The sequence below is a fragment of the Uloborus diversus genome, chromosome 3 (assembly GCF_026930045.1).
Source record: "Uloborus diversus isolate 005 chromosome 3, Udiv.v.3.1, whole genome shotgun sequence".
Taxonomy (NCBI): Eukaryota; Metazoa; Arthropoda; class Arachnida; order Araneae; family Uloboridae; genus Uloborus; species Uloborus diversus.
In genome coordinates this window covers 35,920,450-36,497,165 of record NC_072733.1, presented here as the reverse complement: position 1 = coordinate 36,497,165, position 576,716 = coordinate 35,920,450, and the positions used below count along the sequence as shown (strand labels likewise).

The 576,716-nt window shown below is 31.8% G+C and overlaps 1 protein-coding gene across 1 annotated transcript; it reads left to right on the top strand.

Moving 5' to 3' along the window:
- Positions 1-102,697: 102,697 nt before the first annotated feature.
- On the top strand, positions 102,698-557,217 carry LOC129218166 (uncharacterized). Its single transcript, XM_054852380.1, has 9 exons — positions 102,698-102,828; positions 436,663-436,871; positions 442,686-442,816; positions 456,177-456,181; positions 485,894-486,027; positions 487,618-487,831; positions 497,109-497,254; positions 500,434-500,615; positions 556,986-557,217. The coding sequence occupies exons 1-9, from the start codon at positions 102,702-102,704 to the stop codon at positions 557,125-557,127; spliced, it is 1,290 nt and encodes a 429-aa protein (XP_054708355.1). The 5' UTR covers positions 102,698-102,701; the 3' UTR covers positions 557,128-557,217.
- The last annotated feature ends 19,499 nt before the right edge of the window (positions 557,218-576,716 follow it).

The window sequence follows — 576,716 nt, the reverse complement described above, 5'->3', positions numbered from 1 at the left end:
ACAGTTGTAATTGCGAAAAGTATATAAATAAAATGATTAAATATGCAAATTGGAAATTTCAGTACTTTATCAAAATACTATTTTTTTAGCCCTTTTGTAATGCAATAAACATAAGCTAAACAAATAAACATGAGGTAAACATAATGATCAGACCAGGATCTACCTATCCGCAGACCCCGCAATGCGGGAGGGCCCACGCCTTTAAAGGGGCCCGCGGCCCTCAGTGGTACAGAAGTCCAGTAGACAGTTAGTGGCCCAGTTGACTTGTTGCAGTGGGACTCAAACTTTTTGAATCCGATTAAATAATAATACCATCGTTGTACATTTTTATTTCTATATTTAAACATATATATATATATATATATATATATATATATATATATATATATATATATATATATTAATTTAACTATTAAAATGCATTGCTGTGGAATAGTACAAAGAACAAAATCAAAAACCCATTAGAAATATTACTTCAATCATGTGTCGTATTCTATCTTGAAAATTGAATATCTTTTTACGTGCACTTAATTTCATTTTGTAGTTTCAATTTAAGAAAATATTTCTATTTTGATGACAAGTTATTCCATAGATATAATATTTGACTCCTTAAAAGGTTATATGAAACATAAACTGTGTAAAAATTTCGTTTCTTTATCTGGCTGCTTTTACATTTCCTTTTATTCGATTTTAAGTTTTTCTTTCTAACTTGAACAACATCACTATTATTTATCAAAATATTTGCTATAGCTTCTGTGTTACGTTATAAGAAAAACATTCAATTTTGCCACTTGATTGCTTGTCTTTCTTAACTTGCTGCTTGATTTTCTTGGCAAACTTAAACCTAACATTTCTCTACTTCCAGCATATGCTAATAAAACTGCTTTCTTTCTTTGTTACTGATATTATATTATTCATGTGTGGATATAAATTAAATAATGTTAGTCCGCGATTTTAAATGCGTTCGCAAATATTCCTATACTCATATGAATAAAAACACATAATATAAAACCTAGAATAAAAATTGTGAAGAAAAAGTCTTTGTGCGTATGATTGTACTACCGCGCGTGCATAAGGGGCATACGTGGATTGTATATTTATAAACATACGTAAAATAAGCTTTTGTCTCATAGTTTATTGTAAAACACGCATTGGAAAATCAACCTAATAAAACTGCGTCGTATTTATTTGAAATTACATTTTGTCAATTTCAAATATTTTGTGTTGTTCTCACACATTAAGCTCATATTTCATAAGGAATTCTTATTGACAAATTTGTAGATTGAAATATCATTCTTGACATTTGGTAAATTATAACAACCAAGAAAAAGGGGTGTACTAATAAAAGAGTTTTTTTTTCTTTCATTAGTTTAAAAAGTAACCCGTATTGATTAGAACAAAAATATGAAATTCGACGTCCTACTTTATGCAGAAAGTATTGTGTACGTACCGGGTTATCGGGAATGTGCGAGCAACAGGTTTTTTTCGAGCGGAGTTTTTTGTCCTGCCGAAGTGTGGTTTGCTGTTTTAGACTCGCACGGGTTATAGAGAACAGAGTTTGTAAGAATATACTTATTTGTATAAAAATATTGATTAAATGATACCAACATGCGTTTTATGCCTATATTTTTGCTCCCTTTTAGTATTGATACTGTCAATCATGTAACTTTTTTAGTTTATACGTACTTAATTAAAAATGACGCTGTCTTGTCGGCGTTCAAAACAACTGCAATGCTTTAAAAGGGCGTTTATCAATGATTTTGAAATAACGCATTGCATGTTCCTATAAAAAAAATTGCATATCAGATAAATAAACATCACAAGATATTTCGAGTTTATGATGGATAAACTTTGTCCCGATTGCTTTACAACGTCAGAATGCACTGAATATATGAAAATGAAAAACTAAACTTTTTTTAATTGCAATTCAGTCAGCGATGACGTCATTAAACAAGTTGCAGTTTTAAGAGTCCAGTTTTTTTAAGGATCATGCAGGCTGGATAGTTGACACTTTTGATTTTTCTGAAATTTTCAGGATATGTCTCTTATTTAAAACTACTAAACAAGTGTTTTTTGATTTTTGCAAATAAAAAACAAAACCCCTAAGTTTTTGGAGGTCAAAGTTGTTCGTTTTTTCAAGAAAAACATACCAATTTACGTAGGCCAATACTTTTTACTTTAAGAGTGAACCGTAGCACTGGCAATTATTTTGTGGTCTAATATATCCTCGATATCTGTTAGTACATAATTAGTTGTGGTTGACTCCTTTCGCAAAGGTCAGGAGTCCCTCAAAGTTGTGCAAAAAGAAGTTTTTATCTGCAATTTTGACGGTCGAAATCTTGCGCCAACAGTGAGCCACAGTAGTGCATATTTCAGTAAATGCATACCATAGAGTAGTATCCAAAAAGAGAAAGATTTGTGCGGCTGACATTTGGTGCACCGAAATATTTGACTCTGAAATTGCAGAAATCACAAAATTGAATGACTTTTAACGTCATTAATTGCTTGCGCCAAGAGTCAGCAGATATGAAACTACCTGGAGAAGAAGTCTTTCTTGTCATAGAAACACAATCAGTTAACAGGCCTATGGCTGCTGTTTCAACTTTTTCATAATTTGACTCTAAACTTTGCTCAAAGAGTATTTTTTGGTGCTTGTAAAAAAATATCAATTACCGGCTTTTAAGTATTTATTACTATTATTTGTAACAATATTAAAATAATTTTTTGTAAACTAACTAAAATGGTAACAAAAGACAACATATATTTGGAACCAAATTGAAAATTAAGTCTATAAACTACTCAGTACGCAACAAAAACTCCATTTGTCTAACTTAAGTAAATACCCTTGTGAGTAAAAAGTAAAATAAGAAATAACAACGTCAAATAGCACGAATTGCAGATTGCTGCACGTGTTTCGGCGTAACAAGGAGCGCCTTTTTCAAATCAAAATAAATCAGCTTATGGATGAAAAGGTATCCGACAAAAGACATACGCTTTTGACGAATGTCTTTTGATCCATAAACTCATTTTTTTACGTTGAAAAAATCGTTCCTTGTAACGCCGAAACACCTATCAACACATGTTGTTATTTCTTATTTTCTATTTGTCTACTTAGGCAGGCGACTTTTTTTGTAACATATCGTCTTCCCTTTTCCATTTGTGAATTATAAATCTGCTTGAGTGTAGTAAGATCCAAACTGAACCAAAAAACCTGTTAAAAAGTACCACGATTTTTAATGTATTTCTAAGAGGTTAGATCCTTTCCAACAGGGGAAAAAAAAAACACGCTTCTCATATAAATAAAAGACGCACGATTATAATATTTTCATGAAAGGAGAGGAAACCGGTATAAAATCATATCCAGAAAGCACATCAAAAGAAATCAAAGACATCCAACAAAAGCGTATGTGTTTTGTCGGATGCCGTTTCATCCATAAGCTGATTTCTTTTGATTTGAAAATGGCGCTCCTTGTTATGCCGAAACACGTGTTTGCAGTAATCTGCATTTCGTGCTATTTGACGTTGTTATTTCTTATCTTACTTTTCATTCACAAGGGCATTTATTTAACTTAGACAAATATAGTTTTTGTTGCATACTGAGCAGTTTATGGACTTAATTTTCAATCTGGTTACAAGTATATGTTGTCTTTTGTTACCATTTTAGTAAGTTTATGAAAATTTATTATAATATTTTCACAAATAATAGTAATAAATACTTAAAAGCAGGTAATTGGCATTTTTCACAAGCGCCAAAAAACACTCTTTATCAAAATTTAGAGTCAAATTATGTAAAAGTTGAAACAGTAGCCATAGGTTTGTTACTGATTGTGTTTCTATGACCAGAAACTCTTCTTCTCCAGGTAGTTTCATATGTGTTGACTCTTGGCGCAAGCAATTAATGACCTTGAAAGTGAAAGTCATGCAATTTTGTGATTTCTGCAATTTCAGAGTCAAATATTTCGTTTCGAAAAATGTCAGCCACACAAATCTTTCTCTTTTTGGATACTACTCTATGGTATGTATTTATTGAAATGTGTACTACTGTGGCTTACTTCTGGCGCAAGAAATTTCGACTGTCAAATCTGCAGAAAAAACTTTTTTTCGTACAACTTTGAGTGACCCTTAGCGAAAGGAGTCAACCACAGCTAATTATGTACTAACCGATATCGAGGATATAGTAGAACACAAAATAATTGCCAGTTACCACGGTTCACTCTTAAAGAAAAAAGTATTGGTCTATGTAAATTGGTATGGGGCACATCCTGAAAATTTCAGCAAAATGAAAAATGCAACTATCCCGCCTGCCTCATCCGAAATAAAACTAACTCTCAAACTGGTTCTTAACAAAAAATTTACTTATAAAAATAATTAGCATTTTGCAAAACTACTTCTTGTCCGTATTTTACGTGCATTAAGAACTCTACACCGAAAAAAGCTTATTTTTCTAAAATAAAATTATTTCTACTATAGCTTTCCTTACTTGTTTGTGATACAAGGAAAGATATTTTCTAGAATAATCCGGTACGTAAAACAGAGGATTAACTATGTTATTCCGACTAGACAAAAACTTTGTTTTTATTTAATGCTAGATTTCCGTCGCATGTGAAAAATTTTGTATAAAAGAAAACTTTTTTGTAGCATTTTAAAAACAATTTTTTGATTTTGTGCATGAGAAAATAAGATTTAAACTTGTTTTATTTTCATTCTATGTACATAAAGAACAATTGTTCGGGGCTTAACAATGTTATTAGATCTCGCTAAGAGAATATAATAGTGTATAAAGTAAGTTAGTTATTGGATGTGTGTGGAAGTAGTTCTGTGATTTATAAAACTGTTAAATTGTTCAATAATGTTTCAAAAGTCAATCTAGTTTTAAAATTTTCGTCTGCAACGGACATCGGAAACTTAAAAAAAAAAAAAAAAAAAAAAAAAAAAAACAGTGACAAAATAATGTTTTTGTAATACCTAATTAAATTTTGATATAGTCATCTGCTTACTATTTAACGTTTGAAATAGTTTAGGAAATAAAATATCGCTTATTTTGTCATTTTTGCTCGCTGAATGAAATCATCATTTACGCTATATTGTAAAATATTATGTAATGTGACCTTACTCCGTAAAAGCGGTGGCAGCTTAGCTACCTCCACAGCAATGGAGTAACTTAACTGACAAAACTGGTGCACGCTCATAGCGTTACACCAGTTTTAAATCAGTTGAGATACTCCATTGCTATGGGGAAAGCTAACCACCCGAATAAGGTTACACAAAGTGCAGAATGCTGTCACCGTATTTACGAAGTAAAGTTACACAATTTTGAACAGTACTCGTTAGCGAAAAACATGAAAAACATCATTTAATTTAACACTTACATTAAGTTGGAAAATGCATTCTTTCACAGTGTTGCTATTTTTCAAAACTCATGTGGTCAACGCGAATCACCTCAAATTTCTACCATTTGCCCCTCCCCCCCATCGCTATTTTGTTTTTTTGTTTACTGAATAAATTCGGTTTGTGCGTCCGGCATTGACTCAAATGAATTTTTATTTCTCAAATGAATAGAATAATTACAGGTGAAAATTGCATAGAAATAAAAGACAGGTTACTTTTGAAAACCATTTTTTTTAAACATTCAGTTTTATCCAAAACATTGTCAAAACTGAAACAATTTTTAAAAGACAAGATAAAACTATTAAATAATGTTAAGTAGAACCTTGCAACTTCACTTCAGCAGTATTAATTAACAGGAATGTGAATATTATTTTTTAACTGCTATAAACTTTTTCTTATCAATACTTAATTAATTACTATTTTTCAGTTTAAATTCCTTACTTATTTAAGATCTTGCAATGTTCTTATCCTCAAAAATAACTTCTTATTTTGATCCTATTGATAAAAAGTTGATAAAGGGAACTAAAATCTTTACTAAATAAATAAAAATGTAGAAAGTGTTTAAAATTATTCAAGTAATTACAGTCCTTCATTAAGTAATTACTGCCCGGCGAACTGCACTTCAAATGCGGACAGACATTTCAGTGACACGCATTACAAAACAATAGTTTCTGCCCAACAGATTAATGACTTCTATATATTTAATTTGAGTATTCATATTTCATAAATGTTTATTATTTCAGTTTGTGCAAATCAAAAATTTTTTACTTACTTGCCATTTCTTGGAAAAAGATTGTTTGTGTTCAAAAAATACACTAAATATTTTTTAAATATAAATATGAACCTAGAAAAAATGGTATTTCAATTAAACATTGTAATTCTGCAAAAATAAATGTTCTTAGAACCTAGTAATTGTTTTGTGGACAAAAAACACCTTCTCTAGAGTTTTATCGACGTCTTTTGTACTCATATAAAATGTATTTATACAAAATTGGAGAAGCATACGAAATGATATAATAAAATGTGTAAATAACTTGAATCATATTAATAGGGCACATTCAAGTAGACAGGTATACTGTATCGTAACGTTTATGTATTTATTTTAAAAGAAACCTTTGTAACTTAACTACCGTAAAACCGTACAACTTTGTGCCAAGGGGGCAACAATTGGCACTGTTGCCATGGCAATGATTTTGCTCTCTAGTGGCCACTTGTTCGAACTTACGAGCTCCAAAAAAATCACCAGGTAGTGTAACTATTTAGGTAGTTAAAGACGTTTTATCAAAGACTGCCATTATTATTGTATACTTTAGATAATTTAGTCGTTCTTAGTGCGTGATTCGACTCGCTCGTGGAAGTGCCTAAATTCCCCTTTGGGCAGGCCACTTATACTGTTTTCCAAGATCTGGTAAGTTCAGATTTGATTCACTAATTTGTCAGTTATGAATTAAGCCATTTGTTGACTTAAAATATTTCATAGTTTTCACAAGCTCTCAATATTTATCAAAAATGGGAATGTTGTGGTACAACAATGGACTACCTATTTTTCACGGTTTTTAGTGGCTTGGAGATTCATTTTATTCTCTGTAGCGATGCTTTCGTCATATTTTGTGGTTATATTTGTAAATAATGGTAAGAAAAGACAGAAGAAAATGTTGGGTGTCGCCCTATCTCCCGTACTCATAAGAGTTTTTGGAGAAGTTTTTGATTGAAATCCGGACCAAATACTAACTTTTAAAAATTATTTATTTTGAGGAGATTTGGAATAAGAAATGTAATTCCGCATTTCAGTTTTAAAAATTGTTTTTTGATCTCGTTTAAAATTTGTCAGACATACGTATTTTCTGAGACCGAAGTATAGGTACCTAGCCTTCAATTGGTGATATTTTTCTAGTTTTCATATGTTTCTATGTAAAAACCCAGGCAGATAATAAAGAACGTTACCTACGTTTACCGTTCTGAACTTTATTAATCACTGGAGACGACAAGTGATGATTAAGTCTTAAAAAAATTGAAAAAAAAAGGGAAAATGATGGACCAACAAAATCTTTATACAATTTCAAATAGAGGCCAAATGTAGTCTCAGGAAACAATTGGCCAGATCAAGTTTTCAATGTGTTTTCTACGTTAAAAGGAGGTGGCATCAACTATGGGCCACGGAGAAAAAATTCCCCTTCCTCTTCTTTCCAACTTAGATTTTTTTTTTTAAACATTTCATTCGAAAGACCATTGCTAAAGTACGCAAATTTCTATATCAAAGATGTACACGGAATTTTCAGTGTAAACATCGAAAAGTGGCCCGTAGGTGAACCATTTTGTCGGTACATTTAGTGAAAAATGAATAAATTTGTGTTAATTACAGGAGATATAAATGACATTACACCAAAAATTATAATTTTTTATCTTTGAATAAAATATGGTGTTGATGAATATTGTTATTAATTCTTGAGAGTATTTTAAGAAAAAATTCATTAAATTATGAAATTAAGTCTTTTAGTGAAATATATAGTCTTAGGAAGCAAATGCTAACGAATTGAGAAAATAACATACATTCATTTTTTTTATAATTTAGTTTCTTCTAAACCGCATCAATAACTCTCGGCAAGTATATATTTATAATGGTAAGAAAACCAAATACATAAAATTAATAACATCTAATACCAAAATTGATGTTTAATTGACAAGGAGTAAAAATAACAAAACACAATTAGGAAAAAATAATAACCATTCCCGTACAGAATATGTAATCAATCTATACAAATGTTCAAGTAGAATGTCGAAAATAAAGAACAGCGTTTAAAACATCAAACGCACCAGTGCGCTTTGGCAATTACAGTGGAGAACTAACATTTCCCACACCCTCGTTTTGTATCTGACATCCACGTAACCCAGTTGACAAGACAAAAGCCAGAAATCTAAATTATTAATATTGGGGGACCAGTTTTCCGCTGCACGATTTGCATCAGAGATCATTTCAGATCTGACAGCAAAATACCAACTTATTTGAAATGCTTAAACCATGGGGTTGGTAATTTAATGTTTAGTAGTTCGTTTTTACTGGTTATAAAGATAAGCGTATATATATTTTTTAAATATTGTCTAAATACAACTGATTTGCTTAATGAGGCAGTCTATTAGTAAAAGAAAGATTCAGTATAGAAATTTTCACGAATTGTTCTAAACAATATTTTTTTCCGGTAAAATTTTTCCCAAAACGACTAGTTAAACCGGTACGACCAATAAAAGTGTAAAATAAGTATACTTTTATTAGAAACTTTAACTAAATTAATTAGTCGAGCAGGTATTCGTCGTTACCGGCACGACTAAAAAAATATACAAGCATTATACTTTTACTAGTAAAGATATTTGGGCATTTTGTTTCATCCACACTATGAAATTGAAATAATTGTATACCAGAACATCTATTATGATTTGTTGGTAAATAATAAAGCAGAAATGTAAAGTTATTTGTAGTTGTTGGTATTGTTCATGCTTTATACAGAGTTTTAAGAACTGAAGTAAGTGAACCATTTGTTTTTGACACACAATTACTCGCTTTAATAACTCTTGTAAATTTCGATATTAGTATATTATAATGAGAAATAGGCATTATATATAATTGAGCAAAATTCCGTTGACCATTCTATGGTTCTTTAAAATTGTACTGGCAATCTAAGAGTCTCCTTTTACAGGCAATGATTACAAATGAGCTAAAGACTACTACATATTTTCTTACATGAATGGATAATTATGTATATGATTGTATATGACTTTAACATGTTTGTTAGCCATTATATAACTCAATCTAAACCATTTTTCATAACGTTCTTTGTTTTCCCAAAAATTATATACGTAATATAAACATAATCACAGCTGTGTTCAATCTTTCAGACACGTTTATAACATTAACTTAAGTCAGCACGCACCTCACAGATAGTCAATAAATTTGGTACGTACTGTTGCAATCCATTCAGCAACAAATCTTGAACAGGGAACAAAAACAAAAAGGAAAAACACCAGGAAAAGGGAGAAAATTTCATGATCCAGCCCAAAGCATAAGTTGCAATCCTATTCTTCTGCAATATAAGGAGCTGCTTATCACTTTTCTGGAGCCATTAGGTGTGCCCCAGAGGTTTGAGCCTGAAGTCTGGATAATGCTCCTCGAGTTCCGATAAGATATATTCCTCGATATGTCTGGTATGGAGCTAAACAGATGGTTTCATGATTTTAGCAGGAATGGCGTCAAGCACGCTGAGAGCTGTTGGGGTAAAAAGGGCAAAATTATTTCTGCTTTTTGTGTTTTAGCCTTTGTTGAACTTTGTACTTGGAAGCAGTTCATGATCATATTTCGATTGGGAAAAGAGATGCTTTTATATTATTTCTTCTATTCTGAGTAATTCAGAGTCTTTGCTTTTATGGCCCTAAATTACTCAGTCCTGAGGGTAAGAAAAGATTTGTTAAATATTTCTATATATAAATGCTTAGCACAAATTTACAATTAAAACTGTATACTTTTGTATTTTGCATTGCAGAAAAATGCTTTAATTAATAGCATACTGGTTTTCATTAATATTTTCATTTTTTCTATTGAATAACTGTCTTTTTAGATATTAATCTAGGGGAAGGTTGCCTTCAATGAACTCGTTCCATGACTAGATTGCGAAGATATTTCCCGTATCAGAGTTTGTGCAGACGCGTAATCACTTTTAGTACTTTCCTTTTTCTGAAAACAATCTACTGCAGAGTCGTCAAGTAGCTAAAATTATTTAATCATATTGTTAATCGGTCTGAAAAGATTTCTACCATTGTCCTACTAATTATTGAGATTTTCATTTAGTTATAACATGCTTTGATTATCACTGATCATATAAACGTGAACATTGACTTAAAAGAGTGCCTTTTCAAGTACAATTCCCCATACTTCATATTTCATCGTGATTCGTCACAGCAGTAACACAAATAAGAATATTCAAATGACGCAGTTGCTATCATTGGACCACTAGGTGTTCCCACGAATGGACCAAAGTAACAAAGTGATCATTATCAGATGGTGTGTGTTCATTCATGGAAAATCTCAAATATTGTTGTAACTTCAGCTCAATTACTTTTAAAAATTTCTCAATTGTTTTAAAATAAATATGACAATATAAAAAAAATAATCTCAGTAATTCATGAACATTCTTATACTTAATTAAAATTTCAAGGCAATTTTTTTCATAAAATTGATTAAAAACTTAAATCATAATAATACTTTTTCAAATACTTTTGCTCTTCCAAAAAAAAAAGAAAAAAAAATCCCAAGTAGACCAAATACAAGTAAGAGCATGTAACGTGCTACAGTAGCTCATAGAAATGGTGGCATGAGCCTTAGTGAAGTCTGCCTACAATATAGAGTTCTGAAATACACTTTAAACAGTCGCATGAAAAATAAAACCGGTTTATTTTTACCTTAGTCACTTATTAAAATTTAAGAGATAAGCCCTCCGAAATAGGATAATGATTAGTGAATCATATTTTGAAACTAGAGCAGAAGTTTTTGGAATTACTTCCGTAAAACTGGGGGAATTGGTCTTTCAAGAGGCTGAGAAAAATAACATGTCCCACAGATTTATTTCAGACAAAAAGTCTGTTAGTACTATATTCTCTGGTAGTTCGAGACTTAAGCTTCTGGTTTCAGTAATAAAATGCTCAAAAATGTTCCCTGACATTTTAGAGAGCAAGATCAATCTTGCTTCGAACGAAAATTTTCAAAATCGATTTAACAAAATTCTCAACAGTTCAAAATAGGTTGAAAAGGTATTAGCTAAGAACAGTATTGCACAGGTTGGGAAAATATCAAGTGGTGAACCAAATGTGATGACAACAACTGTGTGTTGTCTGAATGCTGGGATTTTTTTTGTTCCTCTTATCCAAAAATAAAACATTTTAGAAAATAAATCTATTTTTCTATTACTTATTAATATTTTTAGTGTTTATTGATCACTTGTTATAAATATTTGTAAGTAATGCATTATTTTTTTTAATTTGAGAATGTGGTCTATCGATGGAAACTCGATCGTTTATCCATATCAACCGGTAACCATGAAAAGACCACTAGCTTAATTATTTATTTTTAATTTTCATTCATTATTGTGTATATTTATCTCGAAAGTGAATATTATTTTTAAAAGAGAAATATACTGAGAAACTGTTCTTATAATTAACGTGGAATTAGAGTTGAATTTCTTCTCTAAAAAAATTTAAAACTGTTATGTGGTTCATTGACGGCAACCTTCCCATATGTTCTGAAAACTACCCCTATGTTCATTGCCATCAGTTGTCATATTTGAAGGCATATCTGATTATTAAATTACTGATTTACTTTTATTCATGATAATTGGGAAACAATTCGTTTTATATATAGAGATAACTGTAATAAATATCGCGAAATGCTATGTTTATTATTACGTTAAGGAGTATAGACGACAGAAAATTTGAGTTTCGATATTTAGTGCCAGTTGGGGTAAAAATAAGCAGAATTTCTCTGCTTTAACTTTAGGTCCTTCCCTTTGTTTTGGATGAATTAAGATAGTAACTTTTGTGTGTTATGTATAAGGCTGAGAGTAACTGGCTATGAAAGTTGTAACTTTATGACAGTTTTTTAGTGAATGAAATTATGCTTCCTTTCACACCAGCGTGTTTACCTTTACCTCAGAGACTATAGAGTAAATGGAAGTAATATATATTTATACAATCAGTTTAGAAGCTTAAAACGTTATACACCAACAACATTTAATATGTGACCCGAGACTCGCTTGTAACCCACTAAATCCTCCAAATGTAATCTGAAATTCTTTAAAAGGAAAACTGTAGAAACATTAAATTATGCACTTAATTAGATGAATTACACGCAATCGGGCAATTTATACCAAAATTTTATCTCCTAAAGAATAGGAAGAATTAAAAAACTTAGTTTCTGTTTATTTATCCCAGAATACAGTATTTGTGGGGTGGGGAATGGAAATAACTTTGCACATAGAAAATAGCTGGAAAGGTGAAACTCGTAAATGAATGTGTTCAATAACCTGCCACGTGACAAATAAAATTAATTGAAATCTGTTACTTCGCATTTGTAGCCCTTTTGGAGAGGAAAATGTAAGATGATTCAAAGAAAAACAACTTTTTTCCACAGTGTTATCTGCAAGCAATGATGACGCTTGCTAGTCTTCATTCACGAAAAGTTTAGTTTAAAACATTACCACAAGTGGGTAATAGTTTGTTTACATTAACCTCATTCTTCTTTTTATCCAAATTGACAATATATCGTTGTGTAATTGTTTTCATTTTGATTACGTAAATGATAAGTCGGTAATTTTCAATTTATTTATACCTTTCAGTAGTTGAACATTAAAACTACTGCAAAACAATCGAACAAAACTTTTTTTAACATAGTTGCTTAGATAATTTTTTTGATTGTTTTCTTCTTGCTGCTTCCTTTATCATTATTAATCACTAATAAAACACTTTCTTGTTTTTGAACCAGCGATCTTGCGAATGAGTTTCTCAATATTTTAGAGTATGTATATAAGAGAACTGTAAATTTTAAACTTTGAATTTAAAGAGACACACAATCTTTCACCATTAATTTTTCATCTTTAAGGAAGCAAAGATTAACATTGTAGTTAAAGTTTCAAGAAACTTATAAGCAATATGATTATTGGTTTTCTTACAAAAAAATGTCTTCAAAACAAACTGCTTAAGTCATGGTATTATTAAAAATGATACGATCGCGAATTAAAAATACTATACTATTACGAAAATTTTTAGAAAATATTATCTCACTGCTGTTTTTTATATTTGTAAAATAATATTACACAGACTTTTTGATACAGAACGGGATGTCGGTTGCACTGTGCTATCATACAATTTTCGACCACGATACTTTTACTGATCAGTAAACTGAAGTTAAATGTCCTCTTAAGGAGTCTGTATCCTGTATAAGCGTAGTGTTATATTGCTAAAATTCATGTAGATTTTGTTTCACATGTTTTAATGTAAAAACTTGAAACTTTTACAATGTGTTTAAGAGATATCTTCGTGTCTATTGAAGTAAAACGTTAAGGCAATAATGTTTGTTTCATAATTTATAAACTTGAAAAAAAAGCCCGTTTTTCCACAAAAAGGAGGAGTTTGTTAAGGAGGAGGACGTTTAGGAAAAAAATAGGAGTTCTAAAGCAAAAATTTCATTTCAGTATCATTATGAATACATAAATTTAATGTGGTAAAAATGTAAAAGGATAGTTTAAGTAAAGTATTTTTCTAGAAAACGGAACATAAATTTTTAAAATTCTTGTTGAAAGTAAAATTGTACGTACATTTATTTTAATGCATTCCAGCAACATTAATAGATGAATTGAACTACTTTTATTCCACATAGAAACATGAATTTGGTGTAATTTGAAAGCTCTTCATTTGAATATTTTGAATGCAGAAATACTGGAGAAATTTTTTTAAAGGTTTTAGGGAACCAACTCCCCTGAACTATATATATATATATATATATATATATATATATATATATATATATATATATATATATATTTTAATTTCTCTACTGAAATAAAGTTTGTTTAACGCTGCCAAAAAGAAAAAGAAAATTAAATAAATAAAGAAAGAAAATAGTAATGCTATCGGGCCATTCCATGGACAACGGCCATTGTGTCCCGCACGTGACGCCTCATTCATTTCATTCTATATAATACTTTAAAATATTAATGAAAAAATTTTTTCTCAATAAATTACAAACTTATGTGTAATTTCTTAAGCAAAAAAATTCGTCGTTACCATTTAAAATAACTTTTAACGTTACCATTTAAAACACTTTTTAATAAAACATATAAACTGTCACGAGAGGGACAAATGATTAGCTTTTAATGTAATGCCCCTATAAATGATCTTTCTGAATACAGTGGACGCCGGTTAATTGAATCAGTGGTTAGTTGAATCAACCACTTTAATGAATGAAATTGTCAAAAACAGAACAAAATCCAGCTTTCTTGAATTTGCCGCTTTTTTGAATCAGCCGCTTTATGAAATCAAAACTCTTTTGAATGAACATGATTCATACTAGCGGCGGCCACTGTAGCAGATTATGGTATCTACTGAGTAACGAATAAATCTTCCATTCTTTCAACTTTGTTTCGAATTTACTGCTTGTGTTTTGTTACATATTTATAACAACACTTTTTTAATAGATTACGATACGTTTAGCATGGAAGTAAAATAAAGAATTTACATTAAAAAAAGTCTCAATTTTTGTTTTTCTGTATTGAAAAAACATATTTATAATAAGATAGGAAATACGCAAAAGCTTGTTTTTTGGATTATTTGTACAATGCTTCTTTTGAAAGCCCTTTCTTTTAGGACTTTCAGTAGTATACTTTTTGGAAAAATTTAAGAGAAAAGGGAAGAAGAAATCATATCTCTGTAAGCAAAACTATGAAAAAAAAAACAAAGCAATTGAAAAAAATACTGAAAGCATAAAAGCAACTAGTGGAAGAAATATGTAAGATATACGGAATGTCTGTCTGGTTTAAAGATTAACTTTTGAGAGAATACTTCAATTCATAGAAATCATGTTTTTTGCAGAGCCTTGACAATCATTCTTGTGTTTCATATTCTGATTTTTCATTTAAATTTGAGTTTTTCAAACGATGCGTTCGTTACACTGTGAGAGAAAGTGTTTTAAAATTGCGAAGACACTATTAATATATTTGCTTCTAATTTGACTGGCAAGCCATAAAAAGAATCGTATGAGAAAAAAATATCTATTATTTTTTAAATTTTGTTTTTAGTCTTAAGGTTATTTTTTAATACCTGAAAAATGATTAACAATATTACGTATGGCAGAAATCAAAACCCTTTTATCTAAAAAAGCAATAGCTTTAGAAGTTTTATTTTTGAACCCAAAAAATTGATATTATGACTGTGTTTCTGAATGCAATTTCAGTTTTTGTACACCAACAAATATACAAAAAGTTAAAAATTAAAACTGAAATAAATTTTCTTACATACTGTACATCTTTAACTTATAGTTTTTGAAATGAATGCGAAATAAAATGATTACGCTGTATCTGATTCACTGAAACAAAATTTATATATTTTTTATGTATTCTACACTCTAGTCCCATCTATTGCTCATTGTCAGATAAAATGGAATATGATATTTTTAAAGTGCATGCATTTCATATGTTGTTCGTTAAAAATGGTTTGATTCGATAAATCTTTCATTGTCCGAAGAATCAATTTGAATTCGAATGCAAAGTTTTTTCTTCATATTCTCTCTATCTCTTTCTCCCCCTTCCCCTCCTCTCTCTCTTTTCTTTCTTCAATCCCTAAGGCCATACGTTCCTTATAAAAATCGTCTATATGATTGATGGATATTCACTTTATCATCAAATACAGTCTTTTTTTAGCATATGATCTGTAAGAAAAATGTGGGGAGAAAATACCTTTTCGTATAATGTGATTCGAAATTTTTTATTTTGTCTCAAAGGACACTTTGACTGATAAGAATCTATAGGCTATTTATGTGTCAACGGGACGTTACACCTCTTGTAGTTATAAAAAATATTTTTGAGCTATAATTTACTATAATTTGTATTTAAAATGCTGGATATAAGAATGAAAGGAGTTAAACTGTGATAAAAAGATAATATCAGGAAGAGCACAAAATAATGACAAGATATTAAAATTTGATTTATTTTAAACTATTAGGTGAGTTCCAGTGGTAACGAAAGGACAGTTGTTACTAAACAATTGATGCATTTCTGTCTGTGAGCTTATCAAAATACATATTTTTCAAAAACTGACAAATAAACTTTTTTTATACACATCATGGTATGTTGCTAAAAAAGCCGAAGCCAAGAATTTTTTGTTAGTAACTTTTTTTTTAATTCAAATTTTAGAAAACGGTAACGTAAGGACATTTTTGCGACAAAAATGTATTTTGATAAGCCCACAGACAGAAATGCATCGATTTGTATTGTAAAAACTGTCCTTTCGTTACCGCTGGAATCCACCATTACACAGACTACAAGTAAAATAATTGATACACGAAGCTAAGGAAAAATTTCCGACTATTTTTAGATACAAATGTTCAATGTCTAAGCTTCTTTTTGATCCACCAACATTTAATTTGAGGCCTCCGCCGGAGGTAGTGGGTTCGATTCTCACTGGAGCCCTTAGTGTTATTTACACTCTTTGTGTAACAAATCTTTCTTGTGCGGTCTTAAATGTTAATAAAGAAGTGTTACCTCTGGAGGAAATGACGCTTTATATCTATTCATAGTGATTATTAAATATGACACAACAACAACATATAATCTGTAATCAATATAATTCCACATACATATTTTGTAGTATTACTCGGTCAATGATTCTTAATAATGCACAATTTTGTAGTAGTTCTCTGTCAATGGATCTTAATGCGGCATAAGTGCGTTCTTTATGTTTTTGTAGTGTTTTCAGCACCGGTGGTTGAGCAACTCTTGCTAATGTAACCTAATAAAAAGAAATCATAAGGCGAGTGGACAGAACTGTATTACAGGTTTAAAGTTTGCCACGTCACAAAAGGCTCACACATTGTACATTTGTAGAGCTAAAAAAAAGATATTTTTTTCTTTAATTTCGAGTAACTATTATTTTAATGCGCATCAAAAATACTAGAACTTTCTTTTAATCCAGCCACTCTTTTGCCCTAAATCTTTTCTTTAATTTTTCAACCAAAGTAATTTCCAAAAATTCTTGAAATTACCATTGGCACATAACTTAGATTCAATTTTATGAATGGACTTTCCATGTGTTTTTGAATATTCTTATTTTATGAAAAAATTTGCATTAATAATGTTTTTTTTTTTTTTTTTTTTTTTTTTTTTTTTTTTGTACAATTACAGTCTTAGACTAAATTGACAATTCTTCTCATTTTATAAAATTTACTTCAATGCTAGAAGTGTATGATAGACTAGGTTTCTTCTATTGTGAAAAATTATCTAAGAAAAAAAAACAATCTATTAATATTTGCTTTTATATCTATCTACTTTTGAATAAAAGTAATCAAGCTGTTAGTTGACTATTGATGGAATATGTATAATAAAAGGATAATAAGAACTTAAGGCTGGATTTATTTAAAAACATACATAACTAAAACTTTAATGCATTAATGTATGCAGCAGTTAGTTCCGTTTAACCTGCAAGACCTTTATTTTTCTACCATTAGTCCTTGATGCATACTTTGAACCGAAAACAATGGGTAAACTAAGGTACAGAGTTGACATATGAAAAGTTTGAGGCCAAAAATAAAAATTAGTGAAAAAAATGCTTTTTACACTCTAGGAAGATTGGGCACCGCAGATTAGGCACCATCGATTGGGCATCTTCAATTGGGCACTGGGAACTTTGGGCACCGGGAACCCTCAAATGAACTTAAACAACACGGAAAAATCAAGCAAAAGTAAATAGTATTGTCTGTGTCAGTAATAATTATGAGAAGTACTAGCTATTTTTTTTTTCACGGACAGAATTCAAAACTCACCTCATCGATATGATTAAAATCGAGGTCTATCTTTACACATAAAACTAAAATAGCAATAAGTATAAAGAACAAAGTAGCTTTTCCTTTAGAAACGAAAGCACGACATTTAATCATACAAAATTGAAGAATTTCCAAAATATGAATTTTTTTTTTTTGCTAGCTTAGAAAGAATTTATCTGTCTTTTTTTCTTCTTCAGCATATTGTCTAAAACATTCTCCATATGGCTATTGCAGTGTAAACTTCAAAAAATGTAGCCGCCAGAAATACCCCTATATTTGAATTAGTTATTTTGGGAAGCTTCATTTATTGTGGCTTATTGGTGCGATTTAAAATGTCACCAAACTTGCTGTAATCTTTTTGGAATATCTTGGGCAATGCTCCCCCTCCCTATTTTGAAAACCGGTCCTTCACTAATGTTCGTTAAAGGTATATTATCATCAAATGCTCGGATAATTTTGATGACCAAAAAATGAAGCTTAAAATTTCCATCCGAAATAAGTAGTAAAATTTGGCGATTTGCTTGAAATTTTTCAGAGAGATAAATTAATGGAAGTTTTGTGCTATTTAAGAATTTTTGCATATATATATATATATTTTTTACATATTAAAAAAAGCTTTAAAGATTCTATTAATGGCAATATTTTTATTACATTGAGAAAGCCAAGAAACAATACTACGTGGTCTTTGTCTTCAAAAACAGTGACAGTTGCAAAAATTGACAATGTTCTCAACTATTGAAATCTTTCTGAAAAAAATTTTGCGAGATTCCTGGCAGAAAGGATAAGAAGGAAATAACATAACTTAAAAATTAACTTGAGAAACGCCTTGAACAGTCAGGCGAAACGCAGAAATTATACATGCAATTCTAGTCATCGACAGGGAGTTGAGAACATTCTCAAAATACTGAATTGGGCTGATGAAAGACTTCGATTATGGAAGTAAAAAAAAATTATAACTCTTTTTTTTATTCAACTTGAAGATTTCAAACAGATACCATCTTTAGCAGAAAAATAAGCTCTTTTGATGGACATAATTATATTGTTAATATGTGCAAGTATTTTTACATCCCCATATTAGGGAAATTATTAATCCCCCTATCTGGGCGTCTTCTATAGTGGGACAAAAATTTCCCTATCTGAATTTCTGAGCATCAAAGTATCTCTGCTAAGTTTGAAAAAAAATTCGATGTAAACTGAGTTTGTATAAAGAACATATAAACACATACACACACATATACACATACATCCATTTATATATTCTAGTGCTCTCAAAATGGTCGAAATTCGACCATATTCATAACTGAAAATTTGAAAAAACATATATGAATTTTCCTGTTTTCAAAATTTTTATTTCTACCCTTATAAATTCGTTTACTCCACACATCTTTTTTTTCCGGAACGTACAATTTTGACATGTTTTTACAATACCAAACAGTAATAATTTATTACAATTTAGCTTTTATTATGTTATTCTCAAAATTAATGAATAAAAAGGGGTATTTCGATAATTCGGAAATTGGCGTGGTTGTGATTCTTGGCGTGAATAATATTATTTTGGATACTGTATTGCTTTCTGATAACCATAGGCAAATACGTATTTATTTTCCTACTCTTTGTTTATGTTTGCAAAGAAAAAACATTTATCGCGCTGGCATTGGTGCCAAAAATTAGATGCCATTGGTTGAAGATCTCCAATTTTCTAATCATCGAAATCTTTATGGAGGAAATGATACCACAAAACTCAGTTAATACGTATTCTTTGTAAAAAGTTTATTTAGTCAAGCCATTTTACTTAATTTTATTGAAGAAGTAGACATAACCTTTGCCGCTAGAAATGTAAAATTTCTAACTACCAAATGAACGAACTCTACACGCAACAAATAACTGTCCTTGAGAAATTACTGGACGTCGTAATAATACTCCAATGTTATGAGAAGTTGCATCTTGAGTATTTATGGTGATAACAAACACTGACACTAGTATTTCTTCAAGAAGAGTAATTTAATCAAAACTAAAAGTCTTCCCCCAACCAAAAAAATGAAAGAAATTAAATATTAAAATGGCGAAAACAAAATCAAAAGGGAGATACCGTGCTGGTAAAAAAAAATTGCATCACCTTCGCATTTTTAAAAAAATGGAATTATGTGACAAGTTTTAGTCGACTGATTAACGATGAATGTATGTGAAATTCTATAAACTTATGAAATAAACATTTAACAGCAGGAATCCGATAATTGTTTACGTAGATCGGGAATTGAATCCTTGCGCGTACCCCACGCTGCAGCAGACATCTCCGAATTGATGAAGCACACAATGAAACACCGGTAGCTGTTGACCACTGTGCTGCCAATTGTCTAGAAGAAGCTGTGCGAATCGTCAGCGCCATACGCACCAGGTGTGTGTCATCGCGAAATGACGTCACATTTCGGGGTCCAATCCCTGATTTCCGAGCTGTCGGACCCTCGTCCGTACACTGCTTCCACATACGCATTATTATGCTGCTGTTACGCTGCACACGAGCTGCTACTGCACGATAAGACAATCCAGCTTCACGAAGGCCGACGATTCTGCCACGTTCAAACTCCGAAATTTGCTCAAATTTCGCTTTATTTCGTCGAAGAGGCATAGTAAAGATTCATTTAACGTTTACTCTAGCATATAACCACCGATAATCATACACGCCTCGCTATATCCGTCTATTTATATTCGGTTCGATCCGCCGTGAACGGCGGAGAGCTCAGCTTACGCATGCGCTACTTGTCTGCAAATCTAATCATTTGTATATCATGCCCCACTTTACATTTCCTGCAATTTTTAGCTCACTCGCGTAAGTCCTTCGTGGTGTTGCAATTTTCACAAACAGGAGTGTAATAGCGCTGTATTTACTATCTGCGTTAGTTTAGCTACGGTGGAATTTTTTTTTTGTAAGTTTAAATTCGTGCAAATTCTTTGGTCATATTTGTCATTTTTTAACGAAATAAAGGAAGATTTTGGAAACAAATGTCAATAAACCAACATTTTCTTTTGCAAATAAAAACAATAACGCTAGCTAAGCCTAACGTGGAGGTGACTCAAAGTTAGTTAAAATACACGTAGAATTCTAAACCTAATTGAACGGTTCGTTTTTAATTTTAATGTGTTTTAAATACAACTATGAACACAACACTAATCAAAAATGTAATAATAAATAAAACAGAAGGCACATTGAACATACAAATTTCAATAAATACTAACCTTTTTTATGAATCCTTTAGGATAATTGCCGAAGGACAATTTAACGAGTGAGTACAAGACTCAAACTAAAAGTCCCAGAATGCACTGCAATATGAAGAAATTGGGCCGAAATAATTTCGTCAAAACGTTGAGATTTCTGGTTTCGTCCAATATCACGTGATTTGGTGACGAAAGGATCGTCGAAAATAACGAAATAGTGCTCGAGGATTGCCAAATCGTCAAAATTGAGAGTTTCATTTTTGACAGTGCAGAAGGTAGTACCAAAAGGAAACCCCTTAGCTATTAATTTATAATGATATTAATTTAACTATGCAGGCACACACGTCTAAACACACGTGTGTGTATGTATGTCCACGTGCATGGTGTGTGTGTAGGCGTGTATGTGTGTGTGCTCAGGCGTATGTGTGTGTATATATATGCGTGTGTGTAGAATATGGACGCAACCTGGAGACGGTGCTCGCTAGAGAAGCAGCATCGGGAGGGGCCGGTTTGACGGTGGTGCTACAGAGGATGGCGGGGGAGGGGGGAATAAAAAACACGGACGCCATTCAGCAGTCAAATGAAAACAATAAGCAATTCGTGATTGCTCAAAAAAAAAAGAAAGAAATGACATTAGTACAAATATTTACCGAGATATGAAACTCAGCGTTTCGTGACTCTCGACACTTCACACTCACATTTAATAACTTTTCATGGGGGGAAATAGAGCAGCTAACAATTGTTTAAAATATGTGTGCATAGAGCGTGTTTTTGTGCGTTAATTGTACGAGCTTTTGTGTTATGTTTTTAAATATCATGGCATAACATTTGCACTTAGTTTTCAATAACAGTGAAAAATTTAAATATTTTGTATTTTACTTCGACAGCATGTCATTCTTTTAAAAAGGCGATGAGGCTCAACCTCTTCTTCTGCATGATCTCGTAAAATTTTGAACTCCTATATTTCCTTGTGTTTTGGTCACAAATGTTTCAAATATTTTGGTTTTGGAATTATTTTTAAATGGAGATTATTTCCCTAGCTTTCAGTTAGGGGACCTAGGGTCCGTACAAAACGTGAGATTTTAAATATGTTGGAAAGCAATACTGTCATTTTTCACATATGCTGGGTAGACCGCGGCACGTTTACGCGGATTTTTTTCAATGAACTTTCTAACTTTTATGTTTTAACTTGGGAAATTTTACACATTGCGGTTTTATAAAGCAGTTAATTGAGTCAAAATTGGTATATTCAGTTATTGCTTAGTTTGTGTTTCTAACGGCAGAAAAAAATATTTTTAAGTCCAAGTCTATTGCGTAAACTTGCCCCGAGCACGGGGAACGTTTTCGGCTTATTTATTTTGGCATCTAACGTGGTTCTGTTAGTGTTTTGAACATAACGTCTTATCATCAATAAAAAAAAGCAAATTTATTATAGACTGAATTTTGCATGAAGTAAAAGTTGAACAGGCATGAAGACAGCACTTCATTATTATAAGCTATAAGATACGAATTTGTAACTCAGTTAAAAAATAAATGGTGATTTTCAAAACTAAATAGCCAGAAAATACTAAAAAAAAAAAAAAAAACTTGAGACAGTTCGGAGCTAAAAAAGAGTCAGGGCACATTTAGAAGCACGACACAGTAAGAGCGTGCGTTAAGGTGTCAGACATCAATGCGTAAACTTGCCCCGTCGTCAAGTTTGGATTTATTTTCAACGTGCAAAAAAATAAATAAATAAATAAAATAAATAAATAAAATTTCAGTTCATACAAATAAAATTCTCAAAAAAAGATAAAATTCTGCTAATTTTTGTATATTTGTTCTTTTTTTAACTAAGTATAATTTATTCACAATAAGCTTCAAACGTTTAACTCAACATTTACTCGACTTGGAAGAAAACAGATTATTCTTTCTGTATGCTAGACCGAAGCTCGGCTGGTGCTCAAAAACTTCTGAGGATATTTGCTAGGGAGCAACATCAATCTGTTATGAATGCTGGCTCTCCAGTTTATAAATCGTTGTGAAAAAAGGGCAGTGTGTAAACTTGTTTCATGCGCAAACGTGCCCCCCTCTGCTCTACCAAATATGCACAAAATTGAGTCTAAGTTAATTAAATAAGTGCAATGAATTGTTGAAAAAAACGTAAAAGGAATACACACACACACCTTTTTGTGACTCTTCTTAAAATGTTTTTTAAAGCTTTTTTTCTGACTCCTTAGAAGCACCAACTTTTTTTTCATCTTATATTTACAATTATTACTTTCTTCTAAGAGATAACGCCACATGATATAATGACCATCATGTTGCTGGTCTGTTAAAGAAAACCAGTAATTGCATATTTGTGATGCGTGGTTTATTAAAATTTAGTTTCTTCAAGCGCAGGAAAAAACCATCTCGTTTGCAAATTATATTGCTATTTATGTCGTTTTTATGTTTTTAACTGGTTAAATCAAATATGATTTTCTTTTCATTTATGAACCTTTTTGAAGAATTCAAAAATAATGAACAAAAATATTAAGTATAACTTCATTTTTTCTTTCAGCAGTTTTCATAATGAAATGACGCAATAACTCGCCTCACACAATTGTTTTGTTAGCCCAATATCTTTTACTAATTAGTTAAAATGAAACACGGATTTATTTTAAAGAGTTAATTTATTTCATACTTTTACGTTTTTATATATTTTCAAACTATTGTTTTGTATAAAGAAAAAATGGATTTTTTAATTTCAAAAACGAACTGTAAAGTTAAGAAATAATGTAAACGGAATATAAAACATATTTTACTGATTGTTTAAATTATTTTTTCAACTATTCAGCTTATAAACTATGAGTCACCGTTTCGTTGATTGCTTACTTCAGTACGCAATGTCATTGCGTGTTGTAAACTAAAATAGAGTGATTTAGTGACTTGTTTATGCAACAAATATTTAAATTAAAACACACACCCGGTCACTAAAAAATGTTACACAGAGAAATATTTTTTTTTTTCGCCTTACATACATTTTTTTCAACAAAAAAGTGAGAACCTTGGTATGAATATATAAAAAAATGAAATTGTCTAACAAAACTTAAACTGATAGTGCCTTGAATTTTAAATTGATAATTGAGAGCCAGCGATGGCAATAATGCTTAAACTCGCTGTTTACTTTGGTACTTTCTTTTCATACATTTAAACATAAATTAAACAAAAGAGTTTGTTTTCAAGAGTATTAATTTAACTAAGCATGTTGCTTGCTTTGCCTAGTTCTTCAGATACATAAACTTTACTGGGAAAATACAGCAAACAAAGCATTCATAAGTTTTCATTTGATAGAATGTTTAATATATGTAAATTGCATTTCATATTTAATTTAAAATTTTCCTTCGTTGATTGCAACCAAGAAAGAAATACTAATTTTATAAAACAAACGTCAACGAAAGAAAACAAACCGTTTAAGAAAATGCGTGTTTAAATTGCTCTTGCATTCACAGCAAACCAAGAGATTTAACTCTTAAAGTATTCCCCAAAGAGCTTGTCATGTTGGATTCATTGCTTTTCTTCCTTTTGCATTGTCCTTTTACCATTACGGTTCTAAAATAGAAACCTTGATGACTCTTAAAGTTTGTTTTGCTTGTTTACAAGATAAGAAAAAGGGGAAAAAAAAACATTTTTGATGCCGTATGGCTAATTTAAAATATAAATTTTCTTTTTCAATTTATACTTTTTGTGACTTGGTTATGACGGAATAATTTTTTTCTTTTTCAAATCATGATGCAAATATTTCTTACATGCTCAGAAAGTTTTTTTTTTTTTTTGAAGTTTGGAGTTTTATGATAGAACTTTGAAGGCTTTTCAAGTGTTAACAATTTCATTTTAGTTGAACTACATTAATTGAATATATGATACTGATGCTGCAAGAAGTATATGTGTAGCAAAACATTTTGTGACAAAATTGAAATACCTTTTAAAGTACTGCGAGTCTTTGTACATATACAGTAAAACCTGTAAAGTTGACGAACTGTCTAAGTTGACCGCTAAAATAGTGCACCGCAAGTGGTCAACTTACACAGGTTTCACTGTATATATATATATATATATATATATATATATATATATATATATATATATATATTACACAAGGGGATTATAATTAAAGTTCCACTTTCAAAACGCTGTAAAACTAAAACTACTGGTCAGAATGACTTTAAATTTTAACGGAATATTATCGAAGAAGGGGGAAAACGTATGGCAGAAGAAAAATAAATAGTTGGAATTTTTAGCAAATATTAAATACAGTAGTACCACTAGTAGTAGTAGTACAGTAGACCATTATATTTAATAGTGGTCTACCACAAAAGACAAATAAATCATAAATATTGCCTGAGGCGTAAACTATACGTTAAAACACTGTACTACTCTGCGTGCACGAGGGTACAGGTGTGATACTGCTAAGTAAGCCCATCCACCACGGCAAGGTCATATCACATAGGATGGGAAAAATCGGTTTTTATTTTCCTGAGGCCAAAAACCGCACATAAAGCATCAGTAAAAATCGAATCGGTCTTTAATTTTCGTGAAACTGGCACAAAATATGTTTAAATGCTGTCTCTAGTTTTCTGAAACAAGTTGAAATCGAGAAACAGCATGTTCCACAACTGATCGAAATGTTTCCGGGGTCACGTTTATAATATGTTACGCAATGCGTGCCTTACAATGCGTGGAGCACTGAACACAATAGCTTTCAGATAGCCAAATAGCCAAAAGTCACACGGGTTTAGATCAGGTGATAGGGACGGCCCGGCCTTTCATTGAGACAGTCACAGTTAACGTCTCAGATGCTAAATGAGGAAAAAACGTGTACCCGGTGTTTTTATAACAACTTCAATGAGTTGTTAGCATGACAGGTGTTTTGATTTGCATATTCTGACACTTGCAGCACCAGCTATAGCTAAAAATTCCAAATATTTACTTTTCTTCTGCCATACGTTTTCCCCCTTTTTCGATAATATTCCGTTGAAATTTGACTATATTCTAACCAGGGGTTTTATTTTTACGTCGTTTTGAAAGTGGAACTTTAATCATAAACACCCTGTATATATATATATATATATATATATATATATTTGGATGGTCCTTATTTTTGAAGTTGCAGATATTTTACGCGACGCCCCCTAAATTTGTTCGTTGTACAAATAAATAATCCTTGCAAAATTTAAAGTCAATCCATGAATAATAACACGTGCACCTAGCCCCCCTTCTTTGAGTTTCGAATTAAAATTTGCGGATTTTCTCATTTTTATGTAACAATATTCTAATGTTTTATAGTCAAAGTAAATATGAACCTCAATAGGTGCTACTGCTTCCAAACAGACCATTCTCTCACTTTCATTCTGTAAAATTTAACATATTACAGAGAATAAAATGTACACCAGTGGCCTTGGGTCAAGCATACCGCTCTTCTGCGCTTGTTCCAACCAAGCGGCAGGGGAAGTTTTCTTCTCATCAAGATGGACACACGGGATTCTATAGCTATTAATGAATGACCTAGGCCTTTAATGAACGATCTTTGACAACAACAATTTGCCTCCTCCAGGCTTTGGGGGTGTTGATTTACAAAATTCCCTGTGTATGTAATAGGTGTGGCAAATAGAGTCGCAAGGTTTCAATGCTATAAATATAAGTAGTTGCAATTATATTTCAATTCGCTGTTCTTTAGTTATAAACATACCAAAATGCTTATGCAATTATTAATTTTTTATATATAAATTTCGAAAAATCCTCGATTACTCCTAACATAAAAATATACTGTATTTTCCATAGCTAAAATACAAATAAAAAAAAATATAGATCGGAACAATGTAGAAATCTATACTTTAAATTAGTTTTCTTCTATTTCAGTACATAGTCCTTTATTATCATCAAATTCTTGCGATTCACAAGATTTAGAAACCGTAATGGGTATCTATCCTAACCTGTTGAACTTTTGTTTTCTACAACTGGTCAACCACAATGCAAAAATGCTTGACAACTATTGATATTTGCTCGCCTTTCATCACTGTTAGACAAATGCCATATTAGGGATAAAGATGTTGTTCATTTATTTACAGCCTATGTAGATGCAGTAAATTTAAATTCAAATGACCTAGTGATCAATCGTACATTCTTTAAGAGAGCAAAAGAAAATCTTTGAGAGGTAAAATTTAATTTCATGAATTTAAATTTAGATTTTGTAGTTATTCACTGGGATACAAAGCTACGTCCAGATGTAATTGGAAAAAGAACGCCGACAGAATTACCGTGATAGCTTCAGGTTCTAATATTGAACAGCTATTTGGAATTCCTTAGATATTTCTTTAGTTGTATATGATATCTTAGATGATAGATCTTTATTGCTAACTATTCTAGCTGTAATGTTTGATACAACGACTTGCAATACCAACCGTATAAATTGTGCATGCAATTTTTTAGAGCAAAAACTGACGGTGATATATTACATTTGGATTGCCATCATCATGCACTTGAAATCGTACTGCAGAGTGTATCCTTAAAAAAGTTCTTGCCTTTCTTAGTTCTAGATCAGATATTCAATTATTTAAGCACTTCAAAATTTTATGGAAAGATCTCCATCATTCAGAACTTATAACATTACTATCAAGTACAAATACCACATAAATTCTAAAAGACGAAGTTGATGACACATTATTTTTCGTAAAAAGCAGAATTGAGAAAGATTACAGAGAATTCTCATCACTTGTAATAATATTTCTTGGTGAATTTCCTCCTACAGGGATATGTTGTTTCTGGAGCTTATCTTTGAGCCACATGGGTGTCAAAAGGAATTTTTGTTTGAAAAGTTTTACATTTAGGAAACAATTTAAATTGACTTTACATGAAAAGAAAGCCCTTCAATGCTGTTTTATAAAACTGTTTCCCAATTAAATGCTGTATGAAGATATGGATTTTCGCAGCAACCCAATCGAGGCTCCTTTGAATAATATAATATGTCTGAAAAACTAGCAGCGTTCAAAATGACGACAAACATGCAGCAGAAGCAGTGATTGGAAAATTCATAAATCACTTATGATATTTAGGGGATAAGATAGGAAAAGACTGGTCCAAAAAATGCTTGTGATAAGGAAGACGTGTCTGATGACTGTTTAACAAATTTCAGATAACAATAGATGATTTGGAATACTTTCTTAATAAAGATCTTCCTCTTTATAGAATCAATTACGAGTCAATAAAACTGTTTAATAAGTTACAAATATCAAAAGATTTTTTCCTATTTGATCCTGATTCACCGCAAAATGAAGGAAGCTATTTGAAGGGAAGACAGATCGTTAAAATACTGAAAATTGTGAATGATACAACTGAAAGAGGAGCACAATATATTAATCGAAGAATTTCACAACTAATTTAGCAAATATGAGTCACAAAGCAATTTATTTTACAGACTGTCCAAGACTATCGGAAAAAAATACACACTATCGAGATACATTGAGAAAAGCGTACGATTAAGGAAAGTTTCTAAAGCATTATTTCATTCTTATTCAACGTAAAAACTTTAGATGATATAAAGTAATTAAAAAGATCAATTTTAGTGCTAGCTCACTGTAAAAATATTTTGCAAACCTAGGAGAAACGATGCACTGGGTCTGAAGTAAAAACTCGAAGATTTGTGGGAACATTATCAAAAGTGTTAAAGTTCAACGGCCTAGGGGCACGTGTTATTATTGACCGTTTGAGTCCAAATTTTGCACACATTATTTTTTATTATAGTGTCACAAAACTAGGGGGAGTCACTTGTTGAATTCCGAAATTTTTTTTCCCATATAAATAAGGACCACCCTAATATATATATATATATATATATATATATATATATATATATATATATATATTCTTTCCAAAAGTGCACAGAACAACAATTCAGAATGAATGTCTTATTTTTAAACAATATACATTTTAAAACAAACTTATTTTTAAGCAAATAATAAGTAAATTTCTAATTATTCAAATATTGTTTTTTTTTTAAATATTATCTTTAAAATCCAAATTTCAGCGAGAAATAATTTATTTGTACGTAACTCATGCATTAAAATATTTTCTGAAGTCGGTTCAACTGGTTTAGTTATGCAGCACACTTAACCCATCTAAAGATAATGCTGCGTTTATTGGTTACATTGTCTTATTCAGCTAAATCCTATAATGAATTGAATCTTATTCAAATTACATTCTAATAGCGCTTAATTACCCTTGATTTAGTTTGAAGCTTTAACATCTAAATGTGGTTTGTACTATTAAGCAAGTGTTGCGTGCTTGAATGAAAACGTGCTGCATGGTTACTACGATTGATAGCAGAAGAAAACTCTAAAATAATAAATGTGTTATGGAGTTAAAAGTAGCATGTTTAAAAGTAGCCAAAGGTCAAATTTAAAAGGAACTATTTGAAAGTAATCCATGTTTGGTGTAAATTGTTACTTTCATACTTATTATTATAAAAGTGTAGTTTTAGAAGAAAAAAAAAGGTTAAAACAAACGTTAGTTTACTTTATATTATTAACTTAATTTTTATTTATATATTTGTTTTTTTACCATAGCATTTGGATAAATAAGTTTTTATTCAACCTTTTTTTAGACGACCGAGATGTAAAAAGAAAAAGAAAAACAAATAGGTTACGTAACTGTTGGTAAATAAAATAACAGTAATGACATAATCTCTGAAAAATCTCTAAAGATTTCTTTTAAATGATTACACTTATTTAGCAAATTAAGTTGAAAACAAACAGCGTAAGGTTCAAGAGAATTAGCGGCCTTCACTTGTTTACACAGTTTATTGTATATTTCTTTCTTTTGTTTTTCTTTTCTTTTTTTGTACCACTCTTTTGCAAAGTAATTTGTTCTTTTATTTTTTATTTCCCTGGATAGACACATCTGTTATTGTTAATTATTTTACTGAAGAAATTGGTAATATTTTATAGATTTTCCAAGAATCGTGCTTGTAAAAATCCCTTCCTAATTATGATTAGAAATAAAGATAAGTATTAGCTCTATAAATCATAGTTATGTAGTACTTTTTTACCAAAGTATTATATACTTTCTATTTTGCACATCAGTATGAAGAATATAATAAATAACACTGTCAATTATTGGAAATTAATCTTCAATTTACATCCTTGGTTTTTATTTTAGTTTCGCTATTTTTATGCGGCATCAGAATGTTTTAAAATGCCACCAAAACTCATGTAGTGACTTAAACGAGAGTTTCTAAGGTTTATAATAATTACTAAGACTTTTTCGTGCAAGTTTTTTTTTCTCTAAAATCCGCTTTTTAACAAAATACTTCATTTTTAAAATTTGCACGACAAGATAAACGTGAGAGTAGTACTATGTTGAAGTAATAAATGTGCAGATATTGATTTTTATAGGGGAAACACGGGCAACGTGAATACCTGAAGCTTTTCTTGATTATTGTCGTTTAGTTATAACTTTGGAAAGTGAAACAAATGTTTATAATCTGTCTTCGTTTAATGAACTTCCGTAATGCAGTAACAGTTTTCCTTAATGTTAATTACACTATTAGATATAAGGTCAGTTTTCAAGAATGGCATGAATATCCACTTTGCCCTACACTCCGGGTAAAGTGGATTCGGTACTAGGGCAAAGCGAACAACAACATTATTTGTCATAAAACTAAACATTAAAAATAAAAAAAAAACTATCGAAAATTAAAGGAACATATTCAAAAAACGTTTCGTTGCTAGAGGCTAAATATTGTAGCTATTACAAACAAAGAAATTGAAATTAAAAATGAAATAAAACTCGAAAATTAAAGGAACATATTAAAAAAACATTATTTTGCTACAATACTAATTATTGTAGTTATTACAAACAAAGAAATTGGACTTAAAATAAAATAAGCATTGAAAATTAAAGGCTCATTTAAAAAAAATATTTTTCTACAATACTAATTATTGCAGTAATTATTATAACAACAAAGAAATTAAACTAAAAAAAGTCAACGTCCAAAATTTAGGAGCATGTTAAAAAAAAAAACATTTTTCTGCTACAATACTAATCATTGCAGTTATCACAAACAAAATCATTACGTTTTTCTAATGCTGAACACTCTTTATGACTCCACTGAGTACAAGTACGACAGTGTTTTCCGTTGACTGATCATCTTCTTTAATGAACATTTCACCATAGAAAATGCACTTGCACATCATCAAATTTCTTTACTTCCTTCCTCTTATCGTTCTCTTATGCAGTCCTATGTTTTGTAGCAGATATTTTTGATTTAGTCTTTTTGGTAGTGGTCTTTTTAACAGTCTTTTAAGATGCTTTAGGTGAAACATCATCTAGTTACTTATAACAGTTTTTTTGTTTTTTTTTTATTTTTCAAATTTCATTTCTGATTGTCCTTTCCTGGAGTACTTGTCAGCAGGGTAGATCTCTGTAGCTTTTGTTTACGTGCTGTTATTGGTTTAACAGGCTGAGGAATATGTCATAAAACTGAAAGACTGTAGTAGTTCTTAGAACATCCATGTTTGGGTGAAGCGGCGGGAACATCATTACCTTGGACTTATTCTGTTGTTTCAGATCCCATGAGAGTATAAGGACAGTGTTCAATGGTAGCATTGGCTTGAGATCTTAAAATTGAAGGACTTCCAGGTTCGGATGAAGGGACTTGTCATGACCGGGCGTAGTAAATATGGTATCCACTTTGCCCAATCCGCTTTGCCCTTCAGAAACATTTTTGAAATTACTAAAAATTACTAAAATACCAGAGCATCTAAACTCGTCGTCTACGGATAGTTGAAAGCTACATAACCGTACATCAAATCCTACTCATAACAAAGAACATGTCACAAATAGTATTAAAGTTATAAATGAAACACCAACCTCTGTAAACTAATATTGTTTTCTTTGAAACATACTTTGTTCGGTCAATGGCGTCGCGTGTCGCGAACTCGTCTCGACGTGTTTGCCGCATACGTAGCGGCAACAGGCGACCGTTGCTATGACAACGCAGCTGCCGACCAACTAATTATTTGCGAATTATAGGCGAAATTCGTTTTGCCCGGGGTATCCACTTTAGCCTTGTTTCCCCTAAATTATGGATGCTGGCATTTTACGATGGATACCCTTTCAATATCAATCCCTATCAAGGAGCTCATGAAAAATGTAACGAACCACTTTCTCAACGCGTTGTTGAAAATTTACTATCTGTTGTGAAAAATCCTGCATTTCACAAGGTATACATGGATAACTTTTTTACCTCCCATGGGTTACTTGTTCGATCGAAGCAAAGGGAATTTTGTGCAACTGGGACTGTAAGAGTCAATAGGATGGCAAAATGTCCATTGAAGTCTATGAAAGATTTGTCTAAGAGAGAAAGAGGTACTTCCGACGCAGCATTTGACTCTGCCAACAAAATTGCTGCTGTACGCTGGAATGATAATCGTGTCGTTTCTTTGATGAGCAATTTTGAAGATACAAAAGTAAAAAACAAAGTACAACGCCTGGTGAAGGGAAGCAGAAAAGAAGTCGATGTGCCATATTGTGTCACCACCTTAAACAAATATAAAAATGGAGTAAACCTTTTTGACAGTCATGCTGAAGTTTATTTTGCTTCAATCCAAGGAAAAAAGTGGTATTGGCCACTTTTCTTGAACTGCTTTGAAACAGCTTTTGTTGCAGCCTGGAAGCTTTCTAAATTATTTTGTCCGAGTGAAGCACAAGATATATTAACCTTTCGAAGATCAGTAACTATTAGTTACTTAGGTGAATCAATTCCAAGGAATAAAATAAGACAGCGCAGTTTGCTACAAAATAACAAACAACTCCTTCATCTCAACAATGAGCATATACTGGTGAAAAATGCTGATGGCCGCCAAAGAAGACCAATTGAAAAATTGCAAGCGAAAACCAACAACTATACGCCAAAAATGCAATGTTGGACTTTGTTTAGTATGTTTTCCAAAGTTTCATCGGTGATTTTTTTTCTCAGAAGGTAAGATAAAAATTTGAGATTTTTGTAATGCTTTGGACCGTTGTCTTATTTATAGGACAGCTTGTATTTTTTAAAATATAAAAGATATTTTCAAAATTTTTGTTTTATATGTCTAAACGCATCCTAATAATAACGTAGTTGCAATAAAAAATTTTGATGTCGCGTACTATTGAGTGGTCCAATATGAGTTTTTCTCAATTCGCTAATTTATCCCATATAGTACAGTAAAAATAGGGGTCGGACCCAAACATCCAAAAAAAAAAAAAAAGCTAAACCTGGTGCAAATTGTTTATTACCCTCCCAATAAGAACAGGTAAAAAGTCCCACCCCATTGTGCGTCGGGTTTTGGAATGGGGGGCATCTAAAAATTGCAGTTTTGAGTATTTTTTCAGAATTTTTAGAATAAATTTAAAGTGCGAATATTATGTTATACTAAATTTAAAAGCATAAAATTAAAGGTGTTTGACCCCCAAGAAGGATGACAAAACCCACAAATGCTACAGAGCCCCCCTATCCCCGTAAAGCGAAACAGTACCCCCGAACCCCCCTCCATACATTTCATATGGAAACATTATTTTATGCTAAGAAAATTGTTAGAAATCAAGTGTGTCCATTTTCCAAGAGCGATGGGGCACCTCCTCTCAAAGCTACAACACCCTCCCCCCCTCTGCCAAATAAAATAAATCCTCACCCCCCCCCCCCACCTTTTATTTCAAGTAGAAGTATTATTTAATGCAAATCTAAAATGCATAAATCAGGACTGTCCACCCCATAAGAACAGTAACTCACGTCCCAAAACGAAATTATGTACTTAAATATTATCCTCCCCCCCCCCTCTGATGGTGCACATTTGATTAAATGGCCAGAAAAATAACGCTGAACTAATTTTTACTTTCAAATGATTTTTCCTATGCTTGTAACAAAAAGTCTTCGTTATCAAGATGTTTTTTGGAATCTAGATCCTCAGCAAAATCGTTATTGTTGCAGCTATGTCTAACACAGTTTGTGCATATAATTGAGCACTTCAGTCTACTTTCAGACTTTTCAAACATTCACTATATCCAATGAACCCTTCTGAGCAAGCACAAAATTTGAGACGCAGAAAGTCTTCTAGAGCAGAAGGCTTGGCTGTTGTAATAGGACTTCATTTATATTTCTGTGGTGCTTTCTTTACACCCATCAAAAATGACACTAGCTTTCCCATACTTACAAGTGACCTACACGCTGCATTGCTGGCATATTTCCTTGAAACTTACATATCATTACCAAAAATATGTTCAAGCGGGTATCTTCCTTCTATTACATATGAGGCAGTGAGAAGCAAAGGGCAAAATTTAAAATTTGGAGATAACCAGTACAAATGGTTGGTGAACCTCTCCTATATCTTGGGGCAAGAAATGGTCCTAGTAGACCTGGTAGTTGCTTCTATACAGCATGATTCAGAAAAAAAATCAATGAAAGTCTACCTAGGATCTTATCTTTAAACGCGTTTTAATCAAAACTTGAAAATGTCCACTTACATCCCTTTGCTTCTCACTGCCTCATATATGACACCAGCTGTTCGTTCTGTGATTTTGGATGAACCTTTTGCTTCAGATAATAGTACTTTAACGATACAGGATTTCTTTCCTTCTGAAACCAGATTCATCGAATACTGATGGAGGATCAGAGCATAACTCGTACCAGAAGTTTTTAGCAATTTGTTATTCCATCTTTACTGTTCATACCATTCGGTGTAAAAGATGGTTTGGGCTTACACATCTTTACAGATAGTAACTATCCTCGTAACAGAAGCTAAAGACATAACTGCTTACCTCCTTTACAAAGAAATGCCACAAAATTGTTTGACTTCAATATGATTTGATGTTACTACCCGAACGTTAAAGGTCTTATCGCAACTCACCTTATCATCAGCGAGCAATACCCATACCAACTTGAGAGGGATAAAAACTTCTGGGGCTTTAGAAACGGATTGAGATTTCCAAACTGAGAGACAAAAAGGTGTAAATATTTAGCATTCTATTGATGTATTGCTCATTGCTCTCATCAAGACTTGTTCTATCGTTGAATCACTACAGGTTCTAGACCACCTGAATTTGTCACTGCGTTAGATCGATGGATAGCTGATGTTTGATATGATCAAATTTTTTTTATCGCATAATGTACTCAAAAGTTTCAGATAGAGTTGCAAGTATATGTCCGCATATTTAGCATAATTCACATAACCAGCTGCGTAAAAGAGAGGTAGCTTGGTGTTTGCAAATGAGAACCCCCACCGACTTAGAGGGTGCAGAATTGCAGCATTGCCCGTCTCACTATTGGCAATTCCTTTTAGTCCCACCCTTACGGTGATGGCAAAAGATTGTAGAAAAGTTGAAGTAAGTTAATCAAGAAGAAGTAGGGAAACTTTGGTCAATTTGGACTTTTTTTATGCTGCACAGGAATTTTTTTTTTCCATCGCTCTAAACAGTTTAATAACTCCAGTCACAAATAATTTGGTTACTGAGCTCGCTTAGATCTTTTAGAATTATCATTCTGACATTACCATATCATTGTGAGGCATTTTGTACTTCGGAAAAGTTTAAGTCAGGGAAATTTTTCCGTGAACTTCACTGCAAATGTGCACTCACTGTGATTTTGGAATGTAAATTCAGGGTCCCCCCCTCAAAGCGATGGCGCACCCCTTAAGTGTGACGGAGTACCCATCAAGAATAAAAGTCCTCAATAAAGAAAGAAATGCCCCTTGAAAAAACTGCCTTAAAAATTCCAATGACGCAAAGCTGCTCCATGGACACCCCCCCACCCCCCTCCCGCCTGTGCACCCCGGTTAATTAGAATTTTTTTATGTGAGAGTTTATTGTTTTACTATTATAGAGTGGTTTCTGCGAGGTTTCAGAATTTTTTTTAAGTAATAGAAATTATTTTTATTTAAATAGAGGATTATTTCGTCTCCCCCCCCCCCTTCCCCCCAAAACCCGACGCGCAAAGTGCTGGGACTTTTTACCCCTTCTTGCTGGAAGGGTAAGAAGTAATTTGCAACAGGTTTCACTTTTTTTTTTTTTGGATGTTTGGGTTTGGCCATTTTTTGGCCTAATTTTACTGTACTAATACTTCTCGCCAACTTACCCCGTGACGGAGCAAGTGTGCGAACTCTGCGAAGGTTCACAAAAAATTATGTAAGAAAACGACAAAGCATAGTACTGTCGAAATAGAAATACGACTTTATCGCTGATACCATAGAGATTATCCAAGCAATAAAAGAGAAATTTTCTACTTTATTTACAACCTTTGAAAAAAATAAAGTTTAAAAAGTTCGAGAACTATCCCCGGTCTCCCTTAATCATTGTACGCATCACTTACTCAGATTTGTTGAAGTTTTGGTTGTAGTTTGTGTAAGAGTGAGTTATATTTGAATAAATAACAATTCTATTAATAGGAACAATATTGTCAGCTTTATTAGCATAGAACTAAACTTATCTATAGTGGGGGCAAAATGAACCTGGCAGCGCCCTAATACTGTTATTAGAATCTGCTAGGTTAAAATTGCTTTAACTATAGTTAATTATTAAATCGGAAAGTAAAAAAAAATCTGATAATCACGCAAAAAAAGTCCCTTAATTTTTAAGCATTTATTTTACATAAATCAGATAAAGCTTTATAAAAGTTCAAAAACATTGTTGATGTTGATTTCAAATAAACTATTCTTGAAAAAGCAGCTTGTAAAAGTTTTTTCAATGATACAACTGCAGCAAATTCGAATAGAATTTTCCAAGTCCATAAAATTTCTTTTCGTGAAGGTTTTTAGCCTCGAATCAGGCTTTGCTGAAAGTTGTTTACGAAGAGAGTTCTTTTTTTTAGCTTTGGAAATCTTTTAAGACATTTTTATTTTATTTGAAAACTGTTTTCCCGTCAAGTAAAAATTCTTTTTTCTAAAACATGACAGAAAGTTTATCTTTTGTTTTGTATCGTTTTATTTTTCTGATAATGGAAGAAAAAGTGATAGCAAACTATAAACTTGTCTATTCTCATGTATTTCAAACAATTTTTGCTTTACATTTCAGGAAAAAAACATTCTATGTTTTATGTTGTATATTGTGAAGTAACTTTGTTTAAATTATGGTATTAACATTTTTATTGTTTTTCATAAATCAATCGTTACTTCTTTTAAGTTGTTTTCGGGTGATCCAAGTAATACGTTATCAAAAAGATTTTTTTTTGAATACAACCTTTTCCTTGCTTAAAGATTTTTCTTTGATGCTTATTAGTTCAAAAAAGCGTTAAACATTTTATAGAAGAGGAATGTGGGTCAAAGTGAAATAGTTAAGATGCCCGAGCTTTTTCAAAATGAACAAATTGGAAATTTGTTTTGAAAACTATAGTACGTAAAGAATGAATATTGCATTTAAACATTATTTACAAACACTAAAACCTTTTTTTTTTGGCAGTAAAATTGTGCCTTCAAAAAAAAAAAGGAAAATATTTCCTTTTTTTTACATGGGGCAAGTCAAATAAAAAATAATTTTCGTATGAAATATTTTCTATTCGGTTGTTAAAAATACTTTTAAACAAGTCATCAAGTTTTATCAAGTTGACCGAATAGAACGCTTCACAATTGTCTCAACTGTTATTTTTTTATTTACAGCTAATCTGGGTTCAATTTACTTATTTTTAAACAATTTAAAAAAAATGTTGTAAAGTGATTAGTAGATTAGATTTAAACTACATTATTGTTCTAAAATAACATAAGTTTCAACTTTTAATGCAGATAATAGTTAAATAATATTTGATCCATAATTCTGGTAAACAAAAAGGTTATTTGCCGCGAGAAGTGAACAATACATTAAAAAAGCGTTTGTCATTTCAAAAATCAATAAAATGATAATATCTATTCGTAATTATATCTATAGGACTGTTCAAAAAGTGATTGCTGTTTTGTCTGTTAGTTTTTTTTTTCAGATAATAGTTTTTTGAAGCTAACAATCACATATACAGAAGAAATTTATTGAGAGATTTCAGAAAATGATGTTCCAAATACTGTCAGTATATTTCTTAATTCGTTAGTTCAAAAGTGTTATTCCTCGCAAAATAATGTATAGATTATACAGTTATTTACACATAAACGTTTTTTCCCCTTCAAAAAAAAAAAAAAAAAAAAAAAACCTAAATGTTAGAGATATGTTTCGGAAACATGTCGTTCGTTTTTCAGTAGTTGAGATTGATTTTTTGGTCGGGAAAACCAACTATCAATCTATTTCCAGATTCACAATGACCTTATTGCAACAATATGCTTCGACTTAAAAATTTTGCATTGTAAAAAAAAAATGTATTTTTTTTTCCGATAAATTAAATTTCCAGAGACCCATTCCAAATTGGTTAATCCAACAAAATTGGAGGGTACGGGGGTCTATGGGATGCTAATGCCAGCAATATGCTTCTTGCGGAGCTGTTTTCTTTAATGAATTTTCAAAACATGATCCTCGTTCCAAGCACCTTTTTAACATTTGTTTAGCATAGGGGGAGAAAAGAAGATTTTTTTAACACTGTAAAAAAATGTGTTAGGTTACCAGTACTAATGGGTGTAACGTTACACGAATTCTGAAGAGTGTAGCGTCATTGTTTTAAAAAGTCAAATTGTTGAAGGAACCTTGCACTGTGGTTTATTAGCAAAACGAAAACTGTCCTTGGTAGCCGAGAGGTAAGAGCTCTCGCTCTGCCACCTGCCTGAGATTTGCGTTCTAGGTTCTGATCCCACTCTGGCCATTTTCTCTCTTAGTGCAAGAAAAATGTCTTGTTTGTAGATTAAAATAAATAAATAATTGGTTTTTAAAGCGCATGAATCGTTCAAGAAAGTATGATGAAAGCTTAATTTTTGTAAGCGTACAGAAAATTCTATTGTAACTTTACGCAGAAATGAGTGAAACGTTACGCTATAGTTAGATTACCATGGTGTAACCTTCCACAAGCGGTGCCTAACTTTACACCGGTTATATAAATTAAGTTGCTTCAAAGCAGTGGAGGCAGCTAAGCTGCCACCGATTTTATGGAGTAAGGTTACGCATTTTTTTTTTTTTTTTTTAGAGTGAATGAATGAGAGAGACTCACTATTTGTGCTCTGTCGCCGAGAGTCAATGAGGCCTCTTCCACGTTGCCAGGTCCTTCTCATAACACTTAAACTATTCCAATTTCTAACCACTTCTTCCTCTCAAAGACCTTACGTTTTGACTAGGCTGGCATGGCTTCTCGTTCGCCTTGACTATTTGATGACGGACAGCTGATTAGGTAAGAAATGGAAACGGCGTGTTTTTCAAAGTCTTATGGAAAAAAATATTTTTTCTTTTGTTGGATTTAATTTTAATTGCAAACAGAGACGTTTCATAGCGTCGGAACAAATTGTCTGCATTCCACATTGCAAAATGTTTAGCTGCATGTGCTATGATTTTTTCATGAAAAAAAATTATATTTCGTTGAATATCTTTCATATTCATACTAGACACGAAGTCTGAAAATGTTGTTTTTTAGAAATAAATCAAACGTTTTTTTATCACTATAATGCTTCGCACGTGATTTTCTGTATATGATAAAGACATATGTTTTATTCGCTGAAAATACATTTTATAATTTTATCCTATATGTATAATTGAGACTCGCAATGTGGTGAAAGCACAGGCGTTATTAGAAAGATCTCTCGGTAGTAATAACTGAAACATAATTCAAACTCATTTGATGCAGTAATTGAAAGGTAAAAGTTTTCATTGCAATACATATAAATACACCATTTATTATCATCATTAGAAAAAAAATAATTTTTAAATAAAAACAAAATACCCGACTGCGTAAGAACCAAAAAAACTAAAAAGAAAAAAAAATAAGCCCAGTAGTTTAGAATGTTATTAAGTTTTACTGAATAACTACGCCATTTAAACAGTTTTATAATCGATACACACAAAAGACACATCATAAAGTCAAAAGCAGAATAGAAAGACCAACAGTCGGAGCCCATTCAAATTTTACGGGGTTTCTTGATTGGCTAAAAAGGAATGGGCCCCGACTGTTGATCCTTCTATTCTGTTTTTGAATTTATGATGTGTCTTTTGTGTGTATTGATTATAAAACTATTTCAACGGCGTAGTTATTCAGTAGTACTACTTAATAACATTCTAAACTACTGGGCTTATATATATTTTTTTCTTATTAGTGTTTTTGGTTTTTACGCAGTCCGGTTTTTTGTTTTTATTTAATAATTATTTTTATTTTACACTTTTTTGTTAATTTTCATTGACTTAGTTATTATGTTTATAAGACTAAATTTCACAATCTTGTCATTTTATTGAGCTAATTTATATCGTGAGTATTAAGTAATTTGCGGTGGTCAAGACTACTCACTATTAGTCCTTCTAGGGGCCTGACTCGGCTTAAAGCTGCATATGCTTGATCTTTAGAAAAAACGCTCGAATTTAAGTGAACCACATTTATATAAACAGCCTCGGAAACGACGTCAGTCAAATCTTTCTCGAAAAACTAAAAAAGCACGTCAAGAAAGTACTCTTCACGAAACTCAGTCCTCGGACTCCCGACAAAAACAAATGCAACATGTTGGAGAGGAAAATCGAATTAGTAGACATGTAAACAAATAATTCAGGCAGTGGAAACGCTACCTGCATTTGTCGCACGCATGAAGCGTGCGACACGAACCCGAAATGAGAATAGGGCGGTTGTTGATATGGTGAATTTTGATTACTGTCATGTGTTAATGACACTCCCAAGGTTAAGACAAATCGATTGGCGTAAGAATTATCAAAATTGGGAAAGGCGTTTAGCCTCTATAACGCCACATAGGAAGAAACATACATGCATAGACTCATAAACACATTACCCTCCTTTTTGCTCGCGCACGCACAGTAGGGTAAAAAAAAAAGGCAACAATTGTTTGAGTTTCATGATAGTGCGAAAGAAGTCAGGAAGCACTATAAACTAGCTGAAAATCCTAACATATCTGGGACAAGTAATAGCTTATCTAAATAAAAATAAGCGAGCTGATGTGTGCATCACATGACTTCCTTTTACCCCAATTTAAGGTCATTTCCCCATTACTGGCAATTTAAATGAGATTCAATAGTTTACTCTCTAAATATCACCAACAGTGGCCAATTTAAAATCAAATTAAAGAAAAAAAAATCACCGAATTTGTCGCTAAGTTGACGACAAAACTTGACGACCAAAAAAGAGGCGACACATCGCCAAGTGTCCGCCAAATTATAACACCACTTGAGTTTACATCGAAATTAGCAATGATTCCCCCCCCCCCCCAAAAGGGCAAAAGACCACTTTAGAAACATCCGAATGCAACCAAAAGAAGAGGTGCACAAGACCCCACTAGGAGTCTACGTACCAAATTTAGACTTTCTAGCACATACAGTTCTTGAGTTATGCGACATACATACGCACATACAGACGTCACGAGAAAACGCGTTCTAATTAACTCGGAAATCGTCAAAATGGATATTTCGCGTGTCTGAACGTTCTTAGGCACTTATCAAGTGTGGTCGAGTCGAAAAAAAAAATCTTAATTCATTCGGGGGTGAGTAAAATGGAAATTAAGGTCAATTTTTGTTTGAAGTTTTTTTCGCGAATACAATACTTTCTTTTTTGTAAAAAGAAGTAAAAATAGTAAACTGAATGCAGTCTGCATAGCATAGGGTAGAAATGAACAGTGTTGAAGTAAAATGTAAAGTTAACCTTCCGTATTAAGGACTAAAAGAGTTTTTACTTATTAGAAGCAAAATGCTATTGCTTCTACAGTATTTTAACCAAATCAATATTGATCTTATTCCATTGAAGCTTTATTTAAAATAAATTGAAGTGTGTGCATTAAATGGTAAGTAATAAGTAGCAATCGATTAATGGGTCGTTTAATGAGATACAATAACCTATTTCAAAGGTCTTTATTAAGGTCAATATTGATGACTATCCTTAAAGAGTTATGTTATGAAGTTATAGGTGATTATCTCTACTAATAGCTTATATAGTTTAGGAAAAGATTTCGGATCTGCATCGAAACCTCTCAGTCTATATTAATTAAATAAAAATTTAAGTATAAACTGGTAGGTAATCGTATAAAGTATTTCTCTAAGCATTAATGGATATTTTGATGTACTCGTTTATTTATACTTTATACAGAGAAACAAAATTCAAAAGCTCTCACGATGGAGTACAGAGTTTTTCAGTCATAGAGCCTGAAACTTAAACGCATTGAAATTTCATGGGCGTACAAGTCATGAGAATCTAGCCGACCCTATGTTTACTTATTCTAGAGTTAATATTTCAAGTGACCATGACATTAGTATATATTTCATAAAAAGACCACAAATATGAAACAATTATTGAAACTCAAAGCAATTATTCAGTGTTCAGTTTCAATCATATTTTCAAATGCAGTTTGAATCAATTTTATAATAATGAAAACTATATAATTTAGCTTATATCGTCAAGTTAAACATTTTGACGTCTTATTTTTGTATTTTTGCAGCTTTCGTCTCATATCAAGGAAAATTTAATAAAGCCATTTCATTTTTATTGCTATCTGGTGACTTTGTTATATTATTATAATCTACATCATAAGCTGTATTTCCGCCCTATTAAATTTAGAACTTTCACCAAAATCTTTAGTTTTAAGCAACATAGTGTTCAAAACTACATAGTGTGCAAATTTTTGTTGTTTAAACACTATGTTGTTAAATCTACAGTTTTAAACAACATAGTGTTTTAAACAACATATTTTATTTTTACCACTACTGTATTGATGTATTCTCTGCTTAATTAATCTCTGGTTTTGCGAAAAATGGTCATAATATTCAGTACTCAGCTCTCAATCATTATTTATGGACGTAAAATTTTGTTGTTTTTCTTAAATGTTCAAAAACGATTTGCTTTGTTCGTAACACCCCACTCGAGGGTTAATATAATAAGCTGTATCTATAATAAACTTTGATGTCCGTATTCTTTTATTTTATGGGATTTCCTTAAAGTTATGTCTTTTATTAGGAATCCTTCTTATTTTTCTTCGAAGTATGAGCACGCGATTTCATGATAGTCGACCGTAAACGCGCTTCGACTTCAAATTTTATAAAATCACGCTAAAATGTAATTTTTACATATTATTATAAAGCTGTTTCAATTTATGACCATTGCATTTGACAAGAATCCAGTTTGAGTCCTTTCTTCCAGTTTTGAAGCTTAAAGCATGACATGCAAACATATTTACAGCTTGTTTTTTGAAAGAATCATAAAGGTATTTTAGAAGGGATACTTTTTACCGGAAATTAAAGCTGCATGTCTCTACTTTTGGTACCTTCACTTTGAAATGGCATTCACTCCACATTTGAAATAGTAGTTTTGCTAAAAATACGAAAATTTCATTGGTTAATAGTTAAAAATATATTCACTCAGGAATTAACTACGTTAAAATAAAAAATCCCTTCAGAAAATAATTTAAAAAATTATCGTTAATTCTGAAGATGTAATTTCGAACATTTAGTGGTGAACATACGGTGGTTTGCATTTTGTGCTTAAAATGTCACTTCCACAGATTGTTAAAGCTTAAAGAATGCTATGAAAACATATTTGAAGTTTGTTCTTCGAAAAAAAAAAGCTTCTACCATTTCAGAAGTAAGAACGCTCTTTAAGAATGATAAATGGAGTATCGTTCAGACTAAAGATCTAATGTCGAACATTTAGTGGTGAAGATAAAGTGGAGGGCAAATCGTGCCTAAAATGTCACGATATTTTAAAGGGCACAAAAGGACATTTGTCTCCATAAGGGCTGTTCCAGAAAATTTTGCACATATTTTCATTACGAATAACACAGAAAATTAGCACAAAATAAGATAATTTCTTCGTTCAGAATTAGGAATATACACTAATTTTATAATGGTAAAAACTCAATATTTAATTAAATATTTTCGAGAAAATAGCTGCACTTTTTACTTTTACATTGTGCACATGAATGTTTCGTAGTTACTTTTACTCTTCCGCTCTCTTGCAACGTTAACTTCTTGAATGTTGTTAAATTTTCAACACATTTCTCAGTTTTATGAAGCATCTGCTTAGCAAGAGTCAAACTCCTTTAAACAGGTGCAGTTCAGGAGTATTTTAGGATTTTTTTGTTAAAAATCAGTTCAACGCTTTTTTTAAGAAGAAAAATCAATCTCTTAGTTTTTTAAGTAATATGAAGTGGTCAAGTCATGCCAGGAAAATACAGAACCTTGTGTCTTTTTAGAAATGGCAAGAGATATTTCTGCTGGCACTTATTGACATACACAGTGGAATTTATTTTGCATTCACGGAGGAAATGGGAGCTTCTATCGTGACATTGAAAAGCTCCCCGATAGAACAGATTTTAGCGAGCAAATTCTCCTTTTTTTCAGAATCTTTATAGTCATTCTTGCTGTCAGTAAAAAGATTTTGTAAGTCCAGCAAGCCTGGGAAAACCATTTACTTCATTGTAGGATTTTGGTTATTTTCCAACCGTGAGTGCAAAATTTTGGATTTTGCTTCTTCACGTTTCGAGGTCATTTTGTTCATTAAGATCTCCTAGCAAAAAGTAATAACATAACTAAATAAACTAAAGTCCAATATGTACATCAAGCATCAGTGAGGGTAAAGGTAAACATAGTTTCTATATTTTCATTTTAGATCCTTCCCTTCCTTTTGGGTGATTAGGGACACACAATTTTGTGTATTTTGTCCAAGATTACACTCTCTGAGAAGAACAGGGATGGAAAATTTGACCTTATGATTGTGTTTTAGAAAATTAAATGTTTTTGTTTTCCCAAGGCACTAGCGGGAAAAATGCAAACACATATTTATTTCTCATAGGGTTTATGTTAGTACACAACCAGTACCCAAAATCGCATTCGTACGCACTCATATCAGTACACACTAAGACCAGTACGCACTATACATAATCAGTTTAGAAATATACCAATATAAAATAACATATGTATGCTAATAATATTAAAATCTGCAAACATACAAAATCTCACTTTGAAAACACTGAAATGGGCTGAATAGTGCATTACGTTTTGTGCAAACAATCTCAATCATTCAATGTTGAACGAACTCATAAATATGTAATGAAAGAGAACAATGCAAGTACAGCTACTAACTTTGAAGTTATGTTTCATGCATTGTTATAATTAAGTAAAACTGTCTAGACGTAACGAACTAGCTCAAGTTATTCCACATCCGAAAAGGAAAACTTGTACAAAAACGGCTGACATATTCAATTTCGCAATATGTCTGACACAATTTAGTGACTTTCATTGCATAAATTCTTTCTTTAAATATAAGTTAAAGGCGTAATCATCAGCAAACACACAAGTTATTTCGAAAACGTACTATGAGTTTATGACATCGATCAGGAATATGGTTTTCGGGAGAATATGAATTTTTGATTGTTCTGATATGAGCTGAGCGAATACAGTTCTTTCATTCATACATATGCATGAAGCGACACATTCACTCTTATGTTTCATTATTGTTTTAAGAAAATATTGATATTCTTATTGATTTCAGCGAATCCTACTAAAACATTTAGCATAAAGTGTGATTTGGATGCCAATAAAGTGTGATTTGGTGTGCCAATATTGACGAATTGGGCTTAAAAATGCGGTTTTGCCACCCACCCATTGAGAAAAACATCTTAGCAACGAAATTAATTTTCATTACACAGGGTGTTCCGTTTTAACCTGCAAGACCTTTAGTTCCGTTTTAACCTGCAAGACCTTTAGTTCCGTTTTAACCAGCAAGACCTTTATTTTTGCAACCATTAGTCCTAGATGTACTATACTTCCAATTGCAAAAATGTTCAAAATCAGATGCAGAGTTAAGATATTGAAAGTTTAAAGCAAAAATAAAAAATCGTCAAAAAATACAAAATTTAACTTTTAATACGGGCGCTAGGTCCCCTAACTAATATTTAGAGAAATAATATCCATTGAAAACTATTACTGTTGCCAAAAAATTGACATTTGTGTGACAAAAACTAGGAGATATTCCAGTTTAAAAGTTTTAAGGGAGCATACAGAAAATGAGATTGGAACTTATCGCCCTTTCAGAAGAATGACAGGTCGTCGAAGTAAGAAAAACCAAGCTATTTATATTTTTCATTGCTATTTAAAAGTAAATGCCGTGATACGCAAAAAATACACTTCAAACCTCGAACAATTTGAAAAACCACACGTTATGCTCACATATAATTTTAAACACTTGTTAGTCACTATATTTCCCCCCAAAAGGTGTTATTGACAGCGAGTGAAAAGTGGTGTAAGTCACAAAACGCTGCGTTTAAAATAACGGTGAATATTGATCTTACACATTTCAAACTTTTTGTGGTGGAATTATTTTCCAATGGAGATTCTTTTCCTAAATTTAAGTCAGGGGACCTGGGACCCGTATAAAAAGTTAAATTTTGTATTTTTTGACTTATTTTTTTTTCTTGAAACTTAATATATTTTAACTCTGCATCTGATTTTGAACGTTTTTGCAACTGGAAGTATACATCTTGGACTAACGGTTGCGAAAATAAAGGTGTTGCAGCTTAAAACGGAACACCCTGTAGATGCAACAATATAAAATTTAGCTTTCATTATTTTTTTCCTAAATTACCTGATTTACATATGCGGTATTTAGGTTTATTTACATGAGATTCTAAAATCAATTAATAAGTTTTTTTCATGATTGGCATTTGTCTTTAGAGCTGGTAATGGGATTGGAGGTTTGTCTTTTGGAGAGAGGGTGAAGAAGCTGCCAGCCATCTTGGATTATGCAAGTTGTTCCTTGAACCGTGTGGTTACATTGCCATTATTATTTGTTTATTTATCTATCAAAGTCAACTGATATATTTTTATTTCTTGTTCCAAAGCGAAACTACATTTTTCTTTTGAATCTGAAAATCATTAATCATATTGTTCAAAATCTATTAAATACTCTAAACATAATCTTAATATTTAATGCATTCCACATTCTTATTTTAATTGATAAATGTAATAGCAAGTCAAAATTAAGAACAATTGTTTTAAACTAGATTATTCTTGAATTTTAAGCCTATTTAATGCTATGTTGGTTATTCAATTGTGACAAAAATTTAATAAGTAAAAAATAATCATCTGATGCTTTTTTAATGATTTTACATACTGCGGGGGGAAAAGGTCGAAAAATAACCTTTCTTCCAACTACGAGAATAGCTTTTATGGAATGATTTTCATCTATAAACTCATGCTTTTCTGCACTGAAAATGGAGTTTCCTGAAACTCTTAAACACTTGTTCTATTTGTTAAAAAGTCATGCAGTTATAAATTGATTTTCTTGTTATATTACATAGTATCATAAAATGTATAAAAAAGAACACATCCAAATACTTTTTAGCAAGGTAAAAGCGAAAGGGCACGGGAAAGAAAATATATCTTTATCTTACTTCACTGTAAGGTAGATTGTATATTCGGCATTAAAAATCAATAATTGTTTTCAGTTTCAAATTCTACCCTCTCCATAAAACGGTCTGCTTGAAGAGTTATTTCAAATACATCTGAGAAAAATAAATTGAAATAATAAATATAACTGCTGAAAACGTATTTGAATTGAAAAAACAGTATTAAATTGAGATTTAAAATAAACATATCTTAAGACTCTGCTAAAATGAATTTCTTATGCTTTTTTTAAAACTTTCTAAGGGATCTTGTTAAAGGAAAAGGAATATTTTAAGATATGCCAGAATTTAATCCCTGTTAGGGAAATATTGTCATTCTGTTATTATCAGAGAAATACGCATTGAGAAACAAACTCCCTTTAAAACATAATGAATATGTTTTTCGTAAGTAGTTTATGCACGAATTTAGCAAATTTTAATAGTATGCAAAGAGCGCATACGTTATTTATTGTCTAAAACCTTCTTCGAAAAGCAAGTACTTTTAAATCAGAATTTTGAAGCAATCCTTTGAATTAGAACTGGATTCAATTCTCCGTTTTCCAGCAAGATTAAAGTAAAATGCAATTTAATATAGTTTATTTGATGTAACTTTGACTAATCTTAATTTTTCTGGCGAATTCAGTGTCGGCTTTAAGCATTCTGTTTACTTATATGTAAAAAAGTAAATACTTGTTGAATTCGTTAGCTTCTGAGAAAGAGTAAAGATATGCATATTTTATACTATTCCATTAAAATTTATAAAAGTTAAATGAAGACTTTTTGTTTCTTTGTGAGTTAAATATCAAAATCTCATAATCTTCTTAGTTTACTACTTAGCAGGATTTTAAAAACAATTTCATTAGTAAGCTGTTGTCTCTTAAAATGAAATATTAATTAGTTAAAATATACACACACGATAGGTGCACAGCTAGGCCCCACTAGGAGTCTATGTACCAAATTTCAACTTTCCAGAACATACGGTTTTTGAGTTATGTGACATACATCCGCACATACGCACATACATACGTACGTACAGACGTCACGAGAAAACTTCTTGTAATTATCTCGGAAATCATCAAAATGGATATTTCACTTGTCTATAAGTTCTTAGGCAATTATCCACGTGTGGTCGAGTCGAAAAAAGAACTCAACATTCATTCGGGGGAGAGTAAAATGGAAACTGAAATCGATTTTTGAGTGAAAATTTGTTTGCGAATACAATACTTCCTTTTTACTTCCTTTTAGAAACGTGCTGATGTGTGCATCACATGACTTCCTTTTACTCCAATTTAATGTCATTTCCCCATTACTGGCAATTTTAATGTGGTTCAATAGACAGATTTAAAAAAAAATCGCCAAATTTGTCGCGAATTGGCGACAAAACTTGGCGACCGAAAGACTGGCAATATATTGCCAAGTGTCCGACAAATTATAACACCACTTGAGTTACATCGAAATTAACAATGATTTCCCCCCAAAAAGGAGCAAAAGACCCCTTTAGAAACGATGGAATGCATCCAAATGGGGAGGTCACAACTAGACCCCACTAGGAGCCTACGTACCAAATTTCAACTTTCTAGGACATGCCGTTCTTGAGTTATGCGACATACATCCGCACATACATACCTACATACAGACGTCACGAGAAAATTGCTTGTAATTAACTCGGGAATCGTCATTAGGGATATTTCGCGTGTCTATACGTTCTTAGACACTTATCCACAACTGGTCGAGTCGAAAAAAAATATATATATTCATTCGGGGGTGAGTAAAATGGAAAATAAGGTCATTTTTTGAGTGAAAATTTTTTCGCGAATACAATGCTTCCTTTTTCACATAAGGAAGTAAAAATACCAAACGAATTCTCTTGTACCGTTTCCCCAAAAAACTTCAAAGTCAACCATCCAATAGTTTTAATTTATTTTTAAAACGAGCTGTTGTGTGCATCACATGACTTCCTTTTACTCCAATTTAAAGATAATTATAGTGCCTCGGAATGAGCAAAAAAAAAAAAAAAAAAACTTTAAATACTTTCATTCCAAGTCTGTTGCGAACCGAAGCAAAGAAAACGTTTTACTATACAGATAAATTTTCCCAATATTGGCAGTTTTAATGTGATTAAATGGTACACTCTCTAAATATGGCCCAATTGAAACCAGATTTAAAATAAAAAAAAGCCAAATTTGTCGCCAGGTTGGTGACAAAACTTGGGGATCAAATCTTGGAGATATATTACCAAGTGTTTGCCAAATTATAGCACCGCATGTGTTTACATTGAAATTAACAATGATTTTACCCCAAAAAGGTGTAAAAGACCCCCTTTGGAACATCCGAATGCAACCAAAAGAGAAGGTGCACAACTAGACCCCACTTGGAGTCTATGTACCAAATTTCAACTTTCTAGGACATAGGGGAGAAGGGGGCTAGGGTGGACAAGTGGTTAGTGTGGACATCTGGAATAACTCTGTTTTTTTGTTTTTTTCAAAATTTCTCTGTTCATTTATGCATAATGACAACACCAACATGCGCTTTCATGTGTAATTTTATGACAACACACTTGATAGTTCATTAGCAAATTACAATAGATTGTTTTCATAGCAGAAAAGTAAATTTTGGATTTTCTTTTAATTATTAGATTAGACTATTTTAATTTTTTTTTCAAATAAAAGGATATAATATACCATAAATGAATGTATTAAACATATATTTTTACATTCAGTTCTGCTGTGCATAGTTTAAATTAATAATTAAAAAGAAATAGCATTTTTCACTACATTGGACGCGAGTAGAGGCCGTATAAAAATCAACTGATTTCATTATGCATTTTTTCTGGGAAAAAGGTGAAAAAAATCGTTCTTTGAAGCAAAAAATTATTTTTTTTCCACGATGGAAAAGATCTGTCCCGAACATCGTGAAATGAAATTGCAAGGAAACTATCATCGCCAGATCTTGCTAGTGGCACACAAAAAAATTCCGAAACATTACTGATTATTATTGTGTTTTTTGTAAAAGGGAAGTAAAAAGGAAGTATTGTATTCGCGCGAAAAAAAATTCACTTAAAAATCGGCCTTAATTTCTATTTTGCTCACCCCCGAATGAATGTTGACTTTTTTTTTCGACTTGATCACACGGGGATATATGCCTAAGAACGTAAAGACACCCGAAATATCCATTTTGACGACCCCCGAGTTAATTACAACGAATTTTCTCGTGACGTTCGTATGTACGTATGTATGTGCGTATGTGCGAATGTGTGTATGTGCGTGCGTATCTCGCATAACTCAAAAACGGCATGTCCTAGAAAGTTGAAATTTGGTACGTAGACTCCTAGTGGGGTCTAGTTGTGCACCTTCCCTTTTGGTTGCATTTGGATGTTTCTAAGGGGGTCTTTTGCACCTTTCTGGGAGGAAATCATTGTCAATTTCAATGCTAACTCAAGTGGTGCTATAGTATGTCAAACACTTGGCGATTGTATTCACGAAAAAAATTTGACCCAAAAACGGGCCTTAATTTCCATTTTGCTCGCCCCCTATTGAATATTGTTATTTTTTCAGCCCGACCACACGTGGATATATGTCTAAGAACGTATAGACACCCGCTATACCCATTTTGACGATCCCCGAATCTATTTACAACGAGTTTTCTCGTGACGTATGTATGTACGTATGTATTTGCGTATGTACGTATGTGCGTATGTTAACTTGTATATAATACAGACTAAAAAATAAGATTAAATTATTTGCATGTTAACGCGAATTGTGTAATTAAAAGTTATCGTTTTCACAATTACGCTTAAACTTTACAGGAAACCTCAAAACTATGCTTTAAAAATACATTTAGTTCATCTTTTATCCTAATTTTACCTTGCCAAACCCTAATGTACTTTCTCTTTCATCTTTTTCATTGCACATTTAGCTCAACCGCATTCTTAAACATCCTTGGATTCGCATCAGGATAACTATTTCTTAAATATCCTCTGGCCAGAACTAGAAGCACTGAAAGAACTGAGGTACAAGAAACCTCAAAATTATGCATTAAAACTACTTGTGGTTAATCTTTTATCCAAATTTTACCTTTCCACCCCCTAACTTACTTTCTCCTTCATCCGCTTCATTGCGCATTTAGCTCTACCGCATTCTTACCTTCCTTGACTTCGCATCAGGATAACTATTTCTTAAATATCCTCTGGCCAGAACTAGAAACACAGCGGAAAAAAGCGGTAAAAAAAAACACTTCTCCTTCGGTAAAGTATTTAATTTAGCTTCAATGTAGAAGTTAGCTCACGGCTTTGCCGTAAAAACGGAATCGTCCGAAAAAGGAAATAACAGGACTTTCTATGGATTATTTTACTTGGTTTGCCACCAGATAGAAGAAAAGCTGTTGTTACGGCAGCAGAGAGTTCATTCCTACTCTCTTCTCTATTGATTTCTTCTTTTTTCCTTCCTTTCCGCTAAGAGGTTACAGCGTCTTAATCATTTGGATCGCCGTATACCGGTCTCACAACCGGCATGATTATGAACAATAAAGGAAATGCCAGGCACTCTTTTGTTTGGGGAACTCCATTTAATGAAGAGTTTCATTCGCAATTTGCATATTTTTCTTTTTTTTGGGGGGGGGGCTTTCAGCGAGTTACCTTGCAAATTTAATTTAACTTTTTCGTTGGTTTTGCTAATGAGTGAATTGTTTTATGTGAATGATAATTGTCGTTAATTTCGATGTAGCAGGAAATTAATTGTGAAAAAGCAGTGTTCAATTAATTTCATAAAATTTGCTGAAATGAATTTTCTGTTTATTTAATTAAAGTTTAATGGAATCAATTTGCCTTGTTTAAGAATTTTAAATGGCGAAAAAGTAAATTAGCCAGACGACTCTTCGGTTTAAAATTTTGAAGAGCTTGTTTCTGACATTGTTTAAATGGAGGTTGTAATTTGGAGGAAGTAAAGACAGTAAAAAAAAAAAATGCTTTAAAAATGACAGATTTAGAATAAAAAGTTTTAATGGCACGGAGTAACCTTTAAAATTATTTACAAAGGTTAATCATCTCCAAAAGCTTAAGGTTGAAATCGCGTTCATTTAATTTTGATTACAAAATCGATCCCCCTTTTTATTTGTTAGTGTAAGCATTTTTGGTTGCACGGTGTCACTTAGTAAAATACTGTATTATTTTCACATTTCTGGTTTATTTAACTATTTACAGAGCGGCTGCAATAATGCACACACACGCAAGAAAACATATGCACGCTTGTGTGTGTTCAATACAGAGACAAAATAGCGTATGTCTAGGTCTGTTAAAATTATGGGTCTGTTCAAAGTATATTAAATACAGTCTGCTACTTTTAAGCCTTTCGGGAAGAAAATAATGGTACTTGGTGCTATAAATTTCGTCAAATTTCGAAAAATGTGCCATCAAACGTAACTAATTACGTAAATCAAATTTGCCACATAAATGCGAGTCCGCAGCGATAGTGCTGTTCGACTGCTTAATTGAATCTTGGGTATTAAGCAGTAAGTTACCGCCCTTATGCCAGGGCTAAGGCAGAACTACATGCAATATGCCGGTTACGCAACCCAGAGAGTGCAAAAACTGACATGGGTCTTTTGTGATGAATGTTGTTTCTGCAACTTGCCGATTCCAAAAAAAAAAATTGTTTTGGTTTTAAGCTTCGTTTTCTATAGCAGTTAAAAGTTAGAAATAGCTGTAGTTTTACCAAGAGTTTAATTCACAGTAACCTCAACCAAAAGTAATTTACTACCGGCTATTTGATAACAAGCAGCTTTTTTCAATATTTCAAGATAAATAATTACTTGGATTATTTTAATAGAGAATTGAAAAAAAAAAAAAAAATAAGTACATCAACTGCAATGAATTACGAAACATTTCATTATCTGCTTATTCGTTCTGTTAAATAGTGCAACGGTTTTTTGCTTACATCAAAATTTATCAAGGTGATCGATCATGTTTATTTTATTTTATTTATTTATTCTTTTTTTTTTTTTTTTTTTTTGAACGTCACTTCCACAAATATACCGTCTGCAAGTTAGCAAATAGCTCTCAAACGATCCTTCGTTCGCTCCATCTTTTAAACTTCTCTGATTTTAGTTAGGGATATTTATGGCGTTTTAGTACAAATCTCATTAATAAAGTGCAAAATGAAAAATGAAGCGTCGATCTGAAGGCATATTTAAATTCCCTTTCTTTGAAATAAACGGAAACTCCGGTCACTCATAGTTCATTGCTGATCGATTTATCTATTAATCATATACGAACTCACTACGCATCTGGGAGAACTGTGAAGGAGATGTAAAGGGACGTAATAACCCGAAAATTTTCCTTTAGCTGCCTCTTCCGTGATTTTTTGAAATCAATCATCGATTTCTCTAGATTCTGACAATTTTTAACCGACTTCAAAAAGGAGGCGGTTATCAGTTCATACCGTATGTATGTTTTTTTTTTTGTTTGTCCACTCATAGCGTCCCACCTAGTAAACCGATTTTGATGATTCTTTTTTTAATGGATAGAGGATGGCTCAACTTAGGTCCCATTACTTTGTTTGACCATATTTGTTCTTTAGAAAAAAAGTTATGGGCAAAAAACAGTAAATTTCCATATTAAATGATTAAAATGATATTGTAGCGAAGTTCGCACTTTTCATCCGTGGATAACGGTGGCTCAGTGGTAGAATTCTCGTCTCCCACACGAGCGACCCGGGTTCAAATCCCGACTAGGACAAAGTGAATTTTACTAAAATTTCGTTTCTACTGTTTCCCGTATTTTCTCGAATGTTCTATTAATTTATGTATCTTTTCAAGTCTGGAAAGTTCCAGCACTTTTTCAAGTTGTATATAAGGAGATGTAACGTTTATTCGTGGTTCTGAATAAAGATCTCGAGTTGAGACTAACGAGTATTCGCTCCATTTGGCTTTCACATTGTCTTCGCTATCTTCATCTACGCGATAATATGAAACTCATTGTTATAAAAGTTTGGTGCCATATAACTGTAACATTAATAGTAATTGTAATGATAATTTTGAATAAAGGCTTTTCTAAAGCAATACAGTGATATAGAGCCGCACTTCTTACTAGGTAACTTCTTACTTTTACTGAAATATCTACATTTACACTAAAAAGAATAAAATAAAAAAAATTTGAAAAAAAATAGAACCGACTTCAAAATTGCTCTAAAAAGTGAAAAATAATTTTATTCTTTAAACACCATCGATAATACTTTTAAACATAATTTTTGAAGTTGGCGCAAAAACAAAAAGTAAAATCCATATTAACCATGCTTTGTTCATATTTTTATCAAAAAATCATCCAAACTTAGGAACGGAACATTTATATCGTTACTCAAATATGCTGTCATCAATGCGTAATGCATGTGGTAGTGAAGAAGCTAGACGTGGTTACGTTTATACTTGTAGTTGAGTTATGGCTGTGAATGATTTTATCGATCATTTTTGCGCCAACTTCAAAAATTATGTTTAAAAGTGTTATCGATGGTGTTTAAAGAATAAAATTATTTTTCACTTTTTAGAGCAATTTTGAAATCGGTTCAATTTTTTTCCAAATTTTTTTTATTAATAAAAAAGGATCAAAACTGCATAGCACAATGACTACTTGCATGTAGAATTTTGACAATACAACAACTTTATGTGTCACTTCGTCCTGGGTAGATATTAAAGAAAAAAGACAGGAGCGAAATTCAAAGTAAATCAAAGGTAGAGTAAAAGCACCAAATAGGGAGTACTTTCTGATTTTGTCACTTAAAATGAGCTGATGTGTGCCTCACATGACTTCCTTTTACTCCAATTTAATGTCATTTTCCCATTATTGGTAGTTTTAATGTGATCAATAGCTTACACTCTAAATATCACCAACAATGGCCAAATTAAAACAGATTTTTAAAAAATCGCTAAATTTGTCGCAACGTTGGCAACAAAACTTAGAGATATCGCAACCAAAAGATTTGCGATATATCGCCAAGTCTCCGCCAAATTGTAACACCACTTGAGTCGATTTTTGAGTGAAATTTTTTTCGCGAATACAATACTTCCATTTTTGTAAAAGGAAGTAAAAAATTCTCTCAATATAGCTATTAAGAAAATAATAGCTATATTGAGTGTAAAATGAAATTCTGGGAATTGGAAAATTTGTGTTTATACGCATAAATCAAAAATTTTATCTACCAAAAAAATGCGGAAATGCCTGTTTACCCAGCATGTCTCCTGTCATGGTTTACCAAAATATTAATTTTGAGAGACACCATTTACTTGTTATAAGTAACTAGGTGCATAACCCGGCTTCGCCCGGTCTACCTCGAAAATAAAAATTATGTCAAGTTATGTTCAACAGTCGGGCTTCAATTAGAGAAAACAAAATTCTGTAAATTTCCCGTCAAAATAATCATCTTAAAGAAAGATAAAAGCAAATCAAAAATTCCCGAATAAATTAAACGCAACCCTCCATAAATACAACTAAACGATTGTTTTCCGATAGGAAAATTGTGTTCCATCAGGCTTAAAAGTGCTTTTTAATTGGGGATGAAGAACTAATGCAGACTAGAAAAAATATTGGAGACGAAGATGATGATGGTCTAGAAAATTTCGAAGATCTACTGGAATCAAGAACAATAGTTGAGCATAACGATGAAGAAAAGCCATCAAAGAAGCGAAAACTAATGGATAAGTAAAGGATGTGATTATAGTTATCGATTAAATATTGATAAATAACAAGATAAGTAAGCGTTTTGTTAAACTGAATGAAGTATGTTTTAAACGAAATAAATGTTCTATACCTTTTTTGAGTAATTAAAGTGCAAATTTTAATAAATAGCTTAAAATTTTACATAGTGATGATTTTCTTTTTCAAATTCGATTTCCATAGTATTGTATATAGTTAAAAAGTGACGATTCCAACAAAAAATACTTGCTCCATTTTTTTAAAAAAATCAGATATTTTGTCGTGAAAATTTTTGATTGAAAAATCTGATGCTTTTTTACTACTGAATCAAAATAAGGAGAAAAAATAAACATTTTAAATCCAAAAAAATACAGTGTATTTGAGACATAATAAGGTAACTTTTCATTAAATTTAGTGAGAAAAAAAATTTTTTGTGGGAAATAAAAATAAAAAACCAAAAAGTCAGTTTTTTGAATTTTTCGCATACATTTTGAGGTTATAGAAAAAACGTGCAAATACAAAAGTTGTAGATATTTTTTATTACCAACAACTTTGTAATTTAGTTTTTTCGATATGACTCTTAGTTTTTCCGGAAATCGTGATAAACCGTTCCCCCCCTTAAACCCCCCTTTCCGAACTCAGTTCACCCGTAATTTATTTTTCCTATTAATGTTATTAGATTTTCTTACCTTTCTAACTGGTTTTATCGTGTTCTAAATTTTTTCGACTTTTTACCATTTTCAAGGCTATTGGCACTGTTCTAAATAGTTAGATGACTTTTAGAAAATTAAGTGCAAAATCAAGTTTTCTCTTTATATTTCTACAGAGCAAAAAATCTCTTTTTTGTTACATACTGTAACTTTAATAAACTTGTTATCAGCATGTAATATTTAGGTTAACTTTTATCATTTGAGTGTCTAGTTAAACGTTTTGGTAATTATTTTTTTTTTCTACCATGAAATGGGTCCATTACTAAGGTGACACTTTCATGTCCTTCCGTTACCAAATACTACATCTCAGTTAGTTCACTAAAAACCTATTGTGTATAGAGACTAATGTTTTTTATACAAAGCAGAAATATGTCCCTTGTCAAGGAGGCATAGTTAGAATTTTAATATAGATTTAATTTATATGGTTTTTGATGGTAACGGACGGACAAAAAATAAGGTGACGGAAGGACATTTAACTTTTAGCTGGTATGGGCTAAAATTTTAGAATGCTAGTACAAAACAAACTATTATTTAAAGTTAGTAGTCGCATTTAAAACATATATAAGTAATATTTGGACGAAAATTATGTGTGTTTTTATTTAAAAATTTAACTTTTATATAAATTTATTAAAAACTGTTTCGTGATTTTATTTCTTCTATTGTATTTGATTGAAATCATCATTAAAACTACTTAAAAATTCCTAAGCACGTAAAAACCTTTTTGGTATGACATGTTTGTGATATGAGAAGCATATTCAAGCAGAAACATTTGCTTAAAAACTTAAAATTTATATTGGAACAATACAATACTAAAACTGCTTTCAGATTTGTCCCCACAAGTCACAGGAAAGGACTGTTGAGAGCATTGATTTAACCGTAAAACGTACTGCGAAAAAATCAGTAAATTCATAAATCAACTTTCAAAAAGATGGAGAAAAAAGGATCCAAAAATATCTATTCTCATCCTGACACACAAAATATGCTCTATTTGAATCCTATAACAAGTTAGGTTATTGAATATAGCAAGTACTTCAACAAATTGAAGGAGATTTCGCTTCAAAGTCAACAAAAAGACTGACTATGAAAGTCAATAAATAATGTTGAAAATGAAGACACAACTGAATCAAAAACACCATATTATAAGAATATACCAAAGGATTCATTAACGTTTGGACAAGTTTTGCTTGTTGTATTGAACTTAAAGAAATTAACAAAGAGCAATGTTGCACAGGTACTTCATATAGAAGATGGAGAAATATAAGTAGTATCTTGCTTGAAAACGCGTAATAATGTGGGAATGATCTTCGTGTTTGCTGAGAAAAAAGATAAATGTTCTATGGATTATGATAAAATTATTGAGTGTTGAAAGAACTCAGAATTATAACATTTGGTTCAGGCATTAGATATCACTGTTTCAGACTACTGTATTAGCTGAATAAAGGTTTGTAAGTTGAAATTTACCAAGTTTAATTGTTTGGACTTCTTGTCCTTCCGTTACTGTCCTTCCGTTACCCTTAACAAATAATTCATATGCTTAAAATAATTATTTTTTTTAAACTAAAGGTGAAATTGTAATGATTGAACACTCCCGTGTGTGCTCTAGTTTTTATATAATTTTCCCTTTTGTAGTTTGGCTGAACTTTTGGGGAGATCATGTTAGCGTGAAAATCATGTTGCAAAAATGTCCTTCCGTTACCGTTTTTTAAATTTGATTTAAAAAAAAGTTACTAACAAAAAATTCTTGGCTTTGGCTTTTTTAGAAACTTACTACGATGTGTATAAAAGTCTATGCAACAGCTTTAGGAAAAATATGTATTTTAATATGCTCACTGGAGAAATGCATCGATTTTTTTTTTTGTAAAACTGTCCTTCCGTTACCGCTGGAATTCACCAAGTGTAACCTATTGATGCTAAAAGACACCTTTTACGACCCCAGGCGTTCACTTTTTTCACTCCACCCTAATATATATACGCACATATTCTTTGTTTTATTTGTATGGATATATTTGCACTTGAAATGAAGGATGTTTTTTTTTTTTTTCATTTACCAGCGCAGTTTATATAAGCTGCTTTGAGGCAGTTTCGACCTCGAACTCATTGTTCACCCCATGATCATTTGAAAGGGTCTCTGCGCAACATCATTTTCATCTTTCCTTTCATTTATCTATTCTCTCTCTATGTTAAAAAAAAAAAAAAAAAAAAAAAAAAAAAAAAAAACCTGTTTTGCCCAGTATCGTCTATTTTACACTATATTGCGCCCTACGCCATATTGTGTTCTTCTTTAACCTTTTTTTTTTTTTGCTTGAAATGGAATAAATAATGAAAATGCGCCTACTTAATGTTAATACAGAAGAAGGAATAACTTATAAGGCTATAATTTTCAACGTACAAGATTGGTGATTACCAAAGCACTGTAAAAAAAAAAAAAATGGAAGTAAGAAACATTTAAATGCTTATAATCTCAACAACTGTTATCTTACACCATTGTTTCTGATCACAGCACAAAGCATGAACTCTTAAACAACTAGTTCTGATGTTCTCCGTAGTTGTTGGATGCATGTGTGAAAAAAATATAGGCATCACATGTTAGAAAGTATCGTCATATTGGATAACGTTACCCTAGAATATGTACAAAGATGTAGGGTGAATTTTAAAAACGTTTTTAGCACTGAAGGAATCATTATTGTGTACAAATACTTTTTTTAACCACTGAAATGGTGGGCTTCCTCTTCACTGGAAATTTTTAAAAAAGTAACTTACCATTTTTTTTTTCATTTCAGTCAAAAAAAAAAAAAAAAAAAAAACTTGACAACTTTTTTCCGAAAAAAAAAAAAAAAAAAAAAACTGTTGCTTAGAAGGGTTAATGCTGCGTTGAAATCTGTGTTGATATCATATAGTATGCTAAAACTATTGTTTTTGTTTACATTAATGTTTGTTTTAGTTACTAAATTGCTTTAAAATTTCTGATTCTAACTTGAAAAAAGTAGAGGATTAAATGTTATCTTAAAAGTTGGTTGTTTCTAAAAGTTAGGTAATCCAAAAGGCGGCCATTATTCCTAAGGTAGACCACAACCAAAAATTAGAGAATTAATATATATATATATATATATATATATATATATATATATATATATATATATATATATATATATATATATATATATATATATATATATATTTTTTTTTTTTTTTTCAGAAAACGGCTGTACTTTATTAAGAAACATTTATCTGCAGAGTAAAATGCTGAGTTTAAAAAGCACCATTATCGGTCGCTGGTCACCACTGTATGTAGTGATTGGATTTTTGAGGAGGAATAAGGCTAATTTCCAGGTAAGATTCAATTTCATTTACGTGTGTTTGAATTCGTAGAACTTTAAGTTAAGATACTTTTTCAGCAGTTGTATACCCTGCCCCTTAAACGTATTTGTGATAGAGTTTCTATCACAGTGTGCATTTTCCCTGCGCTTGAGATCCCGCTTGGATCTTCACTTGAAGCCCCGCTAACGTTAATAAATTTAACAAATTATCTATTCTGCATCGTGCAAATGGTGACCATATGCATGTTCCCAAGTTTGCCATTTGAAAAAAATATGTAAGCTAATATAGTACGGTAATTCTTAATGTACTACTATCTTTTATTTTAACATTGCACGTTGTTCTGGAATCAATTTTGAAAACTAAAAAAAAAAAAAAAAAGAATCCAGAGCAATCAAAATGCGCCTGGACGGAAAAATATTTGTGGCATTTTTTCTCATAGCTTCCTGAAGTAAAAATAGTGAAAATCAGTTTTTAAGTAAAAATAGTTAGCGGATTATGTTTTTCACGTTTTAAGAACTATTTCATTGCATGTGCCACCTTTAAATAACTATGCTCAGAATCTGGACCACAAGTTGCAATTTTGAAATTGTATCATATAATTCGTTAAAATTTATCTTACAAAAAATGCACTGATAGGTGTTACAGACATTCAACGTGAAAAATTTCAGCCAAAAGCAATAAACTAGAAAATGACAAAAAAACACCAAACAAATCTGATAAGCAAAAGGAGGCCCACCACAGAAGGAAAGGGTGGCCAATGTGTTGAAATACCGTAAAAGCGGGTGAGAATGGTTTAGAAGGTGAAAATGATACAACCCGATTTTTTTTGACTCAATACGCGTTCGTAGTGCACGCTGGGACATCCCAGTTTCAAAAGGGAACTACTGTGCAACCTTCTCTGGTAATGAGAGATTTGTTATCACTGTCAAACCGGCCCGCCAGAGGAATACTGCCGTGTGCAGGTAAACGGCAGTTTCTGCAGAAATAAGATTTCGAGATATTTGAAGAAATGTGTGTCTGATTCAATATTCACCATAGGGAAATCTTGGAATTAGAAGTTTTTTCCGTGCCTTTTTTTTTTTTAGCGGAAACCAAACACAAGCAAGCTTGCACAATAGATAACAAAAATTCAAAAAAAAAAAAAAAAATGCAGTTACTGCCCTTTACCTGCATATGGCAGAATAACCTGATGATTGTGAATTTATCTGTTGTGAACAACTGGTGCTACGTGTTTGTAGGTTACTCGGAAATTTATGTTGCTGGACTTATCGTGCAGAAGGAATCACGATTTCGTAAGTACCTTTAGCTTTTCATATTACATAAAGAAAGTTACGTTAAACTTTTATTCAAAAATAAAATATTTTGATGTTGCTCTAGTTACAACTGTAAAATTTACAATTTGGAGGGTGAGTGTGGTACAATAACTAGTTGAAATTTGGGCGGGTGAGTTGGGTTATCAAGCGAAAAAGTACCCAGGAAAACTGACCGTTATGGAATCAAATATTTAGTACTTAATTTACGGTACATTTATTTTTAATATTCACTACAAAAAAAAACGAACATTACTTTCTAACATTTTACATAACTTTCTAATCTGTACATTTTTTATTGTATACTACTTTAATAGTTTTCCTATGTGAAACAGAAAAACCGCAAACCAGCAAAAACTTGCTTTTGCTCCTTATATTGCCGCTATGAAATCAAATATGCAGTACTTACATTTACGGTAGATGTATTTTTAGCATTAACTACTAAACATATTCTGACGATTACTTTCTAATATTTGTCATCATTTTCTAATATGTTCATCCTTTGATTATAGACGACTTTTAATTTGTTCCTAACAATTTAGAACAGAACAACCGCAAATTAGCAAAAAATGTTGTTTTTGCTCCATATATTGCCGTTATGAAACCACATATGCGGTACTTAAATTTACGGTACATTTATTATTAGTATTTACTACTAAAAATATACAAAACCTTACTTTCTATTATTTTGTAATATGTTCATACTTTCATTTTAAACTATTTTAAAATTCTTCCCAATGTAAAATCGAACAACCTCAAACCAACAAAGTTGTTTCCTGTGGTTTGGTGGTTATGTCATTGATCCTCAGAAAAAAAAATCAATGCGCTAAACGAAATACATCACTCTTAATACGTTAGTGCATTCTTTCTGTGAAAGCCAACTTCAATGTTATGTTCAGTTTTTGTACAAGACTAACATAAAAGTGAAACATGTCAAACATTGGAATGAGCCTACTGGGTGCACTAAGATTCCACATCAATAGTGCGTAAAAGCCTCGATTTTGAGAGTAGTTATTCGTGTTTCCAATTTAATTCAGACACAAATGTAATTAGTAAGGCATATAAAGTAATTCTTTTTAATCTAAAAGTGAAGACATTGCTAGGTGTACGGGAATATAAATGAAGTCAAGTAAGAAGATAAAGGAATAAAAATTTTAAAACAAGCTCTTTTCGAAGCTCCATGTTGCTGTCTAAGTGGGGTATGTTTCCAAAATGCCGGATTTCTATGCTCGTTAACGATTAATGGGATGGTAGTGGGGGTGATGTATAAAATAAGTTGTTGTAAATGCTGATATATTTTTCTGAAAAAATTTAAAATATTTTTTTATTTTTTTATTTTGGCTGTTTTATTTGAAAAAAAAAATGAATTACAATGTGCGATATTTTTAAGCTGAAGGAGTGCAGCAAAATGTTACGATACTTTGAAATAATCAAAATATACTCCAGTTATAGTATAGTTATTCTTGGTGCTTTCAAATGAAGCAGAATTTAGTAAAACAAATCTTTACTTTGACCTTCACATACTTTTTAAAATTTAATACATCATTGTACTACAGATCATTTTACTATTACATTTTAAGTGGAATGTGGAGGTTTACCTACTTGTTTGCTTCACTACGTGTGCTGTTATGAGATTTGGAAGGTATATTAATTATATTTAAAAAGTGTTTCAATTTGTTTAGCGTGAAGAAACTTTCATTTGACTTTTAAAAACATAATACGCGTAGTTTTTAAGAATCCATGTTGAGCATTAGTAAAATAAAAGTAAGTGTGATGTGGTAAGAGTGGTAGGTTTTTACTAGCAGTGTTCGTTTTTTACTAATGTGTTTTTGTATAGTTTGAAGGTTATGAATTGAAATATAGTATGCCAGGTTACATGGGATACTACAATAAATTTCGTGAGATATCATACCATCTATATCAGTGATAAGTCAAGAATTTTCTAAGAAAATATGTCAATTTTAGCTTGCAAAATCTCTCGAACTGTCATCTTTCTTCGAACCACATCAAGATTTTCCACCAAATCGCTTTAACACGCAAAACCATTACTTATAATAATCCAAAAAGGGTAGTTATACTCTAAAAATATAATTGTGACTCAATCATAGATGGTTTCAGAAATAAATGTGGCGAATTTAACCTGACATAATTTGCCGCTATTTTTTTAACTGTCTTTTTTATTCGTCTCTGAAGGACCTGAAAAACTCAAGAGAACCCCCATCTTGGTTCAGGGACATTTTGAAATCGATCTTCTTTTCCGCATAGTGGTTTTATCGCTAACTGTCAACAAATTCAGTGAACTATTAGTACAAATGAATGCAGGGTTAAATGACATTTTTTTTCATTGCAAAAATTAACCCCTAAATAAACTAAAGAAATTTATTGATTTTCAAAAAAAAAAAAACGAGTTAAGATAGTCTGACCAGTAAGTATAGAATAAAAGTTGTATCATAGTAATTAAAATAGTTATATGCACATAAGTAACCTAATAATTTCAAAAAGAAATATGCTACACATTCACAAACATGTTATCGTTTTTTAAAAAGAGAAGTACGTGACCAAGGTAACCATTTATGAGTCAGATAGTTTGGAATTTCAAGGAAAGAAGCTGTTCTTACCAAATCAACGAGACAAAATCTGTAAAAATTGTTTTAAAGGTTTTTTTGAACTTTAATTAAAAAAAAAAAAAAAAACTACTCAATCAAAGGCAAGGGAAAATATTGGGAAGACAAATAACATTTATAGGAGCACAAAAAAAGTTTATTTTGTTACTTTAAACCCTAAGTCATTTTCTGTAATAGCAATTGCTTGCAAACATTAAGTAATTTAATATATTATTATTTTTTTCATAAATATATATCTAAGCATAACATATTTTGTTCGAGTTCTAAACGAATAAGCTGAACCTCCGTAAACTTATAAAGAATCTAGGCGTAATTGGAAACGATTTTCTCGAAATGTATGAGTAATAAAATACGAGATTCGTATTAATTGTTTATAAAAACAGAAAATTGTTTGTTCTAAACAAATTATATTGAAATGATTATAAGACAATAAGAACTCAGCATTTTTTTTCTAAATAACTCTTTGTCTGTAAATACATTACTTATTTTTGTTTTGTGGAATCTTTAAAACGTCAAGATTTACGTCATGAATTTTCATTTCAAAGACATGATACTTGAATTCATAGCTTTCTGAATTAAATGCTAATCGTTTACATACTTATTTACAATTAGAAATTGCATGTTACCTTCAATTTTTCATTAAATAATTAACCAATGATTAAGTAGTAAGTTACGTTACTCGTACACCCTTGTGCGAATTAATGGAATCAAGTTGGGAATTTTTAATTTTCGAATTTTTTAGGTTGCTCAATCTTTGTTAATAGCAGCTGTTTAGCCTACCGGTTGATTAGGCGCTATAACCTAACGTTTTTATAACACGTTTTGTTTAAGTATTATAAAATTCAACATATTTTTGCTGTTTTTTCTCAACCCGGTCACTTTTATCTTTTTGTTAGCCATGGATATTTCTCCATGGAAGAGGCAGGCCATTATCTCTCTGAGTGAATTGTGAAAGTCTGAGTGAAAATTGAGGGAAAATCTGATTGAACAACAAAAGAAAAAATGCTGCTTTGCTAAAACATGGTTTAGCGATCAAGAATTCAAAGAGAAGTGCAAAACCCTAGTTGACTCTATGTCCAGTAGAGTGAAAATGGTGCTGGACAAAAAGGGGTGCATACTGAGTGGAGCCCCCTTAAAATTTCTTCAAAAAATTATATTTTATAACTCTAACACTATTCTTCCACTAGACCGAAACTTAGACTGGGATCGCAATGGCAAGGTACTAAAAAAAAATGAAGAATGTTCATATGTTTTACATCGTGGAATTCCATATGTCAGGTCAGTCACCTTTTTGACCTCGTGCAAAATAAACGGAAAGTTGTGACATACAAATGAAAGTAACTTCTATCGTTCTATCCTAATTACAGTAGAATAAAAATTTGAAAACCATTGTAAAGTTAAAGGCTAGAACTTTCTATTAGGATAAAACATGGCTTTCTCATGACAGATTTCAGATTCATGGTCATTCACTTCGACTTTTGACCTTGAATATCTCAAAACACGCCCCCTTAGAATTTTTCCAAAAAATATATTTTATAGCTCCAACACTGTTCTTGTACTACACCAAAACTTAGGCTAGGATCGCAATGGCAAGGGACTGCAAAAAAATCAGAAATGTTTACGTATTTTTGTTACATGTTTTACATTAATTCTGTCCTAATGTTATTGTTTTAATTTTATTGTTTTAATTATGTTAATAATGTGTATATTTTTAAAAATATTCTAATGTGGCGTGTTTTTAGACATTGTTAAGTCGAAATTCACGGTGAATTGAACCATGGTGAACACTTGAAAACGTTCACACTGTTGACGGACGGTGAACCTTGAAACTTAAACCTGACGTGCGAAAGCCATGTTTATACCAATAGAAAGCTCTTTTCTTTAACTTTACAATGGTTTTTCAATTTGTATTCTACTGCAATTAGAATAGAACGATAGAAGTTACTTTCATTTGTATGTCACAACTTTCCGTTTATTTTGCACGACGTCAAAAAGGTGACTGACCTGACATATGGAATTCCACAATGTAAAACATATGAACATTTTTCATTTTTTTCAGTACCTTGCCATTGCGATCCCAGTCTAAGTTTCGGTGTAGGGGAAGAATAGTGTTAGAGCTATAAAATATAATTTTTTTGAAGAAATTTTAAGGGGGCTATTCAAGGGGGAGATATTCAAGTTCAATAGTCACGGTGAATTACCTTGAAACTTGTCGTTGTTTCATGTTTTTGTATCAATAGAAACCTCTATTCTTTAGCTTTACAGTGGTTTTTGAATTGTCATTCTACTATAATTAGGAGAGAAGTTAGTCATTTGAATGTCACAACTTTTCGTTTTTTTCATACTTTTTCAGTTTTTTAACAGAGCTGTATTTCGTAAAATTTTTAAAGCGGAATTCTAAAAATTGGCAGTATAACTAAACTTGACATATGTGTCACTCACACCAATTTTCGTTAAAATTGGTGATGGTGAGGTCAAGAAGGTGATTGATCTGACATGGAATAGCCCTGCTTGCGAACAAAGTTTTCCCTTCGTTTTGAGTTGAACAGCACCATTGCTTATTTATTCCAGGTGGCTTGCTGAAAAAATTCAGCAACCAGTTTGAAGGTAATCCCTGCTTCAATGAGATAGTATCTTCTTGCAGTTCAATTATTGGCTATTTCAGACTGATATGCCCATAAAATGGACAAAACTGCACTTTTGTAACCGGGCTATCAGTTCATTGTATGTAATTAATGAATGATTTTAACAATAGAAAGCAATATAGTAAAATATTGCTTTAAAACTACACAGTAAATGTTCGTAAATACATTTTTTCACTTTTTCTGCATTAAGTTCTTTTTCTTTTATAATTTCAAGGTAATAAAAACAAATGGGAAACATAGAAGGAAGAAAAACCAGTATGTTTTCTTTGTTAGTCCATTAATGAAGACAGAATTTTAAGTTAAATATATTAAAGCCATTAAAAGGTTTTTTATGTAGGAAAATCTTGAATTTATTTCATGCATACGTACATTTAAGTCGTGTTTAAAAGGGAGATAAAATATTCCATTTCTAAAGAATGGGTTGTCAGTATTTGCTCTAACTATCAGCAAATTTTCTTTTGTGTGCTAGTTTTCCAATTCCAAGACTTCGAATTCGCACAATGAGTAAACCGCCGCGAGTCCGGCTCCGCCCTCTTTGCACGGATATAACAGCTTCGTATAATTTTTATGGTTTTTATATCGAGTTAAAAAATATTATTCTGATTGGTAGTCAGTCAATTATTTTATAAAGTTGAACAATAACATGTTGGATTTTTATGGCATGGAGTCGTTACACTGCGATTTGACCAGTTTCAAGATTGTTGATATCCATTTTAAAGGAACGTTATCTCTCAGTTAAGAATCGTCATAGCCTTGAAGTCGGCAGTCACAAAGGATTAAAAAAAATAAAGAAAGAAAGAATGAAAATAGAATAAATAGATAATAGTAAAAATGCTTGTGATTTCCTTAAAATATGGTTCTATTTAAAAAGAAAAAATACTACTTTTAAATAAATTTAATCAATGCTTCTTGAATTTTATTGTTTTACCGTAGGGTTCGTTGGGGGAAGTGGGTCACTTGGGTAAGTGGGTCACCCCCCTAATACTGAAATACGGATTAAGTTTTCAAGTTTTTTTGCACTGATCATGTTAAATTTCATCACAGTGATTGGTTGTGCACATATTTGGTTTTCGTGGAATTTTTTTCTAAGTCGTACACTGTAAAAAAATTCCGAAACGTTACGTGGAACGTCTCAGGATTTCACACGTTTTCACCTATTTCCCCGTAAAAACAAGTATCATCACAAAAAAGTTTCCTGTATCGCTACAAGTTGCACGCGTGCAGACTTGTCACTGCTGTGGAAAATATTTTTAGCAACCAGTTTAAAGATTCAATGAGCGTGTTTATTAAGTGTATCGGCCTAAAGTTGCTTACGGCCTGTCCAAACTGACTAAGCTCCCAATGAGTGCGAAAATGTCAATGGATAGCTACAGCTTTGCAAGGCGGGAATTGCAGGCAAGAGATATGCTTGGTTCCTTCTTGCATAGCTTTAGCCGTGGTCGCTCTGATTTTAATGGAGCCTTCTTGGTAAAGTAGGAAGGTTCTAATCAATTATACTGAACCTACTTAATTTTTCTAGAAGGTTCTAGAGACATGACTGGCTTTAACAGGGCAGATTTCGCACGTCTTCATACAGTTTCAAGATTAATTTCAGAAAGGTTACTGACTTTCAGCGGAAAGCGTTACTGGTTTTTTCAAGATATGTTACTGGAAGAAATTGGGCACATCAGCTGCCCATTATTTTTCAGGAACGTTTCTGAATCGTTTTTACAGTGTAGTACTTCGTCAAAAAAATTCAAGCAACATTTTTCAAAGAAGTGTTTCCAGGCTAGTTTTTTACTTACAGTTTAACTTAAAGTTCATACAGCAATAAGAATTTTTGCATAAAATATTATTAATAAGTGTTTAAGAGGAGGGGTCCCACTTACCACGCAAATCATTGCTATAAGGTGTAACTACTCTTCACTATGGGGTAAGTAGGTCCCCTATAATAACGGGGATTTCAAAATCAAAAACTCTGGTTAAATATTTGTATTATTGAAATACAAGACAACTATGATGACTTAGTTGAAATTGATAGTTTAGCTACAAAAACTGCTCACGCTGGTAATTATACATTTGTGAAACATACATGAAAGGAAAACATTAAGATTTAAGTAGGTCTAATGTTTGAAGTTGATGATACAAATTGAAAAATATTGTTGAATTGGCAAGAACGAATAGAAATAGTGACACTTTTTATTGACATGGTGCAGATGATGTTGGAATGATTACTGAGGATAAAGTGATACTGGCTCTTTCCTATCCAACTACACATAGACGCAGTCATTTAGTGTTTCCAATTTCTTTTTCAACTCATAGTTTCGGCTAATTTTCTCAAATTGATCTTAATCAACTGTATTACGTTCATTAAACAAAGTAAAAATATATACCTATAGGCTTTCAATAAATTTCACAAATCAAATTGTTTTGTTTTTCGTTTTAAAATTTTCCGTGATACAGATTTAAAAGTCAGCAAATATCTCATAAATGGATGCATTTACAAAAACATAATTCACATTAAAATTTTACATACTTTATTATGTAAGAACCCCTTACCCCTTTTTTTAGATATACTTCATTTAAATTTAAATAAAAGGGGGGTGAGGGGGTGACCCACTTACTCCTTACAATGGGGTAAGTAGGACACTAAACCGGTTTTTTAAAAAAGATAATCACTAAGAATATTTAAAGCATTCTTTTAGAAAATAATGATAAACTTTGGTTTATTAAAAATGTTCAAGATAAAATAAGACAATAATTTTTTTGTTTCAAAATTTTGTATAAGGTTTCAAAAACGAACTGTTCTCACTTACCCCAACCAACCCTACAGCTTGATTGCGAAAATTTTAATTTCTGAAAGAAAGCTGAGTCTTACTTTAAAGCTAAATAAACTCAACATTAATTTGATTTAACTGAAGCACTCCGCTTTTTTTCAGAATGTAACATTTCTCATTCTCTCATTGTACATCCTGAATTTTTCGTTTCGTGGAGGTTTCAAACTACGATACAATGAAATGAATCTTTACTAACAATATAAATCTGAAGAGTTTGTCCGTTTGAACGCGCTATAATCTCGAGAACAACTGGTTCGAAATGAAATTTTTTTTTTGTATTGAATAGTCTATACATTGAGGAAGGGTATAGGCTATGTAACATCACGCCATGACTAATAGGAGTGGAGCAGCAATAAATAAAAATTAAATCAATAATACTCATGACGCATTTTTTGTTGCATCAATAGCTCGAACTTTTGTTGCCCGAATCGCTCAGTCGGTAAAGCGCTCGGCCAGCAATCCCCGGTTGCGGGCGGGAAGATTTTTAGCATTTGTTACCCGTCTCATTTAAAAATTAATTTTTAAATCAAAGGTTTTCGATTACTTTTGTTGATTTTTTTTATTTTCATGTAATGTTTACGGTATATATATATATATATATATATATATATATATATATATATATATATATGTATATATATATATATCTGATAGCGTGATGTACTTAAAATAGTTTTTTAATAAAATGTTGTCTTATTATTGCGGAAAACAGCTAAAAATAAATAATGGAAATTATAAATTGTTTCTCAATGTTATTACTGTCCCAGGTAACGCTGGGTATGTTTGCTAGTAAAATATGCAACAACGTGCAACAAAGTAACAATAGCGAACAGTGTATAAATGCATAAAACCCATATTAAAAGCCTCCTCCCCCCCCCCCACAAAAAACAGATTTGTTAATTTGTACGCAATATACGTCGTTTACTATTATCTATATACTGTCGATTTATCGATAGCTTTCGACGGCTGAATTCTCTAAGAACAATATCTTTGCTATAAAATTTGTAACTACAATTATTTGAATTTAAAATTAGCAGTTTTCCCCCAATCTGTTCATTTTTATACACTCTATATCTTTTTATCCATACACTTATTTTTGAGACGCATTTCTGTCTGACATTTAGCGTTGACCGAACAGTTAATGACTGCCCTATACTTTTTCAAAAAATAATGCTTCAAAAGTTTTTTTCCTACATAAATTGGCAATAAAAGCTTGACCTCACTCATAATGCTATGAATAAGAAATTATACATCGCAATGTGTAAAGCCAAAACGACACTTTCATTCAAAACTACTGATGCAATGTAATCGATTCAAATGTGGCTAGTTGAAAGCATTCATCGTCTGGTCAAAACGTTGGTTAAAAAAGCATTCGATTGCATTGAAAGATATCTCTCTGATGACGTCTGATAAATTCGAAACTAATTTCAATGTACATAAGATTGTACTAAGTTCAATAAAAATAAATTTTAAAAAGCAAACTTTCATTTTTTGTTTTAAATCCGCATAGAATTCTGTCAATGCTAAATAAAACATCATATGGCGTGAAAGCAAAACAATCATTTCATTAAAAACTATTGATGAAATAGATTTCTTCAAATATGGATAATTTAAAGCATCAATCGTTTGATCAAAAAGTTGGTTCACTCTCATACAATTATATCTTAAATTATTTTCCTGCTCATCTCCGACAATGTTAAAACTAATTTTAGTGTAACTAAATACAATGTTAATAAGATTGAAGCAGGTTCAATGCAAATAAATTTAAAAAACCAAAGTCCATTTTCTGTTTTAACCCCGCATACAATGTTGTCAATGCCAAATAAAATATCTCGTAGCAGGAAACCAATATACGCTCTGATTCAAAATTACTGATGCATGGTCAAATTGTGAATTTAATCGCAGACGATTCTATTTGCAAATTATTTTGTTGCTGACCCCCGATTTATTGTTAAGCGAGCAGCTAAAAGAGTGCTCCCGAGAACCGTTCAAACTTGCTCTTGCAATTCCTACATAAAGCTCGTTAATTATTTAATTGCAAGTTCGCTTCTACCGAACCTTCGTTTTCGAGTAATGTTTTACCGTACTTTATATTTGCGGTAAGCTTTTACCTTGAAATACGGCTACGCACAACGAAATGGTTCTCCTGGTTAATAAAATGTGTGTAATGGAACACATATTTCGAAAATAAGGTAGATTTTTTTTATCCTTTTTTTTTTTTTTGATGATCAGCTAACCGTACTGCTGCTTCTTCTGTCGAATAGTTTTTAAAGGTAAAAACTTTATGGTTTGTATTTTACGTGCATTTTTGAACAGTTTTTTTTTCTTTATTTGCTTATAAAAAGACTCATCGTGAAAAGTGTAATCAAAGCTTTTCTCTTACTTTAGTTGCTGCTTGTTGCAAGGAAAAGTGAGCTTGGCGTTTAAAACTTGTTTTGTTTTGCTTTTACGGTATCAACTTTTATCAGTAACATTACTTTAAAGAAATAAAAATTGTCTTTAGAAAGGGAATATTTTATGGAAATGTTGAATATTTCATGGATTATGAAGAAATTAAGATTGAATCGGTATTAAAATGAAAGGAAAGCTTCTAGTGTACCGAATTAAGCAAATACATCTTGTTTGTGCTAAAAGTAAACACTTTAATAATTTATTTCAATGTATTCAGCTAAATGTATTTATTCATTTGTTCAACTGCAAGATCGATAAAACTGCAAAGCGACAACAACTAGATTTTATTCATGCAGATGAATAAATGATTTTAAAATAAAGACTCTTAGCGAAAAGCAATGTTACTAAATGTAATAAAATAAAATAAGTGATTTGCATTATCATATCAATGTTCATATGTTCCCACACATTTTAAAATAGCTCCCAATTCATTTAAGTGTTTTAAGTTAACAATCAGTCGCTAATACAAAACGAAAAAAATGCTTAAGAGCACAATGGGTCCCATCTTCAGGAAGAAAGGTGCAAATCAAATGACTATTTTCTCGCTCTCACGTTTCGAATGGACATAGATGAAACAACTTAACACTGGGTGAACACTATCAATGCATAGCTGACACAGATCAGCACTGTCTGAACACTATCAATGCATAGCTGACACAGATCAACACTGGATGAACACTATCAATGCATAGCTGACACAGATCAACACTGGCTGAGCACTATCAATGCATAGCTGACACAGAGATCAACACTGGCTGAGCACTATCAATGCATAGCTAACACAGATCAACACTGGCTGAACACTATCTGTGCATAAGCTGAAAAATATCATTCAAAATATAATGTGCCTACTCAACAGAAGTAGAATTTGTATCTAAAATAACTCCGTATTCGTTAATCGTGTTGCATTTGTACCGTCAATATGGTTACAACGAGAAATTAACTGCGCACCAACGCAACCATTAACAGTTCATTAGTTTGGAGTTATAATATAAGTAAGAATAAGAATTAGACGATATATCCTTCGTGGGAAGAATCAATATATTCTAACTCAAACACTACAACCTGATAGAAAAATTGGTCACGCCTGCGGTTTGGAATATGAAAATGAAAAGTGGTAAAAAAATTATTTGGGCTAAAATATCAAAAAAAAAAAAAAAAAACCAAGGTAATTAAAACAAAAATTTTCCTGAAAAGTCAGCAAGCAACACTTATACATTAAAGAAAAGAGAAAAGTAATCAAAAATGCTTTATGCTAAATTATGATCAAAATAAAAAACTATGTAAATAGAGAGCCAATTGTTTATAAAAAAAAATGCCTTTACGTTTCTTAACCATTTTTTCTTTACTCTTATCCATTTTTTAAACTATTTTTTCCATTTTTATCACTAAAAAAAAAAACGTTGTACAATTCTTGTACTATAGGAAATTTATTTTTTCTTTTTTTATTAAACTTGATTTACTAGTTAAGTACTGTAGTTAATTTTACTGCTTCAATATAATAATTGTCTTTTGTGGGTTATTAATCTGGTCTACTCTTCTACTGATTTGCAAACACTAGTATTAAAAACACATGTAATTTCAGTAAAAAAACAAGACATGTCAGTAATTGTCTTATAACGACAGTTGCATGTATTACATCTTCCTTTTTATTTTAGAAATAGCTCGAGATGAGAAATGAAATTTGATCAAGTGTGAGTTTATCAGGATTAAATAAAACTCGATCTGAGCACTATTTCAAAGTTTGAACGAACAAATATCTAACGCTTTAAATAAAATTGAATGTAAAAAATGTTGACGTCAGAACATTTTCAAAGAACCCTCGAATTTAAAACATATGTGGATAAATTTGCTCAGCATCAAGTACCATTACGTGTCTTGACTTCTTAACTCAAGAAAAGTAAGATATTTTTCTTAGCTGGTACTTAGAGGAATATCTTTGGTGAAGAACGTTATCAATGATCAGTAAGTGTCTTCCCAGAGAGAATTGTTTCTAAATAAGGAATCCGAGTGCAAAACACGATAGAGAAGAAAGTTTTCTTTCCTGAATTGTTTTCGCTTCGTGGAATTGGTCGGAGTTACAATTTCGGGTTGATAATTAGTTATATGAACAATTTGAAAAAAAAATATAAATATATTAATCCCATAAAGTAATTTATTACATAGGTTAATTTTGAAAAGGCTTTTTATCAAAAGATATACCAAGTATGAGTCGGAAAATCAAAATTAAGCTATAATGAATAAAATTATTTCGTTATTCACATCAAGCACGAATAAGTCTATTCGGAGAAATAGACTTATCGTCCATTTGAGGGAATGTACTTTTTCCCTCCTTTTAATAAGCTTAGACTCATCCCGTCCCTTTAATAAGTTTAGACAAGGGGACCTTTAGCAATCGAAACTCGATAATGCATTTGTTTTTTGACTGTTAGTACGTGTTATTATATTAATAACACTGTTGAGAAGATCATACGGTGAGAGCCGGAGGGCTGATTGACCCTAAATGTACGAAAAAGTTACCAAACTTTATTCTTTTGGAATACATTTATTTAATTAATTTAATCAGGATTTTTATGACTTCAGAAGAGGAGGCACTTTTTTTTTGCTGCCTATCCTTGAATACGAAATAAGTAAAACCCTTCCCACTTTATTTCACATCTCAACGTTTCTTTGAATCACACATGCCGGGTTCTGTGCGCATCTGTTTATGTTCGCTACGGAATGACTTTAATTTATTTTGTACCCATAAAAATTTCTCGATGACAAATAATATCTCGAGTATATCCTACACTCCACACCATTTGCAAAGAAATAATTAAACAACCAGTTCGAGACACATATTTTAAACATTACCTGGACATGTGGATTGCCATTATGGTTTCCGATCCCGCGCCATTCAGTCCCTCGGGATTTCGGGATTGTAAGGAGCAAATCCCACGGGATCCCGGGATCCTGCGGGATTTCCTTTATTCTTCTAAAAAATAAATTTTTACGTCAAATAGAAAAAGTTGTGCTTTCTAGGAAGGACTGTTTTTATTACTTGATTAATAGTCTTCTTGAATTCCGCACAGCAATAGTAAAGCGCCACAAAATCAGATCCTAATTAGCAATTATCGTTGGGTAAGCAAAAGTTTGCTGCTGATATAGTCAAGAATTGTTGCTCTAAAATTAATACGCTTGATGAAAACACATGATGTGGCTCCACTGCAATTGGGTTTTCTTAAGTTTATTGGTTGTGGACATTTAAAAAAAGATCCGCATTAAATTCATCACCTTTTGAAATAGGTTTTCTTTTCTCATGCTTGGTTTTTGCTCAAGAGCTGCAAATTTTGAACAAAAACTGATAAGGTGGTGAGGGGGATCTGAAGATAAGTTGCAGAAAGGTTTTGTAAAATGAGAAAGAGAGGGATTAGAAACATAAATGCTGGTTTGTTTACATTATATAAACATTTCTATGCATGATCTAAAAGTATAGTGGTATAAGTACATAATATTGTATAATGGCCATTTTTTAGAAACAGTAAAAACCTTGCTGATCAGCAAATAGATTAAAGTGATGTGATACATATGTATAACAACATGATGTGTAATCAAAATTTCAATTTACAAAATCTAGGATAAACTATTAATGCAAGGGTGATGGAACATTACAGAAAAAACATACGACCTTTTTATGCTCACAAGTACGTGGATCGGCGAATCACAATTTTGTAGACATCAACATCATTATTTATAAAAATCATAAATCGCCCCGCACAAGATTTATTTATTCGTTAAGGATAATTGTTGCTCGCGTTTTATCACTGTATTACGAACCACTTTTAGGATGCATCGGGATTTCACATCTTGGTAGTCATGCTCAGCAGTTGCACAAGGGTTTACCAAGAACTGTAGATGTTCTTATTCTCAGTTCGACGTCTCTAGGCCATCTGCATTCGTAGATTGATGAAATTTGCCTTCCTACTTGTTTTAGCTGAAAGCTCAAGACAAAAAAAAATGGAAGATAACATCAGCAGGTGATTCGGCTAGCAGAAAAACTTGAAAGAGTCACCAATTTGTGTGCATGACCCCCGAACACTAAAAAGTGCCCGAGAGTCTTGGAAAGCCTTGCAAACTACATTCTTGCACAAACTCCACGAACTGTTTTTGAAAGTAAAATCAAGCCATGCCGGAATGTGTAGGTTAACTGTAAGGTTGCAGTTACAAGTGGTCGAAACCGTGAGAGGTAGAGAAAGCGGCCGCTGGGATAGAGGTACCTCTTGCATGGAGGGCGAAACGCATTAGATGGCAGGTGTGGCAAATCATGATTGCCCCCCCCCCCAAGACAAATTCACATAAAAGTTCAAGTACACAACCTCTTGAATAATAACTTGAAGATGAAAATATTAAAATCTGGCATATACAGAACACAAAATGACTAACAATAAGTTGACAAATAAACCAACAACAATACATAAACACAAAACATAAGTAATGCAAACAATACCAGATGTAACTTTGGGACTTTCGTAAAAATTCTACGAAATGGCTAAAAACATTTTCAAAGAGTTTAAAGGTTTGTGGTACAAAATAATTTCTGACAAACACCAGCGTAAACTGAAGCAATTAAATATATGAAAAGGAAATATTTTCAATTATCCATAACAAAATTTTTCTTATTTCTTTAATACAGTTTTATGTTGGACAAATTCTAATTATCTTTGATCATTTGTGTTTTAACAGACAATGATTAAATTTTGTCACATGAATTAGTGAATTTCATTTGTAACATCAATGACTATTCACATAGTTGGAAAATTTTGTGCAAGTCATAATTTTCATGTTTAATTTATATTTTTCATTTCTTAACGCAATGATTGCAAATAACATGCTTATTTTGCTTATGCGCATACACTAAAACTTCAGATGTTCAAACAAAATATAATGCAGCTAAAAATTATGTTTGTTTACATAGAGAAAAAATACATTTTTGAATTTTTTCTCTATTCCAGTATTCATATTTAGTGGAATAATGCGGTTCTTTAAAAAATTAATCTCTGTTGATCTATGAAAGCAAGATACCGACTGAAGAATGTGAACACCACAATTTAAAAAATAGTTTTGATACTTTTGAAAAAAAATATTTTTCCCACAATAGAAAATTCGGACCAGCCAGACAAAAAACAACTGTCTATTTTGTGAGCTCTCAAAATACTAGAAAATATTATTCCCAAAAAATATCTAAAGAGAAGGAAAAAAAATTTGCACCTACACCTATGTGTTGACAAAACATATTAGTAAAAATTTCTCAATGCAACAAAAAATTTTTGCGAAGTTTTAACATTCATTAATTTGTTAATCGTCATTTATACGACATCATTGTATACATCATTTTCACAATTCATTTCATTGATACTTTCAATTTGACCATTCATTATATTTGTATTTAGAGGAACTTGTAAAAAAAGTTTGCTTACATGATACTTTTTTGTCAAATCCCTTTGCTCATCTTTAAATTTTATGAGATAATTGTCATTTCACAATTTTCTAGTGACAGTCTGAGGACCATCATATTTTGGACAAAAGATGTTTGTTTGAGAGGGTATTTCTACAAATACTTGATCCCCCACATCAAAATTTGGAATGGCACGACCCTTGATGTATTTCTGACGTTTTGAAAAATATTTATTTTCATTGAATCTTACCATTTCCCCAGTTTCTAGAATATGCTCTTTAAGCAGTTTTAGGTATATTGATTTAGGGTTTTCTACCTCATTTGATTGAGTAGTAAGTTGAGTAAGTAAGTTCAGATCCCTTTCAAAAAAAAAAAAAAAAAAATCAGCAGGTGTAAATTTAGTCATTGCATGTTTGGAGTTATTACAATGAAGCTTAAAGAAAAGTAACCTATTAGTCCACTCACAAACCAAGTTAGACATAGAAGATAAACTTTCTTTCATTATTCTGTTTTGCCTTTCGACTAATCCGTTATTTTGCGGATAATAGATAGATGACTTTCTGTGCTCAATATTAAGAGATTTCAAAAAAATCATCTAACACAGAAGATTTGGAATTGGGTGCATTGTCAGTGAGCCGAGTCTTAGGAATTCCAAAACGAGCAAAATATTTATTTAAAGTGTGAACTAAGATAGAAGATTTTATGTTGTTTAAGGGTACAGCTTCTAAGTACCTAAGGTAATGATCAACAATTGTTAAAATAAATAATTTTTGAATAAATAATTTTTGATCATCAACTTTCCCACAGCATCCATTGCAATAATCTCCCCACAAGTTAAATTGCCCTTCTGAATGAATTTGTTGTTGTCAATTTTGCTTTAGGTTTATTTTCCATACAAACACTACAATTGTTACAAAAATATTTTTGTATCTCTTAGCATGCCATACCAAGAGTAGTTTTCCATAAGAAAATCATAGGTTTTAGCAGTACCAAAATGTGAAGCATGTGCAGATCTAAAGCATTCTAAGATTAAAGGATTTGGCACGAAAATTCTGACAAAAGTCCTATGTGGCTTGTTTTTTGGGTTTATTCTGATCATGAGTAGATTGTTTTCTTTATTTATAAAAATTTTTTTTGCAAATAAATTCATCGTTGGCCTGTAGCTTGTCTAAAATACATTTTGTATCCATGGACTCCCTTTGTTTTTTGGCTGTGTTTTCCAAAGTTAAAATAGGATTTGCCTCAAAAACATTAATGTTGTTTACAACTAAATTAGACCCAATTACTCTCGCTAGATAGTCTACGAGATTTTTTATGCCTATTATATGTTCTACTCTGTAATTAAATTGTTGTAAATACATAAACCATCTTGCCACTATTTCAGGTTGCTTATCCAACTTTAAATGATATGTCAAAGTTTTTGCATCAGTCAATATTACAACAGGTTTTCCCCTAATTCCGCAAAGAGCAATTTGACTAGCTTTAGTCACAAGAAAAAGTGTTTCCGAATCAGCAATATTTTTCAAAGTGGGTTTCTTAGGCAGAGCATGCTGAATGGTATTGAAAGCTTCTTGGCACTCATCATCCCGTACAAATGTAGAATTTATTTTTGTTAATTTTACTATTGGATGGCCAATTTTAACAAAGTTATAAATCATATGGCGAAAATAGTTAATCATACCAAGAAAAGCTTGGACCCGGTTTACATTTTTAGGAATTGGTAATTCCAACAATTTAGTCGCATTATCAGAAGATGGTGAAAACCCATTTTTATGAACATTGAATCCCAGATGAGTTATTTTCTGTTTGCAAAGCTGTAATTTAGCAGGATCAAGTGTTAGATTGAATTTAATAAGCCTGTCAAAAACTTTTTGAAGCCACGAACAAAGTTCCTGAATTGAGTTCCCTGCAACTATAATATCATCAAGAAAGAATTGTACATTGAGACACTGAAATTTGTGAATTGGTGGCATATTTATAAAGTGGAAGTGTGTAACTATACAATACCTGTGATGTTTCGCCACTGTGATTGCCGGCAAAGCGATGCACGGTCATTGAGCCAAAAGTGTGACTTCGTGAACTTTGTGGTAATAAACTTCATTATTTACTCATCTAAACTCTTGTGCAGATTCTTTAGTGGTTTTGTGGATTTTTCCTCGCCTGCGTGATGTGAAATAGTGGATGGGTGAGATCTTTTGTTTCATGAAATGTATAACTTTTTTTTTGTGTCGAATTAATTGTGTTATTTAAAAAGTGCTTGGTTCGTAAAATGTTGTGGTTTGAATCTGAATTTCCCAGGCAATTCCCATTTTCACATCTAGAGTTTTTTTTTTTTTTTTTTTGAATCATTAATTAAGAGATCTTGTGATAGTCGTGGCTACAAGACTCTGACTTGGGTTTTCGCACAAGATTGTACCCACTATACGTTACGGTTGCAAATCCACTAATTTGTTTCCCACCTTTGGGGGGATCTACACGACAGGGATCGTGGGATTGAGAGCAAAATCCCGCGGAATCAATCCCGCTAATCTACCGTGCGGGATCCCACGTAATTCAGGATCGGGATTTCGGGATTGGAAATCCTACTTGCCATACGGTGTTCCTTTGCATGGCACGGGGAAGGAGGGCGTTAAGTTGGGTTGTTGAGTTTCCTCTACGTTGGTGAAATTTTTTTCATTTTCAACACTTTGAAATGGAAAAAATATGCTACTCACTTGAGATAATGTTTCGTTCCTTACTTAATGTTGTTAACTTCAATTAATGTTTCTAAATTAGGTTTATATTTGAAATCAAAACAATGTTACTAACTGCAGCAAATTATTAATTCCACAATATCACTCTTCTGCTAAAGGCTATTGTCGATTACTTCTTTTATTGTTGCATACCTCACTTACTGCAGCTAATTTCAAGTAATGTTGCCAATTTCAAGTATAATGTACTTTACTATTAACACTTATTTTATACAATAACGATTCCTCATTTTACTGTGCGTGGGACCTAAAATTGTGCTTTGACTTTTGTGTAAAACATTTGAAATATTCTCTAGATTGCTATGAAAATATTAAGGTGTATTTCACTGCGCTGAATTTAAGCATCTTTTACAGACACAAATAAATCCAAGAGGTTCTACATCTACTTCAGTATCACCTTAGTTTTGGTGAATGGGAACATAATTTTTAAATTTTTTATCTGAAGAGGAATATTGATTGTGTAAGCAAACTCCCTTAATAAGCGGCCTTTAAGCAGTTGTGAGTGAAAATAAAAAACTGGTATGAGATCATCTAATTTGTTTCGTAAAAAATATGACTCAAGTTTTAAGTGTTTTTTACGGAAAAAGGAAGACTCACATTGATCGTTGACAGTAGAATTCAAAGCAGCCATGCACGGAAGTTTTACTACTTGGTCTTTTTTTTTAATACGTTTATTGCCGTTTAGTTTATTTCCGAAGAATTTCTGTAATGGAGTGGATATACCGAAACGTAGAAAATATTGTGGTATTAAAAATTAAAAAAACCCCATCATTTTAAGAATTTTATTTTTCGTAAGTTGTGCTTCAATTTTATTTTTGTGTAAAAGATATAATTTGACTTATTTTTTAACAATAATTTTAGTAATAATTTATATAGTAGATGCAATTTAGCGCAACCATGAAGCCCATTTTAACTCCTAATGATTTAAGGGGTGTAAGGACCTATAACCTTCAAAATTTTCGACTTTCTGGAAAAATATATTTTATGCATTATTCAATTTTGACAATTTGATACCTCGTTTATTACCATAGGCAAAAAACTTTTTAAGTTATTGTAAAATTGCGTAAACTTTTCTCTTAGAGATTTATGTTAACAACAGCTGTTTAAGCCTATTTTTCTCAGGTGTCGGTTTCTCGTTTTGTGTGCATGATATCTCAGAAAGTTTTTTATATATTTCTATAAAAATTATCTTGCAAGTTTATATGGTTTATTGTTATGATCTGAATCTAAATTTTAACTAAAAATGAAAGTGAATATTAAAAAAAAAAAACCCAAAATTTTGGAAAATTTTGATATTAAATTATAAAATTTCAAAAAAAAAAAAAAAATGCATAATTTAAAATAAATAAATAGATTTAGGTTCAGGTCATAAAAATAAACCAGACAAGCATGCATTAAAAGTTTTACGGAAATATATAAGAAACTTCTTGAGATATGCACGCAAAACCAGAAACCGGCGAAACCGACACCTTAGAAAAAGAGGCTTAAACAGCTGCTGTTAACATAAATCTCTACGGGGAAAGGTTACACTTTTTTTACAATAACGTGAAAAGTTTTTTGCGTATAGTCTTTAATCAGGTATCAAATTGTTCAGAATTAAATTATGCATAACATATATTTTTTCCAGAAAGTCAAAAATTTGAGGGTTAAAGTTCCTTAGATCCCTTAAACTAAGTATCCTTTTGGTTTCCAAACAAAACCCTTTAAAATTTGCGTAAGTATAAACAAATGATGCTTGAATACACACATTGAAATATAGAATCAATAAAAACATATTATTAATTAACGGTGTTGATAAAAATTGGATAAAAAATATAAGGTCCAAAACATGATATGTACCATTTTTGCACGAAAGATCCAAAAATCGCCGCACAAAATACTTTTACTTCTAAACTGACACCAATTTATTAAGAATGAATGCAGGTTTCTTTCTGCCTCGACGCTGTATAAAGACATCCATTTCTATTGATCCCTCACAGACCTTTCAGTGTCATATCTCACGCAACGGTCTTATACTCGATCCTTACATATCGCTCACCACTTAAGGCTTAGATTACCCCTATTCACTTTCCCACGATACTGTAGAATCAATATTGCTCTTGTAAAGGATATATGTAATGATACTGCATTTATAATTAAATATCCTTCATTCCTATACATGGGAAGTAACATTTTTCCCCTATTTGCTGATTCAATTTTCTACCTGCTAATTCTTACACTATTTGGCATACTTTACTTTTAGTCTAGTCAATAGATACATTTTACGTTGCAAAATATGGGGTCAAAGATTTGTATGACTTCTTTTGTTTTTTCCAAAATATCTCCGAAATGGTTCAACTTGGGAAAAAGTATCAAATATAAATTTTAAAGAACATTAAATTTCCTACAACTTTCGTATTTACAACTTTTTTGTAGCAGAAATAACAAGCTTGCTATAGCTCTTTGAAAATAGGCAGTTTTCCTCCACTCCGCAAAAAAAAAAAAAAAAAAAAAAACATTCACACCGAAAACAAGGCGTCACAATTATTAGAACTTGAATAGAGCTTTTAGTTTCCGAGATTTTATCGACAGTTTACTTTCTTGCCCCCCCCCCCCCCCCCCCCGCCGGACACAGAGTAGCAATTCTGGCTGACACATTAGCTCCCACTCGACTCCAAGAACAGACGATGTAATATGAAACTGAAATACACATATACACATTCATTTAAAGCATATACAACGATGCAATAATAAAAAAAAAACTCTTCCTCACTGCTCACGGACTAACATTTCTGGTCTGACAGAGGTAGTCTTCATCAGACTCCAATAAAAGATGATATATTGCAATTTGTAACTGGATTACACAATATATACATTCATTTGAGGCACATAAATCGCACATTCTAGTCTAAACATTACAAACAAAGATGCGATTTTTAAATATTAATGTGAAGGAATGAATATCAGGCATCTGATAAGCAAACACTCAACACAATCATGCGTCCGTTGTTGATACAATAATGATAATAAACCCTCCCCCACCCCTCACGAACTAATATTTCTGGTCTGATAGAGGTAGTCTTCATCAGAATCCAACAATATATGATTTATATTTCAGTTTGTAATTGAATTACATAAACTACACGTTCATTTAAAGCACATAATTCGTACCATCTATTCTAACTATTACAAGCGAAAATGCGATAGTTGAATATAAATGTGAATGAATAAATATTAGGGTACCAATAAACAAACAATAGACACAATAATGCATAAATGAAGGTTCAATTGTTATACGTAATAAATACTTGAAACTGACTTTTTGAGGCATGAAAAACCCAAAAGAACTACCTTTCAAAATAAAAATCCAACTGTAGAAGCTTAATACGTAGATCTAAATTACAGGGAGATTCTTTTGACCTTAAAGCAAATAGAGAAAAGACAACAAAATACGTTGTTAATCTTCTTCGAAGCCGTTTTGAAGGCCCAGGTTCTCCCGGTTCAGAATCTGTAGGGGGTAGAAAGAAGCTGTGGTCCTTGAATTGTTCATCTCCTAGTTGCGTAGATTCCAAAAGCTCCTGGAACAAATCATTTTCTTCTGCAGTCTCATCCAAAGATGAAATTTGTGCAACATTTTCACAATTTGTGCCACTGCAGTGTTGCACATGCTGGAGCATTTTAAACTTACCTTGCAACAAGAACATACTCTATAACAATTTTTATTGCAGGTACAAGGTACAATCTTCAAAAGAGTCTGAGAAGCTGCATCTCTTTTCGTGTCAACAGGCATTAGACCTTGCATTCTCCGTTGCCAACCCCATTTCCCTGGATCAATTATGTTGCCCAACCAACTTTGAATTTGTTGGTAGCACCGATATGAGTGATGACGTCCAGCATCCCCCGCATGTTGGAGGTAGCCCTGCAAGATTTATTTTATCCCTGCATACTAAATTTATAAAAAGATTAAATCGCAAAGTATCCAAAGATAGGTTCAAATACTTTATTTCATCTGTGTATAATATTTTCAAAATATTTTCTCTAGCTGCAGCTACGGCATTATGATGACTGATTGGATCCAAAAATACTTCAATAGCTTCTTAATTTCAGGAGTTTTTTTGACTATATGTAGCACAACTTAATTTTGCCTTGGCCAATGATTGCCGATGTCGTATCACACTCAATAAACGCATGGATGAAAAGAATATTTCCGAGGTCAAACTTATAAGATTTAGTGGGGGAAAAAATCACAAGCATTCACTTTTTCAAGTAAAAAAAAAAAAAAAAAACAAGTTGCTGAAAGGCTGTCCTAAAGCTGTCATCAGCACCAACAGATCTATATCCTCGCCCACTATAACAACCTTTTCAATTTCCTTCGCCTTTGAAAGAGCAGTAAGTAAGTCGGCATCTTCCTGAGTCTGCCTGGCTTCAATGCCACCCTCTTCGAAATATATCTTAGGAAGTTGGATAAGACGATTCTTGTTGTTATAATTTGCCAATAATATTTCTTGAGGAATTTAGCTTTCCATGTCAGGTTCTACCATTACTTCAAGGGAAGAGATTAATTGCTCATTGATATAGCATTTGTGACAGGCAGTGTGAATTGTCACTTCTTTTAAGTCCTTCAAAAAACGCTGATGTTCTTTATTTTGACGTTTTGCGCTGCATCTATCAATATTTTCTATTCCCTTCTCTTTCACATTTCTTATTACGCTTTCAAACTGATTTCTCAAATAAAAAAAATGCCTTGGTCAGGCATAATCTTTTCTAGAAAAAAAATTGTAATACAGAACATACAGATTGATAAAACATATTCTCGCTCGAACTCTGAAATGACCAATATGCGTAGCTATTGAGTCGATACATCTCATTTGGAGAAAAAAAAAGGGATAGAATGGGGGGGGGGGGGTGTTTATGTTAAAGGGAACGGAGGCTGATTTACCCTCAGCTGCGAAAGACAAATCATTTCCAAGGTCAGACAGCCGGCGTTTCTCATTTTTTCCTCCGTTATCCGATGCGCCTTTACGCCCTTTGCTGAGGGGTTCAAAAAAATGACTTTCAAGAAGTTGCAACTCGCTTGCTTTTCATGCTACAAAAATGTTGTAAGGACAAAAGTTGAAGGAAATTTAATCTTCTTTAACATTTACATTCGAAGTTTTTTTTCTAATTTTAACCATTTTTGAGATATTTTGAAAATACTACAAAAAGACACAAATTTTTGGGGGTTTTCGGCTCCCAAAACTTCTCCCGAGGTCTTTCGTGTTGGATAACTTGGTTTTTTACAAGTTGGCACTAGTATGTACAAATTTAAAAGACAATATTTGACCCCATTTTTTGTAATGCAAGCCCGTTTTTTTTTCTACCTATTGACTGGACTATTTAGCGTCATGAAATAGATTGAGCAAACATTATCAGAATAAAAGAGCAAAAAAATGAGTCATATAGTAGTTCGGAATTTTAAAAAAAAAATGATTTTTGTTAAAACTAGTTTTTTATCATCTGAATACGAAATCTCTCATTTATCTTGAGGCGAATAAATAATTGTTTCTCAGGAAAATATTGGTGAGTTATCTTCCTTTAATTTTCAAGCATGACAGAAAAATGACACGAGAGTATTATGTAGCATGTACTCATGCATAACTGCTCATTGTTTACTTACTTAAAGAATTTATGATTTCATGTTTTTTTTCCCCCTTCCTTGAAATCCAGGGAACGTCGTAAAATCAAAGCAGTTCTCTCGAAGATGCAATTTTGAAAAATAAAGATAAATTTTAAATATTCTTTCATTTTTGCGGTGAATACTACGAGGATATAACTACAGTTCCACTGTTTTGAGAGAACTTAAATACATTAAAGTTTTATCACAATTTTTGGAGACTGAAAATTAAACGACAGTAACAATTAAATGATATTTTAGTACCATTTTAAAGATTTATTTAATTAGAAGTCTTTATAGCTGCTTTAAAATTTCTCTATCAAAAATATAACATGAATAATGATTACATGAATTAATTATATTCAAATTCGAAAAATCTACTACTCAGTAATTAGTCAAATAGTTAATCAATTAATTACATACCATAAATTTAATTATATACATAATGATTTAAAAGTTCAGCTCTTTATGTTTTTGTTCTTTAACCTAGCTCTTTGATTTTCTCTGACTATACCGAAAAAAAAAATGTTTTAGCTTTAGTTTATGTTAGAAATTTCCAAAGCCCAAACCAGAGCTATGAAGGTTTTACATATATTTATAACACCAAAAGTATAAACTTTAGGTCATACATTAGCTGTTTGCATAATGGTATACTAATTTTTCTATGCTTATGTTGTTACTTCACCATATATGCATAGGCATGAGAATGATTTACAGTACGTAGCACATTTTTAGACGCGATAGGTTTTTAGTTCTTTTTTTTTTTTTTTTTGTAAGTGAAATTTCTTATTAATGCAGATTATTAATTTGAAAATTCGGTTATCTTATTCGGAGCACAACTAGCAAAGTCGGCAAAAATTGTTAATAATTTAAAATATATCAAAAATAAAGTGAAACGTTGAAAATGGAAGTGTTTTGAAGATATGACGAAATTCAAAAATATTTTTGTAAATGCGTTAAATTATGTTAGATCGTCGCTCATGAATAGGCTTCGTTTCCTCAATGACTGAAGGAGAGGAATTATCTTCATACATTGTGAGTTTAAATAACCACACATGGGTTTTCTAGTTTGAAATTCGTTACTTTCCTTTCTGTAAAATGGGAACTATCAGTGTACATTTAAAACACACCAGGAACACTTCATTCAGAAAAAGTGTTCCAATTGCCTGAATGTGCACTGAAATGTATTCTGAATGTGCTCTGTTGAAAATAATGTGTTCTGAAATGTACTTCAAATTTCTCTTCTGATGTATCACGCTATGTGCTAAATTTTTAGAAGGAAAGACATTGGAGAAGGCATTAGGAACACATTTGGGCACACTGAAATCATCACTTTCTAGAGTAAAAATATAATTACAACAGTTTTCTTTAACTACCAGTCAATACGATATCTCAAATGATACTACTAGATTTTTTATACGTAGGCTGTTCAATAAGTAATAAGACTAGTTTTTCTGTCAGGAAACCACTCATCGGAATGTTAATTTCTTTGGAATGAAAAATGTCTGTTGTCTGTATTACCAAAAGCTACCAATAGTTAGTGCGTACGGATTCATGTTCCTCAGTATCACGTGATTGAATTGAAGTGGGTTGGTGGGCGCCTACGACACGCAGCCAGTTGTCAAAATAGAGCCGTTTTTAACAAAGTTATGCGATTAAAGTTTGTTTTCGTCTGAAAAAATCAGCATTCGAGATCTTTGATATAAGAATTACTTTACACTACTTATTTTACGCCAGTGATTTCTGACTGTTTCCTCAACATAAGAAACCATTATGATGCAAACATTTTGAAAGCAACAAAGCATGTCTAAAGTCTGCGGAGGCGGTTTTGAAAAAGTTCTCACAAACTTAACGTTCATAAGTTTTTAAAAAGTGAACAGAAGTTTGGGCTAAATGCATTTAGTCCCACAGAAGTTACTCTTTAAAAACTATGTAAATTATGACGATCAAAGATATTCTGTAATTTTTATAAATTTAGTCTTATTACTTACTGAAATGCCCTCGTACAACGAAATATTGTCGCTTAGATTTGCAAATGTCGTCAAAAAGGATGACCTTCCTTAGTCAAAGACCGTCCATCGCAATGCGGTGGTTAACAGCTGCGCCGAGAGGTAACTGTTTAAATTAATAGCGACCACCATATACGAACTCTTATGTCCATATATACCATACGATGCCGTTTTGTTAAACCGGAGGTTAAAAATAACCTGCCTAAATCATACTGGCAAATTGTAAGAAGATTCGATTAAAATTAGGATGCACGAAACGTATTTAACCAAAGGTTGAAGTGAGGACCTTTGTAGCGAAGAATCCAATTTAATTCGTTTGATATTGTGATATGGCTAATGCTAAATTAGTTGTGAAAAATGCATTAGAATATATTCCTGTTTCCAACGTCCAAACAGTTAAGCATGGAAACGGATCAGTAATGGTCTGAGTAACTTCACATCAGGATGGAGCATGAGACCATGAACGAAAATTTTTGCTGAAACAGCTTAGCAATTACAACAGTTGTATTATTTTCGGAAAAAGAGGGCATGTGGATGGATGTTTCAGCAGTACATTAATTCCGAGCATTCTTCCAAAATATTAGATAAAAAGTTTACTGCTAAGAAACTATGTTTAACTGACCAGATTATACAATTCAATTGAACTTTTTTAAGGACCACATTGAAGAAAAGTCGGGTATTTTTTAATAAAGAAGCCCTTCTAGATTTTCAATCGGAACGGGAAAAAATCCTTATTCCATTTGTTGACAAAAACTTTTCTCAAGTGATTTTGCAAACTTCCAAATAGTTTTTAGTTTGTGCATATGTATTATTTGCTTTTGATTGTATTTTTCTCAGCTTTAAAAGGTGTATAAATTAGTATTGTTCTTCCAAATGAAGTTTGCCTACAGAAAATGTTAGAATCGAAAAACATATCGTCTTAAAACTTTTGCGAGATGCTTTATACTTTATGCATATCAACACAAACCCTTTCACAACAAGCAGGGTAATTTTCACAATGCATTGATGAACTTTTAGAACGTACTCGAAAACTCTGTTTTTACATAATTATCCAATCTATGTTGACCACCAAAGTATTATTGTATCATCAAACTTGCTCGATAAATTAACTCTCGAAACTCACAGATTTTCATTCCAGTCATTTATCATTATTGACCTCAGCATGGACCTTTAAAGACAACACTATCCTTTATACCAGCATTCTAGCATAAATCATTGCATTTTATGCTCTAAAATGCATAAATTACAAGAGGTTACACCTCAATAAATTGGTAAACTACATATTTTGTAAAATATCAAATTAATCATACCGGAACACATGTTCATTCGTATTTTAACGAATCATATTGTAGCTGTAGAAAAAAAGGAAACGGTTTCGTGTGATGTTCTATTAGAATATAAAGTTAGATCTATGATCTGATATATTGATAAATTGACTGTGAACTGGCGTGGAAAATGATTGAATGCACACAAAAGCCGCCGCAAGTTAATATTTTTCAAAATTTATACCGCTTATTTGAGTTGGTTCAAAGTATATTTTTTATTCTTTAACCTGTGGGTTAGTTCTAAATTCATTTCCAGAGAATGTGTTTAGAAATATTATCTGTTTTGAATAGCTTTGTTTAATAATTGAAATCCATAAATATTTTGTCGTTACAAGTATTAAAAAAAATATCCTTGTTCAGATAAATGTATACTAGGTTGGGTCGATTTTGACTTTTTTTTTTTGAAATCGAAAACGCCTGTGGTGGGAAAAGTTGTGTATTGGCATCAAATGCTCGCATAAAATTTTTTTTGGAACTAAAAATATATTTAGATCCCCCACTAGCCCCTTAAAGTTTGACTAAATATGTTAAAATTGTCATTTTTTAATTTTTTTTTTAAATCTTTTGTATAATATTTTTAATTGCCTGTGGTGGGAAAAGTTGTGTATTGACATCTAATGCTCATATATTTTTTTTTTTGGTAATCAAAATATATTTAGATCCCTCACCAGTCCCTTGAAATTTCACCAAATATGGAAAAATTGACATTTATTTGTTATTTTTTAAATTTCTCATGTTTGATTTTTTTAATCACCCGCAGTGAAAATAATTGCCTAGTAAGATTCTTCACTCATAAGTAATAATAATAATAATATTCAAGCTCCGCTCAACCGGTGAAATTTGGAATATTTTCATAATTTTTAAAATCTTGACGTTTTAAAGCAAAAATTTTATCCAACATTTTTTTTTTTTAAATTAAGCATTTTTTATACTTTATTTTTCTATAATAATACTTTAGAATTCTTTCGGATTAAAACATAGGTATAAAAGATTAAAGTACCAGAAGTCCGTCGTCGCTGTATTACAGCAGCTCTTCGCTCATTTTCCCGAAGTATTAGGGGAAAATGAGCAAGAATTCACCTCAGAGTTTTTTGTAATAAAGAAGTTTTACATCTTATACATTGCTTTGTTCTCAAATTTTGGCATTAATTTTCGGGAAGCCAATGTTGTACGTATAAAGCCATCATGGCGTGTTGCTCCACAAACAGATTAAGATGCTTCTGTCACCAACCTAACTGCTCTTTCTACGCTTGTGTATGACATGGTAAATTCCACAACTCACTTTTCAATAACGTCACCCGTTTCAGCTACTTGCTCAAGTTCCGCATTGGGTATATGTTTGGTGAGTGGAGGGTATGTAAGGACACAATTTTGCCAATTTATCAATTCTGTTTAGTCTTTCTGCATAGACAAAATCACGAACAGTTTCATTTGTAAGAGTTCGGGCCTTCCGGATTGTTCTGTAGCCTAATTTCCTTACTCAGGATCGCGTGCCGTTGATCATGGCTATCAGCAGGTTTTCTGGATGACCAAAAAAAAAACTATTTCTTTGCATAACAGGGGCAACTACTGATTTCAGATCATCGCTAAGATATCTTGAGTAGTGGATAACTTCCCAAAGATGCTGTGCACCGGCTGTGCGTGAAGGCTCAGTTTTAATCAAAATCCAAACTTTTGCATACACTTTTATAATGTATTCTACAATAGTCCCTATTTCCAGCGATGACTCTTTTGTACCAACATACAAGCGAAGTACTCTGTTTGCTGTTGTAAGCCCCCTAGCATGAGATAACTTTCCTGGTGATTTGGTGGACAGTGATGTTGAACAATTTCCTGAACATTTTGCTTGACATATTTGATACAAGTATTTTTGGTCAGTGCCAAGTCCGTCTGTATCAGCTGTTGACAAATCAAAAGCGATTTTTGTAAAGTTGACAATTTGTAGCTGCTTACATGTGCCAAGAAGCTTCCCTATAGGACAATTATATGTAAAAGGACCTGTAGTGCTTCCATCAAGATGCCGTAACAAATAGTATAAAGGTAGCTCATTGGCTTGCAATTGACATATGAGCCACTGCGACGACCTTTTTAAATGCAGTTCAAACAGTCTTATTACACCACCTTTCACACCAGTATTGACTGCTGTTCCATCTGATCCTACTGCAATTAAATCCACAGTAGATATTTGGGATGTTTTTAAAGTCTAATATGCTTGATAACACTTCATTTGCTGTACCAATACTTCTGCTCTGAGTTTTTCGTTACAATTTCTAATTTTTTCATATATTCTTGACTAAGTGCCAAGAACAGGCCGATTTGTCAGACTCGGGGTGGGTGATTTAAATAGTTTCATTATATCACAGAGAAGAAGAAAAATAAACCGGAATCACACCATCTGTCTCTTTGACAGTTAAAAGTAAGTAGAAGGAGCAAAGAAAAAAGGCAAAACGCGCAATTTCAGATTCAAGGCAGGGGTGGTATATGTAATATGATAATTATTTTGTTCACAAACAAAGGGTCTTACTATTTACTATTTACACCACAGGTGGTTAAAAAAAATACATATGAAATGAAAAAAAAGGTTTAAAAAAAGCCAATTTTTACATATTTAGCGAAACTTCAGGGACCTGGCAGAAGGTCTAAATATATTTTAATTACCAAAAAAATTTTTTTAATGAACATTAGATGTCAATACACACTTTTTCCCACCACAGGCGATTAAAAATATTATACATAAGATTTTTTTTAATATAAAAAATGTCAATTTTTCCATATTTCGCGAAATTTAAAGGGCTGGCGGGGGATCTAAATATATTTTGATTTCCAAAAAAAATTTTATGCGAGCATTTGATGCCAATACACAACCTTTCCCACCAAAGGCATTTTCGATTTCAAAAAAAAGTCAAAATCGACCCACCCTAATGTATACGTTACCTTGTTTACTTCTTCATATATATATGAATTTATAGTAAAAAGTTTAGTGATCTGCTGTTTAAAAAACTGATGTTAGATTAGTTGGCTATAAAGGATTCTATTAAATTTAATTTTTTGGTGCAGCGAAATTAAGTAAGCACCAGAATATAGTAACATAAAGCATGTTGTTTGGTATACATAGCAAGTTAAAATCTTTTCTTCTCTGAATATTACTATCAATTTTTAATAGTGTATGTTTAAGATGAAAAAAAAACAAAAGTTTCAAAATATAATGTTAACAAACGTCTTGACATTAATCCGATAAATGAGAGTGTTTCTAATATGTTGCACATAAAAAAATATCAAAATGTTGTAAATCTTTGTCAAAATTTCAACATTTGTATACTCCCCCCCCCCCCTCCCGACTTGTATCACTTCTAAGAAAACTACAGTTGAACTCAATTAATACGAAATGTCAAAAATCCACGAATTAGTTCGTATTAGCCGTTATTTGGAACAACCGTGAATGAGTGATGCTGTGAAAAAACGAAGAAATGCTTACGTACATTTCAAAAATATTACTTTGAATAGGGTCTGGTGGGGTAAAGTGGTCATAAAATCGTAGGTTTTCAACTTAGGTGGATAATAAATACACTAAATTCTTTAAATACTTCAACTTTTTTTGTTATTATTTTACATTGCATTATTAAAGAACACGTACATTGAATTTCAGGAAAAAAAATATTGATTTAAGTAGTTTTATAACATTTTCATTTCCCTTTGTATTTATGACCACTTTACCCCATGGGGTGGGGGAAAGTGGTCATAGCATGGGGTAAAGTGGTCATAGTTAAAAACAGCTGCAAAACTATTACAAATAACCCTATTATTTGTATATTTCGGTTATTTTTATAGTTACAAGTATATGTACGAGTATATGCGGGTATGCACGAGTATATACGTGTCGTGTAAACAAGAGTAAACATGTTCATATATGAATAAATACATGTATACATCAGATACATGCATGCATGTGCCTACTCAAGTATATTCGTGTATACACAAGCGTATAAGCATGTATACGTGATTGCCTACAGGAGTGTGTACGTGTCTACACGAGTATATACGAGTCACGTGTATATGCGAGTATATACGCGCAAAACGAACATCATTTGCGTGTTTGCACATGTATCTCGAGTATATATGTGCATACCTGAGTTTCTGAGTATATACGTGTATAGTCGACGTATATACGCATATATAAGTGTACATAGATACACTACTGGCCATTAAAATTGCTACACCAAGAAGAAATTGCCAGAATGAAGCTAAATTTTACACACGTGATAATAAAATTGACATTAGATAGTGATTAAAAAATTAAAGCAAATTGATCATTTATGGTTGGAAAAATCTCGAATAAATGGAGGTTTAAGTACCCTGTTAAGCCACCTCTAGCGCGAATGTACGATGTACTTGAAGCGAAACAATCGGGCATTGAGACATAACAGTCTCCTACGATATCCTGCGTCATCACGTACCACAGTTGCTGTAAACGTGCCACTCATTCGATCAAACTCATACGTGTTAGCACTCACGAGGGGGCTCCCAGGAACCATTTTTTAACATGACAATGCTCGGTCAAGCACAGCAAGGGTGTAAAGGAATTTCCTCTTCCGCATTATCACTTTCTCTGGTCTGCGTGATGCTCTGGTCTGCGATTTGTGACTTGTCACAAATTGAGCATATCTGGGATCACTTGAGACGGTAAATTGGACAGCCTGTAAGTTTGATCAAATTAGTGGCGCGTTTACAGCAACTGTGGTACGAGAAGACGTAAGACATCGTACGAAACTGCTGTACCTCAATGCTCGACCGTATCGGTTCCTAAATTCCAACTAGAGGTGGCGCAACAGGGTACTTAAACCTCCATTCATATGAGATTTTTCCAGTAATAAATGATCATTTTGCTTTCATTTTGTAATCGTTTTCTAGTGTCAATGTTGCCATCACGTGTGCAAAATTTTGTTTCATTCAGATTATTCCTTCTTGGTGTAGCAATTTTAACGGCCAGTAGTGTACTTACATACATATACGGGTATACACGAGTTAATTCGTGGATATATCCAGTGCGTGTTTGGTACGTGTCTACTCACGTATATATATATGTAGAAGCATGAGTATATACGTATGCTTACGTGTAAACACGATTCTATACTTGTTAGACGTATATACGTACATTTACGTGTAAACACCAGTACATGTATCCACGTATATCTACGAGTATATCCGCTAATATACATGTATGCTTACATAGTGAATCCGAGATCTTGGACAAAATCTATGTGGTGTGAAAGGGGAGGATAAGAAGCAAAGAATCATAAGGAACTTATGGTCGTTGACGCGCTACATGCACACAAAGCCAGAAATCGATGAAATGAAAACAGGTCACAAATTTGTTACACAAAGATGATTTTACCCGACACTTCAGTTCTTAAGAAATATTTAGACAATTGTTTAAAAGTAAGGCCTGTAGTAGCTCTAATACACGCATCGCAACAAAGGCGCAGCGACTGATGAAAGTTTTTCAAGAGTCTCGTAATTGCAACAGAGTGATTACGACGCATGTATTACAGATGCCGGCCGCAAGTTTCATCAATGACTTTAAAACTTTCTTAAGTCGTTGTGTAAAATTGTTTTTTTTTGTAATAAATTTGTGACCTGTTTTGCATTCATTAGTTTCTGGCTTTGCGTGCATGTAGCGTCAGCGTTGAGTTTGTGGCCATATGTTTCTTATGATTCTTACTTCTTATCCTCCTCTCTAACACCTTTTAAAAATTTGCCCAAGAGTTTAAACTCACCCTGCATGCATGTATATCATATGCTAGTATGTAAGTGTCAGCTCGAGTATGTACGTGTATATACGTCGTGTCTACCTGAGTATAAAAGTGTTCGTAGATGTACGAGTAATAAGCGGATATATACGTGTATAGTCGAGTGTATATCAGTATAGATAAAAAATACTACGATATACCCAAATACGTGTTTATTGGTGCATTTATGTGAATAAGTATATATACGTGCCTACACGAGTATATGCGTATGCATGCGCATATACTCATATATTTAACCTTGTTTACTGTAAAAACAATACATATCAAGTGAAATTAATAGTTAATTTATACCTGCCTTAAAGATTAAGTGATTTTAAAAGAACAATATTCGTTAAGCCTAATATTATGACCACTTTACCCCATCTTACTAAAATTGTTCTAAAAAATTATTCAAAATAGATACAGCTAACTGCTAATGAGTATGAGTTCTTGAGACATGTAGGAAGCTTCCTGTGCAGTCAATCTGTTCATAATTCTAACAAACAAAATTTCCCAAGGAAGTTAAAAAAGGTGTTTAGATTTTGAAAAAATTCATAATCACTCAAAATATTTTTTTTACCACATAAAATTTTGCCAGTTGTAAAATTTTGTATTTAAAATGTAGTTTCTAACTGCACTACTCTAAAATAAAATTTTCACATTCATTCGAACATTTATTTTTCAGGTATAGCCATTTATTTGAATTATGACCACTTTACCCCATTGACCACTTTCCCCCACCAGACCCTACACACGTTCTAATCGAGCTATTAATACATTCAGAAAAAAGCACTTATTTCTTATAAATTAATGTTTTTAAAAAATATTGAAAACGGAAGATGATAATCGTCAATCGCGGAATAGGTTGTAATCCACAATCGAAAATGAAGAGCTTTATCTTTAATTAAATTGAAATGTCCACTTGTAAACAAATGTACGCGGCTTTATTTTCTATACAAACTTTTTAATATTTTCTTCTCACTACACAACTGGACTTCTACTACATAAGAAAATGATGAAAAATGTCCAAAGAAGAAAATTACAGTATTCAACAAGTTAAAGAGGTCAGAATTTTTGTTCGTCTTAGCCGAGAATTTCAATTTAATGTACGTATTATACAAAAATTTTTTATTGCTTTTGGATAACAAACTAAACTTAACGAACAATATGTTTGTTTTATTCGTGTTTTCGTATTAAACCCGATCGTATTAAGATGGTTCAACAGTATTTTGAACATATACACAGATACCGAGAGATGATTGGCTTACTTTAGTCAAAATTGCTCACTGAGAAATAACGACAAAACCAGACTTCTCATTATATGAAAGCAAGACTTTACAAGAAATTTTAACTAAATAAAATAATAGTAACTAAGAGATAAGGGGCTACTTTTTTTATTATACATAATAATTGTTTATTTATCACCAAAATATGTGTAGTAAATATCTGTTCAATGAGACTTTCCAAGTAAGACGACATTATTTATCTGGATGTGAACCATTGAAAAAAATATTGTTTATACAATATATATTATTGTACGATATTTCAAAGAATTGGTTTGGTAGGTGATAGAACTTGGAATATAAATGAATTTTGTTTGATTCTGAACCTTTAACGTATTTGGGCTGGAAATTCCTCTATAGAGGAAATACTAAAGTATTAGTCATTTTCTTATTTTTCTTTATTACTAAAAAATTAAATGAAAGCTTAAGACATTTTTTTTTTTTTTTTTGCATTTTATTAAACCATTCTAATGAACTTCATTTGCAAGTGCGTACAGAAACAGATTGATCGCAATGTTATGACAATTACCAATTGATTGTAAATTGATAATTGTCATAACTTTGCGATCGTTACATATTTACATAAATTGCGATAATTTAGAATTGCTCAATAATGAGTTATTCCAACATTTTCTTCATGACACTACATCCATTATTCTTACTTAAATTAAATAAAAAATAATATGAAAAAAAATCATAATGGCCTAAATCACAGTTTCTTGTTATTAATAGTGTAATAAAAGCTTAACACAACATCGCAGTAAATTTTTATACATGATACATTTACAATATTTCTGTCTGATTGTTGAATCTTCCGATTGCTTCAGTCGCCCCCGAATGTGTCGCATGCCTCTTAGCGACGATGTTTTATGAACATTAAGTGTTAGGAGGAAAAGTTCTGTTCTTCGTGCTCGGAATCAAAAATACAATTTTATAGTCCATCGAGGATAAAAGAGAATATCATCCGGGTGTATCACCACAAACTTTGCTTTATCTCATGCTTTTTAAACATCGAATAAAATGTTTTCTTCCAACTGGTTTTCGTTTAACTTTCGTTCTTTTTTATGGTTAATTATTTTCAGAAGGGTCGTTAATCAATGAAACAAACCAGTATTCCAGAGAAAATTCGTAAGATAACGTTATTTGATGCACTCTAAAAATTTTTTGAAATGTTTTTCATAAGCTGTGAAAATATAATTTATCATATCCTGTTGAAGTTAGTGCATTGTTTCGTATTAACCAAAAATAATCTGAACGATTTAAGGACATATTTAAGGAAACATGGATAAAATAACACAAAACATAAGCTATCGATTAAATACATTTTACATCTTACGTAGCGAAAAAACTTTTGGAACTTGAGCTACGTGCTTTCCGAACTGTTGCCAAACAAAAACTTATTTTGTATTAATAATAAACTTAATATTTCAACAAAACTAACGGTATTGAAAATTCCAAGTGTTAATATACGAATTGGCAACGTTTTAAATATTTTTTAAAAACTTCTTTGAGGGCTAATAGTTTTTATTTGTTATATAGCTTCACCATAGAAAGCATTCCAAACAACTCCGCATTGTTTTAAGAAAAAATATACATGCATTTTAGAAATTCATTAAAAAACAAAAACAAAAACAAAAGAAAAAAGAATGAAAAGAAGATCAGTGATATTTAAGATCCACAATGAAAAAAAAAAGTTTTTATCGTATTACTAAATATTTTGTGCGCATCAGAAAGATATCCAAAAATATAGAATTTTATAAATTGTTGAGTTTACAGTTTTCATCTACTACATGTCAATTAAACCTCATCAATATCAAAAATTTTGGATTAACACTTTTTCACCATGTACCATAAATATGGGACAACAAGCTTGATAATTTCAATGTTGTTATCTATTAAGTTGCTATATCCTTAACGGTTGTATCTCAGAAATTTTGAATGAAAAATCTTGCGTATTTACGAAATCTAAACTGGATTTTTCTCATAATACTGAACAAAGGATTTTAAGTCATCTGTCATTGAATTAAAAAAAATAAAATCATAAAAATATATTTCTCATTGAAAATTCAGTGTAAAAAAGGATCCTACAACACCATTTTATAGTAACCACAAACCTTAAGTGTCGTAGATGTTTTTTTTTTCGAGAAGTGGAAAGATAGTGCATTTTATACAACCGGTGTTGTTCGTCCTATCTTTCGAATTCAGCTGATACAACAACGTAAAACGATGTACACAGCTGTTATCAAGTCGCTCCCTGATTTTAATAATATATTGGAAAGAAAATACTACCATAATAATGCATATACTTGCTTCAATATAGTAAGAAGATAAAGTTCACACCCATATTTTTGTATGAGTACTTTTGGCAACTTGAGGAATGTTAGGATGACTGCACTGTACTCTAGTATTCAACTCAAAATTTTCCCCTGACACTCACCTGATATTATTTCGCTATCCACGTATTTTTTTTTCAAGAAGCGCAGATGTTTAAGGTGACAACTAAAATCTATAGCACTACATGCTGAGACTAGGATTATCACCGTGATATTCTTTGAACAACAAAGGGCGATTGTAATAAAAATTACCGATAAAAGCAACTTTCTTAAAAAAACATTATAAAATTGTACGAAGTATTGAAGCAAGTAGATTTAACAAACTTAGTTACTTTAGTACTTGAGTAATTAATAATTGTAATAAAACCATGTAGTATTATGACTTTTCTGTATATTCACAAGGTGTTTTTCGTGGTGATTAGTAATGACTTATACATGTTTTTTTAATTCATCTGAAAGTTAGAAATTTATAAATGTAACGCAATAAAAAAAATCCATGTTTTCATGCATACATTAATTTTTCATTAATAGTAAGTGGTTAAAATATATTCACTTTTAAAATAGCAGTTTTGTCGCAGTAAGAATAAAAAAAGAACTGGCAATTTTAATATTTTTGAAACTTGTTTGTTTGCTCACACATTTCAGTTTCATTTTTCTTACGATTATAATAATGCAATTTTTTATTTTAGAACATAAATTATGTTTTAATACTCTCATCCTAAATCAAGAAAATCGCAATAGCATGCAAATTTCAGTTCGCGACATTTCAAGAAAGAAATATAATTGCTTTTCCTTTCCAAGGAGCCTCTTTTAAACCTAGGATATCACAAAACATTACAGAAATGGCTTTGAGTTAAAGGAGTTTAAGTGGCAGATAGTTTCTGTTATAAGTAAAGAAAAGGAGTGCTTTCCTCGTATTTTGAATTAGGCGTTGGGTTTTCATCGTTTCCTCAACACGTGTTTCCATGCAAATAAGGGTACTTTTTGCGGAAGCAACATTAAAAGTATGTAATTTTACCTTGAAGAATATTTTATTACCATGGGTTATATATTGAATGTTAAAAAAGTACAGAAATACAGAAGGACAGAGCATAGCTGTTGTCCTTTCCCTTCCATCTTTTCATCCTTCCATCTCCTGTTTATCTTTTCTGTTGTTTTGAAATCGTATGTTTTATTTTAATTCTTAAATAATTAACTAAAAAGGTACAAATAACTTGCACTTGGACATTTTTAGCGTATTTTTACTGTATTTTTGTATATCACTCTCTAATAAGTAACATTTCTTGTAATTGGTTATTTATTTCTGTTACATGATACTGTTAAGAAAATAACAACAAAACCGAGAGAGAGAGAGAGAGAGAGAGAGAGGAGACAGAGAATGCTTTATTGCTTTTGTACACCTCTAAAAATGAAAGGTTCGAATGATAGTTGCTTAAATCAAAAGTTTTATAAATTGCGTTATGCATAGCTCCTCTTGAGTTCCTCTTTAACTTTTTTATTAAGAGAATCAATTGCACAAAGATAAACTGGATTTAAAAAATGATTACTTTTTTAGCATTGATATGTTTGAATTGTTTGACTAGGCTTATTCTAGTAATGCTTTTGTTTCAAGTCAATTTATATTATTGCGTTGTCATTGCATCCAAAAATTAGTTGTCAAGTCGACGTTTTGTTTTGACATTTGGTTTATGGAAAAGCATTTTGTCCTGTAAATAAAATGTTAACAATACACTAATAATATAAGTTTACCAACTTACAGCATCCTATTTATGGACACAATATCTAGGAGTTACAGAGTAATTTTTGTAGCATGCTCTAGGGCCGGAAAAATCGGACTTCTGTCCGAAGTGGTAAATTTTAAAGGTTGCAGTTTAATCGAATACCTAAAATACTGGCACTGCTCCCCCCAAGCACTCCAACCGACAAGGAGCATTTTTGGGGAAAATGTATCCCATGGTGCCTTTCCCTGAGTAAAAGCATGATTAATCATAGCTAACAAAAAACTTAATTTTAACTCCTGTACATGCATTGGGTTTTTTAATGCACTGTTGTCGCGAAATATTGCAAAGGTTTCACAATTGATGGATTAATTCTTACTTTTAATTTATTGCAAAAATTCGCGACCCCTGTTTGAAGATTACTGCTCCCCTGGAGTCGCATCACACGGTTCAGAATTTACTGTCTTGGAATGCAGATTTGAAGAAAAGAGTTCCCGCAGCAATTATTCTCAATTTTTATACAATTTATATGATTTAAAAAATATTTGTAAAGTGTGTCAAATCAAAAATAATTAGAAATAATGTTGGCTGTTGACGGATGAAGCATACGAAAAACGTGTGAATTTCGGTATTGTTATGCACAAAGCACGGTCCAAGTATTATGATTAATTTTATACCTTGATAAAGCACCAAATCTAGTTTTTGGTAAGAGAATTTTGCAGTTTTTCAAAGATAAAATTAAAAAATATATATATCACGCTTCAATAACTCTTCAAGATAGGTAAAATAGTTGAGCGACGTTGATTACATTAGCTGAACAAATCGATTTCAAAAATTTCATCAGAAAGTTTGGAGAACTAAAAATCAGGAAATAAATACACTTATAGATTATTTGTTTAGAACAGGATTCATCTGATGGTGACACAAAATTTTGTACTAAATTCTTACTCTTTGTCCTGATGTTTCTTGCCATTTTTACTTATTGTTTCTTTGTGTTGTCTTATTTCTTTCCAAACCCAGAACGGAGCTTCCCGTGGTTGCAAGCACAATTCGTGCACAAAGAATGTCGCGAAAAGGCGCCTTATGTCTTTCGCCAAAGTTCTGTCCACTAAAAAGCATTATTCGATTGTAAGTTCTTTAGAAATGCTCGTGTAAAAGGATGCTAACTATCTTAAGAATACAGTGGACACTAAAAATGCTGAAAATTCAGCAAAAAATCGAAAAAAAAAATGTTTGCATTTTTAAAATACTCTATCAGTTACGGTATCCAGGGCAACAAGATTTTCTTCATTCCATGCATTATTTAGTGAATTATGGGTTAGTTTTGCCTAGCATATCCGTGATCACGCCCTTTAGTTTACATTTTTCAGCACTTATACACTGCTGTCATTATTTACATAAAAACTTTAAACTTAAAATGTTTCATGCACCACAATATTTATCGGATTATAATGAAACTTTGGAAGCACATTCGGACAATATCTAGTTATAGTTAGTTGTACGCTTGAATTTCAGTAATGACGGTAATGCAAAATTAGAAATTCAACTCTTTTGTTGTTAAAATCACCGAATTTGCTGAAAATTTCGCATAAATTCTCCTTTTCAGCAATTTTTTATAAACTCTCTCATAAAGCTGTATCATATAACTGTCTCATGTAATGCGTACATTGGTGTAATTATGCCCAATGATTGAAAAACAAGTTGAAATTCAAAATTTGAAAAAAATTGGGGTGCATTGAGCAATTTGAAACATGTGAATTTTTCGTTTATTTTTTTTAATTTAAAATTACTGAAAAAGTATTTATTTATTATATTTTTTTTTGCGCTAAATTGTTTTTCTTGTTTTAGATGTAATACTTATACAAGCACACAAAGTTTTAGCACACAAAGTTAAGGTTGTCTAGATAAAATATTGAAACACATTTTTTTTTTTTTTTTGTGTGTCCACTGTAGCCTTAAAACACTACATTAAAGAATTTCAAAATTGTGTTACATATGCGGAGCGTTAAAAATGCGTGCAAAAATTCCGAGTCAAATTGGACACCGTTGACAAGTTTAAAGAAGTTTCGGAAAGTAATGTCTCTTCCATTTAAACGCGCTGTTGGTCGGCAGGTTCGAGGCGCGGTAGTAAGGGGCGCGGCGATCGCAGGAGGCGGGAAATCACCTGGTTTTGTTGAATTCAGCATCACAACGTGCTCCTACGCCCGAGGCGAAAGATAAGTTAGAGAAGAAGGCGAAGGTTGATGGAAAGAGACGGGATTGCGATGGCCACTCACAAGCATGCGATGAGAGCGCTCAAACTTGGACGGAATATTTCTTGCGCTCTTCTTTCTTGGTTTACCATTCTTGAACTTGAAGTTTTCTGCCAAGGTAGGATTCAATAAAACAAAGTAGAGTAATGTGTACTTTCAGGCAATTAAGGGGGTGTTGGAAGGAAAAAGAAGAGTGTAGGAAAAACTCTTTAACATGCATTTTCTTGCGTCGCTTTTTTCTTTTTTTAAATTCACGAACAATAATAAACTTGATATAAAACACAAACCTTTACAATTAATAATTATAACTGCATTCATTTGTAAAAATGCAACCGATTGTTTAGTTTAGTAATCCGATCGAGTTGAAAATATACGAATTTTGCGTGACAGACGTATACAAGAGTTTGATTTATAAACTTATCTGTGCATTGTAAACATGAGGTAAGTTTATATACACAAATACACATATATTTAAAAAAAAACTTGATAACATCCAATTTATAACGAAAATGATACAAATATATTTCAAAAACAAGATTGAAAAAATCACAGATGAGTTTATTTGTTTCTCTAGTTTTGGTAAATAACAACAATAACCGAAAAAAAAAAGAAAACTTCATAGCGTCCATAAAGAAAGTGACTCGTTTAAATTCCAATCATTTGTCAATATGAATTTGCTCTCAATTTTCAAAGCAATTTGATATTTGTAGGTAAGCCAAAAAATGTGTACTAATATAAATTAGCTTTATTTTTTGGGGGTAAAAGTATTCTCAAAACTAGTGTCAAACATAAACTAATTAAAGCGGTGAACAAGTCAAGAAGAAATGCGTGTTTGTGCGTGTGTTTTTTGTAACAATATAAACTTCATCGATTTAAACCGTCAAAAATGTTTACCTTTATTTATTTATTTTTCTTTAAAAGTAGATAGTAATGTATGATGTGTAAGAAAAGTGACGCTTTGTGAAAATGAACGAAATTCTTTCCTAGGATGTCTACCATTAATTATTTTCTAAATTTTAATTTTCGATAAAGCATTTAATATAAAAAAGCCAATGTTTTAGTCTGTCAACAAGTTGTCCAATATTGAATCTTTGCAGGATATCTTACTGATAGTCATTTAATCCAACATCCTCTTAATTGTAAAATGCATGTATTTCTATTTAAAGGATTGATATTTATTAAATATATTATTAGATGTTACATATCCATTAAATAACAAATTAGGGTTGTCTGTCGGCATTTTTTTTTTTTTTTTTTGAAGTTCTGTTTCAAAACTTGACGATTATTTGTCAGCAACAATTTCTTTCATACAATTCTAAAATGACAACAACTGAGGAATGTTTTATTTGCCCACTACTTAAAAGTGTACTGGGCAGGCGCATAACTTTTCGTCAACCGCTTCACCCTGAGAAACCTAAACCAGAACCACGAAAGTTCTTTAATGTGCTTTTTTTTTTAAATAATTACACATATAAAAAAAAACCGCTTTTTTATGTGCCCAATTCACAGTTTTTAATGACGCCATGAATTATTGTGGATTTACCGGTCAGAGTGACCTACCTTGAGTTTTTAATCATACTTTCTTCTTTTTAGCATGCAAAGTTTTATAAATATATATATATATATATATATATATATATATATATATATATATATATATATATATATATGCAGCTTATTTTCCAAAGGCCTCTTCGAGTACGTTTTTTGTAAATATCCACCTATCTATCTATATATCTACATACATATATTTGAATACTAGCTAATTTCGACGCCTAGATTATTCTTTTTTGCGCAATACTTGTATATTTTTTCATCGCTGTTTTGTCTATTTATCTCTCTACATCTTTATCTATCTATATCTCTATATTTTTCATTATTTATCTTCTCTCTCTCTATTAATTTCTATTTCTTTTTCTTAATTTACCTATCTATGTATATCTATCTCTGTATCAAGCTAACTTCATATTTATATGTATCTAAGAAAGTGAAAATCTATACCTATTTGAACATTGTCGCACCACTACAGATATTGCATAACGTACAACATTGCATGTTTGCTTCTAATTGAAAATGATTTTTTAATTGTAACATTAACAATTAGACAAGCAGTTAAACTCAGTTTCTGTTATTTACAACAAAACATTAGCACAGAAATTAATTTTGTCTTATTTGGATAAAAATGCTAAAAAATCACATAAATAATTGAATAACTCTCTAATTTTGTGAAAATTTGACTCTGAGTCTAATTTTCACAAAATTAGAGAGTTATTCAATTTTGATAGTTATCTAATTTTGGGAAAATTTGACTTTGACATTGTCTGCAAAAACTAAATCTATATTCCAAACTTCGGGTTTACAGGCCTTACCGTTTTCCCGGGAAGCGCACCACTCACACACTTCTGGGGAAATATCTATCTCTGTATCAAGCTTCAGATTTATCTATCTATCTCCATAAGAGTGAAATTCTATACCTGTTTAAACATTATCGCACCACTAGATACATTGCATATCTTAAAACATTGTATGTTTACTTCTAACTTGAACTGATTATTTTTTCATTGTAACGGACTCTTAAAAATTAAAAGGCAGTGTTAATGTGTTGTTGTAATTTTTTTATCTACAACAACACATTTACACGACAGTTAGTACTGTCTTGGTTCCAAGAAAGAGAAAATGCAAAAAAAAAAAAAAAAGTTTCATAAACCATTAAATATTTTTTTTCCTAATTTTATTAAGATTTTGTTCTGAGGTGTACATTGTCTCCCAAAATTACATCTGTATACCGAACCTTATGTTTATATGCCTTACCGTTTTCCCAGGAAGCGCGCCACTCACACACTTCTAAAGAACTGGACTGATTTCAGGACGCTGGACCTAAAAAACTGTCGTGGTCGACAAAATCGTCTAAAACACTTAGAAAAAGTTTATTTTTACTACTAATGCACTGACGTTTGTTGACAGTTGCTTTATTTATTTTTTTTAACTCAAGAACTCCTATTATGTACAACACAAATGCGCTACATAATTCAAAAGTATAATTTATTGTAAATTAAAACATATTTGAAGCATAAAATCAACCCGGTGAAATTAAGTACGAATAACGATTATGTATGTATGTAAAACTTCAACAGTATACTGCCTTTTATTGGATCTATTTTTTAAACTAAATTTTTTTGTGCTGTTACTTTAAACTTTTAATTTGGCAGTTGTTTATATGTACTCTTAAAACACAGAATGACCCGTTAGTGATGACGAAGAACAAGAAGACAAAACAAAGTGTTTCGGTTTCCATATAGCGTTTTATACGTGTTACAAGAGAACTTTATGAAATACCCCAAAGATAAGTATATTTCAATAAGAAAACCGTTTTCTCGTGCATACTTAATCAGTGCTATAGAAATAAATGAAATTAAATTTTTCATTTGCAGTAAGTATCTTTTGTGCTTCGTAAGTTAATGAATGAAGTTAATGAGCTAAGTGTAAGGACATATTGAATTGTATCGATATAAATGCAGTAACCCATTCGTATTCGAATGACATTTGTTACATGGAAATTTGATGAAATTAAGCGGTTGAGATCCATACAAGAGATAGCGTTTTAGTCTAAGATCCCCCTTTTGGGAAGAGAACTTCGTGTGAATACTGAATTTAATTTAAGAATAAAATATTACGTTCTTGCAATATCTGATTTTTTTCAATTGTTGATTGTTTTGTACTACCTCTCTTTATTTTGTTTTCAAACCATTTTTAAAAGATCATAAAATTTTGAAAGATTTTGGGATTTTTTTTTTTTTGTAAGTCAATTTTTTCATGTATTTTTCTTTAATACAGGCACCAATAACTTTAAATATTCTCTTTTTGAAAGAAGGATTAAGAACTAGTCATTCTCATGAGAAGCACTTCTTTGTAGGCTAGTCCTTTTGAAAAAACTGCGCAACCAATAAATACCATTCCTTGGCTGTGACCAAAAGGTGAGATCTACCTGCTGAGCCGTTTGCAATTGCATTCTCGAATCTCTATTGCCTTCCTTACTTGAACCTGAATCTTTATTCTGAATTATCCTTGCTTCATGTTTTTACGTGAAAATATGGTTAGGCAGCTAAAAAATATGGAGAGTAAAAGTTATATTGCAGAAAGTTTTCAAACTAAACTTCAAAAAGAAATAATCATAAATAATTACACAAAACAAATACTATTACACAGGTGAACATGATTCATTTCACAGGTAAAATTGTTCAGTTGAACTACAGTTCTTTTTGTTCTACTTGTAGTTCTCTCAAAACGCTGCTACTTCAGTTAACCAGTTTGATTAAAATAGCGTAGGTTTCTGTAAATATTATTATTTGTCTGCATCTTCATTGATTCTGATTGTTTCAAGCAAAAGAACTATAAACTAAACTAATATGCAACGTAAGTTTTGAAACGTATATTTTTAAAAATGAGACTCATTTTGTATTAGGATACACATCATCCGTTGAGATGTTAATTATTTATATGCGTTATTTAATCCATTTACTGTATTAAAATTAGCTATTCCAATTAGTACTACAAAGTAATGGTTCCCCCCCCCCTTTTTTTTTCAACTGTAGAGTGTCAGCATTGAGAAACAATTTCATACTAAATTTTGGGTAAACTGTTCCTTTTTTACTACTATAAAGTTTTCAAGACGTTAAAATGGTAAAACTCCGAACATTTCAGGTTTAAAAGCTTGCTGAGTTGTCAGCGACTTCCGGATATGTTTAATAAATAACTTGGAATATAATAATTTACTAGCGAAAAAACATAATGTTAAAAGAGTACTCATCTAAACTTTTTTAATAATTAAATCATAACATTCAAATGGTAGAAAAAAAGTTTGAGCATGATTTTGCTACAAAAATAATTTAAAAGAATTACTGAAACTGAAAATAAATAAGCAAATGAAATGCTTTGAATGGAATTTTTTACTTACAGTCGACTAATATAAACCATAAATGTGAATACAATAGCTGATATTGAATTAAAAATTTAAAGAAAAAAAAAACGACTCCAAAAATTATAACTATTAACAATATCTATCGATTCAAAAAAAAACAAAAAAAAACAGAAAAACAGAAAAATAAAATCATCTGAATGGGAACTACAGTGCTGCAGAAGCGCAAGAAAAACCTTTTATCCTCTTTTTGGGTCGGAAGTTAAAGACTGATTTTTTAAAAATGATTAAAATGTAGTTTATTTGCTGAACGTTTTCCGATATACATGGTCCTCAATTTTTACATATTTGAATATACTAGAATATGTTTCTGTACCTCACAGTCAGACTAACGTAAGTCACAGTATCACTACTTTGTAGGAGAGCGTAAAAAAATTCGTCTGCTGCATAAAAGGGTTTGGACTTACGCCCTGATAACACTAGTAAATAATAATAAAATATTTTAATTAATATAGTACGTTGTTGTGGCTCAATGCGGAGCTAGACTTTACATGCAATGCAGTAATAACATGAAAATTGCCACTTCTGGACCTTCGTTAGTCTGGCGCTGGGGTACAGATTTTTAAAATTAAACTTTGAAATAAATTTGCTTGCTTATAGCGGACCAATAAACAAAGCAATAAAAAAATACTTTCAAAAACTATTATCCATAAATTGTGCGTGCACGTGCAGTAATATTGACGCAATGTTTGCTTTGCTTATGTCTGTCCAGTTAACATAGAAATTGATGCTTCTTTCATTTAACATCGTTAAAACGCGTTTAGATTATTCTGAGAGCTGGATTTGCTTCATTATGACCTTCTAGTATACATACAATGTATAAATACTTTCAATATATCGTGCATAACATTTTGTTAAACTTAGGCTTCGATATTGATCTTGTTACTCATGGTCGTTTAGCAATATATAGCAATTATTTTTTACTTCCTTGAGCACGATTAAAACATGTTTAAAAAAGAAAAAAAACTTTGACTTTAGTTCCTTTGCACGCTGAGGCAGTGTAGATGAATTTTACTTCTGTGGGAAAATCATCTATAGTTTTTAAACGATTAACAGTCCCACTTACACACATTTTGAAATATATTGCGTATACAATACGTCTTCTTAACCTTGTGCAATATAAATTTATTTCTCATCGCTTTTGCTTTCATAGTATTGAAATACTTATTTTTATTTTAAAGATAATTTTTTTTGTCAATTTATCAATAAAATTCGCAGACTATTCACTACCTTATTGCGAAGTTAAGTTGTGTCACACAATACAATTTACAAATATGTAGGAAAACATCATTTTTTTAAATGTTGTATTTTATTTCATATTTGTCGCTAAGAAATATGCCTTTTTTAAAGTTAATTTAAAGTATTATTTATTTTTTCATAAAAGTGAGTAATCGACACATTATTGAGAAGTTAAGTTGTCTAATACAATCAAGTTTTCAAATATGCAAGAAAAACTAAGGGTCCCCCCCTCCTCCGCGTTTCTTATCACTTTTGTCGCGAAGAAGTAGTGAATTTTTTCCTCCTTTATCTTGAGTTTAATGGCAGAGCAATAATTTTGCATAAGCTTTTAAATAACAAAAGTATCTTTTCTGTAAGCGACACCCACTTTCAGAAGTATTTATGACGCTATATACATTTCTGGACATTTTCCCTTCCTTTAACGTTTTATCCACTTTCAGAATGAGTTATTGAAATTGTGTTTGGATTAAAGTCAAATAGAGTTCAGTATTTTACATAGCTTTAAGAAATGGTATGCGTACGAAGCCACATTTGACATTGCGTGGTTTTATATTATGATTTTTAAATCGAAGCTTTTATTATTCTACAATGTATGTCCTATATAATAATGTATTCTCATTTATGTTATGATACGCAAAAAGATTATTATGCATTCTTATTAAAAACGATTCTGCAAAAAAAAAATTAAAACAATCTGATGTGTGCATCACATGACTTCCTTTTACCCCAATTTAATGTAGTTTCCCCATTATTGGCATTCCTAATGTGATTCATTAGTTTACTCTCTGAATATCACCAACAGTGGCCAAATTGAAACCAGATTTTGAAAAAAAAAAAAAAAAAAACAACAAATTTGTCGCCAAGTTGGCAACAAAACTTGGCGATCAGAATACTGGCGATATATCGCCAAGTGTCCGCCAAATTTTAACACCACTTAAGTTTACATCGAAATTAACAATGATTTCCTCCCCAAAAAGAGGGAAAAAACCCTTTAGAAACACCCGAATGCAGCCAAAAGGGGAGGTGAATAATTAGATCTCACTAGGAGTCTACGTACCTAGGAGTCAACTTTCTAGGACATACCGTTCTTGACTTACGCGACATACATATGCACATACGCACATACGTACATACAGACGTCACGAGAAAACTCGTTGTTATTAACTTGGGAATCGTCAAAATAATAAAAGATAAGTTCTTAGGCACTTATCCACGTGTGGTCTAGTCGAAAAAAAAAAAAAAAAACCTCAACATTATTTCGAGGGTGAGAAAATGGAAATTAAGTTCGATTTGTGAGTGAAAATTTTTTCGCGAATACAATGCTTCCTTTTTTGTAAAAGGAAGTAAAAAGCCGTTAAATTCGTGGAAGGTTCGCGTTTACTACTTCATTTCTACTTTAATAACTCTTAAGGTGGTTAATTTTTCCGGCGTTCAATGATTATGCGTATAAAAGAACGTATGGATAACAGATATATCAACCTTGATCTCCCCTTGGTTAGTTTTAGCAAGTTGTCTCAATATGTTTGTGTGTACTTTTGCATGCATGCTATTTACTTGTGTATTTTGCGTAGCTCGAAAATGGCATGTGGTAGAATGTTGAAATTTCGAACTTGGGATTTGTAAATCATCTGGCTTTGCACATTTATTACTTCCTTTTACGAAAAAGGAAGTATTGTATTCGCGAAAAAAATTTCACTTAAAATTCGGCCTTGATTTCCATTTTAACCACCCCCGAATTAATGTTGAGTTTTTTTTTTTTTCAACCCGACAACACGCGGATAAGTGCCTAAGAACGTAAAGACACCCGAAATATCCATTTTGACATTCCCCGAGTTAATTACAACGACTTTTCTCGTGACGTCCGTATGTGCGTATGTGCGTATGTATGTCACAACGCACATACGCACATGCGTGTTGAAATTTGGTACATGCACTCCTAGTGGGTTCTAGTTGTGCACCTTCCTTTTTGGGTGCATTCGGATGTTCCAAAGGGGTCTTTTACACCTATTATTGGAGGGGGGGGGGGAATCAATGTTAATTTCAATGCAAACTCAAGTTGTGTTATAATTTATGCAAATACTTGGCAACATATCGCCAAGCTTTTGGTAGCCAAATTTTGGCGCCAATTTGGCAACAAATTGGGCGATTTCTTTTTTAAATCTGGTTTTAATTTGGCCATTGTCGGTGATATTTAGAGTTAACTATTGAATCACATTAAATTGCCAATAATGGGGAAATAACTTTAAATTGGTTTAAAAAAGAAGTAACGTGATGCTCATCAGCTCCTGCTCGTGATTGCCATCATATTTTTCAAAAGAGCTCTTAATTATTTTTCCAAACAAATTCTTAAAACAATTCTTTCAAAAACCAAGATAAGTTTAAATACAAACTGAGAACGTTATAAAAACGCAATTACTTCTCCGTGTATCGCCAAGTGTTTTGTCACCAATACGACGACAAATAACCAAGGTGAAAACAAAATTTTGCATCAGCAGTTAGATGCGCAATCCAAAGTCAGTTTTGGCGTTATGTAATGTCACTCCCATCGAACCAATGTTAAAACGTTTGATATGTCTGCAAATAGAACTATAGAAGTCAAGCTCTTTCATTGTCGCCAGACCTAAGGGGTCTAACTGTTAAGAATGTTCTTTTCTTTATTCTAAGCCTCTTTTAAACTTCCTTTCTGTTCGTTCTACTCGTTCCTTTCAGATTTGGAATTGCAATTTCAGGCGCCTGAAGAAAAGAAATCACAGTACTTAAATTTATATGAGATATATTCTCCAAATTTCAAAGAATTTATGTATTTTATCAGTGTAGAGAAGTGTAGAAAACTCATAAATGATTTTACATACATAAGAACTTTAAATTTATGAAGTAACTCTTTAGCTCACTTATGTGAATAAACACAAAATTTATTTTAAGTTATTAGAAACTATAGACTATTTAATAGGCGTAGGAAGAAAAAAAGTGCGGTGCACATTAGAATTGCTATACTTAACTGTTATTATTAATTTTTAATATTCTTAATTTTTAAAGTATGCATTTAAACAAAATGAAGTTTAGTATGAACAGTCAAGCCCGCTTTTTGGAATATCCCGTTTAATGTAATACTTTTCATTGTATCAAACCGGTGTAATTTGTGATTTTGAGCCCGAATAATGGAATGTCCCGCTTATTAAAATATTTTTCGTGGCAAATATGCTACTCTATTAAGCGGGATCCACTGTATTTAATAGCATTTCATTCTCTAAAAGTACGTATAATTTAAGAAAGCAAGACTAATAAGAATAAGAAACGCATATTTTTTTTAATATTGAGTTTTACAAGTCAAATAATAATAACTTTTGAAAATGGAAAAAAAAAATGACACTTTATCTATATATAATTTGATCTAAAATTATTAAAGAAATAAAAGTTTTTCATTTGCTTTACTTCAACTATACTGTCCAAGTCATGCTAACTTGGACAAAGGTTTGCTAGTTCTGGCTTCAACCAAACTCAAGCCTGTCGTATACGTTAAAGGTCGTGGACCCCTGTAAGCATGCTAAGTTTCTTGGGAAAATAGCTTTGAAAAACACTATTTTGCGTAATTGCTACGTCCAAATTGTGGAAACAATAAATAAATCCGACTTCTAGAAGAAATGGCACTTCCCCTTTCCATAAGCTTTAACTGTGGACTCTACCACAACGGTAACTGCATAGTCATTCGGATAATCACTACATAAATAGTAGGCAGATATTATACGTATATTTTCACTAAAACTTAAATTTTATTTCTTTAATTCGTTTAAGGTAATACTATTTTTCAAGGATACTGTGTTAGATCCTTGATTGATGTTTGGGTTAGATCCATCCATTTTTCTTGTGATTCAATCTTTTGAACACCTATTTTATGTTATGGAAATACATCTAGCAATCAGATATGCTCACTTTTTACAGAGCAAGTATTTATTTCAAAAAAATAAAAATAAAATTGATAGTTCTTTGAAAATTAGCCAGTCGAAAACTTATTAATGCGTTAAATAAATATCTGCAACTAAGCTACCTTTTAATGACCTCTAGATTTCTACCAAGTCAGTTAAAACAGACTAAAACAAAACACAGCTCAAATTTGTTTTCGAACTGAATTGAAAAATCTCGGAAGAACTCTATACATGACATACATATGAAGTTATTAGGAGAGATTGGCAAATTGCCTTAATTTGAAAATAAATGTCCCCTGACAAAATATGTAAACTAAAATGCTTTTGAAGATTTATGATTTTTAGAGCGTACTTCTTTCTCAACATATACCATGGTAACTCATTTCGCCGACGCTGAACTACATAAATCTTTCATGTTTTGCTTGACATTCTTGTTTTAGTGAAGTCTGCGATGTTTCGTTATTTAATTATCAAGGCACTTTTCACGACGCAAAACTTACAGCTTTCTGAGACATGAATCTGGATTTAATTTCAAACTCAGAATTTTACAGTTATATTTTCTTAAATGTGAAATTAATTTTCAAGTCGTGGATCAAAGTTCGTGGGCTACATTTTAGCATTAATTTATTTAACTTATTAATTCAGCTTTCTTTAAGTATATTTTTCGTTACACAATATATTATTTTTGCTCTGATAATTCAGACGTTTGGCCTATTTCGAATTCTTGAATAAATGGGTATTATTACAGTATTAATTGAAATAATTTTCTTAAGCAGTAGAGTTCTTCTTTAGACCTTCTTTTTATTTCACCAATAATGCTCAATATCTGACCCGTAGATCACATGCGTTCTTCAAATGTAATCTGAAATAATTTAAAAAAAAAAAAATCATATAAAAAGTGAAACTGTGTGCTGAATTTATGTAAACTACAAATAAAAAGTAATTTATGTAAAAAATTAATCTCCTCATCCAAAAAATAATGAAGAATTAAAGTCAGCTGCTTTCATTCACTCTGGATTACTGTCCTTATAGAGTGATTTGAAACACCTAAATTTTTCATCAAAAAATCGAAATAAATGTTTTTATAACCTTCCGTGTGATAAAAAAATAGCGAAAACCTCTTTCTCTCATTTGTAGACCTGTAGGAGAGAGGAAAAAAGAAAAACACTTAACTTTAAAAAAAAAAAACTTTTAAAGTTGATTTTCATAAATTTGAAGTTGAAATTCATAAATAAATGTTTTCATAACCTTCTGCGGTACATGCAAAACCAGTAAAAACCTCTTACTTCTCATTTAAGAGAGGAAACTAGAAGATCACTTAACTTTAAAAAAAAACTTTTTTCAAAGTGTCATCTTCATGCAATGATGAAGTCAGTGATGATTGGAACCACGCGGAACTTTCAGAATCACGTCTAAATGTTACCTAGTCTTTACTAACCAACAGTGTAGCTAAAAAAATTACCACAGTGACAACAGAGTTTGTTTCTATCTACACCGTTATTCCTTTTATCCCAACTGATCGTACTTCGCTTCACGATATTTCACATTGCCGTCAATAGATACGCTACGCTGGCAGACTAATTTTAGAGTTATCTTCAAAAACTACCACAGGTGTGGTAATAGACTTTGTTTCTATCTTCGGCATTATAGGCCAGTGCCAATAGCTTTGAAAATGGTAAAAAGTCGAAAAAATTTAAAACAGGATGAAACCAGTTAGAAAGGTAAGAAAATATAATAACATTAATAGGAAAAATTAATTACGGGCGAGCTGAGTTCGGGAAGGGTCAAAAAAAAAAAAAAAAGTCATAACTATGTAAAAATTTTAAGCGCTTTATTAAAATGTACACTTTAATTACTCGAAAAATGAAATTTTCCATGTTACATTGACACAAACTTAAAATAAAAAAATACTACAATAATTAAAAATCAAGCTATAGCATGCGTATGTTTTACATTTCTCATCCACCATTAGACGGTGACTGCAGTGCCCTTTATAGTTTTTTGGAGTTACGAATAGCAAGCTACAGTGTAGGATGGGATAAATGAGCTACTTCAGCAATTTTGAACTGTGTTACCTTGAATATTATAAAAAAATTAGTTTTCCAATTGTGTTTGCTGTCAACTATTGTGTTTGCTGTTAATTTAATAAATAGCTTAAAATTTTACATAGTGATGATTTTTTTTTCAAATTCGAGTTTTTTTTATTTTCTTCATTTTTTGCAAAAAGTTTCCATAGTATTGTATATTGTTTTTTATACCATCAAAAAGTAGAGATTCCAACGAAAAAAACTTGCTCCGATTTTTTAAAAAAATCAGATATTTTGACGTGAGATTTTTTGATTGAAAATTCTGATGCTTTTTTACTACTGAATAAAAATAAGGAGAAAAAATAAATATTTTAAATCCAAAAAAATACAGTGTATTTGGGACCTAATAAGGAAACTTCATTAAATTTAGTGAAAAAATTTTTTTTCTGTGAGAGATAAAAATAAAAAACCAAAAAGTCGGTTTTTTGAGTTTTTCGCATATATTTTGAGGTTATAGAAAAAAGTGCAAATACAAAAGTTGTAGATCTTTTTATTACCAACAACTTTGTAATTTAGTTTTTTTTTTCTCGATAGGACTCTTAGTTTTTCCGGAAATCGTGATAAACCGTTTTCCCCCCCTTAAACCCCCCTACACCCCCCTTCCCGAACTCAGCTCGCCCGTAATTTACTTTTCCTATTAATGTTATTAGATTTTCTTACCTTTCGAACTGGTTTTATCCTGTTCTAAAATTTTTTGGTCTCAAACATTATTGGCACTGGCCTATTATTCCTTTATCCCAACTAATTCTACTTGGCTACATGTTGCTTAGTAAACCGTCGATAGATAGCCGCGCTACACTGCTACACTAATTTCGATCTTCTGGAACATGCGCTTCAATTGCTCATTTATTTTTCTTTTATAAAGTGTCAACTTTGCTTCACTCTTTACAAAAGTAGGCTTAGTATGCATAGCGAATAGGTTTTTTTTTGTTTGTTTGTTTAATTTCAAGTACTATTGATGGTTTTATTTAATGCTTTTTTCAGCGCAACAAAACTTTGAGTTTTTGTCATTTCAGTCAGTTTAAAAAGTGTATATAATGTCTTTAAAATGTATATAATAAAACTCGTAATCAATTGTAGATTAGTGGTTATTCTAAATCAAACGTACAAGTTATATTTTAGTTTTTGTCTTTGGCTATGAGTTGCGTTTTAATGTAAAATTTAGTGTAAACTGCTAAAGAGAAAACATAGAGTAAAAGTACATTTTCGTGATAAACGATTAAATTACAAGAGCTATTGAACCTTAAATTGTTTTATGTAGAGTCCTTTATTTAAGTTCTACTTCATTGAGAAGAAAAACTATTTTTTCCATCATTGCTTATCTTTAGTTTTTTCCCCAACATTTTGTAAAACTATTGATTCAAACTAATAACTTCATTTTCCGTTATAATGTTGCTTAAACATACTATCATTCATGGTGGAGAAATCAGAGATTTCTTGCCGAAAACTCTATTTTATCTCCACTGGATTTGATCTCTGTCTCCACAACTGGAGACAGTAGTGGATATATCTCTCTTTAGTCTCATTAACAAATATTTGCCGACAACTCAACTGTACGTAACGTTTTTTCCGTAGAAATTTATGTAAAGTGAAGGATACATATTTTTTTCATGTATTGGGTGATTAGTGAAAACAACTGCTTTTCATTTTATTTATTGAAATTTGTATATCAATAAATAGTATATAAATATCGATGTGTTTCTATCCCAGTTTAATAAACAGCTGTAGGTTATATTATTATAGTTATTATTATAGGTAAAGTAAGAAAATACGTATTGGGGGAGATTAAAACAAAATCGAAAATATCCTTCATCCCATTGTTGTAACTTAACACGCATCTACTTTTTAACGTCTTTCTATAAAACTTAGAATAAACACGATAATTAAATATTTCAACATTCGATCACTATTACATTGGTCTCTTTTAACAGATAGTTTGCAAAACTATCAATGCCCCAATTTACATGCGTAACGGTTTTTTCTTTTAAATCCATTATGTTTGTTTAAGTAGAGTATAAAATTACAATTAATGTAGTGAGGTATTTGGTGAAAGAAAATCATAATCTCTCTCTCTCTCCCTAAATTTTCAATCACATTTTTTAATTATATTTTATTGCGCTCACTCATTAAACACTTAAAATAATTTCCTAAACTAGTCCACACCTAATCATAGTGATCGGCAGGCAATAGTAATGCACACACTACACTATGCAATAGGGGTAACTGTTGTACATTGGGACACTGCTAATTTCTAACAATCTATACTTTGCAGCAATGTTTTTTGTAATCTCTAATAGTAGCCTTCAGCACTAAGTGGTGGCGTAGTAACAATCAGCATCAAAATTATTAAATTGATAATTTTGTTAGAGCAAGAAAATTTCATGACTCCAAAGTAAATATTTTCTTCATTTTTATTTCATTTTCTATCCTTGTATTTGTAAAACTAATCAATTGAATTTTATTTTGTTATAAAAGAGAAATACTTTAAGCATTTTGATTATGAAAAAATAATGATCGTGAATCTAGCATGACCACCAATTTAGTTTTTCTTACACGACGTGGTGATTGTACCTCGGCACAGCCAAACATGTTGTACCTTAGAAAACGTCATAAGGTACAACATATGCATGGGAACATGGAAAAATGTTATAGTCTTTTGTAGACTTTTAAACACATTTAATGTTAGATAATAAGTCATTAATTTATTATTCATTATTGAAAATTTAATTCATTACAATGGAAAATTTTTATTTTTGCTTTTGGGTGCAAAATTGATTTAAGTATATGGCTGTTTCCTGAATCATGATGAGTGTCCATTTTACAACAGAATGTTTCCCAAGGTGCAGAAGGTTTTACACCTTGAGACAGTTTGGAACTCTTACTTTAAATGGCAATATTTTATCTTCAAACTGTCTGAATTTTAAAAATATATATACTCTGGTATGCAAAAAATTAAGGACGAAGTCGAAAAATTAGCATATCAGCTGAACGAAGAGGCAGAGCGGTCAGAAAGACCAATCAGGAGATTAAGTAAGGTGATGTACGGTAGCACATGCGCAGATATGCAGGCAGACGTAATGGGGGAGTGTCTGAGTAGTATAAAGCATGTTGTCGGTGTAAGATCAGTATTTCTGGCAAAGAGATTGCACGCCGTATAGCAGTTAAAATCACACCGAGCTGCTGCCTCAGCGAGAAATGGCGAATAATCAATCTGTTAGACGACATCTGGATGCTTTTACCCGAGGTCGAATCATTGGGAAGTTGGAGGAAGGCCGCAGTGTGACAAGTGTGGCTGCAGAGTTCGGAATTGCTCACAGCATCGTTTCACGACTTTGGAGACTATTTCAAACTACAGGAACAGCTATCCGGGGGTTCAGTAATGGTCGTCCACGAGGAACCACAGCCGCAGATGACCGGTATATTGTCTTACAGGCCAGAAGAAACAGGCGGCAGACAGCGGGAGAAATCGCTAGACACACGACACAGGCGACTGAACGACCGATATCGCGTTTTACCGTGGCCAGAAGACTGCTCGGTGGTGGTCTGTTTGCACGACACACAGTGGTTCAAAACGACAAAAAAGCGGAAAAAATTCAATAACTTTCAATATTCTCAAAGAATGCTTTGGAAAATTGTTAAAATTGTTGCATGGTAATATTTATCTTCATGCTTACTGATCGTATTCACTGCAGAACCCCGATTTTACGTCCCTCGAATCTACGTTTTCCCCACATTTTACGTTTTTTATCATCAGGTCCCAGTTTTTCCGTACACGAATAATATAAATTTAACCCGGATGGAAAGTTTGTTATTCATTAATTTCCCGCATTTTGCGTTTTCCCTTGGCTGTTAAATAAAAGAGAAAAAAATGTTTTAAAATTAAGAAAAGTGTTTCCCTCTGTGCCTTTTTAAACATAATTCACTCTGTTGAAAGTTAATCCATGAAAACAGATACGCCTCTGCTCCATCCGTAGCTGACCATATGTACTTATCGGCCGCCAATGAAGATGAACAAGAAGAAGAGGAAACACAACTCGTCTCTTCTTTCAATACTGCATTTAAGAGTTTAATAATAGTGTAAGACTATTTTCTTTATCATAAAGACCAGGAAAAAACTTTGCAAAGTGTTCCAATCCTGGAAGATGCTGTATTTACTTTGAACTCAATGACTCATTATTACTGACTATTTTCAACCCAAACTCCCGAATTCGTTACTTTATCTGATTTTTGCTTTTTATACATTTCCCGTATTTTACGTTTTCCCATATTTAATGTTTTTGGATTTGAATTGACGTTTTCCCATATTTTATGTATTTTATGTTTGATTCAGGCCTCTGAGAAACATGAAATCGGGGTTTCTCTGTAGTTCAAAATTCATTTCTATTGTAAGTAAAAAATATAAATTAAATCAGTCGTACGCCACACGCAAGGTTTATTTATTGCAATTGATACCCTCGAACAATATTTTCTGGCAATGTTGACAAACTGAGAACAGCTTTATACTAGAATGATTTCGAAAAGGAAATCAGAAATTTCAAACGTTTAATGATTTTCTAATTTCATTGTTTTATGAACAGAATGGTTATTTAACTTTTTATATATAATTCTGTATGAGTTTTAAAAATGTCTTTCTTATATGTATCTTTTTTAAAACCAAACGGGTCCGAAAATTGTTATTTTCAGGTTACTACTGCATTGCATGTAGAATAATGCTCCGCATTAAGCCATAACAACGTAAATCTGTTTTTAAAAAATCTTCTATATTTATTGATAATTGTTTCAAAAGCCCCAACTTTCGAAAACTGTAAACAAACGTTTTTAGGCTTTCCTGCAAAGTAGTGAAAGTGTCACATACGTTAGTCTGGAGCATGTTAAATTTGATGACCAATTCCTATGATAAAAAAGGAATTTACCCCTGTCATACCGTTACGAGTTATTTTCTAACTTACTATATTGGTATTCGTAAATAGCGAAGATCAAACAAAAACATCTGCCACGACTGCAGTCGCAGGTGGTCGCAGCTAAAATGTTGTTTATTTACAGGAAGGATTAAACTATTGATACATGTAAATTTTAGCTCACCGGAAGCCGCCGATAAAAGTATATTCCACAATACTTTTCATTATATTTTTAGGAAAATGATGTTTTTTTATTTCAGGTAGTTTTCAATTTTGATGAATTTTTAATTTTTAACTACAATGTAATATGCATCCTATAAGTGTAAAAAACCAATCAAAAATGACTTTTATTAAATTTTAGTCCTCCTTATTGAACGAATGAATTAAAACTGAAGTATAAGGCGTACGTCCGAAAAAAGTAAAAAACATAATTGTTCAACAATCTCGGCCTATTTTTGTAAAAACGAATTTTTTTTTCAAAAAACTCTTATGGAGTAAGTTACTACAACTCAAGGGCTAAGTAATTACGGCATGAAATATTTTTTATCTTAAAACTTAAAAATGGCTATTTTTTCCGCCCTTGAACCACTGTGCGACGCCCTATACGGTGTGTACCTCTAACGCCTGCCCATCGGAGAAGGCGTTCTCTGTGGTGCCGGGAACACCGGAATTGAAGAGACAATGAATGGGGACGAGTACTCTTTACAGATGAGAGCAGATTCAGTCTGAGTAAAGATTCTCATCGCATACTCATCTGGAGAGATCATTCCTCGAACATCATTAAAAGGGACAGGTATGGAGGTCGCGGTGTTCTCGTTTGGGGAGGCATCATGCTTGGTAGTCGTACAGACCTTCACATCTTCGACGCAGGTTCAGTCAACGGGACCCGTTATTGTTACGAGATTCTTCTTCCATATGTGCGTCTTTTTAGAGGCGCTATGGGTCCGCAGTTCCTTTTCATGGACGACAATGCACCATGTCATCGCACAGTAGCTGCTGAACAGAGAGTGAGGATATTGAACGTATGGATTGGCCGGCACGATCTCCGGATCTAAATTCTATCGAGAATGTATGGGATTTTCTAGGCAGACGCTTGGCAGCAAGATGAATGGGCAGCAATGCCTCAACAACTCATTGACACCCTCCTTCTCAGCATGGGCAGACGCTGTGAAACCTGCCTAGCAGTCGGGGGAGATTATATCCCTTACTAAAGACCGGATGTTTCTTGCTGGACACCCATCACAGGGGTGTTTCGGCCGTCAGTCGCATTGCGCTCCATGCTACTTTTTCAATAAAGCTTATTTTTATCCCTCTGATTTCTCTTTCAGTAAGTGTTGCTTACATTACACATGTCCTTACGTATTGGGAATCTTACGGTATTAAATGTGTTGATTTGGAAAGCTTTTGTACAAAGTTATATTGAAAAACCCGTCTCGTCCTTAATTTTTGCACACCAGTGTATATTGCAGAGAAATATGTTGGGGTATTTTAATGTGATATTTACATTTTAAATTTGATTTAAGTAATTCACGTTTAAATTTAAAATATGAAAAGTGTTTTGAGGTAAAACTCTCCCCTTTCCAAAGAAAAATGAAACTAACATTTGAAAATGCTAATTATATTTGAACCGATCCGGTTCCAAACTCATACAAATATTAATAATTAGCTCATTTTAGGTGTTCGAGAACCTTTTTTGAGGATTTTTCTCTTTTATTAACCAAGATTCAACATAGAAATGTTAAGTTGATCAGTGTAAAACATTCTGAATATAGTACGCTTTAGAACAAAATGGGTTCATTCACAGCAGATTTTAAAGAAAAAAGTGCATTAAAATAACAATTAAGCACATTTTCGGCAATAAATGACTTATTCTGATCAAACACCAATTTAATTTATTTAAAACCCTCCTTTGCAAAACAATAATGTAAAATAAACCCGCGTGTCATAATGCGTACGATACCAATGTCATATGTTTCGGAAACTGTAAGCGGCAATCATAAATCAACAGCTTTTTTCCCAAGCCCCTATAAAAATGAAGATTTAAATAATAATAAAAAAAAAAAAACATTCTGATAACATAACATTTTGTTCATTTGTAAGATTCCTTGCAACGCGGGAACAATGAAACTTTTGGAAAAGCACAAAAAGTAGAAAAAATTACGCTTCGAGATATGGTAAGTATGTGCAAGTATATGCATTGTGTTTCATAACTTTTTGATTAAAACCACGTCAATCCCTGAATGTCTATCCTAGAATAAAAAATACTATATGTGACCTTCGAGTAAAACTTGATAGATTTTATAGTATAATTTTCGAAGTTATTGAGCTTTGAAAATGTGCATATTTACAATTTCATTTCATCAAAAGCTTTATTGAAATTTATCTGCATGGCAGTTCAATATCTAGTTTAATGGAAGCATTTTTAACAGTTTGTGTTTTGATGGAGGTCATTTTTTTCTTAGATTCCTCTTTATTGAACGAAAACCTATTAGTTTTCCTTTGAAATAGAAATTACCCTTAATTTTCTCGCGTCAAGCGCATTTTAAAGCACATTTTTGTTTTGAATTTTTCTCACACACTAAACTTCTCAATAAATTTTCAACGTGTCAAAACTTTTATAGAAACTGAAATCACAAAATTTTATCGCACAAATTTCCTTTTACTTTAGTTATTAAACACTAAGCTGAACATTAATTCTTCCTATGAAATATATTAAATGTTTTCATTCATATTAAATATTTTCAATATACTTGCAACAGAAAACTTCCATTACGCTCTTTTATCATCATTTTTATTTCTCGGAAAATAACATTTTATTTTAAAGCCAGTCCTTTCATTTCTAAGTTTTGCAAAATAGCTTGTCACAATACATTACTGCAAGTGTTTGCTCAAGCTAACTTAATTGTACGCTATAGTAAAGCAAAAACAGAAGCATTTGAATATTTTATTTTAATTATGTCAGGTGTAAAGGAAATGTCTTTTTGCTTTAAAACATACTCCTGATTCATTCGCTGAAATATATATTGTTTAAAAAAGCTATTCACTTTACAATTTTAAAAGGTTTTACTAGAGCCGTATTTTCTGTGTTTCAAGTTTCTTAAAAATTCCTCCAAGTGAGCTCTACAATTGGTACTGATAAACTAAAAAAAGTGTCAGAGGGTTTCGTCTAGTAAAACATACGTTCCTTGATCCTGGAAACATGCCACGTTTTATTTTAATGTTATTTCATGAATGATATGTTTGTCATAATCATTAAAATGTAAAATAGAAATACTTATGTGATGCAACACTATCATTACATTTAAAACAAACAAGTGAAAGCTTATAAAGTAAAATATGTAAATAAATAAGCCAAATCATTAAAATGTTAAAACCAAAATACTTATGCGTTACAACACTATTAGTACATTTAAAATAAAGTATTGACATCTTATTAAGTAAAATATGTAAATAAATAAGACAAATCATTAAAATGTAAAAATCAAAATACCTATGTTATATAACACTATCAGTACATTAAAAAAAATAGTGACAGCTTATTCAGCAAACATGTAAATAAATAAGTCAAAATGCTTCCTTTTGTAATAAGTGTGACAAAAATAAAAATATTTAAAAGTCTAAAAATCCTTCTGTGAGATCGATAACATTTTCTTTTTGTGATAAACTTGAGAAACTTAAATTTCGTCAACCTCGTATTTTAATTTTCAATTTGATGACACATTTTAACGGCTAAGCTTTTGTAGCACTGGATTATTTACACTAAAATTAGCACCTGCTTTGCGCATTGCAAGTTGTTTTCATATTTAAAAATATAATTGTTTTTTTCCCCAAACCCTTAATTTTCTACTAGATAGATATACTTTCTAGAAGCTCAAATAAAATAGGAAATCTATGTAATAATGAAACATCAAGAAAAAAATTCCAATGGCATTTTTTTATTGAACGTTTTGAAAATGTTGTATTATCATTTATTTATTTGGTTATCTATTTTATACTTACCATTATGCGATGCTTATAAAGAAACTATATATTGCAATATTTCAAGACTAAACGTTTTCTATTTTAGCATTTAATGCTACTTTACTCAAAGAAATTTATTTAAAAAAAAAACTCTAGCTATGTATATTTTTGTCACTCTGAAAAAAATGTTATAAGCAATGGACACGGTAAAGTTGTTGTAATGCTTATTAGAATCATCAGTACGACATTTTTGAACATTCAGGCAGATTATAGGAGACACACTTATAAGCAGTATGTAAAATTAATTCTTTTGAAAACTTTTGTTCACATTTTTCCACATAATGTTTAAGTACTTGAAAGCTAAGTACTTATTTTCCCTTTATTGAAGTTATCAGAAAAGATAAATTGAAAATCATCATTAAACAAAGTCTTCCTAAACCCATATAAGTTATTCACACATTAGCAGTAGATTAAAATCTTAAGATCACCATTAGGATTTGTAGAACCTTCGTTAAAAACGACACTGCTTGGGCTTTCTTCGATACAATTCCCTTGCGAGGAGGGGGAATGTCTTTGTCAATTTTGAACTAATGAAACAATTAATAATATTTTTTAATAATTTTGTTTTCGTCATTTTTAATTCAAAGATAATACCTTTATGCCTTTAATACCATTACTTTTTTTGTTTTTAGTGCCAACAAGAAAGAATGATCTACAAAGGATTGTGAAAATATAAATTATTTATTGTTATTTTATTTTTTAAAACTCATAACAAGGAGTTAAAAAAAGCAAATTATCGCTCTAGGTACAAGTGCAGCCATAAATTATTTAGTAAGATTTTTTAAAAGAATTTAGTAAAGGAGTTTTAAATATTTTACTCAATATCGAATGCTCCTGTCCTTTATTTTAGTTTGAAACTTACTTTTCTTGTAAATTTTCTAACTTGAAGACGACAGAAATTAAATGCATATTTTAACTTGTATATCACTCAAAAGGATGGTTTTTTCTGCATTAGATAAAGTTTCTCATAATTTCTAAGTTATATAGAAAATAGGAGTTGCGGTTGTTTTTAGCGAAATTCAAACAATAAGTGCAACTCAACAAAACCTTAGGACGTGTGATAACAAAAGTTTCCCTGAAAAAAAACTGAAAAAAAAAAACGATACAATAAATTCATAGTCGCTTCAAAAACTTTATTTTACTTTTATATGGAATTTTAGTTGCGAAATAGTTTTTTAAAACTTACCACTTAATTATTCTATAGCATAAGAAAGTTTTCTTTTTAAGGTAGGAAAGAAAAAAAAAATCGCCTTCAAATTTGCAGTTGTTTTAAATTTCTTTAAGTAATGATTATTTCTTTCGTTTTTAGTATATATATATATATATATATATATATATATATATATATATATATATATATATATATATATATATATATATATATATATATATATATATATATATATATATATATATATATACTGGCCTACGATATAGTCTTTATGAACGATATTCACAAAAATATTTCTGGGAACATGAATTGTTTTGCTGATGATGTCAAAGTTATGGGGACTGTGGAAAATGAAGAACAAGCAAATCAGCAGCAAGAGGATCTAGATCATATTACGGAGTGGGCTGAAAAATGGGGTATGGCTGTTAATGTTGCGAAATGTCAAGTGCTACATTTAGGGCATGGAAATAAGTGTACAAGTTATTATTTGCAAGGTTCAGTCATTAGTCAGGCAGACAAAGTTACTGATCTGGGGGTCTTAATAAGTCAGGATTTAAAGTTTAACCAACAGTGCAGCATTGCTAGTAACAAAGCCAATAAGATGCTTGGGTTTATCAATAGATCTATTTCAAACAAATCTAAAGAAGTTCTTCTGCCCTTATATAGAAGTTTGGTAAGACCCCATTTGGAGTATTTTGTTCAGTTTTGGTCTTCTTATCTTAAGAAAGACATTAATGTATTGGAAAGGCTTCAAAGGCGGGCTACAAGGCTAATAAATGGACTTTCCCACTTAGATTATGATTCCAGGCTTAGAAGGCTAAAAATGTACAGTCTTGAGCAAAGAAGAGGCCGAGAGGACATGATTCAGTTGTTTAAATTTATTAAAATGAATGATGTTATGGGGCTGAAGTTTAGCACTGAAAACAGGACAAGGGGTCATTGTTTTAAGCTATTTAAATCTCAGTTTAACATTGATATTAGGAAAAATTATTATTTTAGCAGGGTAGTGGAACCTTGGAACAGCTTACCGGAAGAGGTGGTAATGAGCAAGGGAGTAGATAGTTTTAAGAGGGCCATTGATCTTCACTGGGGATTGTATATTGACTAGGACCAGTCTAGCTGGGCCCAGAGCCTGTTGTTGGTAGTCACTTTTGTATTTGTATTTGTATTTAACTGTTTTACTGGTTAGCCTGTGTCATTTCAGTGGTATGAAGAAATGAAAAGTGGTCACCAATAAACGCTATCTACCGGAGTTTAGGGTTAATCCACTGGAGTTACACTGTAAAAACGATTCAGAAACGTTCCTGGAAAATAATGGGCAGCTGATGTGCCTAATTTCTGCCAGTAACAGAACTTGCAAAAACCAGGAACGTTTTCTGCTAAAATTCAGTAACCTTCCTGAAATTATCCCGGAAGCTTTCTGAAAAATTCAGAAATCTTCCCGTTAGAAGCCAGTCGTGTCTCTGAAACTTTAGATTAAACTTAGGAATGTATAACATAATAGCTCGGCATCTTTCTGATTTACCAAGGTAGTTCCAAGAGCATTATTGGAAACATGTCCAAAGCTAAGCCAGAATTGCAAGTAAATAACGAGAATTTTACCCACCTGCAATTCTTGCAAAGCAAAGTAGTCCGCACTTATTCGCTCCCTTTGGAAGCTTAATTAGCATGAGCGGGCCGTAATTGAACTGAAGCCAATGCACTCTATAAATACGTTTAGTTAATCTTTAAACTGGGAGCTAAAAATATTTTTGACAGCAGTAAAAAGTCTGCATTTGTGCGACTTATAGCAATTCAGGAAACTTTTTGACACGGATACTTGATTTTTCCAGGAAGTGGTTAAAAACCATTAAAATTCCGAAACGTAACTCGGAAATACTCAGTAACGTTTCGGAATTTTTTTACAGTGTAGGGTTACAATTTCAACTATCAAAATATCACCCAACAGGGAACTGCTTCGCTCGAATGTAGAAGTAATATTCACTCGTCGCGTATCTTGGCGGGCAGTTTTCTTGTTTATAAAGAGAGGCTAAATTAAAGTCAAATGATTCTTACCTTTTAAAGCCCTGCTGAGATAAAAAAAAGATGTGGTGAGATTATCATAACATCTCGCCACTGAGTCATCATTATCAGGTCGTAAAAATCGATTCATTGAGTGATTAATTCATATATGATAAAATGTAAACAGTTATCTTCAAACTTCATACTTCTCCCTTTCGTTTCATAAGAAAAAAAAAACATACTGCATGTGTTACTTAATATAGTTTTAATGCCACTTCATTAGGTGGAATGAGCTAAAGGTGAATAAAGAAAAATGAAAACAATTATGGGCTGAAATTCACAATATGTAATAAGATGTTTCACACGCTCAAGTGTGGCGGTAATTTTTATAATGAGAATCTGGCTGTTACAGTTTCTTCAAAGATAAGTGCAAAACTGGAGAGCTTTTTTCAGACTTATTTTTTAATGTCATATCTTTTTGAAAGATATTTTTAGTAATAAATTTTATCGGGGGTCTGTTTGTAATAATATTAATATCACTGTTTTTGTAGCATTAATTCAAAATGCTGCAGTTTAATTTAGTCAAAATGATGTATTTACATTTTTTAGCATTAGTTTTAAGCATGTTTTATTCTACATATGAATGTATTTGGACTAAAACACACTACGGGAAGAAATACAGTTTCTGAAAAAAAATTTAGGATTATGCTTAGCACAGGTTCATATTTCCTGAATTACATGATTTTTGCTAATCTTTATATTTTTCTTTCACATAATTAATTTTAATTATAAATATTATTAATATAGATGAAATAAACATAAAAATTTTAAAACGTAGTTTTTTGCTTGGTTATGTAGAGGATTTTAAATACTACAGATCTCAGAATAGTTTGTGCTTAAAGGAGTCCTATGGCTTTTAAACCTATAACCCTTCAAGGTGCATGGAGAGTAGTTTAAAAAAATACTAAACGTTTCGAAGTTCAACTTGCGCCTCTCACAAATTCAAATCTTAGAGATTAATTAATATGTAAGACAAAAAATGTGCTAAAAACATTTGTGAGGAAATTTGCTTATGAATCAGAAAATGCATTATAGTAACTGATAGCATTATTACTTTTCATTTCCACATAATGTTTAAATTTCCCGAAATGATTTTGGGTAATGCAAAGAGAAGTCTGAAATCATCCTTAATACATTTCCAAATATACAGCGTGTAGGAACGTGCTTGAACGTGCAGCGTGTTGGAGCGTATTGAACGTGCAGGACCCATTGAGAAGATATAAAATGGTGGTAATGAAAACTTTCTTCGTGAAGCGGACCCCAAGTCACGTGATAGATTTTAAAACGAAGCATTGGAAAAAATCAAGTTCCATTCTCTAATTTCCCAGTCAACCATTCGTCGTTGTTGAGTCAAGTAACTTAGAGTCTTTGCCTCAGCTTTTGCTAAGCCAATGATTGGACTTCTCCTTCTATTTACTAATTCCTTCTCAGAGACAAGATATCTTTTTTTCGCAACGTTAGTCCTAGATGCGTATTTCCATTTGAAATACTCATCTTAAATTTCTAGTTGTTTGTATGTGAAGTAAGTGCAAAGGAGGAACTTTCTTTACCTTAAAAAAAATTTAGTTGTCATTGGGGGGGGGGGGGAATTCACCTTTCGGTTTATGTTTATACTCGGCTCCACATATTCTCTTCTGAAAAATGATGAAATGCGCCACACTTTCTTTCTAGAAAACGCTATAATTTCAATGCAACAGAATTTTCTCAAACGACAATAAATTTCGGATGCGCTACCTTACAACTACTTAGGGTTATTTAAGTCACATTCAGCGCACAAGTGCTTTGAACTTTTAATTATTCCTTAAATGGATCGAAATATTCAAATCACGCCTAGCATTTGCTTAATCTCTCTATTTTGCCATAACAATAATGGCCTCCTCAATCTCGTTTAGCATGTAACCTTGTAATTATGAGCTCGTTAATCACCTACTTTAAAAGCCGTTTCCATCATTTACGGCTTGTAAATATTTAAGGATGTACCTGCTAATTTTGCATCCGCAGAAAATGTATCATTGCTACTAGAATAACACAATTTTAGACCTGAATTTATATCGCTTTTTGAATTAAACTTTATGGCCCGAGATCTAACATCTGATTTTGCATTCTAAATGCAATAACATATGCTCAAATTTCTGCTCCAAATAATAAATCTTTGAAACAGTACCTGACCTTGTTATTTTCACGCAACAACTTGTATTATCTTGTACGTTGAAAAACTAAACTAACGGATGGTATTATTTGAAAGTAATTGATGAAAACTCATAATTAAATATGCATAATTTGCTAGAATAACCTTAAAAAACGTGCGACAGATTATCATAATCATTGTTTGATTTGAAATTAACATAATTTGCTCTCAGTCGCGAAATATAAGAAGGGCATGAAATGGTTTAAGAAGGTATCTTAGGTTTGGTAGTATATTTTTACTTATAGTTTTAACGCAAAGAATAATTAAATCTAAACCTTGTTTGAATCTTTTTTGTTAGTTTTAATACTTGCTAGCAGATACGCAAAAGAACTACATTTGCGATATTAAACGCCAGTTTACTTATTTTTCTTGAAATTTTGTTTCATGGACAATCATTTAAAAGTGTTTGCTTTTAGTCATTAAATATTTCTGCACGAGAGATTTCGTTTTCAATTAGCTAAAATAAAAGTTACTGGTTTAACAAATATTCGATTTATACAGACAAAAATGATGTAATTTAACTCATAATCAGACGTATTGGTAAATCCTTTAAAATCATGAGAAGTATTTACGTAATCTTCGTTTATTTATTTATTTTTTTTTTCAATTTCAATTAAAGTACTTTAAGCCGTAAAATGTATTAGAGCCATGAAACCGTCGAAATCTAAAAAGGATGTTATTACTTTTTTCTTTAGTCTGAATACCTAGTAATACAATAAATCATCCGCTCTACATGCCAGTTAACTTGTAACTTCGTATTTCATAGCAGCATTTATAAGCAATTTGTTTTAAAATTTCTATGCAATAAATTTTCTGTGACTCATCAATTTGGCAAAATAAAATTGAGCTTTAAATTTTTTCTAACTCATTTATTTAACTCCAAACAATATTCACTTTCTATTCACCCAAAAATATATTTGATTTAAGATACCTATAATGTCTTAGCATCCTACATTTCCAATAAACATACAATTTCCTGCGCGGCTTGTTTATAACACTAAATGAACTATGTTTCGTAGGGATTGTGGTTTTTTCCCTTTCCTTTAAATATAAAGACGTCATTCTTCCATTAAGAAATGTCTTAATGCTGATCAATATGTTGGTCACAATCGTCCTAGACTTGCTCAATTTTGCTTCGTCGAGTAAACATGCTTTATGGCTTGAAAAATATGTATCGACTGCTTCGAGGATGTTTTATTATGGCAGTGTATTTACTTTCATCCGAAAGTAGATCATTGAAGGAATGGGAGAAGCATTTTGGACTCGTTCCGATTTGGAGTATAATTTAAAACAATGTTCAAACAATTTACTTAGTTTAATTGAGGCATTGAAGCATGAAAAGATGGCTCTTACTGTAGCGTAATTTTAAAATGCCTTGTAAAGAATTTTTCTGATAGTTTAGTGCAGCCAGATTGAAAAAAAAAATATATGTTTAGGTTTAAAAAAATAAAATTTAACTTTAGATTTACATCCCAGAATTCTTTATTTGGGTTAGCCTAAAACTTTGCTTTTTTAATTAATGTACCAAGTTTTTTTTTTTCCTTTTTTATTTCTTTTTAGGAAGTAAAGGAAGTACTGTATTCACGAAAAAATTCTCAACAAAAAATCGGCTGTAATTTCCATTTTGCTCACAACCGAATGAACATTGAATTTTTTTTTTCAACCCGACCACACCTGGATACGAGCCTAAGAACGTATAAACACCTGAAATATCTAAGATAAATTTATACCTTTGTTCTGAACAGTAGAGTAAGAAATAAACAACGTCAGAAAAGTACAAATTCGCAGAAAACTGCAGACACGTGTTTCGGCGTTACAGGGAACGCCTTTTTCAATACAAAAAGTAATGAGCTTATGGATGAAAAGACATCCGACAAAAGTCAAGAGCAGATAAGCATAGAGCTTAAAAGATTAAAATAGCGGATTAGCCAAACACCAATGAGAAAATTAGAAACCAGTAAGGAACCAATAGGAATGCAAACAGAGGCCAGGAGCTCTCTCTGAGGTACAGTAAGGCCGAAAGAAAGAATTCAATTGGGCAAAGATTAAGCCATAGCTTAAACAAAAAGAAAATGTCAATAACCGTGAACCGCAAGAAAGGAAAATCAGAATGGAAGGGGAAAAACACCAAGAAATGAAATAAACCAAAAACAAAAAAAAAAAATAATAATAATAATAAGAAAAGGAAAAAATAAAGATAAATAGAAGAAAAGAAGGGAAATGTCAACCAAGACAAAAAAGTTAAAAATAAACAAAGCAAGATAGATAAAAATAAATGGAAAAAATAGATGGGGTAAGAACAGTGTTAAAGATATGGGAGCCAGACATTGGAAAAATACGGAACTGCTTTAAGATCATTAAGTAAGTTAGAGCTGTTCCTCAAAATACGGAAAGATTCTCAAAAGTCAAGATCTGATGAATTTGGGCATTTTTGGATTATCAAATAAGAGTTAAAATCAAAAGAGTGATTCGAATCCCAACATTGTCAAGCAATACTAGACTTATTTAATTGTTGTTTTTTCATGTAATTTTGTTGCTCCTTTAAGCGAAATTTTAAAGCACACCGAGTCTGTCCAATATAGGCAAGTTTGCAACTACAGTTAATTTTTAAAATTCCACAGCAATTAAGAGGGTGAATAGAATCTTTAAGCGAAGAAAATGTAAGTTTATTAATAGGAGAGATCACCACCTGGAATTGGAACCGTTTTAGAATCTTAGCAACCTGATAGCTTACAGATGGAAAGAATGGCAAAAAACCAAAATCTTTCTACTGAAGGTTCGGATAAGCACATTAGTTTGGGATTTATTTGAAAGTTTTTTATAAATGGAATCAATCCAATTTGGCGGATAGTCTCTGTCAATTGCCACAGCTTTAAGATAATTAAGTTCCACTTTAAGAAGTTCCAATGAAGAACAAATATTAATTTCGCGATACACAAAAGAATTGAAAGCAGAATATTTTTGATTTGGAGGATGAGACGATAGTCTATGAGGAGCTAAAGAAACAGCAAAAGGTTTGCGATAAGCAATAGTTTCAAAACCGATTTCCGCACGAGAAAGAAGTACATAAAGAAATGAAATACAATTATTCCGTTCTTTCTCACAAGAAAACTGAATATGAGGATCAATGGAGTTTAAAATAAATAAACTCTCATCACTTTCAAACTGATTCTAGTTCATTAGAACAAAACAATCATCAACATAATGAACATAAAATTGAAACTGCAGTTTTTGGAACAGCTTACCTTACCCCATCTATTTTTTTTCCATTCATTTTTATCTGTCATTGTCTTGGTTTTTTCCAAAAAATTTTTTTGTTTTTGGTTTATTTCATTTCTTGGTGTTTTTTCCACTTCCATTCTGCTTTTCTTTTCTTGCGGTTCACGGTTATTGACGTTTTCTTTTCGTTTAAGCTTTGGCGTAGTCTTTGTCCAATTGTATTCCTTCTTTCGGCCTTACTGTACCTCAGAGAGAGATCCTGACCTCTGTTTGCATTCCTATTGGTTCTTTACTGGTTTATAATTTTCTCATTGGTGTTTGGCTAATCCGCTATTTTAATCTTTTACTTGGCTTTAGTCGGATGTCTTTTCATCCATAAGCGCATTACTTTTTGCATTAAAAAAGGCGTTCCTTGTAACGCCAAAACACGTGTCTGCAGTTTTCTGTGAATTTGTGCTTTTCTGACGTTGTTTATTTCTTACTCTACTCGAAAGATATATTTTGACGTATGTATGTGCGTATGTATCTCGCATAACTCAAAACCGGTATGTCCTAGAAAGTTGAAATTTTGTACGTAGGCTCTTGGTGGGGTCTAGTTGTGCACCTTCCCTTTGGTTGCTTTCGGATGTTCCAAAGGGGATATTTTACATCTTTTTGGGAGAAATCATTCTTAATTTCAGTGCAAACCAAATTTTTTTCGAAATCTTGGCGGCAAATATGGCGTTTTTTTTTTTTTTTAATTTTTAAATATGGTTTCATTTTTGCCGCTATTGGCGATATTTAGAGAGTTAACTATTGAATCACATTAAAATTTCCAATATTTGGAAAATTAATCTGTATAAAACGGTTTTTTTTGCTTCAGTTCGCAACAAACTTAGGATAAAAATATTTAAAGTTTCTTTGCTTACTCCAGGGCACTATTATCATTAAATTGGCGTAAATGGAAGTCATGTGATGCACACATCAGCTCGTTCTTTTCAAAATTTGTGAAATTATTTAGTTTATTTTCCCTTTCACACTCAAACCTGTTTTTGTGGGGTCTTTTTTTGTGCGAATGTTTTTGTGCGGTATATGAAAATTTTAATCAGGTTGGGACTCAACGAAATGTTTTACAAAACGGACGAAATTCTTTATAAAACAAATATTTTTTTTATTTATTTTTTAATGCGGTCTCTATCTACCGCACAAAAACAAGTTTGAGTGTATTTTCTTCTGTTTTAATAACATGTTTGCAGAAAAATTCCATTTTTACTTCCTTTTTCAAAAAAGGAAGTATTGTATCCGCGAAAAAAATTTCCCTCAAGAATCGGCGTTAATTTCCTTTTTGCTCCCCCCCCCCGAATGAATGTTGAGTTTTAACAACCCGACTACACGTGGATAAGTACCTAAGTCTGTACAGTCAAGTCCCGTTCCTAGACCCATCGCGTAAGTTGAAATTTCGCGTTGTGGAATAGTGTGTGTATGCGAATTTTTTATTAACATACTCACTTATTTTAGACCCTTTTAAACACCCTTCAAACTGTTTTAGATCATTTTTAACTACATATTACAGTTTCTTACATATAGAGGAGAATTTTAATTGCATTTTTAAAAAAGCTGTTTTATTCAACATAAAATACTGTTAAATGCACAAAACCAATAATCAGTGGGAGAGGAAGTAATAAAACAAAACCGTACGGTACGTTCAATATGTAGTAATAATAAAGCGCTGCACTATAATAGTACTGTACAGTAGATACACTTATATTTATAACTTAAAATTTGAAGATGATTTATGCTGCGCAATCTCAGATCGTTATTTCTAATATATTTTTGAAGAAGAATATTTGCTTCGCCTTTACTTTATAACGTTTCCATTTGTGGTACCACCCCTCTTTCGAGGTCTTTAAAATTTACAATACAAGAGCAGCTTCCAAATTCATACTGTTTTGTAATTTGCTTAGACACTACTCTGCAAACTTAATATATTAAAATTGATTTCTCTAGACTTTTATGGATTACCTTTTCTTGACTTTTAGTTGTACTTATGGAAGATTTACTCTTATCTAAATGTCGTGCTACTTTCGATTTTTTTTAGTTATTCAAACGTATGAAGAATCTGTACTTTTTCTTAAATTATCACAATTTTTCTCTTTTTCTTTCCATCTTCACAATCTTTAGATGAAACAGCGTGCTTAAGTGGCTCAATATTTCATCGCTTTTGTATTTGGAGTTTAAAAAATAATTGAAAAATGAGGAGTGGTTATTAATACACACTAACAAAGCTTGAAGTTCACAAAACCAATATTTAGTAGTCAATAACGAAGCACGCGTTCAACACCACGATTCCTTTCTAAATATTTTCATGCTACGAGAGAGGAATTCGCGTTATCTCTAAAACTCGTTGCTCGTGAAAAAATCGCGTTATAGCCATTTCGCGTAAGTCGAATCGCGTTGTAGCCGGAGTCGACTGTATGTACGTATGTATGTATGTGCGTGTAGTCGTATGTGCGTATGTGCGCATTTATGTCGCATAACTCAAGAACGGTATGTCCTAGAAAATTGAAATTTTGTACGTAGACTCCTAGTGGGATGTAGTTGTGCACCTCCCTTTTTGGTTGCATTCGGATGTTTCAAAGGGGGTCTTTTACACCTTTTTGAGGGGGAAATCATTGTTAATTTCAATGCAAACTCAAGTGGTGTTGTAATTTGGCAAACACTTGGCGATGCATCGCCAAGCTTTTGGTCGCCAAGTTGTATCGCCAACTTGGTGACAAATATGGCGTTTTTTTTTTATCTGGTTTCATTTTGGTCACTATTGGCGATATTTAGAAAGTAAACCATTGATTCACGTTAAAATTGCCAATACTGGAAAAATTAATCTGCATAAAACGTTACGAAAGGCGCACACATCGAACATTTGAGAGTGAAAAAAAGAAAAAAAAAACTTGGACAGTTTATATTTACTTTTTTGTGTAATTTTTAAAGTGTTTCTTTGCTTATTATAAGATTTTTTTAGTATTAAATAGGTGTAAAAGGAAGTCATGTGAAGCACACATCAGCTCGTTCAAAAAAAAAAAAAAAAGTTTGAAAAAGTAAGCTTAAAATAGCTTTCAAAGTATCATTTCAGTACCTCAAAAATTTATCATGTTCATCTACATTATACAACAATAGTTAAAGATTTATAAAATTAAAAAGAAATAATATGTTTTATTACTCTGATTAAATTTCCTTCAAAACACAGGAAAAAAGTCAAATTTAAAAATGTATTAGCTTAGGAAAATTGTGTCATAAATATCGTCATATTTCCTCTTAAGATACAGAATTACCAAAAGGAGAAAAAAAATGAAACAAAGGCAGAAAAAAGTCACAGCTTTGTATGCCTCATTGTCATATTCATTTTAATGAGTATTTAATGCCACTTTAAATGGAAAAATCGAATGAAATTGATTTTTAGTTTCTATTTTCGTGCCTAGTTCTTGAATAAATATAACGCATTTTTCAATTGAATATTAATTATTTAATTACAAGATACTTATTCATCTTTAGTTTTCAAAAACAAAAATGAAAGCACTAATTAAATTAAAAAAAAACTTCTCAATAGAAAGTATTTTTGAACTAGGATATCCACGCATAAAATGCTTTTGTCATTTTTAGCGGCTTACTGAAAACTTAAAGTAAATAAAAACGTTATCGCTAATGTTACTCTTGTTTAATGGACTAAGTAATCTACTAAAAGCGTTAACCAAATGAAGTTCCTTTCGAGTGACTAATTGATGATTCGTTAGAAATATGCTAATAATAGGGTATTTAAATAGTGGTGTAAAAATAAAAAGCTTTGAAAAAAGATTGGTAGCAATAGAGGATATTTAAAATGATTTGGAAAATTAAAAACGTCTCTTAATGATGATTAAAGATTTGGAAATCTGTTTGAAAAAGTTTTGAACTAAGGCAAAAGTAAAATGTTTACAAAAGATCGTTGCGATGTGTTGCTGATGTGATGTTTTATTTCTGTAGACAGTTCTTTCTTTTAATTTCGTAACGAATTTCATTAATTGATAATTATCGATAGTAAGTACGGTAAAAAATTCGAGGCATTTTCAATTTAGTGACGATAGCAGCAAAATCTACCCGATAAAATTTTACAAGAAATGATGACAGTTTATGAAAATTTATTTTAGTGTAAACATTTATTTTCTGCAAATCAATTAAAGTGCTATTACTTTGTGTCTAAAAAGCTGCCATAGCCGTTATAGCTGAAATTCATTCTTGAAGTTACTGAGCAGGTGACTTAATACTAAACACTATAGTTCAGTCATCTCCCTAAACTTTCGTTTAGCAGTCAACTTGGAGATAATCTTCACCATACAAAGTTTCTATTTCCGAATTTTTTTCTCGTAACAATGCCAAAAGTTAACGAAAACATCAAAAACTACCGAACCAAATTCTACAAAAAAAAGAATGACATTTTATAAAAATGTATTTATTTCAGTGAAAACATTTATTTACTTTGCTATTGCTTTCTGTTTGTAAAGCTGCTATAGCTGCTATTGCTGAAATTCATTCTTGAAGTTTAATAAATGAGTTACTAAATTAATTTTATGTTATTCTTTAAACGTTCTTGCAGTAATAAATACCTCAATGTAGCACTGAAGCATCTGCTTTTAATTTATTGACAGAGTTTATGAGTTACATGCCGACTTGCATGCTTTCGATAAAGACTATAGCCAATTATATGTGTGAGAAAGAAAACAAAAGTAGTGTGGAACTAGAGCATTTGAGGCGGTAACTGAATTATTCCTTTGTCTATGTATTTCAGAAGATCTGATGTCGGTATTAGAGGCGCTTGATATTGTGAAACTTGCTTTTAAACAATTTGAGCACATAATTTACGAACATCGCCAGTAGATGGTGCATCTGTTCTTATAAAGGCATTTCTCTAAAGAGTACCGTAATTTTATCATACTAGTATCTAAGAGCAAGAATACATTCTCTGAGGATCCTCTCATTTCAAGGGTTTCAAATTACACGATTTTCAAGTAAATCTTTAAAAAATAAATAAAGTGTTCAAAACATATCATTTGTTTCTTGACATAGAGAGTTATGATAAAAAACAAAATTATAACGTTTTTTTCATTTTTAAAATTTTAACACTTGAAATGGAATCTTGCTTTCTGTATTCTCGAACAACACGCGGTTTCGAGAATCACTGCACCAATTAATCGTGTTTATAAGAGGATACCGGTACTGAGCTTCTTGCAATAAGAGGCTTTCCTTACACCAGTTATGCACTATATATTTTTTCAATTATTTTGTAGCGTTACGAAAATCTACTATAATTAGCTGCTACATCACTTCTGCTTGCTTCTTGATGGAACAGTGATTATCATAAACTTTTAAAATATAAGAAAAGGTAAACTAGCCCCAAATTCATCAAACACTTCTGTGTTGGATGATTTATCTCAAAGAAAAAGAAATCAGAATCCTTTTCCAATTTTGTTTATTTAAAGTAAAAAACATTTGGAATAATTTATTCAAATTAAAAGTGAGAGTGCATCAACATACTTAATTCGAGATTGAGATTATGTTCTTGCCGTTTTCTCTTTTAATGTTTTTTTTTAAAGAAAAAAGCGAGACTCTTTTTTTTTGTCTCTCCTCTCGCTCTCTTTTGATGCGATTTGAAAGTAACGCTGCAGTCGGCAGAAGAAATGAAGAAAAAACTCTGAATTTTAAATTTATCCGTCACACTTTTCCTTGTAAATTTTCCTGCTTTATTTTTGACTTTGACTCTGGAAATGCCATTAAAATAAACTTGATAGGATTGATATTCTTTTGTATGAAACACAGAAGCCAGATTTTTTTACTGTATTTAAATGTGATACAAAATAAATTCGCATGTTAATAGTAAAGCATTTAAAAAAAATATATTGCAGGAAAATTTTGAAACGTTCTTCGGGATTAAAATGCCCTCTTTTTTTTGGAAGGTTTTTCATGAGTGTCTTTTCATCCATAAGTTCCCTCCCTTGCCTTCAAAAAGGTTCCTCATAACCCCAAAACACGTGTCTGCAGTTTCCTGAAAATTTGTGCCCATTAGCGTTTCATTAATCTCTTTTACTTTTGCGCACAAAGGTATTTTATTTTTTCACTAATGAATCGCGTTAAATTTTTTTAAAATATTTGCATTGCTAATCTTTTTTTTTAAACATAACAATATCTTGTAAAAATTTAGAAACGATTCACATTATATCATTTTCAAAAGAAATGCACGGGACTGTATTTTGTCTTTTGTCTCTTGCCTATTTTGAATTTGAGCTGCAACTGGTAGAAGAAATAAAGACAAAAAGTCTGATCCAAATTCTATCTTATTTAGATTTGTTTTCTGAGCAATGTAAATGAATATTTTTACAGCTACCTGTTTTGATCAAATTACGATTATCGTCACTACTGATGTAGGGCAAAGTGAAATAGCAGGATAAAGTGATATGGTGAACTATGTAGGGGAACATGGGCAAAGTGAAATAGCGGGGCAAAGTGAAATTTTCAAATACTTACTATGCTTTTAGCACCACCTGCCTAGTAATACTTTAACTATGTAGTAACATATGTAGTCTATTTCAGTCAAGAAAAAATTATCTCTTAAAATCAAAGAATATGATAATGCAAGCAAATTTCAAAAATTGACTCATATTGTAATATTGTGTTGTAAGTCAAAAATTATTTTTGTTATTATTGAATGATAAAGTTATTGTTATATACTAATATTTTAAATATTAATTGAGAACTACTAATATACGATGCAGTATTTATTTGATTAATATAAAGCTTATTTGTATTTCAAATGCTTTGTGCAGTTAGTCAAGTGCATGCGGTGCAAAGTGGATGGGGCAAAGTGAACTATAGTCCATTTCATTTACTGATTAAATCTTTTACAAAACGATTTACTTATTAGTTAATAAGTTGTTCCATTTACGTCCTTTCATTTAAAAATCTCCTAATTTGTTAATTCATTCACTTATGTTCTTCTTCATTCGCTATTTTATTCATTCATTTAATTTTTCTCATGTATTGATGGTTTTTTATATTTATTTAATCGTTTATTGTTTCTTTTTATTTTACTTTCTTCGTTATTTCTTTTATTTATTCATTTGTTCTATCAAAAATATCTTTTACAATCGAATAGAAAATATTTGATTACAAAAAATTTTATTTTATTTTACTTAGCCCCATGAAAAAAAAAGAAGGGAAAAATGTCCACTTTTTTTTAAAGGTTCAAATTTACTGTCAAAAATAAAAAATAATGTTTCAACGCATATTTTATTATAAAATACAATGTTCTTTCTTTATGTATCATAATTTTCAAAACAAATTTCTAATTTGTTCATTTTGAAAAAAGTAAGTGATCTTAACCATTTTACTTTGCTCCACATTCCCCTACTATTACATGTAGTCTATTTCTAAGTAATGTATCTAAGCAATGTTCAAAAAATAATACTCTTGTTATAATATTTTGTTATTAGTCAAAAATTAATTTCGTGATTATAAAATGATAAAGTTCTTATTAACGTTTGAAATGACAATTAAAAAATATTATTGTTCGGTGCAGTATTTTTTTATCTAATACTAAGCTTAGTTTTAATCTAAATGTTTTGTTCGATTAGTTAAGTGCATGTGAGGCAAAGTTAATGGCGCAAAGTAAAATGGTTTGTCTCATTTACATAAAAGATCATATACAGAATCACTTTCGAGTTCATTTATTAATTAATTCATACACATTCCTGCATTAAATAATACCCTTTATTATACATTCATTCATTTATTTTCTTATTACTTCTTTTTTTTCAATTTATTTATTTTTTTCTTATAGTTTCATTAATAAATGTATTTGTTTATTTTTTCGTTATCATTATATATTCATCAAATCTTTCAGTATTTTATTTCTTTGTTCATTTATAAAACATATTTTAAATAAGGGAATAGAAAATATATTATTCGAAAAATAATTTCATTTTTCAATTAAAAAAAAAAGCTCAATGAAAAAAAATGAACATTTCCTTTTCTTGAAGGTATAAATTTGCTGCCAAAAATAAAAAATAAATCTCAACGCATGTTTTATTACAAAATACATAGTTCTTTACATAGTGTAATTTTCAACCAAATATCCAGTATGATTATTTTTAAAAAGGTAATTTATCTTTATTATTTCATTTTGCAACACATTCCCCTACTTTGCAAAATTATTGAATTATAAACTTGGTTTCTTTAGAGCAGCGATTTGTAATAAGATAGATGGATTGCTTCATGCAATTCAGATAAACCTAAAAATTTTCTTTCAGTTACCATGATGAACTAGATGATCGACATAGGAGTTTGCTATACACGTATAAGATTGTACATAAAATAAATAAATATGAATGAAAAATTCAGTTGTTCATAATTAATCTTCTGTAAGAAATACAGGTCGACTCATTGCGCTTTCATATAATGTATGTACTATGTTGCAAAATATGTTAGACAGTACAATAGTACATTCTCCTCACACTGGAATCTATACAATGTATAAATAGAAGTGTATTGTTTTTCCATACGAGATATGTACTGCATTGTGAAAGTTGTATGATTCTTCGTAAGTGCTGTCAAAATGTTTTCTCCCCAAAAAACGCCTGGACAGTTTTAGTTATGTCAGCACAGGAATGCGTGTTTTTTAATCTATTACCATCTTAATTTGAATAAGAAAAATCATTTCTAAAGTATAAAAACACCTAAAAGTCAAATATATAACTTCAACATATATAAAAAATTCAATTCCCGTCCAGATATAAATCATTACCTTGAAGAATAAATTATTCTGTATCCTAATAAATTCGGGACATTACTTCACACAAAAGCCTGTTCAGATCTTGACGAAAGAACCGATTTCAACACCAAAACAGCAATTTTCACTCGCAAAGGAAACCATATTATCTCACTTAGAACAAATCATACAATCTTTGCTCATGCGTGACTGACTGAAATTAGCAGTCACACAACCACGGAGACACGTAAGTGTATTTGCTGGAGGAAAGCTTTGGTGTGGTGTGCTTGCCTTTTGTGAGAACATATCCAGATGGAGCTAGACATCGGGCTTGTTGGGCAGTCGCTCAAGAATACCACGACTATCATTGGAGGGCCTCATTACATAAACTAAGTTCCATTATGGCATTGTCATGAGCGACACGCCATTGCTTACGATAAGGGTGATGTATTACGTCTCCCGGAGTAACCCATACCTGCATATTGCTGTGTTTATTTGATCTGAAGACTGTTGTCTGTATGTCTGGACTACCGGAGAAATATTGCTGTATTCTCGTGTCAAACAGTTTGTTTTAAGGGTGAATCTTGTCTAGTGCATTATTTATTTACTACTTCTAACGTAGTGTCACAGTATGTCTCAAAAAGTACTCTTTTAAGAATTTGATCCCTAAAAATTTTTAAATATCACTGCATAAATTTTAGTGTTTACGAAAGTAGCGGAATAACTTTCGTACGATAAATAACCCATGTATACAGTAGAAAACACATTTTGTTAATTTTTAACAATTTTACTAAATTATAATCTAAAAAAAAAAATCAGGTAGCAACATGGGAATAATTGTGCAACATTCACTGCAAGCATTGCACGTCCCTATTAAACTCAACGGTAAAAAACATTATGCGTATTCATATTACGGTTTACGATTATTGTGGATATTTTCGACACTTTTCTCTTGATCTGTATCTTCATATTTCAAACGAAGAAGTTTTCCTTATTTATTTACTTATTACACGCTTTTGATTGTAAATGCGAACCTTGCTGAGATCAATTCATAAATTAACAAACTACTACTTATAAGTTATTTGATACATAAAATGCAATTAATAGCGTAAAATTAATGTAAAACCCCCAGAGGTGGACATCCTCAATAGTAGTTGACACTACACTAGCATTTGACCCATTTAAAGAAAAATTAACTAAAAATAAAAATTATAAAACTGTGCAAAATCACCAAATTTTAAAATTATGTTTAAATTTGCAGTGCTTACTTTAAAGCTTATTCTTAGTTGATCTTTTGATTCTTGTGATTCTTTTGTAAATCAATTTTTTCTTCATAGGTGTTAACTACTAGTGCGGGAGAAAATTACTGGTGGTTTAAACGGTTAAATATGATTGCGATAAATTAGTTTTGAAAGACTAAACTATCTTATTCCTTTAAAAGTAATTTAATAAGTTGTTTAGAGCAAGGCATTATAGAATAAATTTTAACCGAGAGACAGAATGTGTTGTGCCACCATTTTCATTGATTTTTATCTCCCCGCACTCTCGTGAACTAAAATACCAATATTTCTTTCAAAAACTACCTCATTCTTAAAAATCAAAGATAATGATGCTCTATGTTTTGTTTTATGTTTGAAATATGAATATTTAGAAAACTTGATTTGATTTGATTTGTATATCAAATTTTTACAAAATTTTTTTATCTTCACTAACAATAAAGCAATAAAAATGTCAGAATGTATGTCAGGATGCATGGCTGTTTGTAGCTCACCTAGGTTAAAGACCATTCGGTACATTTACATAAAACTCGTCAAAAATCAGTTTGGAACATTTTTTCCCTAAAATTGTATTTATTCTCTTTAAAATTCAAATTTAAGCCAAAAGTTAGCATAGAAGTGTTTTCCTGTGCACAAAAATAAGGCATGATTCGAAATAGATAAAGGAATGTGGGGCAAAGTGAAATGGTAAAATATTTACTCCACTTTTAGCGCCACTTATCAAGACATATTTTTACTATGTAGTAACATGTGTACTCTATTCCAGTCAAGAAAAAATTTCCCCTGAAAATCAAAGCATATTATAATAGAAGCAATTTTCAAAAATCGATACTCAAATCGTAATATCTTGTGTTAAGTTAAAAATTATTTTAATATTATCAAATGATAAAATTCTAATCATTAACATTTTAAATATTAATTGTAACCTTCTAACATTCGATGCAGTATTTATTTAGCTAACATTTAGCTTATTTTTATTTTTAATATTTTTCACAATTAGTCAAGTGCATGTGGGACAAAGTGGATGAGGGAAGGTGTAATTAGTTTATTTCGGTTACTCATTTAGTCATTTACTGAATCACTTACATATTCATTTGTTAATTAATTTATTTACGTTCCTTCATTTAATAATTATCTTAGTAATTCATTCATTCACTTATTTTCTCATTCATTCAATATTTTATTCACTCATTTATTTTTCCTCATGTATTATTTTGTTTATTTATTAGTTTGTTGTTCCATTATCTTTTCATTTGTTTAATTATCTTTTTATTTGTTTATTAATTTTTCAAAAATATTTTACACAATCGAATAGGAAATATATCAATCGAAAAATATTTTATTTTTCACTCTGCCCCATGAAAAAAAGGAACAATTTTCACTTTTTTTGAAGGAACAATTTTACTTCCAAAAATAAGAAATAATGTTTCAATGCAAAATTTATTAGGAAATACAATGTTCTTTCTTTATAAACTGCAATTTTGAAAAACAATTTCTAATTTATTCATTTTGAAAAAGCTCGGTAATCTTAACTGTTTCACTTTGCATCTGTTAGTTATTTTTCTCATTCATTAGAATTGTATATATGAAAATACAATACTAATATAAATAAAATAATAATATTGATACAATAATAATATAAATATTGCGATAATAATATAAATAAAATATTTAATCAATATAAAAAAAAGGAATTATATGTTTTTTTAATAAACGACATAAATATTTTACAAAAAAATGGATTACATTGAAATGTTTCCAAAGCTTAAAAAACTGACCTTTATATGTTCATATTTTCTGAACTTTTTAACAATGTTTGGGAGCATTTTAGTCAACTAAAATCCGTGATTGTTTTTAGCAGAGATATTTTTCCGTATTTTGACTAATCGTCAGTGAAATAGGGGTAATAATTTTTACGAACATCTTTTTTCTTCTGTAAGGGTAGTGGTGATCTTTTTTGTAAGTTTGGTAAGTGTAATAGATATTTTAGGAACTATTTCCGTTATTATAATACCGTATTACTGCTTGGAATACACCAGGAGCTTAAGTTAAATTGCGTGTGTGGCAATTTAGTTTAAAAAAAAGGGGATTATTTTTATTTCGGGGGAGAGGGGTAGGAAAATTTTCTCAAACTCAATGGACTTTCCTTAAACTCTTAGTATTTATACCGTCAAGCGGGTACTGTTAGTCACTGGGTTAAACTAATACTTTCTATGCATTGTAGATTCAAGGCTTTAGTCATTTCATGGAAAAAGATCTGCTGCTATGCTGTTCACTAAAACTGTTATTTCATGAATGTACTATTATTACGCAACAAAAAACTCATTCATAAAAAAAACTATGTGCCCAAATGAATCTGAATTTACTCATTTAATTCCTGTTTAATTTTAATTTTACGTTGTACTAAATTTAACATTACACTTTCAGTCGTAACAATCGCACCTAATTGAATGAAATGTTATGAAAAACCATTCGGGTTATCGGTTATTAACTACATTGAAATAGTCAATATTAATACAATAAACTACATTGAATCTAAAAATATACATAATTAATTGCTTGAATTAAGTATTATTGCGTTTAAAACTCGGCGGTTTCTTTCAAAAAAAAAAAAAAATAATAATAATTTTGCTCCTTTTAAACGAAACGAAAAAGCAGTAATAAAAATATTTTTATGGACAGTTTCATAGACTACTTAAACGCATGAATTTTATTACAATAATTTCAGATTTGTAATGAATGCTTTATTGAAGTAAAAATAAAAACATTCTTCAGATAAATTCCACATTGTTCCTTCATATTAACTTTTGATTTTAGACAGTTGAGAGTAAAGTTCTGTACGAGAAAACTAATGTCTAGACTGAAGACAATTTAAACCTTAAATTGCAAAATCGGAGCTACTTCAGAATATTTCTTCTGCTATCACCCCTCTCCAAAAAGAACAGTTATTAATTTTTGACGTAAAAGTAGCAATGATTGTACATCCTGAAGTACTTTGTTTCGTCCCAGCTATTCCCAGACATGTTAGTTATGACATAATCGTTGAAAGATGTCAGAGGTTCTTGACTCTAGTATTCCTGCCATGCATACATTCACAAAGCTACGCACAGACATTCCTTTAACAAATGAATGCATGAGGTGAGCTGAAGCAGAAAAGGTGCAAGAAATAAAACAAACTTTTTCTGTTTTACTCATTTAGGAGGAAATGTTTCGGAAGTATCCTCGGAGTGGTATTTAATTTTGCAATAAGCAGTTTTAACGCGTGGAGGAACGGAGAAGCAACTTTTAAAATTACTCCAAGCAAATAATTAAACTTTCAAAAGCCTGTATAAATGTGACTTCGGCAAAGATATAAAAAATAGAAATCTGACAAACGCGTTGTATGACAGAAAACTATCAATGGTTTTTCCATGTCTTATTAACCTGGTTCAATTGGAGTTCAAAATGGCTTTAGGAATGTTGAGTTTTTTTTGTGAATTCTTCGAAACCGTTCTCTTTTTCGTTTTTATTGGAAGTACTTGGCTAGTAATTAAGCCATGTTGTCTATATTTAGATTACTCATGATATAGAGCCGGCAGAAAATTATTTTCAGCGATTGTGGATGAATATTTATCTAATTAAAGTAACATATTAATTAAATGAATAAATGAAAACATCAATTATATGTTTCATTATTCAATAAATATATCTGAAGTGCTTTGGTTGGAAAAGTGTGATACGAAAATGAAGGAAACTTGAATAATCATTGTGTATCATAGAATGCTCAATCCATTTGTGCGGATGTAATACTTATGTATGAATTTGACCTTTATTTACAGAAATTTAAGCATCTTACATTGCACTTCTTAAAAGCTTACATAGCTGTCACTGGCTAAACAATTATTTGTTTTGCTTCTGTTGAAACTGTAACAGTCTGGAAATAGCAAATGTCCTTCCTGTTCTTTAGAGAAATACCATCATATGACGCTCCACTGCAATTCTAGCAGTAATTGTAACATTCACTACTTAATATATCACTTACTTGTAGCATTCACTCCTTAATATACAGAGGTGTGAAATTTATTAGACTCAAGGAGCGAGAAACAGGAAAATTTAATGTTCCGTCTTAAAAATAGCCTCTAGATCCTTTTTAAAAGCCTAAATTTGTTTTTCGAGAATAGTCGAAGTACTATATGCATTATTTCGGCGCTAAATTTCCCATTTGCCTTGAGTTTCCCCTCCATGGCACCTTTGAGTCTCATCTGATAAATTCCGTCATTATGGTCTGTTGTGTTTCGAAAACTTTTTCTGCAGTTGTGAGAGGTGTTAAGTACACGCAGGAAGGCCTAAATCACCCCAGCTATGGCAAAGAAAAGGATTCACTGGGTCAAATATGTTTAAGAGATGTTCTATAAACCACTAAGTCCTTTTCTTTGCCATATCTGGGGTGATTTTGGCCTTCCTGCGACGCCTTCGAGTAAGCATCCCATTGGCAATGAGTCTACTCAGGACCAATAGTGGGTCTAAGTTTTCTTTCCATCCTTGGAGACCTTTTGTAATTTTTGCCACAATTTCCCAGCCTCTTTGGGACAACTTGTATTTTTTCTTTTTGCAGAAACATTGATTGTGCTGGCAGTTTTAGGGGGAAAGTAAGTTTTTCGCAATTTCTCTGCGTGAAAAGGCATTTTAGTCTAACATACACATAACCAATGCTTATTTCGTGGCGAAAGGTCAGGCAGCTTACACATTTCGCAAAATTCACCAAAAACGATGTTTCAAGGGAAAAACATGAAAACAAACAATAAAATTGTTCAATGAAAAAACTGTGCAAAACAAAATCTCTCATAAACTTGTTATTTGGGTGGCCCTAGTGCAAAAATACAAGAAAAAATACTTAACACCTGTCACAGCTGCAGAAAAAGTTTTCGAAACACAACAGACCATAATGACGGAATTTATCAGATGAGACTCAATGCTGCCAGGGAGGGGAAACTCAAGGCAAACGGGAAATTTAGCACCGAAATAATGTGTATAGTTCTTCGACTATTTTCGAAAAACATAATTAAGCTTTTAGAAAGGATCTAGAGGTTATTTTTAACCGATATATTCAATTTTCCTGTTTTTCGCTCCTTGAGTCTAATAAATGTCACACCTCTGTAATAATTCCAGCATTCACTCTATAATGTACTTATTTTAGCATTCACTCCATATGCCGGTAAATATAATCTAATATCCAAAAAATATATCCGAAAATAAATCCATGTCTAAAAAGTTTTTAAATTCAAACGAAGCAAATATTACAATCTTCTTCATCAGCACAACAGCCTGGTGCAGGCCAAGGCTTTCTCCGTCTGCTTCCTCCAGGCGGTACGACACGTTGCCAGATTTCTCCACCTGTTCACTCCCAAAATTTTAAGGTCCTACTCAACACTATCCAGCCACCTTGTTGCTGGTCTTCCCCTTCTCCTTGTACCCTCAATCTTCGAAAAAGTTAGCTTTTTAATCGGATCCAGATCTGCACGCCTGAATACGTGCCCTAGCCATCTGATTCTATTAATTACTCTTAAGATGTTGGGTTGTCTGTATTTACGGTATACTTCAAAGTTACATAAACTTCTCCAAGCATCATTTTCTTTTACTGCTCCAAAAATTGCCCGAAGGATCTTTCTTTCAAAAATGAGAAGTCTGTTTTCCTCCGTTTTATTAATTGCCCATGTCTCACTACCGTATAAAATGATCGGTCTTATGAGGGTTTTGTATAGGTTTATTTTTGTATTAATGGAAAGGAGCTTAGATTTTAATTGGCTCTTTAAGCCAAAGTAGCATCTATTTGCTTTCAAAATTCGATTTCTAATTTCAACTTTAAACTCATTCACAATATTACAATCACTTTTAATTAAAAAATATATCTGTCTCTATCTCTGTGTATTGCGAATGAAATCATAAAAATTCTAGTCAGTTAGTACCATAAAACAGCTTGACATGCATAGTTCCGCCATATTTGCAAGATGAATAAAATACTAAATTTTGAAAAGAGCTTTAAGCAGTTTATAGAACGTTTTATCTGAAAGAACCGAATCGGATCGAAAGCAACCACTTTAGGGATGTCCCTTGGAGTTTGTCTCCAAGTGACATGAAAAACCTTTGAAACGCAAATTCAGCCTTTATCGTATCCGCTTGGTGTTTGCGAACATTTTTAGTTGGATAGAGACTACAAATGGAAAAAACCTTACTTTCAATTTGACTCTAAGTGCCGATTAAGGAGAGAGACCATTTTCAAAAGCAATGATGCCGCTCAATAATATTTTTAGCTATTTTCATAAGAAGCACAGCTGTTTTAGAGATGATTATGTAACGTGAGACATAATATAATATGAGGAAATATTCACTTAGAAATATAAGTTTTAATATACATCCCCCCGCCCTTAAAATACTAGAAAAAAATAAATGCAGTAATATATATAAATGTAAAATAAAGTTAAATGCAGAGATGAAAGAATGTGTAATTTCAAGTAAGAATAACTTTAAATTAATTTACATCCTAATAGCTTTGTGACAAAAATTTTAAATTCAATTAAAACAAATAGTGCAGTTTTAATTTATAATTGTATGTTTCTCTGTCTTTCAGCTCATCACATTTGTGAGACTTATTTAAGATTTATAATTTAAAGAAATATTGCAAGATTTTATTTGAAAGAAAACAGTACCTCAATCCTTTATTTAGGTTTTTTTTTTTTTTCTAAACGAATTTTTCATTTGTCATTTTTTCAACTTTGAGCTTAAAAAAAAAACTTACATGATAGTCAACGAATAAAAATTTTAATCTATCCATTCATTTGTCTATCTATCTGAGAGTCGGAATTAGTGGGACTTATTTCAATTTTTGCTTTGTTTTACTAATTTAGACTGACAAAAAAAAACAGTCCTTAAAGAACTAGCGATTTGTTATTTAATCTGTGTAAAAACACATTAAACTATAGAAATACAAAAACTTCATTTATTTATTTATTTATTTATTTATTTTTTGCACATTTTATAATTGTAACCACTTTTCCCACTGCTCTCTTAAATGAGAAACTATGACCAGGTTTGAGAAAATCAAAGTACAGGGATGTCCTTCGTATAACACGGTTAATTCGTTCCTTGTAGTATCGAAACCGTGTTATACGAGATTTTTTTGATAACATTTTTACTTATTTTTAATACTAGTTATGTATGTGCATGATAAAAATCAGGTTATATATAACATGAATCGTGTTATATCGAAACAGTGTTCCGTGTTATATCGAAACCGTGTTATACGAGACTTAGAAATAACGTAAATCAAGGAATGTGTACTGTGTTTTATCGAAACCAAGTTTCATAAAAACAAAGTAAAAACTCATTACAGTTATCAACCGTTAACAGAACTTATTAAACAAACATGAAATTACCTCTTATTTTAAATATAACATTCGAGTTACATCAAAACCATGAAGTATTAAAATTAAGTATAAATACTACCATGAAAAAAGTTTCGTACCGTGTAATATCGAAACCGTGTTGTAGAAGTACCGTGTTATACGAGGGACGCCAGTATAGGGTTTGTTTAACTAGTCAAATCTGAAAGAAAAGTAAAAAGGGTGGTCTGGTATTACCAAATATTTCGGATTAGGGATTGTTTTCTGTATGATTTCATTTTTCTCTGATACACTGAAGCAGTTTTTATTTTGGAAAGACATTTTTTTTTCTTTCTCGTTCTTTTCTATAAACTAAATACTCCATATCACTAGACTCATAATTCTGCAACATAATAAACAATTAATTAGTCGAGTTTAAAATTTCCATGGTTGCTGCCACATCTCGCGTACATTTATTTTCTTTTATAAGCATTTCCATTTCAGACCGTTTTATAGATTTTCTCTTTCTTGCTAATTACTTGTGACAAAAAATTTTACTTTTTGTTTTTCGTAATATATTTACGGTTGAACTCGCTTATAACAAATCCTGATTTAACGAGATCCTGAGCTTAACGAGGGAAACAGAAATATTTTGTTGGGACAATGTTACTCGTACATCTGCGGGAGCATAACTCGATTTTAACGAGCAAAACCCGCTGAAAGCAAGCAATAGTCTTCTGTTAACTTTTACCTCAGCTTATTTTTGAAAAAAATCCGTAAACATTCCAAAGTCAACTAAAAGTTAGGGATTAAGTTAGGGTTTTTAAATCCTGAGAAAAAGTGATGACGGACCATTTCTCAACATTGTTCGTTTAGAGAAGCGTTAGAGAATTATATATTTACTGACATTAACGTTATCACTTCCGAGTACTTACTTACGAGGAACTCAAAGCTAATGCAGGTGAAAAAAAATTAGTAGAAATCGACAGTGATAACGATGAAGGGGAAAAATTTGAAACTCAACTACCCTCAAGAAGCTCGATGACTTTTAATGGCAGGAAAACTGTTTCTGAAACCCGGAATGCAAATGAAGATATTTCTTTTGCTATGAATGCTCTTAATTAAACAATAACACATAAAAAACGCGAAGACAGTTTAAAGGAAATTACTAATTTTAATTGCTACGGTCCAGAAATAAAAAGCAACAAAACCAAAAAAGTATAAGTGTTCTTTTTTTTTTTTTTTTGCAAACTCGTTTTTTACGAGCACTCGGTTAAAAAAAGTGAATTTGTCGGTTCATTCCTGCTCGTTTTAAGCAAGTTCGATTGCATTATACTAAATTGACACTAATTATTTATGTATGCAGTACAGTAGATATAAGGATAATTAGAAAACTTAATTTTAATATCAGTTTTGAAGTAGTAAAAAAGTCTTTCTTTGATTTTTTATTCAATACGAGACAACATTTAACTGCAGATAGATACTTCAGTCAAAATCTACATCAATCAAGACAAAAATAAAATTAAAAAAAAATAGATTTACAGTATTTCATACTGAGGTTTAATGAAAAAAAAATAGATGAAATTCTAGAGAGGTCATATTCTAGATAAAACTCAAAGCATCTTAAATTTGAATGGAATGTAAAAACTTGACATTCATGCCTTTTGCTTACTATTACTCTTACTATTGTCTAGAAAAAATGGCAAATGTTTTGTCGAAAGCAAGATGCATGCCTATTGCTTCAGTTCATTCAAAAACATGCTTTAGTTTTTAATTTATAATAATGCATAACTTTCCATTTAAGCAATGTACAATTAGGTAAATAATTTCTTTTACAACTTTACTATAATAAGGAATAATGTGAATTAGAGTCGGAGCATTTTGAAAACGAAAAAGTGGTAAAGCTAACGAACATTATACCTTACTCTTATTGCTACAACGTGCTTTAAAAGACAAAAGCGTGAATGTTTTGTCAGAAATTGTTACTATAATAATAGAAAGAGTGACATTAGTTAATATTGAATGCTAGCATGAAACGTAAAACGAGAAAGAGAACAAGCAAAAGAAAATACTTCGTACTTAAAATTACCATTTTGCGTCATAAAGCCGACAGCGTAACGACCATTCCGCATCGATTGTTTGAAGAGAAACCTGTGATTTACAGAAATAACGGGAGATTTTTATCGGCTTGCTATGAACTGTAAAAGTGATAAAGGGCGATAAGAAATATGCCATAAAATGTTTCGGGTTTTTCGAAAGCGAAGACACATAATAAATGTTATCGTGGTGTGTTTTATATATTTATTTTTTGCGCCATAAATATGACAGGTGACTAAAGTATGGTGTCAATTATATTAGGGTCTTCATAGCCTGTAAACTGATGCTTTGTTGGTTTTGACACTGGTTCTAGAGAGTTAATCTCCTTTTAAGTTCTTTAGAGTGGGAGTTAAAAAATAGAAAAAAAAAATGTTAAAAGGCTTATAAACGTTAGATGCTTAGATATATAAAACTACAACAGGGTCTGGAAATATGAGATGCGATCCTAAAATCTCCATTTAAGGAAGTGACTGAAATGTATATGCAAAATAGGGCGTCATATATACGTGAATATAAACACCAACATAGTAATTTGAGGTTATACTGACATTCGTTTATTATCGAAGTGTGAGAGAAAAGCTCTGAAATGATAAAAATAAGGACATTACTATTAAAGGCGCAACACATTTAATAGAACACATTCAAGTGACAAAACTGTTTAATTGCGACGTCTCTTTGTGAGACACTTGTGACTCTTTACATATAACTTCACTGCGAAATTATATAAAGCAGTGAGACATTACTTATTAATTATTAATTCAATTATAAAAGCTTAAAACCAAATATAGAAATATTAGTACCGGTAATATTAAAATATCTTGCAAATTATTATTGAGCAAAATTACACCACAGGGATTGCGCAGCATTATCCGCGACGACAGACATTTGTTGATGCTGTGATGCGTATTAAAACGTGTTTGATTCCAGTACATTTGCTGTGAGTATGCAAAACCAATCATACTTGCAATAATTATCTACAACAACATAAATACATTAAAATTTTGTTGCTACATTTTATTTTAACAAGAAGACTGTTATAAAGAAAGAACAAGCGGAAACATTATAACATTCCCGGAAAAAAAAAAAAAAAAAAAAAAAAAAAAAAACAAGCAAAATGCCGTTTTCTACTTTACAGTAAGTTTTCATCTCCCCTTCAAATTGCAGTGACGTACACAGCGCCGTGCGTATTCAGTGAACACTGGAACACAAGAGAGTAAAATTACCATCATGCGCAGAAATCTATCACTTACCCCTGCTATTTGTAGGCAAACATCAAAACGAAATACAATCAAGGGTTATTTTACCCATCAAGAACAACAAAAGACCAGAATAGCAACCTAGGTTTCTGAAGTATTCTGATAAACAACTTACATTTCTTAACTTTCGAATATTTTACTTATTTTGGGGATGTCACTGTGTAGGGAAGACTGGGGAGGTTTGACCACACTGGAGGTTTGACCCACCCTATCATTTTCATATTTAAAAACATTTTTTACTGATGAGCTCCGGAGGGCAGCATGATATTAAGTCCAATCAAAAGCTGTTTCTATTTTTTAGCCAATTTGAAGTACAATTAAGAAGAAATTACGTATAGCTTTTTCACTAAAAAAGTAAAAATTTTCGTTACAAGTTCATCTCCTCGGTGGGATTTGCCATTCACTTTTATAGAAGTAAGTTGCATTATTTATCTACTCTGATTAATGTGCTAAAAACCTGTATACTTACTTTTAAAATTCACAATTTATTTTAATACGTTTTTTATTATATTTTTTTAAAATGGCTATTAAGGGAGGTTTGATCCAGGTCAGTTACGGGAGGTTTGACCCGGGTCAAACTTCTCCATGTGATTTTATTTGAGGGTGTAACATTTAAAAAATAATGTATTTTATTTTATTTCTTTGAAGTAAGATTGTGTATAGTTCAAATGAAATAAATGTTGCTTTTAACTTGTAATTAAAGTGACTTTACATAGTATAGATAATAGTCATTTGAAACACTTCGTGTTTATGATTATTCTGATCAAACTAAACACAACTGAAACTTGCTCCCTTTTCTACTTTGTTTAATATACTTATTAAGATTTTCAACCCATACAGACCCTTATTAATCTACATCACAACTCGTAACACCTAAACAGCTGCACCCATCTGCCAAAGCAATTTTGACAAACACCCCTGTCAAAGCTGAAATAAAAAAAATGCTAAATATGAAAAAGAGTAAGAAAATGTCAAAAAATATTTTTTAAAAGCAAGCAGTAAAACGAAAACTACAGTTGTGTTCAGACAGTGAGTAGAAACGTGAAATATTCTCATGTCATTAAATAAATGTTTGGATTTTCTTTTGATATAATTGTTGCTTTAACCATATAGTAGTAGTAAATCAGACATATGAAGTATTCAGTATAGTTTTTATAACTATTAACCTCTGTTGGTGAAACCTCCCTTATGGTATGTCAAACCTCTCTCAAGTGGGGAGGTTTGACCCAGTTTGGACACTCTTGAAAAATTGCTATTGCAAAAAATAATTCTTAATTTAAATAAAAAACAACAATGTAAAGAGTTGGTCAAATATATTTCCTCTCGAAAAAAGTCAACTATGATTTTTTCTTATGGAAACTTTTTTTTAAATACTTTTGTAAAATGGGGGTTAAACCTCCCCAGTTTCCCCTACATTATAAATCTCTTAATTAGTACCATGTATTTTACTCCTATATTTCAAAAATAATTATCCGTTTATTCGTCCTTTCAGTTTGTGCTCTAGAAATGTAAAAAAATGGACAATTTTAACAGTAACTTTAATGAACTCTTTTGCTATCACTATTTTTCAGTAATTTATCGAACAAATCTTTCTGTCCCTCGCGTGTTCCTTAGCTACTGATGCCTCCTTGCAATTTCGAGCTGGCCCGAGAAAACGTAAAAAAAGTTTAAAATCACTAGGAAAAGATCGAGGAGCGAATGTTAACGCCCGCTAAATTCTCGATATCTTCACCTTTTTATGGTACTTTCAGCAGAAGACACAAAGCCAAAAGCTAGCGAGTTCAGTCAACAATGAGTCCAAAAGGAAATTCAAGTTAAGTGCGGAAACACGTTTGAAGACATGTTACTCGTATTATTGTAGGGTCAGCGGTGAAAATGTCGTTTTCGGAAGAGAAAATAGCTGCAGGGTTTTCTCTCTGGTTCACTTCGAAAAGTTTAGGGGTTTTGAATGCATTTTTTTTTTTTTTTTTGTTTGGGCTTCTTGGGGAGGATTTAAAAATTCGTTTTGCATGGAGTTAAATCGGAGATGCTCAGATTTAATGTTTGCTCTTTTTTTAAACTCTTAGAACAAGAATAAAACTTAAAATACGTAATTATCTATTTTACTTAATTCGTAAATTTCTTCATACAAGTGTTTTTATTTTTCCAAATGCTCTTTCCAAAACCACGAAAGAATTCCTGAAAAAAGAATAACTTTCCACAAGACCAAATGACACGTAGAAAAAGGCCGAACGTGCAGTGGACTAAAAGACAACTGAAATAGCTTACGAAAAAACGGGTTGCAAGCAGAAAGAGCTAGAAAAAAATTCATCATTGGCAACTGGCTCTTCCTCAGTAAGATTCTAACGTGGATCCACATATCGTTAATAGATACACATAATACTTTCAGAATTCCACATCATGGATGTAGTGCTAATTAGAAATAATAAAAAGAAAAAAACTGCGACTTTCAATCGACGGGCACAGGATGCCCTTATTTTACACGGCGCAAATAACTTTTGCCGTTTGCTTTAGAGACTAACCAATAATTTCCCCCTTTTCATGGTGGTCAGTGGTTGCTCATATGGAGTTGTGTATCTAGCTATGCTATAATACATCTATGTCCACATCCACATAAATTTTGAAAAGTTCTTTTGGAAAAAGACGTCACAACCAAGCGTATGCCCAGCATAAGCTTGTGACAAGATCGGAGTTTGAATTTGAACTGGTATCATTGTCCGCAGTTTTGAAAGATTTGGGAATGATCAACGAAGCATACACATCGTATGTAGTTAGTAAAACTAAAAAAAAAAAAAAAAAAGTAGATGAAAAACATTTAAAAAAAATCAACAAAAAAATAAAAGCAGATGGAGCCATTGAAGGGATTCGATTTGTTAGAAAAAAAAAAGTATTGATGCAAAAGAGTAGAATCCGGTTCTTCTTTTCCCTTTGCTCCATCTGCGGTTGATTTTCATCTTAGGAGCAATGCACCAGAAGACAGATTTGGAGGAATGTATTACAATGAGTAAGAAACCAGCAAGCGACTATACTGGACACGAGGCATCAACTTCACGTCGTAATTTTTGCTTGAGCATTTTTCGAATATTGCTGCAATTTAGGGAAAACAACAAACCGTGGGGATTTATCAACTAGTAATACAACGGTGAAATGGAATAACCGTTAATACTAGCTGTGACGCTGGCATATTTTGTCGTTGTGAGAATGTTGATGGAAATCCGTTACACTGACTTATTTGTTACTTACACGTTTAGTTGGTGAATATAGGCTGTATGACCATTTTTTAAAAATTATTTCTGCTGGTTTACCCGTGACTTCTGATACACTTGCATAAATTTATTCATATTTTCACTTTTCAATTATTTCGCGATTACAAATAACGTTTCGTGATGTCTTCACAAGTTTAAAATATATGTAAACTTGACTGTTTTGTGCCTTCAAATACTGGACGAGACAAGGTGATCCAACGTCGCATTTTCTTTATAAAAATATGCTAAAACATGAATCATTATTACTACTTATGAATTATTTATTGATTTAGCTGGTGTTCTTTTGAAATAACCTTTATTTTAAGTGAGGCACCAAGAAGGATTGGTCTTAGAAACAATTTAATAAGCAGCACTTACTATTTATTCAGATCGAAATATCATCATATAACAGCTTACATCGCATAAGAGGATTCCCACTAGAAAAGGAAAATGTCTATGAATGTGATTGAATAGTGGAATCAATGGAACAAATATTCCATACTTTAGAAAAATAAATAAATAAAAATAAAAACAAAGATTTAAAAATTGAAAATTTCCCGTTATGTGCCCCTTAAGTTGCCGATAGATCACTAGTCGAATGATTTACTTTAACTTGAGTTATGTTTTCTCCTTATCATTATTTTTTTAATGGTAACTCACAAAGTGATTTTTCTGTGAATTGATCAAAAATTATTTTAAGAAAACTTAGCAATGCATCATGTTTAAGAATGTAAGAAATCTATTTATACTAATAAAAGTTGAGAATTTCTGGATTTTATTGATTTTATTCTTGTCTCTAGTCGGGGACTCTCACGTGGTCGACAAATTATTGAATTTATTTTCAGAAGATAGTTTAACTACTTAGTTTCCCTAGCAGTTAAAAAAAAAAAAAAAAAAACATTTAACTGGTTTCGGAAAATTTTCCTAAGACAAGCAATTTTTTCTCCAGACTGACGTTTTGAGAAACGTCATTTTATACCTTTACACAACTTGAAACAAAACAGAAATACAATTTTAATATTCTTTTGACTTATTTCAACAGTTTTCGCGTACTTACAGCTGTTCAGGAAGAAAAATCGAAAGCAATACAAAGAATATTATTCCGGTTTAAAAAATGGTTTATGTTTGAGAAGTCATTTCAGCTCCAAGTGTTCATATATTTTGTTAGAAGAACATCCTTCACCTCTCAAAAATACATAAAATCATTTTAGAAAATGGGTTCCCCCCCCCAAAAAAAAACAGTACTTTCTAAGTAGACAAAACTTTCACATAAAGCATTCCTCTAAAACAAATAAAACGGAACTTATAAACCATTTCAAAAATAAATTTTACGAGAAGAAAGAAAGATTAATAACCTCTAAAGGCTTTGTTTTTATAAAACAGTAATGTTTTTTTCAACTTCTGTTTTTTTTCTCTCGAAATTTTGAATGTGATAAACATTTTGGTCAATTATTCATGTTCAGCAAGACTCTTGTGATTTTTAACAGACTATTTGAAGTGTAAATAAGATAATAGCCTGCAGATAGTATCGGTATGAAAAAATATATGTGTCATAATTTTCTTTCTAAGAATTGGGAAAATTCTTTTATCGACTGTGCCTGGTAAAAGCAACTTTATCCGCTTTTTCAGATAGTTACCTCTATTTTATGAAAGTAAAACTGCTAAGCGATGAATATTTTTCTCTCGTTGTTTCTGGATCAAAATTTAAAAAAGAACATCAGAAACGTTATGAAAGAAATATCTGTAGGAAATTCGCTACTGAAAGCAGAAAGCACGCATTTTCAAACAAACTGCAAAACTTAATTTCACTCGTATGTGATATCGCCTTTTCAAGTTTTTTTTCTAGACTAAAATAGCAATAATTGGCTATTTTCCGGTTATTTTTAATCGCCATTTATTTTAGTTGTCGTTTGGCTGATGGCGATTGCTAATGTTGTTCTTTATGTAAGACGCATTTTAAGATATTTGTGGAATAGTTCTTTCTAAACAAGATTAGTTTTGTGTTACACACTCTATAATTGTCTATATAAAAGTTCTTAGTTTTAGTTTGAGAAGCAATTCAAGAATGTATATTCGTAATAAATTGAACCATGAACCAGTTTTTATGATAGTGTGAGATTCATAAGCTGTAAAACTTAGGGTTTATTTTTTTTTACACTTAAGCCAATTTTTATGTAAACTTGTATGTTGTCTTTTTTTTTCGTAAGATTTTTTTTGTGCGGTTTATGAAAATTTCAATCAAATTAGTGCTCAATTGACTAACTTATCTTTAAAACGAGTGCTTAATAGGGTAATTTGGAGTGCATTTTTTTATTCAGCCCCTATCTACCGCACATAGTCAGGCTTGAGTGTACTTATCATCTTTGACTGCATTTTAATTTAAGATATGCTTTTTATATTCAGAAAGTCAATTGTCGTTTAATATAGTCTATGATTATAGCAAAGACGGAATTGTATTGAAAAGTCTGATTGCTGATAAATAGATTTCAATGTTTTTTCTCCTCATAAGGAGGTGATTTTATATTTAAGTTTTAAAAAGAACAAGACAATAAAATTTAGAGCTTTTATTGGTATAAAATGTGAAATTAAAAACATTCCTGGGATTAAGGTAAATTACTCCCATACTTAGAGATAAATAATTAGAACATACTGCAAAAAAACTGAATATGAATGACATTTAAGAACATGAAATTTTTAACGTAGCTTTTGAAAAAGAAAAATCACTTTTAAGAAATTTTTCTTCAAAGAAGTACGTCAAAATACTTTTAAAGTCAATCTAAGTTGTTTTTAATGCCTTAATGCATTTCATTTTTTTTAAATCCTCAATTAAATAAAGTTAACGAGTCAAAGAAAAGTATTTAAACATTAATTCTTCCGAACTGCAGCAATGAAAATGAGTGTTTTCTGGTACTCCCCCTTTTCTTTATTCACCGCTCACCGCTGTAACAAAACTCTTCATCAATACCAGCTTTAAGAGTAAAGGTTGGATTTATAACTTTTTCGTAAGCATCGATTAGATGAACGTTTTGGAAACTGTTTTCACCACTCAAAGCTGCATCTATAAAATTTATCCAAGTAAAATTTCGTTTGATCTCTTGTCAGGCGTTTTTTTTTTATCTTTCTTTGCAACTTAAGTAAAAGGAAATATATGTATCCGTGAATCTAGCGGATGTAAAATAAAAATATATTAATTTTTATCTACAGTACAACAACATATGATATACAGAATGTATAAATAAAATTTCTTCAGTTTGGAAACCAATGTATGATTTTTACATTTATAACTTTCAATGTCCTGAACGATATTAAATTACATGAGAGGTACCTTGAGAAATCGAAAATTCTTCTGGGTTTGATTTTTAAAGAGAGGTGAGCAATTTTTTTTCCCTAAAAAGTGTTAACGACTGGATAATCTGGTTTCTTATCTTTTCACATAATTTTTGTTTCGTTTTAAACTTTTCATATTTCAACTCTACATCTTATTTCGGAAATTTGAAGTATGAGATAAGATTGATAAAGAAAAAAATATTTTTGTGGCGAAATACACCCTACAACAAAAAAAAATCGACGCACCAAGAAGCAATTATCCGAATGCTTTGAAATTTTGTATGCATGAGTGTTTTGACCAGGTATGCAAATGATTAAAATTTGGTGTCCAATGAATGAATAGTTTGATCTCCGGCGCATCGAAACTGCATATCCAGCAGATGTATATAAAGAGTTCTTCAACAGTTGTTAAAACTTTCGGTTTGATTGCGATTCAGATTACGTTTCAACAACTTAAAAAATGCCGCGCCGCATGGTTCGTCCTCATTACGAGCAACTGTCACAGTTTAAAAGAGGTCGCATCATTGGATTGAAAGAGGCCGGTTGGTAAAATCGGAAAATCGCTCGTCATTTGAGTCGAAGCGATGCGGCAATTCGAAGATGCTGGTAAGGATGGGTGGAAAATGGCAGAGTTCAACGTCAGGATGGTAGCGGTCGACCTAGGGTTACAACAGATCGTGATGACAGAGTGATTGTCAGATCAGTTGTCACATCGCTTTCTTCATCCCTATGAACCATCAGATGTTCAACCTAAACACTCGTGTCCATCATGACCATTTACAGACGGTTGGGACAACAAAATCTACCCTCGCGCCGACCGTTACGCCACCTGCCACTGACGTCTGCACACTGCCGAGCCAGATTACAGTAGTGCATGGTTCGATTGGGTTGGAATGGTGCCGACTGGGATGTATAGTCTTTAGCAACGATTCCCGCTTCCAACTGTGTCATGACGATCATTGAAGACGTGTTTGGAGACACCCAGGGCAGAGGGGGGGGGGGGGGGGTCCTGGTTTCACTTTTGCACGCCATACTGGCCCTCAACAAGGCATTATGGTCTAGGGTGCCATTTTCTTTGATAATTGGACCCCTTCGTTCGACATTAGAGGTACACTTACTGCACAGTGGTATGTCGACGGCATCCTAACTCCTGTTTTGCTGCCGTTCCGTTTGCAGTACCCTCGGCTGGTTTTCAGCAGAACAATGCCAGATAACATACGGCACGTTTGCGACAAACTGTCCAGAAGCTTGTCAAACTCTTCCGTGGCCTGCCAGATCTCCAAATCTCTCTCCCATCGAGCATGTCTGGGATATGATGGAAAAACGATTGCATCTGGCAAGAAATTTTGATAACCTCGTCCAACAATTCGAGCGAATTTGGCCGGAAATACCGCAGGACACCCCCCGGGAGCTTTACCGGCGTTAGCCACGCCGAGCTTCAGCTTGTATCCAGGCTAGAGGCGGGTCAATATCTTATTGAACTTGTTACTGTAACTCTGACATAAATTATTCAATTGTTCTGAGAATTTAATCATTTACTATTCCGTGCATTGTCTTCCTATCCACTAATTTTCGTCTCAATCGGATCACTCCTTCTTGGTGCGTCGATTTTTTGTTATAGAATGTAACTGCATTTTTACAGAATTTATGATTTTTTTCCTCCATGACAAAAAAGTTTTTTTTCATTAAACGAAGAGGGCAGTCTAAAGCCCTGACATGATAGTTTCATGGCAGATTTTATCACAGTCCTTAGATACACACAGCTTTGGAAATAAAATGTGAAATTTTGAAATTTTTAAAAAATTAACTATTTTTGAAGTGAGATTACTCAAAAACCCATTTTTCAAAACTCTAAAAATTGGCTCATTTGAACCCCTTTTACTGCTTAACAAGTGGATATGCACCGCATCCCGTGTTTTATCTCAGAAAATGTTTTATGATTTTTTGAAAGTGACCTTATCGACCATGCCATTCATGCAAAATGAAAATGTCTAATAATTTCATTCACTGAAATTCAGATCATATTAATGTTTAAAAGCTGCAAAATTGGTATATTTTATCAGTAAAAGCTGAGATCTTTCCTTTTTTTTGTTTCAATATTAGTTTATTTTGGCTTCAAAGCTATGCATTCAATTTTACTTACATGTGCCGCAACGAATCATTCTTTTTCTCTTTCAATTACAACGTGCAACTCAATTACATGACAGGGGAAACCATCCAAATTCAAAGGGAAAAGCAGTACAATGAATTTAAAACGATTTACTATTTTTATTTCGTGCTTTGGTTGTTATTGATGACTGTTGTCCCATAATTTTTTGATCCTACCTCGTATGATTACTTTATTCATAAGTATAAGTACACTAAATTCAAAACGCAAAACTAACCTATAGTTTGCGAATTTACAAACCCACCTGTTTTATGAGAGAAATAATCAATTGAAGATGGTTGTAAGAGGTAACCAAACACATCAACATAATTCAAACGTAGCTATTATAGCCAGTGATCCAATTTCTAACAAAAAAAAATGTAGAAGCACTATAGTCTTCAGAACTTATTTTAATGCATGAGTGGCGTAAATTCGGTCAAAAGTACACACATTTGGGTGAAATAAGCAAGGAAGTATGGGAACTCAGCTCTCATAACAGTTAAGCCCTGATCAGCAGAAAAATATTTATATAATGAAGTCAGAGGGTCACCAAAGACTCCTCTATAATTACGCACAAAATTATACAAAAAGACGAATACACTGGGTTATTAAAAGCGATTTGTTACATATATATTATTAAAAGCAAGTAAGATTTTAGTTGTTAATGTTAAAGTGCACCATTATTGTAGCTATTAGGCATTAATATAATCAGAATTTCAGTGAATGAAATTATTAGACATTTTCATTTTACATGCATGCTATGGTCAATAAGGTCACGTTCAAAAAATCACGAAACATCTTCTAGGAAAAAACACGGGATGCGGTGTTTATCCACTTACTGAGCATTAAAAAGGGTTCAAATGAGCTGATTTTTGGATTTAAAAAAAAATGGGATTTTTGAGTAATCTCACTTTAAAAATCCTTGACTTTTGAAAATTTTCAAAATTTTAAATTTTATTTCCAAGACTGTATGAATCTAAGTCAGCGGTTCCCAAACTTTCTAGGTCACGGAGCCCTTAGTAATTTTCTTTTGCTTCAAAGAACCCCATTTTTGCTTATGACTAAGAGACAAAATGTTAACGATCTCGGAGTCAACTAATAAAGATGGAAAATGACCATAATTCGATTACTTTCTTCCGCATAGAAGAAACTATTGATTACGTGAGAAGTTTCGTATTTTGACAGATTAACACGTTTTAAGGTGCGCTGAACCTATCTTAACCAGTTTTGGAAGCTATATGTCCGTCTGTTTGTGTTTAGCATGTATTTGGCCTTCTTGAGGGCGATCTAACTCAAAACGGAATGCATGGAATTGAAATAAACTTGGTATACATATATATCTCCATGTGATCAGCTGTTGATTAGTTTTGGCTTTCTTTTCTTCAGAAGTTGACCGAATCAGACGATTTTCACTTTTAGCGTGACTACTGTCCGTCAAACAATGACACAAGGATTTGCTTAAAACTTGGTGCACATATGTACCTTTAATGGGAGAAGTGCAGATAAATTTTTGCCACTAATCATTTAAAAGGAATGGCACAACCGAGTGCTTTTCTCGTCAAACAACAACACTTTTATATTTTGAAAATAATACAAGAATTAAACAATATGAAGCACAAGGGTACATCAACTGAAACAGTTGTTGATTCGCCTTTGTTATTGCCGCCTATTGCTCAAGAGAAGGGCTTTGAATGCTGTTGTCGTCCACAATGACTGGTATTCCCTTTCATAATTCAGTGCCTGTGCAATGTGCATTATTAGAACTGTTGCTAAAACACTTAATTTATCCAACTTAATTGCGATAAATTTGAAATTCCTCCAAATCAGCAAATTGCGCCAACCTGGCTGATATAAATCGAAAATTCAAATCTTGCCATAAAACCGAATTTTGCTTAATGCGATAACACGTAAGGGTTGATTGCTCATATGAAATACAGAGTGGAAAGTTTTGTTATGTCCACATCATACTTCCCTGCACACTCCAATTTCATTTGCAATGGCGGATTTATCATGTCTCATGGCATCCCTTATGGCCATGGGGAACCTTTGCAAATGTATAGCCATGGGCAAAGATTCCCCATGGCCATAAGGGCTCTGAAGATAGTACAAAAATGACATGATAAATGTTTTATACAGTTCTGTAACAGATAAAAGGGCGCCAAATATGCATTTATCAGCCCCCAAACCCATAAATCTGCCCCTGGTACGTATTAAACGTACGTACGCTTTGAAGAGGTACTTTTACCAGTTTTTAAGAGACCCTAAAGAGTTTTTTTTTAAATCCTGATCAGGGGATAAGCAACACTAGCACATTATCCCCAGGGATATTGATTTGTAATGGAACCTTGAAAAACTTCGGCCACAACTGATTGAAAGTGCATTAGTCAAATTAGCGCACATAGTAGATCTTTGACGTTGTCACTATCGAACCCGTGATCCTTTAGCCAAGAACTCAGTGCTTTACTGATTGGGCTACTTCTACCCGTGTTCACAGCGTACTATTTAACTATGTACCTAAAGCAACCTTTTAAAAATTTGTTTGGCAATACTAATAAAAAATACTATCTTCAATTTGAAGCTAGTTTTCCTTGATAAGTTTTTTAGAACAAAAGAAGTTTTTAGATACAACTTTGTTACCCGATGACGGGTATTCCTTTGCAACATCAAATCAAAATTTATTGAGTGAAACTGAACAGGAAAATTGGTTTCAAGCGGATGAAATTTGAAGTGTGCATGGACAGTGTCATAGGTTTCACAAACGATCAGTATTGGGTTTAATGTTACGAAATCGTTGCGCTGCATTTTCTTCATAGAGATTGTTTCTGGCAGAAATTCCCTTTAAGATAACAAAACGTTCTGTTCTGTTCTGCTCAAAACTGTTCTTTCAGGAATGGAACACAAAAATTCAGCTTTCTTTTTAACGCTGCCAGTTTATCTTTCATTACAAATGCGGTTACTGTTTCCCTTTGAGTGAAAATAGCCACTTCGTTCAGTTCACCAAAAATGTAGACAAAATATTTATCAGCCGTCTTTCCTCATGTAAGTTATTGAAAACAGCTGAAAATATTGATGCCTTTTGCTGCAGTTGAAATACCTTCATTTCATCTGGAAGTTCTTACAACCTTTTAAGAGCTTGTGTTTTGAACAGCCAGCATATTTCATATGGAAAAGTAGTGATTTGTGCTGCCTACCCATGTCTTCATAAACCTTTCTAAATAGTCTTGACTGGAAAAACGAGATTTGACAAAATAAACTATTTGTGAAGCTTTATCAAAAATTTCTTTGAGTCAGATGGTAGTAACATAATTATGCTTACATGGCAATGCTAAAAACAGTGACGACTACTTCTTTAATCAGGAGCGACATTTTTGATCCTTACACTTGATTATTTCATTTTTCTTGAAACTAGCAAAAAATTAAAAAAAAAAAAATATGCTGTGGCTAACTCGCGGCGGAACCCTTCTTATACTTCGGCGGAACCCAAGGGTTCCACGGAACACACTTTGAGAAACGCTGATCTAAGGCGTATAATAAAATACATTATGAAACTTTCATATAAGGGCTTTAGACTGCCCTCTCCGTTTAGTAAAAAAAAACTTTTTTTTTTATGGAGAAACAAATCATAAAATCGGTAAAAATGCAGTTTTTTCGCCACAATTTTTTTCTTTATCAAAAAACCTAACTAAATTTTCAAAAACGATGTCTAGAAAATATATGGGTCCTTATTTATTTTTAGAAAAAAGAATTATTCAAATGGGTTAAATACTTTTGAAATAGAGAGTGTCCATTTCAAATCGATTGTTTTACCTTTTTTCTAAAATGGCTGATTTTGTCTGGAATTTTAGTAGGGTGCGACTGAAGAAAATAAAATCTTGCAAAATCCTTCTAGGATATTTCATATGTCCCTTTATTGAAACTACGGTAATTTAAAAAAAATCGGAGATGTTCATATGACAGGCCTTACCTGATCTGAAATGGAATGGCTCGTATGCATCTATGACTAACGGTTGCGAAAAAAATGTCTTAAAAGTTAAACGGCGGAAGCGCTGCATATAACTTATTAGGGAACTCGAAGAGGGTGGGTCAACCATAAGTTGAATCCTATACTAGAACTAGGGTAACGGCACCAGTAACACACAAGGGTCCAGTAACAGACAGTTGCAAGTTTGGACTCAAATAATAAGAATTTTAGGCGGGTAGAACCAATATCTCTGCAACCCATGAATAAGGTGCAACCTTTAGTGTTATCAAAGTTAATTTTATGAGCCCGTTTTTTTTTTTCAAGGCAGTGGTGTAAGGTTATGAACAGCCACCACGAGGTCTGCGGGTGCTTTCTGTTTATTTGAATTTAATAAGGTTTTAGATCTGAAAACAAAGAACTTTTGCACATTATGAGGAGAAAATGGGAATCCTGTCCTCCTTGTATTACTCCTTGAATTACCCCTCTTTTCCTCATCCTATCTGTTACTGGGTATCATCAGAACTGTCGATATCTGTTACTGGGAGGGTCGGAGCTTTTTTCGAAATTAGCAAATAAAATAGAATTAACTATAATTCAGAGGCTCCAGAAGCAGCCAAACGTTGGCTGAGATGTAGTTGCATGGGAGAAAAAAGTTTTAAGAGTCTAAATACATAAAAAGGCTCAGAAAATTGAGTTAACCGAAGAGCGATTTCTTAAGCATGTCTGTTACTGGTGTCGTGAGCTTCATGTGATTTATATAGTACAAAAATTCAAACCTCGTGGAGCAGTTGAAGACACTACTTTAGTCCATCTATAATTCGCATTCTAACTTAGTATATCAGTAGACAACTATTCCGTCTTAGTAAGAAGTATACGATAAAACGAAGTTTCTTTCAATTTTTTTTTCACCTTTATTTAAAACACATTTTTTTATGTTAATCCGTTTAAAATATAGGTAAAATTAACTGAAAATTGAATTATTAATACATTAAGTAGAATAAAAATAATTAAAATATCCCGTTAGGGGTTTTTTATTGTTTTTTCCTTTATTTTTAATATTTTTTTTCTCTCTATTTGAACAATTAACTTAAAATATTTCGTTAATTATGTTCTGTTAATTTATATAAAATGAATAAAGATGTAAATCATTATATATACATATATTTAGACATTTTCCAATATGATTACAGTCGGACCTCTATATATCGAAGTAGCAAATTGCCGGAAAAAAATTCGATACATAGAAATTTCGATATATGGAAATTATCTTATTTAATCGTAAAAATCTCCTAAAATATTGAAATTAAAGCTAATTTTTGTGTATGAAGCCCTATTTCTAATTTATACGAGCATAGGATTAAACGAAAGTTGATAATTAAAAAATTAACAGAAATTACATTTTTGCGCTTTCATACATCTTCATTCTTCGGCAATTCAACTTGATCCGCAACATTAGGGGATTTTCGTTTTGACAATGCAATGGAGAGAAAAGTAAATTATCATTCTACCTAACTTGAATGATTTTTACTGAAGCTAAAAAGACTAGGAATGATAATCAACATAGAAAAGGGATAACTTGAAACTGATTTTACAATGCTACTGGTTAAAACTAAGATTTAAAATAAACTTGAGGGAATTTAGGAACTCCAGAACGAAACAACGACCTATCTACACACCCCTCAACCCCAGATTTCTTATGAGTTTCGTAGCAACCTTTAGTGAGCATAATTTTCTCCCGTAACCTTCAGTTTTCATGAGACAAACAGTTAAAAGTGGGGGAAAAAAATCTACGAATGTCTCGAAAAAAATTTCGATATATAGAGATTTTTTCGATATATAGAAACAATTTTTTTATGTAATGAACATAGAAATTTGATGGGATTTCGATGTATAGGAAATTTCGATATGTGTAAGCTCGATATATTCAGGTTCGACAGTATATTTTTTTATAAAATATCTGAAAGAAATTGATTTAAGTTTTTCCTTCTAGTTTAGTTTCAATGCTAATCAAAGACGGGAATGATGATTAAGAATTTTCCATAATATCAAAATAGTCTTCTTTTAGAAATTTGTTTGGATATTTTTTTTTTCATTTTTGTAAAGAATAAAGAAGAAAAATATAATCTAAGACGTAAACAAGACAACCATTCATGTATTTCTTAACTTCTTTATTATTCTTAAGAAATTGAAATAGCTAGCGAGTAATTTCATGCTTTAGCATTCTTAGGAACAACTATCAGAATTCATTTTTTAGGAGTTTTTTTTTTAACTTTTAAATTAACATGCATTCGATTTTTTCTATTTGTTAAATTTTGGATGTAAGAAAGCATTTAGATTTTTTTAATGCTCCATGATTTCCGAATAAAGAAAGGACAAAGATTTCCCTTTCCTTTTCGAATAAAACTTCTCATCCTTTTTTTCGGTTTTGTTTTGTAAAGATTTTTTTTTTGTTTAGAGTACAGCTCAGAAATAATTTAAATTCTATTAGACATTGCTCTATGCAAAGGAAATTGTATCTCGAGCAACTGTCTTAAATCTTTCAATTTTTACAAATTCTGTCGAATGTGAAGGATTTAAATCTACAATGTTCTGATTTAAAAAAAAAAAAATTAGGGGTTGTATAGAAATTTTAACCTGAAATGTATCCGTTGCGTTGATGTGTGCAAAAAAGTCACTGTCATGTATTTCTGCTGTATTCAACCAATTTTAAATAATTGATTACGTTTCACTGAAATATTGACATTACACAGCTGCTTTATCTCCCTAACTAAATGTAAAAAATAATTTTTGGTTAAAAAAATTACACATTTGGTCTATTGAGCAAAGAATTTATATTTATGATGTTCTGCTTGAAAATCTGAGGGCATATGTTGAAATTACAATACATTCAATTTGATATCTAAAATCTTTACTGCAACGTATGTGTACCTTAATGAATTTAATTAACAAATAATAAATTCTTTTTTTCTGATATACTCATATTCAGTATATATTAACCAAGGGAAATAATATTTTGATAGCAACCAAATGACTAAAATGGACTTAAAATAGTTTTTTATGGATTAAAGTCACAAATTAAGATAATAAACTCTGCTTGTGCTAATAGATTTAATTAATTAAAAGATTTAAAGCATTTCAATCTTCTGAAATCAATAAAATTTCATAGGATTTTCAATCAATAATGCTATGAAACTTGAAGGTATGAATCAAAATCTCATGAGCAAAATAAATTGATAAAATCAAAAGTGAAAGAACCAGAGCAAGGGAACTTGCAAAAGGTATTGAATTTCCTTCACTGAAGATTTCATTAATTCTAATTGCAATACATGGATATAGGTTCTATTTAACGCTTGAAAAAATATCCAAGTCTCTGAAAAACATATTGCAAAGACCCTTTCTCCATGTGTTAAACGAACTGTTAACAACCAACTAGGTGCGTCAAAATGCCGAGATTATATGTCTGTTAGGAAAAAAATTATCTTACGCTACCATCAAAATATTCTTAAGTGTCCATTTATGTTTTATTATCCAATGTCTTAAGCAATAAAACGAAAATCATTAAATAATACATTTCTAATACACGTCTCTTCCGAAAACAAAGTATATCGCAATCATGTACCGTAAAGTGCGGGTACTTGAGCCTACAGGGGCTACTTGAACCCATGAGAAAAAGTGTTTAAAATCCGTCCTGGTCCTATATAACTCAATGTATAGATTTAAAAATATTTATCCATGACAGGTAGCAGTACTAGGTAGAGGCTGGAGCATGAAACAATGTTTCTACTATTCCAGCCTTTTTCTGATTGAGGTTATGATTGCAAGTTGTTTAAACAGTTGTTTTTTATGTCTGTAAACTTTCGCATGTAAGTTCATGGAAACATCTGATATCATCAAGGTCAAGATAGTTTTATGTTTGCAATTTTATTTCTTAATAGAATAACAGTGTTTTAAACTTATAGCTATATAATTAACAAACTCTAATACAAGTTAGTAAAAATGCACTCGTTGCCTTAAAATGGGGCTACTTAAACCCAGCGTTCAAACAGCCCCAAACTACATTTCATCACTAAATTTTGTTAAGTAAGGTTTATAACCTTTTAAAATAAAGAGGTTAGTTACTATTTATACACTGGGGACAAAAAGGGTCCGAAAGTAAAAGAGAACTCCTTGAAGTAGGAAATAATGCGGATTATTAAGAGGCAAAATTACAATTGTGTCCAGATTCAACTAATTTCGGAGAAATGTTTTGGAGAGTGGCATCAGCCTGTTTTGACTTAAATATATCAACTCTAAAAAGGAAATTAAATGATCGTTCATAAAACAAGACTGGACATCCTGTAGTATTTAGTAGCTAGGAAGAGCAGGCGTTGAATAATTTCAGAGAAAAAAATCCACCCAAGCCATTAAATTGAGGGGTTTTAAATCTTTCTAATGTTTAAACAATGAGCATTTCAATTGATTTTAGCTGTAATTAGTTGATGTTTCTATTTGGAAATTTTTTTTTGTTCAAAAATATGTTTTATGTACGTTGATTTTATATTGATTTATAGAAATATTTTGCAATCTATATAAGTAGTTTGCTCACTAGATTGTACGTTTTGAGTTTATTTTTCAAAATCATTGGTCCTTCTTGATACAAGCCCCTGTTTTACAGCGTTTTCTAATGGATTTCCTGAGTGGGACCAAGAAGCCCCAGCGCGGAGCTACTTGAACCCAATTTTTAAAAATAGAAAAAAAAGAGTTAAAATTTTTGTTCATAAAATGCTTTAGGTGGTAGCAGAACGTCTGAAAAGTGGTGAAAACATGGTTATCAGTTAAACAAAGCATTCACTGTAAAACTCGCAAAAAGTATGAAATTTCGGGTCCAAGTAGCCCCACTTCACGATAAATCAGCAGCATTAAGGATAAAATACTATGGCTCTTAAACCTTTCAAAAAATTGATTACATCGAAAGGACTTTAAAAAATTTCAGAAGTATTTGAAAATATCTTTTACGAGAATCTTGTAAAATATCTTTTGCAAGAAAAAAAAGTTAATTTCTTTTCTTCTATTTTTTTTCAAGTCAATTTCTGTGAAAATTACTTTTGCAACGTTTTAAAAGAAAAAAAAATAAAAAGTGTAGTATTAAATATTTTATTATTATATCACGTACAATATAAGATAGCCTTCTTGAAATCGAAATTGTCGTGGGTTTTTCGAAGTAGGTGTTGGTAGAGGAGAAATTAGACACTTTTGGTTTTTAATCCGAAAGTATTAAAAAAAGCCTTTTTCTTTCCAACCAGGTGTGAAATGTTAGTCATTTATTATAAAAGTTAATATCAGCTTTTGCTGTATTAAGACGAAGAAAAAGTATCGTTAGGGAAACGTTAGGTGTTAGAAATCACAATAAAAACAGCAACAAAATACTTCACGCAGAATAAGATGCCGGCTTCTGGAAGCGCTATTGAAGATAGGCATAAATCCTTCTCCAGGGTCATCAGTTTTGTGGATCACACTGAAGGGCTAAAATCCTTTTTCCTTTATTTGTAGATACATCCAACATTTTTAGAAAGATAAGGAATCTGTCATATGTGAAAGATTTGCAAATAATGTAGGCTATTTCTCTCGCAGAATTGATTTTTCTCCCTCTCACTTCTGGGGTTTTATTGTTTTTCTTTTGCTCACACTTTTCTCTTTGACGGGGTGAAATTGCGTATCAGTGTCACATTTCGTGGGTGAAATTCTTGCTGATCACTGCAAATATTTTTTGGTGCCCATAGTTAGGAAAGAAACGGGATTTGACAAAGGTGGTTCAAAGATGTTTTCTTTTTTTTTTTTTTTTGAAGGGAATGAAACGACAATTGAAATAAGTATTTTTACAAATTTATTAATTTATTTTATTTATTGTGTTTTTAGATTAAAAAAAAAAGCCTGTTGTAATCATATTTTTAGTTCATTTCGCACCAAATTGATTACGGTAGTTCCTACAATCATTTACTATTATTATCTTAAACATATTTTTCTCCGAACGTGCAACATTTATATGTTAATTTGTTGACTTAAAAGCAATATTAATGAGAACTCATCTAATGATGTAAGATTGAGGTTGTAACTTGAGTGCAACATTTTTTTTTTTTTCGTTTCTATCTTTGTGACACAAATCCAAGTATGTTATAGCTGTATTTTTACGAATACGGTCCTTGTACGCTATAATAGAGCTTCACTTTTACAAAGGATTTCGCAGCACAATTTTCAGTTTTTATTTACTTCTTAAGTATATCTATTTGTAATAATTGTAGCATATGAATTATTATCTTTAAGTTGTATTTGGCACTTTTCGTAGATATTTCAAACTAACACGTTTCTTAGACATTGTGTCTAGGTTTTCTCACATTAAAAATTGAAAACTGACAAATATTCTTTAAAAAGACGTTTAAAAGACAGTAAAATTATGCGTATTTGATGTATAATCGGAAGTTGCTGAATATGCTTTACTGTAAAGCACTTCGTGCTATAAAATTGGATTTTTTTCAATTGCGTGAACCAAATAATTAATAGGAAACGCTCCAAATATAGCCAAATAACATCGGTCTCACCTACGTCAGTAAATACAGATGGCGTCATCTGCAATCTAGATGACTCAGTGACTAAGTGGTCTACGCGATTGCTTGGTACGCTTGTGGTAGTGGATTTGACTTTAACCCTTACAATCTTGGAATTGAATCATGCAAATCTGGTTTTAAAAAGAAGGTTATACCTATCATATAAAATGGAAACGCGGCACACCAAGACTTTTTCTTTTCGGTTCATGCACAGCAGTATGCTACAATATTCATGGCGCTGTTGGAATTAGAATCCTGTTAAATTTATTGCAGTGTGCTGTAATATCAACAGGTCGGAAACAGCGCCTTTTGAAATGTACAGTGAAGTTGGTGGCAGCGTCTGTGTAAGCAATTTTTGCTTTAAAATACATGGTATTTTTTGGTGTTTACAAGACTAGATCCCAAGTAGATGGATTACGTTTGGTCTGCTAGGCAATAAGCCATACAGAGCTCCAGTTGAGGGAAAAAAGTCAAAAGTTTGGTTTATTTCAAGAAATATAATGCAAAAACGTTTCAAACATAGGATTTTGTTTTATAAATGTTCCTTCATAGAGCAAAGGTAGTTTGACGATTTATGGTATGCAGTTAAATGGGGCAACGATCCAGAAAGTGCAAATTACGAAATTAATGAAAAGTTAAAAAACATCCACGCCTTATTAATACAGGCAATTGACACTTTACTTCCATTTTACTGTACCTTATCTTACTTATCATTCAAATGCAATACTCATATGTTATGTACGTATAAAAGCTCTTTTTTATTTAAAAAGAAGTGGAATGTGTGAAAACAGCAAGTTTCAAACCTTTTTTTTCTGGTGTGCTAAAAACACTGAAAGTTGGCCAATGATCCAAAACTGCAGACATATTTTTCAACACCAAGCTGTCAGTCAGTACTATAGACTATGCGTGCTTATGAATTACTGGAGAGACTACGACATTCCAGGTAAGCAAATAATTAGTTGGATGTCGGGTCGCGCCTATTGGGTTATCAGTTAATTGCTTCACTGTGGGCTGAACCTAGCCAAAGCATCAAGGTATGTTCAGGTATCCAATTAAGTAGATAACATATCCCAGACGATTTAATAAAATAATAGGTAAATAAGGTTTTGAGGGAGGGAAATGTCTGGGCAACTTGTTTACTGCTGGGACAGCATTGGTCACAGAAAAACATTCGGTGATATTTATGTTCTAAAATGCTATGATAAATATAACTCTAAGCGTATTTTTTCGTGTAATGTGGAGATCAAGGATTTAAGTGTTGTTTTTGCAGAGGATGTCGAAAGAAATAATATTTTTCAGAAAATTTAATTTTGCATTTTTTATGGTTTTTCTTCATATAAGCTGTATTATCTAAGACACTTTTCTGTGAAACTTCCAGACAATTCAAATTCATGCACACAAAGAAATCTGATAAAACATTAAATGCATAATAAAAAACGTAAATAAAAAATTGAAATTAGCACACATACATTTTCAATATGTGATTATTTGCGAGATATTTTTTTCTGATATCTTTCATTATTCATTTAATGTGTTTAAATTTTTTATCTCTTTTTAAAATATTTACTTACAAAATGATACATAATGCAGTTCATAAAGAACTGTTTATGCTAAGGTTTGCTGAAAAAAATCAACCGTCCATTTAAAACAACTAACAATTACTATTTATACTCTCTTAACGACGTTGTTTTTATCTTGAATTAGTCATTTGATAGAATAATAACTTTAGCTACCAATGTAAAAGTAATCTTATCTTTTATGATAGGTTTACTGCCAATAATTCTAAATAAGGTTGAGGTTTAAGCATATGAGTACTGTAACGAGTTGTTTTTTATTTGTTCGTAACTTGCTTTTTTAAAGAATTATACATATTTTCAATTTGTTCTAACTATAATGTGTTCGGTAATAATTCAAAGCATGGTAACTGTAACTATAAGTTGTTTTACGAGAACGTATCATAGAATTTTGGGTGAAATTTACTGCTATATAGTTTTTTTTTTCAATATGAAGTATGGTGCATCATTTAGTATTGTTACTTAAAATATAATTTTCCTCCCTCCACGGCCTTAAAAAGAAAGCGTTCAAGAGAAAGGATGCAATTATGTTTAGTATTTAACCATTATTGATTTAATAAAACGGAAGTCACTTATTCCTCCTTTTTAAATCCTATTTATTGCTGCAAAACTTCGAAAGCGAAAATAATTCTAAAAATTAAAAATTATGCAAAGAAAAGAACTTCAAATTGTATAATCTCCAAATAACAAGCATCTTCTCTACCATTCCGAAATTGAATCCATGCCTCATTTATAATAACATACAGCAAAGGACTTATTGTTTTCAGAACTCGTTGTAGAACATAGGCAAAAATGGAATTTAGTTTTGTTTTTCCCAGTAGAATAAATTAAAATTCCTTGATTCGATGCACAGATGGAAAAACAAAGAAATACTTTCCGAATCGGATGATCAACTGTTGCAATTGATCTACATAAATATTAGCTTATTTGTTTCTTCTCTTGAATTGAAGATAATCCGAATTTCAGGAAATGTATTTGCTTACGCATTTGATTCACGTTCACGTTTCTGATTTCTTGATGATATTTTTTTTTTTACATTTTTACAAGTGATATGTGTATCAAGATGAATAAATAACTATGTAAAGTAACAGTAACTATGATTTGACAGAAAATAAAACGCCTTCGAGATAAAAGGACCAACTAAATAACGTCAGATGACATTGACTATAGGGTCACTTGGTTGGCAACCTATAGGGTCACTTGAATATTTATTCAAAAAATTAATTATTTGCAGACAAAATTCAAAACACGTTCATTCATTGCCTCTCAGTGGCCTAAGATAAAGTCTGTTGCCATGTTTTGTCTGACAGCCGGCCCACTATTGCCTTATAAAACAATAAGTCGCGCCAAAGTGGTTTCTAATCCTTTATTTTACATTGTGAGATCTTCACGAAGTAATGGATTCCCTTCACATGTCGAAACCTTCCCTTCCTCGGGCATCAATCTGAATGCTACTGGACTGCTCTTTTTAATTTATAGATTTGATTTTGTTCTTTGATTTTCAATTGTTTTGCGTTCCATTGGGAAAAAATAAGTATGGATATTATGCATTTTAAAATTCCATTCTTGATCGTTACTTGGAAAGTCATAGTATTGCGGAATTTATCTTGATTCAATTGGGAAGAAAAAGTAGAAAATGACGCAACATGTCCCGTTTAATGGAAATGTTTTTCATTTAATAATCACCTGCACAGTTTCTGTACTTGTCTATTATTTGTGATACAGTAATATTTATTTAATTTTGAGCTCGGATTACTTTGGTTACAAAGCACCCAAAGTTTGCACTGATTAAGTTCCCTTGTAACATCGAAGCATATTTATGGACTAAAGATGGGTATTCAATGATATAAAGCGCTCCTTTGCTTAATAATGATTTACAATTTGCTCAAAAGAATGAAAAGTGCTTTGTGCATTCATAAAATAATGTGAACATAGAAACTACCTTTTGGCTTCGTTAGAAACACGAGAAGTAACTAATGCGCATAAAATGTTGCTCAAATTATTAATAAGACTCTATTTGAAAATAATGTGTAGCGAAATGTTTTGAAAGTAGTTGGAAAGCTTTAGACTTCAAATGCTACCTATTTTACGTCATAAATATTTTAAAATTTTGTAAGACAGACGATAAAGTAGTAGAAAATTATCTTTAAAGATTAAGTATTTCTCAAGTAATACGTGGTAGCAATTCTAGAAAGTAGTTTACATGAAACTGCCAGAAAAAAAAAAAAAAAACGGCTAGACTCATTTTGCCTATAAAATTGACTTTAGATAAATAATCATTTAGATACTTAAATAAATGAGTCCATGAATGCATTAATATTTTAAAATGCTTGAGATTGAAATATGCTCTAACGATCGATATGGGTATATCATTTCATCTGACACAAACAACACATTGTTGATCTAGAGGAACTGAGATAAAACCATTCGTGCTTCGAAAGTCTCTAAAAATCTGCACAAATGCAATCTGAATCAAAAATAAAACATCCTAGAAACGCGTACGGATGTTGATAATTTAAAAATAAATCATACGATTTTTCGGGTGGTAGTGGCATGCAGATTTATTTTCCATTAGCATCTGAAAAAGGTTTCAGATTTTCATCCATTCTCCGACAATGCACTAACGTTATTTTTTATTTATTTACTCTTCTAACATTTCAAAATACAGTGAAACCTGTGTAAGTTGACCCCGATTGCGATGCTGTACTAGAGTGGTCAGCTTAGACAGGTGGTCAACTTACAAAGGGTTTGCTATAAGATTCTCATTCAAATTTGGTGCAAATTGGTGGTCAAGATAGACAGGTGATCAACTTACAAGGGTGTTCAACTTAACAGGTTTTACTGTAGCATTAAAAAAGAATCGCTTCAAAATGTTTGCGAAAAAAAATAATAATTTAAAACTAAAGATAAAGCTTATTTTGACGTTATTTTCAACTTTCTTTTTTTTTCTTTCGCATAATGAATACATTAGTGTCAGAAAAGTAAACCTAATCTGATAAAATTGCAATATCGCTTTAAAAAAATGATGCCCTTAATTACTTTATAGCGTGTTAAATTCCATATAAAGTCTTGTTAATATTAATTAAGCGATTACGTAGGGCCAAAACATACCGGGAAAAATTTGTTACACTTACTTTAAAGTCACATTAAACGGCCTTCCCTAATTACATGTCTAATTTGAATTTCAAATTGGTTCAAACAATCTTTGTGACATATATGTTGAAAAAACTAACAGCGCTTAGAAAAATTCCAACTTTTTTTTTATGAGGAAATAGATTTTGATAAGCGTACAAGAGGGCTTCCTTGATGGCTTGAGAAGGGATTGCTGTTTTTAAAACATGTTCCATTTAAGGTGTTAAGGATAGTTTTATCTTTAATGATGAACAAATTTCGTCGAATCAAACTCTTTTCGTTTCAAAATAGTTCACGGGAAGAAAAAAAAAAAAAACGAAATTCTTATGTTAACGTAATTGATTTCTACCTTGTGTGTTTTTCTTAAGACATTGAAATGAATTATTCTAGACACTTTTTTTTGTTATTTTCCTTGATTTTTAGCAGATCTTATAAAAGTATTTTTGTGAATGGCTAAAATTAGCGAAATTAAAGAGGAAAAGGATAGATTTTACCGGAGTTTTTTTTTTTTTTTTCAACAAAGCATCAAAATGCTCCCAAATATTTTTTATGTACAAAAAAATTAATGATCAACATAATGATCGATTCCATAAAGAAATATCTTTCTAAGAATGAGATGGAAAATAAAAGTGAAAAGCATTATGTGTGCTTTCTTGACTGTTTGAACCCATGGCTTTCAACCGGGGGGGGGAGGGAGGCTTTAGGGGTATTTGGCTCCCCAAGGGGTCGATAGATTCGTAAGGGGCGATAGGGGGATATGAATATTTAAAATACAAAAAATTCTTTTTTAAATGAAGTTCCTCCAGATTCCAATTTAAGAAGGAAAAAATATGTAAAATATGTACTGTTTTTAAAACCGTCGTGAATCTTTTTAGTTCAGTATTTTCTTTCAAATACCTATCAGTTTTTTTTTTTGGAAAAGAGAGAAGAAAAAAAAGTAAAATTAAGACGTAAACAAAGTCCTTGTATTTATATATTATTGTTTTTAGTTTAAGAATGATTGGATTAAAGTGCTTTTTCATATAAATTTTACTTCCAGTTTGAATTGGCTTTTTTGTTTTCAATAGTATCGATGTTCGCTCTCGCCAAAATATGCTTTTTTGAGGGAGGAAAAGACAGGGGGGGGGGGTGAAATGTGTCAGTCAATCTCTAGAGGTAGGCGATCAAAAGCATTGGAAACCACTGGTTTAAAGTATCTAATATTTGTCAGTTTGAAGAAAATAAAAATGATGTTCAAACTGCGGTCCCACCTTTTCAGATAATCATATTTTTAATAAAAATATGGGCTCCACCCCTGCTCGTCTCCCTCGCCAACCCTTGTTACCACTTGCGGTCGCTCAATTTCGTCTTCATCGGGTGACAATTTATAAATTTTCATGCTTTTCAGTTTGTCAGGACATACCTGGATGTCCTCAGTACTGGATGTCCCACTTCTTAAGGTTTAGAGGGGTGAAACAGGGCGAAATTGCATTCTCTGAATGTCTTGTATCCAACGGTAACAGTATTGAGCTGGTAGACATTGCCAGTTCGGAGGAAATAGTATTACAGACATACACAAACAGTCAGAAGCGCACAGGTTTTAATAAGGTAAATACAAAGAATGGCAAACATTTAAGAGGCATTTTCAAGTTTCAATGCATGAAGTATGCTTGTAGGAACGTAAACATAAAATGTGATGATAAGAATCTAAAAAATGCATCAGCAAAAATAAATACCAATAAAAATTGTGGAATAAACTTTTATAAGAATTATGTTATTCTTTCTAGTACTCTTCCCTACATGTACTACGAAGGAAAAACAAAGCAGGAAGTCCAAAACATTTCACGATAAAATATGTTTTTGAAAACTAATACAACAAAAAACGTACCGATAATGAATTCAAAACAAATTTTCATTAACTATTCTTTGTACAGCCAAACCTATTTTTGTGCGTTTTTTTTTTGCCAAACCCGTTTTTGCGCGATTTTTTTTTTTTTTTTTTTTTTTGTGCGGTCTATGAAAATTTCATACAAATTGGGACTCAATTGACTAACCTATCTTTAAAACGAGTGATTAATAGTGTAATTTTGAGCGCTTTGTATATGCGATTTTTTTAATGCGGTCCCTATCTACCGCGCAAAAACAGATTTGGGTATACTTTAATTACAATATAAAAGAGTATTTAAAAATGCGAAATTTTTCTTTCGCAAATTTTTAAACTACATTATTTTTTTACATGCATAAAAAACTTAATGCTTAATTTTTATTTCTCTGAGCAGTTTCAATGTAAGTAGCTTTGATTGTGATTGCTTTTAGTTTTGGATTTAGGTGAAGTGTACTCATTAACTTATTCGCTGGTTGAAACAGTTAGTGTGATCAAAAAGATTGTGTAATTAGTTATATATCTTGCAAAGTTCATAGTTCGCAAAAAAAAAGAAAAAAAAATCGTTCATTTGTCACTTGATGTTGGTTCAACTTAAATCAAAAAATTGCTTCAAATACTGTTCGGTTTCAATCCTATTCGTTGCTAATAATTAATATTTAAAGAAGTGTTACTAAGTGTATTGTATTCTTGCATTGTAATTTTGTAGGGGAAGACCGCCTATATTGGACCACTGCTTAAATTGGACCGGGGACTTAAAATTTAGCGTAGAGTTCTGTGCTACACTCTACCGGTGCAAATACAAAGATTTGTGTCTGAAACCTTTGAGGATGAAGTTTCGTTACATTTTGATCTGTATAGCTGGAGTTACGATGTGATTTGTGTTGAAAACGTGTTCGATCTTACTTTGAGAACTTTTATCTAGTACAAAAATACTAAAACTTGTTTATGAACTCAGAAAGTTGCTTTTATAGTATTTTAAACAGTAGGTATTTAATGGGGATTACAGCGATGTATTTACATGCACGATTGGGAAATTTGTTGACAAGGTATAAATAAAAGAATAAAAATGGCGTGTTTTTCTTTCTTGGACCGAAAAAAAATTCCTACATTGAATCGGTGGTCCAATATAAGAATATGTAATTAAGCAAGCCTTTTTACTTATCACGTTATAGAAAAAGTGATTAGTGTAACTTAATCCCGTAGTTAGGATTATTTTGAGCATATTTTAACACTAATTCATGAAATTCATTTTGGCATTTTGTTTTTTTTAAGCACACTTTCTAGAAGCTGCCACCCATAAAACTAGATGTTTATCCTATAAGCTTCAATTTCAGTTTTGTTAAATATAGTTTTTCAATTTGACTGAAATTTGTGCTTTTTCAAGTTATTTGTTGACTGGTTATTTTATTAATTACAAGGACCGGTAATCCAGTTTAAGATGATGAAATTAAAAAATATATATATATATATAGAAAATAACTTAGTGGTGACATTAAAATGCGCTTTTAGGATTACTTAAACTATAAATTAAAATTTATTAAAGCATTTACACTGGTTTTTATTAAGTAAGTTGCTTAGAAGCTTCGACCACATAAAATAGATTTTTTTTATTCTTTTCTTCTTCGCCAGAAGGTTTAATTTCAGTTTTGTTAGATAAAATTCCTTTTTTTTAATTTGACTGAAATTTGTGCTCGTTAACCTTTTTTTTTTTAGCTGATTTCTTTAATAATTTCAAACTACGTTAATTTCTATCATTCTTGGTTTTAGAAGATGTCTGAAGGGGAAATATTGTTCTTAGGTGGGAAAAATAATGGAAAGGAGCCTTAGCTGTTTGTAGGAATGATGATATGAGGCAGTGTTATAAATTTGGTTAACGTTAGCGGTGTAATAATGCTTCCTCTTCCAGCACACACTAAGCATCGTTTACAGCTCTTAGACGTGGCATTTTTCATGCCTCTGTCCACATATTTCATTCGAACCTGTGACATGTAGATGCGAGAACATACAATGAGGTTCACTACCCAATATAAAATTAGATAACTGTTAGGTGACTCTTATTGACAAACTGCAAGCGTGGCCAGCATTCTGAGAATGGATTCTCTATAACAGGAGTCTGACCTGTTAGTACTGTTGCGTTTAATGACAGCGACTTTGCAGCAACTGAATCAGAAGTTTAAAGTCCATATAGACTACCTAAGTAAACATGCTACATGTTCGGTGACAGTTGTTCAAGATGCACAAGAACAATGTACGGATAGAATTAGTGCAAGTTCCGAGGAATCAGTCGTTAGTTATCATCAAGTTATGATCATCGGTTCTATTGATAATTTTGTTGATGTGGCACACATATTACCTTTGCATAAAAAATGGAATGCAGAAGAAGAAAAAAATCTTCTTCGCAAAACGTTCTAACGACATCGTCACAGAAAAAGGACACGGAACAGAAAAAGCCGCAAAAGAAAAAAAAAAAAAACCGGCACAAAACAACTGGTATTACAATTTTTTGCCATAGAGATGAAGTGCAAAGCATGATTTACTGTATGAAATGCCATCAGTGGGTTCATCAACACTGCGCCAAGTTAGCATAAAGCAAAGGAAATTCTACTGCAAATCCTGTAAAAAGACTGTACGATTCAAATGCAAGTTATTATACCATTTACTGTTACGGGCCAATTTAGGAAGTGCACGGTTCAATATAAGCGCATATATTCCTAAATTGGACTAATGCAACTTTGTGATTTTTTTTTAATTATCGTCCCATTTACAGACAATGTAAGTATCTATTGATATTCCTAATTAAATTTGGCTTCAAATGCCCTATTTTTCATTTTTGTTTTGTTTCACATTTAGCGACATGGGCCTCTTGTTCTTAGGGGATCCAATATAGGCGGTGTTCCCCTAATAGTATTGTATTCTTGTTTTACTTCTTTCGTGTAGGTTATGCACGCGAAGTTGTGATCTCATGACTGTAATATAGAGTAAATCAGTATTTACCTTTGATTTAAATTGGCTTCACTGTTCCATTTTTATAAACTTTTAAATTTAAATTTTTCTATTCTCTCTAAACAAATGGCCATCTTTATATCATTAATAGCTCTTCAACAAGTTTTACTGATACACTAAACCGCAACAAAACTGACACAAACATTTATTTAATAAATTTTACAAAACATTAGCTATATTTTACAATTTTCCAAACCTCTAGTATTTCGGCAAAATACGGTTTTGCGTGTAAATATTTGTAATAACCAAGCGCATAGTCAGTTGTGAAAAATTATTATTTTTTATTTAATTTAAATGTTTTCTTAACGTATCGTTAGTATACATACCCACTGTTGGTTATTTCAAAATATGAAATACCGTATTTCAAAATGCGTTTGAATGCATCTCAATTTTGCACAAACAATTGCCTATTTGCGTGAAAGGTAGTATGCGTTAAAATTTTTCATTCAAACTGGTTTAAATAAAGTTTACCTAAGAGATTGGTTAAAGTTAGCAAGCATTTAGCTACTAACATCTTCTTGCTGATAATATTGGCAATTTAATAATGATTTTACCAATGCCATTATCTGAGGGAAATGTTGAAATGGATTCAAGGCAAAAAAATTAAACCTCTTTTTACATTATTTCTCAGCAAAAAGTAGTTCTGAGCAAAATATGCCACTGTCAAAAATCGAATACGACTTTTCCCGATTTCAGGTGAATACGCTTCCCACAATTTTTTTTTTCAATTCTGCAATGCTTGTTAAAAATCTTATTTCACTTTCAAGAATTTTAAGCCACTCTTACAGTTTTTTTTTTTTTTTTGTCTTTTTAGAAAATTGAATGTATAAGAGAAATTTAAAAATGCATGATGGATTAACTGGAACTTTGGGAAATGTTGATCGTTTTTTTAAACAGCTAATATCATATATAGTTTCAAGACCTTTTCAAGTAATTTACCAATACTTTGATGATATTAATTACTTATCAACCAACAATTGACGAATTTTGTGTTTTAGAAACGCATTAATTCACCCTTTTCGTTTTGTTTAATACCAAATAGAAGATTACTTTTAGATACTAAAGGTCAAAATTGTTTGAAATTGGATTTACGACGAAATAAACCGCAAGACAACCGAATCCATGCAGTGCGAGAGAAAAAAGTAACTTCTATCTCAATGATTTACTTCTCAAAGACATATAAAGAAGAGTTAGACATCAAAGAAATAACAACTACAGCGTGAAGTCTTAAGCAACAAAAGTATAACCTAATAAGCGAAGGTTACATTCTTTATGTTTCAATGAAAAGTACTGTTTTAAATCGGACCTGAGACAATCTGAAACAAGTTTCAAGATATCATGCCAAATAATCAAAGAAAGAGTAAATCCCCTGCAATCCATCGTCTATGCCTGCTATAATTACGAATCTGACAATATAAGGTGTCACTTGCAATTACATTTTCCTTTTCTCTGCTGTGGAGCAATCTTGGAGTTTTCCCGTAAACGTTGTCAAGTAAATGAAGTCACATTGGATGGAAGTCGGGCGATTTTGGAATGTCAAACCTGTACGCTTTCATTTTTGTGTAATTATTATGTCATTTTATTGACGTCAGTATGAATTTGAGTGTGCTTATTATTCTCCGTGAATTTGCATCGACAGAAAATAGTAAATAGGTCCCAATAATATACATAATATTTTTTGCTTTTGATTTCTCTAGCATGTGACCTGACGAAGAAGCCGGAGACGAAGAAATGAGAAAGCGTTATTTTTATATTTTAGGATTCGGCACATTACCCCAAAACCCTTTTCATCTATGTTGGTATCCTAGACATTTTGATTGAAACTTCATTTATTAGCGAATGTAAGAGTCTAAATCTATTGCTAAATGTATAGTCTCTCTTACTCGGAACGAAAACGACTCGGCGCGGAAGAGACTACTACATAAATGTTATGTGGCGCAGCCTCTTCAAACTATTGTTTAAACTCAGGCTGGAACTGAAAATATAAAAATGCTTTAAAAAATTCTAAAATTGAGAAAACATTATGTGAAAGAATAAGGAGGAAATCAAATAACAACATTAAAAAAATCAAATGTTTATAAAATCGGCATTTTTTGTGCTGGAAAATTTATCCTTCTAGCTTATTTTCTACATGATAAGTGCTCTTTTTATATCTATTGAGTCCATAAAATTTTTAAAGAATTCAAATGTACGGTTGAATGTACACTTATTACTATGAATCTGAATGCGTGTTTGTTACGATGCTTCATTAATGGTCGTACTGGGAACACTTATTGTAATAATGCATTAACACGAGTTTAGATATACACTAGAATAAGATCTTAAAATTTAGTTAAGGTAAGATAAGCGTATGAATTTTTTAAATGTAAGTTGTTTCTTATGAAACTATTTTGCAGCAGATGCAAAGTCAAATAGGTGTGTATGTAGGTATAGTTGAAACATTATGAGATATTGTGCACATCAGTGATTCTTGACCTCGCGGACCACTAGTGGTCCTGAAGCAATTTTCATTAATCCACATTTTTTAATCATCATCATCATCCATGCCACGACATGTCTAAATGGGCCAAGGCCTTCTGAACCAGATTCTATCCTCCTCTGTTCGCAACTAAGCTCTTCCAGTTCTATAAGGACCATAAAAAAATGTTTATACAGTATCTACCCAGTGCAGCTTTGGCCTTTCACATCCTCTAGTACAATATGGTTTGGCCATGAAAACTCTCTTTAGAATGCTCTATTGTCAAGGCGGATCACGTGGCTGAACGAATAATATTTTTTGTAGTTGTATTTAAATTTATTAATGACAACTTTGGAATTCTATTTTTTTAACCCAAAATAATTGTTAGAAAACTATTGTATGTGATCTGCTTTGAATTCGGAAGGATACCAAGTGGGCCTCAGTAGTGACACGGTTAAGAACCACTGGAAAGTTACTAAGCGATAACATAAATGGCGTTTTTTTGTCCTTATATTCTATGGTAACATCCAGAAAAATATTCCATAGGGTTCTTTTTGCGTCAGAATCCCACTTTTGAAACAATGATGAGCGGATGCCGTCCCTACGTTACAACCTTCTTGCGTGACTATGTTCCATTTCCTCCCCAATGAACTAGGAGGCGTGGCGGACATGTGTTTCTACAGTCATTTTGCTAAAGAGTGATTCGCCAAAGGCATTGTCGGAGCTTTGATCTCCTATCCGTGTGTATCATGCAACGTCTAATGCTTGGATCACTGAATGGGGAGGTTTTACTCATATATACCTTTACTTTTTTTTTTTTTTTGTAAGGGCTAGAGTCTTCAAAGTTTCGCTTTCAAACTTCTTTTCTCTTACCTTTGGAGAATTAGTGAAGTGATGAAATTTCGTATAAACATAAAGGGTTGTGAAATATTCATGGCTGATGTATTTTTAAGAGTATAGTTCATAATTTATGCCTTGTATGTAAGTGTTTCTCGTTTTAAATGATAATTTAGTTTAATTTCATAAATGCATAAATTATTCTTTTGGCATTTATTTTTAAAATTTTCCTATTGTTCACTATCTTTCTCCGTGCACACACGCACACGCGTTATTTGAACACTCTCTTAACTCTTCGCTACAAAATTATTAAGGGCATTTTATTTGAGGACAGTTACGCAAAAAAATATCTCCCTAAAAGTATAAATTTTTCAGTCATTAGCAGTAAAAAATATTTGCTACCACCTTACAATCCAAAAATAAAATTTCTAACTTTTATTTGATGGGTTCTCTGATTATTAACTTTAAGGTGCTTGTTTTAATTTGTAGAAATTTACTCCTGAATAACTTTTTTAAAGCTATTTTGAAAACTAGACTTTTTATGCCAAAACATCCTAAAAATATATTAGAAAATATTTTAGAAGTTGCTACTGTTACGGTTCTTTTCGACTGAACTTAAGAAATAAATTTAAAAGAAAAATAACTCCCATAACCTAAATACTAAAGTTCATGCATTCAATTAAAATAACCTTTTTTAATCGATAATGATATATAATAAATTGCTCATGTTGATGGACTTTTCCTTGCCTGAAAAAAAAACGGAACTATTTTCTCTTCGAATACAATAATATTTTGTTACGCCAATGTTCCAGCAACGTAAAATTTAGAAAAAAAACCCCAAAGTCCCGATAAGTTTCGAGGCTTTGCTTCCATCTGGTATTCATCTTACCAATTACGTATCACATGATCTGTAAGATTCACATTCTTTTATTCTTTTACAGTTCTGATACTCCACTTTCGTTAAAACCTTTGAGTCAACTATATTTAGACTGTTTTTGAGGAAGCATTAATAGCCCGAGCCCCTTCCCAACTTTAGACCCAGGAGAATCAATAATGGAAAAAGCTTTTGATATAATAACATATGATGCACAATGATATATCATCCGGCCGATCGACTTGCTGTCGCAGACGGAACAATGTCATGCTCAACTTTGCGTTTGAAACAGTTATCTAGATCTGTTCTTTATCTCAGGTTCCTGCCACAGTGCATTGCGTAAAAAATTTATTCAATTCTCCTGGGTTTAGCCGCGAAGTAATCGCAGCCAATCGGGAGGGTTTGGCATCGTCTTTTGGGGAAATTAGAATGAGAAAATATGAAAAATGGAGCAACCAACTTTTTTTGCGAGTATCTTATTCGTGGTAATTGCTAAATAACTTTTATTCCTAATCCATCTGTATTAGGGAATTGAATTTTCTGCATTTTTTATCTACAAAATTTGACCCTTTAAACAGAATAATGAGGTTAATATGAGTAATGGGAAGAGTATATCTTGATCATTTATAGTAATTTGTGCCAGGAAATGCTTTTCTAATGAAAACGCTGCATGTTAAAAGCATTAAACAATTAAAATTAATTTTTGTGCGAAACTTTTTTCAAATAAAATCAAACACAAATTGGCCTTTTATTTTTATTATGCATTTAAAAAACAATATGATGTCTTTTTTATTTTATTTAATACTGAATATAATCTAAAATAATCTTAATGTAAATAAATTATTTAAGATTAATTCTTAGTAAAAATTAAGAGTATTTATTAAATGAACTGTAAGTCACGTTATGCCAGAAAGTATGAGTGAAGTTTATGAGTCAAGCATTTATGAGTCTAATTCTGATATACTTAATTAAGATTATTTTTAAAAATTAAGATTATTTATTGAATAAATTGTAAGTCTAATAAGAGTAATCTTCATGAAGTTTGAGACATTATTATAATTATTCAACGAAGTTTCTCTACAATGTTTGAATTAGTTTTTCTTTCTTATAAGTTTGTGTAATCTAACAAGCGAAAGAAAATGCTAACAAGTCATTTACGACATACAACTACTCCATATCACAAAAATCCCATATTGCGCCGTAAGAAAAGTAATTTCTCTACCAGATCTCTATGTTATATAGTACAACAAAGCGTGCCAGATCGCAACAAATTTGATGGTTTAAAATTTGACAGCTGGTAGAGCGGTATTTGTACAACTGGAATTAAATGTCAATAATTTTTATGAAATGTTATTCGTAATAATCTAATGAACAGAAATTCTCCCAACTATTTTAAATCCTTCTTATGACTACTCAAAATAGTAAAAGTCTCAAAAACTAAGCGAAGTGAAATGTGGAGCAAAATGAAATTACGGGGCGTAGTGATAAGGTAAAATATTTTAATAGTTTGCAGCACCGCCAATTCAATAGAGTTTTAACTATATTCTGAAGTATATGGTTGACTTCAGTAAAAAAAAACATAGTTACAAAATAATGATAACTCATTGTCACAATTTGATACACGAATTGTAATATTTTGTTGTATTTATCTAAAACACACGCATACAAGTCTTGTTTCTGTTTTTTAATTTTTTTTAAATCTATAAGCACATTGTCGTACTAAACGAAAACAAACCAAAACAGTTCCACAGCTTGTGATAATTTAAAATTTAATATAAGTGGAAAATTGTACTTTGAATGTCTTAATAATAATTAAACTTGAAAAGTATTTAACACTTACACATACCGAAAGTAATGGCGCCATTTAGAAAAAAAAAGTACTTTACCGATCAAGGGGGATTTTTGAAAAAACACTTGCATTTATTCTTGCATGAAAAAGTGGTAAGACAATTTATCCAAAAAAAAAAAAAACCGTCACAAATGAGTTTTTGTAAAATTCCTATGTCGTCTCTTCATGAAATTTAACTGCGTCATAATAGCAAAGGAAAAGTACAGCTGCTTGTTTTAGAAAATGCGCAAGAAAGTGATTTTTGAATGACTTTATTTTTCTTTAATGGGAACAAAAATCTCATTTTTTTATATTTACTTCCTTTTTTCGCTGGATAAATTTTAAATATGTATGTTTTTGTCTCTAAATAATTTCTCTAAATTTCCTTGACGCTATTCTTTATTGCTACTATTTGGTAAAGACTTAAGATTTTTTCAGTTTTGTTTTCATTGTTTGTAACAATATACATTTATATACTTATATTTTTTTTCTTTTATTTTAGAAGAAAAATGTTGACTGCGGAGAATGTGTTGCTTTTTTTCTTTTTTTTTTTTTGCTTCTTTATCGACCTGAGAAAAGATAATTTTAGCACAGAAATCTTTTCTTGTTTTTGAAGCAAACTATATACTAAAAAATAATTTACGCAGTTTATTTAATTGAAAATCCAAAGAGCTTTTTCTTATTTGCAACGTTTGTGAACAAACTTGTAAAGCATAATTTAAAAAGTAGTGATGTGTGTAGCATATTTTTTTAACACTTTTCATTTAGTTTATTATTTACGTAGGATAGATCGAATTACGTTTACGAGGATTTTTTCCAATGAACTTTCTAATTTTTATGTTTGAACCTAGGAAAATTTAAACATTGTGGTTTTAAAAAGCAGTTAATGAAGTCAAAATTTGTACATTCAGTTGTTGCTCAGCTTGTGTTTTTAACCGTAAAAAATGTTTTTTAAGTACAAGTCGGTTGCGTAAACTTGCCCCGAACACGGGGCACATTTACGCATCGAGTGGGGCACGTTTACGCATAAGAAAAATGATACCAAGGAGTAACTGATATAGATATTTAACCAAATTTAAATGTTTTATTTCTCTAAAAACATTTTGAAAATAAGAAATCACAAATAATTAATTAAAGAAAATTTTATAGGTTAAACTAAAATGACAGGGCTCATTGCAGAAACAGAAACATTTTAGTCATCTTCTTCATCATTGTTAGATTTTACTAACAAGAATAAAGTAATTCTTCTTGCATACTTGACATGGGACTGCGTTTTGACATCTGTTACGTTGAACCCTGTCTTTTTCGATTGGTAGTATGCTTTCAAACAATAGATGCAAGAACAATTTTCTATTTCGTAAGCAGAATCGTTCATTAACTTTCTTTTATTAGATTGTATTAACTTTTTCCTTGTCGCAGGTTTTGGTTTCATACTTTCTTCTTTGATGTCTTCTATTTCTGCTTCAATAGAAACTTGTAAATGTTAAAGTAATTTCTCCTTTTTTTTTCTTCTGCCCATTTTATTTTTTTCTTTGTAGTTTCTAACTGCTCTTGTCTGGGGGCTTATTCAATCGGAGTTTCAGTTAGGAAAAAAAGAGGATGCTCACAATCCTTTCCTGGTTCCTAAGCTTTGGTTCTACTTTTTCAAGTGGTCTCAGTTGTGGTACTCCATATGTGACGGTTTGGAATTCCTACTACACTGTTAAAAAACTTCCGGAAAATTTACGGTAATTGTTACTGGCATTCATGTTGCCAGTAACTATTACCGTAAAAATCAAATGTTACTGTAAAATTTTACGGTTTCCTCGGTAGGCCACAGCAACCAATTGGCGCTGGGATCGCTTATTTCTCCGGTATAAATTACCGTAAAAATCAGCGATGCGTTAGCGATGCCATTTTACAGTAACAACTACCAGAAAACCTTCCTGAATTTTTAACAGTGTAGGAGAAATACTTGGATTATCAACAAGAGTTTTCATTATTATAACGTGGTTCCTGTTAGTGTTTTGAACGTAATGTCTTACCATCTTTAAAATAAAGACATTGTATTACAAGCTGAATAGTGCGTCAAGTTAAAGCTGAACAGAAATGAAGACAACACTATATGATTGTAAGCTATAAGATGCGAATCTGTTACTTAATTAAAAATGAATGGTGATTTTCAAACTAAACAACCAGAAAATACTAACGGTTTGAGACAGTACAGAGCGAAAAAAGCGTCCGGGGCGCATGTAGAAGTAAGAGAGTGGTAAGACACAGTAAGAACGTGCGTAAATGTACGCCGATGAAAATGCGTAAACGTGCCCCGTTGGCAAGTTTGAATTTTTTTTAACGTTCAACCAAATTTAATAACTTTTCTGTCCATATAAATACAATTCTCAAAACAAAAAAAAAGAGAGAGAAAAGGATGAAATTCTGCTATTTTTCATGTATTTATTTATTTTTAACAAAGTATTATTTAATCACAATATTCTTAAAAACGTTCAACACAAAATTTACTCGGATCGGTAGAAAATAGATTTTACTTTCCGCATGCTAAACCAAAGCTCGATTGATGCTCAAAAACATGGCGAGAATATTTGTAAGACTTGGTTCTCCAATTATAACTCGTCTTGAAAAAAGAGCACTGCGTACACGTGCCCCGCTCTACCCTGTGGAACGTTTTTAGAAAAACTATTTTGGTAAATCCCTCGTTTTCGCACACTTTCGGTGCACATAATTTTTTTTTTGTTCCTATAACGTACGAGAAACGCATTACATGATTTGATCCCATTTTACTGATTGTATTGATTTTTTGACGACTTAGTGAAACAAAAAAAAGGAATATGCGTAGCACCAGAGAAAAATATTCATTTATTGTTATATTCTTTGCATATTTATTACATGAAATTAATAATCATTTCTTCATTTTTCGTTATTTTGTTACCGTAACCGTCAAAAATTTTTTGCGCTTGCGAAAACCATTACATAATTTGAATTCATTTTAATGTTTTTAAAGCGTAAGAAATGCCATAAATATAGTATGGCTTCTTTAAACGCATGGTTTCAGCCATATATTTCAACTAAAAAAAATGCCTTCCGCTAAATACATGCCCCCCCCCCCCTGTGCTATATTCTACAAATGTTCATTCAGTTAAGTTAAAACATATATTTTCAGTAGTTAAAGTAATAGTTTATTCTCTAAAATTATTCTTTTTAACGTCATAATTGATAATTTTATTGTTTTAGTTTCATTATTAAATTAATTTAAGCATCAATCAGTACATGAAGCGAATTGCGATTTCAAGCACAGGTAAAAAAAAAAAAAATACCCATTTCAAAACAAGCCAATTTTTTGGCTGATTGATGTAAATGTGATATTTCCGTGTTCCGTTGTGTGTAGTTGAAGTAAGAATGATCACATTTATTGCTTAAAGAGTGCGTATTATTATAGTGCTTTTAAAAGGGGATGATATTTGTTCTTTAAATTAAATGTAAATGCAAAATTGCAGGAGCAATTCTGAAAACTAAAAAAATATTGAACTATTTGTGATTACTTTTAGATTTCAAGTAAATTTAAACATCATAGAAATTTTCTCTTCATTAACAGAGAAAAAATATTGAAATAAGTTAATTGAAACGTTTAAACGGAAAAACATTCGCATTAGATTTTCTTTATTAATTTTTTCAATTAAATTCTTGAATCAATATTTGTATCGATCAATGCGTTTTTTAATGTAATTAATACCAAAAGTGAGTCATTTTACTTTGCATTAGTCACGAATTCTGTGAAAGTAAAAAGTTATTTTGCTTAGGTTTAGGTAGCATTTGCATTTAATTTTATTTATTTTACAGATAAAAATCGACATTAACCTACTTTTTTTCCGACCAAAAATATGTTGATAAAAATCTACCGATCACAATATCTTCTGTAAATATTGGTAATTTCAAGGAAGGTGATAACATAACGTACTTTATCTTTTGCTTAACCAACAAATATAAGCTTTCCAAACAAATACATTATTAGACCAATATAAGAAAGGTTCTTTCGTTTTATTTTCTGAGAATTAAGTTTATTTTAAGTAATTATTGGTCGATCAGAACGGGTTACCGTTAAAAATGATTATTTTCCGACGCTACTAAAGTATTATACACCCAATTCAAATGCTTGAAATGCATTTAATGTATAGAAATCTCAGAATATATAAATTCACAAAAACTGCTAAAAAGAGCGACCACTAATATCTATGCATGATTTGCACCTACGTAGTAGTGAGTAGCGCACGTTGACAAAATGTTTGCATTTCTTGTTCAATGCCGGTACCTAAAAGAATCCTCGTTACAATGTTCTTTTAGCCTTCAATGGGGCTATTATTGATCTGAATTCGGCCCCATAAAAAATGAGAGGTCATGCAATTATGTCGGCCAAGTTATGGATGAATTTAACCAATCATACAAATTACGACTGTCGCATCAAATATTTTTCTTATATCCGCGACAAAAGGGACGGCATTCCATCTTGTTGGTATATCATATAAGCTTTAATGGTCGCCGGTAACGAAAACAAGTTTCCGTGACAGATAAAACTTCTTTTGTTGAACTCTAAGGAGTGTTTAGGTATTCTATCTTCCAGCTAAGTGATCACCGATGATTCAAGCCTAATTAAATTAATGATTTCTTAAATATTGAAACAGTTTTTGGAGAAATTTAAGACATAGCAAAGTATTTGTGTTGCTTTGTCATTTACGTAATCTCTTATATTCCCTCCGAAAGTATTTACTAAGAGCATTGAAACACCCAGATCCAGCTATTTATATTGCTCTAGAAGTGTGGCAAGGTCCAAAGAATTTCTAAAAAATGAACTTTTAAAACCAGCAGCATTAAATAAATAGAAAAAAATCTCCCTCCCTTTTGTTAAACGTAATCGTCACGATACGTAGAAAACTGACGTTGATTGCGTACAAGGTAAAAGAATGGCAGGATAAAAAGTATTTTTTAAATTCATTGTCCCAACGTAAGTAACTTTATCTTCTAAAGCCTTTGTTTGAAAAAATGTTGATTCAAAACGCTTATTTGCTATATACTTTATGCACAATGAGTTAATTTTGAAAATGTGTTTTTTGAACTCCCTTTAATTTGTTTATTACAATGTACGCATGTTAAGGTTAAAGATAAAATGCTCACCACTATACCTTTTCACCTACTTCTTTTATTATGTTTGTGCTAACTCAAAAGTCTATCAGCAGAAACTTTAAAATGTACCAATTCATCTCGTCACAACTATGTACTCTAATGCGCCTGATTGCTTCAGATGAAATCATACTCAATTTATTTAACCGTTAATTTTGAATTTAACTAATTACTTAGTAAGAATTAATTTCTATTAGCTGTCATAATTGAACAATTTATGAACACCTGAAAGATTCTTGTAGCTGCGCTATCCAAGTAATATTTCAATTCACATGTATTAAACACTTCAATACGAATTATTCAAATTTTCAGATAACTAGAAACATAATAAATTCGATCTTTGAAAACTACACTACTGGCCATTAAAGTAATTACATCAGGAAATGCAAATAACAAAATGATATTTGTTGGACAAATGCTTAAGGCAAGAATTAAGAAGAAATTAAATTTTCAAACGATTTGGAAGCATATCCTGAGAAATCAGTATCGAAAACAATAACCTGTGGAAGCAATAACATCACTCATACACATAGGCAATTGAGTCCAACGGATATTACGTACCCATGTTCAAGTGCAGGTACCCTTTCTGCTTTACCACGATACCACATTTATTCTACATATAGTGAGCGGCGTTTGGTATCGTGTTAATCGCTCAGTAAACATTAACAAGAAGTTACTATTAGTGAAATATCCGAAGGACGGGCTGTTCAGGGCAACAGCCGAATATTTTATTTTTTAAGAAAGGTCTATTCTATACCAGCGACATGCGGTTGTGCATTCTTCTAATGATTGGCTCCTCATACAGTCACTTAAGTTTATGGGCCAACATGAAGATGACTAATGCACACTGAAATGTTCGTTCTATACAGTACCATCAAACACGGATGCAACTTTCATGTGTCTGTAAACAGAGCCAGCTGTTGTCTAAACACATGAAGCTAATGAACTTCCGTGTCCTAGATTGTTGTTGACCTCACCATTAAACGTACTTACGTTTGTGATGTAACTTCAAAGGTAGCCCACGCCATCAAACACCAACGTGAGAGTTCTTGCTACTGCACTGTTGTTAAACTGTTCATACCAACCTTTTCGTCTTGCTATTGGCCCCTTGTTTTAACTCAGGGTTAGTGACGTGACTGTATGGTACATTTAGTCCTCTTGGTAAGGTACCTGTCATTTCGGCTGAGACTAACAGCAAGAATTAAGGGAACAGTGCCCCTGAGCCCTAAATCATTAGATTAAGTCTTCGGCAGGCAGTCAGAGGATTTCGACAGACGCCAGCAGCAACACTGCAATACAATGCAGAGTACCAGAGGGTTAAACTTTATCAGCTGTCAAAATCAAAAATATACTGTCAATCATGTGTTCCTTATACACGAGGAATTACATTATGTTTCAACAGGTGAGCAACATTGAAATACAATTTTAGAATGAGAACCTGATACTCAGTTTCTTCAGTCAAACACGTGGCAGTTGGCGCTTACGCCCCCTAATTAAATAATTGCATTGAAAATAAAATAATTTGTATATCACGGCATCTTATTCATGTGATGTAAATTTATATTGTATTGCCTGTCGGCTTTTTGATGTTGCAATTTTAATAGGCCATTAGTTTAAATTGATATTTTACCTGTTTCTTTTATTGCACAGTTAAGGGAGAAATGGAAAACATTTTGAGAGCGAGGTCCAAATATTATGAGCTAAAAAGCCATTGAATCAGTTAAATTTTAAATGTAATAAAAATCCTTGTAAAAAGATGAACAATTTATGACTTATGTCCCTGAAACGTTCCTCTTAATGTTTTATAACGTAATATTCCAATTCATACGAATTAAAAAGGCTTCATTAGAAAAAGATTTAAATTTTCAGCTAACTGGAAACCGAATAAAACTTCTCTTGAAAAACTCAATTTTCCCTTTACCTGTTTCTTTTGATGCACAGTTAAGGAAGAAATGGAAGAAATTTTGTGAATGAGGACAAAAAAAAAAGTAATTTTTTAAAAGTTCGAAAACAGGATAGAGTAACAAGAGAAAAACCGTGAAACAGGAGAATTTATGTTTCATTTTTTGCGTTTTATTTTATCTGGGTTTCCGTGTGAGACAACGAAAATAAATGGTAGTCTTCGGGTATTTTTTCTCTCGTTTTCTCTCCTTGTTCTTCTCCATTTTTTTCATTTCATCCGTGCTATTCGAAAGTTTTCCCCAACCCCAGGACTCTTCCTTTCCTACGATTTTTCTCCTCATACTTTAAATAAAGGAAACGCGAGGAGAAAATGAATGACGAAGTAAAAAAAAAGAGAAAGAACCCGTAACTTTATAAAAAGTGAAGTTTTCAACTCGAGCCACGCACACACAAACATTTTGAGTGACTTCACACAAAATGGACATGCAGTTCAAAGTAAAGGAGAAATAAAATAAAACTTGACAAAGCGAAATAGAAACTACTTGAAACATAAAAACGCATAAATATCCAGAAAGTCAACATAAAAAGTTTAGCAGAAGAATTGAGAAAGAAACTTGCGGTATTCTAGTACTCTATTATAAAGACACAACTACGCAAAGGAAATTTCTAGCGTAAAAACGTTAAACGATGAGAAAAAAAAAGTTTCTTCTGGTTTTGTTGCGAATCTCAAGAAAATCAATATTTATTTTGCTGCAAAGTTCTAAGCTCAGGCAAAGCCAAAGGCAATTACTTACGAGAAAATTTTATTTATAGTTGTGTCGGTTCAAGATGCTCGAAATCTAAAATATTTTCAAGTGATTTTACCGAGTTGCGTTCAAGCCATTAAGTTCTCACTGTGTTGTCGTTTAATCAAAGAAATTACGTTTAAATGTCTGCTACTGATATTGCTATGTAGTTTACATCGTTACTGGTAAAAACTTTTTACTGCCTGATTTAGCTCTTAAGTTTTGTTCTTTTTAATCAAAGGAACAGAAGACATAATGATCATAGTACTGCATGCTATGATAGAAATATAATAATGATAAAAAAAATATAGAGATATTATGGGGACCAAAGTAATGGGTTTTTTTTCATATTCTAAATTTTCAACAAGTTTTTATTTTTAATCCATGATGTAATTACCTTCAATCAACAACATTTTCCCATGTAGGGAAAATATTTCCATCCTGAAGAAAAAAAAGTCGCATGGAGTAATGTCGGGCGTGGTTATTAGTAATTGTCAGCAGAAAAGCTTAGTTCTAAAACATGATAATTCAAGACGAAACAGCTCGAAACAGAACTTATTGAAAAACATTTGTGGTGGCTTTGTTCATTCACCATAGTCACTTGGCGTTGCACCATCTGATTTTGTTTTATTTCGATCGCTTAGGGATAAAAACCCTGAAAAAAAAGGCTGACATCCGAAATGCCATCTCGATTTATTTGAATCTGAATAAAAATTTGCATATTAGATGGCAAAAAATGTTAATAACGATGATGTTAACATATCTGAGGAAAAACTATGCTTAGTAAGCATTTGTTTGAAAAACGATATGTAACTTGAAAAACAACATGTCACTTGTATGGGAAAAAACATACAAGTGATCAAATACGAGCTGGTTCTTCAACGTGCGGCCGTAAGTAAAGTGAACAACTAAAACTGCAGTTTCTGCGGTTAGGAATGACACAAAAAACCAAACCATTCGCGCTCCATATTTTTAAATAGCCACAATTGTACTCGGATGACCTTAGTTTTCAAAATTATTGGTTATTACCCAGACCAATTCTGGATTTATTTGCACTAAGCAACTATTTTCACAACTGGCTTTTAAATAACGTCATTTTCAAAAAGTTGAAAAATTGAAACGAAAATGATATTACACACACACACACACACACACACACATATATATATATATATATATATATATATATATATATATATATATATATATATATATATATATATATATATATATATTTAAAATAATTTATATATTTAAAAATTTATATTTTGTAAACTCTTATATTTATTACTATAAAAGGAGCATAAAAAATAAGATAAACTGAATTTTTTTTCACTCACAAATGTTCGATGTGTGTGCCTTTCGTAACACGACACACATCCATAACATAGATTTTGGAGTGTGTCATTGTCTATTTTTCGTAATGCTACACATGTGTGATCTTTCAGTTCTCGCATTGTTGTAGGCAATGGTGGTGATAAACACTGCTTTTGACGAAAAATCATTAAAAAAAGTCACATGGGGTTAGGTTTGCGGATCTAGCTGGCTAACGTGGCGCAGCGAAGTGCGTCAGTTAGCCTCTGGGGGAGGGAAAGTGTTTTTACCCGTTTTTGGGAGGTAAAACATCCCCCAGAGGTCTTGGTTTTAACATTGTTGCCAATCCTAAAACAGTAGTTAATACACGTGTAAGGACTGTTGTGACCAAAAATCCCCTTTCGGAAGGAATTTCTGGCTGCACTAGGGCGGAATGTGCACGTTTAAGTAGTTACTCTTACGTTGAAAAAAGTTTCACAGTTTACCTTAATTTTTATGTATTATTTATAGTCGTAAGTGTAATAGTTTATGAAATATAAATTTTTAAAACTGGGATATTCTTTTATGCTAACCCTGTATATTAGTGAAATTTATTGTCGGTGACTAATAGTTCTGTATAAAGTTTATCAGATAAAATATTTTTAATCAAACATTGCATCATATTTTACGATTCATCTACCAATGCAGCTATAGCTATTTCATCTTGTAGTCTTTACCACAGCATAAAATAAACAAAAAGAGCAGCCATACTAACCATAGTGTAGATACTTAATCTATTGTATGTGTAAATGGAAAGCGCTGTCTTGCGCTTTAATCCGCAATCGATTCTTTCCGAGCTATTCAGCCATCTGTAGCACATGTTTCCTCACATTAGACAGGTGTTGGGGATCCTCTTCATATGTAACAAATTTGCACTTCTTAGATTCCGGGTAGAATAGAAGAAATGATAAGGATGAATTTGCTTAGCGCCATTTAGCTGTTGATTTCTATCTTCAAATATTTACATTTGCAGATATTATTTATGCGCCCTTCTTTTTCTGCAAGAATCAGTTTTTTCACAAATTTCACTTACGAAAGAGCGAAGTTTATGAGATTAAATTCATTGCTGAATAATTAAAAAAAGTCTTCAGCGATACACATCCCGACTACATAGTAGAAGACATCTTAATTTTTCATGATTCAGAATTTAAAAATCCTTCATATTCTTGATCTTTCACTGCAAACTTACAGCAACAAGGAATTACAGTGATTTCAAAGTGAAATCTAAGCAGCTTATAAAATTACTTTCTTTACACAGGCTTCTCTGAATTTTTAATGTTTTCCACCTGTATTAAGACAACACCATCTGAATACTTCAGTTTCGCCTTGTAGTGGAAAGTGAAAATTTTCTTTTTACTCCCGAATCACAAAGATGCACATTTTGGAACAAGATTTCCTTGTGATATTCTATCCTTATTCTAAAATTAGATTTTCTTCTTGAATAACACCCTGCTCTTATTTTTCCCGGAGCATAAATAATTCTCTTAGTCCTTCAAGTCATGGAATAACACTTTCATTTTTGCTGCCCAGTTGAGAGAAAAATAAATTCAACAGCGGGACAAAGGATAGAATGTATTAACACTTTAAATCTATCTGGTTGTGATCCACGTTAAAACTTCGTAACAATCTATAAAGAAGCATATGAATCGATTTGATACGGAACCGAAACGAAAAGAGAAAATACGCATCCGAATCATGTATGAAAAAAAGGTCTCGTGTTACGTTTGCCGTATTACTCTCTTCTTTATTATATTTCCGATAGCTTCCGCAAATAAGCACAGATTGTGTCGCTACCCTCAAAGAAAAGGGGGTCGTCTAGAAAATTGTGAATGAAATGTGTAGGGTTAGTTGAGCAATAAATTATCCATTACAGCAGAAAATCGGTTAAACCTAAGTTTTGCCCTGTCATACGGATATCAAGACTGAAACATAAATAAATAAACACACACACACATAAATATAATATATATGTATTAATGTGTGTGTATTTATTTTTTCTTAATTATATATGTATATAAATGACAAAAAATAAATAAATATATAACAACTGACATATATTTATCACTTCTTAATAATATGGAAACATTATAAGCAATGGAGAAGGTGCACCCGAAGAAACATAAATGCTTACTAATGCTATATTATACATACACGAAATTTCATTTTTAGCATTAATTGTATCTGTGACTGTAACTTTAATAAAAAATAATATGGGATTTATTTTTTGTACTGGATATTTAAACGATTAAATTCATTTGCAATATTCGAAGCTTCGATGATTTTTTTTTTTTTTTTTTTGCTTTTAATTTTCACAACATGACAGGTTTTTTTTTCTTTTTTGGATCATGCACTTTTAAGAGTGGGGCTGCTACTCTGGTTTTACACTGAAAAATAAGGTTAAAAAAGAGAAAAAAAAGGAAAAACCCCAAAACAATAGATGGTTTTCATTTTGTTTTAAAAATACTTTAGGAGGATTGCTCCTAGTTTCCTTTCTTTCTACTAAGTTACTTTCTTGCTACAAATGCTCATGGTTTTTCAAATTTTCACCTTTCACGACTCGCAAAAAAATGTGTAAATATACGGTTAATGTATTTTGACTCCAAATTAAATTATGAACCCGTCGAAAACCGAAAAAAAGAAGTGCAGGGAGCCATACCAAACTTTTTGGGTTATGGCTGAAACTGGTGGTCACATTATGATTTCGAAGGTCATTTTACGTATGAATCATCAAGACAAATATCAAAAGTATTTGAAAATGTTTTTTTTTATTGCTTATTGTTATCACCATTAAATTTTCGAAACCATATTTTTGTGATATTTTAGCCCTTGTATAATGTAAAAGAAAAGCTCTGAAAAATAAAATGTGATATGAGATTCATGCACTTAATGTTCCGAATTACCCATGGAATAGCATTAAACACTAAAGGCTTGGAATTATTTTTTAATTGTATAAGAAAGCAACGGAATCCAAAACCATCGAGTTTTGTTTATCTACATACTGTCTTTTGCACTGCCTCATCTGTTTGTTTATATGTGTTGTTTCATTTAGGATAATGAGCGCATTGTAGTCTTTTGAAAAACTTATAATAATGATTTGAGCCTCATTAATCGTTCAGAGACAAAAATGAATGTCAAAGCATTTTTTTAGGAAATACTTTTTAAACTTCTTCTGTATCTTAGGTATAGTGAAGTAAGCGTAATACGTGTTTTGTTCTGGAGCGATATTCCTTCACTAGTTTCTTTGCACTTAACCTATTTGGTGGGCTCATGAAAAAACGCAAAACCAAGTTCATTAAGTTTGAATGTTATTAACTAATATTTTTGCGTTTGGTTTCACTTGATGTAGTTTTTAGCTATAGTTTTCTAATGCGAAAAAAAATATTTTGGGCAGTGCAGTTAAGTTCCGTTTCAATGAACTTCAAGGGACCTTAAACTTTGTCCGTTCAAAGCATAATTTAGCTGGAAATGGAATTCAATCAATGTACTGGAGTCAAAATGGGAACTGAAACATCATTTCGTTGAAAAGGATATTTTGTTGTATTGGTGGTCGTTGTAAATGGATTTTACTATACTTATTTGCGTAATAATAGAATTCTTATGTTAAATTTAATGAAAAAATATAATTCATAAACTATTTGCATTTTAGAGCCATTCCACGGAAAAGTCTATGAAGCGTCACGTGTGGGACAAGATGACCGTTTTCTGTGGAATGGTCCTTTAATGATTTGATTTACAAAACCATTTTGGACTTAAGAGACAAAATGGTCGCATAACGGTCCTTAATGGGTTAAAGGCTGCAACAATATACTTCTCAAATTTCACATGAATATAATTTGAACTTACATTTCACTGCAGTGAACATTTAATGTACTTTTATACGAAGGAAATTTTGGTCGTATTTATATCAAAGAATTGCAAAGCAGTAGTTTTGAACACTCCCGTAAATGTTATCTAATCCGTTGAACAAGCAAAAATAACAATTCAGAGTAAAAGATACAAACGTATTATGAATCGTTGATTTTAAACAATTCTATTGCACGCGAAAGGATAAATCCGAGAAGCAAAAGCATTACGAAATCGGCAACAAAAAGTTAAATATCTCCTTAAATGTCTAGACACTGCTCCCTGCTTTGCTATTTTCATCGATTTTTTTTTTCCAAAAAAAAAAAGAAAAGAAAAGAAACTAAAATTTTTATAGATGCATTGAAGTCTAATAATTTACTTTGCAAAGTAGTAAAAACAAATGTGGCATTTAAAGGATGGAGTTAGATAAATATCAGCTTTTCGGAGGAAAAACCAGAGTGTGTTATTGACATTTTCTGTAATGCGTTTCTAGATAGCGTATGCTATCGAGGTGATTATTTAGAAACGTTTCAGACGACTAAAAAGTGGGCAATGAGATATTTTCCGGATTTTCAAAGACAAAGTTAAATGTTCCCTTAATAAAATAAAAGTCAAATTTGAAGCGATTTTTCGGAAATGGAAAATGCTTTGTACTATATTTTAGATTACTACAAAACCCGAAAACAATCCAGTTAGCTTAAAAATAGTTAAATTGTGATTATGTCAGATGTTTGTAAAAAATCCAGCTGTAGCGGTGATTTGAAAAATTGAATTTTGGATTTATGCAATGCTGTATTTGGAAATACGGAAGTTCTTTACTTCTCTGGTTTAAAGGAAAAAAAAACGTGTCGATAGATGAAAATTGTATTTATTTTTACTTAATATATGACAAGTAAATTCTCGAATAAAAAAAGCTGTTTTTTTTTTTTTTTTTTTTTTTTTTTTTTTTTTTTTTCTTTTTAATACGAAATTTAGTGTTAAAAGGTACTTCCAAAGCAAATTATTTCGACTCTAGTGTAGTTTTTTCTCCCGTTCTCTCTGCCTGTCAAGAGCCCTACAGAGCAATTTCGTAATGCTCTCCTAAGGTGTGTACCTCGATGAAATATACAGTGATTTATTCATTTATTTTATTTATTTTATTATTATTATTATTATTACTATTGTGCTCTCGCATTTGGGGAAAAATCCTGATTAGCACTTCGCTTAAATTATTTAGTGATTTATATTTATATTTGTTGCAATTAAATATTTAATGATCCAATTTTTATTGCAAAATTAGAAAAGGCTAGTCCTGAAAATATTTATCTCATCAAAAACAACCCTGTTGTAAAAATTTCCCCAACAAGAAAACCTTTAACTTTTCCGCACAAAAAAGAAAACCTGCATCCTAAACCCAAAAACCCTCAGCCATAAAAAGTTATGATATCTAATTTGCCCGCCAAGTATCTGTCAAACTATCTTCCTCCCTCTTCTTTTTCATCACAGTTACTTCCATTAGAACCTCCTCCCACCTTCAACTCCTCAGAAATATGGATAGATTTTTAAATTGTTTATCTTGTTCGGCGGGAAGCTTTTTGCTCACCAAGCAACCACTTCACTTTGAAAAGCTTCCCGCCAAACAAGATAAACAATTTAAAAGATATATCCATATTTCTGAAGAGTTGAAGGTGGGAGGAGGTTCTAATGGAAGTAACTGTGATGAAAAAGAAGAGGGAGGAAGATAGTTCGGCAGATACTTGGCGGGCAAACTAGATATCATAACTTTTTATGGCTGAGGGTTTTTGGGTTTAGGATGCAGGTTTTCTTTTTTGTGCGGAAAAGTTAAAGGTTTTCTTGGCGGGGAAATTTTTACAACAGGGTTGTTTTTGATGAGATATCACATCTTTTTGCATTGATATTATTACTTTGTCTGTATTTTTACAATTGAGAACATAAAGTCAAAAAATTTTCAAATGAAACAACGCTGTTTTGTGTTTTTAAGGAACAATAATGGCTAGCCTAATTTTACGTCAAGTTATTTTCTGACTATTAAGATTCTATGTTCATTTTGCGAGAATTGGGTGGTTTAAATTTTATTACAATCCTTGTATCCTCTCTCTGTTGCAAAGAAAATTTCTTGGATAATAAAATACTATATTTTAAATTATATCGCTTTCGAGTATTTTACAACTTCGCAATAAATTCTATTACAGTTTCTTTATTTGACAGATTATTCAACATTTTCATGAAGGTTTCTTTAAATGTTTTTCAGCTTGAGGGCTATTTTAATCTAGCTTTTCACTTTTTGTTTAATTACATTTCTTCTTAAATCGTGCATTATTTTACGTTTTATGGGATAATTTTAATTGTTTGGTGATTTATCTTTTTCTTGATAGAAGTCTTTGTCTTGTTTAATACCTAGTTTTGTTTGAAATTTCATTTAAAAAACGAAATAACGCATGTTATCACCAAGCAAAAAAAAAAAAAAAAAAAAAAAAAAAGAAAAAAACTAAGCCATTAAATATTTTAAATTTGAATGTGTCAGAAGATCTATACAACTTTACTCGATGTCAAATCGCGGATATTCCAAATTTGACATCGCGAATGCGCATGTTGCGCGCGGACTAAGCTCATTAAAAGTCTTACTTAAATTAATTGCAAAAAAAATTTCAGCTAACAAATTACTCCAAAGCACGGATATCCACACACGTATTTTATATATTTTCAATTCATTCTGTATTGTTTGTGAAAAATCCATTAATTTAGAAATTTTAGCAAACCAATAAAAAAGTTCTATTTTTCGCTTTCAATTAAAAAGTTATATGTACCGTATTCATATGCGTAGAGTTTCATATAATTTATCACGTAAAATATTGTAATGGTTTAACCCCAGTTTCGCGCCGACATTTAAAATTTCTTCCCTCCATAAATATATCAAAACTGAAAAACAGGAAGAAAATAAATTTTGTATCGGCGAAAATGGGGGGGGGGGGGGAGGGGAGGACAGCATTCTAATCTCATTCATTAATTTGCTTCTCTGCTTAAGTATAAACAAACAACATAGCTCATTGGGCTTTCTGTTTTCAGATTTTAAGTCTGCGCGCATGCGCAGTCGCTGTGGCAAATTTGTGATATCCGCAATTTGACGTCTAGTTGCAACTGTTGGATATGTTTTAGTCTTGATTGAATTTCATTTAATAAGACAACTTTGGAATAACTGTTAGATCTGTTCTAACCTTGCAATTGCAGTCCGAGATAAACAAACCCTATGAGCTGAGAGTAAGTACATAAGAATTTAGGGAAAATTAGTGATTTTCAAACTTTAATTACTCCTGCCCATGATGTCCCTGGGGGTTGAATTTTTGTATATGTACTCAATGGCCCCCCAAGAATATGTATATAAAAAATCATTACCGTAGCCCCCCGGGAGTCTGGGATAGAACCCCGGGAAGGTACAATTTGGGGGGTAAAAACGAGGGGGGAAGGGTTGGGGGGTCAAATGGCACAAAAGGCACATCAGTAGGGCACAAGGAATGTGTGTGCAAAATTTCAGCTTGATTCCTTTTTTCGTTGGTCTGTAGCCCTGTCAAAGAAAGCGAAAACTTTTTGGAACAGCGATTTTATAACTTTAATAGCTCCTCCCCCTGATGGTCTAGGGGATTCTGTTTTGGTTTACGGCGTCAGGGGCCACTAGAAATTGAGTGTACCAAAAATCAACTCCGGGGGTCTTCATGGGGCTGAGATACAGAGGGGTGAAAAAACCAAAAAACCGCAAATTGTTCTGTCACGTAATCTTGTTCTTGGTCGCTTTAATTTCTTTAGTCTTTGGCGGTGGATTTGCTTCTGTTGGCTGCTGACTTTTGGTTTCCCTGGCGGGGCGGGACGCTCCCGCGTCCCGTAATATGTGAAACCATACTATTTCGCTAAAAATATCTTAAAGCAACTGGAATTTGAGGCATTTATACAGGCGAACTGTGACTGTGAAATTAAGTAACTTAATTATTTTTGACGAGTTGCACAAGAAAAATGAGCTGCGATAAAAATATTAATCTGTTTTTATACTTACTCGTAAATATTACTGCTACTGTGATATGAATAATTATTAATCAAAATTATAGAATTAAATATATTATCTTCCAATAGAAGTTTTAATACTGTTACAAATTCTGTAAATAGTAATTATTGTAGTAACGTAACCTGTAAATAGTTTCCCGTAATGAATATATAACCCCTTTTCATTCCGCTAAAGTATACGATCCCCTATTTCCTTTTCTTTTCATTGATAAAATTTGATAACGGTCTAGGCATTTCTGGAAGCAGAAAGAATGTTGTGGGAAATTCTTCGATGTTTATAAAAGCGTCCTGCTGGATAAAGAGGGGAGTGAGTTTCGATTGAGAATTTGTGCTGTGAGTGGATTAGCTCTGTTTATTGCGAGGCATTTCGCTGTGTTGTTTTCGTATTTGGAAGTAAATACGTGTGTAAACGTTGAGTTTACGGTGTTGTGTGATAATTGCTTAATTGCTGATGAATAATTTAGCAGTTGTTGACGATATTTCCTGTACATAGTGTAAATAAATTTCCTGTGTTTTTATCAAGAACTGTGTCATTCTTTCAAGAAAGTTGGAAGTCTCACCGATTCCGTTACAATTTGGCGCCCAACGTGGGGCTACTTCAGGACTTTCTTGCAGTAAGTGTGACTTTGGACATTTTTTTTCATAAAGACTTTTTAAATTTGGACTTTATTTTTATGGTGATTACTCGCGCAATGGATGAACAATTAAAACAACTTCTGGAAGCAATTAATGCTGTGAAAAGTGACTTGACTGCAAGTACGTTGGCAAATCAAGACCAGTTAAAAAGCGATTTAACGGTGCTGAAAAAGGACTTAACGTCTAACCAAGAAGGAATTAAAAACGACCTTATTTCGGTAAAGACTGTGATGGAAAATAAATTTAATGACATAGAGCATCGAGTTGATGCTATTGAAGAAAAATTTGATACCGTTGAAAGCCGATTCAATGCTGTAGAAAATAAATTTGAAGAAGAAGATAGAAGATTTCATCTAATTAAAGAAGAGATCTTTAAGGACGTGGAAAGGAGATTGGAGACCGCGGAAAGCTGCTCTGTACAGTTTGGCGCTCCCACATCGGTTGCTCGACCGTCCATTAAACTTGCCACATTTGATGGGAAAACTTCGTGGCAGGTTTACAAAACTCAATTCATGATAGTGGCGGAAGCGAACGGATGGGACTCTGCTACCAAGGCCTGTCATCTTGCAGCATCCCTGAGAGGTGACGCAGCGGACATTCTCCAGACCCTTCCGGACAGCCAGCGCCTGAATTTCGCCGCCCTCACATCTGCGTTGGAGCTTCGCTTCGGTGAGAAGTGCCAGAAAGATTTCAGCCGACTCCAGTTGAAGTCCCGTTTCCAAAAAAACGGGGAAACCCTGCAAGAGCTAGCGGCGGACGTCGAGAGACTGTCTCATCTTGCTTTTTGCGACTGTCCTGCGGATGTTCGAGACAGCCTGGCACTCAACTACTACATCGACGGTGTTCGAGATCCGGAAATCCAGAAAGCGCTACGGATGGCGGATGTCAAAGACCTGAATTCTGCTGTTGTGTATGCGATGAAGTTGGAGGCCGCCCAGCAAGCAACCCGCAAGGATCGCCATTCAATCCGCGGAGTGAAAACTGATGAGCTTGATCCGGTTTCGTCACGTTTTGATGAACTTGAAAAGCAAATGAAAGAAATTGCAGGAACCCTCAAAAGGATTTCGGCTCCCAAGGACCAAAATCGACAACCACTTAAGTGCTGGAAATGCGGCGGCGAGGGTCACTTACGAAGAAACTGTGAAGCTCGCCAAGAAACCAGAGGGAGGAGCACCTCTCCCTCTCAGGTTCAGGAAAACTAAGCCATGGCAATCTCGCGGGGCGGAGGTCGCCAAATTGGAATGAGCCCCATCTTAAAGTTTTCCAGATTTCATCGACGAGTGGCGGCAGTAATGGACTGTTTGTTTACGCATATGTAAACGGGTTTCCCTGCGAACTGATTATTGACACTGGAGCCAATGTTACAATTATTAGAACAGATGTGGCTCGTCAATTTGGACTCAACATTCTATGGACGCCGCCCTGCGTTACCCTCCAGACTGTGACAGGTGACAAGATCGAGATTGAAGGTAAAGTAAACTTAGAAATTGTGTTTGGAAATGCCACTTACCATCATACTGCATTCGTTGCTGCTATCACAGACCCCTTCATTCTCGGATTGGATTTTTTAAAGAAGTATGACTTCAACCTCGACTTCAAGACAAATGAGCTGCACTCGATGAGAGAAGACATTGCCGTTTTCCCCGCAGAAAGTAATGTAAAATCCGCTCATCAAATAATAGCCCAAACAGATTTATCGATTCCCTCAAGGTCAGAATCATTAATACCTGGCTCCATTGAAGAAAGCAATAGTTTTCGATTTGGACTCATTGAATACCCCAACTTAAGCAATAGCCCAAAAGGAGTGCTGGTAGCATCTACGCTGGTGGACCTTTCTAAAGATGTAATTCCTGTGCGAGTCGTCAACGTGAGTGAAAGGCCAAGGAATATCCGGAAAGGTGAAGTGCTGGCAACTTGTACTCCAGTAAACTGCATCATTCGAAGAATCAATTCACACGAGACTGTGTCTTCTGAGTCCTTGACATCGAAGTTAATTGGGAGTGCACCCTTATCGAAAGATCAAAGAACTGCTGCGGAACAATTGGTGGATGACTTCAAGCATCTGTTTTCATCTACATCGGAGGATGTTGGCCGTACGAATTTAACGCAGCATAGGATCTACACTGGAGAACACCCCCCTATTAAACAGCATCCAAGACGACTACCGTTCGCCAAGAAGGAAGAGGTTGAGACCCTCCTGAAAGAGATGAAGGAGAATGATGTAATCGAACGCTCATCCAGTCCTTGGGCCTCTCCCATCGTCTTGGTCCGAAAGAAAGATGGCTCCACCAGATTTTGTGTAGATTACCGACGGCTGAATGAAATCACCAAGAAAGACAGTTACCCTCTTCCACGGATAGACGACACCTTGGACACTCTTTCCGGACACAAGTGGTTTTCGACCCTGGACTTGAAGAGCGGCTACTGGCAGGTTGAGATACACCCTGATGACCGAGAAAAGACAGCGTTTACAACTGGACAAGGCTTATGGCAGTTTAAAGTGATACCCTTCGGCCTCTGCAATGCACCAGCTACGTTCGAGCGTCTTATGGAGACAGTGTTAAGAGGACTCTCTTACGAATCCTGTCTGGTCTACTTAGACGATATCATCATCATGGGACGCAGCTTCGAAGAACATCTGGCAAATCTTAGGAAGGTACTGCAAAAGCTTAAGGAAGCCAATCTGAAGTTAAGCCCGTCCAAATGTAATTTGTTCCGCCGGGAAGTGAACTACCTTGGTCACATCATCTCTTCTGAGGGTGTGCAAACCGATCCAGAGAAGGTATCTGCGGTCAGGAGTTGGAGTCGTCCCGAAAACATCCATCAGTTGCGAAGTTTCCTGGGGCTCTGCACGTACTACAGGAAGTTCGTGAAGGGTTTTTCCAACATTGCACGACCTTTGCATAAGCTGACGGAGAGCAAGCAAAAGTTTGAATGGTCAAAAGAATGCGAAGATGCATTTCTACGACTGAAGGAGGCTTTAACATCAACGCCTATCCTCGCCTATCCTCAGCCTGAAAAATCCTTCATCCTGGACACTGATGCGAGCAACGAGGGCATCGGAGCTGTTTTATCCCAAGAAATTGACGGAAATGAACATGTCATCGCTTACTGGAGCAAATGCTTATCAAAGTCGGACCGAAATTACTGCGTCACTAGAAAGGAGTTACTGGCCATAGTGAAAGCTGTAGAACACTTCCATCATTACCTCTATGGCCGAAAATTTCTGCTTCGGACAGATCATGCCTCATTAACTTGGCTTTTGAACTTCAAAAATCCGGAAGGCCAGATAGCCAGATGGATACAGCGGCTCCAGGAATATGACATGGAGATCAAGCATCGAAAAGGGTTATCTCACGGTAATGCTGACGCTTTATCAAGGAGACCCTGTCCTGAGAACTGCCACTATTGTTCCCGAATCGAGAAACAGTATTTAACGACTAGCCCTACCACCTATCAGGTGACAGTGACTTCAACATCATCAGAACCTGATCCATGGAGTGATAACCAAGTTCGAAAAGATCAACTTGAAGACCCCGACATAAAACCAATTTTAGAGTTCATGGAAAGTGACAGACGACGCCCTAGCTGGCAGGACGTTTCCATCTTCAGTCCTGCAACAAAAAGATACTGGGCTTTATGGAACTCACTCCATTTACGGAACGGCGTGCTACACCGGAAATGGGAATCTGACGACGGCAAAACATCTAGGTGGCAGTTACTACTTCCCCGATCAAGGATTTCAGATGTTCTGAAAGAAATACATAGTAGTGCGACTGGAGGACATTTTGGTGTCTTGAAAACCCTCAATAAAGTTCGGGAGCGCTTCTTCTGGAGCAAGGCGAAGGATGACGTGGAGAAGTGGTGCCATTCCTGTGACGCCTGTGCTGCTCGTAAAGGACCGAAGAAGAGAAGCAGAGGGAAGCTACATCTGTACAACGTTGGAGCTCCTTTCGAACGAATTGGGATCGACATCCTGGGTCCTCTACCAAAAACTGCTGATGGGAACAAATACATTCCTGTTTCCATCGACTACTTCACCAAATGGCCGGAAGCATATCCCATTCCAGATCAAGAGGCTACCACCGTAGCAGAGACTCTAGTCCAACATTGGATCTCGAGATATGGAACACCTTTGCAGATTCATTCCGATCAAGGGAGGAATTTCATCTCTGCTGTGTTTAAGGGCCTATGTCAAATTTTCGGAATTGAGAAAACTAGGACAACACCACTACACCCACAATCGGACGGCATGGTGGAGAGATTTAACCGCACAATCCTGAATAATCTCTCGCTTATGGTATCCAGAAATCAACAGGATTGGGACAAGAAGCTACCTTTGTTCCTGCTGGCCTACCGCAGTGCTGTCCACGAGACTACTGGATTTGCCCCGTCTCAGATGCTCTTCGGACGAGAGCTTCGGCTACCTTGTGATCTCGTCTTCGGTCGTCCTCCGGATGCGCCTGCATCGCCTGAGGAATACATCCAGGATCTCCAGGCCCGGTTGGAAGACGTTCATAACTTCGCAAGAGAGCGAATCAACATCGCGGCGGAGAAGATGAAGACCCGATACGACACAAGGTCTACTGGACATGAATTCAACGAAGGCGACAAGGTTTGGTAATGGAATCCCATCCGACGGAAAGGTCTTTCACCCAAATTGCAGTCGCATTGGGATGGACCCTACAAAGTCCTTAACCGACTGAATGACGTCGTAGTGAGGATCCAAAAACCACCTAATGCAAAACCTAGGGTTGTACATTATGATCGGTTAGACCCATACTATGGCCATTGTTCATGAGTATTACGTAAACAACCATGGTTGATAACATAAAAGTTGTAGATAATTTTTGCTTTTAATGTTTAGTAATATTGTGTGTATTTGTGAACTTGTGATAGACTTGTGTTTGCACCCTTTCTGGGGATTGTACTGCCCGGAACGTGCAGTCCTTAGGAAGGGGGCAATGTTACAAATTCTGTAAATAGTAATTACTGTAGTAACGTAACCTGTAAATAGTTTCCCGTAATGAATATACAACCCCTTTTCATTCCGCTAAAGTATACGACCCCCTATTTCCTTTTCTTTTCATTGATAAAATTTGATAGCGGTCTAGGCATTTCTGGAAGCAGAAAGAATGTTGTGGGAAATTCTTCGATGTTTATAAAAGCGTCCTGCTGGATAAAGAGGGGAGTGAGTTTCGATTGAGAATTTGTGCTGTGAGTGGATTAGCTCTGTTTATTGCGAGGCATTTCGCTGTGTTGTTTTCGTATTTTGAAGTAAATACGTGTGTAAACGTTGAGTTTACGGTGTTGTGTGATAATTGCTTAATTGCTGATGAATAATTTAGCAGTTGTTGACGATATTTCCTGTACATAGTGTAAATAAATTTCCTGTGTTTTTATCAAGAACTGTGTCATCCTTTCAAGAAAGTTGGAAGTCTCACCGAATCCGTTACAATACATTTAGTGCTATGTATCCTACACATGAATATGCAAGTCATGAAAGGTGTTTCGTTGCCTTGCAATAAAAAAAAAGACAAGAGGGGAGAGGACAGTTGGTAAGTAGTTTCAGTTGTTCCTCCCTCATTTCAACCCCGTCTTTAGTCCTAGAGAGGGAATGACAAAATGTCGCATTCTCCTATGTAAGAATTATTTCAATGCTATAGATATTTTCTAAGACAATTTCCATAAAACAAATACGATAAACGTGTACTGAAATCTTTATTTAACTGAGGTTGATGTTGTTTTTTTTTATTTTAGCTATTTTCTGATAATTCAAATAAGTCGATTGTAATTTGTCGATTGCCACCTATGAGAAATGTTTTTTTTTTCATAAACTATTTTAATGAAAGTAGTGCAATTTTTAGCTTGACAAAAGTTCTTAACGTTTAAAAAAAAATCCTTATTTTTATTTTATGGAGTGGCAAAATTTCCATAATGCAAAAATTCACAGAATGTAACAATGAGGGGAAAAGTTTAAATCAACTTCAAACAGTAGTTTTAGTAGCATTCATAAAGTATTAAAACCGTTTACCCGCCAATGCTCCAAAAATGGAACATCATATTTAACTGAAAATTTTCCCAAGAAATAACGTTAAAATAAACTATTTTTTTTAACACAGTTTAGTCTTATTTCAAAGTATTTTTTGATTTCCTGCTTGATTGTTTATATATTTTCAATTATTTATTGCGATTTTTCAAAGATGAGTGTTTTTTTAGCTTTTTGCAACTTTTTCTTATAAAATTTACCAAAAATTGGCTTTTTCAGCAAATGTGATGATATTTATTATAGTTGTGAAAAATACTTCAATGTATGATTTTAAAATGCTTGTAGAAATGTACAATGATATTTCCAAAAGGTGTACCCCTTCAAAACAGCATGTTCCAATTTTGGAACATTGGCGCTTTTAGGGAGTCAAATTTCCAAGAAGTAAATCGTTGGACTTCAAAGGGGAAATTTCATTTTTCGTAAAATATGTTTCTTTTTTCTTCTCATTTTGAATGTACTCTGATGTAGATGTTGGCAAAACCAAGTAAGTTTATATTTTGAAAGGATATAACGTTTCGTTAGCAAAGAAAATAATAACAGTCTACTGTTTGATGGACTATATGGCTCCGAATCCACACCTGCTCGGACAGCTACATTGGCACGTGATAATAAAAAATATTAGTGAGCGTTTTATTCTTCATATTTTAAATGCAGTTCAATAATTCGCCAACTTTCTTTTCGAGTGAAACGAAATTCTGTTTGACGTATACCAACTGTTCATAAATGTTAAAATATGTCTACAAGATTTCTTACTGTAGAACAAGCTGTGGCTTATTTAGAGACATTGTCAGATTCGGATTTGTCAGATGTAGATATATGCCAATTACCCCCTGATGAACCAGGCAATATCACTGAGGAAGAAGACATTCTAGAAGAAGAGTTACAACCCGTTACACCAATTGATGTATGTGAAGAGGTGGACATTTTTTCCGCCAACTCTCGTGAAAATTTAACAAAAAAATTGGTGGAAGAACAAAGTCTGAAATCATTAGATAATAAAAGTAAAAAGCGAATGAAAACAGAAAAAAAAGAAAAAGGTGGAATTATCAGAAAATAAAAGTAGAAAAAGAATGAAAATGGATTTAACTTGGGAGAAGAAAACTAATTTTCAGAAACTGATTTCGTCAGAAAGTATTGAACCGCTTCGACACGCATTTCCGAATATAGTGGATTTATCTCCAATTGATTTATTTTTTAAAATTTTACCTTTGCAGTATGTTGAACACTTAGCAAATATGACAAACTTGTATGCATTGCAAAAAGGAGAATCAATAGATGTTGACAGAGATGAAATCCTACAATTTTTTGGTTTGCGGCTATTGAGTGGGTACCATTCCGTTCCTTTTGAAGATATGTATTGGAGCTGTGCAGAAGATGCATCTGTGCCAATTGTACCAACAGTTATGCCTCGAAATCGTTTTCAAAAAATAAAAAACAACTTTCATTTGATGGACAACCATGAATTAAAACAAAATGGCAAACTTGGAAAAGTATACCCTATTTACGAAGAATTGTATAAAAACCTTCAACAATTTGGTGTATTTCATGAAAAAATGAGCATTAGATGAATCTATGATTCCCTACTACGGTCGGCATTCATGCAAAATGTTTATTAGAGGAAAACCAATAGGATTCGGCTTCAAAATTTGGATGCTGCGCTTTTCAAGTGGATACCCCTATTCCATGGAGATTTATTCAGGCAAAAAAGAAGGATCCCCTGATGTGCAGTTAGGATCCAGAGTTGTAAATGATCTATTATCAGTTTTGACTGACACGTCTAAGCATGAAGTATACTTTGATAACTTTTTTACATCATATGACTTAATTTCTCAGCTGTCAAAAAAAGGTGTACGAGCAACAGGAACAATTCGACCAACTGAACTGGCCATTGTCCACTGAAATCCAAAAAAGCTCTTTCAAAAGAAGATCGAGGAAATTTTGACTATCGATCTGATGGATCAGTGTACATGTGCAGCTGGAATAATAATGCAGTGGTTACAGTAGCATCTAATTGTTATACACATGAGCCACTTGCATCTGTAAAACTTTACTCAAATGCGCAGAAATGCAAGATAGATGTGACGCAACCTCATCTTATCAAGAAATACAATGAAGGAATGGGGGGTGTGGACGTCTTGGATAAACTTTTAGGGAGCTACAGACCTCATTTGAGGAGTAAAAAATGGTGGTGGAATCTTTTTAGTAATGCTCTGAATATTTCAGTTGTAGCTAGTTGATTACTTCATTGTGAGTTACACGAAGTCAAGATGAAGCATTTAGAGTTCCGAAGAGAAATAACAACTCACCTCCTAAGAAGAAAAGTACGAGTGGAAAGTCATCCAGGGCCTCGTTGTCATTTACATAAACTATCAAGAATGTCTGACGGACATTATATTGTATCTGCATCCCAAGGACGTTGTGCGGTGTGCAAAAAAAATGCGACTAAGAAATGTTTCCATTGCGACAAACGACTTCACCAGCAATGCTTCCTTTCATATCATGTGCATTAGATATTTCTGTATTGGATTTTCTGAATTCTGGTATGTACATAAATGCAATTTAAAATATTATTTTTTCCGTAATAAAGTATGCTAAGATAAAAACCGCATTCAAAACCTCTTAGTTTAAAAAAATTCTCTGAAAAAAAAAAAACTTCAAGCAAAGTGCCAATGTTCCAAAAATGGAACACACTCAAAAACATAGTAAAAAAAAATTTTCTGGAAATTTTATTGTATTTCTGCATTTACTAGACATAAATAGACATAATTTCAAAAAAAATATTCAAATTTGATCTTCCGTCAATAGTTTGGCGGTTAAACGGTTAAAAAACAGATTACACATATAGTGGTACAAATTTACTGCCAAAAAAAAAAGAAAATTTCAATGCAAGTTTTATTATAAACTAGTGGCACCCGCACGGCTTTGCTCGTAGTAGAGAATTAAAAGTTCATTTGGTTCGCCCGTATATTTACAAATAATAGATGATGAATTTCGCGCCAATTTCTTATGTTCATTTGCTCGCCCATTGTCACTTATGGTCGTTTGCTCGTCCAAGTTATGGTAATTTGCTAGTCCACGTAATGGCAATTTGTTCGTCCACGTTATGATAGTTTGCTTGGTAGAATGTTCTTAAAGTTGGAATAGAAAAAGAACAAAATCGAATTTTCGAAAAATAGCTTCGAGGAGCACACTCCCATGCTATATACTAATTTTGTTCCGAATTTCATGAAAATCGGTCGAACGGTCTAGGCGCTATGCGCGTCACAGACATCTAGACGTCGGGACATCCAGACAGAGATCCAGACTTTCAGCTTCATTATTAGTAACTAATATACATAGTTCTTTTTATGGAAATTTGTTAATAAGCTTAGTTCCAATTTGTGAATTTTGAAAACAGGTAAGTCATTTTTAACTGTTTCGCTTTTTCCCCGATCCCCCTGCTAAAAAAAATAAATTGCTAAAAAGCTAATGAATGTCGGGTAAAACACCCTGAAACGACTGATTATCTATTATTTTTTTGACGTTTTATAGCAGCACACAACCATTACTTTTACCCATTAACAATTTTTATCTGTTTAAAAGAAGTAATATTTCAACAGCTTTAAAAAAATTATAAACCCCGGTAATTAATGCATCACATTTCGATAAAAAAAATAAAAAAAAAACAGTGAAGGCTTTTAAAATAAAATTAGGGTCCGACAGCCATTAATGCGGAAGAAAGTTATTTTGCTTGACCAGCAAGCAGGACGCCTTATCCCAAATCATAAGCCAACTAATTCGAGTAGGGAACAAGCTTTTGACCTAAATAATGAGCCGTAAATTAATGCAAAGCTCTCCGTCACAGGTGGTCATTACCAAACTAACTACTGTGGCTTTGCATAGCTCTTATAAATGGTAGCTGCATGCGAACAGAAGCTAACACAATAGTCATTATTGACCGAAATCTCAATGTCGTTATTTTGTAATCGAAATTGAATAATTTACGACCAATGTCTAGTAGAAACATATTTATTCGTGATACAAATCTTGTCAATAATCCAGAGTTGGTTTGTGAAAATCGTTTTATTGTTTCTGGTACCGTTTAACATATTACAAGCTTAATTATATTAAAATATTTCAATTGAGCAGGAAAACGAGTTGTTCGTTCATAATTTCATGTTTAAGTTATTTTTGTTAGAATATTTGAAGACAGCATTGTTGCATATGCCTATAAAATATATATATATGGATGAAGTTTGCCACTGATAAGGCTTGTTTATTTGAAGATGGCATGAACGCATTAAAAAGTCTACTCTATAAATTATCCTTTTACATAAACGATTTATTTCTGTCAATAATGATTTTACATTATGTATCATTTAAACCATGCAACACAAATTTTAAAACATTCTTGTTCAATATATGTATAAGACATATTAAATTATGATCGTGTTTATCTGCCTGCGTGTGTCCTCTCTGTCTAACCCGAATTGTCAATGTATCCCAACTGGATACAGATATCGGCGGATACAACATAGTCCGGGGAAGCCAATCCACTCTGTCTCATCCCTTAAAGCCTTTACGTGCTAGATACATTAATTGAAAACTGTACTATTGAAACAATCAAATGTCCTCAGGGTTGCACCATATTTAGCAATATATTGCCAATTCGGTCGTCACATTCAGCAAAAAATTGTCATGACTTTGTTGCCGAAATGTGCGTCATATTGCCAAGTCACAGCAGTCCAAGTACACCACCGGAAGCGCAAGCGGTGTAGATAACTTTCATTTGTTACACGTACACATGTTTGTAAAAGCATTTAGTTTTGATTCATCCTGGATTTGGTAATTCTTATTTTCTTTCTATAAAGAAAAAAAGGAAACGTAAAAACGATCAAATAAACTTAAAATACAGGAACATTAAATCCAAACTAAACTGTAATGAAAACATGGCTAATAAACATATAGCTAGTACAATCGCATTACAGGTGGTGACAAAAAAAGTTTTTGTGTAAAGAATTAAACAAGTTAAAACAATGCAAATCGTCAAAGATGGTCAGCGAAGAGTTACTATTGCTTCAACACTTAGTTTTCCTAAAAATGACATCACCACTGTATTCAGAGTCAACAATTAAGCTAATTTCGGCCATTAACTATCCGTGAGTCTTTTCTAACCACACTAAAATGCTGCTTGTAAAATATTTATTTTCTTAAATATTACTTTTTTACAGTTTATTTCCCTTAATACACATTTCATGACTATTTCCATTTTTATGATTGCAAATTTTTAATGATATAACTTTACAATAATGCAATTTTTAAGTGTATCATTTTGAGTGTTTTGTACGAAGTTGAATCTGAATCAAATACCTGAAAAGGTGGACTGAAGTGTGTGTAAAATTTAAATATCTTAGAAGTTCAAAGAGTGTAGAAAATCGAAAATAAGAAAACAATGTTTTAAAACACGTCTGCAATCTTTGATTACAGAAACTTTAACTTTTCTGAAGGTTTTTTTTTTTTTTTTTGTTATCCTTTTTTAGAACAAATAGCGAACACCACTTAACAGTGTTGGTGAATTCCAAGCAAGACGCTGTGTATTCAACCGCTTAATCCTTCGATATTCCACTTAGCAATTATAATACTGAAATGATAAATGTTAATTATATACAGATTATACATTATCTCTTTACGACGCTTTAGAACATGTTTGCTTAGAAATAATATATAAAAGCCAACAATTATGTTCTGAAAAACAGATAATACATCTGAGATTTTAAGCTATAATTTGTTTAAGATTCGTTAATAAGGTTTAGCATCTATAACTTGATGTCTAGTGGTATTGTGATTGAAGGCAATTGTCTGTAATAAAGATACAAGTTTCCACGTGACGAGGCACAAACCAGACTAGCCATTAATATCGATTCCTTAGGTTCGACTGTATTCCTACTCCTATAATCGTCCTAAACAGGTCAGGTTGAGACAATTTAAAGAAACAGTTAACCGAACTTCATTCTTTAATTATTAAATGACATTTTCGAGGCAATTCCACGGTAACAGACGTACTATTGCTGCACTAAGACTCCAACTATGTTAGATTCCTGTTTAATTTATGAATAACAAATAATCTTCTTCTATACATCCCGTCCCTGTTTAACCTGCAAAACCTCAATTTTTTCAAAAAATTCTTTGATGCATTCTTCTAAATGCAAAAATGGTTAAAATGAGTTGCATAGTTAAGATTTTAAAAGTTAGAAATAAAAAAGAAAATTAGAGAAAAATTACGATATCTGACTTTTTACTTCAACTCTAGATACTTATATTTAGCACTAACTAAAATTTAGGGAAATAATTTCCATTGAAAAATAATTTCAGCGTGAAAAGTTTAACATTGACAAATATTCACCGTGTTTTCAAACACAGCGTTTTGTGCCTTACGCCACTTTACATTTGCTGTCAATAACATCTTTTAAGGGGAAATATAGCTGCTTAACAACTGTTTTTTATAACTATATGTGTGCATAGTATGGCGTGTTTTTTTTTTTTTTTTCAGATTGTACGAACCTTTGTAGTGTGCTTCAACATTTCATAGCATGACATTTGCACTTATTGTTCAATACAATTTTTTGTTTTTTTTTTACTTCAACAACTTGTCACTCTTATGAAAGGGCGATATGTTCCAAATCTATTTTCTGCACGGTTTCTTAATACTTTGAACTCAAATGTTTCCTTAAGTTTTGGTCGCAAATGCTTCAATTTTGTTTACGTTTTAAATATTTGACAATGAATGATAGTCCCCTAAATATAAGGTAGAAGACCAAGGGTCCGTCCATTCATTTATAATTCGTACCTTTTCACTAATTTTCTTTTTAGCTTCCAACTTTCAAAATATTAACGCTGAATCTCACTTTTTCCGTTTTTGCAATTGGAAGTATGCATCTGAGACAAGCGATTGCCAAAGTAGAGGTTTATAAGGTAATGTGTGTGTGTGTATGTGTGTGTGTTTCTTATAAAGACCGCAGTTTACGTCGGATTTTTTTTTTTAAATTTGGCACATAGCTCGTTTGATGCTAAGAAAATCATATAGGGTAGGTTTTCTCCCGCTATGGGAAACAAAAGCCTACAAGGGGAGGGGGAGGTTCCGTATACAAAACCAGTTTTCGCGGAATATTTACGAAATTTGGCACAGGCGTTCTTTGATGCTCAGGGATTGCGTAAGGTCTGTTTGCCTTCCTATGGGGAGAGGGAGACAGAAAGCACCCCACGGGTGGTTTCTTTATGCAAATCCACAGTTTACGGATGTTTGCTAAACGGCATAGTGGTCCTTTGATGCTAAGAATTCACGTAGGCTTTTTCTCGTCCCAATAGAGGGTGAAGGTTGAGGGGTGTTGAACGCCCTCTCCATAGGTGGTTTTCGCTAAAAAAAAACGACAAACGGAATGCTTACGCCTTTTAATAATAACGGCTAAACTTTCGGAATTCAGAAAAAAAAAATTACATAGACTTCTAAATTAAATTTTTTAGTCATGAAATTACTTTTTTTCTACACGATGAACAGGACTTTTGACTGTATTTTTTTGAAAACTCCCGATTGTTGCGCTTGCGTCACTTGACCCACTTTTAATTTTCTAGGTAGACCGTAGGACGCCGAGCAATACAGCTATTCCTAAAAATGCGTCAATTCTGCAAAAAAAAAAAAAAAAAAAAAAAAAAGGGAAATGGACCTTTTTTTTATGCAGCATAATGCCAATATGTTTTACAATTGCACGAATTTACTTAATAACAGTTTAATTACAAAGTGGTTTCATTACTCTTAAAATCATTAGCCCTGATACAATCGCACATTCTTGACTAACTTATCTATATTAATGCCCAAATAGCAGGGAAACTACTAGTTCGATGAAAGGAAAACAAACACATTTATATACAGTAAAACTTCGGACGTAGGACATTTCTAAAACAAATAAAAAAATAGATGAGTGAGGATTTGACAATAAAAGCAATTTTTACCGCGTTGATATTTTCCTTATACTTTGCTACCCCATGGGCACAATTTCTCCAACAAGTATCCCGTTTATTGGACCACATCATTCACGCCTACCTATTGTTTCCTGTTATCAATATCCGGCGTGACTGAATCAATACTCAGTGCAGATCTGGCGTCTTATCTTTTCAGCCACCGTCTAAATCATTTCGCCGTTAATCTCTTAATCCGTTTTGACAAGGTTCAGGCCTTGAATCAGGTTCGGCCTTGCTTTTTGTGGGAAACAAGCAATGTCCAGCTCTGTATCTAAGCTTGAATTTGATTTGTCGAATTCGTTTGAGGAACTTGAGTCATTACTGTCTAAAAATTGGCTGTCTCGTCTTCTAACTTGATAGGAGAGAAAGACTTACAAATTGAAAAGAAATGAAGAATTACTTAATTAAGTTGTTGTCTTTCTTTAATTTCAATTTGAACGATTTTATATCAGTTTGTATTGTTGATTATTTAGTGTTCACACACACAAGAAGGACATTTTTGATAACAAATTAGAGGTAACTACTTCTCTTCACAATGCAGTCTTTTCTCTTCCCAATCCAGTTGATTATTGCCTGTATTTATCGAATTCTTTTCGAAGGAGTTCAGTCAATACTGTCTGAAATATAAGCTGTCTCTTGTCTTTAAATCTAATATAAGGAGAAAAGGAAAAATTGGAAACATAAAGTACTTTCATTAGTTCCATAGGATTCACGTTTTCATTTTTATAATAGGTTATCCATTAACGTTACAGTTAGCATCAATATATTTGACTCCCTAACCCTCTTCGTCTTTAACTGTCGCATTTCGCCTTACCCTTGTCGTGTATACTACTGAATTATAAATTATTTCATATAACTATTGTTATACCCTTAAAAAGGGTTTTATTTTAACTTCACTTACTGTAGCTTTCACAAGTTCTCTGACCTATTAATGGGTGAGATAATTTATGGACGAACCTTTACCCAAGCAGTTGAACTGTTAAAGATTAGTTTATTCTGTTTGTCAATTTAGTTCAAAAACCAAACTAACGCTAAGTCATCGGAGATGACGAATTCTGTTGCTCCCAATGAAAAAAAGTTCTTTTTACTCTAAAAGATGTGTAATTTTCTGTAATTTTCAAAACACAGTTCTATTTTTTTTTTCACTTTGAAAAGGGAAAGTTATCTTAACTATTTCCCTTTGCACCACTTTTGCATAATTGCTTTATTTATCCTCTTGGCTTATATGTTATACTTTTAGTAATTGTTTGTCAAAGTGATTTAAATTAATAAGTATTCAATCTTTAGATTACTAAAAATAAGTGTATCTGGAAATAGGAAATAAATATGTTTAACATTGAAATATTAGCCTTTTTGGAACTTAGATTTTTTTCCTTTTTAAAATCCTAAACTTTACCATCGTTGTAAATGCGAAAAGTGTTCCGTAATATGTTCTATTTTTTGTGCATTACGTATCTTGCATAAAGATAAATTTTTGTAATAGTGCATTAGCATTTCGAAAAAATGTTTTTTTTTCAACATTCATAGCATTGCCAATTTAAGTCTAAAAATTACATTTCTTAAATTTAGCCTTTTGCTAGCTATGTCAATAGAAGTAACACTTTGTTTTTGTATCGTAGTTTATAAGTTATGTTCTTGCGTTTTTTTTTTTTTTCAAAATATTAAAGTTGCTTAGTTTATGAAACGTTACGCATTAATTATTTACTTTTACATTGCAGGTCAACAATTTAATTGTCCAAAAAAGCAAACGGGTACCCCAATAGGCAATCACATATTTTTTATTGCATATTATCACAGTATCAAACTGATTCTTCTTGATTAAGAGAAAAAATTCTTACGAAATTTACTTAACTACTTCAACTAAAAGCTGACATCTTTCCAAGGACTCAAAGAATAAGCCGATATGTTCAACTACTTCAGAGAATTAACTTTAAAGTGAAAGTTTTTCTTAAACTTTGCTGCCATATTTAATTGTTTAAATTTTAAATAAAATACCTTAAAAATATGATTAAGATTTTATTTTTAATTCGGTGTCAGTTATATAAAAAACAAAATGTTTGAAAACATCATATTAAATCCAGAGATATAACAAATAAATAACTAAATACGAAAAATAAATAAGTATCGATAAAAACTAATTTATTTTTATAATAAGAAAGAATGATGTATCCAAAAATATAATGAATAAAATATTATCATTCCCCTTTCCCTCCGCCCCCCTCCAAAAAAAAGTAAAAAAAAAAAAGAAAAATAGCAGGTAAAATTCTTCCAATTATTGTAAAAACAACAATGACAATACTATTAAGCTTGCAGACAAGAATAATAGCAAAGAACACAGTTTAAATAGTTATCCTCTTTATGTGTGATTATATGCATAACAGTAGTAGTTATCTTATATAGTAGTTATGTATGATTATGTGCATTTAAAACTTAATAATAATAACATGTATGGGCATTGCATGGACTTAGTACCTAATTCTGTAACAGAAAATATCCAACGTAGTTTAGCACGAATAAACAAATTACTAAATATATACGTGTCTCAGGGTTTCCAGGAACCTCTTTTTCAACTCAAACTTGTGAGCTTTTGGATGTAAAGACATCGTCTTTTTTTTTCGTATATTTGTTCTAAAGCTTTAAAGAGCGAAGAAAAGCAATCGTCCGCTGTTTCTAGAATTTTAGTTTCGCCCTTTTATAAACCGCGTAAGTAATGGAGTTATTTTCAGAAAGTTCAAGATTTTTATTTATTATACTTTTGAATAGCGTTTTAAACAAGTTCCATTCCTCAAGCTTTCCTCTAAAAATGGAAGAGGATTTTTCTGAAGTTTTATTGAAACCTTTTCGGCTGATCAACCAAAAGCTCACAACTTTGAATTGAAAAAAAGAGTTCATGGAAACCTCGAAACACGTGTATTCAGTAATCTGTTTAGTTTTGCTAATCAACGTTGGATAATTTCTGTTATTTCTCAGCACAAATTTAATAATTTATTTATCTACTAGCTGACCCAGCCACGCGTTGCTGTGGCAAAGAAGTTGGATTAAAATAAACTTTTACTCATTATTTTGATAGAATCAAAAAAATATTTTTAATAGAGCTTAAAATAGTATAGCCGACTTTAATACATATGAGATTGATAATGGGCGTGATTCAATGTAAAAACGATTCATGAATGTTCCTGGAAAATTATGGGCAGCTGATGTGGCAAATTTCTGCCAGTAACATGTCATGCCAAAACCCGGAAAGAGTTTTCCGATAAAAGTTAATAACCTTCCTGAAATTATCTCGGAAGCCTATTGAAAAATTCGAAGATCTTCCCGTTTGAAAAAAAAGCTTAGCACCTTTCTGATTTATTAAGGAACTTCTATAAGCAGTAATGCAAACATAGCCAAAGCTTAGCCAGAACTGCAAGCAAGTATCGAAAATTTTTACTCAATAACGTTTCGGATTTTTTTTTTTTTTTTTTTTACAGTGCAGGCTGAAAAAAGTACTTATTGAATTCAGTAAGTACTAACCAAATTTTCTATGGAAAAAGCACTATACTTACGCTTAGTAAATTTTGTAAGTATGACTTCGGCCAAAAAAAAAAAAAAAAAGCAAAAATAACTTGAAAGTGATAGTAAATATCGAAACTGATTGTAAAATAACCGAATGTAGAAACTAAGCGTAAACCACCATACACTTTTAGATTCTACACTACATTTTATTCACCTCAGCTTTCTCTATAGTTTGTAATCAATAACATCTTCACAACATACACTAACTAAATTAAAAACATATAAAAATTAAATTTTTTCAATGAAGTAGATAACATTGACTTCGAATTATTGTTTCTATTATTTGAAAACTGAAAACTGTCTAAGCACTAAGTTGTGCACAATGTTCTTGCTTAACCTGTCTTTTGCTAATACGAAAAGTATGATAACTTTCCACTTGTGAGTAGGCGATATATGGTTGCCCATGAGAGAAATATTTATGTTTCAAGTAAAAACCGAAAGAAGACATTGTTTGTTCTTGAGATCTATTTATGGTCTTTGCAAAAGCTAAACGAATCAAAAATTGAAGCCTTTCAAATGTGTTTGAAAATTATGACGCTATTAATGGATTACGTGGCAACACAAACATTTCTCCTTTAAACTTTCCCGTCAAAATTGTTGACTTTTGATGAAGAAACGTGTACCGTTGCGTAATTTAGGTGGGTTTAAATCGCGACAAAGAATAAATTGTTGAGCCAATTTTCAACCGGAAATCGTGTAGACGCATTCCTGATGGTGTATCCAGGTAATTTAAATATTCAGTTGGAATGTTTACTGCTTTGTTTTCATCGACAACTGTATAGGCTTGTTCAGCATCAATGGGGAGCTTTTTTTTTTTCCAGCCGTCAGTAATGGCTAATTATTCGCAATAATTGTAGCTAAGACAGCGTCATTGCTCTGTTGTTATACGTTGCAAATCAGTGTTAACTAAGTCGGTGGCCCAACTATCAAGAGACGGCTTATCATAATAAATAAGTGGCAAATTTGAAATTTAAACGAAAAAATCTTCAGTTGAAACTAAAGCTTCGTATTCATCTCTGGTGTAAAATCTGATTTGGACATTTGTGTGTTTGTTAAACTTTATGAAATACGTCTTCAAACGTGAAAGTTATATAGTTTATCCTAAAAAAATGATGATTGTGTTGGATAGTATGTCGTCAAAATTGTTTTAAACAGTTGACGAATACTGTTTCTCCTTATGTCAAACCTGCATTAGAAAGTGTCAACTCCCAATGACTTTGTGCGACCAATAAATACATTTGCGACATGCATCGGGATATGTATTTGACAGTCGACAATTGACGATCCACAAATATTCCTATCTGTTCGGGAATGTTTACCGAAAACAAAACTGCTACAATACCAGCGCAATTACAGAGGCAATTATGATTTAAAAAAAATTAAATTTATCTGGGAATAGACTCTCAATTAGTTCACTTTTCGTCTCAACGGCAGTGTAGAAATTGTCTGGCTATTTGTTGTACTGTATATTTTGATACAGTTCAATTTCACCGTTTCCAATACCCAGCAATTGCTTAGAAAATACTTATACGATTAAATTATTTTGCGTTTATACTCGCATGTTCATATCCAATCGCATTATCTCGACATTACGCTAAAAAAACGATTGTTTTAAATATGCATTGATTTCATCGGAGTAACTGGTAATGTCTGCCGGAAGTCCCCAGACAGTATTCAGACAATTTCTCCTAAAAGTTTATCGTTGCCGTTCAAATCTTGCACAATCCTATGATGTTCTTCGAATGAATGCTTTTACTCATGAGCCATAGTACACTTATCCCAAATTATTATTTCACTCTCTTGCAACACTACAGCCATTCCACGTTTTTTTTTCTTTAATGTTACACATTGCGTTTTGTTTGTTATGAATATCTAATAGGCAACTTTAAAGCTGAATGTGCTGTTCGTCTACCATCTAAATAAGTAGCAGCAGTGCCTGACAATGCAATTGTCACTGCAATTTTCTGTTGCGAACGTATCTTTGCAAGAATTAATGATATTAAAAATCTCTTGGGGAACAAAATAAAGAAAATAATTGTTTTCCGCTTAAATTCATTAACCTTCCTGAAATTAACCTGGAATATTTTTGAATAATTCAGTAATCTTCTTGGTTAAAGGCAGTTATGATTCTGGCACCTTCAGAGAAGCCTAACGCAGGTTTTGTATAATAGCCTGGAACCTTCCTGCTTTTCTAAGAAAGCTCTCAAAGCATTAATGCACGCATTGCCAACGCGAAGATAATCTCATGCAAGCAGCTCGAATGTAACTCCTCTGCAACTCTTACAAAGCTTCGTGATCTAGATATCTCTCCGCACTCATTGGGTGTTGAGTCAATCTGGACGAACCGTAATCGCTCTGAAACCGATACACCTATTAAATACGTTTAGTTAATCTTGATACTGGTGGAGAAAAATATTTTTCACAACGGTGTGAAATCTGCAATTTGTAGCAATTCAAGGAAACGTTTTGAAAAATATAGTTGATTTTCTCAGGAAGTGAATAATAACCTGTAATATCCCGAAACGTTATATGGAAATTCTATGCAACATTTCTGAGTTTTTTTATCATGGTGTTTTTAGCAGTAAGTCATACGATGTTAGAGTTATATCGATTAATTAACTTACACCGCCATCTATTAAGAATTTATAGAACTAAACAATTAGTTCACACTATTATTGCATAATTAATATGAAATTTGCAATAAAAAATTATAAAAACTATCCTATCTTTTTAGTTGGACCAAATGACACATAGATATGAAGTTTGAGAAAAATCGGTTGTTTTCGGAGTTTACCCCGAACAAACATCGTGACACGAGATTTTTATATATATAGATTACCTAATTATGTGATTAACGGCAGGATTTTTCTATTAAAATGTTTTTTTTTCTTAGCACTTATTCTTTCGTACTTTTCAATTTTTCGTTTATTGCTGTTATATTTAGTTTTGATTTTCCTAACAGAGACACATTTTTTCGAAACATATGATAAAAATTATTTTCAGTAAAATGTAAGAAAATGTGGAAATGAGAGCATAAATTATCAAAAGTGGTAAATATTATAAACAATTATACGCTCCTTAATAATAGCATGATAAAGGAAAACTATGTCAAATAATTTTATTTTAATTTAAAGCATCTCATTTTAAATAGCACCTTTTTTTTTTTTTAATAAAGCCTGTTTGGCATTACGAGTTTCGAAACTTGAACTTCCAAAACTGGGATCGATAGATAGCAGTGTAAACTTCATATTTTTGCGAAGTAGTTGATAACGAACTAAACTTTTAACTAAAACCGTAAGTGAAATTGTGACATGTAATTGACCGTCAACACCTTTTCTCCGCTATACTGCTGTCTTACAGGCAACAGCGAAATTACAAATTATTACTTCTTAGTAATCCCAAAAGACAGGACATCTATCGTGTCTCTTGCCTGTCATTCATTATTGGGAACAAAAATTGTGTTTTGAGTGAGTCGAAAACTGTTCCAATGGAAATGAAGTTGGCGATAATGGTCAGAGAAATTCATATGCATAGGCAACGATCGGGCATTGTCCATGTATACTCTGCCCGAATATACAGGACGCATGATTAAGCTTCGAACCACGAGCCATGAAGGATATGATAATTGCATTCATAGCTGAGCAACTTCAAGTTAATATTGATTCCCCCTGTTTCAATTTAGCACGTTGTTTCCAAATATATTGATTCAATATTTGTCTTAAACGGCCGAGTTAATTTAGTTCGTGAAATCACTCTCATTATTGGGTTGGTTTCTGCCGCAATTGATTTCGACTTTCAATCCTTTGTTTGTGTTATGATGCCCTAGTCATTATCGGATATAATTCGCGGGGCAAATGCTGCATAATTACACGCATCCGACGTTGGTTTCCGTCTCAGAAATTGCTTCATAAAAGTTTTCGAAGGTGAGGATGTATTTTTAACGCATTTATTCCTTGCCAATATGCTAAATAATGTGTAGGAAAAGAGGGATTGCATTAAAGACTTTATGTAACGTTTCGTATGTTCTTCGCCATAAACAATGGGCAAACTAGGTTAAAATAGGACATTGCAGTTTGGATTTCTGAATTAATTAATTTCAAAGCACAAAAATGCTTTCGTCTCAGTAACCGGTTTGCAATAGATAAATCAAATCAGGCAGGCAATGGGTTACTTGCCGAGCAAAAACTATTCATAACGTTTACTATTAAGTGTTAAATACAGCATTACATTATGTCATAAATCAAGAATATTTTTTTAAGTGGATAAGTTCTTCCATTTTGACACGTACTTACCTTCAGTATTTTCATCCAGAGAAAAGAAATCAAATATTTATTAATGTACTAATTTGTAATAATAACATAAAATATGTCACAATGTTGGGCTTCGATAAGGAAGAGTTTTTTTTTTTAAAATTAAATCATAATAATCACACTATTTTTTAATGAGAAGCAGGAAGCAAACTAATGTGTTTCATTGAATAATTTTATGCTGATAGAGTTTAGAACTGTTAATATCCTCTTTTAATCTATAAATCCATTATTTCCGCTTTTAGCGTTATCCTTATATATTATTTCTGTAGCCTGTTTTTTTTTGTTCCTATTCAAGATCTTCCTCAATTTTTGATCGATTTCTTTGAAATACATCGCATTTTAAAGCTTATCGTGCAGGCTAATGACGAAAAATATACCCACGGTCTAAAAATTGCTTTTTTTTTCTGTCAAAAAACCTGTTTTAAAGCACTGCACTGAGGTTTTCTGTTAAATTTATAAGTTTAACTTGCGGTGTGTGATCCACAGAGCTGAATAGCTCGATCGGCAGAGCTTTCGAATCGTAACCAGAAGAACAAGCGTTCGGGCCCGACCCAGACGGTCTGCATCAAAAAATTAGACAAATATCACGCATTATATGAACTCGTAAGAACGATAAATAATACAAGTGAGGTGATAATATAAATGAGCATGATACGCTCCTTGCTGATACGAAATTTGATCAATACGTAGCTATATCGATTCTTAATTGTAGATTTTTTTTTTTTTTTAAGCTTTTTGCTCCGGTCAGAGAGCTAAAGCATAATGTAAGCGAAAGTAAAAGAATCAGGTTTGAGATTTCAGACTACAATGGAATAGTTTCTTGCTCAGCAAAAAAAAAAAAAAAAAAAAAAAAAAAAAAAAAAAAAAAAATCGTATAATGAAATTCTAATGGCAGTTTTTGGCCCAATACAATTTGTACAAATACAAAAAAAAAAAAAAAAAATCCTACCACACATTGAAATTACACTTTTCATTTAGTTAAACTATGAATATTGGAATACGAAGTAAAACATTAAAATTACTAACAACATGATGGGTAAAATATCATTTTTTTTCTTCTTTCGGCTAAAAACAAATAGTAACATTTTTACTTTAGTAAAAATGTTCTACGCTTAAAAAAAGAACATAGTTCAACCGATTTTGTATTTTAACCGTCCGGTTAAATGGTGAACACGTGCTGCCAACTAAGCCATAACGGTTCAAGCAGCCTGCGATTACAAATTGTACAAATTTAAAAAAATAAAAACATTGCTCTTCATTATCATATCTTACATATTTTTTCTGTGGATTATGTCTCTGTCGTTATGCGAGATCTGTCTTATTCCTTGAAGAAATTCCCCCTAATTTTAAAGCTTATCGGTCCGGCTAATAATGAAAAAAAATATTTATGGTCTAAAAATCCATTTTTCGGAAACGCCCCTTGCTGTTGCAAAACCTTGATACAGCCTGAAGTTCTTATACAGGTTTTTTTAAGAAAAATTTCAATACAATTTTCCAATTTTTTGGGTCGCTTTCCGCAAAAAAAAAATTACAGTCAACCTGATTTCTTTTTTTTAATTAAGTTTAAAAGCACTGGACTTAGTTTTTCCGTTAAATTGATAAGTTTTTTCCGGTAGTGCGTTCGGCTATAAACTAGCTGAACTTTCGGCCCGCCCGGGCTGTCCGACATTATAGCTAATTTAGATTAGGGTAGACCGGGGCACGTTTACGCAGTTCCCTTTTTCCAAAACGAATTATAACTGGAAAGCCAAAAGCCATAACATATTGATGCTGCTCCTTAGCAAATACCCTCACAAGTTTTTGAGCGTCAGTCGAGCTTCGGTCTTGCAAGCAGAAGCAATAATCTGTTTTCTACCAAGTCGAGTCTTATCTTGAATAAATAATATTTAGTTAAATAAAATCCAGATATATAAAAATTAGCAGAATTTTATCTTTTATTTTTTTGAGGATTGTATTTGTATGAAATGATGTGTAATTAAATTTTTTTGCACGTTAAAAATAAATCCAAACTTGGCTACGGGGCAAGTTCACGCGTTGACGTCTGAGCACCTTTACGAACGTTCTTACAGTGTATTACTTCTAAACGTGCCCTGACGCTTTTTTCGATCCGAACTGTCTCAAAATTTTTTAATTTTCAGGCTGTTTAGTTTTGAAAATCACCATTTAATTAATAATTGAGTTAGAAATTCGTATCTTATAGCTTACAATCATCTAGTGCTGTCCTCATGCCCGTTGAGCTTTTACTTTATACACTATCCAATCTGTAATACATTTGCTTTATTTTAACGATGATACGACATTATGTTCAAAACACTAACCGAACCACGTTAGGTGTCAAAATAAATATGCGTAAACGTGCCCCGTGCTTGGGGCATGTTTACGCAACCGACGTGGACTCAAAAATAATTTTTTGACGCTTAAAAACACAATAAGAGCTACAACTGAATATACTAATTTTGACTCCATTAACTGGTTCATAAAATCGCGATGTCTAAAATTTCCGAAGTTAAAACATAAAATTTGGAAAAATCATCGAAAAAAATCCGCGTAAACGTGCCCCGGTCTGCCCTGATATTACGCATTACATGTACTCATAACATGCAACAAATAACACACGTAAGGAAATAAAATAAATACCATGGGAATGCTCCTTGGCGCTTCGACTCCTTTATGTAGGATACAGTTATTATTCAGATAACTTGACTGTTAGTCGAAGGGTGTTCTTTCTTTTTTTTAAATCTTCGTTTCCGTTCAGACCACTAAGCATAAAATAAGTATTAGATTTAAAAATTCAGCCATAACCTTTTCATTGCATGCAGAAATGTATATTTTTCTCATAACAATGTCAATGTTCGACCTTTTGTATAAAAGAAAAAATACTACGCCAAATTGAAATTACGAGTTTCACCCAGTAAACCTGTTCCAGTTCCGTTTATTTATTCGAATACAATGTAAACCACTAAAATTATTATCAACTTCATAAGTAAGAAATCATTTTCTACTCCTCTGCATTCGAGGGGGGGGGTAATTTATTTTGTATTTTAAATGTTCGATTAAAAGAAAAACATATGCTGGCATTCAAGCCGTAACGGTTAAAGCAACCTGCTACGCGAAATTGTATCAATTTTCAAAAATAAAAACGCTTATTTTCAATCTTATTTATTACTTCTCTAGAATGTTTGTTTCAACTGCTACGCGAGATGTTCCTCATTCCTTAATCAAATTCCATGTTTTACGAATAATTTTACAGCGTATCATGCTGGCTAATGAGAAAACATAGACGAATGTTTTTTTTTTTTTTGCCAAAAACTTATTTTGCTGTTTTTTGTTACACAATGTTTCAATGAATAGCATTCGAAAACGAAGGCACAATTGCTTAGTTGGTTGGATTTTCGAGCTGTTAATCAGAATGGCGCCAGTTCAAATCCTTACCAATAAATATGTCTTTAATGTTTATTTTTTTTCCTTTAGATGCTCACATAGGCAGGACTGTATTTGCTACAACCCGTTTTTTCATGTGCACAATTACTGCTTTTTCTCGAGTAACTCAGGACACTTTTAATGATATTTATGTTTGCATTGAAAATACGTGCAAACAAAAGGTGCGCGATGATCACATTATCACAACGTTGGATTTAACGTGGCATTGTTTCTGATGTCTTCAAATTACATGCCCTTTTTTTGAGTTTACTTTTTTCCGTTTACTTAAATTCGTTAACTTTTTTCGATTCTTCTTCATAATGTTTTTTCGTTGAAATTTTTAAAGAGCGAAATGCCACATGAAACGCTTTGAAGCTCAGTGCCGATTTCCCCACGGGTCGACTAGTTTATTATTATTATTTTTTAATTTCTGGTTAGCCCTTTCATATTTTTGAAAGATAGTATGCCTTTTTTCAGTAAGTCACCGCAGTATAGCATTTACATTTACATCCATTGCATTTACATGAAATACCCCGGCAGGTCAGTCATTCCATCCGAGGACTGTAGTTTCATGGTTTTTAGCACTCATCAGTCAGGAATAGGAACTTACTCAGATGGAGGTAGAAAAACTCTTAAAGAAGCCAAGAGTGCCGACCAAACTGGTAGCTAAAATAGAATTAGCACTAACCAGACGAATGACCGAAGCAATGGTTCGGTTCAACTTGAAAATAAAAAGCAAGCCATGGTATTTTCAGTAAGTTACCGCTTTATAGCCAGTGCTAAGACAGAAACTTGGTAACCAGAACAATGCCAATTCTATATTAGCTACCAGTTTGTTTGGCACTCTTGGCTTCCTTAAGAGATCTTCCACCTGCAGCTCAGTCACTTCCTATTCCGGGCTGATGAGTGCTAATAAGCACGAAACTGCAATTCACGAATGGAACGACTGAGCTGGCGGTCTATTTTATGTATATTAAACTCTGTTTAAGCTAAATTTTGTATAAGAATGTATATAAAAAAGGTATGCTATGTACATTAACACAAGAGTTAAGTACTGAATATCATAGTATTGATAAATTCTGCACATCAAATTGGCTCATCAAGAATATGGTACGGGTAGGAGGAAAATACACTCATATTACCTCACCTTAAAGGTGTGCGCACGTAGGTGCTGGTAGCTAAAACCAATTTAACTCTCCAGCGATGGTCCGCAAACCTGGTGTGGCTCACTCGAGGTAGGTAAAAAGCGGTAACAGCTTATTACTCAAGTCAGGTTCTTACTCAAATTTTTTATTGTTATTTCTTACCTTATCTCTAACTTACAGTTTTATTTCTTTAGAGCTTCATAAATGGTTCATTACATGTATTAGGATGCATTTTTAGTAAAAATCAATTTCAAATAGCTTCCTAAAATATTTTTAGATTGATATCAATGCTTCATAATAGTTTTGTATTTTTTCCTTTATTATGACTTAACAGTGTTTCTTTAAAAAAATTTAAAAAGAAATTTATTGAAATGTTAATGAAAGTGAGTAGGAACAATTTTCTCCTGCAAACCACTTGTATCGCTCATTTATACCGTTACCCACACAGGTTGCATTTCAGCAAAATATTTCACGATACATTCACATTTTAGCATAAAAGAATTTTCTTCGCTGTGTGTTCTAATTTATTTCCACTTCGCAAACGAAACGAAAATTTTCAACTTTGAGTTGAAATTTTACGGACAAATTTTGTGCAACATATGCTAAATTTTAATATTATTCTAAACCTGGGTGGACTTACAAATATGAACAACGTTCAAAGTTACGTGAGCATTAAGCAAAAGAAGGAAATACCTTCGTTTCGGTTTAAAATAACAGATTAGTCTTCTAGTAATGAATTTACAAAGGTTAGAAATAATTCTCAACTTTAGAAAAATGTTTTTTTTTTTTAATTTCTCTTAAACAACTTTTATATGAATTGTGAGGTGTCACATTAGTCATTAAATATGAATAATATAATTAATAATGCTACGAATCTAACTAAATCTGAGTGATTAGTAGAAACTAGATAGAACTTGCTACCTCTTTAATATATACTTATTTTTTTATAAAAGATTTGTTGTGGCAGAATGATTAGAAAAGAGAGAACATTTAAGTTTGTATTAATTGAATTAGAATACAAATTATCGTCGCTATAATTCAACATTATTTGAACTGTTGTTTACATACGGTCAAAAGTGTAGTGCGAGCTTTGAACTACCTGTTAGTTTTTTATTTTTTACTTTAATAAAATCCTAAATATTTTTTATACAAAACCTTCTAGTGAGTTACCAATGTAATGATTAACAAAAATATAAAAACAATCAACATGTGATATAACTGTTGCTTTTTAAATACTTCGAGGTGAACTTACTTGTAAACTCGTGGCAACTGTAAAGTCTTAGAACTTCCGTAAAACATAAGGGTAAAAATGCATTTCTTATTTATGTTCATAAACTAATTTTTAAAAATCTAAGGAATTGAATAAGCTGTGTTTCCAATACACTATTTTTGATACCAGTGCTTTCATCGTGATGTATTTTCTCCAAATTGGCACCGCTGTACTGACTGTTTCTCAAACATATCTGTGCAACTTCTTTCATGTTATAATATTTATTAATTTTCGGAAATGTACAAAATAACTAAAAAATACATAAATGAATAAATATAAACAAAGTAGTAAAAATTAAAACACGAAGCAATTTCATTTTTTGTTAAATAACCCAATAATAAATCTAAAAATGTTTCTTGGAAATTCGGTGTGAAAAGACTACCCTAATTTAACTTTTCAGATCACTTTTTTGACTATACATAGGCGACGAAGCATTTGATTTTTCGGTAATTACATAATCAAAAAAAAAAAAAAAAAAGAAAGAAAAAATATATAACAGATTTCATTTTAATGCATTAAGTTCTAAATTAGTTTTTTATGCTAATAATGTTTGGCCTTGGCCACAGTGATTGTTTAGAAATAGTTTAAAAATTGATTTCGTTTTACGATAAATATACTTAGCATCTTAAAATCATAATAATTTTTTTTTTTCGAAACAGTTCTTCAATGCCATTGTTTTGAAAATAAATAAATAAATAATAATAATAATAATAAAAACAAATAAATAAGAAATCAAATTTGATCATTTCATTTTTTTCTTTCTTTTTTTTGGGGGGGGGGAGCAAAAAACCTATTAGAAACTTCTTATTTCTTCAAAATTTCTCAAAGTAATTTGGTTCTCTATTAACGCATGTTCTTTTTTAAGCATGCCATACTGATTACTAAAATGTCATTTTACATTAAGTTAATCAAAAAATTCGCTGGCATGTATTTCCAAAATGAACCGTTACTTTCTCATTTAATGGTTAACAAAACATCGGTATTCACTTTTATGCATAGGAAGCTCATTAAATAACTGAACAGAAAAAAAAAAAGAAATTTGTAAATTTTTAGACAATGACCGGTTCATAAGGCCACACGGGACTAAACTTCCATTATCCAAAATCGTAATAAACTCTCATTCCAGGTCCATTATTATTACAAGCGTTCAAAACTTCACACATAATTTATCAGCCCGATGGTCCTAAATTTTCCTACAATTTACTTGGATCATTGTGCAGAGCTCGTGGCTAAAAGTCGACGCCTGAGTATACTAAGTGCCGTAATAAAGGCTGGAAAATGAAAGCAAAAGAAGTGATGAAAAAAGGCAGCGAAATTTTTCGCTGTCACTAACTGGCTTCCGAAAATACATCCAGGTAGTGTCCCATGGGATCTTAGGTATCTAGGAAACTCTACCTAATGATAGGATTGCTAAGTTTTGGATGTTGCCATGGGTAACCAAAATCAAGCTGTAAAAGCACACAACAAGCATGGGGTTAGGGGTATAATTTATGGTTCTTAGGGGGCCACCACTCGTGTATAATAGATACGGGAAACCATGTAATTGCGCAAGGAGGCGGGCGTGCGAACTTGGTAGGAAAGAAAATAGATGGAGATTTCAGCGCCTGTCAGACACCATTGTTCCAAGTCAGGCCTCGGTAGGAGATAAATGGGTGGCAATATCAGGTACATCTACAGGCGAATATGCTCTGAGATATTCTGGAGGCATTAATTTTTAAGGGCACGTAAATGTGCACATGTGATTTGCAAACGAGTTTAGTGATTTGGCTCCAATTGCTTTTTTTTTGTTTACACTTCCAATTGAATTCATATTTAAGGCAGAAAAATTGAATTTAAGCTTATTTTCGTAAAATTATCAGTTTTGTGAAGATTATTTGAAATAAAGCAATGCTCACTTAGCGGGTTTTGTTTCGAATGTCTTAGATGCGGGGTAAAAAAAAAAAAAAAAAAAAAAAAAAAAAAACAAGAAAGGAGCAACTCATAAACAAAAAGTGGAAACACTGGAGAAGGGAAAATTAAAATTTGAAGATAATTAGTGCAAACGGCTTGATAAACACTAATATGTTTTGTTAGTTAGATGTCGTGATTGGTGCTGCTTACTAGAGTGTTTAGAAAAGCATTTATGCGATGATTATTTGCTCTGTTTTTTTTTTTTTTTTTTTTTTTTTTTAAATATTTCTTCTGATTTTGCTTCTAGCATTACATGTTTTTCTTCTCGCTACATAAAATTTGCTTCAAGTCGTCAAAAGTGAATAACTTTATTGCATATCTTGCTTTAAATAAAGTGGGAATGTTACACCAGTTGATTAAGATTGCAGAATACCCCAAGAAAATTTATTTTATGTGTAAATTTACTGAAATGATAAATTGTTAAAATAAGCTGTATTATAACGATCACAGGTTGCATCGTACAAGCGATAATATGCAAAATGATAATATTTTTGGACTTCTCTTAAAACATGACGCCCTTTAAAATAGCAACATTCAAAAATCGAATACATAATGCAAATTATGCTGTTTTAATGCCGCCATAAAAAACAATGTATGTCAATTAAATTTATTTGACCCCTATTTTAAATCAAGATATATAATTAAGAGAATCAATAAAACAAATTTTTGAACTCGTCATTTTTTTTCTTTGTAGATAAACCAAATCATGTCTCAATACAAAATGTTATTCTATTGGTAAGCAGATAAGATTTTATTAAGATTTTTGCTTCGCAATCATTTCCAGTCATTTTCAGCTAAAAGTTTGATAAGTGTTAGAAGATAATTTGGTGAAATATATTTTGAAATAAAAAAGTAACATAGGCGACTCGTGCGAGATGGAAAGGAAAGGGGAGCAACTGCTGCCAACTTTTTTTTAATTAAAAGGTTCTTGGCCCCTCACTTTTCAGAGTTAAAAATTAACGATCGATTAAAAAATGATTCTTTACAGTGAAAATTGATTTATTTCACGAATATAAAAAATGAACATTTAAAATGAATGAACTTTTCTCATATTATTTCATAAGAATATAACTTCATATTGGAAGGAAGAGTCTACGATGGCCATCCGTCCTTATTTTTGAGGCCCTATTCCACATTCTAACATGTCATTTAATAAGTAATATTAAAACCCAATAATAAACGGGAAGAACAAAAGAAAAAATAATACAATCAGCGTACGAGCCTTAGAGCAGGAATTAATAAATAGAGGGAGCAATTCGAATCATTTGCTTAGCAAAAGCTGAGGCAAAGACCCCAAGTCACGTGACTCAACAACGACCAATTGTTGACACGTTTTGTATGGAATTAGCGAGATAAACCTGATTTCTTCAAATGCGTTGCTTTAAAATCTATCACGTGACTTGGGATCTTTGACTCACAAATGAAAGTCTTTACTCCCTCCATTTTATCTCTTCTCAATGAAAAGGGCCGTAGCTGCTACTTTCTCCCTTCAAATTTATTCTGATACCCCCCCTCCCTTTTTTTGGTGTCCGCACCGAATACGAAAATAAATAGAATGAAATGGGAAATGTTCTCTATAAAAAAACTGATTTGCATTGTATTCGTTTTCGCTTTAGATCTTAATGGAACATGTGTAAGTGGTATAAGGCTCTTTAATTATGCCTAACATATCTTTATTCAAATTATTTTAACAAAGAAAGATATTGTTAAAATTTTTTTATTAACCAGCTAAACCTGTTTAAAAACTTTATTTATTTATTTCTTTAATTATTATTATTATTATTATTATAATTATTATTATTTTTGAAATCCAGCAGTTGTTCATTACCGCAGTAAATATTTTGTAAGGCTTGATTCGAAACACTTAGCGAAACGTGTAGATTTTTCCAAACAAACATTTCAATTTATGTTCAGATTTAACCATTAAACTATTCAGTATTAAGCGTGCCATTTGTTTTCTCTGTCGATTCCATTTTCAGTTAATTAACATTCTTGAATTTTAACGAACTTCTTGCTTTATGATGACATTTTTTAAAATTTATTTACGAAACACTAATCTAAACACATATTTTTTTCATCAAGAAACTCCTTGATATCTTTGTCTTAGTAAGACATGTTAGCGAAGAAGGAACTAACTCCTGCTTTTTTCTTTTCAGGTAAGTGTTGAATCAGACTGCTAGTATCACTTAAACTACCAGAAGAAAAGCTATGCTTTAGAGCAATATAACGAACGGATTTTTATGAACAATATGGTTCAGACCGCTGATGTTAAATTTTTTTCCTATAGCTATTTTCCAAAGTGAACTTGAACGCAAGCTGTAAAGGTTGAATTCAAATTTAGAAAGTAAAATTAGTTTATAGATTAATTAAATGAATGAGGGAATTTTTAAAGAAAAGCAAAAGCATGCATTAAATACGAGTGATTATCTCAGCAATCCTCTTGATGAAGCACAAATCACTTTTATTTATTTTTACGCAATTATTATCAGAATTGTCCATTTAAGGGGGTCTGGGACACATTTAAAAAAAATGTTTTTAGCAGTTTAGAGTTTTGAAATTATTTGCTCTGACTCACCATCTATTTCATAAAGAAAATCATAATATAAAAATTTAAAAAAAAATTAAGTTTAATTATTTTTTTAAATATGGAGCTGCTTTAAACCGCTAAAACTCAAAACATTCTTGGTCAATTTTTAGTTAAAAAAAATATGCCAAATATCTAAGCTTTATTCGGCGATTTAAAAAATATTAATTCAATAAAAAGTAGAAAACATTTGAAGAAAAACTTCGAAAAATTCGAAGATAATTTTTTTAATGACATTTTTTGCAATAAGTGTTTTATTCAAATTTGCGAATAAAACTTGAAGCAAACTGTTTGAAAAAGATATGCTACAAATTTCATTGCTTGATCTTTATCAGTTCTTGACTTATAAGAGTTTGAATTCAAAGTTTTAAAGTTATCTATAATATTAGTCAAATACATGCAACAAAAATAATTATATATTTCGTTCTAATTAAGATAGAAGCAAGATGCAAACGTCCTTTTGCAGAAAAAAACGGAGAAAATTTCTAAATGATTTTTTTTAAAAATTGCAAAACTTGACGATTTTTCTGCCCTAGATCCCCTTAAAACTGTATTTTAAATATGAGCTATCAAGTCCGGATTTTTCAGGGATAAATTTAACATTTCAATATAATTCCTTAAAGCAAATAGTTTAAGCCAAAATTCCAATATTTATAAAAATCCGTTTCGTTATTTTATTCCAAAGAGGATGAAAATTAAAGGTAAGTTTTTCCTCTCAATTTTAACTGTCCAGTTTAAAAATATTCATGGGAGTAACGCACTTAATATTTAGTTTTTTTAAGCTTTAACTTCAGTTACATCGTAGAGGGATTTGAATTTTGGTTTAGAAAAAAGTTCAGTTTAATTCATTTTAACCGATTAGAGGTTTTAGTACAAGGAAATGATAATCAGAATTTGAAAACTATTACCATACATTGTGTACGTTACTTTGAATATTTCGCTTAAAAAAAAGTTTTTGCACACGAATCGAAATTTAGCTGTTTTTATTTACAACAATAACATTCTTCATTTTGAAGTCTAAACGATATCTTTTGATAGGTCTGGTAGTTACACGATTCAAAAATGATTGTATGTGATAAAAATTATATTTATTCATTTTTGGCTTTTTTTTTCTGAAAATACAGTCTGTATAACAAAAAATTCGAGGCACAATGAATGAGTTCTCAGAATATAAGGAAATTATAATTACGCGAGGACAACATTGATATAAGAAAGTTGTTTCACGCAAATTGAACATTTATTACTTGAAAAATCCAAAATATATAGATGATTTTGTACCTTGTTAAGCCACCTCAATCGTTTATCTACGACATACAGGCAAGCCTTGAGGCATAGCACTCTCGTACGATGTCCTACTTCATCTCCTACTTCGTAATCTCGTTTAAACGCGGCTCTAATTCAATCAGACTTTTAGGTTGTCCAACTTACCGTCCCAAAAGTTCCCAAATCTGCTAAATCTGTGGCAAATCAGGGGATCGAGCAGGTCACATATGGTGATAATGTGGAATATGAAGTCCTCTGACACCCTTTCTGTGTGTGCCTGAACAAGTCCTTAGAAAAAAAAAGGCTCCTGGGAGCCCCATCATGAGTGCTAGCACATTGGGGAGGGTAGTTCAAAGCAGGTAAGTCGCCCAAAGCGGGTAGGCCTTCGTATGGCCCCCCAAGGTGTGTAAGCGGTGATGCATGCGTATGTCGTGTTTACATGAACACCCCCGAGTTTGAATCAGTCCCAGCGAAGCAACAGTGAAGGGATATGGCGCAACCAGGCTTAAAATAAAACAAATGATACATTTCTAAAAAACAAAATGAAGTTAAGTAACTTGTGATAAGTCGAAGACCAGCTTATTTTTTGATTGTCAATAATATTACGTTATTCTGACACCATCCACCTACAAACTATGGTAGTCATTTCGTTTGTTTCTTTTTTAAATTTATGGTTATAATTATTGAAATAAAAAATTCTCCTTCGGGCAAAGCGGGTATAGGATTTATTCATATATTTGTCTATAATTTTTTGACTTGTGTGCTGACTTAGATTTTTTATTTCAGTAGGATTAGTATAACTTCAAAAAGTTTTTTTTTTAGGATGGCAGTTAATTTGTCCATTAATTTAATCAGTTGTTTCTTTATGTTTTATAAAAAAATGTGTTGACTTTAATTTAAATAAGTACAACTTTTGATGTATATTTTTTTCTAATGGCAGGTAGCTAGTCAATTATTTTAATCATTTATAACTTCATATTTGATTGGCAAATGTACCAAATCACAATTAGTTAAGCTTACCCACTTAAGGCTCCACGGTAGTGCAAAGCGGGTGTTTCAAATGTTTGTAAAATTCGATAATAAATGAATATTGGGTCTGAAATAATACAAAAATCACTTTTTATTTTGAAGTTCAAGAACCCTGGTAGGAAATAAAACCGAAACTGTTGCGATAAAAATCCAAAAACTACAATTTTCGAACCTTCTTCGAAAACCTACCCGCATTGGGCCCCCCTCCCCTATGTCTGAAGCATGCCACAATCGTACCAGGATACTGTCAAGGTATTGTGGATCATTTGGGGGTAACCCTTTTTCGAATACGATAGGACCCCATAGCATCAACCAGCTGTGGATGCGGTGTGCAAGTGGAAAACAATGACACTATTAGAACGTTAACAATTGGGTCTCCGCAAGCGTGCCCAATGCTTAGGGCCCTCATTGCCCAAAATATGAGTTCCTCGCTAAAGACGACCTGGATTTATTCGGCTACAGTTCAATCCCGTTGACGAGAGCACTACGCCGAATGGAGGCGGCAGTGTAAATTACAATGCCCCCTAACCCAGTCTTTGTTTTCAGTGGCATTCACTACTTACAACCGGGTGATACCAACTAGTGCCATGACATATAAAACATGATCATCCCTAATATAAATCCACAAGGCTAGGACAGTCAAAAGATATATTTGTGCCACGCGTCAGTCACATGTACTGGCAATCATGATGGCAGAGCTCTCACGAGCCTTTAGGACAATGTTCGGTATCACACTGCTATTGAGTCAGATAACTTCCTCTTTCACATTATAACCTTCTCTGTCCTGCTCGATCTCTTGCTTTCTCACAGGCTGAGAACATATGGAATCGTTTCGGATAGCACGTTGAGCCGCCTACGAGTCTCATTAAATCAGTAGCGTGTTTACAGTAAACGTGGTCCGATTTGACGTAGTGCATCGTACGAGACTGTAATGTCTCAATACTCGCCTGTAAATTCGCGCTAGAGGTGGCTCAACAGAATACTGAAACTCATTTGGGAGCTTTCCAGTAGCAAACAATCATTTACTTTCAATTTGTAATCACTTTCTAATAACAAATGATGTCCTTACGTATGAAAAATTTGTATCATTCTGACAAGTCCTTCTAGGCGCTTAATTTTTTTGTTATAGAATTTATGATATGAAATAATTAATTATGGAATTTAAATAATTTTAGCTTGATTAGCCTGTAAGCAGAGTTAGGTATCCAAAAAAAAAAGGTTCTGTTTTTTTTTTTCTAGTAAGTATGAAGATATACAAAGATATACTGGTCCCATAAACACGTGACTGTCGACCCTGAATTTAATTTTAAAACGAGTCTCTTAATGACTTTAAAACCATTGTAGCTAATTAATTTTGATTTATGATTAAAAAAAAGACCTCACATTCACGCACTACTGAGCTATATTTTGTGGCGATTTTAAAGAGTTTTCGTGTTGCCAAACCAGCAGCAAAGCAATCATTTCAAACGCGGCCTTCAAGTAGTAGTGTATAGGATTTAGCAACCAGTCAATAAAGATCCCCTAGTGAAGTAATAACTCGTTTTTTTTTTGTTTTTTTTCAAATTATATATAAGGTCTTAACATTTTCCGCTCATGATAATATTGGCTTCCTTCGGTAATTTTCCGAACAGAAAAGAACTAGAAAATGATGTATTTAGTCACTGGTTAGGGGTGCTCATTCGAGAAGGTGGTGCACTATTTAAATTTCAACCCCTCTAAACACCTGACGCAAAGGCGTAGATATTTTTCTAATCCTTTATTAGTAATTGAATGTATAAATAAGAAGATTTTACTGTCATGCGCCAAATAATAGTTTTTAAATGTGTTTTCAATTTCTTTAAATTAAATTTTACTAGTCCGTCTTCTGTACATATATTTACGAATAAAACATACAGTAAATTTTGTTTTCTAAACATGAAAAACCGCTGTTATTAATAATGAAACTTTTTACTGTTATTTTCTGTTTATTTACTAGTCAATCCAACTCTGTCTTTGCAAACATTAGAAAATTGTTATTTTGTCTCACTTTTACGTTATGACAAAATCATACAACCACATCTTCTCAACTGCCTTTTAAAGTTAATTGAGTCATGCTTAACTATCTTCATAGCAATACTAGTGGTACCCTCATGGTCTTGCCTAAGGTATAAAATGAAAAGGGGATTTGGTTCGACCGTATATTTACGGGTAGCTTACCTTACTCGTAGATTATCTTTGCTTTTCACGATATCTACATAGTTTCAGTAGATTCAAAACTTGCCACTAATGGCTACTATATAATTAGCCCCCTTTTCGTCAGCAGTGTTTTTTTTTTTTTTGCGAGAAAAAAAGGCAATACAAAACATGGTTGCATGAAAAGTGTGGCTCAATATTGTTGGCGCTCGGTGTCAAAAACATCGAATTCATAGGAAATGTGTCGGGCAGTAAATCGGATAAACAAATCAAAACTTCCACAATCTGCACCTTATCCGGGAGCAAGGCACCAGTTTTTAATTGAAATTTATTTTTCACTTTTAACAAAAACGCCGCTTCACGTGAAAAAAAAAAAAAAAACTTGTATTGCCAACGATTGATTGCAGCAACCCATGGTTATGTTGCTTTTAACAACAATTTTGAACGGCGTTGTATCAGATTATATTTCACATAAAAATATTATTTCCATATGTATATTTCAAGATTAATTATTGTGTTTGTTATTTTTCTCATTAAACATGCGCTTCGATACTTAAATTGCCAGAAGAAAAATTAATTTAGCATTGGATACGGATGGATCCATCGTCATTTGAACCGACGGGACGCGTTGCATTTGGCATCAAAATGGAGATTTTTTAACTTACATAAAACTATGAATTCAACAATGCAGGAAGAGTGACAGCAATGTGAAATATTGCCCAAACTGTCTTTCATTTCTTTAGGAAAGAAGAATACTGTGACATTTCTATACTTTAGAGAATACCGTCTTAACCTGAGATATGAAATGCTATAATTATTGAAAAACTGAGCTAAGCTATGTTTAATTGAAATTAGAGTGGAATATTTTTTACTGTACCTGCCGCTGAAACAACTGGACACCTTTGTTTAAATACGTTTAAAATTAAGAATCGGAACATTTTTACATTTTATATTTGTTCAAAACGTGGATGAAAAAGCAAACGTGTTCAGCAATATTGATGCAGAAATGGATTTGATTGGGGATATACGGAGAGATAGAAAACTCAGAAATTTTAAAACCACCAACTGATACGGTAATCCCGATTGATATAATTGTATGCAGTATTGATTGTCTTTATCCCTTGTCCTAAAAATCAAGACATTAAATGTTGTACCTCGTTTGAAATTTGACTTGTCTTTAAATCTAACATAAAGTGATTTAACTTTGCAATGAATTAAATTCCATTTACTAAAGTAATAACAATAATAATAATTAATTAATAAACAAATGTTTAAATATATGAACAAATATTAATAAGACCGTTGATAACCAAAAACCAGTTTTTTAGTACTGTCTTTCCAGAGAAAAATATAAGACAAAAATTTGTTTATTAAGCATAAAAAATGATCCACAATAAAAGTTTTTATGTCTCTTGTTCACGGAAAAATATCAGACCAGAGTCAAACATCGCAATAAAATTACTTGAATTAAAAAGAAAAAAAGTATTGGATATGGCAAAAAAATAATTTAAATGTCAATATATTTTAATTTGTAAGTATGCCATAACTATTTAGTTCCCCCAAAGTTCGTAAACACTTGTTAAAAGCTGAAATATTTGAAAATAGACAGGTTTTCGAAAAAAAATCAGCGGTACCAGTTTTTATTTTTTTTTTTACTCTGAGGATTGCTTAGGTAGTATTATCGTACTTAATAATTTACCTTTCACATGAAAAAATAAAGATTATGTTATACCTTTTTTTTCCTGGTTTTCTCATGTTTTGGGGTTATTTTAAACATCTTTCAGCCGAATCATTTTAGACGACCTGTTTCACATACTCTGTTCTTCAACTATTGAGTGGGAAAACAAAATGATTTACTGCCCTTCATCTAAGTTGTATTATTAAAAATGTAAAATATGGCTTTAAGCTATCCAAAAATCAGATTAAAAAGGCTAAAGAGGAGTAGAAATGACAACCTTTGTTTATTGAGCCACACAAAAGCTCCAATGCATTTTGCTGTCACTGATTTCGGTATTTCTACAACAACATTTTACCAAAGGTTTAACGGGAATGAAAGGAATTGCCTTAAAATATAGGTTATGATGTATAGAAAAAAATGTTTAAGTGCAAAGCAAAACAAGTCATGCAATGATAGAAATATTTAACATAGAAACTTACTGTACGAAAAAGATTTAGCATTTTTCTGGTACTATGTTTTCGATCTATCTGTTCTTAGCAAACATTTCGATTCTTGAAAGTAAGCTTAAAAGCACGTTTTTTTTCTTTTTTTTTTTAAGCAAAAAGAAGGCACTTTTTAATGCACTTCAGAAATTATTATTTATTTAAAGAGATTTAAATAAAATGCTCTTCACATTTTTCAAAAGTTACGCAAAAAAGGTAGATATCTTTTCTAAAAGGAATGAATGAAAAATTGAGTAGCTGTTCTTGTTTATATGTATTTTTACTTCAGTATAGAGTAGTATATAGTTTTACTTCAATGAGAAAAATTGAATTGAGCTCCAGAGAGTGCAAAACTAAAGTGATTGAAAATAAGTTTGGAGTGAAGTTATAAATGTGTCTATACGATTTTTGAAGCTTTGCTTAACATTAAAAAAACCATTTATAAAATTTTAAGTTTTGACTCAAATTCCCTGTGTTCATGAAATAATGTTATGAATAGCATAACTATACTATCCGTTTTTTATCTTCTGTTCATTAAGCACTCTTTCAAACAAAAAAAATTTACAATTTTTGATGCATCCTGTAAGTAAGTTGTTTATTCTTTTATTGGTAAATGCTTGCGTCTGTGTTAGTTTAAGTGGTTTAACATTTTAAAACTAATTTACTGAAATTTTGTTTAATTAACCTTATTGCGTTACATTTTTCCAGTTAAAAAAAACAAAACAATCAAAGGACTGTAAATGGGTACCTTGCCTCGTATGACCTATTAATAGAATATTACAAACAAGAACAATATTAAATATTGAACTATACATCGTTACCGGAGTTGTAAAGGATGGAATAGTTAGTGTAAGTAGTGGTCAGAGTGTATTTTCAAACAAACCCATAGATATTGGAGTATAGTATACTTCTTTTATCTGTTTTATACTGTATATGCATATTTGACATTATCCAAGTGTTAACATAGGTTTTATTAGTACCATCTTTAGACATTAATATTTAAGATTCTTATCATTACTCTTTTAGAGAAAAACTTAAAGCATTTCAGGTATCTCGCAAGAATGAATGACATTTAAACGATAATTCTTCAGTTTATCCTGACTTCAGCCATTGATCTTCAAAGAGTTTCATATTTAAACCACCTAGAAAAGAAAATAAAAGACTGAAAAATATTTTAAAAGCTCCCGTGAATGGCTTCCGAGTTATATCTTTCGGCTTTATCCTTTGGCTAGGAGATCTTCCGTAAAATATCCTTCTGTGTTGTATAAACGAAAAATCAACCTAGGTACATCTCAACTCCGTCCGCTATTAGACACCGCGGGACTCCTTTTTATAAGGGCCTCGGGATCAAAAAAGTGACTTGAGGAGGCATTTTCACTGCATTTGCTACGGTTAAATTTTGACAATGATAAAATGACGGCACGGCAATGTTAAAACTATTGCCGTGGAAAAAATGTCTGATATTATATATTTACCGTTTTTTTTAATTCATAGTCTATCTTGTTTGTTTTATCTTAATTCACTTAATTGCGAGGTAATTATGGTTTGAATTTATAAGGATATTAAATGAGAAAGAATAGCAATATGTGCGAAAGATTCTTTTGTTATTTAAACGTAGACATCTAAACGCAGGAAGTGTTCCACTCTTCATTAATGATGACTGGGGCAGTTTAAATATTCTCTTGGTCACAAAGTCCTCTAAGTGAAACGATACCTCTGGGGGTGCTGGACCAGTGAATGATTGCTTTCTGGTCTCAATAAAAAAATCAGAGCTGTCTTCTGGGTTCCATACAACTGGTTAAACCAAATAGGAAGTCATCTTTAAACGCGTTTTACTCAAAACTTAAAAATGTCCGCTTACATCCCTTTGCTTCTCACTGTCTCATTTGATAACCTGTCATAGGTATTGCCCATTAATCTCACGCATGCATTAATATTTTAAATTTAATATATATTCAAATTTCCTATAGAAATGTAATAAGAAAATCAAAGATGGGCAACCCAAAGGAAAATGATTTACTCTAACTCCTGTAGTTTTAAAGCCTCAGATCCTACTCCCTAGCTCTAACTCCGACTTTAGAGTCCTGGTAGAGCTGCGGAGTCAAAAGAAAAATTTCGGATTCCAATTCCAAGAATTTAATATACCCCAAAACAGTCCGAATCCGATTAAACGGACTAGAAAAAAATAGTGTAAACATTTATTTTTCCCCTTTAATATAATTAGGTGACATTTGTTATCAAAGCTTGAACTAATCTTAACAGCAATACTACTAATTATTATTATAACACGAAAATCAAAAATGAAATAAATGAAAATAAATATTTTTTTTTACTTGGGGATCGGTACGGGGCGGGGGGATATGAAACATTGAAATAATACTTCTCCAGAGTTGTGTATTCAGATAAAAATTACCGATTACAATTCCGAGAACTTAATATCTCCCTAAAACAGTATGATTCCGATTAAACAGACCTGAAAAAATAAATAAAAAATAGCGCAAACATTTATTTTTCTCCTTTAATATAATTTGGTGGCATTTGTTATCAAAGCTTGAACTAATATTAACATCAATAATACTAATTATTATTATAACACGCAAACAAAAATGAAATAAACGAAAATAAGTATTTCTTTGTAACTTTGGGGGGGGGGGGGGGGATATGATATGAAACATCGAAAGAATTCTTCTCTAGAATTGTTGCTGGCATTTATTTCTTTGAAAATGGTATCTGTTCTGTCTGCAAGAGATGATTGTGTTTGACCTGCAAACACCACTTCCATTTCTTCTCACGCAACCCTAGTGGTGTTTCTCTACGCAAAGTATCCAGTACCCACCTCGGAAAGATGCATTGCACACATCCACGTATATTTTGTTTCCTTCGAGAGAAATGCAAAATGCACTCATGAATTTTGCATGATCATCGCCAGGCGCGTGTGTATTCTTTTGAAAGTCGGCAGGCGCCATACCCTTCCCGTCCTGTATAATATGCTTGATGCTTTCGACAACACGGTGACCAGAAGGGGTAAAAGTTCAATTCTACTTCCTCAGATTTCTACTTTTGGTTGCGAGTTTAAGGTAGCTTCAGAGTCCGCATGGTAATTAGGTGTTTTGTCTGGATTTGTAGAGATAAACGTAACTACAGTTAAAGCTACTTCAGCGAAAGAAGGCATCATTTGAATATTCAACAATCACAATCAGAGGAAAAGGTGTTGGTTACAGAAGAATGTTCAAGAATTATATTCTTAGGTCAAACTTATAGCGTTGTATTAAGAGTTATAACATGCATATAACTACCATATATGCTCCTTCTTTCTGTATTTTAAAATAGTTTTGAAATATAATACAGGGAATGAACTTCATAACCCATTGCAAATACTATTGCTTTTTATGATAATTATTTTTATTTAAACAGGTCATAAGTCATGCGTAACATCCTGAAGGGAGAATGGGGCTATAGTAAGTAGAAATATAGTTTCAAAGTTCTCCATGTAAGAAACCAGAGCTGACTCCGACTCCGGCTAACGAAATTTCAAAGACTCCAACTCATTTTCCCCAAAACCAGTCTGTATCCGACTCCGCAGCGTTGCTAGCAATACCTGATTGCGTTAATTCAGCTGCGACATGGGAATCTAGAAGTTTTTAGAAAATGCAAATTGTATGTGTGTAAGAAATTGTGCGTTTTCTTCCAAAGGTGTCTTTTTCTTATTAAAGAAGCAGCAGGCAGAGGAATCTAGAAGTTTTTTAGAAAATGAAACTCGTAAATGTGTAAGAAATGGTGAGTTTTCTTTCAAGAGTGAGTTTTTCTTAATAAAGAAGCAGCAAATAATAGAGCTTTAAATACAATTGATTTATTGAGTGATGATGCATATTTATTTTGACACCAAACGTGGTTCTGTTAGTGTTTTTAACATAATATCTTACCATCGTTAAAATAAAGTAAATTTAATACAGACTGAATAGTGTATAAACTAAAAGCTGAACGGGAACGAAGACAGCACTTCATGTTTGTAAGCTATAAGATACGAATTTGTTACTCAATTAAAAATTAAATGGTGATTTTCAAAACTAAATAGCATGAAAATAGTAAAAAGTTTTGAGACAGTTCAGAGTGAAAAAGCGTCAGAGCACGCTTAGAAGTAAGACACAGTAGGAACGTGCGTAAAGGTGCTCAGATGTCAACACGTTAACTTGCCTCGTCGCCAAGTTTGGATTTATTTTTAACGTGCCAAAAAATTTAACGACATTTCAGTTCATACAAATAAAATTCTCAAAAAAGATAAAGTTCTGCTAATTTTTATATATTTGTTCTTTCTTAACTAAGTATTATTTATTTACAATAAGCTTCAAAACGTTTAACTCAAAATTTATTCGACTTGGTAGAAAACAGATTATTCTTTCTGCATGCTAGATCAAAGCTCGACTGATGCTCAAAAACTTGTGGTTATATTTGCTCGCATATATAGTGAGGAGCAGCATCAATCTGTTATGACTGTTGGCTCTCCAGTTATAATTCATTTTGAAAGAAGCTGATGTATGCATCAGCATCATGTGTAAGCATCACATGACTTCCTTTTAGTCCAATTTAATGTCATTTCCCCATTATTGGCAATTATAATGTGATTCAGTTGTTTACTCTCGAAACCAAATTTAAGGTTTAAAAAAAATCGCCAAATTTGTCGCCAAGTTGGCGACAAAACTTGGCGACCAAAAGACTGGCGATGTATCGCCAAGTGTCTGACAAATTATAACACCACTTGAGTTTAAATCGAAATTAACAATGATTTTCCCCAAAAAAGGGGCAAAAGACCCCCGTAGGAACATTCGAATGCAACCAAAAGGGAAGGTGCACAACTAGGCTCCACTAGGAGTCTTCGTACCAAATTTCGACTTTCTAGGACATACCGTTTTTGAGTTATGCGAGATAGATACACACATACACACATACGCACATACATACGTACATACAGACGTCACGAGAAAATTCGTTGTAATTAACTCGGGGGTCGTCAAAATGGATGTTTCGGGTGTCTGTAGGTTCCTAGGCATATATCCACGTGTGGTCGGGTCGAAAAAAAAAAAAAAACTCAGCATTCATTAGGGGGTGAGAAAAATGGAAATTAAGGCCGATTTTTGAGTGAAAATTTTTTCGCGAATACAATACTTCATTTTTTGTAAAAGGAAGTAAAAAGGGTAAGCGTACCGTGGTCTACCCTACCTTTTAAAAATTTGATTTTTATTTGTTGGTTCAAGATTGAATTGCTTTTTATTTGTTATTAAAAGCCAAAATCCCTGTTGATGTTCAAAAGATTTATAAACTTTGAAACCCCAACAGTTTCAATCGTGTTTGTAAATCGAGAAGTTTCTTCTTTAATCCTTCCCAAGATACGCGAATCAATTAATTGTGATTAAATTTGCGCCTGCGGCAACGGGGATAGCAAGGAAGTATCTTTTCATTTTTCCCCAAATATATTGAATTACATCTTTAGTTAGAGGTAACAGAAAAATCATTTTTCTATTTTCCCCTTCTTAGACGTTTTTACTATATTCGAGGATTTCATTATTGAAACCAGTCGACCCGTGCGGAACTCCGCACTGCGCTTCGAACCGTTTCATGTGGCATTTCGCTCTTTAAAAATTTTAACGAAAGAACAATTTGAAGAAGAATCGGAAAAAGTAAACGAATTAAAGTAAACGAAAAAAGTAAACGCAAAAAAGAAGGCATGTAATTTGAAGACATCATCTACAAAGCCTCGTTAAATCCAGCGTTGTGATAATGTGATCATCGCTCATCTTTTGGTTGTACGTATTTTCAATGCAAACATATATATCATTAAAAATGTCCGGAGTGACTCGTGAAAAAGCAGTAATTGTGCATGTGAAAAAACGGGTTGTAGCAAATACAGTCCTGCCTATGTGAGCATCTGACGGAAAAAAAAAGAAACATTAAAGAGATATTTATTGGCATGGATTTGAACTGACGCCATTCTGATTAACAAAATGACGCTCCAACCAACTGAGCAGTTGTGCCTTCGTTTTCGAACGCTATTCATTAAAGCAATGTGTAATAAAAAACAGCAAAATAAGTTTTTGGCCGAAAAAAAAAAAAAAAAAAACAAAAACATGCGTCTATGTTTTGTCATTAGCCAGCATGATACGCTGTAAAATTATTCGTAAAACATGGATTTTGATTAAGGAATGAGGAACATCTCGCGTAGCAGTTGAAACAAATATTCGAGAGAAGTAATAAATTAGATTGAAAATAAGCGTTTTTATTTTTGAAAATTGATACAATTTCGCGTAGCAGGCTGCATTAACTGTTACGGCTTGAATGCCAACACATGTTTTTCTTTTAATCAAACATTTCAAATTCAAAACCAAAAACAAGTTGAACTGTGTTCAATTTTTAAGTGAACTTTTTCAATCGTAGACAAAATAAATCCCCCCCCCCCCCTCCCCGAAAGCAGAGGAGTAGAAAATTATTTCTTACTAATCAAGTTGATAATAATTTTAATGTTTTACATTGTATTCGCGCGCGCGCGCGCGAATAAATAAACGAACTGGAATAGGTTTACTGGGTGAAACTCGTAATTTCAATTTGGCGTAGTATTTTTTCATTCATGCAAAAGGTCGGACATTGCTATAAGAAAAATATACTTTTCTGCATACAATGAAAACGTTTTTCTGCACAAAAAGGATTCCCTTGAGAACTGAGTTTTTAAATCTAATACTTTTTTATGCTTAGTGGTCTGAACGGAGTCAAAACTTTAAAAAAAAAAAAAAAGAAAGAACACCCTTTGATTAATAGTCAACTTATCTGAATAATAACTGTATGCTGCATAAAGGAGTCGAAACGCCAAGGAGCATTCCCGTCGTATTTATTTTATTTCCTTACGTGTGTTATTTGTTATATGTTATGAGTACATGTAATGCGTAATGTTAGGGCAGACCGGGGCACAATTACAAGGATTTTTTTCAATGCATTTTCTAAATTTTATGTTTCAACTGAGGAAATTTTAGACATGGCGGTTTTATGGAGCAGTTAATGGAGTCAAAATTGGTATATTCAGTTTTAGCTCTTCTTGTGTTCTTAACCGCCAAAAAAATTATTTTTGAGTCCAAGGCGGTTGCGTAAACTGGCCTTAGACACGAAGCACGTTTACGCATATTTATTTTAACACCTAACGTGATTCGTTTAGTGTTTTGAATATAATGTCGTATCATCGTTAAAATAAAGCAAATTTATTACAGATTGAATAGTGTATAAAGTAAAAGCTAACGAGCCTGAGGACAGCACTACATGATTGTAAGCTATAAGATACGAATTTGTAACTCAATTATAAATTAAACGATGATTTTCAAAACTAAACAGCCTGAAAATACTAAAAAAAATTGAGGCAGTTCGGAACAAAAAAAGCGTCAGGGCACGTTTAGAAGTAAGGACACTGTAAGAACGTTCTTAAAGGTGCTCTGACGTCAACACATGAGCTTGCCCTATCGCCAAGTTTGGATTTATTTTTAACGTGCAAAGAAATGTAATTACACGTCAGTTCATACAAATACAATCCTCAAAAAGGATAAATTCTGCTAATTTTTATATATTTGTTCTTTCTTAACTAAGTATTATTTATTCACAATAAGCTTCAAAACGTTCAACTCAAAATTTACTCGACTTGGTACAAAAAAAGATTATTTTTTCTGCATACAAGACCGAAGCTCGACTGATGCTAAAAAACGTGTGAGGATATTTGCTAGGGAGCAGCATCAAAATGTGATGACTTTTGGCTCTCCACTTATAATTCGTTTTGAAAAAAGGGCACTGCGTAAACATGCTCCGGTCTACCCTAATCTAAATTAGCTATAATGTCGGACAGCCCGGGTGGGCAGGAAGTTCAGCTAGTTTATAGCCGAACGCTCTACCGAAAAAAAAAAAAAAAAACTTATCAATTTATCCGAAAAACTAAGTCCAGTGCTTTTAAGCTGTATTGAAAAAAAAAAGAATTTAAGTTACTTCTATTTTTTGTATTAAAATTTTACTAAAAAAAAATCTGCACAAAAATTGCAGACTGCATCAAGGTTTTGCAGCAGCACTGGGCGTTTCCGAAAAATTCGTTTTTAGACCGTAAATTTATTTTTCATTATTAGCCGGCCCGATGAGATTTAAAATGAGGGGGGGGGGGGATTTCTTCAAGAAATAAGAAAGATCCCGCATACCGACAGAAAAATAATCCACAGAAATAATATGTAAGATAAGATATCGAAGAGAAGTGTTTTTATTTTTTTAAATTTATACAATTTGTTATCGCAGGTTGTTTGAACCGTTATGGCTTAGATGGCAGCACGTGTTCATAATTTTACCGAAATGTTAAAATACAAAATCAGTTAAACTAGTTCGTTTTTTAAGCGTAGCTTTTCGAATGTAGTAAAAATGTGACTATCTATTTGTTTTTTGTCGAAAGAAAGATATTTTACACATCAAGTTGTTAGTAATTTTAATATTTTACTTCGTATTATAATAAATATTCATACACTGTAAAAAATCTCGGAAAACTCTCTGAATATACAAAAGTTTTCCGTAATACACAGATTCGTACGCCCTCCGCAGTTTTCTGCTATAATCAGAAACGTTTCCCGTTTAGCAAGAAAGTAAGAGTCGACGCATGCGCAGATTACACGGCAATTTTATAGTTCAGCAGCAAATCTAAACTGAAACTTTCGAAAGCACGCAATGAAAACAAGTGCTGACTCATGTATGCGAAGTAACACTCATCAAGGGGATTAGTAGAAGTTTTGTTCCTCGCATGAATTCACTGAAGATAATTTTAAAGTCTTATATTTTCTTGCTTATGTATCGTCATGAGATTGAATTTGAAGCTATGTCACTTATTTTTAAGTACGAAGTGCAAATTCTCGACGCATGCTCGCGGAAGGAATACAAACTGAAATTAAAAACCAAATAACTGCCTAGAGGACGCCATGTAAATTCATTGCGTCGCATAACTTGTGTAGGTAATTTACTTTTTTCATGGATACTTTTCTTCTTTCTACCAAATGGGTAATTTTTGCTGGCAGAATTTTATTCTGTCATAAAAATCACCTTTTTGGTGACCAAAGCCTGCAAAAGACCACCACCGACGAATAGGTAAGTCGCTTTGCAACTCTATTACTTTAAAGAGATTTAGTTCATATAAAAAAATTTAAATAAGTGTTATTGTGTACTTTGTTTTTATGTGTCAATCTCAGTTAATATTTGGCTGAACATTTATGTATCAAGCATTATGAATTAAATGTTATAATATGCAAATTGTCAGGTTTGATAGTTCGTCTTTAAGGTTGCATGTTTTCATTCTCTTGTAAACAGTGTAGATAGATTGTATGAAGTAAAAAAAAAAAAAAACTATCTCTTGTAATTAGGAACATAGTGCTTCAGTATTATCTAAATGACGATATCTCTTTAAATATTTGCATTAGCGAAACGCTTTAAATTAGTTAAATGTGTATTAATTTATTTAACAAATAAATACATGTATGTATTTAAAAGTGTCTTCATTTTTTTCGTTTTACGAGCCTCAATTTTACCAAAAGCAAAAAAAAAAAAAAAAGACTTAATAAAATAATTTTGTATTTTTACACCATATTAAAGTATTTGACTCATAATTCATATGATACTTTGATTTATAATGTATATGATACTTTGATTTATAATGTATATGATGTTGCTTTTTCGAGGGGGGGGGGGGTGCTTCATAGCATTTTATGGGTGCACCATCACTCTTATGGTGGGGGGGGGGGTATTCTCGTATATATGAAATGGAATAATCATGTAATAGAGTTCAATGTTTTAATAAATAAAATATATAATGCATTTTGCGCACACTGTAAAAATAAAATCAATAACCTATTTTGAATAAGTATTTATATTTGTGATGAGCTGGAAAGGGCAAGAACAGAAGAATCAACCCGAATGGTTCCAGCAGGGGGACTTGGTGTCATATTTAAATTCATCAATTTCTCTGTTGGTACTTTTCGGTACACTTTGTTCGTCAGAGAAATTGATTTGAGGTGAACGAATTCCGGAACGCGAAGGGTAGTGGAATTTTATCCGAAGATAAAAGCTATCAAGTTTGATACAAGATATGTTTTTAAGTTCTGCATTAAAAATACAATATGTTGATAGTTTTGTCTTGAAAATATTGAGAGAAAAACTGAAGTTTAAGATTGTTTAACAAACAATCCCCACTTTTCAGAAGGTACCCCCACTCCAATTCCCCGACGATTTTGTGATTAGGAGTGAAACTAGTAGATTATTTCATAATTTTTCAAAAATTTATAACTGTGCATATGTTATGCTGTTAACCATGCTATTTGTCATTAGAAATTCCAAAAAAAAAAAAAAAAAAGAAATCCACGAATGATTCTAAAATTGCTTGTATTATTGCTCTTAGATATGAAAGAATTGAAACTGATATGGTATGCAATACTATAATAAAGAATTATATTTTAGAAAAAATCACGGAAAAAGGATTCCGAAATTCTCGGAAACGTTTTTGAAAATTGTTTTAAGAATTCCGAAATACTCGGAAACGTTTTCGAAACTTTCATGAACCACAGCTGCACAGAATACTCAGAAACATTTCTGGAAATTACGGAAAGAGGATTCCGAAATACTCAGAAACGTTTCTGAAAATTACGGAAAGAGGATTCCGAAATACTCAGACACGTTTCTGGACATTACAGAAAGAGGATTCCGAAATACTCAGACACGTTTCCGGACATTACAGAAAGAGAATTCCGAAATACTCAGAAACGTTTTCGAAAATTTCATGAACCGCAGCTGCACGATATACTCAGAAACGTTTCCGAATTTTTTTTACAGTGTAGTTTAACTAAATGAAAAGCGTAATTTCAATATGTGGTAGAATTTTTTTTTATTTATACATATTGTATTGGGTCAAAAACTGTCATTAGAAGAATCTACATTTCGGTACACGATTTATTTTCTGAACAAAAAACTATTCCATTGTAGTCTGAAACTTTAAACCTGATTCTCATATGGGTCATTCTCACAGAAAAGGTACAAATAGACCAAAAAAATTCTTTTAACAAAACTAAGTAAAAAAATAATAAAAATTGCATAAATGTTTTTGTTTGTTCATAAATTATGTCCCTATAGTAGTGGTTAAGTTTTCTATTTTATTTTTAAAAAGATTTCAAATATTTTAAATCTCACCTCGTCCACGGAGGGGATACAATAGTCAATGGAGGATATTTTTTATGTAAGAAAGTGTCAATAAAGGTTGTTATGAAAGTAAACATGCGTTTTAAAGATATATGAACTATTATGTGACTCTTACTTAACATTAACAAATTAAAATGTGGAGGCTTTTGAAATAAAGACTCAGGACCTCGCTCTTTATGAATATCCTATTTTATTGAAAAAAAATCAACATTCTAGCATTTGTAAAAAAATCAATCAAGTGGAACCTAATTTAGTTGGAAAAGAAAATATCGAAAGTATGTTCTTAGTTTCATTGATGAGTAAAAAAAAAACCTAATAAACCAAAAGATATTTTTTTTTAATTCAAAAAAAAAAAATTCATTTTTTTTTAATTCAAAAAAAAAAAATCATTTTTTTTTGAAGAACTGGCCAAAGGCCGATTTAACAAGCTTCGCGGGCCGCTTCTGGCCCGCAGGTTATTGGTTGTGCATCCCTGCTGTACAACAACAAAATCATTGATTTTTGGTTTGCTTCTTATCCTTTCTCGATGAATTAATCCCAAATGGTAATGTTTACATTGATCACCACAACTTAGACAGTTGAGGTATCTTGCTTCCATATTTATTTGGTCTTTTTTAAATACAAGTTCATGAATTTTCATTGTTTCTGGAAACGGTGAAATATGCTTTGGAATTTTTTTATCTACATCACTTATAAAACTTTCTTCAACAATTTTTTATTATTACATTCTTACAGTTTTTTTTTTGAAGTACCGAAACTAAAGTTTCACAGTCTGGGATATCTGTTTTCTGGGCAACTAAATTGTCATCTGTTCTTTTTATTGCTGCTCCAACTCCATCTGGAGCACCTTTTCCGTGAGAGCTTTCACTATAGTGCCAGTGAATTTCCTCCACAATAAACTGAGAGGATAAATATCCACCTATTAACTTAAATATTGTTTTGTTTTTGTAGTGAGCGCTGGGACCATCACTGAGAAAATAAATTTTTTTTAAATCAGGTATAAGAGACTTTAAATTATCTTTGAGTGAAAGCAAATGAGCAGTAACAGCTGATGCATCATGCCTATTACATGCACTGATTGTTCCATATGAAACAGGACTTTCTTTAATATCTTTATGACAATATACAACACAAGTATGTATAGTTAGTTACCTGTGGCTTTGAACCACCAAAGTGGACTGATTGAATTTCTCTGTGAAACTACATATGTAATTTTCGGAAAAATCAATATGCATTAGGATTTCATTCCTTTTCAAATTTGTTTTTATATCTGAAATCATTTGATATTGGTGTACAATGTTAGATGTATGATTAAAAAATTTGATGATATCAGAAAAAAATAATTTCACTAAATCTTTTTTTGTACTCTCAATATCAACTTCCATGGTTCTATGGCAAATTTTTGTTTCACCTTTAATCTTCATAGTAACTTTTTTGTTAACCCATTTTGGAAGTAGCACAGGTTCATCTTGAAAGTCATTTATTTCAATTTCTTTTAATTTGCAGGCATCACATTTACGATTTAGGCAAAGTTCTCTCTGAGGATCACAACATGTTGCTTTAAGAACTTGAGATATATTTTTTTTTTTTTTCATTTATAATAACAAGACTATGTGGTTTTACTATTAAAAGCTCTATGTTTTCGTGAACTTTGCATAAACATGTCTCCCGATCGGAAACTTTCGGAAATAAGATCCAAAAAGGTCGAAGACGACAAAAAGTTTGATAACTAAGAGTTTGATGTTGTGGGCATTCCTTTACAAACATTTTATGCAAATTATACATAGTATCATTTAAATAACGCTTTTGTTTTTTTTCTTTTCTTCTTGTAATTGTTTCTTTTTTCCCTGGGCACAAGCGACTTGCTTTGTCAGATTCTAGAAATTTCTGAACATTTAGCTGTGTTTCTTCTGTGAAATCTCTTTTTGACACAGTTTTGTAAGTTTCATTGCCATAATTGCTAAGCATTTTGATTGAGGTCATTTATTTTATTACCTCACTTGTATTATTTATTGTTCTTACGTGTTCATGTAATGCTTGATATTTGTCTAAATTTTGATGCAGACGGTCCGGGTCGGGCCCGAACACTCGTTCTTCTGGTTACGATTCGAACGCTCTGCCGATCGAGCTATTCAGCTTTGTGGGTCACACACCGCAATTTAAACATATAAATTTAACAGAAAACCTCTGTGCCGGTGCTTTAAAACAGGGTTTTTTTCAGAAAAAGCAATTTTTAGACCGTGGGTCTATTTTTCGTCATTAGCCTGCACGATTAGCTTTAAAAGGAGATATTCAAAGAAATCGATCAAGAAATGAGGAAGATCTCGCGTAGCAACAAAATACAGGCTACAGAAATAATATATAAGGGTACAGTATGTTTAAATGAACATTACACAGTTAATCGGCAACTGTTCTAGTTAACGGATAAAATATGAAAACGGAAAATTGGTTGGTTAATATCGTACAGCTCAGGTACGTTATTAATCAAACACGTAGAGCACGTAACAATAAACAGCGATATATATTACACAGTTAACACATTTATGATAAAATTCCAAACCGTACTTAACGCGTAAAGGATGCTTGTTTTGACTTAAGCTAACCTCCTTTTTAGTGGTGTTGTTTTTGTTGCCGTTAAAAGTCAGTTAAACATTAACAGTATTAATAATTACATTAGATTAATAAAGTATGTCATTATATTGCTAGGATGAGATTGTATGATGAAGAATATATAAGAAAAAAATTCTTATGAATGAAAAACGAGTTTCAGCTGTTTAATAAGATTTTGCCACAAAAAATAATTATATATATATATATATATATATATATATATATATATATATATATATATATATATATATATATATATATATATATATATATATATATATATATATATATATATATATATATATTTTTTTTTTTTTTCACTTTTCTACTCCTGAACAAATCAGCAAAATGCAAAATATTTCTCATCACAATACGTTTTTTATCTGTTTAGCGCAGGGTTGGTAATACATTTAAAGTTAATAACAGTAAGCGAAAATGTCACGTGACAGTAAGTTCACAGTGTGCTTTCCATTGGCATAAGCAATATTTTCTAGATTACGTCTTAAATGTGTAGAGTAATTAAAACGAGAGTTTTTTCTTAGAAATTTCAATTTCCTATTGAACCGCTGATGAATGTACAATGCATATATTGTGAACCAACTATTTCTGTATTTAAGGGTTTAACAGATTTACTTGTTTTTTGGATAACACTCATTACAATCCTAGTTACAATTTTCTTTTTAAAAGTTGACGTTTTATTCTGCACTCAAAATATACTTTATGTAAAGATGTCCATTATACAAATGGTATATAAAAAAAAGTCTGAAATCTAAAAAAGATCATGGCACGATACATTAGCATGTGCTTAAGTGTATTGTGTTTCAAAATATTTTTAGGATTTTAAGGAATATTATGTGATTTATATCAACGAAATTCATTTTTTTAGATACATCATCACTGCCAGAAACTGTTGGTCTATTTAATGGAGCACATAAGTAAATCGAAAACTGTTTTACTATAACATAAAAATTTATTTTATTCAATAACAGCTTTATTCAAATAAGGAAATCAGTAAAACCAAAGAAGATTTTTTTAAACATTTTTTCTTTGATTTTTTCAATAAATTTCTATGCTTTTTTAATAATAGTACTTTTAAGGTGGAACAAATATAACAAACTACTGTTATCCTTTCTATCGACTTGTAAAAATCGTTAAAAAAAACGTATTTGGAGAAATTAATCCGGTTGTAAACCCACACTCATTTCTACATTCATTTTATTTACATGGCTCTTTTCTTTTTTTTTTCAATACATCATTTCCTTGATCATCCTCGCTATCTTGCGCACGTGATAAAACTTCCTCGTCTCAACTCCATTGGTTACAGCTTTGCAGTATTTCTCAACAACTATGCAAACAAACCCCCATCACTTCACTCAAAGCCGACCTGAAGTCATGAATCAAATATAGCTGACGAAAATGCGATGTACGCTCTCTGTCCTCTTTAGGGATCTCTTCTTATACAAGGGATTTTGATCTTCCCCTCCTGTATACCTTTAATGCTGCTTTTCCTGCCTGCCATAACGATCACTGAATCGTTACTCATCATGTAATGGAGCTAAAGAGGGGAAGGCAGACAGCGCATAGTCATTAAATTGCTTCTTCCCCACCCATGACAGTAAGTCTTCTTGTTGCGAGTTGATGTGCAGCAAACACACTATATCCATTTATGTCCACATCCCTGGTGGTAGAGCGAAGAGGACTGTTAACTGAGGAAAGAAGCGTGGGGGATTTAGCGTGGGGTTTTTTTTTTTTTTTGTTTAGAACCACACCAAGTATTTTACTTTTTAAAATCTTACAGCTTTTTATTCATAAATTAGTAACTAAAAAATCGTAGTTAACTAAATGAAATTAGAATGTTGTAAAGAAGATTTTTATTTCCTATTCTAAACTGAAACATTAAACACTTAGAGTAAAAATGCGTAATCAAGACCTTGGGAAAACATTTTCAAAGCTGAAAAAACGGGATGAATGGATTAGTGTTTTATAATCTATTTTTTTTCTTAACTATCAAGAACACTATGTATTCAAGAATAATTTTATCTCGAATGAATAACATGAATGTCTAAGAAAGAAACAGGAGACAAAGTAGTAAAAGTTTTCTCCCAAGTGAAAAAACATCCTCTTATTTTCCTCTTATAAAAGTTTCGTGCTAATAGATGGACATTTAATTTCACAAAATACTGTCTGGACCGCTATATCACTTCATGTTAACTGGTTTTTCATAATAAGCGTTTTCATGATAAGCGTTTTCATGTTAAACGTATTTCAGTGAAGTTTATTTGAGTTATTTTTTAAATTATTTTTTTCACTCTTCGAAATGTTCAAGACTACACAAGTTTAACATCAATGTAATGTAATTTCGTGAAATAGCATACTCGAAAGAAATATTTTACATTTACATTATTTATTCAGCTCATGAACAAATATTGTTGAAAGAAATCATATATTGTCAGTAAACAACATTTAAACTAAAGTAATTTAACCCGCATGCAATTTTCATTAAATATTTTTTTTTTCCAAATGGATCTCACATATTATCCCTGAAAAAGTATTTAGACTAGTTTATTCGAACGGCAAATAGTTGATGCAGTATTTTCGTCGTAAGGGCTATAAAGAAAATGATTTTCAATACTTTTGAAAAAGTAAGCAGACACTAATGATACACGTTATTGCTCGTAGGTAAAGATTTGATTAAATTTTTATAAACTCCAAGGCTGCAACTGTGCTACTAATTTCTTTATAAACTCAAATACTGAAGAAATTATTTTTGGTTAGCATGCAAATAAAAAATGAATAAATAAAAAACGCTCTGAAATTGTGAGGACACCGTCTTAATCCATTACACTAATAAACAAACTGCAGGAATTTATTCACATGAACGCAAACTGGTGACAGCAAAAATAAAAAAAATAGGAAATTAAAGTGAGAGTGAAAGCAGATAATTATGTTCCAGCGAATTAGAGGCAGATAAGGAAAAAAAGATGTCTTAGCTCATCAATTTATGTTTTTTTCGCCGACGGTATTGTATTGTGCTTTTACAAACTATATATTAAAACTGACAATCATAGCTGCTGTTTATATCTTTTGTTTTTAAGCATTTCTGTGTGCTTTGTAATGAAACGTAATTAAAAGATTTTTTTAAATCAACTATCTACATAAATTTCAATATTTACTTGTTAATGGCATATGGAAAAAAATGAACTATTTGATGTTTCTACGTTAGAATGGCTTGTAAAGATTTTTAATCATCATACATATCTTGCTTAGTTTATCAATTCAGATGAAAATTTACAATAATCGTGCTTAATGGTTCGTCCGGTTTTCCCCCTAACTTTTCTTTATGTTTTTAATTTAATTTAATAGGGTTACGGGCGCTAGAAATTCAGTCCAGAACCAACTGCAACGGATGAATAAAAGCGTTACTGTGTTGGTAAAACTGACTTTTTTGAGATGTTTTTAAAAACTGTTAAACTCAAAAGTGGAGGCTCGCCTTCTCAGGGCATATAGTAGGGGAAGTTGTGGCAAAGTGAAATAGCGGGGCAAAGTTAAACGGCGAAATATTTGCTCTACTATTAGCGCCACTTATCTAGCAATATTTTAACTATGTAGTAACGCATATAGTATATTAAATTAAGAGACAAGTATGTGTGAAAATAAAAGAATATGATAATACAAGCAATTTTTAAAAGTTGATACTTCTATTGTAGTTTTTTGTTGTAAGTCAAAAATTATCTTTGTTGTTATTAAATTTAAAAATCTTGTTATTAACATTTTAGATATTAATTTACACCAACTAATGTTCAGTGTAGTATTTAATGTCTTGTATAATAAGCGTATTTGTATATTAAATGTTTTGTACAGTTAGTCAAGTGCATGCGGGGAAAAGCGGACGGAGCACAGTGAAATAATTAATTTCATTTGCATATTCAATTCTTATCAAATCATTTACGTATTCAGGTATTAATTATTTCATTTACGTTACTTCGTTCACTTATTTTGTTTTTTGTTCTCTATTTTAACTATATATTTTTTTCATAAATTTACTTATTTATTTAATTATTCGTTTATTGTTTAATTTCCTTCTCATTTAATAATTATTTTTTCTGTACTGAAAAAAAAATTGTTTTTACAGTATAATACTGGCAGCTGAGGTTCCAAAGAAAAACTATAAAATTTACAATTCTAAACTGTAAAATTTGCAGTAATATACTGTCTTATAACAGAATTTCCCTGTTAAGTTTACAGCCATAAACTGTAAAATTAGCAGTAATATAGTGTCTCTTATTAATGGAATTGCCCTGTGAAATTAACAATGATTAACTGTAAAATTGGCAGTAATATACTGTTTTTTAATGGAACTCCCCTGTGAAATTTAGAGTACCAAACTATAAAATTTGCAGTAATATACTGTTTTTTAACGGAATCGAACTGTAAAGTTTAGCAGTAATAGGTTAAATGCTCCAGTAGTCGGCCATTTAAGAGATCGGTTGTTGGTTTTTGTTAACCAACAGATTTCAGCAAACAATACAACAATAAAAACATTGTACGACTTTAGGCTATACCTTTCTGATAATGATTCTCTAACTTATTTCTGGAATAAAAACATTTTTATTTTAAAAAACAAGCTATTGCTAATACGAGTAAATGCTCCAGTAGTCGGCCATAGAAATCCAGTGTTCGACCATGCATGACCTATTAGTCGGCCGTTTCATTTTCAGTACTCTTATGGGGTGTGAGTGAATAATTTTAAACAATGTTACAGCACTGCAGTGTACTTACAAAACTAATTATTCCAGTAATTACGAAAGCATTCTTCCCTCTTGATGTCTTCCTAACGTTTATCTTTATATTATCTTCCAAACTGCAATCAATTTGAAAATGCATCAAATGCATCATGCAATAATTTTGTTAATTATTTATCTTCTACATCAGCGGTTCTTAACCTAGGGGGGAGGCACGAAGGGACTCTAGGTGGATCGCGACAGAAAAAGAGCGTTAGGTTCTATCAGATAAAATTAAAAATTAAAACAAAAAATGACATTCGGTTTTATGGTCACATGGGAATATAAAATAACAATATCAGCCCTCTCATTAATGATGTGAAAGTGACTAATATGCAAGCCAACCTCACCTGGATCCTGAATTACCTCAAAAAATTGTATTTAATCCTTTTCATCTTGGATCTCCCCCCCCCAGACCGATTTTTTTTCTGTATTTACTGTTTATGTTAACATAAAGACTGAACAAAAGAGTTGATAGAATTCATGACCGATTAAGAGCGAATTATTGATCGATATGATTGACATATCATGTTCATTATAAAGAACCTTCAACATACTTAACATAAAATTAAAATTGACAAACAATGCACAATAATGTAAAGATTCTACTTTAAATTAAAAAGCTGTAATTTTGACGAGAACGCAACACTGCCAGATCAGAAATTAAAAGCTGAAAATTTAAAAATATAGCCAGGTACGGCCCGAACTTAAATATTTTAGGAAGGCTGATAATCTCAATTTGTCAAATGGAACTTACATATTTACGTATTAATAAAATACTAGTGTATGCACTCATTAAGTACACAGAATTAAGTACAATATCCAATGAAATTTGAACATTCGAGCATTCAAAAATTGCAACATTACAATTATGTCCTCAAATGTGCCGAATCTCCAAACAAAATTTGCCCAATATAGCAATTTTTGGGAGGTCATAGAGACTTCACGTGACCTCCCATAGAGTGACTTTGAATATAGCTCCTAAAATTATTTTTATGTTCACAAGTCTCAATGGTGCTAGTGCATTTTTCCTGAAGTAAAACTTGAATTTCCTGCTGACGCAAATATAAAACTTTTAAAACAAGCGTTTCGTGTTTGTATCTTAAGATGCTTATTTTTTGAGCAATCACGATTGCCTTTTGTTCTCACTTGGCCGTCCTTGACGTTGTGGTTCCTTTTTCAGCTTGCAACTGGGGCCTGGTGCAGCACCACCGCCCGCCGTCCTATGCAGGCGCGGCGGCTGTCCCCCGGTCCTGAGCTATCCGCTTCTCCTGGTCGGAAGCATCCATGTCCTACACACACGCATGCTCACACACATACAAACACACGACTTCACACACATACACTCACACACGCGTACGTGCATACACACAGGTCTACGTACACACACAAACCTACACACACAACTATGCACCCCCCGTAACCGCCCAAGAGGAGGGGCAGGCTTGGGGGGACAGGAGCCGTTTCTAGAAACAACAACTCCAATGAGTAGGGCCCTGCTTCAACTCGTGATTGCGAAATACATAATTTAAATTCAAAATGTCTGAATTCAAATTATTTTTTTATTAGTTTTTTTGAAGTACTTCATTAAAGATTTTTTTTAATTATTCTTATTTTAGTTTTGATTGATAAGTATGAAAGCTGGCTCCAGAGTTCAGATGATTTTGAGTCGTTCAGACAATCAGAAAATTATATTTCCATAGTGGCAAATTCTACAGCAAAAAAAAAAAAAAAATATTAGTAAACTTGATATTGTTTGCATGTCTCTCGGTCACGTTGTTATTTTATTTATTTATTTATTCATTTACATTTTATTCATCAAATTATGCACATTATATAAAAATAATTGACGCTATAACCTAAAGTTTATCATTAAAATGATCAAATGCAAATTGTTAAAGAATTTAAAGTTGAACCGAAGAAAGAAAAGAAACAGTAGAAAGAAGTCAATCGCGATACGCTAAAATACGCTAAAAACGCTATTTTTTGCAGTGTAGTTTTTCCTTTATTTTATCAAATATATGTTTAATAATTTAGAAAATATTTCATTAGAAAAATCTTTTATTTTTAACTCTGCCCCATAAAAAAAAAGAAGTGAAAAATTTTCACCCTTTTTTGGAGGCACAAATTTACAGCCAAAAATTGTGAATAATGTTTCAATACAAGTTGTATCATAAAATATTTTGTTCTTTCTTTATGTATCGTAATTTACAGAACGAGATTCCAACTTGTTCATTTTGAAAAAAGTAAGTTACAGTAGCCATTTCATTTTGCTTCACGTTCCTCTACTTAATGGTATTGATTCACACTAAAAAAAATCAAAAGTTTTAGAACTGATATTTAAAAAAATCAAAAATTCATTCAAGTTTTTAAGGCTGTAGCAAGAAAAATGAACACATATTTTCAAACGTGCATATCATTTTAAGGAAAAAAACATTATCTTACAAATAATAAAACTGTAGCAAATTACCGTGCACCGTACTAGATATCCAGTAGTTTAAAACTTTATCAGATATCGCAAGTGAAAAATTGCTTCCAGTTTGCCGATTTTGAGAATTTGTATTTCGAATCAAAAGCTTTTTTTTTCTCGAAAAAAAAAATCTGCCAGTAATTTATTTTAAAATATATGTTAAATTTCAAACTTTCGTAACTATGAAGGAAATGTGTTTTCTTCTCCTGCCTGACTTGACATGTAGTACTATGCCATACATATTAATTGCATGTAGAACTACTTCACACTGCATTAATATAGTAGCTATATTTTAAACGTCATGAAATAATAACAAAAATAAATACAAGAGACATATGTAGATACTGTATAAACAAACGAAAAATGATTGAACAAGAGTTTACAAATCAAAGACTTGAGTTTTCAAAGTTTTTCCTGCGTTATTTACCAGTTTTTTTATATAATTTTCTATATATTTTTTATATTTTGAAATAAAAAAAAGACTCAAGTTTTCAATTAACTAAATACATAAGGCAAAGAAGAGCTTTTAATATAAAACAAAATATAGGTTTATCTTATATTCTACAACTTACTCCTGCATTACTCTCGCATAAAAACCTTGCCGTTTAATGTTCAGAAAAAGTTTTGCATTCTTATCATGGGGACGCTCACCTTTTGATTATTTTTTAAATGAAGAAAAAGGTGGGTGACAAAATGGGCTTTAGATCAGGTGTCTGATTCTTAGACTATTACGGAGACTGATCTAAGGTATGATTGGGGGGGGGGGTCCGTCATATGTGGAATGATCACTTTGGAATTCAATTATTGTACTGTTAAATTAGTTATATATGGAGAAAAATGCATATAATTTAATAACGGGAACACGAATTTCAGCTACTTTGGAATCTTTTGCGTGTAACCAACAAATCACTCCCCGTATATTACATTTGAAAGGTTTTGTTTTAGATACATTTTAAATATGAGCAAACATGAAATTACGAATGACGGAATGACGTTTTAGCGCTGGTGACTTATCATTATTCTGTGACTGACCACCGCCCAACTACCATTGCAGCAAAACAAAAATGCATACTAAAACCATGCTTTCTGAGAAATCACGTCTTGTATAAAAAGAAGACAGGGTGTCTTAAAAGCATATTATTGTTATTAATTATTTATGTATTTACTTATTGTTTTTATGTATAGGAACAAGTTGCCCTACTTCGTAATTAATTCATTTTTCTATTTTAAAGCACACATCAATAATATAAACTCGCATGCTCGAGTTCATAGATTTAAATATGTTTTGAACCTTCATATAATGATAAATTTCGATCAACAATTTTTCTACAAAACTGCTCTATTGTAAGTAAGTTTTCATAGCTCACTAACCACAGTATTGTAGCCTGGGTGTGACATGCAAGTCTGGACTTGCTCTATCTTGTTTAAAATAGCTTATGATGAAACTGAATATCACAAATATTCATTGAGAAATAAACTACGAATAAGTAGTAAACGTTTACCTTTGAGTCCAAACTAAATATGGCAGAACAATAATAAAAGTCACGAAGTTGCAAGAAAGCAATGTTTCTCTCACGTTTGCAGTTTCAATATTTTACAATTTAAAATATGCCAAATACTCATTTTTTTTCTTTAAAAACATTTCTTAAATAATATGCAAAATATATGGCTGTAAAAAATAAACAAAATTGGTTAAATATTGGTTGGTGTTTCATCTCTAAATATAATATCTTTGTTAAAGTATTAGCGGCTTTAACGAGTAACAAAGTTAATGAAATATGAATGAACCTAATCTTTAAAGAAAATTGGAATTTCTGATGCTAAAAATAATAAATAGAGAGAGAGAGAGAGGAGCCTCAATGGGGGGTGAAAAAAATATTTAAGAAGAAAGCTTTTTCCTACAAAATATGACACGTAGACCTTTTATGCTGTATTTGAAAAAGTCGATTAAACATAACCTGCTTAATATCGATAGTCATGGTTTCAAATACATTATTGAAACTCTTGATGGTAAATATATTAATTTATTTTTATGTACTTACTTAAGACTAAAGGAATTACCATAATTTTGCGAAGTATTTATCATGAACACAGAAACTTCGTAAAAATATAGTATCATTATGCATATATGTATCATTATGAATTATGTATTTGAGGCAGAAACTTTCACATAATTTGAGTAGAATTAAAAAGTAATGTACGGTTAGGATAAAATGAAATAATAGTTGCAGACGATAAATTTGCTTAAAGTATCTTGAAGTACTTTACAAACAAAAAAGAATTTATCACATGTTGCAGTATTCGTTAAGTGACAAAAATATGAGTTGATTTTTTAGTCTATTCCTAAAAGGCTTATTTACTGACTAATTCAAGCCCATTTTAAGGTGGAAGTGATTAACACAAGCACTTTTCAGCACATATTTTAGTAGAAGCAAAATCTTGCTTCTACTGAAATTATATTTGATTATAGTTTTAATCCAAGTTTTTGATAGAATGGAGGTGTATGGATTAAAGACAGCAAACTATTAATAGAAAATAAATATTTTAGGAGATTTTTAACATGTGATAAAAAACGATATATACACAATTTGGCTGAAATAACATTCACCCAGTTGAAATTTATAGTACTTTGATCTTACCTCCGATATGAATAAGGTATTACTTATTGCTTATTGCTCATCCGGGAAAAAATAATTCCTACATAAGAAAATCGAAAAGAAATAATGTGAGTGATGTCATAAATATGTTCGACTAAATAGAAAACCAAACAGTTAGTGAAATTAAAATAAAAAGGCAAGCACACAATAAGAAGCATTGGCTCTATTGGACGGTATGTAAATTATTCTTAACATCAAAAACGGGCAACACAAAAACGATAAAATCTGTCATTAATAGAGGATGTTACTAAAGAAATTAATATCTTGGATGAGTTTTCAAAAGTCATTTTTAGCACTTAATACCTCCTACTAGTTGCAAGATTTTTTTTTTTTTTTGGCTGAGAAATAAATTTAATAATGAATGAATTGATCTAACCGAACGCGTATAATTTATATGTGACAACACATGTAAAAGTAGAATATTGTAAAATTGCAAAAATTCTGAAATGGGTTCTGAACATATATTTCTCCCCTTAGTTAAAAAAAAATAGGTTCTTTATTTACATTTTGACAAAAGTATGGCGTTTTCAAAAGCTTAAGGAATTGATAGTTACGCGCGACTTAACTGTATAATAAAAAAGCAGGAAAAGATGCACTTGTTTTAGCGCTACAGTGGGCCCTTTTTTCAATTCAGAAAAGTGACCTTTAGAACTTACACTCATTTGAGAATATCTGCTGAAGCATTTGGAATTCCTCACTCAAATAAGATATTTTACGAGCATACTTATCTTTAATTTTTATATCGAATTGATGATCCTTATTTCTAATACTAAGCTAGGTTGGGAAATTATGAATTTTGTTTCTTAATAAAATTTGAGTATTTCCCTACCACGTTAAGTGATATTCTATAAGTATAATTTTGAAAATTTGAACAAAGTTTGTGAAGTTAATTTTGATATTATTTGTCCCCTTTTACACAACAATGTCTCCAACTCTACTAACTAGTAAAATGTTGGATATTTAGCAAGTAGTATACATTACTGTAAAATTTTTAGACACAAAATAAAATGTTTATTGCTAAGAAATATTCTAAATTAAATTATCGTTACTTAATATTTTGTAGTTCATTAAGCGATATTTTGAAGATATCTAAACCTCTTAGAATGATATTTACATCCTAAACGATCATTTAGAATTTCATTCTGTGTCGAACGTACGTAGAGGAATTCTACGAATTCATGTTTCTGAGATTGTTTCTAGGATATCTATCAAAATCATTTCGGACAAAACTTTAGCAGGTTGGTTGAATTTATAATTGAAAGTAGTTGAAAGGGAGAAATGGAGGATCGAATATGCTGATAACACTTGGTTTGCAGTGAGGAGGTCTCTTACATGTGCAGTCGAGCATCATAGAACTGTAATTTTCTCATGGCTAAAATAGCGATAAGGAGTTCTAGAGAACTGATGTTTGAGATTCAAGTTATGCAGTACGGTTATGTTGCAATCGGGCAATTATGAGATTCCTATGGCTTTTGAGAGCATTCAAAGACGCACTAGAATGTCGTAATACGCACGAAATTCTAATAATTGCGATATTAATCGTTTAGAAATAGTTTACTTAACGCAACATTTATGATATAAACTATTTGAGGATTTGAAAATTTGTGTTATTTGGCATTTTACTTGTAAAAAACGTTTTAGTGACACCTTTAGAATTATCTATGCATATTTGTTTTACAGAAGTCAATAAAAAAAAAAGTTCTCCAAGTTGTGTACTATTTTTCATTTTAAAGCAATGATTTTGGGAGGTTTTTTTTTCAAACAACGAAGAAAATAATATCTTGGAAAATTTAATTTGAGCCTATGCGGAGTGTAAATTTTGGATCGATCCTTTAACTGGTTTTTATTGTTATGTTCGAGTGAATACAAGTTCAGAGCATGGCACTATCCTATGGCATCAGCATCATCTGAAAAAAAAAAAAAACAACCATCTACAAGCTAGCTAAACTGTCTGAAGATCTAATGAATTTTGTAATGGTATATCTGATAGCTGCTCAAGTCTCGGAGCTGTGTTATGGTGTTGCTTATTGCAGGTCATCTCAACTACGCCTACAAACGTACAGCCAAAGCATAAACGTAGAGAACTTGGTAAGATGGTACATGTTGAACAGACACAGTCGCGCAAACTGCTAGCAATTCATTCTTGAATTTCATTGAACTAGAATCTACTTGAAAACTATACGGCCCGTCATGTGGTACAAAAATAATCAATGGTTTTTCCAGGGTGTTCATTGAATGAGGCAACTTGCTCTTTCATCTTGCCCAAAGAAATATGGAGGTATATTTTCTTTAACTGCGAAAGAGATTAAAAATTATCACTAAAGCTGAAAGTTTTTAATCACGAAAGTCGGTACTATTTCGAGCATTGTTTACATAATCTAATATTCTGGTGGCCTACATTCAGAGACACAAACCTGACTTTCCCTCCGAGTCAAGTAGGTCCTTTTGGTTCGGAGGTTAAGCACTGGGTTACCATTGCAAAGGTCCGTGGATCAAACTCTGCCATGAACGCATAACTCACCCTGATGGACATCGATTTAATCGCCACAGTAGAACTAGAGTGTTTTTTTGAGTCCCCAAGTGTTTAAAACTGTTCAAAAGCCAATTGTATTGACCACTCGGTTCTTCATTACGATACATTACATTAACTACACTTTCTCATCGCTCTCATGATTTGCAACAGATGTCCTAAAGATAAAAACTCCGAACCTAAAGCTTTAAAAACCTGCACCTGTCAGCTTGCATGTACTCTACAAGGTTCTCTTTAATGGCGACTTGGACTTAATAATTTCAGACATCATGGTTGTGTTAATTCTAGAAACAGTGTTGCTGTAGACACTCTTCTAACTTTGAGTTCTTCTTACTCTTTGAAGGTAAGAAGGAAGTGATCTTTGAATCTGGGTCTTGCTGCAAAGGAAACGATAAAGAAATAACGATTGACTCCTTGAGTCAGCATAGGATTCGATTTATTTTTGTCAACAAAAAATAAATATTTTTAGCTGTAGCGCATTAAAGTTACATCTGAATTCAAGCGAATCTTCTTAAATTTATGTTGCTGTTTGTGTATACAACTCCGTACATTTGAAGACTTTTAAGTTTCCTACTGACAAACAGAAAAGTATGGTAATTTGATTATGATGTTATTGAGCATTATTATGCCTTCTTCGAAAAATAACTAAATTTCCACCAATGATTTTTTTTGTAAATAATAGGTGAGAAAGAAAAGAATAACGGAATTTGAAATAAAATATGACGATTTTTTTCATCATTAAGAATCTTAATTTAAAATTTTCTTGCGCTGAAACAGAAATTTTTTTTTTCAGCATGAGGAACATTGTCACACAATTTATAATTTAACAATATTCTACTTTTAACTGGTATTTAAAAAAAGTATGTCAGTTGTTTTTGTTTTGTTGCCCACTGAAATCTTTGAAAATAGAAAATGCTCTCCATTTATTTATTCTGTTATCAATGTTCCTATTATCTATCAGTTGCATTTACTTTATTTCTCTTTCAACGGCTCTGATAATGTACGTCGTTCTGTAATATAAATCGCTTCATCAGCCGTTTAAGTAATAATTTTCCCAATGATGGTTTAGTTACAGAAAAATCACAATTATTGCAGCCAATTTAAGTTCATTAATTACTCATCTTTTATGTTACGTGCACGTTAACAACACACACACATTTAGTTATGAATCAAGACAATAGGGTTATTTAACCGCAGATGACCTTATTTTCCGTAGAAGAAAACGTTGGAGATAACTGTAACCGTACCAACTCTAACAATGTGTGCGAAGTCGGCAGGAACTCGTTATCCTTATCCTTAGTCTTTGGATTTTTCCTTAGCTTTCTTGCCGAAGGCTTCTGCGTTCTTACAGAAATAGTAGTTTTTTACTTGCTGTAATGCTTTCCTTTTTCTAGGACATGAAAACATTCACCCTATAACGGACCATGTGCATATACGTAAAAAGCAAAAACAGTATTATAACTTACCTGCATAACTTTGCGAAATAAATTGAACGTAGTTGAAATAATAGTTAAAATATTTTGCACACATGAATAAGTATGAAAAATGAAAGTAATATTTGAAAAGGTAAGATGTGTGTGTGTGCGTGTGTGTGTGTGTGTGTGTGTGTGTGTGTGTGTGTGTTTTTGTTATTTTGAAAGGGGGTTTAAACATAATTTACGGAAAGCATCATTTCTTAATGAACTTTGTAAGTGCACACATGTGCGTGCATATATATACATGCGTATTAGATACATGACTATGTGTAATTGAAAACAAACAAAATACATCCAGGCAAAAAATCCAAAATTACCTCAAAAGTAAAATATTGATTCATATGGGGAAATAAACTAATTCATAATTAACCAATAAATACTTAAAAGTCATGAATATAATTCAAAAGAAATTAAAAGTATTAAATAATAAACGAAAGTCAGTTAAAATCAAGCTATTTTAAACGTGTAAAAACGCGTATGAAATTAATAATCTGTTTTTATCAGTCTACAGTTTTTCAGAGGAAAAAAATGACTAAGTAATACTTTTAAAATAAAATAAATCAAACAAAACATAAGTGTATAAAACAGAAAATAACTTCTTTTTTTTTGTGGAAAAAAACCAGTTTTTTAGCTGGAGAAAATCAGACATGCATATGTATTCTTTCTGTTTTCATTTTGTGTATGGGTTAAGTTTCATAAAATTCGGGACAAGATCATTTCAGAACATGGTTAAGTGTACCGCGAAGCGACTAATTACGCTCAATATGGAGGAGAAATACTTGTAACACACACAAAGGGTAAAAGAAATTCCATATACGCAATTCGGAAATTTACATAAATTGAGTACGTCATCAGTGGAAAAGCTGAAAACTTCGAAATAAAAATGCGAGTAAAGCACTGCACGTATTAGTTACAATATTGTGGTTACTGTGATTTTTTTCCAGTCTTATTAACTTTACCTTAAGGGATCAAGAATAATTTTTACTTGTTGGGTATTCGACTCCGTTAACAATTTTTATTGCATTAGGGGAGAATGTTGTACCTTGAGACACTTTTCATATTTTAATTTTTTAACATCCGTTATTTAAACCCAATTCAAAATCTAAAAGTCACATTAAAGTACCCAAACGTTTTTATCTACACTATATTTTTTTTAATTCAGAGAGTTTGAAAATTTAATTTTGCTAGCCATTTAAAGTAAGAGTTCCAAACCAGGTACAACATTCTATTGTACCTGGGGACACATCCTGTTGTACTTTGGGAAACTCTTTATGACTCAAGAAACAGCCATATAGTTAAAAAAAATGTTGAACCAAAAAAACAAAAAACATGTTTTTTATGCTAATGAGTTGAATCATGTATAAGAAATAACAAATTAATCAACTATTATCTAACATTAAATGTGTTTGAAAATTACTTCAGATTCGAACATTTTTCCATGTTCCTAAACACATCTTAATTATTAAAAACCTCGAGTTTTTGTACCTTGGGGCGCGTTCAAAAGTACAATATTTGTGGCTATTCCAAAGTACAATCAGCACGTGATTAAAGAAACACGAAAATGGTAGTAAACTTAGATGCACTATCATTATTTTCTCATAACAAAATAGTTAAAGTACTTCTCTTTTATAACAAAATAAAATTTAGTTGATTAGTTTTACAAATACAAAGACAAGAAATGAAATAAAAATGAAGAAAATATCTATTTTGGAGTCATGAAATTTTCTTTCTCTCTGAAAATCACCAATGTAACTCATATCATGCTGATTGTTATTATGCCACCTTTAGAGGTGAAGGTTACCCTTAGAGATTACTAAAAACATGCTTGCTAAAAATAGATTCTTAGAAATTAGCAGTGTTCCAAGTCTCTCCTATGTATGACTCATTTTAGTGAACATTAATTTTACTAAAACTCTATGAACTAAAGCACTATTATATCACGTTGTAAGGAAAATTTTACTTAGAAAAAATTTAAAAAGCTTAAAGTTGACATAAAGATTAAACATGAACCTATGATATCAATTTTTTTTTAACTTTCAAACTTTGCCATCCAGCTGTCAAAACTTTAAACATATATTTTTAAAAATATGTATCTGTTGAACTTAAATGGGAAGATTGGAATTTAGAAGTTATATTCTTTTAAGTAAAATATAATAAAAACAAATGCATCAAATATAATTCATAAATATTTTGACGTTCCTTATATTCCACTTAAAATAAATAAGCTCGCGTAGGAATCTCGTAAATTTATAATTTCTGAAAGTCAAGAGATTTAGATGCGGCAATCAAAAAAAATAAAGGCAGAAAAAAAAACAAAAAAAAAGCTGGGGAGATATCAAATTTAAAAGTTCTTCTTGTTGCATGGTAAAGATATTCACTTTCATATGCAAATAATATACGCTCGGAACATCTAATATATCAAAACATAGAAGAAAAACCAGTGTATTCATAAGATCTTTTACTTTAATGTTTCCAGCATTTTTAAAGCTGGAAACTTTAATTTATAAACAGCTTTCTTGAGTATTTATGTTTTCGTCTGTGCTCACTTTAAGTCTCTCCTGCACTTTATGGGTCGTGTTTTTCTAGCAATATAGCAATCAACGTCTGATTATCTAAGGCATAATAAATATTTATGAGAATTGCTTCAAGAACTAAAATTTTGATCGATTTATGAAAAAGTAATAGCTTATGCAAGCGTAATAAAAAGCACTTTATCAAAATATTTGTTATTTTATTTTAAAAAAGAATATTTCATCTATATATTTATGTACTAAATACTTCCAATTAGAAATTACAGATTGTTTTATCTTAACTTGCTTGATTTTAATAGTCTTCCCGGACTCATTTACCTGTTTCTTCGCATTCATCTAAGGTAAATTCTAGGAAAAAGGAGACATGAGACTTGAATTTTAAAAATTAATACTCTCTCACTTGCCATAAGCCATTCTCTTCCGAAATAAATGCGATTCTTGAATCTTAACCTGTTTTCCCCAAAACTTGACTTTTAGAAAGTCAAGTTTTCTCTTTGTATTTTTACAGAGCAAAGAATCTCTTTTTTGTTACATACTGTAATTTAAATAAACTTGTTATCAGCGTATAATATTTAGGTTAACTTTTATCTTTTAAGTGTTTAGTTAAGCTTTTTGGTAAGTAATTTAAAATTTCTTTTTTCTTCAACCATGAAATAGGTCCATTACTAAGGTGAGAATTTGATGTCCTTCCGTTGACAAAATACTACATCTCAGTTAGTTCACCATGAACCTATTGGGTATAGAAACTAATGTTTTTTTATGCAACGCAGAATTATGTCCTTTGTCAAGGAGGCATAATTAGAATTTTAATATAGATTTAATTTATATGGTTTTAATGGTAACGGAAGGACAAAAAAATACGGTAACGGAAGGACGTTTAACTATAAGCTGGTGAAGGGTAAAATTTTAGAATGCTAGTACAAAACAAAATATTATTCAAATTTAGTAGTCACATTTAAAACATAGGGTAGCACGGGGCACATTTACGCATTGGGCACGTTTACGCAGTGCCTTTTCCAAAACTAGTTATAACTGGTAGGACCGATGCATCGGCGCCGATGGTTCAACAATTTATCCATCGGCATCGGCATTGACGGCCGATGCTAACTTGCAAGAAAAATCGGCCCATCGGCCTTAAAAACATCGAAAAGCCGATGGAATTGGCCGATGTTTTTGAAAAAAAAAAGGACCTTTGTTATTTTACTTTTTAATACAAAGTAAAAGGAGTTATTGTTTTCATACAAAATTGTTTACTTAAATTTCAGTATGAATTTCTATTTTAGTCACCCCTGAAAGAGATTTTAATACTGCATTCAGGTACCAAACAAGTTAATTATTGCGTTGTTTCTTGCGACTGGATGTATGTATGTATCTCTCATAAGTCATAACTCAAAAATAGTAAGCTGTAGAAGGCTAAATTTTCGCATGTTGGATGTGCGCACGCTCCAGTTGTGCACTTCCCTTTTTGTTTTCGATCGGGTGTTCTAAAAAGACTATTAACCGATTTTTTGTGGCTATTAATTACTTATTTCAATGCAAAACTAACATAGTGTCTCAGACTGACGATCATTTGGTGATGTATTGAAGAAATGGAGACCATGGAAACAAATATGAGATGGCGAAACCGGTTTTGTTTCATTTTGTTAGATTCCCGTTGAACCGACGGTAATTTTTAGTATTTCGATATTTGTAATATGAATCACAGTAATGCAGTCTTTTCTGTATCGCTTCGGCGGAGCTACAAGTTTGGGGTCCATCGAAATACATTTTGGGGCCCTATTTCTCTATCACAGAAGTTGTAAACATTTAATATAAGCATTTATTTGCAACTCCTGCGGTGCCCCTATGGTTATGGGGCCTCTCGCGCAATTGCAACTTATGCTATATTTTAAATCCGCCACCGCACATCAAAACAAACTCGGGTGCAAGTTTTAAAAGGGTTTTTCTGCTGAATGTTTATGATTATTTTGAACTCTATTTTTACGACTATTTTTTGTATTTCCGAGAACACTTGCGTGCTCCTCCTCCCACTCCCTCAATTTCTGAAATTAAACTCTAGTTGTACTTCTGAGTTGTTTAAAACTAACACCATTCATAAAAGTAGAGATTTTTTTTTCAAGCTTTGTCTATTGTTTAGGAAGAACTTAGAGCATTAATGTAAGAAATTGACAGACGTTTTGAATGGTGACATAATTCGGAAAACAAAGGCAGTTTAGAATTTTTTTCTTCGGAAGTGCTGAAGTAGATTCAGAAACTCTTCCGAGGCGTTGGTAGTAGCGGTTCTGTACTAAAAAAATTAAGCCGAAATTGGGGCCGAAGTTTAACGTTGTGAGTTACTCCAAAATCAGAGGGTGACCCCTTAACCCACCCTCGTCGTTTCAAGCATTTCTTAAATATTTAGCGATTCTTTAGTTTGGTCAAGAAATGTCATTTTGCGTATTTCTTATACTTGTTTCACCAAAGTTTTGTAATGCGCCATCTTTTCTGCATCATTAATAGCGATTGATTTTTTTTTTCTGTTATAAGTAACTATTTTTATGTATTTATTTAAAATCAATGAATAAGTTAGTTTCGTTTTCATCATATGTTTAACAATATGTTATAGAAAAGTTTCAAGGATTTTCTATTATGCAATTTTTTAAATTTCAGAAAATTATTGTTAAATTGAAAAACTTAATATGAACTTGTTTGTAGTGCTTCACAAAAGATTAAACTATCAAATTGTTCAATATTACGTGTGCAAACATCAGATCAAGTAGTATATGTATTCAGTTATTAACTTAGTGTAAATATTGAGTTTGTTTATTGTAGCTGCGTTTTAAGAATCTCGCTGTTTTCATGGCTATTTTTTTTCCGCAAAATTTATTTCACTGTTATACATTTTATGAAAAATTCAAACTTTTCTACTCATAAATTTTAAATAAGTATAAAAATATTCCTATTATGATTTAATATTGTACTTTATCTGTTACCTTTTTTGTTTAATTTGATGACTAAAAAATGTCTACGTGCAATTTTCCCACTTTAATTGCGTAATTTGTTGACGGTTTCATAGTTTTATTCTTATTATTATTTTTTTTTTGAATGATTAAACAATATAATTTAATATTTTTTAACTATGTTTAGTTTACATATATCCATACATTATTACAATATTACTGAAATCTTAGTTATAAGTTCAATTAAAAAAATCAATTGTTTATTAAACAGTCTTTTTGTTTTTCTTCCTTTTTTTGGCTGTTGTTCTTTGTCTTCCATCATACAGCAGTCAAAAAAGGAGAAGGATAACTACACCCTATACATATTGTACGTAGTACGATCCAAAAGTTCGGTGGGCAAGCTGTATAAAACCTTACCCAGAATAGTTTACTTTACCGAAGCACATCCACCTTCAAAAGGTCATCTTGAGGGATTATGTACTTCTGCCAGTGTTCGTATAACTTTTGGAAACACTCCTGGAAGCCATTTTTCGCTAACTTCTGTGATGCAGCTTTATCTTCTCCTAACGGAAGAAAGCGGCGTCCATGCAAGTGTTTTTTTTTTTGCTGGGAACAGGTAAAAGTCACACGGAGCTGAGTCCGACGAAACGTTATGTTATTTGTTTGTCTTATCAGAGTATTGACCAATCGAACCGTGCATCCTCAACATGAAACTCGCCATTTTCCCCACGATGAAGTTAAAGCAGCAGCGCAAGAGGCCTTACAGGAGGTTGCGATAAATGTCTTCCAGGAGTCCTTCTAAAAGCTATACGAACGTTAGCAGAAGTGCATAGTCGTTCAAGGTGACTATTTTGTAGATAGATGTACTTCGGTAATGTGAACTATTCACGGTAAATTTTTATGCAACTTGTCCTCAAACTTTTAGATCATACTACGTACGTATGAGTTTTCAACTTACTATTTCATAACGTTTTTGAGTGACGTAATTTGACGCGCATGAAGACATCACAAGAGAATTTGCGATAATTTACTAAGGAGACGTTCAAAATGGATATTTCAGTTATCTATGTATTCTTAGGTACAGTCATAGAAAAAAAAACGAAACACTCGATCGTATACGAAGACTATTGACACTAGAGACACGTGTAAGGTGTTATTGTTTCAGGAATAACAACTTCTACATAATTATGTTAAAAAATTTTTGTTAAGGGGTCGTCTTCATATTAAAACGAGCATCAACTTCAAAATTTTCAATGAGAACCCCCTTTTTTTATTACATATTTGTAATTAGCATCCTTTTTTAACTTTGTATACAAAATTTTGTTGAATTTGATCCAGCCGTTTCTTCAGAATCGAGTTTTGAAAAATTCCTCTCGTAATGTTAAAACGTATTTTGATATTTTTGCTCATAACACAAAAACTAGAATAGGCACGGCAAAGATTGCTTTTTTATATCAAAATATGAATCGACCCAATAATAAAAACATCATTTACAACACCAAAATTGTAAATTTAATTTTTTTTTATGAATTATTATAATATTTTTTGAAAAAAATATGATCTGAAACCGTATTAAATTTTAACAGAGACAATCTAGAATACCTCTTATGAGGGAATCAAAATTTGAGCTCAAAATATTCAGTAGTTTTCGAGCTATGCTTAAAAATTCATTTTTTCCCACTTTAGGAGACCGTATACTTTTTTAAAACAGTAATTACGAAGGTTAGTTTCTTCGTAAAAAAAGAAAAAAAAAATGTTCAACAAAATAAGTAAACCAATTATAACGTGGTTTTTCCACACTAGAGTTACTTCTATGAATTTTTTAAATGCATTAATGTATTCGCTGTCTCTGCAGATGAACAGCACAATATTGCAACCGTCAGTTTTTTTTGTGGATATTGTTCAAACGTCAATGTACAAATAATGCGAAACACTACTTCATTGTCTAATAAAAGAATATTTATAGAACTTTTAAAATTAAAAGCTACACTTAAAATACTTCTGTTTTTTTTTTCTTTCTGCGTTTAGCCATTGCTTTTTGCAAAACAATGACTCAGAAAAAAATTAACATGCACAACTTTTTCTTAGAAACATACAATAAAATCTCATGGTCTTGCTAGTCATATTGCAATAGGTAGTGTAGAATTAATGACTCTTCCTGGTGATAATTTGCTAAAAAGAAAAACTATTGAAATGTCTAAATCGGGAAAAAGCACTCAAAAAATAACCGACAGCGTGAAATTTCCTCTTTAACAGTATCCAGATGGGTCAATAGGTAATATTTGCTCTTAGATAAGTTTGCTGGTTTTTAGGAATCATTTTTTTTTTTTTGTAAAGTGTTTGAATAATTTTCAATGTGATAAGATCTAGGAGAAGAAATGTCAGTCGCAGTAGTGGGCCGCGTGCTTTGAGCCCGTATTCTGCACAAAAGTTGTAGTTGTGACTAATTGTAATTTTTTTTTTTTTTGACTTCGTCAAAGATTTAACAAAACATTAATTTGGGTTTTAGATTAAGTTGAGTTTTTGTCTATTCTTAATTATAATTTAAATACTATTTTCTTCTTGCTTTCTCAGTCATTGTCCGTGCATTTCACATTAAAATCATTCTCGCAAGACAAAGATAAAATTTCAAATTATTTTCTTCTTTTTTGAATAACGTAGAAAAATATCGAAAAAGAAAGTTATAATAAATTATTGTTATCAAGTACTGAACGCGTATCTCATTAAATGCATATTTTTCAGAATCCAATATTTGAATATTCGGTACCAACTTTATGCCACTGCAACTAAACCTGCTTTCTGAGCTTATGCTTTAAGCACGCAACGTGCCACAAAGACCAGCTTCGCGAGCTGAACGTGGCCCGCATCTTCACTGCAATATACATGCGGTTTGGTTATCCCATTCGAAGGCTGCTGTTGGTCCGAATAATGAGCACAACAGCCCTGAACTAGGTTTGATCGAACAATGAAGCTGATGTCATGTCATTGAAGCTGAGAGTGCCTACAAACTGGTGGATGAAGAAAATTTATCTCACCGGTGAGAGGCCGTAAACATACAGCAGATAAATTTACTTTACCTACCAGTTTGTTCGCACTCTCAGCTTCAATAAGGTGACTTCTGCATCAAGCACGATTAGTTCTGATTCCAGTCTGCAAAATTCGCAGCAAGGACAAAATTGTATCCTTTGGATCAATTGCATCGCCTGTCGGGTATGCTGCGTGTTGTTTTGCTACAGGTGCGACAGCCTAATGCATGATACTACAGAAAATTTTATTTCAATAAAAATTTTTATAATAATGGTATTAATTATATAATAATATTGGTATAATTTTTTTATATATTTTTTGTGCGATGGCCCAAACTTCTGCCAATGTTCTGCGAAATAAAAACGTGCAATTCCATTTTACATCAAAGACTTTCTATTCATTCCAAAATAAACCTGTAACATACGTGCAATACATTTATCATATTCACATCATGACTCTAGGTATAAAGTTGGATATTCATATTTCTATGAGTCTTGAATGAATATATAAGCAATAAAATAGGTTTATATTAGAAAAAGTCAAAAAGTTCCATTACTTTTAATTTATCATTATTCGATTTATTAAACAACGATCTATACGATGGACCAGTCAAACCCCATCCGTCTTTCTTAAGTTAATCCAGATAGACAAAAATCAGTAAATATTTTAACCTTTTTTCAAAAAAAACAAAAAGTTTTCGACCGTAAATCGCTTTGTGGCGCAACATTATCGGCCAAAAAGTGTCGAATTATGAAAAAAAGAGAACTTATAAAAAAAACATGAATTGAGCTGGATTCCGTTACTTTATCAGCCGTGACCTTGAAAGATGCGTTTTCAATGTGGTGACGGTCCCTAAAACGTTTTTCGTTAATAACTCCTGTTCTACTCCTCGGAATGCAATGAAATTTCGTACCCTGGCTGAATTTTGCTGTCTAAACATAATTATGTAGCAAAAAGTAGGGGTTCCTATTTGAAAATCAAGAGTTGGTGCTAATTTTGCTTCGTATATGGTCCCTTATCAAGATTTGACCTAAGTAGTTTTAAAGTAGACTTTAAACCAAGTCAGTTGACACCTTTTTTTTCTTTCTAGCATGTATAGTAACCGAATAATTAAAAGTGTTTCGTTTTTTTTTTTTCTATGACTGTACATATGCATGTACATGTGCGCCGAAAAAACTTGTGAACTTTAAATTGGATGATCGCAAAATAAAAATTTAGGTCGAAATCTGATTTTTTTTTGGGGGGGGGGATTACAATTCCTTATTCGTTGAAAGGAAGTAAAGTGAAATGAATCAATGATCCTTTAAATCCCTGACAATCTTATCAATTTTTTTCTGTTAGATTTTTTTTTTGCCATCGGTCAGCAGCATCGGCCATCGGCAATCGGCCATTTGGAGGAAAACAATCGGCCATCGGCCATCGGCCACCTTTGAACAATCGGCCAACAATCGGCATCGGCCCATCGGCCAAAAAATGCTCTCGGTCGAGCCCTAATAACTGGAGAGCCAACAGACTTATCATATTGATGCTGCTCCCTAACCAATATTCTCACGAGTTTTTGAGCATAAGTCGAGCTTCGGTTTAGCATGCAGATAGAAAAATCTGTTTTCTACCAAGTTGAGTAAGCTTTGTGTTGAACGTTTTGAAGCTTATTGTAAGTAAATAATACACAGTTAAGAACAAATAAATATATTTATTTGTTCTTAACTGTGTAATTGTTAATTAAAACAATTTTCTTGCACGTCAAAAATTAATCCAAACTTGCCGACGGAGCACGTTTACGCATTTTCATTGGGGCACATTTACACACGTTCTTACTGTGTCTTACTACTCTATCTTACTTCTAAACGGACCTCAGACGCTTTTTTAAGCCCTGTTCTGTTTCAAATCTTTAGTAATTTCAAGTTATTTAGTTTTGAAAATCACCATTCATTTTAAGTTAAGTAAAATATTCGTATCTTATAGCTTACAATCATAAAGCTTTTTCTTCATGATTGTTCAACTTCAACTTTCAACACTATTCAGCCTGTAATACATTTTCTTTATTTTAAAGATAGTAAGACATTAAGATTAAAACACTAACAGAACCACGTTAGATGTCAAATTAATGAAAAGGCTTATCGATAATCCAAGTATTTTTCTCAGTAGGCCTTCCACATTGTCCCATGTGTACTACCCTAACTGAAACCATTTGAAAAAGTAGGACCAAAGCTTAAGAGCCAGGAAAGAAAAAAAAATAAGTATGCTCGGAATCTTTACTGATACTCCTATTAAAGAAGTCCTGAGACAAGAGCAGTTGGAAGCTACAAAGAGAAAAAAACAAAATCGGCAGAACAGAACAAAAAGGGGAAAGTACTTTAAAATTTACAAGTTTCTATTGAATCAGAAATAGATGACATCAAAGAAAAAAGTATGAAACCAAAACCTGCGACAAGGAAAAAGTTAGTAAAATCTGTAAAAAGGAACGATTATGTTTATGAAGTAGAAAAATGTGCTAGCATCTATTGTTTGAAAGCACACAACCAATCGAAAAATGGACAAGAAAGGATTCTATGTCTTAGATGTCAAAACGCAGTCTCATGACAAGTATGCGAAAAGAAATATTTTATTTTTGTTAGTAAAATCTAACAGTGATGAAGAAGATGACTAAATAGTGTCTGTTTTTAACTAGCAATAAGTCCCATGATTTTAGGACTATAAAATGTTCTATAATTGATTATTTGAGATTATTTTTTTATTTTTAAAGTGTTTTAAGAAGAATAAAATATTTAAATTTCGTTAAATATATATTTCACTTACTCCTAGGTATCATTTTTAATATGCGTAAACGGGGCAAGTTTACGCAACTGACTTGGGTTCAAAAAGCATTTTCTTTACGGTTAAAATTGCAAGCTGAGCAACAACTGAATATACAAACTTTGACTTCATTAACTGCTTCATAAAACTTTTATGCATGTAAAAATAATTTTGGTATGACATGTTTGTGATATGACAAGCAAATTGTAGCAGAGACATTTGTTTGAAAACTTGGAATTTATATTGGAACAGGACAATATCTAAACAGCTTTCAGATTTTTTGCCACAAGTCAGAGGAAAGGACTGTTGAGAGCATTTATTTAACCGTTAAACTTACTGCAAAGATATCAGTAAATTCATAGATCAATTTAAAAAAAAAAAATGGAGAAAAAAGGATCTAAATATATCCATTTTCATCCTGACACACAGAATATGCGCTATTTGAATCCTGTAACGAGTTATGTTATTCAATATAATAAGTACATATAGTATGCCAAAAAAAAAAAAAAAAAACAGTGTGGTTATGCCGTACCTTTTCGGAGTAACCGATACTTCCTTCTATATTCGATCTCGATCCAACATCAGTTGAGGTAGTGAGAAGCAAAGGGATGTAAGTGGACATTTTCACGTTTTGAGTAAAACTTGTCTAAAGTAGTACTCTTAGGTAGGCTTTCATTGTAACATTTTTCTAAATCATGTTGTATAACAGCACCTAGCAGAGCTTCTAGTACCATCTTTTGTCCCAAGACAGAGGTAGAGGTTTACCTACCATTTGTACTGGTTACCTCTTAATTTTTCATTTTGGCACTTGCATCCCTTTGCTTCTCACCGCCTCAATTCTATTTTTTTAACTACCACAAAATCATCTTAAATGCGAATGTTGACCAACTAATTTCATTCTTCATCGTTCAAACATGTTTTTTCCCATTTCAAATAACTTTGAGAAGACATTTTTACCGTATGGTAAGATAATTTTGTATTCATCTTTTGTCGTTATGCTTAAGACAATACTGATGATTTTCGAACAGAAAAATTTTGTTATTCTTACAAAAGTTTATATAATTGTAGTCTTCTGGCATTTGAACAACAAATGCCTCTCTTGATGTGGTATGATGCTAGAAACAGTAAGATAATGTTTGTAGAATCGAAATCATCTTAAATATCATTTTAAGATTGTGGAAAGGACTTTCGAAGTATTTATTCTTCATATATCAAGCACTGAGAAAAAAGAAGTGTTCATAAATTAGTGCATTCATGCTTTCTAATTTTCTTGAAAACTTTTGTTTCAAATATGAGTACCCATGTTCTCAAATAGTGTGCAGAAATAGTTCATAAATTATACTCAAAAATGAGTACATAACTCGGTTAATACTCTATTTAGAAATTATTGCATGTTAAAAAGTGAGCAAAAATACCTCAAAAATGAGCATTTGTTGATTTGAGTATGTGATGAGCATTTTAATGCCACAATGAATTTGAGTACCACATAGTCAGAGCCATTTTGACCTTGCGATATGTTCAAATTTGAATACTTTTTCGCCGTGTTTGAAATTGTTGTTTTTAGAATAAGCTTAGTATACCTTTTCAACTGACAGGAACAAAGACTTTTTTGGCATTCATCGAAACGTGAACTCTAAATTTCAAAAAAAAAAAAAAAAAGTTCTTGCTCCTTTTTATTAATTAAGGTTGTTTTTTGCTGACCATTTTTTTTTGTGTAAAATAGTAGGCAGTTGCAGGAACATTTTAATTAAATATGATGTTTTTGTCAAATATATTCAAGCATATTTTAGAAATAAAGTACAAATTTGAGAACTTTTAATGTATTTTTTTTAAGCGACAAAATCTATTGTTGAAACTTATACATGAAAACGTGAACTGATCAGGATAAATCATGAGATTTAAATAGACAGAAGAAATATGTTTACTTGTTTTATTTTGAATATAGGTTCAAAAAATAAATAAATAAATAAATAAATAAAGCAGAGAACAGTCATTTTGTGAAGTCTTCCATCATTGAATAAAAAAATGTGATCTAAGTCGTAAACAAGAATGTCACGACTTCAAGAATCGCGGTTTTATTTTAAAAAAAAAAGAAAATAAAGGGGAAAAAAAAACATTGTTAGCAGAGTCTTTTCGTATCATCTGCATTCCATGGAGCTACGGCTGAATATGAAACCATACCATAAATCTTCAACATCATTATGTTTGAAAGCGTTCTTTGAGATTTACCATTTTAGGCAAATCTTGAAAAAGAAAATTTGCTTTATTCGTAACGTTTAATCTCTTAAGTCACATTGTGAAACATGCACTGTACTTTCTTTTTATTGCTGATTTTATCTGAAGAGTACGTTAGCATGAAAAAAATTTTATTTTACTTTTTAACTAATCAGAAACAATAAATAAGAAAACCAACGTATTTGAGCTATTTAGTATTAATTATTTGATTCAGCTGTTGTGAACAAATATCGGTTTAAATGAATTTCTTAATGTCCAAAACAACTTCGCATTTTGAGTATACGTGCAGACTAAGTTCGTATGTGGGAAAATGGACACATTTCCTCAAACAAAAACAAATGCAAGTAACGTGATTCAAATATGTATTATTTAAATTGCACTGCTTTAAAATTGGTAAAATTGTGAAAAATATTTGAAAACAAATATTTTATGCATGAGGCAAATGTTGTTGTATCCCTTAGAGAACATCAGAATTTTTTATTATCCTAAAATGAGAACAAAATCAGAGTTAAGGTTGGATTTTAATTCCGAAAGTTCTATTTTGTTTGCAAATGAATATATTTATGTCCCGACACATTTGTTTTATTTTTGTTTAAACATTTTCCTTTTTTCCACCAGTTCAACAAAGAGATGACGTGTCGATTTTGCAATTTGTAACTCTAGTATTGCAACACTATTTATGAAATCTTTCCAGCAATTTGACATACAATTTAAAGTTTACAGCATACTTTTAAGATAATAAGATATTTTTTTAAATCCTTCAAAAAAATGTATTGCACCTTCTTTACAGTAATGAAAATAATTACGCTCGTTTTGTACTAACTAATGACTCTTATTTTTACTGTTGACTTTAACGCCATAGAGGGCAACCGAGCTGATAGAAGCATTTAATAATTAGCATCTGCATTACGAAACAGGTTCTTTTTTTTTCATGTTTAGTTATTATTTTCCCCCGTGATACGCATTTATTTATTTTAAATTGTTGTTTTACTTTCATTATGTTCGCACTCCAACTAGCAAGACTTATGTTTAAGTAAAATAAGTAAATATATATGAGTATGTCTATACTTATGATGCAAATCTAAGATATTAATGAAAACTACTGTTTGCATGTTTTAATTTAAAAAAACGCGTATGCTTATTTTTCTCATACATTTTTTTTAATCATTAATATTTCATCAAATACTTTTTCAAGCCTCTAAAATAAATTATTTTCAGGTCGTACATTATAAAATCTATTAAAATTGACGGCAAGACATATAAAACAAAATGTCAAAAAGAATAAGCCCGGAAGAACAATCTCTCATTTTTTAACACTCAAACATAAAAATACAAAAAATGAACGACAAAAAATCCCCACTGACTATTCATTTTTTCCTTTAAAATCTTTATTTATTTCGATCTCCCTTCGGTGCCGACATTTATTCGTAAAAGTATGGACTGTTTAATTTATTATGCCTTCGTAAACCAAAAGGATAATCTTTCTTTATTAGAGGGCGTAAACAAGGAGAAATGAGGCAAGGGCAATGGATGCCTGACTTGGAATATTAATTTTAAAATTTCAACAGACATATTCCATCACAAATAATATGAGCAAGAATTTAAAGCAGGGGGAAATCTTGCTTTTGCATCATTTTTTAAGGATACTTTGTATTATTTGAACACTTATTGGATATGATTTGTAAGAATGTTTTGGAATTGTATGTTTTTTTATGATGCTTGAAAGGTATATATTTATTCCATGCAATCCTCGTCAATCTGTATTAGGTGGAAAATGAATTTAATGCTTAAGAATTTATACGTTTTATTCAAAGTTTTTTTGTAATTGCAATAACTTGAATCAAATTCATATTCTGTCAAAATTTCATCGCTTCTTACAATTTGTTTCGATGATTTGTTTTTCAAAGATTTTTTTTTTCGCAATGACTAATTAATGTAAAATGTTGGCAAAATGAAAAAATGATCTTCTAATCAAGAAAGATGACTTTACTCTTTTCATGAGACGAAAAGAGATAAAGAGAGAGAGGTGGTACTGATAATCCATAGGCACTGAATTCATTCCAATTTCAATATAAATCGCCTAAATTATTTGATAAGTTATTTTAAGCTAAATTCAAATCGTAATCGGTAGCTGAAAATGCAACAAAATAGGTAAACTAAAAATTATTTGTTGCTTGAAAGAGTTTAGGTTATATTTCCTATGTTAAAACGTTCACTAACATAAAGAGCATTCTTTCAGAGGGCAAAACGTTTGTTCTTTAATACCAGTATTAATAAGAAATTCAATAGTAACAAAGATGTTTTTTTTTTTTTTTTTGAAATTTTTACTGTGGAGATGCAAAAACTAATCCAACACACAGTATAACATGGGGTTTGCACATGTAAGTAAAAGAAGCACAAAAAGCAAAGGAAAAATAAATGACAAATTCAAGGAAGTAGGTAAAGGAACACAAAAGCAAACAAAATGTTAAAACAGTCAAAGTTTAAAACATAGAGAAAAACTTTGAAAAACAACAACACTCTCAGTACTCTTCAGGAGATCTGAAAGCACACGATGCCTGAAACAAAACGAACTAATTAAATTTTACTTAAAAGTGGTTCTGGCAATGTTATGCAATTTTCACTTCAAAAGAATATGTTCCACAACCTTTTCATCAGCTTCACTACAAATCTTAAGTTCAATAACTTGTATAAGATTTTGATACCGAACGGCCTGACATCTGGAATGGTCAACGATCTGGATTATGGGGGTCCGAGACACATTTAAAAAAATGTATTAAATAGTTTAGAGTTTTGACATTTTTTACACTGATTCACCATCTTTTTAATAAGCAAAATCATAACATAAATATTTAAAAGAAAAAATTATATTTAAATTAATTTTTTTTAATGGGTTTGCTTTAAATCGTTAAAACTCAAACTATTCTTGGTCAATTTTCATTTATTTTTCAAAACATTATGCACGAATATCTAAACTTTAATTTTTATTTGGGAATTTAAAAATATTGATTTAATACAAAAATGCCAAAACATTTTCAATTGCAGCCTAATCCCAAAATAAATAACTAAATAAATAAATTTAAAATCCCTTGCAGTACTTTTCTAATACAAAATTATTTAAAGCATTTATTCCAACTACAAATAAAAATCTAGCTAAAAATATAGTACAGTCAACGACCGTTTCAGCTGTTAGATTATGTCTATTATGTTACTAAATATCCCGCGTAATACCTAAACTAGTATTTTTTAACTTATATATATATATATATATATATATATATATATATATATATATATATATATATATATATATATATATATATATATATATATATATATATATATATATATATATATATATATATATATATAAATGACAATGGATACAGGATAGTATCAACCCATAAAAAATATATAAGCAGATGGGTGAAAAACAATGGACACCAAAAGTGAACGTTTTTGGTGTACGGATGAGTTAAAAAAAGGTATACATAAATGTATTTAATGTAATGTGTACATTACATTTGATTATGACTACATTAATCTTTGGCAATCAAGCAAGTAATAAGTTTAAATTTTGCTACTTCTTTAAACATTATTAGAGAGAATTTTAAGTATTTTATATCCTTTTTAAACCGTTACTTTCAAATTTAAAGAGCATAAAGAGAGTATTAAGCATTTTACATGTCTTAATAAAACAATTGCTAATCATGAGCAGCCTTTGCAAAAACTTGCAACTGATTACATTTATTTAAACTATCAAAATATGGAAAAGGTTTTGAAAATACGTTAAAGTGTTGCGCTTAACACAGTTGTAAAAAGATGGTTTTCAAGTTAAATGTTGAATATTTATATTCAAAGCAGCTATTCAAACAATTATTAACTGAAAAAGTAAATTACAATTGTGAAATCTAAGCACTATTGCAGCGTAAATGAAACCTTATGAATTTAAATACGTCAAGAATTTGCGTTCATGCAGTTGCCATTGACTACAACGTGTTGATTTTTTTGTTTCTTTTATTTGTTTTTTTAATGAGTTCAACATACAATCCATTTGATTATAACTGCATAAATGTCTAAATTAATAAAAAAGAACTTATTTTTGAAATGACACAGTACTGAAACTTGCTAGCGTGTATACAGAGAAATGACTTATTTGTTTAAAAAAAAGGTATTTAAGGAAGTTGGGTGGTAATGTTGGATTGAATATCGCTAGAGGACTCTTTAGCGGTCACCAAGGTCACGCACTCTTCCGTCATCTCGTATAAGTTTTCCCGCAGAGCATCTGTCTTCTTCCTGAAGAAATGAAACGTCGCTGCCCAAAATGTGCGTAAAGAACGAGTCAAATGCATAAAATTCTTATTAGACAACTGGACTTATGTTAGGCAACATGCAGAATGAACATTTATCCTGCATCGATGTTTTCAATTTCTTGAGGTCAATAATGCTTGTTGCTTTAAAATTATTAACCTCTTAACTGCGTTAGCCCGAGCTGAGCTCGGGGTGAGGGTTTATGTACCTTTAACTGTGTAGCCCGAGCCCCTTGAGTAGGGGCAATGGACTTTCCTGCAGTACTCGAAGCAACTAACCGCGGGTGTCTTAAGATAAATTCCGAAAAAAGGAGCAACCGCGAGTAGGTGGAGAGTCAGTTGTCGATCTAATTTATTTTCGCTCACTGGACAGGCGCACGTGTTCGAGAGCTATGAGTAAGTTCATCCTAACGCTGCTTAAAATGGATGTGTACTCAGAAATTGTGTATTTTTAGATTGAAATTAGGTACAAAAAATGAATATTCTCGCAAAATGCTGAAAATGAAGTTTTCATTATAATTAATTATCAAATACAAAAAGATCTGAATTAGAAATCTTAGTCTGAAATAAATATAAAAGTATAACTAGCGTCCCAGCATAAAATCTTTATTAATCTTTTCAAATATAAATAACCTGTCAATTATACTTTTTCAAAAATATCATAAATTTAATCTCTCTTATAAAATGAAAGTTCATGGCACTAGCGTCCCTAAGAACTCTAAGTGACACTATTGTCCGATGGAATATGAACTTAATCTAATAATGTGGGTTATTTCATGTATCTCTTTTTTTATTATTAATTCTTTTCGATTTTTTGCGTTAAATCCGGAATTGAGAGGAATATTTTCTTGTCACACAACACAGTTCCGTAAAATTAAATTTTTAATATTTGCAAAAAAGATCATGCTTACAAGTGGTTTAAAATAATGAAATAAAAGCACCATTTTGGTTTTAAAAAAAATGCAAAGTCCCCCCCCCCCCAAAAAAAAAATGCTGTCATCTGTTTTGGAGTTACAAGCCCGTTTTTCAAAGCAAAAAGATACAAGCTTATTGGTATAAAATGCATACTTTTCCATTATTTAAATTATTTTTTATGAAGTATGTAATACCATCACGAAACTCTTATGCTTCATCAACTCTTGAAGAGGAAGTATGAAAGGTTTTTTGAGCAAATTCAATGTGTTCAGAGTACTCCCCTAAACATTCGAGGTAATCTACAATACTTATCACTTAAAATTAATCCTGAACTTGGACTGATATTTGCAATTCAAGTCTTCTGAAATATATTTATTTACGAACTGTTACGACAAACCCCTCTCAAGATAAAATTCTAACTTGTTATACCGATATCTGTTTTGCGCTTTTCTTTTCTCTACAGAATGCCTTTCCGTCAAGATCTTAATAAATTTCCTAGTATGAAATAAATAAATATCTGAACTAAAAAGTAAATGGGGAAAAATCAACAACTTTGGAAACAGCACAAGTTTACCAAAAACGCCAGTTACGTGTTTCGGGAAAGGAGGGGGGGGGGGGGGGCAAGGAAGAACTTTTTCATAGAAATTTTTTTTTTAACTTAGATATGGAATGTATTGGATGTTCTGATTACCTTATAACATTCAAAGCTCACATCTTCTTATATTACAAGTTTCTCATTGCAATCCTCCTCTTCACTGCAATACCCTTCTATCTGCACCTTCTTTTTTTTTTTTTTTTTTTTTTTGTTTTTGCAAATTAGTGCTGTTTTAAACGATGTTAAACTTATTAATCAATTAGTACTTCAAGTTTATATTTAAAAATAGAAAAATATTACATATTGCACCTTTTATGCAAATGTTTTCAAAGGAAAATATTAATTATTTTAAGATGAAATTGCGAAACGCTTCTCATACACCTGGTAAAGCTCGAACTGAAAAAACTGCAGAGAAACATGATGCATTATTATATATGCAGGGTGTCTCAGTTAAATGTTTCATAGCTCCTAGGAGGGGTGGGATGCATCCTGACGACTTGAAATTATATCACATTGCGGGGTCGGAAATTCTTTCTCTACCCGAGAAATTCGACATATGCCAGAAGTATTGTGCGAGTTTTGTTGGCAAAAAAAGAGCATTAAATTTAGATTTAAAATAAATATATAGTACGTTTTTCTCAAATTTTGAGTTGTGTCACTTCCCTTGCAAGAGTGCGAGAGATAAAGATATAATTAGAGAGAACATAAGCAGCTGGTGCACAAAAAAGTTGGAGATACCTGAGGGGAGGGGGATAGGTAGACGGTGCCTGTACAGTGTACAGGTGACTTTTTCTAAAATTTAATTTTAACGTAATTATTGATTAACAGACCTTTTCTCAAAATGTCCGGGGCATGACCTCAAATATTGGGACTAATGGTCATATGGTACTTCTTTCAATTCGATGCTACATTTTTTAATTTTTATAAAATAATAGGAACCTTTTCTTTTGAAAGAAAAGAGGGCAGTCGATTATAAATATATGTAAACAGAGAGAGAATCTAGTTGGACGTTTTTATTTTATTACAGAGTCAGCTGAATCTAAACTTGTGCGGCGTTTTAGCTTGTGTAAACTAAACGTAGTGCAAAAAAATCGTGGCATAACGTGAATCAATTAAATGTATCAATCTGCAATGATGTAGTTTAAGAGAACGAAGGGGAAGGGATGCTGCCCCCCGAAATATTTGAATTTCTATGGTAAAAATAATGCAAATTGTTACGTAAAATCGTTCAAAACCACCTTTACTTATGCTGTTGCTTTTTGTGGTCCCAAACCCCAAGTTGAGGCTAGTAGTTTTCCTTCTAATCAATATGTTCTTCCTATTTTTCTTTTTGTTTTAAATAAGATTTAAAAAGGAGCAGTTATCACATCGGGTCACTTTTACTATTATAGAGTGACAAGGTAGAAAATACAACACGTGTGTGTGAGCTGTTTGCACCCCAAAAAGATATCTATTCAGAAAGGCTTAGAATCCAATGCGAATAAAAGACTTCAGACACTCCCAAGAGAGATAGATGAATACGGAAACAGGTTCGCTGTCGTATCAGTGCATTCCATTAGCCCTACTTTCTTTGCCACAAACACAATTGTGGAATGTGAAGTTTTATAATAGCAAGGTTCACTAACAGCTGGTGAATTTGAATAGAAAATCTTAAGTCAAAAAATGTCAAAAAATAAATAAATAAATAAAATAATAATAAATTTAATCAATGATAAAAAAAATCATTAAATAATACAGTAAAATCTCATTGCAGCGAATACCTATGCAAAGAAATTTCCATTTCAACGAAATAAATATTCAATCCCATTTTTATTTCTAGTATACATTCAACACAAGATGACTGGTTTTAGAAGAAATTGATCTGAGAATATTCTTACTTTTCATTCTGAAGCTGAAAAAGTAAAATATAGTTCTGCTATAGGAAAAAAATATTTAAAATCAGTGAAACATAGTAAAAGACTCTAGGTTTCACGAACAGACATTATGTTTATGAGACCTAAGGAATAGTATTTCTTCCTCGTCAAAAGTATCATCACTTCACCAGTAAAAACTTGACCTGTCTCTTCACCACAAAACATCTTTAATGTAAAGTAAATTTCAAGTAAAGTTTATTTTAATATTTTCAGTTAAAGGTAAATGAGGTAATCCTGTATTGCGTTTTTTTTTTCTTTTTTTTTTTTCAATGTGTTTCAAATCAATATGTGCTGAAAAATTCTTTTTCTTTTTTTTTTCCTTTAACACATTTAGTTCTCTTCCGGTAATACTTTCCATAAAATTAAAAAAAGAAAAAAAAAAAAAAATCTGTTCGGAGTATCCGAAGATTCGGACATGCAAGGTTCTACTGCATATAGTAAACAATCTAGAATGTAAAATAAAAAATAACAACGTCAAAAAGCACGATTGCAGACTACTGCAGACACGTGTTTCGGCGTTACAAGGAACGCCTTTTTCAACGCAAAAGAAATGAGCTTATGGAGGGAAAAGACATCCGAAAGCTCATTTTTTTTTTGCATTGAAAAAGGCGTTTCCTTGTAACGCCGAAGCATGTGTCTAGAGTAATCTGTAATTTGTGCTTTTTTGACGTTGTGTCACTTCTTATTTTACTTTTTGACACAAAGGTATTTATTTTACTAATCTTGGATGTATTCAAAACGAAGCAATATTCCTACAATTCACGATATATTTTCAATAAATATAAACAAGAAAATTAAATGATGCTTTGATTATACACATAAATTGGATCGATATTAGGAGAAGAATACTTCTTATACGCTCTTTTCGTTATTCCCCTCCCCCTTTTATTCTCCTCCCTTTTAACAAGTGTTGCAACCGAATCCAAGCAATTTAGTTTTTATCATGATCAAATTTTCACCGTCACTTGGGACGTTTAGCCATGAACATTAAAAATTTAGAAACAAGAACAAATTTTAATAGTTTGAAAGAAGAAAGGATAAAAATACAAAAATGTATGCTTTCCCCTCTTACTTATATATACACGTATAATATATGTACATTAGTTTAAACATATACTAACACAACCCAGATCTTTTTCGAGTACTAATTTTAACCACAGAAACTAGATTCTAATGCTCATTCAAGCACGAATTCCCACGTTGATTCTTCTACAATAGTTCAGGTTTTCTTTTGAAAGGGGATTAATTCTTTGCTCTTGCTTTTCATGGGTGCAATGTCTGACTGATAAGGTGTATACTGGCTGCGCATGCGCACTTCACAGTAGCTACATTGTTGTATCTACAACGAGAAGGCCTTCATTCTTTGTTGAACATTCGATGCATTTAGAACATTTTCTTCTTAGCGAATACTTATATGCTTCATAATGTCAGACGCAGATTATTCGAGCAACGACAGCTCTGATTATAGTATTTATTCTAATGACCAAGAATCTTCTGATGAAGAAAACAGCGCAGATGACAATTTAGCCAAATACCCCCCCCCCCCTATCTCCGCCGAAAGAACTCCCACGACCCGACAACAATACTTGAGTCGCTAGTCACCATCTTTATTTGTGGGCCCTCCCCTCCCCTGCTCGGTGGTTGGGTGGACCGGTACCAGTAAGGAGGAAAAATTTGCCGGTCCTACGGGTTTTTTGCTCGTCCTCGATTTAAAATCTATATAAATAAAACAGTCAATATATATATACGTATGTGTGTGTGTATGGCGCCCTATATAAATCCACAGTTTACGTCGGATCTCGAACAATTTGGCAGGGAGGTACTTGAGCACCCAAGAAAGAACGTAAGGGGGTTTTCGAACGCGAAAAAAAAAGAAAAACCAAACCGTTTGAATTCTAATAATAAGATCCAAAAATGGCGTTTTTCTATAATATGAGGGCAAAAAAAAATGCTCACAAAAATTAGAATAAAATATCCATGGAAACCACTGATTTTTCTGCATCATTTGTTCCAATGTCCCAAGGTGATTAGAACGTGAGTTACAACTGTTTTTAACTAATTTCAATCTTAAGATGTAGGTAAGCCTTCAATTTGAAATTCGTTGCTGCTTACGGTCATTGTTGAACAATGATTTTATAAAAATTAGTAGCGTGACGAAAATCATTGAGAAGAGAGATCTGTTGCCGTTTTTTTTTTCTCGAATACGAACAAAAAAATTCTACCTTTTGTTTTGAGGCTTTTTCAATAATTGGGGGATTTAAAAATTTTCTTTTTTGGTAACTTTTTCTCGCTTCGTCAGGAAATTTTGAAGATTTTTAATATTATTTAGCCTGATCGTTTGACATAACTTTTATTTTCGAGGTAGACCGATTGAAGCCCAGGTGACGCAGCTATAAAATAAACAAATTAAAAATTCTTTATTCAAAAACAAATAAAGAAATAAATGTGAAAGTCTAATAATATCCTATGTAACGGTTTTTGCATGAATTTGGTGATTAATTTTCAAAATTGTCTGATTTTTCTCAAATGCTCACTTACTTATGGATAGTTGTTACAACAATTAGCTATCTACAACCTTTGCTATAAAATGTTTTGCAACAAATCTCTAATATGTAGTAAAAAAAAAAAAACTCGACTGCCCACTAACTTTTTCCACAACAATCCGCAAGTCAAAAATTTCCCTTTTTTTTTGAGAAAAAAAAAGAAAAAAAAAAACAAAAAGTAAAAAGAAAAGGAGAAAAAAAGGGGGGGGGGGATTCTCCGGTCAGATTAGATTTTTAGCAGATTTTTCAAGTTCTGCGAGTCATTTTCTTTTTTTTTCATATAAAAAAAATAATAAATAAGGCAAGAAAAAAAACTGACCGGTCCGGGAGTTCTTTTAAAAAGATGTTGCCGGCCCGCGGGTCAAGAAAGGTTGAAAGAAAAATCAATTTAGTGCTTAGGTATTATAGCAGTCACTGGCGTAATCAGAATTACCATCTGGGAACTGGGCCGTAGCCTACGTCTCCTGCTTTTGAAATGCTCCCAAGTGACTAAGATTTTGATTTAGCCAATGGCTAAATCCAGTGGCGCACATGACAACCCCGCGGTGCGGGGGGGGGGGGCGCAAGAAGTATGAGGGTGTACGTTCAGAAAAATAAGCACTGTTGAAATTTAAATTTTGCGGGGGGGGGGGGAGAGCATCAAAGTGTATCTACGCCCCTCTCCCCATATTTTAGTCGGATCCTGCATTTGATTTTGATTTCAGCTACAGTTGAGGTAAACCTAACCTGACAGCGTCGTAATGTTATCATTAGGATCTGCTCAGCCTTCAAAATGCTGCGAGGTTAGGTTTGCCCCATCTACAGTTACATTTTGTAAGCAAACTCTTCTTCAATTGTAAGTTTGTAGACGTCGGTTCCGAATGACAATATAACATATACGAAGCATTCAAGTTTATCGTTTAAAAAAATACAATCGCTATTGAATTTTTTGCCGACTTGAAATTATTAATATAGAACAGGATAAATTATAAATGTTTCAGTCTGAATTTCATTGCTAGAAAACATTGGTTTTAAGTTGATTGGAACCAAGGAAACAGTAGCACACCCAAGTAAATGGGTGTGACTCAAGTCATACGTGATGAAAGTTAATGCCCCAGCTTTTGGCTACTATAAAATTTATGCAGCAAAACTGCAAACCGTTAGTTTGTAAAAAAATAACATTGCTTATCATAGTATAATCATGTAGCAAATACTAAGCTTCGCAGTTTTAATAAGCAATCTAATTATCCATAGAATATAAAGAACTTCATGTTAAAGTTTGTGGTAAGGGAAAGTTATTTCAACTTCCATCAATTTTTTTTTTATCTTATTTTTTCAATTTTTAAATTAAATTGATTTAATTGCGCAGTTTTAAAAGTTAAACAGCAAATTTCAATAACTAAACTAGTTTGATTAGCATTTACAAAGTATATAACGTCTGTCTGACGTTATATATATATAAGTAAATATTTCGGAATTTCGTAGTAAAATGCTTAGAGGTCCTTTTGAAGCTAGGAGAATTTCAAAATGGTTTCCAGAACAAACCTAAGAAAAGAGAAAGCCAAAATGAATACATTCCAGCTGTCATCGTCAACCTACCCCTTGCACCTCAGGGACAACGTTCCCTCCCACTCTTTAGAAACCATCGCGCGCTGGATCCCTATAATGGCTAGATTGATCAAGCAGAAGCTCCTTTGTAAAACGAAAGGAGTAGCAACCCAGGAGGTCCCGGAACCAAATGCATTGCTGGGAAGTGAACATTTCTCTTCAAAATGTTTACGCATAAAAGGACCTTTTTTGGCGAAGAAGTTCTCACAGTAAAGAGGTTAACTGCCTCATCTTTTCCTTATCATATTCATGGCTTCCTGCATAACAAAACTTATGATCTGACGATATGACCTTGAAGGTCACGGATCTAGAAAAGTTCTGGATGAAACACTTGCACCAGGTATGAGCTCAAGTAAATCGTTTGACTGCATAGGCTGTTGTCTGTCTGGTTCTAGAAATGCAATGGTGTTTTCTTTGGAATTAGCATTTTTATAACTACTAGTGAGTATTAAACTTCCAAAAAAACTTGCTATATTTTGCAATTTATTTCAACTAAACTTATGGTAAATATTCATATTTTCAAGTTGTGGAAACTTATTTTACGCATCTAGAGATCTCCTAATTTAACTTATGAATAGTAATCAGTTTATTTCCAAGTTTTTCTTATTTAAAATCATTGTAAAACTAACTAGAGCCAAAGAAAGAAGTATGATCATTAAAAAATCTATATTTATTTGAAAGAAAAATACATTTTACAAGAAGTTTGAGTCACACGTAGTTGTTTTAAGGAAAATTAATTTTGTCTTAAATGTGTGTGCATGCCTAGTTGTTTATTGACTCAGAAATAACCGATGGAGAATAGTCATATTTTTTTCAGTTTTGGAGGTTGAATAATTTTACTAAGATAACACCATTCTTTAAACAAAGGATCCTAAATTTTTGGTCACGTCCAAAACTTTTTGATGCATTACATGCTCTCAACATTCGCTTGAAAAGAGTATGCACAGATTTTTTTTAATTCACTGCAATACAGTTTCTTGAGTTTAGTTACTTGAGAAAAATACCTCTTACGTTCTTTTCTCATATCTAGTATTGCTGTTCATAAAAATGCTTGGGAACCTTTACCTCTTTTGAAAAGAAGCACTCAGTATTACGTGTCATAAATCTGACGCATTTCCGTGAAGAGTTATCCATTAAAATGAGTCTCTTTCTTTCACATCACTCTGAGTTACTGACGTACAATATGTTTGCTTGACATTGATACGTTGCATATTCTTATTATCGGGTTGTTTCGAGAGCATAATATGAAAATCTATGCAAAATTCATTCATCATAAAGACTTCTGTTCATTCACTGGGCAATGTTATGTCAATAATAGGGGTGAGAAATACGTACAATTTGTATTGTTTATTTGATTAGTTTCATCCGAAAAAGAAACTTGTCTTCTTCCCTTTTTCCCCTTAATTTATATTTCCTTAAAAAACGTTAACTATGTTAACTATCTTGTTTTATATTATTTTCAAAACCCTTGTATTTATTTTTATGTCATTTAAAAACTTTTATTAACTGGCTGTTTTTTGTAATACGCGTTCTTGGTTCAGTTTTGCGGCTTTTTGCGAGTTTTTTTTTTTTTTTTAATGAAGTGTAAATATAATATTATTGTTATACCTATTTTATATGTTAATATGATCACATGGATCCTATACTGAATCGCTATAGGGCCATTTCACGGAAAACGGTCATTTTGTCCCGTACGTGACGTTACATACATTTTATTGAAAATATTACTTTAATATATTGTTGAACAATTTTTTTGTGCTTAAAAAATGCAAACTTATGTATGATTAAATGCAAAAATATGTATGATGAGGATGCAAAAAATGTGTTCACTACCCTTTAAATTTATTACTTTGAGTTTTTGAAAAATTTAAAGGTGCTGATTTGTACGCTAAAAACTAGAAACGTGGAAGTCTACTGTAAATGTTTGAGGATGAGATAGAAAGCAATGTCTTATGAATATGATACTGCTCATACGCAGAAAAAACTAGTAGATGAGTTTAATATTAGAAACAGCTCTCTCCATGCGTTTGAAATTCATCGAATAAAATTAAAAAAGGACTGCATGCGTTCCTCATAAACCAAACGAGACAAAATACTTGTCTGAAAGCTTATTTCACTCCACCTGATTTTGTATGAAATGTATGAACCGTCACGTGCAGGGCAAAGGGTCGAATCACATCGACCCTGTACTGAAAAAATATCGGTGAAGCATTTGCGTGCCATTTATTTAAATTTCGAACAGTTTATTAATGTCTATATACTTTTAATCTGTTTTATAGTAATGTAATCTAGAATTATGACTTCTATCTCATTTTTAGAAGTATTGAAGATAGCCTGCGCAGTTTTCGTGTCTTTCTGACATTTTTTTTTCATTTATTGACAATTGAACTACACATTTTCGCGGTAAACCTGACATCGAATCACTTTCGAACGTGTATGTAGGATGTGAATGTGAAGTGCTTCTCAGCAAATGCTTAGTATACTATCAGTGTTAATGAGTAAAAATCAGGTGGAGTGAAGTAAGCTTTCAGACAAGTATTTTGTCTCGTTTGGTTTATGAGGAACGCATGCAGTCCTTTTTTAATTTTATTCGATGAATTTCAAACGCATGGAGAGAGCTGTTTCTAATATTAAACTCATCTACTAGTTTTTTCTGCGTATGAGCAGTATCATATTCATAAGACATTGCTTTCTATCTCATCCTCAAACATTTACAGTAGACTTCCACGTTTCTAGTTTTTAACGTACAAATCAGCACCTTTAAATTTTTCAAAAACTCAAAGTACGCTGATTACCAAAACTTGATCACCGTAAGCTTTGACACGCATTTGAACTTATTTTGCACTACATTCCTCCAAATGGTAGCAGAAAAACCCAATGTAAGTCATAGTTTAGTGGCAGAAAATACATGGTCAAAGCTGCTGGACACTATGCTCGTGCTACGTACATTTGGCTGTAACTTATAATGACGTTTTAGTACAGTCTATGGGCCAAACAAAATCTATTGACGGACCTAGTATCACTACCGGATGCAAAGCATTGAATGCTTGTGAATAATTTTAAAATTTTCTTTCTTTCAGTAACTTTTTAACCGAAGAAGAAAAAAAAATATTCTTAAGGATTTACAATAATTAATAATTGTTTGACATACTAGTGAAAGCAAAAATGGCGAATTTTTGCAATATAAAACAGTTACTCTGAAGGGTACTTATAACACCATATAGAGTAAGGCTGTCAGAATCATGTTTTCGCTAAAGTACTGCATCTACACCTAGGATGTAAAATCATATTGCGAAAGGAAATAATGTTCCCAGTAATGACTGAGGAAAAAAAAACATTTTAACATGATGAACATACATTTTAAACATGATGAACATACATTGCATTATTCCATAGACTATGTATTGGATGCAATTAAAATAATTTCGTCAAAGGTTTTTTGTTATTATTACTTCATAATTGATTAACATTAGACTAAAAAATGGTTTTCGCACAAAAATAAATCAATTATTACGTGCTAAATCTTATTAAAAAAAAACTCATTTGATAACCAAATGTAAAATGAAGCGGCGATAAAGTGCTTCAATGATGACAAAACAAATTTAGAGGATGGCATGATATTTTAAATAGTGCTCCGATACAACTTCTATGATTGATGATGTATTTAAAAGATTCTTGTGCCGTTAAATTCTATTTAAAACAATTTCTTTTATTTCTCAAACATTTTTTCCTTATTTAACTACTTTTTTTTTACTTGTTTAACTTTACAATGAGAAATGAGATACTGAATGATCAACCTAAGGAAGAAACTTTTTTTTTTAAACTCATTCTAAAGTTTGCAGTTTTTAATTAACTCTTTATATTACGGAGGTGTAAGCGAACCATCAAATTCCATTCTTTTAATCTATCTATTAAAATAGGAGGTGTGCTCTCTTTGATAAAAACGCTTAGGAAAGAAATACAAATGAAAATTTTTACACGGAAGAGCTTGTTATAATTTCCTGAGAGAATTTCCGAAAGTATTTTCTGAAATGTTTTTTCTTAAAGTGATGCTGGTACCAGCTGCTGGTTACGATTTTTGTTTAGCTTTGCAGAATGTGACGTTAAACGTTAGAAATAAATCATCCAAATGGTATTCAAGAAACGCATTTTTCAAAGATTTACAGCTGTATTAATGTTATTTAACTTCACTTTTCAACCTGAAAAAGATATATGTTGCTTTTATTTCCATATAAAACACTAAAAAGCTTTGAAGCATGAAACTCGCTTTTAAATCATTCTTAACAGTGTAAAGCCTTAAATAACTCAAATGAAAATCGACACGAAAATATAATGAAATTATGCAAACGTATATTTTGGGTATGTAAAGTGATTTAATCTTTCGCTCAAAGTTTGACTTTTAATTTGGAAAAGATACCGAGAAATAACCAAACAACTTAATTGGAAGCAGCATAAAATAGAAGTTTTTTTTAGAATTTAGTTACATTCATAAGACATGATTAGATATTGTTTAAAACATTAATAGTTTTAAACAATATCAAATCATGTCTTATGAATGTAACTAAAATCTTATAGTTTCAATAAGCTCAGATTTTTTTTTTAAAAGCTGGTTTCGTTTCATTTTTTGCAGTTTTAGTGTCATGTTTACTAAACTAATTTTTATTTGATTTTTTATTGTTTTGTTTTAGTTTATTTGTTTTTGAGATTGTTATCTATATGCTAGATTTCCTAAAAGTACTTTTTTTTTCTCCAATATTATATCCGTTAGAACTCCACATACATACATATGGTTATACTCATATATGGTTATACACATATGTCCTAAATCGATAAAATCATATTTATTGTTTTAACACATATAGCTTTATCTTATTTACATTCAATATAATAATGCTTTACGGAACATTTTTTTTTTAATAGGACCAAACTTTTTTTTTTTTAACTGACAGAATAAATCACTTTTTTTTCAGATTGCATGTCTCGTCATGACAAAATCACCTACTAAAGCCTAAATAAAGTTTAACTCTCTGCCTGTATCTTAATACCAAAGCAAATTAAATAAATGATGCTTGCTAACATACACTATATGACCAAAATAATTGGGACATTTTTAAAAATTCACTTTTTTACGGATTTCTCGAGAAATTAACGACAAATTGCTCTGTAATTTTTCTTTCACATAAAAGGTATACTCCAGCTGCCATTTTCCAACAAAATGTAAGTCTACTATTTATTTAAAGGACCAGCGAGAAATTGAGGAAAGAAAAAAAAAAAAGATTTTGATCATTTTCATTGTAAATAGCTGGGAATAAGCTATAAATTGCAGAAATAAGTTAAAAACCTATCTAGAGTTTATTTTTATATTTTCGTGAAAGTATCTCTTATACCAACGAAGATATAAGCATTTCTTCCTAATATGCTAATTTTGTTGAAGGTTTTCGGCTCATATCACGCAGAGTTTTCCATCAAACGTTACTAAACTTTCAGAATATTTGATGGCATATTAGAGAAACATAATAATAAAATTTGAAAATAAAATATTGAACATTTAATGAAATATGAACGTTTAAAGCACTTAATTTTTTACTGCGCATGCGCGAAAGATAGCAATTTATAACCTTCATAATCGAAAGCCCAGATATATCCTACAACTCATTAATAATTCCACCTACATATCTTTAAAATCTAAAAAGTTATCAGCGATCTAATGAGTCGAATTTCTGTAATTCTTGGATAGGCGACGAATGGTAAGGGGTCGTTCGCAAACTGGCAACATTTTACTGCTATCGTTGCAGGGTAATTCATTAGAAGAACGGATTATTTGCGAACGATCCCTCGTTGTCTAATCACGAATTATTAAAGTTCGGCTCATTAGATCGCTGATAAATTTTTGGATTTGAAAGATATCAAAGTGGAACTTTTTATGAGATGTAGGATATAGCTAGGCTTCCGATTATGAAGGTTATAAACTGTTATGTTTCGCGCATGCGCAGTGAGAAATTAAGTGCTTTAAGCGTTCATATTTCATTCAATGTTCTATAATTTAACTTCAAATTTTGTTATTATGTTTCTCTAATATGCTGTCAAATATTCTGAAAGCTTAGTAATGTTTGACGGAAAACTCTGCGTGACATGAGCCAAAAACCTTTATAAATAATTTATTTTGAAAGAAATGCTTATATCTTCGTGGGTATAAGAAATACTTTCACGAAAATATAAAAATAAACTCTAGATAGGTTTTTAACTTATTTCTGAAATTTTAAGCTATTTTCAATGAAAAATGATCAAAATCCATTTTATTTTGTTTCCTCAATTAGTTGCTGGACCCCCTAAATGAATAGTAGACTTAATTTTTGTTGGAAAATGACAGCTGGAGTATACCTTTTATGCGAAAAAATTACAGAACAATTGGTCTTTCATTTCTCGAGAAATCCGTAAAAATGTGAATATTTGAAAGTGTCCCAATAATTTTGGTCTTATAGTGTAGTAATACAGTTTGTTCAGAACCTCTCACTAGATGGCTTGCTACTCCAAACCACTGTTTGTCGTCGTAGTATGCAGATAGTAGCTAATTTTCAAAAGCAGGATAATAAATCTGTTGTGTCTTTATGGTCAACATATATTTTGAGCATAACAACAGCACACATTTTTATTATTTTTGTCATTTTATTACACATTGTGTTCCTGATTGTACTAAGTATTTACCTAATATAGGAAGGTTTCCGTTAATGAACCACCTAACAGTTTTCGATTTTTTCAGAAAGGAAATCCAACTCAAATTTCACTTTAATTATAGGAACAATTTTTCAATGTATTTCTCTTTCAGTAGTAAAATCACTTTTTTGGTAAATATACATAATAAAAAATAAAAATTAAAATAAATATTTTAGCATGTGGTCCATTTATGGCAACCGGTTGCTATGAGTTCCATCGCAACCGGTATATGGGGATACCATCGAGTTTCCATCAATGGACCACATTCTCAAATTAAAAAATCAATGCGTTACTTAGAAATAATTATGAAAATCGATCAATAAACAGTAGAAATTACAATACGCAATACATTATAGAAAAAGAGATTTATTTTCTTAAATGTTTTATTTTCGGATAACAGGAACATAAAAAACCCCAGCAGTCACACAGCACTCAACATGATGTCATCACACCTTGTTCACCACTTGATATTTTCCCATTCTGTGCAACACCGTTCTTAGCTAATATATTTTCAACCTCTTTGAACTGTTGGGAGTTTTGTTAAATCCATTTTGAAAATTTTCGTTCGACGCAAGATTTTACTTGCTCTCTAAAATGTCAAAGACCATTATTGACCATTTTATTATTTAAACCAGAAGCTTAAGTTTTAAACTACCAGAGTACTAACATACTTTTTGTTTTAATTAAATCTGTGGAACATAAATTTCTAATAAGTGACTAAGGTAACAACAAATCGGTTTTTATCTTCCATGTGACTTTAAAGTATCTTTCAGGACTCTATATTGTCGGCCAACTTCGTTAGGGTCCATGCCACTATTTCTGTAAGCTACTGTAGCACGTTACATGCTCTCATTTGTCCACTGGTCATATTTTACTAATTTTTGTATTTTTCTGGAACAGCAAAAGTATTTAAAACTCTATTATTATGCTTTACATTTTTAATCAATTTTATTAAAAAAAAAATAGTCGAAATTATATTAAAGAAGAAGAAGGTTTAACGAGAAACTTTTTTTTCATTATTATCATATTTATTTGAAAACAATTGAGCAATTTTCAAAGGCAATTGAGCTGAAGTTACGACAATATTTGCGATTTTCCATGAATGAACCACTTTGTCAGGTGGTTCATTCGTGAAAACACCTAGCGGACCAATGATAGCTACTCCGCCATTTTGAATATTCTTATAGATGTTACTGCTACGACGAATTATGATAAAACATGAAGTATGAGGAATTGTACTTGAAAAGGCACTCTTTTAAGTCAATGTTCCCGTTTGATTGATCAATGATATTCAAAGCATGTTATAACTAAATAAAAATCTCAAAAATTAGTAAGATAATGGTAGAAATCTTATCTGACCGATTAACAATACGATGAAGTAATTTTAGCTACTTGACAACTCTGTAATAGACAGTTTTCAGATAAAGGAAGGTACTAAATTTGATTACGCGTCTGCACAAACTCTAGTACGGGAACCATCTTCGCGGTCTAGTCATGGAACCGGTCCATTGACGGCAACCTGTCCCTAAATGATACTCGTAATTCTCGCTGAGATCAGCGCAGTCAGAAATGTGCATCCTAATATTAGCATGAAATAATCTAGACAAAGGATTGAGGGCGCTAAATTTGTTGTAGCTGTCGTGTTGCCGTGCTCCGTTTTAACAAGAAACCAATACGACTTGTTCCCCTAACAACTGGTGTAATGTTTTTTTTTCCAGAATTAACATTAAAAAATGTGTGACACATATCAAGATAAGTAAAATATATGTGTGTGTGTGTTTTTCTTTTAATCAAAGGTTGAAAAGATTATGTGAGTTGCAGTTGATATTTTAGTGTAAGAATCTTGTGATAAATTTTTTTGCGAGAACATAATAGGTTTGTTCATTTTTATTTATGTGACAAAAATCATCTATTGAAGTTATTGAATGTAATAACAAATCAGAAGAAAACTATGTAATACACACACACGTACACACTTTAACAACATATTAAATGTAGAAAAGACATTCATTTTTATGTATATATCTGCTAAAAATAGAATACAATTAGATTCCATCCCCCCCCCGCCAAAAAAAAGTTTTTTCAAAGACACAATAATGGAAAAGACATAAAAAAAAATATTTTTCCTTATCTCTTTTTCAATTTATGCAACTCAAGTAAGAAAAACTAAAACCATGAAATCAAACAAATTTTACCCAAAAGAAACATTCGGAACATTTCGAATTTCGCGACATTTGGTATAATACGATCTGTCAAGTCAAAAGTGAGCCAAAATCCTGAAAGAATACAGCCTCGAAGGAATACACGGTACGAAACTAAGAAATACAGAAAAAAAATCAGTCTCACTTCGCTGGAATTTGATGCGAGCTACGGATGTAGGAAGGACGTTTTTAGCTTGTTCCGTTTGCGTAGCAAAGTTCCTGGCCAAAAGAAAATAAGTGATTTAATTTTTATTTACGTTTCATACTAGGCTTTTTTGTTCTTTTTCTGATACCTTCAAAGAATGTGTTTTAGTTTATTAAAGTTGTTTTTTTTTTATATCTCGAAATTACCTCTTTTAATGATGTTGCTTATTAAAGTGTCTCTAATATCAATTGAATGTTTTTTTTTAAATTTATTTTAATGAAGTAAAGTTCATAGCTTGAGTTTTTGTCAAAATGCAGAATGTTTCTATGATATAAGAGCTAGGAAACTCTTTTGTTATTAACTGTAAGGGCCAAGGTATATTTTTCTTGTGAACGACATTAAGAACAGCACTTCCTCACCAAAAAGAAGCTCATTGAAGAAATGTATTTGGCAAAAAGGGTAATCAAACCCTTGCGCAGTGATAATTGCCTTAAGACCAGACATCAAAATAACTTAAAACGAGCTGATGTGTGCATACATGACTTCCTTTTACTCCAATTTTAATGCATTTTCCCATTATTGGCAATTTTTATGTGATTCAGTAGTTTACTCTCTAAATATCACCACCAGTGGCCAAACTGACACCAGATTTTAAAAAAATCGCCAAATTTGTTGCCAGGTTAGCGACAAAACTTAGCGATCAAAAGACTGACGATATATCGCCAAGTGTCCGCCAAATTATAACACCACTTGAGTATACATCGAAATTAACAATGATTTCCCACCAAAAAGGGGCAAAAGACCCCTTTAGAAACACCCGAATGCAACCAAAAGAGGAGGTGCACAACTGGACCCCACTAGGAGTCTACGTTCGAAATTTCAACTTTCTAGGACATACCGTTCTGTAGTTATGCGGCATACATACGCAAATACGCACATACGCACATCCGTACATACGCACATACATACATACGTACATACGGACGTCACGAGAAAAGTCGTTGTAATTAACTGGAGGAATGTCAAAATGGATATTTCGAGTGTTTATACGTTCTTAGGCACTTATCCGCGTGTGGTCGGGTTGAAAAAAAACTCAACATTAATTCGGGGGTGAGCAAAATGGAAATTAAGGCCGAATTTTGAGTGACATTTTTTTCGCGAATACAATAATTCCTTTTTTGTAAAAAGGAAGTAAAAAGCAAGTGAATCTCACTGCAAACAAATAAAATAATTGCATATTTATTGACAGAGCGAACGTCGCAGTGCGATGACGGCAGTTGTAGATAGAGGGAGTTTCGTGCTGGTGAGTTAGAGAGCACGAGAATTTGTTAGATTTGACAACTGTTGGGTAAATGAACTTCCTCAGTGCTATTATTTGAACTAAATCATTATCAGTTCAAGTAAGAGTCTACCAGCGATTTCGCTTAAACTTTCTCAAGTTCAAGAAGATTAAAAGAATATCGTGGATATGCATTTTTTTCCTTCAAATTTTGGCGAATTTAAAAACATATGCACGACCGGAAGAAATTGATTGATTTAAACAACACTTTATGCACTTATATATAGTATCTTATGCACTTAATAAAAATAACCTGAACTATTTATGTTCAGGTATAAGCAAAAAAAATTTTAAAAATTATCATAAAGGTGATGACTTCCAAATTTTATCAACCTGTTGAGCAAATGTGCGAATGGAAGATATGAGCCGATTTTATTTATTTTGTTTTTCGGCTGACTGTAAAGCATGTCCTTGCAAATTTACAATTCATTTTGAATTTGCACCTAAAGCTAATATGGATTAAATCAATTTTATGTAATAATGTGGTCCAAGAATTACATGTTTTTTTTTAAAGTAAGTAGGCGTTTTGACGGCATACTTAATAGTGTAGTTTTTAAATTGTTTCATTGACAATTAAATTTAGTCTGTACTAATGTGTTTAGAATAATGCAGCAAAGTCGTTGCTGGTCTGAAAATTCAACAGTCAACCAGAAAGAATTATTTGCGTAAAATTTTTCCCCAACTACCACGTTAAAAAAAATATCATTTGGAAATGTTCATTTCTTTTAATCTTTAAAATCAAATCTTTTATATTTCCATAACAAGAAAAAACCTTTGTCTCTTCGTTCAATATTATTTATTATTAAGCATCAAAATATTTTCATTAAATTTGAAGAAAATGAATTATGTAGAAATTTCGCAATATTTAAATCCACCTTATCTAAACGGCCAAACATAAAATAGTTCCTTACTCAAATAGAAATTGCTTTCTTTGATTTAAGAGCAAAATACTTGTTCATGCATAATCTTCGTTTCATAAATCCAGATCAGGGATTGATCGATGACTTTTTCCCGGTATTCTGCTTGATTTATGATAGCTTTGTAAAATATCTTTCTTCGTTAGGATTAGCAATGAAATCGTAAGTCCTTGGGATAAAAGCATTCATATAAAAAGCACATTCATCATTAAAATCTTCCGAGAGCAATAAACAACTCTACTCAATCAGAAATCATTAAATCAACAGTGAAAGGTTTCTGTTGGAATAAGAATTTCAGATTCGTAAATAACAACATGTTTCGGGGGAAAAGAAGCAGCATAGTGGTATGTTGTGAAATAAAAAATAGGTATTTTATATATTTTCTTTTTTTATTGATTGATTTCACCTACTGGTTATTTATATTTTAATTAAGTAATAATATTTTTCTACTTATGGTATTTTCATGAAATATAGAAAATATTTGAAAGCAGCAATGTTGCTATTTCATACATTGTTATTTTTAATGAAGGTTCAAGTCATTTTATTTATTTATTTATTTTTATTTATTTATTTTTATTTATTTATTGATTTTTTGTAGTAGCATTTGTTTGGAAATTTAATGTTTTTGATATTTTTCGTTAATATTTTTACAATTACATTGAATATTTGCTGACAAAGATAGTAAATAAAGTATGGTGCCATAATTTATTCCACCTAGTCATTTCATGTATTTTCATTCATTGATCTTTGAACAGGAAAAATTGACTTCGAAAAAGATTCCATTGCTTAGATCTGCAAACTGGGCAGTATAGAGCTAATTGGGCATAGGATCACTTTAGGCTTAATCACGATATTAAAAAAAAGGTTATCCTACTGATGGATCAGTCAGTTTAGCCAGGTATTAATTACATTGCTTAGTATCCTTCTTTTCACAAAATATCATTAAAAAAGCGGAATCGATTAAACGGAAAAAATATTTAAATTAGTATAATTTTATAGTATAAAAGCCCGTTTGTAACGGCCACGTAATGCTAGTTTTTTTTTCTTTTTAAGGACCTACCGACTGAGTATTAAAACTTGTTTTTTTAATATTTTAAAATCAGTTTACAATCAACAAAAATAGTTCCAGCTTGCGTATATTGGTCAAAATATCACGGCAATTTTCTACTTCTCCTTTGTTCAATGAGTTACAGGATTTTCTTTCTGTAACTCTTCGCTAAAACATGTTAACAAACGATGCAGTTAATGTAATTTTTATTTTTGTCATGAAGACTTACACAACGATAATACTTATACTTCAGTTGTTACATTCTTCGTCATGAATATTTCAATATAATTTTAATCTTCATTGCAATTAGTTTGTGAACAGTATGTTTGTGAAAGTGCATAAGTTTAATGATCGTTTGCAGCCAAGAAATATTCCGATAATAACAGGCAAAATTAATCGTTCGGTTTTTTTCCCTTTTCCTTCGATACTAAGGACTTGCTTACACGGTGAGTTGCATTAGACTAACTATTAATAGTTAGGGTTACGTGCGTTGGTTGAATGCCAATCGGTCCATGACATCGTTCAGTGCACAAGCAACAGGCATTAATTTCAACGCAAATGCAACTCATTTAAAATGCCGCAATGATTCGCAACGAAGTCGCTTATTGATGAATACTCCCTTGCATCAGCAACTCAAAATTCAATAATTTGTTGGTATTTCAATGACCCCCGCTACTTCTGCGATTGCGCTGCAACACAACCATCAATGGTTAGTTTTTATGGTTCTAATGCAAAGTAATCGCAAAGCAAATGCATCGCGTGAAAAGGTCCACAGTATTGTGCCTTTGGTATCCTCAATATTCCTTCGATAAACTGCAATTTTCATCAAAATGGAGTTGAAACGCACATTTAAAAAATATTTCATTAATTTTTCTATGTTAAATTCATTTCTTTTTTCTAATTTTTTTCATTGAGTGAAAACACTCAATGGTCGTTTATCTCACATACCGTAGTGCATCATATAATCTAACTCATGCATTAAAAGCAAGTATGACTAGCTAAAAGCATTAAAAACCATCGCAACATTGCAACCTTCCCATTCTCTAGTACTTATTACAGCAGACATAAAAATTACAGTAAATCCTTTTCACTACTTACACTCAGTTGAACAGCACATAAAGCTGGCTGTCACTTCATATTACAGAAGCATCTCTTCTTCAAGCTGATATCTTATTTTGACACTTCAATTTACTCCCGAACATCGCAAATCCGCATCCGATATACATATTTCTGTTGTTACAGCCCAATATTTCCTTCCGTGCGTTTCTTAAACTGTGATTGCACCCAAATTCAACCAAAATATTTCTCGTTTCTAACAGCTCTCTTTGAATGAGCATATATTTTTTGATTGTTTCCCTTTTCAGTCGATATCTTCTGATCTTCCCCCGAGCAAGGAACGGAGAAATTCTGTCATATTTATTGAACATTATTTTACCAAAGGTTACTTTGGATTAAATTTTGTAACGCATTTTTGATTGTTTTCGAATACTCAATCCCTCTTGTGAATTGGATAGAAATGACGTACAGAAAGTACACATTGCTCTATTTTCCATAACAAATTAATTTCGCTCAAAGATAAATTTAAAAAATAGTCAAGTTCCTTCACATAAAAACATTGAACTGTTAAATTTTGGAATGTAGCAAATACCTGTTGACCTAGGAACTACCCCAGTTTATTCAAAATGTATTAAGTACTAAATTTTATTATTCAGATGGGTGAGTAAACACGACAATTGATATTATGGTAGTCATTTTAAAACTCTGGAGGTGAAAGTTGTGGCAAATTAGATATGAGTAAAACACATAGTTTTAAAGTCTGTAGTAAACTTTTGCAGTCCTTTTTTTATTCTAGTGTAAATATGTCATGAGTTTTTGTTTGAATTTGAGTATACTAAAGTAATATTTTACTTGGCACATTAGGAATTAAATGCTATATTAAATAAATGCAACTTCCATGTAAATTTTTCCGTAGAAGACAATTTGAACTAAATCCTCTAGCTTTGTACTAGCTTAGTTGCCTGGGACCTAGTTACATAATTAAAACATAACATGTTATTATTTTAATGAAAATTTCTTTTCGAAAAATTAGCAGAAAAATAATGTACACTGCTGACTTCTGGAATAAAATTTCAAATGAAAAGAACTGAATAATTTATAAAAATACTTTAAACTCATTTTTAATTGATCGCATCGCATTTTAAATAATTTTTGTTCACTAAAACAAACGCTTAATGTTGTAATTCAGTAAACGTTTTTCGCATCTGTCGTTAAACAGAACTGGAATCATTTTATTGTGACTTTCTGTAATTTTACTACAGTTATTACTTTGGCTTTATCAGTAATACGACATTTGTCTTAACTGTAATTTGATCAAGTTTATTCTAATGCAATAATGATAATAAGAAAAAAAAAAGAAAAAAACATTATGTCAGTATAGCATAAAATGAAACACGTCCATTTATTGAAAAATAATTTATTTTTGGAAGATGTATCTGAATTTCTTTTACGATTACAAAAGATACGAAGTAAACCAATTACCTGTTTACGAAAACAAAAAATGATAAAACCAAAAGTAAAACTAACTAAATAAAAGGAACTAAATTGCAAAAATTTTGCGTACGTGTGTTTTAGGATTACAAAGAGCTTAAGTAATTTAGTGAAATTATTCAACTCTATCGTTAAATAGCAAGCCAAGAACATTATTATCACTGCTGTTATTATTATTATTATTATTATTATTATTATTATTATTATTATTATTATTATTATTATTATTATTATTACTATTATTATTATTATTTTGCATTTATAATGTTAATTGACGTTAACACGAAATTTCGCTAAACAGCAATTTTAAAATGCTTAGTTCTAATAAACTTTCTATATTTTTGGTTGGTTAAAGCTTCAAATCTACAAAACATTTATTTTATCTACAAAAGATAATTTTTAAGAGCATATCATTTCAACGATTTTTTTTTTTTAAGTTAAAGAATATTTTAGGCAAAAGTGAATATAAATACATTTTATATGAATGCAAAAAGTTTAAATTAGGCTGATATAACCGATTAAAAAATGAAATTGCAGCTTAATTACTCGTGTTTTTTACTAAAAATTTAAGAGTAATTTACAGTTCAGGAACAAACCAGTGACTCCAAAAAAATTTCGTTCACTCGTCAGCCATAAAAGAAAACAAATAAGGTGTCAAATAACTTCTTTTAAAGTTAATTTAACTTTGAAAAGTTTAAGACTTTCATCACTAGCCGTATTCATATTAAAATTATTCTTAACTTTAAATCTCTGATTGAAATGGCTAATGACACTGATTACTAATGACTTTGATTACAATTTCATCATAATAACAAAACCGTATGAAATTTTATAAGTACCCATTATCTCCAATTCAGCGGTTCTTTATCCTGATCCATATCCGACAGAAAAACTATGCCTGGTTATAAGTTATCTTTTTCAGGTGAATGAAACCTTTCCCACACATTAGCGTGGATAGTTTTTCGTAAAATAAATCTATCCGTGCTGTTCCATTATGCTGTAAACTTCACATTAGAACGAATGAAAAACAAAAAGATCATAAAATATTTACTTCATTAAAAACTTTGTTATTTTCTTCATTGGAAAAAAAAAGGGCGTACCCCAGTTTATTACCCTTTTTACGACTAAGAGAAAAAAAAATGTGTTTTCTAACACCCTGTAGCTTGAAACATAAAAAATTTAGTACAAAACATGTTTTTGATGCTTCAGTTTAATTTCAGAATTTGGATTAGATTTGCTTTTATCATTTTAATAAGCATATTTAAAATACAACTGGTTCCAGCTGAAATATCTTAACTTACTAAGCACTCTGCTCCAATTTGTAATATTGCCACAATATTGATGCAATTTTGCCCCATCGTGCATGCAGTATTTGAGCTGTGCATACGTCACCATTAATTGCTGCATTGATTTATCTCTTGTCAAAATCATTTTGTTCTCCTATATGCTAAAACGCACATTACAATACTCATAGTGGATGTTCTCTGCTGTTTCAGCAATCACATAAATAGGAAATACCTTTAAAACACAGATCGTTAATACTTTTATTTGTACTAATTATGTAAAAAAATTCATTTATGGTGTATCGTTCGCATCAAATCACGAAATTAAATATTAGATCGTTACATTACGTATTAGATTTTCTTTTTCTTTCCCTTTTTTTTTTTTTTTTTTGCAAATAGATATCTATGACATAAGCTTTAAAAAAATTTCATTTGGATATTTTGAAACCAAATCAAATTTGGAAAATCGTTTAAAAATTTTGATTTTTGACCGGTTTTCGGAGTCAGCACTATGGTATAAATTAAGAAACATTGACCTTATTCATTTGTTTTACTGCGAAGCACGCTGATTTAGGTAACAGTTCAAAGAAAATATTTATTTATTTCAATATAAACAGCAAAACGTACTCTGACAAAAATAGAAGGGTGCCACTCATCATCTAAAATCAGTTATTTTGTTTTTTCAATCGATTGATTCAAAACGTCATTTCTCAGAAGTACTAGCTAACACCAGCGTCCTATTTGTTTGCTAGAATTGACAAAACAGACTAGAATTGACGCCATTTCCAAATAATAAAAAGATCTTTTTTTAAAGTTTTTATATTAAAACATAAACCGGGTTATGCTCGAGTCTTACTTTGAAATCAAGATTTATGTAAAGTTAATATTATTTTAAAGTTAAAAATCCAATAATTATAATAACAATAATAATAATAATAATAATAATAATAATAATAATAATAATATAATAACAAAAAGAACAATTAAAACTGACTGTTAAAGAATTAAAATATATTTGATTCAATCTTTACTAAAACTCTGAACAATAGAAATAATTTAAAACAAACTTTCTAACAGCCTTATTTTGCATCTGCTTATTTATCAACGAACAAAAACATAAATAAATTAATACATAAAACAACACTGAATTAAATCTTCCATAATGTGAACTTATTTAAATTATGTAACACGTGGCACACATTACTATTGGCTCACATTATCTCCTTTACAAAAATGTTATTTACCTTCATAGTAATTCTTCCGATCATGCTCTAATGTTTTGGAACCCGATAAACTGTGACTATCTAGCAATACAGTCGAGTAATTTATGCTAGGCCAAATATGTGTGTTACTTATAAGTGTATAAGATCGCCGGTCGGCTGGCTCACTACTAGCAGAAATTTTTAGACAATTTTCCGGTTGTTAACAGGAAAATATCATCTAGAAAGAAACCTGAAATTTTGAAATATGCAAAATAACCCGCATGAAATATAGGACAATATGTTTTTCATATAGAAACAATGTCGCGAATTTAAAGCAAATGCATCGTTACCCTATCAAAAATAGATTGTTAAGTTGGCTCCCACGATCTAATGCAACTTATAAACTATTAACTTGTCTTATTTATAGTCTCCCGCAAGAAAAAAAATTAAAGCAATTGCTTTTCAAATAACACTTAATTCAGATTCAATTTTATACATTGAATCAGCATAGGTATCCATTGAAAAACGTTTAATTTACAAGTCCTAATATTTATAGTTTCCTATTGGTACAAAATTCATGTTCATAAAAAAAAAACAATTAGATATTTTTATTTTACGCTCAGTACATTGACTGTAATGATTATCGAACAAAGGTCTTTAAATCGAAAGAAATGTTTTTCGTGCATATATACAATAACTTAAGTTCCCTTTATTATTATGCATTGAAGAAATCCTTTTTATCAAACTCTTAAGCATCAGCGAGTAAGTAAATTCGAAAGCAGAAGAGTGTTTATCACTTGAACGCTCTTGATTACCGGAGAAAGATGAGTGAAAAAAAATCCCATAGCAGACAAATCCGAGATTGAAATTCGATAGGAGATCGATACTTACGGAATTTTATATCGTCTTAGTCTCAGGGCAAATATTTCCCGATATTTCGTCATCAATTTTTTGGTACATTTACCAATATCTGCTTCAGCTGATGTTTAACGGAAGAAATGATCGGTAGTTAGCCTACAAGCTAAATACTTTTTTTTTCCCATTTCCAAGCTGCAACACTTCTTTTAACTTAATAACTGCTTGGTTTCGAGACTTCAACAACACGGGGAACGTACGTCGTTTGAACATATTAAATTGAAATACATTTTTTTTTTTTGTGAATAATGAGAGTTTTTTTATTACTTTCTCTTAATAACTTAAAATGGGTATGCGAACTTTATCCTATTATTAACCTATTATTACTTTGCATAGTATATTATCGACACTTAAGCGATGGCACGCGTCGCTCTAAAGGGTGACTATTTAATACAATTACTATTTAAACATTTACTATTCAAGTTATTAAACTATCTAATAAATATTTAATAAAATAAAAATAGGGTAGGAATAAGCATCAGTGATTTAAAACTAATATTAAGCTAAGTTATTATTAATGAATGAAAACTGTAGAAATCCACTATGGAAACATTGATTTTTAAATGGAAAGTTTTGAACAGATTTTTAGTTAAAGCTTTAGTGTAGCTTTAGCGTCAAAATACTCATAATGCATTATTCTTGATGAGGGGTTAAAAGTAAGAACTATGGCGCGAATACCAAAAGATTGATAAGTGTACATACATTAATATTACTAAATGGTAGTTTGGACAAAACCTCTTTTTTTTATGTTGATTAACGCTTAACCAAGATAATTTTTAATAAGCATTTCAATTAGTGGATGAATACTTAGTAGTTTTGATTTCGGTGTTCTATAGGTGCTTGGCACTAAGTCAGAGTTAGAATATAACTGAATGTCTTGAATATGTGGAATTGGAATGTAATATAATGGCAAAAGGCACATAGAAATCGTCATATTATAGATTCTCTCTCTTGAGATGATTGGGGATTATTACGACAGCATTTGAATAATGACTATCGAGTACTATCTGAAACTCTAGATTAAAGGTAGACTTAACTTAGAAACTTGGTAGTTCTTAAAAATTGGAAAGGAAATAAAAAGTATCAGTTTTTGTAGAAGTTTACGCAGGAAAATCGAATGGAAAATAATTGTAAAGCAAAATAAAATGACTTTAAATAGTATATTATTTTGGCAAGATGAATTGGAAAGTAAATGGGTTTTAATCTCCTTAAACAATAAAGACAAGAGTAAAATTGAGAAAAAGTTAACTTTGCTCTGAAAATTTGTAAAAATATTTTTAAAAATAATGAAAACTAAGTGTAAAACATTGTTAAAATAAGGAGAAAAATAGCTTTTACTATGGGAATTTCTGAATTTTGCTAGTGAAATGATATAAGTTAACTTACTTCAAGGGGAGCATGTGTTTACAAGAAAGTTTTTTATGGATTTCTTGTCTTAAATGAATAGTTAGAAAACACATGAGGAGAAGAAACACAAAGATCCAAAGATCCTTGTTTGAACTCAGAAAGAGTTGATGAGACACGTAAGATAATAGCTCTGCGGTCAAACAAAAAGGACCATGAAAATTTTATGGCCTCTTGTGGGCTGTAAAACCCTGACTGGCTGCATTACACTCTGTGGTGGTCATAAGAATTCGTACTTGGAACAAACTCGTAAGGGCAAGATTGGCTGAATCCATTTGGTGTTTTGAAAGGTTTGAATGAAAAAAAATAAATAAAAAACCACGAGGTTAATGTGTTTATCCTTAAACGCAGAACGTGTGAAATAATTTTTAATTGATAAAAGAGCTGAATTTTTATTTATTTTTTATTTTTTAATTAATAGGCACTTCAAATCGTTCATCGTAATTGTTTTAATACTTCATGTAATATTTTATTTATACTCTTTAGAGGTTACATGCATTTAAGTGATTAGCCACTAAGACAGTTTTTATTTAAGAAATCTTGAAATTTAAGCCGAAAATGTTTATTATTTGAAAAACACATTTCTATTTTTCATATCATTTATTTTTCATCTCTGCATCTTCAGTGATATGTATCCAATAAAGCAACATTATCTTTTTTCTTGAAAGTGAAGAGTCCTGTTTCTGTTATAAGTTTTAAAAAAAATTAAAAAAAAAAAAAAAAAAACATGAATGTTTTTTTGCTATGCCAAATGCATTTTTTTTTTTTTTTGCTAAAGAAAGATGATTAATGAATTTTGATTAAACCCTCAGCTTTTCGCGAATTAATAAGCTACTACTAACCTTAGCTTGCTGTTTTAGTTAAATGGTAGTTCTACTTAAATATTTTGAGCTTTGAACGCTATACAAAACAAACTACTAAGCGGATATTCTTTTCGTTAGCTTATCGAAGTAATAACTTTGTCAGCTATTTCACAAGCCAGACATATTCATTTACTAAATAAACTTGTAGATTTTAATTGATTTACTAAGCAAACTTGCAAGTTTCAATTAACTTAGTAAATAAAATTGCAAATTTATACATTTTATTTTACATTGCAAACGTATAACAAAATATATATTATATAGTTAATATGTTTAATTCACTTTGAGTAATAATACTTTCGAAAAAAATGAATGTTAAACAAAATACATTTATGAGCTTTTCTACTTTTTATAAATGTTATAAATATATTTTCTGTTGCATCACCTATCTTGCTAAAACAGGAAAATGCAATTGAAATATTATAGAATTATAATAATCAGTAGTTTAACGCAAATACCTTAGACGAAGATTAAAAGTTCTGTATCATCCCATTTAACAAGTAAGTTTTACATTGCTTCACCCTTTTCTTTTTGCATTACATTTAATTAAGACTTAATTAAATACATTTCACGCAAACGATGAGTGTATAGATGTAAGTCATATTATTGTAATAAAATAATTAGTTTTGAAACTTAAAACACATTTTTGGCCTTTAATTTGTTAAGATTAATCATTCTGCGTCTCTATCTCAATATGGTTTGACTAGATAAGCTTTCTGCTAAAAAAAATATCCTGCTCAAGGTTTATCACAATTAATAATAAATGAGTCATCGCCAAACATATGATATCAAAAGTAATAAAGTAATAATTGTTATTATATTTTAAGCATATCCCAACTAAATTTTGTCACCATAAGATTATATAACTCTAAAAACCATAATTTCTCTAACCTCTCTTTCTTTAAAGCAACAGAAAAGTGTTATTTGTGAAAGTCAGCATTAATAGCAATCTAAAATATAACCAAAGCCACCTTCCAAGAAAGACGACGAAAGTTTTATGATCCCGCTGGGATCATAAAACCTTGACATCCAGGTGGGAAATAGACTACTGTGGCGAGGTGAGTAAAGTGCAATCTCTTACTCTAGGGAGTTTGAGGTTAGTTTGAGGCCTCATTCTCAATTTGTTCTATTTATATTTGAGCTTGATCATGTGCCCCCTGTTCCTATAAGCTCGTAGCTTCTTTTCTCATCAAAAGCCCGAACAAGTATCTAAAAAGAACAACTACTTGATTCGAAATCTGTTACTGTATTGGATTTAATGTCTACGTAGTTAGGCACTGGTTTATATATAATCAGGGAGTTTGTTCAAAATTAATAGAGCATAGATACTTATGTACTATTGTCGATAGAGAACAATGTTTATCGCATGAATTTAGATTTGTACTATTTCTTATGTTGCACTTTAAAAATTAAAACAATTATTTCCAAACAAAAATCACATTTTATTTCACATCGAGGTTTTAAAATAGATGTCAACGTTATGATAACCATTTTTAAAAGTTTATGAAACGTTTAAGCGTTACGTGTGCCACCCCTGAAGCCTATTTTGCTTTTAATGCAAACTATTTGTTATTTAACATGCATTCCCTTATATTTAAAGGCTTTATGTTACATTTATTAGGTTAAAATGCACGATTTTGTTATTTGCGTCTGAAATCTCAAACTATTGTTCTACGTAGTTTGTGTCTTCTGCTGCGTGGAGATACCATGTGGTTCAAGCAAAAAGTGTCAGATGCAAAGAATCGCACAGCATATATTTGGTCGCGATTTTTTCTGCATTTTGCGTAGGCGTATGGAAAACAACAACCTGGATCTCTCACACCCAAAATATCGATTTATTTCCTCTGAAATATTTTTACTACACAGAGCAAATTTAGTTTTTTGTTAAGCAAATAATTATTTTTACTCGAAAATTTTAGAAAGGTATTAAAAAAAATACAGTAAAGGTACCCTCTAGTGGTGGTCACGTGAAACTAAAAGCGCGAAATAGGACGGTAAAAAGAAGCCTTTAAGTATGGAACAAACTAGTAAATATTTTACATAAATTATTGTCAAGGGCAGATAAAGAAAGAAAGTGGTTTGTAAGCACATGATATAGCTCAAAAAATTAACTTATTAATTTAAAATAGTACTAAAAATTAATGAACGCATTTAGACTTTTTTTTAAACTCAATGATATTATGCATATCCCCGCCAATTTCTTCAGACCTCTCACTTACTCAGATAACAAAATAGATAACCCCACAAAAAAACTGAAAACATACTAGAAATTAAAATAACTTTTGAAATCGCAATCGATTGTTTTTTGCAAAACTTGATAACTGCGTTCTCAGAAAAATCCTGGGTGTTGAAAAAGAAATTAAAGTTTTTTCCCCCGATTCAAGTGCTGTAAAAAAACTGATCAACAAGTGAAATGTTATAAGCACGACATAATTTTGTATGGTAATATAATATTTTGGTTCTGACGTACAAAAGCTGAATTTGAAGTATTACGATGATAAAAGTTAAACAATGCGTAGCTTTAGAATTTGAAGTTTAGAAAAAAAAACGCATTTAAGATGTTTCTTTAATTATTTATCATTATTTTACTTTGCTTTAAATTTAAGACTTATATAAATCATCGAGGTAGACAACAATTTAGCAAGCAGCTTCTATTAATATATTTGGAGAGCTCAAATAGCATCGCTTGACATTAATGACATCTTGACTTATTCTTTAAAATATAACTTCTCATATCTCTAAAACTGATATCTGGTTTCAAATTCAATTAAGCTCCTACTGCAATCTTGATTTCCATTCTAATAACGAAACGCATTTATCTACCTGTATAACCTCAGTCCTTTATTTTAGAGTAACATTCGCTCCTTCAGCGGGAAGCTCCGAATATGCATATGTATATCGTCATAACGATTGCACCATGACATATACGTTACCCACGTTGGCAAACTCCAGTTGGAATCATTATGGAAATTGCATGCAACCATGTCAAAGATCTCTGCCATTACTCCAAGCTGATGAATTGTGGGAAACATCATATCTCTCATTGGGTATGACGGATGGCCTAAAACGCCGGCGATAATTTAGGTCTGCCAAGTAACTAATTACTCCGCGCTTCATCGAATGACTATTTTTTCCTCAGCAGCATTCGTAACGCAGCCATAACGTGGAATTACTTTTGTTTCTGCCCCGATATCGTGACGTAGCTAGTGTTTAAATGGTAATTATGTAAATAAGCTTGACTTATCGCGAAGGCTGACACCAGGTATGAAATAAGTCGAGCACAGCTTTTCGGTAATTAATGATTCCAGACAAGGAAAAATACTGCGATGTGAGAAAGTCGATGGGCTTAAATTAGCTTATGTAGATATATTTTAAGCAGATTCCTTGAAAACTGACAGCTATTTTTTGATTAGAATATATTTCGACTGGAAGTTCCGCACAGCTCAGAAGCAACTCTCTTTTTCTCATTTTACTTGACTTCCTTAAATGACCGAAAGATTGTCTGTGCCAAAGAGTTGATCTGAAAACAGTAATAAATAATAATATAACTTTTAACGAATAAATTGTTTACAAACAGCATTCTACATCAAGGAGTTCAATGAAAACCTCTTTACAAACGTGCATTCTATGTTTGTATTTCTTAATTGGAAGCTGCACACCTGATTTCCCTGAACGTTATGCCTTCTTTTTATTATTTAGTAAATTTCCTTTTCTAGAATTATTTTTTGCAATGCCGCTTAAAAATTGGTCAACCTGTTCCAACAAAACCAATACTGAAACTATTACCAAACTTTCTAATGTTCTGGTGTTCTTAATACACTTTTATATTAGTAGGAAATTGGACCAAAGAAGACGCGGTAAGGAGAGCTGTGTTTCCCGTCCAGGAAAAAATATTTTGGGAAAGTTTTCACAATGATTTGGGGGGCCTGCTTTATAATTAAAAACAACTCTTCAAGAATTTAATTGTAAACATGATGGACCGAAAACGTACTTTGGTCCAGCTTGAAACAAAATAAATAATTGCTTACTTTGAAATGCTGTGAACTTTAAGAAAGTTGAGACTGGAGATGATTCTTTATAGACGAAACATACCTGAGTATAGACTAGAGTTCCTTGCTGTTGTCTTTTGTATTTTTATTGGTGAAGATATACAAAAAAACTTAGATTCAACCATTAGGGTTACGTAGCTGCGCAGTTAAAGATCAAAGATCTTACAGAGATTAACACCGCAAGATGGTAGAGTAAGTGGCACACAAATAAGTCATGTAAGCAGGACCAGAAGATCAAGTATCTGTATTAAGAGCTACCAACCCAAGCATCAAGCTTTGCGGAAGTTCATTTATGCTGTAGCGGATTAGTCAAAGCTAAGTCCATATTTAGTGACCTAATATTTCTTTAACAAAATGTTAGAGAATAGCGGTTGCTACGTCGATATCTCCAAGCTGCTTCAAAGTACATTTGAGCTCTGAAAACGTGTCAAACATGCCGGGTCCCTCTTTATCCAGTATTCTTGAGTCATTTGTGCTCTGACGAAGCCAGAGGTAACTTTATATTTTTGGCGAAAAGTCAGCCGGAAACATTACCAACCGGAAAAGTTCTACTGAGGTGGGAAGGTTAAGGATAGCAGCAGAAAATTACCGTTTTTATTTATTTATTTATTTATTTATTTTTTCATTTGTGTCATCTCTTGTACTTTAATTTAAGTGTATAAGTTTGTGTGTGCTTATTTGGTTTCAACTGAAAATAAAGCACGAAAACACAGTTAGTTCCAACATTTTCCTGTTGTTAGTATGGAATCAAAAACGCCTTGATTAACGTAAATATTGCTTACAGTAAGTCGTTATAAAAAATAAGAATTTAAAATTTTCCCGTCAATGTTGAACTAATGCAATACACGGAATGCGAACATTTTTCCAAACTTGGTCTTTTAGATCTAAATAGGGAAATGAAAAAAGAGATATAAAGATAAAATATGTTGATTCCGAAGGTTTTCTCAAGGTTACTGTTCTTTAAAGTATATTCCAAGAACATTTGTTTAACACCGAAACACGTGTCTGCAGTAGTTAGCAATTTTTGTGCATTAAAACGGCTGTAATTCATTCATTTAATTTTCAAGCATAAAGGTATTTATCCGTTATAGCATTGTTATATATATTGATCTTCAAAGTAGTTCACTTTATAACTTGAAGCAACGATATGTTTAAGAACATAATTACAATATTGTGAAATAGGTGGCGCTGTTAACTGAAAATACTTACCATTTACTTTGTCCCAATATTTTACGATGTCCCAGATTCCCTCATTACTATTACCACTATCTCCTTTTTTTTTCTAATTTGTTTTAGTATGGCAACGTGTTATTTCTTTTTCAACTTTCTTAGAAACATTTCATGAAATGCATTTGTTGCTACATTAATTCTGAAGAATATGTTGAAGGCAATTTTGGAACTTGATCTCTGGAAAAATCTTTTCGCTTCATCTCCATCAGAAATAAAATGCTGTATTAATAGTTACGTTTACAAATATTTTTATAATATGCTGTTTAATTAATCAAACCTGTTCCTTCTAAAGTAAAATTGTATTTACTTGCCATCACACTGTTCGAGAACAAGTTTTTTTTTACTTTTTAAAATACTTTTCATGATTTTATGAAACAAAAGCGCAAAAGTTTCTATTAGAGAATATCCATTGTTAGAAATGCGTTTTGCGAAGAAGTTCCATGGTAAATATGTGACCTAATGAATATTTGCAGGATAAAGATGAGAAATTTTACTTAAACGTTAGAAAATGTGTATCATCTACTTTAAGAAAGGTTGCCAAAAAAATAATAGTAAAATATTTGCAAATTAATGTTAGAAAAATGAATAATCCTAGTAGTATCGTTTTTATCTGGCTATGCTGAGGAAAAATGGAATGTATGGAGTGTAATAGTAACCGACATTACTTACGACTTTCAATTACAAAAAAATGAGGGTAAACAATCTCTCATTTTTTCCAAGGCTTGATTTTCTCTTTTTCATATTTAGTGGCCAAAAATCAGAACTTGGTGTTTTAAAGATAATTGAGAAAATGCTGCACTATAAGTAACTGGCAGTTTTCATTACTTAAAACGACTAAGGTATATGTATATTTTGGTTAGTTCTAATACGACTTGTATGTTTTTTTTTTTTAAAGAAATTTTTAGTTTCAGTACCTCATGTAGTACATCTATAAAAATAATACAAAAGTTTAATACTAAAAGTTACAAGATGAGCAGAATATTGTCGCTCTCTTATTTGCATCAGATTGCAAATACAATTAATAATATATTTTTCCCTTACAGTGAAATTACCATTTTTTTAGCGAAATTTGAAATAATTGTTTCTAAAATGTATTGTAGAAATTAAAGTTAGGTATTATGAACCATAATAAGAAGAAATAGGACATTATGTTACCTCTAATGAATTCCCACACTTCTCAGTACCACATAGCATGAAACTTGTAAAAAATTATTATCAAGTTAATATCAAGAAATATTAATTATTCTCGAAATGGTGTTTCGAAGAAAAATAAATTGGTTAATAAGGAACTGAACGCACAACTGTTTTGCTAAATTAAAAAAATAAACTTTACTATTACCTATAACTTGTTTAGTTAATACAATAGTTCAGATATAAGCTGTGAGACTGTTCTTACCTTGTTATTTAATTCTTCACAAACTCATCTGAAGGCGATGAACTTGTGAGGGTAATAATCAAATAAAGTAGCTTCCGTTGAGTACTTTGAGTGATTATTACTCTAGTACACTTGACTCTGATTTCCAATCTGAAGAAGACGGAAAAGGGTGCTACTTAATGTTAGAATTCATTGAAGCGATAAAGTAAAAAGAAAAATTGTGTTCCCAGTAATAATGATTGTAGTTTCAAATAAATGAATGATTATTATTATTACTAAAATATTTTACGAACTTATTGTAGTTAATAAATGAAAGGCTTTTTAACAATCGACAAAAAATTTATTATTGCATAATTACACTTAGAAAGGTGCCGTTAAAAATTGCGCGAGAAGAGAATTTGAATTTCTCATCGTTCGAAACAATTTGCTTTTTCGTAATAGGAACTTAGACAAAGAACTTTTTAAATAAAATCTTTGCATGAAATAATTTTTAGCATTATTCCCCTTTAATGTACCAGATTATTTTTGCTTTACCTGAATTAGATAGCCAAATTCATTTTATGAATTTGTTTTTGGGCTGTGATTCTAAAGGATTCTTAACCCTTCCTTTAACGTATCAAAATATTTTGACATTAAACAAAATGGTTAGGAATACCATATTACATTATCCTCTTAGCAAAATTTACTGAAAATACCCAGCATTTAATGTATGCCCAAGTTTGACATGAGCTACACATGTCTTTCAACTTGAGAAATAGGAGCTTTTAATGGATAAGTAAGCTTTAAAATCCTTGCTGACTATAAAAAAATCCGCCGTATAAAAATCGCCCAAGACTCCCAAAAACAAATCAATTATAGTCTTGATAAAATTTTCATTTAACTAAAAGAATGTTGAGTAAGATGAAGTTGATGAAATCATAAATCACGCTAACCTGCTTGACTAAGTAATTTTTAAACTTGATGAAAATATGTATTAAAATTATTACATTAGTACGACGTGTGAGGTTCATAATTCCACCATATCAAGCTTCTACGTCAAAAAGCACAATGAATTAAAATTTCATCATGCGTTTAGTCTACAAATTTACTGAAAAAGTGTTTGCACTCATTACTCTTATATATACTTTTTAAATCCTGTGCAAGCCTTAAAACAAATAAGTAATTACGTTGAATAAAGTTGAATAAACACTTTTGACCTTAAAAAGTAAAACTAAGAAATAACCAAGTAAAGTTGTTCTTATCGCTTTTGTTGGATGTCTTTTAACGCATAAGCTCACTTATTTTGCAATGAAAAAAGAGTTCCTTGTAATCCCGAAACACGTGTCTACAGTAATTGCGTGTCTGCTGTTTTATGTTGTTATTTCTTATTTCTATATTAGTATCTGTCCAGAATAAATCGTTTTTGTATCTTTAAACTCACTACAAAGTATAAAATTATTTTAAGTTTTATCTTGCAAATTCTGGCATAATTATGTCCGAAAATTCCGAAAATATTGTAATATGTTTCCTCTTGATAAAGTTTCTCTTCCTGTGTTCATGCTAAATCACGAGAACATTTCGGCTTAAGTGATGGCATTCAGTGTCAAGTTGAAGATGCAAAGTTTGTTTAGTCGAAATGAGATTAATTACAGCAGTGTTAATGATCCATGCGAACGAAATTATCTTTAATTTTATAAATGCATTCATGCTCACATGGAGTTTTCCAGTCTTAATGATTGATGCTTAGTAAACTATTTATTTCATTTGTTGTAAACTCATCACCAGAAAACTAAGTAAATCTCTATTCTTATCTAGTAAAACAATATTTATACTAGATTCGTACTAGAATACATTTTTATTTACTTAAAAGTTCTCCCAATTTCTGCATAGGAGTATTTTTAAAATATCTTAACTTATCCAAACAAATACTGAAAAATTATTCTACATGAAACATTTCCACTCACACTCAATTGGTTTTCTTTTGTTAAAAATCTTCCAAGACATCGAACTATAAAAAAGGTAAAATATGCAACACTGAAATGAATACTGTTTCATTTTTCATTATTTACTTTACTTATTTATTAATTTTCCTTTTTCTTTCTGTAACTACAGTATTACATTCCTTTCTTCATAAACATAAATCTATTAATTAGAAAATTTTACAAGTCAAAAGGAAAAACAGCTAACGTGAACAAGTTTTTATTTCATTTTTTAAATAGTTTATTACCGTTTTTAAATTAATACGCTTGTATTTTTTTTAATCAAAAAATAAAATGCATTTACATTAGTACTTCTGTAAAAATGTTTCATCAGTTAGTTTTTAAATGAATCAAATGGGCTTCCATTATACTAGTAATTATTTACGAATATTTTTCGAAATCAGGAGTGTAGATCTCCAGTAATACGCAATGTAATTGCGTTTATAAGGAACAATTTTCAGTTTTAACAGTTACTATAAAGTGGATAAAATAGTTTTTACTACGGAAATTTATTAAGAATAAATATTAACATGGTGCGGGAAAATTGACTTTTACAATTTAGGAATTCTTTTTTCTAACAAGCTTAGCCGTAAAGAAAATAAAGCGAAATGACAAACATTCGTCGCACCTAGATGAAAATTGAGAAGAATGGGACAGCCGCTTTTATGCCGAAATAAAATGCGAAACATTGTTTCTTGCTTGTCCAGTAGTTGCAGCAAATTATAACCAATAAAGTGTATAAAGCTGCTGCATCTACAAGTCAAACTAATAATTTTAGGATTATTTTTTGTACATTAATACATTTGTCCCATTCCTCCTGGACCACCCCTGCTGCTTCAGCTCTTTCGCACAATCCCCCTCCCCCCTTAGGAGATAAAACCCGCACACATAAAATCAATACAGTTACACTTTTAGTGTAAGGAATAGAGTTTATTCACGAATTTATCACGCATTAATTTATCGTATATTTAACGATTACAGGTTTGGTAAGACTTTGGGGAAAATATTAGTTTTTTTTTTTTTTTTTAATCGTTATTTTTGTGCTTTAGTGGTTTTTTGGGCTTTGTGTTTCTGTCCTTTTCAACATATAAATTTGACTATTACAATACATAGGCCTGTTTACAGTGACAAAAATGCCGCCTCATTGCATGTGCCTTTAAACAGCGATAAAAAATCCCCTTGCTTAGGGAAAAAGACAATCATTGCAGCTAAAACTTTCTTATTTCTCCTCACAAGGAAAAAAGTGGATAAGGTCAAAGTAGTATTGGTGAACTGCAGGTTGCTATGTAAACGGGTACAGTGTCCGCCGCTTATTTGAATCACGTCTGTTTTAAACCGTTTTGATTTCATAAAGCGGCGGATTCAATAAAGTGTCTAATTCAATACAGTGTCCGCCGCTTATTTGAATCACGTTTGTTCTAAATCGTTTTGATTTCATAAAACGACTGATTCAATAAAGCGTCTAATTCAATACAGCGATATTCTGTTCTATTTTCGACAATTTGATTCATTTAAGCGGTTGGTTCAATTAACAACTGATTCAATCAACCAGCGTCCACTGTACAGCGATATGTTGTTCTGTTTTCGACAATTTGATTCATCAAAGCGGTTAGTTCAATTAACAACTGATTCAATCAACCAGCGTCCACTGTATTGGCAGACATTTTTAAACCCCGCTTTTAACGAGCTCATTGCATTTACTTTGTAAACGTGCAAATCAAAGGAGAGAAAATACTTTTAAGCATACATTTAATCCTTCTGAAAGTAGTACTACGCATCCCCTAAGAAATGACTAGACGTCAAAGACAAAACCTACTTCAGGGTAGCTTCAATTACATTGGACGCCGGTAATTGAATCAGTGTTTAATTGAGTCAACCGCTTTAATGAATCAAATCGTCAAAAACAGAACAAAATGCCGCTACATTGAGTTAGCCGCTTTATGAAATCAAAACTGTTTAGAACAAACGTGATTCAAATAAGCGGTGGCCACTCTAATTTGTAACAAAAAAAAAGATAATTTCAAGCAAAATTATTTTATATGCATCGTTCAAGAAATTTTGAAACATAATGGTTCACATAAAAGCAGTTAATACATAATTAACGTAAAGGGGCTATGTGCATTAGAACTTCCCTTATTTTCAATTTATTTTTCATTTGTCTATTTACACCATTAATAGCAAGTGTTTCGTGTGAAAGCTGAAAGTACATTAAAACCTACGAAACAGAACAAAATTATAGGTTTTCGGATGGATTCAAAAGGGAAAAAGAAAAATTTCAATCTTGTTATGTTTCAGCAATAGGTGCTCGGTTTCAATTACATAACCATAGACCCAAAACAAATAAAACCACTAGGATTATTCTCCGACTTTAAGTTGTAGAAAAAATATGTGCATTTTTTAAACAAATGCAATGTTTTAAAAGCTAGATCCAGATTTCAACAATATAAATCTTGTTAAAATCTTGTCTCACCTTCCGGCTTTCATTTAGGCTTTTGGTTTACAGCCAGCTGGGGTAAAATCTTCCAGGATGCAAGAATTTGGTATAATTCAGAAGCCACGGTTAATGAATCTGAAACCTCGAAATTTTCTCACTGACTCTCAGAGAGAAAATTACTAGCGGAGGGACTCTTCGTTCTCTTTTGTTTGATAAGCCTGTTATTATAATTTTTTTTAACTTGGGGTTCAAACCGTTTCGCATTTTCAAAATAATTTGCTACCAACTGCATGTTCTGTGTCTTTCTTCTTTTCGTTTTTCCCGTTGCAACCTTGTGGAAATTGAATTCGTTATGAACTCGGCGAGATGTTCTCTAAATCGAAAATTATGCTAATTCTGCCACCGCCTTATTTTGAAAGAAATTGAAAGATGCCGTTTCTTTGAATTTTAATTAGATCAGTAAGGAAACTTGATAGGTTAGATTTCGGATTAGCGAAGTTGCAGGAAGGCATGATGTAAATTTATCATGTAATCATTGATTTTGCTAAACTAAATAGTGTTTTTCTTACTATCCGTGTCAAAGTTAAAATTAAGTTTAATTATTTCTGAAATACGTTTAAAAAAATAGACGCCTTTTAGGCAGTCGAACACCCGAAGTATTTGTTTTCTTTAATAAACATAGTACCTGTCTAAAACTTTAAATGATTATTAAATGTGACGTAAATAACATATTATGACACTTTAATTGTTGGGAAAATAATATTTTTTTTTTAGTATAAAGTCATTTTTCCTACAAAAATACTACCATGTATTAACAATTAAAGTGCATTCACTTTTTAACTTTTTGTGTCTAAATGTTTGTAAAACACCAGACAATTATATGAACATCCATTTCGTCAATAATTAACTAAAATAGATTTTATGCTTGAAAACTTACACCGGAAAACGTTGTTTTCATTTTCTAACTTTATTTGATCTTTGTTTCAAAACCACATATTGCATAAACATTAACTTTTCGAGATTTACAACACAGTATTACATCCAATTACTCCTTTTTGCAAACAATGCATAAAGTAAATACTTTTTTGCTAGAGCTGTTGGCGTAAATAAAAACCTTAAAAACGTGGTTAAGAGGAAAAAAAAAGAAGGATAAAATTAATTTCAGCTATCAAACTACAAAATCAAAATTGATGCAAAATTTTTATAGATAGGTTAGACCGGGGAAAGTTTACGCGGATTTTTTTCAATGAATTTTCTAACTTTTATCTTTTAACCTAGGAAATTGTTGACATTGCGGTTTTATGAAGCAGTTATTGGAGTCAAAATTGGTATTTTCAGTTGTTGCTTAGCTTGTCCTTTTAACCGTTAAAAAAAATATTTTTTAAACCAAGTCGAATGCGTAAACTTGCCCCGGACAAGGGGCACGTTTACGCATATTTATTTTGACACCTAACGTGGTTCTGTTAGTAAATTGAACATAATGTCAAATCATCGCTAACATAAACAACATTTATTACAGACTGAATAGTAATAACTGAAGTAAAAACTGAATGGGCATGAAGACAGCACTACATGATTGTAACCTATAAGATACCAATTTGTAATTCAATAAAAAAATAAATGGTGATTTTTAAAACTAAATACCCTGAAAATACTAAAAAGTTTTGAGACAGTTTGGATCGAAAAAAGCGTCAGGGTACGTTTTGAAGTCAGACACTGTAAAAACGACGTCAACGTGTAAATTTGCCCCGTCGCCAAGTTTGGATTTATTTTTAACTTGAAAAAAAATAGCAACATTTCAGTTCATACACGTACAATTCTCAAAAAATAGTAAAATTCTGCTAATTTTTAAATATTTGTTCTTTCTTAAATAAGTATTATTTATTCACGATAAGCTTCAAAACGTTCAACACAAAACTCACTGAACTGGGTAGAAAAGAGATTATTTTTCTGCATGCTAAACCGAAGCTCGACAGATGCTCAAAAAGTGTGAATATGTGCCACAGAGCAACATCAATCTGTTATGATTGTTGGCTCTCCAGTTATTATTCGTTTCGAAGAAAGGGCACTGCGTAAACGTGCCCCGGTCTACCCTACTCGTATATTCAACGTGCCATCCGAAACGATCCCATATATTCTCAACTTGTGAGAAAGCAGGAGATCGAACAGGACAGAGAAGGTGATAATGTGGAAGAGAAAGTTATCTGACTCAATTGCAGTGTGATACCGATCATTGTCTAGTTAAAAAAAGGCTGGTGAGAGCTCTGCCAGTATGATTGCCAGTTTATGTGACTGACGCGTGGCACAAATATACTTTTTAGACTGTCTTTGATGGACTTTCTTTTTGTCTTTTTTTAGACTTTCTGGATTAATATTAGGGATAATCATTTTTCATACGTCATGGCAAACAGATGGTAAAAAAACAGATTTTTGTTTCTGCATGCTGGACCGAAGCTCGACTAATGCTCAAAAACTTGTAAGAATATTTGCTAGGGAGTAGCATCAATCTGTTATGACTGCTGGCTCTCCAGTTATAAATCGTTTTGAAAAACAGTCTACCCTACTGTTACATATATTTTTATTGCACATTTAAAGTTTTATTGATTGATGGTAATACATCATTTTAAAGTTCTTTCAAGCAAAGCAAATTTTGTAATTATATAACATCTGATTACGGAATAGGCTAGGAAACTGAACTTTAATTCTATGATATGGTTTTGTGAAAAGAAGTATTTTATCGATTACGGTTCAAAGACGTCATTAATTGCGACTAAGTCACCATTCTAAACCTTTTTCAAACAAAAGAAACTTCGGAATTAGTTTTCCTACAATAAGTGACAGAAAATATTTCCATTGGTGCTCAATGCTATTAATAACTTGGGGTAATGCATCAACCTTCCCTCCACTGCCTAATAAAACGTAAGGCAAAGAAAATCCATTGGCAATAATCTAGTTCGTGCAGATAATGCTTCTCACTTCACAAATCACATCGTTAAAGCTTATCCTGATCGATTATCCTCCTTTTTTTTCTCTCCCTGTAACTGATGTCTAAAACATATATGTACTTCACTGAAAGAAAATGTTTCAACGTTACTACAAGAAGTTTTGTTGGAGAAAAACGATTTTTATTTGTTACGAAGCTGAATGCGTTTCATTGTTTTTTTTTTCCCCTCAAAGAAAAACATTCTAATATTTGTATGATTCTACTGGAAAAGATAGGTAATGGAAGACAACTATCTCAAATATTCTAGTTTGTTTACATACACAAGATTAAAATCATTTGCAATTATATAAAATGCATTAAGTGTGTTTGTGCGTATGTTTATCAAGATACGTTTTTATTATAGATTTAAAAATATTTATGTACTCATGTTTAAAATACTCACGTCTTTTTTATTAAATTTGAAATTTCATGTTGTTAAAACTTTACTCCTCTTGTCCCAAGTGTAATACAAAAACATTTTTCAAAATTTAAAAATATTTAGGTATCTTTCTTTAGGCCTGAAATGTATAATTTTTTTCAAAATACTGATTTTTCCATATATTTAAAAAAATAGGTATGTAAAGTAAATTTTAAGAAACTATGAAGCTTAAAAATATGAACAATGAAGTAGGTAATTAGCGTTAAATAAAAGTTTCTGCTCTCATGCAGTACTTAAGTCTCTCAGTAATATTGATTTGGAAATGTTTGCTAATAATTTTTTAATTTGATGTTTTATTTACATTTATATGTAACTTTTTCGAAAAATAAATAGGAAAAAATCAATTTTTGAAGTAAATTATAAATTTTAAGCCTTCTTTGCTGGATGGTAAGGTTAAACCATAATAATGTTTTAATGTTATAACCCATGATTACTTTCTGTGGAAGATTACACCACAATTTTCTGCAAGCTTACAGAGAAACTGTTTGAAACTTTACACATTTGCAAAAATTAAGCTTTTATCATACTTTCTTCGACGGTTACTCATTTTTAAGTGTAGGTTGACGTATACTTCTAGTTAACTGTTCGATGATTTAAATAATCCCAAGTTTTTTAAATGATTAGGTAATAATGTCTTTCTATGAGTTTAAAATTTAAAGTAAAAAAAAAAAAATAACTAGGTTACAATACGTGAAATTTTGCTAACACGGTATAAAAAAGTTACAATTTCATGCTCGAGACCTCTTTTAAATTCTTTACACAGCTCTTGCCTTCCTTTTTTCTCAATTATTCGTTCATTCAATATTTACAAATTTTATTTCAACTCATTTATTTCAAAATTCATTTCAGACATTTTTCACACACAAATGGGGAAAATAACTTCCGGGGGGGGGGAGGATTTATACTCACAAAGTCCGTCTAACTGTTTAAAGAAGGCTTGCAAAACAAGTGGTTTTCACCGCTCTGCCACGGAGGCCAGTGTTGATCTTGTTTTTAAGAGTTTATTAGCTCTGCGTTGATGCTGATCTTTACGTATGCTTTTTTTATTCTACCTTAGTTCTTAAACTAATTTTTATGCTCGTTATGACTTTCTACAAGTCGTCTTGAAAGTTTTCTCCATCACTTACACAGTTTTCTTAAAGTCGGTACGACTTACCTCAGAATCTGTATAACGTTACTTATTAGCAATGATTACATTACACATTTTATTACAGTGTATGATAGACGAAAAAGGCTAAAAAGAAAAGAAGAAAAAAATCGATTTTATGAGGTTGAATTTTTTAAGCAACTTACTTAATAATCACCAGTATGAATGTTTTGATAAACCTTAATTTATATTTTAAGTAATCCTGAATGCACATTTAAATGTCACCACTGAATTGTTTTCTATAAAAAAAAAAGTGCGTTTGAATTTCATGTTCTTAAATTAGACTTTCGGTCCTTGTAATTAATAAAATAACCAGTCAACAATAAAGTGAACAAGCACAAATTTCAATCAAATTGAAAATCTATATTTAACAAAACTGAAATTGAAGCTTATTGGATAAATACCTAGTTTTATGGGTGGCAGCTAAAAAGTGTGCTTAAAAAAAAACAAAATGGCAAAATGAATTTCCTGAATTAGTGTTAAAATATGCTCAAAATAATCCAAATTACGTTATTAAGTTACACTAATCACTTTTACAACGTGATAAGTAAAAAGGCTTGCTTAGTTACACATTCTTATATTGGACCGGTCCAATATAGGAAAATACGCCATTTTTTATTCTTTTATTTATACCTTGTCAATAAGTTTCCCAATCGTGCATGTAAATATATTGCTGTAATCCCCATTAAATACTGTTTATAATACTATAAAAGCAAGTTTCTCAGTTCACAATTTTTAGTATTATTTTACTGGATACAAAGTTTCAAAATAAGATCGAACATATTTTCCACACAAATCACATTGTAGCTCAAGCTATACAAATTGAAATGTGACGAAACTTCATCCTCAAAGGTTTCAGACACAAATCTTTGTATTTCCACGGGTAGACTGTAGCACAGAACTTTACGCTAGATTTTAAGCCCCCGGTTCAGTTTAAGCAGTGGTCCAATATAAGCGGTCTTCCCCTAACAGTTTTTCAATAACAACAATCGTCGCTTTAAAAGTATTTACCTGGAGAGGGAAAAGAGTTACAAAAAAGACATTTAGAATCAAGAACAATTCGGAAAATAACATCGATAGTATATCTAAAAAATGGGAAAAAAAGTACGAGGGAAAAAATTTGAACAATATTCTACGAAACTCTGAATTGGAATAAGGACACCAGTTCTTCAAAACTTACTTCAACTTAGATTTGTTGTAACGTTATACACTACAATAACGTCAAAAGACTCCATTTTAGGTCCAAGTTATATTAAATACAACAGTAATTAAAACTTTCAATTTTGAATTAAAATAACTTTTTTAACGAACGTCTAAAGAATGCACAAGCTAATAAAGAGACGTTAAATAACAGAGAAATATATAAAAAGGCGAAATTGTAAGTCCCCTATTATCGAAGAAACCTAAAAACAGTTGAAAATTTTTATTTGTGAACGTTTGCTCAAAAATGGCAAATGTTGACTTTAAAATTGATTTTCCCGAAGCTTAAATGCTTATATATATATATATTTTTTCATTTATAAGGGACCTCCGTTAGTTACAGTTAAAAGTTCTTCTAAGGGTGTATTTTTTTCATCGCTTTCTAACGGAAGTAAAATCGAGACGATACCATATTTGTTTCGAGTATAAGGATCTATTTGCGTGTCCTAAAACTAAATTTCGAGTAAAAAAGTACTGTTAATCAAATAATTTTCTGAACGGTCACATTTGGAGTCCTAGACGTATACTTCAAATTGCAAAAATGTTCAAAATCAGATGCAGGGTTAAGATATTGAAAATTTGCAGTCAAAATAAAAATAAGTCAAAAATACGAAATTTAACTTTTTATACCGACCCCAGGACTCCTAAATTATTCTTAGGGAAGTAATCTCCATAGAAAAATAATTTTAACAAAAAAAATTTGAAATTAGTACGACCAATATTCACCGAGATATGAAACGCACCGTTTTGTGACTTAGACCCTTTTTAACTCGCCGTCAATAACTTGTTTTAGGGGAAAATATAGCGGTTAACAAGTGTTTAAAATGATATGTGTGTATAGAGCGTAGTTTCTTAAATTTTTCGAGGTTTTTTGAACAGCAATGAAAAATATAAATACTTTGTTTTTCTTAGTTTGACGACCCTGTCATTCTTATGAAAGGGCGAAAACTCCAATCTCATCTTCTGTATGATCCCTTAAAACATTGATATGGAATATCTCCTTGAGTTTTGATCGCACAAATGTCTTGTGTCAGTAATAGTTTTCAATGGTGATTAATTTTCTAAATATTAGTTAGGGTACCTGAGGTCCATATAAAAAGTTAAATTTTGTATTTTTTGACTTATTTCATTTTTATTTCAAACTTTTAATATCTTAACTTTGCATTTTGATTTTGAACATTTTTGCAATTGGGAGTATACATCTAGGACTAACGGTTGCGGAAAAAAAAGGTCTTGCAGGTTAAAACGGAAAACCCCGTATATATATATATATATATATATATATATATATATATATATATATATATATATATATATATATATATATATATATATATATATATATATATATATATATATATATATATATATATATGTATGTATGCATGTGTGCGTGTGTGTGTGGGGCTGGATGTAAAAGCGTGTAAGATTTTAAGATCGGAGAAAAATTGCTTGATCTTCTTCGAGCAAAATGTGCAAAATGTTTGAAATCAATGTCGTTTTAGCTGTTTTATCTCTTCCTCTGATCTAAAAGTTCCCTTATTCCTCTTTTGCCTTCAATGCAAATTTGATGTTGCACGTTATTTATACACCATTTATGAACTATACCGGAAACGTTTATGCAAAATATTATCTTTGTCTCAAATATATCTAAGAGGTTCTATTTAAAATTAACTCATGATTCACAGAATCTATATTTAAGTAAATAAATAAACGATTTACCTCGATATCTCATTTAAAGAACTATTGGCGGAAATTAAAACCTTTTTAATTAAAATCATGTAACTAAAATATCATCTTTGAAAGGCGTCTTTAGTTTGAATTAATTAAACTTTTCTCCTTCATAAAACATCTTCAAATAGCAATATGCAACTTATTCCTATCTTCAAAAGCTGAAGTACATTCATTAAAGATTGTTATTGTCCAATTATGGCCAAATTAATACAAACTTGAATGCAGCATTGTGATTAGATAATAATAAAATGTGATATATTTAGACGGATTCTTAACAATTAGTTATCAAGAGTAATTTTTTTTTCTATCATTTTTTTTTTCATGTTCAAGGATTTTTTTTTAAATTAGTTTGGAACAGAAATTTTAAATTAGTTTAAGAAATGTATCCCATAAGGTCTAAAACGCATTTTATGATCATTGATTGTTCTCTTTTTTTTCTCATTTATTAATTTAATTTTTCAAGATTACCTCTCAGACTTCGTTTTAAAGTTAAATATTTTAATAACCTTACAGTGTTTAATAACCGAACATGCATTTCTAAAAGCCGCATTTCCACATTAAAATGAAAGTGATTTTAATAATCATTTTGGACTACAATATCATTTATAAAATTACGGTCTGCAACTGTAACTCATTAAAAACAAGTATTTTAACAAAAAAATTACGAAGTACGACGTTTGTAATTACTTTTGTTCAGAAATGATGACAATCAAATATCCAAGGGAAAAAATACACCACCGCGTTTTGTCAAGAGCTTATATGCATGCTACACGAAAGCTAATGGGCTTAAATTCACAAAACTACTAAAATATTAATTAAACAACCAAAAGTGCTTTAAGCTCCTCAGATTTCAGTCCTAACTTTGTGAAGCTAAACCTAAGCGTGACAATTCGCTTAACAAAGCTGCTTCGCCATTTGGGAGTCTTTTTTTTCCCCCCTTTTTTTTTTTTTGAGTGAGAACCTTTGACCCTAAGGATTTGTATCTTCGAAGCAAAACAACTGTACAAAATAGTTTCAAAAGCATGTTATCAGGTCTCTAAAATTTCATTCAAATCGTAATGTTCTGATGGAGTCTATTTGAAAAATCTGAACGGCTGGCGTGGAAAGACTTAAATCTTAGTTTGTATCATTTTTGAACCTTGACAACAAACATAAGGATATAAACTTTCATTCAAGGCTGTTTCGAAAAAAAAATGAATGTTGTCAAGTTTCATAGATGATACAATCCATTACTCGAAAAGTGGGGTAAATCTCCCCATATGTGGGGGAGACAGCGAGCGTCTCCCTAGTTGACAGTAATTAAAAAAAAAAAAAAAAAAACATGTTAAGACGAGCTAAATGAACGCCAAAATGAAACACAAAAAATTACATGAAATACACCGCCAGCTCAGTCAATTCCAGCCGAGGACTGTAGCTTCGTGCTTATTAGCACGAAAAAAATTAGTTGCTTTCCAGTCTTCATTGATTTATATAAGGACATAAAAGAAAAAGCAGTATAGGTTTACTTATCAATAGTTATGGTAAACCATTTTGATCTTTTCCCCATCAACGCAAAAAAAAAAAAAAAAAAATCCTGCCTCTAACAAATATTAAAGTCAAAATAAAAACGTGCAATTGATGAATCTTCTCTTTAAAAAAACTTGATTCAGCTTTCCAAAAACGAAATCATAGTTTCAAGTATATTCATAGCCTGGAGTATAGAACTAAAAGATTTAAATACTACCGGCAAATGATGTGCCTGATCTGGGGAGTATAATTTACGACAAGCAGTCAGTTTGTACATGACATATTTTTGTCTATGTAAAACCCTTTTGGCTGGTAAAATTTCTAAAAATTTTCCACCCCTATTTATGAATCAAGTATAGAACGATTTTTGCCTGAAACATTGAGTATATTTTTTCTAACTTCATGCCAATTATCTTAAAATTATGAAAATGCTAACATCGTGTGATAGCAATGAATGTTTTAAATAATTTACAAGCCATGATAAGCTATTTTCAACGATCTAGACGACGAAAACTGAATTGAACCCATTACCTAGAAACAGTCCTCGAAAATATTCAGCATGAAAAAAAAATGGAAATGCATCCTAGTTCTAATACTTAAGTAAATGTAAAACAAAGTCATAAACAAATTTTCTCTAATGTCCTGCGATTTCGTAATCTGCTTTCAAAAACTGAAATGTATTTTCTTTGCGTTGCATGCAAAGGAAGTTAAAAAGCACCGATAGAATGAAATGAAATAAGCGAAGCAAAGAGTAGTATTTGTGAGAGAATTTCCCCTTCTTTTGGAGTACAGCTGGCATCTTGGTTCATTTTATCAAAATTGGGAGATGGTTATGCATTAAGGAAAATTGGTAACTTGTTTTTATACAATGCAACATTTCTTGCAATTGAAATAACCGCATAAAGGGCTTTTTGTTTTTCAGAGTTGTTCATGAATACAATATTTATGCACAAAGTTTTCCTTCAGTTCAAACAAAAAAGTTATATTTTAAATTGTACACTTCATTTGTTTTGAAATGAGTTCATTCTTTGATGCCGATTGAAAATTTCAATTAGCTCGTTCGTCACATACTGGGTGTTTATATTGAAAGTTACCATAGTAAGCTCATTGTGTTAAACGTTTGTCAAACGAAATTGTATGTGCACTCTTCCGTGCTAAGCGCAGAAGTCGTATCTGCTGCTGAGCTCAAAATGAGAAATTGTCATTTAAAGTTTTGTGACTATATAACTAACTTTTAAACCTAGCTTTTTAAGAATTAAAAAAAAAAAAAACATCTCCTATTGGCAGCAGGGTTGCCCATCCCCCCCCCCCCCCCCCAAGCTCAATGGCGCAAATTCCCCCCCAAAAATTTTCTCGCTTTCGAATCGGGTTAAATATAACTGTTTTTAGAATTTAATTTCCAGTCAAATTCATGGAGGGGGGGGGAGATAGCGCTAACAAATAGCATTTGAACTGAAATATTATTGGATTGTTGACCTGCCTTGCGCTCCCAAATTTTACAACGTGCACCTTGAGTAAACAAGTTTCGGGTACCCCTGAATTTTGCTACACTTTTTTTTTCTAACGTATGAACAATTACAGGAAGAGTGGATTCAACTTTCTGGCTTGGGATGGAGTCATTACTAGATGTATACAAGATATAAATCTATACAATATGAGTGTTACTTTATCGTCACTTAGATAGGGGGTTCGGAGGTTTCTCCTCCGGAAATTTTCGAAATTGTAGTTTTAAAACCAGTTTTAGACGATCTCTGGTGATGTTTGGGGGATAAAACGTTTGGTGTGCCCTTCCCGGTAATTTTTCAATATTGAAACTTGTAGATAGTTTAACGTTGTGTGAAAGAGGGCTTTCCTTTGTTTTCAAAATTGTAGTTCTAAAAATGCAGTTTTAGACTATCTGCGGTAATGTTAGGGAAAGATCAGGTAAATTTTTAAAATTAAAGTCTTAAAAACGCTATCTATAGTTGGGGGAAAAGCAGTTTTCTGAAATTGAAGCTCTAAAATCGCAACTGTAGCCGACCTTTGTGGCGTTAAGAAAACGAATTTTTGGAAGCTCTCCCGGAATTTTCTCGAAATTTAAGCCTTGAAAACCGAATTTAACACAATTTTTTAATAATGTTGACGAGAGTAGGGGGGGGGGGGAGAGGAAAGCTAAATTTTCGAACTTGTAGCTTTAAAACAGTTTTGATAGATCTGGATAATGTTCGCGGAAGGTGAATTTCATTGCCATTCCCCCGGCAATTGTTTGAAATTGATACTTCAAAAATGCAATTCTAGGCTTGTCTTTGATCTTGTTAAGGAAAAAGGGGGGAATCAGGGGCTCTCTCCTATAAATTTTTCAAAATTGCAGTTCGACAAACGCAGTTTTAGATGACTCTTGATGATAAAGAGGGTGTTATTCTGGCGTTACAGTGGGGGGCGCTCTCCTGGAAGTTATCCAAAATTGAAGTTGCATATCCAAAAATGATGGCTCAGACATACCGTGACAGATATGTTTCGGAAATCCTCAAAAATGGATTCAGCTATTCAGCACGCATCGAAAATCATAACTCGAGAATTTTAATGCATGAAATATCCTTCTATACAGATCAGACATAGAAGAAAGTAAGTATGATTTACGAAACATAATTTAAACATCTTAAGAACAGGCTGTTCTACCTCCATCAGCGAAAACCAACATCACTGAAACTTTTAATAAAAATCATCTAATGATAAATTGAAACAATCAGTTTATAAATGGTAGAGAAGATGGGTTTAAAGTGAAATGAAAAATTCTTCACAAGCTTAAGCTCGTTAATGAAGAAAATATATTAATTGTCATTTGGAATGATAAAAAATGTGTTATTCGCAAACTTCAAAACTAGTCCTTAACGATTGTCGAGGTGCAAATGAATCAATGGAAGACTAGAGCATACTGGTCAGAATTATTACAAACAATAAAACATTTTTGACCTCTCTCCCTCTCATCATTTTTACACACGCCTTCATCATGCAGAATTGTGCTACTTCCAGAAAATTTATAAAAAATTGAATAGAAATCAAATCGTCTGATCCAGTTCTGAAACGGACACCAACTCCAGGCCGTCTGTGATGTTCCCTTCATTGAAAAAGAGACACGGTCATCAAATTTTGGAAAGAGTACCAGGGCCGTCACTAGATCAAAAAACTGGGGAGGGGGGGCACGCTTTTGGCGGCCCGTTAATTGTTTCAAACGCATGTTCCAAAATGCAGAGAGAGAGAAGATTTGGCTTCTGGTTTAGCAGGGATAGTCATATTACTAGACCTTAGTACTAGCAATATAAATTTAATCGTAAGGATAATATTCAATCAGAATTAGGGGGTGTCGGAGGGCTACCTTCTTGCATTATTTCGAAGTTGAAGACATAAAAACGCAGTTTTAGAGTATATTTTAAGTTTGAGAGGAGGGGGGAGAAGGAAGAGGTCCAGGATAGCCTCTCCCGATAATTTTTCCAAATTAAAGTTCTCAACACAATCGTACGTTATATACAAATACAAATATACAAATACAAATGTGACAACCAGCAACAGGCTCTGGGCCCAGCTAGGCTGGTCCTAGTCAATTAATTAGTCCCCAATGAAGATCAATGGCCCTCTTAAAGCTATCCACTCCCTTGCTCATTACCGCCTCTTCCGGTAAGCTATTCCAAGTGCCCACGACCCTGCTAAAGTAGTAGTTTTTCCTGATTTCCAAGTTAGCCTGAGATTTAAATAGCTTAAAACAATGACCCCTTGTCCTGCTTTCCCCGCAAAAATTTAATCCATTTACATCTTTCATTTTGATAAATTTAAATAACTGAATCATGTCCCCTCTGACTCTCCTTTGCTCCAGGCTATACATGTTAAGCCTATTAAGTCTGGTATCATAATCCAAATTTGAGAGTCCCCTTACTAATTTAGTTACCCTTCTTTGAACCCTTTCCAATACAAAAATATCTTTCTTCAGATAAGGCGACCAAAACTGAACAGCATACTCCAAATGAGGTCTCACTAAACTCCTATATAAAGGCAGAAGAACTTTCTTAGATTTGTTTGAAATAGATCTATTGATAAACCCAAGCATTTGGCTTTGTTACTAGCAATACTGCACTGTTGACTAAACTTGAAGCCCTGATTTATAAAGATACCCAGATCCATAACATTTTCTGCCTGATTTATGACTGAACCCTGTAAACGATATCTCATACACTTATTTCCATGACCTAAGTGCAGCACTTGACATTTCCCTACATTAACTGCCATACCCCATTTATCTGCCCACTTAGTAATAATGATCTAAATCATCTTGCAGCTGTATTACTTGCTCTTCATTTTCGACAATCCCCATAACTTTTACATCGTCAGTAAAACAATTCATGCTTCCAGAAATATTTTCATTGATGTCATTCATAAATATAATAAACAAAAGAGGCCCTAAAACTGATCCTTGAGGAACCCCACTTAAAACATCACTCCAATTAGAATGATTTCCTCTCACAACTACTCTTTGCTTCCTACCAGTAAGCCAATTTCTAACCCAAAGCTGAGAAGAGCAACATGCGGTACCTTGTCAAAAGCTTTTTGAAAATCAATATAAACAACATCCACACATTTTTTGTTATCTAAAGCTGAGGTAACCTTGTCGTAGAAATGCAATAAATTAGTAGTACAGGATTTACCTTTCCTGAAACCATACTGCAAACTAGTCAACAGACTATTAGTCTCTAAGAACTTCATGATCTTCATTTTTATCAAAGTTTCGAAAATCTTACAAATCACCGAAGTCAAACTTACAGGTCTATAATTCCCAGCAATACCTTTAGACCCCTTCTTGAAGAGTGGCGTTATGTTAGCCAGCTTCCAGTCCTCTGGCACCGTCCCCGAGTTATAAGAAGCATTGAAAATATTCAAAATAACATCCACTAATTCCTCTGCACATTCAACTAAAATTTTTGGATAAATATTATCTGGTCCCGGAGCTGTAGTTGCTTTAATCTTTTTCAAATGAAATAAAACTTCCTCCCTGGAAAATACAAAATCCTCAAGCTGTATAATCAGTACAATCAAAATGTAATTATGTTCAGAAGAAGGGGTCCGAGGCTCACCCCCGGGAATTTTCAAGATTGTTATTTGAAAAACAGTTTTACATGACCTATGGTGATGTTAAGGAAGGAAGAGACTCGGGATCATCGTTCTATAATTTTTCAAAATGCAAACTTCAAGCACGCATTCCCAATTGTGAGTTATTTGTGATTGTGACACATAAAGGTCTGGGGGCTCTCCCCCGGGAAAAATCTGAAAATTGTAGTTTGAAAAATGCAGTTTTAGATGATCTATGGTGATATTAAGGAAAAGAGAAATGTGCGCCCCCCCCCCCCCCCCGCCCCGAAATTTTTTGAAATTTTGAAACCTTAAAAACGCGATTGTAGACTTTTTCTTTTCTTTTTTTTTTTTTTTGTTAAAATTTAGTGCACTGCCAGCTTCTTGAAGTTAAAGCTCTGAAAACGTAATTTAAGCCAACGTTCAATGAAAGGGGGAAGGAGGAGTTTTGAAGGGCTCGAGACCAGAAATGTTCCGTAATTAAAGCACTAAAAGCGAGATTTAAGACATTTTTCGATGATGTTGGCGAAAGAGATTGAAAGAGATGGCGGGTGGTGGGGGGCATTCTCTCGAAAAAATTTCGATCTTATGAAATCGCAGTTTTAGAAGATTTTTGGTAATGTTTATGGGTGGAGAGATTCGGAGTCCTCCCCTGGCAAATTTTCAAAATTGAAATTCAATTAACACAATCGTAGACGATTTTAAATACTGTCAGAGGAGTAGAAGGTTTTGGAGATCTCTCCCGAAAAATTTTCTGAATTGAAGTCTTAACAATGAAATTTTTGAGGATCTTCGGTAATATTTGAAGAACGACAGTTTTTCAGGACACCTCAGGAATTTTTTTTCAAAATTAAAGTTTAAAAGTCGAAATTTATTCGACCTTGAATGATGAATGAGAGGGCGTTTCTCGGAGGTAACGTTGGGAGCACTCTCGCGGCTTTTCGAAATTGCAGTCCTAAATACTTGGGTGTAGGCCATCTTTAATGACATTAGGGTAAGGGATGGGGTTTGAGAATGTTTTCCCGGGATTCTTTCAAAACCTAAGTTTTAAAAACTCACTTCCATGCCAGCTTTGGGGACATAAAAAGAAGGGTTTGGAGTTCCCCGATCTTCCTTTCAGTTTGGGTACGTCCCTCCTATCTTCATTGTAAATTTCAATAATTGATAAACATATTGTGGTAATACAAGAAATACACCACCAGCTTAGTCAATTCCAGCTGAGGACTGCAGTTTCGTGCTTATTAGCACTCATCAGCCCAGTTTGTTTGGCCCTCTAGGCTTCCTTAAGAGGTTTTCCACCTCCAGCTCAGTCACTCCTATGCCGGGCTGATGAGTGCTAATAAGCACGAAACTGCAGTCCTCGGCTGGAATTGACTGAGCTGGCGGTGTATTTCATATATTTCTGCTTTAGCTCTGGCTATAGCGCGGTAACTTACTGAATATTGTGGTAATATTTTTTTCCAATTTTCCTTTGCCAAACACGATTATTTGCTTAGATTTTCCATAATTAGGTTTTCAATTTCCCGCCTAATATTTTTGTTTTCTTTCAATACAAGCGTTTGCGGCCTTAGAAAAAGGACTTTTAACATTTTGAACGGATGTGGTAATTTTCTGCGATACCTTAGGTCCCTATTTCACTTCATTTTATTTTAAATATGCCACCTGCATCTCTTCATCAAACTTTGATTTATTTACGATTTTTGCATTCAAAAATCTCTCTTTGCATTTATAACTTTTTTTTCTTTATATCTCTATTTCAAATTTATTTCGGCGACCAATACATTTTTCTTCTTAGGACAACATTTTTCATTAAAAAAAGGACATACATATGGGAATGTTGCGGCGATGCTATCCTATGGGCTGTCCTAGTTAATTGTGTATTTTTATTTTTTTTTTAACTGCAGAAGCATGGTTTTGTATAACCAGAGCCGCCAAGAGACAAGGCGTGCAACATGTTAGTTTGGTCGCCTGTCCTCCCTCCCATTGTTCAAATTTTACTCTATGCACAATACTTTAATTCGAGCCGAGTCCATAGTTTCCGACTTGGCAGACATACGCACTCTGCGGCCTAATGAAGATTGTACTGTACTGAATACTTTTTTTTGTATTAATAAAAATGTTTGAAGTATACATTTCTGCGGCCCTCACTTAGATACTCTTGATAAAAGAGAATCATGGATGTTCCTAAATTGTATTTTAAGATAATATTTTCTATTCAAATCTGACAAAAAAATACTCTTTTGGTCACTATTATTTCACTGCATTTATAATTACTATTTTATTTTTTTAAAACAACGAAGTGTTTTCCTTTTTCTTCGTTAGTTTCATCGCTAAGATGAAATAGGTGGTCGCACTTCTGAAAAAGGGGAGGGGGGAGGGCTTGCTATGGGCCCTGAAAAGTACGCGGAAAAAGTATTATTAATGCATCTATTTCTTGTTGAATGAGTTTAAATATTTTTTCTTTCCAAAAGTCAAAAATTTCATGTTCTAAATAAAGAAAAAAATCTTCTGGAAAAAAAATCCCCCCCAAAAATTTTGATGGCGCAACTTGCGCCATAATCCCCCCCTGTGGGCACCCATTGGCGAATGATCATAAAATATTGTATTTAAGTGAGATATGTGGCAAACAAGCACCTGGTGACCGTAACTGAATTTTGATAAATAGTGCAGATACAACTTTTGTGCTTAGCACGACAGAAACTGTTGTAGAGATGTGTACTGCCATGGGCAGGTAATGGACAATACCTGAACTTTTATCAGTTTTACTTTTTAAAGTTTCTTGTCATCTAGTGTGCGTTAGCTTTTATGTAAAAGCTTGCTTATTTGGTTTCCGCATTAAAAAAATGCAAGAAAAACGTCTAATTGCACTATTTTCCTATTGCTATATTGCACTATTATTGTTACTATTGTTATATTGCACTTGTTATTGTTGCACTATTTCCCTATATTGAATTCAACACGCGTTTCCTTTTTACGATAAATCATTTCTGCTGATACTGCGGTTCACATGACATCGCAGTACAAAAATTCAAATGCATGCAGAGTGGTCCGAAACGGGGCGTACCTCCCTCCCCCTTTATGTTCAGCATTATATTAGTTATGGTTCAATATTTGTTGTTCGCAGTCTTGAAGTCTTACCAGATGTCATAAACATCGATACAAACACCCTCCATGTAGTAACACAGCTGATAACTAAACCTTGATCTAAGCAGTTCTTTTGCGGAAATAATCCGGGAGAGAACTCCAACTTAAGAGTCACCAAGTTTACGAAATTAAAAAGAAAAGGCAATCGAGTCGTTTCCGAAATTTTAAAATTATTGTTTTTTGAAGAAGCATGCACATAGAATTTGACCAAAATTTAAAATAATTTGACATAGTTTAATATCTTAAAAACTTATTTTAATCGGTTCGGAGATAGAATTTCATTTTTTTTCTTCTTCTGCGCATGACATAACAAGTGCAAAAATGCATTCACTGATGCCATTAGCGCAGAGCGCAATATAAATTTAACTTCTTTACTCGCATGTAGTGGCAATGATATGATTATTAAGGCATATAGCACAATATTTAGTTCGCTGCTTAATTATCATATCGTGGAAACGTGGTAAACAGCAAGCGTAACCATTCAGCGCGCCAGTGGAGTACGCGCCAACGTTCATCCCTTGTGACGTCATAAAGGCCAAGAGTTATTTGAAAAATAGAACCTTAAAAAAATTTATTAAAAATTAAACGTTGGAACCCTGAATTAAACACTAATTTATTTAAACGCGAAATCATTCTTTAAAGCTAAACCTACTCAGTTACGTTAGGTAGTAGTTTATAGGAGGCCCCGACTTCAAAAGGATGTTAAAAATTAAGAGATCGTATATAATTAGTTAGGCAATTAAAATAGTTCACCGTATATTAATTTAAATAAGTGTTTATTTTATAATTGTGTGTATAGTTTAGTTGATTTTTGTACTGGAATTGTAAAATAAGTTTTATTTCTAGGTTTGGGTAGGAAATAGTGTGTAAGTGTAGTCGGTAATATTTTACTTTTTAGTTTCTAGGTGTTTTTTGAAGACGGTTTTTTTTTATTTAAAATAATTTTTTTTTTCAAACACACTCAAAGTTTTTTTTTTTTTTTTTTTTTTTTTTTTTTTTTTTTTTTTGTGGTTGATAGAGACTGCATTAAAAAAATCGCATGAAAATTCTCTCAAAAATATCCTATTAAGCCCTCGTTTCAAAAATAAATTATTCAATTGAGTCCTAATTCGATTGAAAATTTAATATACTGCACAAAGAAAAAGTCACAAAAATAGATTTGAGTGTATAAAGAATAGTTTTTACCCCTTACATACTGGCCAAATGTTATCTTACACTAAACAAATCTCCTTTGAAACTCATTTAATAAATCTCTAGTAACTTAATGCTTCAAGCGTGTCTTTAAATATTGTCTGTAAATTTATCAATTTGTCACTTCTCATTAATGTCTGACAACATATTGTGTCATTAAAATTGAACGGCATTCCCTCTTTCACCAAAGTTGAATATATAGGAGATAAAATGGAATAGAAGACGAACATCGAAATTGCATCCATTAAAGTGGTTCAGAAAATCCACAGGTGTTTGAATATGCTACGGAATTTGTTTTAACATTTATTCGCTGCCACCACCAATTGCTGAAATCGAAGGACTACGTATGTCGGATTGACGCAATAACATGCTTTATTTGTTTTCTAAATACGAATAATGTATTTTTGATTTGCGATCGAATTTTAGCTTAAGAAAATTAGCTTCAAAATTTTTAATTAAACATTTCATTGCGAAACCAGATGCTATAAAGTCGTATCCCCAAACAGTCCTTTCTTTGAAACAATAAGTACAATTGCATTTGTATTGAAAATTTTACATGTTATATAAAGAAGCTTAAAATATAATTTAAATGAATCCGGTAAATGAAAAAAAAAATGAACTTTTTTGATTTACGAGTTTAAAATTACGATTAAATTTAGAGGCGTCAATATTCAAAAGAATAATTAAGTGACATTACATATTATTTTTAAACGATTGAAGATTAAACTTTATTACAGTTAAAAATTTCAAGCCTTTTAAGAAGAATACTAAAAAATTGGAAAATAATAGGTTTTAAGTTTGCTTGACGATAAAACGAATGTCAAGAATTTAAAAAAATACGTAAATTAGTTAAAAACTATGTATAACGTTTTATATATTTTAGAAATATATGTAAATATTTACCTGGGAGATTAAGGGCTTTATGCCAAAAAACAAATGCTTTATGGTTTAGTCTTTTTCCAGCAAATGCTACTAGCCATTGTCTAGCTTCTTTACTATTGGGAATTGGACTTTTTGTATCATTCCTCTAAGTAGATTATAAAAAGTTAATTGACTTAGTGCCCCTGACCTTCGAGATAGCTATGTTTTATAAAGTGCGGATACATCTCTCCTTCGTACTGCAGTCATTTAAATGGTACAAATCTGTGCCGATATTCGGGAATAATTCACCATAATTTCAAAATATAATGCACTGGAAGTTTTAATTAAGAATATATTCTAAAGAACAATCAGCGCTGAAATGTTAATAATGATGACATAATGTTATCTCCAGCAACGTGGTAAATATCGACACTCATTTTTCTTTAATCTGAAACGTAATGGGCGTGTCCTTGGTGAACAAAGATGTAAAACGAGTATCGCACGCTTAAGAAGAATTGCATATTTAAAACCTATTGATCGGAATAGATTACAAAAAACAAGGGTTACTCCGAGTTACTCTCCATTTTTCGCCTTTCAATATCCCAGGAGTAACTAAATGAGTGTGGCGGGAGCTCTTTTCTATTATCTTTATTAAAAAAACTCCTCTTCTATACCGTTCTATCACCCCAAAGTAGAAATGTCTGAAGTTTTGTATAAAATATCTCTTTGTTTCAGATGACTTGACAGTTAGCTTACTTTATACTCTACTGTATACAATTATAGCGACAGAGATAAACTACTATTTTAGTTCAAGCACAACTGATAACTTTAACGTATGCAAAAGAAACTGAGGATACTGTTTTCGTTCGCAATTCATAAGTCTCACGGAAGCATTATAGTTACATGCATAGAATAAGAGAACTAGCACTGGATCTACATAAGCTCCCTGGCTGATTGTAGAAATCGATGTCAAAGTTAAAGAGACATGCTAAAACTTTTTTTTTAATCCCTCAGTTTCCTAGCAAGGTTACTTAAAGTGCATAAACTTGGATTTAGAAAGATATTGTGTTGAGAAAAGAAAGTAAAGTGTTTGGCCCTCAGCGCTACAGTTAGACCATTCACTGTAAAAAAATATATATGTAAGGTTGCCAGAGTATTGATGGCTGTAACGTTACACGAGTTTTGAAGTGTGTAGCATCATTGTTTCAAAAACTCAAATTGTTGGACGAAAGGTGCACTATGATTTCAGTAGAATTCAAAGCGCATGCGTAAAGATCGGAGCAGAGCAGGAAAACTCTTACTAGCGGAACGTAAACCGACCTTGGTAGCACTACTTTGTAAATAAAAATGGAATCCACGCTTTACTCAAGTTAAGCTAGTACTAACTTCGTGAATTCATTTAAAAGAGTTGTTAAGGAGTGCCATTTGGTTCCCTAATTATCACTTTCTTAGCTCTCTTTCTTTTCTTGTTTTCTTCTCTTTTTTTTTTGGGGGGGGGGGGGATGGTGCTATCATAGATTTAGGTTGGAGTTTCTACCCTATAATACGTGACATTTCTTTATAACTTATATTTGCAATGACTTTTAGATGTTTAACACAATTTGTAACTTCTTTAAAAAAAACAAAATCAACTTCCTAAATAAAAATAGGAGAGTAAATTATCCTTGCTCTATAAAAATGGCAGTATTGAAAGGTAAATAATATCCTTTTTAAAAAGAAAATTGGAATTAAATAACTGTTTAAGTAATACAATTTCCACTTAATAGATTAGACAATTCTTTCTGACGCTGTAAAATTACTTGTCCACTAAATGTAAACCATGTTCATTAAAGGACAAAATATCTATACATAAAATATAACTCACAATTTACCACACGGATTCACTAATATATGTGCTTTAAAGAGACAAACTTAGTTTGCCTGAAATTATACATTTAGGCATTTAATTGATTAAATTGAACTCAGTTCATTGATATTACTAATCAATACTAGATACCATGACGACTTTTGAAGACTATTGGTTATAAACGCCATTTTGCCATCTTCTGATATGGAAACCAGATAAAAATCATCTTAAAGATTCTTAATCATTTTGACCATTACATCCACCTAACATGGCATTTTTCAAAGAAAATGAAGTATGTAATTTGCGCATAAACTTTCAAAGATACCCTGAATAAATTTTAAAAATAATGCAAAGCCATTACGTATTAGAAAATAAATAATCTATCACTATCAGTCCTCATTTAAAGTCAGATCTTTCGAAATGAAAGTAGTAGTGTTTTGAGAAGGAAGTCCAAAAGTGAAACGAACACGGATTTCTCTTAATTTCCACAGCCCTACAGAACACGAGGACAAAATAAATGACCATAGCTGCAACTCAATGCAGAGGTCATTACTCAAAATGGAAGTTTCGTAAATGGGAAAACTATGTTCCTAAATTTAGATTCATGCTAACTAGGTGAAGGTGCGATCTTTACTCCAATTCCTCGGAATATTCAAGATTGATTTCTTTGAAGGCTATTTAAAATTTGCTTCACCCAGACCAATAAATTTTTCTCCCGAAACAAAAGAAGTCTGTAGGAAGCCTTGCCAAAGAAGCCGGGAGGGGGAATTCTGTTTGAGCTTAAAAGTAGAGTTGAGAAAGGGGTTTAGTGATAAATTAGTATAATTTCCCACTCAGGTACATTGGGAAAGAGAAATATAGTCATAATGCTCTTTCTTAGATGTGCAACATGCCTTTGAATAAGGGATCACTCTCGCAAAAACAGTACAAATCATGCATGACACTTGTGATTTTTAAATCAATTTTAAGAATCACCACCAAGAAAAATATGTTTTATTGATTCTTTATTTATTTTTCAAAATAAAGTATGAATGGTTTATACAGAAAAAAAAAAACAATTTCGATCACTTTATTACACGTGGAGTAAAACGGAGTGGATAAATAACCTATCGTACAACTAAACATTTTAAAAAGTCACTCTAAAAACAATAAAAGGTGCATTTAAAGACTAAGCATGAAATGAAACATTGATTTTGAGACTGGAGTTCAAGGGGACATTTTTAACGGGGATAACGTATTCGATTTATTATTAACGTTATATTTTGTATTCAAAAGATTTTTGACACTTTCTTTTTAACTAATAAATTGTTTAATGTGATTAAAAAAATATTTCCGCAAAAAATATCATCATTACACAGTAGTGTGATGCCAAAAAAAAGCTAGATTCATTAGTCTTTTTTCATGAACTTATGTAGGTAATGTTGCTTTTTAAGGTAAGAACATCTAAAAACTTGACGTTATCAAATATGAACAGAAGTAAAATATACAAGTTATTTTATTGATCAGACTATTAAATAAAAGTAATTGAAAAAGAAGATTGAAACCTGAAAAATTAATCAATATGCGAAAAACACTTTTGAATATTTCAGATGGAGTAGAATAAAAAAAATAGGCTTATAGCGTAAATACACGAAGTATGATTGCAACTATTGCATGTTTAATCCCTAACACTCTGTTGAAGCTTTACGAAGCATATGAAGTATTGAGAAAAAAAATCCTAACCAGCAATGTAGGAGTGGCAATGGAAACGAGAGATGAAAATCATTGAACTTAGCACAATCCCGGTCAACAGGAGTGTAACTTACTTTCAGAGAAATACTTTCAGAGAAATAAAGGACCCAATATATCATCGCCTCAAAGCAACAGTAGTATATCTTAGTGTTATTTCTGGGATTAGATGTCTTACTGTTGCTATAAGGCGAAGATATGTACTTAATCAATATTTTAATTTTAGATATCAGGCAGGCTATTAAAAATGCAAATAATGTATGACTAAACTTAAATGATTCCATTTTCAAACACACACTGTACCCATATCTAACTATCTATCTATCTGTCTACATTATATATAAACAACCAAAATTCAAAATAATAGAATGCTTCCCTCTTTTTGGAAAAAAGTTTATTCTAAGCAAATATAAGTTCAAATGAGGCATTTAAATGAACGTGCCTCCTTTCTTAGACCTTAAAGTGTGCATTTAATTTTAAATATACTTAATTAAAAATAATCTTAGAAAGAATAATCCAAAAGTTTATAGTGATGAAGATTTACATTGATCGAAAAATTAGAATTTAAAAATATTCAAATTAGAGGGGGGAAAACACTTTCAAAATAAACAATATTAATACTAGAATGCGTCATTTTTTGCTGGATTCAATGCTTTAATCCTTTCTCACACGGATTCTACCACCTTTTTCAAATAATCGTTTCTGACACTGTTTCCATATCCTCTTCAATGCGGCAACGAGCTCAATTTTGTTCGCGGGCACCATGTCTTGAACTGATTTTTTTTAATTTGACGGTACCACAAATTCTTGATCGTATTTATATTGGCAGAGTTGCTTGACCAGTTTAATACTGAAAATCCTCTTTGTGTTTAAAACCTCCGAGTTGATTTAGAGATGTGACAAGGGGTAGAATCTTGCTAAAAGATAAAAGTGTCACTAAATGTGTAACTACTCTGCCTCAGATGAAGTATCAACCAATATTATTGATAAACAGTGACGCATTGTTTCATTTTACGCGATATACATAACTTCCCAATTCCAGCAGCCGTCATGCACCCACAAACCAAGAAGGATGTGTCAAAGTGGAGAGAACGTCTTACACAAGATTTCTCATACGCTTTTCATTGTAAACGTCAAACTAGAACAACGTTTTTTGCTCACTAATATTTCAAAAAAAGATTCATCACTGAATATAATCATTTTCCAACCTTGTTGCCCCTGTTTGAGCTTCTCTTTGCTCCAGGAGAGTAGTGCACGTTTCTGCTTCATGTTTATCTTTGGTATTACTTCGTAGATCCTCAATTAAAATTGTAGTTTATGCAACCGTGCAAGAGTAGTTGGCGTGAATAAGATAACTATACATTATGTCCAAAACTTATTGACATAAGAAGCATTTTTCAACAATTATTTTGGACAAATTACTTTAATTTGGGTTCAGCTCTTCCAGGTGTTACAATTTTTCTACTTCGTTTACTTCATATACTTTTTAGTTGTTCAGTCTTTCTATATTATTTTAAAATCTTACATACCATAGATTATAAATAGTTCATTTGAATTGACTTGGCTAGTTTTTTCTAACTTTAAGAAATGATACAATATGTAACTTCGTTTTTTCCGTATTTATCACCTTGGAGACCGATTTTGAGCAGTAAAAGGCTTTTAAAAGAGCGCAAAATTATCCGAGCGCCAAGCTCCATACTTGTGACATACTATAGGGTAACAGGTATGCAAATATTTTCGCTACTTTTTAAAATTCACATTGAATAGATTGTTCTAATTTTTTGACCCATATAAAAAAATCTATCTATTTTTCCAATGTGTAAATGATCCATAAATTAATAAAGTAATATCTGAAAAGTTGTATAAATTGATTTACCCATTCATGAATAATTAGTTTTAGTCTTTTTAATTTGCATGCGTTCATTTTTCCCGACTCAGGGACAAGTTTTGTTCGCATAGTTCTGATATTCTATTATTTTGAATTTGGGTAGTATATACATATATATATATATATATATATATATATATATATATATATATATATATATATATATATATATATATATATATATATATATATATATATATATATATATATATATATATATATATATATTATTTTGAATTTGGGTAGTATATATATATATATACATATATATATATATATATATATATATATATATATATATATATATATATATATATATATATATATATATATATATATATATATCATACAGAAATTAAAATTAAGGATTTGAAAAAAAAAATGCTTTTTTTCCAGAACAGTATATGGCATTATAACATTTACTTAACATTACTCAGTTAATTCGAATGAATTTAGTTAGAAATTACTAGTTTTTCACTAGCGAGTCCCAATTTCTAAGTAAACTTCTCCCGCAGTACATGATAATCAAAAGTTATTAGATCTCAAGTTCAGAGAAAATAATTGCTGCAATGTAAATAAAAGTCACGGTAAAAATATTTCATTGAATGAAAATATATCATTAATATCCCTCATCAAGTCCGAAACACTTATCTGAGAAGAATGGGGATGGTTGGGAACTACCTCCACAGTCAAGCGACCGTGATTTCCCGCAATTGCATTTTTGAAATAGGAAGCTAGCACTCGAGCGGACGGGAACGCAATTACATCTCCAGACGTTATCTATATCTGTCATAACTGGAGATGACGGTCATTAGGAAACAATGATGAAAAGAAGACACAGGAAATAGAGCGGAGGGTCATAAATTTCTCTTCTCCAGAGTAACTAAACGCTTTAATGAGAAAGCTGTTGTGTCCCCCACCGTCAGGCGAGTCTTAAAAGAAGAAATTTCACGTAATCAATAGGGGAGATACCTTATCGATTATGATTTTATCTCTTTTGCTGAAGCGATTACTGTGGACGAAACGGGAAACTTTAAAACGAAGTTTTAGGGTGAATGCGATGTTGTGTGTCATGAAAAGAAATGAAAAAAAAAGATACCTGCAGGCACGTGAATACAAAATCGAAAACTTATATATTATGTTCGTGTGTGTGAGTGGGAAAAATGCATTCATATATTACAGATTGACAAATGAAATGAAAAATAATACTGAACGTAATAAATTTATAAAATGTTATGCAATCCATCGAGTAAATAAGTAATTGTGAAGATATTGGACGGTGTACACTAACAAGTAAAACGAAGTAGAAAAAAAAATCATCGAATTCCAGAAGAGGTAAAAAATCAGAAACGTTATAGGACTAAACCACGGAGAACTGAAGATTTTGTCCCGCACGTAATAGCTCATATGTTTCATTAATAACACTGCACGGCAAAAAAAAAAAAAAAAAAACTTCAAAATGCGACCTAATTATTGGTGATTCCTATGCAGAATGATCCCTTGAATCCAAGTATGACCACCTCCCCCCCTACACATTGTACTCATTTGGAATTGTTACCCCCCCCCCGTCATTTTCTTTTCTTCTTTTTTTCTTCAAATTTCAACACTTTATTAGCCGTTAATTGTATTTGGAGAGGAAGGGAGCATTATATTAGTCATTAATACTCTTCTTAGGAGCTAGAGAAGTGGAAAGTTCAAAAAAATGAACATTTGGAGCAAGTTGGGATAGTAATGGGGGCATTCACCCCTATAATGGTTTTAAAATCATCAGAACCAATCTTTCCTTTCTAGGTTTTTTTTTTTTTTTAATAATTTGTTTAATATGGAATAATGTTATGACTCACCATGGTATATGACTCACACCTATGAGCCCCATATCCAAACATTTTTTACTGTATAGTTTCTATAAAAATAATAATTAATTGTTTGTTATTAATTGCTAATTTGTTTTTTTTTTTTATTCAGAGGGAAAGAGAGCGTGTTTTACTAGAATCCTTTTTTGACAGGCAAAGTTGAAGTTCTGAACAGCAAAGTTGAAAAGCCTGGAAGACTCCATTGGGTCCCCCCCCTTAAATATTTAAAAATCACCGAAACCGATCTTTTTTCCCTACTCCCCCCCCCTCCCCGCAATTTTTCTCGTTATTACTGGTATAAAACCACATTATATTACACAATCCTATAAGCTCCATGTTCGGAAAAGGTTTCACGTTGTAAAAAAAAAGAAGGAAGGAAAAAAATAGAGCAGGGTATGTTGCATAGTCAAAGTCACATTACAGATCTTCAGTAAAGAACCTTTCCTTAATATTCAGCTGAATTCACGGATAGTAATTAGATTAAAGTGATCTAAAGTGCTTGTAATATGGCATTAATTAATACTTGTACTTCTGGGGACGCATCGCCCCCATTATTTTTCAGAATATCAAGAATTGATAAACAATGGAGCCGGTGCATCCCCAGAAATATAAATATATATGTATTAAAGCTACTTTATAGGCATGTCAAAATTCATTTTTAATCATAATTGTAATGTACGAGAATGTAACTTAAATAATACGAAAATTTTACTGAATATCTGCGATGTGTCTCTGACTGAAAAGTACGATTCTTTCAATTTTTTTTTTCTATTTTTTACAACACGACAATTTTTTTTTTTTTTTGGAAATGGGGCTCATAGGAGTGAGTTCTATACCATGGTTTTATGCCGGAAAAAAAAGTTAAAAAATCGTAAAACACAAACCTACAGAAAAGAAAAATCTCAAAGTTTTGGTGTTTTTTTAATTAAATACTTATGGATCATGAGTTTCCCGACATGCTTATAAAGTTTATGCTTTGCGCCTTTCTAGCCCCTCCGAAGAGTGTTGTTGATATCTAATATAATGCTCCCTTCCCCTTTAAACAAAAATAATGACTATGAAATTTTCGAAAACTGAAAAAAAAAAATGATGGGTACCATTTCCAAAAAGTAGGACTTATAGGGAGAAAATGATGGTCATATTTAGATTTAGGGGCTCATTCTGCACAAGAATCATCAAGAATTGTGAGAGGGATTTTGAAAGCATTTGTTTTCTACAGCGTAGTTAAAGTTTGAATGATTAATGAGCAAAATTATTTTGCTTAAGAAAGTGCAAACTCATGTGTGATTTGCAGAGCAAAAAATGCTGTTCAACGCTTTCTTTCCTTCATTGATTTTTATTGAAATATATGAGCTGTCATGTGCATGGCAAAATGGTGGATTTTTTGTTGGATAGCCCTATGCAGACCTTTTAAAGTATTGAAGTTATTGCAAACAATATTTTTCTTTTTCTTTAAAATGAGTCAATCACTCACTTTTTGCATGATCGAGTAACAATTTACTGATTAATTATATTTACTTACACGGGAAAGGGGCACAGGTGAACATATGTGTATTTTTTCATTTTTTTTCCTTATTATTATTTTCAAAATGTATTATCAATTTCTTAGAGCAAAAATGCCCGCATGATTGAGCAGTCTTTTGTTTTTTTGTTATGACGTTTTTATGTTCTCAAAAACAAAATCTTTTCTTCGTGGACTCTGTCTTTAATTGTTAACACGTGCCCATACAGGGTGAGAAAATAGGCAAATAGTGATAATAACTTCTCGTTTTATTGTTACTTACATACATAAGAGGATGATAATATCCGTATTTGTGGTTAGTGATTTAAAAACTTGCGATGCAAAGCAAAGAGCAGGCTTATAAATTATAGATTCTGACAACGCCTAATTCAGTGTAGGCAAAGTATTTATAGCAACTAATACTAGAAAATCACCCGGTCAAGGTATGACGGGTGAAAAGTGCGTCTGCATTTGAACGAAGCAATTGCCTGCGTTGGTGATATTTTGATAGTTGACATTTTAAACCTAACTCCTGTGGGTTAACTATAAACATCAGTAGATCTAGACTTCATTGTTGACCACTTTTCCGTTTCTTCATTCTTCTCAAATGACAGTAAAACAGATAAGTTACACAGTCCAGTTCAGCCTTTTCAAAATAAAGCATTTCACTGCATGTCCAATGCTATAAAAATATTATCAAATTATCATTCCGTTGCGTTAGCGTTACTTGATCAGAGAATTCGCTACCTATTCTAATAATATTAAGCAATAGAGTTTGTTTGTTTGAACGCGTTAATCTCAGAAACTACTGGTGCGAATTGAAAAATTATTTTTGTGTTGAATAGTCCATCTGTACTAATGATATAAAGCAGTAGAGTTTATTTGTTTGAACGCGTTGACCTCAGGAACTACTGGTGCGAATTAAAAAATTATTTTTGTGTTGAATAGTCCATTCATTGAGGAACGCTATAGGCTATATAACATCACGCTATGACTAATAGGAATGGAGTAGCAATAAAAATATTATGAAAACGGGAAAACTTATACTATAATATAAAATGCTTGAATCGCGAAATATGCCTAGCAACGGTGGCTCGACCTGAGAGTGCGGGCGTCGTGATCCAGCGAGTGTAGGTTCGAGTCGGCCATGAGGCAAATTTCGAGGGATCTTTTTAAAGAAAATGCTAAAAATAATTTGTTTAAAAAATATATATCACATATAATTGTTTTATTTTTCTTATTAATTATTTAATTAAAAAAGCTGAACAGGTTGTTCGACCGCGTTCATATCAGGAACTACGGTTTCGAATTAAAAAATTATTTTTGTGATGAATAGTCCATTTATTGAGGAAGGCTATATGCTATATAATATTACGCTATAAATAATAGGAGTGCAGCAGCAATAAAAAATATTAGGAAAACGGGAAAATTTATTTATATACTAATATCATAAAACTGAAGAGTTTATCTGTTTGAACGCGCTAATCTCGGGAACTACCGGTACGAATTGAAAAATTCTTTTTATATTGAATAGTCCCTTTTATTGAAGGGGATATCACACGAGAGAAATTACGGGACATCGCAACCGCAATAGGAACCGTCAATGCTAAATGGAACTGGTTTTTCGGAAGGGAAGTTGCCTACAGGGTTGCTGCCGGTTGCGCGGACGGTTGCTCGATTTGTTCACAATGGGGGCTACCATTTTTTAGTTTACATCCATGTGCTTGCGCTTGTTCATCGCTTTTTGTCGCTTTAATTTGACATTTATGGATGAAATTAGTAATCAAATACTTAATGCAGCTCTTGCAGCTTTAATTGTATGTTGGTTTGTGAAAAGATGGCAAAAAAAAGGGGAATGATCAAGGCAATGATTTCAGAGCTAGAGCATCAATTATTATTTCATGCAGTCTCCAAAGCTCCTCCTGTTAAATTCATATTTGAGTTTTAACATTAATTTGTAGAACTTATGGTGAAAATTTCAGAAAAACAGAAAACTTTTATTACTATTGAATGTTTGATTTAAAGTGACACACTTGTTACATTTAAAGAAGACATACAGAATATATGATTTCTCTAGGCTTATTTTTTCCCATAACTACTAAATTAAATCTTTATTTTAGATAGGAATTATTAGTCACTTATTGACAGGTAGGAAGAAATTTTAATTCTAACAAATTATACCTAAATTCATAGCTAAAAACAAACATGAAAAATTAAAAAAAAAAAAAAAGAGCCAGCAAACTCTGATCAATAGGCCTTTTATAGTTATTTTTTTAAACTTCGAGTTCATAAACATATTGGAGATGTGCTAACACTTTAACCTACACAAATATAATGCCACTAGATGCATATTGCACACCAGGAAAATCTGTGGCCGAGTTTATTAAAATAGTTCCAGACATTTAAAAATAAAATGACGCTTTAAAAAAAATTTAATGAAACGATGAAGCGCAAAAAAGCCAGTACTATTTAATGTACAATTTTGAAACTTTTTAAAAACATTCTTTTAGTCGATTAATAAAATCATTAAAATTTCAGTCAAATATGCTACGCGTAAATAACTGGGATTGCTGACTGAACTTTCATAATTTGAGCTGCAGTTAAATATTTTGCTCTGTGAATGGCATTTCATCATTTGTAACGTCAGACGTCAGAAATGTAAACAATGAAAGCGCAACGATTTAAGAATTTTTTTTTTTTTAATATTAAACAAAAACAAAGTATTTAAAAAAATGGTCAGATCCTATGTTTTAAGCACGCTCTTTCAGAAAAAAATACGTTTAAAATTTTGGAAACGACCCCATTGTAACATTTGTGCAAAACAATTTTCAAAAACCCAATGAAACGAAAAGCACCAATATAAATTAAGAAATGCATAAAATTCGCACTGATGTTAACTAACATATAAGTAGCAATTTAAATTCAAAATCAGATGCAAAACCAAAGGTTAAATGTCGCTCATCCGTTTTTTAAAGTGTAACTGAAAATTTTTGAAACATAAAATAAATAGAAAAATAAAAAGGAATTCCCACATTTCTGTCGCCACGATTGCAAAAGTATTTTCCAGTGACGCTGCCCGACGTCACGAAATCCCAGCGCCCAGATTGGTTCCTTCGTAACTTGCTCAGAATTAAAGGCAATTTTTTTCTAGCGGAGGAAAAAATTTGCCCCTATACGAGCAACTGCGAATTTCCATAGCACACGAGAATTTTGGAGCAGTCGTTTGTGGAAATGAGTAGAAAAACCGGTTCCAGATAGCGTTACGGTTCCTGTTGCGGTTGCGATGTCCCGTAATTTCTCTCGTGTGATATCTCCTAAGGCTATTCGCATCTCCAACAAACTATACGGAGGCGCTGCAGTCACTGTCTAATGGCGGATAAAAAAACTAAAACAAAAGCACGCTGTAACGTATAAATTGCTTCTTAACAAGGACGTAGCCAAGGGGTGGGTCCATGGGGTCCGGACCCCCCCCCTTCCCGAAAGACCACTGTCTGCTTTTTGTCAGTTGTTGCACCTCATGTCAACAAAAATTTTTCAAAAGAGAAAAATTTTATGAAAACCGGTATTTTTACCTTAAATATTCCCATTAATCGGCAATTTACCCGCATCCGAGTCAATTCAGAACACGAGAACCTCGTGAAACTGCAATTCCTTCTTCCGCCATTCTGTGTCGCGTACTCCATCCAAAAATGACGAATTTTCGTTTCTGCTTTCAATTCAGCTGGGTTGTGACCTTGAAATTCGGCCCCTTTCCCTTGATTCACCAGATTGCCATCGGCAAAGTAATTGGAGACAAACATTTATTGTCACTTTCGCCGTACCCCCAGTCTCCATTGGCCGTGGTTTTCTTTCTTTCTTTCTTTTTTGTTTTGACTCTTTTCCCGTTCGGACTTGATTTCCTAGACACATGCTGCACGAAGGACAGCTAGAGTGGGGTGCATCTGTGGTAAATCAGTAATTGAAATTCCTATTATTTTCTGTTTTAACACACAGCATTTTTCTACTACACACTTATAGGAAACATATCTAGAACAAATTTGTAATCAGAAGAAAATTAAGTTTACACAAACTAGGTAAGTTGTAGTTCCTTTTTAAAGGTTTCTTAACAACACGAGCAATTTTATGTGCTAATGTGTTTTCCCATTTAATAATTAAGTTCAGACAGAAACGAAAAAGAAATTCTGCACATTTCGTGTGTTTGAGGATGAGAAAAAATGAACATTAATTATTAATTAATTTATTTTTGCTGTTTATATTTTTGGCATGATTCATTTCAGATTCATTTTATATTTTGATTAATAATCTTATTTAAACTTTTAGCTTATTTTTAACAATAATATATTACTTATGTCCCCAGAAGCTTACAACTTTTGAACTGTAATCCTGAAAAAAAAGTAATTTTTTTTTTTTTTTGAAAATTTGTGTCTTATTTTTAGCTCAAGATAACATTGAGAAACTTCTCTCTCCTTTCTGAGAAACAAACTAGATTTTTTACGGATGTTTTTCCACCCAATATTTAAACATGACCATGAAACATATTAAATGCCCAAAAAGAATTTGTGTTTGAAGGTAAAGTAAGTGAATAAATAAAATTTGAAGTTGACGCAACGAAATTACTTTTCACTGTATCAAAATTTTATAAAGCGAAGAATGAAATTGAAAATTATTCGAATATTTTACTCTGATCAGTTTATGAAATTACAAGTTTGGCCATATTAACACATGTAATTTAAAAGTAATTATTTGAAATTCGTACTTTTAAGTCTTACTGAATTGTGAGTCTATGGTTCCAAGAAAAGAGCCGTTAGTTACTTTTAACAGAAGAACAAAATCTTTCTTCGATGTTGTTCCGTTTTTCAAGTAAAGCATATTTATATTTGCTTCATAGGAATAAATTTTCTGATTGTTATTTACCGCCTTTGTACTTAGGAATTATTTAGTAAGCATCTATGCATTCATCATTAGTAAATTGCGAAGGTAGCATTAAACGTAACATAAACTGACATGTGCATTTACTATAAATTATCAGGTGAAAATTTCTGCTATATTTACTGCGTTACAAGCAAAAAATTTAAAAAAAAGGTGAATGCGAGGTAAATTTTCTTGTGTTTTTCACTTCTATATTAGTTTTTTTCTTTTTTTTTTAACTTTTAATTTCTTCAAGTTAAAATTACTTGCTATTTCTTGCACTAGAATATATTTTACAAACATCACATAAAAGAACGAAGAAAAAGTCAATATCTACGTTATAAAATATGATATGCTTTCGCGAATACAGGATGATTACAAAATTACTCCTATAATGGAAGTTATACCAATTTGAAAATGAAAGATTCAGAAGTATTATTATTGTTATATTAATTTTAGAAGATTGATTTAAATCATTACTAGATTTTTAACCACAACTATTCTAAGAGTTTTTACAAAAGATTGTCTTTAGACTTCGGAACATCAGATGACCGAGGAGCAAAAAATTTGCAAACTGAGGCTATGAGAAACCTATAAGTTTTGTTTCCAAAAATTGGCTAGCTTTTTGCATACATATTGTTGAAAATGGATCTAATTTGATGCTGCTGTATTATCGCAAACGGGACGAAGACTACCTTAATGATCAAAATTTGACGTTTGACTCCAAATTATGAAATTTTCGAGTCTAACACTTACTTCCGCTAATAAAGACAATAAAGTAACCAGGTTATAATCAAATAGTTTCACGATAATTCGTAACAGAGCATATTGCCATTTTACCTGTAGTTGTTTACAATTATTTTTTTAATTTGAAAAAGACTGATTTGTACAGAAGTTGTTTGTATTAGCATAATAAACAGAACTCGTGTTTGGTGGTGAGATAGGTGGGTACAATGCCTCCTCTTGATCTTTTAAATGAAGCATCAAATTGAAAACATCAGAGGAAAATTGCCAATAATGTTCAAATCAGTCATGACCTTATAAAAAAAACATTTATAAAAAGCAATCATTTACATTTTTTCCAAAATGTTGTTAAAATAAAAATACATCGATGCTTAATCTCATTCATTATACATTCCATTACTCGTCAGGTAAAAGATCTCTCAGGTATTTGTTTGGTTTGACAAAATTAAATCCCTAGTGCAGTTTCGCATCGCAAAGAGCTCAAGTGTCTGGCATCTGGTGGAAACTCGGCGTCAAAATTTCCTGTGCCAGTCACATCCGCGACTTAATGGTAGCATATGAAAGACTAGATGCCATATCGGTGGTTCGCACTATGTCCGAAAAAGCTAAAGCCTCTAACGAAACACCATGCCTTTTTTTTTTCAAATGATTGCAGCAAAGGAAGTCTCCGTCCCTCAAAGAGTTAATAGTTTGTTCAAGCTTTTAAATGATGGTTAGAAATGATAATAAGAAAACGGATAAAATTAGAAATTTCATTCAATTTCGTATTATCAAGAGAATGTTATAAACGTAAATAAATAAAGAACTAGTTCCAGTTTTTTAAATGAAACCTTGCTAATATTTTCGTCGAGAGGATGGTTGAATTTTGCCAGAAATCTTGTTCAAATCGAACAGAGTGGCGGAATTACGTTATATAGCATTCATACAGTTATACATTCGAATCGATAGATATAGATTTCTTTATTTTTTCAAATAAAATGACTTGTACATATTTTGTTGAAATATAAAACAAAGCTTTAATATTTTATTAAATTATCACCTGCATTTTCCAAGTAATCCCTAGGACAGTGTCCGTTTTCCGATTTTCTTTTATTGTGAACTTTTTATTAATAGGAATTATTATCACTCCTTTTCAAAGCATCAGAATAGAGGAAGCTTATGTGATGGAATTTTTCTATCCATGTTTGGAAACTTAGTATGGCATAACTTTGAGTTTAATGTTAATTTTATAAACTGACACTAATTTCTTTTCCACTTAATATAAAATTTTTGTTAACTAAATCTAACTAATTGCTCTATCAATTTCAATTATTTAATTAATTTTAGTTAATTATCATATTCTTATAATTAGTTTTAATTGGATTTATTTTTTTAACGTAGATATGCTACTAAGTCTGCTTTAGCATGCCTCCTCTTTTGAAGTTCGTGCAACCTTGGACCCCCCCCTTAACAAAGTTCTAGCTACGTGCCTGTTCTTAACTTACGAAATGAGAGAAATTTTTGTTCGCATGCATGATTTTTTGTTCTTTATTCATTTGGATAGATTTTTCAAAGTCTTTTGGTTATTCTGACCCAAGTAGAAAGAGATTGGAAATCAAAAAGTATTACGAAAGTAAAAAATTAATGCAGAACACACAGTAAGTTGTTCTGAAGCAGCCATTTTCACGATGTTGAATTCGGCATTCATAAATTTTTGGTTCGCTTCGAACAGCATTTTCATTTTGTACCGTTTTTTCTATACATTAGTACATATTATGTCCAGTTTCGTGATATTTCCGGCATTTGTTGACATTTTTGTCACATAGTGCCCATACGTGGCAGACTGTCAAAAGTAACATTTAACACTAGATAATTTATTTCTATGACTATATGATTGGATATCAAAAGAAATCATCATGCATTTAATTCATTCGTCACGGAAATGATTTAACTGATATGCGAAATCTTGTCAAGATACATTATTCTTTCACACAATTTTAGAACCATAACCCTATAAACAGATTTTTGGCGAAACTTAGCCACCGATAATGACAGCTTTTGGGTAGTAATAAAATTAAGTTGGCGCGATATTTTAGCGATAAAAATTCCAAACTTTTATTTTTTATTGTTCACATTCTTAACGTTCTTTCTGGATTTTTCAATCTGTTCTGCGATAAATATTTTCAAGAAAATTTATTTGCATAATGTCCATTTCAGTTGGATGCTGTAGTAAGAAAGGTTATTTAAGGGGTCTAAGGACCTTCAATCTTCAGAATTTTCGATTTTCTGGAAAAAATATATGTCATGCATTATTTTATTCTGAACGATTTGATACCTTATTTATTACCATACGCCAAAAACTTTTCGAGTTATTGTAAAAATGCGTAAACTTTCCCCGTAGAGATTTATGTTAACAGCAGCTGTTTAAGCCTCTTTTTCTCAGGTGCCGATTTCTTCGGTTTTCTCGTTTTGCGCGCATGATATTTTAGAAAGTTTCTTATATATTTCCGTAAAACTTTTCATGCATGTTTGTCTAATACATCTTAACGATCTGAACCTAAATTTCAACTAAAAAATTAAAGTTAATATTTAAAAATAAATATTTTTTAACCCAAAATTTTGGAAATTTTCGATATTAACTTACCAAATTTCAAAAAAATAAATAAATAATTTAAAAAAATAAATAAATTTAGGTTCAGGTCATAAATATAAACCAGATAAACATACATTAAAAGTTTTACGGACATATATAACAAACTTTCTGAGATATCATGCGCGCAAAACGAGAAAACCGAAGAAACCGGCACCTGAGAAAAAGAGGCTTAAACAGCTACTGTTAACATAAATCACTATGGGGGAAAGTTTAGGCATTTTAACAATAACTCGAAAAGTTTTTGGCGTATAGTAATAAATAAGGTATCAAATTGTTCAGAATTAAAGTGTGCATAACATATATTTTTTCCAGAAAATCGAAAATTTTGAAGTTTAAAGGTCCTTAGACTCCTTAAATAATTTATGTTGTTAAGTTCCTTTTTTTTAATCGAATTGAAAAATTGATATTTATTCAAAGTCACTCAGAACAAGATAAATAAAATGTGTACTCACAGTTTATATCAGATATTTTTGATGTTACGCTGTTGCGGATGACGATTCCCGATGATGAATTACGCAAATAAAAAAAAATACACATAACAAATTGTTTGTTTTGCCAAAAATGAACACCTAGAACGCAATGTTTTAGTTTTTTCGGCAGTTTTGTAAATATCCGCAAGGTAGCGTATTCGATCTCTGGAGTTGCGAATAGGCTATTTTTTAAAACCAGATTGACCGAAATATTTGTTATTGCAAATTAAATGTTTAATGAATTGTTTAGTTCAATGGATTCTTAATAGATGGCGGGGTATGTTAAGTTCTATGAATTTTTAATAGATGGTGTGGTAAGTCAACTCTTCGAGAGGATGCTGGCTACGCTGTTGTGATTACCGAACAGTTTGAATGCGTTTTTTTTTTCTTTCCGACATTCAAGCACATAATTTGTTTTTGTAGGATTTTTTTATTGGGATTTGTTTTTCTTATTTCTTCAACGTTTGTTTTTGTTCTCACAGTTGATGATGGTTACCTATCTAAGTAAATAATTTGATTTGTCGTATTATTCAATTGTGATTGCTCTTTATAGCGTTTTTATTATAGCATTATTTATTTTGCGAAACACTTTAAAATGCAGGGGAGGAAACCGCTTCACTTGCTAAAGGGTAGAGTTACGGTAGCGTGGTTGCTTGGCACGTTTAGCAATGAACTATGGAGTTGAAGGATTATTTTTAGTTTTAAAGCTACTGTTATCCTTTTTCTGTGTTTAGGCGAATAGTTTTAAATTCTAGCGAAACTTTAATAGATCTTTTGAAAAGGTGTGTACGCATTTTAGTTGAAGAAAAATGATCATTTAACATCAGAAGGGGTGGGGGACGTTGATTTTTTTGTTAAACAGACTTCCTTTAACTTTTTAGCACGGGCATTGCCGTGCGGGTACTGCTTGTTATATGTATGGGAATATTGACTGTGACTTTACATTTTCATATGTCGTTTGATGCATTAAATCACCAATCGTGTATATTGTACTTTAGAAAATAATTATTTTCTATTTATTTGGCATAAAGAGGAATGTTATTTTATGTCTATTCTTTGTTGCAAAAAAGAAGAAAATAATATCCGACCTGATTCCTTATGCAATATTTAAGACGACTCTGACGAACTTTAATTAAGTAATTTGAACTCGTTTTAAAAACAATTAATCAGTTTTCAATAATGAGTTAATGTGTGGAGCTTTTTACAATAAATATTTCATTAAAAAAAAGTTATCAATATTTTAATGTATAACATTTGTTTTTTTTTTTTTTTTGTTTTTTTGTAATACTGAAAAGAAAAATTTACTAAGTTATTGTTAAAAGATTTCAAACATTATTTATATTTCCCTCTTTAAACATCAACGGCTGCTTCACACGATTTCCATATCTTCTTAAATCGACTTATTTGCTAACATAGGAACATTTTCAAACATAAAAATTATTTCCGTATCCTTCTAATAAACGCTTAAAGGATTACTCAATAAACTAGAAAAAATTGAAAGATATGAGGATTAATTTTCTGTCCATGGCTGTTTCAAAAAAAAGTAAACACTTATAAACAACAACTATTCCCATCGTATATTGATAATCCTTTAATTTCCGCGCACTGCTAAAAGAGCTTAAATAAGATGTTTTTATAGTACTTTCAGGTTTTATTGTCGTAAAACATATGCATTTTTAAATCCTTCTTATTATATCTTAGGTTTAATACGAACCGTGATCTATTATTTGAGGATGTTCAATTACAAAAGCTACTTTTTGAAGTATTTTCCTAAAGAGATAATTCTGTTAAACTTCGAAATACTTTTTAAGAAATCTATAGGTAGTTTTATTAAAGTTTTAGTGGCTGAAAAATAATATTTTAAACTTTAATGTAAAAGAGAAAAGTCGCACAACAAAACGTAATAAAAAAAGAAAGTTTATAAATTTGACTTTTATGGCTCAAATAAATAATAGTTTTTGATGCTGATTGGATTCTTCTAGTAAATTTGTTACCAAACAAAGGTGTTAATATGATAAACCATTAAAGAAGTTCATTTAACGAAATATTAGCATAAATTTTGATTACTGCATTTTATCCTTTTTTAATTAAAAGTGTGCATTGTGGTTATCACGGCAGAAGACAGCTTGAATTCGGAATTTTTTTAAAAGAAAGCTCCGCATGTAAATAGATCATACAATTTTTATTAAGGTATCTCAAATAACTTTTCATTGTTGACCGTTACAAAGTTGAAGTAAAAAAATGTAAAGGCTGAAACTAAATACTGTGTTGGCTTGCATCGTACGCCCAAGAATATATTTTGTTTTTATTTTTAGTCATAATACCTAAAAATCAGGCAAAGTTGTACTGCCATGAAACTGTAGTTATATATTTTGTTATTTATCTCTTTAGTCTGTTCTTCGAGAAATCAAAACAAGTTTTAAGCCGTAAGAATAACTTTCTCCTTCGGAAAACAAAACATAATTCACCATGACTCAAAATGAAAGCCATCAAGAAGGTCCTTTACCAATCAGGTTTTGAGATCATTGCACTATCTCGAAAATCTCCCGAATTTGATTGATTGAAGTCTGCTTGTTGACACTTAGCGGTCGCTCTTTGTCGCATATGAGTAAGCTACAATTACGAGTGCACTGGTAATGCAGCTTACAATATGCTGTATTAAAAATATCCTTAAGTGATCTGCATTACCATTATTTTTTTGTTTTTGTTTTCCATCGTGTATCGCCTATTAGATTTTCTATTTATTACCTTTTTCTATTTCATTGTAATGTTATGAAACATTACAAGTAATTTAGTAAATGTTATTGGATCAAGAAGGTGCTATCAAGCGCCACAGAATAATTTGGTACTTTTTACTTCATTTTAGTATCATGTTGAGCGCATTAAAAAAAATTGAGCAAGAATTTTCTCGCAGTCTTGAACAGCTTAAAGCTATCCTAAAATTATGTGCGGCACATTGTGTTTCCTTGCATCAATCAGCAGACATTGAAAATTTTAGTTCAGGCTAAATGTTTTCAAAACAATATTATTAAATACAATGGAACTCAAACTTAATGATTTAAAAGAAAAAAATATATATGAGCCAGTGAGAAGCAAAAGAATGTAAGTGGACATTTTGATGTTTTGAGTAAAACGCGCTTGAAGTCCCGGTCCTAGGTAGGTTTTCATTGAAAAGTTTTCTCTAAATTATGCTGTGTAGAAAAAAAAAAGAGTTTCACCTACCATTTTTGCTGGTTATATCTGAATTTTAAACTTTTGCACTTACTTTCATTTACTTCTCACTTCCTCATAATATGTAAATGTTCAGCAAAGATAAGGAAAACCTTGAGATAAGGAGATGGTTTGTGTTACATATCTATGTATTTTAATTAATAGTAAGAAAAACGACTATTGCATAACTCTTTTTAAAACATACCCCCCCCCCCCCACCTTTTTTTCATGCGGTGGATAGGGACTGCATAAAAAAAATTGCGTAAAAAAAATGTTCTAAACTTCACGAGTATTTTAAAATGTTATTTTCGCAGCACTGTTAAAAATATTTTTTTTTTTGTGTGGTGGATAAGGACCGCATAAAAAAAGTCTCACATAGAAAATAACCCAAACAAAATTGTAATATTTAAAGAAATCAAAATAATCCAAGTGATGATAACTTTGCCGAGTAGTCGGACACAATTTACCGAAAAAGGAAAGTTTTGGGACTTTCACCACTCCTTTCATGGAAAGGAGTGACTTTTCATCGGGGTGCCTATGTCGTCACTTGAAGATACTACCTCGCATTCGTTTTAAAAATAATTTCGTCAATTGAATCCCAATCTGATTGAAATTTTAATGTACCGCACAAAAAAATTCGCACTAAAAAAATTACTTAAAAAATCGCATAAAAACAGGTTTTTGGTGTATGTGCCAGGCCACCTGCCAATAGGGTAACGGCACCAGTAACAGACATGCTTAAGACACCGTTCTCTGTTTAACTCAATTTTTGGAGCCTTTTAATGTATTTAGACTTTTTAAACTATTTTTCGCTCATGCAACTACATCTCATCTGTCGTTTGGCTGCTCCTACATCCTCCGAATTTGACAACTCTGTTTTTATTTGCTCAATTTCAAAAGAAGATCTGCCCCCCCCCCCTCAAGTGATAGACACCGACAATTCTCGTGATACCCAGTAACAGATAGGATGAGGAAAGGATGAGCAATTGACAAAATTCTCTTTTTCTATTAACAAAAGTATATAGAAAAAACCGTCCGAAATTTCACGAGCAGCTGTAAAAATTGTTTTCGCAACAAAAATTGTTCCTAAATAGCACAAAAGGGAAAAAAAATAGAATCACAAAAAGAAAAAAAGACCGCAAAAAACAGGTTTGAGTATAATCTTAATTTCAGACGTATCTGTTTCCCTTTACCTCAACTGGTATTACGGAAATTCAAATTTAATTTACGAATGTTTTGCCAAATACAGTGGTGACATATAGTGCAGACCTCATTTATTTTTGAACATCTATATTTTGCATTTAACTTAGTTTTCGTTGAGAAATCATCGTAGGGTAGACCGGGGCACATTTACGCATTGGGAACGTTTAGGCAGTGCCCTTTTTCCAAAACGAGTTTTAAATGGAGAACCAACAGTCATACCAGATTGATGCTACTCCCTAGCAAATACTCTCACAAGTTTTAGAGCATCAGTCTAGCTTCGGTTTAGCATGCGGATAGAAAAATCTGTTTTCTACCGACCCGAGTAAATTTAGTGTTGAACGTTTTGAAGATTAGTGCGAATAAATAATACTTTGTTAAAAACAAATAAATACAGAAAAAATAGCAGAATTTTATCCTTTTTCTGAGAACTATATTTATATGGACCAAAGAGTTATTAAATTTTGTTGCACGTTAAAAATAAATCCAGACTTGCCAACGGGGCACGTTTACGCATTTTCATCGGGGCACATTTACGCACCTTCTTACTGTGTCTTACTACTATGCCTTACTTCTAAACGGTCCACGAACGCTTTTTCGCTCTGTACTGCCTCAAACCTTTAGTATTTTCAGGTTATTTAGTTTTGAAAATCACCATTCATTTTTAATGAAGTATCAGATTCGTATCTTATAGCTTACAATCATACATGTATAGTGTTGTCTTTATGCCCGTTCAGCTTCAACTTTATACACTATTCAGCCTGTAACACTTTTTCTTTATTTTTAAATTGGTAAGACGTTAAGTTCAAACACTAACAGAACCACGTTAGGTATCAGAATAGTGAAAAGTCTTATCGATAATCAAAGTATTTCTTCCCCTAGGCCTTCCACATTGTCACATACGGAATACCCCAACTGAGACTATTTGAAAAAGTCGGACGAAAGCTTAGGAACCAGGAAAGAATTGTGAGCATCCTCCTTTATTTCCTTAACGGATACTCCGATTAAAAAAGCCCTTAGACAAGAGCAGTTAGTAGCTACAAAGAAAAAAAAAACAAGATGGGAAGAACAAAAAAAAAAAAAAAAAAAAGGAGAAATTACTTTGAAATTTACAAGTTTCTATTGGAACAGAAATAGAAAACATTAAAGAAAAAAGTATGAAACCAAAACCTGCGACAGGGAAAAAAGTTAGTACACTCTATAAAAATAAATTAATGAAAAATGCTGTTTACGAAGTAGAAAATTGTGCTTGCATCTATTGTTTGAAAGTATACAACCAATCGAAAAAAGGGCAAGACAAGAGTTCAATGTCTTTGATGTCAAAACGCACTCCCTTGACAAGTATGTGAAAAGAAATACTTTATTTTTGTTGGTAAAATCTAACAATGATGAAGAACATGACTAAATAGTTTCTGTTTTTAATTAGCAATAAGCTCTATGATTTTAGTCAGCCTATAAAATGTTCTTTAATTAATTATTCGTGATTTTTTTCAGAGTGACTTAAGAGAAATAAAACATTTAAATTTGGTTAAATATCTATATTGCTTACTCCTTGGTACAATTTTTATTACGCGTAAACGTGCCCCACTCGATGAGTAAACTTGCCCCGAGTTGGGGGTAAGTTACGCAACCGACTTGGATTTAAAAAACATTTTTTTACGGTTAAGAACACAAGCTGAGCAAAAGCTGAATATACATACTTTGACTTCATTAACTGCTTCAATAAACCACAAAGTCTAAAATTTCCTAGGTTCAAACATAAAAAATAGAATATTCATTGAAAGAAATCCTCGTAAATGTGCCCCGATCTACCCTACTATCTTAATTGTTATTGCATGTTTTAATGCTAGTTTTAAATCTAATACTACATTTTTAATTTTACAAGTACGTTTTATAGAATAGCTGACTGAACACAGTGTGTGGTATGTACACATTGTGTAGTATGTGTATTGTGAATAACCTATTGTTAACTAGTAGAAGAAAAATAAGGTATATTTACTATGCATTTTGGAAACTACACGGTTGGTGTATATGTTTGACTATAAATATTTCATTGGCCAACCACTACTTCTTTAAATTTATTATTTCCTAACATTTTTCTTGCGTGGAATTCCTCAATTCGACAAAAAGTTCTTTTATTGCAACACGATATCAGAATCAGTAACAGTAGTTAAGACAGTACAAAGCTTTTGCAACGAAAAATTAAGCCAACTACAAATAATTTGGCAAAGCATAAGTATTTTACATCTTTTTAACAAAACTACAAGATTGTTTTGTTTTGTCTGTGAGATAAACGCTATATATAAACCGAAAAAAAATCATAAAGTAGACTTTATAATTGCAACACCCGAAACATGTGTCAATATATATATATATATATTTTTTTTAATTTGCGCATGTGTAACATTTTTAATTAACCTTTTCATTTTTGCATGAGTATTTATTTTTTCTATGATAATATATACTGTAATTAATAAATTCCAAGACTGGTGTTGTTCTATAAAAGTTGCTAAATTTTCTTTCAAACTAATAGCACAAATTTCTTCATTTTCTAAATTTCAGATAAATTTCAGCTGTGACAAATTCAGAAATTTGTTCCAAAACTTTTAATCATGTTTTCAGCTGCGTATAAAGATCTGTAACATATTTCTATAATTTTCAATACCTTAAACATCAAGCATCAGCATTGTAGTGTCTAATTGCAAAAAACACGCAAATGTTACGAAAAAAGGAGCATACTATATTGTATATTATGTTATCAACGTTCGAGCAAAGTTCGCAACGTTAAAATATTTCCTTTTTTATTTTGAAGTATTCCTTTGTTGATGCTACATTTTTGTAAGAGTAGAAAACTTTTAACAATGTGCGTATGTGTTTTTTCGGCATATGATTGATAGCTTTCGCTCGAACAACTAAAGTGAATAAGGATGGAAAGCATACTTTAAATGAAAAGTATATGACACAAAAAATTAAGTTTAAGATAATAAGTATGTTATTCTTGGAAATAATTATTACCAAATGTTAACACCGCGAGTTTTTTATAGAATTCCTTTGTGTTTCAGTGTTTGCAGAACAATACTTTAAAAGCACTTATTTTTGCAAGTCCGTCAAAATCGCGAAAATTTACGCCTCGCGATCCATTTAACTTTCATGTGCATAGCCAACGTTCGGTTCCGTTGATGTAAAATTCGCGAAATCTTCAGCCCGTAAAATCAACGAAATCTTTATTTTAGCGGAAGTTTTACAGTTCATTCAACATTAAAAGAGAATGAGATCACATAACTATACTTATATTTTGCTTAAATGAGGCATGCATTTTTGTAGATAAAAAAAGTTTAAGGGACCAATCGCAGAATTTTTCTTTTAATCTATCTATATATATAAAAATGAATGTTTGTCTGTATGTCATCCATGAACTCAAAAACTACCCGACAGCTTTGACTGAAACTTTCACCGTTTGTTATTTTTGGTACTGGGAATGTTTATAGACCAGTTCAAAAAAAAGTCCAATCGATAGTTCCTCTTTTATTCCAATTTAAGTCACAATCCATCGGATAAATACGAATAAAATTATCGGCTGCAGAAATTAATTCGCGTGAAAGATCTCATTGATAAGAAGTTAGCTGTTGCCATTTTTCTTCAGTTTGAACACATAAATTCTTTCTTTATTGTTTTATGGCTTTTCATGCAACGGGGGGATTTAAAACTTTTTCTATTTGATATTTTTAGCGATTGATTGATCTTGCAAACTGCGTGAGTACAAAATTTGAGTACAGTCACGGCTTCACTTGATACCTGAACCGATTATTATGAAAATTGCTATATATATGTATTTTTCCACGGAGAAGGTGCATATTATGCTCATTGAAGCCACTCGCCACCAGGTGGCACTGCAGAGTAGCAACTTCTGCCCCGTTCAACCGATTGTCATGAAAATCAGTATAATAATGTATTTTTTTTGTTGGCGTAGCAACGCGCGTCGGGTACAGCTAGTTAAATATATGAAATAAGTGAATCTTATTCAATTACAATGCAACTCTAAGTTTTGATGATGAAAAAATCTGTCGAAATATTTCTTTCATAATGGGAATGGGCCATTCCACGGAAAACAGTCATTTTTTCCAGCACGTAACACCTCGTATATTTTTTTAAGGTAATACTTTAAAATATTAATATACATTTTTTTTCTGCTTAACGAAGTGCAAACTTATGGGTAACTTTAAAATTATCACTGTTTAATGAAATATATGAACATTTACGTGTGGGAGAAAGGGTTGACATTTTCGTAGATTGACCTGGATCTTTTTATTTAGTAAGTTCTGTTAGGAAAAAAAATAAATTTTTAATTAAATTAGCTAAAAAAACTATTTTTAGCTAATTACCTTATTTACACGCACTTGTTTCAAACGAAAAATCATTACATCCAAAATTACAAAATTAGGAAAAATATAACGTATATTTAATACAAAATTAGAAAACGTCGAATTTAAGAAAAGAAAAATCAAGCATTACTTCATTTGATGAATATTACTAATTTAAAACACTCAATATGCATTTTCTCCTAGTAAATAAAAATGGTTATTTTTAGTATGGTATTTTTCAGTTGGGGTAGAGGGAAAGAAAATGTAAATGTCCTGCATTAGATTCTTCGCTTTCTTTTGAATGAATTACGAAATACGGTTTTGTGTATTGTGTCCAAAACTGTTTTTTGAAAATAATTAGGTGTGAAAATTTTGACTGTATGTCTGGTTTTTAGCGAAGGAAATTATGTTTCCTACTCCCCATAGAATAAGAGTAAATAGAAACACCTGATCTTGTTACCCACATGGTTGATGTAATAACATAATCGCACTATACACATACAATTTAGAAGCATAATTTTTTCTACGCCAACTGTGCTCATCCAAATTGTATCTGCTGTTATCTGGAAAGAAAAATCATACAAAACTTAAATTATGCTCTGAATTTTCGTAAAATGTACAAAAGTGTAATTTTTCTTAAAACTCAATGTTTCAAAAAATAGAAAGGACGAAAAGGGGCAATGCTGTGAAAATGACAACTATTTTGCAAATATTTTTTTATAAAAAAATGTTTGAAATGATTTTATTAATTGTGTCACTCATTACATTTTATTTAGTAAATGTTTATGAGTTAAGGGCAATATATCATATTTGTGCATATGGTCATTTTCTTGTCATTCCGTCACCAGTCATACATTTTAATTATTTTAATACAATGCGTTAAAAATTATTCAAACTAACGGTTTCTTATTGTTACTTCTGCATCTTAAAATTTTTCATTCGTTAAAAATGAATTTTTTAGTAATTCACAAAAATTTCGTTTTGTACTTAGTTGACAAAAATATCATTCCGTCACAAAAGAAAAAAAAAATAGCGTAAAAAATTAAAATTAATCAAATAACAATGTTGGTTTCTGTTTTGTTTTTCGTATTTGAACTGTTAACGATCAAGTGCAAAGAAAACAATTTCAGTTTTAATAAAACTAATACTTGAAGCAAAATTTAATGTTAATTCTTTGGGAACCACTTACTTCATAATGACGCCGATTGCACTGCACATGCGCTAGAAAACGCTCTTCAATATGCAATCATTAGTGCCATCATCCGGTTTTTCGTTCTCCTACAGTTACGTCATTCCTGGAAATTAATAGCCGGTGATTAGTTTTTTTTTTTTTAAATGTAGTACATACATGCAAAATAACACTGGTTTCTGATAAGAACCGTTACAAGGTGAGAAACCAGTTTTGTATTGGAAGATGTATTTACAGCGAACAATCATTCGATACGCAATTGAAACTAAAGCTACTTTTTTCAAATTGAGGACATCATGTACAAGGCGTTGTTAATTTACATGATGGAATTAAATTTTAAAGGTTTGTTCAAAGCAGCTAGTGCTCAAAGTAATGTTCAGCTAATACGTCATATACTGGCTTCAAAACATTAGTTACCGTTATTCGTGGGATTAGATGTCTGAATTCTGCTGCTCAGAGGCGACGATACATAACAAAAGCTTAGGTAACCGGAAAAACTATGTTTTTGTACAAAATAGTGCATCAATACCACTGACATGACTCAAAAAACCTTTTGTGCAGCAAATAAACAGATGCAAAGTAGATGTAGATAGGCTACATCTTTTCAAATGAGCTGGAAAGAAAATGCTGTCTGTGTCTCGCAGAAGGCATCATAAATATTTAAACTCTTGTTTGTGTAGTTGTGACCAACTCCCGGCTTCCATAAAACACTTTTACAGAATAAAGTTAAGAAATTTTATTTCAAACCTGAATTACGAGGCTAAAAACTTCAAATCTAGTCTGGGTTTTTTTCCTTCAACAAATTTCGAAATGTTTCGAGAATTCTCAAGAAAAATGAAACTGTTTAAAAAATATTTTCCTGCGGATTATTCCTTTGCCGTAAACTTTTTTCAAAACAACGTAACCATGAAAATGAGGAATTTTATTTAACGAAATATTTGAAGCATTCTGTTCTAAAATTTCATTGCTTTGAATTTTTTTTTTTAAAAAGAAAAAAAATAGATTTTCTTTAAAAAATGCAACAAGCTCAAAAAAATTCTCACTGTGCAGCAGCTACAACTGGCTTTGATATACGCTTTCATAGTCTTTGATCTGCTTCCATCCGTTTATTTGTTTCCAGTATTGCCATTCTAAGTTTTGAAATATTTCATGTGAGTTTGTCATTTGCTGTCGCATGTGAGAAGCGTTGACTTTCCTTGTTTATTTTAAGAATGGAGAATTTCTGGTGATCCCTTTTTACGACAGCGATTTTCAACTGTCATAAAAAACGAATATATTGCTATGTGCGGTAAGGCTATTTTTTACATTTTTTCTCACACTACTAACTGAAGTTCCTAGGAAAAAGGAATTTGCTTGTGTAGAACGTGAGCTGAATTTCTAATTCAAAATCATATTTACGAATGCACTGTATTTCCGCAGGATTCAAAGAACTTTTCTTTTCTTTCATAAAATTTCTACATAGAAAAGTCTCAGATGTATTTAAAAGTTTTAACACATTTCCATAAATATGTGACATACTGCTGTCTGTTTTCAGCAGCGTTTTTATTAAAACGTTTTCAAACATAAAATTTTGTTTAGGCAGCATTTTTCTTAGTATATAATCAGTTATTATCTATGTCCGTGTGTTTTAAAATATAATAGTTAAAATTACAGCATATGCGTTTAAAAATATAATATAGTAGAGCGATACAAATTTATATGCGCCTTTTTTCTTGACTTACGTTTGAATCGGGATGTAACTCTTGCTTGACGATGATGACCTCGCGCTTATAATCATGCATAACTTCAGCACATTACATGTGCTAATATACCTGAGAGCAAAATGGTTTGCTTTCAACTTGAGGTGTTTGAGAGCTATACAAATCTCTACACAAATTTCGACTTGATTTAGCTTGATTTATAGTATAGCGTAAACTGAGTTTTCGCTAAAAAATGTGACTCACCTGTCACACAAACACATTACAGATAGGTGAATAAAGCATGAACTGTTACTATTTTCTTTCAAATACACTTTTTGTCTTCGGTATTTTAATACAACCATCAAAACCCATAGTGACTTATGAATGATCTCAATTTATCAGATTTATTGTTAAAAATGAAGAGCGTTTGCTTTGTTTTGTATTAAGATTTAATAATATAAAGATTGTAATTTCTAGTTTTCTTCTGTCATACGTATAGTTGATGGTGCATCAAGAAAAATCTTACAAATAATGTCACAGAAAAAGGAGATTTACCCAAGTTTCTAATGCATGGAATTTCGATGGTTTTTTTCTATCGTTTTAAGTGATTGTTTTAAGATATTTCACGTTGCCCACTTGACTGTTTAAAATGTATGTATATTTTAAAATGCGATGTTGGATTGCCATCCGGCATTTGCTCATTAATTTCTATAGAACTGATTGCCCCTTTTAAAGGGATCTTTCTTGTCTGAGACAAAAATACCATTTACCGGCTTAACCATCGACACATGGCTTCACAAGTGATCTCAATTTCCATGATTTCGATATGCTGAGGGAGGAGGAAATTTATATCTAATCCCTTATTCATGTGAGTATTAATTAAGCTTCAATAATATTTTCAATCTAAATTTTAAATAAAATAGAACATTTAAATTTTCATTATAAAAAATATCTTCCATAATGAAAAATGCATATGCAGAGCCATGCAGTATTATCGTTAAATAGCCGTGATTTATGCTTTTGTATGTAAAAGTTATTAACATATGCTTAGAACAAAATAAAAAACTTTAAGCATCTTGAACCGAAATAGAAATGATAAATACGCATAGATAGACCTTTTCTTCCATTGAGTTTTCTTTATTGAATCAAAATTCAACTTTCAAACCCGAGTTTTAATTACAATATTTTTTCTCCTTCCATTTAAAAGAATCATCCTTCCTCGAAGTTAATCAACTGCCTGGCTCATGGACCCCTCATCAATTAACTCAGAAAAGGTAAAAGCCCCAACTACAAAATTTTAATGAGATGATTAATCTTGATGGCGTTCGGAAAATCGAATTTTTGTGACTAATTGATTCGAAATTAATGCGCCTTATTAATGAAGGGCTTTTAAAAATTAATTTCTTGGTTTGAATGCAGGGCAGATTTCTCTTTATTTTGAAGCAACTTTCCACAGCTTCTGTTTGAAGCAAAGCTTTGGTTTATAATCTTCGTTGATGAGCGAATTAGTATGCATATGTGAATTAGTAAAGTTGGATGATAATTACGTGTTTCATAATGATACCGCATACTAAGCAAGCGAAGATCAAGATTTATTTCTTAAGTTACGCTTGCGAAATATTGCGCAAAAATATTTGTTGCAAATTGGTAATTATTCAAGGCATTACTTAAGAGAACTTTGACAAAGTGCACATTAGTACTGTTGTAAATAAAGTTCTTAGGAACAGCTTTTATGAAAATTCTTAAAAGGCTTTAGAAGTAGCAAAAAATTCTTGCAAAATGTAATACATTTGGTCTTTTGCATTATATTAATGCTAACTTCGTACTACGATTGGTAAACAGTTGGCTGATTAAAAAAAAAAAACTCATCGAGCGACTAGTGTAAAAGTAGAGGATACATACTAGAACCTACTAGAAGGTTTGTTTTACATATTGAATCATTTTCATTTTTGATCGGTAAATTTTCGTTGTAATAAAATTTTATTTTTTTAACAAAGAAGAGACGAGGTTCTAATGTGTGTCTTGTGAAACTAATAGTTTGTAAGTCTAGTAAAGTTGGTTATTCAAGATAGCAATCTAAACATTCTTCGAAATTAAACTGATTTCATAACATCGATACTTCAATCTTTCTGAAATTTGAAAGTTTTAAATTAAAGCTTTTTTTTTTATAAAATATGAATTCAGGGAAAAAGGAGACAGGACACTTGACTTTTAAAAATAAATATTCTGTCACTTGCCATATACCATTCTCTTCAGAAATAAATGAGTTTCTTGAATCTTAACCTGCTTTTCCAAATAGTTTGATCACCTTTAGAAAATCAAGTGCAAAATCAAAGTTTTTCTCTTTGTGTTTTTACAGAGCAAAACATCTCTTTTTCGTTACAAACTGTAACTTCAAAAAACTTGTTATCAGCATATAATATTTAGGTTAACTTTTATCTTTTGATCGTCTCGTTTAAACTTTTTAAAATTATTTTTTTTCAACCATGAAATAGGTCCATTACTAAGGTGACAATTTAATGTCCTTCATTTACCAAAATTCTACATCTCAGTTAGTTCACCAAGAACCTATTGTGTATAGAAACTAATGTTTTTTTATGCAAAACAGAATTATGTCCCTTGTCAAAGAGGCATAGTTAAGATTTTTATATAGATTTAATTTATATGGTTTTTAATGGTAACGGAAGGACAAAAAATACGGTACGGAAGGACATTTAACTATAAGCTGGTACACGGTAAAAGTTTAGAATGCTAGTACAAAACAAACTATTATTTAAATTTAGTAGTCGCATTTAAAACATATTTAAGTAATATATGTATTAAAATTATGTTTGCTTTTATTTAAAAATTTAACTTTTATTCAATATTTTTAAAAAACTGTTTCGTGTTTTTTTTCTTCTATTGTATGTGATGAAAATCTTGAAAACGGCACTTAAAAATTCCTTAGCATGTAAAAATCAATTTGGTATGACATGCTTATGATATGAGAAGCCAATTCAATCAGAAACATTTGCTTAAAAACTTGAAATTTATATTGTAACAATACAATATATGAAACTGCTTTTAGATTTTGTTGCAACAAGTCACAGGGAAAGGACTCTTGAGAACATTGATTTAACCATTAAACGTACTGCGAAGAAATCAGTAAATTCATAGATCAACTTTAAAAAAGATGAAGCAAAAAATGATCCAAAAATATCATTCTCATATTGACATACGAAATATGCACTATTTGAATCCTGTAACAAGTTAAATCATTGAATATAGTAAGTACTTCAACATATTGAAGGAGATTTCGCTTTAAAAGTCAACAGACCGACTTTGAAAGTCAATAAATAATGTTGAAAATGAAGATACGGCTGAATCGAAAAACAACAAATCATAAGAATATGATTGTCATTGGATTCATTAAAATTTGGACAAGTTTTGCTAGTTGGATAGAAATGAAAGATATTAACAATGAGCAATATTGTACAGGTACTTCATGTAGAAGATGAAAGATATGTCTTGATTGAAAATACGTAATAATGTGGTAATGATCTTCGTGTTTGCTGAGAAAAAAAGATAAATGTTCTATGGATTATGATAAAATTATTGAGTATTTAAAGAACTCAGAACGTAACAGTTGGGTCCAGCATTAGATACTATTCAGTAAATTACCGCCCATTAGCCAGGGTTTAAAGCAGAAATACATGAAATATACCGCCAGCTCAGTCATTTCCAGCCGAGGACTGCAGTTTCGTGCTTATTAGCACTCATTAGCCCGGCATAGGAAAGTGACTGAGCTGGAGATGGAAAACCTCTTAAGGAAGCCAAGAGTGCCCAACAAACTGCTACCAGTTTGTTTTGCACTGGCTGAAATGATTCCCGGAACCCGAAACTCCAAGTTCCTTAAAAATGCCCCAACGGTACAGTTTTAAAACTGCAGTATCAATTTTTCCAGAGGTATCCCACCTCCTCCAACCTTTATCCCACCTTTACATCACTAAAGGCAGCCTAACGTCGTCAAACACAGCCTTAACTTTAAGACTAATTTTGATAAATCTTCGAGGGAGGTATTCCTACGCCCTTTCCAGCATTTTTTCTCAGAAAAAGGCCTGATATTTTCCCGTTTCCTCAATCCATGGTCACCCTTATCGATCTTTCAATGTGATAGAATATATAAATACTAAAACGCAATTGAAATAGTTTTTAACACTGCAACAGACAGCACGTTTAGTTTATTCCATCATTTTTACAAAATCTTCCATTAAATGTTGTTTATAAATATCTTTGCTTTTGTTTTTACGTTATCAGGTTGTATTTATTTTATGTAGAAATAAATTTTTTTTTTTAATCTAAATTTTTTTATTCACATGTTGAACAGCAAATTAAAAAGTGGAATTAAAATGAAACAAACAAAGAAAAAAAAACTATTCAGAATTATCTTCTGAACTAGCACTTTTAATTATGTTCGTGTCATGACCCCAGTTTTAAGATCCCGAGACCCGATACATGCACTGTACGTACTTAGAACACACATTTAAGTGAGGCACCATGTTTGCACTAATTGCTTTAATGATTTCAGAAATTAGAGTAAGATACTTAATAGAACTTTTAGCTCATATTTTGAACTCCGATCAATTCTTCCGACAATACTTTGCTGTGCATTTCTGTAAAATATAAATCATGAAACTCAAATTTTATAAATATGTAAAATGCAACAGATAATAGAATTATTCAAAAATAAGATACTAAATGTCAGGGAATATTTTTCTTCAAAATTGAGTAAATTAAAATTAATTGATATAAAACGTTAGATAATATATCTTTTTACAAACATTATTACTCAGAAGAATCTTGGTCCCTGGATCTAGGTTCATGTTATTATGGTAGATATTGATCATATTCTAGTTTAACCTTATCTAAGCCTATATGACCTATAGCGATTCATTTTTTTTAATGATAGAAACGGAATAGCATACGAAATCCCCTACGACCTTCGTGAGAAATGTAATCTGGAGATTAGGAGCCCTTGTTTAAAACTCTAAAAATCCTAAGTTCTTAAAAAATTCAAAAACATAAAGATTAGAACAGGAGTCCTAAATCAATCGTCAAACATCAGGATTATAATCGTAACACGTTAATCTTAACGTAACCACACAGTTTTAAATCAGAGGATTTCATTTTATTTCAAATCTTAAGCGGTATGGTAAATTATTAGTTTATTTAAAACAAATTTATGAAGTTCAGTAAATGTACAAATACAAAATTTCTCATTTTGTAAAGAACTTTAATATAAGTAAGTAACATACCTTTTGAATATTCAAAAACTTGACGAAGATGATTACGACCGATCCATAATGTTTACAAACAACGCATGTTGCTGCTTTTGCGTAGCTTCGCAGAAATTGATTCGAGTTTCCTACTGGTTACATGGTCCACGTGATCCGACTTAATTGCGCAAAAAGCTTTCAGATAAGTTAATAGCTACTGTGATGCACTAAAATATCAGCAAACGCTACTGTAAAAAGTACAGCAATTTTTTCAGAGTATACATACATTATATGGTGCAACCAACCAATCTTATATTTAGCCATCATCGTTGAAGCAAAAAAAAGCTGTGATTTCACAAGCACTCTCAAATATGCACACAATGTGTTCTCAAATATATTCCCAAGCTTCGGTTGAATAGAAATCCTTAGCAAAACACATTCGGTGCACTTTTGAAACGTTTTCTTCATAACGGAAAAGATTGGTAAATCATTTCAGCGCACTTTCTTTGTTACAGAACACACATTCAAGGACATTTTAGTATATATTCAGGCAACTGGAACACTTATAGTGTTCCAAATGTGCACCGATTATTTGCTGGGTACAATTTAAAAAGTGGTATGATTGCTTTGAAACTGTCTTATAAAACATATATTTTGCAAATGCTATGTTTATGATAAAGGCTTAATTTTGAAAAAAAAAGTATATGTTTTTAAAAAATATAATTTCTTTAATTGTAAACAATGTAACTAAAGCTAACATCTTAATCTAAATTTCAACACGAATATTAATACTATACACCCAAGTCAGATGATGTAAAAAAATCAGGAGAGCGGATTTGTTCCTAATAGAATTTTTTTTTTTATTTTAAATGAGAACTACTTTAATGTAAATAGAAAGCAATTGAATTGTGTGAGCATTTCTTACGTATGAAATATTTTTTATCTAACAGTTTGCATTCATAAATGCTCACAATAAAAAATAAGTCACTTATCAAATAGTAAAATTGTACTAATGCACTAAAAATGTGATAATACACTGGATGATAAATTATTCATTAGTAGAAAAGCACTTCATATTTTGCTTCTTTCCTTTAAACTGCTTTCAAAGAAAGTAAAAACAAGTTTGTTGCTGAAATAAACATTTTATAAGCGTATATATGTCATTATGATTCATCAAATAGTAAAATTATACTAATGTAGTAAAATAGCGAAATATTTTAGATGATGCAATAGTCATAAGAAATGACAAGTTTGAATGTTTCTTCATTTATCTTGCTTTTAAGAAATGTAAAAAAAAAATCGCTTTTAAAATACCTTTCTAAGCTTATAATGATAAAAATATCTTTATAATTTATCAAATAGTAAAACTATACTAATGTAGTAATAGGGATTAGATTTTTGAGGACATCTTTTTCCTACAAAAGCAGAAAAACTTAGATGTTCTTTTCTTTTTCCAACAGCTTTTAAGATTTTTTTTAAAGTTAACTGTTAAAGGAACTTTTTTAAGTGATCTAAAATACTACAAGTTTTTTGAATGCATTACATTTTAAACATTTTTAACAAACATATGTACATATTGGTAAAGTGTGTATGGTTTGTACAAAAGAATAAAACGTTATTTTAGCATTTGCTACGTAATCCCTCAATCAATTTTAAGCTATATTGTATGTTTTATCTTTGCAGTTGATTGACGTTTTAAAAGTTGATTTTTCCAAAAAGATGGAAAAACAAAATATGTACGTACACATTTTGATACATGACGGAGAGAAGTTCCCATTGTTTGCTTCTCAAAGAACAACAAACAAATAGAATTTTTAAATTTCTAAAGAGCTTTTGCTTTTAAGTGTTTTGATACAATGTTTTCAAAACTGGAAAAGTCAAATACGTTCGAAAACTGTTCGAATCGTGGGAAACGAGGAACGATATTATGAAATGTATTCGCATAATGTAACTTTGGATCATTGGGAATTCAATCAATTAATTGGATTGCATATTTCATATTTGAAAGCTCATATGAAATCCACTTATCCGTCGTCTTATACATTATTTTACGAAAATATACTTTGAATGAATAAAACCTATGTTTTAAAATGAAAGAGCAGACATAAAAAGGTTCGGTTTTTTAATGCATTTTCAATATTGCTTATGGCATTTTGTTTTCTAAAGATATATATATATATATATATATATATATATATATATATATTATATATTATATATTATATATATATATATATATATATATATATATAGTATATATATATAATATATATATATATATATATATATATATATATATATATATATATATATATATATATATATATATATATATATATATATATATATATATATATATATGTGTGTGTGTGTGTGTGTGTGTGTGTGTGTGTGTATTTGTTTTACAGTTTTAAGGACTGAATACCGTATGGAAGATCAAACAATCATTAAATTCTTGCATACTAAAGGACATTCAAATTAAAAAAAAATAATTAATATAATTTCAACAGATTAAAATCGACAATACAAAATAAGGCTAATCCCAAGTCCTTCAAACTTATGAAGGGAACTTGTACGTAATATAGTTTGACTTACCGATCATCAATCAAGCATTATAAAGCTCTTTTTGAACTTTTTTTTGAAGTTAAGCAGTATTATATGTATATTTTAAATTGTGGTCTGTCACAGAGTAACTGATAAATATTACACACCCATGTTTTTGCATGTTAGACGGTATTTTCGAGTTTTTACATAAATTAAAACGAATAAAATACACACTACTTTTGGCTAAAATCGGACCCCCGGTGCATATAAAACTAAAACTACTTAATGGATTTCCCCTACGTTCGGAGTGCTTTTTTTTTTGTTTTTTTTCAAGAAATCAATTTTTTTTGTAGCTACATGTTTTTTTTTAAATAAAAGACTGGTTATAAGTGGGAAAAAAATAATTAATATTATCTTCTCACATAAAATTGTTTAAACGAAATATTGTTTAATTTTGAACAAAATAAGCTAGTTTTTACTGTTCCACGCCAGCCACTCTGTACTCATTTACACGCAATACATTTTAAAATCATTTCTAATGTAAGTTACCGCCGTAGTTACTAAAAAAACTGCCTAAAAATAATACCAAGGAACTAAAAGGCAAAAATGACCTTACTACATTTACATACTATTTCCTACGCAAACCTAGAAATGGAATTCATTTTACAATTTCAGTACCATATAAATAAACTAAACTAAACACCCAATTATAAAATAAGCGATGAGTTCATGCAAAAAAAACGACAGACAAATTCTTACCCTCCTTTTTTTGAAGTCGGTTAAAAAGACCTCAAGATTTTACAGTTTAAGTGCATGTAAAATCCTCATATATATAATAGCCAATGATCGAGTAACGCTCCTGACGTCATCAACAATAAATCTCGCGCCACGACATGATAATTTGATATGTATTGGGAATATTTAAAACGTAGGGAAAGGCTTCAACGTGTCTTAATTGTTTTACTGGTAATTGCTTCGTTCAAATGTAGAAGCAATTTTCACCCATCATTTCTTGACGAGCGATTTTCTAGTTTTTAAATACTGACCATATAGCTTAGATTCTAGTTCAAACATAGCTATATAAAAGCTTTATCATACATTAACGTTGCTGTTTTAGACGATTTTTGAGGCTGAAATTCTCAGTGTTAGTATCTTACACATTATTTGACTATACTTGCCAACAAGTTTACTGTTGTGTAAGCTTTTCTTTTTTCTTGGCCTTTGAGATGAAACGGTCACTAAATACAACTTTCAGTTCTTTTGATATCACTTCCGGTGCACTTAATTGTCTATAATTTCGTTTCTAATAATCGCAAAGTAAAAATGGAATATTTTTGGAGTCTTAAAGTATATTGGTTCAAAAAGTAGAATTTAAAAAAAAAAGTAGAAATGATTTTTTTTTCCCCAAAAATGCTCATTTTAGGGCAGGCAAAATGATATGCGAGTAAAATTAATAACTCAGAACCTAACCGAACTTACTTTCCCGTAACACAACATCAATTTCTAAGTCTTAAAACTTTTCACATTTATATTATTATTTGGAAAGTTTTAAAACAGCATTTATAGGAAAATCAGCTTGATGAATATAAGCTATACACATTTTTTTTTTTTACATCCCAAATAGAAACGTGTATTTTCCCCGTGCTGTTTAAAGTACTATAATTTCCATGCTAGATGCAAAAAGCGACTAAAAATCCAACTAAGCTTGTTTCAAAAAACCAATTACCTCTACCTTGCTTACTAGATTCGAAAACGAGAATTAACAGCTAACAGTTAACACCAACTTTCAGGTAAATTTGAAAACCTCAGAAAATTCGAACTTAATTGAATGTAGTTAAATATTTATAGAGCAAAGTAAATTTAGTGAAGTTATTTGTTCAGACTAAGAGTGTTGATATCTATTTTTACCTCCGTTTACTCGCAAATAGGTTTTCTCTTTTCAACAACAGATGCACTTTTGGGAGACAGTACGCTGATAAGAGCTTAAAAAATGATTCATCTAGCGAGTGACCTACCGTATCACACTAGACTGCGTTTGGAAATGTTTTTGTTTGTCGAACAGCAGATTACGTTTTTGATACCAGTGGGGGAAAGGCAAAATTGTAAATGTCCTGAACGGGATTTAGCTGCAGAAAGTGAACCAAAATAAATGATGCGACTAGTAATTCAATTATCACTGCAAAGTATAATCCTTCTAGATTATCGAAGGAGCTTTTATGTTTACGGTGGTTGTTTGGATATGTTTTGTGCTACATTATTTTTATGTAAATAGCAGAAAGTCGTAATATAGATACTGTCTTAAACAAATTATTATTACCTTTTAAACAAATTCCTTTGTATATCTTTTTCCACTTCTTCATACACGAAAGTAAATGTTAATGAATGGGCACAAAGTAAACGGTTAGTTTCGTTTTGTAAAAAAGGGTTTTATTCTACTTTATATGAAGAATTATCTGATTGATTTCTGTAACCCAGAGAAATTTTATATGTTTTGATTTTTTTAAACTAAGCCTTTCTTGAACGGAATAACAGCACATTCAGGAAACCGAGTAAAAATTTATAATTTTCTAATATAAATATTTAAATACACATTTTAAAGTGATTTTAAAGAAATTCTATCGCTAGTTGTCCTCCAAAATTTTAGAGGCATCATAATTGACGCCAAATGTCACAACAGCGATTGATTTGTAAATAACGGTTATTTGTAAGTGAAATGACCTCACTTCGTATACTTAAACAGTCAAGAGCTGCTTAGTGATGTTGAGTAATTTTTCAATCTTTGTTTCAAATTTAATGACTAATTCTTTTTTCAATCGTTGGTTCAAAAAAAAAGTAACGCATATCAATACCTCAACCATTCTTGTTACAAGCCGTTGCACTTACCACGTGATTAAACAGAAATTAGTAATGAGGCTTTAAAACTGTCGGGTATGGAAAAGTTAGGGCGTACATCCACTTTTAGTTGAAAATGTACGGAGGAGAAAAAATGTTTTCTAGTAATCACATAACTTGACCCGTTTACTGCCGCTGATGTTATTTTCATATTATCTTTGAGTTACATTAATTTTAGTGACTTTATCCACTATACAAATGCCTTTCTCATTCATACAAAATACAAAAATAAGAGTTCATATTCATTGTAAATAGGTTTTTGAGCTTCTTTCATTTTCCATTTACAGTTTTTACAATACTTGTCATAAGTGTAATTCCTAATACATGTCACATTGTAATTTTCCAACACAAATGTGTCCGCTGTAAAAATATGTGACCGTTTTGCATAAGTTATTGCTATTGCAGAAGAACTGGACATTTCTAAGAACTACAATTACACAACAATAATGTTGCTTTATATGCATAATATTGCTATCAGTTAAACTTTTTTTTTTTTTTGCAAATATTTTGCAATATCTTTAAATATTGACCTGCTTTTTTTTTTTTTTTTTGCTTTTGTAGAAAAACGACACATATTTTTCTTTCAAGTAATCCTTGATTCTGTAATGCTTAATCCATCAAAAGCAGGTGCAGTTTTCTCTTCTTTCTGGTATTTGCTCGCTCGCTTATAGCATTTGTTTTCCTGCCATAGTTTCTATTATAGAAGCTCATGTAACGTTTTGTCATTTTTATTTATTACTAGCTGCAATGCCTGGCTTTGCACGGTCTACCTAGAAAATGAAACTTCTATCAAGTGACGCATGTTTAACAATTAGGTTTCAATTAGACAAAAAAAGTAAAATTTCAAAATAATCATTCTTAAAGAAAGAAAATGGTAAATCAAAAATTCCCGAATACATTAAACGCATTCTACTAAAATCCTAAAAATAAAAAAAAAAGAAAGGAGATAAATCGCCAAATAATAATCAAAAGGGGAATTTTTAACCTCAAAACAAACACAAAATTTTACATAGTCGCAGCGGAGTAAAAAGAAGTGGCAACCTTCTGAACGCTAATTTAAAATGAGATCGCGCAAATGATAATTTTAATTTTCCGATTTAAAATTTCTGTTCCATAAGGCTTAGCAGAGCTTTTTAATTTTTTCCCGGTGATTTTACAGCCTTTTTTTAATTCGAAGGAAATGAATGAATTCTATGGGTATTTTTAGTGGTCTTTCGAAAGGGCCCTGAATTAAAGAAATCGGATAATTATTTCGGTTAGAAAGATCCATTTAAAGCCATTTTCGGGCTTTGAAATTCAAACTCAAACAAATCGGTTCTTTTTTGGCGGTTAACCCCCCCCCCCCCCTACGTTCCTTCTTCAAGTGCCTGAGTAACTCCCTGCCAAATTTCTCCCTCCCCCCCACACCAAAAGTGTTTTCTTTTTTTTTTTTTTTTCAAAACTGTTTTTAAAATTAAAAAAAAAAGAAAAATTTGCGTCACGGGACGCTCGGCAGAAGTGATAACTTTCATAGGATTAAATTATGTTATCTAAAAATCTTGCAAAGACTGCATCAAGTACGATTCGGTGACTTGTAGTGACTTCTTCTGGCTTATTAATCAGTTGTAATTGTAATTTGGATTGTAGAAACGATACTAAATTTTTAGCTTGATCAGAAGCAAAATTAACATTAAAACCTCCGGTTAAAATTAAAGGAATTGTATAATAATCTTTATTAACTAAATCAGAACCTTCTTGTGTATAATTTAAAAGCTGTTTATGAATAAATTGAATAATACTAGAAATACTTTTGTTCGAATACATATATAAATTGGCAATAATAATTTGTTGCTTTGCTTCATTGAGACTTTTCACTTTACACATTTCTGCAATATCGTTTTGTGTAGCCGTATTAAAGCTTGTAGCATTATTAACATGTAATCCTATATTTGGAGTGACAATATTTATGCAATCAAGATCATTCTGATAAATTGCTATACCTCCTGCTCTTATATTTTACAGCTTTAATTGCACAATACGTTTAAAAGATGGAATAATTTTAGCATCATCATTTTCAAGCCATATTGCCCATAATAAAAGAATACTACAGCGTTGAGAAACCGTGTCAATAAGATCGAGACTACGACGAGCATTAAGACTTAGACAATTAATTGAAAAAAGTGATATTCCTCTTTTATTTGAAATGAACTCAACGATACTTTGAGCAATGGTAATTAATGCGTTTAGAGATAATCTATGAAATTCTTCTCGTAATGCTGTTAATGACGTATCGTTTCTTTTTCCATGGTATAAAGTGAAATCATCATTCGGCGTAGTAATGAAGAGACCCTATATTGTAGATATTCGAGATAATGCAACATAAAGTAATTGCAGTGGGTGTGATTTTTCATATCTATAAATCCAATTTCACTAAAAGTTCCTCCTTGAGATTTATGAATAGTCATTGGGCTCGCTGACACTAGAGGAAAGTGATTTCTTTTGCTATAATGGTTTAGTTATTATTTATATAAATGTATATAAACGGCATTCATTTTATCAGCTTTTTCCTTTTCTGTGTGTCTTCTTTGGCGTCAAGCATTTGAAGATGGTGTTTGGGTTGATTGTATATTTCGTTGCGAGTGTTGTTGCGTCTGTTGCTAATGTTGATGCACATCTGCAACGACTTCCATTTGAATAGCCCTAAAATAATGATTTGTAAATAAATGTTGAACGTTTGAATACGTAAGAGAGAGAGAAAGGTGCTTGCTGGTTAGATTTTTATTTTAAAAACAGCTGCTCTCCAGATGTTTTGTGTGGACTGACATATGATTTGATAGTTTAATTTATTTAAAATTTTGTGTAAAAATAATGGAAAAACATTAAAACAACATGGGAAAAACCCTAATTTGCTATGATCTTGGGGCAAATTATTTTCCTCCTTCCAAAACTGAAGGTAGTTGCTGGGGTAGGGGATGAAATGAATCATAACTTTCCTTAACAGATATTAAATTAATCAAGTACACTTTGTGAAATTATAATCTAAAAAGAAAGATTTGGTGTGAGAAAAGAAGAAAACACATATGGGGTAAAAATAATTCTCAATTCAATCCCCAGGTGAGGCGTGATACTAGTATAGTGTTAATCGTATGTTTGGGTGCGTGGGAGGGGGATGTACTTCGTCTTGTTTTAAAGAAGAACATTTACCATCTTTTAATAGGTTTACTGTTAAATTGTTATCTGTTTTGTTTTGTTTTATTTATTTATTTATTTATTTATTTTTTGTGTTTATTTTATTTATTTTTTTTCATTTTAAAATTTTATAAAAAAAAGGTTAAAGGGGTGGTGGGGCGGGGGGAGGGGGGGTCTTATTAATCTACAAATTCATGCCAGTTCAATTCAGGTATAGTCATATTAATTACGACTCATTTGATCAAAGTTTGACTAAATAGAATGTAAAAAATATCACATAGTTTATTAGAATATCGGTTAAAAGAATATCTCGCTTAATGTAATACATTTTCACTGTACCAAATCAATGTAATGCGTTATTTTTATCCCGGTTACTGGAATATCCCGCTTATTAGAATATTTTTTTCGTGGCAAAATGGATATTCCATTGCGCAGTTCGACTGTATTTCTTAGTCAAATTGTATTCAAAAATTCATAAAAATATTATCCCATTGAGATCCCAACTTGAAATTTTGCACAAATAAAGATAAAATGAACAGAAAATTTTGGGAATTAAAAAGAATATATATATCTGTTATATGTGTTCTGAGAAATTTAAATTTTAAATTTAAATTTATATTTTTTAAAATACTTTCTTTTATAAAATTAATTATATGTTGTATATCATATTAAACAACATTTAAGGTGTTTTAAAATGCTTTTTACCAAGTCTTTCTATCTATATTTGGTGCTGAGTTATCGTCCATTTTATGACAAAACTTGGCGACCAAAAGACTGGCGATGTATCGCCAAGTGTTCGGCAAATTATAACACCACTTGAGTTTGCATCGAAATTAACGATGATTTCCCCCCAAAAAGGCATGAAACACCCCCTTTGGTACAAACGAATGCAACCAAAAAGGGAGGTGCACAACTAGATCCCACTTGGAGTCTACGTACCAAATTTCAACTTTCTAGGACATATCGTTCTTCAGATAAGCGACATACATACGCACATACGCATATCCGCACATACATACATACGTACATACAGACGCTCCGAGAAAACTCGTTTTAATTAACTCGGGAATCGTCAAAATAGATATTTTGCGTGTCTATACGTTCTTAGGCACTTATTCACGTGTGGTCGAGTTGAAAAAAACTCAACATTCATTCAGGGGTGAGCAAGTTGGAAATTAAAATCGATTTTTGAGTGAAAATGTTTTCGCGAATACAGTACTTCCTTTTTTGTAAAAGGAAGTAATAATATGACTGAAACGCACGACTTAAAAGAAAATTCAGTCAAAATTCTGTTCAATATCCTGTCACCTATTTCAGCTTATAGTTTTCAATGATCAGTTTTCTTTTACTTCAATAATATTTTAACATACTTTTATGAAGAGTCCTTTTTCTCCTTTTAAAATTCATCATAAACGAGCTGATGTGTGCATCACATGACTTTCTTTTACTCGAATTTGATGTCATTTCTCCATTATTGGTATTTTTAATGTGATTCAATAGTTTAAAAAAAAAAAAAAAAACACCAACAAAATTTGGCGAACAAAATACTAGCGATATATCGCCAAATATTCGCCAAATAATAACACCATTTGAGTTTACATCGAATTTAGCAATGATTTCCCCCAAAAAGGGGCAAAAGCTCCCTTTAGAAACACCCGAATGCAACCAAAAGAGGAGGTTCACAACTAGACCCCACTAGGAGTCTACGTACCAAATTTCAACTTTCTAGGACGTTCTTGAGTTCTGCGACATACATACGCACATACGCACGTACCTACATACAGACGTCACGTGAAAACTCGTTGTAATTAACTCGGGAATCGTCAAAATGGATATTTCGTGTGTCTATACGTTCTCAGGCATGATTTTTATCCACGTGTGGTCGAGTCGAAAAAAAAAACTTAACATTCATTTAGGGGTGAGTAAAATGGAAAGTAAGGTCGATTTCTGAGTCTTTTTTTTTTGCGAATACAATACTTCCTTTTTGTAAAAGGAAGCAAAAACAAAAGAAAACTCATACCTTAAACTTAATGTCTTATTTATACTAAGGCCACTATAGTGGAGGAGCCGACGCATCCGTCATTTTGGAGCAAACTTGATCCAGTGCTTTGCAGCGATAGCATTGCTGCTGATGTTTACATGTGATGCTCTTTAGCATATGTTTGAAATTGAGTCAAAGTGATGGTTATTCGACTGTTAATTGTGTACACAGCTCCACACACAAGAGCGGATTTTTTGCTCTTCCGATTTCTAGCAGATGCAGAAAGAAGAAGAAATGGAGAATTAATAGCCGACGAAGTGACTGGCAGCCTGGAAATGGAGCTCGCTTGTGTGAGCTTCAATTTGATTTATTTTTCATGGTTTTACTATCATTACGTTATAAATAATCTGTTGTCCTTGCTAACATGTTGCAGTGTTCTACGGAATGTGTTTTATTCTGTATTTCCCTGTTGTGTGAAGAGTACGCTTTCTCCCGCTTGCTCCAACACGGCGGATCCATCGGCCTTTCCAGTTACAGGGGTTCTAATTCGTACTGGCGAACCCACAGACTTAGAGTAGAACATGAGTTCTGAAACGTTTCTAAGTTCCCGCCTCTTGAACAGCGAAAAGTTTATCAGCGCCCTAGACGCACACTTTCAGTAGCAAAAATGGTCAAAATAAGATGCAGAGTATCGTCATTAAATCTATTGTTTTGCCTAGTACTTTAGCTAAAGACTAAACAGTTGTATCCTAAGAAAAAATATACCATAAAAGGGATAATTCATGTAAAGTACAAGGGGAGTTTACGGTATTACTTTTTTTTTGAGCAATTACGATTGCTTATTGCTTTCATTTGACTGTTTTTGATGTCCTATCATTTTTCCCACCGAAACCCTCCACAGCATCACCGTCGACCGGGTCCTCACGATGCTGCACCTCTAGCGAAAACCATCTCCAGGTTTCGTCAATATCCTACACTTACACGCATACATACACGCAACTACACACATATACATATATACACCTACACACATACACAAACACATACACACACAAACACACACACACACTCACATACACACAACTACCCACATACTCATGCCTGCACACAGACACAAATACATATGCCTACACACACATACACATACCCCCACACACACATACACACAACTACCCACACACTCATGCCTGCACACAGACACAAACACACATGCCTACACACACACACGCTTACATATACACACACACTCGTGATTGCGAAAAACATAATTTAAATTCAAGATGACAAAATTCAATTTTTTTTTTTTTTTTGAGCAATCACGATTGCTTATTGTTCTCATTTGACTATTTTGAATTCCTATCATTTTATTTTCCCACCACCTCCACCTGCCAGCACAACCGTCGCGTCGGCCGGCCTCACGATGCTGTTCCTCTTGCGAAAACCGTCTCCAGGTTGCGTCCATATCCTACACACACCCGCCTATACATACATACACACTCATGCCTGCGCACAGACACAAACACACACTCCTACACACACACACACACATACACACACTCATGCCTGCACACAGACACAAACACATATGCCTGCATACACACACGCACACGAACGCCTACACACACACGCGCGCGCGTATACACACAGCACTGCATATTCAACACGCACATACATGCATACACACACACGCACCCACACACATGCGACTACACAAACACACACGCGCTTTCATACACACACGCTCGTGATTGTGAAAAACATAATTTGAATTCAAAATAAAAAAAATTCAAATTAATATTTTTTTTGAAGAACTTATAGCTATTTTCCGCCCGTTGTTGTGTAAAGATATTTTTTTTAAGATCTGAGTAATTTGTATCGTTTTTTTGAACGTATTGTTTATTAAACTAATAGATTATCATGCGTATAAAAATAATGTTAAAATTATGAATGAGTTAAATAACAAAAAACCCTTACAATGTTGTTGATGATTCAGTAAAACTAATAATGGAAAGTTGCAAAATTAAAAGTGGATAAATTAATGCAATGAAAATAAGAGCTTGTATTCCTGTTTAAAAAAAAAGATGGGTATTAATTAATATTATATACATGAACTAAAATGTTATCATAAAATCTTAAAATTACACATTTAATCAATTCATTATAGATACTCCAATCAGGTGCGGTTATTCAGTGTTTAGATGCTAGTCATCGCATGACTAATTATCATCATGTTGTTAAATGCCCATGATATAAAACTCTTTTAAACATTTATTTAGTAATTATCACAAGAAGAATTTTTACACATGTTTCAATCACTATTAATATGAAATTAAGAACGGTTAATCACTTTTATCTAAGTGAAAGCATAAGAATATTTTTAATACAATAATTTACATATTTAATTCTCCAACACTTGTTCTCCGAAAACTTTGCTCAACTGAATATCCAAAACTGAGGCGGAAAGATTTATCGCTGTCTAGAAATAATTATTTTCTACAAAGTATTTGGCTGCCTTATTATTACAAGCAACAGTCTTTATTCTGCTATAGTATAATCTAACGAGATTTTAACCTAGGAAGTTAGTATGCGATTATAGTACGTGGAGCACATTTCCATCGATCTTTCAGACTATCACGGAACCAAATAATTGGAGAATATGGTAGTAAGACTTTAATAAGCGTTTACTGGATTATAGAGATGAGGGTTCTCTGATACGTTCATATTAGGTTGCAAAGGTAGTTCAATAAACGAAAGGGACGGCATACAAAGTGCGTAAAAATATGTAGTTTTGCTGTGTTCCCAAATATATAAGTAGTTTTATTTATCAGTGCCTTACAAAACGTTTTATTTACAGTATGGACATTGCCGTAAAATTTGTATACATTTCTATGAGATTAGTTTTTGGTTAGATTGATGAAAGCTTTCAAACAGTCTTTTTTACTTCTCGAACTTTTGTTACTAAATGTTTGTTTACTGCTAAATATTGATGAATGTATGCTAGAGTTGACAAAAGCATTCTTTAAGCATAAATTAACATTTATTACAGTAATATGAGTGTTTTCACAGCACAACACACATATACAACACAGTAACACAACCCTGGCAGAAAAATCATCGTCAAGTATTAATATGCAGATCACTGGCCAATGTATTACACGTATTATAGTTTTTAGGCTGAACTTAAATTGGCAGTTCCTAAATATTGAATTTGATAATTTTCAATTGCATAAACGTCATCTGTATGGGCGATTTACTTTCTTAAGTATATTTTATTCAAACTAATGAAAGAATACATTTATTTTTAATATCTTTTTCATTACTGTTGAAACAATTATACACTGAGTGTACCGAAACTAACCCTTTTTTTAGTAAACAAGAGCTATTTTAATTTTCTACGACATGTTGCCGATGCAAAAATACTCTTTTTTTGCGTATGGTGCTGGATGATTATTGCGCCTAAAGGCAGACAAAATAATTCAAACTTATCCGCACTTGCAGTATGCTAGATTTAAACTGACGTACCTCCGTATTTGATTAAGTACACTGCAAAATCAATATTTTGACGTTGTAATAAAGAAAGCATATTAAATAAGAACACAATAGAACTTTACATCAGATTGAATATTAATAATGTGATTACAAAAGTAAGTACTCCGTTTAATAATTTAGCAACGGCATACAGTTTAACTTACTGAGACACATAGTATTTAGAAGAAAACCACGATGTAAGAACAAGAAAACTCTTTAGCTATTTTTCGTTATTCTACGAAGTTGGTCAACAGAGAGTCTCGATACGCATCTTTGAATAAGTTCCCTTTACTAAGCCATCATACTATGAAAAGCTACAATGTATTTCAAAACCAAACAAATGAAAGCAACTGAAAGTTTCCGTAAACAGAGTATGTTTAGTTTTCGTTAAATTTTATGTATTTAAAAGTTGTTTCAGAGTTTCACATTTTAATTTTTGTTGCTTCATTAAACTCCTTCTTTTATCGGAAGTTTCTATTGTGAACGTTTCTCAAGGTATTTGATAACATGAAGACTTCATTCAGCATAAATTTTGCAGTAATTTATGTTCGGCTACAAAGATCATAGTCAAACGCCACGTGGACCGTGGTTTGCTTGATGTGTAAATATACCTGAAGTCCGCTTTGTAATTACCACTAAAATCCAAACTGTTAAGTAGAGTGATATGCTGCTTACAAACTTTCCTGCTGGATCTGAAGGTTTTGCACCAGTTTCCTGTGAAAAACAAGTTTTCTTGAGAAAAGATTTCCTGAATCGCAACATGTTCGATGTAGGCCTATTTTACACTAAGGTGAAAAGCATTTTTAGCTACCAGTTTAAAAATGTAATAGGATTCTTTATTACATGTTTCTACTTCAGCTTAGCTATTATTCATCCCGATTGACTAATCCCCAATTAAAGGCAAAATACATTCTTCGGATATTGTAGCATTGAAAGAATTTATTTCAACTCCGTGTTTGTTTAGGTTGTATTTGCTTTAGGAGCTTTGCTGTTAAAATCAGGAAGGTGTCAAACTATCACTATATACATATTTGACTTTTCATTGAAGGCTTATGCGTTGGTTTGGAAACATAACTGCCTTTGATTGGCAAGCTTTCTACAGTTTTCAGAAAGAATCCAGGTTAATTTTAGGAGGGTTACCAACTTTTAGCGGCTAACTTTCCTGATTTTTACCAGATATGCTACAGGTAGAAATTAGGCACATTAGCTGTCCATTATGTTCCAGGAACGCTTGGATTTTTTTTACGGTATACACTAAAGACTAAATAAGGAATTACTTGCATTACCCAAATTTTGAGCTGTGTGTAGATCCGGAAACTTTCTGGAAATGACGAAAGCAGCAGTTTTAACAGATTAGGAGTGCTGCCGGCGGTTTCAATGATAAATAGAAGTAATAAGGGTTTTGAAAGTGGAGTAAGGCACATCAGATTAGTGTGTAGGTATTTGGCACCCGATAAACGTATCACTACACCTGGAAAGTAGTATAGACATTAAGTAAAACCTTACAACCACCATATAGTCGATAAGTTAAAGGTTACTACTTTAGTCGGCAAAATTAAATCAGATTTTGCTTGACTGCTCTATGACTGCGTGGCTCTGCACAGTTGGGTTATACGCTGTAGTTTTTGGCAAGAAAGATTTAGTAACTAAAGTTATACTAACTAAATCAATAAAGCGTTAATGGCCAACGATTGCCAATGAGTTCTTGCACGAAGAAGAATGTGAAAACATGTCACGTAACAATGATTTTTTTTTTTTTTACATGATAACTAGTGGGAGATTGTTCAGGATCAGTTGGTAAAACTACCAATGTGTTGTTTAGCCGATGCCAAGACAAATTGCTACCAAGTTACGCATTACAATATAGATGACGCTTTTTCAATACTTTTTTATTGTTTTGTAAAATTATTTACAGTTAAACAACAAAAATACATATCTGTCCTTACATATACGTATATGTGCCCTAACACATGTTCTAGTTTTCACCAGAACACGTGCAGCAATTAAGCACGATAACAAAGAAAAACACTCAATATGCTTCCGCAATGCAAGCATAAAATTACCATCTAAAAACTACTGAACACCGTGATCATTCATTCCAAAAACTACCTTCGTATCTAAATATTATTCAAGACTAAACTAATGGCCATTACCTTGTTCCCTCCACTCTTATTTTTCGACACTTAACTTATAAAACATTCAACTAATAAAGCCATACTCCTTTCACTTTCGCAGTAATAGTGACAAAGTAATTGACCCCCAAGTGTTAATTCTCCTTAGTATTTTTCTTCCTTTTTTTCGTATTTTAATAACAACTGTGGGCCACTCAGAATCTTCTAATGTTGAACCTTAAGCTTAACACGCAATTCAGACATTATCTACTAAAGCACCTCGTAATAACAAGGTGAAAAGATAATCTTTGAGTATAATTACAAAGTTTTCCTTTTGATTATTTATTTTTAGCGTGTTCAGGCGGTGTTTCAGAAGAAAAATCACCCTGGAAGGTAAATTAATTTAAGCTGGAGGGACGCAAGCAAAAAGTAATAATTATCTGAAATCTTATTAAGATAGTTTTAATCAACTTACTATAAAGCTTAAGTGGTTTGTTTTCAGTAAAATGAGGTTTTAACTGAACTGAGGTGTTGAATAAGAAACAAAATAAACTCGAGGGAAAAAGAAATATTTATTTTTGCTTTACTCTCTTCATAAGTTAGAACTAAATACTTCATAAGTTCATTTGCTACTGATAATTTGCTTTGCTGCTTTTATTCTTTTCGTTCAAAAGGTACTAAAAGAGGCAGTTTTTGCTACAATTGAGATAATTTAGGTAAAGAGCGTAATCCTGTTAGGTTCTTCATTTTCATATCATAACTGTAGATTATTGCTGATAAGACAGTGTTATTTAAATATCACATTAACGGATTTTATATGTTACATTATGGGGAGGAATTTTTTTTCAATAGTTTCTAATAGTGAAAACTTAAATATTTACTGTGCTAAAGGGTATTTAATTACATATAATTGCAAATTGGATATTATAGTGTTGTCTCAAAATATTTTAATGCTGCTAATGAGATTCTAAAGGGGTAGTAAAGGTTTTTGAGAAAAAAACTTTAAAATACAAAAGTGCAGTGGAAAATTCATGAATCGTTTCAAGATGCTGCATAACAAAATTTAACCAAATGGTAAAAATGAAAACCTTACATGCCATTGAATATGCAAGAAATGATTCTCTCTTTTACACGGTCCTTACGTTTATGTTAGTAAACATAATATACATGAAACAATACGCTAAAATACGATTGAAATTTTAATTACTAGTTTTATACCAAAAGCAATCTAGAAAAAGTGAATTTTGTTTAATATTTCATCAAGTCACAGATCTGTCCGATTGATATTGCAACAAAAGTCAGGAAACTTTCGTTGATGTGGCATCCTGCTAGAAGCTGTAAGGCAACGGTTGGCAAACTAAATTGACTGAAGATCTACTTTCCAAGATTAATGTGAGCACAAGATCGACTTGTACTCGGAGGGCATGATGTATACACTTGAGACTAAAAGGGATGTTTTGCATACAGTGTTAAGTTGAGATTATGCTGACTCCGAATTGTAGGTCAACTCTTGAAAAAAATATTTTGAAACTTATTAAGTAGTTGTTTCAAATTGCAAAAATGAAGTTTTATGAACCATTATCAGAATATTTTCAGAAACAAGCATAATATTTGCTTTAAAATTGATAAAATTGTGACGAAAAAAGTTCCAGTCACTATAAAAAGTTTGGAAAAATTTCAAATAACTTTTAATTTGGACGTTAAACCGAATTTTTTCCAGAAATTAATATTTAATAATCTTAGTCAGAGAAAAAGCAGGACTCAAAAAAAAAAATAGCCGCAATCGACTGATACTGGACTCGAGATTGACCGGTCGATCACGATCGACAGGTTGCCTGCCACTGCTGTAAGGGATGCTGGGGATACTTAATTCCTCAATAGACCAGTTCTCCCTCCAAATCTCGACACTACTATAATGTAACTGCAACGCTGGAAATGATTACTGAGCAACCAATATAGGTTTACATCTCCAAGCGTCACAAGGCCCATTTTACGTATGCTTTTGAGGTTTTGTGTCATTGTCTGTTTCTAATATAGATACTAGTTTTTTTCTTTTTTTGGATTGTGAATTTGCAAGGTAGCTAGCTTTTTTAAAGAAGCTAAGCAGTACATAAATTCTTTAAATGATACGGTAAAAGATTCAATATGTTGTTAAAAGTATCAAAAGTACCAATTTGTAGCTTTTCGTTGTAAATTGGAAATAGGGTTGAACTGTATTTTTGACAACTGTTGATCCTTTCGAACCAAGGAGACGAGATCCAAGATTAAGTGAGGCAGTGAGAAGCAAAGGGATGCAAGTGAAAAAAATTCAGAAATTGAGATAATCGGTACAAATGGTAGGATAATCTCTATTTTTTTAGAGCAAGAGATGGTACCGGTAGCTGTGGTTCTGCTACACAGCAAAAGTTAGAAAATAAAATTGCATTGAAAGCTTACCTGGAATCTGAACTTTAATCGCATTTTATTCGAAACTTTTAGAAAGTTCACTTACATCACTTTGCTTATCACTGCCTCAAGTGTGTACTAAACTACCAGTACCTAAATTCTACCACAGCTTACACAGCGCACTTTCTCAAAAAAAGAGGGGGGAAGTATTGTATCAGACCCTTTATTTAACTTTGTTGACTTCATTTAAATAAAACACCCTGCATTTTTAGCTTTTCAAAACAAGTATTAAAAAATATACTAAGTATAGCTTCTGAGTAGTTTGAGCCTCCAAAAAGCATTTAAGAAATATAGTATCTGAGTAGTATAGTTAGAACTTTTAGCTTTTAAAATTGATGTTATCTTTAAATGGAAGACTCCGGTGCAAGTAAGAGAGATAAATAACATACATGTAACAATATATTTTACATATCGTCATCTCACAGCAACAATAAGACATCCAATCTCTAGAAAAACAGTAAGATATCCTACTGTTGCTTGGAGGTGACAATGTGTTTAATGTCGGGGAAATTCGTTTTTCAGAGGAAACTTCCAACATAAAATTAAATATAAAGACATTTTTTTTAAAATTTGGATTAATTAGTTTTTTTATTGAGTATTTTTTTTTTTTTTTGTAATTTCTAAATATTTTGAAGATTTGTAGCTGCCCCCCCCCCCTCCTTTTGCACCGACGTCTTCAGTTAAATGAACTAATGTATTTTTCAGTTACAAATATTATTAGCGAAAGAAAGAGATGATTGACTGTAATAATATTATTACTTATACCTTATATTATTAAAGTTACCACAGCATTTTGTCATCTTTTATTTTTTTTTACAAGAGACTCAAGTTGTTCTAAAAAGAAAGAGCATTTTGCGAAAAAATATTGTTAAAAGAAAAGCTTATTCTTAAATATATTTCAAACATGAAAGAAAATCGAATATTTGTGCACTAACTTGTCGAATGTTTAGCAAACATTTGTTCTTATTGTAACCGCTGTTTTAAAAATAGCAATGCGTAAAACAAAGACGGTCATCCAAACAACAGTAATAACAGGAAATCTAGGATTTTTATTACCAAAACTAAAATGCACATGCACATTACATACTAAGTTAAAAGCACCTAGGGGTGCTGTTTGGCACACAGGAAAAGTAAGATACCGATCATCAATTGAATTACTAACTGAATTTCTTTGAGATATCCGCAGATTTATACATTTCTACAGTTATTTGGAATAAGAATGTACGAAACATTACGGGCATAACAAACATTTATCACAATAAGTAACCTAAACTGCGAAATAATGTAGGTTTCTAAAGATAAGGAGAATCTGGGGGCAAATCTGAAATCAATACCAATGGTTCAAATAAAAATTTCTACAAAGTTGTTTTTTGTCTTCTGGAAGATATCTCTCCAATGCAATGACGCAACCCTAAATAATCGTAGAAATCTAGAAATATGTGCAAACCAAATATGTATTTTCTTTGAACATTTTGATAACAATTTCATGTAGATTTTAAGTCAGCCATAAATTCTCACAAATAAGTGACTAAAACAAATATGCAAAAATTGTAAATATAACTGTGATGGATAAAATTGTTGAGATGAATAAAGGTAATTGATGGATAAAGGTTTTTAGTATTTTTTCACTTTAAGAGTAGAAGAAACATTTTTCAAACAGAAAAAAAAGGAATACGAGAAAAGTAGTGTAATTTTAACTTTTTTTTTTAAAAGATCACAAATGATTTAGGTTTTCCGAAGTTTTTTATCGACGCTATTTTCCGTCTCTCGGTCTGTATACAATTATTTTTAAAATTATAATTTGTGTTTTTTTTTGTTAAAAATAGGAAAAAATTATTATAAAAAAAATTGTGATATAAACATATTTATTAGTCGATATATGTGTACTTTTTTCTTGCAGACAAAATGACACAGTTAAAATTTTAATTCTTAAGTTTAAAAGTTATGCAACAACCATTTCCTGAAAAACGTAAAAAAGAAGTTTTTTGCATATTAATAAATTTTAAAAGTGTAAATCCTTTACATATTGACATTGCTACATAAATTGAATACAAAATTCAAATATATGAATCCAGGGTAAACTCGGAAACTTCCTGATCTATTTCGTTTGAACTTTCACACTTTGTGTTGGTTAGTGCCAGGAAGGTTTATAGGCCGTTTCGAAAAAAAAGAAAGAAAAAAACGGTGAACAGTTCTACTTTTATTCGAAATTTAATATTAGGACACAAAAATGCAACTTTATATCCGAAATAATTATTTTATGGTGTCGATTTTATTTTAATTTGAAAGCGCGGAAAATAACCCTCGTAAGAAATTTTCGTTCTACATTTTTAAGTAGGGAAAAATCAATTTTTTATTGATGGTTTTTAGTTATGAATAGTTGTATTCAATATAATTGAGGTTTATATGGATTGTCATTCTCATGCTATTTTTTTTTTTTAAAGCTAAGGTCGATTTAGCAATGATAATTTTTGGAGGTCCTCCATATTGGTAACTGTAGTCCTTCTTTTCAATAAAGATTCAGTAGTAAAATTTAGGCATTCATCACACGACGTCAGTTCTTTTATCCGTCAAACAGCAAAACAGAATCATCGGATACCACGTGACGCAGGACTAGTCACGTGCCTCCTTGCGGAAAACGAACAATACCTGGGATCCAGGATGTATATATATATATATATATATATATATATATATATATATATATATATATATATATATATATATATATATATAGCCTGAAACGAACGAAAGATCAATATAAACAAAGCGTAAACAGCAGCACTTAGAATTATATCAAACATTTAAGATTTAAAAAGGCAGAAAAATGTAGGTATGTAAACGAATAAAGGATCACAAACAATCAAACATTATAAGAGCAAACAAGCTGCTTCTTCGTCAGTGGATGGGAGCAGTATACCCTAGAGTCCCTATATAGAAGCTACGCTTCAGAGTCGCGCAATACAAGAGCGACTTTACCAAGAGGGGTTGCTTTGTGGCTATTCCTGTTCTTTTTTTTTTACTTTTGCAGAGCCAGTACATAGACGGTTAGATTAGTATGCAAAACAACATTCTATGCGTAAATAAAGGCCCCCCCCCTATCCAAAATTTTAAAAATATTATGAAAATTTGAAGGCTTCCATAGGGTAATATGAATTATCTTACTTTCTTTAGCGTTTCTTATACCAAAGTTATACTTAAATGAGTTCATTTCGAATGTTTTTCCTTTTGTTTGCGTAAAAATTTAGTGATCTTTTTAAAACTATTTTTACCACTACCTTTATTTGTGACATCAAAAGTGCACATTTTTGCAGTATTGTTAAAATATTTTGTATGATTTCTCCTTGTATTATGGTGTAACATTCAAAATATCACCAGACATTCGAATTTTTTTCGTGGATATTTAGTGTAAATAAAAATTACATCTTTGGGAAATGAATTAATCAACTTTAAAGCATTAATATGGAAAGCGAGAAGCAAGAGTGTTTAAGAAAACTTTTAAAACCTGATTCCAATCCTTGATAGCGAAAACTTGGAATTCATCAGAAAAAAAATTCATTCCCCGCATCCTCCCTCAGAAAAAACATGCTTTAAACTAACTATAAAGTCTGAATTTGCATATCTGCTCTTAAAAAAAAATGTATTGAAAAAAAATCTTATTTTTTAAAAACTAATAGAGGTGTCTGACTCTATTTCAAAAAGTAAGAGACTTTTTTCTTAATTCAAAAAAAAAAAAAAAAAGAATGCAGAACACAATTTGCAGATGTTATTAGAATATCAACAGTTAAGTTAATTAATTTGGGGAACTTAATTGTGAATAAAATGTTAAGTAAGGTAGTTTTAAAGTTCAATAAATACCTTTGTGCAGAAAAAGTAAAACTAAGAAATAACAAAGTAATTGAAAAAAAAAATACAGATTATTGTATATCCGAGTTTCAGGGTTTCAAGGAACGCCTTTTTGAAGGCAAAACAAGTGAGCTTGTGGATCAAAAGGCATCCAACAAAAGTTCCTTGTCTTTGAATCTTGTGTTTTCTTGAAGTCATTTAAAAGGACTCCATTTCAAATTGCAGGGGGAAAAAACTGCAGTACATTTGACCGGACAGCAAAGCAATTCATTATATTAATTCTAATAAAATTAAAACTCTCCACAGGATATAATTCAATATAGGGGAAGGTGGGGCAAGATGGAATAGCAGGGTAAGATGAGATACTGAAGCTCCTAGCAAGGTGGGTGCTATTATCTTGCGGAAAAGTAGTCAAGTAGTTGCGTTGAGAGAAGCATAAACCACGTTGGTCGAATCAACCTGGTTGTGCGCTGCATTTGCAGTGCATAAAGTTTTTCTCTTAATTTTCGTGCGTTTCGCGGTGCTCTTATTTTGTATTAACACCTTTCCAAGTGTAGTTTGGTGAGTACGATTTTACTAATCGTTTGTACTCTCATATAATCGTAATCCGCAACTCTAAAGGATAAATTTACAGTTATTTAATGTAATTTTATTTATAACATGAACTTGAATCGACAGCGAACATGCCAAATGGCGTCAGTGGGGCAAGACGAGATATTATACGAGGGGCATGATGGAATACTATCTCATCTTACCCCCACATGTATTGCGATTTGTTTTTTTATTCTTTTGAGATTTCTTAAGATAGTGAAAAGAAAGACGAATATGGGAATTTGGTCACTAGAATCGATGCAACATGCTATTGAATGCTTAGTAAGTGGAGAAATGGGATTTCAGAAAGCATCCAGAACTTATAATGTACCACGTGCTACACTTCATAGAAAAGTGAAAGAAGCTAAAAGCAGCAATTGTACAGGGGTGTTCTTATGGTTTCGACAGCTGGAAAAATTTATACAAATAATGAAACCACAAGTTTAGATCTAGTTAAGCCTTTGGGTCCCATGAAAACTATTTTTTCTTTGGAATAAGGAGACCTTCTTGCGGATTAAAAAAAAAGGAATTTTTTGTGGTGAAGACTCAAAAGGAATGGAAGAAAATTTAAAAAAATCTAAGCAGAGAGAAGAGAAGAAAATGGAAAAATCTAAGCAGGAAGAGGAGAAGAAAATTGGAAAGTCTAAGCAGAGAGAGGAGAACAAAGTATAAAATCTAAGCAGGAAGAGGAGAAAATCGAGGAAAAAAATAAGAAACGAAACGTGAAAAAGGGATTTGTGTGGATGACATTTTTTCATTTACCCCATCAACTCGTACAGCAATGAAAGTTGGCCAGTCAAAAGATAAGAACAAAAGAATACAGACTGGAAAATTAAAAACAAAAAACTGTACTTATATGGAAACCATCCGAGTCTTCATTGCTGTCTGAGCCTTCTGATGTCGAATGCCTTTACTCTGGACATTTATATTCCCAATCGAAAGAAGGATTTATTAGGTGCTGCGAATGCAAGAAATAAGCCCATTGATCGTGTGCAGGAAAGGAGGATGATGACGATGAAACTGCTCATCTTTGTGACTTATGCAAACATTGAATCTCATCTTACCCCACCTGGTAGGGTAAGATGGGATTTTGACTAATCTAATTTAAACATGCGTCAAAATTTTTCTGTTGGAAATAGGATATTGAGTCAAATTTTATACTTTTATAATACTTGAGAGATAATAATGACATAGTTTTCTAATTGTTTTATGAGTTTAATTTGCCCCCACAACTGTTTTTTGGTTAAGTATCTCATCTTGCCCCACCCTCCCCTACCTATAAACAGGTGTAAAAATTATGCATGACACATTTCTATATTTTTGTTCAACTCAATTAACTATTATTTAAAAGACTACAAATTACGCGATGCGTCAAAATTTCGATTCAATTATTGACATTAATAGCAATCACATATCTAAAGCTAAAATTAAGAATGCATAGTCACTTTTACTTGATAGTTATGCATATTCATAAGAAAGTAACAAAACGTAAATTTTAATCCTCTTTGCACGCTGCAAAACTTTGGCGAGCATTACTGTCGCCAAATGCATTCAAAAGCTTTCCAAGCTAATCGTACACAAAAACGAATATAAAAGCAAAATTTAAAACAGTAGACTGAGTTTACGGTGGTATAATTAACTGATAATGACAAATTGAATGCATAAATGTCGTATAGCACCTAAATAAGCTGGTTGTATAAGGATATTGAGCAAAAAAATAAGTATTAACAGTATGGATTCTTCACTACCGGAACACAAAAAATAAAATTGAAAAATAAAGAGAGGGATTTTTCCAGAAAAAAATGGCACATGCATGTAGATTAAACATCTATATATTGATAACAAATAGCAAAAGAGTTGCTCAGTGCTGTATTTCATCGGATTCTGCGTATTTTTGATAGCTTCTCGGACGCTCCATGTTAAGTCTACGGGAGGAGAATCTTTATCGCCTGCGGGGGTTAACTGGAGGCTTCGACCAATGAGCGGAGGGTCGCGTATTGCGCGACCCTGAAGCGTAGCTTCTATATAGGGACTCTAGTATACCCTAAGCAAAGCCTTACAGGTTTCGGAACGCGTGGCGAGTCAGCAAGTAAACCGGCAATATCATTATAAACCAAAGGTTGCAATAGATACAAAACTAATAGTTGTTAAAGTATAATACAAAATTTGTTGTAAATATAGAACACATGTTCTTTAAAACAATTCATATTACAGTTTGAAAAAAGACAAGATGATATCAATCAAAATGGAATTAACGTAAAAATAGCACCATTTGAATAAAATGTTTCAAAGCAACTTGCTGAATCGCAACGTCCCCACCCATACCTGCAAGGCAGAAGGAGGGTAACAATTAATACATACAACAGATTTTAAAACTCACTGATCCCACAACTTATTTCATTCCAATTCGAAATGGTCTAATTTCTACATATGTTGAGGCATAAGGAAAAAACACCATTATCTTTCCGTAATCCAACTATCATAGAACATCGAACCAGTCTCACGTGCGTCAAAATCCTACATTCAAATGAGAGCGTTCCATACAGGACTTGAGCAAATAGTTTTCACACTGGGTATTTGCATAACCGTGCACCCGAGTGGTTAGGAGCTATACTGCAGCTACTTCTTCTGAAAGAAACGACTGTAGTAATGAATGAAACTAAAATTAAAATTATTATTATAAAAAAGATTAGCCAAAAAAACAGAACATCTTCTTGTCAAAATTTTCATGTTTATATATATATATATATATATATATATATATATATATATATATATATATATATATATATATATATATATATATATATATATATATATATAGAAAGGTGATAAGAAAAAAAAAGAAAGTGTGAGAGAAAAAGTCAACCCAAGGAGAAAATAGGAATCTAGCAAGAACGAAAGATTACGAATCAAAAGGGAGAGAAAGAATCGTAATTGGAGAGATGAGAATTCAAGATGAAAGGGGGAGTCATGGAAAGAAGAAAGAACGGGCAAGAGGAAAATTAATAAGGTTGAAGCGTTCGCAGTTTTCTTTTATTCTACTATCTCTTTATTCGAATCCAAAGAATTGGAGTTTTATGAGCGAACTGGAAACTTATTAGGAGATTAGATTTAAATTATAATACAGCATAATTGCAATGGTACAACATGAAATATGTTGCGAAAAGCTTTTAAGGGAAATCTTAAGTTTATGTTGACAAGTTTGATTTTTCTTCTTTTTTGATTTAAGAGTTTGGAATATTTTTTTATAAGTAAAGTGTAAATGTTTTAGTGATATAGAAATAAATAAAATGTCATCAAACCTCAGAAATTTTTGATGGACATGTCAACATATTGCAGCTGCATAAACCACTTAGAAAACATGTGAGAGCTATTCAAATGCATTACGTTGCGTTTCATTTTCTAGTTTTTTAAGCATTTTTTTAAAAAGAAAAATGTATAAATGTATGCATTACATTGAATATAGAAATAGTCAGTACTACATCTTCCAAGAAAAAATAAACAAAAATCGCTATGTTAAACTTTTAAAATGAACATTGATATTCATCCTCATAATCCTAAAAATGTGTACGCAAAACCAGGTAACTAAGATCAATAGATTGATATTGATTCTTTCAAATTGAAATTATTCGCTCTATTAACCTTGCCTATTTTTTAATTTATAACTTTACATATTATTTCACTTTCCTGTTTTTCTTCTACAAAATGAAATCTTCCTTATTCCTAAATCAAAGTCCATGATTTACCGCTCATTTTAAAAGCTTATTGTACCAACTAATGACGAAACTAGACTCACAGTCTAAAAACTGATTCTTTGGTCAAAAAAAAGTTTTGCTTTTCTTGTTTATATGACACACCACTTCAATGAAAAGCATACGAAAATGAAGGCTTATTTGCTCCGTTGAATGTAGCGTCATATTAATAATGTCAATTCAGCGTCAGTTCAAATTGAAAAATATCTTTTTAATGGCTTCTTTGGCTAAAAACTAAAATTTCGAGCGCGAGGCTGTGTTACGACGGTCAGCTACATATATTATTTTTTACAAATGTCTTTTTTGTGACAATACCATAACTTCATCAATGCTTCATCAATTTCGTAAATAAAGCATCATTGTAAATATTTTTTTACGGTTTTAGGCGAAGAGAAAACTTATTGAGGCGGTTAAAAAAATGGTTTTTTATCAACACAAATTGCTGTTACCGATTTTTTTTATCAATCGCAAATATTTCGCGCTGGTCAGGTGTTACTGCATTATTTTAGAATTTTAGTCTATCTTTTTAGATTGTTTATTCATAGCAAGTATCACATGTAAAAAACACTCAAAATCATACAATTTTAAAAATTGTACAATAATACATCAAAAAATTATCAAAAAGTAAATTACTTGAGCAAAAAAAAAAAAAAAATCGTACATGAAAGAAATAAGATATACTAATTTTTAAATTTGTAGAATTTAAATATACATCTTAACAACCAAAATAATAAATTTTGCACGTTTTTTCATGAAAAGTGAACCATCGCTACAGCAAAGGCATGTTTTATGTGGTAAAAAAGTTTAATTTTATAAGTAACTATTTAATTATTATTTGTAAAAAAATGATTTTAAACAACATTATATATCGATGAGAAATTGCTCTGAATTGCGTAGTAATTTGTCCTACGTATTTAATATGAAATCAAGCATATTATACGTTTATTTGAATGTCCAGAATTTCAGCAAAATACATTCGAAAGTTTTTTTTTTTTTTCTTCTGTGCTATGCCTAAAACTATATTTCCCTGCCAATAGAGAGACCTTATGTCTCAATTACAAAATGAAACTCGATATGACAATGGATTTCATAGCAATTTATTCTATTATAATGCTTTTAAAGCTATTAATTTTGCTCTTAAGATAAAAAAAATATGTCCCTTTTCAGCAGTTAATTTTCAAATTAAAAAAAATATCCTAAATATTTTAAATATTTCTGACTCAAAACTCAACAGTTACCAATGCCTGCAGTCTAGATATCATCGTCTGTTTCTAAAAATAAATTCTGTAACACACCAAGAATTTCAATTCATGCAATATCAAGGAATTGCACGCGTGGATAAATCCTATACCCTTTCCAATGCCCTAAAGAGAATCTCCATTCTAATCCACATGCATTCGGACAAAGGACAATGACTGACAGACGCATTTAATCAATTTAGCAGCTTATTAAATTAAAACGTGGTATTTTTCTGGTACCGGTATATTCCAGGGCTACATTTGATCATCACCATCTCGTTGCGAAAATCACTCACTCAACAGTGCAGCACTAAACGTTATGTAGATGCTCGTGGACACTATTCTCTGAGAGCACATATATTTACACACGAGATACTCCGCTTTGCCAAATTGGGCGATGCGAATCACTCGTAAGGTCGATTTGCATAGATGCAATTGATTTTAGGGGAATGTAAATGAATACGTTATATTTAGAATGTGTTTTCTCGAATTTTAATCATGTGCGATATTAAATTTCGACTCCTTGCTGCGCCCCTTATTCAACAACTCTAACGTTGATCCGAAGTTTGGAACAGTTCCGAATTACGATGTTTCGGTAAGGAATGCAATACGGTTTAAATGATTTTCTTGAATTCTCTCACAATGCATTTATTCAATTTCTATCTAAATTAAATGCCAATTTAATGCATCTTTAATTAAATGTCGTACCTGTTTCTCAACAAATTTGTTTATTACCATGTGAGTTTTAATATTTGGAATATGTTTATTTTTTGTATGATGGTTCTTGTCTTTCACAGTTTAAAAAAATAAAAGAAAGAGAAATAAAATTATATTATTGGCTGTTTTTTTTTTAGAAAATATTTATTTTCCCCCGAATAGTTTGTCTTACTCACTCTCGCAATATGTAATTAATTTGTAAAGTTATTGTCACTAAATATAATTAAACGTGATTCCAGTTTTAAATAAATAGCTTTCTATTACGCCATTTTCTTAGGTTTCGATTTGTAAGCTTGGATGTTATTGAAAACAGATACACACATACATAACTACGGTTATTTTCAAGGAAAAAAATCTTAACTGTCTTAAAGGATAACAATCTATTTTGGTGTAGTAAAATGTAGGATAAAAGTAAAGACGTAATTAATGATCAATTCCGTAAAATAACTTTTTTAAGATAAAATAAAAAATGATAGACTGACAAAAAGGATGTGAATTATTTTGATTTGTAAATCACAATTTTTGACATGTACATTAAATTAAAATAGCATTAAAATATAATACTTTAAAAACTTTAATTGCTTTTTTAAGAAAAGTCCACAGGGCTTATTTTTTATTTAAAACGTAAAGCACGAAAATATGCTTGACTGATGTTTCGAGTCATAATTTTGGTTTTTAAGATTTAAAAGACGTTTTTAAAGATTCGAGAAGTGTTTATGCACACACACCCCAACACACAAGCTTAGTTGATGTTTTTGCTTCGAATTAATGCGATGGACGCATTGTCTACAAAAAAATAATAATATATGTGTGTTGTTTCTCTAATGTACTTTTGTGGGAACACCATAACTTTTTCCAAACGTCAGTAAACTTCATAATTAAGGTATTATTTTAAACATTATTTTGTCCCTATTTCAGCAATAAATAAACAATTCACATTTTAGCTATTTTTTCGAAAAGATAAACTTTTTTTAACCTATTACTTTAATGTCTAGCATTCTGAAATAGAAGCCCATTAGTTCAGTTGGGTAGTGCGTTGTGCTAACAATAGGTTCAGATCTCCGACAAAAATTTGCTTTTAATTTCTATTATCCGCTGCAGATTTCTGATCCAAATTTTCATGAACATCGTATCATCTTATAATAGCTATAACTATCTTAATAGTTCACCAATTTTTACATGTAAATCATCTGTGAAAGAATTTAATAAGTTTTTGGCGAAAAATAAGTAAACAAGTCACATTTTGGTTCTCATTTGAAAATTCACACTCACAAATACCGACTTTTTGAATTCTAAGTGTTAAGAGCGAATGCTTTGCACGAGCCAATTAGTTTCTTCATATTTTAAAAATAAACTAAAGATACGTTTTCAGGCAAACACAATTTCCAAGTAGGAAGCTGCTCTCTGAAGCTTTTTATTCTGCCGTGAGTAGGTAAACGGCAGTATTTGCAGAAATAGGTTTTCGAGATATTTGAAAAAATGTGTGTTGGATTCAATACTAAAAATCAGAAAATGTTGGACTTGGACGTTTTTTTCATGCCTTTTTTTTAGTGGAAACGAACCGCGCAAGCTTGTAAAATAACGCTAACGTACAATAGATGAGAAAAATGCAAAAAAATTGAAAAATGAAAAATTTGCAGTTACTGCCCTTTACCTGCCCACGGCGGTACTGTTTTCATAACTTTCTGGTAAATATATGAGTACATTTTTCTCTATATAAGTGCTTAGTACTTATCTTAACATGGAAAAACGGGACAAAAATTACTATTTTCAGTAATGAAACTCTGGATTATTGCTTAAAATTGTAATGATTTTTTAAAGTTGAAGCAAAAAAAAAAAAAAAAAAATGCAAAAAATACACTAAGTGCACTAGAAGTCTCATAGTATATTCGTTTTATTTCTTTTCAAGTAAAGCAACTGATAAACTTGGGAAATTACTGTTAATGAGTAAATTTCTGGAATTTAGGATTAGATAAAGGTGAAGCCTTCTATATATACTTAACTAGTTATTTCATCCCACAAATAAACGAGTTTCGCATTTTGTAAATGGACTAATTTTGATGTTTTAGAATTGGTCACAAGGAATAAATTTAGCATGTTCTTTATGATATGGGTCACATACATTTCTTTTTAAATTAGGGTAAGTGAACAATATCCTTTACTTATCGGAGACGATATCTCGTTGCCATAGCAATAAAGAGACACCCTGTAATCTACAATCTCCCCTGCTAACCACGCCCAAACAACCATGCGGTCCTGGAATGCATTTTATTTTGACACCAAGTTATAACGCAACACTTCGAGAATTGCTATATCTGTCTCTCAATGACTTTTCCACGTCAAAATCAAAATGAAGTTCGTTTAACTGAACGAATAGCTAAGTTCGGCTAGAACTAATCAGGTTGATTTGTTGAAGATTATGAACAGAACTTACGTAAAAAGTTAAATATCCTGAAAAAAAAAAACTATATGCAGAGTCAAACGTAAAAATGTTATGCATGACTATTTGTTCTCATCCCAAGAATGTGTATATATATATATATATATATATATATATATATATATATATATATATATATATATATATATATATATATATATATATATATATATATATATATATATATATATATATATATATATATATATATATAGAGAGAGAGAGAGAGAGAGAGAGAGAGAGAGAGAGAGAGAGAGAGAGAGAGAGAGGACTATGTTTTGACAAATTATTGGGGCTATAACCATATTTTTCAACCAAACTAATAATTTTAGAGTAATGACCAATGTCTGACAAATCCTGGGTACCATATCCAGGTTGCGATAAGTTCTGTCAGAGCAAGAATCTTTCAGAAGCCATGTTTCCTAAAAATTAAGAGATAGTACGACTGATTCCTATTTCTTTTATCCTGATATTTTTTATCCTGATATTTTAGAATCTTTTTCGAACTCTAGCAATTATTATCCATCATATTTGATAAACAATGCACTTCATATAAAGGCCCATGTGAGTGTTTGACTATGATTAATAATACATAGAGAATTTAATTATTTTTTATTACTGCTAAAAACCTGCTTGAGGTTATAGAAATTTAATGCGATAAAGGAGAAATTTGACGTTGACAAAAACCCGTTTTGTGGCTACAAGGAGCTCCTTTACCAATGAAAGAAATTGAGAACTTTAAGGAAAAGGAGTTAAACCATTTATGTACCCAAGCTGACACCTAGTTGTTTCTGATCAAGAATTCTGCAGCCTTAGATAAGTTATTCCTACTTCTTCTCACTTTTTCGTGCTTTTATGCGAAAAACTTTAGTCACTTACTAATTAAAAAGCACAAAATTCCGTTTTATATCAGCTGAATTACTGGCCTATAATTTGCATCAATGTTGAGAACGTTGAGAATAGTTTAACCCTTTGATGTCCATAAGGGGTGGATAGCGCTTTAGGATTGGAAAATTGCGAAGTTTTCCCAAAAAAAAAAAACTTTCTTGATAATATCAGGATTTTGGAGCCTCTATGGTATGGGGAAAATACATTTTCAAAATTACTTGAACTACAAAATTTTCAAATTTATTTTGAACTTATGGGACACATACGTCACAGTCCTTGAAAAGTTAATGGGGAGTTTTTTTTTTTTTTAAATGTTTTTTCGTTAACGGAAAATAATGAAATGGACAAAATATTCACTCTCTTCGTTTACGTGTAGTTGAAATTTACCATGCAAGTTGGTTTTTAAATGTAGCACTGGCGAAGTATTAATGTTTTCTGGTGACATGCTTTGAGTTTCAAATGCTCTAAATATTACCTTTGCTACGATATACTGGGTCCCTGCATATACGCCTGGTCAGCAATCTTTCAGTATCCGATGAAAATTAGAGAAAACGAGCAATTTGAAAAGTTAGAAAAGTTAATTTTCTCATCTTAAGTTTCATCAAATATCAATTAAATTCTATACGAACTAATACGCTAATTAGAAACTGTTGTTTATGCAATGTAGCATGCGTAAATACCAAAACTTGCAAAGGCAACACAAATGCGTAGATGATCATACAAAAAACCAATTAAAATTTGGCAAGAAAAATAATAAAAATAAATCCTTACATATACAAGTTGTAGTATTCTATGCAGTATGTTTTCTGATGACTTTAATAGAAGGTATTAATGCTTCGACACTTAGATGTCTAAAATAAACCACAAGTGTCAACGAATTCATTCGAAAAGCAAACCTTTTATAGAAACCAAAATTCAAGGATAACGAAACTCATCTGCGAATCATTTGCCATAGAAAATACTTGTGTCATCCTACGGCAAAATGTATAAACACGCGCATACAACCAGACATCAATTCCCACCGGTAAAGTTCGATTTTCTAGGTTGGATATTCAGAACAGTTTCCCTTTTAATTAATTACTTCCGGGAGACTTCCTGTTAACAAGTTCAGATTGGCTTTTGTGCTGCCAAAAATTGAAAACGGTGCAGTAAAATTATTTTGTTACGTTTAGGTTGCTTCTTATGTAATTCTAAAATATATTGCATAAAATTGAATATGTATGAAGTGCACTTTTTAACTTGTTCGTCATGAGTTTATTCTCAAAAATGATTATGAAATTCATCTTCTATTTTTTCTCCATAACATAAAATCCTAGTTTTGTAAATTATCAGGTTAAATCCACGTTCAGATTCAGGACATTTACCCAGGAAATGTCCCAGACTTTTGCTTCCGCATACATCTTAGCAGAACTTAAGATCCAAAGACGAGGGACGGACCAAAGTTAAAACAAGAACAACATTTATTGAAACTAATTATAACATACTAAACAGCTCTGAAGCTAAACGCACGTACACGCTTACCAAGTGTCACAACAACTGCAGTTTTATACAATGATTATTGTTACACAAAGTTTACGTAAGAAAAAAGGAGGAAGTACATGATGAACTTTAATAAGTTAATACATACATAAGTTATACCTGTCTGTGACTATCACCAACACAGATATTTCTAAAAAGTAAATTCTTAAAATCTTGTTTCTACATGAATGTCCATAAACTCCTATTTATAAAAATTGTAACATTATAAAGCCCTTGACATCGCAGAATGAGCTTATTAAACAAACGCCTATTACTAGGACTTAAAAAGTCGGGAATAGTTCGCATGACTCTTCTTTGTTATTTTTAGAGCAATGCTTTTAAAATTCGGTCCGCATGGATAATGTATCTCCTCTTACCTCCTCAAAACCTAGGTGCATAACAAAATATTTTGGCAAATTAAAGTGTGAAACTTCTGTTTAAGAACAAATGTCTCTTGTTCGTCAAGCTTTCTTTCAGACATAAGGAGATGAATTAAAGCTGGTTGTAAAAAACGAAGGTGAAGGTCAAACTACAATAATGGGAATTGCTATGTTCCTGTGATTCCTCTTATTTTTCTTGTAAAAAAATGGGGGGGGGAGAGTTTTGGTCTCTTCAATCAATGAGGTTCTCGTCATACCAATCTATGTAGATGTTATTCATTTATGATTCAATAAGTCCTTAAATTCAAATGCATTTGCGAGAAGTAATCAATGGTTCACAACGTTCAATTAATTATTGTTGGAAACACTGAAAGTTTAAAAGCCAAGCACCGTACTTTTCTCGGTTTAATATCAGTAAATATGTCACTTTTCTGCCCGAACTTTCAGTTTGAAGTCGGGTCAACTACTATTTTGTAGCAGTATCTTCATTACGTGAATTTTCTATTTCACAACTGATATCTCTCAAGAAACTTGCTTGCTCGAAAAAATCCTTTTGTTTTCTTTTTTTTTTCCTTTTTCTACTACGTTTTTGTGCAGCTAAGCTTAAGTTTGTAAACAGTTCTACTATTGATTTATTTTTAAAGTAAGTTTTAATTTTATTTTGTGCTTGCACATTTTTGTGGAACAGAGTTTGTTGTTAAAACAATGCTAATGAAAATAATTTTTGAACTTGATCAATTTCAATAAGTACTTCCTATATCCCCCCCCTTACTCTGTAGCAGATCCTTTTTTATGATGTGAAAAGCACTGTTGAGCTCAAACTAGTTAGATGACTTTGTAACTATAAATTATCAGGTGAAAATTTCTGCTATATTTACTGCGTTACAAGCAAAAAATTTAAAAAAAAGGTGAATGCGAGGTAAATTTTCTTGTGTTTTTTCACTTCTATATTAGTTTTTTTCTTTTTTTTTTTAACTTTTAATTTCTTCAAGTTAAAATTACTTGCTATTTCTTGCACTAGAATATATTTTACAAACATCACATAAAAGAACGAAGAAAAAGTCAATATCTACGTTATAAAATATGATATGCTTTCGCGAATACAGGATGATTACAAAATTACTCCTATAATGGAAGTTATACCAATTTGAAAATGAAAGATTCAGAAGTATTATTATTGTTATATTAATTTTAGAAGATTGATTTAAATCATTACTAGATTTTTAACCACAACTATTCTAAGAGTTTTTACAAAAGATTGTCTTTAGACTTCGGAACATCAGATGACCGAGGAGCAAAAAATTTGCAAACTGAGGCTATGAGAAACCTATAAGTTTTTGTTTCCAAAAATTGGCTAGCTTTTTGCATACATATTGTTGAAAATGGATCTAATTTGATGCTGCTGTATTATCGCAAACGGGACGAAGACTACCTTAATGATCAAAATTTGACGTTTGACTCCAAATTATGAAATTTTCGAGTCTAACACTTACTTCCGCTAATAAAGACAATAAAATAACCAGGTTATAATCAAATAGTTTCACGATAATTCGTAACAGAGCATATTGCCATTTTACCTGTAGTTGTTTACAATTATTTTTTTAATTTGAAAAAGACTGATTTGTACTTTAATTTTTGATAGGCGACTAAAATGTATTTGCTGCTTCATTTGAATACAATTGCGTAATTTCTTGTGTTACCAGTTGGCATATCATCCAACAGAAAGCGTTGCATAAAGGAGTTGTTAAAGGAACAAGACTTTCTCCCCCCCCCCCTGCAGATCCTTGTTTATAATATGAAAAGCACTGCTGAGTTCAATCATGTATGATGGCTCTGTAACTTTAATTTTTGATAAGGGTGACTAAAACGTATTTCCTACTACATTTTCAGCTCAGATGCAAAATTTCTTGTGTAGCCAGTTGGCTTATCATCCAACAGAAAGCATTGCATAAATGAGTTCATAAAGGAACAGCACTGAAAAGACCATAATAAATTTGACTTTTTTTCATACTTACTTTCAATGTTTCTTTGAAAATTGGTCCCTACAACAAAGTATTGAGGACACTTTAAAAAAGACACGTTTCGATTGTAGGTGACACAAATAAAAACACTCTGAATGGCAGAAAATCGGCAAAATGCACTTTTCTCATTCAAGTAAGTGCTCTTAAAGTTCTTAATATTTATTGAGTTTCGAGCTGAAGATGGGACTGCCTTTCGGATAACAGTAGATAAGTACCCCTAACTACTAAGTCTTTCTGAAACTCTTGTTTTAAAGTGATTCTAATGATCGTACAACTTTATTCTGTTAAAGGGAATGTGAAGTACAGACATTGAATAATCTGCTGTTTTCGGTGACATGCTTCCAGGGAATGGTATTAAGTTGAATAGGTAGGTTTAAGTTAAGTCGTTAGTCTTTAAATCCAGGTTTTTTTTTAATTGTTTTTTTTTTTTTCTTTTGAGATAGAGAGAGAGAAACAAAACGCTGTTTCTTAAAAAAAACAGCTATATCGATTTTAGGTACATATATAGGGCAGGCCGACTATTGAGTGAATAGACCCTTGTGAATGAACAACTCGTAATTAATAAAAAAAGGTTTCAAAAGTGTTTTTTTTTTCTTTGACAAACAGGCAGTAATAGCTTCTTTCTATACATTTCCAAAAAGATAAGTCTAGAAAATACTGTGTTTGTCTACTTGTTGGTTGTGTTCCTTCATTGAGTAAGTGCACTTTTTGTCCATTTTAAACCCCAAAAATATGTAGCATTCCCATTTTTTGAAAAAAAAAATAGCATTTATAAATTCAAATATCTTGTCTGCCATGTGACAAACGCTGAAATTTTAACGATGTTGTTTTAAAAAATTAAATTTCATTAAAGTGTTCATTTAGTGGTCTATTTACCTTAAACAATAAAAAAAACTCTGTTATGCAAATTACGGAGACGATATTTATTGTTCATAATATTTAGACTAAAACATTAGAATTTTTAACATCTGTACCTCAGAACCAGATGGACGTTAGTCCAAAAGTTGCGACTTTCTGTTAATTAGTTCATTGCATGTAGAAGCCAATTCCGGATCAAGACATGTGAACGTAATTCTTTTTAAAAAAAAGAAAAAAAAACTTTTCGATTTTTTACCAGGATTAAAAGAGCGTGCGTCTCATCCTTAACATGCTATTCCCTCTCTCCTGTAAAACTTTCATAATGATATTTGCATCCTTCTGGCTCTGAGGTACAGTTATGATTAAAAATTACTACTATTAACAATTGGTTGTTTTACTGGTATCTTTACCTTAAACACTGATAATAACTCTCTTACGCAAATTACGGAGATGCTATTTATTTTTCGTTATATTTATACTAAAATTATTAGGTTGACTTACAGGCTTGTTTACCTTTAACACTGATAAAAACTCTCTTAAGTAAACTACGGAGATGCTATTTATTGTTCGTTATATTCAGAGTAAATCGATAGGTTGACTTACTAGTTTATTTACTTTTAACACTGATAAAAACTCTTATGCAATTTACTGAGATACTATTTATTGATCGTTGCACACTAAAAAAAATCCGTAAAATTTACAGAAAAAAACTGTCAGCCAGGACGCCAGTTTTCTTCCGTTTATTTTACAGAAATCTTCCGTATTTTTATTATTTATTCAAGCTGATTTATTATTTTATGAAGATTAAAAAATGATACTATACTTTCATAAATCCATTTCAATATTTACTATACTACTACGAAATACATGTATACAAAGGTAAATTTCCGAATATGCCTCTGTAACAGATGACAAAAAAACATAATAATAAAATATTGATTTGGATGCAATGAAATGGAAGTTGCAAACGATTTAAGACTTACTCGCTTTAAATAAATATAAGATCAAAAACTCGAGCACGAGAACCAAAATCCAAACACGCGCTCGAAATTTCGAAGATTCGAAGAAAAACAAAATATAACCGGTTACAGATTCAAAAAAACAGAGAAATCCTGTATTTTATTACGAACAGATTTTTTCTGTAAAAAATACGGATAACTTCTTCAAAATTTACAGTTTTTCTTTACAGTGCATTTAGACTAAACCATTAGAACTCATAATGATCATTACTATTTTTAACCATAGGTTTATATTTAATTTTTCAATAAAGATAACAGTACACTCCATTGTTTCACCCACGTGTCCTTCCACATGTTTCTTCTTTGAAGGATTTTAAAGATTCACTAACAGAGTGTTGTGTTTTTTCAAGATATTTAGCAACAAATACTTCAACTATTTTCTAACTGGTAGCAATTAGCATATTCTTAGTACAAATTAATTTCATTAGTTTTCTATTTCCTTTTGAAACCTTATATTTCACAATTTTAAATTAGTTTGAGATATGGGTCAATTTTATGCGCTTATGTAGCTATGTAAGAGCTCGTAAACTTTTAAAGATAAAGTAATAGTATTCTTATTATTTTTGCACCAATCTCGAGTTTTAACTGGAGAAACTTTAATGTGGTAATTGTTTATTAACATTTATTCTTTAACATTTTGTACTTTGATCGTAATACTTTGTTTCCTAATACTTTAGTTGGTTAGATTCGTTTTTTTCTTTTTTTTTTTTTTTTTTGGCGCAAGAGCTAAAGTAGGCTATACTGCGCCGTAATACTTTGTTTGAATTCGTAGGAACAAGTTGTTTGAATTATTTCAATATTTAATGGTTTCTTCTGTATCTATTTACATGCATTTCTAGTTTGCTTCTTTTTATTTTCAATGCGTTTCGATGGTACCTAATAAACATTAAACGAGTTTGAGTTGCTTATTTATACTGATTTGCGTCATTTCCTTATATATGATAACAATGTTTCTTATGGTGATATTTTTCCCTGTAATTCAGTTCAGTTATTTTGTGTTAATAACAACGATAGTCCACATGTTTGTATCCCTTCATAAAATATCCCTACGGTTGAGAGAAGCCTCACTTTTGATTTTTATTTCTCCCGCAGCAGTCTTTCCTTTTACGAGTAATTTCCATCAAAATATAAATTTTAAGCTTTGCGATAGGCTAAAAGTTTTTCTCTACGCGGGTTAAAAATGTACCATCCGTAACTGACTTTTAAGACTGAACTCTAAGTTGATTCAAGTAAAATATTTCTCAAACTGTTACAGTTTGACATGTCAAATATTATTTATTAGATGAAATGAATTACTTAACCATTCGTATCTTCAGATTTTACGAGGTAATTCTTCTTTTAACATTAAATCATCATTTTTATTTGTTATCAAACCATAATAACTTGAACAGCTCACGAACTTTCTTAAAGAATCCCGTCTCAAGCGTCAATTTCTTGCCCTCCGGAATTTCATTGCCTCCGAAAATCACCTTCTATGAGGTCTCCGGGTGAAAAACTGCCCCACAAGAACGAATAAGACTTTAACACCCTTAAAAATAAGTCGCACGGAACAATAACAGAGAGATCGTAGACTAAAAACTGTTTCCATCTCTTGGTTCGATAGCAGTTTAATACTCCTCAATAAAGACTTCTACCTAAGATAGATGATCGGTCTTCCTTTAGATTATTTTCCGTTTATAATGTCCCCGTAAAGCCCTTCTTTAAACACATTAATCTGCCCATTTATCAAGACGTCGAAGACGTTGATTTTTAAGGCGAACGAAACCCTTCTTAGCGATAAAAACCTTAAGTCCTCAGGTGAAGAATTTCTTCGTTTTCTTTCTATCCACGGTATGCTGCTGCATAAACGTGTTCTTTTCGTCGTCTAGGTTATTTAAAGTTCAAATTATCTCTCCATAAGAAGATTTAAACTGATTATTGCACTTTAAAATTACCTGTATGTGATTTGAGAATCTTAAATAATTCATTTACGAGTATTTAATCAAAAGCATAAATAATTACTTTGAGGGATGAACATTTAACGATGTTGTCGCATTTTTTGAGCGCTGTATAAGGCGGGTTGATGAGCAAATGCTTTCAAAACGTATTGCTTTCAAAGTTTTATACCTTAAACGGACAGTGATTCAGGTAAAAATGAATACTTCAAACGTACAGTACATAAGACAAAACTGAACTTCTTAAACGTGCAGTGCAAACGACAAAGTTGAGATCTACAAAAATGCAGTTGAGTAACAGCACCAGTAACAGACATGCTTAAAACATCGCTCTCAGGTTAACTCTATTTTTTAACATTTTACTGCATTCAGACTTTTTAAACTATTTTTTTCTCATGCAGTTACAACTCATCTAATGTTTGGCTGCTTCTGGATCTTCTAAATTAGTTAATTCTATTTTTATTTGCTCAATTTCAAAAAAAGGTCCGACCCCCACACTGTAAAAACGATTCAGAAACATTCCTGGAAAATAACGGGCAGCTGATGTGCCCAATTTTTTCCAGCAACATATCTTGGAAAAACCAGGAACGCTTTCCGCTAGAAGTCAGTAACCTTTCTGAAATTAACCTTGAAACGTTATGAAGACGTGCAAAATCTGCCGTGTTGAAGCCAGTCATGTCTCTAGAACCTTCTAGAAAAATTAAGTAGGTTTAATGTAATTGATTAGAACCTTCTTAATATACCAAGAAAGCTCCATAAAAATCAGAGCACTCACAGCTATGCGAGAAGGAACCAAGCATATCTCTTGCCTGCAATTCCTGCCTTGAAAAGCTGTAGCTATCCATTGACATTTTCGCTCTCATTGGGAGCTAAGTCAATCTGGACAAGCCGTAAGCAAACTTAGGCCGATACACTTAATAAACACGTTCATTCAATCTTTAAACTGGTTGCTAAAAATATTTTCCACCACAGTGAAAAGTCTGCACGCGTGCAACATATAGCGATTTCAGTAAAAAAATTCCGAAACATTACTGGTTATTTCCGTGGAACATCTCGGGATTTCACACGTTTTCACCTATTTCCCCGTAAAAACAAGTATCATCACAAAAAAGGTTCCTAAATCGTTATATGTTGCACGCGTGCAGACTTTTCACTGTGGTGGAAAATATTTTTAGCAACCAGTTTAAAGATTGAATGAACGTGTTTATTAAGTGTATCGGCCTAAGTTTGCTTACGGCCTGTCCAGATTGACTAAGCTCCCAATGAGAGCGAAAATTTCAATGGATAGCTACAGCTTTACAAGGCAGGAATTGAAGGCAAGAGATGTGCTTGGTTCCTTCTTGCATAGCTGTGAGCGCTCTGATTTTTATGGAGCTTTCGTGGTATATTAAGAAGGTTCTAATCAATTACATTATACCTACTTAATTTTTCTAGAAGGATCTAGAGACATGACTGGCTTCAACACGGCAGAGTTTGCACGTCTTCATAACGTTTCAAGGTTAATTTCAGAAAGGTTACTGACTTCTAGCGGAAAGCGTTCCTGGTTTTTCCAAGATATGTTACTGGACAAAATTGGACACATCAGCTGCCCATTATTTTCCAGGAATGTTTCTGAATCGTTTTTACAGTGTAGGCTTGCTTTGTGACCGATCTTTTAATTTCCTTTTCAGAGTCTATATACTTAAATCAAAATGGGCTGATGCCACTGTCTAAGACATTTCTCTGGATTTAGTTGAATCTGGACAAAATTGTAATATTTCCTCTTAATAATCCGCATTACTTCCTACTTCAAAAAATTCTCTTTTACTTTCAAACCCTTTTTATCCCGAGATCTGCAAAAAACGGGTATAAATAGTACCTAAACACTTAATTTAAAAATATTAAAAATCTTACTTAACAAGATTTAGTGATGAAATGTGGTTTGGGGTTGTTTGAACGCTGGATTCAAGTAGCCTCATTTTAGGGCAACCAGTGCACTTGTACTAACTTATATTAGTTACTATGTTAGTTATATAGCTATAACTTTAAAACACTGTTATTTTGCTAAGAAATAGAATGCAAACATAAAACTATCTTGACCTTGATGATATCAGATGTTTCCATGAACTTACATGTGAAAGTTTGCAGACACAAAAACCAATTGTTTAGACAACTTGCAATCATAACCTCAATCAGAAAAAGGCGGGAATAGCAGAAACTTCGTTTCATTCTCCAGCCTCTACCTAGTACTGTTGCCAGTCATGTAAAAAGTTTTTTAAGTCTATACATTGAGTTAGATGGGACCGTGACTACTTTTGAACACTTTTTTTTTCTCACAGGTTCAAGCAGACCATGGGTGCTCAAGTAGCTCCACTTTACGGTACCTTTTTGCAAGCTTACCCTTATGATTTTGAAGCATACTTTAAACAAGAAACTATGATGAACACATTTGTTAACATATTAAAAAAGGTAATTTTCTGAAAACATGTAACATTAAAATGTATAGAATAAAAAAAAGCAAATAATTTAGAATGCGTAAAACCGAATGAAATATTATAAAATGACATTTTATTTTAAAACATATGCGTACATACTTTATAATTTTTAGTTTTTACAAACTGATGGTTGAAGTAATGTTACTTTTTAATTTTTTTTTTTTATTTCTTTTTCGAATATATATCCACATGTGTACAAAGTTGCAACATTTTTCATGCGTCGATCCTTTTCTCCTTTAGCATCGTGCTTGTAGAAGACCTTATAGTTTTTACAAGGAATAAAAGGCCTTGAATTAATCGGCTACTAATGCGTAGTTAACGAAATAAATTTAAATGAAATGTGCTCCTAAATTAGGAAAGAAGAGAAAAACATATCTTGTCTCAGAAATGAACTAATAACTATTTACGTAATCAAAATTGTAAGAGAAAAATTTACTAATGTTTCTCGTACAAACATTCACTTTTTTTGCATTTGAAAAACTTAGGGTAAATAGTTTTTAAACAGATCCTTTTTGGTTAGAATTGAAAAATATTTCTAAAGTTGTGAAGATCTTCTCTTGCAGAGGCACAGTATTTTTTTAGTACATCTACTGTTTTTAACAAATTTCTGTCAAAAATAAAAAATAGTGTATAATAATTAAAGACATGCGAGAATTAAAATGCCTGGGGCATTTGAAAATACTTAGTATCTAAATTTACCGGCTTTAATATTACCGGATCTCTTAACTAAATCTATATTGTTGTTCCTTTTTCAGGAAAAGACACTTCTCTCCGCCTCCTCGACCACAGAGTTCCATTTTTCCGTGGGGGGGGGGGGGGTATCGGTAAGCAATCCTCGCGCTTCCAAATGAGACAACCAGACAGCCTTAACTTGGGTGTGTATTTTAATGTGCAAAAAAGTCTTATTGTCCATTACATCACTTGCTTCACTTGTCTTTTGTCATTTTAGTTATTCTTACATTTTACAAACTGTTGCTTTTACAACAAAATGCTATGATCTGAATAACCTTCTGCCGAAAACATCGAAAGAGAATCATCAGATATCACATGACGAAGTCAAGTGCTTTCTCTTGGAAAACGGACAATACTTTACTTGAAAAATTTAAAAACAAATAAGAGCAAAATACTTATTTCAATTATTTTTTTTAAAAATTAAACTCTTTGATGTCTCTTTCTATGTTCCACCCTATATTTGATTCATTCTGAATCTCATTAGCTTAAAAAAGTGGTTATATCTTATACAAAGCTTAAAAAATAAATAAGTGAAAATTTCAAGAAGTTCGTGAATGAACTTTGGTTTAATCAGATCGCAACATTAAGAAACTAATGTCGGAAACACATATAGGCAGCTCAATTGCGACATCTTGATACTGCAATTATCCTCTTAAAAGAAATCATCAGTCTGGAATAGGCATAACCGAGCAACAGACAGATGACCTCTAATACTTCGTCCAAACTAGCAACTACATTAATTTAGCACACGAACGAGAGTCCGCGTGCATGGTGATAATCATCTCGTTAAGTGGAGATGAAAGCTTGGGTAATAAGCTGTAAGTAGCCGCCTCGTGGAGCGTCTGCGTTATTAGAGAAAAAAAAAATATCGTCTCGAATCATAAATAAGCCTGCTGTCTCCAATTTGGTGATTTTTTTTTCATAATGAACCTTTAATATATATGCAGAAATCTGTTTTAGCTGTCTTTGTATTCATAAACCAATATACAAAATTTTTACGTTACTGTTAATTTTACATATAAAATATTGTTTCAGAACTAGCTTTGCTTACAAAGCATTGAGTCAAATGTAGGGATACAGTAGGAGAGTAGGAGAAGTTCCCTTAACAGGAACTAGTTTTCAATAGCGATATAGTAGAATCCACGAAACTCAGCTTAATGCGAAATGAAAAGTGACCAAATTTCTGAAAATAGCGGATTTTTTAGAATGAGCTTAAACAACAAATCTGGGGGGTTTGTATTGGTTGCTTTGAGTCAAAATGCTTCGTTTTTCAAAACCATTGCGCATAACTTCAGTATATATTCTTCACTACATTTTGCTGGAACTTAGGATGCAAATCATTACTTTTTCTGGCTGGAGTAGAGGTACATTGATAGATTCATTGGGGCAATTCCACCGCTACGTGTGGATCAATTTGAACGAAAATAGCCTTGTAATTTCATACAAACAGGGTGATTCAAAAATATGTGAACAAAATGACATGGCAGATCAGATTTGCGGCCTTTAACTGTCATGCACGCTTCGCAACGGCAACGCATCGAACGACGTAATACAGATTCATGCTGACAAGATTCCTTACATCGCTGCATTTTTGTTGCAAAGCGTGTATGAGAGCTCTAGGCCGCATATTTCAACAACGACTTTAAGATTTACTTAAAAACTGAAATGTGATGTAAAATCGTCTTTGGGTAGTATGTATTTGACGCGCTGTGCATCCGTCAGTGTCTGGCTTTGTGCGCATGCAGTGCGCTAGTATTGTGTTTGCGACCATCTGTTCCTAAGCAATTTTTGACCCTTGTTGCATGACTGATCTGCCATATTATTTTGTCCACATTTTTTTGAATCACCCTGTGTAAAAAATAATAATGGCTATATGATGGATATATATGATGGATGTGAGAATGATTAAGTATCACTCCTGACGTCATCAATAATGAAACTCACTCCACGGCATGATTATTTGATATTTTTTTTCTGTAATGTTTAACCTGCAGGGAAATGCTTTATTTCGACGGGGCTGAACTGTATCCGGTACCTTAACTGTTTGACGGGAGATTTTCTAAATTGATTTAGAATTCTTAATTCTAGCAATATATCCTCAAACCTTAGAGCAGAATTTAGTAAATAGAGGGAGCAAGTCCAATCATTGGCTGAGCAAAAGCTTGAGCAAAGAACTCAAGTCACGTGACTCAACAACGACGAATGGTTAACACAATTTGCGGGAAACTAGAAGAAACCCGATTTCTTCCAACGCTTTTATTTAAAATATATCACGTGATTTGTGGTCTTTCCTTCACAAATGAAAGTTTTCACTCACTCCCTTTTATCTCTTCTAAATGTTTGGAACCCATTGTTCGAATTTATTAAACTTCTACTTTGTTTTCGTTCAAATTATTTTTTAATGTTAGTTTCAAAAAGAAACAAATTGTGAACCACTTCTCAGAAAATAAGAAATTTTATCCCACACGGGTAAGCTCTGTTTCGAGTCAAAAGTAATATTTTAGAAATGTAACCATCATGTATTTTTGTCCAAAAAAACTACACATAATAGTGATTTCTTAGGCTTTTTTTTAATTTTACGTTTTCAAATCGATATAGTTCCGTCCCATGCTGGACAATGTGTCTGCTTTTTGTGGAATAGCCGGTGAAAAAATAAAATAATCCACTAAATTATTATACGACCTCATTGAAAAGCAGTTAAAAAAGACAAATAAATAATGCAAGCCATTAAATAAAATCAAAAATGGCAAGAAAATGTACATTAACAGACCAAGTAAATACATTAAAAAAGTAAAAGCAAATAAAAGACGGAAAAAATAAATAAATTCAAAAAATATTAATAAGATTAAAAAGTACAATAAAATGCAAAATTGAAACACGAGGAGCAAACATGGCGGTGACGTATATGCCATTTTTGGGTTAAAAAAAAAAAAAAAAGAGAGAGAAAGTGAGCTAGTGAGAAAGTCGAAAAGCACCAATAAGAAGCTATTTTACATACGAACTTTTTCTCCTTTATTTCATTTTGTTTTCCTCTGGAGTGCCAATTTTTTATTTCTTCACTATTCAAAACTTTTTACTGTAAAAATTAGCGAAAAACAAAATTCAGTTAACATCAGATAAATTTCCTTTCCTCTCTTAATGTCTATCACTTCATGTAACTTGTATATTCTTTGACGGAATATTGACCAAAACAACTTAAAAAAAAAAGAGCGAAATACGCTAAGAGCAGTTGATTTATTCATATGAAGTACAAATTTATTTTACAAGGTAACTGAATGGCATTTTATCACATTATTGAGGAAACATGCAAGTCGTTTAAAGACTATCTTTTTGATATTTAATGATATTTCTGAATCAAAACAGGGATGATATTTAATGATATTTCTGAATCAAAACAGGGAGGAATTACTTCTTTCCATCCCGAGTATTATGAGAAATATTTCTGGAGATTGCAGTCCTCTAATGATTTACATTAATATGTAATTTGCATAACAAATGTGGTTATTCCTTTAATGTTTCCCGATTTATTCTTATTACCTACATATATTGAGTTTTCTTTTAGGTACATTTAATATGCCTGTAAATAGTCATACTTCTCAGATAAAGAGAAGTAAAATTGTTAGCTCTATCGTATTCTGCAGATATCTTTATCTATTTAATCACTTGCTACAGATTCAAACTTACTTGCGGAAATGTAATTCATTTTTCTTCAAGCTGATGTTTTTTTTTTACTTAGCGTTAATGTGTCATGATATGTAAAGCAATTGTTTAAATAATGGTTTTAACCAAAATGCTAAGCAACGGCTAGGGCTTACGTTGAAAAAAATGGAAAGGTAGATTTCTTTGCAAATTAATCTTATAAAGGATGTTTTTTTAGAGGTAGAGAACATTAGGTTCAAAACAAAAAAAAAAAAAAAACAGTTAAATGTTGTTAATTGCCATGAATGTTGCTTTATGCGAAAGATGATTCTTTGCCATTTTTATTTAAATATGATTTCTGGCATATGGCCACCTCGACTGGCTCGGGGAGAAAGTCCAATTGGAAAATCCAATTTCCTCACTTTTTGCAGCAATAGAGACCGTATGTCAGTGCTAAGATGGCGAATGTTCTCTTCCAAGGTGTCAATCGTCTGAGGCGTATCGGTGTAGACCAGAGGCTTCACATGGCCTCACAAAAAGTAGTCCAGCAGTGTTAAATCGCATGATCTTGCAGGCCAACTCACGGGTCCATTACGCGAAATTATTCTTTCACTGATCGTTTCTTTCAATAAATCAATTGTGACACGCACTGTGTGGCATGTTGCACCGCCTTGTTGTCCATTCATGATGAAATAGCAAACCAAACTGAACACAAAACAAGTGACAGCTATTAAAATAGCTCACATATTAAATAGTGTTGCCAGCTTAAAGTTCTATACCTCTGAAAAAAACACCCTTTATTTTCATAGAAAAAATAGATGTTTGCTGTTGTGTAATAGGGAGGTATTGAGCATTGTGTCATAAAGCAAAATTTTCCAGGATGTGGTTTCAAGTCCAAATTTCTCAAAAAACAGTTTGTCAAACGAGCAATTTCCTATTCTCCATCTTGTTTCCTACTTGGAATGAGTTTTAGTGCGTTTTACCTCTGAATGTAGCATAAAAAGTTGAGCTAGATAAAAAATGAATAACATTTAAAAAAAATGGTGATACTTTAATATTATATAATGTAAAATTGGGTAAATATTAATTTATGTTAACATCATATAAATAAATCATCGCTATTTACTATCCATGTACAGAGTCAAACTTTTACATTTTCATTCGTTGTTACAGTAGAAAAGGTTAGCCTATTTGTAGAAAAATCTAAAACAAAAAAAAAATCTAACTAGGCTATGAAATAAATATTCAACTTAGGGCAAACTAGTGCGATCAGTTTTGCTAGTTTTTAATTGTTGATATTCAGCATCTAGTTCAACGAAGAAAATATCATATATTATCCGACAAACATCTGCATCACATATTTTTGTTAGGAAAAACGAAGACGAAAGTGAGGTTTGAGTTATTTTGAGTTTGAGCGATTTTTCGTTTGAACTTTGACGAACTTCCAGCCTTTTGAAAAATTAAAATTTATCCGAAATCAACAATTTTCATTTTCCTTCTCGTTTAACTGGTATTTTTGTATAAATTTTGGTTATTTAAGCTAAGCCCCCCCCCCTCTCTAAACACAGCACAATTGTCACGAGGAGTTTTTTGCCTACAAAACATTGAATGAAATCAAAAAGAAGGTGTCTGAAATGCCTATTTTTCTCTACTTGACGTTATATATTAATAATTAAGAAATTAAAATAAACTAACTCAAACGAATATACAAAACATAGATTTCTGTAAGCAAAAATTATGCTATTTCAAATAATTTAGAAAATCGTGTCCAAAACTTTCAAAAACATGAGAAGTTCTAAAATTTAATAACACGACGGAAACTTTAGTTGTACTTATACCATTTTGGTGTTGGTGCTTCTGAAAAGTGTGATTTGTGGTGGACCCCTTGTCGGGAAAGCAATTGTCGTCTCATAACTCTTAAGGGCTGCGTCATGCAGTGTGTTGAGCAGCGTTCCAAATAATTAAGAAAGTAATTAGAGTTTCAACATGGTGTAAATCGGACGGGCAGACAAAATCCTCTGTTTAATAACCGCGAACGACTGCAATAAAACCCTCTCCCAGAAAGGTCTCCGCATTCAAAACCAAAGCTGACGTCAGAATTATGCCGAAGGGATAGAGGGGCAACTTTTGTCGTTAAAATACTGAGAAGATGGGGTTTAAATAGAAAAAATAGCACTTTTAATCGTCGCAGTTTGTTTTCGGGAGTCCTGGACTCGAAATAGCAGCAAAGGTAACTTTTCAATTTTAAGTTTCATCAGCTTGGTTCGCTTGAAATAAATATTTTTTTTTCTCTGCTCTTTCATGCGCGTAAGAGAAAGTGGAGCCGGAGAACTCTCGCAAACACAGCTGAAAATGAGTTCTCTAATATTGTGATTGAAAAGTTCTGAAAAGAATTTTAAATGAGAGAAATTGACTGCTAAAAAGGCAATACGAGAGTGCGTTTAAACTTCAACTTTTGTTAAAGTTACATTTATATACTTCGATATTTTTGAAAATGTTATACATTGTTCGGCAGCAACCTCTGTGACGATGTTTGATTTTAAACTACTGTTAAATGAATAAGAAAGATTTCATTGATTTTGCGACGATATTAACGTAATGTATTAGCAATTTAATCGGATACATTTCTTAGAAAGTATAAAGAGCAGATCTAGATAACTTCCTATATGTCTGTCCACAGTCAATATTGCTATAAAAATAATAATATTGCTTAAAAACTCGTAATTCCAAAATTATCGCGCATTTGACAAAGAATTTTGAATGAAAAATATAATGCATACCCATAATTATGAACATCACATGGTTGTGTTTGTTCAAAAACAGTTAATATCGATAGGGGCCATTCATTGATTACGTAAGGGTCCCGAGGGGTAGGGGGATTGGAAAAATATCTACATATCCTTACTTGGGGGAGGGGCAAAACCCGTTCTTACGTAATATTTTTCAAGTCGATATTTTATATTAGAAATGGCGTGATCATATTTAGTGCGTTGTCGTATTTAGGGGCAGGGATCACATTTCATTTGCGTCTGGGAGGAAAAAAACGACTTAGGTTGAGCTTTTTTTTTTTCTTTTACAAAGAATTAATAGTGTAAAATATATTAAAAGAATCGCGCTATATTTGGCATGTTTTGTTTTTAATTAGTGTCGCATCATTACACAAAAATGTCGAAAAAGCATTTAGCTAAGATATCAACTTTTTAGTTAATATTTTTTTACACAAAATATGTTTAAAAGTGATTTTATAATAGTGAATTTAATAAGTTAATTTTCTATTTTTAAGAGTAGTCAGAAGCACCACGAGTTAAAACGTTTTGAAGGTGGGAAAATTCAAAATTTACTAAATGAATTTCCAAATGTAACTGAATGATAAATATGTGCATGCACTTATACTTACACCTAATGAACAAAAAATAAATAAATAAAAAAATACGCATTTTATTTATTTATTTTTTTTTGTCAAAAACTATGCAACATCGCATTACTATCTCCATTTTTTAAAGAACCTCTCCACAAATTTCCACTAACTCTGGATTAAAACAACAGCTTTAAATTGTTGCAAAATACAAACATGTTTAAAAATCGCAAAAAAAAAGCTTTTATTGATAAGTTCACTTCTTAGATGGTTCAAGATGGCTTAACAAGTCTGTTTTCTGGCTGCAAGTAATTTTAATGTGCTTTCGGCCAGTCTGTCAAAGAAGGCGGGATCTCACATGCAGCAAGAAAAAATATGTCTATCGCTGCAGCATCCACATGTCCAAAATATAAATAACGGGTCATTCGATGGCCATTTTGTCCTGCACGTGATATTTCATTTCAAGACTTGTAAGAGAAAATATTCTTTGGTGAAAAAAATACATACTTGTGTGATTTCTAAAGAAAAAAAACATGCTTACTGCATTTTTTTATATATTACTTCTGAAATAAAATGTCTCAAGCAGCATGTCCGATTTCTGTTTAATGACCCACAATGTGTATTTCATGATCAAAGTAGCACAACAAAATAAGTAGCAGAAAAGCCAATCACACATTTTTTTAAAAATATAACAACATATTCGGAGGATTTTGCGCTAAAATTGAGTCTAAAACTGATATTAAAAAATGCGTCCTGGATGTCAGAGGTAAACTTCATTTAAAAGCAAAAAATTAAAAAGGCATTAAAAAAAACTGCATGACAGTTATTTAGTTTCTTTTACTAGGTTAGCAATATATATATATATATATATATATATATATATATATTAAAATGTAATGAAAAATGCAGTTCAATTTGAGCCACACGTAACGGTTGAATCACCCAAAGCAGTTTCCTCATTCCTTGCAATAAATATTAACTGAGAGGCGTTCTCTCTAAGACTCTTTTTGTGCAACTTCGATTACCCTGTTCCCTTTCAACAGCTGTTTTTGTTCTAACCGTTTACTCTTTTGCATAACACGATATTTAAACCTAATGCACCATCTTTTGGTCGAGAAAAGAAGTTCTGGATAGTTTCACTTCAAGCAAAACCGTTTCAGTCGTTTCGTTTATTGTATTTATTTATTTTTTATATATTTATTTATTTTTTGTTCTTGTTCAGATTTCTAGTTATTAGTTTATAGAATTTTCCTTAGCGTTAGGACACTTTTATGCACAACATGCCTACACATTGTAATTAGATAAAATGGAAAGAATTTGCTTCAATTTTTACTTGCGCTTGTGGTAAAATATAAACTGTTTAATAAGGAGTCAATTAAATTTCCTATTTTAATAAGAATGTCTTGACCTAAACAGACACAGTGGGCGCTGAATGAAGAAATACTGAATACAGGGTATGGATACCTCAGCTAAACTGTTGCAAAAAGATTCTTCATGTCCGATACGATGTTTAAAAAGTACGTTACCAACTAGAGTCCTTAGAACCCGATAGGTGGTGATGGTGATATTTTATTCTGAATAAAATAAATGAAGTGAATATTCTCTTTTAGTTCAGGCGAAAAATTTTGAAATCTTATTTTGCTGACTGTTTTAAGTATTCACAGACCCAAGAATATCATGAGTAAAGCTGATTTTCTACAAGCTAGCGATATCTTCCACTATGGAGCTAATATCTAGTGATAATATCGCATTTCGTGACTTCCTGTAATATTGTGGTTCTATTAACTTTACGCTTGACTTGAGGCGAGGTCATTTACGTTTGAGTTGAAAAAGGATAAAATTTCTGATTGGCACATTTTCAACAATCCTTATCGCAATCAAAATTGGCTGCAGTTAGCTCTATTTAACAATAATTTATCTTGAAACCAACGTGCCTTAGAATGATAAGCATCCGAGGCTCAGTCGTCAACTTATGAGAGCCAAACTATAACAACCCTAAAAGGCCTATTTGGGTCTATCGAAGCTGATCTGACCCTGATCGGCATTTAATTTATCAACTTACGATTTTTTTTGTTTAGTTTTGTTGATTCGCTTTAAGATACATCAATAGTCAAATTTTGAAATGCTGTTTATTTTTACTCAAAACTTGAAAATGTTCACTTACATCCCTTTGCTTCTCACTGCCTCAAATGTAATTTCCTCACACTGAATTAGATAATGTACAGCGAAAGTTATTATAATGAACGAAAAATACTAGCAGGTGAAATGGACTGCAGATTGTTCTGCACTAAATTTAGAAATCTTAGTTTTTCCCTGTATGAATGGACAATGGATAAGAGTGTTTTCCAAGCGATAGACTAATCGTGATAGACCAATACTTTGAATTCCAGTGTCACCCAACATAACTCCACTGGATTTATTTTTGAGCGGCGACAATAAAGGCATGGTTTTTCCAATACTTGTTCCTGATATAACTTTTATGGGAGATGATGCAATTAGCAATCATCTCTGTAATAGCTCACATGTTAAAAGCAGAGAAACCTAGTATTGACGCGACGTTTACTCTGCTACTAACTTAACTCATGCAGCAACATTGAAGGTACTGAAAAAATAGAAAAAGACCATGTTACAATACTCATTAATTTTTCAGAAAACTGAACGTTTCAGTATTTTTGTTATTAATGTTGAGAATGAATTTCTCAGACACGCTGTAGAACGTAAAACGTTGACGTGTAGCTCTGTTGCAAAGGAGAGAAGCCCTTTGTACCTTCAAAAGCGACCTGATTTTATATCTTTTTGTTTTACTCTAGTTTAATTTGTCGAAGCAATGAAATGGTTGACGTCGCATACGTATGGTTGAGCAAGATGCAACATTGATGTCGCTTGTTCTCATGTCGTTTTGAGTTGAATCGCCTAAATTAGTGAGCACACATTTTTTATAGAGAATATTAGTGTTGATTATCTGTATTTTCCAGTATATTGTTTGTTTTGTTTTCTTTTTCATTTCTTTTTGTTTTATTTAAAAAAAAAACTATAATTTTGAACAAATTTTTCTTTTTTTTTTACAAATTAGATCAGTATCCAAAGATAGCCAAACTCCGAACGTACTCTAGAATCATCAAAAAATCATTATTTTGGGGAGGAGAGGCGTGTGAAAAAAATCTTATTCTTACCATATTACACTAGCATGTGTAAAATGAATTTACATGCAGAAAATCGTTTTATATGTAGAAATATAGCCCATTCTGTTTTTATGAAGACGAAATAATAAATAATTCGCTTGAATATTATATATAATCTTAATTATTTTTTTCTCTTTTGCAGGAACAGCTATGGGTTTAAAATTCGTTCAGTTAGATGTTCCAGGAGCACTGCATAGTGGCGAGTCTACTTGGCTGAAATGTCAATACGAATTAGGTGATGATGAGCTGTATTCAGTAAAATGGTACAAGAATAATGTGGAATTCTTTCGATATTTACCAGGAGATGTGCCAGCTGGACAAAATTACGAACTACTCGGAGTGTATGTTGACGTAAGTCACGTAAGGCATTTTAATGTTTTTTTCTTAATACCGCTAGAAATGTTCACTTTTCTCTTTTAATAATGGTTAAATCCATGAATGTAATCGTACCCCAATAAGTAAAACCATTAAATGAAAAAAGATCAAAAAAGCTTTGTGCTACAATATGATTAAATTAAAAAAGAAAAAAAACAACGTAAATAAAGCACAGATTAACAAAAAATACAACATATAGCATTTCAATTCTACAATGGAGCCCAAGTTGCTTCTTGTCGTGAATTCCTATTGGTTGATCTGTTTGATATAAATACCGGTGTCCACGTGGTTGACGTTTAGTTCTTTCACGACTTCCTGGTTATGTGCTGAGTTTTTGCACTGATGAAGAGGCTCCATTGTAGCCTTGAAATAGCTATATGCGGTATTTTTGTGTTAATTTGTGCTTTATTTTCGTTGTTTTTTTAATTTAATCATAAGTAAAACCATGTGTTCATAATACTTATATTTAAGCAATTAAGTTTTCTAAAATTAAATAGTAAAATGAAAGAAATATGTGTTTTCGTTTCACACATTACTACTGACTTCGCATAAGTATAATACTTCGTATATATAAAATCAAGCAATTGATTTACATTTTTGTAATGATAAGTTTTAATTTGTCTAGAATAGGGATGTGTCGTTCATGAACAGACCACTCTAAATGACAGACTTCTAAAAAGTGAACGGTGCCACACAATCTCCTAAAAATGAATTACCGTTCTTTTGAACGGTGAACGGTTTGGAATAGGTATCATTATTGCATTAGCTATTACATTCATGCAATATTTTCAATGCACACTTTATATATACATATCTATATATATATATATATATATATATATATATATATATATATATATGTGTATGTATATATATGTATATATATATATATATATATATATATATATATATATATATATATATATATATATATATATATATATATATATATATATATATATATATATATATATATATATATATATATATATATATATATATATATATATATATATATATATATATATATATATATATACGGGTCGACTTGAGAACCTCCTCCGTTTTTTCGTCGGTTAAAAAATAAATACGGTTTTAAACAAATGAAAAACACCGACTACTGGTATGTGCTCTTGGAAGAATATAATTATAAATTTATCTACGGAAGTTTGGGTTCATAGCAGTTGAATTGCTCACTCGAAAATAAAAGATTTTAAGCGACTGGGGTTACTTATGACCCCACGCGAAGTGACTGAAGTCGATCAAATGAACGAGTTCAATGTGCGGGTTAAAAAAGCCAACGTTCCTCTGATGAAATGATCATTGAAAAGATCGACATTGCCCATGCCTAAATATTCTAAAATTTGTGACACATAAAAATAAAAATTAAACTTAAGTGTTTGGAATCAAGTTCTGTTAAATGAGTTGAGGCAGTGAGAGGGAAAGTTTTGTAAGCGGATGTTTTCAAGTTTTGAGTAAAAATCTGTGCAAAATTTCCGATCCTAGGTAGACTATCATACTTTTTTTAAAAAAAGTAAAGTGTGCTGTAGAGCAGCACCTACCAGAACCACAGTAACACTATGTCTTGTTCTGTCTGCTTTTATACTGGTTATTTCAAAAATTTTTGGTTTTTCTTAACTATCCTTAGCTTTCCTGTTTATGGTGAAGTAATAGCATATTTAATTACATTTTTTTCTAATTTCGTTTTACAATTTCAACTATTTCTTGAAACATAGTTGCGTAACAAAACAGCAGCAAAAAAGCAATACACACACCAAGATTCGAAGTAAGAAGAAATAGCATAATTAATGAACGCAAGGGAGCAAATTTCAGCTTGATCAAAAACTCTTATTACTTTATTAACAACCTCATTATAAGATCCCATTTAATATTTATCTCGCATACAGTTCTACTTGATACGGAAGCAACATTTTATCGCAAGAAGTGCCGTTAAATTCTTTGTCTGTTGCCTCCACGGAAATTAATTGGCTTTCAGTAACCTGGCTTAACCGGTATTATTTGATTATACTTTCCGCGCGGGTCCAATAGAGACTCCTAGCTCCAGGGTTGGTTGATGTTCTTGTGGTTTTGGCACAAAAATAAAAATGTCATTATCTGCTGATTGTGAGTCTACACTAGGGAGATATTTAAGCTAGGCGATGGCTTGGAAGTAGCATCCGTATTCACCAGGGTCTTTGTACTATTGTCCGACTAAAATTAAAGGCAATTTTTGGGATGTTTAACGAGAAAATTGCTTGCCTTACGTGGGTACCCGCTTGAAGGAGCGGGAATGAATTTCTATTTCTATGCAAGGTTTCGGTACGATCAAGAATTAATTCTTTCAGTTTATAAATAAATATACCGTCGGACTTGCTTATAACGAGCATTGATTTAACGAGAACCTGGATTTAGCGAGGAAATCAGAAATACTTGGTTGGTATATTTTAAGTCTATGGTTGCGTAACTCGCTTTTAACGAGCAAATCTCGTTTAAGCGAACAATTATATTTGTGATTCGAAAAATAAAAAGGAATGACTGTATGAAGCGACTTTCAGCTTCACTTTGCGTAAATTTTCTTTATCATTCCAAAGTCAAACCAAAGTTAATGATAAAGCTTAAATGTCAAGAACAAGTGATGACAGCACTTTTTTTTTTAACTTGTGGAGTAAAGAAACATTATAAAAATATATATGTTTTAATTTGTGGATTCTTCAAAACAATGACATAAAAAAGGACATTCAGACATTCTAAAGCAAAGTGCCCAAGCTATTTGGTACTGTTCAGTGATTAAAAATAAGAAGAAAAAAAGCAAATATACTGAACTTGTATGATTCACGAACTCTTTTTTTACGAGCACTCGGTTATAACGAGCAAATAGTGTGGTCCCTTTGCGCTCGTAATAAGCGAGTTCGGCTGTATTGACATGTTTAGTGATATTACGGTTTAATAAAATGTGATATTGAACAAGTTAAAAATATTATAGTGAAGCAAAACTGAAGACACTCGTGTTAAGGTTATGATGAGCTTCTTTTGCAACGGAAAAAAAGCTTAGATTATAAATTCGATTCATTTAAAGCAATCATTCCATTTTATTTACTGAAATATATATTTATTTGGAGTTAAAACTCTAGTTAATTTTATTTTTCATGTAAAATATAAATAGTTTAAATAATTTATTAAACTCCACTGCTTTAAAATCTTTACTAATAATAAAGCTCAAAGTCTCTCTGTCAGGCTGTCTGAATGTCTAGATGTCTGGATCTCTGTGACGCGCATAGCGCCTAGACCGTTTGGCCGATTTTCATGAAATTTGGCACAAAGTTAGTTTGTAGCATGGAGGTGTGCACTTCGAAGCGATTTTTAGAAAATTCGATTTTGTTCTTTTTCTATTTCAATTTTAAGCACGTTTTCCGGAGCAAAATTATCATAAGATGGACGAGTAAATTACGAAATTATCATGACGTGGAATGGGAGAGCGAATGAACATAGCCAATTGGCGAGAAATTCATCATCCATTATTTGTAAATATACAGGCTAACCAAATGACCTTTTAATTTTCTACTACGGGCAAAGCCGTGCGGGTACCTACTAGTATATAATAAACTAAACCTGTTAATTGATTTTCTATTAAAATAAGGTATTTGTTTTTAAAAGTATTAATATTCAATAGATTGTAAGATGAACGTATATCAGTGTAAAAAAAAGGTCACAGACAACTTAATTTTTTTACTCATAGAAACTTTCGCAATAATACCAGGGAATTCGGATTATTGAAACGATAGGATTATTTGGATCATGATCAATAAATAAATATTTAAGGGGGTCCGGGACACAAAAATCCTCAAATTTTGCAATTTTTTTTTTATAATTTGAAGAATTGCTCCGTTTTGTTCTGCTTAAGAGGACGTTTGAATCTTGTTTCTACCTTAAATAGAACGAAAGTTACAGTTATTTTTGTTGCATGCATCTAACGAATGTGTACATAACTTTAAAACTTTAAACGCGTTTTTCTCCATGATGCAATTTTTCCCGATTTCTTGCATTCAAACTCTTATAAGTCAGGAACCGATAGAGATAAAGTAATGAAACTTGGAGCATATCTTTTTCAAGCAATTTACTTTAATTTTTATTCGGCGAATTTGAAAAAAACGTTTACTGCAAAAATTATGATTTTTTTTAAAAAAAGTATCTTCGAATTTTTCGAAATTTTTCTTCAAATATTTTTTATTTTTTATTGAATCAATATTTTTAAAATCGCCGAATAAAAATTAAAGCTTAGATATTTGTGCATACTTTTTTGAAAAAAAATTGAAAATTGACCAACAATATTTTGAGTTATACAAATTTAAAGCAACCCCACTTTTTTGAAAAAAACTAATTAAATTTAAATAAAAAAATAATTTTTTTTCATATTTATGTTATGATTTTGCTTATTAAATAAATGATGAATCAGTTCAAAAAATTTCAAAACTCTAAAGTACATAATAAAAAAAATTTCAAAATGTGTCCCGGACCCCCTTAAAACAAAATTGAGAGGAAAATCACAAAAATATCTGTAACGTATATTTGTGAAGTACATCGGATAAAACAAAAACAGCATGATTCTGAATAGAATTCGATTGGCATAACCATTGAATGTGCGCTATTATTCCAATTTTTTTGGCGGAGAAATTATAGCCTGCTCTCCTGCACTTTGCGATAAATTTTGACGATGGTTCATCACCCGACGATATGCGACTGTCCGCCTTATCATAGCTGGCAGATTACTTGTTTAACAAAAACTTAGGTAAAGAATTTACTGATCGCAATCATTTTACGTTTACCTGAAAAGTCGTGCTGTCCCTGAAAGGTTAAACACTATCGTAGTGAAAAGTTGCAGCTCTATCTTTAATATCGTAGAAGCAAAAAAAAATATTTACTTTGTCAAAATTTTACCACTTGATTTATTTTTTGACTCATTGTTGTAGACTTCATTAAATGATGAGTGAATTTCTAAACAAGTTAAAAAACCCAGGTGAAATCAATAGTTTCAAAATTGGATTTTAAGCATAAAAGCTTTAAAAAAGTAAGAAGGAAAAAAGATAAAATCTAATTTGAATTATTAAGTAATGAAAAAAAAATGTCGAGTAATAAAGGCCTATGAACAGGGTTATCAGCTGCATTTTTTGGGGTTGCTCCGCAAACATGGCGAACATCTGCGGCTCTGCAAAGAAGTTATTTTGCTCCGCATTTCCCAGCCAAATGTTTTCAAACTTATATTTTGTTATTATCATGTCAAACTTGTAAATGACGGAGATTAAAGATGCTTATACTCAAAGATTGAAAAAGTGTTTAAAGCTGTTTTATTAATTAAAAAATAATTATTTTTATACTACTACTTAAAATGATTATTAAAGCCCTAAAACAATTTTAGTCAAGTAGTTATAGTTATTTTTATTGATTTTCATACAAATACTGATATGCTCCGCAAAATTTCAAATTGCTCCTCAAAATCACCACATTTGCTCCTAAAATTGCTCCTCCAACGTTGGCTACCCTGCTATGAATGAAACGTTCCTCAAATGGTTAAATTTATTATTTCTCAATGCAGAAGAATGCAATCAATTCATGCAGCAGTTTTCTGCAAGGTAATCATCTAGAATTTGCACTTTTTTAAATGTGCTTCTTTTGTTGCTGTTTTATTTGTGCATATTTTTAAGTAAACATATTAAAATGTATCTGAATTTAGCAATCTATGTTACTACGCATACTGTGATGTAAGCATTTTTTTTTTTTTTTTAATGTTTATAGCTATCAAGATCAAACGCGACTCACGTTTACCTCTACAAAACGGACTTGAATACCGAAGGTACGTATGGTTGCGAAGTTTCTACCGAAGGACCTTCTTTTCGTACCGTAAAAGCAGACAAAGAACTGAGAATATCACGGTAAGTTTTTTTTTTTTTTTTTTTTTTTTTTTTTTAACTACGTAGGATAAACGTTTAGTGCCAACTCCTTTTTTTTTTTTCTTTTCGTAATTTTATATTTTGGATCGATATTTTTTTTTATGTCTGTTAACGCAGCTGATCCCAATAGTTGTAGCTTAACAGCAATGTTTGTTTTTTCTTCTTTTTTTTTTCTTTTAAGTAATTCGTGATCATGAAAAACAATGTATTAAGTAGGAAAATGAACAGTTTGATGTTTTTTTTTATCGATAAGTACGACACGGAAAAATATGAGGTTATTAACACTTTAAACATTTTTTTTTTAAACTGGATACTCCAGTTGTTCAATATAATTTGATTTATTACCAATTTAATTATTATTATTTATCATTCCTGGAAAGGGGTTATTTTTTAACCTTTTAAGGCGATTTGTTTTCTTAAAAACTGACAGAAAATGATCTTTTTTTAGATAGAAAATGAATACATAGGTATAGTAAAAGTTTTTTTTTTTTTTTTTTTTTTTTTGCAGTTTCGGCTTTTTGGAGAAGAAAATCATAAAAAAACAAAATTCAAACAAGTTGTAAATGATTTTTATAGCATGTTTGTTTCCAGTTTCAAAATATTAAAATCAAACTAAATCAAAATGTCATACAAGCATAAGGCTGGCTAAGTATTCAACTTGGCAGTAAAAAGGGATATGCAGTGAAACCTGTGTAAGTTGACCACTTGCGGTGCAGCACTTTGGCGGTCAACTTAGACAGGTGGTCAACTTATAAAAAGGGGGTAATATTTTTTTTTTGTCATTTCTTGTACCATCTATTCGTTTATTGAGGAATTCACCCTTACTCTTTCTGTTCACCTCACTTTCATTGTTTAACATTACTGAAAGTGAAACAATGCTTAAAATTCTAGTCAAATAATTTTGTTATTATTTTCCTTGTTTTGTAACTATATTAGACACTAGTTTTAGAAATTCCATATATGCCTGCTTATTTTCTCTGGCTTTCTCCATTTTCAATTGCTTTTAATATTTTATACTTTTTATTAACCTCAAGTTCAACTAACTTTCTTTTTGAAGCCTTTTTATGTAAAACTTACAGCACAAAAAGCAACAAGCTCAATTCTCCCAGTTCATAAAGGCAAAATTAAAATATCCTATCTCTTAATCCCTTGCACCAGAAACATGTAACTTGACTCATTAGCAGGCCCAGATCTGCGTACCGGCCGGCAGTGCGAGGGGCCCTCGTCCTTAAAGGAGCTAACGGCCCTAGAAATTGAAGAAAAAATAGAAAAAAAAAAAAAACCTAGCACTAAGGCTTATTTGCTTTACAAATAGACACTGCTGGCCACTAGGGAGGGGCCTTACATAATTTGTTGCAGGGGGGGGGGGGGCAAAAATTTATAGATCCGGGCCTGCTCTTTTTAGCAGAATTCCTGTGTTGCTACAACATATTGCAACTGAAAAAAAAAAGACTGAACTTTTCTACTGACACCTATTTTCATTGAATAGAGTACAAAAAGCGATTTCAAATAGAACAACAAATGAAAAACAAGTTTAGAGAATAAAGAGCAGCATAAGCTTTATGCTGCTGTTTAGTTAGTAAAATGCTAGCATGTCTTTAAAACATTAAAATCATTCTTTTAAAGCTATCATAATAATAATTATTATTATTAAAAATAAATAAATAATAAAATAAAATAATATGCTGAAGAATGTTTAAAAAAGAAACGAAGTGGTCAACTTACAACGGGTTTTTTACAATATTCCAGACCAAATTTGGCTTACATTAGTGGTCAAGATAGACAGGTGGTCAAGATAGAGAGGTGGTCAAGTTATAGAGGTTTTCCTTCATTTTACGAGATAGGACTAATTCCGTTCATGACAAAAGCGGTCAACATAGACAGGTGGTCAACTTACAAGGGTGGTCAACTTTACAGGTTTTACTGTATTATCTTTTGGTGTATTCCAGCGGTAACGGAAAGACAGTTTGAACAAAAAAATCGATGTATTTCTGTCTGTGAGCATATCAAAATGTATATTTTTTTCAAAAACTGATGCATAGACTTTTATACACATCATAGTAAGTTGCAAAAAAAGCCAAAGCCAGAAATTTTTTGCCAGTAACTTTTTTTTAAATGAAATTTGAGGTCTATGCCCGAGCGTCACTCGGGTTTCTGTTTTTGGTGAAGTTAACTAAGCCCGAGATTCTCTCGGGGGCCCAATATTTACTCTCTTAGCTATAAAAGTACGAGTTATGTACGTTTCTAGCCCTTTTTATATATTATCTACGAACTTTTTACTTTCAGAAAAAAATTATAGATGGCACTAACAGGCAGAAATAACTACATGAAACGTGATTAAATTGGGGTTTAAATTCAAATTTGTGCTTTGAAATGTACCATACTACAGCAAATTTTATCAAAACTGTTTATTTGCAAATTAAACCTATTTTCAGATATTTGTTCAAGATTTAGGTACGTTTTTTAATTCAGTCTATGTTAACTTAAAATGGTTTTTTGTTGGTTAAAAATGATGTTTTCCTATGCGGAACTTTTTTTTTTTTTCAAACATGCCTTTTTTGCTAATTTCTTACTAAAAATTGATTTTTATTTCATTCAAATAGATCCTTCATTACAAAAGAAAACATCTCAAAATAAATGTAATAAAGGAAAATTACCAAAATACACATCTTCCAAGTGTTTTTTTAAAAAATCATGCAAAGTGCTAAAAAAACCCAGTCTGGATGGAGATATGCGGTCGAACTAGCTCAGACCTGAAAGTGTTAAAAGCGGTAACGGAAGGACAGTTTTGCGTTTTGATTTTCACGCAATCATGTTCTCCCCAAAAGTTCAGCCTAACTATAAAAGGGAAAATTTTATAAAAATTAGAGCACACACGGGAGTGTTCAATCATTACAATTTCACCTCCAGTTTTAAAAAACAATTACTTTAAGCATATAAATTATGTATTTGTTACGGGAAAGTCTGTTAAGGGAAGGACTAACGGAAGGACAAGAAGTCGAAAACAATTTAACTTGGTAAATTTCAACTCACAAACATTTATTCAGCTAATACAGCAGTATGCAACAATGACATCTAATACTTGAGCCATCTGTTACAATTCTGAACTCTTGAAACGCTCTAAAATATTATCAGTTATTTTCTTTGTCAGGGAATACAAAGATTATTCTAAATTATTATGCATTCTCAAACAAGATATTTTTACTCCTTTATCATCTATATGAAACACCTGTCCAACATTGCCCTTTGTTAATTTCTTTCTCTTCCATTCAACTAACAAAACTTGTCCAAATGTTATGAATCCTTTCGCATATTCTCATTATTTGGTGCTTTTGATTCAGCTGTATCTTCTTTTTAATATTATTTATAACTGTCAGTCTGTTGACTTAATCTGAAGTGAAATCTATTTCGATTTGTGGAAATACTGACTTTATTCAATAACCTAAATTGTTACAGGGTTCAAATAGTGCATATTTTGTGTGTCAAGATGAGAATGGATATTACTCCATCCTATTGAAAATTGATCTTTGACTTCAAGGAAAAGACTGTTGAGAAAAGGACTGTTCAGGAAACTTGTTCAGGAAAGGATTGTTGAAAGCATTAGTTCAACAGTATGTTTAACGATTGAACTGAAGCTCTCAACAGTCCTTTCCTGTTACTTGCGTTAACAAATCGGAAAGCAGTTTCAATATGGTATTGTTCCAATATAAATATCAAATTTCTAAGCAATTGTTTCTGTTTAAATTGGTTTGTCATATCACAGACATGTCATACCAGAATGATTTTCACATGCTTAGGAACTTTTAAGTGTAGTTTTCATGATTTTTATCACATACAATAGGATAAATAAAATCACAAAACATTTTTTAAAAAAACAATAAAAGTTTATTTTTTAAATGAAAGCACACGTAATTTTTGTACAAATATTACTTATATATGTTTTAAATGTGACTACTGACTTTAGGCAATAGTTTGTTTTCCACTAGCATTCTAAAATTTTACCCTGTATCAGCTTATAGATAAATGTCCTTCCGTTACCGTATTTTTTTGTCTTTCCATTACCATTAAAAACCATGTAAATTAAACCCATATTAAAATTCAAACTGAACCTCCTTTACAAGGAATATAATTCTGCTTTGCATAAAAAAACATTAGTTTCTATACCCAATAGTTTCTTGGTGAACTAACTAAGATGCAGTATTTTGGTAACGGAAGGACATCAAACTATCCCCTTAGTAATGGACCTATTTCACGGTATGAAAACAAAAAAAGAAACTTACTGAAAAGTTTAACTAGTCATTCAAAAGATAAAAGTTAACCTAAATATTATATGCTGATAATAAGTATATTGAGACAACTTGGTTTTGCACTTGATTTTCTGAAAGTCATCAAACTATTGGGAAAAAACATGATAAGATTAAGAAATTCATTTATTTCTGAAGAGAATGATATATAGCAAGAGACAAATTATTATTTTTTTTAAATTTAAGTGTCATGTCCCCTTTATCTTTGAATTCACCTTTTCCACTCCAGATAACTGCTTGACACAAGAAAACGTCGTTTATGCAAGAAAAATCGTACATAGATAGGTAAATCGAAATAGATCTGCTGCTCTTCTTACGCCGCTCAATTAAAAACGCAAAAAAGTTGTCCCAAGTGGTAAAACAGTCGATTTTTTTTTTATTTTCTTAGTAGGTTTTTTCTTACGCATTATTTTGCATTTGACCTGGTTGAAAGCTTCTATTCTGTAGTTCACTTGCAAACAAGACCCTCCCCCTTAAAACCCCAAATAGATTCGTGAAAGTTAAAAAGTACTCTGCAACTTAGGACAATGAAAAAATGTTTAAAACTTTCACATTGATAAAGAAAAAAATAAAAACACTATTTCCAACTTTTCAAAATTTCAACAGCTTATGAAAAACCAGGTAAGACAAACGTATTAATTAAATAAGCGTAAATTTTTATTTGGGATTTTAATTTACATCGACTACTTCTAGTAGATTAAAATGAAGTAAAAAATATCATTCTTTTAGAAACATATCCTTCTATTCTACGAAGCATACTGAACGCCGTCCTCAAAGATGCACGCAACAAGTCAAATTTAAGGGAAAAAATATCTCAGCCGAAAAATTAAGAGAGGTAACAAACTCAAACTATGTTATCAAAAAATTTAACCAAGAAATATTATAAAAATAACAAATTCCGCCTAATGACGCAAATGCATTATATCTCGTTCATTAAGAAAAGCAAGAAAAAGGCATTTCAAAAGCACTCTGTTTTTGTAAATATCGTTCGGCACGAAATTAAAAGAACTCGATAATTATAACTTATTTTTCACCAGGGGAGTAGTACTCCCTTTTATAACAATTATACGGCCTCGTTCGTGAGGACTAAAGTAAATTTAACGGAAAAATGTTTTGCCTTTAATTTTTATCTATAAAATTCCTCCGCTATGAAAGTAAATAAAGTGTAGATAAAGAAAATAAAGCGCCGTGATAAGCGACTTCTAAAAAAGTTAGGGATAATATTAGATGCAAATGAGAATTGAGTTAAAAATGAGTAATTTTAATGGTTTATGCGTGTAAAAAATGACTACTCTTGTACTCGCTAATCACGGTAAAATTAAAATATGATCATCTTTGTTTACAAAAAGTAAAAAGATTCTGCATAAGAATTTTAGATAATGTGTGCTTAGTGTCAGTAAATAGATAACAGGACGGAAAGAAAACTTTCACATTGCAATAGCTTATAATTAAAATTTTAATCAAGAAGCTTTAAATACAAAAAAATAAGCTCCCATAAAGTCTTTATAAATTGAGAATTAGCTGTTTTACTTTATCAGTTACATGAGAGTCTTTTATGTTTAAAAGAAACTATTATATTGATGCTGATTTTTCATGCTAAACTTTTCTTACCAAATATTTCGTAAACACTGTAACATCTAAACAAGTTCTGATTTTTAAGACAATTACGATCTGTATAAATAGTGTGTACGCGAGGGGAGTGGGAGGTAATTATTCCCTAATCGGTCTACCCTATAAGTATTCAGTTAAATATTGAACATTTCTTTATAACAATAATTGTGATACTTGAATTTACTGACACGTGAAGTTCAACCAAACATACAGAAATGATTTACCTATAACTTTACAACAATTATTAGTTTTCTTTTTTTTTAAATAAATGCATGCATATTTTAAATTGTGTACAGTAAAACTCCAACTATCCAAACTCTAACTATCCGAATACTTTTTATTATTTTTGAAGGCCACAAGCTTGAGCACTAGTCCGTCTGTACGAAGAAATTCTATGTCCTTCGAAGGATATTGTAAGAAGAGCAATACGTAATGACTTCTTTGAAAATTTCAGAAAAAAAAGTGCAATGATTCACGTTTTTTTTTTTTTTTTTTTTTTTTCAATAAATGTTTACAAAATGTCTGTGTAAAGCTCCCCCTTATCGTTTAAATATTTTTTAAGGAAATAAAACAACAATATCATACGACAGAACTAATTGTTCTTTTTTATTTTTTAACCACAAAAGCATTTATGAAGTCATAACCAGGATTTAAGAATTTTATTTTAAATTCATATTTTTATTGTTTCTCATGAATTGTCAAAAATAAGGCAAAATTTTCTCTAATGAAATGTTAAAACATATTATGACTTTAAATGGACCTATTTGGGCAAAACGTTATTATATAATACAGGATTTTAACCCTAAAACTAATACTCTTGTCCAGGTTACATATACTAGTAAAATAGTCAAGTTAGACATTTTTCAAATTATATAAATTACTTTGATATACTAAAGGTAAATATTAGCAAAATAAATTTCGAATTTTCAGAAAGTAAAAAAAAAGCAAATTGAGTTAACTTAAACCAAATTTAAAATTTTTGAGTTGATAGATTTTTCCACCAGTGAATTAAAAACATACATATTTATTATTCAGCACAAAGGGTGTTGTTATAAGATTTTGTGAATGTGTTTACAACAATGTTTCGAATTGTAATTCTTTGTATGTAAGCTTTGTTTATTTAAATAAGTTTAACTATCACTAAAGCTTTTGAAAACAATATAATGTCAACAAGGTTTGTCCTTTTTATTTATTTTATAAATTTAATCAATCAATCTCTTTTCTAATTAACGGTCGCGTATCATCTTTAATAATTTAAGAGTTTCAAAACTTTCCCTTCCCGTCATGTGAAAAAGTTTAATTTAGAACAGATATAATATTAAACGTAGTTTCTAATCGGCATTGAGATCGCATTTCATTGAAATTCCTTTCTCTTGCTAAGTGTTTGAAATTCAGATAAAAAAAGCGGCCCTCAAAAAAGACAGATACTTGTAATTTGGGAACAGCTACTCAATCTCCAATGATCTTCTACCGAATTAAAACCAATCTAGCTATTGTAGTCTAAAGACTGCAACCACAAAAAGCATCCAAAAACCCTAATAAACAAGAAGAAACATTTCATTGATTACTTTATAAATTGCTTCTTCGCTGCTGAGCCCATTACAAGACGACTGACAAACTTACCTAACACACTAATCACTTAAAAACAAAACCAAAAAGCGAAGGAGCTCAACTATCCGTAGTATAAACGCTACCGTAATTGCTATGCCATACGTGAGGCGCCTAGCTTCTTGCCTTTAAGTAACTTAGGTAGAGCCTAAATGGTTCTAACTTTCACATTTAGCCGCAGCTATCGTTGCCTTTGTTTGGATGTAATCAATAGGTTTGTAGGTTGGAAAAGGAAACGTTAAAAGATTCTGGAAGTTTTTGGGTTAGGGACTAACTGTTGTTTCCTTTGTTAAAACTAGTGTTTTCGACGAAGAATTGTAGTTAGCATTCAACTCTTGTTTAACCTTTGATGTATTCTCCAAAGAAGTTTTAGATTGTATTTTCCAATGCTAAGTCGCTCAACTTAATCAGTTCATTGCTGTTGTACGCACCCATTTTGTCTGTTCATGGGTTCCGAGTTGTATTGCATCATTTGGTAATAACGTGGATGAAAAGGAATATCATTATGTCTTTTGAAATAATCAACAGTTTTAAATTTTAAATTATTATTCATTTCAGTGACAAAAACACTTTAGTATATCTATAAGTGTATCTAGTGTTTTAGTGTTACTCAGTATATATGTCTTCCAGGACAGGAAAAAAAGTTCAGCTAGCGTTTCAAAAAAATAAGTAAAAACAATTTACGAATAAATTACCTGCATTTTTTCATCGCATATTGCTTTCCTATCATGTGCTGATGAGTATTGATAAGAAAAATTTAACAGGGTTTGTAGGTTGTAAAAATTTGAGCTTTTAATTTTAATTTCGGAATTTCTTTTTTACGAAAGGTTAAAGTAACTCATTCCTAAGAATTGCAGGAACAATGAAAGGAAATCTTAAGGAAACGATTATTAATTTCATTTAAGTAATGGTATCATTTTCCTCCGACTTTACATATATTTTTATAAAGAAATACATAAGTTTCAAAGAAGTGGTCAACACACCTTGATCTTACGTTCTGTATTTGTGGATAACTTGCGTAGATGACTTTTTCTATTTGGAATCCCTTTCAGACGTGGCGGTCGGTATGCTGGACATGAACTTTAAACAGCTGCAACTCATTTATCATAAATTACTCCGCTTTTTCCGTAGTTAACTCTTTACAGTCTGTTTATTATAATCTCTGCAAGAATTTTTCATTTTGGAATTGACAACATTAAGAAATAAGGATTGGGAGAATGGGACTGTCTCATTTTCCCAACCAAGAATTCTCGTCGAAAAAGCGAGGTTTTATTTTCTGATTTTTAAAAAATATATAATATTTTATTAGTCATTTCAAATGCTTATATTATGTTTCATTCTTGTTTAGAGAATATTTTACAATGAAGTTTGTTTGACGTTTCATCGTTTTTTATCTGAAATATGTATTTAAATAATATATGTCTGGATTATTGGACATGTCATAACTCTTTTAATTTTTCACCTACAAACTTGAAGATGCTCTTTACCATAGTACACTGTCTACCGAATAAAAACATTTTTGGTGAAGTATTTCGAAATTCCGCCTGAAAGTGTTAAAATATATATATATATATATATATATATATATATATATATATATATATATATATATATATATATATATATATATATATATATATATATATATATATATATATATATATATATATATATATATATATATATATACTAGCTGACCAAGCCACGCGTTGCTGTGGCGAAGTAGTTGGATTAAAATATTTTTTTGCTCAATATTTTGATAGAATCTAATTAATATTTTTAGTAAAGCTTAAAATACTAAATTTTCAGTGGCTAAAGCACGATACTTATGCTTAGTAAATTTTGCAAGTATGACTTCGGCCAAAAATAAAAGCAAAATAACTTGAAAGTGATAATAAATATCGAAACTGATTGTAATATATCAGAACGTAGAAATTAAACATAAACCAACATACACTTTTAGAATGTGCACTAAATTTAATTTATCTCAATTTATCTATAGTTTAATCAATAACATTTTTACAAAATACATTAACTAAATTAAAAACATATAAATATTAAATTTTATAAATGAGATAGATAACATTGACTTCGATCTATTATTTCTATTATTTGAAAACAAAAAGTATCTAAGCACTAAGTTGTGCACAGTATTCTTACTTAACCTGTCTTTTGCTAACACGAATAAGTATGATAACTTTCTCAGTCGTGAGTAGGCGATAGATACAGAGTGTCCTGAAAAAGACTGACTGTTTTCAAAAATGTATAACAGGAAAATTGTTAATGATTAAAACAAAAAAGCCGTAAGTTTCGTCTCTCAGAGCTCCAAAGTTTAGTTCACAGGTTTTTCCATAGATGGCGCTGGAGATAGTAAACCTCTAAATCAAAAATAATTATTGGATTTTACCGATTTTTCCTCCAATTGTGACATGTGGTTGCATCCGGCGGCAGGCATTTTGAAAATCTTGTTGCGAAATTTTATTTATTAAAAACATTTTTCGAAAAACTATGATGTAATTTTCTGTCTTCCTTTGATTGACGGTGTTACAACTGCAGTGCCATCTATTGGAAAATTCTTGAACTAAATTTTGGAAATTTGAGGAACGAAACTTACGGCCCACCACATGAATTTTCTGCAAAAAATTTTTTTTATCATTAATCATTTTATAGTTATGAATTTTTGAAAACAGTCAGTCTTTTTCAGGACACCCTGTAGTTGCCCATGAGAGAAACATGTATGTTTAAAGTCCAAACCGAAAGTAGACATTTTTTGGTCTTGAGATCTATTTATGGTATTTTCAAAAACAAAACAAATCGGAAATTGAAGACTTCCAAATGTGTTTGAAAATTATAACGCTATTAATCGCTTACGTGGCAACATAAAAATTTCTCCTTTAAACTTTTCCTTCAAAATTGTTGAAATTTTAAAGAAGAAACATGTACCATTGCATAATCTAGGTGAGTTTAAACTGTGAAAAAGAATAATTGGCGAACGAATTTTCAACCGAAAATCGTCTAGTGGCATTCCTGGTATATCCAGAGAATTTAAAAAATCAGTTGGAATGTTTACGACCTTCTTTTCTTAGACAACTGTATAGCCTTGTTCAGCGTCAACGGTCAGCACAATCTGATTATGTTTTTTTTTATCAGCTGTCAGTAATGGCTCATTATTCACAATAATTGTAGCTAAGATAGCGTCATTGCACTGTTTTCTCTCGTTGCAAATCAGTGTTAACTAAGTCGGTGACGAATCGATCAGGTAATATCACACCATAATGACTAAACAACAAATTTGAAATTGAAATGTATAAATCTTCAATCAACACTAAAGCTTCATTCTACATCTTTGGTGTTTAATCTAGATTTGGATATCGGTGTGTTTGTTTAACTCGATGGAGTACATCTTCAAGCATAAAATTTATATAGTTTCCCCACAGAAATGATGATTGTGTTGGATATTATGTCGTGAAAATTATCTTAAATAAATGACGAATACTGTTTCTCTTTATGCAAAACCTGCATTAGAAAATTCAGCTCCCAATGATTGCGTGCTACCAATAATTACAATTCGCGAAATGAATCGTGATATGTATTAAACACTCGACAATTAACGGTCTACAAATATTCCCGTCTTTTAGGGAATGTTTAAAGAAAACAAATGCAAAAACAACATTCACTTTGTTTTGGATGCCCAGTTTTGTTTTGGATGGAGTTTTGCTCTCAATGTCTTGGCTTTAATTTTTAATTATGCCCGAGATTAATGAATGTTGTGTTCTTTCTTTGCGTGGCTTCCGTGACTTTTTTTTAAATTTTATTCGACACTGTAAAAACAATTAAGAAACGTCCAGAAAAATAATGGGCAGCGAATCGCCCAATTTCTGCCAGTAACATATCTTAGAAAAAAAATAGCAGCGTATCCCACTAAAAGTGGGATACGCTTCTATTTTTCCACCTTCCTAAAATTATCCTGAAGTCTTTCGGAAAAATTCCGAAACCTCTCCGATTCGAGACAATCATTTCTCTGAAACCTTTATAGAGAACCGAAGTAAGATTAAAAATAATAGCTTGGCACATTTTTTGACTCACCAAGAAAGTACCAAAAACATTATCGCAATCATAGTCACTGCTAAGAAGGACTTTCAAGCACGCACAAAGAATTCTACTCGCTTGTTATTCTTGGAAAGTTACGGAATCCAAAGACTCCCTTCCTCCCATTGGGAGTTATGTCAATCTGTACGGACCACGACGACGGGAATGAAGTCAGTTTATCACTAACATCTATTAATCTTCCTGAAATTATCTTGGAATCTTTGAAGAATTCAGTACTATCCCATGCTAAAAAAAAGCCAGTCGTGTCGCTGTACCTTCAGAAAAAGATTAGGTCAGTTGAATAGAAAGCTTGACACCTCTCTACTTTTCCAAGTCACTATACCGCAAGCAAGTATCATGGTCTAATTCGTCCGCGATTCCTGCAAAGCTGCGGAATCCGGAGGCTCATTCACTCTCATTGAGAGTTTAGTCAGTGAAGACTGAGCATAATCGAACTCAAGCCGATACACTTAATAAATTCGCTCAGTTAATCTTTAAACTGGGAATTAAAACTATTTTTCGCAACAGTGAAAAGTCTGCATTCATGACGTTTGTAGCAATTCAGGAAACTTTTTGAACAGATACTTGATTTTCAAATAAAATTGTTGAGGACCTGTGAAATCCCAACATGTTCCACGAAATAATCAGTAACATTTCGGATTTGTTTACAATGCATGTAAAATAGCGTGAAACATTGGTAAATAATTTTATATCTGAGAATTGGGCCAAACACATTAGGTTTTTGACAACGTAAAAAAAAAAATCAGGGTCTTTTTGGTGGTTCAATTGCTCTCCGTAGAAAATATCTTCCGTAAAATATACTCGTTGACCGTTTTAAAGATGTACTGCAAGATGCTGTGCAGAAGAGTCTCTTTCGTATATGGGGAAGATAGACAGCTTCGTTGCTGTTTTTATGTCCACTCATCGCCCATCGTGTTTTTTCGGCAATTTTGTCCATAGCTCTTACTTCAAATGCTACCTAAAAAGGACCCCTAATAACGTATGTGACGAAGTATTTAATGGATTTCCAGGAACTGCAAAACTCGACATTTATATATGCCTCATACGTTTTTAAAAGCAGTCGTGAGTATGGAACTACACGCTGCTTATCAATTTCAACTTGATTTGTAGAATTTGACATTAAGATTGAAAAGTGTGGCCTCTTTACTCCTCCTTTCTGCGGCGATATTGTTGATAACCATTAATATCCGTAACATAGTATCATTTGTAAATTTTAATTAACTTAAGAATAAAATTTTTGGGGATGAATCAATTTACAGCGCCATCTAGTAAGAATTTACAGAACCAAACAATCAATACACATTATTAATGTTTAATAAACATTTTATTTGCAATAAAAAATTATAAAAACCATCCTATCTTTTAAGTTGGACCGAATTACAGATACGTATGAAATTTGATAAAAATCGGTTCAGTAGTTTCGGAGTTTACCCCGAACAAACATCGTGACACGAGATTTATATATATATATATATATATATATATATATATATATATAGGGGCGGATGGCTGACTTTGACCCAGTCGGCAAAAGAATATTTTGATCCACTTCTGTAAATTAGTCGAGAAAATACATTAAACTACCAGTAGTTCCTATTTTTCTTTAAGTTTCTAAATCAATATTTAAAGTTAAAAAACATAAAATTGTGAAACGTAAAATATAGCTAACACTGACACGTTTTTTATGTGCCTTGAAAGGATACTTATGGTTATAAGCCTGAAAAGGCACATCTTTAGGCTTCTATACCGACAACATAGGAAGGACACGAGGAAAAAGATGAGGAACCAGGTAAATCCCCCCCCCCGGAAATTTTTTGTAATTGGTTCATCTATATAGGCCTAAGAAAAGAATCGGGACACAGGGTTCTAGTTCCCTTCCAAACGATATTTTCAAAGTTGATGTCAAAAAACGCAATTTTACAATTTTCGTTAGCGTTAAAGGAGAGGGAAAAAATGGGTTCCCCCCAATTTTGTTTTCTTAACTTTTTTTTTAAAATTGAAATCCATTTTAGTCTTTGTTTACAATAGAATGTCGGGGCACTTCCCAGAAATTCTCCGAAATGGGAAGTTTTAGAAATTCAATTTTAGGCTACCCTTAGTGAAATTAATGGAACAGCATAGAGAGCTCTCTACAAAAACGTTTAGAGTTTTAACTACATATTAAAAAACGCAAAACTAACTTTGATCACGTTTGAGAGAATAGGAGGGTCAGTGATCTCATTTGGAAGCATTTAAAAACTGAAGTATACTTAACCCAATTTTAAACTACATTTCGTTACAATAGGGAATCTGGCGACTCTCCTTCGAAATTTTCCGACATTGAAATTTTGAAAATATAATCTTATAATATGTTTCGAAACATTGAAAGAAAAAGAGAAAAGTTTCCCCCAAGATGTTTCAGAAGAAAGCCGTGCCTTTCCGCCTTTAAGCTAACCTTCGACCCTTGTCCTTGAATCGTCATTCTTTCGTTTCAATTATTTATCCACAAGAATCTGATTAGAATATATCTGAATGTTTTTTGCATTACCTTTAAAACTAAGCATCAAAAAGCTTTGATATTTTAAAAATAATTACTATCGAAAACACTTGAACTTTGTATGTACCTTGTATACCAAAAAGTAAAAGAAGCACCTTTTTTAATCAACAAAACTTCTCTACCCTTTTATCCCTTTTATCTGAAAGCGCACTGCCCCTTTTTGGTCTGGAGGAAACACTAGTTCTCGCTGGGCATTTTTTTCTAAAACTGAAATCAATTTTTGGCTATAGTGCAAATAAAAGGGTTACGAAGCTCTCCCATGAAAATTTCTATAAGTGAAATTCTAAGCTATCTTTAGAGGCTTTAAGGGAATGCTTATGGTTTGAAGACTTGGTCTTGCAATTTTTCGATTTAAGGGAATCCAAAAAAAAAAGTCAAATTTTGCTTTTTTTTTTAATCATTTAAAAAACTTATCCGTCTTTTTCTGCTTAAAAGGACGTTTTAATCTTGTTTCAATCTTAATTAGAACGAAAGATATAATTATTTTTGTTGCATTATTTTAACTAATGGGCAATTCCACGGTGAAGGACGTAGAATTTGCACGAAATTTACCAATAAAGGTTCATATTTTTCAGAGTTAAAATGGATGAACTGAGCAAATTTTTTTTCTCAATACTTATGTATGTAGGAACAATATAAAAACTTATAGAATTTCTGAAAAAAATTCAAACTTTAAATATTAAAAATAAAAAACCTCATGGTGTCGGACGTAGATGAAAGGGGAACTGAAAATTGACGTACGTTGAAAAAAACCCAAGTTTCAGCTCAATGAACTGTTTTCAGATTTTTTGACTACTTGAGTGTTAAAAAGTAAAGCTGAAATATGAATAATTTTTCCTTTTTCACCAAATTAATTCACGGATAAATAGCACAATTTTTTTCCCTTTGTGTCGGACGTATAATGTGCAAAGCAGACAACATCCGACATGAAATAAACATCTTAAAAAGCTGTTTAACTCTTAATTTGTTTATGGAATTATATATTATGGTATTTTAAAGCATAAAAAAGGGGAAAATATGCATAACAGGAGTCTGTCTAGAATTTTTCCCAGGGCTCCATTTTTTGTGAAAAATCACATAATTTTGTGAAAATTGAAATAATTTGAAACTAAAAATTTTATGCAAAAGAATGTAGGGAGGGGGGGGGGTCATGGCCCAAGTTATGTCATAGAACTTGTTTACAAGGAATGTTTTTCAAGACATTTCTTTGTTTTTCTGACAAAATATTATTCTTCTGGGTGTTCTTGAGGGATTTGGGGGGGGGGGGGCAGGGGGAATCTCATTGCTTTTGGGGAGATGGACACCCCTAATGTATCAATATCTGTATACCATTCCAGGAAGTTTGTATTTTAAGTCTTCACTCATAAAATAAGGAAAATACTATAACGAGAACAAGAGAGATTAGACGCGTTTTGTCAATTTTTTTTTTCTTTTTACAATCTCTACGTGAACAACAAAAAACTCAATCTCTAGGGTGAAAAGAAATGAAGATTGATTCGTAGAATTTTAATGAAGAAAAATCTAACTTATTAACAAATAATAAGCAATTTGGATGTTGGTTACAAATTGTTGAAAACGAAACTGAGCATTTCTAGGCACAAACAGGGGTTGTTGTGAGTTCACCAAAAATACCTGAGAGTTTTTAAGTGAAAACTGGGGAAGGGGGGAGTGTTATTTTTGAACTGAGAACCCTAATGCTTCTTAAATATTCATAATTTTATACATAACTACTTTAATCGCTATTGATAAACATATGAGACTCATTTCTTATCTTCAGATATTTTCCCCAGTCAAAATATTTTGTATACGTTCTTTAAATTTATGTTATGTAAAATATAAATAGATAATTAGGCATGAATAGCATGTGTGAATTATTTAATTTAACCAGGAATTTTCGTATAATAACAAACCTAGTTTCAGTTGGGAAAATATTGGTGTCGGACGTAGAAATTTTTCTGACCATTTATTTAAGCATAACTAGTTTTTTGAAATTTAATTTAAATGATTATTTTTAATTGCATATAAAATCTTTATTTGCAGACAAAATATTTTGTAAAAATCTCCACTCAGTTTTACATAATAAAAACTTTCAGCCAATTTGGTGTCGGACGTAGAATTACAAAAATGTCTTGTATGAAAAAATCCTTAAAAAATAAGCTTTGCAGTTAAAGAGCAATTTTTTTGTATATAACTCTTCTAGAGAGTTCTGAGAAGCATATTTTAGAGAGAATATTTGAAAAATGCAACAATGCAAGTATCAAACAGCCATTCTTAAGTCGCATAAAAAAGTTACTCGTAAGAACATGATCATAACAACCTGATTTGAAGCCTCAGAACTCTAATTAATTTTGCTTTTGTTGCACATTTTTGTTATTTCCATACACTTCAGACCTTTCCATTGATACCAAAATTGTGAGAAAAATATTATTTTAAAATTCTGAGACCTTTTCCCCTTTTCTGTGGAATTGCCCTAATATTGTATTTCACTTTAAAACTTCAAACGCCTTTTTTCTCCATGATGCAATTTTTCCCGATTTTTCGCATTCAAACTCTTATAAGTCAAGAACTGATAAAGATAAAGTAATGAAATTTGGAGCATATCTTTTTCAAACAGTTTACTTTAATTTTTTTATGGTGAATTTGAAGAAAAAAAAACATTACTTCAAAAAATATGATGATTTTAAAAAAAACTATCTTTGAATTTTTCGAAATTTTTCTTCAAATATTTTCTATTTTTATTGAATTAATATTTTTTAAATCGTCGAATAAAAATTAAAACGTAGATATTTGTGCATAGTTTTTTGAAAAAAAAATTGAAAATTGACCAAGAATATTTTGAATTTCAGCAATTTAAAGCAACCTTATTTTTTAGAAAACAATAACTAAATTTAAATATTTGTTTTTTAATTTAATAATTAATTTATGTTATGATTTTGCGAATCAAACTGATAGTGAATCTGCAAAAAAGTTCAAAACTCTAAATTGCTTATAACCATTTTTTTTCTCAAAATGTGTCCCGGACCGCCTAAAATCTGTAATACACAATTTCCTTCTTGGGCCGTGATGCAAAAACCAAGAACCAGGTAAGTTCAGACTCACTCATTTTTGGTTAGACCAATAAATAACATTAGCGTCCGATCGAAAGGCACATTATTTACTACAAAGCAGAAGTCTAATCTCTTCATTTGTGACCCGTTGCTGCACCAATCGGAACAACCAATTATCCACACGCAAAAATGAATTTTTAAAAAAGGAAAAGTTTGGGTTTAACTCGTTCCTGCATCAAAGTCCTCAATTGTAAACTTAATACTATCGTGACTTTAGGACTACAAGAGTACCTCATACCTGAAATACCATGACCCCGTTAAGTCTAAGTCTGGTCCTGATTACAAATAATGTTGCTCAAAAAAAAAAAAAAAAAAGAAAGAAAGAAAAAAAATCTTGCCTCCCCTGGAACTCAGGACTAAATTCGCCTATGTTCAGGAACTCGCCCTTCTAAGTTAAAATTTTGTCCTGCTTCAGATTCAGTTTATCGTAGTCCAGACTTGCTTTCCCGATGCGATTCTGAGATGAAAATACTCGTATAGCGATAAATTACATTAGACTAATAAAATCGATTCCCAACTGACAGCATTTAGTTGAATCTGCCACAACCAGTGAATACCAGGTCAGGGGCGTGTACAGAATTTTTTGACTTCCGTCACAAATGATTTTTACGGGCCCCCCTCCATTTTTTTTTACCACTACGTCCCTACTGTATATTTCACCCCTCATTTAAAACATCTCGGGCCTCCTTTAGGCTCGGAACCGGGCCAACAGATGTTCCTTCTCTCCCCCCCCCCCAACCTTGTGCATGCCGCTGCTCATGTATCAACACTCCAAAGCATGGCCCACACATTTATAGTAGGGCCGCTTTGTCTAATGGTGCAGGCCAATTGTTGTTAATAGACGTACTAATGTAAGATTTTGAAAGTTTTTTTTTCGTCCCGGATCCTATTTCAGGCCGCGTCGGACCCTAATTTCTCTGGCCCCTCCCGTTTCCTCAATGTGGGAGCCATGGACCCCAGAGCTCTAAAAACTAGAGAGAAAGTTGATAAAGAGAGGAAAGCATTCGCACCTGTGGACTTCGGCTACTTACTTTGGCCTCTGAGGCTAAGGATGGGAGAAAAATAAACCTGCTTCCAAACATTTTTTTCCCATAGAGTGAACAAATTTAATTTTTTCTTCTATTATTACGCTTTAAAAAATGTTAGATATGAATTAAATGTATTAAGTTCAATAAAAAATTGCTTAAAGTGACCCACTCGGCGATTGACCCAGTCGGGGATCCCCGACTAGCCGACCTGGCCAGTTTGTCCCTGTATATATATATATATATATATATATATATATATATATATATATATATATATATATATATATATATATATATATATATATATATATATATATATATTGTAACGGATCCGGCGAGACTTCCACTTTCTTGAAATGAAAACACAGTTCTTGATAAAAACACAGGAAATTTATTTACACTATGTACAGGAAAGATCTTCAGCAACTGCTAAATTATTCATCAGCAATTAAGCAATTATCACACAACACCGTAAACTCAACGTTTACACACGTATTTACTTCCAAATACGAAAACAACACAGCGAAATGCCTCGCTATAAACAGAGCAAAATCTTCTCAGTTCGAAATATCAAACGAAAACTAACTGTTTATCCATCGCTAACGGCTTAAATACACCGAAAAGAAATTTCTCAAATATTCCACACGCTTCTGTAAAGTAGTAGACCGTTATCAATGAAAAGAAAGAAAATAGGGGTCGTATACTTTAGCCGAATGAAAAAGGGGTTGTATATTCATTACGGGAAACTATTTACAGGTTACGTTCCTACAATATTTACTATTTACAGGATTTGTAACATTGCCCCCTTCCTAAGGACTGCACGTCCCGGGCAGTACAATCCCCAGAAAGGGTGCCAAACTTCTATCACAAGTTTACAAATATACACATTAATTAATAACTAACAGATACAGAAAACACAATAATAACAAGAAATATTACTAAACATTAAAAGCAAAAATTATCTACAACTTTTATGTTATCAACCATGGTTGTTTACGTAATACTCATGAACTATGGCCATAGTATGGGGCTAACCGATCATAATGTACAACCCTAGGTTTTGCATTAGGTGATTTTTGGATCCTCACTACGACGTCATTCAGTCGGTTAACGACTTCGTAGGGTCCATCCCAATGCGACTGCAATTTGGGTGAAAGACCTTTCCGTCGGATGGGATTCCATAACCAAACCTTGTCGCCTTCGTTGAATTCATGTCCAGTAGACCTTGTGTCGTATCGGGTCTTCATCTTCTCCGCCGCGATGTTGATTCGCTCTCGTGCGAAGTTATGAACGTCTTCCAACCGGGCCTGGAGATCCTGGATGTACTCCTCAGGCGATGAAGGCGCATCCGGAGGACGACCAAAGACGAGATCACAAGGTAGCCGAAGCTCTCGTCCGAAGAGCATCTGAGATGGGGCATATCCGGTAGTCTCGTGGACAGCACTGCGGTAGGCCAGCAGGAACAAAGGTAGCTTCTTGTCCCAATCCTGTTGATTTCTGGATACCATAAGTGAGAGATTATTCAGGATTGTGCGGTTAAATCTCTCCACCATGCCGTCCGATTGTGGGTGTAGTGGTGTTGTCCTAGTTTTCTCAATTCCGAAAATTTGACATAGGCCCTTAAACACAGCAGAGATGAAATTCCTCCCTTGATCGGAATGAATCTGCAAAGGTGTTCCGTATCTCGAGATCCAATGTTGGACTAGAGTCTCTGCTACGGTAGTAGCGTCTTGATCTGGAATGGGATATGCTTCCGGCCATTTGGTGAAGTAGTCGATGGAAACAAGAATGTATTTGTTCCCATCAGCAGTTCTTGGTAGAGGACCCAGGATGTCGATCCCAATTCGTTCGAAAGGAGCTCCAACGTTGTACAGATGTAGCTTCCCTCTGCTTCTCTTCTTCGGTCCTTTACGAGCAGCACAGGCGTCACAAGAATGGCACCACTTCTCCACGTCATCCTTCGCCTTGCTCCAGAAGAAGCGCTCCCGAACTTTATTGAGAGTTTTCAAGACACCAAAATGTCCTCCAGTCGCACTACTATGTATTTCTTTCAGAACATATGAAATCCTGGATCGAGGAAGTAGTAACTGCCACCTAGATGTCTTGCCGTCGTCAGATTCCCATTTCCGGTGTAGCACGCCGTTCCGTAAATGGAGTGAGTTCCATAAAGCCCAGTATCTTTTTGTTGCAGGACTGAAGATGGAAACGTCCTGCCAGCTAGGGCGTCGACTGTCACTTTCCATGAACTCTAAAATTGGTTTTATGTCGGGGTCTTCAAGTTGATCTTTTCGAACTTGGTCATCACTCCATGGATCAGGTTCTGATAATGTTGGAGTCACTGTCACCTGATAGGCGGTAGGGCTAGTCGTTCCATACTGTTTCTCGATTCGGGAACAATACTGGCAGTTCTCAGGACAGGGTCTCCTTGATAAAGCGTCAGCATTCCCGTGAGATAACCCTTTTCGATGCTTGATCTCCATGTCATATTCCTGGAGCCGCTGTATCCATCTGGCTATCTGGCCTTCTGGATTCTTGAAGTTCAAAAGCCAAGTTAACGAGGCATGATCTGTCCGAAGCAGAAATTTTCGGCCGTAGAGGTAATGATGGAAGTGTTCTACAGCTTTCACTATGGCCAGTAACTCCTTTCTGGTGACGCAGTAATTTCGCTCCGACTTTGATAAGCATTTGCTCCAGTAAGCGATGACATGTTCATTTCCGTCAATTTCTTGGGATAAAACAGCTCCAATTCCCTCGTTGCTCGCATCAGTGTCCAGGATGAAGGATTTTTCAGGCTGAGGATAGGCGAGGATAGGCGTTGATGTTAAAGCCTCCTTCAGTCGTAGAAATGCATCTTCGCATTCTTTTGACCATTCAAACTTTTGCTTGCTCTCCGTCAGCTTATGCAAAGGTCGTGCAATGTTGGAAAAACCCTTCACGAACTTCCTGTAGTACGTGCAGAGCCCCAGGAAACTTCGCAACTGATGGATGTTTTCGGGACGACTCCAACTCCTGACCGCAGATACCTTCTCTGGATCGGTTTGCACACCCTCAGAAGAGATGATGTGACCAAGGTAGTTCACTTCCCGGCGGAACAAATTACATTTGGACGGGCTTAACTTCAGATTGGCTTCCTTAAGCTTTTGCAGTACCTTCCTAAGATTTGCCAGATGTTCTTCGAAGCTGCGTCCCATGATGATGATATCGTCTAAGTAGACCAGACAGGATTCGTAAGAGAGTCCTCTTAACACTGTCTCCATAAGACGCTCGAACGTAGCTGGTGCATTGCAGAGGCCGAAGGGCATAACTTTGAACTGCCATAAGCCTTGTCCAGTTGTAAACGCTGTCTTCTCTCGGTCATCAGGGTGTATCTCAACCTGCCAGTAGCCGCTCTTCAAGTCCAGGGTCGAAAACCACTTGTGTCCGGAAAGAGTGTCCAAGGTGTCGTCTATCCGTGGAAGAGGGTAACTGTCTTTCTTGGTGATTTCATTCAGTCGTCGGTAATCGACACAAAATCTGGTGGAGCCATCTTTCTTTCGGACCAAGACGATGGGAGAGGCCCAGGGACTGGATGAGGGTTCGATTACATCATTCTCCTTCATCTCTTTCAGGAGGGTCTCAACCTCTTCCTTCTTGGCGAACGGTAGTCGTCTTGGATGCTGTTTAATAGGTGGGTGTTCTCCAGTGTAGATCCTATGCTGCGTTAAATTCGTACGGCCAACATCCTCCGATGTAGATGAAAACAGATTCTTAAAGTCATCCACCAATTGTTCCGCAGCAGTTCTTTGATCTTTCGATAAGGGTGCACTCCCAATTAACTTCGATGTCAAGGACTCAGAAGACACAGTCTCGGGGGAATTGATTCTTCTAATGATGCAGTTTACTGGAGTACAAGTTGCTAACACTTCACCTTTCCGAATATTCCTTGGCCTTTCACTCACGTTGGCGACTCTTACAGGAATTACATCCTTAGAAAGGTCCACAAGCGTAGATGCTACCAGCACTCCTTTTAGGCTATTGCTTAAGTTGGGGGATTCAATGAGTCCAAATCGAAAACTATTGCTTTCTTCAATGGAGCCGGGTATTAATGATTCTGACCTTGAGGGAATTGACAAATCTGTTTGGGCTATTATTTGATGAGCGGATTTGACATCACTTTCTGCAGGGAAAACGGCTATGTCTTCTCTCATCGAGTGCAGCTCATTAGTCTTGAAGTCGAGAGTGAAGTCATATTTCTTCAAAAAGTCCAATCCGAGAATGAAGGGGTCCGTGATATTAGCGACGAATGCCGTATGATGGTAGGTGGCATTCCCAAACACTATTTCCAAGTCCACTTTACCGTCAATCTCAATTGTCACCTGTCACAGTCTGGAGACTTACGCGTGGCGATGTCCACAGCAGTTTCAATCCAAATTCACGAGCCACATCTGTCCTAATGATTGTCACATTGGCTCCAGTGTCAACAATCAGTCTGCAGGGGTTCCCATTTACATGTGCGTAAATGAAAAGTCCATCACTGCCACTACTAGAAGAGGAAATCTGCAGAGCTTTAGTGGTGTTGATTTCCTTCCCTCGCGTAATTTGGCGAGCCGGACAACTCCTTCGCAGGTGTCCTTCACTACCGCATTTCCAGCACTTCTGCTCTTGTTTCTTTTGGGATGTTATGCTGCTCAAATGTCTTGTCAAGTCACCGAGTTGTCTCTCAAGTTCAGCGAGGTGGGACGACCTGGAATCAGACTCATCAGCTTCCTGAGTCCGGATTAGATGGCGATCCACACGGGTTGCTTCTTGGGCGGCCTCGTATCTCATCGCATACATCAAAGCGGATTTCAAGTCGTTTACATTCGCCATCCGGAGGGCCTTCTGGATCTCAGGATTCCGAACTCCGTCGATGAAGTAGTTGAGTGCCAGGTTGTCCCGAACATCCGCAGGACAGTCGCAAAAAGCAAGATGAGACAGTCTCTCGACGTCCGCCGCTAGCTCTTGCAGGGTTTCCCCGGTTTTCTGGAAACGGGACTTCAACTGGAGTCGGCTGAACTCTTTCTGGCATTTCTCACCGAAGCGAAGCTCCAACGCAGATGTGAGGGCGGCGAAATCCAGGCGCTGGCTGTCCGGAAGGGTCTGAAGAATGTCCGCTGCGTCACCTCTCAGGGATGCTGCAAGATGGCAGGCCTTGGTAGCAGAGTCCCATCCGTTCGCTTCCGCCACTATCATGAACTGAGTTTTGTAAACCTGCCACGAAGTTTTCCCATCAAATGTGGCAAGTTTAATGGGCGGTCGAGCAACCGATGTGGGAGCGCCAAACTGTACAGAGCTGCTTTCCGCGGTCGCCAATCTCCTTTCCACGTCCTTAAAGATCTCTTCTTTAAGTAGATGAAATCTTCTATCTTCTTCTTCAAATTTATTTTCTACAGCATTGAATCGGCTTTCAACGGTATCAAATTTTTCTTCAATAGCATCAACTCGATGCTCTATGTCATTAAATTTATTTTCCATCACAGTCTTTACCGAAATAAGGTCGTTTTTAATTTCTTCTTGGTTAGACGTTAAGTCCTTTTTCAGCACCGTTAAATCGCTTTTTAACTGGTCTTGATTTGCCAACATACTTGCAGTCAGATCACTTTTTAATTGTTCTTGATTAGCCGCCATATCATTTTTTAATTGTTCTTGATTTGCAGTAAAACTTGCAGTCAAATCACTTTTTAATTGGTCTTGATTAGCCGCCAAACTTTCGGTCAAGTCACTTTTCACAGCATTAATTGCTTCCAGAAGTTGTTTTAATTGGTCATCCATTGCGCGAGTAATCACCATAAAAACAAAGTCTATAAATTCAAACAGTCTTTATGAAAAAAATGTCCAAAGTCACACTTACTCCAAGAAAGTCCAGAAGAAGCCCCACGTTGGGCGCCAAATTGTAACGGATCCGGCGAGACTTCCACTTTCTTGAAATGAAAACACAGTTCTTGATAAAAACACAGGAGATTTATTTACACTATGTACAGGAAAGATCTTCAGCAACTGCTAAATTATTCATCAGCAATTAAGCAATTATCACACAACACCGTAAACTCAACGTTTACACACGTATTTACTTCCAAATACGAAAACAACACAGCGAAATGCCTCGCTATAAACAGAGCAAAAATCTTCTCAGTTCGAAATATCAAACGAAAACTAACTGTTTATCCATCGCTAACGGCTTAAATACACCGAAAAGAAATTTCTCAAATATTCCACACGCTTCTGTAAAGTAGTAGACCGTTATCAATGAAAAGAAAGAAAATAGGGGTCGTATACTTTAGCCGAATGAAAAAGGGGTTGTATATTCATTACGGGAAACTATTTACAGGTTACGTTCCTACAATATTTACTATTTACAGGATTTGTAACAATATATATATATATATATATATTATATTAGGGTGGTCCTTATTTTTGAACTTGCAGATATTTTACGCGACGCCCCCTCAATCTGTTCCATTATACAAATAAATGATCCCTGCGAAATTTTAAGTCAATCCATGAATATTAACACGTGCCCTTAGGGCCCCCTTTTTTGAGTTTCGAAGAAAAAATTGCGAATTTTCTCATTTTTATGTAAAAATAATTCTAACGTTTTATATTTAAAGTAATTTTGAACCTCAATAGGTGCTGCTACTTCCAGACCGACCATTCTCTCACCTTCATTCTGTAAAATTTAACATGTTACAGAGGGTACATGTACACAAATGGCCTTGGGTCAAGCGTACCGCTCTTCTGCGCTTGTTCGAACCGATCAGCAGGGGAACGTTTCTTCCCACCAAGATGGACACAAGGGATTCTATAAGCCATTAATGAATGGCCTAGGCTATTAATGAATGATCTTTGACAGCAACAAATTGCCTCCTCCAGGCTTTGAGGGTGTTGATTTACAAAATTCCCTGTGTGTGTAATAGGTGTGGCAAATAGAGTCGCAAGGTTCAATACTATAAATATAACTAATTGAAATTATATTTTAAAAAGCTGTTCTTTAGTTATAAACATACATAAATGCTCATACAATTTTTAATTTTTAAAATATAAATTTCAAAAAATCCTCCATTACTCCTAACATAAAAATATACTGTATTTTCCATAGCTAAAATATAAATTTTAAAAAAATATCCAGATCAGAACAATGTAGAAATCTACACTTCAAATTAATTTTCTTCTACTTCAGTACATAGTCCTTTATTATCATCAAATTCTTGCGATTCACAAGATTTAGAAATCGAAATGGATATCTATCCTAAACTGTTGAAATTTTGTTTTCTATAGCTGGTCTACCTCAATGCAAAAAAGCTTCACAACTATTGGCATCTGCTCGCCTTTCATCACTGTTAGACAAATGCCATATTAGGGATAAAGATGTTGTTCATTTATTTACAGCCTATATAGCTGCAGTAAATTTGAATCCAAGTGACCTAGTGATCAATGGTACATTCCTTTAGAGAGCAAGAGAAAAACTTCGAGACGTAAAATTAAATTTCATGAATTTAAATTTAGATTTTGTAGTTATTCACTGGGATACAAAGCTACATCCAAATGTAACTGGAACAAGATCGCCGACAGGATTACCATGATAGCTTCAGGTCCTAATATTGAACAGCTACACGGAATTCCTTAGATATTTCTTCGGTTGCTTATGATATCTTATATGATAGCTGTTTATTACTAACTGTTCTAGCTGTACGACTTGCAATACCAATGAATTGTGCATGCAATTTTTTAGAGCAAATACTGAACGGTGATATATTACATTAGGATTGCTATCATCATGCACTTGAAATCGTACTGCAGAGTGTGTCCTTAAAGAAGTTCTTGCCTTTCTTAGTTCCAGATCAGATATTCAATTATTTAAGCGCTTCAACATTTTGTGGAAAGATCTCCATCATTCAGAACTTATGACATTTCAATCAAGTACATATACCACTTGAATTCTAAAAGACGAAGTTGATGACATATTATTTATTGTTCGTAAAAAGCGGAATTGAGAAAGATTACAGATAATTCTCATAACTTGTAATAATATTTCCTGGTGAATTTCCTCCTACAGGGATATGTTTTCGGCAACCTGGAGCTTATCCCTGAGCCACATGGGTGGAAAAAGGAATTTTTGTTCGAAAATTTTTATGTTTAGGAAACAATTTAAATTGACCTTACATGAAAAGAAAGCAAAGCCCTTCAATGCTGTTCTATAAATCTGTTTTACAATTAAATGCTGTAAGAAGATTTGGTTTTTCGCAGCAACCCAATCGAGGCTACTTTGAATAATATGTCTGAAAAACTAACAGCGTACAAAATGACGACAAACATGCAGCAGAAGCAGTGATTGGAAAATTTATAAATCACTTATGGTTTTAGGGGATAAACTAGCAACTTTATCCGTATTGGATGAAGGAATTAACTTTGAAGATAGGAAAACACTAGTCCAAAAAATGCTTGTGATATGGAAGACGTGTCTGATGACTGTTTAACAAATTTCAGATAACTGTAGATGATTTGGAATACTTTCTTGGTAAAGATCTTCCTCTTCATAGAATCAATTACGAGTCAATAAAACTGTTTGATAAGTTACAAATACTAGAAGATTTGTTTCTATTTGATCCTGATTCACGGCAAAATGAAGACAACTCTTTAAAGGGAAGAAAGATCGTTAAAATATTGAAAATTGTGAATGATGCAACTGAAGGAGGAGCACAATTAATCGAAGAATTTTGCAACTAATTTACCGATTATGAGTCACAAAAACAATTTATTTTACAGACCGTTTAAGACTATCGGAAAAAAATACACACTATCGAGATACGTTGAGAAAGGCGTACGATTAAGGAAAGTTTCTAAAGTCTTATTTCATTCTTATTCAACGTAAAATCTTTAGATGATATAAATTAATTATAAAGATTAATTTTAGTGCTACCTCACTGTAAAAACATTTTGCAAACCTAGGAGAAACGATGTACTGAGTCTGAAGTAAAAATTCAAAGATTTGTGGGGAAATTATCAAAGGTGTTAAAGTTCAACGGCCTAGGGGCACGTGTTATTATTGACCGATCGAGTTCAAATTTTGCACATGTTACTTTCATGTTACTTTTTATTATAGTGTCACAAAACTAGGGGGCGTCACTTGTTGAATTCCGAAATTTTTTCCCCCATATAAATAAGGACCACCCTAATATATATATATATATATATATATATATATATATATATATATATATATATATATATATATATATATATATATATATATATATATATATATATATATATATATATATATATATATATATATGAAAAATATCAAAAGTAATAAAAATAACCAAACAACAAGGGTACACTAAACTTTGTATTTAGAGAAGGGAAAAAAACGCCGAGAATTAACCGAGCTTAAATTACTTTCCTCATATTTTATTCTTTTTAACTGTAGCATTGCACATTAAATCTTTATTTTCTGTTTTCTCATAAAGGAAATTGCAACGTTTAAACAGCTTGAAGATATTAGTTCGTTGTTTCTTGTTTAAATAGCTTAGGAGATTTAGTTCAAAAGGTATCTTCAGTTATCATTATTCACCTAAGTAAAAATTAGAGCTTTGAATAAAATGTGAACTTCAGTGCTATCAAATATACTTTCATGATATGAAAGAAGCGATATCTGCTAAAAAACAAAAAAGTATAGTAGGTATTGTAGGTACAAAATCAGTATTTTTTATCATAAACTCTCATTTTAACGTATTTTTGGCAACAAAAGTAAAATTAATCTAACTATTATTTATTTCAGCTCCTAAGAAATGTTTTTCTATTGAACTGGTGTGCTTACGCTAAAAAAAATGCTTGAAATATTAATTTTTATAAAGTATTTCAACTTCATATAAATTAGATTCGTTGCTGAATCAACATACTCCCAATTTGTAATTAATTTAGATAGTATTCCTAAACAATTAAAACAAAAATAAAGAAACTTTCATAAACTACTTTCTTAAAAGTAGTAAAACTAGGCAAATTTGTGTTATAAATGTAAAATAATAAGGTAATTATTTGTATGCGTTAGTAGCCTATTCCGTTACAAAGTAAAAACACGAAGGTTTAATTGATATTATGCTTTTCTTCATTCGAGTAGTTTTGATGAAATGAAAGTTGTGTGAACGTATGTATGAAAATGAACAAAGTCATACGGTATTCTTACTTGTCATAGATACACATGCGCGGCTAATGATTTTCAGTTGGAACTTAGATATTACTAGCTATGTCCAACTGACTCTAAAAAAGGCTCTGTCACAAGAAAAGAAAGACGAGCAAAAATGTTTATGCATCTTGGCTTGCCGTTTAGATATGAAATATTTTCTGAAGCACATGAAACACGATTGTCAATTGTATTGAGCAATATCCAATACACATGAAGATTTCACAGTTTGTATATAGCCGTTTTAGAAACGGAGAAAACATAATAAAATGGAATAATACAGTTTTTTGTGAAAGAAAACCCTAACTTGAGGAGTCAAACAATATTACCAAATGAGGAATGGCTCTTTGCCTGACTTAATTTGTCTTGATCTGATTTCATAAATCATTCGTCAGCAATATCTTCTTAAAAACTTGCTTTCCGGATTATTATTTCATGATAAAGTAGTCCGGTCTGTAAAGAGCACAGCGAACGTTATTATCAGAAGATTTCCAACAGACCACAAACTTTCCAAGATAATTGGCCCATGGCAATGACAGGTCACTGCGGACTTCAGTTGGAATTTCACCAGACATGCTCTCTACTTCGTTACAAGTTACAGTGCAAAATAAATAGAAGGAACGGCAGATTCAGATTCTCCCAACATATGCTATAATATATGTAAAAAAACACACATTTCTACGAATTGTTTATACCTTTCCAAAAAAAATCGTTGCCATTTTAAGTATTTATTGTACATATCCATGCTCAGCAGATTGAATTCGATAGAAATTAACCGTGTTCATATAGGAAGAAAAAACGTTTTTAAATTATTTGTCCAGTGCTATCCATATGTTCTGCACTTCGTGGAATATTGTTGGTGGCTTCATGAGATAGGTGAACATCCTTAAAGAATAAATAAATAAAATATTTAGGGGCAGGCCGCCTGTATTGGATTCCCTAAGAACTAGAGGCAGGTGTCGCTAAATGTGAAGCAAAAAAAAAAAAAAATAGGGCATCTGAAGCCAAATTTAATTAGGAACCACCATAGGTACTTACATTTTCTGTAAATACGACAATATTTTTTTTTTTTTTTTTTAAATATTTTTGACAAAGTTGCAAATGTGCAATTTAGGAATACATGCGCCTATATTGAACCATGTGCTTCCTAAACTGGACCGTAACAGTAAATGATATAATAACTTGCATTTGAACTGTATAGTCTTTTTACAGGATTTGCAATAGACTTTCCTTTGCTTTGGGATAACTTGGCACAGAATTGATGAACCCACTGATGGCATTTCATAGACTAAATCATGCTTTGCACTTGATCTCTATGGAAAATATTGCAAGTCTAGTTATTTTGCACGGTATTTTGCTCCTTCTTTTGCGGCCTTTTTTGTTATGTGTCCTTTTTCTGTGGCGATGACGTTAGAACATTTTGTCGACGTAGGTTTCCTTCTTCTGCCTTCCATTTTTTCTGCAAAGGTAATGTGTGTGCCACCTTTACAAAATCATCAATAGATCCGACGATCGTAGTTTGATGGGTACTAACGATTTCTCGAAACTTGTGTTAAATTTATTCGTGCATTGTTCTTGTGTACTTTGAACAGCTGACATTTGACATTTGACACCCTCAGAGACCACCTGCACCTACCAATTGCTCGGTTTATCGGTTTTAAATGCTCGGATTAATCTGAGCAAGTGGGTCTCTGAGGAACTTTATTTAAATACATAAAAAATTACATTATTGTCTGTTACAATTTGGATTTGCTCTTGACAAACATTTTGGTAATTTAACATCAATATATGTAATAAAGTAGACAAAACCAATGCATAAATGCTTTACAATGATACAATAAAACATAAACAACACTAGAGAGCTGTTGCTTTACAAAAAATAACGTGTTAAAGTGCAGAAAAAAAACTAAATTCAAACGATTTCTATTTTCCTTTTTAAACGATTTTTCTATTTTCAGTATGAACTATTGAAAATAGAAAAAATATGTGTATTAGTCAACACCTTGAAACGTGAAGCCTTCATTAGCCAAAAGACTGAAAATCGAGTTAAGTCTGATGCGGGTATGATGTTGTGAAAAGGCGATTAATATGTTTTTATTAAATGAAAGACTATGATTACATCTGATATGCAAGTGAGATGTTAGTGGACAGAAGAAAATGTAATGTTCCGTAGAACCTAATTCCCCGCAAGAGCAATTAGCAGACTCAGAAAGGTTAAATCTGTAAAGATATTGCTGACCACGAACATGTAGCATGTTTACTTTGGCAGTCTCATCTGGAAAACGAACTTCTGACTCGGTTGCTGCAAAGTCGATGTCATTTAACACAATAATACTAGCAGGTCAAACTCCTGTTCTAGAATATCCATTTACAAAATATTGTCCACGCTGGCAACTTGTTCAGAAGAGTCACCTAACGGTTCTCTCATTTTATGTTGGGTAATGGACTTCATTGGATTTTCTCGCATCCACGTATCACAGGTTCAATTGAAATATGTGGACAGAGGCTTGAGAAAGGTCACGTCAAAGGGCGGTAAACGATGCTTAGTTTGTGCTGGAAGAGGAAGCATTATTACACCTACACCGTTATCGTAGCCAAGTTTATATCATCATTACTACAAACAGCGAAGGCTCTTTCCATTATTTTTACCGCCTATTAACCACATTTCCCCTTCTAGACACCTTTAAAACCGGGAATAAAAGAAATTAGCGTGGCTTGTAATTAATAAAGCAATTATTTAAAAAAAAGTTTAACGAGCACAAATTTCAGTCAACTTAAAAAAAAGGAATATTATCTAAGAAAACTGAAGGTGAAGCTTCTGGATAAAACGAAGAGAAGAAACTAATCTATTTTATGAGGTTGAAGCTTCTAAGCAACTTACTAAACAAAAACCAGTGTGAATGCTTTTAAAGCCTTGAAATTTATATTTTAAGTTACCCTAAATGCGCATTTAAATGCCACCACAAAATTATTTTCTATAAAAAAGTTTTAAAGTTTTTTTTTTTTTTAATTCCATGTTCTTAAACTGGACTACCGGTCTTTGTAATTAATAAAATAACAAGTCAACAAGTATCATGAACAAGCAAAAATTTCAGTCAAATATGCAAAACTATATTTAACAAATTTGAAATTGAATCTTATTGGATAAACATTTAGTTATATGGGTGGTAGCTACTAGAAAGTGTGCTTGAAAAAAACGAACAGTGAAAATGAATTTCCTTAGTTAGTGTAAAAATATGCTCAAAATAATCCCTACTACGTTATTAAGTTACACTAATAACTTATTTTGTAACGTGATATGTAACCAGCTGATGCGTGCATCACATGACTTCCTTTTACTCCAATTTAATGTCATTTCCCATTATTGGCAATTTTAATGTGATTCATTTTTTACTCTCTAATTATCACCAACAGTGGCCAAATTGAAATCAAATTTAAAATTAAAAAAAAATCCCTGAATTTGTCGCCAAGTTGGCGACAAAACTTGGCGCCCAAAAGACTGGCTATATATCGCCAAGTGTCCGTCAAATTATACCACCATTTGATTTTACATGTAAAATAACAATAATTTCCTCCCAAAAAGGGGCAAAAGACCCCCTTAGGAACATCCGAATGCAACCAAAAGGGAAGGTGCACAACTAGGCCCCACTAGGAGTCTACGTACCAAATTTCAACTTTCTAGAACATACCGTTTTTGAGTTATGCGAGATACATACACACATACACACATACGCACATACATACGTACATACGGACGTCACGAGAAGATTCGTTGAAATTAACTCGGGGGTCGTCAAAATGGATATTTCGGATGTCTGTAGGTTCCAAGGCATATATCCACGTGTGGTCGGGTCGAAAAAAACTCAACATTCATTCGGAGGTGAGAAAAATGGAAATTAAGGCCGATTTTTTCGCGAATACACTACTTCCTTTTTTGTAAAAGGAAGTAAAAAGGCTTGCTTAGCTACAGATTCTTAAATTGAACCACCGGTCCGATATAGGAAAATTTTTTCGGTCCAATAAAGGAAAACACGCCACTTTTTATTCTTCTACTTATTCCTTGTCAACAAGTTTCCCAATCGTGCATGTAAATACATTGCTGTAATCCCCATTAAACACTGTTCATAATACTATAAAAGTAATTTTCTCAGTTCACAAATTTTAGTATTATTCTACTAGATACAAATTCTTAAAATAAGATCAAACACGTTTTCAACACAAATCACATCGTAACTCAAGCTATGCAGATCGAAATGTGACGAAACTTGAGGCCCCTAGTTTCAAAACCGGATACTTGTAGAAAACCAAATTTTACAGGAGACGTAAAAGTCCGGTTTTGAAACTGAGGCAGACCTTCCCGCCCCATTTCAAGGGGGAAAGAAGCGGTTTTTGAACCTAATATTGAGCAGGCAAATAGGCCTTATGATTCTCTACAAGATTAACAAAAAAAAAAAAGAAAGAAAATCGAATTTTTTGCAAGTATCCGGTTTTGAAACTAGGGGCCTCACTTCATCCTCAAAGGTTTCGGCCACAAATCTTAGTATTTCCACTGGCAGAGTGTTGCACAGAACTCTACGCTGGATTTCAAGCCCCCGGTCCAATGTAAGCAGTGGTTCATTATAAGCGGTCTTTCCCTATAATTTGTTTGAAAAGAAACAATCGGCTATTAAATTGACTAAAAAGAAACATTAAATTAAATTAAAATAAGCAAGCGGCTTTTAGCCTGACTGTATAGTGGATAATTACATATTCTTATACAAAACTATGCAACAAAGCTGATAGTTTACCGCCGACGTTAGACTATGCAATGTGATGAGAATATAGTTTACCCGACTTAGAGCATCACCAGTTATTACTGACCATTCAAATAGTAGCACGATTGAGTTGAATAAAGTTAGTACCATTAAACAAATTTGATAAGTTTAAGAAGCAGACAACTTTACAGATACGTGCAATAAAATAATAGTATCAAATTTACTGGCGAAATATGTCTCGCATATTTGTAAATGTAGGTTTAGTAGCACGCATTTTACATTTTATTCAAAAAACCTAATTCTTTCGAAAATTAAGTTCCATTCACACTTCAGATTTCATTCAATCCTTTTAAGAAACCATTTTAGCAATTTCACATTTTTTAACTTCCTTTCCGACACAGTCTTTAGTTAAATACTTTATATTAAAATGCTGAGATCTTATTTCTAAAAAGTTCCTCATATTTGTCAAAATGTTCATTTATCTTATCAAAAAAATATTTTTTATAAAATCCTATCAAATTGCACCAACGTTTTCTAGATTGTTGATAAAAATTCTACTTCCTGATAAAATTATTCCTGTACGATTAAACTTTTTTTGCCTTCGGAAAATAATTTCAAAATATAAGGCTAAATTTAATTTAGCCTTGTGTTCAATTTTGCTACAATTCGGTTTCAAATGGAGAAACATCCCAGAAGAGTTGCCCCTTCTTCGAAGCAGTATTCCCTTGTTCTGATGTAGATTAATAGCGCCATTTAGTTAAAATTGCATTTCCCAATGCAGAATTTTCGTGAGTTGACAGTGAATTGATTCCATCACTGAAGCAAACTATTTATCTTCAGATAGTGAGCATCGAAAAGCGGAAGAAGTTCTTAAAAAATAACCATTCTTGAAAAACGAAGCTATTACCTGCTCCCTCTAAGGATATACACAGATTTTTTTTCCAACTTAATAAGTGATATTTCTTAATTCTATTCTTTATTCGAGTTACGCTTATGTTTCTGCAAGCCTGTGTGGCAGAATCACACCCAAGTGATCATTTATCTTTTCAAACGATGCATTCTTTGAAAGAATACTCGTAAAATTTTACTTCCAAACAGGGACTCATTGAAATTCTTGTTTAAAACTCTAAAAGGGCTACATAATGCAAGGTCATCATTCATGTTGCCACTGGGAGCCACAAAACTCTCTCGCTATGTAAATTTCCTCTTGTCATTAGCCAGACGTCTCAAAACTACTTTGTCTTTAGGGTGAATATCGCAGAAATGTGACGGGCTCCCAGGGATCAAAGTTCCCTAATTAAATGTGTCCTTTTCAAAAATGTCGCTCTTGCTCAAACGTCATATTTAACCACTCCAAGTTCAAATTTGAGGCCAGTAATGTTTATGTCTTTTTAAATATGTTACACTTGCATGCTTTTAAAAAATGACAAAATACCTCCATACTGATTTCCTACTATAATGATTTCTTTGAAAATGTATTTCTTTGATCTTATTATTTCCTTGATACTTGTATTTAAAAGAGTTAAACTGTAATAGTCTTGATGGCACACCATGTCATTAGGAGGTTACAATGACTTTACTGCGAGTCCAAAGGTCACAAGTTACTAAGTGAAAAAAAAAGCAACGTCTCACTAGAGTAATGCCGTGCTGCATTTTTCCTAGGTCTTCACTACAATGTCACAACAACAACTTATTTGTAATCAGTCACTTTGTGACACTTTAAAGACGTCATTTTATGCCTTTACTTAAAATAAAAAGGCACACTACCCCCTTTGTTTCCTATCTCTTCACAAGAAAAGTTTAGATGATGCAAAGTCAACGTAATTGATAAGTAACATATCTGCTATTTTAAAGAGTTCAACTGTAATAGACTTGACAGCACAACATGTTATGGCGAGGTTACAATGAAGTCACAGCGAGTCTAATGGTCACAAAATCACAAAGTGAAAAAAAAATGGAACGTCTTACTATAATAATGCCGTGCTGCGTCTACTACAATGTCACAGAAAAAACTTATTTGGGACCTTACACTTTGTGACTTTAAAAATAGGTCAATTTCTATCGTTAATTTAAAAACAAAAAACTGCGCACAAACCCGTTTGTTTCCTAACTTGTCACAAGATAAGAATGCACAGTCAACGTAATTGATAAGTAACATCTGCACGCGTTTGTATTTTACGGCATTTTGTGACACGATACAAATTTTTAATATGCTTGGACAGAATGTTTAAATTCATTTTTTTTACTTCCATTTATTATGTTGCTGAATTAAAGTTTCCTTTTTGTATTTTAACGAACATGTTTAATGCGAACCCGAATTGAAATGTTTGCTTCATTTTTCCCATTAGCAAATTTCATTGGGAAGAAGGTTTGATGTAGGTTAGTCAGCAGAAATACTTCGGCTGGGTTATTTTAAAAGTATTTTTTTAGGGTTCAAAAAACATGTAACATGAACACCACGGAAAAACTAACAGCAAAATTGTGATTACATGTTAGATTTGATTCAAACAAACTTCAATATAGCGAAATTTACGTAAAGTAAGTACAAAAAGTATTTTTGACTCCAAATGAAAATATAAAAACGTTAAGCAAAACGCGGAAATGAGAAGTGCTGTATAAAACTTGATCTGTAGGCGTATTTGCTTTTAACAAACTTTATTAGAAGGAGTTTTAGACTCGGAATATATATATATATATATATATATATATATATATATATATATATATATATATATATATATATATATATATATATATATATATATATATATATATATATATATATATATATATATATATATATATATATATATAACCATATTTGATAGTTTCTTTTCCTTAAGATAGAAAACTTTCAACATTAATACTGACAAAAAAATTACATAAAAAGCCAAATTCACTAAAGTAATTTCTGGCAGGGAAAAACTTAAAACAATTATTCAAACTATTCTAAATGTATATAATTTTTAAGCTTCTAGAAAGGGATGCAAAATATGTATATATTTTTTTAGCAATTTAGTGTTGAGGAAGTTCTTACTTGTTTCCATATCTTGTTTCTTTTATGTTTGTACACTCAAAACATTCAAAGAATGTGTTCACATAACAATCGCTAATATGTGAGAAAACATTATTATATTTTTTTGCGAATTTTAAATGCAGATTTTTAAAAAAATTTCTATGCTCAAACCAAGAATATTCTGCTAAAAAAATCAAAAATAACATGATGAAGAGTGAAATGCCTCTTCATAAGGTATTTCCCCTCTGCATAATGTTATCACAAGTTACTTCCTACGTGCGAATCTTTCACTACTCGCAATATAGCCATCGAAATAAGATCCTCAATATAAAGTTTTACAAACGGTTTAACGTGGGAGTTTTCTGGCAACTTTGCATCAAATCGTTAGTAGCACCAAACGGATACTGAATTTGGAATCTCATTCTTGGTCCCAAATTTCAAAAATATCGGAAATTGGTGGTCAAATGCGTCGTGTAGTGTTATACGTAACACAGCTATTCAGTCCAATTCTGACTATTTGAGCAGCTTCTATCTGGGGGCTCCAAGAAAGGAAAGCAACCCTGTTTTATTCAGTTTAATGTTTTCAGCTGGTTTTGATTTTGGTTCTGTGCCAGCTATTTAGTTGCATTTTAGTCGTATTCATTTTAGATGGATGTATTGCAGTTTTGTGCGATATTGTTATTCTCCTAATACGAATGTAAATCAATATTTGTTGGATTGACTCAGGGAAAAATATCGTAGTTGTGTTCAAAAAGCATATTTCGTGAAACTTCTAAACTGTGAGAAATTATGATTTTGGAAACTGCTGTCTTGGCTTGTTTTGCTTTACGAAGGTCTAAAAGTGAATTAAGGATCTTTATTTATTGAATTCAATATCTCGTCGTTTTCGAGTCCAATGCTGATAAATGCTAGTTTTACAAAAGTATAATATTTAAGCATTTAAAAAATAAATTTGATACATTTTATTTTAACTTATTAGCTTTCTTTTGAGTTTGACTATACATTTTTTTAATATAAAATCGTCGGTTACGTGAAAGTAGGCTCCGTTAAATCTAGGCGAGAAAACAAACTGTTTTCAATTAAACCCAGCTAGTTTTCTTATTAAAATAGATTTCTAGAAATAAAAACTCTTTCATTACATTGAAACACTAAAGTTGATAAAAAGAAACATTGTCTGTCATAAGCACATGCTTGATCATCAAGATATGCTTTCAGTTTTAACGAAGTGTTAAAAAACGTTTAATGGCATTTTAGTTTCATTAAAAATGACATTTTTACTTAGGAAGCAATCAGGACGTTTTCTTTCTATTTCTCAATGCAAAAATAATCCATGTTAAAATATTTAGAGCTAGATAAATAGCTAAATTTAAAAAAAAGCGTTGCAAAGCATGATGATAAAATTTATAGTTCTTAAACAGCATTTAAGCTTATTTTTCTAAACTTTTATATAACTAAACCAATCTACTAGCAATAACATTTAATCTTGATAGTACGTATGTTTGTATCCAAATACTAATTCTTTTCACTGAACATTTTTTTTTTCAGACGAGAGTTACTAATGTCATTTTAAATTAAATAATAAAGTAAAAAACTATTTCGAGACAAAATAGTTGAATATGTATTTTGTAGAAATGGGCGTTCATCAGAGGATTGTTAATTTTCTTCCCGTACATGTAACTCGTTCAAGTAAACGACTTTAAAAAAAAATCTATTTAAATGTTTAAAAGTTATCTTTAAAAATAAGTAAATATAAATAATAAAAGCATAAATTATTTAAGAATAAATATTAGTTTTAAAACCCGAATAGTGGGTTACAAAAATAAAGGAACTTATTTTTTTAATTAACGCCGTAAGTAAGACGGCGATGAAAAGCAGAATAGCAAGTGATGCCAAAAGTTTTTTATTTATTTTTTTATGTATAAAATAGAAAAACGATGCTAAGAATATGTTTACTAATTTAGTAAACACTAAAAAATAGGAAAAATGAACGGACGAACGAAAAGACCTATGTACTTCCAGTGCATTGTTCTGCTCCGTTCACCGTTAAAATGAAAGAACGAACGAAATATGACTACAGTACCATCAGTGCATCATCGATACAATGTTCCAAATTCTAAAATGTTCAAAATAACTGTTGTTTCTTCTTTAGTAGATCGTATAGCACCATTCATGTTGAAGAGCCAGTTTGGTAGATTCGTTCATTCATGAACGACACAACCGTAGTAATTAATGATTGTTTTCACACTGTTAAAAATTTTCCGGAAAATTTACGGTAATTGTTACTGGCATCCATGTTGCCAAAAACTATTACCGTAAAAATCAAATGTTACTGTAAAATTTTACGGTTTCTTCGGTAGGCCACAGCAACCAGTTGGCGCTGGGATCGCTTATTTCTTCGGTATAAATTACCGTAAAAATCAGCGATGCGTCGGCGTTGCAATTTTACAGTAACAATTACCAGAAAATCTTCCTGAATTTTTAACAGTGCAGACAAAATATCAACTTCTTCCGTAACTTCTAATAGTCTGCAATAAAAAAAAAATACTTTATCAGAGGTTTCTGAATATTATTGGTTTATTGAATCTCCGAGTGTAGAAAAATTTTAATGGTTATTTAGCACTAAATAGGGGGAAAAAACCCCTTAGAGTCAGTTGGAGTAAAAAAAAAAAAACAACGGGGTAAATAGAAGCAAACAGTTTCCAGCACACCTGCTGGAAGATTTGAATTAAAATTATTTGTGAGCGAAGACCAGGTTGCATACAGAAAAAGTTATTCGCGTTTCTAAGTTATTTTAAAGTTATTCGCGTTGTGAAGGCTTCATCATTGTTTAAAGATAACACTGTGAAAAAAAGTTGTTTCATAAAGTTTAGTGATCTTTGATTTTCTTCTCCTGCAGTTCTACGAGTGTGAAGCATCTGGTTTCGACTAGTTTTGCGTGGAAGGTTACTATACGCATTTATTTATGCATTTCACTCTCCCAGGTATTTTTGATGGGCAATTTAGGTGTTTCCATTTACTCCATAAACACTGAACTGTGGAGTAAATGGAAGAATGTTTTTCATCTTTAATTTTTTGGAAGATTAAGTTTTGATGTAAATTTTACTTTAGTGTGTATTAAGCATACGAAGCAAAATTTATATTTTTTTTTGTATGATTTTTCTTTTTGAATGATTTCAGATTACATTTGGAGGGATTAGTGGGTCGTATGCAGCCTAAGGGAGACATATTATGTATTGTTGGTGTAGAGTTTTTACAGATTTTTAGGTTGATTGTGTACACCGAGATTATCTACCTTCATCAACCTAATTGGGAAAAAAATAAGTGTTTCCATTAACTCCCTAAGCTCTGGGGTAACATCAATCACGCTGGGGCAAAACGAAACATATGTTTCATTTGCTGAAAAACAATACTAAAGCTATTAATATTCAAACCCAGCTACTCGCAGAGAGTTTAGTCTTGGACACAATATTTAAAGTCTCAATTCATCCAAAATAAGTGGAAGGAATTACAATTGAAACATAGAAACTCTGTTTCTGTTTACCCAACTAACCCAACACAAAGTTGAATTCAAACATAAAATCGTTTTGGATTTAGTGCTACGAATAATTAAAGTGGCTAATGTAATAACAAATGTATGCATATATTATTTTTTCATATTTTAATGAAAATAAATACTTTCATACGAGGTTTGATCTTTAAATAACCGATCTGTATAGCCGTCATGGTTGATAAGGAGGAGTGAAAATAGAATGTAGTGGACTTGTATGCTTCCGGTGCAATTGGCATATTATCCTATATTTCTATCTACTAGTTCAATTTGGTTTTCAACAGTGTTTGAGCAAATGTTATTATTCTGATGCACTGCTATAATGTTAAGCTTAAAAATCAAGCAGCGCATAAATTTTACATTAATCGGATAGTTGAAATATATCCCAACTGAATGTTTTAGATTCTTAAAAGGAAGTGTTTGGAGGTAAATACATGCTATGTAGTCTAGCTTTAAAATGGCAGAAACGAGTTTCTTATGGTCGGGCCGTAGTCAAAGATCATGAACGTTAATTCGACTTGTAGCATAAATAACTAATGAGAACTTTGAAAAATTTGAAGCAATTAATGAAATTGTGCTTAAAAACCGGCGTTTGGAAACTCGGGGATTTTCAAATAATACTAATATTGACAGAGAAGCAATAAGAAAAAATTTGACGAAAGAAAGTCATCCCAAAAAAACTGGAAACAATTGGTAAAAGTACATGCGAGCAAAGATGAACAGAAAAAAAAATGTGCTCATTCATGATGGAATACTTTACAAACGATTCTGTTGTGACAAAACGTAGAATTTCCAGCATAACCCTTAAACTAAACAACAATCACCCTGAAAGAAACTAATCCACCAAGCCTGTCACTGAAACACCTGCACATTCCCTTGTGACCAAAACAACTCTAATGAGAACGTCCAAATAGAAGATCATGTTCATCTTTTTTTTTCGATACTAATAACATCATTATGATTGAATGTTTACGGTTACCTCAAGACCAAACGGTAAACCATCAGTGCTAAATTGAAAACCTGAGAAATCTTAGAGAAAGAGCAATAATGAAAAGGCTAGATCGGTCTAACAACAATGCATGTGCAACCGAGCACAATGTGATTTTTGTGAAAGACTTCGTGACGGCAAAATGCATTAATATTATCTAACATTCGTTGTGTTTACCAGATCTCATGCTATCCGACTTCTAAATGTTTCCAAAAGTGAAAAGTACATTAAAGTGAAAACATTTTGTGTCTGTAGATGTGGTTAAAAGAAAAACGAGGCTTGCTGAAGAATGTGATAACTAATGAGTTGGAGCACAGCTCTGAACAGTGGAAAACTCGTATGCTGCTATTCAGTGAAAAGGAAAGGGAGTGTGTCAAAACAGATCAAAAGTTATTGGTATAGCGATTTGAATAAAGCTAATGTTGAATACTATTCTGTGCAAAGAGTATTTTCATACACAATCAGCAAACCGTTGACTAACCAGTGGACAAATAGAACACGTTATGGTTAGTGCCCTGTTAGCCCGAGTTTACCGGTAGCTCTATTCGAATATGACCATAGGAAGTTTCTCCTCTTGCATCTGATTTTTAAAATTTTTGCTATATCTAGGACTAACGGTTGCGAAAAAAAAGGTATGGTGGGTTGAAACGGAACACCCTGTATATATTTAAATTTGAAAACGTAATTTCAGAATGAAATTCCCCTGAAACATATATTCTTATTTCTACATTTCTTTCAATGAATCAAAATTCCTACAGTTGAAAAAAAATCTGTAATGCAAGAAAAAAACACACGTGAGAGTTCAAGTATCTGTTTATGCAAATTTTCTGTAACAAACATTCAAATATTAACAGAAAAAGTAATACATTAGCAAAAGTACATGCGTAAGCTTTAAACTAAATATTTAAAACAATGTTCCTTCTATAATAAAACTTAGTTTCAAAGGAATTCACTGCATTTGGGAACAAGCATTTGTAAGCCGATTAAGATACAGAGTTTTTTTTTTTTTTTTCATCGAACATGAAAATTAATCGAACGAAAATAAAAGTTGTTCATAAAAGTACATGAAAACGAACTATATCAATCATATAATTTTGAATATGAGATTTTGTTAAAATGGTCAGAGTAATATTTATTTGGTTATAAGGCAAAGCATTCTTTTTTGGGGATATACTATATTATCTAAACCAGAGGTTCCAAAACTTCTTAATGCCGTGGAACCTTGCCGATATTTTCTGTTTCTACTGGACTTTCTACCTGAAGCTGATTTCAAGGTTATTTAGCTAAACAACATTTACCTTCAAACACTTAAAACTATTGTTGTTGACAAGAGGGTTGAGTTCAACCAAAGTGTTCTAAATCATCAGATAAAAGCAAAAATGTACAAATTTCTCATCAGAAAAATTAAATTTTACCCAACAACATGAAAGTTTTGCTTTATGCTGTTAGTTTTAAAATGTTCTTGAACGTGGTAGCCTGATCGTTATGGCGCCGGGGTCGTAACTGGACAGTTCGAATTCAGTGCCATCTGGTCGAAAATATTCCATGTGCACTGCTAATGACTGGGACACGTTAACAATATCGTGGTCATAAAGTCCACCAAGTGAATCAATGCCTCTAGGTGTGTTGGGCTTGAAGTCGATCGGCTTCCGGTTCGGTTAAAAATTTCAAAATGTTGATAGATGATGCTTCCATCCATTGTATGCTCTCAGAGCCAATTCAGACTTCCACCTAAATGGTGCTCGTTAAAAAGGAAGCTGTCTCTGACTTTCTTATCGACTAGCACTTGCTACTCGGTCAAAGTTTGCGGAGTGGTATTAGTAACAACATCAAGATTACGTGCTTACCCCAACAGGGGGTGGGGAATTACTCAATCTATTTAATTCCTGGTTTCTTAGGAAAATATGAACCCGCTGGGTAAATTGTAACGGGATTATATCCACGAACAAACAGCCTTAAAGTCAAAATTGTAAGGCCTAGTCATTCTCAGAGACTGTGGGATTGGATGCAATGCATAAAAGTTTAAATCTCAACCCTTCAAAAAAGAAGGGATAAATTTATAAATCATTGTAATTTTGTTTTCATTTATCCCAAATTAACCTTCGTTCTTGTTAAATTTATGCACAGGTATAACGAACTTAGTGTAATAAATGTACAAACAAAAGTAATAAATGTATTAATAACAATAAAATGTAGCATGTGGAAAGCACAATTTGGAGTTATAATGTTTTTAATTTGTTCTGTAGTTCTTCCTACTAATGGCCCTGTAATAGAAGGCATAGATCCACCGTATCAGATTGATGACCTAGTTAACATTTCTTGCACGTCTGGACCTTCAAAGCCTCCAGCACATATGAAATGGTACATAAACGAAATAGAAGTAAGTTTTTACTTTTCATTTTCAAATACAGTTACACATAGTCGTTAAAATATGTTCATATTTCGGAACCTAATATGTAAATAAATTCAGTTAATAAAGCTTATATAAATAAATACAGTTTAAAAATCGAAATTTGCAAACTTTAAAGCGGCCATTATATGTTTCTAATATCAACCTGTTATCATATCTTTCCTCACGTGTCAACACTTCGTATTCAAGTACAAGACTTTGAAAATCAAAGAATTTGACATCAAAAGATTAAACATAAAAGTTTACCAATTTTCCATCAAATTCTATTAAAATGTCTAATGAGCAAAATAAATAAAACTGCAGTGATTTGTCAATAAAAAAAATATATTTTATTGAAAAGGTAAGTACCTTAACGTAGCAAGATGTTACCAATAATATAAATGAGATAGTGAAAATGTGTATTGGTTTATTTATCGCAAAACTGTTACTTCAAAGATAGTTATTTGATTTGGAAATGCCGTTTCTTATCAGTATACGCGTGAATAATATCACTTACATGATTAAATTTAAAGGTAATTTACGCAGCCAGAGGAATAGTATTATGACATACTGTTTATGATACTTTATGAAAATATGCATAGTATATATAACAAATATGCATAGAAAAATATTTTTAAAAAATTTGTACGTGTATATATATATATATATATATATATATATATATATATACACACACACACACAATATATGCATGTGGATGTGTATGTCCTGACAAAATCAAATTAAGAAAAAAAGGCATTTTATGCACAGTAATGTTTAAATAATGGGCGTAATATGCATTCTAGTTACAAGCCGTTGGGTATAGTGGTTATGTACACCTCCATATTCACCTAACTTAAACACTTAAATCTTTTTTTTTTTTTTTGGTAAGAGTACCTTACAGAGCGAGTGTATTCAATTTTTTCACCAACATTGCATCAACTTTGAAACCGTACTAAGTATGCCAATATCAGCATGTCATCTGCCACGGTGCACAATGTGCAGCTGGAAATGAAGTCACATGTTACGATATGTATTTGTGTTAAATCACACCATGTTGGGCGTTGTAAACAGATAAGGCTCATTTCCGGTATGTGCAATTTCGTTCTGCGCGTTCAAATAAAAGTGCATTTCAAGCGTACTATTTTCAACTTTACTGTGCGGAAGTGGTCTTTCCTTTCTTAATTTGACAATTATGAATAACTTTGTACTTCTCTTCCATCTGGTATGTTGTACCGTGTGTAAGATAAGAACACTAAATTCGAACCTCAAATCACTCACAACATTTTCATAACAAACATGAAAGTACATAGTTTACAAGCTAGGAAAAAAATTATGGATAGTATGCAGCATTGCCCAAAAAGTTTTGGATGATATATAAACAAATACATTAATACATCTTTAATAATAATAAAAAAAAACATTTGAAAGCTAATTATAATTAAAATCACTAAACAAAATGCGATTAAGTACAATAAGGAAGTGAAAAATATTTGCTTTATTAAACGAAAGTTTTATTTTGAAAACATTTAAACTAGTTATAATGTTTTTAAAAACGTTATTATTGTTTAATGCTTTCAGTTTCCTCCAACCACTGAAAGTCGTTATCCTCCAAATCGTCATCCGAATGGACTACAAACATCACGCATTGGCTTGGAATTTAAAATTGACCACGGACATTTTTACAAAGGTGAAATCAAGATAGTCTGCATGAGTTCCATCCCACAGGTTTATTCTAGTACTAGCGAAGAACTAGTGATCGGAGATAGAGCATCATCCAGTAATCCTTATCACGGTAAGTGAAAGCTTTTTATTTATTTTCCAGGTAGAGGAATAAACTGAAATAAATCTTCAGGAGTACTATAATAGATTTAGTCTTTGAAGCTATTTATCAAGAAGTGAACTCTTGCTAAGTGAAGATAAAATTTACATGTCTTGATAAGAGCAGATAAAATGTGTTTAAATTTGGGCGATTTTTTACAGAAAATTTTATTTTTAATTTATTTCTTTTTTTAGTTTCATCCATTTAACACTAACATTTTCCAAAAAAAAAATCTGTAAAGTAAAATTTTGAAATAAATCAGTTGTTAACTTAAAACGAGCAAAAAATTAAATACTTTTTTAACTCCTCATTCCAAAATTCAAGAAGAATTTAAACTTACAGATTTATTTTCGTTTCGTTAAATATTAATAATATTAGTAATAATAGCATAAAACAACCCAAGTATTTTCCGAGTGATTAGAGTACATTATGTAAGTAAGGTTAATAGCTAAATATTAAACTGCAAAATCTGAAACGATGGGTGTTACTATTTTCAAAGTTTGGCCCTTAAAATTATTTTTATAGATTTTTTTACTCAAAATTGTAAATAAAGTTTTAAAGGTTTGAGTTTCACCCCCCCCCCACATACACACAAACCACCACAGGCACAAACACAGTCACACACACGCACACACACACATCACCACCACCACAGACACATGCACACACACACACGAACATGTATGTTTACATAATATATACTTTTATTTATTTATTTTTACTTGCTTTTGAAGTTATCGTTTTGTAGAAAAAACCAAATTGTCACAAAATAACCTCAACTAAGAGAGTCTGTATGTGACAGATATTTTTACTTGTAACTGGATTGTAATAATTTTCACTTATACGTAATCGCATTACTTAAGAGTGCAGCTAGATGCAATAGTATATATATTTGAGATATATAGCTTTAACCAGTTTTAGCAAAATAATAATAATAATAATAAATAAACAAATGCAATAAAAAAATCGAACAAAGTATCACAAAGTAATCCCCACATACGGTTGTAGTTTACTGCGGGATTATTAATATGTTTTTTATTAGATGCAGCCAATATATTGCTTTGTGTTCGGTTTTTTTTTTCTACATTTTTTACTTTTTATAGTAGACAAGTTAAACCGGATGGTAAAAATTGAAATAGTTAAAAAATCAGCAAAAAACTTACAGCTCGAAAATAAAAATGTTAGTACAAACTCATTTTTTTTTTTTAAATTTTATACCAACATTTCATTAAAGTATTACTTTGCAAATAAACAATAGCTTTTTGACAACAGTACAGCACTAAAAAAAGCATAATAACGAAAATTCTTAATTATGCTGCTTTAATACGTACTAAATGTTTAATCAAAGTAGCAATCAACGTCGATTCCTATTAAGTAGGCATCAATCACATTATTCATGTTTGTAATTAGTGTAAAGAAAAAGGATCATTTAGTTGATAAAGGAACTATCAGAATTTCCTTTAGGTACTATATGACTTGTTTGTTGTGTCCTCAATTTGCATTTCCCCGATCCCTTTTTAGAAAAGTATCCGACTTTTTTTTTGTTTTGTGAAAAGAAGTTGGATGTGAATCAAGCACACTTACATGAGCTAAACTTGAGCCTTAGTGCGCATGCGTGAATTTTTCTGGTCTGTGAATAACGTCAAACGCAAGCATACAGAGCTAAGTGTATAAGGTTCTCGTCGAAGCTTTATATTTCAAGAAGAATGACGGAACGACTGGAGAGTTACTACATCAAATTTTACTAGAAAATGAACGACATTCAGTGGAAATTCTAAAGTTGCAGAAGGCATTTGGGTGCACTTCTTGCACTTGATTTTGACACTTTTAGCAAAAACCAGACTTATGTTGTTCAATGGATTCCTTACTCTCCAGGTATGGTCCCGCGAATTCTTGCTCTTTTCGACAAACTTCAAAACTTCCAAAAAGTTTAGTTTACAAATCTTTAATAGCTTCTTGCGTTTAAAACAAGCAATGCTGACTTCATTTGAAGAGGGCGTAGAATATATATCAAGTTCCACCGCTAAACATAAAGCTTGAACCCGCTGAGGATTTTCAAATACAGACAGCTATGTTAATGAACTTAATTTGAGTTTTCTTCCACGTTGTGTGAAAAACAAACCATAATTGTGGTCTTGAATAAACCACCAAACATTTTTTAATTACATGACTCTTATTATTTATTTGCAAGAGACCAATTTGGTAGTATATGTATTTGCAGTGTTAATTTAACCTTTACAAAATTATGTCGCTTCTCCTTAAAAAGTCTAAAAAAAATCATTTACTTGAAAACACAAATTTGTCTCTTACTTAATAATTTAGTACGTCTGTGATTTAAAAAACCTAAATATTATGTTAATTCAATGTTTATCAACACATTAGCAAAATATTTTATCTTTTAACTTAAGAATATATGCATTAAAAACTTAACACCTGTTTTCGTTTTCTTCTGGATAAACAAATAAATGCTGAAGTTGTAATTAATACCACATGATTTAAGCTATATATATATATATATATATATATATATATATATATATATATATATATATATATATATATATATATATATATATATATATATATATATATATATATATATATATATATATATATATATATATATATATATATATATATATATATATATATATATATATATATATGTATGTATATATATATATATATATATATATATAGAGAGAGAGAGAGAGAGAGATATTGTAGATGAAAAAGTTTCAACAGATAAATTCACACTTGCCCGAAATTCATTTGAAACCTTTCTGATTCCTAATCATACATTTTTTCTTGAAAATCTTGAGACATATCTTTCAAAACACAGCTGCTTATGTATTTAACCATGACAGCTATTTTTTCTGAAAAACATGAAAAGAAAATAAAATTTGAAACATTACTTGAAAAAATTCATTTTTCCGCTGCATTGCATTTCCATTTTTGAACGCGTCGGAATAAAAATATTTTTATGAGGAGATTTTCTTTCTAATGGTTAACAGAAATATTCAGCGTATTTTAATCACATGTTCAGGCGAGGAAATTTTTCCATTAATTTCGAGATTTTTTTTCCCTCGCGACGCTAAATATTATTATGTTGATTTTTTTAGCTCCTTTTCACCCCGTGCTTTTAAATCCGTAAGAATTATTAAAGTGCACGGAACACAGAGCTACTATTGTTCATAAAAATAAATATATAAAAAACTCAATCTTCACAAATTCAACACTACCTATCCCTTTCTTTTGACAAGCTGCAACTAACAAGATTAAAGATATGAATGAAAAAAGTAATTTAAAAAATGCATTAAACTCGGCCAGTGTGTAAAATGTAACGAATTTTTCCATATTTGATTAACCTCAGAGTTTCTGTTTTGTTTCTTTAGCATTCCGAGCTTAAATGTAGTTTTATTTTTTCTTCTCTTTCACATTTATAGTTTTGGTCTCCTGTAAGAGGGGTTTTTTCGCATAGATATCACTTCCTTGATTTTAATTCGCATGAATAATTTATTAAAATTGTAGATTTATGAATGATTTATTAAAAATGTAGAGAAAAAATTCTCGATACTAATTGTTAGAAATATCATCTTAAATTTCTACATTTATTTTATTTTCTCAATTAAAAGAAGTTACTAAAATTGTAATAAATAACATAGATAAGTTCATACTTTTTCATAAAATACAAAAGCTTCTGTAAATATTGGCACCCTTGTCAGTTTTAAGTAGAAAAAGTATAACTTACACCATAGTCAGATACGTTCCTTTTTTATTTGCATAAGTTAAATTTGGAATCGTAATATTATAATTCTTTTCATTCACAGTAAACTGCTTAAAAGATATTTCAATGAGATTGAAAAGTTTTATTTTCTTTTTAGTGTACCAGGTGATTATAATAATAGCCCTGCCTTCAAAAGTCATTAAAAAAAGTCGGAATGACTTAACATTCATTTTATTTTAAGAACGGGGAAACCGTATGGCATAATATTAATTTTAAAATAAAGTTTTGTCTTTAATCACTAGATGGTGCTGTTTTTGCCATACTGCGCAAATTAAAGGAAACTAATGCGCAAGACACATGGAAATGTGTTGTAAAAAACGTAGGACTTTACAACACAATCCATTGACAAACTTTGGAACTTCCTTTTTCAGTCTAAAATCAACACTCTAATATTAATTCCTTCTATTTCCTTCCTCTTTAGAAGTATTCAGCTTAAATTTGAAATCATTCTAACAAGAGTCTTTCATTTTCTTTTTACAGAATTTTGAAAGTTGCACCTCAATTATAAGTACTACGTACATGCACGTAATATTCGCAAATTTTACAAAAGTGTTGAAGTACTTCTTGCCAATCTTCAACTTTCATTCAATTTTTTTTTTAAATGTCTACTTTTTTTCTAATGGGGCTGCGGAGCGATCCCCTGGCATAGCATCCAATATTTCTTGTAGTACATCTATCGGTGGGATGCTGCAACCACGGTAATTTTAACGCCTAGTTTCCCCACTAGATGGAGGCATCTGGGCTTTATTCAATTAGAAACTGCCTAGAAATTTAATTTTGAAAAAAAAAAAAAAAAAAAACACGCCAAACGAGTACTCGAGGGATCTTTTACATGCTGCATGCTCATACGACATGGACGCTGTTGAATTCTGCATCTTGAAATCCCGCCAACAGGAGCCAGCTTTGATCCTGGGCCTTTGGGCGTGAGAGGCCAGCGTCTTAACCACTACACCACTCTGTCGGAAATATATATATATATATATATATATATATATATATATATATATATATATATATATATATATATATATATATATATATATATATATATATATATATATATATATATATATATATATATATATATATATATATATATATATATATATATATATATATATATATATATATATATATATATATATATATATATATATATATATATATATATATATATATATATATATATATATATATATATATATATATATATATATATATATATATATATATATATATATATATATATATATATATATATATATAATATATATATATATATATATATATATATATATATATATATATATATATATTTCCGACAGAGTGGTGTAGTGGTTAAGACGCTGGCCTCTCACGCCCAAAGGCCCAGGATCAAAGCTGGCTCCTGTTGGCGGGATTTCAAGATGCAGAATTATATATATATATATATAGAATATATATATATATATATATATATATATATATATATAATCGTTTGTAAACTTCGTTGTCAAATGAAATAATTAACAGAAAATTACGTTTTCTTTCAAATCGATCACCGTAATAAGACAACGACGAGATTGCTAAGAGTTTTCATTCCATCGTAGTTCCAAACACTTTTGCTTTATATTTTCACTCTTAACGCTATGATCGCTTGTTATTTGTACACATGATAAAGAACGATATCCTTTAGGGGTTAGAAACTTAGTCTAAATGTACTCAATTATCAGGTTTCACGAAAGGAATAAAAACTATAATACATAAGGGAATGAAAGTAAAAAAGAAATAAAAATTTCATAATGCCAATTGAATACCATATTTTGATTTTCCGGACATAAATTTAGTTCAATCAACTTTGTGGTGCAGTAATTAGACTCTGGCCTCTTACTTCATTGGTCACGTGTTCAGAACCACTAACATGCGAGCAGTGTTCCAGTCCGGTCCTGTGATTCTTCAAGAGTAGGTGGATCTTCAAGATGCAGAAAATCGTCAATGTCCATGTCACATGATTCGACGGCATGTTTAAGACCCGTTGAGTATCTCTCTGCTTCAGGTACTCTTATTCGCTTGCGATTTCTTACCTTGAAACCCTAAGTGCTTCCACCTGGAGCGAAACTGGGAACCGAAATTCTCCTTATCCACATCTTAACAGTGGCTCATGAAAAGATCGGTCTCATGAAAAATCGAAGACTCGTACTAGGTCTGCAAAAGGCTGAGGTCTATTTCGCAGCCCTATTGGGAATAAGATTTTTTTAAAAGTAAAATTACGACGTAAATTAAAGTTATATTATTGTTATCTACTTCTAAAAAATTATTCTTTACCAAGAGTATGTATTATCAATTTTTAAGTGTCACTAATTCAACAAATATTACCACATTCTCCAAATTCATACTTAATTCAAGAAAGTAGATATTTTGACGAAACTTAAATCATTACTGAATCTGCTTTTTGGCGAAGTGCCAGGTATGTGTGGTATTTTGATGCAATGCTTATTTTTTCTGAGTTCTCCTTCTTCTAAGTAATGATGTCACCACAGACATTCTAACTCGCTGAAACACTAAGCTCAAGTTGTTTTGTCGGAAAACGATGATCTGTTTTGCATGATTTTTCGAGTCACTTATTTGCAGTGTATAGCGTTGGAGCAAAGTTGTTTAAAGGAAGGTTCTTTCAATATTTATACAAGTTTCTTAATTTATTTTTTTTGGAAATCCCTTTGGCAAGATTAGCCCCGTACTTCATTCCATAGTAGGAATAAACAGTGAAAGTTATCTATGGACACTGGACAGCAGATATGTGCACAAATAACAACTTCATTTCTTTGATTCTCAAAACCAAGCATGCAATGCAAAAATTCGGCTGTCAAATACTGATTTTAAAGTTACTACTTTCTGCTTTTAGTGCCACCTATCTGGTAATATTTTAACTATGTAGTCGAACATATAGTCTATTCTAGTTAGGAAAACAATGCCGCCGAAGATTAAAGCAAATGATGATGCAGGCAATTTTAAAAAAATAATATTCATATTGCCATATTTTTAGTAAGTCAAAAAATTATTTTGTTATTAAAAATGATAAAGAGTTATAATAATTAACACTTTACATTTTTATAGATACCTCATAATATTTGGTGCAGCGAATATTTAGTTAATATTCAGCTTATTTGTATTTCAAATATTTTGTGTTATTAGTCAAGCACATGCGGGGCGAAGTGGATGGGGCAAAGTGAAATAGTGAAGCACCATTTATACGTTTCTGAAGGGACAGCATGAAAAAAGCGTATAAATGAAAAAAAAAATGTATAATAAGTACATACGTTAATGTGTATTAAACTTTACAGGGACCAAATTAAAAATCGTATAATTGATAGAAACGTATAAAAGAGAAACGTATAAACAGTGCTTCACTGTAGTTTATTTCATTTACTTACGCAATTTATTAATAAATCATTTACGCATTCATTATTCGCTCAACCAATGTTAATTCATTTACATTGCTACAGTTAGTTATTTACTTGTTTTTGCATTCATTTATTTATTTTCTTACTTATTCCCTCTTTTAGTCACTCATTTATTTTTCTTCATTAATTAATTAATTAAGTTACTAATTCGTTTATTGTTTTGTTACATTTTCATTTATTTACTCGACCATTTATTTACGGACTAATTTGATCAAAAATATATTTTTATAACCGATGAAAAAATATTTTATTTTATACTTTTTTTTTAAAATTGCACATTTACTGTTAAATATAAAAAATAATATTTCAATGCAAATTTTATTATAAAACACAATGATCTTTCTCTGTGTACTGCACTTCATAAAGCAAATTTCCGATTTTCCATTCATCTTAACGGTTTCACTTTTCCCCGCATTTCCGAACCTCTATTGGCTGAAAGTAGGTTTAAAGAAGGAACGAATATACTAATCTTTAAGCAAAGTTTTATCAACGCGAGGTTGTTTGTGGAATCCACTATAATATTAAAATCTGTTCGCGTCCGTCTGTCTGTCTGTCTGTCTGAAGATCGATCTTCTCGAGAACCGCCGCGAATCGAGAGCCAAACGAGATACCGATAGATTCGAAATTTTCCAAAGAAAACAATAGGACCAATCTCGTAATTGGGCGACTTCAATTAGCGGAGATATTAATTAAAACGTTAATTAACATAACGTTATTCAGAAATTTTTAATTCTTTCCTGTTGTTATTTTGTATATGCGTGAGTAAGTAAAATCCTAATAATTGTTTTAAAGAGATTTTTTTGGCTGCTGTCCAAATCTTAAAACAACGTTTCAATCTAGAATTTCATTTTAAATTAGTTTAAAATTGGTTGCCCTATTCGGACATAGCTTTTATTTTATCGTCTGTCTTTTTTTATCTTTTACATTGTGTTCGTAACTCTTTTCAGCATATGAAAGTTGTTTCTTTAGCTATGTTTATTGATTGTAGTGTAAGTTTATCATTCACCGGCCTCATATTTTGGTACACTTAAATTGTGCGACTAATTACGTTTATTTTGTTGGACTTTTTCCCGTCACATGGGTGAATTTTTGAATTGTAATAACTCTCTTTTTCCTTCCTGTTTCTATTTTTAAAATACAGTTTATGTCGTTAAAAGAACAAATTAAATTAAGATTTTTTGGATTTCTTTGTGAAACAGAGTTGAACAAAAAAGATTGTTTTTAAGGATTTTAACTAAATCTAAATTGGAATCTGATGACTTTGTATTAAATTAATGCTTATTGGTAGTTATTTAGTCTTGGTGCTTTAGTTTCACGTAATCAACCAAAAAGTATGTGTCGTTCTATGTAAAAAGCTGATTGTAATTGTTCATAAATAGTTCAGATATAGTCTATCAGATGTAATTCATTTTAACGTGAGCACAGAATATAGTTAATAATGCATACATTTTCATCTTTTGTGCTAATTGAAAACACTCATAACTTGTATCATTGATAACTATGATTAACGTTAAAGAGATTTTTGACAAAAATATGCTCTACTGGTGTTTTGCAAACCTTGCATTACGCGTATTTATTTACTCCTTAGCGCTTTAGAAACTGATGTCAGAGTAAAACAAAAACATCAATTGGACATCTCTTTCATTTTTTAAGTAGCCCGTGCAACGCCGGGCACGCAGTTAGTGTATAATAATATGTGCGTAGTTAGTGAGACTCGGTGCACGGTAGGTGAAATGTCGCATTTAGCTTTAAATGTAGCATACAATAACAACTCTTTATTCTTCTTCAAATTAGGCTTTTGCATGCGGATAATTTTGCGTATTGAGAGTACTAAGATCCTTTAACTAGGGGCCCAAACCCATAACGGTAACCATCAAAACGATTAGTCGTTTTTGTAGTTGAAATAGCAAATTTTGTCCTTTCCTATGTAAAAAACTTCATTTTTTTTTTAAAAAACTTTCTTTTCAAGTGAAACGTGAACTTTTTTTTTGCGATTTGTTTATTTATTGATTTGTATTTTCAGTGTCACATTCCGCCCCAGGGCAAAAAGGTCCAGTTATTGAGGGAAACTCGCCGTGGTATCATGTTGGAGATTTGGTAAATCTAAACTGTTCCTCTGCAAGATCGCCCATTCCTGTTCATATACGGTGGTTTGTCAATGACATGGAAGTAAGTAAAACATTGATACATACATTAAAGCAATACATTTATATATTAAGGTGGATAAACGATGCCAAAAGTTGCACTATTTAGATTCATTCTTTAGTGAAAAACTATGAGAAAGTGCTCAAATGCCGACCATATGTGTCGTTGCATAGGTGATACCAGCAAAGGAACGACTGGTGCTGGATGTATCTGTGCAATTATGGATCCTTTAATTGATACTATAATCCCTTTTAGTTTGTAAAAACAAATTAAAATTGTTAGTTAGTAGATGAACTGGTCCCCAAAAACTGGATTTGGATCTAGAAAATGTCTACTAGATAGAAGGGGAGAAGGAGGTATGTGCCCAATTAGGTAAAAGCCAATCTATTCTAAAAGAAACGTAAAGTAAGTTCATTTCCTCCTTAAGTCAATGTGTAAAACTGAAGCTCCATGCAAAGCACATTACATTTCTCGATATGTTTCTTTGTCTTTTTTTTTCAACATAACTGTCCATGCCGTTAGCTTGAAATACAGGTCAACCAAAAAATTTGACTTCAAAGATATTCTAGAAACAAGTTATCCGATTCAAATGTGACCGAGGCAAGTTACCCAACCTAAAAATATTATGATCTGAGTATCTCCAATCAATGGCCGATTATGTGAACTTCAATGTGTAGATCATAAAGTAAAGCTATACTCCCCATAGCTGCAACTAAAAAGAGCTATCATTGTCTCAAAAGGTCCAATGCTTGCATCCTACCTTATGTCTCTACAAGTAACTGAAAACAATGGATCATCCGACCTTGATGTTACAGACTTGAATAAAAATCAGAAGAAAATATTGTGACTTGGTATCGAGGACCCGATCTAAAAATAATTTCATAGCATCAGGATGACAGAAAAATCAAGGACGAAAGCTCAGCGAGAAAAGTCGAACTTTTCAAGAAGGCCATTCAGACCTTTGTAATAAAAAACAAATAATTACTAGTGACAATAAGTAAAATTTCACTAAAGTTACTTCTCTGAGTTTTAAACCCTCGTATCACATTCAAGACAGCTTTGAAATAAAGTGACGTAAACATTTCCATTTTGAATGATCAAGTCATTCGAAATCAGTGCTAAAAAAAGAGGTAGCCCATTTTCGGACATTTTCTGCTAATACTAAATAAAATATTCTAACTTAAATGAAGCAATAAACTTGGAAGAAATCTATTAATTAAGAATATTGCAGAAGTTCATAATGTAGACTTATTTCCAATAAAAATATTATAGTAGAAAAAATTGCTGCTAGAAAAATATTAAAAGCTTACAAATCTAAAAGATGACTTTTATTTCACATTTCACCATCAAATACAAGAAATCTTTTCTAATGCTTGATAAACTCGCGTACTCTACACGCTCTGAATATTTTTCTTTAAAGCGTTACTGTGGGCAGGATTAAACACAGTTTGCTAAGCACAAACATTTATTGATAGTTACACATCACAATTACACATAGATGAAAACTACAGACTACTCTGATCTACATACTACAGCCATCACTATATATACAAGAAGAGACATCTCCGCGCTTGATGAAGCGCAAAGGTTTCTGGGAGGAGATATGACGCAATATTGACATGCATTTAGAATAGAAATAAGGATTGAATCCTAACAGTTACTTAAACTATTTAAGTGTTCAGAGGTTTAAAAAAAATGCTATAAATGATTACAAAATAACGTAAATAACAGTTTGAGCAACGCAAAAAATGCAAAAATAATGTTAGATAAGATAAACGAAAAAAAAAAAGGTTAATAAAGAAAGCGTTTTGTTGGAAAAAAGTAGGAAATTAAAATAATATGGACGCGTTTCAGGGCTGCAAAGATATTATCTAAAACTAACTACATAAAAACTAAACTTATTTTTCTTCCTTTAAGTAGAATTTTCAGAAATTATAGCCGTTAATAGCCATTAAATAATCATCACACAAAATAATTTTGATCATAGTAAATTTATAAAAATAGAAAACATGCTGATATTTACCCATATATCACTACGCATGTTTAGTTCAGCATAGTTTAGTTCTGTGTGACGGAAAAGGGAGCAGGGTTGGTAAGATAAAAAAGGTAAATCTTTTTAACAGTATATTTTCGAACAAAACTTCAGAAATAAAAAATAAATAATTTTTATTTTTCAATAAGGGGAAAGCAAGTACGGATTACGCGTGAGGGGAGATCGCGCAGAATCGGATTCGGGGAGTCAGAAACTTCAACTAGTTATAAAACAGCAGTATTCGATTGTGCAGATGATAGTTTATGCTGATTGTTCAGAGCGTTTGCGATAAAATATCGCTACTTTGCATTGTTTCACTAAGCTGAATGCGTGATTTTTCAATAATTTTTCTATAAATTTCACAAAATGACACTAATGTTAAATAATTTTGATTTAATAGTTTTCTCATGAAGCAATTTCTCTAGCACCAGTAGTTCTTTCTAACAGTGGCCTTGTTTAAATAAAAGACAACGTGAAATCTCCTACCGAACTACAAGTATTTGCGTATCAGCTACTTACGCGAGACCGCCCAGTGTCCTCATTTGCTCCCATGGTAGGAGATATTATGCGGCTGAAGGCGAATAATTTAGAACGAAAATGAACGAATTTTAAATTAAACGAGCTGAAAAGTAACTTGATGTAATTTTATAAATGTTTTGACGTTTCTTGTTTTGTTTCCTTATTTTTTTTTTCGTGAATTACAATTTCTGCGTGCTTTTAAAAAATGTGCATTTTCTTATACATTAATGACTCTGTTAAACTTTTTACTCAAACTATGACAATAGTTGTATGCAAAACCTTACAAAAATATCATTTGAAATGTAACTATACATTTCAACACTGTAATTGTTTACTAGCTATTAAGAGTAATTTTTCCAATAATATAAGGGCAGAAAGCGCAAAAACGATCTCTTGGTTTTCATGCAACAGTTGTATGAAAACCAAGCAATAAAGTGAAACAGCAAAATAAAAATGCATAACCAAGAAATGATATTACAATTATTTATGAATACTTTGGCAAAACAATAATAATTATAGAGTTTTTTACTATTCTATTCAATTGTGTGCAAGCTCTCCTGGTTTCACCTTATAATTACTTTAGCCCTCATTACCTTATTTTTGTGTGTCAACTTAAAACTGTGCCTAATATACTTTGTGTATTTCGTTTCAGGCAAAGTCAGGATATCTAATTAAATACCCAACAATACGATACTCAGATGGGACAGAGATATCCAGCCTGGGACTGCGGATGATAGTAGAACCTTACCACTTCAAGAGTGATGAACTACGAATCAAATGCACGACAACTCTCTACAGAATGCTAACGATGAGAGCAGAGAAAACATTGTTTAGGTATAACCAGCAAAATTCTGGTTTCCATACAGCAGAAAATAGGTGCGCAGGTACGAAATAATTAATCATCCCCCTATAAGGGGATTTTTCAGCTTTAAGAGGGTAAATGCAGCGTTGAGCAGTAAGACATTTTTTAACTGCTTTTCGACAGATTTTTCATCACATGTTTAAAATAATGAGTCTCAATAAATAATTACAAAAAAAGGTTAATTTATGATTTAACTTCTGTCCGACGGCAAAGTTATAATCTATAAAGAACTGCGCAGTAAAAAGGTTTGTGAAAAGTAGCGCACAAACCTTTTCTGAGAATGCTGAAATTTAGCTAAGTTAAAAACACTCTTCCTTTATTTTTTTACCAAACAATATTCTTATGCACTAAGTTAAGGGTCTACTGTAGCTCAAAAATAGTTTCTCTAATCTTCACAAGAACTTTTTCTTTTTTTTTTTTTTTTTTGGCTTCTCGGTGTCCCTTTTTTAGGAAACTAGCTCTTTTCACCCATTTAGTATACTATTTTCTAATTATATATTTTGTTACATCAAATATGCGTATGTAATAAAGTATTCTGATAGGATGAACATACTTAACAAAGACGCAATACAGATGTACCATACCGTTGTTATGTATTAGACGTATTTGCACCTCAGTGTGCAAAGACGTTTTATGCACATACTGTCAACATGATAATTGTCGCCTTAAAGCTTGGAATTTGAGCTTAAAAGTAAGCAACAAAGGGATGTATGGTTATAATGGAAACAATTTATTGAAACGCAATACAATTTTCACAGCCTATTAAAAATCAAATAGGTCCTGCTTTGCAAAACCAAATACGAAAACAACAAGTAGTTTTCAAGTACGATGTTTTTGATCCAAAGCGTTTTGTGCCAAAGTTCTTTATTTACTACATTGATCATTTGGGTGTGCGCACACTTACTGGAGATCCAGCAATATACATTAGCCCTTTCTAACAAAGTCTGAAATAGCTTGATAGTCTTTTACAGATGGATATTTAAAAATTAAACACTCTACATATAAAGATATTTTAACAGTATAATTTGCAACCGAATGTTTAATTCGTTGCGAGATATAATATACATTTTAAGTTAAGAAAATATTCCATTATACTTTTCTTCAATACATCATAACAAGCTGTCTCTCTAAAGCTTACATTTTTAATGTCCTTTCCCTTATGCCTCATGCAGATACTTCGAAAAGTATTTCTTCTCACAAATACGTCTGTCATAATATTATTCAAACCATAATTATAGGAGAAGCTATAAACGTTATTTAACATTTTAGAATTTGAACATAAAACGATTTAAAAACCTATTAATTTTAAAATAAATACATCTAGATAAACTGTCATGACATTTAAACAGAATGAAATGCCTCCAGATCGATACCTTATTAACACAATCCACTGAACGAGGCAGTGAATGTAATTTTCAAAGTTTCTATTAACCTAAAAACACTGCGTTTAAGTTATCAAATTTTCTCCACGAACAAGACAGCGTGTTGAAAAAATGCGCGCATTTTAACACCTCGAAAAATTGTATACTTCTAAACTAATTAACTTTCCTAGTTTTGGCTCGTCATTGTTTTGACGGTTCTTATGACTTTAGCGAAATTTCCCGTCTGAACAGCGTCATTATGAGAGGGAGGGGGATGAAACTGATTTAGAAAAGATAACGCCTGCCGACTTTTGTTTCCTAAAATATTTAACCGCGACTCATTTGTCATCTTTTTGCTATTATGACACCTTCTGATGGAAAATTTGAACTTCATTATCTTGCATCGTTATCATAGTCTGGTGCGATTGGGCAAAAAAAGACTTGCAACAAACTGGGATTAACGGCTTTTGAGCTTTCTATGGGATTTCTAATAATGACATATTTTATGACATATTTTGTTTTGCAAATATATACATATATATATATATATATATATACATATATATATATATATATATATATATATATATATATATATATATATATATATATATATATATATATATATATATATATATATATATATATATATACATATATATATATATATATATATATATATATATATATATATATATATATATACATATATATATATATATATATATATATATATATATATATATATATATATATATATATAGTATATATATATATATATATATATATATATATATATATATATATATATATATATATATATATATATATATATATATATTAGGGTGCATCTTATTTTTGAAGATGTTATTTTTTCATGAGGCACCCTCCCATTTTGTTCCATTGGATGAAAAAAAAATTCACATATCTTAAAAACAAAAATTGAATAAAATTTAGAGGTTGCTACCATTGCTGCAAAATTTGAATTTTTTTTTTTTTTTTGCATCGGTTATTAAAATATTTATTTATGTTATCTTTTTGTTATTAATTTTAATTATTAATAAATTAGATTGTTACTGACTTTGAAATTATTTCATATTTTATTAAATCATGTTAATTAACTGTAGCTACAATCAACTCTCAACCTCTTAACTAACTGTTGGTTAACAACTCAAAGAAACACAAGTTGTCAGTTAAGAACTCAAAAAGAAAATTAAAAGAGTTCTATTTCAATAATCAAAAACAAAATTATTGAAATCCATCATTAGATTATTTGCTTGACCTTGCTCTTGTTGATGATACTTCACGTAAGATTTCACTTCCAGGCGAGATATTATTTCTAAATGAAAGAAAACTAGGAGGACAAGGCAAAATTGGTAACAAATAAATCTCTATTTAAAAAAGCAACAGAACTTGCGTGAAAAGAAGAAATTTTGAGAGAAAGAAAATCATAAAGAATCTGAATCAACTGTAGTGAAAGTATTTTTTTTAAGCCTCTGTTGTAACTGAATACACTATGACTGATTCTGAAAAACAAGAATTTGCGATAAAGTTTATCTAGATTTGGTCTTTTGTTGTTGAGAAGCATTTTCACTTACAAGAAGGAATTGTTGCTTCAAATAATTTTATTTGACATCTACATGTCATTTCTGAAGAGACAATTTCCAAATTGGTCTCTTTCTTAAAAAAACCTAAAAAAAACAACTTCTCCAATGAAACACTGAACAGCAGATGTTGCAGAACTAAAACCAAAGGAAAAGAAATGGAGGATTTCATTACTGAAATTCAAATTTTTCACCATAAAGGTTTTTCATCAAGTTTTTTGAAGAGATATCATCAAATAGTTTGGATGATGAGTAGCAATCAGAAAAAGGCTTGTATACTAGAAACAAAGGGGAAAAAATTACAATATTGGTGGGTGTAAAAGACTGAAATTGTAAACCAATGATATGAAAGGTGTAGTGGAACTTTGGCATGGCTTTTGTTTGACATTACACAGCATAGCAACCATGAAATGCTTATTATTTTTTGTATGTATAGGAAATAGGCATTTGAGTTATGTTTCTACCTTAACCAACCCAATTTCATGTTGATGTCAAATACTGTAATAGAAAATTGGGAATATATTTTTACTCTATTTTTTCACAATGAAGGTAATTTTAATGGCTTGTAGCAACCTCTAAATTTTGTTCAAATTCTATGAAACTTTTAAGTGGGTGTTTTTTCATCAAAAGGAAGCAATTAAAGGGGTGCCCCATAAGAAATTCAAAATTTTTTCAAAAGTATTAATTTTAAGGACTCTTTCATAACTGAAGAAGACATATTCCGTACGAGTTTTAGAAGGAATCGGTTTCAGTCTTTCCCTGTGCCTGCGCTGTTCGAAGCGAAGATTTGAAGCTTCGCTATTTGAATTTCAGGGAACTTTAAGGAATTTAGCAATGCTGAAATTGGTGATATTTATTGAATAACACGTTCCGAAAATTTGCAGAGGTACGCACACTTGCGTATCTGTGCTTTCAATGGTTCCTTTTAAAGACATTTGAGATCATTTGACAGACATTCAATATTTAAGACATTTAACACGTGAGACTACAAGCGAAGATAAAACAACATTGCGATAAAAGAATAATTTTTGATTTAAAAACGTATTATCCTTACGAAATAAGGTCATGAATGCTGCAAGCAATAGAAGACATAGACAAAATCTTAGTGCCAGCTGCCAAAGAAAACTAAAGTTTTTGATGTGGCAAGCACCTTCTTGGGATGGGTTTCTGCTGAAATGATAAGAAATTCATTAGCCAACGCAAAAATTAAAATAATAATAATAATAATGTGAAAACCGAAAAAAAAAATATCTTCCCAATCAAATGTGATACCTTAGGAGTTGGAGACATGAATGGATATTGATTAAATATTCCGTACACTTTCCTCAGTAACATAATCTCAACTTCGACAGACTGTCATGGGAAAACAGATGGATGAATGAACTTGTTAGGTAATGCTTTGTTGTTAATTCCCCCCCCCCCCCTAAAAATGCCAAAATGCGGAATGGAATGAAAAAGTTGAAATGCGGAGTACAACACTGAGCACCGATCTTTTTTATAAGTCAGTTTTTTACGAAAAAAAATCAAAAGTTTAAAATGGCGGCACAATCTAACTTCGTTCCTTTGAAGCAACACTGCAGTGCCTAAAAGATTGATGCAAAAACATAAAATAAAAATAAAAAATGTGTACTGACGGACTTCGAAAGGAACTTGCTCTGGTTAGTTTTTCATTAACTGGTGCAGAAATAGATTGCTTGGAAACATTGAACGTTTTAAACATGATTGCTATACATACAATGCAGTAAAAATTTTAAATAAAAAAATAGAACCGACTTCAAAAACGTCAGCTGGAAATTGTTCCAAAAAGTAAAAATAATTTCATTAGTTGAACAGCGGCTACACTACTTTTTATGCATAATTTTTGATGTCGGCGCAAAACTGATGGAAAAAATGATGTGCAACCATTTTTAATGAAAACCAGTAAAAATTCGAACAAACATTTACATCGATACAAAAATATGTTGTTAAAAATGTTGTATGTGAATTCTATTGAAGAACCTGGGTCCGTTAAGATTTACATTTTAAATTAAATTAAGTTTAAGTATGATTTTATCTACTGCTTTTAGGCCGACTTCAAAAATTATGTTTAAAAGGTAGTATAGATGCTGTTCAAAGAATGAAATTATTTTTACTTTTTGGAAAAAATTCTAGCTGCAGTGTTTGAAGTGGGTTCTATTTTTAACCGACGAAAAAACGGAGGAGGTTCTCAAATCGACACGTATATTTTTTTTTTTAATGTATGACCACGCATAACTTTTTACAGAACAGTCTGATTTTGATAATTCTTTTTTTATTGGAAAGGGTATACCCCGAAGGTGGTCCCATAAAAATTTTGAAAAAAAATTCCTACCTAAGGGTGGGAAAAGGGGGTTGATTTGTTGTTCACTCACAGATTTTTAATGTATGACCACACATAACTTTTTACAAAATAGTCCGATTTTGGTAATTCTTTTTTTATTGGAAAGGTTATACCCTGAAGTTGGTCTCATATTAATTTGGAGAAAAAATTCCTACCTAAGGGTGGGAAAAGGGAGAGATTTGTTGTTCACTCACAGATTTTTTTGTATATGACCACACATAACTTTTTACAGAATAGTCCGATTTAGAATATTCTTTTTTTTATTGGAAAGGGTATAGCCTGAAGTTGTTCCTATATAAATTTGAGGGAAAAAATCCTTCCCTAAGGGTGGGGAAAGGGGGGCGATTAGTAGTTCACTCTAAGATTTTTTGATGCTGAATTGGGTATAACAAAAAAAAAAACACCTCACGATGAATGAGATGCAGACTTGTATGTCTCTCGTGTGTACTCTCTTGAGCAGGTAAACGACAGTATCTGCAGAAATGAGTTTTCGAGATATTTGAAGAATTGTGCGCTGGATTCAACTATCAACTGGGAAATGTTGGAATTATATTTTTTTTTTAGCGGAAACCAAATAAGTTAATTTGTACAACAAAGCTAACGTACAAACAATGATGACAAAATGCAAAAAAAAAAAAAAAAAAAAGATGCAGTTATAGCCCTTTACCTGCACACGGCAGTGTAGACCTCTCAATCTCTGGTACTTGTGATTAGGGTTAGTTTTCAGTGCCAGTCGTCAAACATTTTTTATATTCAGGATTTGTATGAAAAAATAGAGCGAAGTTTAGTGATGGTGACATACTATTTTTAACCGACGAAAAAACGGAGGAGGTTCTCAAGTCGACACGTATATATATATATATATATATATATATATATATATATATATATATATATTTTTTTTAATGTATGACCACACATAACTTTTTACAGAATAGTCCAATTTTGAATATTCTTTTTTTTATTAGAAAGGGTATAGCCTGAAGTAATTCCCCTATAAACTTGAGGGAAAAATTCCTACCCTAAGGGGGGGGAGAGGGGGTGATTAGTTGTTTACTCCAAGATTTTTTGATTCTGAGTTGGGTATTACAAAAAAAAAAAAAGCTCACAATGAATGAGCTTCAGATCTGTATGTCTCTCGTGTGTACTGCCGTGGGCAGGTAAGCGGCAGTATCTGCAGAAATGACTTTTCGAGATATTTGAAGAAATGTGTGTTGGATTCAGTAGTACTAACAATAAGAAAATGTTGGAGTTATATATTTTTTTCAGCGGAAACCAAATAAGTTAGTTTGTACAACAAAGCTAACGTACAATAGATGACAAAATGCAAATTCGTCAGCAATTTGTGTTATCGTAGAAATATCGATCACAGTAGGAAAATGCACACGAACACCTTTATACAGTGCATTATTCTTTAGGAGCCACTGCAATGCCACTTGAAGTTTACCTATATCAATTTGAAACTCCCTAGAATATTTTAAATTTTCACGACTTTCTACTACGAGCACTAATCCAGTTTGATTAGGTTCAAGCGGAAGTTGTTCCGCCAGCTCGACCACATCCTGAGCAAAAAGGATTGCCTGCCCTTTGCACCAGTCTTGGCTCAAGCGATTTTGAACTTTTATTATTTTAAGAAATGGCACTACTCTGCAAATAAAACGTTTCTCAATTTCCGATAACTCATCAATTTCTGTAGGTATTGCAGCTACCGACATTTTGTTCCAATAGGCCTGGGGTGGAGTTTTATGTTTTTTAATATTGTTTGAGCATCGTGAACAAGTAATTATATTACCTAAAGCTACCAGTTCGTTAGGCAAAATAGAGCCTAAATTTTTAGTTTGCAATTTACTACGTTGCTGAGGATACAAATTTTTTTTGCATATTGAACACGAAAAGTCAGCATAAACATTAATTGATTTCTTAAAGTTTTCTGCGTTACACTGGTTTCTTCGATCGCGAGTTGCTTGTCGCATGGCGCTCAGACGATTAGTTCTCTCCTCGGAAGATTCGTGAAGTACCACCATTGCTGAACGGTTACGAGCAGCATCCAAACGCAGCATACGTTCGTCCTCAATTTCATTTGAAACTCGCTCTCTTATCAGATCTAAACGATGAGCGCGTTGCTCTTCACTCTCATTTGAAAGTTGCTCTCTTATCAGATCTAAACGATGAGCGCGTTGCTCTTCACTCTCATTTGAAAGTCGCTCTCTTATCATATCTAAACGACGAGCGCGCTGCTTATCACTTTCTTGCAATAACCTATCGTTATTGTAGCTTCTCATTCTAGACAGTCTTACCTCGCGCTGACCTAAACTCTCCTGTGAATGTGTTAATGTAATTCTCGTTCTGTTTGCTTCCAACCTTTTTTCTTTCTCATTAATAGATTCTTCTAAACATCTTTTCCTCATCCGAGCAGCATTTTTTGCAGGCCTACCTATGTTAGTATATAAAGCCTGCTTTTTTAAAATTATTTATGTAACACAACAGATAATTGTTAAAATACGATTTTATATATATATATATATATATATATATATATATATATATATATATATATATATATATATATATATATATATATATATATATATATATGTTAATAGCTAAAGTAAGGTAGGTAGATATTTTAAAAGTAATCAAAAATATAAGCATACAGATTATAGCCACATTAGTAGCTTATAGCCACAAAAAATTATAAAATAAAAACTTTTTAACAAAAAAATTAAACCGCCGAAAAAACTGAAAAGCAAAAAATAATAAACCATTTTAATTAAACCTTAATAACTAAGTTCTTAAACTGATGTAAGTATACCTAAGTATATATTTTTGTAATAATTTAGAGTTTTTAATTAATCTTAATAACTCAGTTCTTAAATTAATGTAAGTATACCTAAGTAGTTTTGAGTCGGTGCCAAACAATAAATAAACAAAGATCCCTAAATTACTTAAATTTAAAGAAATAACCAAATAAAATTAGCAATGTAATGTGAAATGTCCGGCGATAAACATAAATGTTTCAAAAAATGCTCCCTCCACACGCCATCATTAAATCATGAATACTAGTAGATCGTATACAACAAAAAGTACATCTCGTTGGAGCTTTGAAACCTTTGGGACCTCGCACGAGAGAGGCAAACAACCAGTGAGAAAAATCTTCAGGATCATGTATGCAATTAACGGCTACAGTTGTTATGCCATACTTACGCTGAATAATACTATGACCCACAAAACCATTTATTTGAGCTTTTAACAAGATGAGAAATCCTTCTTCAGTATGATGAACAATTATGTAAACATTTTGACTGTTGTATATGAGGCAAAAGCTCAGTAGCAGCCAAATACTCGACACGTGCTTCTTCGAGACCACTCGAAGACGTTCGGGTTTAACTTCGTGAACGCTCGGCATTTTCCGGCGAAGGGGCGTGTCGCCATACGCCACCGCTGCGCCTCACGCTTTACAAAAATAATTAATTTGCTTGTTTGGCACCGACTCAAAACTACTTAGGTATACTTACATTAATTTAAGAACTGAGTTATTAAGGTTAATTAAAAACTCTAAATTATTACAAAAATAAATACTTAGGTATACTTACATCAGTTTAAGAACTTAGTTATTAAGGTTTAATTAAAATGGTTTATTATTTTTTGCATTTCAGTTTTTTCGGCGGTTCAATTTTTTTGTTAAAAAGTTTTTTTTTTTTTATTTAAAATGTTTTTTCATTCTTTTTAGTGTAAATTTAGTTCAGCAATAGTATGTCACCATCACTAAACTTCACTCTATTTTTCATACAAATCCTGAATATAAAAAAAAATTTTAACGACTGGCACTATAAACTAATTCTTATCACAAATACCAGAGATTGAGAGGTCTACACTGCCGTGGGCAAGTATAGGGCAGTATCTGCAATTTTTATTTTTATTTTCTCTTTTTATTATTATTTTTTTTTTTTTTTTTTTTTTTTTTTGCATTTTGTCATCTATTGTACGTTAGCTTTATTGTACCAGCTTGCTTATTTGGTTTCCGCTGAAAAAAAAACGTTTATTTCCAACATTTTTCTATTGTTAGTATTGAATCCATCATACATTTCTTCAAGTATCTCGAAAACTCATTTCTGCGGATACTGCCGTTTACCTGCCCATGGCAGTACACACGAGAGACAAACAGGTCTGAAGCTGGGTGAAGCATCGTGAGATTTTTTTTTTTTTTTGTAATACCCGACTTAGTATCAAAAAAACTGTGAGTGAAGTTACCCCCTTTTTCCCACCCTTAGAGGAGGAATTTTTTTCCAAATTTGTATGAGACCAACTTTAAGGTCCCCTGTCAATTAAAAAAAGAATTATCAAAATCGTATTATTATGTAAAAAGTTATGCGTGGTAATACCGAAAAACAGTAAAAATCTCTAAGCGAACAATACATTACTGCTTTTTCTCCATCCCTAGGGTAAGAATTTGTTTTTCAAATTTAAAAGGGACCAATTTCGGGGTATACCCTTTTTAATAAAAAATAATTATCAAAATCGGACTATTCTGTAAACAGTTATGCGTGGTCATATATATATATATATATATATATATATATATATATATATATAAATCTCGTGTCACGATGTTTGTTCGGGGTAAACTCCGAAACTACTCAACCGATTTTTCTCAAACTTCATATCTATGTGTCATTTGGTCCAACTTAAAAGATAGGATAGTTTTTATAATTTTTTATTGCAAATTTCATATTAATTATGCAATAATAGTGTGAACTAATTGTTTAGTTCTAAAAATTCTTAATAGATGGCGGTGTAAGTTAATTAATCGATATAACTCTAACATCGTATGACTTACTGCTAAAAACACCATGATAAAAAAACTCAGAAATGTTGCATAGAATTTCCATATAACGTTTCGGGATATTACAGGTTATTATTCACTTCCTGAGAAAATCAACTATATTTTTCAAAACGTTTCCTTGAATTGCTACAAATTGCAAATTTCACACCGTTGTGAAAAATATTTTTCTCCACCAGTATCAAGATTAACTAAACGTATTTAATAGGTGTATCGGTTTCAGAGCGATTACGGTTCGTCCAGATTGACTCAACACCCAATGAGTGCGGAGAGATATCTAGATCACGAAGCTTTGCAAGAGTTGCAGAGGAGTTACATTCGAGCTGCTTGCATGAGATTATCTTCGCGTTGGCAATGCGTGCATTAATGCTTTGAGAGCTTTCTTAGAAAAGCAGGAAAGTTCCAGGCTATTATACAAAACCTGCGTTAGGCTTCTCTGAAGGTGCGAGAATCATAACTGCCTTTAACCAAGAAGATTACTGAATTATTCAAAAATATTCCAGGTTAATTTCAGGAAGGTTAATGAATTTAAGCGGAAAACAATTATTTTCTTTATTTTGTTCCCCAAGAGATTTTTAATATCATTAATTCTTGCAAAGATACGTTCGCAACAGAAAATTGCAGTGACAATTGCATCGTCAGGCATTGCTGCTACTTATTTAGATGGTAGACGAACAGCACATTCAGCTTTAAAGTTGCCTATTAGGTATGCATAACAAACAAAACGCAATGTGTAACATTAAAGAAAAAAAAAACGTGGAATGGCTGTAGTGTTGCAAGAGAGTGAAATAATAATTTGGGATAAGTGTACTATGGCTCATGAGTAAAAGCATTCATTCGAAGCACATCATAGGATTGTGCAAGATTTGAACGGCAACGATAAATTTTTAGGAGAAATTGTCTGAATACTGTCTGGGGACTTCCGGCAGACATTACCAGTTATTCCGATGAAATCAACGCATATTTAAAACAATCGTTTTTTTAGCGTCATGTCGAGATAATGCGATTGGCCATGAACATGCGAGTATAAACGCAAAACAATTTAATCGTATAAGTATTTTCTAAGCAATTGCTGGGTATTGGAAACGGTGAAATTGAACTGTATCAAAATATACAGTACAACAAATAGCCAGACAATTTCTACACTGCCGTTGAGACGAAAAGTGAACTAATTGAGAGTCTATTCCCAGATAAATTTAATTTTTTTAAAATCATAATTGCCTCTGTAATCGCGCTGGTATTGTAGCAGTTTTGCTTTCGGTAAACATTCCCGAACAGATAGGAATATATGTGGATCGTCAATTGTCGACTGTCAAATGCATATCCCGATGCATGTCGCAAATGTATTTATTGGTCGCACAAAGTCATTGGGAGTTGACACTTTCTAATGCAGGTTTGACATAAAGAGAAACAGTATTCGTCAACTGTTTAAAACAATTTTGACGACATACTATCCAACACAATCATCATTTTTTAAGGATAAACTATATAACTTTCACGTTTGAAGACGTATTTCATGAAGTTTAACAAACACACAAATGTCCAAATCAGATTTTACACCAGAGATGAATACGAAGCTTTAGTTTTAACTGAAGATTTTTGCGTTTAAATTTCAAATTTGCGACTTATTTATTATGATAAGCCGTCTCTTGATAGTTGGGCCACCGACTTAGTTAACACTGATTTGCAACGTATAACAACAGAGCAATGTCGCTGTCTTAGCTACAATTATTGCGAATAGTTAGCCATTACTGACGGCTGGAAAAAAAAAGCTCCCCATTGATGCTGAAAAAGCCTATACAGTTGTCGATGAAAACAAAGCAGTAAACATTCCAACTGAATATTTAAATTCCCTGGATACACCATCAGGAATGCAACTACACGATTTCCGGTTGAAAATTGGCTCAACAATTTATTCTTTGTCGCGATTTAAACCCACCTAAATTACGCAACGGTACACGTTTCTTCATCAAAAGTCAACAATTTTGACGGGAAAGTTTAAAGGAGAAATGTTTGTGTTGCCACGTAATCCATTAATAGCGTCATAATTTTCAAACACATTTGAAAGGCTTCAATTTTTGATTCGTTTAGCTTTTGCAAAGACCATAAATAGATCTCAAGAAAAAACAATGTCTTCTTTCGGTTTGGACTTGAAACATAAATATTTCTCTCATGGGCAACCATATATCGCCTACTCACAAGTGGAAAGTTATCATACTTCTCGTATTAGCAAAAGACAGGTTAAGCAAGAACATTGTGCACAACTTAGTGCTTATACAGTTTTCAGTTTTCAAATAATAGAAACAATAATTCGAAGTCAATGTTATCTACTTCATTGAAAAAAATTAATTTTTATATGTTTTTAATTTAGTTAGTGTATTTTGTAAAGATGTTATTGATTACAAACTATAGAGAAAGCTGAGGTGAATAAAATGTGTAGAATCTAAAAGTGTATGGTGGTTTACGCTTAGTTTCTACGTTCGGTTATTTTACAATCAGTTTCGATATTTACTATCACTTTCAAGTTATTTTTGCTTTTTTTTTTTTTTTTGGCCGAAGTCATACTTACAAAATTTACTAAGCGTAAGTATAGTGCTTTTTCCATAGAAAATTTGGTTAGTACTTACTGAATTCAATAAGTACTTTTTTCAGCCTGCACTGTAAAAAAAAAAAAAAAAAAATCCGAAACGTTATTGAGTAAAAATTTTCGATACTTGCTTGCAGTTCTGGCTAAGCTTTGGCTATGTTTGCATTACTGCTTATAGAAGTTCCTTAATAAATCAGAAAGGTGCTAAGCTTTTTTTTTCAAACGGGAAGATCTTCGAATTTTTCAAGAGGCTTCCGAGATAATTTCAGGAAGGTTATTAACTTTTATCGGAAAACTCTTTCCGGGTTTTGGCATGACATGTTACTGGCAGAAATTTGCCACATCAGCTGCCCATAATTTTCCAGGAACATTTATGAATCGTTTTTACATTGAATCACGCCCATTATCAATCTCATATGTATTAAAGTCGGCTATACTATTTTAAGCTCTATTAAAAATATTTTTTTCATTCTATCAAAATAATGAGTAAAAGTTTATTTTAATCCAACTTCTTTGCCACAGCAACGCGTGGCTGGGTCAGCTAGTATATATATATATATATATATATATATATATATATATATATATATATATATATATATATATATATATATATATATATATATATATATATATATATATATATATATATATATATATATATATATATATATATATATATATACAGTGCTCGATTTCAGGCGGAACGCGGCGGAACGGCGTTCCGGAACCTCTCTCTGTAAAAAAACTAAATTATTTGAAAACAGTTAAAATTATTTGTCAGTGAGTAGACTCATCCGCCGCGGCGCACGTGCAGTATAGCTTCCTCCCCTCCAGGTTAGAGATAGACTCGTCCGTCTGGCGTCTATTCCCCATTTCGTTCATCACTAGATGCTCAGTTGCTCAGTCGTAGTCCCGTAGTCAGGAGTCCGTGTTGTCCTGTACTGTACTCTACTACGCGCTACCCACTTGCACACACGGTCGTCTTTTATTTATCTCTGTTACGTTACTTAGGTTAGTTGTGTTGAAGTTTATCAATGTATGCGAGTGTGATTGTTGTGAAATAAGATGAACAAAAAGTTAACCGATTTTTTTTACCCTCGGGTGATACTAAGAGACTTAAGCGAACCATTGATTGTGAAGACAACCTCACGCAACCATCTTCAACGACCTTACAACTGTCAACTAGCACTGAAAAGGTAACCAGTTCAGATTCTGACGAACATCACTCTAAAGAACAAGGACAAAAGGTTGAGTGTAACGACAATGCCTTGCCAGATTGTTGGACTAATTTTCAAAAAACTGATTTTTGCGAAAAATATGACTGGTTGTTAATTAAAAATGGAAAGTTAGGATGCAGTACTTGTAAAGAAGTAGGGATCTTATCTGTTAAGAAAAAAACTGGTATGAAAATTTCAAAAGAATGGGCAAATGTTGAAATAGACAGTTATGGTGACACTAAACAGAAAAAGCAAACGTCTTTAAGGAAAAAGATTTTTGACCACAAAGAGAGTGCTGGTCATAAGGCAGCTGCTGAAATCCTAATCGAAAGTAAAGACGGAAAACTGGAGAAAACTATTTTGAGACAGAACTCTCATGAAAAAGAAATAACGGGGAAAATTTTCCGAACGGCGTACAAGGTTGTTAAAGAAAATCAGTCTTTTAACAATTTTGAAACGGAAGTTGATTTGCAAGAATTAAATGGGATTAACATGGGTCGCATTTTACACTCAGACAAAGCCTGTGCTAAAATTGCTTTGCATATCAGTAAGGAAATGAAGAAAACCTTTGTAGATGAAATCATTAAGAATGATACAAAACTTGGTTTGATAATTGATGAATCCACGTCCTTAAGTAATAACTCAAGTTTAATAGTATACGTTCGGTGTTCTTTGCCTAAAACCGGTATGAGTGGCTCCACTAACGTCTTTTTGGATCTAATAGAACTAGATGGCGTTACTGCTAGAGCTGTTTTTGACTCTTTGATGAACTGTCTTCGGTCTAATGGACTATCTGACGTATTTTTAAGTAATAATTTAACAAGCTTAACTTGTGATGGTGCTGCTACTATGATCGGTAAGCACAAAGGCGTTGCAACATTATTTCGTGAGAAATTTCCTTCTGTTATTGTTTGGCACTGTGCAAACCATAGACTTGAGCTGTCAGTGTCAGACGTTATTAAATCTGTTTCAGAAGTTAATAGGTTTAAATCTTTTATTGACAAACTCTATGTTGTCTATCATGCTTCACCAAAGAACAGCAGGGAACTTCGAAGCTGTGCAACTCTTTTGGATACAGAAATGTTAAAAATTGGAAGAGTCTTGAGCACCCGTTGGGTGGCATCTAGTTTTAGATCTGTGTCAGCTGTTTGGACGTCATATGAAGCATTAGTCGAACACTTTAAAGAAGCTTCAAATGACCCATCTAGAGACAGCAAAGATAAAAGTACTTTTTCTTAACAAAATCACAGAAACTAATTTCATTCTAGACCTGGGATTGATGGCAGATGCTTTGCAAGAACTTTCAGAACTAAGTGAAGCTTTACAACATCGTAATGCAGATTTGAACTATGCGAACAGAAAATTGCTAATCACAGTTGGTTTATTTGAAGAAAGAAAAACAGTTCCAGGGTCCTACTCAACAATGGCTCAAGAAGCAGTAAACAACTTGTCTTTTTTCGGAGTTCCTCTCCACACAAAAGAAGGGAGATCAGACAATCAGCCGTTGAACCCCAAAATATTTTACGAGGCCCTTAAAACTTCTATTGAAACGAGACTACTTGATGACAAAGATGTTGAGTTAGCTACAACTCTTGAAGTTATGGATACCAAAACCTGGCCGACGAAACTCCCAATAACTTTTGGGGAAAATGAAATGAGGAAACTTGCTTCCAGGTTCAAACTTAACGAAAGACAGTTAATTACAGGTTTACGCGAATATATCTACTCCAGAGAGTTACCAGAAAGCCTCAATCCTGTAAAACAATCAATTGACTCGGTTGCCATTTCATCAAGTGAATGTGAAAGAGGATTCTCTCAGATGAACTTAATAATTACACCGCTGCGATCTTCACTCAACATAAGAACGGTTTCTGGCCTGATGTTTTTGAAAATTAATGGACCTCCTCTTAGACTGTTTGATCCAGAGAAGTATGTTAACTCTTGGCTGGTTTCTGGACACCACTCGGCGCTAGCTGTCAAGAGTAAGGAAAGATCAAGAGAAGGCAAATACGAAGAAAACATGATGAAGTTTTGGAGTATATTTTAAGAACAATTTTTGAAACAGTTATGTTGTATTGTTTTACTGCTTTTCATTATGTTTATTAAAAAGTTTGAGTTCAATAAAATATTTCTTTCTTTTTAACCGAATACTCCCTTTCTTACGTGGTTGGCAGTTTGACTTGTTGATTGACTGTGTTAAAGTGTTGATGTTGCTGACTGAAATTTCTTCTTACTTGATTAGTCAAAATATTTGTTTCAAGCCTTACTTTTTGAACACTAAACTATTGTTGATTGAGAAGTAAAAACAGCCTAAAAATGCGTAATTTTAAACTGAAATTTTGAAAATTTTCCGAGAGCCCCCGGACCCCCCTTTAGCTGGGGGGGGGGTATGGATACCCCTCAGACCCCCCGGTGTGTCCGCCCTTAACAGAGTTCCGGTACCTCAATTTTTAGAAATCGAGCACTGTATATATATATATATATATACGCGTCGACTTGAAAACCTCCTCCGTTTGTTCGTCGTTTAAAAATACAAATAATTTAGCAAAAAGCAAATAATCGGATACATATTGCTCTCGATATGAACTGATGCTGACTAGGTTTTATCTACATTCGCTGAACAGTATTAGATCTTTAAGATCATATTAAAAAGTATATAGAATTCATACAGTAGGAAATAAATATAGGTACGTTCCGTGATGGCTACAATAGACTAAATAAATCACTTAATATTCAATACGGAAAAGAGTATTGATATAGGTATGGATAACATTCGAACACCTTGTTTTAAAAAATCGTATTTTAAAACACACATTATTTTTAATTGCTTATAAAATACTTACCAAAAGTCCATTTTTAATAATTGATTAAATCCTGCTCAAATGACTAGAAGAAAGATTTTATCTCACAGGGGAAAAAATATAACAAGCAAACAAAATAATCAATGACTGCAATACTGGTGATACGTTTTTAATCCAGCATGTTTGTTTTCCTGCGAAACTGTTTATCATTGTAAATAAACTGTAAACTTTAAATTTAAAATATTTAAAACAAGTTGATACAATGCTCTTTTAGGAAAAATAAAAGCATTTTTAAGTAAAAAAATGATTTATTAGACACGTTAATGGAAACTAATAGGGGAGTGATTCAACTGAAAAAAAAAATGCTTACTAGATATACTACTTTCAACAAAAAAAAAAAAACAACTTTAGAATAACAAAGCGAGAGGTGTTCAATTGTTTCGTTTGAATTAAATAATAGTAATAGTATTTATTTCGAAGGTTTTTAAATTATTTACATCGATTTTATTTTTTCTGCGCTACAGATCCATTAGGAAATATGCATCAAAAGTGTACTTTCTTCCTAATAAGTACACATGAAATTTAAATAGTTACCCCTAATTATTGTCCCGGAATCGCACCACAAATGAAGTAATTACAGAACATTTATTAAGGGGTAATATTTGATGACTGACATATCGAATGTAAACGGGAGTTATTGCATGTACTCTAATAATATAATCGAAGTTTTTTTGTAAACCATTATTTTATCATTGGTAGTTAATAAAACCTTAGTTTCTTTTAGTCGTGCTGATATTTTTAATTTAAATATAATTATTTTAAGTTCAATATAAATTGTGCACTAGGGGCATACAATTTTTTATAATTAAGGAGCAATATATGTAAACTTGAAACTGATTATTGGTTTTTAAATCAGTTTAATAAAAACATGTTTTTTTTTCCTCTTGGAACGCACGTACATGGATCATGGTTAGTTAGGGACATAAATTTATAATGTTTGACTTGCTTTTTTTCCCTTGACCTAAATAATAAACGTACTGAAAATCCACTTATCGAGTTGGAACGATTTGGTGAATGGTCACAGAGTCTTGCTGGCACGTTCGACTCCTGACTAAAGACACTGCCTACTTAAGGTTTTTCCACTTCATATTCGGTAATTGGCGATTTTACTACTGACTGGCTCTATGAATTATGTAAAGGGCGCCAAAGTTTTATTTCCCTTAAGCTCCATTCAATGATCATGTTCGCAGTGCTTCACAGTTTTTCTCAAACGCCAATCGTTCAAACATCATTTGTGGTTTTTCAATACGCTGATCAGTTTACGTTTAGATAAAATTGATGTTGCTTTTCAAAATTAGTGAAATTCTCTCATAGTAGCTATGGCCGTCGTCATTTCGCTGTTTGATTCTATTTGTTTAGTACATAGACACTGGCGTTTGACATGTGAACAGTGATGCATGTAAAGTTAACCAATTGTCAGCATAAGAATAAGTCATGGATCATATAGTACGTATATCAACCAGCAGAAGTTGACCTCTTGTCTAAGGTAACCACTAAAATCATGCACCGTATGTGGTCAACTTACAGACGTTTCACTTTGTTCGGAAAGTGTCCTTTAGATCACCCTGCAGAATAATAACTGATCTGTAACTGTATAAAGAATTCCTCGTTCGCTTAAAATATTATCGAAATAAATCTGTATATAGTTATATTTTGCTAAGTATCGATCATTTTTACAAAACGACACTCTCAAGTCCCTAATAAAAGCAGTAGTTAACAAATATGAACTAAAATACTGTAATAACAAAAAAAAACATAATAATAATTACTAAAACTACAAACATAAAAAGTACATAGACACTACGAGTATTTGATCATACATGTAGAAGCACTTTGGTTACTTTTTAATTGAAAGAAATGTAGCAGAATTCTCAAACAACATTTTCAGCAGCGTAAATTGAATAGAATGTATGCTTATCGATTATCCTTGTCACTTTTATTTAGAAAATTAACCACGTTTCTGAAAATTAACGAAAATCAAGTTTGACACGACATGTAACATTACTCATAGCGACCAATTATTGCGCATGTCTCTCGGGAGCTAAGTTTTACCTACAGCATTGATGCTTAGTGTTTGTATTCGATGTTCTTTTAAAAGTAACTGCGCAAAAACTTTCTGTGTCCACACGTTAAAAAAAATAATTATGTAATTAAAATTTGTTAATTAAATCCATAAAAACGTGCATAAAGAGAAGTAAAATTAACAATGTTTTTAAAAACATTTTCAAAACGAAGAACATAAGGTAAAAAAACGCTTAGTTCAAAAATGGGGTTGTTTTTTTTTGAGCAATCACGATTGCTTATTGTTCTCATTTGACTGTTTTGAATTCCTATCATTTTATTTTCCCACCACCTCCACCTGCCAGCACAACCGTCGCGTCGGCCGGCCTCACGATGCTGTTCCTCTTGCGAAAACCGTCTCCAGGTTGCGTCCATATCCTACACACACCCGCCTATACATACATACACACTCATGCCTGCGCACAGACACAAACACACACTCCTACACACACACACACACACATACACACACTCATGCCTGCACACAGACACAAACACATATGCCTACATGCACACACACACACGAACGCCTACACACACATGCGCGTACACACACAGCACTGCATACACAACACGCACACATATGCATACATACACACACACACACACGCACCCACACACATGCGTCTACACAAACACACACGCGCATTCATACATACACACGCTCGTGATTGCGAAAAACATAATTTGAATTCAAGATGCCAAAAATTCAAATTAATATTTTTTTTTCATTTAAGAGAATTAGTTGCTTTCATCAGAAAACACCAATGATCTTGGCAGTAAACGTTATTCAAAATAATAGTATTAGTAATAGCTATAAATATGCCTTCAAAATGAAATTAAGAAAACTATTCCAGAACGGATCACTTTTTACTCTTCTTTTCAGTGGCTTCAGTTTCAACGTTATTATTAAAAATAAATAAATAAATAAAAAACGAATAAATGGGCTTGCATTAATGACTTTGAATGACGACAACAACAACTTTCCTCAGCGACATCACTAAAAACAAAGGATGATTCAACGAGCCGTTTTCATACGTAGAAAAAAATAGCTTCAAAATACAATAAATATGTATTTGCAGACTGGGGAAACTATAACAAAACATAATTTCAATGTTTTATCTTGAGATCCTCGCCATTCTTATGAGTGAATTTAAGTACAAAATTTAGTGCATTGTGTTCAAGATTTCACTCTCTAAGAGGAACTGGATACATAAAAAAATGACCTTTTAACCTTTTGTTAGCGAATAAAATCATTTTCCTTTTATCCCAGTGTTGTATCTCTTCTTGCTCCCCGAGACTACAGATGAAAATACCCCGTTAAGTTTCCATAGAAGTTGATGTTGGTAGATAATCACCCGTACACAATCAGCTTAGAAGCTTAAGAAGATCCATACAAACAATACTTATTATGTTGCCCGTCGATCGTCTGAAACACGCTGAATTCCCCAAACGTTATCTAAAACCAGTTTAAAAGCAATGTTCAGCAAAAATTTTAATCATGCGCATAATTTGTGAAGAATACATACAGAAATGTAATTTACATAAAATTTTAATGTGCCAACAAATAAGGGTCAGTGAGAAACTTCGTTGTTTCAGTTTACCCTAAAGTTCAGTACTTATGGGGTTAATGGCAACACCTAAATAACACACCAGAAGTAGCTGGAATGATTGAATTTATAAATCAATGTTTATAGTAACCTTCCATATTTCGCGAAAAGTTACTTGATAGCAGTTACTTTACTTTTGTCGACATGCTCAAGGGAAAAATGTAAGATCATTGAACGTCAAAAAACATATTCTTTTGCGATGCCATCTTCGAACACTGATGACACCTAGGGGAAGCTGCTGTAACCACTGACAAAATTTACTTTTCAGTTTTTGCTGGTCTCTGGGAATGGATAATCGATCGGAAAAATTTTTTGGCAGAATCTACAATTATCATCTAATTCGGCAATTTTTGTCGGATGAAAATCTCAAAGCTTTAAACCTCAAAAAAAGAAATAAAATTCTTAAAAACCATCTTTTTTATCCTTGGGTACAACAACCAGTTCACCCCGCGGACAGGTGCCTTTGTACCCATGGAAATATAAAAAATAATATATAAATAGGTCTGAGGAACTCAATTATACTCAATATTTTCATAAGCCATTTTATATTGAAATACTTCAAACATCGATTGCAAATAACATTAAATAAAATCTCAAGCAGAAATTAAACTTTAAAAATTAATCGAAGGTTTTTTCCCTTTTTTTAATTTTCCTTAATCATTAACGTCAGTAAACTCTTTAAAAAACTTATTAGTCTTAAGAGAGTTAATGATGTTATGAATAATTAATATGTTTTTGAACAAAAAAGTAACTCAGTTTAGATTAAACAAACAAAAATCTAGAAAAGTTGACTTCAAATGAAAACAGGTGGGATTGACGGCCTGTAGATCCTACAACTGGGTGGGGGTTACTTCAACACTATAACTTCAAGCCCTACTTTAAATTCATCATCATTGTTGAAAGCAAATTTCGGACGTTGATGAGAAGGCACTATTTTGAGGTACTTCACATTGTAAGAAGACTAATGTGTGACCAAGGAGACTAAAAATTGCTGTCCGTGGGTACACATAGTTGTGTGTCCTTGGGTACAAAGGTATGCCATTTTGGTTTTGCAAGTCAGTCACATCGACAGGACCATTGTTTTACAACATTAAAAATCAGAAACGAAACCTTCAAAATATAGGGAATCATGATACCTACAACAAATATGAATAATACAATCCACGACGAACGAAAAAAAAAGAAAATTGCTCATGTTTTTTGTTTTTTTTTTTTTTTTTTTGTTTTTGTTTCCTTAGACCCTACTAAAACCAAACAAATGTGATAGAATCTTAAATGTTCGTTTGATGGCATTGAAACTTCCTGGAGTACTGAAGAGAGCTGTGACACACACGATGAACCCCAATTAGGATCTCTCTCGACGATACCCGGAATTTCCCGATTAATGTCCGTAGGTACAACCGTCCGTGGGTGCAGCATCTTCCCCTACACTGTTGTTAGGAAACCCACGGAACTCTTAAAACATCTTCTACATCTGACCTACTCTTCACTAACTAGTAGCTTTTTTACATTAACCCCATGTTTTTTACACCCCACTGACCATACATCTGCTTCTTTACTGTTATACGGATTTAAGAAAACCCCCCGCCAAAAGGAGAGATATTATGGAGCTTAGCGTCTTGTTCATATAACTGTAAAAAAGCGGAATGCGGGGAAAGTGAAATAGTTAAAGTAACTTACACAGTTTACAGTACATGAAAAAGAAAGAAACCATGTACTTCATAATCGAACTTGCATTGAAACATTGTTTTTAATCTTTGGCAGTAAATGTGTACCTTCAAAAAAAAAAAAAAAGTTGAAAAATTTCAATTAAAATATTTTTTTCACAAAATAAATATTAATTTGATTTGTTAACTTATTTTTGATCAGTTGAATGAGTAATTAAAAAATATTAAAGAATGAAGTACTAAGTGAATACTTTAATTAAAAAATAAATTAATATGGAAGAAAAAAATTGCTGAACAAATTAATGATATAATAATAGCATTAGTGAATGAAAGAATAAATAAGTGAAGCATTTAATGAAGGGATGTAAATGAATAAATTAGTAAATCAAAATGTCATTTATTTAACGATGATGGAATAAGTAACAAGTTTCACAAAGCATTTAAATTAAAAATAAGCTTAATATTACATTAACGAATATTTCCCAGACTATTTGTAGATCTCTATTAATATATGCTTTGAACTTCAGAGGTAATTTTTTCCAGATTGAGAATAAACTGCGTGTTTCTGCTACATGGTTAAAACGTTACCGGACTGATAGCGCAAAAGAAAAAATATTACACCACATCATTTTTCCCCACATTACTGTACTATTGAATCGAAGGAAGATTGAAACTAAATATTAGTCTAAATATAAACTAAACATCTAACTAAATATTGAAATCAATAATTCTGTACCAAAGTTAAGTCTATTTTATTTTAAATTCATATTGCTTCAACCTGATTATGCGTGGAGATGCATTATGAAGAACTGGCTTAAACAGTTAGATTTTTTTTTTTCCATTTCTGCCTAAAAAGTTATTCAACTTTTTTCAGAAAAACTGTATTTTCCTTCATTTTTACCTTTAAATCTGAGTTGTCTCAAATAAACTCTGACAAAATCATTTTTTTCCGTGCATGAACATGAAATTTAATAAGCTTTAACTTTATTTGCATGCTTTCGAAAAACATGATGTTTTGACAGTTGATTGTCCACATATTTTGTTCTAATATCTTTCATTTCCTGTTGAAACTCGAGCTATCATTCACATCTGTGTTCATAAAATGAAGTAAAATTGATTGCTTCTCTATATTTTAGTATCTAATGGAAATCAATTTTGTTTAATGTAAATAGTATTCTGAATTTTCATCTACTGTTAGAGTTGATATTTGGAGCATTTTTTTTTTTTACTTTAATAAAAAAAAAGACCAAGTCAAAGTTTTTATAGTTAATAATAACTAGATTTATTTACAAATTTTAAAGAGACCTATTTTTTCTTTTCTTTTTTGAAATATGCTTTAAAAAGCGGATTTTTATTTTTCACTTTTTCTTGAAAAAAAAATTATATAAAATTAGGATGGAGTTAAACATTCAATTTGTTACTCGACAATAAATGGATAAATTTATTCAAAAGCTTGAAATTCTTATTCCGCTGTTTCATTTTGCCCACAATCTCCTACTTCATGTTTCAGGACAACTGACGCAAGCATTCAAGATTCGTTTTGATATACGTATATAGGGTCGGTCATTCCATAGTGACTAACGTAACCATCGAATAACAAGCGATGAATGCATATAAAAAACTTTTTATAGTTAATTTCTTGCTCTTATATTACTTTTACACTGTTTAGGAACCTTCTTTGTGTTGTATTATGGTTTTTTCTTTACTTTTTTTCTATATTAGTGTAAGAAATTGAATGGAAGAATTCAGTTCAATTAACTCAATTTGAATGTGCGAAAAAAAAAGAAATAAAAAAAAACTGCTTTAACAAACTGAATAACATCATTCTTGGTCTAATTAAATCCTAAATATCTCTCTTTTAAACAATTAACTTTTTGCAAGTTGGTAGTTTCACTGAATTCTAGTATTCTGCTGATATACTAGTTATCGTTATAAGAAACTCCGCAGTACTTTTCAATGGCATATTATTTTTTAAGGTTTACTGATTCATCGAACGAATAGTGTTGTGCATCCTTTTGAATTAAAATGTAATATTAAAAAAAATGTTCGAACGTTTTATCAGAATGCATTTTAATTCCAGATATCACCGCAAATGTTTGAATTTCTAAATGATCATTCTTGCATTTTCTGAAATATATGACAGCAGCGCTTATTGTCACTGTATCATGTAACATCTTCAAATGTTTTCCAACGAGCAGCCGTTATTTCATTTTAATAATAGGTGGAGATGTATTTTCTAAAAAATAGAGACGTTCTTCTTTGTTAAGACTGTATTTCTATTATCTTAATTCTTAAGCTTGGATTCTTGTGTTGAATGCACATTCAGCAGAGTACTCATTTTGCTTTACTCACTTTTTTTTTCTTTTTTAATAATTCTTTAAATTGGAAGTATCTTCATAAAGACCTTTAAAAAAGTATTTTTCTAAGTAAACAGAAGGTCTACAATGTAATATTACTGGTATTTTTTATCCTTTAATTTTTAATCAATATAGAATGCCTACATATTCAAAATTGTTCATGAAAATTTACATTAAATTAAACAAATTTTAAATATTCGCAGTCATTTTTAAAATGTTACGTTAGTCACATGCAAACCGTTACATTAGTCACAGCTCAAATGTTACGTTAGTCACACTAGATATTTTACATCTACTGATACTAAAATGAATATTTTGCACTTTTTAAGTAGATATGACACTGATGTAAGAAAATAAAAAGTGCTGTTCGGTTCAATCATCTGGTTTATTTTTTAAGCAGAAAATAGTACATTTTCGTGACTAACGTAACGTAAATATTTTCAGTGAAATAACCAAACTAATTAAAAGACATATCTTATAATGCATGCAAAAAGAACAGTCAATTTTATTGGGCCAACATCTATTCATTAAGAATAAACATAGTTCTTTTAAAAATTTGAATTTTTTTTTACATTACACAAGAAAACGTAGACGCATGTTTTTTGCACATGCTAAGCCTTTTCTACAACCTCGCACGTTTTGAGCCAGAAGAAAAACACCGAATGAACTTTTTGCAAACTGTTATTGGATTTATGTACTAAAAAGTATGCTGAATGAAATGATAGGTCACAATTAGGGCTTTGTGGAAAAAAAAATTCTGAGGTTGAGTTTGACATTTCTATGGAATGACCCTATAGTATAAAGGAATCTCAACCTTTTTTTTCCTATGTATTTTAGTAAAGGCGAGAAATGTTTTGGAAAATTTTTAGGTTATTGCCTATAAAATATTCTCCAAAATAAAATAATCCTTCAAAAATCAGTACTCTACATTTATTGCCGTTTAGAGAAAAACCATCATAAAATACATATAGCGGAGCTTTTTTGAACTTCTGTAAGTAACTGTAAGGTGTTTGTTCGTAAAAAAAAATAAAAATTTAGTTTTGAGATCTCAAGAAATAAATATTGAAAAACTATTTTTACTGTCGATGAAAATAAAGTTCAAATTTCAGAAAAATAAATGACAAAGCAGCTTTTAAAAAACTTCAATGCAATTACGGAGAACATATGCATATTATATGTCCATTTCAGACCTTGAGATAAAGAAAGAAGAGGCGTAAAGACGATTTTAAATGCTAGTATTGATTTGAGTATATGGGTCATTCTTCAAAAAGCGTAACTTTTCTGTCATACAGTAAAACCTGTGACAGTTGACCAGCCTTGTAAGTTGACCACATGTCTGATTTGATCGCTATTTTCAGGCACAGAATTAGTTTTTATCATATAATTCAACCTCTATAAGTTGACCGATTGCTTAAGTTGGCCAATAAAGTAGTGCAAGTGGTCAACTTACACAGATTTCACTGTACGCCTTTTACAGTAAAAACTTTAAGGAAAATTTCATTTAACAATGCTTTTGAATTTCATCAAAAATATATCTATTTAAACCTTCCAACAATTTTTAATAATAATTTTGCTTAGTATATTTTTGGTTCACAACATGTGAATTCGCACTTGTGTTACTGTTTAGGTTGCTAAACAACTTTTTTAATTAAAAGTAAATACTTATTTATTTAATATTCCTTTCACAAGTGTCTCAAATACTAATTGTTTAAGTATATTTATTTTTTTAATATTGTGTTTTAGTTCGTTTTAGTAGGATAAGAAATCATGTCACACAATAAATTCTCACCTCCGTTACCTAACACAAAATGCCATTCCTCATTAACACGTGGCAGTAATGACACCAAATTTTATTTTTCATGATACAAGGGATTTATTTTCAGCCATAAAGAAGTTGTAAGATTTTTGTCGAAAAACAAGAAGATAGATTTTTGTTTTAAAAACTAAGTGTGGTTATTGTGACTTTCAAGGATGTAAATTCATGTAAAAAAAGAAGGGAACATGTTTTCATAGGGGAAGGATGCCGTCAATGAACCACATAACACTTGACGATTTTTTAAGAAAGTAAATCCAACTCAAATTTCAAGTTAATTATAGGAACAATTTCTCAGTATTTTTCTTTTTTCATAAAAATATTACTTTCTATACTACTAAAAAATACTTTCATGATAAATATTCACAATAAATAATGAAAATTAAAAACAAATAGTTTAGCATGCAGTCCATTCATGGCATCCGGTTGCTATGGATGAACAATCGAGTTTCCATCGATGGACCACATTCTCAAATTAAAAAATCAATGAGTAACTAACAAATATTTATAACAGGCGATCAATAAACACTCCAAATAACAATAAGTTACAGAAAAGAGATTTATTTTCTAAAATGTTTAGTTTTCGGATATGAGGAACATGAAATAACCATAGCAATCACACAACACACAGCTGTTGTCATCACACCTCGTTCAAAACTTGATATTTTCCCAACCAGTGCAACACCATTCTTAACAAATATCTTTTCAACCTCTTTTGAACTTTTGGGAATTTTGTTTAATTCATTTTGAAAATTTTCATTTGACGAAATATTGTACTTGAACTCTAAAATGTCAAAGAACTTATTCACCATTTTATTACTGAAACCAGAAGATAAAAGTCTCAAACTACCAGAGAATATAGTACTAACAGACTTTTCTTCTTAATTAAATATGTGGGACCAGTTATTTTTCTCAGCATCTTGAAAGGTCAATTCCCTCAATTTTTCGGAAGTAATTTCAAAAACTTCTTCGCCCTAGTTTCAAAATATGATTCACTAATTATATACCTATTTCGGAGGGCTCATCTCCTAAATTTCTCATAAGTGACTAAAGTAACAACAAAACGGTTTTTATCTTCCATGCGATTGTTTAAAGTTGCTTTCAGAACTTGAAGTGTCAGTAGGCTTCGTTAAGGTCCATGCCACCATTTCTGTAAGCTACTGTAGCACGTTACATGCTCTCACTTGTTCACTGGCCATATTTTACTAGTTTTGCATATTTCTGGAACAGCAAAATTATTTGGAAATGTATTACGATGTTCAACATTTTGATCATTAAAGAAAAAAAAATGAGCTGATATTATAATAAGGTAAAAGAATTTTCATGAATTACTGAGAAACTTTGTTTCATTATTATCATACCTTTTTTTAAACCATTGAGCAATATTCAAAGGTAGTTGAGCTGAAGTTACAAACATATTTGCGATTTTCGATGACTGAACCACTTTGTCAGATTGTCCATTCTTGGAAACACCTAGCGGTCCAATGATAGCAACTGCGTCATTTTGAAAATTTTTACAGGCGTTACTGCTGTGACGAACCTTGCTGAAACACAAAGTATGGGGAATTTTACTTGAAAAAACACTCTTTTACGTCAAGGTGCACATTTAATTGATCGGTTATATTCAAAGCATGTTATAGCTACATGAATATCTTAATAAGCAGCAAGATAATGGTAGAAATCTTATCTGAACGATTAACAATATGATGAAGTAATTTTAGCTACTTGACGACTCTGCAGTAGACTGTTTTAAGGTAAAAGAAGGTTACTTAAACTGATTGTGCGTCTGCACAAACTCTGATACATATCTTCACGGTGTAGTCATGGAACCGGTTCATTGACGGGATCCTTCCCCTATGTTTAACATGTGCGACGAATAACGACGAATAGTAACGAAGAAAAAAAATATTTCGAATAGTAACGAAGAAAAGAAATATTTCCCTGATTTTTTTTATCCAATAGGCATCAATAGGCCTATATTAATGGAAAATTCCTCACCTCCGTGAATCTCACCCTCCGTGACAGACCTTATCAATGTCATTTTTTCCGAGGTGAAAATAAATGATGGAGGGGAAATACATCAATGCTAGACATTCTACCAAAATTTTAAATTGCCAGTATATTCTCCAATTTACTAAATACTGTTTTTAACACACATTTGAACTAAAAAGATAACTACTAATTAAGTATACTTTAATTAAGATAGCGTAATATTTGATTCCCACTAATCATTAAAATAGCTCATTGTTTGCACAATTAACAAAATTACTACTTTGATATTAAATTGTCCCTAATTTTTAAACATTAAAACATTTTTTTTTCCTTTTTTTATTTCCGTGAACAAGGCAATTTTTATTTTTTTTGTATTTATGAGTTAAATAATTGGAACTTAGCTGAGTCATTGTTTATGGCTCCTTCTTGTAGGTAATAATTTCATATAAGAATTTAAAAAAATGAAACAAAGGGTTTCAAAATTAAAAAAAATATATTTGCGTTCAAAAGTTACGTTTTCTGGAGAATGACCCATATATAGGTTAACTTGTAAGAGTGATTTAGAAATGTAAGACACTGTTTCAAATTTTAAAAAGCAAACTTAAAAGTGTGAACTCTAAAATTTCAAAGAAAAATATCAGAAAAAGAACGAACATAGTTTGCTTTATAATATACTTGAAAAAGCTAGAGACATCTTCGAAAAAAATACATCGGTATAAAAAATTACTAAAAATTAAATGACAAAAAGAACAGTAAATATATTACCTTTGCACTGATATGCAAAAGTCAATTATAAAACCCAAAAATGCACAACTATGCTAAAACTGAAAAACGTATTTCGGAATTACAAGTAACTCATTTTCAACATAAAGAAGTCACGTAATTTATGCGCTGCTCAATTCACCTTTAAATACTTATTTAGCGTTGTTTAAAAATAAAAGTATCATCTAAATTATTAACATTCTTAAAATTTAATTACTAAACAGTCTCAAACTTATTCAGGCTGTGCGCGTATGTTGGTTTGTGCGTTCGTAACCATATCTCCTCCGGACCGTCAATACATCCCAGGCCAAAACTGGTATTGTTGGGATACAGCAGTGGTTCTTAACTGAGGACCATTTGGCACCCTTCTAAATCTTAAGCGAAACACGTACGACATAAATAATAATTGTAACTACACTGTTAAAATGAAAAAAAAAAATCCTGAAATCCAAAGAACCTGAAATTTTACGGTAAAAGTTACTGGCATCCATATTGCCAGTAACTTTTACTGTAGAATCCTATTTTAATGTAAAATTTTACGTTTCAATAAACGAGAATTTAAAAAAGCAACATGCGAGCAGCAGGTTCGAACTCGGAACCTTTGTATTGGTAGACGGCTTTGTTGAACACTATGCCAGTTGGGAGACATGAACTGAGGGAAAATACGGTGTTAACTGCTTCGCACTGTAAGTCATGTGGTGTATTAATTGGCGCTGCAATCGTTTATTTTTCGCAATACAATGTACTGCATTTTTTTCTGTACTGTAAATACTCCATTTTACAATAATATTTACCTTTAAAGTTTCCTGAATTTTTAACATTGTATCACTGACGGTATGAAAATCGTTCGTGGACCATACGTTAAGAAATACTCAGATACAGGATGTCCAGAGGAAGCCATTTCGCCCCTAAGCCTTGACTAGCCGGATATACATAATGATGAAAATGCCATTTAAATCATCATTTGCCACCTAGGCGATCACCAAATTCGGCGACATGCAGACAGTCGGTCGCTACTAGTTCATCTCATTTCGCCTAATGTAATTGTTGTGAACATAATATTTCTGTGCTACGTGATTCGCTTAGGATTAAGAGGGGTAGTGAAAAGATTGAGAACCAGTGCTGTATCTCAACATAACCAGTAGGTCGCTAAATTGGGTGAGAAATGACCAGCAACGTCGCAGAATTAAGCGAAACTTAGCCAAAATTTAGAGGTGAAGGTAAATACGTGCTCCTTATTTTTTCAATATGAAAACAAGTCCCTAAATTGGATACTGAGTCGGTTTTTCATTAATAAATAATGAAGTAAAACGAAAATTACTATCGTAACACCGTGTTAAAGGTTTCAGAAAATGTTTGCGAAGATCCTGTATACCTTGCTTTTTTATGCGCATTAAATGTTTTACTAAAATTATTCCAACAAAAATCTCACTTTCACTGGAGTTAAACAAATTTTCAAAGAAAAATGTTATATCAAGGTACTTTCAATGTTAAATTTAGCCGCATGTTAAAGATGACCCTTAGCAAAGACGTAAGCTATAATTCTAAATTTACAATTTTAAAGACATATTCTAGGCAATGTATTATCCTGAAATAAAAGAAAGTTTTCTGAATAAAAACGACGACAGCACAAGAGAAAGAGAATAGAGCTCTGTCGAAAATTTTTGAGACATTATTTAGTAAATATTTTATTTTCCATTTACGTGTGTGTGTTCTAGTTTGAAATACTCCAAAACAGATGGTAGGCTCTAGAAACGAAGATATTCTAAAGAAAAGTACAATATGTATGGAAATGGTACATTTTTCAACTAAAAAAGAAAATAAGAGAAATATGAAACAAAACGTAAGTTGGAACCGTCGTTCCGTTGGACTTTTGTAAAATAATAATTCTGTACTAGACGGAGGAGTATTCAAAACGTATTTTTAAAAGTTAAGAAAACAATGCAGAAAGAATTTTTTTAGTGTTTAGAGAGAATATTTTTGATTTTCATGTCGGGGGGACAAGACGTGAAAATCAATAAGGGAGGAAAGAAAATACCTAAAAATTTATGGGAATTCTACGTATGTGAAGAATAGGATATAAAGATTTGAAGAAAATGTTTACTTTTCTCCTTTGTTTTGTTTTATTTCTTCAGACTGCCATAAAAATATATTTTTTTAAATCTTAAAATAAATATCCTTTAGAGCAATTCAAAATTATTTGCATATTATATTTTCCTTCACTTGATATTTTCAACGTCGGTTGAACAAAAATTGATAGATGTATATATTTGAGATTTGAAACTAATTTTCAAAGACATTTACGAATCTGAAATATTTTAATATAATTTTATAAGCTACCGTTGTGCCTAGATTGTATTAACTTTTCAATTGTTTCAATTACTATTGTATCAATGTATATTTATTAGGGTGGTTCTTATTTTTGAAGTTGTAGATATTTTATGCGACGCCCCCTCAATTTGTTCTATTATACAAATAAATGATCCTTGCAAAATTTTAAGTCAATCCATGAATATTAACCCGTGCCCCTAGGGCCCCCTTTTTTGACTTTCGAAGAAAAAAATGCGGATTTTCTCATTTTTATGTCGAAATATTCTTATGTTTCATATTTAAAGTAATTTTGAACCTCAATATATGTTGCTACTTCCAGACCGATTATTCTCTCACTTTCATTCTGTAAAATTTTACATGTTACAAAGGGTACGTGTACACTTATGGCCTTGGGATAGGCATAACGCTATTTTGCGCTAATTTCAAACCTAGCGGCAGGGGAACATTTTTTTTCACCAAGATGGGCACAAGAGATTCTAAAGGTCATTAATGAATGGTCTAGGCTATTAATGAATGATCTTTGAGAACAAAAAATTGCCTTCTCCAGGCTTTGGGGGTGTTGATTTACAAACTTTCCTGCGTAATAGGTGTGGCAAATAGGGTCGCTAGGTTTCAATGCAATAAATATAAATAATGGCAACTATATTTTAATTCGCTGTTCTTTTGTTATAAATATACTTAAATGTTTATGCAATTTTTAATTCTTAAGATATAAATTTTGAAAAATCCTAGATTACTGCAACATAAAAATATACTGGATTTTCCATATCTTAAATAAATTTAAAAAATTCCATATAGGAATAATGTAATAATCTATACCTTAAATTGATTTTATTTTATTTCAGTACATAGTCCTTTATTATTATCAATTTTTTATTGCAATTCACAAGATTTAGAAACCAAAATGGGTATCTATTCTAACCTGTTGAAGCTTTTTTCCATATCTGGTCTACAACAACCCAAAAAAGCTTGAAAACTATTGATATCTCCTCGTGTGTTAGACAAATGCCATATTAGGGACAAAGATGCTGTTCATTTATTAACAGTCTATGTAGATGCAGTAAATTTTAATCCAAATGATCTTCTGGTCAATCGTGCATCCCTTAAGAGAGCAAGAGAAAATCTTCGAGAGGTAAAATAAAATTTCATGAATTGAAATTTAATCTTTTAGTTATTCACTGAGGATACAAACCTACATCCAGAAGTAACTGAAAAAAAAAAAAACGCCGATAAGCTTACCGTGATAACTTCAGGACCCAAAGTTGAACAGCTACTCGGAATTCTTGAGATATTTCTTCAGTTTAATATGATATCTTAGATGATTGCTCTTTATTGCTATCTGTTCAAGCTGTAGTGTTTGATACAACGGCTTCCAATATCGGCCGTATAAATTGCGCATGCAATTTTTTATAGCAAAAGCTGAACGGTCATACATTACATTTGGATTGCCTTCATCATGCACTTGATATTTTACTGCAGAGTGTGTCTTTAAGGAAGTTCTCTCCTTTCTTAGTTCTAGACCCGATATTCCATTCAAAATTTTGCGCTTCAAAATTTTGTGGAAAAATCTCCATCATTCAGAACTTATAACATTTGAATCAAGTAAACATACCACTTAAATTCTAAAATACGAAGTTGATGACATATTATTGTTAAAAAGCGGAATTGGGAAAGATTACAGATAATTCTTATGATTTGTAATAGTATTTCCTGGTGAAGTTTCTCCTGCAGGGATACGTTTTCGGTAATCTGGTGCTTATCCCTGACCCAGATGGGTGGCAAAAGGAATTTATTGTTTGAAAATTTATATGTTTAGGAAGCAATTTAAATTGACACTACATGAAGAGAAAGTCCGTAAATGCTGTTTTGCAGTTAAATGTTGTATTATGAAGATATGGTTTATCGCAGCAACTCAATCGAGGCTTCTTTAAATAATAAAATGTGTCTAAAAAACTAGCAGAGTACAAAATGATGACAAACATGCAGTAGAGGCAGTGATTGGAAAATTCATAAATCACTTATGGTGTATAGGGGAAATACTATTAGTTTTCTTTATATTGGATAAAGGGATTCACTTTGAAGAAAGGAAAAGACTACTCTACAAAATGCTTGCTGATAAGGAAGACGTGTCTGATGACTTAATAAACTAGGAGTCTACGTACCAAATTTCAACTTTCTAGGACTTACCGTTCTTGAGTTATGCGACATACATACGCACATACGCACATCCGCGCGTACGCACATCCGCACATACATACACACATATGCACATACATACGTACATACAGACGTCACGAGAAAATTCGTTCTAATTAACTCGGGAACCGTTATTATGGGTATTTCACGTGTCTATACGTTTTTAGGCACTTATCCACGTGTGGTCGAGTCGGAAAAAACACAATATTCATTCAGGGGTGTAAAAAATGGAAATTAAGGTCGATTTTTGAGTGAAATTTTTTTCGCGAATACAACACTTCCTTTTTTGTAAAAGGAAGTAAAAATTTTAGATAACAGTAGATGATTTGGAACAGTTTTTTTAGTAAAGATCTTCTTTTTTATAGAATCAATTACAAGTGAATAAAACTGTTTGATAAGTTACAAACACCAAAAGATGTTTTTCTATTTTATCCTGATTCATGGAAAAATAAAGAAAACTATTTAAAGGGAAGAGATGCGTTAAGATGCTAAAAGTTGTGATTGATACAACTAAAAGAGGAGAACAATTAATCGAAGAATTTCACAATTAATTCACCAACTATGAGTCACAAAAGCAATTTATTTTACAGACAGTCCAAGACTATCGGGGAAAAAATGCACAAGATTGAGATACATTGAGAAAAGAGTTCGATTATGGTAAAGTTTCTAAAGCACTATTTCATTCTGCTTCAATGTAAAATCTTTAGATGATATGAAGTATTTAAAAAGATTAATTTTAGTGCTACCTCACTGCAAATATATTTTGCAAAACTAGGAGAAACGATGTGCGGGGCTAAAGTTAAAACTCGAAGATTTGTGGGAAAATTATCAAAAGTGCTAAAGTTCAACGTCCTAGGGGCACGTGTTATTATTGATCGATCCAGTTTAAATTTTGCACAGATTACTTTTTATTATAGTGTCACAAAACTAGGGGGCGTCACTTGTTGAATTCCGAAAAAAATATTTTCCCATATAAATAAGGACCAGTCTAATATTTGTGTGTATATATATATATATATATATATATATATATATATATATATATATATATGGAGAGAGAGAGAGAGAGAGAGAGAATAAAGGCTCCATATTTCTTCTCGCATTAAGTTTTTGGCCTCTAAGTATCATATGTTATGATCAATTAATCAATCCTAAAAAAATATGTATGACACCACAAAATAATTCTGCACGTTTAAGTTTAAATACATAGGAAAAATATTTTTTATTTAAATATTATTTTACCAGAGTTGAAAATAGCTCTCTTATGTACATCCCCTCCTCCCAATACACTTTGCATAAAAAGTTCTAAATGTTAAAAAATGAGGTAATACTAATAAATCCGAATTCAGAATTGTATTAAGGAAAAATCATAACAAAAGTTTGTATTTTTAGTTCACAATATTTAATTAACAATTATAAGATTAATTTTTATACCCTTAAAACAAGTGTCCCAAATAAATATTTCTTCTTTGCCCCGGAGCCTATTTTGTGTTGCCTCGAACAGCTTTAAGTCGAATACTCGAATCTTGGTAGGAGACAAAATTGACCATAAAATACCGATGTGGAGGCTTCCTGCACTACACTAAGTGAACCTACCATGGCAAAACCCTCAGATCACTTAGTTAATAGTTCACTCTAAAAAATGAGTCACACACATCTAAATAACCACATTTTACTAAATTAATGCACCAATTAGTTAAGTTAATAGTTAATATAAAAATGTAGTTAATTTTATCTTTCAAAAAATGCTCTTGATATGTGCTACAGATGTGTAAAATTCAAAACAAAAAATTCTTTTAAATGCACCTAACCAGAAAGATATGAAAAATAATGAAAGCTTAGTTATGTGACAATCTTTAGCTGACTTACCTTATACGTAGAGATGAAAACAGTCGAAAAAAAACGGAAAATTTCGGAAAAACGGAAAAAAAAAACTTTTTTTCCCGAAGGGGTTCATTTTCACTCCGGAAAAATTAAAAAAATATTTTCAACTTTTTCGGAAGTTTTCATTGAAATTTTCAGCAGAAAGTTACTAGAAATTTCTCATAGTTAAAAATTCTGATGCAATTTCCTCTCCCCACCCCCTCCTTGTATGTTAAAATACTGTCTAACTTTCATAATGCAAGTTGTTGTACGTTAATATAATTTGCATACAGATAAAAAAAGTAAACCAATATCCTTAGTGAAAAATTTATTTTCCTTCTGAATAAAACAAACAAGCGTAACTTTAATCACATAACTATGTTTCTGCTGACTGTGCGAACCAAATTTACAGGGTGCGGCAAAACAAACCGTGCAAGCAATTTTCCATGTAACTTTGTTAAAAAATAAATATATTAACAAAACACAAGAAATAATGATATAAAAAGACCTTTAGCAATCAAAAATAATTATTTGTTTCAAACTAGCCGCCTTTACAGTAATACAGAGGTGCATTCTCCTACTGCTACTCTCTACTCCCTATAAAGCAATTGGTTTACCGCGTCCAAACTTATGTGTAGTTTAGGGTAGATCTTTGAATCTAAAACGGAATATACAGTGTAATAAATGGGATTGAGGTCTAGCAAATCGAGCGTCCACTCTAGAGATGATATCATGTCAAAAACAATGCGTTTTGTACCACTCTTGTCTTTTTTGGCCGTATGAACTGTTGTGGAGTTAAATTGAAATGTTCAGATTACATTGCTGCGCTGAAGTGCTCTTAGGTCCACAGGAGTACAACGGATTCTAAAATGTCTTTCCGGTAGACTTTGTAATTCATTTTATAGCCCTCATCTACAAAAAAACAGAGATTTTTTGTCGCTTGTACTGATTCCATCACAAAGCATGACTTCGGATTTGGCGATGTTAAACATTTTCTAAGGTGCTTGGAGTGTCTATAGAACAAATCTTACTGTTCTGGGGGGCTACGAGCTGGTTGAACGGTAAATCAATAAAAGGTATGCCCCCCCCCCCTCTTCCAGCGTGGACTTGCGGCTCGTCTCAAACGTTTCTGGCATCTATATAAAACTTCTGTTTGAGCTGTTTTTGCCCTTAGTTGCACTTATCGGTCACAAATTCTCATCTTGCGAACGACTTTTCTCGTGGAAACATAAGGATTTCATTGGACTTTTGGATTAACTGACAATTAACTAAAATGTTCATTGTTCGTGTTTGTACACTTTCTGAACATCGACTGGACATTTCCAAGCCACTTAAAGCGGCATACCACATCAAATACTATTTGCGAGGCACAACAAGCAAATGCTGTCGTTATACTTGGTTAAACAACTTTAATTTAGAGCTATTTTGCTTTAAATTGCAAGAAAACCGAAAAACAATTACATAAACTAGGAGATATATTGCAAATTATTTTCTAAAGTGAGAAACAAAAATAAATAAGACACTCATTAAAATGAAATTACTTTACATCCATTCCATGATGCAACCTTTGTCCGATTTGTTTTTTTTTTTTTTTTTTTTTTTTGCCGCACCTTGTAAACGGCCGTGCTAAGCGCAAAAATAGAAACTGCAGTTGAGCTCAAGCTGAGATATTGCGTTTTAAAGTTTGGCTCTTATATTTGGTTCAGATTTTTTTTTTTTTTTTTTTTTTTTGCAGAATTAAAAAAAAAATAGTTCCTGACGATAAAACATTTTATTTATTAAGTAAAATACGACACAAAGAAAAACTTAGTTATAATAACTCAGTTTTGTTCAAAAGTGCAGGTGCCGGTATGACTACTTTTACTACTGTGCTTGCACGGATGTATGAATAAACTGAAACTCCAGTTTTTTAAATTTTGGTTCAGCTTTAGAAAAGGTTATGCAGTTTTGGTATGATGATTCTATAATAAAGAAAAAGAAAAACCAATTAAGTTTTGATTTGGACTTAGACTGGATTAGAAAAATCAAAACTCAATAGCTTTAATTTTCATACAGTAAAATTACATTGTAAGGAAGGGAAATCATACTTATTTTTCCCTCAAACAATATCAATCATAATAGCGAATAAATACCTTTGTGCTGAAAATTAAAATAATGAGTTACCCAACGTTTTGAAGCACAAAAAAATGCAAAGTACTGCAGACAAGTGTTCGATGTGAGAAGGAACACCTTTTTCAGTGCAAAAAGTATGAGCTTCTGGATGGAAAGTCATCCGAGAAAAGCAACACGGTGGAACAGGAGATAGTATAAATACCAAAAAATGGAAATTAAACAAAACAAAAAAGATAAAATGACAAGCTCACACTTCTTTGCATTGAAAAAGGTGTTCCTTGTAACACCGAAACACGTGTCTGCAGTACTTGGTATTTTTTGTGCTACGAAACCAGGGCTGCGGAGTCGGAATGAAACTGACTGACTCCAACCCCGACTCCGACTCCAACTCCGATTCCAATTTTTTTTTATTTGTTTTAATTGTATTTTTTCAACTCCCTCTCTCCCTTCAGGGGAAGCGAGATAACCTCTAAACAAAGATTGAAATATTAATTCCTTTTTGTAACAATTTCGCATTTTGTTTTTTATTGTAAACCAAAGACGCATACAACGCTAGAAATTCAATTAAAAAATCAAATTTTTCAATAGTTATGATTAAAAAGTGAGATGACTTAAAATTCCCTTTTAAAAAAATTGAAAAGGATTCTGTTTAATTTGCCCCCCCCCCCTTTAATGTTTAACAAATATATATTGATCAAATCGTGTGCTTTTAATTTTTGAAAGCTGTAACTTGAGAGAAAAAAAAGCTTTTTTTCTAAATCCAAGTTCTTGAGAGGGGGTGGTTTGCCCCGGGTGACACATATCTGGTAGATGGCACCCAAAGTTAATTTCAGAGTTTATAAAAAATATATTTACTTTAATTCTGAAAATGTTCGCGAATATATTTTAAATTATATTTCATCAATCAAGTTTCAACGAAAATAGGGTACATATACGTCAGGAGCTAATTTTACACAAAATGCGGCGGTATACAAATATGTACGAATAGATTTTACCATACCTATATTTCTTCTTCGCTACATTTTTAATTTAAATTTTATTGGCTGCTTTAGAATTAACCTTAATATGAAGATTTTAAGATTAACTGCAATTATTAAGTGTTGTAATCAAGAAATCATTTACACTTATTTTGTTCCATACTTTTTAGTGAGAACCAAGCTTATAGAAATAGTCTTAATAAAGAAAAAAAAATATTAGATTATTTCATTGGATCTTTTGGATTGGTGCTTTCGCGCCAGAACTTATTTGAATTTGCCGTTTACCCTCAAGAGTGACCAACTGAGCTACGGGCCCCGACTTACTAAATTGTTATGTTCCTTTTACTATTTTATAACTGAGATTGAACAAAACACTATATTTCTATTTTTATTTGAAAGTGATTACTTGAAATTGTCAGGCAACAAAATCGTTTGCTGACAGTTGCTATTAGTTAAGTTAAAAAGCAAGCAAACTAGGGGACGGCTACAGAAAGTTCGGTAAGCACTCAAGCCAGCTGATTGCCATAATGGCAATTATTTTTTCATTAGTATCTTTTTATACATGTAATCGAAACAATTGGTAGTCAGTTTCTAAAAAATGCAAGGAGAGTCAGTGAAAAGGAAAGAAAAAAAATAAACCCGGAGTCGGAGTCGGAGTTTGCATGTTTTCTAACAACTCCGACTCCGACTCCACAGCCCTGTTCAAAACGTTGGATAACTTATTATTTTAATATCAATCATGTTTGAAAGTCAAAAATTACAATTATTATTTCAAGTTTCAAAGGTAATCTAAAATAAAAAATGTAATTGTTATGATTAGACGCACCTTTTTCCAATATTATTGGTTGAACGACGACTTGACTTATTTCTGGTGTTTTATCAAGAAAGCTGTGAGTTATTAAAAGAAAGGGTTTTTTTTTCTAATTAAACTTACCTTCATTTGTATTTCTGTCAAGCAGAAAAGAAGATGTGTGAATTGCATACATTTTATAATGCTTAACCCTTTATACTACGTTCTAAGAAACGCAGAATTATTAAGAAACCCTATTTTTATTCATAAAAAAATCAATTTTTCTTATTTTCCAATTTTTCTCGAAAAAAAACCCGTTTTTTATTACTACTTCAAATTTTCCGGAAATTTTACATCTCTACTTATACGAAAAGGTAACTAGACATTATTTAAAACGAAAACGAAACCGAAGATGCAAAAAATAAGCTACATATTTTTTGAAACAATTATATTGTTATATTGTAGGTCATTGAACATCTACACTGAATTTTTTTTTCTGACAGTTTGATTGCGTATCTCATATGAACTCGTTTTGTACAAAATAGGTGTTCTGTTTTTGAACATTATGGCGTTTGAAATGCATTCTAACACATATAAATCCGACTTCACAATATAGAGAAACACATACTTATTTTAAAATACAATTATAAATCAAATGGATTAAACACGACACTACGTGTTGCTAAAATTTAACAAGTTTAGCAAATGATTTGTCAAAAATTCCTTTGAATAATCCTTTTAAGAATTTGTAGATAACGCATGTTTTAAAATTGGTTTTCCAGTCAGAAAACTATCCTGGGCGAACATTATAAATGTATGAGGTTCCTATGATATTTATCTCGATGCTTTTCTTGTTCACAATCAGACTATCTTATGTTCCTTTTCCGAGATTTAAAATCGAAAGCATCTAGCGATGTTCTTGCTACAAAGCAAAGCCGATAAAAGACGCCGTTCTCTAAGCCCATCACCTTCCTAAAAGCTCCATTTACACTGTGCAACAGAATCTTTGATGTGCTCTAAATTTCCAGTGCCTGAGGACAATAATCGCATTTTGAAACGGGCTTCTTCATTAACTTGTCATTAAGATTGCGGAAAGAGATTGTTTGCTGTAAAGGAAGAGGCCCAGGCTCACTAATGCTTCCTTAATATCGTTTAGAACTAACGAGAAGGCAACGAGTTCGCAAAGATGACGTTTTTTTCTTGTCAAAACTGGAGCACTGTTTTCAGTTGAGCACTTTTCAGAGGATATGTTTTAATGACAGAGTCAAATGTCTTTCAATGGATGTGTAGTGTGGATGAACTATAGTTGACAATGAGGGAGCTGAAGAGTACTACTTTTTTGTCAGAATATAAGAGAAATATAAACTATGTAAAATATAATAAGATATAGAAGGGAAGAAAGAGAGTGTGTGTGTCAAAACTATAGCACTGTCCTCAGTTGAGTACTTTTCAGAGGAAATGTGTTAATGACAGAGTCAAATGCTCTTTAATAGATAGATATAGCTCTATAATAAGAGAGAAAGAGAAAATGTGTTATAACTTAAGCACTGTTTTCTGTTGAGCACTTTTCAGAAGATATGTTTTAATGACAGAGGCAAAAAAAAAAAATACAGTTTTTTAAGAAATAGTAACTTTTTTCAAGGATGCATGTTTATTAATGTTTAAAAAATTTCCCAAAAAAAAAAGATAACATTTTTTTACTGCTCATTGACTTTAGATGCATTTTTTAAGGTAATTTTGTTCCTTTTCCATACACAAATCTAAAAAAAAAAAAAACATAGTTCTTGGTTTAAGCATCAGATTTATATGCTTCATATAAATAGGTTGATATTGCTACCTAAACTGTTGAATTTGAATCGAAATTTCGTAAATAATTGCATTTTTACCAATGGTGCCATGTTGTGTAAAACTTAACTAATTTAGGGTCTATTTCAGTTACAGTTTATGCTAAATAAGTACATTTAGTAAATTTGAAATATTTGAAGCTGCAAAATGGCTCCACTGAGTGCTGCAGAACGAAAAAGAAAAAGTTGGGCGAATCAAAGCGTGCAAAAAAAAAAAAAAACTGCTCCAAACAAAAACATCTAAAACATTAAAGTGGGCTTTACGGAAAAGGACAGCTACAGATATGAAATTAAAAATGAAAGAAAATGAAGCATCAAAACTAAGGATGCGTAAGATGCCTGCTAAGAAAAAAAATCTATTTCCTCCACATCTTCAGATTATCCTTCTTCTACTAGGCAAGCATTGTGAAAAGCAATAAAGAAATCGCGAAATGCTTTACCCAACAGCCCAGAAGAAAGAGTGAATATCTAAAAGATATAGGAATTTGTATAGAAAGGTCTAAATCCCACAGACACTCATTAACTTTGTCGGGTACTACAAAACAAAAAGTGATCCAATTTTATTATAATGATGATATTTCACGAATTCCTTCCTGGAAAGAAAGATGTTAAATCTGTAAAAGACCCTATTACCAATAAGAGAAAGAAACTACAGAAGCGTTTGCTTATGTTTAATTTGAAAGAATTTTATGAACTTTATAAAAAAGACAGCCCGAATGAAGAAATTGGGTTTGCTAAATTTTGTGAGTTAAGGCCGGAGGAAGTTCAAATAGTGAACTCTAAGGATCAAAATGTATGCTGCTGCCTTTACTGTGAGAATTTTACTTTCTTACTAAAGAAATGTACGTGGAAAAGCATGGTTACTGTGCAAAGTGGGAATGATCTTATCTCGTTAATTGTGTGTGATGAACAAACTGGTGAGTGTATGAAACAACAAAGCGAAATATGTGAGCGCAACTACGAAAAATTCATTGCTGATAGCGTAGACTTAAAAAATAGACATTTCTGTCTATAAATGGAAAGGCGGGAAACTAGAAGAGGGGATGTTTTCATTGAAGGAATTCAAAGAATTGATAAAACAAACTAAAAAGTACGCTAAACATGTGTTCAAAATTAGAACACAAACTAGAGAATTGAGAAAGCAGAAGGAAAATCTCAAAGAAAGAAAGCTATTACTTCAAGTAGATTTTACGGATAACTTCTCCATAAAACACCAGAATGAGGTAACGGCAGCACAATGGAAAACATCTGGAGATGCTACAGTGACAATATACACTGCTATTGCTTACTACAGGAAATGTCTCAGTGATGATCTACTGGTTTAAACATTTGCAGTAATATCAGACACCAAAACACATTCTTGCCTGGAAGTCAAATCATTTAATGATATGTTAGTAAAGAACTGCAAATATAGTTTAAATTGCACAATTAACAAAGTTATTGTGTAGTCGGATGGGGCAGCAGCCCATTTGAGAAACCGTTATAATATGGCACTAATGTCTATGGATGCTTTGTATTCTCAGTGGAATTTCATGGAATCCTATCATGGCAAGGGCCCCCATGATGGCGTAGGTGCTACATTGAGGCGTCATGTATGGAAGAAAGTATTACAGAGGCAAACAATTGTAACAAATGCAACAAAATTTCTTAACGAAGTCCATTCATCTTTAAACGTAAGGTGCCTATTTATATCGGCATGTGAGAGTTCGCATAAATTAGCGAAAGATGAAGAAGTGATGATAAGTGTTAAACCTCTTATTGGCATTCAGTCTGCCACTGAGTAAAAACTATTAAAAAGTTTTGCGTAAGTTTGTATTCTACTTCAGGTGACACAACACCATTCGATGAAATAGTAAACCTGAAAGAAGAATACTTTATTATAAACTAGCCGCCTTCGGCGACCATCTGGTCCACCTTTTTACACCGTTCGCCTTTTTGCGCCAGGGTTGCCGCCTTCGCCGGCTGCTTACACAATTTAGCAACGGTATTAATCAATGTTTTTCTTTATGTATCAATATTATCATTCGTCTTTTTACGCCAATGTTGCTGCCTTCGGCGGCTGCTTAAATAAATTTCGTGACGCTATCAATCAATCTATATCTATCTATATCATTAGTAGTTTGAATAAAATATTTTCTAGACCTATCTCCAGTTCCGTCGTTTGGAATACTTTTAAAGGAGGGGAGGGGAGATACAAACGGCGTACTCTTCATGCAAATTTTGTCCAAAAATAACAAAAAGCACACTCACTTTTATGTGAAAGCATTGTTTTTTCAAAGTCATGGTGTGTGTGTGTGTAGGGGGGGGGGTCTTTGACATCCCGTTGAAGTTTTTTAAATGACGGGCATGTCTCTTTCTTGCTGTCCATCTACTATATCAACCTCTATATTTCTCTATCTATCTATCTGTCTATCTATACGATCTATGCATATTTACTTCTGACAGTAACAATCTTTTTTTATTTATATAAGTATTAATTCGAAGAAAAAATATAAAACATTTTTTGTCCACTCAATCTCTATCTCTGTATCTACCTAACCTAACCGCCAATCAGTAACAAAAACAAAGAACATGCGCAAAATCGCGGGCTTTATTTATTTAATCAAAATAGCCCGCAAAAAAAAGGCTCTATATTCCCCGTCGTGCGGCAAAAAGTAACGCTTGCAAAAAAAAAAAAAAAAAGTGAGAGAATGCAAACGATTTTAGTTGGATCACGTGATGAGGTAAGTTCAGAACTCAGCCGGCAAGCGAACAGCTCGTGTTGCGTTCTGCATTAAAAAAATTGTAAAAAAAAAACTATTGCGTATTTTTAAAAACTTTTTTCTTCTGAAGGGGGCAGAATGTTTTTGTTATTACCAACTAAACTTTTAGAATTGAGGGTTCAATACTTTTCACAGGATGGGTTTCGAAAAAAACTAATCCCAGAAAAAAATGCAAATTAAAGGTTTTTTCAAAAATCTATAAAAAATTGCTCTATCTTCAATTTTTTTTTTTTCATTTATCATATTTAAAATTAATTTTCCTACACTATAGTACAAAAAATATTCGTCTGGCGTGGTTGGTTCGGGGTCTGTGAGGTTAAAAGTACTAAAAATCCCATAAAACATTAAATAACTTTTTTCTAATTAAAATATCAAAAATCGAAGCCCGAGGTGCACATCTTCAGCAAAAACTGCACCTGTATACCAAATTTCATCTTTCTAGGCCTTAACGTTTTCCCGGGATGCGCGCCACACACACACACAAACATCTTATTTTATTATATGTATAGAGTACTAAGGAGTTTTTTTTTTTTTTTTTGATGATAACTGGAAAATTGGCAGAATATTGTAATTCGATGAAGCTTCTGAAATCACAAAGTTCAGTTTTTGAGAGAAACTCCACAAGAATTTAATTGGCCCAAAATTGATGATATTCAGTTTGTAAAAGCAAAGCTTTTTTTTTTTTTTTGTCTGGCCCAATTGAGCTACAAGGGAGCTATCTTTTTTACAATTTCTTATACTGATTAAAAAAAAATTATGTGACATGAAAAGTATAAAAACATGTAAAGGTAATGTAGTTGTTCCTTATCACTATTCCACATTTATTATTATTCAAAATAAATAGTTTTCAATGCATCTATTGTTTGTCATTCGATGTTTACGTTAGTCACACGCCATCTAAAATAAAAGTAGCATTTAAGACCAAAAAATTTCAACTTTAATAAATGCGAGTTATATTTTTAAAAGTAGTTTCCACAGTTTTCAAATATAGCAGATAATTTTCAACACTTGCTTAACTTTCAGAAATTTTTGCCTAATCGTTTTTCAGGGTTGCAAAAAAGTTACGTGAATCACAGCGCAATTTTTGTTGAAAAAATATCTATTAGCAGTAATTTGTTTAAAAATCTTAGCAGAAATAATACATGTGTACCATGTACACTGTAAATCTATAATTAAAACTAAAATTGTTTTTTTTTTTAAATCTTTAAGTTTAAAGCAGAGTCGGAATAAGAGTTGGAAAATCAGCTCTGAATGTTACGTTAGTCATTATGGAATGACTCTTTAGCATAAGAAACCCTTAACAACAGAGTTCTCTAATCTGACTTCCTTGGACCCTTGTTATAGGGGAAACTAAGGAGATTTGACCCACTTTTTACAAAGGTATGTTTTTAAAAAATATTTCCATAAGAAAAACTTCTAGTTGACTTTTTTCGAGAGGAAATATATCTGAGCAACTTTTGACATCGTTGTTTTTTTTTTTTTTTAATTAATTTTTTTTTCTTTTTTTTTATTAGCGAGTTTTCAAGGGTATCCAAATTGGGTCAAACGTCCCTACTTGAGGGAGGTTTGACCCACCATAAGGGAGGTTTGATCAACATAGGTTAAAATTTATAAAAACGATACTAAACTATACTGAAATGTTAATATGTCTGATTTACTACTATTATATGATACAAGCAACAATTACATCAAAAGAAAAACCATAAATTTATTTAATGACATGAGAATATTTCACGTATCTACTCACTGTCTGAACACAAGTGTAATCTTCGTTTTACTATTTGCTTTTTTAAAAATATTTTTAGATATTTTCTTACTCTTTTTCACATTATCCATTCTTTGTATTTCAGCTTTGACAGGGATATCTGTAAAAATTCTAGATGTGATCCGTTCAATATAGATATATTGATATAATACTAAGAACTATCCAAAAGAATAGATTATGCAATGATCATTTTACTAACTAATTTTAGAAAGAATAGTTATTTTGAGTTTAACTTTATATTCATACTTCAGTTACAGTAAACTAATGGAAAGTAAATTAAAAAAAAAAAAAAAACGAAAACAATACGAGCAACATTTATTAGCGAAATAGGGTCTTAAAATCTTAGGAGCCCCTGGCCTCAGCATGGTCATCCCATGGATTAATAAGGGCTTGAATGTTTTAAATATCTTAATAAGTATATTAACAGAATAGAAAAGCAAATTTCAGTTATGTTTAGTTTGATCAGAATTATAAACATACAGGAAGTGTTTCAAATGACTATTATCTGTACAATGTAAAGTGACTTTAATTACAAGTTAAGAGCAACATTTATTTCATTTGAACTAAACACAATCTTACTTTAAAAAAAATAATAAAATACATTGTTTTAAAAATGTTATACCATCAAACGAAATTAAATGGGGAGGTTTGAACCGGGTCAAACCTCCCGAATTGACGTTGGTCAAACCTCCCTTAATTGCCATTGTAGAAAATATAATAAAAAACGTATTAAAATAAGTTATGAATTTTAAAAGTAAGTATACAGGCTTTTAGTGCATTAATCAGAGTATACAAATAATGCAACATACCTCTGCAAAAGTGAATCATAAATCGCACAGAGAAGATAAACTTGCAACGAAATATTTTACTTTTTTGCGTGAAAAAGCTATCACACGCGATTTTTTCTTAATTGTACTTCAAAATGGCTAATAACAGAATTTCTTTAAAAATACTAAGCACTTATCATAACGCATTCAAAAGAACAAAATAACTTTTCTGAGTCGGAAAGGGCATTTTAAATATTCCTGTAGTTTTCAATTATTCCAAGAAAATGACCCCGCAAACGAAGAAACGTGCGGCTCAAGTCATTTCAAACCAAACTTTCCCAGAAATCATTCCAGATGCACGTTTCAGCACTCAAATTAAGGATTGGAAGCTAGGTAATGATATGAAATTCTCTACATGACTTGAGCCGCACTTTTCTTCGTTTGTAGGGGCATTTTCTCGGAATAATTGAAAACTACAGGAACATTTAAAATGTCCTTTCCGACTCAGAAAAGTTATTTTGTTCTTTGGGTTGCGGTATGAAAAGTGCTTAGTATTTTTTAAGAAATTCTGTTATTTTTCATTTTCTCCAGGCGACCTTTGCGCTGGACTGGCGTCTCTTAAGTTTTGTCCATCCTGATTAAAATAATAATTTTCTTTCTATTTTCTAACTGCTGCCAAAGTCAATTGGTTGTCTCAAGACAGAAATGGTGATCAAAAAATAAATAAAATATTTCTTGTTTTCAAGGTTTTTCTTCATTTTTTTTTGTTTGTGCTGAGTTGTGGTCCATTTAAATATTAAAGGTTTCTTAAACTAATTTATGGTTCCCAACATACAAGTTAATAGAGATTAAGATCCTAATATGTCTCTTTACTTACCCCGTTATCGATCATTGGCGTAGGTGAGGAAATAAATCCTACGGGAGCAATTTCATTGAATACATTTCATGCTTGCTTCATAGAAGCCTTGATTCAAACTTTTCATTATGATTACTATTAACATTGCTGGTGCAAGGCAACAAAATTTGTAACAATGGGTTTTATATTTAAATATTTGATGGGGAAATTACATGAAATTTGCTGTTTTCCATCCTAACCGAAATAATAATTTTATTTTAGAACTTTAATTTTTCAGCGCTAAGTTGTACCTTGAGATAAAGCAAATCATTTAGTGAAATCCCGAAGTCTCTAAGTGGTCAAGTTACTGAGATATAAGCAAAATCAGGCCTCAGATTTCTCCGTGACAATCAGGCCAAGTATAATAAAAGTGCTTAAAAAATTTAAGCAGCTTTTGATTTGATTTAATAACAAACTACCCTCTGGTGCTATCAGATAAAAATGTGTTTAATTATGAAAATGATAGGGTGGGTCAAACCTCCCCAGTCTACTTGAAATTGTTTCGGGGTTCCTACAGTTTTTTCACTATTTGCCTAATCAAAACGAAATTTAGTATTGTTTTTTAATAAATAGTCGAACTCATATGGATGAAATTAAATCTTAATGTACTGTTGGAAAAATTAAAATCAATAAATATTTTTTCAGAGAAAAAAGTATTATTATTCTACACGTTAAACTCTTTGCAAGTCAAGTCAGTCAAGACAGTCAAGTCATTAATGACAGTTATTTTTATCATTTTTTATAAACTAAAATAGTGTTCCTTAGGTCTATTACTAATAGAATATACTAGTATTTAATCAAATGTGTATTTTATATGAATATAAAGTTAAGCTCAAAACTCAAAATAACTATTCTTTCTAAAATTAGTTAGTAAAATGATTACGTGATTTCTATTCAATATCCTGTTGAAATATGTATTTTGTAACAAAATAAAGAAGCATTAATAATTTCATAAACTTGAGTAGGATTTTTTTTTTTTTTTTTTTTTTTTTTTTTGCCTTTGAACAAGAGATTTTTTCACGAAAACGGCAAGTTTCGAATATAGTTTCCCAAAGTGAAAAAGGTTGAGTACACATGGTTTACGTTATACAGTTGAACTCTCTTCATACAATCATGGTTAATAGAAAAACATGGCTAAAACGAGCATTTTGTTTGTTAAGTTTCGTTTGTTATTTAGTTAAATTAAAAACCTCACACATAAAACGTACAATTAAAATGAAAGTTTTGGCTAAGACGAACCAAAATTCCTGAGCTCATGACTGAAATTTTTCCTGATCAAATGCTGTAATTTTCAGTTTTGGAAGTTATTCATGATTCGTGAGGTTTTAGAAGGCCTATTATGCACCGAGAGGCAAATGTAAAATATTTTGCACTGAGGAAAAAACCCATACACATCTCAGGACATTTCAATTTCCTTAGATATATATTTCTTTTTTTAATTAAAAACATTGAATTAAAAAAATAGTTTTTTTTTTCGAATATACAAATAATTAGATTACAATATGCATTGTTGCAATAAGTGAGAGTCTTTTTTTTTTTTTTTTTGATAATATCACGTATTCATGGTTTTTACGAATAAAGGCTAATGCAAGCGAACTTCAGAATTTTCGACCGTTGGTATTATTTGAGTTCAACTACATTTATAAATTCTTGAAAGTTTGGAAAAATGAATCCTTTAACTTAAAGTTAACGAAAAATCTAACCGATGATTCCTCACTAATATTTTTTTTTAAAGTTTTTAATTTAATATAGAACAGTTTGTAATTCTTCGAATTTATTTGTCTTATTTTAACATATAAAGATACTTATATGAATTTAACTAATTTCAAACCATATATTAAAACTTAAATGCTATAACTTATGTATCTATTATTTCAAAACTATCTTAAAACAAATGGCTTCCTTTTAGTTTATAATATAATCCAATGCACTTTCTAATTTCAATAAAATCTTATGATAAGTTAGAAATAACTTCTAATCCTTCCAAACACAAAGTAATTTTTCGCATTCGGATAATACTAAACCTATTTCCTTTCAACTTAAGAGATAGCAAGTTTTCAATTCCTTAACAGGATCCCTATAGGAATCAATGGCTAAATTACTTTCATAGACCTCCATAGGGAGCTTTGAAAACTCTTGGAAAATTGTGCTCAAAAATTTTATATTGTATATTACAAGCAACAAATTCCCGTAGTTGCTTCTGAAATTCACTTAGTTAAATTCAACTGTCTTGACTTTCTATTACAGATTTTAAGAGGAATTTGGACAGTCATGAAAATGTAACTAATTAGTTATAATTCGATTGAAAATTACTTAGTGCGACTTAGTGTTGCATGGTCGTCCCATATTTATTGGGAATAGTATTCATAAAATTACTAATTGATTATTCTGAGCAGTACAATGACTACAATAGAGTGTTTTTGCATTCTATTGTGTAGTATAAAAAATTGATATGAAATTGTTTGAATAATGTGATAACATTAATTAAATCAAGAGCAGTATTTAACAAATGCTAAATAAAACATTTTTATATTATGTTATAGCGCATATGAGGCCTATACGTCCTAAATAGGCTTTCATTGATTTTTTTTCCAAATCATGCTGTACAGCAGCACCTACCAGGGTTACTAGTACTATCTCTTGCCCCAAGACAGATGAGAGGTTCCCCTCGACAGAAAAAAACCCCCTTCAAAATGCTTCTTACAAACTTCTTGCTGATTATTATGTAATCCCCCCTCTAATTTCCAAAAATGACCACTCTTTTTTTTTCGTCACGTCCAGTGGCCTCAATTTGCCGCCCTTTCATTGTGAAGTAGTTAATACATTAAACTGTCAACGGTGTTTAAATTAAAACTAGAAATTTAATTAAAGACAAAAAATACATAATTAGTTTTTACATACATGCAAAAGAAAAAAATAAGAACGGGGAGGAGCACACTTATAGAAAATTGCTAAATTTACGTAAAAAACCGCAATTTTAGGTACTTTTTAGTAAAGCGAAGGGAAAGGACGTTTGGTTTGCTCCCGATTTTTTAAAAATTAAAATCTCACTTAGTGTTTCTTTGTTGACGTTAGGGAATCGGTGGGCACTACAAGGAAATGTTCTAAAAATTTTATTTTAAATGCAGCTTAGGCTACTTTGTGGAGAGATTTAAAAAATCGGAAATCGTCGGACACTCAATTCAAAAATTTTTCAGGTCTGAAATATACAATTTTAGGCTATCTTTGGCAACGCAATTGCATGTGTATTCTAACGCAGTTGTAGGCATTAGGAGAGAAAGAGACGCAGAGGTTTCTTTCTCAAATATTTTTTGAATTGAAATCAATTTTAAGGATATCTTTAGTGATTTACTGGAATGGGAAGGTTCGGCTTCTTTCTTTGAAAATTGTTCTGCACCAAAGTCTCTAAAACGCAATTCTAGGCTATGTTTGGTAGCGTTCAAAAGTTCCCTTACACTTAAACGGCACCAAAAATGTTGTGAAGTCAGGCTTATGGCCTCTTATGGAAAAATGCCGTAATTGACGCCCGACTTAAAGCTTTGTTTGATATTGATAATGTTAGGAGCAAAAGGGAGCAGAGATCCCTCCCAAAATCTTTCTTAAAGCTGAAGTTTACTTTAGGCTAACTTTGAGAAGGAAGGATTAGCGAATTCTCCCACTCACGCAATTTTCTATAAACGAAATCATAGGCTATTTTTGGGGACGTTAGGAAAATATCTGGGGATTTCGACTATCCTTCCTCGGAAAATTTTTTTGATTGAAGGTTCTAAAACGCAGTTTTAATCTATGGAGACGATAGATGAGGGGGGGGGGCGATTAAGCTATCTCTCTCAGAAAAATTCCGATACTGAAGTCCTAAAAACGTATTTTAAGCTATGTTTGATGGCGTTAGGAGATAAAAGATAGTCAAGGTTCAGATGCTGTTTTCACGAATTTAATATTGAAGTATCGAAGTTTTTAAAACGTAATTTTAGGCTATATGTTGAGACCTAAAAGAGAGGGGAAGAGTTTTCTCCAGGAATATTTTCAAAATTTAAAGACCTAAATGTGTACTTTTTGGCTATGTTTGCTACGTTAGAAGAAAAGACAGGGTTCTGGGTTCTACCCGGAAATTTTAAAACACTGATGCCTAAAACCGTATTTCTAAGCTATGTTTTGGGGGATATCAGGAAAAGAGATGAAAAATTCAAAAGCTCTCCCTCGAAAAACATTTTTGAAGCCATCTTTCACGTTGTTAGACTGGTGGTAGGAGAGGTTCTCAACCGGAATTATTTGAAACTGAATACGCTAAAAAAATTTTAGTCTATGTTTGGCCAAGTTGAGGGACCAAACCAAATGTTTAAAAAAGGAATTGTACTGATATGCTATCAAGAAAGACTTTTGAAAGTTCTTGAAAGAAAGCAGAAAATTTTGTATAAAAGTAATTTTTTTAATCTGGTAATGACACAAAAGTCTTTCTATTCGAAGATTTTCTTTTTGCCTGCAGTAACAACATAAAACCATAATTTCCTTATTTAAAAAGACGTTTATTTTTTCCTCATCAGAATGGTTAATTTGCCGCCCCTCTAAAAGTGCCGCCCGGGGCAGACCTCCCTCTCCACCACTCCCTAGCTACGCCACTGGTCACGTCCCATATTTTGGAAATGCCCCCCCCCCCTTTTATTTTCATTTTCCGATAGTTTCATAGCCATCATTTTTATTTAGTTGGAAGGAAGTATTATTTTAACCATTAACATTGTTCTGAAGTTTTAGAGACAGGTGGGGGCAAGGGGCAAGTTGAGAGACTCATCTGGGTATTTCCCATGAACTTATAACAAAATCAACAAAAGCGGTCTTTTTTCCCCAAGTTTTTTTTTTTTTTTTCACAATCTTTCATTTATTTTTTGGCATAAATTTGGAGTATAAGACTCCACTCCTATGAACAAAATTTCTGTAAAAAAAATCACGTTGTAAGAAAAAATGGAAGCATTGCATGCCGCATAGTCAGAGTCGCATCGCAGATCTTTGGTAAAGAACCTTCCCGTAATTTTCAAATTACATTCACAGTTATAATTAAAATAAAAAATGGATTTAGGCATACTTAATATGTAGTAGTAATGTATTTTTATATATCTGGAGTTCCATGAAATATAAATATATACATATAGCAATATTATAAGTAATCCTAAGTTCAGATTTTATCTTAATTATGTCTGTGAATGTAAGTTGCATAATGCGAGGAGGTTATTTATTGACTATCTGAAATGTGACTCTGACTTTGCAACATGCAATGATTCCACCATTTTTTAATTTTTTTTAAAAGCTCGATTTTTTTTTTTTCGACATGAAGCTCAGAGGAATGAATGTTATACTATAGTTTATGCCAAAAAATAAGTGAAAAAAATGTAAAACAAACACTTAGAAAGAAATATCGGTTTTGATGATCTTTTAAACATTTTTGGGAAGAATACCCCCTGAGACTACCATGAGTCAACCATGTAGCCACAAATGCTCATACGTTTGAACTTTGCACCAGTCTGGCCTCTCAGAAGAAAAATTATGGCTATCAATCTGCCGAAAGCTGAAAAAAGGGGAGACAATGTCTACGAAAAATAGTCGGTGATGGGGGGAGGGGACGGTGGTCATATTCAAATTTAAGAGAGAATTTTACATGAGAATCAGCTCAAATGGTGTCAGAAGCATTTTAAAGGACTTTTTTTCCGATGCAGTATTTTTTAAATAATATCTTTTGACGTGATTCAAATCTATTATTTGTGCCATCTCTCTTTTATTTTCATTACAAGCCGTCCCAAAAAGCGCACACAACATTTACACGTTTGAAAAACGTATTTAAACGGTTGTTACGACATTGAAAGCCTTTTTAAAACGTTTATAAAACGATGTGTGATACCTGCGGTAGAGGTAAATTCATTTTCATGTGTTTATTTTCCCCTTAAATAAACACTTCCATGATTAGATGTATTTCCGGAAAAGGTGTCATCTGTATCAATAGATTCGATGAATCTAAAAGCTAGCTATGTCCTGGTTTTACCGAAGGCGGTGACGGGTTTTTGAACTCCTTGATTCATCTATGCTTGTTATTGTCGCAAATAACACATACATTACCTTCCACGATGGAAGTGCACCAACGTGAAAAATATTGCTAAAAAAATATAAGCACTAGACTATCTTGTAAACCTTCTTTTATTCGCATTGTGTCGACAAAAAATATTATTTCGGGCCTGATTTTATTACATTGGTATATGCGTATGCGTGATGTAAACATTCCATTTCAACTTACGCGTGGCGCGCGTGCTTTTACGTATAAAAATGAAATGCTCATTTCGTATTCAAGTGCTCAAAATGTCTTAATTAAAATTATTTCCTTATCCAAATATCATTCTACTTCAAACATTACCATATTTATTTATCAAATTAATAAATTTTCTATGAAACGACACTTTATTGGAACTTCACAAGTTGCTTACAAGTAAGATCAATAACTCCTTTTCTCGGGCGACTCGAATTAAGAATAATCTCAGATCAATTTTGACAAATGACGCATCTTTCTTTTCCGTGAATAAATCAGAATGAAGTGACGAATATGATATCGTCCAAGAAAAGCAAAGGAACGGTTTTTAATGTGTCAAACTCATGTTCGATGTAATGGCTCTCAGTAAAATTTGAAATAAGACGACGACGGAAAGAAATAGAACGATTTTCTTAAAAGTCACATTTAGTTGGAATTTTCTTTTCCAGTACCAAAGTCGAAGGTTAAATACTTTTCAAAGAAACTTAGTGTCATGACTTTGACATTCTTTGTTAACGCTTCAAAAAATTACGCTGACGCCGTGAAAGGAGAAAATGTTCGAGTAGTATTGAATGTAAAGTGCGAATTTCGTATCTTTTGAATATTCAAAGGGGAGACACTTACGCCTTATCATTTTCTCCTCATTTCAGGTCATTAGATTCCGGAGAAAAAGTAAATCTGTGATACAAACTCTTAGGTAATGCATATTTTATAATATGTTTTCAGAGGCCGATAAAAGTACTGGTCACACATAAAATCTGCTCATAATTCCGTTTCATTAACCTTAAATAATCGGTAGTTTTATATCGAAGACACATGAAACGTACCGATAAATATCACTCATAAAACGACGGAATAAAAAGATGTTTCGATTTGTTTTAGACGTTATCAATTTGGATACCTGGCTATTGGTTTTTGTACGAGTTCAAAACTAGAATGAAATGTTCAAATAGATTATTTAAATATATATATATATATATATATATATATATATATATATATATATATATATATATATATATATATATATATATATATATATATATATATATATACACATTAGAGAAAGTAAATAAATATGCAAATATTTTTTTAAACAGCTGAAAGAACTCAATGACGAAAAAACTCAGTTGTATAAAAGTGTTCCCACTAATCTTTTTTTTTTTTTTTTCAGTAGAGTTGGTACAAAAGAAGTTACTGACGTAATCAGTACTAGAATTTAGTACAAATGGAAGTAAAGATGAAAACCAAATGAAAGACATTTAATATTTTTAAAGACTTAACAGTTCTGGCATCCTATTTTAAGGTTTTCATTATGATGTGATAAAATGTTTAAATAAATATTAACGTACAACTTTATTCAATAACAGCGTAAACATCAAAGCATTAAAAAAAATATTTTAACTGATGATCAAACATAACCTTTTTAAACAAGATAATTCTAAATGTCCAACGTCAACAAATAATTCCAATCATGATCGTTGCCATTCTCAAAAACCAAAGTTTTTTGTTTGCATATAAATGGGTGACTCTACAAGTACCGAAAAGTTTGCGTATTTTTCAAAAAATTATTAATTTTCATGTATTTGAAAATTTGAAAAAAAATAGGGAAATTCTTAGTTCACGTAATTAAAGTAAGGTTTCAGAAGAGCTTACCTATTTGTATTTTCATGTTTTCGTAATTGAGTTTTTCGTGGTGGTGAGGACGCTTCGTTTAAAATTACATAAGAGATATATAAGAGACACTATAAAAATATTTCTCAATATGTGAATGTTAATAATGATTTATAAATAATGTACAATTATTATTAACGTCTACCCAATGTAGTATTACGTCACATTGTAGTTTTAAATTAGTAAATCCATCACTGGTTTTCACACACACTGGTTACAAACAGGAGCTTGAAAATGTTAATAAGGAGACAGAGAGTTAAATTTAAGTAGTACAAATATTTATCGTCGACTTAATTTAAAATATTTTATAGCTGAAATATGTTTAGAATTTTTATTGACCTCCTTGAAGGTGGATATCATGGCATTTTCTTAATATACAAGACATTGATGTCAACCAAAGGAGTAACAAATCTTAGTTATTATTAATTTTCGAATTTGTGGAAATGATTTTAATAATGTCAGGAATACAACTGTATTGCGTTGATGTGTTGAGAAAACGATATATTTTTTTTTTAAAGAAAAAAAAAAACTTTTTGTTCTTTTTTTTTTATTTTATTTATTTATTTTTCTTAATTTTTGTTCTAAAAAGTGATGCCAATAAATCTTTAAATCTCTGTAAATAAAAAACAAAGCAAAAAAGTATGTAAGCTTAAAAATTAATCGGCGAAAGGTATATAACAACTAAATCAAGAAAGAAGACGTAAGTGAGATCAGTAATACCATTTTTATTAGTTAACGTAAACATTTAAGTAATTTGAACTAAAATGTACTTTTCCTAATACCAAGTTGCGTAAAAATAGTTAACATACTGTAATTGTCTTTTTACATGCAATTATTTTTTTTATTATTGAATATCTTATTTTTCAAAAGTCAAAATACTATTAAAAAAGTTATTTTGCAAAAAATATATATATATATATATATATATATATATATATATAACTAAAAATAGTTTTTTTAATCTTTTTTTTTTTTCTTTACAGCTCTGCGCAGAAGCAGTCTTTCTTCCAAGATTTTTCTATGGACTTTGGTATTGACTTTCCAGTTTATTACAACAAGACTATCGTTCTTTTGTTAGTTTTGTTAACAAAGGAAATAATTTGGATGACAATAGCTTTAAAATAATGGCCTAATTTTGATAAAATATCACATTGGAGTTTGAATTTTTCAGTGAACTGGATGTCATGTGGTTCAATATTGCGTTGATCTCGTATAACGTCGGAATTTACTGAAAACTCGTTTCTAAAATGTATGAAGATATATGTGCTGAACGCTACGCGAAGAAGATCATAAAATATGCAAAACTGAGTGTCGTGGAGTCAACGCAACGTCTAAGCAGAAATTCCTGGACCAAGTGAGAAAGTGAATTTGCATTTTATACCACAGTGAATGCGTCCTAGTTTCTAGATCAAAGTTCAGACTGAAATAGACTGAAGATTAAGGCGAAAGTAAATAAGTCCTAACTTACCTGACTATGGTTTAGGTCTAATAATATCCTGAAAGTTGCAAGGGAATTAATCAGCATTTCAAGGAAATGTATAAAGGGACTAAGTTTCCACCCCACAATTTTTAATCCAGAGAACTTCTAAAGAAAGAACTTCAAAAGGAATTGTAAACAAACTGCACATCTCTTTTAAGTCTATTTTTAAATGATTGCACTGTTTACAACTCAAAGTCTTGGGAAATTCAAAGCATAAAACTCGGTAGTTTAAACAAATTTTATTACGAAGCAGTTAATCAAAATAAACTTCTATTTGATATAAATTACGAATTAGAAAAGAAATAAAGTAAAATTTTCTAGCTCATGATTCTTTCAGACATTTTTTTCAGACAAAAAAATATAGTAACGCAAACTCGGTTGGGGATTTTTTTGTAACGTAATGTGTGAGGTGAGGTGTATGAAACTGTAAAATCATATATATTTGCTTGCTCACCACACAAAATCTAGCAAATGATCTCAGCAAATTTCCAGGGATTTTAAGTTATTTATTTACATTGATACTACTAAAAACGTATCGTAAGTGTGCTAACATACACCCTTAAACTCATATGCGTTAAAGATACTTTTTAATAAAGCTTTTGTTTATAAATATAAAGATATCTTATTGTTTACTGCAAAACTATTTTTTTTAAATCAAAATAACTACTCCATATAAAATAATCGACTTATTTAGAAGATATCAATAACTATAAAACGTATTTTTAAAAATTAATATTACTATGAAAAATTATAGCATTTTGGAGGTGTGGGGTTTGTTACCCCCCAAACCACGAAAAGGTGACTCCATTGAACGCAAACATGTTATTTTCAGCAATTTCCTGATACATATTTGGTTTTAAAAAAAAGATAAATGAACTCGCAGTTTAATCCAGTAAAGGTAAATAAAAACATTTTAAAACGTGATTTTTTTTTCTGGTGTGTAAGAACCCTACCTCACCCTTGTAGGGATACACAATAAGTATAATGTTTAAGCTGGATTTATTGTATTTTATGATCGGGGCTCAGTGAACGTGTTACTTCTTACTTGTTACTATTTTTTTTTCTAGGTTCTAATAAGTTTTAAAAGGATATTAATGTAAGCACAACTTTTGGGCTTATTCGGTACTATAAGTTCAGGCATTTGCGAGTTCATAGGCTCAGATTTTAATATAAAGTTAATAAATTGAGTCATAAGCTGAAAAAATAAATTCGTCAAAAAGTGATTCTATAGTTCGTGAAAAAAGTAAAAAACTTGACATAAATTTTAAAGATTTGAGACCGATAAAAGTTGCTAAATACAAAAAAAAAAAAAAAAAGAGTTTTGCTTCGATTGAACTCCGTTATAAGCTACTTAATCAGATTTAATTTGAGAAATGGGAAGGCGTTTTCTATCAAAAAACATAAAATAATCAGAACGCTTTCCTGAACTTCCTACGCTTTTCTAAAATACACAATAAAACAAATGGGTTCATTCTTTAGTTAAAACACCCAGAAGTTTTCACTGAACTAAGGGAGCCTACTTTCCTGTATACCATCTTTTATTTTCTAACATAATCGATAATGTGTCCTTCAGTTAGTTTGAAGGAAGCAAATTTTTTTCATATGCAGCTTTTATTAATTTTGAGCTGTTTTCTGAAAGCAAAAAAAGCACCCGAAGGAAAAACCCATTTAATACACAATCTATGTAAAAACATCTCACCCCCCCCCCCCAAATGGTTCAACTTAATTCAGAAACTATTTATGCTTCAAATTTCTCTGTAGGCGCCATTGTTAGGCTTTTATAAACTATTCAACTAATAAATTGAAAAAAAAAAAACAATTAGAAAGCATTTTTGTATACAGTAGACTCTCGTTTTACGTGGGGATTACGTTCCACGGAAATGCCGCGTAAATTGAGACCTAATAATAGTGTTAAAATAGGGGTTTGGTTCCGTAAAAAACAAAGTAATTCATTCTAGTGATGACTAATCTATACTAATATTATAAAGAGAGAGAGCGGGATTTTGTATGTTTATATGTTTGAAGTAATCTCCGGAATCACTGCAATTATTTGAAAAATTCTTTCACTACATAAAAGGTGCATTTTTACTGAGTGACATAAGCTATAATTTATGCATATACGTATTTACACTATTTTTTAAAACAAATAGTTTGTTGTCGCTACCAGTTTTTGTTTCATACTGTTTCGTTTTTATATACGTAAAAACATAAACTGATTGCTTCGCATCCGTAATGGCAAAGCGGTTGACGGTTATCTTTGAACGGAATACTAAGGTTTGGGAATACGTGAAAAAAAATATCACGATGCCAGCATGAGAACCCCCAAAACCTTTACATGTATTTGAGGGTGCAAAAGATAAGATATACAGTAGGGTTTTCCAACCTGTGGGTCGTGATCCCTATGGGGGCTAAGAAGCATTTCTTAGGGGGTCGTGACATTATCCCTAACTTTCAAAATATATCATTGCATAGTTTGAAAATTAAAATATGTTTGAAAGTTAGCAGTTTTTTTTTTTTTTTTTAGTATAAAGATGCTTTTTCAGTTTAAAGGAAATTTCATTATTTGAAACTATTTTAAGTAGTTTTTTAAAACATGAAGATTTTTATTCATTCACGTAAAAGTTTTGAATGGCTTTGCTAATGCAATACATATATAATTCATTCAACATTAATCTTTATTGTGCTGGAACGAAGTTTTATGAAGATGTTAAATGGGTAAAGAGAAATTATATATGGAAGTAGATTATGGACGATGCAGTCCCGAGACTTTGTAAGAGACTTGGATACACTGAAATGCATGCAATACTGAATTTTTTTTTAACAAAAGGGCAGAAACGCGGTAATACGTTTTATTACCGTCTGGAAATAATTTATTGCACTGGTAGGGCAGTGAGGCTTATGTATTTGTACTATGTTGTTTTAAACATGGTCATTGAAGCTTTTATACAAAATAAAAAATCTATAGCTTAGATAAGTGTTTGTGTAATTCTGCACTGTAATATACACTTAAATTTTCATACATTATCACTGCAAAATCTTTCATATTTTTGTGGATTACTACTTTAAAAATTTTGACGAGTTTAATCTGAGAAGAGCTTTCTGCATTCATTGCACAGATATGATCTAATTTTGAAAATTAAAATTAGCAATTGTCATTTTTTTATTGTTTGTGTCGATGCACTTTTTACAACACTTTTTTCTCATCAAAAGATTTGTGCTTCAAAATGGGGGAATAAATCTCTTAACATAAGAACACAAGTGGGGAATTTCATCAAAAGTAAAAATTCTCAAACGTAAAACAAGGTGTGGAAAATAATGGAATATTTTTTTTTAAGATGTGGGCAGTGGAATAAATGAATTTACAGTTAAAAAACTTGTTATTTAGTGGGATATTTTCAATGATAAAAAATATTCCTTTGAGTAGCTTAGTAACCGGAAGTAAGATCTTCCAGTCTTCATCAAAATAGTTCTTAATCAAAAAAAACTTCGCACAGAATTTCCCCCATTCATTTCTTTTATTGTTCTTCAAAACATCTTACCAAAACACACAATTATTTAATAAGTTAATTTATATAGTTAGTGAAAAACGTATAACATCCTCGGTATAAAATAAAAATCAATACATCTACGTTATATAACCGTAATCTGAAATAAAATATTAAATATATATATATATATATATATATATATATATATATATATATATATATATATATATATATATATATATATATATATATATATTGCCTTAATATCGACTATGGTATCGACTGAAAAAAAAACAGCAAATAAAAGAAATGAGCGTTTAGATGTTAATACTGAAAACTACAAAAGTAATTCTGCTTTATTAAGATATTTTAAACAGCCGTTATTAAAATTATGTATTTGACACCAGGTGCGTAAAATCGTGGCGCTAGGCTTCCTACCGTGTATTACAGCGCCGTCTAGTTTCTCAATTTTAAATTAATGTTTTATTCCACCGTTAAATACTCCAATTTATTTTGAGTTGCTCTACTCACTAGAAGTCAAAAAATTGAAACAACCAAAGATTAAATAAGTACTACCTTAGTCACAAGGATTTTTTTTTTAATTTAGTCAACCAATATAACAGAAGTATGGTACGTAATACAACCAATCAATCACGTATAAAACATATGTAAATGTTGCTTGTTAATATCAAGAGAAAAAAAATCAAATCAATGTGAAGTCAACTTTTTTTTTCTTTAATTATATAATTTAAGGAATTTTAAAAAAATTGAGAAATAATACAGTTATTATTTAATTACAATCTTTAAAAAGCGCAATTTTCAAAATTTCTTACTGGTAAGCTACAAAATTATGTTAAAGCACTTACAACGTCGTCTTTTTCTTCTTTTTTAAATTTAGTAATGTGCTAAACAATGTCGACGTTAGAAAAAAGAAATGATTTAGATACTTATTATAAAAAATATCATTTGTTCAAGCTATTTACGGTAAAATATCGTAATAAAAACATTTCCTGATGCTGTTTTGTGTTACTAAAGTCTGTGCACTATTTTACGTCATTAAAGCTATTATGTGGCTTTTGTACGTGCCCAATTAAATCAATTACATTTAACTTAGACGGCACATGCAATTAAGTATTTAACTGCAACTGCTAACAAAATTTTGAATCAATACACATAAATAATTCAAATAATCACCATCCTTTCCCACAGATTTTGATTTCGATTTGCATATTAACCGTTATTACTCAATAATATTGAAATCTACCTTAATTAGTATTTGAATGCGCATGCAAAACTAATACAAATATAGTTGAAATAACACCATATTGCAAAACATATTTTGTAATGAAAATGTGATGCGTCCAGTTACATCAAGGTGTAAAGAAAGTCATGCGACAAAAATTACAAAGACTTGCGAGGCACAAAGCATTATTTCCTCTTAACTCCAGAGCAGGTGAATACGATGCAGAATTATTTACGTCTGACAATGTACAGATAGTTTTGTTTTATTCTTCAAGAATTAACCTGTTGAAACTCATACCAGTAATGAATTATTTACTTAAATTATTGAAAAATATAGTTTAACTAGGGTTCAGAGATACATGAAAAACACCGCCAGCTCAGTCATTCCAGCTAAGGACTGCATTGTAGCACCCTACAACACTTGGAAGTGACTGAGCTAAGCACGAAACTGCAGTCTTCGGCTGGAATGACTGAGCTGGCGGTGTATTTCATGTATTTCTGCCTTAGCCCTGGCTTTAGAGCGGTAACTTACTGAAAATAGGGTTCAGAGTTCTTCTTGTATGATGTTAACTACAAAAAGCTTTGTTTGCGTATTTCATTAAAATAAATATTTAAAGAAAAAATGAAGCACATTTTGTAAATAAAGAACAAATTTAATTGAAAACCAACAGTTGTTGCTATGTAAATGCGTTAATTTTAATGGGGTAAGGTATATCAAAATATGAGTGGTTACTACAATTTTTCCCGCACTTATTATTTTAAAAATCAAGCTAATTCCTTTGTTTCCTCTTTAATCCGATCTTGTTTAAACAAGGAATAAAGCATGCAGTTATGTTTAAGAAAAACTAAGTACCTGTCTCCGATAACTGCTGTCAAAATTTACATTCCATCAACTTAATACGAAATCCGCATGTGCGTAGTTTGAAAGAAACTATCAAAAACGCTCCAAATGTTATAAATGTAGGAAGCAATATTTTTGCATTCGCGTTCTACACCTTAAAAAATGAGAAACTTTAAATTAATTAAGCAGAAAAATATTATAGGTACGTAAGCAAAAGTTTATTTGTCTGTCATTTTAAGAACAAATACTTTAAAATAATCGTTTGGAGACATATAGTTTAGATTTAAGTTATAGATTCTCAGAAAAAATAAGTCTATTACTGAAACAGTAAAATAAAAGAGAAAAAAGTCATGCTACGGACAAATTACTCTTTTTAAAGATTACAGTAGCTGTTTTTTTTTTTTTTTTTTTTTTTTGTGCAGTTTTATCTTTCGTTTATTACAAGAATTTAACAAGCAATTTTCCTTTAACTCATTTTTTAAAAAGTTTTGAATGTGTTTATATTGTATAACCCCAAATTTGAATTGGAAAAATAAAATATTTTCAATGACAGTAGTTCTTTTTTTTTCTTCGTTCTTCATCAGCTTTCAAAAGAAAAAAAACCGTTAAAACATTACAAACGTGAGAAATAATGACGATTGCGTACCTTTACCTCAAAAAAAAAGAAAATTTGAAGCAAAGAGTTTTTTTATGCGTGTGTAATTGTTCTTGTTGGTCATTTTAAGAATAAACATTGTTTAGATTAGTTCACGAAAAGGATAACTCGTCCATTACTTAATCTGTAGTAGAAGATGCTGAATACTGCATACTATTGACAAATTGTTCCTTAGAAAGTTTACGATAGTTGGTTTTTTAAGTTCATTTTTTTAATGTGACGCAAAAAAGTAGTCTAAACATTTAAAAAGTATGTACACACTTTTTTTCGGAAGCAAGCTTATCCAATTCAAATTCATTCAAAACAGTTTTGAGTATTTTTATATTCGACGTAAAATCTATGTCTGAATTGGAAAATAAAAATGAAATATTTTCAATATCATTACTTCATTTTTTTTTCTTTTTTTTTTTTTTTCGTCTTTCCTTCTGTTTTTTTTTTTTTCTTTTTCTTTTTTTGATGTTACATGGTTACACTTAACAAGATGAAGGCTACTCTATACATTTATATCTAGTTGAAATCATATATATTTTCTCAAGATTACGATTAGCACGCTTCTAGTTCAGTGGTGGCAAACCGTTAAAATTCCGCAAAATTTGAAAAACCATAAATTAACTGTAATGCTATGGTTACATATGGAAACAGACATTTTGTGTATGTAGTTCGATTGCAAAATGTTGAAGTTTCTATACTTTTATTAGATATTCCTTTTTGAATTTACGTTTAAAAAAACCATAAAACCAATGATAATCATGTGTTACAAGAAATCAAAACCATTTAAGAATGGCGGAGAAAAATAAGTATGTAGGCGAATGTGGGGCAAAGTGAAAAAGTTACGATGACTAACCTTTTTTAAAAATGAACAAATTGGAAATTTGTTTTGAAAATTATAGTACAAAAAGAAAGAACATTATAATTTATAACAAAACTTGCATTTAAATAGTATTTTTTATTTTTGGCAGTCAATTTACGCCTTTAAAAAAGTGCCTTCACTTTTTTTTTCATAAGGCAAAGTGAAAAATATATTTTTTTTAATAAAACATTTTCTCATCGATTATAAACAATATTTTTGATTAAATGAATTAGTAAATAAAAGGTTGAATGAATAAATGTAAATATACTGAAACAATAAACGAATAATTAAATTAATTAATTAATTAATATATGACGAATTTAAAATGAGTGAGTAAAAGAGCGAATGAATACGAAAATGAGTGAATGAAAGAATAAATGAGCGAATTACTAAATAAAGAAATATAAATGAATAAAAAAATAAATACAAAAGTGATTTAGTTAATGACTTAGTGATAAATCAAAATAAAATTTCTCTTTGCCCCGCATATATTTGACTAATTGTACAAAATATTTAAAATACAAATAAGATTCATATGAACTAAATAAATACTGCACAGAATATTAGAAGGTTACAACTGTCATTTGAAATTTTAAAAACAAGAATTTTATCATTTTATATCTACAAAAATAATCTTTGACTTGCAACAAAATATTACAATATGCGTATTAATTTTTAAAAATTGCCTATATCATCATCTTAGGTGGTATTGTTTTCCTGACTGGATTAGACTACATGTGCTACTACATAGTTAAAATATTACCATATAGGTGGCACTAAAAGCAAATAGTAGTAACTGTGTGAAATCAGCATTTGACAGCCTTTGCATTTCAGGTGTTGTTTTAAAAAATAGGAGATGAAGTTGTTATTGGTACACATGTCTGCTGTCCATAGATAACTATCACGGATTAGGGGAAGGTCGGGTAGTTTCGGACACCTAAACCATTTCAATCATAACACTTTTTGTTTTATTTGTAAAGAATTAGTTTTTATACTAAATTACGCTGTACTAAGTTACCTAACATAAATTGTAAACTTTGGTTGAAAAAACATGAAGTCGTATTTTTTAAACAAATTTTTGTCAAACTCTATTTTTGGCCAATTTTAAATTTTAAAGGGTTGTATCGGACAAAACATTAAAATGTTGAAATAAAAACAAATAGTTCAGAAATAACCTTTTAATGTGCAAAAAAATGAAACGAACAATGTAGTTGGTTACTTAGAATAGTATACAAGTCTAAAAATGAAAATAAGTAATAATTTTTGTATAAAAGTTGAAAAATATAGTCTATGGTTGGCTAATTGTCATTTTATTAAGTCCAACTTTTTCAATGGCTTCTTTCATATTTGTTTCATCCCATTTATGTCGTGATTTTTCCATTCCAACCTGCTAGACAAAGAAAAACACCGTCAGTATTTTATTTTGGTGCCAGTAACTTTGTCCGACACAACCCGAAATTGGTTTGTCCGATACAACCCGACTGTAAAGCTACAGTTGTTTAACCACCACTAGGTTATTACTTAAGCTAGACACTTTTATAGCCCATAATACTTAGATTAATATACTATCAGTCTAAAGATAAAACAATAAAACAAAATAACTTACTCTATGTGTAAATATATGCCCCAGAAGTTAAGTTCGTGCACTGCAATTCTCTCAACAAACAAACAACTAGCTTTGCACACCAGAACGAGCGGTTGATTTGAACTAATATGGCGTATGTGGCTTTCTTCCCCAATACGGCACACTATGTTGATCCAGTACGTGCTGCTCCTGGCAACAGAATTAAGAAGCAGCCTTGTCCGATACTACCCGCTGTCCGATACTAAACGACCTTCCCCTACTCTTACTTTGGAATGAAATATCGGGCTGATTTTGCGAAAGAGATTTCCCAAAAAATAAATCAAGAAACTTTTATAAAATTGTCTGTATTTTCATATGTTTTAATCTTTGGCAGATTGTTTTCCTGACTGGAACAGATTACATGTGCTACTACATAGTTACATACTACATAGTGCTCGTTAAATAAATATTCGGCATACAAACTAAGTGGCTTACCACTGTTTATCTTTGTCTTCGATACTTTATTCTTAATAAACTTCAAATATTCTAAAAAAATAGGATTCCAGCTTCAGAAAATAGGTAAAGTTGAGAATGCATAGATGTCACGAGGATACTAAAATTTAGCTTTCCTCCGCCAGAATTCAAAACATAAAAAAAACCCCAGCAAACTTTGATAAAGCAGTTTCATTACCAAGAGGTGTTTAATTAGTGCTTCGTTTTAGATGACAACTTGAACGCATGTGCACTAGGGTGGTTAAAAAAACATGTAAAAATTATCCTAGATAACAGGACATCCCTCAATATTTTTAGATTTGTGGATGGTAATATTCTGGAAGAATTTTAGCTTTATATTTCAACTGAAAAAACAATGCTACGTATTATAATATACGCAAGTAATATGCATATACACTGAAATAAAATGATTTTTTACAAAAAAAAAGAAAAAAAAACAGCAGAAGAAATTAAATATTTCTAAATTTGTGATATTTTCCATGCTACGGCTAATGTAAAATTGAGGGGTCATTGAGCACCCTCTTAAAATTTTACTAAGAAGCTAAAGAGTCTAAACTAAAAAGTAACTCTAAAAAGAGTTACTAAGAAGTCTAAAAAAATAGGAGGTGTCCTGGACTCTAGCTGAAAAAAAAGTTTTTTTGAATCACCCTAATGTGCACTCTATTTTTATAAACCATATTTTTTTATTCCCTTAGCATGATTTTCAGAGCGCTTTTAATGTGCACTTTTATGTCACAGATGTAATAAAAAATTGCCAAATATACCTTAATGTTAAAATATAATACTCTTTAAGGACCAAATTACAAACAAACTAATAACCTATATTTTTATTACACCTGACATTCAACTTTAGTTATATTCTATTGTTTTCTTAGTTTAAATTATTGCCGTGAAAAAGATCTGAATTGGATTTTACTTTTATTATGTGACGATTTTAAAAAATGAATTTCTTCTAAAAGCTTGGAAAAAGTTATATTTTTTCATGTTCAGTAGGGAAGTAATCAAAGCATCGAAAAAAATGGATGCAAGAGAATTTCAAACAATGTCTAATTTTTTCAGTAAAAATAATTTCTGCTTTTCAATACTAGGTTAGTAATTGTTACTGTCCGTTCGGCTGGACCATAATCTTAAAGTTACTGTTTTCTACTTAGTATTATATTTCCGTTTTTTATCAAATCAATTTTTGCCCCAAATAGTCTGGAGGAAACAAACTTTCTTTATTTAGACGCGATTATATGCTTGTATTTCAGGTCATAAAAGACTTGAACATTCACTTTATTTAAAGTTAAAATATAAACAATGAAAAGAAGGAAATACTATTATTATTATTATTATTATTATTATTATTATTATTATTATTATTATTATTATTATTATTATTATTATTATTATTTTGAATCACGTGAAAGGTTTTGGAAAAACTAGTAAAATCACACACTCCTATCACATGCCCTACAGTTTTCATATTGGTATGAAAGAAAAATGACCAGTTTCCTTTCACTATAGAAAAGTCTATTTCTGTATTATTGCTACTTTTTTTACTTTTAAAGGTAGAACGCTACAAAATTGGACACTTTTCCGATGCAAATACTGCATGGCTCACTTGCTTACATACTACGTTGGCGAAAATAAAAAAATAACATTTACCTAACCGTCCTTTTTTTTAAATTTTAAAGTGTAATGTAGCATTTATTGTTTACTAATGTCTCGATGTCGCTACTATATGTCATTTTAATGGAATTTTATTGTTTAATTTGCAAGGCATATTAATTGAACATTATACATTTTATTAGATTAATTTAATTTTTGGCCGATAATTTTAAGTGATTTTTTTTTTGTTTGTAATGGCTCATTTTGTTTAAAATTTATTAAAATAAAAAATACGCATAGTATCGCCAAGCGGTTTCTATGAAGTTTGACCAAAGATATTTCCAATGTAGAAAGCAAAATCATTGCCAAGATTAAAAATAAAAGAATTCAAGTGACGCACTCATAACGGAAAATAACCCGAAATTGTCAATTTGGCATGAAAGACGTATCTTTCTGCCTAACCAGCTCTATAATGTATATTATACGGCTGGTATTACTCCACGGTTGTTAAAACGTTTAGTGCTGTGAACGCCCGGTCAATGAACTAAGTCTAAACAACGACCAAATTGTGGGTATAAACAGTATTATTCTCTAAATTATTTCCGGAAAAAAAATCATGCCTACAGCACAATTTTTTCTGACTATACAAAACATGTAATCTCGTATAACTTTTATATATAACTTGAAGAGGAACAGCTAAAATCATTCTACTCAATCAAAATAAATTTATGCAATTGAACTGAATAAAAAAAACATAAAGCAATACAAAAAATTTACGCGTAGGGGAATGTGAGGCAAAGTGAAATAGCTGAGATAACTTTTTCAAAAGGAAAAAAATTTAAATTTGCTCTGAATATTACAGGAGATAAGGAAAGAACAATGTATTTTATAATGAAATTTCCCATTGAAACATTATTTTTTATTCTCGGCAGTTAATTGTACCTTCATAAAAACATGGAAAATTTTCACCTTTTTTTCCTTGCGGCAAAATGATAAAAAATAAAAATTATTCTGAAATGATTGTTTTTCATTTGGTTGCTGAAACTTAAGCTTAATTCAGTAAGTAAATAAAAAAAATAATGAATAAATGAATAGATAATGAAAAACATAAACTAAATAGTAAATAAAATAAATACATGAATATATAAGAAGAAAATAACGAGTGAATAAATACGAAAATAGTGAAAGAATGAATAAATAAAATATGTAAGTGTTTTTTCTTACTAATTGATTGAGTTAGTATAGGTCTATTTAAGTAAGTATAGATCTATTTCAACTATTTGACTTTGCCCAATCCACTTTGTTCGCATACGACTAATTGCACTTAACATTTTAAAGGAAAATAAGGTTAATATTAATGAATAAATAATTAGTAGGTCTCAATTAGTATTTAAAATATTAAAAACATAAACTTTCTGCTTGACTTGCAACAAAAAGTACACGATGAGTAACAGTATTTGATAATTGCTTGTATTAACATATGCTTTTATACCCAGAGGTAACTTTTTTCTGATTGAAATAGAATACATATGTTACATAGTAAAAATGCTACCAGGTAGGTGGCACTAAAAACAAAGTAAGTATTTCACTATTTTACTTTGCCTCTCATTCCCCTACATATTAGCCTTTTTCTTATTCATAAACTGTGTTAAGCGTGGTGTGTTGTCGCTGATGTAAGAATTATATACTACTTTAAAATACTTCATTGCCCGTTTGATTGTATTATAGGGCTCAGTTACGTACGTATGTGTAACTTTACAGCAATCCATTGTTGAATGCATTTTTATCGGAATTATTTCCCTTTCAGCTTTTTTCTTTTTTTAGTTTTTTAGCATTCTATTAGTCTGCGAAAGTTCTGTGAATATAACTTATGAAAATTATAGTCTGAAGTAATGTAATAACTTTATATAAAAGGTGCAGATTGCAAAAACATGAATTAAGTCGTTATCAAACTTACATAAAAACATTCATAACTTAATTCTTGTTTCTTTTCTCTTCGTTTAAAAAAATATACTTTAATCTTTTGGTTCATTTAAAAAATACATTGAAACTTATTGTAACCTTTCGCATAAAGACTACGTTTACAGAAGCATTTGCAAAAATTTGCAAGAAGTATTAAATTATCTTATGAAAAAACACGAATGATATTTTTCTCCAAAAATAAATAAAATAATAAAATCAAAACATAAAATTTTAGTTGAATTTTAAGTACTTGTTAAGTGTATAATAGTAAAAATATTTTCTCGTGATTTAATAGAATACATTTGTATTTTGTTTAAAATTAAACAAAAAAGATAAAGTAATAAAATAATATTTTATTCGCGCAAAATATCAAACCAAGAAGAAAATGACCATTGTGTAAAATTTCAAAAGATATATCGCGTATACATATTTATAAGAACTTATTTTGAATACATTGATCATATGTTTGAAGTGGATTTTAATATTTTCTACAAATATTTGTGCTAATGTTCATTTTTTTTATATTTCATTTTTTTTCTGGAAAAACAAAGTTTTACCTTAATGCTGCCTTATTTAAGAATTGAATGTAGACCTAAAATGTACATATGAAGCACTCTGTAAATTATTACAATTTAACACTGATGTAACTTAAAAGTGATGTGCAATAAAATAATGTTTTTACTAAATGTATCTTCATTTGTATGCATTCTTGTGTCTAAATAGCTGTTAGATTATGTTTGAAATTTGACACAATAATACATAATCTCAAATATTTTCCCCAAATGTTTCATATACCTATATTCAGAATATAAAAACTTCAAAATACGTTTTCCGCTATTCGACATCAGTAAAGTGAAATTAAAGGAAGTAGACGACTCTGTTTGGTTTTTGCTTAACATGTTTGGACGATTTATTTATATTGTGCGTTAAAGAAAAGATTAAATTCGCGTAGATAAATAAAAGATGATCAAATGCAGTGTATAAAAAAAACTATACTTCATCTAAATAGAATACAAGTCATCGCTCAATAATACTGTGGCCAAAAAAAAAAAAAAAAAACTATCAAAGTGCATATGACACTTTTCTTGCTGATTCTTAAGTAAAATGAGGCTGATTTCTAATATCACCATCATTTTCCCACCACTTTTTGGATAAAAACCCCTATTTTCAGTTTTAATCTATTTCAAAGCCAATATTTTGATTTGGAGGTAATGGGAGAACTGAAATAACAGTAAACATTCTTCTGAAGGGCTAGAGACGTATAAAGTTCGAAATCATGATCGTTTGTAGTAAGTTAGAAGAAGCATGGGATGTCTTTCCCCTTTGAAATATATAAAAATTTATCAAGAATAATCTTTTTTTTTCTTTGAAAGCTGTTCTCTCTTTCCGTCACTATTCTTTCGGTGTACAAACAGACTAAATGCTTTACTACTATGAGCCCCCATGCTGAAAAAAAATCATGTTATAAAAAACATTATTTCAAAAATCTTTGAAGCATGACATGTTGCATACGAAACGCATTGCAGATTTTCAGTAAAAAAAACCATCCCGTATTATTTACATTTTTTCAAGTTACATTCAGAGATATAATCACAATTAAAAAGGGAATTAACCGTGCTTTTAAGGAAGAATTTTCATGAAGAAAGCATATATTTATATTTTTGGGGATGCACCGTCAGCAGTGTTTATTACTAAATCAGAACGAAATAAAAAACAATGGCGGTTCATTCCCGGAAATATAAATAGACACTAATGCTATATTATAAGCATATTTTGTCTAATTTTTAACCTTAATTATATCGGTGAATGTAACTATTAAAACAGGAAAAGCTTTTTACTGAAGATCTGTGATTAGATTTAAAAAAAACCTGTTCTACTACGTGAAAATTGTTTCATGCATGGGGCTCATGGAAGTAAGACCGATACTTAGCTTTTGCATCTAAGTATGAGTGATAAAACTAAAAGAAAGCTAGAAAAAAGTGGAGGGAGAGGGTGCTATCTGCTGAGAATGGTGGTTTGTTGAGAAAAACTCTGCCCGTGTTTTTATTTAGGATATCCTTTTACATATGAATCAGCAAGAACATTGTCAAACTCACTTTGAGAGGTTTATTTTTGCTACCTCTCTGTAACTTATGAGGCATAGCAGCTGATTATTATTGTTACTATTAAAGATGTAAAAAGGTAAGCGCGCCAAAACATGTCACTCAAAGGTTAGTGCCCTAATATCGCACTCATTTATGATTCAATTGGTTCCAATGTTTGCACATTCTTCAGCAATGTGATAGAAAAATAAAATAAAATGATTCCAAAAAATAAATAAATGAATAATAATAATAATAATAATTTAAATTATGTTTTTAAATATTTTAGCAATGAATATTTATTTAGCTTTATTAGGAACATTGGTCTTCAATAAGGCCATCTCTGTAAAAAAATTACCTCAAGAAAGTTTGAAGGAAAAAAACTGTCAAAAAGTACTATCAAACTGAAAACTCTTTTAACGCCAATATAAAAGCTTATTCAAGCACCTTTGGTAAATAATAACAGAAAAAAAAAATGACAGAACATTTTTTCCTCCTGACTTCTTTAACCACATAAATTAGGCTTCAAGCATAATTAAGAACGTTTTAATGCTATAAAATTGCAGGTAACTATGGATAAAAAAACTTGCTCAACAAAAAAAAAAAACAAGGTATTTTTGACATCACTCTTCTATAATGACTTTTGCTACGCAGTTGGCTGTGTGATAACAGTTATTATTATTTAGACATTTTGAGTACAATAAAGTCACGATCTAGTTATTTTTTGCCTTGCTTCACCAAAAGATGACAGGATGGCTTTATTGTTCTACATGACTTTATCTGGCGCACCCTCCTTACCAGTTTTTTCTTGTACATTAAACTATTAACTTTTCTTTCATAGACTCGTGACATTTTTTTACCTGCATTACTCATATATGATTTTTATTAAAATGAACTGGAAAGGCCCCATATAATGTTTTCGATTGTCATTAATTGCAACTTGTCGTTCTAGTTATTAATTTCAACTCGAGTTTTAGAGGGAAAAAATTTACTTTCATGATTTGTCAATTCTTATACAAACATAGATTTTAAAGAGAACTAATGGCTCGAGCTTCCAAGTAATTTTTTTTTCATAGCAACTCTAAAATCGTTTAATTTATGGCGTGATTACAACTTGTGTATAAGAATCTTGCATCTCAAACGGTAAACTGGCGTACGCAGTCGTCTTCACACATTTTCACTTGATCAAAAGCAAAAACTTACGCATTTTTCTTCCGAAATTCATAAAGAATTTCTTCACCCTGTGGTGTATTATTATTTTATCTAGTTTTTCAGTTTAATTTTCCGATTGTTGCCTTATTCCTCATTGGAACGAATGGTAAATAAGATCCACTTTTGGTAGCATTATCGCTAAAATAGATTTGTACTAATTACACTTAAGTTTTTCGACGAAAATACACAACTGATTGGAAAAAAATCATTTTACATAAAGCTTTTAAACTACATAAGTTCTCCTTTGGCGTACATTTGTTTATCTGTAGTACGGTTGGTGTAAAAAATCTCAAACTTGTTTATCGAAAAATATTTTACGTAATGCAATAGGTATTTTATTTCGTTGTCATTAACATACTTCTACTTTAACTAGTTTTAATTTTCAAAAAAGAGAACACATAAAATTTAAAACTAATGTTTCATTACTGTTTATTTGAAACATAACTATCCCGTTCCCATCCCAATTTAACCTAAGATGGAATATTTTTATTCCGATAAAATAACTAGTACATTTTTAACTTATTGTACTTTTGAGTATGGCACACATAAAGGGATATACCAAAATGAATTCTGCTAAGCAATAAACATTTCTTATGTATGTTCAAAATTGGTTTCACAACATGTTCTTTCTATCACTTGGAATTCATGTCTAAAAAAATCTACACATAAAATGAACGATCATAAAACAGGAAAGAGCTAGAATAAAACTATTAAAATATGTTTCTTAAGATTGCCCCTCACATTTTTTGTACATTTCTTACCTTCAAAACAACAGATACGTTTGATTTATTCTGTGCATTTGTTGAATTTCTAAAAATGTATGTTCTTTAAATTTTATTTTTTTTTTAAATCAAGATCAATTTAAAAGGTGGCTAAAAGTCATTTCTTTTAAATCATTGCATCATTAATTACATCGTTAATTTTCTTAAAATGCATCATAGTCAAAAAACGGGCGAAAAATTGTTTTTTGACAAAACATTTTCGGTATCATGTCTAAAACAGTAATGAAATAAGATTTTCCAAAAGATGTATTTTTCATTGTAGCATTTCATTAATGTTAGCCTGTTTTCTACAATTCAAGTTTTTAGTTTGGATCAACTTTAAGAAAATAAAAGTTGGTTGCAGTAGTTAATGCAAATTTAATTTTATTCAGTTTTACTTTTTTTTCCTTAATATGAGAACGATAAGTATCAAAAAATGATAAATGAGGAACACTACAACTCTAATCCATATGATATAAATAAATACTTTTGTGCAGAGAAGTGAAAGTAAAAAAAAAATAATAATTTGAATTTTGACATCTTGAATTCAAATTACGTTTTTCACAATCACGAGTGTGTGTATGTAGGCGTGTGAGTTTGTGTGTGGGGGGTATGTGTGTTTGTGTGTGGGGGGGGTATGTGTGTTTGTGTGTAGGGGGTAAGTATATCTGTGTGTAGGCATATGTGTTTGCGTCTGTGTGCCGGCATGAATGTGTGGGTAGTTGTGTGTATGTGTGTGTATACGTGTGTATGTGTGTGTATGTGTAGGTGTGTGAATGTGTGTGTGTGCGTGTGTGTGTGTAGTTGTGTATGTATGCGCGTGTGTGTAGAGTATGGATGCAACCTGGAGACGGCTTCCGCTATAGGAGCAGCATCGTGAGGAGCTTGTCGACGGTGATGCTGCAGAGGGTGCTGGCGGGAAAATAAACTGATAGGACACCAAAACAGTCAAATGAAAGCAATAAGCAATCGTGATTGCTCAATAACATGAAAACAATGAGTGTTTGGATTTAAAGAAATCTGGTAAAAGCAACGAGAATGAATAGCAAACGAAATTTAGTGCTTCGAGAAAAACCGTTAAGAAATAAATTTCTCCAAATATCCAGCAATAATAAATTTTGCTGTTAACATAACACCACTAACTAATAAAACAAAAAATAAATTTCATATTAGAAAAAAAAAATAACGAATCAATTGTAACATTGAGCCAAAGACAGAATGAACATGCTACACAAAAACCTGAAAAATGTACTAAAAACAAATAAAAATGCAAAATATGAGCAAATCTAAACAAGAAACGGAAACGTAAAGACCGATAAAAAATAATTAAGAAAAACAAAACAACTAATACCTACAGCACAAAAACCGTAAAAGTTCAAGGTAAAGGGAGGGGATAGACTACTAATTATTAGTGATGTGACGGATGCCCGTATCCGTATCCCTATCCGCGGATATCCGAGGGAAAATAAAGATCTGTATCCGCATCCGCATTCGTTACTTTTTTGACGGATCCTCGACGGATCTTTTTTTTCCTTAAATTCTTAAATATTTGAATAAAACACGTTTAAATTCGGTTTAAATTTTGTTTTATTCCCTATTTAAATTATAAGGTATCATCTCCAAAGCCAATTTATACCCCCATCGCAAAAAGGAAAGGGTAATAAGTTTTAAAAGGGTATCTGAGTGTCTATTTCCTGCATCGTAGCTCCTAAACAGATAAACCGATTATGATAGTTCTATTTTCTTTCAAAAGGTGACTTGATCGAAAGATTTCTTAGCTTCGCCTCGTCTTTGCTGAACTTTAATTACCAACGACATTAGGCTGAACGTTTTTCATACCTATGGTAGTGAAAACTTACCCGTACATTAAAAATATTGGCTCTAATTGAAAGAACGAAGTTTTCTGCGTTGGATATTTGTTTGGAACTTCGAAGTTATATACAGTAGGAGCTATAATCTTGTTAAGTAAATTTTAAATGCAATTCTAAGCCTTTATATGCGTGATTGTTAGTGGTTTAATAATTGGAAGATAAGAAGGAAAAACTCAATGATTTAAAATTTCTATCTGCTGTCAGTTCATATTAGTTAACAATGTGTTTTCTGACCCGCAAAATTCATCTTAATCTGAAGTTAGCTCTCTGGGACATGTTTTTTTTTTTTTTTTAATTTTTAATTTATATTAGTTATTGTTATTGATTTGGGGTTTCTGTTATTTTTTTTTTGCGATTTTTCTCGGCATTCTTCAAAAAAAAAAAAAAAAAAAACTTAGGTTAAATTCTCTATTTACTGTTTGTAAAGGTGTTCTAGGATCTGTTATTTCGTCGGTAAGGGCAAGTTGGGAGAAACGGGTCAACGCTGCATTTATGCTAAAATAAAATACGAAAAATTATTTCTATCATCTCTAGTATCAGTTTCAGACTCTTGTTCCTGTATCCTACATCTGTCGATCCTATTCCTCCCAACTTTCCCTTATTT

Bases quoted from the DNA above. Each gene is read 5' to 3' on its own strand.
- LOC129218166 (XM_054852380.1), top strand. From the start codon at position 102,702: ATGGAAAGAGACGGGATTGCGATGGCCACTCACAAGCATGCGATGAGA. The intron at 486,028-487,617 runs GTAAGTTTTTAC...TAATGCTTTCAG, and splicing joins GGTACATAAACGAAATAGAA to TTTCCTCCAACCACTGAAAG. The intron at 487,832-497,108 runs GTAAGTGAAAGC...TTGTATTTTCAG, and splicing joins ATCCAGTAATCCTTATCACG to TGTCACATTCCGCCCCAGGG.